This window comes from Megachile rotundata, chromosome 15 (assembly GCF_050947335.1).
Source record: "Megachile rotundata isolate GNS110a chromosome 15, iyMegRotu1, whole genome shotgun sequence".
Lineage (NCBI taxonomy): Eukaryota > Metazoa > Arthropoda > Insecta > Hymenoptera > Megachilidae > Megachile > Megachile rotundata.
Window position 1 is genome coordinate 11,245,076 of NC_134997.1, and position 573,688 is coordinate 11,818,763.

General features: G+C 39.0%; 25 protein-coding genes and 1 long non-coding RNA gene across 72 annotated transcripts; 16 read left to right on the forward strand and 10 right to left on the reverse strand.

The window, feature by feature from the left end:
- Positions 1–11,853: 11,853 nt before the first annotated feature.
- On the forward strand, positions 11,854–52,833 carry CARPB (Carbonic anhydrase-related protein B). Of its 5 annotated transcripts, XM_012286056.2 has the most exons (11): positions 11,854–12,069; positions 12,167–12,251; positions 29,796–29,907; positions 32,257–32,307; positions 36,130–36,458; positions 41,289–41,384; positions 41,470–41,536; positions 43,586–43,740; positions 50,295–50,423; positions 50,556–50,601; positions 52,060–52,833. In XM_012286056.2, exons 3-11 carry the CDS (start codon positions 29,844–29,846, stop codon positions 52,074–52,076), a joined length of 954 nt encoding a protein of 317 aa, XP_012141446.1. In that variant the 5' UTR covers positions 11,854–12,069; positions 12,167–12,251; positions 29,796–29,843; the 3' UTR covers positions 52,077–52,833. The 5 variants fall into 5 exon arrangements, with proteins under 5 accessions (XP_012141446.1, XP_012141447.1, XP_012141448.1 ...); XM_012286057.2 differs by lacking the exons at positions 11,854–12,069; positions 12,167–12,251 and adding an exon at positions 27,607–27,993; XM_012286058.2 differs by lacking the exons at positions 11,854–12,069; positions 12,167–12,251 and adding an exon at positions 28,068–28,640.
- LOC143265938 (secapin-like) lies at positions 14,072–14,398 on the forward strand. The gene has a single exon (XM_076540633.1). The coding sequence runs from the start codon at positions 14,072–14,074 to the stop codon at positions 14,396–14,398; it is 327 nt and encodes a 108-aa protein (XP_076396748.1).
- Positions 52,834–54,474: 1,641 nt separating the features above from the next.
- Positions 54,475–66,551, forward strand: LOC100880904 (uncharacterized). The gene is made up of 3 exons (XM_076540026.1): positions 54,475–55,243; positions 55,757–55,988; positions 60,235–66,551. Exon 3 carries the CDS (start codon positions 60,305–60,307, stop codon positions 62,285–62,287), a length of 1,983 nt encoding a protein of 660 aa, XP_076396141.1. The 5' UTR covers positions 54,475–55,243; positions 55,757–55,988; positions 60,235–60,304; the 3' UTR covers positions 62,288–66,551.
- A 2,805-nt stretch (positions 66,552–69,356) lies between these two features.
- LOC100879524 (CAPA peptides) lies at positions 69,357–76,853 on the reverse strand. The gene is made up of 4 exons (XM_076540157.1): positions 76,708–76,853; positions 74,259–74,432; positions 72,540–72,701; positions 69,357–69,579 (listed from the first exon to the last, which is right to left on the reverse strand). The coding sequence occupies exons 1-4, from the start codon at positions 76,763–76,765 to the stop codon at positions 69,503–69,505; spliced, it is 471 nt and encodes a 156-aa protein (XP_076396272.1). The 5' UTR covers positions 76,766–76,853; the 3' UTR covers positions 69,357–69,502.
- Positions 76,854–87,132: 10,279 nt separating this feature from the next.
- Positions 87,133–88,531, reverse strand: LOC100879413 (WD repeat-containing protein 18). Its single transcript, XM_003703645.3, has one exon. The coding sequence runs from the start codon at positions 88,529–88,531 to the stop codon at positions 87,257–87,259; it is 1,275 nt and encodes a 424-aa protein (XP_003703693.2). The 3' UTR covers positions 87,133–87,256.
- Positions 88,532–88,539: 8 nt separating this feature from the next.
- Positions 88,540–92,282, forward strand: LOC100880791 (uncharacterized). 3 transcript variants are annotated; one of them, XM_076540351.1, is made up of 7 exons: positions 88,540–88,675; positions 89,587–89,815; positions 89,901–90,066; positions 90,142–90,359; positions 90,423–90,587; positions 90,658–90,836; positions 90,913–92,282. In XM_076540351.1, exons 2-7 carry the CDS (start codon positions 89,706–89,708, stop codon positions 91,050–91,052), a joined length of 978 nt encoding a protein of 325 aa, XP_076396466.1. In that variant the 5' UTR covers positions 88,540–88,675; positions 89,587–89,705; the 3' UTR covers positions 91,053–92,282. The 3 variants fall into 3 exon arrangements, with proteins under 3 accessions (XP_076396466.1, XP_012141451.1, XP_076396467.1); XM_012286061.2 differs by lacking the exon at positions 88,540–88,675 and adding an exon at positions 88,869–89,119; XM_076540352.1 differs by lacking the exon at positions 88,540–88,675 and adding an exon at positions 89,485–89,503.
- Positions 92,283–98,856: 6,574 nt separating this feature from the next.
- On the forward strand, positions 98,857–194,044 carry LOC100879299 (protein kinase C-binding protein NELL1). 6 transcript variants are annotated; one of them, XM_076540341.1, is made up of 15 exons: positions 98,857–99,027; positions 99,366–99,540; positions 162,388–162,609; positions 169,342–169,492; positions 173,071–173,353; positions 174,502–174,657; positions 174,727–174,949; positions 175,454–175,645; positions 175,899–176,018; positions 176,463–176,723; positions 176,824–177,201; positions 177,261–177,520; positions 177,796–178,038; positions 181,154–181,203; positions 186,293–194,044. In XM_076540341.1, exons 1-15 carry the CDS (start codon positions 98,857–98,859, stop codon positions 187,062–187,064), a joined length of 3,657 nt encoding a protein of 1,218 aa, XP_076396456.1. In that variant the 3' UTR covers positions 187,065–194,044. The 6 variants fall into 6 exon arrangements, with proteins under 6 accessions (XP_076396456.1, XP_076396458.1, XP_076396459.1 ...); XM_076540343.1 differs by having other exon boundaries at positions 181,154–181,174; XM_076540344.1 differs by lacking the exon at positions 181,154–181,203.
- A 1,915-nt stretch (positions 194,045–195,959) lies between these two features.
- Positions 195,960–200,010, forward strand: LOC100879185 (uncharacterized). Of its 2 annotated transcripts, none has more exons than XM_012286048.2 (6): positions 195,960–196,348; positions 196,416–196,576; positions 197,611–197,748; positions 197,814–198,021; positions 199,241–199,385; positions 199,446–200,010. In XM_012286048.2, exons 1-6 carry the CDS (start codon positions 196,258–196,260, stop codon positions 199,633–199,635), a joined length of 933 nt encoding a protein of 310 aa, XP_012141438.2. In that variant the 5' UTR covers positions 195,960–196,257; the 3' UTR covers positions 199,636–200,010. The 2 variants fall into 2 exon arrangements, with proteins under 2 accessions (XP_012141438.2, XP_012141439.2); XM_012286049.2 differs by having other exon boundaries at positions 195,969–196,299.
- Positions 200,011–201,335: 1,325 nt separating this feature from the next.
- LOC100879074 (mitochondrial amidoxime-reducing component 1) lies at positions 201,336–208,761 on the forward strand. 3 transcript variants are annotated; one of them, XM_076540349.1, is made up of 7 exons: positions 201,336–202,062; positions 204,734–205,095; positions 205,688–205,939; positions 207,633–207,756; positions 207,838–208,043; positions 208,149–208,285; positions 208,381–208,761. In XM_076540349.1, exons 1-7 carry the CDS (start codon positions 202,048–202,050, stop codon positions 208,416–208,418), a joined length of 1,134 nt encoding a protein of 377 aa, XP_076396464.1. In that variant the 5' UTR covers positions 201,336–202,047; the 3' UTR covers positions 208,419–208,761. The 3 variants fall into 3 exon arrangements, with proteins under 3 accessions (XP_076396464.1, XP_076396463.1, XP_076396465.1); XM_076540348.1 differs by having other exon boundaries at positions 201,340–202,062; positions 208,149–208,220; XM_076540350.1 differs by lacking the exon at positions 208,149–208,285 and having other exon boundaries at positions 201,355–202,062.
- Positions 205,093–280,595, reverse strand: LOC100878744 (uncharacterized). 7 transcript variants are annotated; one of them, XR_013040657.1, is made up of 15 exons: positions 280,232–280,595; positions 267,788–268,318; positions 260,042–260,108; positions 234,080–234,993; positions 233,241–234,010; positions 232,199–232,562; positions 231,273–231,469; positions 228,991–229,380; positions 226,140–226,336; positions 224,675–224,815; positions 213,732–215,237; positions 208,656–209,019; positions 207,826–208,557; positions 207,549–207,707; positions 205,093–205,968 (listed from the first exon to the last, which is right to left on the reverse strand). XR_013040657.1 is itself a non-coding variant. In XM_003703639.3 (10 exons), exons 2-10 carry the CDS (start codon positions 267,816–267,818, stop codon positions 224,740–224,742), a joined length of 3,006 nt encoding a protein of 1,001 aa, XP_003703687.2. In that variant the 5' UTR covers positions 267,819–268,318; positions 280,232–280,595; the 3' UTR covers positions 218,662–224,739. The 7 variants fall into 7 exon arrangements, 2 of the variants coding, with proteins under 2 accessions (XP_003703687.2, XP_012141444.2); XR_013040658.1 differs by having other exon boundaries at positions 207,537–207,707; XR_013040659.1 differs by lacking the exon at positions 207,549–207,707.
- Positions 208,867–217,935, forward strand: Naglu (N-acetyl-alpha-glucosaminidase). Its single transcript, XM_012286052.2, has 14 exons — positions 208,867–209,014; positions 210,621–210,784; positions 211,276–211,454; positions 212,459–212,677; positions 213,791–214,018; positions 214,457–214,520; positions 214,578–214,723; positions 214,938–215,022; positions 215,108–215,257; positions 215,393–215,535; positions 216,171–216,330; positions 216,402–216,592; positions 217,122–217,507; positions 217,699–217,935. Exons 1-14 carry the CDS (start codon positions 208,867–208,869, stop codon positions 217,806–217,808), a joined length of 2,373 nt encoding a protein of 790 aa, XP_012141442.2. The 3' UTR covers positions 217,809–217,935.
- A 1,790-nt stretch (positions 280,596–282,385) lies between the features above and the next one.
- On the reverse strand, positions 282,386–286,894 carry LOC105662566 (uncharacterized). Its single transcript, XM_012286046.2, has 3 exons — positions 286,509–286,894; positions 286,312–286,425; positions 282,386–285,701 (listed from the first exon to the last, which is right to left on the reverse strand). Exons 1-3 carry the CDS (start codon positions 286,644–286,646, stop codon positions 285,390–285,392), a joined length of 564 nt encoding a protein of 187 aa, XP_012141436.2. The 5' UTR covers positions 286,647–286,894; the 3' UTR covers positions 282,386–285,389.
- Positions 286,895–288,846: 1,952 nt separating this feature from the next.
- Positions 288,847–294,981, forward strand: ImpE3 (Ecdysone-inducible gene E3). Its single transcript, XM_003703638.3, has 4 exons — positions 288,847–289,373; positions 291,001–291,081; positions 292,297–292,973; positions 294,390–294,981. The coding sequence occupies exons 1-4, from the start codon at positions 289,329–289,331 to the stop codon at positions 294,769–294,771; spliced, it is 1,185 nt and encodes a 394-aa protein (XP_003703686.2). The 5' UTR covers positions 288,847–289,328; the 3' UTR covers positions 294,772–294,981.
- A 1,274-nt stretch (positions 294,982–296,255) lies between these two features.
- Positions 296,256–299,050, forward strand: LOC100878523 (uncharacterized). 2 transcript variants are annotated; one of them, XM_076540354.1, is made up of 3 exons: positions 296,657–296,674; positions 296,746–296,848; positions 298,440–299,050. In XM_076540354.1, the coding sequence occupies exons 2-3, from the start codon at positions 296,813–296,815 to the stop codon at positions 298,968–298,970; spliced, it is 567 nt and encodes a 188-aa protein (XP_076396469.1). In that variant the 5' UTR covers positions 296,657–296,674; positions 296,746–296,812; the 3' UTR covers positions 298,971–299,050. The 2 variants fall into 2 exon arrangements, with proteins under 2 accessions (XP_012141437.1, XP_076396469.1); XM_012286047.2 differs by having other exon boundaries at positions 296,256–296,848; positions 298,408–299,050.
- A 20-nt stretch (positions 299,051–299,070) lies between these two features.
- LOC100880679 (uncharacterized) lies at positions 299,071–303,432 on the reverse strand. Its single transcript, XM_003703493.3, has 4 exons — positions 302,991–303,432; positions 302,650–302,910; positions 302,063–302,575; positions 299,071–301,956 (listed from the first exon to the last, which is right to left on the reverse strand). Exons 1-4 carry the CDS (start codon positions 303,165–303,167, stop codon positions 301,399–301,401), a joined length of 1,509 nt encoding a protein of 502 aa, XP_003703541.2. The 5' UTR covers positions 303,168–303,432; the 3' UTR covers positions 299,071–301,398.
- Positions 303,433–303,682: 250 nt separating this feature from the next.
- LOC100878413 (uncharacterized) lies at positions 303,683–305,491 on the forward strand. Its single transcript, XM_003703636.3, has 2 exons — positions 303,683–304,014; positions 304,074–305,491. Exons 1-2 carry the CDS (start codon positions 303,893–303,895, stop codon positions 305,395–305,397), a joined length of 1,446 nt encoding a protein of 481 aa, XP_003703684.2. The 5' UTR covers positions 303,683–303,892; the 3' UTR covers positions 305,398–305,491.
- A 107-nt stretch (positions 305,492–305,598) lies between these two features.
- On the forward strand, positions 305,599–307,909 carry LOC143265884 (uncharacterized). The gene is made up of 4 exons (XR_013040662.1): positions 305,599–305,741; positions 305,828–306,015; positions 306,204–306,302; positions 306,389–307,909. It is a non-coding gene; the product is annotated as an uncharacterized LOC143265884 (long non-coding RNA).
- Positions 307,910–311,462: 3,553 nt separating this feature from the next.
- Positions 311,463–319,460, forward strand: JHBP-1 (take-out-like carrier protein). The gene is made up of 6 exons (XM_003703635.3): positions 311,463–311,630; positions 313,979–314,077; positions 316,032–316,182; positions 317,675–317,808; positions 318,030–318,179; positions 319,112–319,460. The coding sequence occupies exons 1-6, from the start codon at positions 311,564–311,566 to the stop codon at positions 319,264–319,266; spliced, it is 756 nt and encodes a 251-aa protein (XP_003703683.1). The 5' UTR covers positions 311,463–311,563; the 3' UTR covers positions 319,267–319,460.
- Positions 319,461–348,021: 28,561 nt separating this feature from the next.
- LOC100880568 (GAS2-like protein pickled eggs) lies at positions 348,022–441,401 on the reverse strand. Of its 3 annotated transcripts, none has more exons than XM_012286044.2 (8): positions 441,014–441,401; positions 422,503–422,689; positions 397,610–398,134; positions 362,717–362,918; positions 362,059–362,143; positions 360,965–361,349; positions 359,306–359,711; positions 348,022–353,557 (listed from the first exon to the last, which is right to left on the reverse strand). In XM_012286044.2, the coding sequence occupies exons 2-8, from the start codon at positions 422,671–422,673 to the stop codon at positions 352,671–352,673; spliced, it is 2,661 nt and encodes an 886-aa protein (XP_012141434.2). In that variant the 5' UTR covers positions 422,674–422,689; positions 441,014–441,401; the 3' UTR covers positions 348,022–352,670. The 3 variants fall into 3 exon arrangements, with proteins under 3 accessions (XP_012141434.2, XP_076396345.1, XP_076396346.1); XM_076540230.1 differs by having other exon boundaries at positions 360,965–361,361; XM_076540231.1 differs by lacking the exon at positions 441,014–441,401 and adding an exon at positions 423,798–423,901 and having other exon boundaries at positions 360,965–361,361.
- Positions 441,402–441,507: 106 nt separating this feature from the next.
- On the forward strand, positions 441,508–445,015 carry LOC105662564 (uncharacterized). The gene is made up of 9 exons (XM_012286045.2): positions 441,508–441,847; positions 441,950–442,137; positions 442,253–442,484; positions 442,627–443,098; positions 443,167–443,270; positions 443,350–443,613; positions 443,675–444,290; positions 444,361–444,576; positions 444,641–445,015. The coding sequence occupies exons 4-9, from the start codon at positions 442,803–442,805 to the stop codon at positions 444,684–444,686; spliced, it is 1,542 nt and encodes a 513-aa protein (XP_012141435.2). The 5' UTR covers positions 441,508–441,847; positions 441,950–442,137; positions 442,253–442,484; positions 442,627–442,802; the 3' UTR covers positions 444,687–445,015.
- Positions 445,016–447,523: 2,508 nt separating this feature from the next.
- On the reverse strand, positions 447,524–458,176 carry Nipped-B (Nipped-B cohesin loading factor). Of its 2 annotated transcripts, none has more exons than XM_012286041.2 (3): positions 457,702–458,176; positions 457,494–457,591; positions 447,524–456,246 (listed from the first exon to the last, which is right to left on the reverse strand). In XM_012286041.2, exons 2-3 carry the CDS (start codon positions 457,515–457,517, stop codon positions 449,749–449,751), a joined length of 6,522 nt encoding a protein of 2,173 aa, XP_012141431.2. In that variant the 5' UTR covers positions 457,518–457,591; positions 457,702–458,176; the 3' UTR covers positions 447,524–449,748. The 2 variants fall into 2 exon arrangements, with proteins under 2 accessions (XP_012141431.2, XP_012141430.2); XM_012286040.2 differs by having other exon boundaries at positions 447,524–456,664.
- Positions 458,177–459,044: 868 nt separating this feature from the next.
- tgo (Aryl hydrocarbon receptor nuclear translocator homolog tgo) lies at positions 459,045–499,624 on the forward strand. Of its 15 annotated transcripts, none has more exons than XM_076540239.1 (13): positions 459,045–459,246; positions 460,186–460,249; positions 480,741–480,821; positions 491,511–491,668; positions 494,668–494,985; positions 495,422–495,634; positions 496,408–496,599; positions 496,668–496,826; positions 496,894–497,044; positions 497,116–497,273; positions 497,342–497,526; positions 497,586–497,727; positions 497,793–499,624. In XM_076540239.1, exons 1-13 carry the CDS (start codon positions 459,210–459,212, stop codon positions 498,008–498,010), a joined length of 2,076 nt encoding a protein of 691 aa, XP_076396354.1. In that variant the 5' UTR covers positions 459,045–459,209; the 3' UTR covers positions 498,011–499,624. The 15 variants fall into 15 exon arrangements, with proteins under 15 accessions (XP_076396354.1, XP_076396353.1, XP_076396355.1 ...); XM_076540238.1 differs by having other exon boundaries at positions 459,046–459,246; positions 480,741–480,820; positions 491,507–491,668; XM_076540240.1 differs by having other exon boundaries at positions 459,046–459,246; positions 460,195–460,249; positions 480,741–480,820; positions 491,507–491,668.
- A 98-nt stretch (positions 499,625–499,722) lies between these two features.
- LOC100880149 (U3 small nucleolar ribonucleoprotein MPP10) lies at positions 499,723–502,016 on the reverse strand. Its single transcript, XM_003703488.3, has 4 exons — positions 501,834–502,016; positions 500,385–501,726; positions 500,205–500,313; positions 499,723–500,135 (listed from the first exon to the last, which is right to left on the reverse strand). Exons 1-4 carry the CDS (start codon positions 501,908–501,910, stop codon positions 499,771–499,773), a joined length of 1,893 nt encoding a protein of 630 aa, XP_003703536.2. The 5' UTR covers positions 501,911–502,016; the 3' UTR covers positions 499,723–499,770.
- Positions 502,017–502,317: 301 nt separating this feature from the next.
- Positions 502,318–558,845, forward strand: kst (spectrin beta chain, non-erythrocytic 5 kst). Of its 6 annotated transcripts, none has more exons than XM_012286031.2 (20): positions 502,318–502,644; positions 521,689–521,939; positions 523,718–523,885; positions 543,605–543,830; positions 543,945–544,222; positions 544,287–545,907; positions 545,988–546,979; positions 547,059–547,375; positions 547,445–547,822; positions 547,888–548,553; positions 548,616–548,901; positions 549,385–549,603; positions 549,675–550,117; positions 550,373–550,426; positions 550,538–554,897; positions 554,957–556,901; positions 556,972–557,124; positions 557,225–557,299; positions 557,481–557,512; positions 557,591–558,845. In XM_012286031.2, exons 2-20 carry the CDS (start codon positions 521,820–521,822, stop codon positions 557,822–557,824), a joined length of 12,567 nt encoding a protein of 4,188 aa, XP_012141421.2. In that variant the 5' UTR covers positions 502,318–502,644; positions 521,689–521,819; the 3' UTR covers positions 557,825–558,845. The 6 variants fall into 6 exon arrangements, 5 of the variants coding, with proteins under 5 accessions (XP_012141421.2, XP_012141418.2, XP_012141419.2 ...); XM_012286028.2 differs by lacking the exon at positions 502,318–502,644 and adding an exon at positions 514,427–514,624; XM_012286029.2 differs by lacking the exon at positions 502,318–502,644 and adding an exon at positions 514,427–514,624 and having other exon boundaries at positions 556,987–557,124.
- cag lies at positions 504,644–510,778 on the reverse strand. Of its 4 annotated transcripts, none has more exons than XM_076539983.1 (5): positions 508,644–510,745; positions 508,017–508,219; positions 507,757–507,934; positions 506,047–507,298; positions 504,644–505,662 (listed from the first exon to the last, which is right to left on the reverse strand). In XM_076539983.1, exons 1-3 carry the CDS (start codon positions 508,688–508,690, stop codon positions 507,921–507,923), a joined length of 264 nt encoding a protein of 87 aa, XP_076396098.1. In that variant the 5' UTR covers positions 508,691–510,745; the 3' UTR covers positions 504,644–505,662; positions 506,047–507,298; positions 507,757–507,920. The 4 variants fall into 4 exon arrangements, 2 of the variants coding, with proteins under 2 accessions (XP_076396098.1, XP_012141417.2); XR_013040564.1 differs by adding an exon at positions 508,448–508,582 and having other exon boundaries at positions 504,645–505,662; positions 507,757–508,219; positions 508,644–510,778; XR_013040563.1 differs by having other exon boundaries at positions 504,645–505,662; positions 507,757–508,219; positions 508,448–510,778.
- Positions 558,829–567,262, reverse strand: LOC100878073 (synaptogenesis protein syg-1). The gene is made up of 6 exons (XM_003703633.3): positions 566,511–567,262; positions 564,252–564,381; positions 561,479–561,678; positions 560,652–560,972; positions 559,963–560,451; positions 558,829–559,886 (listed from the first exon to the last, which is right to left on the reverse strand). Exons 1-6 carry the CDS (start codon positions 566,866–566,868, stop codon positions 559,345–559,347), a joined length of 2,040 nt encoding a protein of 679 aa, XP_003703681.2. The 5' UTR covers positions 566,869–567,262; the 3' UTR covers positions 558,829–559,344.
- Positions 567,263–573,688: the final 6,426 nt, after the last annotated feature.

The window sequence follows — 573,688 nt, forward strand, 5'->3', positions numbered from 1 at the left end:
TTCTGTACCAGCAAAAATTCGATATTTCAATTTCCGACAAATAGCCCTGGCTAAGGTTCATCCACTCATTCTGCCGCCGATAAATTTTCAATATCCAGCCCTCTATTGTGTGCCGGCCGAGGCCCCTTCATCCACGGGACATTTTCATTCGTTTTGCACAGGTGGCGGGTACACGTGTACACACGGTCGTTAATGTCAAACGTTGTTTTGCATCTCAAACGATGCTTACACGGGGTTCGACGAGTCGCCTCGTGATCGACAAGACGTTGATTTTCCAGGGGGAAAAAAAAGAACGGGTAAAACCTGTGGATCCGTCGAGCCGTTTCGAATCAATCTTTTTCGATGGGTGCAATTACAACTTTAATTTGTTTTAATGTCGAATTAAAATTAGATACAGGAGGTGTTAGATAGATATAGGAAGTTAAGGATGTTAAAATTTAATTAAAGTTCTCAGAGATATGTGATATTGGTATGAGATGGTCCTAGGGTTGAATGATGAAAATTTTCTTTCTTAGGGATTGTAATATTATTACTGGCGAATTTGGAGGGTGTTGCAATACACAGATTTGCTTTTCGCGAAAAAGTAAGCGTGGAGAGTTACGGTGCCAGGAATTACGACGCGTGGATTTAATAACGCGTAGAATTATGACGCGTAGAAGTACGGTGCGTGGAATTACAGCGCGTGGAGGTACGGCGCGTGGAATTAATAACGCGTGGAACTACAGCGCATGGAATTACGGCGCGTGAGAATACCACGCGTGGAACTACGGCGCGTGAGAGTGCCACGCGTGGAACTATGGCGCGTGAGAGTACCTCGCTTGGAACTACAGCGCATGGAATTACGGCGCGTGAGAGTACTACGCATGGAATTACGGCGCGTGAGAGTGTCACGCGTGGAACTATGGCGCGTGAGAGTACCTCGCTTGGAACTACAGCGCATGAAATTACGGCGCGTGAGAGTACCACGCTTGGAACTACGGCGCGTGAGAGTACTACGCATGGAACTATGGCGCGTGAGAGTACCACGCGTGGAACTACGGCGCGTGAGAGTACTACGCATGGAATTACGGCGCGTGAGAGTACCACGCGTGGAACTACGGCGCGTGAGAGTACTACGCATGGAATTACGGCGCGTGAGAATACCACGCGTGGAACTACGGCGCATGAGAGTGCCACGCGTGGAACTATGGCGCGTGAGAGTGCCACGCGTGAAACTACAGCGCGTGAGAATACCACGCGTGGAAATACAGCGCGTGAGAGTACCACGCGTGGAACTACGGCGCGTGAGAATACCACGCGTGGAAATACAACGCGTGAGAGTACCACGCGTGGAACTACAGCGCGTGGAATTACGGTGAGTGGAATTACGTCGCGAGGAATTACAGTGCGTGGAATTACGGCGCGTGGAATTAGGGCGCATGGAATTGTTGTTATAAATGGTGCTATTAAATTTAAAAAGTTCTGTTACTTTTCCGACATACAGTGTATAGCACGTATCAGATCTCGAAGATGATTCCAGTAAGTACGGTTGACGTTAGTCGAATAATCTACTTTAAGGGGTTCACGGAAACTTCAAAGGTGACATCCTCTCTCCCTCTCCCCACCGCTCCTCTTCGCAAGCTGACAGGTCGATGTGCAAATAACACAGCGTCGTTGCTCGAGGAATCGTTACCGAGTGTTCATCGTGTCGAGTGGCTCGAGGAACGTGTTATTAGTGTACATTAATTCGCGTATAATAAGCTCATTAAATCTTCTTATTCGAGCAAGTTGAAGAGCTGCTTCTCCTCCACTTCTTTCTCTCTCTCCTCCACGGTTTCTTCTCCTCTCTTCTTTTTTATCGCGGGACTTTTGAATGGCGTTTATTAGGGCCACGACTTCGCATCGGAAACTACTTGGAGGCTGCAGGATCATTAAAATGGGGGAAAAATTACTGTGCCCGAACAAAGTTCTATGTGGAATGCTTTTTTTTTGCTGTGTCTGCTGGAGGACCATTCGCTCGATGACGAGTTTCGTGTTACCAGTTTTCGATACTTTTTGAGGGCAACTTTCGGAATGCGAATTCATGACGTATTTTCAAGTGGCACTTGTATCTATGGCGTACTTATGGTGTATTGGATTGATGAACTTGGAGAAGTTGATGTCAAAATAACTGCGTCGAAACAAGGGACTCAATTTGCAGGCAAACCAGATGTCAGCCATTTTGCACTCACAGAGACAATATTCACAATTTCTGCCATTTTCTAAACATAAAACTTTCAATCTTCTATAATTGCATTTGATATTTTTACCCACACACGATTGAAACTAGGCCATTATTATAATTGATCATTTCCATAAATATTCATGAAATCATTATACAGGTATTTTTATTAAGCTCCAAGCTTTAAACTGACGTATCATGAGTGACATTTTGAAATGCTTTTATGTCACGAAATGTTGTCAGACTTTCAACGTGCTCGAAAATGGGTCACCGTGTGCTATAATAGACGAGCAGCCATATTGTATTAAGAATATTTATGAAAGCCACGTACAGATGACTTTATTAAACTTCAAGCTTTAAATTGATACGTAAGCAACATTTGAAACGTTTTCCAAATCTAGTTAGATTAAACGGACATCAAAATCAATTATTATTAAGATTGATGAGTAGCCATTTTGAATGGAGTATGTGTATAAAATCTTTATTTAGATATTTTTATTAAATTGATGTATAAGATAGTCGAAGATATCTTTGCACTAAACAGAGATTTCGAAATTAATTGAGGTTAAGTTGATCAGCCATTTTGTATCGAGGATATCTGTGAAACTTTGTTTATATATTTATACAGCTATTTTTATTAAATTAATCAAATTAGTGTACAAATTGATGCACTGTGACACTCGAAGAAATTTTATCTTTAGCCAAACTAAATTGAGATTTCAGAGTTAATTAAGGTTAGATGGAATTAGTCAGCCATTTTGTATCGAGTACATCAGTGAAATTTTTATGTAGGTATTTTTATTAAATTACATTGTTTAAACTGATGAACTGTGACAGTCGAAGAAATTTTATCTTTGGCCAGACTAAATAGAGATTTCAGAGTTAATTAAGGTTAGATGGAATTAGTCAGCCATTTTATATTGAGTACATCAGTGAAATTTTTATGTAGGTATTTTTATTAAATAACATTATTCAAATTGATGTATTGTGACACTCGAAGATACGTTATCTTCAGCCAGTCTAAACAGAGACTTCAAAATCAATTGAGGTTAGGTGAAGTTAGTCAGCCATTTTATATTGAGCACATCAGTGAAATTTTTATGTAGATATTTTTATTAAATAACATTGTTTAAATTGATGTTCAGTGACACTCGAAGATACGTTATCTTCAGCCAGTCTAAACAGAGACTTCAAAATCAATTGAGGTTAGGTGAAGTTAGTCAGCCATTTTATATTGAGCACATCAGTAAAATTTTTATGTAGGTATTTTTATTAAATAACATTATTTAAATTGATGTATTGTGACACTCAAAGATATGTTCTGGGAGATAAGGAATGTATCTAGACGTGCATTTGATATGCAACAATCTAATACGTCCACCATTTCATCGAATCGCGTGATATCTGCACAAAGTTGATATTATTACGGTACACACGGACATTCCTAAGCGAAAGTTTCCGAGTCACCAACTGGAACACGGGACCTGAAACAATAACTCGGAGGAAATTAATTCGAGTCAGCCGGTGTTTCATCGAAAATGCATCGAAAAGCGTTCGGACAAAGAGGAAACGCGCGGTACCAACCCCCCTACCGTAGGGTTAAATCGAATATCACTTGAACGTATCTTTTGTCGAACGTTGGCATTCGCAATCAAGTTATTTACAGTTCGAGGAGCAGGGATCTATAGTCACGGGATAACCTCTTTTCTCCATCTTCTTCGTAATAGGGTTTACGTAATCTCAGGTAATAAACGGAGCCATTTTCTCGTAAATAGTTTTCGTCTAACCTTTTTACCTTTCTTGTCAATCGATCGTATTTAAAAATATTTAAGATGTGTGAAATTGTGATGGTAGAGAAGATGACCTAACCTAGAAAGGAATAGAACATAACCTAGAAAGTGTAAGAGAGATTTAATGTAGAACGAGAGCTTAACAAGGGAGAGTAGATCGGATTTAACCTGGAACCTAACCTAGAAAGAACTGTAAGAACTACATAACCTAGAAAGAACTGTAAGAAGAACGTAGAAAGAGAGAGTAATGATTTAACCTATAAAAGGGAAATGTAGAAATAAGTAACCTAGAAAGCGAACCTAACCTACAAGTAGAAATAACCTAATCTAATAACCTGATCTAGAAAGAGGAAATGTGAGAAGGTAACCTAGAAATAGAATTATTATAAATAATTTAAGAACATAATCTAGAATACTAAATATAAACCAGAAAGACCAGATAAAAATGTAGACTCGAAAATGTTATCTTCTCTCGACACGAGCGGCCATTTTTAAACCGCGTCCGTCACGTGAGATACAAAAATGGCCGACACCGAGGTGAAATGTTAATGGCGCTAGATGCGGCAAGATAGAAGAGAACGGAACTATGGGAAGAAAAGAGGGAAGATTTGTCGTGTACATGGAGAAATAAAAAGTCTGCAAGCAACGGAAATATAACGGAATGGAAAATGAAACTCGGATACGGAAGCAATTCCAGAGGAAAAGGGGCAGAAGAGAAAGGGATGCCGAGTCAAGTATAAAGATTATGGAGACGTCGAAGGTAGAACGATAAATCTGTTGAAATGCTTCCTCGGAACTTCCAGTCGCGTTATAAACTTATATTTCATCAAGATTTGTCTGAGTTTAATGGATTTCATATTTTTTGGATGAAATTGAAAATGAAAGTTAGAATTTTCACTTTTGTTAAAATTTTGTTAGTAGAGGTTTGTAAATTCGTTCTGACATTTATTGTATAAGCTTTAATTAGTTGTTTATTGTTGGTATAAACATTGGCAAGGTTAAAGTTGGTAACAGGTAGTATAAGTCAGTGATTATTCAGACACATTCTTTTTGCATGCAAAGATATCAATATTATATAGTAGAATACTTAAAAAATAAGTAGTATACTCACTGCACATGTGATTTTTGTTATTTTGTGAGAAGCTGTAAAATTAACAGTATTAACAATAGAAACAAGTAGTGCAAGTCAGTGATTATTCATGCACATTCGTTCTCCACATGAAAATATTAATTTTATGCAAGAGAATACTTCAAAAATAAATGTTATACTCACTGTACATCTATTTTTAGTTATTTAAGCACCTGTAAAATTAACAATGTGAACTGTGAAGTTTATTATTGTCACAAACACTGCCAGCCTTAAGGTTGGTAACTAGTAGTGCAAGTCAGTGATTATTCATGCACATTCTTTCTCCACACAAAAATATTAATTTCATGCAATCGAATACTTCAAGAATAAATGTTATACTCACTGTACATCTATTTTTAGTTATTTAAGCACCTGTAAAATTAACAATGTGAACTGTGAAGTTTATTGTTGTCACAAACACTGCCAGCCTTAAGGTTGGTAACTAGTAGTGCAAGTCAGTGATTATTCATCCACATTCTTTCTCCATACAAAAATATTAATTTTATGCAAGAGAATACTTTAAAAATAAATGTTATACTCACTGTACATCCATTTTTAGTTATTTAAGCACCTGTAAAATTAACAATATGAACTGTGAAGTTTATTCTTGTCACAAACACTGCCAGCCTTAAGGTTGGTAACTAGTAGTGCAAGTCAGTGATTGTTCACCCACATTCTTTCTCCACATGAAAATATTAATTTTATGCAAGAGAATACTTCAAAAATAAATGCTATACTAACTGTACATCTATTTTTAGTTATTTAAGCAACTGTAAAATTAACAATATGAACTGTGAAGTTTATTGTTGTCACAAACACTGCCAGCCTTAAGGTTGGTAACTAGTAGTGCAAGTCAGTGATTATTCATCCACATTCTTTCTCCACTTAAAGTTATTAATATTATGCAATCGAATACTTCAAAAATAAATGTTATACTCACTGTACATCCATTTTTTGTTATTTAAACCTCTATAAAATTAATAATATAAAGTAGTATATTATTAAAGTCAGTGAAGTCAGTGACGCACTTTCTTCTTACGTTTCAAAAATAAATATCCACACCACCTGTGTCACACACCAGCAATATTAAGGACACAAAATGATTTCTCTCATATTCCGAAATATTTCAATCACGCTTCAGAAAGCATCGCGATCAAGAATTCGCCATTGTTTGCTCCCCGAACTCGCACGTCGAAAGTTAGGAGGAAACAGCGCGAGTCAATGGTTTTGCACCCAATTTCTCCGGTTCTATAAATATTTCAACGTTGCACAATAGCCTGCTTTGGTAATAAACCGTGTTTAATCATTGACTCGGCGTTGTTTGCTGCCTTACGAACTCCTGCAACTTCGAAGTTACGGAAAGGTGGCGAAGAGAGGATGGCATACACGGCTGTGTACTTTGCGTTATGGAGAATATAAGATACAGTGTCGTAATAACTCGATCAAGCGAAATTCAACATTTCTGCAATGTAAACTTTCGCTCTCGGTCGAGGGAATTTTTCGAAAGTCTACTTTTAATCCAACGATAATTAAAATTTCAAATATTGAGGCGATCAAAAAGTCCAAGGTAAACAGTTCGAGATGTTTTAAGATGCTCATTATTCAGGAACATTGTCGCAATAAATTATGCAGAACCGTATTATCACCTTATAGTTGAAGTATCATGTTCGTGTGTGAAGTTTACGTAATAAATTCAACTTTGCCATCCAAACAACTCATACAATATTCAACGCTGACCTACAACCTGTTCATCATTTGAATACCGTGTCACGGACGTAACAACATCCACTTTTGCACGGATTTCGTTATGATAATACGGATCGGTGATACCGATAACTGATTTTACAGATTGACCATTCATTTGCTTTATTAGATTCGTTGCGGATCGAATCACTCTGACTCGATCAGATATCACTTGCACTATTAAACGGATCAATCAATGTTCACGCCTGCTCCATTTGGTCAATGCACGTAACACTGGCTCTTTTTCGCTCTTACTTTTACTGCCTCAAATTTTACAAAATATATTTTTAGGAATTTTTCAAATTTGTATATCTTTTGTAACTTCATATTTTTACTCTAAATTTTTAACTTGTTATAAATTTTTAATTTGTTAAAAATGTTGCACAATTTATTTTTTGACAATTAAAATTATTTTGCATGTTTAAAATGTGTAGGTGCAGTTTTTGTGTTGTTAAATAATTTTTAATTTATATTTTACAGTATGAAGTTTGAAGAATATTTTTTTTAATTTGCTCTTTTATAGTGGGACAGTTTTGAAATAATTTTTAATGTACTTTTAAAATGTGTCTCTTAGAGAATAATTTTTTATTTACATGTTCTGTTACAGTATGATGATTTTAAAATAATTTTCCATTTATAAGTTCCTTTAAATTATGTGACTTTTAGAATAATTTTTTATTTACATGTACTGTTACAGTATGATATTTTTAAAATAATTTTTCATTTATAAGTTCCTTTAAATTATGTGACTTTTAGAATAATTTTTTATTTACATGTACTGTTACAATATGAAATTTTAAAAATAATTTTTCATTTGCATATACTTTTACAATATGAAATTTTTAAAACAATTTTTCATTTATGTACATGTGCTGTTACAATAAGAAATTTCTTAAATAATTTTTCATTTGCATGTGTTGTTACAATACAACATTTTTAACTTGTTATTTAACAAGTTGATAAAAAGAACATCTCTTTTTATTTACATGTGCTGTTACAATAAGAAATTTCTTAAATAATTTTTCACTTGCACGTATTGCTACAATACGACATTTTTAACTTGTTATTTAACAAGTTGATAAAAAGAACATCTTTTTTTTATTTACATGTGCTGTTACAATAAGAAATTTCTTAAATAATTTTTCATGTGCAAATGTTGTTACAATACGACATTTTTAACCAGTTATTTAACAAGTTGCTAAAAAGAACATCTCCTTTTATTTACATGTGCTGTTACAATAAGAAATTTCTTAAATAATTTTTCATTTGCAAATGTTGTTACAATACGACATTTTTAACCAGTTATTTAACAAGTTGCTAAAAAGAACATCTCCTTTTATTTCCATGTGCTGTTACAATAAAAAATTTCTTAAATAATTTTTCATGTGCAAATGTTGTTACAATACGACATTTTTAACCTGTTATTTAACAAGTTGCTAAAAAGAACATCTGCTATTATTTACATGCGCTGTTACAATAAGAAATTTCTTAAATAATTTTTCATTTGCAAATGTTGTTACAATCCGACATTTTTAACCAGTTATTTAACAAGTTGCTAAAAAGAACATCTTCATAAAAAGCAAAGTAAAGAAGAATAGCAGAAATTTTGATAGTAAAGATAACGCGAGAATTTCGAATGAGTGAAGTATCCGTATAGAGGTTATGTTTGCGTAACAAAAGTAGCAGTAAGAAAAGACGGAAGAAGGGTTTAAAGAGATGTTTAAATAGCTTGAAAAGGTTGTTGAAAATTGTTGGTTGCATGGACAGAGAATCGCAGTTGAAACAATATATATAACGTTTCCCGGACAAAAAGCGTTTCGACCACGCTCGAGGTGTTCCATAGAAGCGTAAGAAATATTTTTCCAAAGGATTTCGTCTGAGTAGAAGTTTGCGCATTATTTCTCGGCTTTCTGCCGGTATGGCCAGAGAAAAGGGGAAGAGGGATTTTATCCCGGACTCAGTCATGTGCAACAAAGGGGTATTGATATGGGCCGTGCTTGTGAAACGGGCCAATAGCTGCGGCCGCCATTGTCACCCGCGGCCAGATCTATACCGAAGATATCTCTTGTATTCTTCCAACTACAAATTCTCTGGTCAATTTTTGTTCTCTATCTACCGCTCTCCTATCTTTACACTTCACCACAAACCTTTTACGAACTTCAACCAATTATCATCCCTTAATTTTTATTATTTCTGTGAGGAATATCTTCAGCAACGAATTATCACTTACTATTATCATTAATTATTCGTATTTAAAAAGGAGACATTTCATTTTTATTTGTGAAAGAGGGTGCGATGTTTTTTAGAAATTCAGCAAAGAATTATTATTACCTCACAAAATTAATTATTCATAGTTGTATTATAGAAAGGGGATATTTAATTTTAATTTGCCGAGAGACAATGTTTGTTATAACTTGTTCTCAGAATAATTATTACCTCTCGAAATTAATTATTACTCGTCTCACAAAAATACGACAAATTCGGGAATATGGGAGGTAAAAACTAGGGAATGTGGGAATTGGCGAATGTGAAAGTTGAGGAATGTAGGAATTGGGGAGAGTAGGAATCGGGGAGAGTGGGAATTGGAGAATGTGGGAATTGGGAAATGTGGGAATTGGGGAATATGGTATTGAGGAAGGTGGAGATTGAGGAATGTGGGAATTGGGAATGTAGGAATTGGGGAATGTGGGAATTGGGCAATGTAGTAATTAGGGAATGTAGGAATTGGGGAATGTGGGAATTGGGGAATGTGAGAATTGGGGAGTGTGGGAATTGGGGAGAGTGGAATTGGAGAATGGTGGAATTGGGGAATGATAGAATTGGAGAATAATGGAATTGGAGAATGGTGAAATTCGGGAATAATGGAATTGGGGAATGATGGAATTGGGAAATGATGGATTTAAGAAGTGATGGAATTGGGGAATGATGGAATTGAAAAATGATGGAATTGGAAAATGTGGAAACTTATAAAATTTGTCACTCCAAAAATTCCCAAATCTCAATAACCATAAAACATCCAAACTGAAAAATTGCTATCTGCAAATTCCTCCATCTAAAGCCCCCATCTCCCCGAACTTAGCCTTGCAATAAAAATACACAGCGCCAAAAATAAATTTCCCTCTCCATCTCTTTGACGTTAAATATCTTTTTAAATTCTTTATCACCGTGCATAATCCAATCCAAATTATCGCGTTTAATTGCAAGCCTCGACTGCAAAAGATTCAAACAGTTTTCCTTCCGTAAAGTTTACCGCGTTCTTTAAATATACGCGGTCGGATTAAACGTGGTCCGCTTGAAGTGGCCCGCTGAAGTACTACTTTTCTTGTAATTTGCAAGTAAGTTGTCGCCTTTGTACGAACACGGTTATTACAACGCGAACGTGCAAGTACACCCTATACAGAAACGTTAACAACGAAATACCGAGTTTTGTATTTCTTCGTTTTATTACTTCTTGCATCATCTGCTACTGTGCAAAATTATTTAAAAAGCAATCTACGAAATGTGCATTCGAGTATCACGCAATTTTAATATTTACTTTTTCATTTTTCCGCGATGCAGGCTATCTGTTGCGACGTTATTCGTAAACATCGTTAGTAGTTATCTCGTTAACATGATCTATTATGTAACAGATTCGTGCTATATATGTGCGTGTTGTAATATATGTATGATTAGGTATCAGGAATTGGGGATGTGATGCAAGAATTTAAAAATACTTTTATGTTCTTTGTTATGTAGATATTTAAATATGTTGCTCGTATAAATAGTGTACATGTTACATCACATGACATTTCTTTTTGGACATTGCAACTTTTATGACGAACTACATTCCCCAATTCCTACATTCACCAATTCCCACATTCCTCAATTTCCACATTCTCTAATTCTTACGTTCTCCATTTCCATCTTTCCCTAATTACTACGTTTCCCAATTCCATCATTCCCCAATTCCCACATTCCCCAATTCCCACATTCCCCAATTTCCACATTCCCCAATTTCCACATTCCCCAATTCCCACATTCCTCAATTCCCACATTCTCCAGTTCCTACGTTCTCCATTTCCATCTTTCCCTAATTACTACGTTTCCCAATTCCCACATTCCTCAATTCCCACATTCCTCAATTCCCACATTCCCCAGTTCCTACGTTCTCCAATTCCATCCTTCTCTAATTACTATATTTCTCAATTCCATAATTTCCCAATTAGAAAGTTCTCCAATTCCATCATTCCCCAATTCCTACACTCCCCAATTCCCACATTCCCCAATTTCCACATTCCCCAATTCCTACATTCCTCAATTCCCACATTCTCCAGTTCCTACGTTCTCCAATTCCATCTTTCCCTAATTACTACGTTTCCCAATTCCCACATTCCTCAATTCCCACATTCCCCAGTTCCTACGTTCTCCAATTCCATCCTTCCCTAATTACTATATTTCTCAATTCCATAATTTCCCAATTAGAAAGTTCTCCAATTCCATCATTCCCCAATTCCATCATTCCCCAAGTCCATCATTCCCCAATTCCATCATTCTCCAATTCCATCATTCCCCAATTCCATCATTCTCCAATTCCATCATTCCCCAATTAATACATTCCCCAATTTCCACCTTCCCCAATTCCCCAAGCTTCCAAATCCCAAAATTCCCCAAACGTATCCCTCTAAATCCCCAAATTTCCGCCAAATCCCACTGAAACAATATACATACATAACGACGGTTACCGAAGAAGCGTCCTATCGTCCAGAGATTAGCCTCGACGAGAAGAACGTTACAGGTATCTCGTCCAAGGAGATTAACGCGTGGAAGAAGAAGAGGGTGATTTAGGCCACGATAGATAACCACGAATCGTGAAACGAGGCCAGCCAGCGTATATATCGGGCAAAAACAATTTATACCGATACAAATTCCCGGCGCAGATAACGAAGTGCACTCTTGACCCCAATAAAAAAAAAAGATGATACGCCGTCACGGCTAGAATCTGTTGGCCTGGCTTCTTCTCTTTCTAGATCGTCATTGTCGCCGTTCACAGAACGATCCCGCTGTTTGTACGAGTTACTTGGACCGTGAACTACACTCTGTTCGTCCGACGGCTTTATTTCATTCTATGGTGGTGAAAAGTTATGGGGCAACGGGTCTTATAGTCTTGTGGAGGCTCGCGAGAGATACGCGGACGGTGTCGACGACTCGGAGAGACCACCCGGGATACGGTAATAAATCGCTGAATAATTGCTCAACGAACCCTCTGCGCTTTGTTCGCTCGGAAATTTGTCAATTGTATCATTTGTCTCTTCTTTCATTCTACAGGTTGTTTCATAGCTTTCTGATATTCCTGAGCGACTTTGCATACGAGCCAGGATCTTGGATTGCAATCTAAACTCTAGTTCTAAAGGTATGTTGTGTTTATACAGGGTGCTTCATTTATCGTACACGCGTTATTGAAGTATGGACAGAGAGAGTGTGGAAGTTTCCGAGATACTCTTGAGTTTACAGGGTGTTTCATTTAGTGTGACCCAGTTCAGGAGTGATAATATTGAAGTTGTGAACAGAGATTCCAATCTGGAAGTTTCAGAGGAAGTCTTAGTCGGTTCGTAGTACAGGGTGTTTCATTTGTTGTAAGTGGATTAGGGTCACTTATGACAACATTGAAGTACGATTAGTGTAGATAGAGATTCCAGTTGGGAAGTTCTGATACGAAGTTCGTGGAGAATGTGCAGTACAGGGTGTTTCATTAACTGTGACTCGGTCTGAATTTGATAACTTTGAGATACATTTTAACAAGCTTGGTTATAGGTTCAGATTATGTACAAAAAAACTTGATCATATTAATAATCTATTTTTACTTTATTAATTTAGGATTTTACTTTATACAGGCTGTTTCATAATACCACAATATTAATTTCTTTTGTACTGACAAGTCTTGATGGACAAGTCAAATTGTCTCACAGGTTATTCTGTACAGACTATGAACAAAAAGACTATGACCATCTGGCTTAATCTATGTAGGGTTTTACTTTATACAGGCTGTTTCATAATGACACAATATTAATTTCTTTTATACTGACAAGTCAAATCATCTCACAGGCTATTCTGTTCAGACTATGAAGAAAAAGACTATGACCATTTTAATAATTTATATAGGCTTTTACTTTATACAGGCTGTTTCATAATGACACAATATTAATTTCTTTTATACTGACAAGTCTTGTCTGACAAGTCAAATCATCTCACAGGCTATTCTGTTCAGACTATGAAGAAAAAGACTATGACCATCTTAATAATTTATATAGGCTTTTACTTTATACAGGCTGTTTCATAATGACACAATATTAATTTCTTTTATACTGACAAGTCTTGTCTGACAAGTCAAATCATCTCACAGGCTATTCTGTTCAGACTATGAAGAAAAAGACTATGACCATCTGACTTAATTTATATAGGCTTTTACTTTATACAGGTTGTTTCATAATCCCACTACATTAATTTCTTTCATACTGACAAGTCTTGACTGACAAGTCAAATCATCTCACAGCTTATTTTGTTCAGACTATAAACAAAAAGACTATGATCATCTCAATAATTTATATAGGTTTTTCTTTATACAGGCTGTTTCATAATCCCACAATATTAATTTCTATAACAAGAGTCTTGACAAGTCAAATCATCTCCCACAGTCTTTATTTAAGAGAATACTAAAAAATTCACAAACACTTCTCTCTTCTACTGTCAGTGACTATACAGGCTGTTTCAAAAGACATGTCTCGTACGTCAATAATACATAAAAATCTTATTACATTGCACACATCATTATACAAATATAAAGCGAATAGTACAGGTTGATTTAGTACAATCTTGCTGATACATTAAATTGATCATACATGTAGTACAAAGCAGATTCCCCAACAAAACACTTTGTACAGCCCCCAAGTACAAATACACCGCGCTATAACTTTGCCAAAGCCCATTAGGGACTTCTTCCCCGAGAAAACTTTCCAACCCGCGAAGTTTCCGTCGTTCGTCAACGAAAGAGGCACCGCGGAACAATTTTATCCGCACTTGCCGCGCAAACAGCTACTAACTTCTGATACAGGCTGTCCAAACGAGATATTCCTCCGTCGTCGAGCATGATCGTGAAATATCGCCCGGTGTTCATTTCGCTCGTATCGACTCACCGACAACTTATTCCCTCTTCAAGATTTCAACGTTACGAGAATGGGACATCATCGTTTCGCCTGTCTTCTGTTGCTCCTGCTGACGGCACTTTCTCACGGATTCTTCTTCAGCCAGGAGAAGGGTCCCATGCTGAAGAAGCTCGGCGATAAGTTGAAGGAAGTGCACGAAAGAGTCGGGGACACGTTCAAGGAACGTGTGAATTTCATTTTCAACCCGCCGGGTCAATCGAATAGCACAAATGCGTCTACAGCTGATGTGACCACACCGCTTCCGCAGGTAGACAGCAGGCAGATCATTACAGCGCCCATCAGGTGTCCGCCTAATCATAATATCGCGGCGGGAAAGTGTCGGAAAATTATTCGCTGAGTTTTGTGAAATTGGTGACATGTTAAGGACTACCTATGGACTTATGGTGAGGCAGGGAATTTGGCGATAGACGGTGCCTGGGGTTCTCTACTTCTGGAACTTTAGATTCTGGGTTATGAAGGTTTGGAAGTGATGTGGGGATTTAGGGAGTGGAGTGTGTTGAGATTTGGGGAGTTAGGGGGAGGATGGGAGATCAGGGTTTAGGGATTGGGATGTGAGGACAATTGGAGATTTGTGGAGATTTGGGGATTTGGGGATTGGGATGTGTGGAGATCTGGGAATTTAGGGAGTGGGATGTGTGGAGATCTGGGGGTTTAGGGATTAGGGTATGTGGAGATCTGGGGGTTTAGGGATTGGGATGTGTGGAAATTTGGAGATTTAGGAATTGGGATGTGTAGAGATTTGGGGATTTAGGGATTGGGATGTGTGGAGATCTGGGGGTTTAGGGATTGAGATATGTGGAGATCTGAGGACTTGGGGATTGGGATGTGTGGAGATCTGGGGGTTTAGGGATTACGGTGTGTGGAGATCTGGGAGTTTAGGGATTAGGGTATGTGGAGATCTGCGGATTCAGGGATTTGGATGTGTGGAGATCTGGGGGTTTAGGGATTAGGATGAGTGGAGATCTGAGGACTTAGGGATTGGGATGTGTGGAGATCTGGGGATTTAGGAATTGGGATGTGTGGAGATCTAAGGACTTAGGGATTGGGATGTGTGGAGATCTGGGGATTTAGGAATTGGGATAAGTGGAGATCTGAGGACTTAGGGATTGAGATGTGTGGAGATCTGAGGATTTAAGGATTGGGATGTGTGGAGATCTGAGGACTTAGGGATTGGAATGAGTGGAAATCTGAGAGTTTAGAAATTGGGATGTGCTGAGATTTGGGGATTCAGGGATTCGAAAATTTGGGAATTTGGGAAGCTAGAAATTTGGGCTGTCAGAGATTTGAAAATTGTAGAAACTAGGAATGTAGGGACTTGTATACGTAGATATCCTAAAATGGATTTGGAGTCCTAGGAATTCTAGAATGTGGACATTTGAGTACCTAAGGATTCTGGAATACGTAAACTTGCGAATCTAAAGATCCAAAAATCTAAAAATCTAAAAATCTAAAAATTCTGAAAACCCGTAAACTTAATTCGCCATTTTCCCTCAAAACCCTCCACCTTATTATTTGTACATACAATAAACTACAACAAATATAAAAATTTGTAAAAAAATATAACAATTATAAAAAATACAGTGGTATTAAAATTACTCCGTTCCCAAAGTTCATCACGAAGCGCATATTCAAAAGTGACCATAGAAAAATTATTAGTTCTACATTTCCGCTCTTCCCATTGAAGATTGCTTTCAGTATTGCGCGTAAATCAAGCCTCATTCGTGCCGAGCAGTTTCATTCAGAGATTATTTTACATTTCATTTGATGGAGAACTCCTTGACTCTCGTAAAATTACGCGGGACCTTTATTCGACAAGTTTTTCACATTTCATTTGACACGAGATTCATCGGCTCTCGTAAAGTTACTCCCACGGAACATCCATTCAATAATTCTTCCCTTCGCGTTTTATTTGCTGGCAGACTCTTCAAGTTTCGCAAAAGTCATCGGGCTCTTTTATTTTATTGAGTTGCACCTGAGATAGTCTTCCGGGAGATAATCTGACATTGGGCGGTTTCAAATTTCCCGCCAAAGACGCTGCAGAGATCTCTACGTAGAAATCTAACCAAACACAGCATAGTTCATTGACAAACATATAAAAATGATGTTGAATCATAATTATAGGCTTTATGAACAATTTTTTGAAGAACAAATTCAATTTTATTTTTATCTATCTTAAATAGGCTCTTATGAGTAAACCTTACGTTTGAATTTTCCCGCCAAAAGCGCTGCAGATATCTCTACGTATAAATCTAACCAAACACAGCATAGTTCATTAACAAACATATAAAAATGATGTTAAATCATAATTACAGGCTTTATGAACAATTTTTTGAAGAACAAACTTAATTTTATTATTATCTGTCTTAAATAGGCTCTCATGAGTGAATCTTACGTTTGAATTTTCCCGCCATAAGTGTTTCAAAACTACACAAATTTAATTCAATATAACTGGTGAATAAGTATAATATTATAAAGTTAATACAAAATGAGCTTCATGAATAATTTTTCTATTACATATTCAAATAAATAATCCTTTCTATTAAAGTATCATGTATATACACTATTTGTTAACAAACAAGACTCGCAATTAGGAATTCGTTCCTGAATAAAATGTTTTCAGATAAACGAAAGAGGTCTCGCACTTATAATCATACAATTAGATAAAATTCTCGCTGTCGTTGATCACGCGCGCCTCAATTACCAAGTTGATATCCCCACTAATCTTCAGCGTCCAGCAAAGAAACTCAACGTTCCACGGTTTCATGTCGACCACCTGGAGGACCGTGGTATCTGATCGCGATAGTAATCGAGGTTCCTTAGGAAACGCGACGGAGGCACGTAATAAGAAACCGGGTCGAAATCCGCGGCGTAACGGAGCGGAAAACCGACAAAACGTTTCCCCGGATCGCGCGACACTTATCAAATTATCAATTACGATGACCGTCTGGTGATTCGTGCTCTCGCGTGACGTACACCATTGCTGTCGCTAAATAATCATAAAAAAATAATATAATTTGTAGGAGGAACATAAACTTCTGAAATGAACAAGTTGGGGATGTTTGGATGTATGGAAGGTTGGATGGTCTGAGAGAAGAGGATGAGGAATTTCGGGAATTTTTGGAATCTGGGGAATTTTTGAAATTTTAGGAATTTGTGAAATTTTTGGAACCTGGAGAATTTTGTGAATTTCAAGAATTTTGGAATCTTGGAAATTTTTGAAAGTTTGGGAATTTTTGGTTGCTGGAGAATTCTTTAGTCCAGAGAATTTTTAAAGTTTGGAGAATCTTTGGAAGTCAGGGGATTTTTGGAATCTGAAAATTTCTTAATCTAGGGAATTTTTGAAATTTAAAGAATCTTTGGAATCTGGAAGATTTTAGGAACTTTTGAAGTTTAGAATTTGAAATTTGGGGAATTTGCAATTTAGGGAATTTGCCATTTGAGGCATTTGGAATCTAGGAAATTTAGAATCTGGGGAATTTGGATTTTGGGGAATTTGCAATTTAGGAAATTTAGAATCTAGGGAATTCTCCATTTGAGGGATTTGGAATCTAGGGAAGTTAACATTTGGGGAATTTGAAATCTAGGAAATTTAAACTCTGGGGAATTTGGAACTTGGAAAATTTGGAATTTGGGAAATTTGGAACTTGGGGAATTTGGGAAATTTAGAATCAGGGGAATTTGGAATTTGGGGAATTTGGAATTTGGGGAATTTGGAATTTGAGAAATTTGGAATTTGGGAAATTTGGAATTTGGGGAATTTGGAATTTAGGGAATTTGGAATTTGGGGAATTTGCAATTTAGGGAATTTGGAATTTGGGGAATTTGGAATCTAGGAAATTTAGAATCTGGGAATTTGGAATTTGGGAAATTTAGAATCTGGGGAATTTGGAACTTGGAGAATTTGGAATTTGGAGAATTTGGAATTTGGAGAATTTGGAATTTGGAAAATTTAGAATCTGGGGAATTTGGAATTTGGAAAATTTAGAATCTGGGAAATTTGGAACTTAGGGAATTTGGAATCTAGGGAATTTGGAACCTAGGAAATTTGCATTTTACTAAAATTTGTACCCGTTGCACCTCAGAACACCAAAAATTTGCAAATCCGAATCTGCAAAATCTTAAAATTAGAGATCTGAAATTCCGCAGCTGTAAAGCAGCAATAATTTATCAAAGAAAGTGTGTAAACCCTATTCGAAGAACGAAATGAATCCCAACGATGATTACCAATGAACAAAAAACCCGGGCTCTCTTCTTTCACGAGGTACCATCTCCCCGTGTATTATGCAAAAGTTTGAATGGTATAGGAGGTACATACGCAGACACAATCGTTAGTAGCAGTGGCTGGGCATTCTTCGTCAGCTTGTAGAAAGTAAAGGGAAACGCAATACCAACCGTAGGTATTATGAAGTCTGTCCTCGGCGCGTGTACGTGCACGTACCGCGTACGTGTGTGTTATATACACGTGTAACATGACAAAGAATGCAACCACGAAAGCGAAATGCACAGGGCGCATAGAACGTCGGGCCGCAGACAAATGTCGATGGCGAGCAACAAGTGTCGAGGGGTCTTTACTTCTGACAATGAGCAGAAAATCTGGCCGACTCGAATATACGACGCGAACAACCAACACGAGAAGTAACGAGAACTCGTCGTTAAACCTTACCACCTATCGGACAGATATACACCTTTCTATCACTATTTTTTAACTTCCTATTTCACGATAACATCAATATACAATATGTGTCACTAATGCGTCACGAGTGCGTCATATGTGTGTCGCAAGTGCGTCATGAGTGCGTCGTGAGTACGTCGTAGGTGCGTCATGAGTGAGTCTTATTGTAAGAGTTAAGCTTCAAGCATCTTGAGAAACATTGTGAATTATCCTCTTCATATATGGCCGGATTCAGAGGTACCTTCAGATGTATTAGAAAAGGTGTAGATATTTATAAATTTGATATTTCCATACTGACATAATTGTATATTTATATACCGCTCTTAGAAACATTGTGAATTGTTCTCTTCTTATATGGCCGGATTCAGAGGTGCCCTCGGAAGTATTAGAAAAGGTGTAGATATTTATAATTTTGATATCTCGATACTGACATAGTTGTATATCTATATATAGCTCTTAGAAACATTGTAAATTATCCTTTTGATATATGGCAGGAATTTAGAGGTGCCCTCAGAAATATTAGAAAAGGTGTAGATATTTATAATCTTTATATTTCTATACTGACATAGTTGTATATTAATATTTAGCTCTTAGAAACATTGTAAATTATCCTCTTCATATATGGCAGGAATTCAAAGATACCTTCAGAAAAATATAACAAGAAGTAGATGTTTATAACTTTGATATTTTTGTATTAACATAATTGTATATCTATATATTGCTCTTAGAAACATTGTGAATTATCCTCTCCATATATGGCAGGATTCAGAGTTACTTTCAGAAGTATTTGAAAAGGATTAGATGTTTAAAACTTTCATATTTCAATACTGACATAGTTGTACATTTATATATTGCTCTTAGAAACATTGTAAAGTATCCTCTCCATATATGGCAGGATTCAGAGGTGCCCTCAGATGTATTAGAAAAGGTGTAGATATTTATAACTTTGATATTTCTATACTGACATACTTGTATATTTATATATAGCTCTTAGAAACATTGTAAATTATCCTCTCCATATATGGCAGGATTCAGAGGTGCCTTCAGAAGTATTTGAAAAAGAGTAAATATTTAAAACTTTGATATTTCTATGCTAACATAGTTGTACATTTACATATTGCTTCTAGAAACATTGTAAAGTATCCTCTCCATATATGGCAGGATTCAAAACTTCCTTCAAAAGTATTCTAAAGTATTATTGACATAAATGTACATAATAGAACATCCCTAAAATGCATTAGTCCACAGAATTAGCTCAAAAAAGTATACAAAATCGAAGAATAAGGCAATCTTTTTCGGGCGAAAAAATAAAAAGCAAGTAGAGTAAAGAAGAAACGCCTCGAGCAAGAGGGTGCGCGTTTCCAAAAGCAGTGACGTCCCTTTAATTACACGGGGCCTGCGTTGTCGATAGCTCGTGATATATTGCCCGTAAGATACGCCTGAGGAAAATGTACGTCCATTTTCGCGGCGAGAAACAGAAACAGATGACAGGATATTGCCTTCGCGGCCAATAATCCGTTGTCGTTACTTCGTTACGGAGAGCATTATTGTCGCCGAGGCCTTTACATTCGGCCGGATCCTTTTTCCATTGGACGATATTTTTTTATTCTTTCACCCGACAAAGAGGAATTTTTCTTTTGCCGTCTCGGCGAAACACCGGTCTTCTCTTATTGTCGGATTTCATGGCATCGATTTTTTCAGACGAAAACAATGAGTGCATCCGAAAGAATTTGATTGTAAATTTATTGGAATAACGGCGGTATTTCAGGTATGCGAAACTGTTGGTAATTGGAATCCTCGTAATCGAATAAATAAAATATTCTATCGAATTTTATATTAATTTTACACGACGAATAGTGTTAAACCGGGAAGTTAAAAAAAGCACTTCCTTTCTCTACCTGTCGGTATTGAAAGCCTGCCAAACACCCCTGTACCGATCAATCAATTTTCCAAATACATCCTATACTATCGTGCCCTTTCCATCCTAGTTTAAATATTTTCTCGATTCATCGTATCGACGGGGAATCTCCATACAAAAAAGAAATCCACTATGAATGTTAAATTTCTGTGTTCGAACGTATTCGTTCATTGTTATCCCTAAACATGTAAACTGCAATTCGAAAGCAAAATTGAATGTAAAAATGATTGGATAAAATGGTGCAGAATTAACGAGAAAATTACCGTGTAGTTAAATTAGAAATGCAGTTAATAAATATTGTTAATGAAATTACTGATAAAATTAAAATAAGAGTAGCAGAGTGAAGGGTGATAAAATTAGGGCTAAATTGACAGCAAAGTTAAGTGAATTATTGTTAAAATTACAGCAAGGTAAATTTACTTTTATTGCTAATAATAGTAGATTGTATTAGTGAAAATATTTAGTGAAAAAATTTGCAATAAAATTATTAAGAATGTATTGAAATTAATAATAAGGTGTGCAGTATTAAAAAAATGTATTATGAACCTTCATTAGGAGTAAATAATATTTATAAAAAAATTGACAACAAGCCAACTATTAAATTTATTAATAACAGCAAGGTGTACAGTATTAAAAAAGAATTATTATAAACCTTCATTAAGGGTAAATAATATTTATAAAAAAATTGACAAACCCACTATTAAAATTATTAATAACAGCAAGGTGTACAGTATTAAAAAAAATTATTATAAACCTTCATTAAAGGTAAATAATATTTATAAAAAATTGACAACAAACAAACTATTAAAATTATTGATAACAGCAAGAATCAAGGATGTTAAAAAAATAGTATTAACTCATGATAATAAGAAATAGTACTAATGAGTAAATTGTCAATAAAATTAGTCAAAAAAATTAAAATTAAAATTGTCAGAAAAATACTAAAACTATTAACAAGGTGAATGAACAATATTAACAAAAAAAATTATTACCATTGTTAAGAATAAAATATATTTAAAAAAAAATTGAAAATAGTAATAAAATTAGTGTCAAGTAAATAAAATACCTGAAAACAACCCTAAAATATAGTGTTACTTTGCTGAAAATAAAAAATATTAATAAAAAAAAAATTGAGAAGTAAAATTAGTGTCAACTAAATAAAATACCTGGAAACAACCCTTAAAAATAGTGGTACCTTTGTTGAAAATAAAAAATATTAATAAAAAGAATTGACAAATAAAATTAGTGTTAACTAAATAAAATACCTGGAAACAACCCTAAAAAATAGTGTTACCTTCGCTAAAAATAAAAAATATTAATAAAAAAAAAATTGAGAAGTAAAATTAGTGTCAGCTAAATAAAATACCTGGAAACAACCCTGAAAAATAGTGTTACCTCTGCTGAAAATAAAAAATATTAATAAAAAAAAATTGAGAAGTAAAATTAGTGTCAACTAAATAAAATACCTGAAAGCAACCCTAAACAATAGTGTTACCTTTGCTGAAAATAAAAAATATTAATAAAAAGAATTGACAAATAATAAAATTAGTGTCAACTAAATAAAATACCTGGAAACAACCCTAAAAAATAGTGTTACCTTCGCTAAAAATAAACAATATTAATAAAAAAAAAAATTGAGAAGTAAAATTAGTGTCAGCTAAACAAAATATCTCGAAACAACCCTAAAACCGCAGCCGTCCCTAAATCTGATAATAAATAGGAATAAAAGAGAGGGATGATCGAAGGGTTGAAGGCGTGACACGGAAACGAATACGTCTGCCACGGCTCGTCAAACAGCAAATCTTTTTTTTCCCCTCCGTGGACCAATATCTATCCCGAGTTTTTGCATAGCCATAAGCGGTCGGCACGTCGAACAGCATCGATAACCCATAATCATTGGTGTCCCGTCGCATCGGCATGAATAAAACAAACATAAGTTTTCGCTGCGAATTCAATATCCTAGTCGGGGCAGCCGGCAAGCAAGCGAGCTTCGTGCCGGAGTGATGGACGGGGGTGAGACGGGGGTAGCAATCAGTTGCAGCCGCGTGCATAGACATTCGGATGCATGGCTATCGCGACCGACTGCTTGCTTCAACTCGATGCCTGGGGATTCGCTAAAATTGACGAAGTTTCACGGGGAAACGAGGATTTGCTGCCGGAAAATGCCTACGTTTTCCCGCCTACGGATTTGTTGCCATTTTGTGACCGACTATTTCGCTGGATGAAGATTTTGGTACAATGTTGCGGAGTTTGCTGGGGAGGAAATTACCCTTAGTATACTTTATTGGATTTTATAATGATGGCAGAATTTTATTAATTTTGTGACAAAATTATATTGATTATATATTCTTATGACTGGTTTCTATTTTTATTGATAGCAGGTTGAATATTTGGGGGAGGAATTTTGCTTCTGACGCAAATTTTTATTTTTGTGGTAGAAGATGGGAATGGTTATGTTTGTGAAGTTTATGTTTGGTGAGGAATTAATTTGGGAGAATATTGTCAGAATTTTATTAATAAATGATGGAATATTTGGGGGATGAATTTTACTTCTGATGCAAATTTTTATTGTTGTGTTAAAAAATGGAGAAGGTATATTTATTATGTTTGAGAAGTTGATGTTTGGTGATGAATTAATTTTGGAGAATATTGTCAGAATTTTATTGATATATGATGGAATATTTGGGGGATGAATTTTCCTCCTGATCCAAATTTTTATTTTTGTAATAAAAAATGGAAAAGGTATATTTATTATATTTGAGAAGTTGATGTTTGATGATGAATTAATTTGGAAAAATATTGTCAGAATTTTATTGATATATGATGGAATATTTAGGGGATGAATTTTCCTTCTGATCCAAATTTTTATTTTTGTGTTAAAAAATGGAAAAGGTATATTTATTATGTTTGAGAAGTTTAGATGATGAATTAATTTTGGAAAATGTTGTCAGAATTTTATTAATAAATGATGGAATATTTGGGGGATGAATTTTCCTCCTGATCCAAATTTTTATTTTTGTGTTAAAAAATGGAAAAGCTATATTTATTATGTTTGAGAAGTTGATATTGGTGACGACATAATTAGAGAATATTGTCAGAATTATTTTTGATTGACACTTCAAGATTGAATATTTAAGGGATGAATTTTGGTCCTTATACCAAATGAAGTTGATGTAATTAGATTATCGATTTTCGCTTTCATTACCATTGCATAATTCAGTACTAAGGGATGAAGAATTTTAAATATACTATAAAATTTTAAGTATAGACTTTTTAAATTACAATTTTATTTAATTTTAATGAGTGCTGAAACTGGTATCATGAACATCTCATATACATATTTAATACAAAATTTGCAAAATTAATTATACAATTGCGAGAGCTAATTTAAGGATAAAATACAGCGGTTCTATAATAAAAATATCACGGATTGAAAGCACGATACCTGATTAAATAATAATAGAATCGTAATTGAATTATACGCGAATTATTGAATGACACTATATAAAAATTTCAATTGAATAATATAAGAATCGTGATTGAATAAGAATCTCACGGAGATAGATTTCTGTTAGCAGATAGGTGTAAAATAGGAGCAAACGTCGATGTCTAATGAAGCCGAAAAACAGGAGTCTTTTAGTCGCCACCATCCCTGTCACGTGCTGACATTTGTAATTGGGGCTACGAGCTCCTGATTAAGGGGGCGCAACGATTTCCTCGCAGGGCTTACGATCGATTTTTTGTACCAGCTTTTCACGTGCAACAATCATTCCGCATTCCGTACAACTACATCTCACAGAATTACTTCCCTAAAAAGTACAATGCAAATTCAACGTAACAAAAAGGCGCTGCACAATGCACTACCGTTCCAATTAATCAACCCTTAATTGCAAAATGCAATCAAACTTAACACCCCAAAATTGCTCGAATTCAACACGGTTTAACTTCCAAACTATTTCTGTTATTTCACAAAATTTAACTTTCGAATTTCATCCTCAAAAACTAATCATTTTCTATCTGTAATTATTTATTGATACAAAGGTGCATCAGTGAAGCAATTTTTCATGGAAGACATATTAAGAAAATATTTTAACATTTTGAGATTTTGATGGAATCTCAAAAGTATTAATATACCAATAATAATTGTATCAATATTAAATTCACAGCACCTACATTATTTTCTAAATTTTGTTCTAATAATTTCAGATATATTAAAAAATTTTTTAAGATTTTGAGATTTTTATGGAGTCTCAAAAACATCAGTATAGCAATAATAATTGTATCAATATTAAATTCACAGCACCTACATTATTTTCTAAATTTTGTTCTAATAACTTCAGATATATTAAAAAACTATTTTAAGATTTTGAGATCTTGATACAACCTCAAAAACATCAGTATACCAATAATAAGTGTATCAATTTTAAATTCACAGCACCTACATTATTTTCTAAATTTTGTTCTAATTATTTCATGTTTTGTTCTAATTATTTCAGACGTATTAAAAAACTATTTTAAGATTTAACCTCGAGACATCTTCACCATCAATGAACCAATAATTGTATCAATATTAAAAGCCTATTTTCGAATTTAGTTCTAAATAGCATCTCCGGTTAATAAATACGTATGAACGTGAAAGCTCCCGATCAATTTTTAACAGATTTCCCGAAAGCTCTCAGGCAGCTGTCATTTGGTCTCCCTAAATTGTTAAGTAGAAGCTTAATGTTAGTCGCGAGTGACTTCATCTTTTGAAAAGGGGTTGATCGACGATAGGGTGTAATTTTAAGCCGATGGTGTTTCGCGAACGTAAGCAGCGCCACGTGACCAGGCAGGATCTCCGGCACGGATACACCGAAAAGCTCCTGACTGGTCGACTACGCGGAGCCGCTTATCGATTTTCAAAGCGGCATTGCCCGAAACGCTGCTTTCCAGGCCTCGTTCCTCCGATTCTCCGTGCAGAGAAACACTAGAATTCTAACTGGTGGCCTTGGAACATGTCCTTGAACAATAGAAAAATCTGGAGAAGCAATTTTAGTTCGGGGTTGGCTGATTAATTATGATAATATTTGATGGAACTTGTGGTCAGCTGGTTAATCATTTGTGTTAGGTTCTGCTAGCTTGCTATATTTTGTATGGGGATGTTTGACCTATCTGTGTGAATATTTGATAAACATGCAGTGATATTGCAGGGTATTCTATAGTAATATTCATACAGGTAGAGTTCATATAGTATCTGAGGTAACATTTAGCAGACCTCGTTTTGTCTTTGAACATTTGATAAATTTCATATAGTAGCAAGTTATTGAAAAAATCATGTATACTAAAAATATCTGAAGAGTCCATATAACATTGCTTAAATCTCCCAAACATCTGAGCCTTAATATTCTGCCAAATATCTAAGCCTTAATAATAAAAATCCCAAAAGTGCCTCGAATGCTCTAACCCGTAGATTAAAAGGTTCTATTAAAGAGGCAAGTAATTGCATCTAGGGGATGACGTTGGATGATTGATCGAATTAATCAGCCGACTGTTCGAACGTCGTCGAACAGCAACAGCCGTGACACAATAAGTGGAAGCTGGCCAACTTAAACCGAGCACGAAAACTACATCGAGGTGACTGTTTCCCTGATCACCTTGGACCTTCAGTTTCAGAATGAAATTCAACCGGCTACGTTCGATCAGCCCGGTTAATTATTCAAAATCCTTTGTGCCGACATGAGAGGCGGAATAGAAAATAGCTGGCTAAATTTAACAGCAAGGTTGTTAATTGTTTCAAGCTCTAGCTCCAGCTTCGGGCTTCCGATCATCCTAACTTCGCCGTTTGAAACGGGAGGGCGAAACAAAAAAACGACTCCATTGATTTTATCGATAACGTTGCTAATTACTTCAAGCAGGTACGTACCGGGGAACTTAAATTGAACGGTCAAATTGCTAATTATTGCAAACAAGGTTGAAACAGTACGTTCGGCCAGATTCTGGGATAAACTATGTCAGAGGCATTGCCCTCAAAGGCTAGGGCAAAAAGTCTCGTGCAAGCAATTTAACTTCGTCAAAGGGAATCTGTGATTATTTCGAAACGGTTAAAAAAGGACTGATGAATTTTATCGGGCACGGTAATTGTTCAAAGTACGAATGTCGAGCGTTACTGCGATTGGGCTGGTTTGCCGTTTAAAAATTTAACTTCGAGTTCTAAATGCAAAAATTTCAAACCGAGTCCCAAATTTCTACGCCAATTTCAGAAGCTTGTATCACAGTTAAGGTATATCGTATCGTTCAATGAAGGAAAGCAATTTATACCAAAAACCTAAACAGCTATCTCGCGAAAGGGTCCAATTATTCCACTACATAATAACCTAACTCCAAGTACATAACATCAGCAAATCAGTTCAATTCGAGAGCCCCATAATCCCCAAAAACCCGAAATTCAGCGTCGAATACACAATAAAAGTAATTCCGAAAATAGGTAACCCACGTTAAGTACATAACCGATTCATTAGGAAGTTTCGTATCTAATACCTCGTTAACCTCCGACAATCACCCCCTCCGTAATTCCCCATAAGTTGGTATTCGAAAAATAAATAAAAGTCTGGTAAGAACGTTGGTGGCATGACGGTGATCGCGCACAGGTGCTCCGTCCCTTCGGAGGCACCATCCTTGGCTCGTCCTGGAAGTGCGCAGACGTCCTGTCGGTGGACGAGGATGGCCGTGGTCGTAGGAAGCGCGCGTGGAGGCGCGAAACGCTGGTTGCCCGTGTCCGGAAGCATCGATGTGGCTCTCTGGCCGAGGAGGGCCAGGGCGTTTGATAGAGCGAGCTGGAGTTAGCCCGCGCACGAAGGGTGGAAGAGCGAGAGAAAAGGATACGCGGTCGCGCGTGCGCGTCACCAGCCTCCGGAACACGGCTGACAGAGATCTAGATGGAGTACGGATCGGCTGGTGACGGGAGGGACGGAGAGGGTGCGACGGAGGGAGCAGGAGGAACGTATACACTGGTCTCATAGGGCAGTCGTTCCTCCTTCGTCGTTCCTTCGCAAGGCGCAGACCGCTTTTTAACCAAATTATTCGGTGTATCCCGACAGGGCGCAAAAAAAAGACGAGCGTTCGTTTAGGTCGCGTTCGGTTGGTCATCAGGCTGGTGCCGTTGACGGAGGCGCATCGACTGGCTCGCGTGTTCCGGGATTCGGTGGTGTCTGCTCGCGTAACGTACAAGTGGTGCCCGAGTGGTGTGCCGCCGGCGAAGAAGCGAGAGGAGGAGGAGGAGGTCGAAGGAGGTGGAAGAAGAAGAAGAAGAAGAAGAAGAAGAAGAAGAAGAAGCAAAGCGACGTGGTCCTTTTCGTCGTCCACGGTCAGTATCGGCCGTAAGAAAACGGTTCCGGCTGGTGGTCGGGCCAGTCGGTTTCCGGTGTGCCAGGATTTGTCTGTCCGGTCGGTTCGGTTCCTCCGTCGATCGCCGTTTATTGATTTCGCGCAGGAGCCATACCCGTTTACCTGTCACGCGAAATTTTGGCCGCACCATCGCATCGCGCGTTTTGCCGATCGATTCGCACGCTCGTCCTCTCCCACCAGTCGCTCGCGGCCGACCGACCCTACGCGGCTCGCCTCTGTCTCTCCTCCTGGCGGCTCGTTCGCGCTTTTTCCGCTTCCGTTACGTTCGCGCGACTCCTGGTCAGGCCAGGCCAGCGAGGATTCGATCGGGGTCACGTCGTTCGCTACAGCCGGGAACGATCATCCTCCTTATGGGGGACCGTCTCGATCGAACGGGACCGACTCCGTAATTCGGTCGACAGGACACCTCGGGACGTGTGCGTTATACGCGAGTGTGTGTACGGGCTTCGATGTGTACCTTCGGATCGGTGTTAATTCTACCCTAGACGATCAGGATAGGTAGAAGGATTAAGGATCGAACTGCGCGGAGCAAATTTAGACGGTGTCCATGGGACGAGTCGACGCAGGAGCGGGAACCGTGAGTCGAGTCGTTGCACTCTGCTAGGGGTAAGACGGAATCATCGTTCGAAATCTCCGGGTTAAAATTCGTGCGGGAAAGAGCAGTCGAAAGTCCCTAGAGTGTCAGGAGGAGGCTCTAAAGCGACGGAGAATCAAACGATGCTGTCTCGAGCGCGATTGAAGCTCCATCGGAACCGAAAATCCTCCGGGTTCGATAATTGCTTTCGAGTGGAGCGATCGAACAGAGAGGAAGGCTCGACGGTGCGTTCTCGGTCGATTAGACACACCGTCGACGAGGCAGGGACGGCGAAAGTTCGTAATAAATCCGATGAGATCGATCCGCTGGTCCCGAATCGGGTCTAATTAAAAAGCGAGCCGACTAGACGCGTTTCGCACTCGTTCACGCGAGATTCGTCAAAGCCGGGTAAACGAAAGAAGCAATTTGCACGAGGCGGCTAGACGCTCGAATTCGAGTAAGAAACGTGACGGAACGGCGAAAGAAAAACGAGGGAGCGGATGGTGAGAGCCGAGTCATCGCACTCGGAGTGCCCTTATCTCCGGACGACGGTGTAGGTTAGAGACACTCGCCGCGTTCTTCCGATCCGCGGCTACGATACCCACAAAGATCGCATCGATCGATCGACTATCGAAGGGTCTCTCGAGTTTTCCTGACCTAAGAATACAGCGGTGCCGTGGAACGGGGTGGAGTGGACTTGAACACAGAATGGGCCGTAGGGGAGGGGGTAGTCGAGGAGGAACCCCGCCCCCTTTCGAGCGTCCTCCACGACAAAGATGACTGCAGATTTGTCTTTTCTTTCTTCCAGAAGAGTTACCCCTTATCGGTGGCTACACATGTCGGCCTCGAGTTAAGTCCGGTTGGCCTAGGTTCAGTAGCCCGACGCGAGTACTGTTGCGATCCTACGGTCGAACAGGTTCGCGTGACCGTTCCTAATTAAAAGTCTGCTCGTCCTGGCATTCCTGCGTGCTCTCGTCGATCGATCGTGCCCACTCGTCGTTTCATTCCTACGGAACTTGTTCTTTGTCTTCGCGACGTGAAACTTCCACGGGAGTTTACCCATACTGCCCTGTGTCTTTCGCGGCTGATCGATTTTAAAGTACGGTGACGAACTTACGAACCACGTGGCTCGAACACGTGTCCTCGAGAGACCAGTATTCAGCTTCTCGTTTCTTTTTGTCCCGTAGAATTGAGCCGAATGATGCCCAATTGACGAAGATCGAGCACCGCTAGGAATGGCCCCATTCAGTTCCGTCTTCCTGGGCGTCTGGGGAGTCTTCGTGATCGTTTTGATACAAGGTACCGTTCATGTTGCCCTCTCTTGTCACAGTGATTCTTAACCCTTTTCCCGGTAGTGCAGCTGTGGCTTGATCGAACCTAGATACAGTCTGCTCGAACGTAATTGGACACTCTGGAGGATATCAGTGGAGGAATTTGTGGCTCCTTATCGGTATTTTATACCACAGTGGACACTGATTATATTCTCGCTTATGGCTATGTAGACGGGTAATTGCAGGTGTGGTATTACTGAGGTAATTTCACGCGTAATATTACACTGAGATGTAATATGTGGTCATTCTACGAGAAATTAGGCCTGAGGTAGTAGGTTATGCAGTGATTCTGTGTGGGGTTCGTTCTATGGGGTAGTTCATGACGTGGTTAATTCTGTGCGTTGGAATTCTAGGGGTAGAAATTGAGTGCGTGGTGATTCTACGCGTGGAACGTCAATGCGTGGTAATTCTACGCGTGGGGAACTCTAGGCGTGGTAAATTCCATGAGTGGTGATACCACGCGTGGTAATTTTACGCGTGGTGTTTCTACGCGTCATAATTCTACGCGTGGTGATTCCACGCTTGATAGTTCTACACATGACAAATTCGACGCGTGGTAATTCTACGCGTGGTAATTCCACGCGTGGTAGTTCTACGCGTGGCAAATTCCACGCGTGGTAGTTCTACGCATGGCAAATTCCACGCGTGGTAATTCTACGCGTGGTAATTCCACGCGTGGTAATTCCACGCGTGGTAGTTCTACGCATGGCGAATTCCACGCGTGGTAATTCTACGCGTGGTAATTCCACGCGTGGTAGTTCTACGCATGGCGAATTCCACGCGTGGTAATTCTACGCGTGGTAATTCCACGCGTGGTAGTTCTAAGCGTGGCAAATTCCACGCGTGGTAGTTCTACGCATGGCGAATTCCACGCGTGGTAATTCTACGCGTGGTAGTTCTACGCATGGCGAATTCCACGCGTGGTAATTCTACGCGTGGTAATTCCACGCGTGGTAGTTCTACGCATGGCGAATTCCACGCGTGGTAATTCTATGCGTGGTAAATTCTACGCGTGGTAACTCCACGCGTGCTAATTTCTACGCGTGGTAATTCTACGCGTGGTACCTCCACACGTGGTAAATTCTATGCGTGGTAATTCTACGCGTGGTAATTCTACGCGTGGTACCTCCACACGTGGTAAATTCTATGCGTGGTAATTCTACGCGTGGTAATTCTACGCGTGGTACCTCCACACGTGGTAAATTCTATGCGTGGTAATTCTACGCGTGGTAACTCCACGCGTGGTAAATTATACGCGTGGTAAATTCTACGCGTGGTAATTCTACGCGTGGTAAATTCTACGCGTGGTAAATTCTACGCGTGGTAATTCCACGCGTGGTAAATTCTACGCGCGGTAACTCCACGCGTGGTAATTTCTATGGGTGGTAAATTCCTCGCATGGTAATCCTACACGTAGTAATTCAACACGAGGTAAATTCAACGCTTGGTGTTTTTTACATGAGATACCTCAACGCATGGTAATGCGATACGTCAGATAACTCAACGCGTGGTAATTCGATACGTGGCTATTCAGCGCGTAGTAATTCAATACGTAGCTATTCAGCGCGTAATTCTACCCGTAGTAATCTCACGCATGGTAATACATCACGTGACGCAACGTGTTGCCATGCGTAATTCAATACCTAATAAGTATGGGTATTGTATCCATTCGTGGCAATTCAACACTGCGGTTTATTCTACGCACGGTCTACCTATAGTAATTCAACGCATAGTTCATTCTACCAGGGGTGTTTCAACGCACGCTTAATTTGACGCGTGGGAATTCAACGCAGTAACCTAAAGAATGATCCATACAGTACGTGTAATACTAATTTGTCACAATGCAATAAAACGTGAGTATTTACTCAAATTCGCCAGAATCATGATTTAGCTACATTTTAGAGTCTTATAAAAGTGACAGTATAACGAGAGTCTACTGTATAAGGATCCACAAAATGTCTCTAACAATTTGAAGAGTCCATAAAGCTGCAGAATTCCGCGAGTTTAAAATAACTTTTAATCCTGCTAAAAGGATAAAAGTATCTTGATGACGCACGTCCCGAAAAGCACAAAGAAAGAAGGTTAAAGAGAGGATCACTCGGTTGATATTGTCTAAAAGTGGAAGATGACCTTGAGTGGGCCAATTGCTTACGAGCGGACTGTAGCAAGAAAGTGTATAATTGAGACGAGTAGCTCGTTATTCGGTGAAGTGTGGCCGAATATCCTTGCCACTTGACTTGCGGCAACTGGTTCTGGGTTAAGGACTGCTGTCTCGTAAATGACGTACCACGGATTCTTGATAATGAACTATTTGCAGAATCTAGGCCCGTCAGCTGGGAGGAATGGTGGACCTATGATGGTATTTCCGGTAAGGGACCCCATGATCGTTCAAGTTTATTTTTTGTTAATTGTAATCGTATGGGGTAGTGTACGGAGAGCTGCTGGGCTAAGTGCAAGTACTGTTAGGTGCAGGTACTGTTAGGGACGAGTAGGCGATTAGGTGCAAAGAAAGATTGCAGAGAATGTTTTTAGTCCACGCGTGGTAAATTCCATGCGTGGTGATTCGATACGTGGTAATTCCACGCGTGGTAGTTCCACACATGGGAAATTCTACGCGTGGTAAATTCCACGCGTGGTAGTTCCACACATGGGAAATTCTACGCGTGGTAAATTCTACGCATAGTAATTCCACGCGTGGTAACTCCACGCATGGTAAATTCTACGCGTGGTAATTCCACGCATGATAAATTCTACGCGTGGTAATTCTATGCGTGGCAATTCCACGCGTGGTAAATTCTACGCGTGGTAACTCCACGCATGGTACATTCTACGCATGGTAATTCTACGCATGGTAACTCCACGCGTGGTAACTTCACGCGTGGTAAATTCTACGCGTGGTATTTCCACGCGTGGTAAATTCTACGCGTGGTAACTCCACGCATGGTAAATTCTACGCGTGGTAATTCTACGCATGGTAACTCCACGCGTGGTAAATTCTACGCGTGGTAACTTCACGCGTGGTAAATTCCACGCGTGGTAAATTCTACGCGTGGTATTTCCACGCGTGGTAAATTCTACGCGTGGTAACTCCACGCGTGGTAAATTCTACGCGTGGTAACTCCATGCGTGGTAATTCCATGCGTGGTAATTCTACGCGTGGTAACTGCATGCGTGGTAATTCCACGCGTCGTAAATTCTACGCGTGGTTCTGACAGGCTTTTAACTAATCGTTGGTAATATTGGTAGGGTTATTTATGGATGTATGGTAGGGGTGTTCGTTAAAATGAAGCTTAATTATATTGTTAGCCACCTTGCATAAGTCAAAAACTACCCCTTCAAAAACCTAAAAAATCCTTGTTTCATACCTACATTTATAGAACCCCAAATTTCAATCTTATTTTATTCTCGAACATTTTGCAGGAACCCTAATATTAAGAAATTTTAATACACTGTAATATACATACAAAATAAGTTCCATAACTGCAGACATTTTACGCAAATAAGCTGCCCTCTAAAAAACTTAGAAAAACGATTTTCATCCCCTGACTCCTGCAATATTCATGAAAAACATGTTCCGACCACTGGAAACTAGCTTCTTCTATGATTAAATATGTTACTCTAGGAAAAGTAAAACTACCCTCTCAAAAATTTAGAAAAACGATCTTCATCCTTTCACCCTTACGATATTCATGAAATACAAGTTCATATGGAGTTGTATTATTAAAGCGTGCACTAACAAAAAATGTAATACGCTAACAGGAAATGTAAATGATTTTCAACCCCTGGCTGCTACAATATTTATGAAAAGTTATTGTAGGAAACTAGCTTCTTTTATTTATAACCATTTTATAGTAACAATGTTCTCGAAAGCTTGAAAAGATCCCTCTACGATATTCAGAAAAAAATAGGATACATTATAAAAATTTGTTTATGTTAAAATAATATTTTATAGTTTCAAAAAATCACAAATACTATATGGAAACTTTTATAATATTTTTCATTTTTAACCCCCTTTAGGGACTGTAAATTCAAATATAAGATAAAAGTATGAGGGTACTTAAATATTTTGGAAATACTCTTTTATATTTTTGTTTCTTTAAATTTATCTAAGTTAAATTTCTGCAACCCCAAAAATTCGTTTTACCATTTTATCTACCATCCCACAGAAACGTTCTACACTATCCAGAAGTCAGAAACCACCCTCCTAAAAATCTATAAAAACGATCTCCCTCACCAACCCTAAGAAACATCCCAATTTCTTCCACCACCTTTTCTGTTTATTTTCCTCTAAAATGAAGCAGAGTAACATCAGACACTAGGAATAAAAAAACTAACCCCTAAAATTCTATACAAACAATCTTCACCCTCACGTACAGTATGTCTGAAAACACAACTCCCAATTTCCTCCACCATCTTTTCTATTTATTTTTCTCTAAAATCAAGCTGAGTAACATCAGACACTGGAGGGAATAAAAAAGCACCCTCGAAAACTGTATATAAATAATCTTCAACCTGACGTCTAAAAAATACCTCCCCATTTCTTCTAACATTTTCACTGTTTATTCTTCTTTAAAATTGAGTAGGGTACTATCGAGGAATAAAACTACCCCTGACACTCTGTTAAAATTTTACCTTCATAGTGTGTCTGTGTGCAAAAGAATTGGTCTCAATTTTCTGTAGACTCTTTTATTTTTCTTTAAAATGAAGCAGAGTATTAGACAACAGTATAGTAGGACATCAAAAACTACCCCTTTGTAATTTTGTCAAAACTTCATCTTCACTGTACAACTCATTATTTCTAAAAAAACAAGTCTCAATTTTCTGCACACTCTTTTCTATTTATTTTTCTCTAAAATCACGCTGAGTAACATCAGACAGTGGTGTATTATCAGGAAATTGAAAACTACCCCTAAAACTATAAAACCTTTACCTTCAGTGCATTCAGTATCTCTAAAAATACAACTCCCAATTCTCTGTACCTTCCATCTATTTTTCTCTAAAATTAGAGTAACATCACACCCTCTCGAACCATCTCGAAATCAGAAACTACCCCTTAAACTATAAAAACTTCACCTTCATAGTATACTATACTATGTACAGCGTACACTACCCTATCTCTAAAAAGTCCCAATTTCCCAACTCCCCAAAAATCAATCAGCATCCTCAAAGAATGTTTTTGCAGAGAATGTTTTTACTCCATGCGTGGTAATTCTACGCGTGGTGATTCTAAGCGTGGTGACTCCACGCGTAGTGATTACATACGTGGTAATTCCACGCGTGGTAGGTCCACGCATGGGAAAATTCTACGCGTGGTGATTCTACGCGTGGTGACTCCACGCATGGGAAATTCTACGCGTGGTGACTCCACGCATGGGAAACTCTACGCGTGGTGACTCCACGCATGGGAAATTCTACGCGTGGTAAATTCTATGCGTCGTAATTCCACGCGTGGTATATTCTATGCGTCGTAATTCCACGCGTGGTATATTCTACGCGTGGTAATTCCACGCGTGGTAAATTCTACGCGTGGTAATTCCACGCGTGGTAAATTCTACGCGTGGTAATTCCACGCGTGGTAAATTCTACGCGTGGTAATTCCACGCGTGGTAAATTCTATGCGTGGTAATTCCACGCGTGGTATATTCTACGCGTGGTAATTCCACGCGTGGTAAATTCTACGCGTGGTAATTCCACGCGTGGTAAATTCTACGCGTGGTAAATTCTACGCGTGGTAATTCCACGCGTGGTAAATTCTACGCGTGGTAATTCCACGCGTGGTAAATTCTACGCGTGGTAAATTCTATGCGTGGCAATTCCACGCGTGGTAAATTCTACACGTGGTAACTCCACGTGTGGTAAATTCTATGCGTGGTGACTCCACGCGTGGTAACTCCTCGCGTGGTATCTCCACGCGTGTTAATTCCACGCACAAACCAGTCTAGAAATTTAAACATGCCCTCACATATTTGAACCTTCATTTCCCCGAAAAGGTGTCCCGTTCCGACTGATAAACTCGTCGAATCCCGAAGTTGCTTCCCTTCTTGAATAATTTCATAGCCTCCCCGGCTGCTAATCCCCGGGTTTAGCGTGGTGGAAAGTTCGTTTGGAAGTTGTTAGCAGTCTCAAGGGTGGGCGCGTTAATCGATGCTCGAAAGCCGCGTTCGACTGTTTAATCGGCTCGCTTCGAAAGGTCCTGGCTTCTGGGGTCTCATCAATCCGGAATGGTGGCTGTGTCACAAGGGCAGACGACAATCACCGGTGAACCTGGAGCCGTCCAGGTTGCTATTCGACCCGAATCTGCAACCCCTGAACCTGGACAAGCACAGAGTTGGAGGAGTGCTCGCTAACACTGGTCATAGCGTGGTGTTCGCGGTGGACAACGACACTAGACATCCGGTTAACATTTCTGGGGGACCTCTCAGTTATCGTTATCAGTTCCATGAGATACATCTGCACTTTGGATTGGATGATCGGACTGGGAGCGAACATACTGTTGATGGACACGCGTTTCCGGCTGAGGTATGTTAATTTATTTTATTAACTAGTTAAGATTTGACTAGTTCATTTTTATGGTGCATTCTAACTTCTTAATTTGTTGTTTTCTGACTCCTTTATTTGGTTCTTTGTTCTAACTCCTGTTATTCCAAAATGGAAAGTACTTGGCTTGTGACATTTGGAAGCTTGTGATCACAGTTCAAATGGAAATGTAAGAAATATATTTTTGTATGATAGTATTTGATCTGTGATTAAGTTTTCTATGACAGTCATAATTTGTACGATTAAAGATTAAAGTCTTGGGTTAAGGGGTTAATAGTGAGATGAATAACTAGTTCAGTATTTTAGTGATTATTTAGAGTTTGGGGTTGTTGAAAGAAAGATGTGGAGGAGAGTAAATGATTTTATGGTGTGAACTCAAGTTTTCAAATATTTAAGTTGTAAAACTTGAAGTTCAAAAATTCCCCAAATTCCAAAATTCCGACAATTTCTCAAAATTCTAAAATTTCAAAACTTCCAAAATTCTCCAGAATCAAAAAATTCCCCAAATTTTCCAGATTCAAAAAATTTCGCAAACTCAGAAATTCAAAAATTCTAAAACTTCAAAATTCAAAAATTCCAAAGTTCTAAAATTTGTCAAGTTCCAAAATTCTCAAATTCCAAAATTACCAAATTCCAAAATTCCCAAATTTCAAAATTCCCAAATTCCCAAATTCCAAAATTCCCAAATTCCCAAATTCCAATATTCTTAAATCTAAAAATTTCCAAATCCCAAAATTTCCAAAATCCCCAAAGTCCCCAAATACCCAAAATTCCCAAATCCCAAAATTCTCAAATTCCAATATTCTCAAATCCCAAAATTCCCAAATTGCCAATATTTACCAAATACCCAAATTCCCAAAATCTCAAAGTTCCCAAAATTCCCAAATTCCCAAATTCCCAAAATTCACCAAATCCCCAAATTCCCCAAATTCTCCAAATTCCCAAAATCTCAAAGTTCCCAAAATTCCCCAATTCCCAAATTCCCAAAATTCCCAAATTCCCAAATTCCCAAATTCCCAAATTCCCAAAATTCACCAAATCCCCAAATTCCCCAAATTCCCCAAATTCTCCAAATTCCCAAAATTCACCAAATTCTCCAAATTCCCAAAATTCACCAAATCCCCAAATTCCCCAAATTCTCCAAATTCCCAAAATTCCCAAGTCCCAAAATTCCCAAATCCCAAAATTCCCAAAAATCCATCACTCCTAAAATCCCCAAAAACCTTCAAAAATCCGAAAAATCGCAAACTACGAAACCCATATGAAAGTCCGAAAAGACATTAAATCGTGAAAGTTCGCAATTGGTCGTCATAAATTAGCACATTGTGGAAAGACGACCGTGAAGGGGTTGTAATTTCAGCTAATCTTTAAATCAGCTACTCAAGATAATCACCGTCCTATCTCAAAGCAACCCTGACAGAAGTCCGATTATTGATCCTCTGGCTATATATCCGTCGAAATACCGGCAGATAGGTAATCTATACGGATTCCGGTGTCGGTTTGATTAAAAGAAGAACGATTTTTATTTACTCGATCACGTAAGCGTAGCTGATTAACGTGAAAGCCGTTCCGTTTCTATTTTTCCACCAGTTTCAGGTATTAATCTCTTAACTGGGTCAGACTAGCGAACTAGGTTACTAGTATAGAAATGCGATATACGTGGCGTGAAACGTATAGCCTTTAACAGTTTTGTGGACTGACACACAGTGCGCCGAGTGCATCGGAAAGCAAAAAAAAAGTTGCAGCAACTTAAAACAAAATATCTATAAAACGAAAATATGAAAGTTCACCAATACGAAAAGTTTCCTCTGCTAACCAACTTTCTCGTTCGAAATTCGCCGGCAAGTTCGACGTGAAAAATTTATTTACGAAACTCGTGCCCGGAATTCGGTCGGCAATGGAACGAAAAATTGATCATTGTATCAATCCTTTCTCGTTGTTTGTTATCGTGGAAATAAATTCGAAGGATACGTCGTCGATCGAAAGTGAAATTGGAACAAAATGGTGCGATGAAACGTGAAACACTCGTTCGCGATGGATTTATCGTTGTTCCGCGGTTAATTCGCTTTTCGCATTCAATCGACCCGGTTCGAGGATATTTCGAACGCTAAATTTCCAATCTTCCATCAGCCTCATTTTGCGATATTTGCCTGCTAGAAATTTATTAATAGCCGAAAGTTTGAACGCTTTAGGGTAAAGTGGGGCACTCACGTACACACGTGTCAAGTACACGCGTGGATATACGCTATATGTATATTTCTGCTAAATTAATCATAACGCGAACCTGTCAGAAATTCAAATCATTCAACTTGAAAAAAAAAAACAGTTAATCGACTTCGAGTTAAAAATTCATTCTCTCTATTTAAATTTAAAAAATACATATTTGCGACGTCTATATTAATCTTCTTTTGAAATATGTTTCAATTTTTTTGCAAAAGGGTTTATTGAAGGGCAAATAGCTGGGATGTAGGGATATTGGGATCTGGGGATATTGTCATCAAGGGATATTTTGGATCTGGAGATACTTTGGAACTAGAGATATTAGGATGTGGGAAAATTTTGCATTTCAGGATGTTTTGGATATAGGGATATTTGAGATCTAAGTAGATTTTGGATTTAGGGATATTTTGGAACTAGGGATATTGGAAACTGGGGTATTGGGATCCAGGGAATATGGGATCTAGGAAATTTGGGATTTATGGAATTTGGGATTTAGGGAATTTGGGATTTAGGGAATTTGGGATTTAGGGAATTTGGGATTTAGGGAATTTGGGAACTAGGGGGTTTTGGAAGTAGGGAATTTGGGATTTAGGGAATTTGGGATTTAGGGAATTTGGGAACTAGGTGATTTTGGAAGTAGGGAATTTGGGAACTAGGGAGTTTGGGAACTAGGGAATTTGAGAGCTAGGGAATTTGGGAATTAGGGAGTTTGGGAACTAGGGAGTTTGGAAACTGAGGAATGTGGGAACTAGGGAATTTGGGATTTTGGAAATTTGGGAACCAGGGAGTTTTGGAAGTAGGGAATTTGGGAACTAGGGAGTTTGGGAACAAGGGAGTTTGGAAACTGAGGAATGTGGGAACTAGGGAATTTGGGATTTTGGAAATTTGGGAACCAGGGAGTTTTGGAAGTAGGGAATTTGGGAACTAGGGAGTTTGGGAACTATGAAATTTTGGAAATAGGGAATTTGGAAACTAGGGAGTTTGGAAACTAGAAAATTTTGGAACTAAGGAGTTTGGAAACTAGGGAATTTTTGAACTAGGGATATCATAATCTAGAAATATTGAAATCTTGATTAACATAGTAATTTCAAAATTCTAAAATCAAGAAACCTAGGGATATTAAAATGTAAAAAGCTAGATATCTAAAAATGTACTGCTCGTACGAAAATATCTAGGAATTTCATAAACCCAATATAACATTTGAAACATGTTTAAATTTGCTAAAAGTTTATTAAACACAAATAGCTGTCTAAATAATTTTTGCTAAAATTGCGTTCCCAAAATGAAATAACTTTGAAAGTCATAACTCAACTTACAAGGAAATTGCAAAATTTCGAAAACCGTGGATTAAAACCTACTATCCCTTCGCGAGGAAAGTTCGTAATGTTCACGAAGCTGAAAACTATTTAATGCAGTCATTAAATTTCAGATATTCCGACGTATCGATGTTTTTATGAAAAGTTCCCGGGGCTCTCACGGCCCGAAAGATTGTATTAAAATTTCAAGAGGGCAATAATAGGGTGTCCCAGATCACGCAATATGTTTTACACCCTTAGCATCCACCCTTCATATACCTTGCTTCATCCCCTAAGACGATTTATAGACATTGCCACACCTTCGTAACCTGACACACGAACATTTCCCTCGATGTATCTATCTTTGTACAGGATGTCCGTACTAATTTTAGGGACGCATAAAAATTCGATGTACAACGTGGATAAAATTGTTAGAAGAGGTGATGGTGAATGGTAACAATAAGATGATAAAAATAGTCGTACAAATTATGTTAATAAGGGGTAGAGATAAACGTATAAGAATTTTAGTGAATTTTAAAGGTATTGCAATATTTAGTATTTTTATTTTTAGTGACGGTAGTTTTAATGTCTGGTAGTTGCAAGTTTAATCGGTTCTAATAGTCAAGTTTTGCTGTTGCAATTTTAAGGAATTTTTATGGGGGACAATTTTAATAAATTTTGACAATTATAATTTTCATTTTTGAGTCACATTTTTAATACATTTTGACAGTTATTAGTTTAATCAATTTTGACAGTCATAATTTTAATAAATTTTTTATAGTCACAATTTGAACAAATTTTGACAGTGACAATTTTTACAAATTTTTGACAGTGACAATTTTAACAAATTTTTGACAGTGACAATTTTAACAAATTTTTGACAGTGACAATTTTAATAAATTTTTGACAGTGACAATTTTAATAAATTTCTAACAGTGACAATTTTAATAAATTTTTAACAGTGACAATTTTAATAAATTTTTAACAATGACAATTTTAATAAATTTTGAACAGAGACAATTTTAAAAAATTATAACAGTGACAATTTTAACAAATTATTGACAGTGACAATTTTATTAAACTTTTGACAGTGACAATTTTAATAAATTTTTGACAGTGACAATTTTAATAAATTTTTAACAGTGACAATTTTAATAAATTTTTGACAGTGACAATTTTAATAAATTTTTAACAGAGAGAATTTTAATAAATTTTGACAACTACAATTTTAAAAAGTGTTGACAGTGACAATTTTTATGAATTTTGGTAAATTAATGGTGAAATGATTTTGTTACAGTTGCAAATATTCGGGTTCAACTCGCAGCTGTACAACAATTTCTCGGATGCGTTGCACAGAGCGCAGGGGATCGTGGCAGTGTCCCTGCTTCTACAGGTACATGACTAATCTCTCGATACGGTGAAAAAGATCGAATCGACGGGAGCGATCACAGTAAGAGATACACCTGGTTGCCTTTCAGGTTGGAGATCAATCGAACCCCGAGTTACGAATATTCACTGAGCAGCTGGATAAGATCAGATACGGAGGTGAGCCACCCCTTTTACTACAGAAAAATCATATACCATATGAGGTAGTACAAGGAAAATAAAGTGACAAAATTATCAATTAAATAGGGTAGTAAAATTTACTTTAGTTAACACAGAAATAATGTAATAAAGATATCAGTTAAAATAGTAAAATAGTAAAATAGTTCAAATAGCAAAGTAATATTAATTGAAATAGAGGGTAGAATAACAGGGACACTAATTAAAAATAATAGTGAAGATAAAAAAGTAGATAATGAAACATCCATTAAAATCTATAAAAAATAACACATAAATAGAATACTAAAATTACCAAATAAAATAGTCAATAAAACAACAAAATTGCCTATTAATAAAAATAATAGTAAAAAGAAAATAAAATAAAATATTAAAAATTCCAAAAGCAGTAAACAGACAAGGGAAACAGCAAATGAGTAATAGTTTTTGAAAGCGAAATTGGACGTTGATAAATCAAAGGATTTCAAGATATTAAATTCAACCCCCGAATGAAATTTAAATTGAAATCGTTCTTTGCACAAACGTGTTTAATCGCAAGTCTTAAGTTGTCGTTTCGAATACCACTGTTTCTATACGAACTGAAATTAATTACAAGTAACTGGTTTCAATTGCCGAGAAAGGGTTTCAAAGAGAGTAACTACAGAGCGAGGGAATGAAAGGGTGACACTTTTTTGGGGATGAATACGTCTGCTAATTACATCGGTTAATTAAAGCGTAATTATGAATGGGAGAGTGTCTCGTCTCTGTTTAGAAATGTTTGATTTCAATAGTGGATTCTTTTGTGGAGAATGTGGAGTGACTATGCGCGTGTGGAGCTTTACGTGTACACTCGTGTGCAATGATGACTTCTTTTGGAGGGGCAAATTTTTCTGGTTTTTGAACTTTTGAGTTTTATGGCTTTTGAGTTTTCGAGTCTTTCAATTTCCAAATTTTTGGACTTCTCTAGTTTTCCTCTTGTTCAATTTTTACGTTCTTTAAGTCCCTGCTGGGTAAATTCCTGAACATCAAAATTTCACAATCTGCATATTCTTAAATTCCCAATATCTAATTATACAAATTTCAAGCTCATAAAATTTCTAAATATCCAAATTCTTAAGTTCCTAAAATTCCTAAATCTCCAAATTCTCAAATTCCAAAAATCCCTAAATATTCAACTTCTCGAAAACCCCAACCTCTCAGTCCCAAATTCCTCAAACAGCAAATTTTCAAATTCCCAAAACTCTCAAATATCCAAATTCTCAAATTTCTCAAATTCTTAAATTCCCAAATTCCTCAAATCTCCAAATTCTCAAATTCCCCAAATCCCCAAACCACCAAATTCTCAAATTCCCCAAATTTCCAAATTCTCAGATTCCCCAAATTCTCAAATTTTCCAAAATCCCCAAATCTCCAAATTCTCAGATTCCCCAAATCCCCAAACCACCAAATTCTCAAATTCCCCAATTCCCCAAATCTCCAAATTCTCAGATTCCCCAAATCTCCAAATTCTCCAATTTCTCAAATTCCCCAAATTCTCCAAATCTCCAAATTCTCAAATTCTCCAAATCCCCAAACCACCAAATTCTCAAATTCCCCAATTCCTAAAATCTCCAAATTCTCAGATTCCCCAAATCTCCAAATTCTCCAATTTCTCAAATTTCCCAAATTCTCCAAATCTCCAAATTCTCAAATTCTCCAAATCCCCAAACCACCAAATTCTCAAATTCCCCAAATTCCTCAAATCTCCAAATTCTCAAATTCCCAAGATCCCCATCCCTCCAAATTCTCAAACTTCCCAAATTCGCCATCTCCAATTCTCAAATTCCTAAAATCCGTAAATCCCTAAATCTCTAAATTCTCAAAATCCCCCGAAACGCTCCAAACGCATAAAATGCTAAAAATCTGCGAGAAAGGCATCGTTGCGCACAGAAAGGGGTGTAGATATAAGGCATGTGCATAGTGCACAGAACCGTGGAGGTTAATTGGGGTACGTATGCGCGTGACGGTGCTCGTGTCGGATCTAAAACGTTATCGATCGAACCGATTTGCACGCAGGCCAAGCGATGGAGATTAAGCACTTCACGGTGCGGCAACTCTTGCCGGACACGAAATATTACATGACGTACGACGGCTCCACAACGATGCCGGCCTGCCACGAGACCACCACGTGGATCATCCTGAATAAGCCGATATACATCACCAAGCAGCAGGTGAGAAATCGATGCTTCTTACTATTCCACCTAATCCTATTCCACTTGGACTGCTATTCTTTCGACCCTCACTTTCAACCCCTTGCGATATTTCTAGGAGTCTTGTGACGCACTCGTATGACTGATGCACTTGTACGATTGTGATACATCATATTGGAATGTTTAATGTTCTTCAGAGTTTATGTTCTTTAGAGTTTAAGTACAATTGCAGTTTGTATTGTCAAGGGTTAGTGAATATTGAATGGACGGAACACTTCAAGTTGAATTCCCTGATTTAATATTAGTAGTGTAGGTGTGAGGCTGTTGAATGAACCTTGTTTCAATATTAGCTCTCTCATGCACCTGACAAATTATTGGGGTTGAAATGATCATACGACAAATATATACATGTGTGACAATGTATGACAATACATGACAAATATGTACATGTGTGACAATATGTGACATATGACAAATATGACAAACACATATGATAACGCATGACAAGTATATACATACGTGACAATATATAACATATGAAAATTATATACATATGTGATAATACATGATATATGACAAATATGACAAACACATATGACAATACATGACAAATATATACATACGTGACAATATATAACATATGAAAAATATATACATATGTGACAACATATGACATATGACAAATATGACAAACACATATGACAATACATGACAAATATATACATGTGTGACAATAAATAACATATGACAAATATATACATATGTGACAACATATGACATATGACAAATATATATGACAAGCACATATGACAATACATGACAATTATATACATGTGTAACAATATATAACATATGATAAATATATACATATGTGACAACATATGACATATGTCAAATATATATGACAAGCACATATGACAATACATGACAATTATATACATGTGTAACAATATATAACATATGATAAATATATACATATGTGACAACATATGACATATGTCAAATATATATGACAAACACATATGTCAATACATGAAAAATATATACATATGTGACAACATATGACATATGACAAATATGACAAACACATATGACAATACATGACAAATATATACATGTGTGACAATAAATAACATATGACAAATATATACATATGTGACAACATATGACATATGACAAATATATATGACAAGCACATATGACAATACATGACAATTATATACATGTGTAACAATATATAACATATGAAAAATATATACATATGTGACAACACATGACATATGACAAATATATATGACAAACACATATGTCAATACATGAAAAATATATACATATGTGACAACATATGATATATGACAAATATATATGGCAAACACATATGACAATACATGACATTTATATACATATGTGACAATATATAATATATGAAAAATATATACATGTGTGACAACATATGACATATGACAAATATATATGACAAACACATATGACAATACATATATGGCAAATCATATCAAGGGGTGCACCCTTAGCACTCATATGTGGCTGGACATCACATTACTCTTACTATTAGATCTAATAAATGAACATATTGATTGAATACGTATACTACTCATCCAGTAAAAATGTGAACTAACGAGCAATTCTTGATTTCCCTAAAATATGACCGAAATTTTGTCAAAACCCCAACTAAAATTTCCTAATACACGTGAAACTCGAAACTATGTTGATGAGTACTAATTGGTCCCAATTACATGAATTACAAAGTGAAATTTAATAAAAAAGTTGTCAGTGCAGAGAAAGTTAAAGTTCGATTAGGAAAATGGCTGCATCTGTCATGGCCGCGATATCGAGTCCTTCATACTAGTAGAAGTTTTATTCGGTTTTCGTTGAAACGTTACTAACGAGAATCGTATCTGGACTCGTAGAATCGCGGTTGCTCACGCACGAAAGTACTTTCTGATGTTCTTTTAACGATTTCGCGTGGCCACCGTAGAGTCGGAATCTCGCCGGCACGCACGGCCACGAAGGAAATTGGTTTACGTGGGTTCTTTATCGTCACGGGATCACGTACCCTGATGTCTTAATGCGTTTTTTCTCTCTCTCCTTTCGTTACTCGATCGCGCCGCTTCGGCAAATTACATCGGCGGCTAATGAAATAACGATCGGCTTCCCTCTTGGCTAATTGATTCAATGGATTGGATAATATTGATATTCGCCAGATAGTCTTATGCAGTCGGTTTAATCGGCTAACTACTCCCTTTGCGATCGTAAATTCAACACTCTCTACGTGCACTGACTCTCATTATTTTTTCTTACAATTCGCTTCAAAATAACTTCTTTATTTCCACTTGTGTCATATATGAAGCCCTCCATATGTGTATGTCAACACTTTTATGAAGTCCACAATAATTTTTAAAATTTACTTCAAAATAACTTCTTTATGCAGTTGTCATTTATAAAATTCACAATAAATATCAATAATTGTATAAATACCTGAAGTGTACTAACCAGATCAAGCTTCAGATCTTCTTAATGAAATCCAGAAAGATTAATCAAAATATCAAAGCCAGTAACAAGATCCACAACTGAAACCGAATGCACCTAAAAAATATAAATGACATTTGATTCTCCCGATAAAAAATTTAAACCCGTCGAGCCATTGAACGACAAAAATATTCCCGGTCTAATTCGATATTTCTAGATAGACTTTCTCGCTCGATAAGTCTCGGTATTTTCCCGGCGATAAAGCGCGTCCTTTCTACTCTGTTCGGAGTAATATTAAAATAGGAAGGCTGATCTAGGGATAATCTGGACCTAAAGATATTTTGGTACTAGGGATATTGTCATCTAGGGAATTTGCAGATTAGGGAATTTGGGAATTAGGGAATTTAAGAACTAGGGAATTTGGGATTTAGGATATTTTGGAACTAGGAATTTGGGAAGTAGGGAATTTAAGTACTAGGGAATTTGGGATTTAGGGGATTTGGGAACTAGGGAGTTTGGGATCCTGGGAACTAGAGAATTTGGGATCTAGGGAATTTGGGATCTAGGAAATTTTGGAACTAGAAAATTGGGGATTTGAGAAATTTGGAATCTAGGCAATTTGAAATCTGGAAAATTTCGAAATTGGGGAATTTGAAATCTGGGAATTTGGGAACTAGGGAACTTGGGAACTAGGGAATTTGGAAACTAGAGAATTCGGGAACTAGGGAATTCAGGATCTGAGAAATTTGGAATCTAGGGAATTCGGAATTTGGGGAATTTGGAATTTGGGGAATTTAGAATTTGGGGAATTTGGAATTTGGGGAATTTGGAATTTGGGGAATTTGGAATTTGGGGAATTTGGAACTTGGGGAATTTGAAATTTGGGGAATTTGGAATTTTGGAAATTTGGAATTTGGGGAATTCGGAATTTGGGAATTTGGAATTTGGGGAATTCGGAATTTGAGGAATTTGGAATTTGGGAAATTTAGAATCTGGGAATTTGGGAACTAGAGAATTTGTGAACTAGGGAATTTGGAAACTAGAGATATTCTAATCTAGAAATATTGAAATTTTGATTAATATAGTAATTTCAACTTTTTCGCTCGACAAGTCTCGGTATTTTCCCGGCGATAAAGCGCGTCCTTTCTACTCCGTTCGGAGTAATATTAAAACAGGAAGGCTAGTCGTAAATACGCGACGAGCCGGGACAAACGGACGACTGTTCGGATTTTTTGATTTTCGAGCGTGCCGGAAATCGGACGCATGTAAACGATCCATTTGGCTGATTGATCCGCTGCCAGATATCCATTATGCCTCGAATGAAAATGCCATCCGTCCAGTCGACTGAAACGTTTTGAAAAATCATGCTCGAGATGCAATTGAGATTGCAGTCGCGTCATTTCCGCGTACGATGGATCGCAGAGACACGGCAAACGACAGCCGGTGCATCGTTCAAAAAATCGTTTACACTGCCGGTCAATTATTTTTGCATTCTCGTTCGCGTTATTTTTCTGTCAGATCGTAAAAATTTCATATTGCCGCGCTGTGTAGGTACTCGAAACCAGACAGAATCGCTCCGCTGCAAATATATCGCTAACCTACGACATCGCAATTCGCTAAATTGTTCGTGAAAAATATTTCCATGTATGGAAACTTTCGAATTTATGTAGGTGACCTCGATATGCTGAAATTTTTACTAGCAACTGTGATTAACAATAATTGCGTAGAATAAAAGTAAGATTACTTGTGTATAGGGATATGGGGATCTAGGGATATAAATATTCACGGATATAGGAGTGTAGAGTTATAGATATCTAGGAATAGAGATCTAGGGATAGTACATTGAAGGTTAGGGAAAGTGGAATCTAGGGACTTTTGTAACTAGGTATATTTGGATCTAAGGATATTTGGATCCAGGGAAATTGGGATCTAGGGATATTGGGATATTGATATCTGGGGATATTTTGGGTCTAGGGGCAGTTTGGAACTGGGGATATTTTGGAACTAGGGGTTTTTGGAACTAGGAATGTTTGGATTTAGGGATTTTTGAAACTAAGCATATTTGGAAGTAGCAATTTTGGAATTTAGAGATTTTTGGAACTGAGAATATTTAGAACTAGTGATGTTTAGAACTAGGGATACTTGGAACTAGGTATATTTGCACCTAGGAATATTTGGAATTAGAGCTATTTGGAACTAAGGCTATATGGAACTAGGGATATTTAGAACTAATGGTGTTTGGAACTAGGGATACTTGGAACTAGGAATATTTGCAACTAGGAATATTTGGAATTAGAGCTATTTGGAACTAAGGCTATATGGAACTAGGGATATTTAGAACTAGTGGTGTTTGGAACTAGGGATACTTGGAACTAGGAATATTTGCAACTAGGAATATTTGGAACTAGAGCTATTTGGAACTAAGGCTACATGGAACTAGGGATATTTAGAACTAGTGGTGTTTGGAACTAGGAATATTTGGAACTAGAGCTATTTGGAACTGAAGCTATATGAAACTAGGGATATTTAGAACTAGTGGTGTTTGGAACTAGGGATACTTGGAACTAGGGATACTTGGAACTAGGAATATTTGGAACTAGAGCTATTTGGAACTAAGGCTATATGGAACTAGGGCTTATATTAATATTCCCCAATGTCTACCTCCCCAAATTAAAAATTCTTCAACTTCTACACCCCCAAAATTAAAATTCCCTAATTTCTACAACCCCAGAATAAAAATTACTCAATTTCTACACCTCCAAAATTATTACACTCCAATTTCTACACCTCCAAAATTACTATTCCCCATTTTCCACACCCCCAAATTAAAAATTCCCCGATCCTACACCCCTAAAATCAACATTCCCCAATTTCTACCTCCCCAAATTAAAATTCCCAACTTCTCCACCCCAAATTCCTCACCCTTCCACCCCAATTCATCCATTTCCGAATTCCCCATATCCCCAAATTGCCACCACATCTTGCCCATAAAAAACACTTCTACATCCCTGATACGCAAATTCCGATATTACCCAATAAGAAACGTGTCTCCCCATGAAATACGTGGAAACGAAAAAGTTTCTCTCCCACGAAGATTGCAGTCGGAAGAAAATCGTCTATAAATATGGATCGCCGGGGGTGTGTTTTCACTTTAAACAGGGCGCGATAAGCTTTAAAATATTCGATACACGCGTCGCGCCGCAGCATCGTGGTTTCCCTCGCGGATTTTTTTTTTCTCCCGTCCCCCTTTTCCCGAGGTAACGAACAACACATTGTGTGTTCGCTTATTTTGCATCCCTTTGATGTCGTTCAGGCTAGTTTGTCCCGAAAAATACTAGCCACGGATTCTCCGCTTTAGCAAGTATAATTCCTCGCACGCCACCGTTGCCTCGCTCGATAAATTTATTAAAAATGCATCCTGACCGTTCAACCACCCCCGGTTTTTTCGTCCCCAGATACTCGACCAGAAATCATCGACCTGAGCTTCATCGAGATCGCTCCGATAAATTTTCCGGGTTAAACTTTTTTTTTGATACAATGTCCCGTGTTGTGTTTTTGTCGGCACGCGTGAAACCTCGCGCGGAAATTGATTGCTCCTTTTTTTCTCGACACTGAACAACGTTTGCAAAATTTCTATTTAACACTGGTTTGATTGATGTCGTTTTATTCACTCGATGATGTCCGTTATCTTGATTCGATGTTTATTTATTTATCAATTTTAACATTCTTTTAAACATTATAGTGGGATTATGAAATTTCTAGGGTGTTACATACGGTCACTAGATTTTTAATCTAGCTTCTTACCTTTTAAGAAATTTAATTTAAGTAATTAATAAAATAAAACTGGAAACTTCGCCAATTTAAAAATATGTAAAAATTTTCTTTCACTTCCCAAAACTCCAAAACGAATCTCTAAAAAATCCCTTAAAAGTTCATCTATATAGCAATTCACCCCATTGTCGAGTGCTCAACAGCGCCCGAATCAACCCACAATTTGCCCCGCACCAATTGAAAGCGCTAAAATTGCGGTGAAATAACAAAAAAGTGTGTCGCATTCACCTCGATCGTTCCGTTGTTTATCATTTCAGCTTCTCGCCCTGCGACAATTGATGCAAGGGGACAAGGAGCATCCGAACTCGCCGCTTGGGAATAATTTCAGACCCCCGCAGCCTCTTCATCATCGTCCCGTTCGAACGAACATCGACTTTAATGTTCAGGTACGCAATGGCATACATAAATGCAGTGAGATAGAAACGGGCATAAAAGAGCTGCCATAAAGTGAGAGACAGAGAGCGTGAGCTTTGAACCGTACAATCAGAACTAATTGTGTCGAACTTCTTGCTCTTTAGGGACCGAAGAACTGCCCGACGATGAATAGGGACATATATTACAAAGGTATGAAAGGCTGCTTTCCGAAACGGGAAAAGTCCACACTGATACGTTCATTTTACCATTTTGTTGTCTCTAAATGTTTGCTGTTTTTTATCGTTCACTTTAGACGCGTAGATTCAGGTTGGTGATAAATTGAACGGCTTGTGCTGATTTTGAGATAGGGGTTGATTAAAGGGTAAGGCTGATGGTTAACGGGAATAATCACATGGTATTGGAGTGCGATAATGATTTAGTGCGGGTGTGTAATATAGACTTGGTACTTTTAGACCGGCGATATAGGGAGAGGGTATTTAAATGGATAATTTGTCAGAGAAGATTGTATTCAATATCTATTTTATTATTTATCATTGTGTTGGTAGGCGTTCTATGGTCATGCAATGGAAATTGCAATATAGGGAGAGGATACTATAATGGATAAATTTTTGTCAGAGAAGATTAGATTTAATATATATATTGATTGTTCATTATTTTTAGCGTTGTTATGCATTTTATGGTCATTCACTGGAAATTGCAATATAGGGAGAGGATACTATAATGGATAAATTTTTGTCAGAGAAGATTAGATTTAATATATATAGTGATTGTTTATTATTTTTAGCGTTGTTATGCATTTTATGGTCATGCACTGGAAATTGCAATATAGGGAGAGGATACTATAATGGATAAATTTTTGTCAGAGAAGATTAGATTTAATATATATATTGATTGTTTATTATTTTTAGCGTTGTTATGCATTTTATGGTCATGCACTGGAAATTGCAATATAGCGAGAGGATATTATAAGGGATAAATCTTTGTCAGAAAAGATTGTATTCAATATCTGTTTCATTATTTATCATTTTTTTGTGTTGCTTTGCATTCTACAGTCACGCACTGGAAATTGCAATATAGGAAGAGGATGTTATAACGGATAAATTTTTGTCAGAGAAGATTGTATTCAGTACCTGTTTCATTATTTATCATTTTTTGAGTTGCTTTGCATTCTACGGTCACGCACTGGAAATTGCAATATAGGGAGAGGATGTTATAACGGATAAATATTTGTCAGAGAAGATTGTATTCAATATCTGTTTCATTATTTATCATTTTTGTGTTGGTATGCATTTTATGGTCATGCACTGGAAATTGCAATATAAGAAGAGAACATATTATTCGTAATATTATAAGAAAATACACATTAGATTTTAATAAGCATCTTAATTTTAATTTTATTGAAATCTTATAATATTATAAGTTGAAAGATTTTCTTCTAAATAAATCTGCAATATACAAAACTTCATTTGATATGTTTTCCAAAAATTCGGAAAGTTCATTCAAAAGGGGGTTAACCGTACCAAAATTAAGTGTCCGATTATAAAATTCATGAGCGTTCCATTTTCTTCCGTATTCGTGGACTTGACCCGTTCTCCGAATAGTAGAATATTAAGAATAAAGAAACTGATATCTGACTGTGTGTTTCAGCCAATAGCTGGAAATAACCCCGTGACGAGCGACGGGGACGATTCGCAGTTAACTACGCTTTCCCTGGGACGAGCTGGAACTACGCTGTTAAGAGGATAGGAACCCACTGACATATCAATTAAAAGATGAAAAAAAAAAAATGATAATATGATCGATTCGATCGTGCTGATCGCGGCGTGCGTCTTTGAGAGAATGTGTGCGAGACCGTGAGTGAATGACAAGAGACAGGTAAAAAAAAAATACCAGAAGAAGAAAGATAAAAAATGCTTCGTTGTAACTATTAGACGTGAATTTGCCAAGTATGTTTCCAGTAACGTGAACAAAAATGACCCAGACACAGACATACAACAGACACAGAAGATATACCTATATATATACATATATATAGAGTAACAATTTAGCGGAGATAAGGTAAACGTAAGATTAAACGCAAGATATATTATTATACGTATATCGATCAACTATCGAAGAAAGCTATGACTATCGTGGCCTGCGTCCAATGGGGGTCGTCGGTGTTGCTACCGAGGGGGTGGGTTTCGGGAGATATAAATGAATGGCGGTAAAGAGCGACGCGAGATTCTATATGTATAAAAAAAAAAACATAATGAACAAGATTCATGCGTGATGGAACCACGCTACACACCCGAGTCACACATACATATCTACATGAATACAGATACATGTTTACATCCACATGCATACGTATATACACGTACACACTATCGAGCGAAAGTTTATACTATATTCTTGTAATAAAATGCTGAAAACGTAGAAGCAAGTGGCAAAATCGAAATCCCTATTTTCTGTACCATAGGACACGTCCCATTATCTTTGCATCCACATCCTTTTCTGCTTTATGTGTAGTTTATATTTCTTTATACGGTTTGTAAGAGTTTATTCATTATTTATATAGTTATTGATGTTTATGAGGTACGTTCTGGTGCATTGATACTGTGCTGTATATTGGAATTGATGGGTTATTGGCAGAGGTTTATTGCCACATAGTTCTGGTATATTGGACTGGTTATGAAGAGTTATTGGTACTTGAAATACTGGAGCAAGATTATTGATAAATTTACCTTAAGGTTAGGTCACACTGATGACATGTTTATGGCTAGATTCAGTATATTAGCCCTGGTACAAACTGAACTTAGGTTCCAGAGTCGTTACACATATACTGCAGAAGGTTATAGTTTGACTATGATAGAGTATACCAATACTTGGTACTGGGGTATAATTAAGGGAGGTTATTGATAGACTTCACACTGATAGAGTACTCTAATTGATATAGTTCTGGAAGATGAATAGAATTATAATTGTGGTCACATAGGTAGCATACACTAGTATTGATACATTAGTAGTTGTGCAATTATACTGATGATCAGGTCACACTAACAAATTATGTCATGTATACACTGTATACACTAGTCCACACTAGTGTTATTACACTGATACGACAATAGGCTACCAGTAGTCTTGATTACACAGAATTAGTGATAAGCTCCAGTACCTAAACTAGTCAAAAAGTGTTAATGTTCAGACTTACTATTCTACAATTTGCAGTCTATGAACTACCCCTTCTGCTTTATCAGCGTCCTAGCAATCTATTACATCCCTGTAATCTAACTCCTTGCTACCATCTAGTATACTTACTCTACCAATAGTCCATCTAAATGAACGAACTCTTTCTACCACATTCTCAAAAAGAAGCGTCAACCCTCATCCTCATGAAAATCATGGTAAGTGCGCCCAAGTTGACTTCTAGTGCAAGTCTACATTCCATGTTTTCTGATCTAACTGCTGTAATTATTTTGTATAATTAAACGTGTAAAAAATGCGCCATCGCAGTGACTTTTTGGTATCCAGAGGTCATCTTGTGGCGCGTGTTTCGAAGAAACGACCACAAGAGTTCCCTTTTATCCACAGAACCCTCTGACTCACAGCGCCACCATGGATTCGCTTCCGTCGATAAGTCCGTACTCTGCCGTAGCATCGTTCGTCGAATCGATAGTTTTTATTCCATCTCCGATTGCATCTTCCCCCCATGGATTTCTATTTCCACCCCCATAAAGTACCGGCGTCGCGCTGTCACGAAACGCAATCACCGGTGAAACCGAAAGGTGTCCAGATCCGGCGATTGGACGATTCTAATGTACTTGGGGGTTGTGGCGAGCGCCAAAGGGCAGAGGAGGGTAGGCTATATAGCGAGAGGGGTCGAGCAAAGGGGAATAAGTTTCATTGAACCAGAATTCGACGGTGCTGCCCGCGAACGGGTCTGCGGCAAGGGAGCCGAAATGGGACAGCGAGGGGCAACGAGCGAGCGAGAGGGCGGCGAAACGACCACCGGGAGGGAGAGTTCTGACGGTAGAGGGGGTTAGAGGGTGTAGAGGGGGTAGCGAGAGGAACAGACACGGGGATACGGAGGTGGCATCGTGTCGCTGGCCTCTGCGGCAAATCTGCAGGTTTCTGTGGCGTGTGCGTGACACGATCGCGAGGATTATTAATCCGGCGGAAGTTTCGAGCCGTACGGAGAAGCGTGTGCCTCGGTAATCGTGCATGTCGCGTGTGATCGTGCTCGGGCCAGTTCGAGCGGAGAAACGCTCGCCGGGGGGATGAAAGTGTTCGATGGAGCGACGCAGCATCCTCGACGCTCGCGTTTCCACGGGAAAGGTGTTCGGTGCTTGTCGTCGTCGTCGGGTCTCCAGCGGCGAGATTGATTGATCGACCCGAGAGGATAATAGAAAAGTACTCGTCGATGCCAGTCGACGACCCCGCGGCTCAGGTGGGGGATGTCCTCTCGCGAGAACGGGCAAACATACGCTCGCACGCTCGGGACTAGGCGCGTGGAGAGGAAGCTGACAAGTGCATCGGTGACGTTACTACGCTCCTACACGCTTCTGCTCGCGTTGCCCTTCGATTCGCGACCCGAACCGCCACCCCTGCGTGATCTCGAGTGGTGTCCTCTCGTTCGTGCCGCGAGTACTGATCCAGGAAGCCAACCTCCCGCCGGAGAATAAACAAAAGGACACCGGATCGTTTCTCTGCTCAAACCAGCTGAACAAGACGGACTGCGAAAACAGTGTGCTCTCTCGCGTTTAACTTTTCAACGAGCCACTAAGCGTCGTCGCGATTGGTCGACCAAGCGAGCGTACGGATTTTTCGTCGCATCCGCAGATTCATGCAAGTACGTGTATAAGCGAATTTGCCGCGGTCGATGCACTCGAAAGCTCGCTCTGGGGGAGTCGAGTGACGCGTACACGATGCAACGACGACCCGTCACCGGGCTCGATTTCGAGCAATCGACCGTTCTTAACCGCCGATCCTTTTTCCTCTTCTTTCGATCTCTTGTTTACCGGTGATCCTCGCCAGACTTACGTCCTCCGATTCGGGGACACGGTAATCGGCCACGCTCCCGGCCGACTTTCTCGCTAATTTATGATCGATATAAATTTCGCCGGGCGTTACGCGAGCATACCATTAGCGGACGTCAGCAATTAATATACCTTAACGCGGAGAGCAGCCGGAAGCTGGGTCGGAGAAGTATGGCTGGCGCTTACAACCACGTTGTTTCCGCACGCTCGTTGCCGTTTTCGGCGCACACGGGGCAATCGAACACCGGGGTGACGGCCCTCGAGATAAGGGACGCTCCTCGAGGTTATATAATTTCCGGATTAGAGGATCGTTGTTTTTCTTCCAGATTAATGGTAGAGGAGGAAACGGGTCGACAAGTGGGCCAACGTGCACGGCCGGTGCACTTAATCAGAATGAAATCTAAGAAGTCACGGGCAACAATGGCTTTGTGATGCACCAAGGAGCCTGGTCGGCGAAATGAAAGTCCCCGAGAAACAATGGAAGCGTCCACGCAAGCATGACGGCTCCATTCAGATTCGCAGACGGCATGCTTAGTGGCGGCCAAAGCAGACGTTCAAGTAAGTGTAAGCACTGCATTATTTTTGCTTAGATACACAACCAGCTTTCTTCGATATCCGTTCGGCACCTCGTTCTTGCAATATTTATACTCGCAGGGACGTTTGAACGCTGCTGGAACGTCTTTGAATAGGTTATGAACCTTTGTTGTCCTATGGGATGTCTTGGATTACGTTTGTGGTTTCTCCTTAAAAAACTCGCATACATTTTATCGAGGTCATTATTTCAAATTTATAGAACTCTGTAGGGACATTTTGATAGCTTTAAACAGGTTATAAATCTGTTTTGTTGGGTGGTATGTAAATGTCGCTTTGGATTAGGTCCATAAATTCAGCTTGCTTTAGGTTCAAAATCACGCGGAGAATTTTTATGGATCGAGGTCATTTATTATTTCAGATTTATTTTATTCCGCCTTTCTTACAATTTTAATCAAATATTCCTTGACTAGCAATTTATTCGAATCTAAGTTTTGGATTTAGAAAATCTAGGGCCGGAGAGAAAGAACTTCAATGAACGGGGTTGTTAATTATCCGAGATTTGCAACGCTAAAAGTAGCTGGTCCTTCAATTATTTTTCGCCCGGTGAATGAAGGATTTTTATGAATAGGCCTTCGTTAATTATTATATTTCGTGTAATACTAGTCGGAGATAGTGATCGATAATCATTCATGCTCCCGTATTAAACGCGTTTTGAACTTTGGGAGCATCCCTGAGTAAGTTACGGATTTGTTTCGTTGAAGAGACGTTTTGATTGGTTCGCTTATGTTGTATAGCCGAGTTAGATTCAGTTATGAAACGGATTAACGAAAGATAATGTAAATTTTAATGACTAAGTCTATATTCGACAAATTATTTGCTCCGGCAAAGTATTACGGTAATTGGTAGTTTGCATATTTTATAGATCGACTTTTCTCCGCTAAACTTCCAGAATTTAATGTCCTGAATAAGTTACCGAGTTTATTTAAACGCAGCAAGAATTTTCTCCTTTAATAAAAACTGTTAAAGTTATTCGAGAATAACACTACTTCCGATGAAAACAAATTTTCGATATCGCGAGAGTTGCTTTCTTTTTATTTTAATTAAATTTTCTTTCGGCCAGTATTCGAAAAATATTTGCACAACGGCGCGTATCGATCCCGTGCATAAGGTGCATAGAAGCTACAACTTTTATCCTTCCATAAATTCGATACTTTGATCTTTGCGTGTTCGGAACACGCGTGGAGGGCAACGTATTTATCGATATTTCGTTATTCATATTCTCTCCACTTAATGTGAACTCGAACCGGGAAATATAGTTCAAAATGTTTCACGAATTCATTTGGATTGCATCGTCATTAATATTTCGTGATCGGTTAAATAAATTATCGTGCCATTACGGTCTCAAAGTATTTAGGTATTTATTAAAGGAGGGTTTCAGACACTGTTCATAATCCTCTGATTAATTATATCAGCTTTCTAGGTAAATGGTAATTGTATAACGAACGTTATGGCTTCCTTCGTTCTACGCATTATCAGCACTTTCCTCTATTGTTCTTCGTTTAAACGGTTGCTTTTAATTATATCTCTATTATCCTTCATTTTGATTCAAAACTTCTTTCAAAAGAAAAAATCATCTTCTCTTTCATGATTTATTCAATTTCATTAAATAATCCTGTACGAAATTTGCAGTAAACCGCGTTTACACTTTCAAGGGAATTTAAGAAAAATTCTCAAAACATCTTCTCTTTTATAAAATTTTATTAAATTATTTCACCTGGGAAAAATTTGCATTAAGCCGCGATTACAATTGTCTTTCAAAAGAAATACTCAAGGAAAAAGCTCAATCATCTTCTCTTTTATTTCATCAAATATTAAATTTTATTTAAAAAATTGGAGCTGTAAAAAATTTGCATTAAGCCGCGTTTACAATTGTCGTTTTTAAAAAGAAATATTCAAGAAATCACAAAAGTCTCAAATATTCATCTTCTCTTTTATTTCATCAATTATTAAATTTTATTAAATAATATTGCTTGTATAAAAATTTGCATTAAGCCGCGTTTACAATTGTCGTTTTTAAAAAGCAATATTTAAGAAATCACAAAAGTCTCTAAATATTCATCTTCTGTTTCATTTCATCAATTATTAAATTTTATTAAATAATATTGCTTGTATAAAAATTTGCATTAAGCCGCGTTTACAATTGTTGTTTTTCAAAAGAAATATTTAAGAAATCACAAAAGTCTCAAAATATTCATCTTCTCCTTTATTTCATCTATTATTAAATTTTATCAAACAATCTCACCCCTAAAAAATTTGCATTAAGCCGCGTTTACAACTGTCTTCCTAAACCCAGCATCGTATTAGAATCTTCAAATAAAATCCCTCATTTTAAATTCTGATTGCGACAAAAATTTGAAATTATGACACGTATGATAATTTTGATATCTATTAAAATTTGCATCCGCTTGGAAATTTCCTTCAACTAATTTCGAGTGTGAATATTTTTTCAACTGAATAAAAATTAAAAATGAAACTGACAATTGTAACATTTGCACACATGCTGAACGTTTGTATTTATTATAATTGGAGCAACAATGTTTTTGAAAGTTAAAATACAATTAAACCTGTTCAGAGAGCGTCAATTTAAATGTTCGCGTCGGGATAAAAATTTGAAAGTAAGCATTTGTGTTGAAATACTTTTATTAATAAAAAAAACATGAGCGTCCGTAAAATTGAGGCCATTAAAAATAAAATTCGTGATTTATTTTCCACGTGAATTAAATATCAAACTGCGCTACAATAAAAAGATACATCGAGTGTCCCGTAAAACAATTCCGATACAACGGTATTGTACGATATTACACTTATCAAACCCGTGAATCGCGGATCTTAAATAAATAAATTCAATTCGCGTTATGATACAAATATGAATAAAAGAATGGGACAATTACCGCGGGTGCACGTATAAAATACGTCATTTTCGTCGCTTGTTTACTTAATTGTTTCGTCCCGGAGACCCGTTAAAATTTAACGAATACGTGTGTTGTTCAGTCAATGGTGCACAATAACGTGTTAAGTAGCGACGTTTTGTCTCTAACGAGCGAACGGTGTCACGGAGAGCGTGTTAATCCGGAAATTATCACGCGTAATTTTACACGCTCACATCCGAAACTGCGATCTGCATATATGTACAACTTTCGAAACGATTAATTCGAATCGTCAAACACGTTTCGTCGTCCCGACGTCCTTTAATCCCCGAAGCCTCCGATCGTTACGTTGTACCGTGAAAAATTCGTTAATTAGTTTCCTTGTTTTCTACGGGAAAATAAAAAGACGCACGAAAGAATAAAAAAAAGATGCCTTCCACGGCACGCTCGTTCCGTTTCTTTGTTCGAAAAGTTTAGTTCGGTTTGTTTTGAACGTTCTGGGATGCAGAATAATGCAAAGGCAGCCGCTTTTATCCTGTTGGAACTTGTGTATAGCAATCTGGAAATGGTACCTCCATTGACAAAATTTGAACGCGTAAAAAAGGAGCAGAAATTTTGAGTAACGGTCAGATACTTTAGAAAGATTCTCGACTCGACATAATAAGTACGACGGTTCCATTGGAATTCCCGAAAATATTCATCTATCATGTTTATCGATTATTCAGTGACGTTGAAGGCACGCCTACAACGGGCAAGAAACAGAATAAAAAGTGCCGGTATACGTGCAATCAATGTATGAAGCATTATGTGCGTGTACGTTGTTCAAGAAGTTTCGAGAATTGATACGAGGGGCTACAATTAAAATGGGTCACCCTGTATGCGCGTAAGAAACTTTCCATCGTGAAATGTTACATTTATTATCGACAATGCTCAAACGTGCCCAGATTTATTAATAAAATTCATGGAAACTTCAGAAACTACCATAACTAGTGAAACTGATTAACTGAATTTAATAATTAATCATTAAATTTACTCGTTAACCACTTCTAACTATGTACCATACTAGAAACTATTATAACGAGGCACAAACACTTTACTGCGCATAATTATCGCGTTCCGTTACGTACTGCGCATGTGTTTCATTTTCAAGGTCATCGCAAAAATAGTCCAAATTGCACACAACTGATAGCCATGTTATTTTACGTATACTGAAAGCTTCACATGTATCATATTAAAACTTCACCATAATTTATCACATGTCCTCCATTTTGACCATATCAGCCCTATGATGTCAAGCTATCTCGAATAAATATTCTGCTATAAACGTCTCTCTGTGTTCGTAGACCTCTAAACAGCGGAGGGAGGATCCATAGGAGCGAATAACAGCAGCAGAAGAGAAACGGAAGCTGTGGCATGTTAGGGCCAAAGCACCACCCTCTGCGAGGGCGCATCCTGCTATCCCTCTTCTTCCTCCTGGGCACGTTCGCCTTGCTGTCACGAGCAGCCGCGTTCCCGGATTGGACCGACTGTCCGGCGGTGTGTCGATGCAAGTGGACGTCCGGCAAGAAGTCCGCTCTGTGTCCGGATGCTGGCCTAACTTCGCTGCCGGCGTCGCTGGATCCCGACATGCAAGTGCTGGATCTGTCTGGGAACAAAATTCCCGCGTTGCAGTCGGAGGTGTTCAAGCGGTCGGGTTTGCTGAACCTGCAGAGGGTGTTCCTGAGGAACGCCGGGATACACCAGATCCACGCGGACTCGTTCAGGGACATGAGGATCCTGGTGGAGATCGACCTGTCGGACAACCACGTGAGGAGCCTGGAGCCAGGCACGTTCTTGGGCAACGAAAGACTGAGAATACTAATTTTAAGCGGCAATCCTCTGAAAGTCCTGAAGAGCCATCAGTTCCCCGTTCTGCAGCACCTGCGGAACTTGGAGTTGCAGAGGTGCGCGTTGTCGGAGATCCACGGGGAAGCATTTATCCACCTCACGGGACTCGAGTCGTTGAGGCTGGATCAAAATCAGTTGGAATATCTGGAGGCGTCGGTGATCTCGAATCTGCCGCGTTTGAAAACCCTCACGTTGGACGGGAATCAGTGGAGCTGCGATTGCAGACTACGGGACTTTCGAACCTGGCTGATCCCGGACGCGCCCAGCAAACTATACTCCGTGCCTCAAGTGTGTTCATCGCCGTTACGGTTGGAGGGTCGCAAGTGGGAGGACGTGAAACCCGTGGAGTTCGCCTGTGAGCCGGAAGTGTTCGTGCTAGCCAGCAGCATCCAGGAGGAGACGAACGGGAACCTTAGCCTGGCCTGTTTGGCCACGGGTGATCCGGAGCCGGAAGTGTGGTGGCAGCTGAACGGCGGCCCGGTGAACGCAACCAAACTGACCGAACAGACTTATTCAGGGACGTACGTCGCGTACGCGACTTCGGACTTCGGCAGCTACAACGAGCGGCCTACGGCCAGGATGACCGACAGGTGGAACAACCTGACGGTTTACAACGCCAGCGACGGCGACGCTGGGGAGTACTCCTGTTTCGCGAAGAACATCGCGGGACTAGCCAGGGACACTGTCAGTGTGGCGATCCCGCGAGTGTACACGGCACCCACGCTCTCCCAGAGCGACAATTGGTTGTTGTGGGTCAGTTTAGCGGGCGGTGGTGCTGCAGCCTTGTGCGCCTCGATATCCGCGGTATTACTGGCGCTGTGCGTGTGCGGTGGGACTCGTCGACACAGTGCGCGCGAGAAGGTGAAGCTCCAAGGCAGCACCAGCTTCGGTGACCAGGAGAAGAAGCTTCTGGACCTTTCGGTGACCACGACGACCCCAGGGAACAGCAACGACAGAGGCAGCGGCCACGGCAGCCTGGTGGAGGCTTGCAGCACGGGCGATCTGGAGCTGGCGGAACGAGGGTCTATCTGCGACCCCATGAATGCAGCCACGGTCACCGTCGAGAGACTGCGTCCAGAAGTCACCAGCGGCTCCGTGAACGTCATGAGGGCCGTTCCGTGCAGCGCCATGTTCCCGCCACCGCCCCCCGAGTTCACCAGCGGCGTCCTGCCCGCTGGCATCTTCGGGAACATCTTCATCTCCGTGTCCATGCCCCAGGACTCTTCGGATCGTTGTTACCCCGACTTGCTTGACATCCCCGTTCACGGCAGCGGTGCCGTATGCAAAACCACCTCAGCCTTACCATCCGCAAGCAGCGTCTCCAGCTTCGCGACGCTACCGCGACGAGCGCTGCGCTCGAGCGACCTCTGTTCCCCCTACGACAATATGGGGCCCCGTGTCACCGCCAACGGGAGCTCCGCGTTCTCGCTCACGGACGTCGATTTGCGACTGTCGCCCCCGCCACCGCCACGAATCATCCAACCACCGCACGAATTCGTGTCCCTTTGAGACCCGCCGAGTCCCTAGACTCTGGGGTCCTACGGGCTAGAGGTTATTACTTGTTCAAAGCTCGTCCGTCGCTTTTCTTCCCTCAACGTTCAGTCGCGACCTCCTTTAAACGGTGTCTTGTTCATCATTGTGTTCGTCGTCGACAGTATTCCACATGATGTGTACCCGCATTTTATACGGTGAGCCATGGGCCTACCAGGTGAGACTGCCAACTGACTGCGTGAAAACCGGACCCCGTCGTTTTTGTTTCATTGTTGAGTTTCATGGGCTGTGATGTTCTTGAGTTACAAAGATTTCAGTGTGATAATGGTGGAGGTGGAAGGAGCGAGGAGCAGGTTATGCTAGTTTTTTGTGGTGGGTGTGCACGGTGAAGAACTTATGGCGTTAGTGATAAGTGAGTAGATACAGGTGAGTCTCGTTATATTGCCGTAGGAGCTGATTCTCGCTCTGGGAGTGTTTGATGATTTATGAACACACGGGATATTAACAGGCAGTAATGTGTGAAGAACGTATCGTGATTCAATGCACCGAGATTTAACGTAGATAGCGAACGTGACGAAACGCGTAGATTATCCGACATTCAGTGACCTAATGCGTAGCTAATTATCGCGTGAATTAACGCAATACGTGTTACAGAAGGTACAAAAGTGGAAATATAACGAGAGTCTGCTGTATCATCGATGTGCAGTTGCCCAGCACTGATCCCCAAAATTGAACATCAAGTTTGAAGCTAGCAAAACGTTATCCGTTTTTTATTTCCTTTAAATAAAGAGTGACATTTGAATGATGACATAAAGCTTCATGTTGACGAGTTACTTCAAGCCCGAAAAGAGCTTTCGTGCGATATAAACAAATAACTGCCAGGTTTGAATGAAAATACGAAAACATGTTTTTACGACTGATCCATTGAATTTGCTCAGAATTTTCGCTTCCAGGAAACGTTCGTTATCACCACTTGGTAAGCGAATGGCTCATATTTTTAATCGACAAAAATCCATTCCTCGAGCGTACATTTGAGTAAGGTTGTATGCATACAGGGACCTAGAAAGTTTGTATCTCGTGCGTATATTAAAGACGTCCGACAGGTTATCGAAAGTAGTATACAGAATATTTGATCGAATCCAATCCAGTTTCGTCTGTCCAGCCTACTCGATTACTTAAGACATGGAGTCCCGAAACTGCACGGCATCCTTTCAACTTTTTATATCACTTTGATTCGAGAAAGCCATTTTATTTCAAATCATAGTCACCTCAGTCATTTTACTACCGTTCTCTATATTGATTATTTACCCATTCAATCTACCCATAATCCCATAGACATTTTCCTCATTCGAACCCTTATTCGCACTTCGCTCTATCGCATCAGAAGCCCTACGTTTCTAACCCTCTTGCTACAGCAGTGTTCTATCAAACGGCTAATGCGCTACATAGGCATACCAGACTACTGTAACTTCTGTGGCTACGTACAACAGGTTTCCTTAGTGTTTCGTAGAATTTTATTTATTTAAAATACGTGTTAGTTTTGTATATATCATAGGTAGCTTTGTGGGAACTGTAGGGTCACCCTTAGCACACATCCTTAGAGGACTATGGCTATACTTGGCACATGTTGGCTGAGGGACTATTGATAGCTGGAGGACTCTATTATGGGGGACTATGGGAACTGTGCAGTCACTGAGTAGTGATTAAGGTCATAGAATGGATGAGTAGTGGGTGACTATAGGTACCTTCAGTATAGAGCAAGCACAGGGTAAGGGGTGACTATAATTACTTATGGGATACAGTAAGTACTGAATGATGGGTGACTATAGTTATCCTTAGCATACAGAGTACTTGGTAATGATGGGTGACTATAGTTATCTTTAGTACATAGCAAATACAAGGTAATGGGTGACTATAACTACCATTGGGACGCAGTGAGTGCTCAGTAATGGGTGACTATAGTTATCCTTAGCATACAGAGAGTACTCAGTAATGGGTGACTATAGCTACCTTCAGTACATGGCAAGTATAAAGTAATGGGTGACTATAACTACCCTTAGGACACAGTGAATGCTCAGTAATGGGTGACTATAGTTATCCTTAGCATACAGAGAGTACTTGGTAATGGGTGACTATAGCTACCTCCAGTACATGGCAAGTACAAGGTAATGGGTGACTATAACTACCCTGAGGAATGCAGTGAGTGCTCAGTAATGGGTGACTATAGTTATCCTTAGCATACAGAGAGTACTCAGTAATGGGTGACTATAGCTACCTTCAGTACATGGCAAGTATAAAGTAATGGGTGACTATAACTACCCTTAGGACACAGTGAGTGCTGAGGAATGGGTGACTATAGTTATCCTTAGCATACAGAGAGTACTTGGTAATGGGTGACTATAGCTACCTCCAGTACATGGCAAGTACAAGGTAATGGGTGACTATAACTACCCTGAGGAATGCAGTGAGTGCTCAGTAATGGGTGACTATAGTTATCCTTAGCATACAGAGTACTTGGTAATGATGGGTGACTATAGTTATCTTTAGTACATAGCAAATACAAGGTAATGGGTGACTATAACTACCATTGGAACGCAGTGAGTGCTCAGTAATGGGTGACTATAGTTATCCTTAGCATACAGAGAGTACTCAGTAATGGGTGACTATAGCTATCTTCAGTACATGGCAAGTATAAAGTAATGGGTGACTATAACTACCCTTAGGACACAGTGAATGCTCAGTAATGGGTGACTATAGTTATCCTTAGCATACAGAGAGTACTTGGTAATGGGTGACTATAGCTACCTCCAGTACATGGCAAGTACAAGGTAATGGGTGACTATAACTACCCTGAGGAATGCAGTGAGTGCTCAGTAATGGGTGACTATAGTTATCCTTAGCATACAGAGAGTACTCAGTAATGGGTGACTATAGCTACCTTCAGTACATGGCAAGTATAAAGTAATGGGTGACTATAACTACCCTTAGGACACAGTGAGTGCTGAGGAATGGGTGACTATAGTTATCCTTAGCATACAGAGAGTACTTGGTAATGGGTGACTATAGCTACCTCCAGTACATGGCAAGTACAAGGTAATGGGTGACTATAACTACCCTGAGGAATGCAGTGAGTGCTCAGTAATGGGTGACTATAGTTATCCTTAGCATACAGAGTACTTGGTAATGATGGGTGACTATAGTTATCTTTAGTACATAGCAAATACAAGGTAATGGGTGACTATAACTACCATTGGAACGCAGTGAGTGCTCAGTAATGGGTGACTATAGTTATCCTTAGCATACAGAGAGTACTCAGTAATGGGTGACTATAGCTATCTTCAGTACATGGCAAGTATAAAGTAATGGGTGACTATAACTACCCTTAGGACACAGTGAATGCTCAGTAATGGGTGACTATAGTTACTCCTGACATAAAGAGAGTACTTGATAATGGGTGACTATAATTACCCTTAGGACTCAGTGAGTGCTCAGTGTGGATGACTATAGTTACCCCTAGCATACACAGTACTTGGCAATGGATGACTATAACTACCCTTAGAACACAATGAGTCCTCAGTAAACATTGACTACAATTACCCACAGTACTCAGTGAGTGCTCAAACCATCAGCAAACGCCCACAGACAACTACAGTCCTCAGCAAATACTAACTAATAGCCATAGTCCCTTAGTCCATACTTAGTGTGATTATAGTTACCCAGCGACAAATCTTATCCCCACACAATGACCAATACTGAATACAGTAACCAAACAACGAATGTGTTAAATACTTATTTCTTCCTGTCCACCTAGAAAAAGTGTCGTCATTCCATGTTCATTCACGTGGATGCACGTGCAGTTTCGAAGACAAGGCCATCATGTCAGTATGTCCGCTTGTCTGCCTGGCTTGCATGCTTGGTCGGCGTACAAAATGGCTACTCGCAGAGAAAAGAAGCGTGTACGGTGAGTGCGTGCGTGACGGTTAGACCTTAAGTCCTCTTCTAGTTGCCAATACATACACATACACACATGCGGGTGGTTTGTACATAAGGAGTAAAAACAATGGAGAGAAAAATCGAGGATCCTGTGGCGGAAGCAGGAGTAACGTTATCGGGTTACCTTCCCCTCCCTAATCATTCTCGAGGTGTATCACTAGTTTGTTACGTACTCTACGTGTGTACATATTTGTTATCGCAGTACACGTATTAAAATAGAGTGGCTGGCGTGTACAGCGTCGCCGCCCATTATGAACACTTTGTCAATTAATAAAACGATTGAATTTTACATACATCGTGTTTTCTTCTGGTTCTTTTCGACTCTTCTGTGTTCCCGTATTCCTATCTCCATGGATGCAGAGTTTCATTATTTTGAAATGGCGAAGAAAGGAAGATTTTGATGCTGTCATGAGGATAGAAATTGAACAGTTGTCACTTCCGATTCGTTATTAAGCGGCTAATTACCTGTACTCGTATCGTTAAACAAAATTTGAAGCGTTTATTTGTCCGACACAATCATTATCGGTGTTGCGCGAGAAACAGAACAGTGGTAATTGGAAATCTGGTCTTACGGAAACAACAGGAACGCTATTTGCTAAATTATTGCAATCTGCCCGCCAATTATATCGCCGAGTGTACAATTTGAATAATGACACGGCAGTTGATACTGAAATTAAATCTTTTACAGTTTTCCCGTATTAACAATTTCCGTAATTTCACCCTCGTGGAATATGCAAACGCGAATTAATCACGCGTGGTGATTCATCGAAATGCACTGTTAAGAAACAAAATTCAACGAGAACTTGAATCTCCAGGATCCTTTTTCAATCAGAGAATAAATTACTCGATGGAAATTTCTGATCAATATCCTTGGGAGAGACACAGAGTATATAGATTCGAACAGAAGGAGGGGGATGTTGAAAGAGAAACGTAATTTCACCAGCTTTATTACCTTCTTTCGTGTGTCAGCGAATACTACACGCCTTTACAATCGAAATAAATACAGATACTCCAGATTTAATTATGGGCTTCGCTGTTTGACCTGCACTTTCCCTCGCGTGTTATAACCCTCGTGACCACAAATTGAGATTCTGAACTAAACTATTGGTAAAATGTGCTGTACTAAAGTATCTGATAATATCTAAATACCTAAAATAATATCTAAACGCGTAATACCTAAAATAATTTCTAAACATGTGACACATAAAATAATTTCTAAACATGTGACACATAAAATAATTTCTAAACATGTGACACCTAAAATAATATCTAAACATGTGACACTTAAAATAATTTCTAAACACGTGACACTTAAAATAATATCTAAACAAGTGACACTTAAAATAATATCTAAACATGTGACACATCAAATAATTTCTAAACATGTGACACTTAAAATAATTTCTAAACATGTGACACATAAAATAATATCTAAACATGTGACACATCAAATAATTTCTAAACATGTGACACTTAAAATAATTTCTAAACATGTGACACATAAAATAATATCTAAACATGTGACACATCAAATAATTTCTAAACATGTGACACTTAAAATAATTTCTAAACATGTGACACATAAAATAATTTCTAAACATGTGACACATCAAATAATTTCTAAACATGTGACACTTAAAATAATTTCTAAACATGTGACACATCAAATAATTTCTAAACATGTGACACATCAAATAATATCTAAACATGTGACACTTAAAATAATATCTCAATAAAAATATAAAAAATAATATCTAATTGCTAACATCAGAAACAATGTCTAAACACGTGACACTTAAAATAACCTCTAAATAAAAATATAAAAAATAATATCTAATTGCTAACATCAGAAACAATGTCTAAACATGTGACACTTAAAATAACCTCTAAATAAAAATATAAAAAATGATATCTAAATAGTAACATGTACAATAATATTTAAATAAGTGGAACTTAAAATAACATCTATATAAAAATTTAAAAAATAATATCTGAATAGTAACATCAGAAATAATATCTAAACACGTCTCACCTAAACTAACATCTGAATAAAAATGTAAGAAATAATATCTAAGTGGTACAGTCAGAAATAATATCTAAACACGTGTCACCTAAACTAACATCTGAATAAAAATGTAAGAAATAATATCTAAGTGGTACAGTAAGAAATAATATCTAAACACGTAATACCTAAAATAGCACCTAAATAAAAATATAAAAAATAATATCTAAGTGGTACAGTCAGAAATAATATCTAATCGCGTGGCACCTAAAATAGCACCTAAATAAAAATATAAAAAATAATATCTAAGTGGTACAGTTAGAAATAATATCTAAACACGTAATACCTAAAATAGCACCTAAATAAAAATATAAAAAATAATATCTAAGTGGTACAGTCAGAAATAATATCTAAACACGTGTCACCTAAAATAACACCTAAATAAAAATGTAAAAAATACTATCTAAGTGGTACAGTCAAAAATAATATCTAAACGCGTGATACCTAAAATGATACCCAAAATAAAAATATAGAAAGTATCTAAATAATGTGAAAAATCTACCACGTGAATGTAAATATGTAAAATAATATCTAAACGCGTGATACCTAAAATAAAAATATAGAAAGTATCTAAATAATGTGAAAAATCTACTACGTGAATGTAAATATGTAAAATAATATCTAAACGCGTGATACCTAAAATAAAAATATAGAAAGTATCTAAATAATGTGAAAAGTCTACCACGTGAATGTAAATACATGAAATGATATCTAAATACGTGATACTAAAATAATGAAAATTATCTCCACGCGGATCCAAATACGTGAAATAATATCTAAATACGTGATAGTAAAATAATGAAAATTAGCATAAAATAAATTTCACCCTCCATCTAACAGATAACCAACGGCCACGTTCAGAGGGTTAAATTTTGAGAGTTCCCGTAATCTGCGCTCCCAAAATATCCAACTTCCAAACTAATTAGTACGTGATACAGCAAACAAAGCAGAGTATGCTACACTAAATTAATAGCAGGGTGTTTATACTAAACTAGCGCAAGAGTGTTTGTATTATATTAACACTAACAGCGATGAAATTTCATTCAACCTTTATTGTCATCGATATTCACGGACCACAAATCCGGTTCCTTCGGGATCAAACAAAGTCGTAGGATAGTGATGCGAATTAAGGCTAGATTATATTAACTTCCGGTGGTGTCAAAGCTCGTGTTTCGGAATCATTTGCAGATTCGATCGACGTCGCTCTCGCGTCCTAGCCTCGGTGTGTACCCGTTCATCTGGCTATTTCGGAAACCTGAAATCAACGAACGCTGCAGAGGACAAAAACTCGGGGTATTGATTCGGATGCTGAAGATGAACCTAATGGTCAGACGAAATCAATGTGAATTCTTCACAATGACAAATTTCGATACATATTTGCATAATCACATATTTTATAACGTTAACATCAATAATTTGGTAGAAATCATAGTTAGGTTATAATCATGGTGGACTCATTTTAACAAGAATTAAATGCATGAATTTCCTGTCAAAAAAGAATGAAAGTTTGTGCAAACTTCCGTATATCTCATGGTTACTTGTACGAACATAATCAAACTTGTTCGAACATAATCAAACTTATTCAAACATAATCAAACTTAGTCAAACACAGTCAAACTTAGTCGAATTTACTCCATGTCACTATTTTTAGAAATTTAAAAAAGGAAGGGTGTGAATTGTTAGTCAAAGGGGGTGGTTTTTATTATATTAAAGTCATTAAAAGTTTTAATTAAAGGTGTCATTAATACTGTTGGGGTGGTATAGCAAGGTTTTATGCAGGTATGTTAAAGGTTTATCTTGAGAGACGATGTAGGGGTTGTAAGATACTTTGAGGTGCGTAACATGTTTTGCAGAAGATTTTATATTTAGACTGTAATGGTATCAGAGGATAGAAGTGTGGAGGTGGTAATGGAGAAAAATTTAAGTTTGCAAATTTATAGGGTGGGGAATCTGTAAATTTATAAATTTAGGCAGCTGCAAATTTCAAAGTTCAGAAATTCACAAATCTGCAAATTTGGAAATTTAGAAATGTTGAAATTTGATAGTGTGCAAATACATGAACTTTCAATTTTCCAAACTTTGAAATCTAAAAATTGGAAAATTAGAAAATTGGAAAATTGGAAAATTGGAAAATTAGAAAATTGGAAAATTGGAAAATTGGAAAATTGGAAAATCTAAAAATCTACAAATCCACAAATTTACAAACCTAAAAATCTAAAAATCCACAAATTTACAAATTTACAAATTTACAAATTTACAAGACTACACATCTAAAAATCTACAAATCTCCAAACCTTCAAATCTAAAAATCTACAAACCCACAAACCTACAAACCCCCAAATTTAAAAACCCATAAACCCACAAACCTAAAAATCTAAAAATCTCCAAACCTTCAAATCCAAAAATCTACAAACCCACAAACCTACAAATCCCCAAATCTACAAACCTAAAAATCCACAAACCCAAAAACCTACAAACCCACAAATCTAAAAATCCAACCCCAAATCTTCACCACCCTAACTCAAAAATATAAAAACTGTAAAGAAAAAAAGTAGCGATCGCATTGGTAGAATTCGGAAAAGGCAGACAGAATATGGAAACGTCGGAAATAAATAAAGCATTAACAACGTTTTATTCGTTGGAAATTCATTCCGTGCGATTGTAACGTGTTACCCATGACCCCGCAAGTCAAATAAAGGAAGGGATGAAATACTATTGGTACGGGACGAAAAATTAAATTGGCATTTGAAACAGGGCATCAACAGAACATTGGCCGATACACGGTTCAGGGTTTTGATTCTCGGATCACGTATGGATGGGGATGGATTTTCGTGAATACCAAAAATGTTTCGCGATACGTGCGGTTTTTCGCTGGCTGAGTCGCGCAAGCTGCCAGCGTCAATAAACAATGGAATACAGATTATTTTCACCAAGGTAAAGTTCAACTTTCGTATTTTTCAATCTTTCTTTCTTATCTTAGAACGTGACTGTTAATTGCAACTCATTTATGAGCATTTTTCTAATTGTTTGAAATTTATGAAGTTTATTGAACATTTATATGCAGTAACTCATTCATGAATTTTTTTTAAACATTTTTGTAATTTTTTGAAATTCATGAAGTTTATTAAACATTTATATGCAGTAACTCATTCATGAATTTTTTTAAACATTTTTGTAATTTTTTGAAATTCATGAAGTTTATTAAACATTTATATGTAGTAACTCATTCATGAATTGTTTTTAAACATTTTTGTAATTTTTTGAAATTCATGAAGTTTATTAAACATTTATATGTAGTAACTTATTCATGAATTTTTTTAAACATTTTTGTAATTTTTTTAAATTCATGAAGTTTATTGAACATTTACATATAGCAACTCATTCATGAATTTTTGAAGCATTTTACTAATTTTTTGAGATTAATGAGTTTTATTGAACATTTTGAAATTGAAATATTTCAGACAAGTCTTAAAATTTTGGTAAAAGAATTTGGATTATTTTAAACGATTTTGGGAAAGGACAAAAGAATTCAATTTTAAGAACTTTAGCTCTTTTCTATAATAAAACTTGACATTCTAGTTAATAATCCTTAAATTAATTTAAGGAAATCATGAAGGTAAATCTCATCAGGTCAAAGTAAATTAATTTCAGAAAATTATGAAGTTAAGTCTGATCAGTCCAAACAAAATTAATTTAAGAAAATCATCTAAGTCTGATCAGTCCACACAAAATTAATTTAATAAAATCATCTAAGTCTGATCAGTCCAAACAAAATTAATTTAAGAAAATCATCTAAGTCTGATCAGTCCAAACTAAATTAATTTATAAAAAATCATCTAAGTCTGATCAGTCCAAACAAAATTAATTTAAGAAAATCATCTAAGTCTGATCAGTCCAAACAAAATTAATTTAAGAAAATCATCCAAGTCTGATCAGTCCAAACAAAATTAATTTAATAAAATCATCTAAGTCTGATCAGTCCACACAAAATTAATTTAAGAAAATCATCTAAGTCTGATCACTCCAATTTCATTAAATAAAAATGTCCTTATAAATGAAAATAATACCAATGAAATTTAATAAAGAGACCAAAGAAATTTAATAAACGAGACAACAAAATCCCACAAAAAAATAAATAAAATAATCCAAAGAACAAAGTAGCATATTACAGAATATGAAACAGGTAGAATCTTATTATTTTATAAAATTTCCTACCTCGAGCAATAGGTAAGGAGTTGTAATGGGATCTGCCCTCGTCGATCTTCTGCCACGGTCGATACTCCTTGGTGATCAGCCATGACGAGTCTTTTGGCATTTTATCAGAATACTTGGGGTTCATCGATCTTCCCTTGAATAGTGACATGACGTTGCTCGAATCTACAAATTAAACGATAATTTATGTGGCTATGTGAGCTTCCACTGTACTCTGTGCTCTGTGGGTGGAATGTAAATGAATCTCTTTTGTCGATTGAAATAATGAGATACGGGATACTTCATTTATGATCTTTCGTATGTAATGGACTACGCAATTTTTGCGCAAGTTTGGAAATTTGGAGTTGGGAAATTCAGGTTGGGGTGTTGTAAAGTTTCAAGTTGGGGTGTATTTAGGGAAGGTTGGAATTTAAGAGAGTTCGGAGTTTGGGTCTTGAGAAGATTCAATTAGTACATTCGCAAATTTGGAGTTTGATGTCTTAGAATTTAGGGACTTGAAGATTGAAGGAGGAATATTTGCGAAGAGGGAGATCGGAATTTAGTAATTTGAGACTTGGGTATAGGGAGTGTAGGAATTTGGAAAGTGAAGAGTTTAGGAAATTTAGAATTTGCTTAAGTTTATATCTTAGAAAGGGATGTAGAACATTATAGGAGAGGATCTAGGGAATTTGAACACTGGAGAATTTAGGATGTTGGAATTTGACATTTGGGGAATTTGGAAGGTGGGGAATTTGGAATTTGGGGGATGGGAATTTGGGGGATGGGAATTTGGGGGATGGGAATTTGGGGAGATGGGATTTTGGGGAGATGAGAATTTGGGGAATTTGGAATTTGGGGAATCTGGAATTTGGGGGATGTGAATTTGGGGAGATGGGATTTTGGGGAGATGAGAATTTGGGGAATTTGGAATTTGTGGAATTTGGAATTTGGGGAATTTGGAATTTGGGGAATTTGGAATTTGAAACATTTGGAATTTGAGACATTTGGAATTTGAGACATTTGGAATTTGGGACATTTGGAATTTGAGACATTTGGAATTTGGGACATTTGGAATTTGGGACATTTGGAATTTGGGGAATATGGAACTTGGAGAATTTGAAATTTGAAGAATTTGGAATTTGGGAAATTTGGAACTTGGGAAATTTGGAATCTAGAGAATTTGGAATCTAGAGAATTTGGAATCTGGAGAATTTGGAATCTCAGAAATGTGGAATCTAGGGAATTTGGAATCTAGGGAATTTGGAATCTCGAGAATTTGGAATCTGAAAAATTTCGAATCTAAGAAACTTGGAATCTGAGAAATTTAAAATTTAGGCAATCTGTGAAATTTACAAGTTTACGACTTCAGAAAAAATTCGAAAGCCCCAAAGCTCATAAATAAAAGCTTAAAAATATATAACTCTAGAAATCTATAATTCTACAGTAACTCTAACTCCCCTATTCTCCAAAATTCTAAAATTCGCACCAATAAAAATACTGTCAAGACTTAAAATTAAATTTGCAAAGTTTAAAAGCTAAAAACGTTGGGCGGTACAACACAAAAGGTTGTAACGTGTCAAAAAATGATCAACAACCTTAAATGGGGCCGCAAAAAATGACCGCACAATGTTGGTTACTCAGACCGAGCGAACGGTGCGAAGGCACGGTACAGTTCACTGGATTCAAAACACGAAAGCTTAAAAGCATATCAAGCTTGTTTCGGCTACAACGACTGCGTTTTACCTTGGTAATCCTTTTCCGAGGTGGAATCGGAATCCGAATCGCGGGCGTTGTAAAATTCGCTGTCCGGCTCGATTTCGCGATGACGGTTAAAATTAACGTTCGGCGCGTCGGATCGGCCGACCCTGGGATACGCCATCAAGCCAGATGCTCGTCGATCCTTCAATTTCTCTCCCTCTGGAAAATTATCGGAGGACTCTCGTTTTAATACTGGTTTTTTTTTCAAGAAATCGATGGGAGACGCGGAAAAGGATAAGAAAGGATATTTCTTTTTTGCTGTCGTGAATTTCAATGCCTTTGCAGCGGGCTTGCATCTGGCATCCAATAATTAAAGAAGGAAAAAAGAACGGAAAAATGACCAATGCGATATATCGAGATTGTAGTCTCTACCGGTCAAAGGGACACATCTGGCTTCCGATGATTAGCAAAAAATTTGTATTATTTCGTACTTTACTGATCAAAGATAGATTTTTAATTGATTCGTAGATCACTCACATTAAAATTCCAATTTTTTTTTTAGTTATTTAATATATTTTTTGATGTACATGCAACACTTTGATAATTGCAATATAGTACATATAATAATAAAAATTAATATAGTACATATAATTTAAAAATTAAAAAATTTTTGCTATATGCAGTTAATTGTAACATGTAGCTATTTATGTTTAAATTCACATATCAGTAGGAATGTCTCTTGTAGTATCATAAGTTTGGACAAAATTGTAGAAAATAACTGCACCAGATTTACAAATATGTACCTCAAAAATTAATCAATACCTCACATTCGAAAAAACTTGCACAAATAATAAATAACAATTAGCAGAATCACAATTGAAACACGTCCAGAAAATAAATAATATAAAATAATGGTATTTGTCATATCGAATAACAGCAACCGTGTATGCAGAAGAGAATTCGCGGAAAATTTACAGAAACAATGGGTTACTTTTGCAATCGTAAATATACGAGCTGACGGTTAACAAGTGAAAAAACCAAGGGAATAAAGTGTAGTAACAAAGAGGCATGATCGATGGTAATCAATGATTCAAAAAAACTGTATCTGTAAAAATAATGGACAGCAATTTCATCGAACAGCACGTGAGAATCGTTCCCCGGAGAAAGTATAACTAAAAGAATCAAAGAAGAAACATTAATCAAACGCACTCCCCATTTACACCTACGGAGTTCGAATGAACTTCGAGCGTGGAATAATTGATTAATAAAGAGGGAACGTATAACTGATTAATTGAACACGGGGAATTGATAGAGAAACAATCTTGCGCGTGGAAGAACATATTAAATGAAATCTTTGGTATAGGGTTGTCGATGAAGAAGAAATTTGAGGGTAGGATAAGTAATTAATAAGGAAGAAAGTTGATAAGTGACCAGCAAAGAAGGAAACTCGAGATGAACTAACTGATTGCAACAGAAGAAATCTGCAGGACAGAACAAGTAATCATTGAAGAAGAAATTTGAGCATAGGATAAATAATTGATAAAGAAGAAACCTGAGTATAGTTTGACCAACAAAGAAGAAATCTTAACATTAACTGATTGTGACAGAAGAAGGCTGCAGCATAGAACAAGTAATCAATGAAGAAGAAATTCGAGAATAGGATAAGTAATTAATAAGGAAGAAACCTGATAAGTGACCAGCAAGGAAGGACCTCAAGATAAATTAACTGACTGCAACAGAAGAAATCTGCAGCACAAAACAAGTAATCATTGAAGAAGACATTTGAGCATAGGATAAGTAATTGATAAAGAAGAAACCTGAGTACAGTTTGATCAACAAAGAAGAAATCTCAACATTAACTAATTGCAACAGAAGAAATCTGTAACACAGAGCAAGTAATCAATGAAGAAGAAATTTCAGCATAGAATAACTAATTGATAAAGAAGAAACCTGGGTATAGGTGACCATCAAAGAAGAAAACTGAACATTAACTAATTACAATAGAAGAAATCTGCAATTGAAGAAATCTACATCACTGAACGAGTATTCAATAAAGAAGAAATTCGAGCATAGGATAACTAATAAAGAAGAAAGCTGAGTATAGGTGATCAACACAGAAGAAATCTCAAAATGAACTAATTGCAATAGAAGAAATCTGCAACAGAAGAAATCTACAGCTACAAGTAATCAATAAAGAAGAAATTCCAGCATAGAATAACTAATAAAGAAGAAACCTGAGTATAGATAACCAACAAAGAAGAAATCTCAAAATGAACTAATTACAACCGAAGAAAGAATAGCCAAATAGTGTAAACAAAAAAGAGAACACCGTTTACTATGACCTCCAAAGAAAAAAGCAGATAAACTGTAAGAAGCATCAGGTTGGCGAAGATCAGCGTAACGAACCGGGAAACGATGAAAAATAGCGGAAGCGTGTATATGTGAGAAGAAATCGTTCGAAGAAGAGGACCGATCGATCGATCGGCACACTTACGGTTGAGGGAGATCGAAAATATGAAAACGATGAGTACTACAAATACGTGATTTGTCATCGCCGATGATACTTGCTCTCCGTAAGATCGAAATTCGATGAAGCTACGTAGCAGAGCACAAGAACACTGAATACCATCAGGTAGTCGCCGTCTGATTTTATACCTAGCGCCACGACCGGCTAACGGGGGCTACCACCCCGACCCCACGGACCTTCAACCCTCTCGTTTCACATTCTACCACCCTGTATCGCTTCCGTTTACGAACGATCGTCACCCGTTTATTTCGACGCTCGTTGCTGATTCAACTTAGGGACCTTCTCGTTATTGCCGATAAGGGATGGAACACGGTTATACTTGCGCTAAATTACGGTCGGGGCTGTCAATTTTCAGTTACTTTTAGGGGTTTATGATCAATCTTTAATGAAATTTTTAGGTTATCTAGGTTATTTGTATTTTTTTTTTTTTGGTAGTTGGTGTACTTGTGGTGGTAGTTGGTGTAGGGTGGTATTCTTTGGGGATCTAGGGACTTTGGGAAATTTTGGGATTTGGGGATTTTGGGATTTGGGGATTTTGGGATTTGGGGATTTGAGGATTTTGGGATTTGGGGATTTTGGGATTTTGGAATTTGGGAATTTTAGGATTTGGGGATTTTGGGATTTGAGGATTTTGGGATTTGGGGATTTGGGGATTTGGGGATTTGGGGATTTGAGGATTTTGGGATTTGAGGATTTTGGGATTTGGGGATTTTGGGATTTGGGGATTTTGGGATTTTGGGATTTGGGGATTTGGGGATTTGGGGATTTGGGGATTTGGGGATTTTGGGATTTGGGATTTGGGAAATTAAGGACTGAGAAATTTAGGGACTTGGAAAATTTGGGGTTTGGGAATTTAAGAATTAAGAAATTTAGGGACTTGGAGAATTTGGGGTTTGGGAATTTAAGGATTAAGAAATTTGGAGATTTGAGGATTTGGAGATTTAAGGATTTGGAGATTTGAGGATTTAGAGATTTGAGGATTTGGAGATTCGGAGATTTGGAGATTTGAAGATTTGGAGATTTGGAGATCTGGTAATTTAAGGATTTGAGAAATAATCTGACAGGTGGTAATCTAACGTGTAATTATGTAACGGTCCATAACCCAACGTGCAATAATCCAACGGATTACAATCTAACGTATACCAATCTAATTGTGATCTAACAAGCCTTGAACGGTTATAATCCACACTAATCTAACAGATCATGAACGTGAAATAATCCAACGTATCCTTATCTAACGCGCATTAATCCAACGTGTCATAATCTAACATACACTAATCTGACAAATACCCTAACAAACGCTAATTTAACGAATCTAACAATAAATTTATATTGATCTAACCACTTTTAAACCAAAGTGCACTAATCTATCGTGCAATAATTTAGCATGCGGTAATAGCTCGAGCAGATCAGGCAGCAAACTTTCGAAATTAAAAATTGTTCGCCGACCAGAAGCTATTTTCGCTGGTAAATTCATTACCCGGCTGCGAAAATACTTAACAGAAGGGGTTTTTTTTACAGCATGAACTGCTAACGTTAAGATAAACTTTTTGTTTACGGCGCCTTTGAAATAATTGTATCGAAACTTTTTAACGGTTCGTAAACGACCAGATCCACCGGCCGTTGTAACGTATTGTTTCCGACTTTTCCGGGCATTTCCCGGGGGAATTTTCCGGGAATTAAGAATCACGTTTGTTGATTGAAACGGGCTATTTGATAGCTCGATTTTACGCTCGCTGATTTTTGAACGTTTTTCGTTAGTTATCCGACTCTTCTAACGTTACTCGATTTTTCAAGATTTATGCAACAATCGCACGTTAACCACGTACACGGAATTGTTTATTTTCACTGCGTTATTTTAACTACCGTTTATACCGCGATCGTTAAACACATTTTCGAGGAAATGTTTATAAACAATTTCAATTCTTCACATTGTACCTTTTGTTCGCGAGCCACAATGGAAATGTAAAAATTACAGCAACGGGCAAAAACAGGAACAAACTGAATCACCCGGGTTTTATACGACAATACTTTATCGTAGGAATGAAAATTATTACAGTTTGATCGCATCAGAAATAAAAACTCTTGCATATCACGAAATGTACGTGCGTCACATCAGAGAATTATAACAATTTTAACGCGGTTGTATCCTTTTATGGAGATGCAACCACAACAGCTTTAAACGTGTAATCGCTGGATGCCTTGATTAAAACGATTTTAACTGCAATTCCATTTTTTTTCTCTTTCCACCGCCGCAGAATTTTCGCATTATCCTCTGCAAAATTTATTATTCATTCCTCTAAATAACGAATTCCACAAATTAATTCCCTCGTATTTTTCAATAGCAATATATTTTCAATGAGCTTTAGGGGGGCAATAGACAGATGAAAATAAGCTGATGTTTGTGAATTTTTTTTTATAGCGGCGATAATTGACGCGCTGGATTACGCGTTGGATATTCACACGCTGGGTAACTACGCGTTGGATTACTACGCGTTGAATATCCACGCGCTGGATTACTACACGTTGGATATTTACACGCTGGGTAACTACGCGTTGGATTACTACGCGTTGAATATCCACGCGCTGGATTACTACGCGTTGGATATTTACACGCTGGGTAACTACGCGTTGGATTACTACGCGTTGAATATCCACGCACTGAATTACTACGCGTTGGATTACTACGCGCTGGATTACTATGCATTGGATTACCACGCATTGCATTACTACGCGTTGGATTACTACGCGTTGAATATCCACGCGCTGAATTACTACGCGTTGGATATTCACACGCTGAGTAACTACGCGTTGGATTACTACGCATTGGATTACCACGCATTGCATTACTACGCGTTGAATATCCACGCGCTGAATTACTACGCGTTGCATATTCAAACGCTGAGTAACTACGCGTTGGATTACTACGCGTTGAATATCCACGCGCTGGATTACTACGCATTGGATTACCACGCATTGCATTACTACGCGTAGGATTACTACGCGTTGAATATCCACGCGCTGAATTACTACGCGTTGGATATTCACACGCTGAGTAACTACGCGTTGGATTACTACGCGTTGAATATCCACGCGCTGGATTACTACGCGTTGGATTACCACGCATTGCCTTACTACGCGTTGAATTACTACGCGTTAGATATTCACACGCTGAGTAACTACACATTGCATTACTACGCGTTCAATATCCACTCGTTGGATTACTATGCGTTGGATGTTCACACGCTGAGTAACTACACATTGCATTACTACGCGTTGGATTACTACGTGTTGAATATCCACACGCTGAATTACTATGCGTTGGATAGTCACACTCTGCGTTACTACGCGTTGAATATCCATGCGCTGAATTACTATGCGTTGGATATTCACACTCTGCGTTACTACGCATTGAATTAATACGCGTTAAATTATAACTTCAAGAAGGCTTCATATTTCACTTTAAAATTTTGAGACAATATTTTTAAGATGTTATACTAACATTTTATAGAAAAAAAAATTTGTAATTTTTTAAGATTCTAAAGGTATTGCTCCCCTTAAGGGATGGCTAATATTTTCAGGGAGGGTTGGAATATTGAAAAAATAACGGAACGCAGTATTTTGCTAAAATTAATTTTTTATTCTGAGTTTAATCCCATAAATACATTGCTTGTACATTGACCTCAAACATTCTTAAGGGAGTGATAGGTAATATTTTCACGGAGGGTTAGGTACAAAGTACATTGAAAAAATAACGGAACATCGTACGCTATTTTGCTAAAATTAATTTTTTTGTTGTCAGTTTATTCCCATAAATGCATTGCTTATACATTGACCGCAAACAGACGCATAATTTTTGTACGTCACCGGACAATAGGATTTCGGTGGTGGAAAATGGTGACACGCTCTATTTAAAGGGGAATAATTGTAACGATTATCCGGTATAATCCAAATACACAGTAGCACGTGTACAGCGGTGGTGTATGCACAGGATCGCGCAAAGATTTATAAATGCGTGATATGATCATAATGGCGCAGATTATGCCGCATTACTCAACCGATCGTGATATATGCGCGCTACGCGGAACATACGGGGATACTTTAATCTCTTTCAGATCACATCGGGTATCTTTGTCAAAGGAACCTATATCGTTCTTGTGCTACATCTTTTTCGCGAATATGAATATCTTTCATTGTGCCGGCTGTGGAAAGAAGCTTTCCCGTTGTGTGTACGGTTCCATATCCCGACATAATTGCCAGTTTACGTAACTGAATAAAGTAACTAGCGAAGAGAAGCGGATGTTTGGAAAATTCAATTGTCCTTTCTATAATATAGAAACTTCTCGTTGTTTCATTCCGCTTCGTTATGAACCTCTATTTGTCTATTTACTTTCAATTTTGCGGGGAATCCGAAATTAGTCGAGACAGTCTCAGGAAATATTTTCTGCTGGAGATGGAGCTTGACTTTTTGGTGCAGTAACTTTTGGGGAATTTGGAGTTCCCAGGGACTGTTAGGAACTTTTCTGAATTATTTGTTTTTATTTAAAATTGTTGTACAAAATCCCAAAAGTATGTCTTTCATTTGGAAAGAGTATGGTAAACTTTCAAAATCTAGGGCTCCCTAGATTGGATTACTCCTAGACTAGTAGGAACTCTCCTAAATTATTTCAATTTAATTTAAAATTACTATAGGAAACCTCAGAACTATGTCTTTTAATTGATAACAGTACAATGGTAACTGAAACTTCATAAGGTCTAGTGTTCCCTAGATTGGATTACTCTTAGACTACTAGGGACTTGTCTGAATCATTTCTTTTTAGCTCAAAATTATTGCAAAAATCTCAGAAATTATGTCTTTCAATTAGAAATAGTGCAATGGTGAAATTTTGCAGAAACTAGGGTTCCCTAGCTTCTCTGTGAAATCCTAGGGACTTTCAGTAATTTCTTTAAGTCTTGCAAACATTGCAGAAAATTTCAAATACCTTTCAATCGACACTAGAACAAATAATTCACACTATTCCTAAAAGTCACTATAGCTACCTAAAAAGCTAGTGTTCCCTAGCTTTGACTTCTCTGTGAAATTCTAGGGACTTTCAATACTTTTTCCAAATCGTGCAAACATTATAGAAAATTTCAAATACCTTTCAATCGACACTAGAACAAATAATTCAAACTATTCCTAAAAGTCACTATAGCTACATAAAAAGCTAGGGTTCCCTAGATCCAACTTCCCCGATTCTCTTCAAAACTTGGTTACTCTGAAAAATGTCTTTCAGACAATGTCAGTTCCAGCAAAAAAGTGACTAGAACTCAGGGAAAGGAAGTGGTAGCTTCTAAGCTGCCCAGGGGTTCCTAGGGAATTGTTCCACCTCTGAAGGAAACTCAGCAGGGAAGCATACCGTCGCAAATGATATCACGACGGAACTCTCGTTTCTCACGGCACGTTTTCTCAGAGATACCTTCAGCACGTAGATTCTAGAGTAGACATCGATTCCGTTCGATCACGTTGCCTCGATATCTCGTCGATTCTTTATCACTCAGCGTCTGATATCCGTTGGTTTTCTCGGGCATAATAAAAACAGAAAAATCGCGCGATCGATATGGCAACGGGGGGAAACAAAAAGGACGGAAGACAGTATTCATCGAGGTCGCGTTCAAATCGATTTCCTCCCCGACGCGTGGACGGCCATTCCCATGCTAACTTTTCTATCTTAAGGCAGACCTAATTTAATTTGGTCAGGATCTCGTTTGCATCTGCTCACGCGCCTACACACACCCTATACGAGACCCGTATTTAACGTTTAACGCTCGACTGCCATGGGGGTCAACGGTGACCGCTTTAATTCAATCGAATAATTAAAAATGAAAGAGATTTTCGGAGCAACTGACGCACCCAGACAAAAAGATTTATTGCACTGGATCACGTCGGACGGGTTATCACGTGACGCGCTTGGATTAAATATACGCTCGGTGTCAGGTGGAACGCGCGATTCTTAAGTTTCACTCCTACGCGTCAAAATGTGCATTATAACAATGCTGGACGAAGTGAATGTCACACGCGAAACATGAGTTCATGTGGAGATTGAGGTCGTATTCTGACATTTGGGGTTTTGGAAGTTTGGGAATTTGGTGATGGATTTGGGGATGTGGGTGGTGGAGACGTGAGGGCATAAATTCATATCTAAGGAGATTTATGGATTTGGAGATGTAGGGTTTTGGGATGTAAGAGATTTGGAAACGTTGGAATTGGGGGTTTTGGAGGTTTGGGAATATTGTAATTTGGAGATATGGGGATTTGGGGATACAGGGACTTACGCGTAGTTATATAACGCGTGGTAATCCAACGCGTAGGAATGCGATGCGTGGTGATTCTACGCGTAGCAATGCAACGTGTGGTAATCCAATGCGTAGTAATCCAACGCGTAATAATCCAGCGTGTGAATATCCAACGCGTAGTAATCCAGAGCGTGGATATTCAACGCGTAGTAACTCAACGCGTAATAATTCAGCGTGTGGATATCCAACGCGTAGTAATCCAGCGCGTGGATATTCAACGCGTAGTAATCTAGCGCGTGGATATTCAACGCGTAGTAATCCAACGCGTAGATATTCAACGCGTAGTAATCCAATGCGTGGATATTCAACGCGTAGTAATCCAACGCGTGGTTACCCAGCGTGTGAATATCCAACGCGTAGTAATCCAGCGCGTGGATATTCAGCGCGTAGTAATCCAACGCGTAGTAATCCAGCGCGTGGATATCCAACGCGTAGTAATCCAGCGCGTGGATATCCAACGCGTAGTAATCCAGCGCGTGGATATCCAACGCGTAGTAATCCAGCGCGTGGATATCCAACGCGTAGTAATCCAGCGCGTGGATATTCAACGCGTAGTAATCCAACGCGTGGTTACCCAGCGTGTGAATATCCAACGCGTAGTAATCCAACGCATAGTTACCCAGCGTGTGAACATCCAACGCGTAGTTACCCAGCGTGTGAATATCCAACGCGTAGTAATCCAACGCGTAGTAATAAAACGCGTAGAATTATAATTTACTGATTGGCGTGCCTAAAGACATAAAAGTACAAAGTCGTAATTTTCCCTCGAGAGGTAAAAAATATTCCTAAATTTGCAAACTTCAAACCTGAACTTAAAGCATTCTCTCCTAAATTTCTCCAAAACCCCTCATAAACGTTTACGCATTGACGAGTTCCTACGAGACGCGTCGAAGAAATAGAGGTAGTTTTCATTTTGTGAACGCGATAAGAGTGCCTTGTTACTTGTTTTTTCCTCCCTCGTAGCAACGAGTCTGCCTTCCGTTTAAACTTTCTCCTTTTTCTTCGGTGAAACTGCGTCGAAGCTTGCCGGTCATTGTGCAAGGAATAATGAAAGAGTTTCGTTATTGTTGGCAAAGGATCCTGTAAAAGGATTCACGTGGCTCACGGAAGTGAAATGAAACAAATTTATGGCGAATGGTAAATTCGATGCTTAATGAAACTCGTATACGACATTTCTGATTCGTGTTTAATGTATTGCCCTGTCATTCACTAGTATATCATAGAATTATCGTCAGACACAATTATGGAATATTATACATTTCAAAGAGATCGCTAACCATTTAAATCTATGTATAATGCATAATTTATCATGTATAATTTATATGTGTATTGGTAACGTATAATGTTACAGTACGGTACGAGAGTACATCATACGTGAAATTTAGTTGAATTATTCAGGAAAGTGATCAAGACTAAATTATTTTATTTATGATATATAGGGTGTTTCATAATTAATGTAGGTCCAATGGGGGGTGACTGACATGATTCTGAATAAGGTTTCCCTTTGTAGAAATGGGGTTTGAAGCTTCGATTTTGAATTATTAAGGAAACGGGCCAATCAGAGAGCGAGGATTGCACATGCGCAGACGCGAGAGCGACAGCTTCGAGCCTAGTGACTGAACGCGTAATCTTCGCGCTCTGATTGCTACGCGTTAGATTACCACATGTTGCATTAGTACGCGTAGAATTACCACGCGTTGCATTACCACACGTTCGTTAACTACGCGTTAGATTTCCACGCGTTAGATTCCTACGCGTAGAATTACCACGCGTTGTATTACTGCGCGTTGGATTACTACGCGTTGAATATCCACGCGCTGGATTACTACGCGTTGGATATTCACACGCTGGGTTACTACGCGTTGGATTACTACGCGTTGGATATTAACACGCTGGGTTACTACGCGCTGGATTACTACGCGTTGGATATTCACACGCTGGATTACTACGCGTTGGATTACCACGCATTGTATTCCTTCGCGTAGAATTACCACGCGTTGTATTACTACGCGAAAAATTACCACGCGTTGTATTACTACGCGCTGGATTACCACGCGTTGGATTACTACGCGTTGAATACCTACGCGCTAGATTAGTACGCGTTGGATTACTATGCGTTGAATTACTACGCGTTGGATTCCTACGCATTGTATTACCACACGTTGCATTCCTACGCGTAGTATCACCACGCATTGCATTACTACGCGTTGGATAACTACGCGTTATCCAAAGCTGTCGCTCTCGCATCTACGCATGCGCAATCCTCGCTCTCCGATTGGTTCGTTTTTCCTTAATAATTCAAAAACGAAGCTTCCTACCTCATTTCTGCAAAGGGAAATCTTATTCAGAATCACGTTAGCTACCCCCTATTAAATCTACTCTACTTATAAGACACCCTGTAGTTTCACTTCTATAATTTCAATGTGAAATTATTTAACTACAGAAAGGAAGAACCCAAGTTCAGAAGTGAGTCGAAACAAAGTTTGGTAATTGCAAAATCCAGCATCAATTGCGTAAAAGGAAACCGAAAAGCGAGAAAGATTACCGGATTCAATTTACAGGATTCGAGAGAAATAATCTGAGCGTGTTTCGTCGAATTGTAGCTGAGGCCATTTCGCGGGGAAATTAACAATTCGCCGTTAAAAGTTACCACCTGGATCGGAGTAATTTTGACCCGTCGTTCACGAGCCGCCAGAGAGTACAAGCGAGAGAACGGACAGAATTGATCAGTCGCTAAAATCACGTCGCACCACGGTTGTACCGTTTTTCCGAGCGCAATTACGTCCACGGTGAAACGCTGTTTATAGGAGGAGCGCCATAGCAAAAATACGAGGGATACCCTCGAGCGATGGAAAATTATGCTCGTGACTAATGCACCAGGAATAATTAATTCCATTCTTCGGCTAAATCGTGTTCCTTTTACGATATTACCATGGATAAAACAATTAACCTTTCCTTCTCCTCTTGCAACAAGAAATACTCTCAGACATTTTTAAGAAAAAGATTAAAGCTGGTATATGAAGTATCATATCCTTTTCTTTCGTTCTTAATCCTTTGATAATTCTCTGGAATACTCGGATTCTATTTATTCTCTCATTTTTCTTTGTAACCAGGTAAAAGAGCAAGATTCATGAGACTTAAATTCGAGTTTATGGTGTTTTTTGCGTTACTTCTTCCCGGGATTATTTTGTCGGGAAATGTGCCACAAGGAATGGAAAATAAAGTACGTATCGGAAATTTTTCATTTATATTCAAATTCGTTTAACACGTCCCTGTAATTAATAGGGGCTATACGTTAAAAGCGACAATATTTGTAGTTTACCGATCCACGTTTTATGTACGTATTCAAAACTGTTTCCATCTTTCTTTTTCGTGCGGGTTTTATGTATTTTTACTTCAGCAGAAATTAGAAGAACGAGGTGAAATTTACCCCGTGTGCGTTTCGTTGAATTAACAAGTTGTTAATTAATGAAATTTTCAAAAGTACAATGCATTTTTCTGTCCGCGTGTATGAATCGAGTAAGAATGAAAAATTCTTGGTATATCTTTTTATTCTGAATTTTTATTAAAATTTTATTATTAACGACAGTTCTATCGTCGAATGAATTAGACCCCGTGCAATTTTACGACTCCCATTCGAATTTAATACGAAATGAAATCGTGGCAGCTTCCATTTTGTCTAGCTTCTGTATCGCTGTGCCCGGATACTCTGACAAAATGGCCGTAAATTATTCAGTTGAGCTTCGCAAAGACATCGTATATTCGTACAAAAGTCTAAGTGATATGAAGCTCTTTAAAATTTATACAGTTCCTTTTTGAGAGATTAGATACAAATGGAAATGAGTTACACGGTCATGCGTATCAGCTTTATATTACCGCCGATATAATTAATACGTTGTTTATAAATTTAACAAGTTACTGAATCGAGAGTTTGCGAATGGCTTATAAATTCGGGAATGGTTAATTGGGGGATTTGTAAATGTGGGACTTCGCAAATTCGCGAGTAAATTTCCGAATCGACTGATTTGTAATTTTGGAAATGAATAAACATGGGAATAAATTCTGTACAGGTTTTTTTATTGCAATCAAATTTCATACAAAACTGATATTCCTCGAAAAGGATAGATTCAGCGTCTCATCCGGATAATCCCATCCACAAACCAGAACTTAATCCTCCTTTTCAGGGACTCGTCCCATTCGTTTTGTTCAGTATCCGTTTAACGCTGTACTGATAAATGGCGGCGTTGATTTCCTTCAACCTATCGATCTCCTCCCTCATCTCAAGCATCTTCCTCGAGTTTCGATCCTCGGATCTCCCCGACTCTTTACTCTCAACATAAGACTCGAAATCCAGCAACTCCCCATGAAGTCGATCCCTCGATATGATTTCAATACTCTGCTTCCCCTCCTCATCGGCCACCCTCTGCAGACTACAAACTTGCAAACGTGGTTGAAGATTCGTGACTCTGAAGTTCTCGTACTGCTTCGCGAAGAACGCGGCGGTGATTGGTCCCTTGTGATCGATGGTCCGGAGGATCTGTCGACTGGCGATGTCCCATAAATGAACCTCACCGGTGGTCGAACCCGACAGCAGGTATCGACAATCGATGGATACCGATAGCGTCGCGACGCTCGATTTATGGCCCTGGAAGGTGGCGGTCTCTCCATCGTCCTTTCGGATCTGCACGTGGTGCTCTATTCCACGGGGCGGTTCGTGCAGATTAAATCGATAAACGCTTCCATCGGTGCAGCCGACGAACAAGTCGCTCTCCTTCGCGTTCATGCAAACGGCGGTGAGGGGCACGTTGAACACGAGGGTGAGCAGTAATTGACCACTGCCAGGGTCGTACACGTTGCACGTGCGGTCCAGGGACACGGAGCATAGTCTTCCTTTGGCACCCGCGTGGCCAAACTGCAGGTCCTTCACCGGCAGCGAATGGTGCGAGAAAGCGTGCAACGCCGTGGGCAGGTCGTCGTTCAACACCCGGTATAGTGACCACACGAACACCAGACCGTCCTCAGCGCCACTGGCGAACAGAGAGCCGTCTTTGCTGAACGATAAGCAGCTCACCGTTTGGTAGTGCTGCGACAAATTCCCTAGCAGCCGCCCGTTGCACGCTTGCCACAGAAACAACTTCTCGGAAATGGCCGCCACGATGTAGGCGCCATTGGGCGAACAACAGAGCGCTGTCACTTTTCCCGGCGTGGTAAGGCGGAGGTTAGGAACCGGATTGTGATTGTTTATGGGCCAAATGTGGATGCGGGGCTTTGTTAGGTCTGCACCGATCACGTAACTGTCGTTTAGGAGCTGCAGAGTACGGTGACTGAGCGCTCCCGCGTTTTTGTAGGTTGATAATAGAGAACCGGTTCGGGGATCCCATACTGCGGCACTCCAATGCTCACCGGTGCTGTCGCTTGTTAGTATCACTTCTCTTGTGTTCGCGATTCGTGACATTTTCTTGCGTTAGTTTAGTTTCATGGAGATCACTTTATTTGTGGGATACTCTCTAAGTTTACTTAACTTAGTTCGCGCAAGGTGGCTGACTTCAGGAGACCCCCACTATTTGGTGAGGTTTGGACACCTATGGTCATGTACTCGGTGAGCAAAATGTGTGAACAGTGTCGTGAAGTAAGATATATGTTGTAACATATCTCCATTTTATGAAATTTTGCATTACTTTTTGATATACTACAATTTCTATTGTAATACAGTTCTTCAATGTTTCTTTGTCCTAAAGTTCTTCAAGTGTCATACTTCTTTAAGTTCTGATTAAAAAACAGTAGCTTTTGACTACTCATTTATAATATAATGCATTCTTCAAGAAGAAGAGGATCAAATAAGTACCTCAATCACAATTCTCTGTACATTTATTAAAATTTCATAAACATAGCATTATGCAAAATATAAGATCACCAGGTGTATAGGCTGTAAAAAACTACACAACTGCGCGTGCGTGTTGCTGTTGGTTACAAAATAAGGTCCAACCAATCAGAATTAACATGCGCAGAACGAACCAAACTCACGACCGCTCTTTAATTTCTCGTAAGTTTGAATTTCCGCACACGTGTGCGTTAAATTAGGTTAGGTCTCCGCCATGAAATATTGCAGTACTAGACAGACTTACGAATGCAAATTTCTGTTTTACCAAATTCAGAGATATGATCCAAATATAATCATATTGAAACAATAAGTAATTGTATTGTAATAATGTATGAAATATTTTGTAAATCGATTGTAAAATAAAGGAATAAAGTTTTTGTATTCCTCTTTATGCGTTTTGATTGGAGGCACGTAAAAATTATATAGTTTCTTGCAGTATTGCATAAACAAAATTAAAAAGTGATGTTTATGAGTTTGTATTATTATTACACTGCTGCCTTGAAATTTTTTGTATTGTTTGAATAATTAAAAACATAGAAGTCACAGGTAGTGGGTGCAAAACACGAATGACGAGTTAGGTTCCTTGACTGACCTTGATCGTGATTGCGTGACATAATTCTAATTTACAGGAACGAAACTACACGCGATAGTGCTTCCATATCCTTTTTCTAATCTGTTCGGTTCGATTTGGTAACACAAACGATAAGTGAACATTAGATTAGGAGAAAAAATTGTCTCGTGTATTCTCATGGGCTTTATCGATGATGAATTACAAGAAGTATCAAAACTTTGCCACAATGTTGTCGAAGGTAGCCGTCTCGTTTCCTGTGTGCGCACAATGGTGCGAGTGGAAATAACGTAAGTTTATTTATAGGGATCTGTTTACTGAATTCCAATTACATCAACTATATTGTTTATTCATCATTATTTATTCCGTTCACAGAAAAACAAAATTTAAAACGATTATTGTGTGCATTCAATTCTCAGAGGACTATCCTCGTACACCATTATTAGTTGAATTAAAAAGTAAAACTCTGTCTGTCAAGTTGCTTGATGGTCTGACAGAGGTTTGCGAGAAGGAGTGCAAGAAACTTCTAGGAAAAGCTCAGGTAAGAAAATCTTTATTCTTTTAAATACAGCATTTTTTTATTTATAATACTACTACATAAAAGTTGTTCTTATAGGTACTTCCGCTATTGAAATTTGTTCGTAATTTCATAGATGAAAATCCCTTGATTTGTTGTTACGATGAGATCTCTGCCATAAAAAAGACTTTGGAGAATGACGACGAATTAAAATTGAAACAGAAATATTCTTGTATTGGACTGAAAGTCCAGCAAGGCCTTTATTATTTTAAGGCTAAAATTGTAGTACCAGATAACTACCCAACAGCCTGTGTAAAGTATGTATAGACGAAGACACATATAAGAAAAATACATTTATCTAATGACCCTTTTGTGTTTAGATTGGAGGATGCAGATACAAATTTTCCACCTTTGTTTACACGCTATTTTCTGGGACAAGGAAAAGAGCTAGCTAGACAATGTGTGGAACCACCCCTTAAAAAGAAATCTTCAGCTCCATTCACACCATCGCCGTCTCTAAATACTGTTATTTCCTTTCTTATAAAGTAAGTGAAATTAGCAGTATTTATATTGTACTATTGCTCCTGTAGTTCAAAACCGATTTACTTTATCTAGGTCTATTAAGACCTTGCCACAAGAACATTGTCAATCATGTAGAGAAATGTGTTTACCACCAAACCCAGAAAATGCAGAGACCAACGAAAATGCAAATATGCATGTAGAAAGACTGTACTGTGGGCATTTGTTTCATTTGCAATGTCTTGTGACATATATGAAGACTCCTCCGTTCCATGGTACAAATATTGCTTTGATATATATTCTATTGAGTATGTAATACTCAAGTTAATAATTATTTCTATTTATTTGTAGGGGGTAAAAAGTGTCCAACTTGTAAACAACGTATCTATCATGAGAAGTGGGGATTAACTGATAAACTTGCAGAGGCACGTTGGGCACATCAACAAGCAAGGGCAAGGGAATTAGCAGAGGTAGCTGATTTCTTTAATTGAATATAATTTACATTGTACGGTATTTGAAGGAATTGTAACATTTCTACGGTAAATGGAATATCATTGAAAAATCTTACTGTAGAAAGTGACAGAAAGGGAGGAAGACAACTTCCAAAAAAATTATTTGTAATTCTACATATTTTAATAACAAATGACAAATGTTTATAAGCTAGTTAAAGGGAAATTCTTCTAATACTATAAAGTATATGATACATTGAACAATTTATATTTATATTGCGCTTTATGATAACAGTTTGCTTAATGTGGTGCTATGATACAATGGTCACAGGTTTGCCATCGTTAATCAACACTTCCATTTCTGTTATTAAAATTTACATTACATAATATAAAATTTTATACCTGAATCAAGAAATTTATTCTGTAATCAATTCTGTATAGCATTGTATAATTGATAATGGAAAAGATATATAGTGGTAAGTTTTGTATTTTGAATCTGTACTTTAATGTAATTTTAAAGTTTGCTTTGTACAATACTAATGACAATTGTGGGTTAGAAGTTTGTATATAATTAAAACGTTTGACAAGACTTATTCAAAAAATTGTTGATATGTATTAAAAAATACTCACATTCGTTTACGAAGTGCCTTTGTACACATCTTCGTTACGATTGGAATAGCATGGGATGTTACTTGTAGAATGTTGTGGAAATTCTCGGAGGTTTCTTGTTCATATTTGTAGGTATTTATACATCTTTTTCGTAGGAAACTGCATTGTTCTTCAATTGTTCACTAATATCACTTTATTCAGTACAAAACACAACTTTTTAACGATAAAATGTCACAAATTGAACTACACAACTTGAACGTCAAATTTATACCGTTCGCGCAAAAAGCGCGCGATATTTAGCGTGCTTACAGCGCCGCTCTTGACAAACTAAATCGATCGATACTATCGAAAAGAAAAGGCGCGCTGTTCAAATCTATTATCAATTTCTAACATTAAATCATAACTTAAATTTAATCAATTTTTATTAATAATAGTACAAAGAAGAATACATATGTTATTTTCTACGTAACAGTTCTAAATAAGGTACTTATGTTTATAATTGTAATAACAGTAAGCAAATGCATTTTGTTGAAGTGAATAAATCGCACACTTTGTGTATTCGAAAATTACTGAAAAATCAAACTGCACAGTAATAATAACAATATTTACTATGGTAATAAAATATGTATAAATAATACCTGTGTAAATAAAAAGTTATATTTATACATGTTTATACTTCCAAAATATGTATTACATTTATATATTTATAATTTGTACATACATTTATAATTTGCGAAACATTCATTTAACTATTATCACGATTCTTATAGTTCAAATTAAATTTCGAAATGAAATTACAATTTTCAATTTCAGTGCGAGTCATAGCGCGCGAAATTTGAAATGCCTCTATGTTCAAAGTTCGAAACTAAGCCTACAAGGTACGATTTCATCCAGATTCGGTAACCGAAACACCAACATTATCGACTGTTTTAAAGAAAACTTTCCCCTCAGTTTATTATAACAACGTTGAAAATACAATTCCAAGAAATTAACGTAAAGTAGATACCAAAATTGATTCAACAATTCCACAGCGCAATTAGTCTACCGAAACATTTAATTCGATCGAATCTGAGATATAATTACTTTAATAGCTGGCAAGGTTTTTAGATGCACGTATACTTGGCTCTGGCAGACAGCCTGTCAGACTAATTCCCAGTTATCGATTCCACGCATACGTGGAAACGCACCGTTGTGTTATATTCGTAGGGTGGGTGAACCGTATCTTACACGCCATTTTACCGAAATGTTAAAAGAATTACACAATCAATTTCCACAAAATTAATTTCATTACATTTCTTATATTACATTTTTAATACAAGATTTTATAAATAAATATTTCTATGTTCATTGCTATAATTTCTAATGACGAGGGTCTAGTTTGCACTAGGAACTTTGACCCCAATTTAGGGGTTGATTTTTTAAAAACTTGATGTCATAAATTAGATTAGATGAATCAAATTTCTTACAAAATTAAATATTCGATTTTTACTTTTGATGCATAGATTAATTAATTAAGTAATTTAGAAAAGTGAAGTCTGACCCGTTTTCCGAATTTTTTGTCGAACAATAAACCAGTTTGTCCTTAATAGCGCGTTCCGCGAATGGCCATCGGAGAATTTCGCGATCCCAGTTTCGCGGCCAAATTTTGGGGATCGTCCTTGTGCGCCGACGATCTGCCTACCCCTTCTGGCTATGCACGTACCAGGGTCGTATTATACACACGATACACCTATAATTGCACGTAGGGCAGCTTCGTCGTAACGCTTCGTGGATCGATAGCTGGGAAATGGCCGGAAGCCAAGTCCGACGACGTCGTTTCGAGTTTTGCCGTTGTCATCGTATGGGACCTAACCCCTTTCTTGAATGTCCCACTTGTATCGGTCAGCCCCCAAGCAACCCCTTCTTCTTCCTTTCTCTTAACCCTTTCAGTGCTAAATATTTTCGATTAACTGATTCCCCTTTTTCTTCCAACTTTCTTCTCCTTTTTGTTCCAATCCTCTGTCGAATTTCGAAGTTTTGGTTCTTGAGAAATTTCTAGGTTTCCAAGTTTCAAAGGCCTTTCAAAGGTTTTAAAGACCTTTCGTATTTTATAGATATGTTTATTATTAATTATGGCGGGGTTATTTCACCTGCTGCAGAGGGTTGCCTCATTGTTTGCCTTCCTTTGTGGCCGCAATCATCGACGTTCGAATCGTGATCCGTGTGGCGCAATCGACGCAACCCGGGGTGCCATTTATCCCAGCTTCTTTAAATCCTCAAGGGCAGCAAAACACCCCCCGGTGAAATAGCGATATGTTTAACCAGTAGGGTGCATCGTAGAATAATACTCGCTTTGTTTCTTTTTCTTCTTTCCTCTATTTGCTTAATCATAAAACAACTTTTCCTACCTCTATTCACGTGATTTTTTAACGAGCCGCCATTACTTCAAATTATAAGCTGTAACTACATAATCTTGAACGAACTTCAGAACTTATCTAAGTAATCTAACTTAGTATTAGTAATTTATGTAGTTTGGAGGTCATTTTTTGAGCCCGTGAAGGTACTAAATTATTCTAGACACTGTCTACTATAAATCACAATTTTCAGATCATCAATTTGCAAGCTGAATTGATACAAACTGTGCCAACACATAAATCCTGCATTATTGTCCATTCGAAGATCAAAGACACATTCTGAAAAGACTTATCCTGCGGATCTGAAAGGCGACGGCTGGCAGGAATAAAAAAAATGAAAGGTAGATCGTGGCGCGTGCCGGGCGTAGGGTGGCCACACGGGAGGTTCCTTTATTTTCTGGAAGATCGTCCGCGTATTCCTTTTCAGCCGTGAACAATGGGGTCGTGTCCGAAGGACGTATCAACTCGCCAAGGGTAACGGGCATCGTAAATGATCCATGAACGCAGCTGCGTGTGTCTTTCCACGAACTTTCTTCCTTCGAACGCGCGAATCGCCCACCTCTGCCAGATCCCTTCAGGACATGCAGCATTATGCCGGAGCTTCCTCATTCGTTCTGCTTTCCAACGATTGTCCTTTCACATCCATTCACCGTTCTCCTTTTCTATCACTTTCCGATACGTACTATGGTTTCTGTTTTATAATAGTCTTTCTGTTTGTTCAGGGAATTAGGCATATACTTGCAAATTGGCTTGTTTTGTTCCACATCTTGTAGCCAACGTGTGTTCCATTGTTACCGATCTCTCTTATTTTATCACAAATTTTCTTATTTTATCACTCTTATTTGACTTCACTGTTACGCTGATGATTGACAGTTCGTATAATAGTTTGCATAACTGTTCATACGAAAGATCTTCATATATGGCCACCGACGTGTGTTCCATTATTACCGGTCATCCGACTCTCGTATTTTATCACAAATTTTCTTATTTTATCACTCTTATTTGACTTCACTGTTACGCTGATGATTGACAGTTTGTATAATAGTTTGCATAACTGTTCATACGAAAGATCTTCATATATGGCCACCGACGTGTGTTCCATTATTACCGGTCATCCGACTCTCGTATTTTATCACAAATTTTCTTATTTTATCACTCTTATTTAATTGACTTCATTGTTACACTGATGATTGACAGTTTGTATAATAGTTTGCATAACTGTTCATATGAGAGATCTTCATATATGGCCACCAACGTGTTCCATAATTACCGGTCATCGAACTCTCTTATTTTATCAAAAATTTTTGTATAATTGACTTCGCTGTTACACTGATAATTGACAGTTTGTATAAAACTTTACATAACTGTTCATGCGAAAGATCTTCATATATGGCCACCAACGTGTTCCATAATTACCGATCATCGAACTCTCTTATTTTATCAAAAATTTTTGTATAATTGACTTTACTGTTACACTAATAATTGACGGTTTGTATAAAACTTTACATAACTGTTCATGTGAAAGATCTTCATATATGGCCACCAACGTGTGTTCCATAATTAACAATCATCTCATTTCTCGTAAAAAATTTTTGTGTGATTGACATTGCTGTTACACTGACAGCATAACTGTTTGTATAAGTTTGCATAACTGACAGTGTGTATGACAGGTTCTATGACAATTTATATAAGTGACATTCTATATCACACTTGGCACTTTTAAAGATAGAGAGCTTAGACAGAAATATCACATACGTCAATGCTACACATGCTAAGCTTGACAAATGGCGAAGTAAAATTTAAACTCTTAAATATTTGAATGATTGGGTTCGATTCGAAATTTGTAGCCTCCGCGTAGGTGATCTTATTGATCGAATGATAAGATTTATAGGTGAGCCTAGAATCGAGGACAGCTAGTGAGCTACTGATTTGAACAGACTCAAGAATCTAAGCTGTAAAATTCTGATTGACCTAAAACCACAAAATTACATGATGCATAGACCTCAACATCCACATGTGGACTTCTTTTGTTCTGCAACCTTTTTCAAACATCTTATTTCAAAATTTCTGAAGTTCAGATTTTTGCAGTTCTGAAAGACCAGCCAGCCCAGTTGACGAATTGGTAAAAGTTCCCGAGGAGTTACATCATGTGAAAAAAACAGAAGCAAGAGTAGTTCGCGGGTGCTCGCAACAACAAGTTGCAACCACCTGGCGAGGGTAATGCCGGCCACCCAGTGGCCTCCAGGTGTTGGAAGCCCCCTGTCGTCCCTGCAGCCTGCTGGCAACGTTGTCCACAGCGAACGTGGAAAAGCTGTGTTCTAAGAAGATTCTTGCCACCAGCATCTCCGGCGTCGAGGGCAACGGTATCGTTCTGGAACACGCGCGAATCAACGTTCCAAAATCGATACGTACATCTGCCGCAACGTAGAGAGTCTATTGACTCCTCTCTCTCTCTCTTTCTCTCTTGCTCTGGCTGCTGGGAGCATCTCCAAGGCGACTGAGGATGGAACGCGCGGCGTGTCCTGCTTTCCACGAAATTTCGGAGGACGACCGTGGAGCTGGCGACCGCACGTTTTATCGGTACCCTCGGCTTTTACGGCTGACTGGAACCGTTTCCGAGATGTTACACGATATTGGTCATGAAACGAGCGCGCTATTCAATTCTTTGCTCTTCGTTATGTAATTGTCCCTTCCGTTTAATATTTCGGGGTCATGGAATAACGATAGAAATGCATACTGCGTAATTTGTTTGCTGGGAGGAGCCATTTTGCAGTAAAGTTGCATTCGGGTAGAAGGAACTTTTTAAGCGTCGTGTGCCAACGAGGGGAATGAAAGCGGGGGGGTTTTTATGGGTCGCAGTGTAACTTTCGGAGCTACTGCAGTCATAACCGTCCGAAAATATATGCAGCGATTCGGAGGATAACGTAATCTATTGGGACATTAGATTTGTAAAAAATTTGTCATTGAAGTCGTGTATCCAATTGAGGTTCCTTAATCGATGCAGGCTATTAGTTACAGCGATCGATCGGTGTCACACGACACCGCCGTTCACGGGACACCATTCATGCAGCGGACTGTAAAAAGAGAATACGTATCCGTTCATCCACGAAGAAAACTCGCCCCGTTGTACGCGTAGGAACTATGGGGTAAAACGCGAGCGACGAAGACGTAGAGAAAGAGAGTGGGGGAGAGAGAGAGGATCGCATAGACAGAAGGGGATCGAGGGAAGAGAGAGAGGGCGGGCTCTCGCGACGAAGAGGGCGAGTGGCGAGTATAGCGTTGCTTCGTTGATGGCACAGGTCGGGCAAAGGGGGTGGTTTCGAGACGTCGCGTTGCGGGGCATCGATTTCGGGCCAGGCCGATGGCATCGGTGGGGTATCGAGGGGCGTCTCGACGTTCTGGCGGAGCACGTCGCGGCGCTGCTGCTGCCGCCACAACGGCGATAGCCTGTTTCTCGAAAGCGAGCGATCCTAGAGGTTGTCTAGCTGTAGGCAAAGCCGCTTTTCAACTCGTCCTCTCCTGCCGAGAGAGTCGGTCGGGAACGGGTCCGAGTAGGACTGGCCAGGCGATAACAGGCTGCGCGCGAATCGTGCGTGTGCGAAGAGTGTCGCGAGCCTCGTCGAGCACGAACGTAGCCGAAGAACACCGGTCGCTAGCAGTCGCGCGACGAACGAGCACCTCGTCGTATGTAGTAGAGCCGCTAGTTGCTTGCCCTCCACTGGCTGACCAACACGCCGGCGTGCACGCACGCATCCACGAGAGCCGAACGACACGCGTTAAGCGGACCCGGTCCGAGCTCGGGGAGTCAGTACACGTCCAAGAGTCCACGAGGACGGATCAGCCGGTTCGACTCTATCCCCTGACGGACCGTTAACTGGCTATCGAACGGGTACCAAGGAGAATTGGTCGTCGAAATAAGACGTGCCGGACTAGCTGCGTGCACGAATGCGAGCTGCAGCCGGATGCGCCGGTGCACCACCAGCTGCAGCTGCCAGTGCTGCTACTACCGCCACTGATACCAGCACCGCCGGTGCTGCTACTGCCACCACCGTCACCGCCGTCGACGTCGCCGCCGTCGTCGTCGCTGGTGCTGCTACCGTTGGCAGAGGTTCGCAGAGCTGTCCACCTCGTGGCAGTCGACACTTCCTACCGGACGGTGGTAGTGTCCAGGCGCGCTGGACACACGACGAGTCGCAGCCGGTCGCCGCTGCTGCTGCCGTTGTTCATCGAGCATAAAGATTAAGAGAGGTACGAGCAGCCGGGCAAGAAAGCGAAGGAGGAGGAAGAAGAAGGTGTGACATCGCCGTGGTGAGACGTTAGTGAGAAGCTTTCTTCGATCAAACCGCGATTCGCAGAGGACCGGGGAGAAGAAAGGAAGGAAAAAAGGAGTGCGACGAACCCCCTGGTTACCCTGACACGCACGGGGAACACACACTCGTGCACGTAGCACCGGTAGACGCGTCGCGTCGCCGGTAATATAGCGTGTACGCTTTTCGTTTAAAGGGTTTCTTCCCTCCTACGAGGCGCTGTAGGAGTGCCGCACGCGGTGGTTCCTCTTCAAAGTCGAGTTCCCCGTCGGGGTGAGAAGTTCCGCGTCTGCTGCCTGTCGGCGAGCTCTACTCGCGGTAACCGACGCGCGACGACCACGCACACGCGGCAAAAACAAACTCCGTCGTATGTCCTCGTCCTCGGTGCTTTCTAACCGCGCGGCGACATGACGCGAAGGGGAGACAACGAGAACCCGTCGTTCCTGGAGTAACGTCGACCCGTCACGCTTCCCAAGAAAGATCGCGCGTGTCGAACGGTGCAGCGACGCGGGTCGCTAACGACTGTTCCTTCGCTTGATGTTACACCGTCGGTCGACGCGTCCCGACCAACGGAACAGTGACGTCCCGAACGAACGACATCGAATGCGACCGATCCTCCGATCGACGATCGGAGGTGGCGAGAAGAGAGACCGGCTGAAACAAGGAAGAATCGCTCGTTGTTGGTGGTTGGTGCTGAGTGTGCTGGTGGTAACGACTTAGATTCTAGCCGGGTCGTGGTGATGCCTTGCTGCAGCGGCTGTCCTTCGTTGCTCTGTGTCGTCGTCGTGGACGCCGCAGGTGCCTTCGAAGGTACAGTCCCGCCTGCGCAAGGCGGGGCGGTGAGGATTCGCTGACGAGCGCAGCCCCCGGTGGCACGGCAGTGGTCGCTCCTGCAGGCCATGTATTACGGTCCGGTAATCGACCGTACCGGCAGTAGCTGCAGTCCCAGCGACCTTCAGCAGCCGCGATCACCACGACGACGCGGTGCTACTACGACGTCCGGCGTCCCGAAGGACGTCGACGCCGATCAGGAACTGCTGTTCCAGCGGGAAGAACCGGCTTACGTGGTACTCGATGTTCAGCCAAGGCCAGGCTGCGCCGCCGCCGCCGCCTCCTCTCACAGGGGTCAAAGGCCAGCCAGAAGACGAACAGGCGGAAATGCGATTAGGATATTCCTCCTCGCCGCTGTCGCTGCCTTCCTCGCTATTGCTGTTTCTCCGGGTAAGTTTTTATATTCTTTCTTCTTTGAGTCCTTCAGCTTTTATATCGATCCCTTAAACCGCGGACCGTTTGAATCGCTACCGTTTCGCGCCCGAAAGTGCCGCTTAGTCGGTACGCCCGCGGCACCCCATGCTTGCGAGCACGCTCGCGATCACAACTTCAAAATTTTTACCACATTGGACAAAACCCTTCCATTACACCACCTATATTTACCTATCCATATTTAAGTCCCCTTTTACAAAGAATTTCAACCGCTCGCGGCATTCGAATAGATGGTCAAACATCCAAGACATTTCGAAAATATGTGTTTGTTGGTGGAGGGCTGAAAGGATTACGGGATCGGTTAGATGCCTCAATTTGTCCCGTAGTCCAGGCGTTTAGAGAAACGCGAGACACGCTGTCGGGCCGCGAGAAACGCGAAAGGTAAACAGAGTGGGCTGTCCGCCGGGAAAATAAGAGAATTATTCGCGCAGCGTGTTTGCTCGAGCGTTTATGTACGTACGCGTGTTACTAAAATGTTGCTCTCACCATTCTATTTCAGAGGTTTTGTGCCTCCCTAATTGTCGCGGATTTCGAGAGCCAGATCTGCTTTTGAACTTGCGGCTGTAAAATGCGACTGCTTTGTATCATTTTACAGCGTTTTCATGATTTGATTATTTCTTGATTGTTTAGTTTACGAGTTAACTCGTTATTTAACGACTCGCAATTAACTTCTGAGGGCATGAAATTCTCGTAGAATTTTAATGATGCATCTTTAGAGATGATACACTTAATGTATTTTAAAAATAAAATCGAGTATTTATAAAATATATCATTTCTGTTAACTGTAGGTTCGAGAATAACAGAATGTTGAATGTTTGGGTAAAAAGAGGGTAGATAAACGGGGGGTCCATAAAGAAGATATTTTTTTGTAAATTCATTTTCGTGGATCGATCGAAGGCGTTAAAACGGCCGAGCAGAGTGAATCTCGCGCAACAGTTTCCTCGACACTGGATTTTGACGCAATGCGTCACATGGTTACTGTCACTGCTCGCCACTTCACTGTTCTTCGAAGAAAAAAAAAGAAAAAAAAGTCGACCTAAAAAACGCTGAATGCACACCTAGCACTCCGGCGCCGAATCCAGTCACCGTTCGTGACTATCATCCCCCAATCGTCTTCCACTTTTCCCTCTCTGATTAATCTACCAATATTCTTCCGATCGCTGGATCTTGTTACGCTTCCAATCAGTGGATCTTGCGGTTTCACGTATGAGGATATTTATCTTATATTAGTATTTCATGGTAGATCATTAATTTTGTTTCATTTTTTGTTTCACTTATTTTTTTATTGGGGTAGAATTTTTAGGTTATGTAGTTGTGAGGGTTTAAATTTTTGTGCTGTTGTTATTGTATATTTGGGATTTGAGGTAGGGGGATATGGGGACGTGTAGAGGTAGGAATGTGGGGATTTGGGGATGTAGGGATGTGGAGAGGTAGGTTTTGGGGTGTGGGAATTTGGAATATTGGGATGTGGGTGAGTAGGAGCGGGAGAAATGGGGATTTGGTGATTTGGAAATCTGGGGAGATGGGAATGTGAAGGTATAGAGATATGGGGATGTGAGGATGTGGAGATATGAGGATGTGAGGATATGATGATGTGAGGATGTGTGGATATGAGGATGTGAGGATGTGTGGATATGAGCATATGTGGATATGAGGATGTGTGGATATGAGCATGTGTGGATATGAGGATGTGTGGATATAAGGATGTGTGGATATGAGCATGTGTGGATATGAGCATGTGTGGATATGAACATGTTTAGATATGAGCATGTGTGGATATGAGCATATGTGGATATAAGGATGTGTGGATATGAACATATGTGGATATGAGGATGTGTGGATATAAGGATGTGTGGATATGAGGATGTGCGGATATGAGCATGTGTGGATATGAACATGTGTGGATATGAGGATGTGTGAATATGAACATGTGTGGATATGAGCATGTGTGGATGCGAAGATATGGGGATATAGGGATCTACAGAGCTAAGAATGTGGAGATATTTAGAAATTAGGGATATGAGGATCTGAGGAATTAGAGATTGGGTCAAACCTAAACAGAGCAACCTAACAGATAAGAATTTAGTAATGTCTAGAGATCTGGTGGTACAGTGATCTATGTACCCATGTGGAATTCATGTATCTAGAAACCTAAGGATTCAGGGATCTACTCTGGATATTTAGAGACTTAACCTAAGAATCTCCAAATTTAATATATAAGAAATACCAAAATCTGAAGACATAGTCGATTGCCACAAAGTCGATTTACTGACAGAAGTAACAAAATACATCTGACTATAATTAAACTCTGGGAATAATTAAATTTTATTATTTGATGAGATAAATAAAAAAAAAGAGTTAAATCTATAACACTGCAGACATGGACATCATCCAAATCCACATTTTACTTGTTCAGTTCATACTAATTCGAACTATTAAAAAAAAAGTATCTTATCTCCCACCACGATTTCACTCCCTCTGCCAGAGGGATCCGTGGCTGACTGGTTCCGGTGGAAACGTGGCGTGTGGCCCGTAGACATCGGCGAGCCGCACCCACGCGCGCTATTTATCTCGTCGTCTGCCGAAGCCAAGTGCCAACAGCGTATTTTTTCGCATACCACACCTCCCTCTGTCTACCTCGCCACGATATCCTCCTCCTGTCTTGTCTTTCTTCTATTCGTCTATCCGTCTATTTCTATCCTAATCGTCTTGTGTTCCTCTACCTTCATCCTCTCCTCTTGTTCCCTTGGTAACCGCGCGTTTTTCCACGATTTACAAGGAACCGATGGTGCCACTTCTTAAATTTAGATTTTAACAAACGTGCTTTTACTTGAAAGCAGCTGTTACCGTACGGTGAATAATGAGGATTTGGGAATGCTAAATATCGCCTGAGCTGGTGGACGTACTCATCATGCGCACGAAATAAGATAATTAGTGATTTTGGTAGAGGTCTTTGGTTCTCTAGGTTTATACTTTTGGAACTAATTTCTGGAGCTGGATGTAGTTTTAGATTACTATAGGGCTATGATAACTAGGGCTATGATAACTAGGGATATGATGACTGTAGAGCTTTAGAGGACTCTAGGTTTCTGTGTTAGGTCCTACACATGTGGACCTTCATACTCTTAGGATTCTGAACCTCTAGTGTCCATTTCTAAATTCGTGGATCTCTGTATCACAATTTCTGGACCCTAGATATCTTCACTAGTAGATCTCTAAACCCTGGATCTCCACAGTTCTTAAATTTCTGAAGCCTTGGATCTCCACATTTGTGGATTACTACATCTCTAGATCTCCACGCTTGGAGGTACCTATAACCCTGGATCTCCACGCTTGGAGATACCTATAACCTTAGATCTCCACGCTTGGAGGTACCTATAACCCCAGATCTCCACGCTTGGAGGTACCTATAACCCCAGATCTCCACGCTTGGAGGTACCTATAACCCTAGATCTCCACGCTTGGAGGTACCTATAGCCCTAGATCTCCACGCTTGGAGCTACCTATAACCCTAGATCTCCACGCTTGGAGGTACCTATAGCCCTAGATCTCCACGCTTGGAGGTACCTATAGCCCTAGATCTCCACGCTTGGAGGTACCTATAGCCCTAGATCTCCACGCTTGGCGATACCTATAACCCTAGAACTCCACGCTTGGAAGTACCTATAACCCTAGATCTCTACACTCGTGGATACCTATAACCCTAGATTTCTACACTCGTGGATACCTATAACCCTAGATCTCTACACTCATAGGTCCCTAGACCCCCAGATCTCTACACCCCTCAAATTTCTACACTTCCAAACTTCTAACCCTCTAGATCCCTACACCCTTAAATTTGCACATCCTTAAATTTCTATTCCTCCACATCCCTAGACCCATATCATCTTGCACCTCCTGAATTCCCTATTTGAACATTTCTACATCCCTAAATCCCTATATCTCCACATCCCTATAACCCCACATCCCTTATATTCTCTATATCCTTCTATTGCCTACACTAATAACCCAGCAAATAAAATGCAACCCACCAACTTACCCTCACCAGGGAAACACCCTGTGAGTCACACCATATTATCGCTTTCTTAGAGCTTCCACTAGGGGAGATTACGAAATACACTGGCAATTGTACATCGATATTTTTTATAATTACGTCCCAAGAGTTAAACAAGTAATCCTCGATTTTTTCTGCTCTGACAGTCGTCGTCCTCAGTAACAGACACCCGATGGTAACACGTTTAAAACGGAACAAAGTTTACTCTCTTCGACGTTCTGGCAGTTGCGTTGCATCCATCATTCTGAGAAGTTTACCAAGGTCTGTTTCTCGACCGCCAAAACATGACTTGCCCACCGAAATATTCTGTTTTCTCTGAATTATTCAATAATAATAAATCGCCAGCCTCGTCCGACGATTTCTTTTTGTCGTTTCTTACTCTCTTGTAAACATTAGCAATTTTTAAATAAAATATGTTGATAGAAGTAGAATTATGATTATAGGGAAATTTTGTTAATTTTGGGCTGTAAATTTGTTAAGCTTCAATTTTGAGATTTGGACATAAATTAAGTTTAAACACATATGTGGACAATTAGTTTGTTTTTTAATTCAATTTTTAGATAAATTAAATTCCACAGTAGGTAATATAATAAGTTCTTTTAAGATTTATTAATATAATCCCCACAGACTTAAGATGGCTCTTAATTACACCATTTTGAATCACTTCTTTTCCTAACCTCAAAAGATCACAATGTCAAAATGATACAAATATACAAGTTAAAAGAATATTATAGAAATGCAGAATATTATTCAAACATAAAGTGGTAACATCTGAAATGATAATACAGTGTCTACATAAAAATACAATTTTTATTTTATATAATTAATACAATTTCTATTTTGTAATTTTAATTATATGAAGTGCATCATATGAATATATGAACATATGAAAAATATAAAAAATTTGTGCATAAATTAAAAGGTCTAAAAAATATAAAAAAATTGTGCATAAATTGAAAGGTATGAAAAATAAAAATTAGTGCATAAATTGAAAAATATGAAAAATAAGAATTTGTGCAAATAAATTGAAAAATATGAAAAATAAATATTTCTTCATAAATTGAAAAATATGAAAAATAAATATTTCTTTATAAATTGAAAAATATGAAAAATAAGAATTTGTGAATAAATTGAAGAAGCAAGATAGTTCAGCCCATCAGTTGCAATTGTCCAATGCATTATTATCTCCGTAAGAGGTTATGGTTCATTAAGCGTTCACAAGGAACAACGAATGTTCCTTGTTCTTCAGGTTTAAGCGACAAAGCTTAAGGGCTTCCTTTGTGCGAGTCTAGGCGCCAGACCAGCCAATGGGGCTGTTTTATTGTAATGGTTTCGTGCATTTACAGTATGATCCTTGTACTCTTTCCTCGTTTCTGCCATTTTATGCGGAACGTAGCAAGCAATAACAGACACGAACTGAAAGTGTGAATAAGACTTAATTCCGAACGCCGGATCTGCGAAATCGTTGGGGAATCTTTGTTGCGTTTACGATTGACATTAAGATCGTGGTATGTACAGGACGTCTCAAAACATGTGCTCAAATATTTTTTTTTAATAAGTTATATTCTTTAATAAGTGTGAAGAATTCTTGTATTGTGTTGCTGTTCATCTCTGGTTTATTTGTCTAAAATTTTTGTGGTGGAATTTTGTAGAAAATTGTAGAACTACAGGGTGTTTCAAAATACATGTGATCAGATTTTAGATATAAATATAGGTATGAAGGGACTTGAATTTCATTTCTAGTTTTATTCATTATAGTCTTCATATTTTGAGGCTGTAAATATTGAGTACATTCTACAGGATGTTTCAAAACAGATGTTGTCTTTCCACTAAATAGAAGGTGACTGAACTTCAGATTTAATTTATTAATAGAACACCATATTTTGTAATTGTGATTACGCAATTGTGATTGTCTATATAGGACGTTTCAAAAGAGATGATACACCAGTTCAAGTAAATTCCTTTCAAAAGAAGTTAGGTACACAGCTTCAACTTTTATTACGTTCATAAAACTTCTTTATACAGTACATTTCAAAACACACGATCAAATATATCATAAATCGTTCTTACCACTTGTGAAACACCCTTCACTTTGCAAATAAAGGAATGAGATACATGTTTTCCCCCTTCAATCCGACTGAAAAATTGGTACACGATAAACAGTCCTACGCCCCGAAAAAGATTGAAATGCCATCGCAATAAGATTTCAATCGGCGGAATAAAAGCGCGTAACTTTTGCCATGCGGTAGAAGGGTGAGCACTTTCTCTGAAAGAGGCATTATCGTACCTGTCACCGCGGTTTTCATTCTATTCGAAAGGGATACGATTCTTCTATTGTCGCTTTGCTCGGGTGGTTCCCTCTGAACTGGTTTCAAAATAATAAAGGGCAACCCTTTCTGCCCGTACAAAAGACAGCGACCCAAATTCACCGCTTCGTTCGTGGGTTCACGTGACCTCGAAATGCAAACGCATGTTGGATCCATGAAAAATATTCCAATTTTTGACAAATTACGGTTCAAAAATTATGTCTTTGTAATATATTATATTGTGTCAGATTTAATTTAGTTATTAATGTAGATTCATATGTGTGTGTATGCATATGTGTGGTATCCATATGTGTATATTCATGTGTGTGCATTCATATGTGTGTATTCATATGTGTCTATCCATATGTGTGCATTCATATGTGTGCATTCATATGTGTGCATTCATATGTGCGTATTCATATGTGTGCATTCATATGTGTGCATTCATATGTGTGCATTCATATGTGTGCATTCATATGTGTGCATTCATATGTATGTATTCATATGTGTGTATTCATATGTGTCTATCCATATGTGTGTATTCATATGTGTCTATCCATATGTATGTATTCATATGTGTCTATCCATATGTGACTATTCATATGTGTGTATGCATATGTGTGTATTCATATATGTCTATCCATATATGTGTATTCATATGTGTGTATTCATATGTGTCTATCCATATGTGACTATTCATATGTGTGTATGCATATGTGTGTATTCATATATGTCTATCCATATATGTGTATTCATATGTGTGTATTCATATGTGTCTCTCTATATGTGACTATTCATATGTGTGTATGTATATGTATGTATTCATATGTGTCTATCCATATGTGTGTATTCATATGTGTGTGTCCATATGTGTATATTCATATGTATGTAATAATATAAACTCACGTATGGTGTTCAACATGTGGATATCAAATTGCTTCAAATTTTGAGTATTACAAAATTTCAAAATTTACACACAGCTTATACCTATGTGTGGGTGTAACATATGGGTGTATTAGATGGTATGTAGATCTAGGGATGTAGAGATCTGGAGAAGGTAGATCTAGGGGTGTATAGGTTTAGGGAATGCATAGATCTAGAAGTGTGGAGATGTGGAAGAGTAGATTCAGAAAAATTGAAGGTACCTGAGGACCCAAACATGCAACCATTTAAAGATCTATGACTCCACTCACATATGAATCTGTGCATCCACTCACATACCAATCTATGTATCCACAAATATACCAAACCACGTATCCACAAATATACCAATCTATATATCCACAAATATACCAATCTATATATCCATGAATATCCCTATCCCTAAACCCAGATATCTAATTTCAGAATATACCAATTCACCAAACTTCCCTTCCACAATCACCCCATACTATCCATTCAATTACATCCCAGCATATCGATCGCAGTGCAATAAATCTTCAGTATGTGTCATTGCACTAACGGTCGTTCATTTAATTACCCATAGTGTCTCATCTGCAGCCCCAAGAATTATCCTTCCACCCCAATTGTCGGTGCTTATCAACGTCGGGGTACTACTCGATCCCAATTAGCCAGTGATTCACGCGAAATGGCCTTGAACTTCTATCTCTGTCGCTATTAATTAGGATCGACCCAGGGGAGGAAAAGCACGGGTCACATGGGGTATTAGGCCGCAGGGAAACAGACACCTGCGAAAACGCATTACTACCAAAAAAATGGGGATGGTGGCCAACGTTACCGACAGCTGCTGGCCTTTGAACATGTGCTTAATGTTACTAGGTTCCCATTATGATATAGTAGTTCATTTGTGGAAAAAGCTGTGAGGTAGTTGACTTTTATCTGTGATTTCTCAACGTGAATTTGATACAAGCATAAAGATATTCAAAGGGTTTTTACAGCTTCAAAATTAATTTTGAGTACATCTCAAAGTTGAGTCCTCTAAACTTGTATGTATATGTGGTTTATGTGTACATATGCATACATGATTATACTTGTATACTTTTGTATACTTGTGGAGCAGGGTGAGGCACTTAACCAGCCACCTGAATAACTTGGCTACTATTGGTGCCAGGAAAAATACATCAGGCTAAATTATTTATGTATTAAAGTGGTTGATCTGATGTTACTGATCCCTCAATACTAAATAATTTTGTTTGATGTATTTTCTTAATGACCAATAGCAGGCAAGTTGTTCATGTGACCAGTCAAGTGCCTCCTGTCTAGAAACCCAGAAAACTTGGCATCGACATGTTCTCACCCAAAAAATTGACATTGACAAAAGAATACCAAGCGTCCATTAGCAGCCTAAGAAAAGTATGTCGAAAGAAAACAGGTCTGAACTCTAAATACGATTCCAACCTTAATACCATTTAGCGCAAATGTGCAAAGTGTCCTACGCAGACCCGGGGCACGTTCCATAAATGAAATTCCAGAGCAAATTGCATTTTCCCGACAGAGTGACACGACCCTTCGTCCTTGAAGTACAATAACCTTCCGTTTGAATCGTTGACCAAAGTCCGCAATTGCAGCGATATTTTCTAATCTGTGGAGTAATAATAATCGACGGGAAAAGGCAGGGTAATCCGGAGGGTTCGAAGAGGAGCGATATTAGCAATGGGGGAGAAGCAAAGCGTAAGAAACGTAATGCCTTGCAAAGTCAACGCCCTGGCAGCTCGATGCTCGCTGTATTATGCAACCCTCCCAGAACGACCAGTCGAAGCGCCTTCCACCACCACCACATCCACCTCCACCGGAAGCATTACCACCATCGGCACCAGCAACTTTAGCTACGCTTCAATCGACTGGTTACTTGAGTGCAATTTTAAATTATCTGCGATTGCTAATTTTATTGGCGTTTGATGAGCAAATGTTAAATGTTGGATTACTGGAGTATTATATTTAATTCTGGTGGTGCAGTGACATTGCAAGAGGGATTTCCTGCTGGGGATGGTTTAATTTTCTGTTAGGGATCCATATGGTTAGGTTGGAGATTGCGGTGGGATCATTTAGGGACATTTCATGATGTGGTGGAAGTACATAGAGGTATTTGACCTAGGTGGGGTATTTGATAATTGTGGTGGGCTTGTTTAGGGACATTTGATGATGTGGTGGAAGTACATAGAGGTATTTGACCTAGGTGGGGTATTTGATAATTGTGGTGGGATGGTGTAGGGATATTTGATGATGTGGGAGAACTATATAGGGGTATTTGATTGAGGTGGGACTAGGGACGTTTGATGATTATGGTAGACCTAGATGGGGATATTTGACAATTGTGGTGGACCCACATAGGGATATTTGATAATTGTGATAGGTCTACATAAGAAAATTTCATGATTGTACTGAACCTATGTAAGTACGCTCAATAAGTGTGGAATACCTACATAGGGATATTTCATAATTCTGGTAGACCTAGATAGGGATATTTGACAACTATGATAGATCTAGATAGAGACATTTGACAACTGTGACAGAGCTACCTAGGGATATTTGACAATTGTGGAAGACCTCCATAGAAACATTTCATAATTCTAGTAAACCTTGATGTGGACATTTGACAATTGTGGTAGACCTACCTATGGACATTTCATAATTCTAGTAAATCTTGATGAGGACATTTGACAATTGTGGTAGACCTACCTATGGACATTTCATAATTCTAGTAAATCTTGATGAGGACATTTGACAATTGTGGCACACCTACCTATGGACATTTCTTAATTCTAGTAAACCTTGATGTGGACATTTGACAATTGTGGTAGACCTACCTATGGACATTTCATAATTCTAGTAAATCTTGATGAGGACATTTGACAATTGTGGTAGACCTACCTATGGACATTTCATAATTCTAGTAAATCTTGATGAGGACATTTGACAATTGTGGCACACCTACCTATGGACATTTCTTAATTCTAGTAAACCTTGATGAGGACATTTGACAATTGTGGTGGATCTACCTAGGGACATTTCATAATTCTATTAAACCTTGATGAAGACATTTGACAATTATGATAGACCTACCTAGGGACATTTCATAATTTTATTAAACCTTGTTGAGGACATTTGAAAATTGTGGTACACCTACCTAGGGACATTTCATAATTCTATTAAACCTTGTTGAGGACATTTGACAATTATGATAGACCTACCTAGAGACATTTCATGATTCTACTAAACCTTGATGAGGACATTCGACAATTGTGATAGACCTACCTAGGGACATTTCATAATTTTATTAAACCTTGTTAAGGACATTTGACAATTGTGGTAAACCTACCTAGGGACATTTCATAATTCTAGTAAACTGCCTAGGGATATTTCATAACTCTGTTAAACCTACCTAGGGATATTTGACAATGGTAAGAGGCCTACATAAGGAACTTTAATGACTTATTTTCCCTAAAAATTCTACTCATTCCAAATAAAACTTAATACTCTAATAACAGTGCCATTTCCGTTAACAAACTTCTCAAAGAAGTCGCTAAAAAATAATCGAGATTCATAGAATCGAAAGAAAGAAGAACTGCAGTTTGTTACAGTTTGAACGAGGTTACGTCACGGAAAGGGTGACAATGAATAATGCGACTGTTTCTCGAACAAGGGTTGTTCAAGCAGCAATAACCATCCACCGTGTTTCTGTTTGTTCATACGTTTCCCTCTAACCCTTCTTTTTCTTTCTGTTTGCACACCCTTAATGCACTTAGCAATTGCGAAAACACGTATATCTATAATTCTTTCCGGTGGGGTCGTTCAAATTTACGAGGAGAACGGAGGACGAGTGAAGAACAATTCAGGACGTTTCTTCTTGAAACGAAAAAGTACGCTTATAAATTGCTCTATTTTTAAAGCTGAGTAACAAGATAAAAACCTTGTCCGTTCTTGTAATATGAATTTTTCTACAAAATGACAGGTGATTAATTTTGACCCACCAGACAATTTCAGCAAAGTATCCTTCAAAATCCTACAAAAATATTCTTCAAAACCTTGCAATTATTTTACACCTTCGCAAATTTACAGTCCAACTGGGTCAAAATGACCCCACACTTCCAGCAAGATTGATTGCCTTCGAACTAAAGGCATCGATCGAATTGTTTGCAATGGAATTAGCCTGAAAAGGATGGAAGCGATTTTAACGCCAGCAAACAATCGATATTCGATGAATGGGATTAAACTTTCAATTCTACGTTCGTTTAACACCGTTGCGAAGGTCTTCGTTCTCTTTAAAAACCAGCATTCCGATGAAATATTTGTTTCAACACCGTGATGTCGAGTTCATCGAAGAACTATAGAATTTGAGTCTATCGATTGGCGATGACGCTGCGTTCTACCTATAATGCGATGAGTCTGAATCTTCGTAGTCTAGCAAATATGTCGGTGGCCTGTCAATTTTTCCACATTAATAACCAAGAAACGCTACCTCATCCCGGAATTGCGATTCCTTGAAAGTGGAATGCATTGATGGAACGGTGAAAGGGGGTTGTAATTTATGGGGTTGGGTTTCAAATGTGGACACCAGGGTACTGCATGTGGACTGCAGGGATGATCACAATGCTACACTACTTTGTATGGATTTTAGATTTATTTTTACTGGTACTTATTTGTTATTCACAATTGCAGTTTGATTTCTGATCACTTAGGTAAACGCAAGATTCAGTTTCTTTTCTTTGGTTCAGGTGTGAAGGACATTTTTGTTCATTTGGGGTCTCAGTCACAGTCTTCCTCAATCTTCAGATTATGATTTAAAAGATACTATAATTTCAGGGTTGAAAGTTCAAAAATTACTTCACATATGCCTTCAAAATTCTTCATCTGCAATACTTCAAAGACACCATCTTCAATGCTCCCTTAGACACCATCAAACATTCCAAAGACCCCATCTTCAAAAATTCAAAAAACACCATCTTCAAAAATTCAAAAGACACCCTCTTCCAAAATTCAAACGACACCATCTTCAAACACTCATCAAATTTTTAAAGCTTGCATATCAAGTTCCACGAAAGGTAATCACAACACAAACTAATTAACCAACCCAGCTCATGATCATACAAGCCTCAAACACAATAATCAAAGGACCACCAGATCAGGTCGATTCCATCCCGTATCGATCCGAGCTTGTGGGCGAGCTTGTTCGAGCAACACGGCTTGCGAAACGCGATATCACACGGTCGATTTACAGGCTCAGAGGCGATTTGTAAGCTCGGTGAAGTCAATGCCCTTCCGATTACGTTGCCACAACCCCGTTCCTTCGAAAAGCGGTTACGTTATCGGGTTACTAGCACTGCGACCGCAGCGCCATCTATGTGGAGGATACTCTTGGAAACTGTCGCTCTCGTTATTACTTCTCATAAATATATTCATTGCAATTCTTGCGGGTTGTGGTTGCTATATGGGTGATATATGTGGAGATATGACGGGTAGAAATGGAACATGTGGAAGTATGTGTGGAAATATGGCACGTGGAGATATAACGTAGGGAAATATGGCGTAGAAGGGTTCTGAATGGTGTGGAAGGCGATTTCAGTGAAGGGAAATAGGGTGTGTGGTGATTGGATGCGGGGAAATAGGGCGCGTGGAGATTTGGCAAGGGGAAATATGGCGCGTGGGGATTCGATGCGGGAAAATATGGCGCGTGGTGATCTCAAGGTGCTGAGATACGACGCGTGGAGGTACGGCGCGAGAGAGTACGACGCGTGGAGATTCCAAGCGTGGAGATTCCAAGCGTGGAGTTACGGCGCGTGGAGATTCGACGCGTGGAAATACGGCGCGTAGTCATCTCAACGCATGGAAATACGACGCGTGGAGTTACGACGCGTGAGAGTACGACGCGTGGAGGTTCCAAGCGTGGAGTTACGGCGCGTGGAAATTGCAAGCGTGGTGTTACGGCGCGTGGAGATTCCAAGCGTGGAATTACGGCGCGTAGTCATCTCAACGCATGGAAATACGACGCGTGAGAGTACGACGCGTGGAGAGTACGACGCGTGGAGATTCCAAGCGTGGAGTTACGGCGTGTGGAGATTCCAAGCGTGGAATTACGGCGCGTGGAGATTCCAAGCGTGGAGTTAAGGCGCGTGGAGATTCGACGCGTGGAAATACAGCGCGTAGTCATCTCAACGCATAAAAATACGACGCATGGAGTTACGGTGCGTCAAAGTACAGCGCGTGGAGATTCGACGCGTGGAAATATGACGCGTGGAGTTACGGTGCGTGGAAATACGGCGCATGGAGATTCGACACATGGAAATACAATGCGTAAAGCTACTACGCGTAGAAATACAACGCGTAGTAATCCCTACGCGTGGATACACGACGCGTAGTAACCTCAATGCGTAGTAATACGGCGCATAGAAGTATGACGCGTGGAAATACGCCGCGTAGTAACCTTGACGCGTGGAAATACAGCGCCTAGTAACCCCGACGTAAAGGTACGATCCGTAATCTCTTATACAAATACTCGCATGGCAATAAAACGCATAGAACTACATATTGTGATCCAAATACCTAAAAATACAACGGTTAATTATCTAAACGCGTGACATACCCTAATTTAACCGCGTTAAATCACACAATAATAGAAGGGTTAAAAGCCTAGCATCACCAAGGTGGTCCTCTCGACTCAGTTCTCACGATTTGGCGGCGCGAAATCGCCCGCATCGATCGTGACATCATCGACAGGGAATTCGGCTATCGAAAGTGCCGAAGCTTGACACCGACACAAAGAGGTGGTTGTCTGGTCCCAACGGTCACCCAGCCAACGTTTGATCTATTGCCAAATCAACCGGCCAATATTACTTCCATTTAAGAACGTCGACGTCTCACTATTCTACACGCGTCGAATTCTGCTCGTATCAATAAGTAATATGACATCCAGCGAGGACATAGCACCGTATATATGCGGAGGTCACGGACCGACGTAGAGGTCGATCGTGGCTCCGTGCGAATCAATTCATTCATTTTCTTTTTTGCATATCAGTTTCATCGACTCTTTTGTTCCATTCTCTTTGTTAATATTCACGTGTTTCAAGGATGTTACAATTAATTAATTTGCTGTTTTGATAGATGTTACGTGACCTAACATACTTAGACAAACATGTTTCCTGCATTTTTAATTGAGTACTTAAATTTTTCAAGAATGTGTCCATAAAAATGATAGTCCCCGAAAGGAGTTATATGACCTGATAACCTAACCTCAAAATATTTAGAGAAGCAAGAATATTGTTTCAGATGTTTTCAATCAGATACATCAGCTTCTTAAATGTTTTACAAACATGTATGAACAAATGGTTAAGAAAGGACCTTGTGACCTAACCTCAAAATAATTGAAATGTCACATAAATCATATCAAAATATTTTTCCAATACTTGCAGTCAGAGCTTCCATATCTTTTGAAGGTATCGTCCAGGAAACGATAGACTAAAATTTGATTTTAGTTCAGAATCGAGGTAACTTAGGTTGCCTTCAACCTTACCGCGTATCGATCGGTTCCTGGTAAATGCAATTCATCGCATCGATTTTTCGTCGTGGCTGCAGTTTATCGCGAGTTTACCTGGCGACGTTTGTTCAATCGATCGAGACTGTCAGCTGGAAACAAGAGTCGATTTTTCAGCCGCAACGATCTTGTTAGAAACCTAACCTAAGTGCGAACTGTAATATATGATTTAATCTACGAACTGCCAGTTGCAGAGGTGTTTCAATTTCCTGGGAGAAATGTGGGTTCACGAAATAAGTTGAACTTTTAATAGTAACCTAACCTTATAGTATGCAATTGTAACCTAACCTCTAAATGTTTTAGGTAATTGTTTTTGATGTAATGTGTTGAAGAAATGTAACTTAACTTCTATTTGTTTTATACAATACTGTTTTTGATGTAGTAAATTGGAAGAAGGTGACCTAACCTTTGAATGTTTTAGAAAACTGTTTCTGATATAATAGATTGACAGTGACCTAACCTCTAAATTTTTTAGACAACTGTTTCTAATATAATAAGCTGCAAAAATGTGACTTAATTTTCAAATATTTTAGACAATACTGCTTTCACTGTAATAAGTTTTGAAGATGATAACCTAACCTTCAAATGTCTAAGACAACTGTGTCTAATATAATAAATCAAAAGTAACCTAACCTCTAAATATTTTAGACAGCTGTTTCTAACATAATAAGTTGCAAAAATGTAACTTAACCTCCAAATATTTTATACAACAGTGCTTCCAATACAATAAATGAAAAGAAGTAACCTAACCTCCAACTATTTCAGTAACTTAACCTCCAACACTTTGCAATACAATAACTCAAAAATGACCTAACCTCCAAATATTTAACCTCCAACTGTTTTCAACATAACAAGTCCAAACTAACCTAACCTCCAACTATTTCAGTAACCTAACCTCCAACACTTTCCAACACAATAACTCAAAAGTAACCTAACCTCCAAATATTCAACCCCCAACTGTTTCCAAAATAACAAGTCCAGACTAACCTAACCTCCAACACTTTCCAATGCAACACCTCAAAAGTAACCTAACCTCCAATCCCACAAAACTTGAAAGTCCTAAAAAAAAAAGAGATCCATAATACAAGAAAGTAATCTAATTCCAAATATTTTATACAACACTGCTTCCAAAATAGCAAATTCGAAGAAGTAACCTAACCTCCAAATATTCAACCCCCAACAGTTTCCAAAATAACAAGTCCAAACTAACCTAACCTCCAACACTTTCCAATGCAACGCCTCAAAAGTAACCTAACCTCCAATCCCACAAAACTTGAAAGTCCTAAAAAAAGAAAGAGATCCACAATACAAGAAAGTAACCCAATTCCAAATACCTTATACAACACTGCTTCCAAAATAGCAAATTCGAAGAAGTAACCTAACCTCCAACTATTTCCAAAATAACAAGTTCAAACTAACCTAACCTCCAACACTTTCCAATGCAACGCCTCAAAAGTAACCCAACCTCCAATCCCACAAAACTTGAAAGTCCTAAAAAGAAGAAAGAGATCCACAATACAAGAAAGTAACCCAATTCCAAATATCTTGAAGATGTAAGAATCTCAATTAAGGGCACCCAATTTCATGATGTAAGAAGAGAGTAGTAAAAAGTTAGCAAGATTGAAAGCAGTCCGATAAAAGAATTTCCCGTGGCTCAAGAAAGAATCAAGAGAAAGAGACGCGAGTGTCGAGGCAAAGAAAGCTTTCGGGGTTTTAAGGGGATAGAGAGGCAAGATGGCAGGTGTGGGTGATTGGGGGCGATCGATGAACCCCCGAGAAAAAGCTGGGCTTGCGACGGTGGTGAGGGGGTGAGCGGGGGACAGCAGGGGGTGGAGAGGGGCGTATGCCACGAGGGTGCCACGAGGAGAACGGTGGATGTAAGGGGTGATAGGCCGGGGGCAGGAGGTCACTCGACTCTACCTACCTTACTTATACGATTCCTTCGTTTCTCCCTTCAATTCATACTATTCTCAAATAACTCGTTTCTAATAAACACTTCAACCTCTCTACGCATTCTTCTTTTCTCTATTATTTCACGCTCTTTAAAATACATTAAACATTTTCAGGATCACTATCTTATGAAACTTTCCACCACCTCGTGGTCCACCATCTTAAAATTTTTACGTAGTAATCTCAACGTGCTGAAATACCACGCGTGGAGATTCGACGCGTCGAAATACGGCGCGTGGAGTTACGGTGCGTGGAAATACGGCGCGAGGAGATTCGACGCGTGGAAATACGGCGCGTGGAGTTACGGCGCGTGAGAGTACGACGCGTGGAGATTCCAAGCGTGGAGTTACGACGCGTGGAGATTGCAAGCGTGGAGCTACGGCGCGTGGAGATTCCAAGCGTGGAAATACGGCGCGAGGAGATTTGACGCGTGGAAGTACGGCGCGTAGCAGTCTCAACGCGTGGAAATACGACGCGTAGCAATCTCAACGTGCTGTAATACCACGCGTGGAGATACGACGCGTGGAAATACGGCGCGTGGAGTTACAGTGCGTGGAAATACAGCGCGTAGTAATCCCGACGCGTGGAAATAAGACGCGTAGTAATCTCAACGTGCTGAAATACCACGCGTGGAGATACGACGCGTGGAAATACGGCGCGCGGAGTTACAATGCGTGGAAATACAGCGCGTAGTAATCCCGACGCGTGGAAATACGACGCATAGTAATCTCAACATGCTGGAATACCACGCGTGAAGATACGACGCGTGGAAATACGGCGCGTGGAGTTACAGTGCGTGGAAATACAGCGCGTAGTAATCCCGACGCGTGGAAATAAGACGCGTAGTAATCTCTACGCGCTGAAATACCACGCGTGGAGATACGACGCGTGGAAATACGGCGCGTGGACTTACGATGCATGGAAATACGGTGCGTGGAGATTCGACGCGTGGAAATACAATGCGTGGAGGTGCTACGCGTAGAAATACGACGCGTAGTAATCCCTGCGCGTGGGATTGAATTGAAAAATTGAAACTTGAAAAATTACTTTGTGACCAAAATAGAAACCTCACCCCCCTAAATTTTCCCCAAAATACCTGCAAAAGAAGACCAAAATGAATTGAAATTTTGGATAAAAAGTTAAAAACTGACGCATATATTTTTCCTGACGAGTCTTGCTTGAAAATCGCGGAAATCTTTTAAAGACAATAATCGTTGACCGCGATTTTAATTGGCACTCGGTCCCTTTTGTTTCAACGTTTCCATTCTCTGCATTCTTTCGGTCCTTTGAGAAAACGAACCACGGTTGGTCTCTTTATCTTGCGCAAACAGCAAAGTTTCATTTCACGGCTTTGTTCTCTCTCCTCATCCCTTATTCCGTTCCCGGTATCGGTCGACCCGTCGCTCTATCTTACTTTCCATCGAAATTAGCTTTTCCTTCTGGATTGTTCGCACTCTCGAACGGCGAGAAAAGCAAACGTTTATTCATCCTCTGCCTCCTACAATTCTCCCTTGCGTTTTAACCTTTCGAAACTTAGTAAAATCAATAATTACTGACGGTGACAAAATATTACTAAAATCAAAATCTAGGGTTTTCAAATTTAGAGATATAGGGATTTGATAATATGGAAATTCAAGAAGGTGGGAATTTGGGGATATATATAGATTTGGATAACTAGGGATATTGAAGTCTGAGGATTTGGGAATCTAGGGATATTGGAAATTTAGAGATATGGAAAATTTAGGGATATGGGTGATCTAGGGATATTTGGTTTTAGGGATATTGGGATTTAGGGATATTGGGATTTGGGAATATTGGGATTTAGGGATATTGGGATTTAGGGATATTGGGATTTAGGGATATTGGGATTTAGGGATATTGGGATTTAGGGATATTGGGATTTAGGGATATTGGGATTTAGGGATATTGGCATTTAGGGATATTGGGATTTAGGGATATTGGGATTTAGGGATATTGGGATTCAGGGATATTGGGATTCAGGGATATTGGGATTTAGGAATATTGGGATTCAGGGATATTGGGATTTAGGGATATTGGGATTTAGGGATATTGGGATTTAGGGATATTGGGATTTAGGGATATTGGGATTTAGGGATATTGGGATTTAATGATATTGGGATTTAGGGATATTGGGATTTAGGGATATTGGGATTTAGGGATATTGGGATTTAGGGATATTGGGATTTAGGGATATTGGGATTTAGGGATATATGGATCTAATGATATTGGGATTTAGAGATATTGGAATCTAGGGATATTGCAAATCTAGGGATATGGGAAACTTAGGGATATGGCAATTTAGGGATGTGAAAATCTGGGGGTTTGGGAATCTAGGGATATTGGAAATTTAAGGATATTGGAATCTAGGGATATGGAAATCTAGAGATATTGGAATTTAGGGATTTGGAAATCTGGGGGTTTGGGAATCTAGGGATATCGGAAATCTAAGGATATTGGAATTTAGGGATATTGGAAATCTAAGGATATTGGAATCTAGGGATTTGGAAATCTGGGGCTATGGGAATCTAGGGATATTGGGATCTAGGAGTATTGGAAATTTAAAGATATTGGAATTTAGGGATTTTGAAATTTGGGGATATTGGAATCTAGGGGTATGGGAATCTAGGGATATTGGAAATCTAAGGATATTGGAATCTAGGCACCCTGGAAATCTAGGGATATTAGAAATCTAGTGATATTGAAAATCTAGGGTTATTAGAAATATATGGATATTAGAAATCTAGGAACATAGTAATTTTTGCATCCAGATTCATATGTAGAGATCTAGAGATATAGTAACCTAGATATTTAGAAGTGTAAATATCTAGTTATACAAAAATCTACTAATACCAAAATTCAAAGATGTAGAGATACAATCCATAGTTGAAGGTTTCAGAAATATCTGAACGTCGCCCGCATGTCCCGCTTTTATAGAGTAGATTATATCGCCACGCGTTATATCCGCAAAATAAAGAATTCCCAGTGTGCACGGCCCCAATAAAAACTTAAAGACGATCGGTGTCGATCGGAAAAAGGAGAAGTCGAATTCCACGAATCGTGGCCGACAGAAATTGCGATCAATCAATGGTCAAAAGCGGCCGATGGTTGACGGGGTCACCGAGGATATCGATGAGGCCCGAATATTAATGGCGTCGACGACGCTGAGGGCAATTGCTGCTAATTAGCGGCACGCATCCTCCGTCGATCGTGCCACGTCTCTGCGCCACCCTTCGCCACCGCGCTACAACACGCCTCGGCCCACACGCATTCGGTAAGGTCACGGTCGCCAACAAGCCGTGCTTCAGAAATTTCACCGCTGCCTGCCTGACTCTTTGACTGCCGCCTGCTCCATTCCAACCCAGTTACTTTTCTTTCATAACCCTCGCGAACGCCTGGACGATTTCCAAACGGACCAACAAATTCATTCGAACGGGATGACACACGAGGAAACACCTTGTCAGAACTCTATGAATTTTCTATGCTGATTAATTGCCGCGGAAACTTTCAACACGAATAATGGCCTCGATGACACCACTGGACTTCCTAACGCTTTATGATATATGACGCTGTTCGGTTTCTGAACGAACTGGGCGGAGTCTTTGGAAACTAGTTGTTTTTCGGGAGGAGTATGTTATTTATGGTGGCTAATAGGTTAGGTGGTGTTTGAACAGTGTTTCTGAACCGACTGGGCGGATTTTGTCTTTTTTGGGAAATGACTAGTTGTTTTTTTAAATAGATATTATTTATGGTGGTCTCTAGTAGAACATGGTTAGCCTTTGGTCTTTGAACAATGTTTCACTTCTGAACCGACTAGGCAGGATGGTTTCTGTCTCCTTTTGAAAATGATTAGTTGGACTTCTTTGTAAATGAATATGGTATTTATGATGTTCTCTAATAATTTATGGTTGGTTTTTGGTGTTTGAACAAACTTGACTTCTGAACCGACTATGCCGGATGGTTTTTGCATCTTCTTTCCAAAATATCTTAGGCTAAATGTACCTTTATCTGTCTGAATATATTATTTATAATGTTCTCTAATAGTACATAGTCAATTTTTGATGTTTGAACAAACTTGACTTCTGAACCGACTATGCCGAACGATGTTTGCACCTTCTTTCAAAAATATCTTAGGCTAATTGTACCTTTGTCTGCCTAAATATGTTGTTCATGATGTTCTCTAATAGTACATAGTCAGTTTTTGATGTTTGAACAAACTTGACTTCTGAACCGACTAAGCCGGACGGTTTTTGCATCTTCTTTAGAAAATATCTCAGGCTAATTGTACCTTTGTCTGCCTAAATATGTTGTTCATGATGTTCTCTAATAGTACATAGTCAGTTTTTGATGTTTGAACAAACTTGACTTCTGAACCGACTATGCTGGACGGTTTTTGCATCTTCTTTCAAAAATATCTTAGGCTAATTGTACCTTTGTCTGCCTAAATATGTTGTTCATGATGTTCTCTAATAGTACATAGTCAGTTTTTGATGTTTGAACAAACTTGACTTCCGAACCGACTAAGCAGAAAAATTTCTTCACCTCTCAAAAATTTAATAAATTTTTTAGTTCAACATTCTCTCCTCCTATTGAAGAATATTATTATGCACTTATGCACAAGAATAGTATTATTATAAATTGTTCTGCAAGTTGCAATGAAATACCTTATATTTTGAATTTATTCAAAAGGTCCGTTCTCCATGTTGCACTCGTTTCACTCGTCACACGACCGAAGTAATCGATACGAAGGTCGAATTCATAACTAACAAAATTATGCAAGTCCGGTTCCAAAAGTCACGCAATAGTTGAAACTGATACATGATAGAATCCAAGAGAACCGGAAACGACAACTAATATTTTACAGCGGATCGTGCTACCACCATGACGCAAATGAGGGTGACGAACTTACGTATTACTGCGATAATCATTCCATATCTTTGTTGTTTTAAAACGCTATTAGATATGCTTTATGCAGTTGGTGGTCATTAGGAAAATATGTTCGATGTCTACTGTTATTGTACAAAATGGCGCTGATGTAGATTTTATCTGGTAGCCTTGATTTTATTAAATGGCTGATGTTACACGATTCTGGTTCTGTAAAATGGCGGTCATTTACAGAATCAATATGCAATGAAACTGATGTATAATGAAATTTTTATACAATGAATATAATGAAATTATTATACAATGAAATTGTTGAACAAAGAAATTGTCATACAGGGAAGTTATCATAAAATGAAATTATTATACAATGAAATTGTTGTATAAAGAAATTGTCATACGATGAAGTTGTCATATAATGAAATTATTATACAATGAAATTTTTGTACAAAGAAATTGTTATACAATGAAGTTGTCATAAAATGAAATTATTATACAATGAAATTGTTGTACAAAGAAATTGTCATACAATGAAGTTGTCATAAAATGAAATTATTATAGAATGAAATTGTTGAACAAAGAAATTGTTATACAATGAAGTTGTCATAAAATGAAATTATTATACAATGAAATTGTTGTACAAAGAAATTGTCATAACATGAAATTGTTATACAATAAATTTGTCATAAAATGAAATTGTCACAAAATGAAATTGCCACAAAATGAAATTGTCACAAAAGAAAATTGTCATAAAATGAAATTGTCACAAAATAAAATTGCCACAAAATAAAATTGTCATAAAATGAAGTTGTCATAAAATGAAATTGCCACAAAACAAAATTGTCACAAAACAAAATTGCCACAAAACAAAATTGTCACAAAATAAAATTGTCACAAAACAAAATTGCCACAAAACAAAATTGCCACAAAACAAAATTGCCACAAAACAAAATTGCCACAAAACAAAATTGCCACAAAACAAAATTGCCACAAAACAAAATTGCCACAAAACAAAATTGTCACAAAACAAAATTGTCACAAAACAAAATTCTCATAAAACGAAATTATCATAAAATAAAATTACCGCAAAGTGAAGTAGTGACCCAACAATATTCTCCAACGAGTATATTCACCTAACTAAAAATTGCTGCATTTGTTCAGAATTTCGACAACGAACCTAACCAAATAAGCTTGGTAATAAGAGCAAACTGAAGTTCATAGGTACCATCACGAGACGTTCTGGTACTTCCGGTGGCGGTATTCGGCGTCGCTATATATGGCTAGCGTCTGTCACGTTGCGACGGATACGACGCACGCAATTTTCTAGGTCGACACGACGCAGCAGGGAAGGTCAGGATTGGTTCAAGTCCAAGCGAGTGGTCGTCGCGGCCGTCGGCGTCGACGGTAAACGCGTTCACCTCGCTTCGCTAGTCGATCTATAATTAGCGAATTTCCGACGTTCCCTGGAAAGAGAGCGATCTCCTCTATCCTTCTCTCGTGCTTAACAGACTGGGCTTGTTCGACTGCTAATTGCAAAACAGGAAATGAATTTCAAACGAATCCAATCACATACACTCTTCAATACATCATTTACAATTTTTCAAATCTTCATAATTAGAAAACAATATTGTCTTTTATTGTTTGAATACCTCAGTGGGTAATATTACATCAAAGATCCTTTTAAGGTTAAAACCGGATGCTCTAAAAGGGACACTTGAAATGTCAGGCCAGAATGCGACATATCGAAATAGAACCTAACCTACCTAACCGTTGTTTTAGAACGTCCCGAGCTGGAACATCAATGATCGCTTAATTTATAACTTGTACACCTGTTATCGTGTTAATGAGCTACACCTTGCGAAAGGTTGGTCATGGTTCCATATGCGTTGGCAGCTCTTGAGAATCTCGATGGCTCTTCCTTTTGCACTTGGCGACCCACGCGTTGAAGCTCCGCAGGTGGCCGGATGCCTTTGAAACCACCATCTATGATAACCGCTTCCTCTTGCGAATTCGAAGAACAAAGAAATCTCTTCTGACGAGGATTCTCAAATTAGCGGAGTTTTGGGGTTGCTAGCCGAGTGTCGGGCAGATCGAGTGCCCATGGGGCTCTGGGCAATTTTTTTGTATGGTAGATGACTGCCTAAGAAACCTACAGGATACTAGAACCTAGAGAAATCTAAATCTAGCGCAAGTTGTCGAATATAACGGGTAGATACTAGCTCAGATACTAGCGTGATGTAGAAACGTGCACTATGAGGTAATATTACCATACGGACAAGTATACAGTATGTGGGAAAGATAACGGAATTTTTTAAGTAGAAAGAAGAGAATTAGTTATTTTACCAAAATTCATTTTTTTATTCAAAATACATCCGCATCAATATACCTCTGGGTTCACACAACTGTTCCGTTTTGCGGAATCAAACACCCTTGTCACAGCTGCTTGGATTTCTATACCTACGAAGAAATTATGGCGCGTGGTATTGCAGCGCGGGGAATTACGGCGCATGGAATTACGATGCGTGGAATTAATAATGCATGGAACTAGGACGCGTAGAGTTAATAAGGCGTGGAACTATGACGCGTGGATGTACGACGCGTGGAGTTGCGGTGCGTGGAATTACAGCGCGGAGAATTACGACGCATGGAACTACGACGCGTGGAATTAATAACGCGTGGAATTATGGCGCATGGCGATTTAAAGCGTTGAATTATGGCGCGTGGCGATTTAAAGCGTTGAAATACAGCGCGTGGAGATTCGATGCGTGGAAATATGGCGCGTAGTGATCTCAACGCGCTGAGATACGATGCGTGGAAGTACAACGCGTGGAATTACGACGCGTAGAATTACAGTGCGTGGAATTACCACGCGTAGAAGTACAACGCATGGTATTACAGCGCGTGGAATTATTAACGCGTAGAATTACAACGCGTGGAATTATGGCGCGTGGAGATTCGATGCATGGAAATATGGCGCGTAGTGATCTTAACGCGCTGAAATACAATGCGTGGAAGTACGACGCGTGGAATTACGGTGCGTGGAAGTACGACGTGTGGAATTACGGTGCGTGGAATTACGACGCATGGAATTACGGTGCGTGGAATTACCACGCGTAGAACTAGGGCGCTTGGAATTAAAGCGCGTGGAATTACGGTGCGTGGAATTACCACGCGTGGAACTAGGTCGCTTGGAATTAAAGCGCGTGGAATTACGGTGCGTGGAATTACAGCGCGTTGAAGTGCAACGCATGGTATTACAGCGTGTAGAATTACGACGCGTGGAATTAATAATGCGTGGAACTACAACGCGTGAAATTACAACACGAGGAGTTACGACGCATGGAATTACGGCGCCTGGTGTCATAAACTCAATAGATGGCGCTAGTTTACTTTAAATTTGAAAAGTTCCGTTACTTTTCCAACATACTAAGTTCAATTGAAAGTCTAGTTTGACGTGGGCTTGCAGGGCAGTTCAGGGCCGCATTTCAGCGAGCAGCGCTCGTTCGTTTCCGATTTTACTAGGGCCTGCCGTTGAAATATGAGTTATGGTACCGTACTCCTACCGGAAATTTCGATCGTAAGCCGCGACATGTTGTAACATGGGAAACACCGGTAATATTGGTCTTCTGGCACGGTCGTTTCGCGCTCGCGTGCGCAACACATCGTGAAAAATCATAGCCAGCACTATTTCAGCCCACGTGGTTTCCAGCTAGACTAATAAAGTAGACTGATAATAGAGGCTGGCCACCGTATGACGTTTCTCGAAATATTATTTCGAAGGACACCTCATATTTCGTGCCTGCTCCCCGTTTCGAAATAATGCGAATGGAAATTAGCAGTAATTCTCTCGCGCCGAGGGAAAAATGCAAATTTTTCGCAATTTTCCTTTATCACTTTCACTCTCGATTCGAGAGGGCGAGAACATTTTAATAATCCCGATATTCACAAGGTGCGGAGCCAGCGAATACAGAGTGTGCTACAGAAAATATGAGGGAATTATGCCACGGTTCTCTTCTTTTTTGTTTTTTTCGCTTCCCTTTGTTTGCCACCCTACCATGCAATTTCGGATAGAGCGATGCAAATTGAATCAGCGAAACGAAGTCCGAAACGTTTGAAATATTAGCTGCGAGAGGCGATGTAATTTTGAATCGCCACCGCTTTCCAAGATTCCCTCCAGAAATTTATGGATATATCATTTTCGTTTTAATATTAGCTAGTTGCTGCCAACTAACGGACTAGCTTCGGTGATTTAAACGATTTTAGAGGGTAGAAATATATTTTCGATTCTTCCGTTAATTCCGCTCGCAGTTTATAAATTTTAAGCTACTATGTTTAATTTCACAATTTAATAAGTTTTCAATTTTTAAGATACGGTGATGTTTGGTTGTCACATTTTCTGAACCGACTAGGCGGAAATGTTTTTCCGATATTTCTTCTAAATTAGATTGATAATTTATCTACTTTTTATGTTAATGTATGTTTCTCATTACTGTTAAGAGCGGTACATCGTTTGTTTCATCATTGTCAAAAATTTTTTTTCTGAACCGACTAAGCCGGAAGGTTTTTTCAAATTTTCTTAAAAATCCGACTGATAAATCATAAATATTTTATGTAGAATCGTTCTTCTTATTACTCTTGAGGGTAACACATCGTTAGTTTCATGATTGTCAAAAATTTTTTTTCTGAACCGACTAAGCGAGGACGTTTTTTTAAATTTTCTTAAAAATCTGATTGATAATTGGTAAATATTTTATGTAGTATCGTTCTTTTTATTATTGTTAAGGATAACACGTAGTTAGTTTCATGATTGTCAGCATTTTTTTTTCTGAACCGACTAAGCGGGGACGTTTTTTTAAATTTTCTTAAAAATCTGATTGATAATTGGTAAATATTTTATGTAGAATCGTTCTTCTTGTTATTCTTAAGGATAACACGTCGTTAGTTTCATGATTGTCAGCATTTTTTTTTCTGAACCGACTAAGCGGGGACGTTTTTTCAAATTTTCTTAAAAATCCGACTGATAAATCATAAATTTTTTATAGGTAATTGTTCTTCTTATTACTTTTAAGGGTAACACATCGTTAGTTTCACGATTATCAAAACTTTATTTTCTGAACCGACTAAGCAGGAACATTTTTCAAATTTTCTTAAAACTCTGACAATTCCTAAACATATTTTATGTGGACTCGTTTTTCTTACAAGAGTTAATACAAGCCTTGTACCCGTGATTGTCACAACATTGATTACCGAACCGGTACGATGAGTTCCTCGACTTCAAGACCACCTCAACGGCGTGTCCCAGTCAGTAGTAAGAAATCAAGGTGAAAAATAACGATTTTAACTATAATTTATTCCCCGAATAGATAACAGGCGACACGATCTCTACAGGCAGTAAATATCGCCTCCCGGTATCTTTCGATCAAACAACATCGGAATACATTCGATAGATATTTCGAGGTCGTAAGTTGAATTCTATCCTTCGCGACAAACGATGCAACGGAGCACGATCGAAGGACCTCGACTTACGTAAAACCCGATTCGCGCTCGATCGAATTTCCTGGTCATCCAGCGGAGGCCTATACGACCGTGCACGCCTATTACGTCGCCTTTACGATCTCCTCGTAAACGTCCAGGCCCGCGAAATTGATAGACCACTATGTTACACGTACACCCGCACACGCGACACACCTCATCTTACCCGACGCTTCATTGCTCGATGTCTTCTTCCACTGGTCTAGCCAGGCTCTCGATTTTCTCTCGTAAATAGCCCGATAGTCGTCAGGACGAGAATTTTTCAAGCGTATCTGGACGCTGATCTGGTGATAAAGATGTTCCAGGCGAAAGTGGAATGGACGTTTCCGCCAGACGTGGAGGTACGAGATGTTGCGTGTCTCCTTGCAGTACTCCTTTTTCTCCCTTTCTTTATGCTCACTGTCTCACCTTGGATTTACCTTTTTATTAGTTCATTCAGTACAGCCTTTGGTTTCACGATACAAATTTTAAGTTTATTTCAAATTTGGTAAATCTATGATTTTATGTTGCTCTTTTATGGATAATCCTCTTTGACTGAAACTGGTGAAATACAGCGCGTGGAGATTCGATGCGTGGAAATATGGCGCGTTGTGATCTCAACGCGCTGAGATACGATGCGTGGAATTACCACGCGTAGAAGTACAACGCATGGTATTACAGCGCGTGGAATTATGGCGCGTGGAGATTCGATGCGTGGAAATATGGCGCGTAGTGATTTCAACGCGCTAAGATACGATGCGTGGAAGTACGACGCGTGGAATTACGGTGCGTGGAATTACCACGCGTGGAATTACGGTGCATGGAATTACCACGCGTGTAGAAGTATAACGCATGGTATTACAACGCGTGGAATTATGGCACGTGGAGGTTCGATACGTGGAAATATGGCGCTTAGTGATCTCAACGCGCTGAGATACGACGCGTGGAATTACGGTGCGTGGAATTACCACGCGTAGAAGTACAACGCATGGTATTACAGCGCGTGGAATTATTAACGCGTGGAATTACAACGCGTGGAGATTCGATGCGTGGAAATATGGCGCGTAGTGATCTCAACGCGCTGAGATACGATGCGTGGAAGTACGACGCGTGGAATTACGGTGCGTGGAATTACCACGCGTAAAAGTACAACGCATGGTATTACAGCGCGTGGAATTATTAACGCATGGAATTACAACGCGTGGAATTACGGTGCGTGGAATCACCACGCGTAGAAGTACAACGCATGGCATTACAGCGCGTGGAATTATTAACGCGTGGAATTACGGGGCGTGGAATTACCACGCGTAGAAGTACAACGCAGGGTATTATAGCGCGTGGAATTATTAACGCGTGGAATTATGGCGCGTGGAGATTCGATGCGTGGAATTATGGCGCGTGGAGATTCGATGCGTGGAAATATGGCGCGTAGTGATCTCAACGCGCTGAGATATGATGCGTCGAAGTATGACGCGTAAAACGTCTTTTCCATATTTGGACGACTTCTGATAACCTTTTGCTCGGAGCTCCGCGTGTGGTACTTGCTATAAGCACGACTTTCCCCTCAATTTTAGAAAAAGTATATCCAGGAGGACGTCTCACAAGTTTCACAAATATCAGGAACCTGTCACCGAAATTAGGGCAGCCATTTTGACAAGCTAGCAAATTTTTACGACAGTTATAAAATTAATCAAAGATATTTATGCGACAAGTGCCAGTTTTAGACACTCTATAATAACAGTTTTGAAGGGAACGGTTTATTCTCCAAATTATAAATTATGCTGTCTGCACCTCGTTGACCCACGGGTGTCCGACGATTTTCATCAGCTCGATAGTGGTCACCGGTGACCCAGAGATCGTGAGTTACAATGAAGCCTGTGCGAACGAGACAGCCCGAAAGTGGAGGCTCGTAAAAAGCGCGTAATCGCTTCACGCCGGCCAATTCTGCTCGGGATCGATGATTTTACGAGCGAGACGCGGCTCCAGACGCCGAGCAGACGCGAGTTGTTCAGCGCGAATAAATCTAGCTCGCCTACGCCCCCGTTGAAACGGCGCCGGTGTCGCAAAAAGGCGGAAAAAATTATTTGCTACTAGGAGAAGCAGACGACTTTGTTTAAAAATACGGCGTTCAGCCTGGACGATTTTGGAACGCGGACCACCCAGCTTTTTCGTGGATAATCAAACTTCTCTTCGCCGCCATCTTCTTTTATCATTCAGCAAATTAAACTTTTACTTCGAATTTTATGAGATTCAGGAAATAATTGGATATTTGCATATTTAATTATTTATGGACAATGCACATTGTTATTATTATATATAAATTATTTATTTATACATGAATTAAAAACATGTGTTAAATAAAATATCTTAAGCAGAGAAAACGTAAAGACAGACATAACAAGCCACTGCTTGTTAAAATTAAAATTATGGTTATTAAAATTGTGATTAAAATTAATTAACAAAATGAGATTATGTCTTTTCTTCATTCAACCAACCACAAAAGAAAATTAAAAGTTTAAAAGAATCTTTGTCATCAAGTTCTTCGATCAACCTTCTTTTTAGGAGATGAGCTTAAAGAATAAACCTTTCTATTAGAAGCCCATGATTTACGACCCAAAGTTTGCAAAACAAGAACGTAATAGAAATATCAAAGAGTCTAAAATTGTTCTACACTTTCACGCTCTTAGCACATCGTTTCCTGTTCGTATAAATCAAATCACTTCGCCGGTTTTAATTGTCCCGTTAACGATGCAAAGTAAGGTTAACGAGCCGCGTTGGCGCGCGCGCCAAATTTAAATCGCCAGACGCCCGCGTTAAAGAGCCAGCGAGGCAAGCGACAAAAAGGGAGTTATAAAGTCATAATTGATTGCATTTTTTGCGAGCGGAGAAGCTTTAAAGAGGAAGAGTGCTTCAGCCGATACGAAAGCCATTGACATTAGCTCCGATCCGTGATTTTTATTCCGGCTGGCAAGCCTCTTTTTGTTGGTTATTTATGAGTCGCCTCTTGGCGCCTCGAAATTCGTGAAATATTTGTTTTCATATTTATTCAATTACATTCTGAAATCGGATATGCAATTTTTATTTGTGCAGATAGAAATGTTCTATTTCGAAAGTGTTTGCGATTTTTAACAATAGTTTCTCTCGCGTCAAGGACAGGCAGACAAATTTGTGAGACTTTTGCCGACGAAAACATGGATCAAACTTAAATCGTGCCCGGTCGAAAAACTTCCACTGCCAACGATTTTTATCTCTTTATTACCGCTGTTATGCTCCAGATAATTTCCACACAAAAAACTTGCAAACATTCTCTCAAACTTTACACAGCAATTTTAAATGTGTCCTAAGTGCTGTTTTATCATGCCTGAAAATTTTATACGCAACATCCACGTCGTAAACTTAAGTGGTAAAAGTTAAGAGTTCTTATACAGTCATTTTCATCTGTAAGCTTGATACACAAGTTAATGGCTCAATAAAAAGCTCCTTAATCAAATGCAACGAAGAAATCTGATAAGCAATTGAAAGTTAGCCTTGACATTCGTCCTGTCTCCATTAGCGGCAAGGATTCACGGAGCTCGTTGCGACTCTTTGGGAATCAGAAGTGGTCGTGATTAGCACCCCTGCGGTGTCTCGTTTTCACGGACCGCGTCTTCGAGGGCTCATCAAGGACGTGTTCCCTATCGCGGTAATAATCGGATTTTCGCGAGTGCCGATCTAGGGGAAAAAACGCAACGATCCCAGCAAATGGAGCACCCTTGTCAACAACAATTTCCCATCGAGCTTCTTTCTCACTGTTCAAGGTCGACGATGATTGTCGCGTATTGTGGACAAGACCACTGGGAAAATTTCATCAAGGGACGACAGATTGCCGCGAATTTCATGCAATCGGATTAATCGCGAGGTTACATGAATGCTTTCTTGCTGGATGCGTTGATGATTACGAATATATGATTGTACGTTCAGTTCATTTTTTCATAGGCATGTCAGTTATTATTTTTTCATATTGTCAGTTTATGTGCAGATGTGACGATATGTGGATGGGTAGCCACATATGGGAGTCACGTGACGGTGGCGCTGTCATCGCGCTGCCATCTTTGTTAACCTTTCTAACATGTTTACAGACTTTACTTGTAATAAATATTCTTTAGACAAGATCTGTTCAGCTGCAGTTCATGTACGATAATATTGTATGTTGTTAAAAATATTTAATTTGTTTAAGTTTGTAATGATCGTATAGGTTAACATATATGAGCGTATATGTAGGTTAAACATGTGGTTAACTCAGGTGCATAGTTAACTTAGGACTACGATTAACCATTCGAGTCTATGACTAACTATATGATACTTGATAACTATATCTTAGCAAGTACGATTATTTCAAAGCACAAGCACTTCATTCAAATTTTTGTATGCAGTAAAATTACAAATGAAACCCGACCAGATACCACAAAGGTAAAATGAAGTAATCGACGTCGAAAATAGAGAAGGTTAGAAGATTGTTTTCAGGATTAGAGGAATTTATGGAGGAGTATTTCCGTTATCAACAGGAAACACGACTAATCCACAAATAGAAGCCATTCGTCCAGTCTCCCTTGCTCAACGGCCACAGTGGCCCCCGAAGTAAAAGAAACAGGCTGCAGGTGGTGTTCGATAAGCAAAAGGGGAGCCGCGAGGGAGCCGAAGGAAAACACGAAAGATGGCCGCCACGAAATTACGGTCGAACGAAAGCGAATGCAATTACCCCGGGAGGCCGTGGAAACGGGAAATAATGAATTCAAGCCCCGTTTCTGCCACGCTCCCGAGGGAATGGAGGGGGCGACAGAAGGGAAAAAGGCGAGAGATTATTCCAAATCTGGAAGCTATGACCTACTTCGATCTTCGATTCGACCCTCGTGTTTCATGATTTTTACTACTGACATAGTTGCTGGGACTTTGAGGTTAGGTTATCAAGTTTACTCTGTCATTTATCAACCTTGATTATTTCAGTAAGAATGTTCACACATTGAACAATCTTTACTTTTTTAAGAATGATCGAGGCTGTCTTTTAAAATTTGAAGCATAACCTAACATTTTAACAACACTTTGTATAATACAAGAACTAGAAATTAATTTAAAATTTGAAGCATAACCTAACATTTTAACAACTCACTGCATAATACAAGGCTTAGAAATTGATTTAAAATTTGAAGCACATAACCTAACATTTTAACAACTCACTGCATAATACATGACTTGGAAATTAATTTAAAATTTGGAGCACATAACCTAACATTTTAACAACTCACTGTACAATACAAGACTTAGAAGTTAATTTAAAATTTGAAGCATAACCTAACATTTTAACAACTCACTGCATAATACAAGGCTTAGAAATTAATTTAAAATTTGAAGCATAACCTAACATTTTAACAACTCACTGCATAATACAAGTCTTAGAAATTGATTTAAAATTTGAAGCACATAACCTGACATTTTAACAACTCACTGCATAATACGAGAACTAGAAATTAATTTAAAATTTGAAGCACATAACCTAACATTTTAACAACTCACTCCATAATACAAGACTTAGAAATTAATTTAAAATTTGAAGCATAACCTAACATTTTAACAATTCACTGCATAATACAAGGCTTAGAAATTAATTTAAAACTTGAAGCACATAACCTAACATTTTAACAACTCACTGCATAATACATGACTTGGAAATTAATTTAAAATTTGAAGCACATAATCTAACATTTTAACAACTTACTATATAATACAAGACTTAGAAATTAATTTAAAATTTGAAGCATAACCTAACATTTTAACAACCCACTGTATAATATACAGAAGCTAGAAATTAATTTAAAATTTGAAGCATAACCTAACATTTCAACAATCCATAATATACAGCTAGAAATTAATTTTTGACCGTAACTTTTGGTCATCTTAGCTGTACATAAAATGGCAGTAGCCACAAGATGGCCGCCTATTCCAACCTTAACAAAATTAATTACAACACAAGCTAAGGATAATTGTGACCATTGTTTAAAGTTATATTAGCAAACAGTTAAAACAGTATAATAAAATTTGAATTAATGAATATTTAATATAATATTGTGTCTTAAAAAAGTCATATTACTCCATATATGAAAAAGCGAGATGAATAAATTCACAGAACAAATAAATTCGAAGGGACATTATTTTTGGCGCCTGACGAGTCTAGTTCGATGGGCCCATACTTGTAAATTCACCGACGATCTCATCTTCGACGACCACTTTAGATTGTTTATTCCTTGTGTGCTTTATGTGTCGCTGGGTGTGTTAGTCTAGGACCCCCTTAAAATAGACTCGGTTTTTTGATTCTATACGAAATCTTGTTGCTGTTTGTTTTCCGTGGCGCATTCTTTTTTTAGCCCCTCTTTCACCCCTCTTTTCGACACTTTTGAACGATGATGAAGTCCCGTGAGGCTTCATGTGGTATTTTCGTATGTGGAAACACACCTAACTACTTTTAATCAATTTTTTTAAATGAGCAGACTCATTGAACTTTATTATTACTTAGTTATATTAAAATCTTCTGTATACGTCTTCTGTATAGAGATATATTCAAGTAGTTAATTTGCATAAATAGTATCTGAAATCACATATAAAATTTGATGTACATTTCACAAAAATTTATGAACAAAAAAGTATTTGTATAAACAGTTCAAGTTATGTAATTCATAATTTATGAATAAGCTTGCAGTAAATATTTGTTTATCAGAGTACGTGAAAGTATGTATAATTTATGAGAATTCCACGGGTGTACCTCCCGCAAGGCAGGTGTTACATAAGCAGATCGGTTTGCAACACCTGGCGCCCCATACATTCCCCATATGACAACGCAGACGGTCCTCCCTCTTACTGTTAAATATAACAGGAACTACAATTTCTGCCTCGTTAAGGAACTAATTACTAGGAAAATCCGGAAAACTGCTTCCCAGGGTGAGTACAACTTCCCTCCCACAATTTATGCGCAACAGTTCTCAAGTAATCTTCTCTTCCCTTACTTTGGTCAAGTAAATACTCTTACCGGAAATATAATTAACGAAAACTTGGATGAGTTGCAGAGTTTGGGGATTTTTTGCGCTTTGGGGAATAGTATGAGGGATTTTTCGAATTTTGGGGCATTTGGGGAATTTGGGGAATTTTGGAAATTTTATAAATTTGGGGGATTTGGGATATTTAGAGAATTTTGGGAATTTAGGGAACTTGGGATATTTGAGATATTTGGAGAATTTTGGGATATGGAGAATTTGGGGAATTTGGGGAATTGGGGAAATTAGGAAATGGGGAAATTGGGAAATTGGGAGATTAGGAAATTGGGAAATTGGGAAATTGGGAAATTGAGAAATTGGGAGATTAGGAAATTGGGAAATTGGGAAATTGGGAAATTGGGAAATATGGAAATTGGGAAATTGAGAAATTTGGAAATTTGGAAATTGGGAAATTTGGGAATTGGGAAATTTGGAAATTGGGAAATTGGGAAATTGGGAAATTGGGAAATATGGAAATTTGGAAATTGGGAAATTGGGAAATTGAGAAATTGAGAAATTTGGAAATTTGGAAATTTGGAAATTTGGAAATTGGGAAATTGGGAAATTGGGAAATTGGGAAATTGGGAAATTGGAAAATTGAGAAATTGGGAAATTGGGAAATTGGGAAATTGGGAAATTGGGAATTTGGGGAATTTGGAGAGTCTGAGATTTTGGGAAATTTAGGGAATTTGGGAAATTTGTTCATTTGAGAATTTCCCAATCCAGGAATTAGAAAATTAGTAAAAAAATAATTTCTAAAATTACAAAATTCAAAAAATCTAAAAATTACTAGTTACATCTCAAAAGTCCCTAACCTTCAGAGAACTTGAAATCCCCTCAAGCAATAACTCTCACCATCCCATGCCAATATGATCAATGCGCCAAAAGAAAGTGATAGTACACGATAAAATGGAGGGATGAAACAAGTTGGACGCGTCCAGTTATCCCCGTTTTATCGACTGCGGTAACAAGGACGAAAAGGCAAGGATCTCTCCAGGATTCCAGACCCCATTAGCGTAACCACGAGCCGTGGCACGGAAACCGTTTCAGTCTGGCTGCATCCGCTGTAGCGGCACCGCGGCTGATCCGCGTCAGAAATTGATTCGGACTGTGTTTTTTCCGCGAGTATTTGCCCTAAAATCCGATCCGCATCGCTGGAACTAGGCTGTAGGGGGTGAAAACGAGGACGAGTCCTGGGGAGGAGACGTTGTATCCGCTCGAGAGAGAAGAAAGTTGGACAATAGAGGTGCAGTCGATCGGAGACGTATAATTTTGAGGTTATGTAAGTCGCCAAGTAGCTGAACACGAATATATCGGACGTAAAACTATTTTTATACTGTTTTATTACTTTACTCGTTATGCTAGTAACGTTGAAGGTGATTTATAAGTGTTTTATGCAAAATAACTTCGGGTATTATGTGTATTGTCTATGGCGGGAAATTTGAATGTTGAAATACGCTTTTTGACTGTGGTGTTATTTGTACAAGATTTATATTGATGTTTCAGTTATTTAATTATTAATTGTATTACTGTAGGAGATTTGTAAACTTTTCATGTAGAATAATTTCGTATATTAAGTATATTATCTATGGCGGGAAATTTGAATGTTCAAATACATGTATTGAATATTGTGTTACTTGTACAAGATTTTTATTGATAAATCAGTTTAATTATTAGTCGTACTGTTATCTTAGAAGATATATAATCTTTTCACGTAAAATAGCTTGACTTACGTATATCACCCATGGCGGGAAATTTGAATGTTCAAATACATATTTTGACTATTATGTTACTTGTACAAGATTTTTATTGACGTAGCAGTTTAATTGTTAGTCGCACTGTTATCTTAGAAGATATATAATCTTTTCACGTAAAATAGCTTGACTTACGTATATCACTCATGGCGGGAAATTTGAATTTCCTAATGAACATTTTCACTATGGTGCAGTTTAAGCAAGATTTATATTATGTCAGTTATTCAATAATTTGATCCAGTATTTCCATAGGTATTTGCAGTAATTAAAATTCTCAGTAAGCATGCAAGGTTTATTTGCCTTCCTCGTTCTTGCTCTTTCTTCCTCGTGAAAGACGCACCACCAATTTACATCGGCAAACCACTCATATTCAAAATAGCATAACTTTGATCTAGGAACCGGTCGATTCCTTAAGCCTAAGGCGGTTACGTCACATTGTAACTAACCCATTCACTATACAAATGCAAATCCGTTAATTCTGACAGTGCTCATAAATAAGCATTGTGCAGACCTTTATACATTTTTATTCAGTTCGAACGCCATTCATCGAACCCCATTTATTACGCTGCAAATTGTGGCCCGATGTCTGCTGCCCGAAACGGAATTATTTCATATATCGCCGAGGAATGTTTTGATGTATTTCTGGCGTGAGCTATGGCGGAGATAGTTTCGCGAAAAGGGTATCGAGTGAAAGATACGGGTGGCCGGGTTGTGTCCGGGATTTTGCCGAGTTCACTGGCGCAATGCGGGGCGGCCAGACAACATGGCGCACCCTTCCCTTCGCACGTTCTATCACACGCACACACTAACACGTTCGTTTTCAGTCGACGTACCCTCGATTGCTTCTTGGGAGTTACGAGCAACTTTGTGGAAGTTAACTTTTATCATCAGGATTGTAATTATCCGCTCACATTATTTCGTATCGCTACTTAAGGACCTGTTTGCAAGTTTGTGCAGATAAGGGTTCTAATGTACAGAGTGATTCAAAAATGGGTGATCGTAATTAATGTCATTATCTTTTTGTAAGTGAAATGCCTTTAACTGAAGCAAGGATAAGGTTGAGATAGCCAGGTTTTTATACAGGGTGTTTCAAAAGTGGGTGATGGTAATTAAATGCAATTAGGGTCTACTTAGAACCAGTTAGAATTATCTTGAGGTTAGTTTATACTTTATTTAAAGCTTCTTTGAGAAGAAGTTTTAAATTGTAGATAGTGAAATTTTAATGTACAGGACGTTTCACAAATAGGTAGTCCTGATTAAGTGCTATTGAGAACTTCTCTTCACTTAGAACCAGTTAGAATTATCTTAGACGATGATGAAGAAGTTTTAAATTAGTAGATAGTGAAAATTTAATGTACAGGTCGTTTCAAAAATGGGTATTTCTGTTTAAGAACTATTGAGACTACATTTCACTTAGGAGCAGTTAGAATTATCTTAAGGATAAAGAAGTTTTAAATTGGTAGATAGAGAAATTTTAATATACAGGACGTTTCAGAAATGGGTAGTCTTGATTAAGTGCTATTAAGATCTACTTTTCATTTAGAACCAGTTAGAATAATCTTAAACGAGTTTAAAAAAGTTATAGATTAGTATGGATAGTAAAATTTTAATATACAGTGTGTTTCACAAATGGATAACCATAATTAAACGCAATTATGGTGTACTTAGAACCACTTTGAATTATCTAAAGCAAGTATAAAGAAACCTACGTTGAATTACATAGTTAAGTTTCAACAGGGTGATTCAAAAATAGTGGCTCAAATATTGAGAACATCATTTCTCCTCCTTTTTAATAAATCTTACTAATAATTAATGTCTCCCATTTACCATAATCATACTTATACTTCCTCCTAAAAAAGAGATATCTTTTGAGGTATGTACAGGGCGTTCCAACAATGTAACAAAGTATGTAATTACGTAAATTAAAAATTTTTTCACGAAAACTTATTACAATTTCGTCACGAAGAACGCAGAGAATGTTCATTTCCACGATGAAAGAATTAATTTAGCGCTGGATAGAAGCACCAGGGGATTCAGCTTCACGCACCGCTACCTTTCAAGCACTTTTCTTCCTTGGCACGTGCCTGATGAGACCCTTCGTTCCCTTCCTGTCATGAATTCCCTTTCTTATAAAACGCCGCTGCTAATTCGAAACAGATGTTAAACGAGCTGTTCGCGCCCGCTAATTACGCTATATACGTGATGGGAAACTTAAGCTGAACGTCAGTATTCTTCTTTTACTGTTTGCATATTTTTTACTATTTTACTATTTATACTGAATATTTATATTTTTGTTTTATCTTGAGATCTGTCTGAGGGTGTGGCTGACGCTCCTGGTGCGTCAGGGCTTTTTCATTAATTTCATGGCAAACAGATATGTCAGTGAATTGGGGAAATCAGGGAATTTTGGAATTTGGGAACTTGGGAAATTGGGAAATGGGGAATTAGGATATTGGGAAATTAGGATATTGGGAAATTAGGATATTGGGAAATTAGGAAATTGGGAAATTGGAAAATTGGGAAATTGGGAAATTTGGGAAATTGGGAAATTGGGAAATTGGGAAATTTGGGAAATTAGGAAATTGGGAAATTGGGAAATTTGGGAAATTAGGAAATTGGGAAATGGGGAGATTAGAAAATTGGGAAATCGGGAAATGGGGAGATTAGGAAATTGGGAAATTGGGAAGTTGGGAAATTAGGAAATTGCGAAATTGGGAAATTGAGAAATTAGGAAATTAGGAAATTAGGAAATTAGAAAATTGGGAAATTGGGAAATTGGAAAATTGGAAAATTAGGAAATTAGGAAATTGGGGAAATTGGGGAATTTTTTGAAATTTGGGGAGTCTGAGAATTTAGGAAATTTGTTTGAGGGTGCGGCTGACGCTCCTGGTGCGTCAGGGCTTTTTCATTAATTTCATAGCAAACAGTCATGTCAGTGAAAAATATTAATTAGTACAAATATTATATTAGTAATAAATCTAGTTATCTACCAGTGATTTTAGTGACCTACGAGTTATTTACATCGAATGATCCTTTAATGTAAAATTAACCTTCATACTCAAACCCAAAATGAAATTAAAATAACAGAAAGGTATTAAACATTTAATTTCACAAGTAAACGAGCTAATTGCCAGCAGCGATTTAGCAAAATGTCGAGTAGTAATAAAAATACCCGTTTCACGATATTAAGCCGACTTTTTACTGAAAATTGTATCCGTGCACACACGTGTACAGGCTGACGAGATTTTTAACGAGCAAATCTGTTGGTTGCGGGGCTGAAAAGGGTTCGTGAGCGCAATTATCGAGAGCTGTTCGAATTCTTTTCATCACGAACAGCCGTTTTAACCAATTACTTCGACCTTGACCCAGGCTCAGGTTACCGGCACTCGAATTATTCGGCGCAAAGTGTGCTTGAATTTTCATCTATAACCTATAAATCACTTCATCTTGAGTTAATCGTTCACACCTTTCTTTCAACCCCCCTTAGATTCATGTTCAAGTAAAATGTACAAATTATTAAATTTTAGGTTAGGTTCTGAGGTAGAAAATTAAAATTTACAAAAGCAGACAAATAAATTACCAATTCAGAATTTTTATGGCTAACATTTTTTTTTAAAATATTTAATTAATTTAGTTGTTCAGAAATTTTTAATACAATATGAAGTAAAATGTAATATGTTTAATGTAAGATTGTATTTACTTGATCTTTTCATAATTGATACAAGTACAAATATTTGAAGAACAAAGCAGAATGACCTAGATGCAGTTGACAATTGAAAAATTCACAACTAGCTGCTAACAATCGAACAACTATTATTTATTCAGACCATGTCATAGTATTTACCTACATTTTCTTCGTTGACCATCAATCACCATCAATATCGTATACACTATCGAGGACGACGGACATCCTTTAAATAATCGAGCAATTTTTCCTTCAATAATCGATGGACGTTTCCCGTTACGTACTCCGGCTGAAAATGTTTATAGGAAGCGAATCACTCGGCTAAAAGTGGCTGCATGAAATTGTAATACACTTTCTTATCGGAAGCAATCAACGAAAATGTTTATTTCGATGAATAAGTTACTGCAATTCATTTTTTAGATTTTAGATATGTGGATTTAGTGCTGTGCGGTAAATAGAGTAGACTCTCGATATATTGCCGTATTAAGTAAGACACTAAATAGGATATTAATCGAGTAGATTACTTAGGTATGCACATAAAACTTTGTGATTGTCTTCTTTAGATATGTAGATTTATCGTTGTGCGATAAATAGAGTGGACTCTCCGTATATTGCCATATTCAGGAGAACGCTCAGTAAGATACATGAATAGATTGTTTAGGTATACACATAAAACTTTGTGATTGCCTTCTTCAAATATGTGGTCAGATATGTAGATTTATCGTTGTGCGATGAATAGAGTAGACTCTCCATATATTGCCATATTAAGTAGAACACTAAGTAAGATATATGAATAGATTATTGAGGTATACACATAATACTTTGTGATTGTCTTCTTTAAATATGTGGTCAGATATGTAGATTTATCGTTGTGCGATAAATAGAGTAGACTCTTCATATATTGCCATATTAAGTAAGACACTAAGTAGGATATAGGAGTGGATTATTTAGATATGCACATGAAACTTTGTGATTATGTTCTTCAGATATGTGGTCAGATATGTAGATTTATCGTTGTATGATCAATAAAGTAAACTCTCGATATATTGCCATATTAAGTAAGACACTAAATAGGATATAGGAGTGGATTATTTAGGTATGCACATGAAACTTTGTGATTATGTTCTTCAGATATGTGGTCAGATATGTAGATTTATCGTTGTATGATCAATAAAGTAAACTCTCGATATATCGCCATATTAAGTAAGACATTAAATAGGATATTATTCGAGTAGTTTACTTAAGTATACACATATAACTTTATGATCCTCTTCTTTGATAAGAAATATTAAATTATTGCTTACTATAACAGACTCTCGTTATATTGCATTATACAAGAAATCTTGAGAATAATTTCTCAAAAATAATTTCAAACGCAGAATAAATTTTCATAAGATTTGCATAGTTTTCCCGAAATTGAAACGCACCCCTAAATACTTTGCTATCTAGCGTGATCGATTTTGTCGAACCCCGTAAACAACCAGCTGTTCGAAAAATCCAGCACCCCCATTGCACGCGTCTCCATCAGGAAGCTCTAATCCCGTTCCAAGGTCCCCGAAATCCCGTTGATCCGACGAAATTTCGTCCTTTCACCCTTAACGAAACGCCAAGTTAACGAACACACAGTCCCGAAGGAGGGGGGTGTGTCCGTGGCACGCGTCAACAAAGGGCGGCACAAAAGGCTGGGAAATGGAGAGCGAATTGCTCATTATCGAGTGGCCAGCATCCAGGGGTTCCCGTTCGTTCCTAAGGGATGAAAAGCTCTGCCTCGAGTATCTGCGACCGGCTACACGAAGAGGGGTGCGGAATGAATCGCGCGAAAATTGTCTCTGTCGACTCCCCTCTTTCTCCGCACAGCTGCGTCGTCCCTAGGGATTTTCTGGCCTTCTTAGGGAACCTTTAAGCGACCACGGCCGCGTCTTTGTTCTTCCCGCAGGATCAATCGAGCTGGAACACACCCTCGATGCATCTAGGGTGGCTAACGGAAGTGATTCGTACGAATTTACGAATGGAACCCCTGGTTTCATCCCCTTTTATCAATGTCGAGTCTGCTTCGAGTTTAATTCAGTCTTGGAAGATGTTGATTGTTCTTCGTTTGTGAAGGTGCGAGGGTTATTAATATCGGAATATTGTGATTTTAGGGGGATGATTCATCTTGCATTTACATAAATTCACTATTTTCTAAATTAAGAAGTTCATAGTCAGAATCGTTATTAATTAGATTACCTACAAGGTGTATTATGTAGGTGTTGTATCACCTCACGTTATATTGCCACGCGTTATATTGCCTATGGGCGATTTCACCATGCACACATGTCACGTGTGTGGTTTTACTAACGTATTGTATTACTAACATGCTATATAGTTGCAAATACTATTACCTACATCCTGTATCACTGATAGTATAAGCCATGCGTTATATCGCCATGCATGGTATTATCTATGCGATGTATCCTCACATGTGTCATTATCTACGCATTATATTATCACATATGGTATTATTTATGCTTATCACACGTGTCATTACCTACACCCTGTTAAACCTATAAGCTTATTGTACGAATTATCGCTCTCGCATTATATCGCCGTACATGACACTACACCAGATACTTACACGTATCATCCTATCTACTTATACTAATCTATAATACACCTATAGTAACCCATACTATCTTGTGTCTATCTACATGTATCTAATCTATCACCCTCGTTATATCGCCGTACATGATACTACACTAGATATCTTCATCTATCACCCTATCTACCTACGCTAATCTATACTACACCTATAGTACACCCATACTATCTTGTATCTATCTACATGTATCTTATCTATCACCCTCATTATATCGCCGAATATGATATTACACCAGATATCTTCACCTATCACCCTATCTACCTATGCTAATCTATACTATACCTATAATACACCCATACTATCTTGTATCTATCTACATGTACGTTATCTATCACCCTCGTTATATCGCCGCAAAAGAATTTCGGAATTCCGCCGCAATAAAAGTCAAGAATAAAAATGTAAATTCCCACGAGTAGTATAGGGTTGAAAGGTCAAAGTCATCGACGAAAGGCGTCGTGGCGCCGATGTGTAAGAGACGTTGGTCGACGGACAGACAGAAAAGAAACGAGACGAGAGGAAAGCCCGGGGACGACGCGATGAGAATGCGACGTTTCGCGGTCGCAACAAAAGACTTTACGAGCCCGGCTACTATTTTCGAGGCGTGTTTCGCGAGTCCGCTTGAACGACGGCCGTTTCACAAGAGACAGGAGACCGTTATCCTCTCCTCGTTCCTCTCCGCCGTGAGACGAAGGTGTTCCCCGCGTTCCAGACCAACGAAACGCCGCCCCTTTCTCGTTTCATTCTGTACTATTAATGGTACCGTCGCTGGTACCATTGCTGGCAACCTTTGATCTATATATTGCCAGAACGTCCAGCGATGGACGATCTATGAACGGTGCTATTGTTTATTCAGGGACGATTCATTTCGTGCCTAATTTCGACGATGACCGAGCTGATTCAGATACTCTCGAAATTTGGATAATTTTGGAATCTTCTGGCAGGATGTTGTATGTTTAAATACATAGGTTCATCTGTGCTGTGATGGTTGTATCATGGGGACGATTATTTATCGGACAGGCGGGTATTGAGCGTCGTACGGAAGGTGCAAAATGGACGACTGCACAAGATGGCTGTTTTTGGAACTTGCAATATAACTCATGCAAGAGAAAATTTTATAGAAGGTTCTCTCATAGATTAGGTTCTTGTGGAGTCTCTTCTGAAGTTACAAAATGGACGACTGCACAAGATGGCCGATTTTAGAACTTGCAATGCAATTAATGCAAGAGAAAATTTTATAGAAGAATTTCTCGTAGGTTAGGCTTCTCTGAAAATTATTCGGAAGTTACAAAATGGCGGACTGCACAAGATGGCTGATTTTGAAACTTACAATGCAACTAACGCTAGAGGAAATTACCCAAAAGAAATTCTCGTAGGTTAGATTTCTGTGGAGTCTCTTCAGAAGTTTCAGAATGGCCGACTACACAAGATGGCCGATTTTGGACTTTATAAAGAGAAAATTTTGTAGACGAAATTTTTATAGGTTAGGTTGTAATAAATTTAGAAAAAATGATGGGTAGTTAATGCAAAGAAGAATATTCATATATTTTTATAAATTTAAAAAAATGAGATTACAAAAAGTATTGAAAGTTTGTTCATACTTTTTCAATTATATTAGTGAATAATTTTCGTTCCTGAACAATTTGTTTCTCGATATTAAAAAAAGGAGAATTATTGACTACCAATATAAAAAAGAATTATTATCTAATATCATTTAAATAATAGATTATAATTAACCATGATATGATTTAATTAATTTCAACGGAAGTTTTGTGCAGGATTATTAAATTCGTCTTCAATCGATCGTAGTTGCCATAGAATTATCGGCCGATTGTTCGAAGAGAAGTATGAATGGGACACGGTTCCATTCGAATCAGCATTTTTGCTCCATCAGGATCAGGCGAAACCCAACGATCCGTAATAGGCGTCAGGTGCACGCGTCGTTGCAATTCGCCTGCGTTTGCACTCTGTCACCAGCACAGCAACGAGATATCGTGAACCAAAGCGTGTCATTGACAACGAGCAACGAGCTTCCTATTCGTAATCCCGTTTGCATTTCTCTTGCTCGACGTGGTTAGTTTTTTACATTTATTCCCTTTTGATACTTTGTGAAAGGAGAGATTTTAGAGAAAGTCGAGTCAGATTTAATCTTGCTTTGGTACTCATTGTAATAGTCTTTGATTGCTTTGTATGATTCTTGTGGGCATTACTGGATAATGTGGAGACTTGGAGATTCAATAATATGGACATTTGAGAGATTTCTGAATTTTTGCTTAGAAGGTTTTGTAAATTATTTGTTTAATATTTAGTATTAATATTAGTTACATTTTTGAAGATTAGCAAATCTCTAAATCCCCAAATTCTCAACCCCCTAAATTCTGAAATTTCCAAACACTCATCCCCCAAATTTCCAATCTTCCAATTCCATAATTTTTCAAATTCTTAAATTTCCAAATTCTCAACCTCCTAAATTCTCAAATTTCCAAATACTCACCCCCCAAATTTCCAAACTTCCAATTCCCTAATTTTCCAAATTCTCAACCTTCTAAATTCTCAAATTTCCAAATTCTCACCCCCCAAATTTCCAAACTTCCAATTCCATAATTTTCCAAATTCTCAACCCTCTAAATTCTCAAATTTCCAAATTCTCACCCCCCAAATTTCCAAACTTCCAATTCCATAATTTTCCAAATTCTCAACCCCCTAAATTCTCAAATCCCCAAATTCTCAACCCCCTAAATTCTCAAATTTCCAAACACTTACACCCCAAATTTCCAAGCTTCCAATTCCATAATTTTCCAAATTCTCAACTCCCCAAATTTTCAACCCCCTAATTTCTCAAATTCCCAAATTCTCAACTCCCTAAATTCTCAAATTTCCGAACACTCACCCCCCAAATTTCCAAACTTCCAATTCCATAATTTTCCAAATCCCCAACTCCCCAAATTCCCAAATTCCCAAAATTCCTAAATCCCCAACTCCTCACCTTCCCACTCTCAAAATTTCTAAATTACCTCAAACCGAATTTCCAACATAAATTTCTAAATGCAAGGTGTACTAAAATGCAAGGTGCTATAACACCGAGTCCCGTAACACGAACCCTCATTAATCAACCTAGCAATGCTATAAAAATTGAAGACTGCTCTCTGCATTTAGCGTCGACGATGCAAGAAAAGGAGTAGCGCAGAGGCAAGGCCAAGCGACCTCGTACGATGGAGTCAAATTTTTATCGTGCAATCCACTTCGTGGTCGCGTGCCACCTTTACGTTACGAAACAACACGAAAAGTCCCTGTGAAAAATTTATGGTTACACCGGTCGTTACGTAAATGAACAGTGTATTTTTATCCGACCGATCAATGGAATACCCATACAACATCTCCATAGAAACTTCATTAACAATTTCTTTTTGTCGATTTTAAACTGATGCGTGTTGGGCGACGATTTGAGATACTAAAATTAGACTTTGGTTATATTGCCTTTTTCTTGAGGACCTTTTAAGATGCATACATTTATTTGTTTATTATTCGTCAAGATTTTTTAGAAAGTTAAATTTGTTAATTTCAAACTTGTGTGGCAAATAAATTCATGTATTTATTAAATAAATTTATGCACTTGTTAAATAAATTTATAATAATGCGAATATTTTTGAAAAATTTAGAAATTTTAAGTGACATCAATTTTCAAATTGTGTGAATTCATAAATCAGGTCTTTAAAATGTTCAGAAGTCTGAAATCTCGCTATATGGCCATCTGCAATCAAACTTATGAAGTTTAAATACTTAAAAATTCCCAAATTTGCAAGATATTAATCTTGTTCAACCTTTCAGATTAAAGAACGTGTAGTTAGAGAAGTCCTCCAATTGTTAAACGTGCAGATGTAAGGTCTAAGTAGAGACTCGCTATATGGCCATTTGCAGTCACTGACGTCGTTTGAGAAAAATGTGTGTTTAATATGCATAGTGATAATAAAGTTGTGATCATACAGTGATAATATTGTATATTAATATACAGTCTCGCTATATGGCCATCTGCAATCAAACTTCTGAAGTTTAAATACTTAAAAATTCCCAAATTTGCAAGATATTAATCATGTTCAACCTCTCAGAAGTACGTGTAAATGGAGAAGTGATCCAATTGTCAAACGTGCAGATATTCAAGGTCTAAGTGGAGTCTCGCTATATGGCCATCTGCAGTCATTGACGTCGTTTAAAAGAAATATATGTTTAATATAAATAGTGATAATAAAGTTGTGATCATACGAACTGATAATATTATATATTAATATAGAGTCTCGCTGTATGGCCATCTGCAGTCATTGACGTCGTTTAAAAAAAATATGTGTTTAATATACATAGTAATAATAAAGTTGTGATCATATAAACTGATAATATTATATATTAATACAGAGTCTCGCTATATGGCCATCTACAGTCATTGACGTCGTTCAAAAAAAATATGTGGTTAATATACATAGTGATAATAAAGTTGTGATCATACAAACTGATAATATTATAAATTAATATAGAGTCTCGCTATATGGCCATCTGCAGTCACCTCGTTCGAAAAAAATATTGATCAGTGAAAGCACATAAATTTTCTAATTTTTCCAGAGAAATCTAAAGTAGAATAGTGACGTGTTTGAATTGATTCGATTGCAACCCTTAAGCGATAATCACAGACGATTTTAAAGGAATTCAGTGCTTCAATTTCCAAGCATGCTTTTAGCAAGCTTCCGGATTGACTCGTTCCCCGGAAGTGCTTTCCTTTTACGCACGAACGAATTCCAAATGGCCGCACTTCAGGGAACTACTTTAGAACACACGAGCCTCTTTTCATACACGAGTACACTTCCACGAAAGTGTACTATCGCGTTCGTTCAAGAAGAAAGTAACCTGTCATTGTCTGGGTCGGCTGTTTGACAAATCTTAACGCGTACAAAAGCATCAACAATGTTTTGTTAACTAATGAAACATCGTCAAAAGGTTTTCATTCAGCTTTCTTCGCATAGAAACGCAGAATGAGAATTAAAATTAGTAGGAATAATGAATAACTACGTCGTTTGTCGCCGAGTCACGTGATTTCCTTCAGGATACGATACTCGGTTTGAATATTATCTAGCGAATGCTGTTTCCACCCGAGGAATCCTCTCTGTCCTCTGCAACGGCATTACGCTGGAATTTTTCCTGGTTTATTCATGTGACCTTTGGAAATTTATGGCAGATCTCGATTCGTTGAACTCATCTTTCGATATCATTTTATACTTAATTTTATTTTACGTTTGTCAATTTTTATTTTACTTTCAATATTTCAGTACTGATATGATTATTTCTTTTTTAGTTTTAATTGTTGTACTTGTCATTTCTCTTACAGATAAATTATAGATAATTATAGTTTTAGTAGATGAATGTTTGAGAGGAAATTTGGGGGAGATTGACATTTATTTGGGGAGGAAATTTTATTAAGATCTTTTAAGGATAATAGAATAGTTTGGTCGATAGCCAACCCTTTTACGATCAAGGGTATTATTAAATTCCTCGTTCATGTCTTTTGGGAATTGCTTCATCTCGTAATTCACGGATCGTATAAAACGGTGATGGGCGGGTCAAGTGCCCTATAAGGAGGTGACGGGCAACTGCAGGGTGCGAGATGTTGGAGGAAATTTTTTGGAAATTTGTGGATTTGGGGATTTAGGGATTTGGAGTTGTGAGAATTGGGGGATTTAGAGATTTGGGGACGTGAGATTTTGGGGATTTTAGGATTTGGGGATTTGGTGAGGTGAGAATTTGTGGATTTAGGGATTTGGAGATATGAGAATTTGGGGATTTAGGGATTTGGGGACGTGAGATTTTGGGAATTTTAGAATTTGGGGATTTAGGGATTTGGAGTTGTGAGAATTGGGGGATTTAGAGATTTGGGGACGTGAGATTTTGGGGATTTTAGGATTTGGGGATTTAGGGATTTGGTGAGGTGAGAATTTGGGGATTTAGGGATTCGGAGATGTGAGAATTTGGGGACTTAGGGATTTGGATATGTGAGAATTCGAGAATTTAAGGATTTGGGGATTTAGTGATTTGGTGACGTGAGAATTTAGGGATTTAGGGATGTGGTGATGTGAGACTTTGGGGATTTAGGGATTCGATGAGGTGAGAATTTGAGGATTTAGGGATTCAGGAATGTGAGAATTTGGGGATTTTAGGATTTGAGAATGTGACAATTTGAAGATTTTAGGATTTGGGAATTTAGGGATTTTGGGATATGAAAATTTGGGTATTTGAAAATTTAGGAGTGTGAGGACTTAGAGATCTGAGGATTTAGGAAGCACAGTAACTTAGCACTACAGAACTATTAAAATATTAAAATTGCTCTGACTTAAACTGTGGTCAACCAATGATCAGCAGACATAGCTCTAAATGTCCTACTGCCCACTACTATAATACTACTATAATACTGCTATAATACTACTATAATACTATTATAATACTGTTATAATACTACTATAATACTACTATAATACTGTTATAATACTACTATAATACTGCTATAATACTGTTATAATACTACTATAACACTACTATAATACTACTATAATACTGTTATAACACTACTATAATACTACTATAATACTGTTATAATACTACTATAATACTGCTATAATACTGTTATAATACTACTATAACACTACTATAATACTACTTTAATACTACTATAACACTACTATAACATTGCTATAACACTACTATAATACTACTATAATACTGTTATAACACTACTATAATACTACTATAATACTGTTATAATACTACTATAATACTACTATAATACTACTATAATACTACTATAACTCTACTATAATACTACTATAGTCCTGTTATAATACTACTATAACACTACTATAATACTACTATAATACTACTATAATACTACTATAACACTACTATAACACTACTATAATACTACTATAACACTACTCCAACTTCTACACCAATCTAACAAATGAAAAAGAGCTATGAGATGTGGTATCAGGCAAAGAGCAACAGACCCTAAATGCAACCCACTGCATTCCACATTCCAAACTCTAGAAATCCACAAACTCTCCCATACAACATTACAATATTAATATAAATAATATATAAGCGTTATGGATCATGCCATGATCCATAGCTCTAAATGCCATAGAACCCAACGCCAAACTAACACCAGCAAAATTCCCTCGCAAGAGTCCAATCGTGCGACACCTCCATTAAGAATAGCACAAGGTGGACTTAAATATCCCTTGGGGCCTTCGTCGAGCGTAGCACCTGACGCACGCACGCGCGCAGACCACGAGCAAAATAGGCTTAATCTCTTTGGGCAAACGTGTGCACAGTGCCGACTATCGCCAAATATTGACGCGTCACGTTAACGCTCGGACCGGTGAAACTGCCGCGGGAAACGTCGGGCTCTTCCTGTTCCTCTTATCGCCGCGTATTTTTCTCGCGCTATCATCGAGATCTCGCTGAGAGATGCTTGTCTGTACGACTGGTTCTGCCTCTCACCAGATAACGCTCTTAAACTACCGATAACGCCTTTTTTATGGTGTTTGAGTTTCTCTGACTTGGCTGGTGTCCTTTTGTGGACTTGGCGATGTTTGAATTTTTGTGGGGATATGTTCTTTTGGGGTTTGGGTGCTTTAGGGATTTGGGATTGGGTGGATGGGTGGTTAGAGGATTGGGTGGTTTGGTGGATGGGTGATTAGATGGATAAGTGATTTGGTGGATGGGTGATTTAGTGGATGGGTGATTTGGTGGATGGGTGATTTGGTGGATGGGTGATTTGAGGATTGGGTGGTTTAGTGGATGGGTGATTTGGGGATTGGGTGATTTGGTGGATGAGTGATTTAGTGGATGGGTGATTTGGTGGATGAGTGATTTGGTGGATGGGCGATTTGGTGGATGGGTGATTTGAGGATTGGGTGGTTTAGTGGATGGGTGATTTGGTGGATGAGTGATTTGGTGGATGGGTGATTTGGCGGATGGGTGATTTGAGGATTGGGTGGTTTAGTGGATGGGTGATTTGGTGAATGGGTGATTTGGTGGATGAGTGATTTAGTGGATGGGTGATTTGGTGGATGAGTGATTTAGTGGATGAGTGATTTGGTGGATGGGTGATTTGAGGATTGGGTGGTTTAGTGGATGGGTGATTTGGTGAATGGGTGATTTGGGGATTGGGTGATTTGGTGGATGAGTGATTTAGTGGATGGGTGATTTGGTGGATGAGTGATTTAGTGGATGGGTGATTTGGTGGATGAGTGATTCAGTGGATGGGTGATTTGGTGGATGGGTGATTTGGTGGAGGAGTGATTTAGTGGATAGGTGATTAGATGGATTGGTTGATTCAGTGGATGGGTGATTTGCTGGATGGGTGATTAGATGGATGGGTGGTATGGTGGATGCATGATTAGATGGATGGGTGATTTGGTGAATGGGTGATTTGGGAATTAAGTGATTTAGTCATTGGGTGATTTGGACACTAGCTGATTTGGACACTGGCTGATTTGGGAATTGGATAATTTGGGAATTAGGTGATTTAGTCATTGGGTGATTTGGACACTAGCTGATTTGAATACTAACTGATTTGGACACTGGCTAATTTAAGGATTGGTTCATTTGTTCATGTGAGAATTTGCGATCTACAGATTCAGGGACGTGAGAATTCAAATACTTTTAGTACTATATACTTTAATACTTACTATTCTGTAATTGTTAAGACGACTTCCACATGTCACCATCACATACAACTATGAACGGTGCCTTGTGATAGCTATAGCCTCAAGGTGTCTATTTAATTAGGATAGTTAGTAAGGGTTGTTCACTCCTGGCTATTCAAGTTATAATACTGATGTTAATGACTAATTCTTGCCTTTTAGTAATTCTTCTTCTATGAACATACTCTAAAGGAACAATAATTAGCATGGTTATTAAGGGCTGCTTTTGTACTTGCAATTATTGTCACCTTCAAATTTCTTCTTATAGACATAAGGTCTCATTTGTACATTTTTGTGTAGTGTTTTATATCTTTGTTTCTGTATAGTGCTCTTTGTACTTGCATTTTTATGTAGTGTGTCATATATTCATTTCCACATACAGTGTCGTATATTCATTTCTATGTAATGTGTCATATATTCATTTCCACATAAAGTGTCGTATATTCATTTCTATGTAATGTGTCATATATTCATTTCCACATAAAGTATCGTATATTCATTTCTATCTGATATGTCATATACATATTCATTCTTATGTAGTGTGTCATATATTCATTTCTACAATAATGTGTCATATGTTCATTCCTACATAATGTGTCATATATTAATTCCTACATAATGTTTCATATGTTCAATTCTATGTATATAATGCTTCATGTCTTCATTTCTATATAATGTGTCATATATTCATTTCTATGTAGTGTGTCATATATTCATTTCTATAATAATGTGTCATATATTCATTTCTATGTAGTGTGTCATATATTCATTTCCACATAAAGTGTCGTATATTCATTTCTATATAATGTATCATATACATATTCATTCTTATATAATGTGTCACATATTCATTTCTATAATAATGTGTCATATGTTCATTCCTATATAACGTGTCATACATTAATTCCTACATACTGTTTCATATATTCAATTCTACGTATATAATGCTTCATGTCTTCATTTCTATATAATGTGTCATGACTTCATTTCCATATAATGTGTCACATCTACATTTCTATATAATGCTTCATATCATCCTCTGTACTTAATGTTCCACATCTTTGCTCTTGCAGAACATTTCATATCTTCATTTGTATATAAAGAGTCACATCTTCATTCTTGCACAACGTCTTACATCTGCATTTTCATACAAACTCCCACATCCTCATCTGAACTTAATGTTCCACATCCTAGCTTTTACAGAACATTTCATATCTTCATTTTTATATAAAGCCTCACATCTTCATTCTTGCATAGTGTCTTACATCTGCATTTTCATACGAAGTCCCACATCCTCATCTGAACTCCACATCTTCGTATCTGCAAAATGTTTCCTACTTAGATCAACACCAAACATCAACCAACCATGTTCAGTTCTCTTTGAACCCAGAATATAACCATATAACCGCTTATAAAATAGCGGCAATCGAAAAAGGAGCCTTGACCGTGTATCGTGCGTGGCACGCGAGAAGTTTTCGCCGTCGCGGCAGAATTCCATCGGCTGTGTCTCACGTGTCGTCTCGGAAATTTCAATGATCTCGCAAAATTCGGTATCACGCCAGCCGCGTTCGCACGCCTCGAAATCCGATCGTGAGTGGCCGGTTGGCGGCGCGTGAATCGAAAAAGCGACGCATGCCAGTCGAACGCGGCACCGTTTACGTCGATAGGGCTGTTCGACTAGTGTCGCCTTGGCCACCGGAACGATCGCTTTTCGGTTATGTCGATTTCGTTCATCCTACTCGTCTCCGTTCTTCTCTGTTGGCTGGTCCTGATACCGATCAGCCTCACGTTCGCCGGCTCTCAATCGAAAAACCGACCGACCAATAGTGAGTACCATTGTCCTCCGTTCTTTGTTGCACGTGAAACTGTTTTGGCGGATCTTTTAACTGCGCCGTGGATAATTGTGTTTGTGTACATGACAGTGGCTCTATTTGTACCGATTTTATCGCGATACGGATTTTTAAGGTTCCTTATCTGGATGCTTATGTAGCGTGGTCTGATAATCGCGAATTGAGTATTCGAGATCGAATTGATATTTATTTTTAGATTCGTTTTAATTCGGTTTGATCTTCTGTATTCGTGATTAGAGGAGAATTGACTTTGGGTGGATTAGAGTCAAGAAATTTTCAATTATTTTTTAATTATTTTTAAAATTATGCAGAGAATCATTGTTGAATTATGTGAGTGGATAATCATTTTTAGATTTTGATTTTGATTCTTGCTTTTCTTGTTTTATTTTTGATTAAAAAGAACTATTGGATAATTGGTAAAATAGTTCAAAATTATAGAGTAATTGAAATAATGGAAATATAATTGAACAGTGGAAAAGAATTGAAAAGTAGTTGTAATGTTTGAAAAATAATTAGAAAGGAATTGAAAAATAATTGAAAATAATTGGAAAAATAATTGAAGAAATAATTGACAAAATTGACAAAATAATTAATAAAATAATTCACAAAATAATTCACAAAATAATGGACAAGATAATTAAAAATAATTGAGAAAATAATTGACATAATAATTTAGAAAATAATTAACAAAATAATTGATAAAATAATTCATACAGTAATTGACAAAATACTTTACAAAATAATTGATAAAATACTTGACAAAATAATTGATAAAATACTTTACAAAATACTTGGCAAAATAATTGAAGAAATAATTGATAAAATAATTCAAAATAATTCACAAATTACTTGACAAAATACTTGACAAAGTACTTGGCAAAATAATCAAAAAAATAATTGATAAAATAATTGATACAATAATTGACAAAATACTTTACAAAATATTTTATAAAATACTTGACAAAATACTTGATAAAATACTTGGCAAAATAATTGATAAAATAGTGGACAAAATAATTGACAAAATACTTTACAAAATATTTTATAAAATACTTGACAAAATACTTGATAAAATACTTGGCAAAATAATTGATAAAATAGTGGACAAAATAATTGACAAAATAATTAACAAACTAATTGATAGAATACTTGAAAAAATACTTGACAAAATAATCGAAAAAAAACTTCAAAAAATAATTGAAAATATAACTAAAAAAAAAACTTGACAAAATAATTGAAAATATATTTCAGAAGTAATTGAAAAATAATTGAAAAAATTGAATAATTGAACTAGTAAATATTCCCACAACCACCAAACAGCTAAAATAAATAAATTGTACATTTTAACTCAATTAAAATACCTTCCTAAACGACATAAAAATACCAGCATGAATAATTACCAAGAAACTTTTCAGACCAATTATCCCATACCACAATAATTGAATTAGCCCAATCAATACTTTCTTAATTATCCAACAATTATCATGTCGAGCGATACAAACGATAGGAGAATTTGGAAACGTTGCGTGCCGAGTAAGCGACCTAATACTTATAATACAATCGGTCGAATTACGTTTAGCTTGTTTTTCTAGGAAGTTTCGTGTCCAGTCGAACCTCCAAATAATACATAACTCCGCCACGAATCATTATTACCAACTGCAGCAAACAAACTCTAGCAACATTAATATGTACACTCGTCGTGAAATATTTACAAACTGGCACGTGAAGTAGTACACTGAACCATTACCATGTAATTAAATATCCATAGCTTCGATTCAACTTTCCACGAAGTTCAAGAGTCTCTCACAAACTTCAAATCGTGAATCACTGCTTTAGCAAGGTTCTTTCTTTTACGGGGTTTCGTTAAGAATACCATCTTTCCACAATTCTACTCCTTATATTTTAATTTCTCTTACATCTGAACTCTCAGGGGTGGTAGATTACTGTCAATTTTTAATTTCGAGGTTTGTCAGATTTTTCAGTTTTTTTATTTTGGGGATTTTTAATTTTTATTTGTTAATTTTGAAGATTGATGTACTTTCAAATTTTCCAGTGACTTTTCATTTTCGTCAAGCAAATTCGTCGAATGAGAGAATGTCGAATTTTCACAAGTTCAGACACCTCAATGTCCATCTTTCAATTCCTTCAAGGACCAACATTGACTCCCATGATTCTCAAATTCGTATAACAGTGTAAGAAAAATATTCACGTCCGAACACCAAGCGTTCCCTATCGATCGACCGAAATTACCTCGCCGAAATTTGTAAATGACGATAATCGTCGACTGTCCGTCTGTCTGTCGCGTGATGCACAGCGAGTCTCCCCGAGGGTGAAGGGGCATTTCTTCCAGGAAGTCGCGTACGTCTGGGTCTCCGCGAACGGTTACGTGCGTATCTAACGAAATTCATCGACGTTTCCGGGGGTCGTTTCGCCGGCTTGGTGTGCGTGGAACGCTTTCAACTCCCGTGGATCGATGGGGGTCGTGCAACACGAGCACGAGCTTTTCTATGCCGGACACACGAGGCTTGACCGTCGCGCAATATCGATTCGACCAGTTCCTGGCATTCGTCCACGCGAATCGTTTCTTTCGTTTCCTTCTGTGTGAATGAAAATTGCTAACCGTCGCGTACCGCACAATAATCAATCGGATTGCGTTTATGCAATATAGGGAGAGGAAGACAGAACAGTGATTGGACCTCTCTTTAGTTTGGTATTGTTAGTTTGATGTTGTTTAAGTTTGGTAGTTTGGTTTTGGACTTTTTTTGTGCAACAGGCAACTTTTACTGGGTGACTATAAGGACTATATTTGTGATAGTCACCTTCAGTGTAGTATTTGCTCTTTGTGTATTCATCTAATTACTGTTTGAATAACTGTAGGTGTTCTTTGTATAAGTTTGTAGTTATAGTCACTGATATCTGTAATTATAGTCACTGATATGTGTAATTATAGTCGCCTTGATTGTCCTTTGGTATGATAGTATATGACTATACACACCTTTGATGTACTCATTTGCACTTGATATAGATGAATGAGTGTGTATTTAGTAGTACATGTACAATTATAGTCACCATTAATGTGTAGTCTTCTTCCAGACAAAAAATAGTATGTGACTATAATTATTATTGATAGGAGTGACTAACTATCATGTTCTAAGTTAATATAGTAATTTCAGTAAATTTTTACTGGGTAATTATAGTCATCCTCAATGTACAACGACCATTGACTCAATGCTGTGTGACTATAGTCGCCTTTGATATAAGTGAATGAGTCAGTAGTAATTTTAGTAAACTAGTATTGTATAATTGTAGTCATCCTTAATAACCATTGAGCAATTCATTGGTACGTGACTATAAGTGGTCTTTGATGTAAGTGAATGAGTCAGTAATTTCAGTAAATTAATATTATGTAATTATAGTCATCCTTAATAACCATTTACCAACCCAAAGCTGTGACTATAGTCGCCTTTGATGTAAATGAATGAGTCAGAAATTTCAGTAAATTAATATTATGTAATTATAGTCATCCTTAATAACCATTTACCAACCCAAAGCTGTGACTATAGTCGTCTTTGATGTAAATGAATGAGTCAGTAATTTCAGTAAATTAATATTATGTAATTATAGTCATCGTTAATAACCATTTACCAACCCAATGCTGTGACTATAGTCTCGTTTGATATAAGTGAATGAGTCAGTAATTTCAGTAAACTAATATTATGTAATTATAGTCATCCTTAATAACCATTTACCAACCCAAAGCTGTGACTATAGTCGTCTTTGATGTAAATGAATGAGTCAGAAATTTCAGTAAATTAATATTATGTAATTATAGTCATCCTTAATAACCATTTACCAACCCAAAGCTGTGACTATAGTCGTCTCTGCTATAAGTGAATGAGTCAGTAATTTCAGTAAACTAGTTTTATGTAATTATAGTCATCCTTCATGACCATTAACCAATCCAAAGCAGTGACTATAGTCACCTATAACTTTAAAACAACTTTAACAACGCTCACCGATTATAGTCACTGATATAATGACCATAATCAGTGACTATAAACGCTCGATCTATCAATGACAACTATAACAGCACCTACCTCAAAATTCAAATCACTAGCTATCAATACAATCACCAACCATCATTGTTTTCCAAATGCACCAGAACATTCTCAACCCAGTTCCACCTGAAGCATAAACAAGTACATAAACATCGAATAATTCACCACCTCAGCAACGAGCCGTGAAAGACCACCTAAAGAGCACCGAAAAGGGCAGCCAATCAAATGACAGACCCTTTGGCATCCACTCAAGCTCATCATCCTCCGATGAACTTGACACTGGCATCAACGATCATTTCAGTCAAAGTCAATCTTCACCCGGAAGTCATCCTCTGTGCAAACACCTGCGAAACCTCGAAGAATCCCGAGAATCTGTAGAGAAGCTCGTTAATCATCATCATTCGTAGACATTCGTATTGATTGGCTGACGAGAATCATTTACAGAGACGTATATCCTGCTCCACCCTTCTGTTGGTCTTCGTCGCACACCTAACTGAACGATAATACCGCGTACGGTTCAATAGCGGGCGTCGCGACGCCCGGCAGTCTGCCACCGTTTCGTTCCATCCTGTTTCGTCGTACGTACACACGTATAGATACTCTGGCGCATACTTTCACGAGCGAACCCACAGAGAGAGGGAACCGAGTTTTCGGACGCAAGAAAGCCTGTACAGTCAATGGCAAATGTAGCGTGCCGAAGGGAAATGTGGTAGAGAAGGAAGGGTTTTTAGGAATTTTTGGAGGTTTTGGGGTGGGTTACTTTTTGAATATAGGAATTTGGGGAAGTAGGATTTTGGGGTTAAGGATTTGGGGGATCTGGGAATTTGGGGATATGGGTATTTTGGGAACTAGGGATTTTGGGGTTTAGGAGTTTGGGGAACTACTGATTTTGGGGTCTAGAAATTTGGGGAATTAGGGATTTTGGGGTTCAGGAGTTTGGGGAACTAGGGATTTGGGGGTCTAGGAATTCGGGGAAGTAGGGATTTTCGGGTTTAGGAGTTTGGGGAACTAGGGATTTGGGGGTCTAGGAATTTGGGGATATGGGAATTTGGGGAACTAGGGATTTTGGGGTTTAGGAGTTTAGGAAACTAGGGATTTGGGGCTCTAGGAACTTGGGGAACTCGGGATTTGGGGATCTAGGAATTTGGGGGACTAGGAATTTGGTGGAACTAGGGATTTGGGGGTCTAGGAATTTGGTGGAACTAGGGATTGGGGGTTTAGGAATTTGAGGAACTAGGGATTGGGGGTTTAGGAATTTGGGGGACTAGGAATTTGGTGGAACTAGGGATTTGGGGGACTAGGAATTTGATGGAGTAGAGATTTGGTGGAACTAGGGATTTGGGAGTCTCGGAATTTGGGGGACTAGGAATTTAGTGGAACTAGGAATTTGGGGGACTAGGAATTTGGTGGAACTAGGGATTTGGGGAACCAGGAATTTGGTGGGACTAGGGATTTGAGGGACTAGGGATCTGGTGGAACTAGGGATTTAGGGTCTAGAAATTTGGAAGCATAGAGATTTTGAGAACTAGGGATTTGGGAGTCTAGGAATTTGGAAATCTACAAATTTAGGGATATAGGAATTTTGGAAACTAGCGATTTGAGGTTCTAGGAATTTGGGTATCTAGAAATTTGGGGAACTAGTAATTTTGCAGTCTAGGAATTTCAAACTCTACAAACTTGAAGATCTAAACCTTGATATCTAGGGAATTAACTGTCCAGGGACTTAACGATCCACAAAAAAAAAAAATAAAGAAATTCCAACATTTAGTATTTGGGAGAATTGAAAGTTTCCATCTCGAGATGTGAAAATGTAAAAATCATGAATTTAGAAGTTCTAAAGTTTACACAGTGTTATCGAGGAAAAGTTGGATTGCACCCGAGTGTACGTTGGCGCACGATCTTAGATGAGCATAGGCGCCGCCTTTCGGAAATTCGACGTCGGTTCGTTAACCCCCTGTGACGGGGTTGGCGAATCGATCAGGCTTGCACCACTTTTCCGTTCTCTGGTTACGACGTCTTTGCTCGTGATGGAAGGCAACGGCGATGTAAAAAACATTTTGAAAAATGTAATACTTAAAGAGTCACTTAATTCTATTTCACATCATATTAATATAGTTACTATAAATATTACTCTGTGGTTAGATTCTGTGTGGTTAGATATCCAAGTTCAATAGATTTTGAATGTTTGGTACTAAAAAATGCATTCTGATAGAGAAGATATGATGCCAGAGTGGTGGAGCACTAGCGAGAAAGGTTTGCAGTGCGTTGCCCTCTAGCGGTCAATTCAGAAACTACAAACTACACGATAACTTTGTATCACAAATACTCACAAGTTTACAAGTTTACAATCATAAAGTTACTAACAATATCCTAATTTCTCCACTGCACAATATTTTTAACAAATATAATTCCCAAAATAAGACATAAAGAAGCAAAAATTGTCGCTCCGTAATAAATCCAAAAATATAAATGCATCGCCAAAATAGAAACGTAAACGCTCAAATAATTTTCTCGCGGCGTTAAACGGAATTAGCCGCGAAATCAGCGATGAAAGGGCAAGACTTAACGCAGGGTACCCAACAAAACCGCTACGTCGATGGATCAAAGATGCGACAAGCACGCGTCCGTCTCGGAACGCTTTTAGCCGCGAAAGCTAGCGTGCGCCGCCATTAATTTACCGGACGATTTGGCCCGATTAATGCCCGCTCGCAAAATCCCGCGATTGTTCTCGCGGTCGAAAGGGGACAGGGATTTTCCACGGTGTCTCTTTGTCTCTTCGTCTGCCTCGTTCGTTACGCAATTAAAAAGCGACTCCCCTCCCTTTTGCCTGAGGAAACCGATTCACGGACCGTTTTAGAACGTACCGTTGTTTACGTCTTGTTGCCGCTACCTTCGCTCTTCAATGGCTCGCTGAGGAACAACTCAATCGCAGTCAATTAGCGTTCGAGTATTTGGAATTCGCTTTTTAATGGTGCGCTCTTCTTTTGTGGACGTTCAAGCAGCTTAGGACTCAAGCTTTTAGACGTCAAGGTTTAGAGACAGAGGAGTACTATTTTCAGATGATGATTCTTTAGGTGGATTCAATGGTGCAAGATGGGTAATGGGAGTACCTGGTAATGGGAGTGGACTTGGGAGAAGGACTTGTAGAAAGTTTAGGACTTAGGAGGAACCTAGATATGATGCTTATGGAAAGAGTAGAACATAGGAGGAACCTATGAAGTTTGGAACCTGTGCAAAACCTGGAGGAGATAAGGTTAGATTAGGACATGAGATGAACTACTTATGGACGTAAGGCTTATGTGAAGTTTAGGACCTAGCCTAGGACTTGTACACATGGAAGAGTCCACATGGAGGACCTTACGACCTATGGAGAACTTAGGGACCTGAAGGGTGTTTAGGGTTCATGGGTAGCTCCAAACTCTATGTGAAGGTGACTATGTGGAACTAAGCCTTCAGAGAGAGCCTAGGACCTACAGAGGACTTGGGGACCTATCCTAGGACCTACAGAGTGTTTGGGACTTGAGAACTTAAGGAGAGGTTAGGACCTATGGTGAAAACTAAGGGACCTAGAGGGTGGTTAGGACTTATGTGTAGCTTCAGAATCTATGTGAAAGGGTCCATGTGGAACTAAAGATTCATAAAGAGCCTAGGACCTATCTAGTACCTGGGGACCTAAGGGGAGCCTATGGAGATCCTAGGGCCTACCTAGTACCTGGGGACCTAAGGGGAGCCTATGGAGATCCTAGGGTCTACCTAGTACCTGGGAACCTAAGGGGAGCCTATGGAGATCCTAGGGCCTACCTAATACCTGGGGACCTAAAGGGAGCCTATGGAGATCCTAGGGCCTACCTAATACCTGGGGACCTAAAGGGAGCCTATGGAGATCCTAGAGCCTACCTAGTACCTAGGGACCTAAGAGTAGCCTATGGAGATCCTATTACCTAAATCCATAAGTCCCTAAATCCATAACTCCAAAAGTCTCCACAAAGCACTTCCCTAAAAATCACCTAAACAAAATAGTATCCCAGAATCCTCAAACCGAACAAAGTGCAAATTTGCGCCATCTCGAAACATCTAAGAGAACAGAAGCAAATAGTACGGGTGTTTACCGGATGAAGGGGATGAGAAGGAAACGAGGAAAAGTGAGGAAAGACCGATAACGAGCGTCGAGCGAGTCGATCGATAGTAGCACGTTTCGAGAGGACTGGCTCTCTTCTTTCCGAACGCCTTATCTTCGTTTCTTCCGTTCGATCGGAGTCCCGTCTCTTCCCTCTGCCATTCTCTCGCTCTCGCGACGATAGTCGATGATGGATGCTCCTCCTCGAATGGCTCTTAGCATTTTTCAGGGGGACAGAGAGTGGAAATACGCCATTGAACTTTATTGCTGTTCGAGTGGAGGCTCCGTTCACTCGAGCTGGCTCGAGTCGGAAAGGGGTGAAAAGTGGGCTTTGGGAAATCGTTTGCCGATCTCGCATGCGAGCTTGAGATGTTGTCGGGCTTTTCGTCTATTATTCTCCTACCGCCTTTCTATTTGGATCTTGCATATTCATCGTGGAAATCAAACTTACATCGTCTTTTCTGTCGTTCTCTTGTTGGTTTACTGAGAACTGCGGTCACAGTTGGTAACTTCTTATTAAGGGTGACTATCATGTAGATACAATTATAGTCTCTTTAGAATTGCTATAGCTGTAATTGTAGGGTGACTATAATTCAAGTCTTGTGGCAAATGAGCATTGAAGGTGACTATAATTATCGTAGGTGACTATAACTATCACAGGTGACTATAATGTGACTAGATGACTATAACTGTCACATCCTGTCCAGGTGGACCTGAAATTTTTTACTAAAACTATCATGTACATACAATTATAATCCCTTCAGACTGACTGTAGTTATAATTGTGGGGTAACTATTCAACATTTCTCGCAAATAATCATTGAAGGTGACTATAATAATCACAAGTAACTATAATCATCACCAGTGACTATAATGTGACTAGGTGACTGGGTGACTATAACATTCACATCCAGTACAGGTAGCCATGAAATTGTTCACTGAGGGTGACTATTATGTAGGTACAATTATAGTCCCTTCAAAATGACTACAGCTATAATTGTGGGGTGACTATTCGATTCTTGTGGCAAATAATCATTGAAGGTGACTATAATAATCACAAGTGACTATAATCATCACCAGAGACTATAATGTGACTAGGTGACTGGGTGACTATAACCTTCATATCCAGTACAGGTGGCCATGAAATTGTTCACTGAGAGTGACTATTATGTAGGTACAATCATAGTCCCTTCAAAATGACTACAGCTATAATTGTAGGGTGACTATAATTCAACTCTTGTAGCAAATGATTACCGAAGGTGACTATAACCATCATAGGTGTTGAATTGATAGCTTCATACTTAATATAATTGTAGTCACATCCTGGCCAGGTGGACATGAAATGCTTCACTAAAGGTGACTATCATGTAGATACAATTATAGTCCCTTTGGAATGCCTATATCTATAATTGTAGGGTAACTATAATTCAACTTTTATAGCAAATGATTATCGAAGGTGACTATAACCATCACAGGTGCTGAATTGATAGCTTCATACTTAAGATAACTATAGTCACCTATGATTGACCCATCACCCACTAAAGATGTCTATAGTTATCGATGATACACATACACATGATTTACACTTCAAGGTCACCCAAAAGCACCTCCATCCACATACTCGACACGAAATGTCCACTGTGAGTTAGAACATGTTTAACAAGCGTCTAACGAGCTGTGACGTCTGTTTCCAGTGTCCGGCACGACAAACAAGAAAGAGGAAGCGACGGCGGCGGTGGCCAATGTTGGCGTCACAGAAGAGACTTCCGGTGTCCTGGCCACGAGACCCAGAACTGGCAGCGATCCTGGAGGAGGTATAGACCTGTTGGCAGCGTTACAGCTGCACAATACGACCCGACAGGGTGTTACACAGGTGCCAGGCCTAGTTAGGTTAAAGCCAGCCTATTATCTTCAGGGTGAGTCCGTCAAAATATTTTATTCACGATATTATCACCTTTCAACTCACTTGAGGATTTGCCAGGTGTCGAGGCGCTGTTTAGAGTATCGTATGAAAAATTAAACTAACTGGGTCAACTTTAAAAGTTACACCTTAAATTTTATTACATTATTATGACATTAATTTTTTTTTTTATGGAATTACATTTTTTTAGACCAACCCTTAAGCTTTGGGTAGTTTTGAAGGACATGACTATTATTACCCGAAGTTTTTTCTTACTAAAATATTTGTTTGTTACTAAAATTTGCAGAGTGGCATAGGCTATCTGATTAAGAGTGAAATTAAAAATTAAGGAATAATCAACCCTTTATTAGATCAACCCCTGAAAATTTAATAGACAGTCACTGCCATTTTTATTTTATCGTACTAAATTCTTTTAGACCAATCCCTAACCCTTAAACCTACTTGTGTGGTTTTAGGATTAATGTTAGAACCCAAAGTTTGGACCCAATACTCGTATCAGTGAGAGGGTGGTGAAACACGATGATAAATCATTTCGCACAATTTACACCCGAGCGATGCATGCAGATTGCACGGGGCAGTAAATTTCGTGACGAGCACAGAAACGAAAAGCACTTCAGTAGGGTTCTCTTAACCCGAATATAGCCTTATTTGCATATCGAAGAGGGTCGTTTCTAACGCGAGCTATCTTTCTCGAGCGCTGTGACTGGTAATCATTGCTGGCAGTAAACTCGATTATTGCTTTTCGTAAATCACCGACCACTTCCTTCACTGTTTTTTCCCTGTATTAGGGCTTCGAATAGCATATGCTATAATCGAACGAAACATATTGGAATTGTAATGGCCCTCTGGGGAAACGATGAAGGGGATGAAAGTTTGGGGCATTCAATGACACGTGCAAATCCTTAAACACATTTCTATGTGTCGGAAAAATGACGGAACTTTTTAAATAGAAAGAAGAGTTATTTTGCCAAAATTAATTTTTTTTATTCAAAATTTAATCTTGAAACGATGCTTTGATCAAATTAATCTACAAAGGAGGAATTTCATTTTTAGTGAAGTTTGCAATCAAGTTTAATTTTTCATCAAGTTTAATTTTTAATCAAGTTTGATTTTTCATTAAGTTTGATTTTTAATCAAGTTTGAATTTTAATCAAGTTTGATTTTTAACCAAGTTTGATTTTTAAAGAAGTCCTCAGCGAGAAAGAGTAATCTAATTTCAAGCAGAATTAGCTCACAAAGAAAATAACGATTGGCTGAGCAAGTAACTCGAATATCGATTCATAAATTCAAGGATTCGATAAAAACACTCAACAGAAGCAAAGTATTTTATCGACACAGTGTTTCGCTATCTGTTCCCTTTCCTTCCGAATGGATCCAATAAATCCGATTTTAATGGCTCTCGAAAGAGTCACTTCTGTTCAAAAAGCCGATACAAATAACGTTTCGTTGTTGGAAGCATGAAAGTGATCAACTAGAAAAACAATTGGTGCTTATCACGGGTACACGATGGTTACATAACGACCGATTAATCGATATTGTGAAAGGTCAGTTTTATAGACGGTCTCTATTGGTAGACCAGAGGGAATTCCCTCTATCGATTCTCCTCTCCAATTTCATATCTTCTGGGTTTTATATTTATTACAGGAAAACCTTTTTTAATTACAAAAATATTACATGAAGCTTCATAAGTTAAAAACAGAGAACTTACAAAATAAAAGTTGTTTAATTTAACTAGCACCCATTAATCAGTTTTAAGTCAGACAGAAATAAAAATGCTGTTCCATGAAAAAAATTATTGTTGAGCCATTAAAAATTATCTACTAAATGTATCATCTGTAGCTTTCTATTTTAACAAATTAAAAATTTTGCACCCCCAAAAAAAAATTCAACAAGTCAAAAAAAATTGTTGTGCCACAAAAAAAATTATTGCTGAATGATTTAAAATAATTTACTAAAAATATCATTTGTAACTTTCTCTTTTAACAAATTAAAAATTTTGCACCCCCCAAAAAAAATTCAACAAGTCAAAAAAAATGCTGCATCACAAAAAAAATTGTTGAATAATTAAAAAAAAATTCAAGTAAAAAAAAAATGGTTTGACCCTAAAAAAAATAATCTAATTCACCCACGCCATCTATAAATCACCTTCCAATTTTAAGAAGCCAAAAAGAAGCAGAAATAATGCACCCCTCCCCTCAAAAAAAGCAACACCCCTCCCATAAAAATATTCTAATTCAATTTGTAAATAAACTAAAACTCAACAAAAAAGTAGCCCTTGAAAGAAACGAAAAAACTGCAACAAAAGCAATAAAATAAAAATACCAGAATAGGGGTGTAAATAGAATGCAACGCATAAAATAAAAAGTTTTCGCGTATCCAATTTACGGGGTAGTTTCAACCCCCGTAAACGCTGCACCCTACCGTGTTCCGCTTTCACGCAGTCGATCGACGAGAAACAGAGGGTGGGTGGGGGTTGCAAAAGCGTGGGCGACGGTGCAACGTCCGCGAAAAGCGACGAGAATGGGGGTGGTTGGCCCAAGGGTGACCGTCAGCAGGGCTTTCCCCGAAAGAAATTTCAATTACCTAACCCAGACCACCCCTGCACACTCTCTGTCGATGGTTTCATGGAAGTAACCGAACATTCTCCATGGTTTTCAACCACCGAATACGCTTTTTATTTCTCGTTCGATCGTGCACCCCTTTCTTTCACTTTCAGTCCTTTGTTCGGGTTAGTCGTCGACTTTTTACGACTTCGAATTGTCTCTGATGTTTCGGGGAATTGTTTTTGGTGGTACAATAGAAATGGGTGTTTCTGTAAATTGCAGTTGTTGAAGTCGTTTGTGGGGGGTCGTTGAGGGTTGATCTGTTAATGACTTTATTCGGCGAATACAGTTTCTAGCTTCTTCATGGTGGAATAATTATGTTAATTTACATAAAATTAACAAGGTTGTGGTGTTTTAAATGATTAGTGGATTTTGTATTGATTTTGATGGCAGAGGGATGATTTACAATATTAAAAACGTACGTCAATTTTTGTCAGAGTTCATAAATTTATTGAATAAATACAAATAATTATACACAGCACTTTTTCATGACACTGTTACTTCAAGGGATGAAATCACCCTCCAATAAAACCACCCCTTTAAGCTATAATAATTAACAAACATTTATAAAATAACTTAGAAGTACAACATCAAAGTCCTACACTTTCAAATCTATATTCCACCAAAGAAATCTATATTTAAATTATAAAAAAACATTAACAATAAAATTTCATTAAAACCTAAACAAATAATCTGTCATCCCCAAAAGAAAAACCGTAATAACACACCCTCAAAATTGATGTATCTCCGAAAGAGATCCCCCAAAGATAACACCCTTTACGCATCCTCAAAAGGAAACATTCCGAACGTTTATCCCGCAGTAAGGGTGGTTCCCAGAACTCCGCTCACGGTCCGATGATCAAAGAGAAAAACTTCAGCATCCGCCGTTAATTCACCATCTGCGAAGACGGTCGGCCAGAAAGTTATTCGTTTTGGAAATAAACAGCGCACAGATGAAATCAACCGACCCCTGAAGGGTGGACGAAGACAAGGGTCACCCAATTCGATGTCTCCCCATTCTGCTACAAAGGGGATCTTGTTTTCCATGTTTAGAGAAAACTCTGCACACGTGTCCAATACACACGTTATATCTGTGTAGACCTCTTTTGTTCGAGGCTTACAATGGCTACATCGCCCACTGGTTCAATTTCATAAACTGAATTTCGTGTATGATACCAGGGGCAATTCTTATTATTGATGATATGTGGTAGGGAAAGTAAAATACAGAGTAATTTATATTGGTGAGGGGAATAGGAATGATGTGTTGGGATTTGACAATTTTATTCATTAATTTTGAGATGGTGGTATTATGCAAGAGGAATACAATGCATAGGAAGGTGGTGAATGAGAGATAGGATGCGTGGGAATAGAATGCATAACTGTATCTCATATGTGAGAGAACACTCGTGGGGATATAGCGCGTGAAGGATACTATGCGTGAGGATATAGCACATGAGGGACCCTATGCGTGGAGATATAACGCGTGAGGAATCCCATGCGTGAGAAATACTATGCGTGGGGATACAGCGCGTGAGGGACCCTACGCGTTGGGATACGGCGCGTGGGAGACTCCATGCGTGGGGATACGGCGCGTGGGAGACTCCATGCGTGGGGGTAAAGCGCGCGTGGGACTCCATGCGTGGGGATACAGCGCGTGTGGGATCCTATGCGTGGGGGTACAGCGCGTGTGGGGTCCCACGCGTGGGGGTATAGCGCGTGTGGGGTCCCACGCGTGGGGGTATAGCGCGTGTGGCGTCCTACGCGTGGGGATACGGCGCTTCAGGGGTCCTACGCGTGGGGATACGGTGCGCGTGGGACCCTGCGCGTGGGGATACGGTGCGCGAGGAACCCTGCGCGTGGGGATACGGTGCGCGAGGGACCCTGCGCGTGGCGATACGACGCGTGGGGGATACGGTGCGCGTGGGGATACGGCGCGTGGGGACTCGTACGCGTGGGGATACAGCGCGTGAGGGACTGCACGCGTGGAAATATAGCGTGTAGCGATCTCTAACGCGCAGTAATCTAACGCGTAGCAATCTCTAATGCGTAGTAATCTAACGCGTAGTATTCTAACGTATGGCAATCCATCGCGTAGTAATCTAACGCGTGACTATCTATCGCTTAGTACCCTAACGCGTAGTAATCTACCTTGTAGTGATCCTTATCTCGCACTAATCTCCAACGCACCAATAATCCACCACATAGTGACCACCAACATACAACGTTATAACGTCCAGCAATGTAACGCGTACCCACATAGCATGCGCTCCTACATTACGTGCCCATACGTCTCTCCCACCCCGAAAAACGTAAAACGCGAACATCCTCTGCCCCCGTAATTCGACACCCTATGCATCCAACAAACCGTGCACCATTAGGTCGCATCAAACACGGGCGATAAAGTTTCTCCAGGGTATCATAACGCCCCGCAACCGATCCTCCGATCAACCACACGCGAAATTAATTCCCGCGACTAGTCAGCGAACCGTATGATCCTGTGCAACTGCAGCCAAGGACAAAAACGTTGTTGACCAAGGCGCTAGGCGCACACGTGTTCTTCGGTCTGGCTTCTTTTCGCGAGCCTCGAGTTTCAGACACGCCGCGGGCTTAATAAAGTAACTGGACACCATGGAGGGGTCCGAAGCTCGAGGACTATCGAACGCGTTCAACGTCAATTATCCACGCTTCGTTAGAACGTAATGGACGAAATGGAACGACTGTGCGTAATCGTTCTTTGAGTGCTTCATGTATCGAAACGTTGTCAATGATGGGGTGGATGGGCACTTTTCTTGCAGGTGTCGGGGCGGTTCGAGAGATCTGTGGTTGATGGATGTTTAATGAGAGGTGATTTAGGTTAGCCTGCTCTTGAGGTTAGGGGAATCGTTTGGAGCAATGGGGTGACAGCTTCTTTAGGATATATAGTTAGGATACATGAAAATTTCACAATTTTTTAACTCATAGGTTCTCAATTTTTTTTAATTTTGAAGTCTAGGTCCTAGGTCCTCTTCTGGATTTATACTCTAAAATTTTTTAACCATCTCCAAATTGTCAGATAAACTATCTTAGTCAGATTTCTAAAAATTTCTGAAGATCAATGACTGAGATCTTCTTCTATGGTTGTTACATTTTTGCTAGAGTAACCAGACTTGTTCTTAACTTACTATATACTGTATATTAACTATGTTTATACTACATAGACTAGGATAGGTTTCTTCTTTGTTACTAATTTATTTTTAAGACAAGATTATCCACGTCTCTATTTTAGCAAAACTATACAGAGTTTCACAGACATATCCATTAAATTTAGATGTCTATTAGAGCATCAGACCACGTGTCACATCCTAACCTCATCACGAAGAACCAGATTATACCATTTGCAGTAATCTAATGTTTTCGATCGTTCAAAAGGAAATTGTATTCGTGTCAAACGATATAAAGATACTATCAGAATTTCATGGAATTGTCAGGAACGTAATAGAGCCAGAAACTGTGGCCAATCGAATCTCCATGTGGCTGCGATTACGTAACGGTGCGAGCACGAACCGTGAATCGGACAAATCGATGCGACCCAGCAAAAATTTCGGCTGACCTACATCCACCGACTGTTTTGTCGTCCGAACATTGTTCTCAAACTTCTGCTATTTCATTGAACTTCGATGATGTATTTTATCAAAAATCCACTTATTTTATTTTAATTATTTTAATAGACTCTTTGAGTGCATTTATTTTAATAATTTTGTTAATAAAAGTCTCTTTAAATGTTTATTAAAAAATACTTATAAGGTCCTGTGAGTGCTGAGAGGATTCTTAAACTGTTATCAAATTTTTACTCTCAAAGTGTCAAATATTTCAAAATTGTAGAAGAGCAATAATTTGAACAATCATCATCATCATATAGCAAATGTTACTTTGCAGTACCCTAAAGAGTGACCTATAAAATCTCGCACAAATATAAAAATCTATTTCAGTACAAATTTTCCCAGTTGAATTTTAAGAATAATTAATAATTTAATTTTAAGTATAACATTGCTAAAGAAACAATGGTTGTAATAATTGATAAAAGAGTACTATAACGTAATAAAAAATGACAATGTCGGAGGAATGATCGAGTTTTACTACTTCAGGCGAGGAGAGGGAGCTGCGACTGAACGAGGCGAGCTTCGAACGAGCGGCCACGCTACTCCGGCGGGTTCCGGAATTCACTATAGCAGCCGCTTTGCGACAAGAGGAGGCCAATTCCGGGACGATCGTCGCCTTTTCACATGGGAACAATAGGTATGGACCACGTGTAATTTCATTCCTCGCACGTTTTCGCTCGGAATTCGTGCGATGAACAACACCAGGCCGCCGGGAAACACGCGTCGATGGAATTTTCTGATAAATTCCTCGCGCCTTTTGTTATTTCCATGGTGGAACGGTGGGGCGCGAAAAGTAACAGCATTCTGCGAATTTGGGATTCTGGGAGGACGTTGAAATTGTGGAACTTTTGGGATCTGAGGACGGTGGAATTTTGGGGATTTTGGGGTGGATGGGGGAATTTTAGGGATTTTGGGGTGGATGGGGGAATTTTTGGGATTTTGGGGTGGATGGGGGAATTTTTGGGATTTTGGGGTGGATGGGGGAATTTTTGGGAGTTTGGGGTGGATGGGGGAATTTTTGGGAGTTTGAGGATTTGGAGATTTGGGATTTGGGAGAGGGAGGATTTTGGGACTTTAGGGTTCTAGGAATTTGGGATTTGAGGAGAGTAGAATTTTGGGACATTAGGACTCTAGGATTGTGGGATTTGGGAAAGGTAGAATTTGGGGATTTTTTGGGCCCTGCAATTGTGGGATTTTAGAAAGGTGGGAATTTGGGACTTCAGAAGTTTGAAATTGTGGGATTTGGGAAAGGTAGAACTTGGGAACTTTAGGACCCTGCAATTGTGGGATTTTGGGAAGGTAGAATTTTGGGACTTTTGGGCCCTAAAATTGTGGGATTTTAGAAAGGTAGGAATTTGGGACTTTAGAAGTTTGAAATTGTGAGATTTGAGAAAGGTAGAATTTGGGAACTTTAGGACGCTACAATTGTAGGATTTTGGGAAGGTAGAATTTTGGGACTTTAGGGCCCTATAATTGTGGGATTTTAGAAAGGTAGGAATTTGGGACTTTAGAAGTTTGAAATTGTGGGATTTGAGAAAGGTAGAATTTGGGAACTTTAGGACGCTACAATTGTAGGATTTTGGGAAGGTGGAATTTTGGGACTTTAGGGCCTTACAATTATGAAATTTTAGAAAGGTAGGAATTTGGGACTTTAGGGCCCTACAATTGTGGGATTTGGGGAAGGCAGAATTTTGGAACTTTAAGATCTGATAATTATAGTATTTGGGGAAGGTAGAATTCTGGGACTTAGGACCCTACAATTGTGGGATTTGGGGAAGGTAGAATTTTGGGACTTTATGGCCCTACAATTGTGGGATTTTGGGACCTTAGAAGTTTGAAATTGTGGGATTTGGGAAAGGTAGGATTTTGGGACTGTAGGACCCAAAAATTATGAAATTTTGGGACTTAAAAATGTTGAAATTATTGAATTCAGAAATTATAAAATTCTCAAACTGTAGAACTGTAAAAATACGATACTTTGGGTCCGTGGAACTTTATGATAGACTTGTGGTATTTGGCTTCAGTACTTTGAATGTGACTTTGGGACTTTAAGGCTTCAGGGTAAAATTCTAAGATCCTGACTCTCCCATCTTGACCTCTTCAACATCCTACAATTCTAACTCACCAAAATCACCAATAAAATTCCCCATCAAATTCCATCTCATCTCCTGTCCCTCCATCCTGAAACCTGCGTCCCTCAATCCTGGACCCTGCATCCTCAATCCTGAACCCTGCATCCTCAATCCTGAACCCTGAATCCTCAACCCGGCACCTAAACGTTTCCATAAAGGCGGTAAAAGCTTCTATTCACCGAACGTAATTACGATCGGGAAACGAATTACCGAAGGCTTGAAGGGAACGAAGTGAAAAAGGTAAGAAGGAAGTTACTGTGTCAATTGTTGAGCCGGGACGAAGGAGAACACTTAACCCCAAAGTAGTCGCACCCTCTGCTGGCACGTGAGTAGCGCAGTCTAGTCGTTTTGACCTGGCTGACACAAATTGGATGCATCCTCTATGTGTCCGCGTATTAGGCGGTAATTAACACGCTCTGCTGAGCAGAAACCACGGCCAGTTTAAGCGGAATTAAATGTTTATTTAGCACCGCTATCCGGAAGCGCTGGCATTTTCGAATGTACGGATTTACCTTATCGGTTCATGTGAATGTCAAACTGATTGGAAGTAATCGAAACGTAATTGAGAGCGAAGTTAATCCTTTGATCTGGATTGGACTTCTGAATGAGTGTTCTGAATATCTTCATTTTTGAAAATAATGACCCAGTTCGAAAGCCCTGAATGAAACGCCGAAAGCGTTCGGAGACACACAGTTCTAAATCGAGAGTTTGAATGACATAATTGGGATTTCTGTGAACGATCCGATAATCCTGCTCTGTATCAAGTTGGAGAGCGATGATCTACGTTAAGCTTAAAATGGATATCGCAAGCACGCAACCCACTCCCTACTGATTCAATCACGTAATCTATTTAATACTGTATACACGTTTCAATTAAGAGCTCGAAACCGGTTCTAATCGATCTACAAACGTTGCTCGTGCACCACAGTCTGTAACCGCGTTATTGAATTGCACGGTCTGTTAAGTTATTCGATTATGTAGTTATACGGGAACTCATGCAGTTAATTATCGAACCTATTATCGCTACAATGCGTATGTCTTGGATTTACTGCATTGGAACATTTATCGGGTGCGATTCATCTGGAAGCTGTTTAGGTCTGGTACATGATGCAAGTTTGAGTTGATTAACTGTTAGGTCACTTAGCTGTTTAACTCAAGTCTGACTCTAACTCAAAGTTCATTGTTAATTTAGACAAGAGCCACATTAGGTCCAGAGTGATGGTAAACTTCATGTAGGCCTAGGTTCTATTCCAGACTTAAGTGACGACCTGAGTGTCCTAAGTGAACGTAAGTGGAAACCTAAGTGCCCTAATCCAGATCTAAGTTTGACTTCGACTAATAAACTCGACTCAAGGTTAGTTGTCATCTTAGGAAGGAACTACATTGGGTCCAGAGTGACAATAAACTTCAGATAGGTCTAGGTCCTAATCTAGACCTAAGTGTCGACCTAAGTGTCCTAAGGGATGACCTAAGTGTCCTAAGTGAACCTAAGTGTCCTAATCCAGATCTAAGTTTGACTTCGACTAATAAACTCGACTTAAGGTTAGTTGTTAACTTAGGAAGGAACTACATTGGGTCCAGAGTGACAGGAAACTTCATATAGGTCTAGGTCCTAACCCAGACCTAAGTGATGACCTAAGTGTCCTAAGTATCCTAAGTAATGACCTATGTGTCCTAAGTATCCTAAGTAATGACCCAAGTGTCCTAAGTGTCCTAAGTGTCCTAAGTGTCCTAAGTGAACCTAAGTGAAAGCCTAAGTGTCGCAATCCCTACCTAAGTTTGACTTCAACTAATACACCCACATACCCAGTGTAAACCTAGTGTGTCCAAACCAGTACCCAATCCACATACCTCATATATGTAGACCTAACCCAAATGTCCACAACTTTCCAATTCCCAATCTAGAACTCTGCCTTTAGATAACCTAACCCAAGTCCACATTCTAACTTCATCTAATTGAGTTAGATCAGTTGATCGACTGCCCATTTGCTGCCCAGATCGATAACCCATTTAGGTCCAACCCACATCCATTTAAGGTGCACCTAGAAAAAAGTGATCCTAAAAGAGTTGTTCCATTTTGCAGATATTTGGAGCTGCAGAGCAGCGGTCGTAAAGACGAGCTTCGACTTCATTACGTGTCCCGTCGTGACGGGACTGTCCACGTGGAGGCGTTTCCTTTCCGACTGGCCGACGGTGCCTGGCACAGGGTCGCCCTAAGCGTAAGCGGCTCGCAGGTCGAGCTGCTCGTCGACTGTCATCCCTTGTACAGGCGGTTGCTCAGGCCTGGACCACCTGACACCAATTTCACTCTGCCTCAACTTCAGCTCTGGGTAGGACAGAGAAACGTCAGGCACTTTCTCTTCAAGGTACGTCCTCTTCCCTATCCCCTTTACCCAGTTTTATCTGGTACAGTGTCAACAGTCATTTCGAGAAGACACAATTAGTCTTGTTAAACGTCTTGGATCTTTCTTAACACGTTCAGACATGTACTGTTTTACACGTGGGACATCTATTACAGGTAGATGAGTACCTGTCTGATGACACAGCTAGGTTGATTACTGAATTAGGTTGTCAGGATGATCATAAGATAGTTAGGTTGAGATGGTCACATAATGGTTAAGTTGTTAAGATGATCACATAGCAGTTGGAGTATTAAGATGATCACAAAACAGTTAGGTTGTTAAGAGGATCATATAATAGCTAGGTTGTTAAGATGATCACATAACAGTTAGCTTGTTAAGATGATCACACATCAGTTAGGTTGTTAAGATCATCACAAAACAGTTAGGATGTTAAGAGGATCACCTAACAGCTAGGTTGTTAAGAGGATCACATAATAGCTAGGTTGTTGAGATGATCACATAACAGTTAAAGTATTAAGATGATCACACAACAGTTAGGTTGTTAAAGTGATCACATAACAGTTAGCTTGTTAAGATGATCACAAATCAGTTAGGATGTTAAGAGGATCACATAACAGCTAGGTTGTTAAGAGGATCACATAACAGCTAGCTTGTTAAGATGATCACACATCAGTTAGGTTGTTAAGATGATCACAAATCAGTTAGGATGTTAAGAGGATCACATAACAGCTAGGTTGTTAAGAGGATCACATAACAGTTAGGTTGTTAAGATGATCACATAACAGTTAGGTTGTTAAGATGATCACAAAACAGTTAGGATGTTAAGAGGATCACATAACAGCTAGGTTGTTAAGAGGATCACATAACAGTTAGGTTGTTAAGATGATCACAAAATAGTTAGGATGTTAAGAGGATCACCTAACAGCTAGGTTGTTAAGAGGATCACATAACAGTTAGGTTGTTAAGATGATCACAAAACAGTTAGGATGTTAAGAGGATCACATAACAGCTAGGTTGTTAAGAGGATCACATAACAGTTAGGTTGTTAAGATGATCACAAGACAGTTAGGTTATGAAGATGACCACATCATCCAAGGTTCTGCAGGTTCATAAATAATTTATGCTTTACCTAACGCACTTTCGTTTCACAGGGTGCTTTACAGGATGTGAAGTTGATACCCGGCCCTCATGGCTACCTTTCACAGTGTCCCCAACTCGATTCGTCCTGTCCCACCTGCGGTCAATTTTCTATACTACAAAACACAGTCGAGCAGCTGATGCATAACCTCAACGAACTATCACGTAGGGTGAGTACAGTCTCCACATAAACTATTCCTAAACCTCCACTTTTAGCTCACTGACATCCTTCCTTTTAGCTAGCCGCTGCAGAGGGCAGAATAAGCAAAGTGGAGGAGTGCGAGTGCCAAAAAGCGTGCAGGGCTAACGGCACGGTTCACGAGGACGGCGCCACTTGGGAGAAGGGCTGTCAACAGTGTTCGTGCGTGCACGGAGAAATAGAATGCCGGCCAACGCCCTGTGCTGCTGTCACTTGCAAGAATCCCGTCATTCCTCAAGGACAATGTTGTCCGATCTGTTTGAGTAAGCTGATACTCGACTGATACTTTGCTTGTCATCTGCTTATGAGCTTAGCGGACCATCTTGGGTCTCAACCCCTTCGCTACTAGGATGACCATAACCACACGCCATAAGTTCATGTGCTGTGGGCGACTACAGTCATCCTCCTTCAGAAGGGGCACTCTTTTGGTACGGATGACTGTGGTCGCTTAGCGGGTTAGGCTGGGTTAGGTACAGTGGAAGTTTTCAAATGACTATTAACACTTTCGCTGACTGAGGTTTGCTACCTGTGACAATAGAAATTTTAGTACTATGTTTGAATAAATGTCTGAAATTATGTAAAATCATGGAAGCTTGATAAGTAGAATGTGAAGAGTAAAATGGCGGCAGCGAAGGTGTTAAGATGGCCGTAGCGAACGGGTGGTAAACGACAAATGACCAAATAAATGAAATCGAACTACGTATGTGTATCACTAAAACAAAATTTCACGATGCTAATTAATTTCGAATATTGCTCGTTGTCTGCAGAACAATGTTACTTGCATGGCGTGATTTACGATCACGGCGAGAAAGTCTCGCCGAAACAGTGCGTCGAGTGCGACTGTTTCGACGGCAGTTTCACTTGCCAGAGATTTGACACGGAAACCAGATGTCCGCCATTGCCTTGTCCTCCTAGCGAACAGATCAGCGTAGCCGAGGAATGCTGCAAATTCTGTCCAGGTACGTTCATCGCTTCTTCATTAACATCCGTAGTATTACGAAGGGTCACAGTTCATTTACCGAAAGCATGTAATTCATGTCATTTATCAGAAGAACCCTATTCTGTAATTGACCCCTCACCGAATGGCAGCATGCCGACCATTTAACATGAAAGGGGTTAACTCTGCCTATATCGCTAAATCAACTACTAAATCGCTAATCCAATGTTCTATAACTGTCTCTGCATTCGCCTTGGCTAACCAAATTTAACCAGGGGTGGACTACTGCGCGAAGGGCCACAAGTGTCACGCTAATGCATCCTGCCTGAACCTGCAGACAACGTACGCCTGCCACTGCGATATCGGTTTCCAAGGGGACGGTCATAACTGTCACGGTACCTAATTGATCTCTAACTTTTTCTCTAACTGCTATTAACAACCTATGTGTCCGATCGAATCGATTGGAAACTTGACGAGTTACACGGTTGCGAATGGATGAACTTTCAACAATTTACAGTCGCAACTTTGTAACCTGAACGAGGTGTTTCAAAGCTTATACAGGGTGTTTCATTAGTGTTAACCGCCTGAAGCATGTCAATCGCTTAAATGCTGTCGCTAAGTCCAAGAGTGGATCCAGAGGTGGAGTCTGTCCCCTGACCTCTCGAGTTTGTTTGAAACCCTGTGGCCCTCAGATCCCACCTCAGAAAGTAAGTCCGCGGAACATGTGAAGTTTCAAAAGGCAACTGTCTCTAGTTCACACGAACAAAATGAAGCATCCTGTATGGCATCGTAATTAACCAACGACCGTTGCTGATCCGGTTAACCTGTTGACACCACAGACATAGACGAGTGTAAACAACAAGGTGGCTCGGAAGGTCATCACTGCAACGCTAACACAAAATGCGTGAACGTGATCGGCTCGTACACGTGCGAGTGTCTTCCGGGCTACCATAGAGTGGACAAATTCAACTGCGCCGAACTCGACGAGTGTGCGACTGGCCACCACGCGTGCGACGAACACGCGACCTGTGTGAACACCGCGGGCAGTTACTATTGCATCTGCAAGGATGGCTACACTGGCGATGGCTACACCTGCAAACGTACAGTATTCCATTTCCTCGCTTCAATTTTCGCTCTGTCGCTACTGCTAGACCTTCATGTAACAAGTCTAACATGCCTCTTCGCCTCCGCTTTCTCCAGCCGTCTGCAATCAGACCTGTCAGAACGGCGGCGAGTGCGTGGCGCCAGGAAGATGTTCCTGTCGTCGCGGTTACATAGGCAACAGTTGCGAGCTCGACCTGGATGAATGCGCCAGCGATCTCCATCGCTGTCACCAGTCGTCCACTTGTTTCAATATGCCTGGATGGTATTACTGCCGTTGCAAGCCCGGATACAGAAGCGCCCTTCACGACAGCACCCAGGGCACGCAGTGTCTCGACATCGACGAGTGCAACGATCAGACGATCGAGAGGAGACACACGTGTCACCCCAGCGCCAAGTGCGTCAACACCGAGGGTGGATACGAGTGCATGTGTCCGCCTCAGGAGGACAATCACACCGCCGAGGAGTGTAGATTGAGTAAGTACCCTCTGTCACTCTTTCTATTCATACGTAATGCAACGGACGTTCTACCACAGGTTGTTGGTTCGAGAGTCGAGAGGTTAAGAATGGAGAGACCTTGGCACCGGCTGGGAATCCTTGCAGAAGATGCACCTGCAAGGACGGAGTCATCACATGCAGGGACCCCATCTGCGACTGCAGTGCCCCGGGGAGTCACAGGGACAAGTGCTGCCCGCAGTGCGATCCGGCAGCCTCGTGCAGGCACCAGGAACTCCATCACCTAGTCTTCAGGAGCGGTGAACGATGGATTTATCAGTGTCAGACTTGCGAATGCCTGGTAACGATCTTTGCCAGATCACCTTATGGTCCATAACTAGTCCATTGCATTCCATATAGGTCCGGGTACTTGAGCTAACTCTAGCTAACCTTTATATTATTTCCTACAGTCCCAGTTAGTCCCTGTAATTCCCTAGTTCACTAAAAATATGATAGTCACTCATAAAGTGATCACCAATGCACCACAACAAAGTCCATTGCCCCCAAGTTGTGACTAATGCTAAGTAATGTCCCCAAGTTGTGACACACCATATATATATGACTTCCTATTTGCAGTACGGTGAGATAGACTGCTGGCAGATGGAGTGTCCACCGGTGAGCTGTTCGAACCCCGTGACGGAGGACGGGGACTGTTGTCCGCGTTGCGAGGACGATCCCTGTGCGAGAGAGCTACCAGGAAACGGTACCTCTCTCTCGTTGCTGACTCGACCAAGGCCTTGCAGTTACTCCGGCATCATCCACGACAGTGGCAGCTCCTGGCAGGATCCCCATGACAAGTGCACCACGTGCGAGTGCAAGGTAAGGAGGGCGTCAGGCCTCGACGCGTCGAAGGGCCGAAGAATCGTCGGTCACACAGGATTCGGATAGGATAGGGGGGTTCGTGGGGGAAGAGAGGGGCGAAGGACGGAGAATAAACGACATTGGAATCTCATAGGATGGACTTCATTCGACATGGAATTCATTTGATCTCATAGGTAGACGTTGATGTGCTTTTCAGTTGTAATGTGACTTTGGGGCTGTACAGGGCGATTCAAAAGTGGTGCACCTGTGTAGAAAGTGGTGTTTGAAAGTACAGTAACTGTAGAAAGTACAGTAAGTACAGAAAGAAGAGTAACTATAGTAGTTTGAAAATAATTTTTGAAGTCTGTGCTAAGTTAGGGATGTGATTCCAGAAGGTCGTTTATTCTCGTCGCGCTCTCTTTTCGCGCGAAATCAAGAGCTCAAGGTCAGTAAATGAAGAAACTAAGTATCGCCTTCATTTAGCCGTGAATCTGTGATGTACATATTTGAACAGTTGCGTTCACTGTGTCACGTCGAGGTGCGAGCAGTTGCTGTGCGGCAGGCGTCCATCGTGAAAAGAAACATCAGTGTACATATAATTACACGTGGCGGATCACACACTTAATCTCCCTTTCCCCGCTTTCGTTGTGACGAAACATTAACATCGCTTGCGTGTTGCATGAGCAGCATTCGTGTAACTAACGTAAACAATTGTAAATACCGTGCTATTTCAGGAAGCGACTCGAAAAATCTGTTATCGTTAATATTGAAGATACAGTCATTTTAGAGAGTGTTTACCTTCGTGACATTCTTTTTTTCGAGATAATCGATCAGTCATCACACTTATCGCAGTACGAATTGTCCGCCACGTGTAGGAAGCCACACACCACCAGCCATATGTATACCGTTGTTCTCTCGCTCTTTCTTTCTTTCTCTTTCTGTCTATCTGCCATTTGTTTACCGTGTCAGTAGGTAATCCTCGTACAATACAAGGTACCGCTGACTCTGATTTGTTTCCAGTATGCCATTTATTTTTGCGGTGTGAGTCTACATTGCAAAGCTGTTTGCGCTGAATTCTTGGTGTACGCTGGGAGAAAAATTTATTCAATTATTTTATTATTTATTGAGTTACCATGTAGGTTTGAGTCGAAATTTCAGTTGTGGCAGAAATTAAAATGAAATCATTTCTAACCTCAAATTCACCCAAATTGCAAGTTTACTTGAAGTATGATCAAACTATTTGATCAAATTTTAGGTAAACTACAGAAGGTAAATTAGGATCTGGGTCAAATTGGGTCAAGTCTAATTTGCTCTCCAAATTTATTGATTTAAATAATGCTAAATGTAATTTAGATCAAGATAGCGATGGGTCAACTTTGCATAAGCTCCTGACTTTCCATTGGCATTTAGCTCTAACCTACTCCTTAGAGTCAAAGCCTAAATAAACTATAATTTACCCAATTTCATACTAAAAATTTCAGTCTAACTTCAATGCAAAATTCAGTATAATTTATCCCTTGAAAACTTAGTACAAGGAAATAATTCTCTCAGCGTGAACAACCATTGCGTGACGCTAGTCTTGTCATAATGCGATCTAAAGCTAACATGTAAATTACTCCAAGATCTGGAGGTACTAGCGTTCAGCGACACGTTCAGGGGCGTCCCTAAGCTAGCCTTAACATCTTTTTTTTCTTAGATGTGTACTTTTCTTTTTCTTTGGGCTGCCTTGCACGCGGCAGTGTTCATATTATTTATTAGTATTTCACGTACAGTACGATTCAAAGAGATTTCGAGCTCAGCACCGTATACATATACGTACTGTTCTGCATGTTCTCTCCAACGATCAGAATAATTACACTATCGTAGAAACGAGAATCATTGTTATTATTGTCGTTATTATTGTTTATGTAGCGACGATTGGTTTGGACAATCGTACGTTTTTTTTCACCCTCGCTCACTGTATGGACCAGGTGCAATAGCTTGGACGAAAACAATACAGCTCTCGCGAAATATTTTATGTGTGTTGGTTTCTTAGACATTTTATAGTTAATTCAGTTTCATTGCTAATCCAATGGTTTATATTTAAATTGACCAAATAATAAATGTAACAAGTATACAAGAATCTATAAAAGATAACCTTAATGTACTGTAGTAGATAGTGGCGCCATCTTCTTTGACCAAAATAGCAAATGGCGGAGCTATCTTCCCTAAGGAAATTAGTAAGCAATGAAACTTTTTTTCTTACAAAAAATTGTTGTGACAAAGAAAAAGTATTGTGACATTTTTAAAAAAAATTGCAATCTTCTTTTTTATTGCCATTTTCTGTATTGTGTATAATTTTGTCCTTCCTCCTACGTCGCCATTTTTCCTGAAAATCTCTAATACAACTGCCTAATCATTAGTAACATTCTGAACATAACATCAAGTTTAACTAATTAAGAATGCAATCAAATTTAAACGGAGTCAGATAAAAATGAAATATCTAAGAAACCAACACCTGAACGGAAATTAACGAGCGTCATAAATTGAACACTGCCGCGGACACGAAGAAAAGATCAGTCAGGCTCAATGTTTAAAATCTCACTGCTTCGGGTCGGCCCTGCATGGATCGTATTTCTACATACGCATTTGCCTCTAACGAAAGCGGAAGCAACTTCATGGCGTGTGACATAACCTCACTTTCGTCGATTCGGCGTCATCGTTCCAGATAAAAAATTACATCGAAAGTAATCAAAGCAAGAATCTACAATAAGCACAAGATAGTGAGCACAACTATTATTAGAATCTGGGTATAAAAGTGAGATAATCAAAAATAACCAGAAAATGTTGTTAAAAAAATATAGAATTAATTTGTAATTACAAGTCTTATTTTAACCAAAGTGCAGTCCAAATTATAAATTCCTAAATTGCAAATACTACTAATTGTAAATGGAATGATAGATGAGAAAGGATCGACGAAAAGGGTAAAACACGAAAGAGCGAAAGTGCTGTACAAAAGATGCTGCGAAATTATTTAACCCGTCACTTACAAGCATACGTACACTCATAAGACACACAGTTACACATCTATACATGTTTACACATTGCCCGTGAACGACTAACCTGACTAGCCTAACGATGGGTATCCTTGCAGGTGCCGTACTGCGCCCAATTGGTGAGCAATAGCGCGTGTTGTGTGCATCGGTAATCACGTCACTTCTACCTCACCTATAATCTCTTCTACCCGCCTCTTCTTCTTTTTTGATTAATGTCTATCTTCTTACTGTTATTGTTTACTGTCCATGACTAAATCACGAGCTCGAGTGCTTTCTTCCTTTGCCTGCTTGGCCCGGCGCCATGAACGTAAGAACATTTGTAAAAAGATCTGATTTTCGATGTTTAGATTGTAGTGGATTGATGTGGTTATATTGGAACTGAATATTATGAGTATTTGAGGACTGTATGACGACTGTATGATGAGTATATGACGATTATGTGATGACTATATGGTGACTGTATGATGACTATACATATTATGACTATATGAAGGCTATATGACGACTATATGACGATTATATGACGACTATCTGATGACTATATGGTGATTATATGAGAACTATACATATTACGAGTATATGACGACTATATGAAGGCTATATGACGACTATATGACGATTATATGACGACTATCTGATGACTATATGGTGATTATATGACAACTATACATATTACGACTATATGATGACTATATGAAGGCTATATGACGATTATATAACGATTATATGACGACTATCCGATGACTATATGGTGACTATATGACAACTACACATATTACGACTATATGGAGGCTACATGACGACTATATGACGATTATATGACGACTATCTGATGACTATATGGTGACTATATGACAACTATACATATTACGACTATATGACGACTATATTACGACTATATGACGATCATATGACGACTATCTGATGACTATATGGTGACTATATGACAACTATACATATTACGAATATATGACGACTATATGAAAGCTATATGACGACTATATGAAAGCTATATGACGACTATATGACGATCATATGACGACTATCTGATGACTATATGGTAACTATAAGACAATTATACATATTACGACTATATGACGACTATATGAAGACTATATGACGATCATATGACGACTATCTGATGACTATATGGTGACTATATGACAACTACACATATTACGACTATATGACGACTATATGTCGACTATATGAAGGCTATATGACGACTATATGACGATTATATGATGACTATATGACGACTATATGACGACTATAATCAGAGTACCATGTCTACTGATTCTGACCACAGGTTCTTACGTCCATGAGTCAACCGGTGCTTGATTCTCTCTTCTTTTCTTTTCGTTTCACTTTATCGTTGATTTAGATTTTACATTGTAGTGCGTGTAACCTGATTCGTAGAGTCTTCGCACGCTGGTCACCGGACTATGACCCGGGATTCCCAACCTGTGGGTCGCGACACTCGATCCCATAAATGTTTGCAATACCATTGTACAATTTTATAAAAAATTTCACTGCTGCAACATTACAACAGTCTACTAGTATTTACAATATCTCATCAATTTAAGATGCATCATGATGGAGACATTATAACATTTAGAATTGTGACTGCGTAAATTAGGTTAGTTTATTAAGTTAAAAGTAGCAGGTTAAAATTTAATCTGTCATTTATTTATGCTTTGCTTATTCCACTAAAAATTTAGTATAATTAAAAAATGGTTTGTAAGTTATTTATTGATAAGGAGGTCGCGATTGCACGAAAGGTTGGGAACACTGATATAAGGTGTTCGCTGTTTCTGTTGGACACTGGGTTTGCATGAGCCCTCCTTTCATGCCATTTGGGAAAAATATTTTAGTAATCTTGAAATTAACTGCAAACTATCTTGTGTAAGGTTTATAGGAATTTTGGTGACAAATTCAGCTGACTACTAAATTTTTAGTATTGCAATATAAAGAACTCAAATTTAGAAAAGTTTAAAAATGCAATTATTATTAATTTAAATACAACTATTATAAAACTTGTTACATTAATCCTTGAATGACTAGACTGAATCAATTAAAATCCAAAACAGAATAGAATAAAATAGAATAAAGTACAGATCTGATATTTCAGTAAAATTAATCTACTTAACTTTTATAAATTCTCCCAAAATGGCAAGGACTCACTGTGAACCCACCCTAACAAAAACGTTAATGCCAAGGGTGAATCGCGAGCACGTCGCATGTTCATTAAAATCTTACAAAACTGTTCTTGATCGACGTATCAACGATTTTTAAATTGCATTCACATTACCATAAAAATTCACATTACAACTAGTAGTATACCTCAAGTCCTACATAAAAAATTCAGCTTTCAATTATAATATCAACTCAGACAATTCTGCCATTCACAATTAAATTCAACAAAATCATCATGCAATATTAGATTAATTTATTTTTACATAATTTGTCCATTATGTAATTAAATTCATTTATCCACGATGTAATTAAAAGAACGTCGATCGATCGATCAAGACACCTCCATCTTGGTACTCACTGGCTGACTGCACGTTTACAAAGATTCGCATGCACCGACTCACCCCACGCTCTTCCGGCTAAATTCAAGTATACACGAGCCATTTCGTACTCGTCATCGATAACGAGATAAAACGAGACAAAGATTTCAATTTGGTATCGGTCGGGGCGCACGGCGCACGTGGTGACAGACGCACGCACACGCACACGAGCGAACACACAGATTGCATTTTGGTTCGTTTCTCTTTTATTTCGATCTTCTTTTTTATTTCAATTATGGTTTCGTTACACTTGAGCCTCTTTTGCACCCTCCTCTGATCTGCATTCGAGATTCGATAGAAGCACCAAGAGTCTCTTTCTCTCTCTATCGATTTTTTCCTTCTGCGATTCTGGCAAAAGACATCTCTCCAATTTGATTCAATTAAAAGACTTATTGAATTAAGTGTGATTTATGTGTTGATCATTGCTATTATTTGGAAGTGCATCATTTTACCTTGCAGTTTAACTAGTGAATAGATCTGACGCGATACTGTGGGGATACTAACAGGGATTTTAGCGATTGAGGGACTCTAACTATAGGGATCTCGGCACGTGAGGATTTGGGTTGAAAGGATCTCAGCACGTGAGATTTCAACGCGTAGGAATTGTAATTTATAAGGAAATCCAGCGCGTAGGAATTCCAGCGCGTGGGAAGTCCCAGCGCGTACTAATTCCAGTGCGTGGGGAGTCCAGCGCGTGGGGGTTCCAGCGCGTGGGTGTTTCAGCGCGTGGGGGTCTCAGCGCGTAGGTATTCCAGCGCGTGGGGGTCTCAGCGCGTGGCGAGTCTCAGCGCGTGGGAGTTCAGCGCGTAGGAATTCCAGCGTGTGGGGGGTTCCAGCGCGTGGGGATCCCAGCGCGTAGGAATTCCAGCGTGTGGAGAGTTCAACGCGTGGGGAGACCAGCGCGTGGGGAGTCTCAGCGCGTGGGGGTTCCAGCGCGTGGGGGTCTCAGCGCGTAGGAATTCCAGCGCGTGGGGAATCTCAGCGCGTAGGAATTCCAGCGCGTGGGGGTTCCAGCGCGTGGGGGTCTCAGCGCGTAGGAATTCCAGCGCGTGGGGGTCTCAGCGCGTAGGAATTCCAGCGCGTGGGGAATCTCAGCGCGTAGGAATTCCAGCGCGTGGGGGTTCCAGCGCGTGGGGGTCTCAGCGCGTAGGAATTCCAGCGCGTGGGGAATCTCAGCGCGTAGGAATTCCAGCGCGTGGGGGTTCCAGCGCGTGGGGGTCTCAGCGCGTAGGAATTCCAGCGCGTGGGGAATCTCAGCGCGTGGGGAATCTCAGCGCGTAGGAATTCCAGCGCGTGGGGGTTTCAGCGCGTGGGGGTCTCAGCGCGTAGGAATTCCAGCGCGTGGGGAGTCTCAGCGCGTGGGGGTCTCGGCGCGTGGCGAGTCTCAGCGCGTGGGAGTTCAGCGCGTGGGGATCCTAGCGCGTAAGAATTCCAGCGCGTGGGGAGGCTCAGCGCGTAGGAATTCCAATGCGTGGAGAGTCCCAGCGCGTAGGAATTCCAGCGCGTGGGGAATCTCAGCGCGTAGGAATTCGAAAGCGTGAATCCTCACGAGTAGAAGTTCGAGTGAGTCCTAAACCCTCACCGTAAAAAATCCTAAATAGTAAAAATCCCAATGGGTCCAGCGCTATCTGCATCCCAACTGACCAATGCACCAAAAGTTCATAACATTGCCAGAATCGCGACGGAACGTAGTGGAACCTAGACACGTTGTATTCAGGTGTCAGATACATACTATGGAAATTCATTGTTTTGTCCCCCGAATGTCAGAGCATGATTGTCATGAGTCGATTTCTTGTAATTGTGATCGTGAAGCAATGCATTGAGCGAAAGGCATCGTACCAGACTTCAGCAAAGGTGAACGACGGATATTCACGTGGGTCTTCTTCACAGCGGAACACACCGTGTGCTGTTTCAACGAAACAATGAATTACATATTATGTGGAGGATTACCTAAACCGCCCTTCCGCGAACGCGAAAAGTCTTGGAGTCACGTTGTGATCTGTTAAAGGGTGACTCTTCAAATTCGCGGACACTAGAATCGCTGTGCACGAAGGTACACGCAAGGTGCACTCCCAGTTTCGGACACGTACACGTTTAGATATGGTGTTTAGCTGCCAACACTTTCAAAAGTCAACGAGGAACACTATTCACTTGCGCATCAAATCTTTCGGACTTCGATTGGACGCAAACTAAAGTGCAAGGTTTCACGTAACTGGTGAACGATGACATCTCATTTTGTCTGATATTTTTTTCCGTTTTAAACAGTCTTGAAGATGTAGCTTCTACCAGGTGCGTGAAACACTACGTCAGAGGTACCAAGGAGCTCCAAGGTTCTCCATGAGCTATATCCACATTGGAATCTTGAGAAAAAACGAAATCTGAGACCTCTTGGACCTCTCTTGAACATCTCTCTCATAGAACTTGCCACAGTCGCTCCGTCCGAGCACAAACGGTCCCAAAATTCCTAGTTACTTTCCTCAACCGCACTTTGCACCCGAAAGATGCACGCAATCGCAGCGCCAAGACTTTTCGCTTCGAGAGGGTGGAGTCCGCGAATACGGAAGAAGGCGAAAGAACCAAAAAAAAAAAGAACGAACAACAAAAGCCGGTTGGTTCGGTGGTTCCGGCGTTGGCTAACCCAGTGTCCAACGAACCTCTCCGTAGGACGGGCAGCTATGCTGTAGCTACGATTACGGCTGCGCTGGCGATCTGGGCAGCAACGAGCAGCAACGTCCTCCAGTCGTTGTTCCTGAGCCTGACGTACGCGGCCTATCGAGCGCTGCGGGGTCACCGATGGCTGACGGTGCACCGGAAGCAGCTCTATCAGCGGTTACCGCTTCCAGCACAGCTGGTGCAACGATCACCAGCAGCTACCTCCTGTCACCCTCGTCTTCTTCCTCGTCCGTCGGAAGCGGGTCCAGCGTGGCCAGGAAAACCCACCGGAGCCTGCAGGACAGCCTGCCAAAGCAGCCGATGCAACGACAGAGGGACGACCCTCGCGTCGGAACGCAACGGCAACAAGTCGTGCCTACAGACAGGTACCAGCTGCTCCCCGGAGCAGCGACGGCGTCGTCGTCGACGCACGAACGCGTTGCACCCACGTCGACGTCGTCGTCGACGACGGCCAAAGCTCCGGCCAAGTCTCAAGCGCCTACGCTCGCGCCGCGACGGCAGCGTCCCAAAGCGACCAACCTCACCAACCATCGAGGCAACGCGTCCTACTTCTCCCCTCCCTCGTCCTCCTCGTCACCGTCGTCTTCGCCGCCTATCACGATGCTGGTGCCCTCCGAGGACACTGTCTCGTTCACCAGCACCACCAGCGACAGCGACGCCGACGGACGTCAGACATCCACCGGCCGCCATCGGAGAAGCGACGACGGCGACACCATGGCGCGGGACAGCGCCACCTGAGCCCGTTGCTTCCGTGGACAGCTAGAAGAGACAGAAATTCTGCATTGGCAAGGCATTCCAGGGGGTGTAGCACGAGGACTGGCCCGCGTAGTAGCGAGAGGCGTTCTCTAATGGTCGGCCGACCGCAGGAAGAGGAGCAGGAAGAGAGGAGCTTTGAACTACGGCCAAATCACGCTTTTCGTGGTATGTGCCACCGGAGATAGGACACGTGTGCGCGAACTGGTCGGATCCTAACCTCTAGTCCGCCTACCGGATAGTCAGAGGGCTTCGAGGCTGGTGTTCAGCGAGATAGCGGTCTGGCCTCGTGTATCGTCGGTGAAACGTAGCGGAGAGTTAGGTGTGTGCCAAATACGAGGCTGCCAACGACGACACCACCGCCATCGAACGCGATGGACTCGAAGACGCGTACGGCGATGGGTCACGCATAGCGGGTCAGTCGTGAACGGCCGCTTGAATCGAGAAACTGAGCCCCGCACGCGCGTTCCATGCTTTCGCGACCACTTTCTTCGCGTATGTACTTTCCATCGTCGAACTAAAGGTAGCGCACAATATTTGGGCCTTATAAAATTATGAAATTTTTGCCGTGGACGCCGTCGGCCGGGAGCAGCAGAACCCCGTGATCCGTGAACCCCTGTTCCATGAACGGCGGACCACGAGACGATATAAATAGAGTAATTAAGGAATTGAATATCCGACGGGAAGGAAAATCGTTATACATACGAGAGCTCCGTACTATATATATAATATAACTTATTACTATACACGCAAATATATATATGTATATTGTATATGTATATATATATATGATGTATATTGGATATGGATCACGCGTGAAATATTGACGAGTCATTTATTCAGACGATCTTTATTATTATATTATATTAAAAGAGTATCGTGGATGATCATATCTCGGTATAGGTAAACGCGCGATGTAAGACCGGGTGGCCATTACACGGACATGCAACATTGTAGCCCTGCGAAGGAAAATGATTAAACGTAATTAGTGTACGCTTTGGAAAATCGTAACGTTTAAGGATCGTTATTTAGGATAACGCGGTTAAATTATTCTTGGGGACACTTTCGGGAGAGAGTTATTTAGTCAGGATTAAGGTAGGGAAGTTACAAACGGTTCAGTTTCTCCGGGTCCGAACGCTGACCGCTTTATGCTTGATCCACTATCGAGTCATCTGACGCGCAACCTGTGCCTCCGAGGACAACGAGGCCTTTCATTGGCCCTCGGATCCTTTTTGCCATCGATCAATTTCGGACTTATCGTCAAATTTATTTATTTATACAAAAATTGGAAGATTCGAAATTTTATATGAACTATTCTGTTTGGAAATTCGACATTCGTCAATTTTTAGTTTGCAAGGTTAATCTGAGAGAAGTTGTAATTTACTAGGGCTTTGCAAAATTTTTATCGACAATTTTGAGAGAGACAAAAAATGATAGCGTCCGAATTTTGATCGAAGCAATCAGGTCTCCTGTTCAATTATTAGTTGTACACCGGACGATGAACGTGCCGGCTCGCTCGAAAGATTCTTTATCTCGCTCAACCCAATGCGACCACTACGACTACATTCCTCCTTGATTAACAATAAGTAGGCACTACAAATGAGAGAAACATAAATATAAATATATATACATATATAGATATATATATGTATAAAAGAGACGTTCGAATCAGTAAGAAGCAGAAATAAGTATATAATAAATGAATGAATGAATATATAAAGCATATGCACACGAAAAAAAGATATATACATGTATGTATACATATATATATATATATATGAAAAACGGTGAAGCACACGAACGAACTTCAAAGAGAAGCATGCAAGGGACTTGTATAATGTGCATTCGTAATCGTTTGTTCAATGTGCAATAACTAAACGGTAACGGCTTAATTTGTAAAGGAAACTCCTATTAATCGCGCGGAAAGTGCTGCTTCCGATGGTGGGTTTAAAGGAAGCTTGAATCTCGTGGCTGTCGCTTTTATTCAACTATTTTTCGTTTAATTAAATTTTAACAAAAGGAAAGAATTTTTGGGTTGCTTACATTTTGACGTTCGTAAAATCTCTGCTTGAAATTTTTCGCATTTACGTTAACAACACTTGAGCTTATCAATTCAAGGTTTAAATTTCACAAGCAACGAAAAGCAGCCACGTGATCCAAGTGTTCACACGCGTACGAAGTGGCGACGATTTGTTCAAATTCTTTGTACACTCAAAGACTTCACTCGGTTAATGAAAAGTGTAGAACAAGAACATGTATGAAGATGGCAGAAATCTGGAGCTCAAGGGAGCACATTCGGTAGCAAAATTACTTGAAAACAGTAGATCAAAAGTTACAGAGACATCAAAAAACTTAAAAAGTGCGTCTGCCCTAACTACGCTAATCTTTGATCAACGGAAGTCTCTGTCTGTACCTCGTCAAGATTTCCGAATCTTCCCAAAGAGACTTTCAGAATGTATATTCTTCGACAGGAAGAAGAGTTCCTCAAACGAGAAAGATTCACTTCGTACGTCTGTAAAGTAGTGATGGGTTTAAGTGACCGTAGAAGCGTTCGCGCTTTGCGTGCACGGTCCATCGCTGTACTACGTATTTACATATACATGTTGTGTATAAAGGAAGCGTGTGCATCGGCCTGAGATCGTAAATTAATTACCATTGATCGCCATTGATCGTGTTGCTATGATTGTATATAGGAACGTGTAACGTGTTATATAGTGACAACCTATTAACAGGGCGTATTATACATACATACATACACATATTATACAACCGAGACTATTCGCCGTGCGATTTTGATTACGAATTAAACACCGACAACCACGTGTAACATCGACGAACGACGGGCAAGGAGAATTTCAGGTTAAGCCAACTCCCTCTCCTTTCGGCGCGTTTATAAACTAGCAATTAAACGATAAATAAATAGAATCGTATTACCTATTGTATTATCGATATCGTGTTAAGCATTTACGACTAATCTCGAGGAGAGGCGTTTGGCACAAAGAAAACGAGAAACGTCGATGATTAGACATACTAATTAAAAATGTACATTAGATGTAACGGCCGCGTCTGGACGGGGAGAGGAATGTCCCGTGCCAGCTCACCGTCAGGCACTTTGATATCACGTAGGGACATTTGCAACGAAATTTCACCGAATTTTAATTGGCTAGATTTCTTTTGAATCTATCTATTTTAAATTAGGAATTTAGAAATTTTGCTCAAACTTGAATTATCGCAGATTATTTTTAGAGTCACGATTGTCTGAGAGCTGATCTGGCAGCGAGTCTGGCCATCCTTGCGTCGTTCGTCGTCCGATTAGACAAGATAGAGAAGACAGGTCTCGTAATCAGGTAGGTAGGATAGGTAGGTCGGTAGATAGGTAGAATACCTGGAAGCAGGGCGGCGATAGGCAGAGCCAATGTCGCGTATCATAGCGGATCTGTATAGTGTTCACTGGTTACTTCGTACTTTTTGAATAAGACGAAACTTTTCTTGGATATTGACCTACCCGGGGGCTGAAGGACAAAAATATCGAGAACACTCGAGGACTATGCAAAAGAAGAAAAAAAACTGTAGTTAAGAACACCGAGATCAACCCAGAAAGACTTCTTTTATAGTGTGTTACCTAATATTAATAACAGTTTTACCACGTTACTCCTGACTACCGCTAGTTAACGCCTAATTACTTATTTACCGAGGTAACTAACTAACAACGACTAAACTAGTAAGCGCTTTAAATTAAACGAGATTAACGAGGATCTAACTGCAGCCAGCCTAGTCCCTTAATCTGTGCTAACCGTAGACGTTACTACCGTTACTAATCTACTGGCACTAATGTTACCGTCATCGTCACCGTTTCGCTGCATTTCGAAAGCGATGCTCCTCCTGTAGCGACAAAATTCCATTCGTAGTTTCGCGGCCTCCGCCATGTTGCGACGCGTCATATTACACGTTCGGGCCCAGGGACCTCCGCCATGTTGCGACGCGTCACGTTACACGATCGGGCCCGAAGGAGGAGCAACGCCATCTGTCGTCGAACAAAACGAACTCAGCGAAGTGCTGCTAGCGTTTATTGTCTTGATACACGTGCTAGTGGCTGGCGCGATCGTCACTGCCGGGACTATCATCATCTTCCTTCATTCGATCATTCCGATCAGGGTACAGGCGGCCGACACTCGTGCACGTCGAGTTTCTAATTGTTAACCACGCGCTGCTAACGTTCTACTAATTATTAACTCTATCGAGCGTTATTAATCCCCGCGGATACCACGTCGCCGATTAGCCGTTTTCGTACTTTGTGGCCGGGGCTAAGAACCGACTGGGAGGTAGACGAACGAGTGCTTGCGTCTGCGCCGCCCTTCGCATAGGTGTACCGCTACCTGGTGATGTGATGTCGGTTCAATTCTGTTGGAAAAAACGAGAAACGTGGAATCTCGCTCTTCCAGTTTATCTTATCACCCTTCGACTGCCGTACTTTAGAACTTTCGTCGCTATCTTGTCCAATTCATTAGGTACACTTTATTTAGGTTTTAAATATTGTTAGGACGTAACTAGGACTTGCATCAGGTTCTTTGAGAAATTTTCAAGGTTATTCTTTCATTTCCAAATTTTTTAATTTCGGAGTTTGAATTACAGTTTGGTAATTTTCGAACTTTTTAATTTCACGAGTCTCTTATTGTCCTGTTACATAATTTCCTAATTCAGAACTGTCTAATTCCCTGAGGCTCTTATTGTCAAGTTACTTAATTTCCTAATTCTGAACTGTCTAATTTCCTGAGGCTCTTATTGTCAAACTACTTAATTTCTTAGTTCTGAGCTCCTTAATTCCATGAGTCTCTTATTGTCCAGCTACATAATTTCCTAATTCTGTACTGTCTAATTCCCTGAGTCTTTTATTGTCAAGTTACTTGATTTCCTAATTCTGAACTGTCTAATTCCCTGAGGCTCTTATTGTCAAGCTACTTAATTTCTTAATTCTGAGCTCTTTAATTCCCTGAGTCTCTTATTGTCCAGCTACATAATTTCCTAATTCTGTACTGTCTAATTCCCTGAGTCTCTTATTGTCAAATTACTTAATTTCCTAATTCTGAACTGTCTAATTCCCTGAGGCTTTTATTGTCCACTTACATAATTCCTTAATTCTGAGTTCTTTAATTCCCTGAGTCTCTTATTGTCCAGCTACATAATTTCCTAATTCTGTACTGTCTAATTCTCTGAGTCTTTTATTGTCAAGTTACTTAGTTCCTTAATTCTGAACTGTCTAATTCCCTGAGGCTCTTATTGTCCAGTTACATAATTCCTTAATTCTGAGCTCTTTAATTCCCTGAGTTTCTTATTGTCCAGCTACATAATTTGCTAATTCCCTGAGCCTCTTATTGTCAAATTACTTAATTCCTTAATTCTGAGTTCTTTAATTCCCTGAGTCTCTTATTGACCAGTTAAATACTTTCCTAATTCCAAATTCTCTAATTCCCCTTCTCTTACTGTCCAGTAACATAATTCCCTAACTCCTCAATTCAGAGAGTTCCACATTTATTAATCCACATTAATTAATCTAGAGAATTCGATTCACTATAAAGGTCCTAGTTACGAACACCACCGACGATATCATGTCACTATCGCGCTACTCCGCCATTTTGCCTATCCTTCCTCCATCTTCCTTCCCCGAGTGATTTCATTTCTCTCGCTCACGATTAATCCACGTAATCATGAGAAGATTCGATAACCCAAAACGATTCACCGACTGAAATAACTCCGTTAACCCTTTATAGAGTATAGTTCCTAATGATATCCATTTGTAACCCTAGCCGACTTAACCTCAACTCGACACAGACTCGATGCCTAGAATTTGGACGATCAAAACTGACCTAACTTATTCTAAAGAAACGTTGACTTCGGCCTAATCTAGTTCTAGGAGAACTTAAGTCGATTTTCCTCTCTACTTTGACCTAACCTCGAATAAACTGGATACGTCTTCGCGACAGTCCAGTTTCGTCCAACCCGGTCTAGACCTAACCTAGCGTCTGCTTATCGTTAAGTCTATAAAGGGTTAATCGATCGAGGAAGAATCGTTTTTTATTGGTCATTCAAGTATACGTCACGAATCGAGACTTGGTGCGGATTGCATAATGCCATATAACGAGAGCGAACAAGATGGTTATCTTCGTGTTTGTTCATTTTATTCGTCAGATTTTTTTTAGCGAAAGATTCATAAAAATTCCACGGCGACGTCCATCATGTTCCCATGCTTGTTGTGCGACGAATGTTTCTATGTACGTGTACAACTTTAACTCGATAGCCTACGAATAGGTACGAATCCAGCGTTCTTGAAAGAAAAATGGTGGGGGAAACCTCGAATCGATCAGCATCGAACAGAGGCATAATTTGATCGTTAACGGGTATTGTTCTTTAGCCAGAACGTTTTGTTTCGCGTTTTCGACGTTGAGCGGTTTTGAACCGCGCGGCGTTTCCCGCCTTTCCCCCACCACCTCGGCTGGATCCGTGCTTGCCTACGAATTATTGTACGGTATCGCCGTGTTAAGAAACGTAAGGGAGTTGATTTTTTCTAGTCAGATACGATTATAAATAATTTTACGTTTAAACAGTTGGGTAAACATTTTTTACATCGCTGTGAATATGTAAGATGTTTCGCCTTTTTCTCTATTTCTGTCTGATTTTCCTTGTGTTGTTTCTTCGAGTCGAGCGCGGTTCGTCGTCGATGGACGAGCGAAATAAATTATACGCGACACCCAGCGATGACGATTATAACATACGGATTTCGATTAATATATTAATTACCAATCGATCATTATTGTAATTCTTATTATTATTCTTATTATTATTATTATTATTATTGCGATGATTATGGTTATTATTGATTACTACCATCAACGATTATTAGTTACTATCACTACAGTCATATAATACCTTTGTAAATGAGAATCAAGACACTGACGGCTAGGGAAGAAACTTAATAAATTGAAATTCTATTAACCCAAACGCGTTCAATCATTCGTTCGATTCCCTTCTCTGTAAATTCGAAAGGTTTAAATTTCCCGCGCTGGGGAATTCAAACTTCCATAATTTGTGAAAGTCTTACTGAACTTATTGTACAAATTATTGCTCAGAAACTTGATTACAAGTTTACCATTACTTTAATTTAATTTTTCTGAAATTATTAATACAATAAATTTTTGTGGATTTGAATTTCCCGCGCTTTCTGCAGAATTCAAACTTCCATAATTTGTGAAAGTCTTACTGAACTTATTGTAAAAATTATTCCTCAGAAACTTGATTACAAGTTTACCATTACTTTAATTTAATTTTTCTGGAATTATTAATACAATAAATTTTGTGGATTTGAGTTTCCCGCGCTTTTTCCAGAATTTAAGCTTCCATAATTTGTGAAAGTCTTACTGAACTTATTGTGACAATTATTGCTCGGAAACTTCATTGCAAGGTTACTATTACTTTAATTTAATGTTTCCAAAATTATTAATACAACAGATTTCATAGATTTGAAATTCCCGCGCTTTTTCCCATAGTACAAAAAGGTTATAAGGCTTATTAAACTTCTTTTTAAATAATTTGCGAATATTCGCACAATTTTTTTTGTAAATCTTTATCGCCTGCAAATGTAGATAACTGCAAATATTAATTATAATGTGCTATCTTAATTCAAGTGCAAAACAAGCAAATATTGTACCTTGCACCATGACACTGTACTTCTCAAACTTGCAATTCAAATGTGAATTTTTTTCCAATTTTAAAACACTAAAATTTTTAATATGCAATTTGCACAGTCAAAGTTGAGCATAAAATAAAAATGACGTTAATATTTTTTATTTACCTCATTAATGCAAAAATGAGTAGTCATAACTACAATTTATAAAATTTCAATATTTTTTTAATTCAATTTCGCCACATTTAATTGCTTAAAACGTTCATATATCATCTCGAGAAATTTTTTAACACAATTTAATATTAATGCAGTTTTATTTATCAGATTTAAGAGAATATGTAATAACGTTTTTATCAGTTGTAATCTATGAATACGAGAACGAATCTATTAGTGCTCTGTCACTCGACTCTTATCGGCCCAGGTTATCGACTACACCTTGAACATTGTTCCCCTGCCAAAAGCTTCGAATTCGTAAATTCTATGAGGTCACGACATCCGCTCTTTTGTGACGAGCATTCGTCATCTCTTATATGTCTGACTCATACTTTGGGTCTCTGAGACAAACTCTACCATTTATAATAAAAAGTTCCATACCAAAATTAATTCTCATTCATTCTTATAATTTTGTCAATTTGGGAGATCAGGTTCTTAAAATATAAATTGTTTGAATAAAGCAATTTAATATTTTTTGTAAATAGATTTTGTAGATGCTTGACCACGAAGAGTAAGTACCCTAACCTCACTTTTAGGTTATTGAAATATCTTGTTAAGTTAATGAATGAAATCAGTTTAATATTGATATTTTCTTTTAAGTACATTAAATACATTGATAATATACATTCTCGTAAAAAATATGTTATTTATCCTGAGTCCATGTTGAATAAGGAAATAAAATATGGACGATATTTTGCTAACTACTGTAGGTCTATATATAATCTAATATCTCATTCCTAACAAAGTGTCCCACCAAATAAATTATCCATCTTCATCCAGTAGTTCACCCTTATGAGAAATTATTATATTATGAGAATTGAATACTGAAATAAAATATGGACCTCGCTAACCATGTATGTTGCTAACTGCTACAAGTGTATGTGTACCGAAATAACATGTGTGCGTGACCAAACAAATTACACATCAGCCCTTCACCCTATTAAATATTCCCCAAAGAAATAATGTAGGAACGCATTAACAGAACCTGAGCAATACACCCTCAATATTTCCAATAATGCAGGTATCCCACACATCCGCAGCATCCTACTTGCCTCCACATGTTCCAAGCATGCGCCCAGTAGGCATCTGAGAATTATCGCAGTCCTTGGTCACAGTCGACGCATAGTCAAATTGAAAAGCGTAGCGAAGATGATAACCGTCCGTGCACGTCACTGCTTATCAGTAACGTTATCGTCAAATACCGAGGTTCTGGTGGTAGGTCGTAGTTGTTAGTCGGCCTGCATCGACCGGTGCACGTGGTACTAGTACGATACCCTGTGACGAGAAGCAGCAGAACCGTCAGCTGATCGCCATGTCCGCCACCACGAATCTGGCGTTGTTGAGCAAGAAACAGGTGCAGGGTTTCTTGAATTCCTTCGACGTCGTCATGTCGGACTGCGATGGCGAGTTTTTATAGATTTCTGCCCGAACCTCTGATCAATACGATGATGGCGTGCTCTGGTTGAACAGGTGTCATTTGGTACCTGGAGAAGCCGATCTCGGGGGCGATCGACGCGCTGAGGAGCCTGCAGGACTGTGGGAAGAGGATGTTCCTTGTGACCAACAACAGCTATAGCAGCGTGGAGCATTACTGTGAGAGGTTGAGGTTGAGTGGAATGGAAGTCAAGTCGGTGAGTCCTTTGATGACTATGTGGATGTATTGAGTTACTTTATCATGTCTCTATCTATTATTCACATCTTGTGAATTACTCTAGGTAACCCTAGGATGTGGTCACTTTGCATATTACTCTATGTTTGTAATTAATGGGGGAATAAGTTCTGATGGAGGAAGTAGAACTTAGGTAGAGTCAGATAATTGCAGAGTCAGAACAATGACCTATGTACGACAATTTGTAATAATAAAGTGTTGACATGATTAGATAACTCATATGCTATGTCATTTGATTGATCACATATTTCCTTCCGAAGTCGTAAACAAATTGATCTTGAAAATATACTGCAGTCAGATAGTGAGATTAATTTTATTTTTGAACTTGAACTGTTTGACCTACCTTGCGATCTAGCTTATGACCTATCTGGTTACCTATCTTGTTATCTGCTTAGTGGCCTAACTTGTGACCTATCTTGTGACCTATCTTGTGACCTACCTTGTGACCTACCTTGTGACCTATCTTGTGACCTATCTTGTTACCTACCTTATGACCTATCTTGTTACCTACCTTGTAACCCACCTTGTGACCTATCTTGTGACCTACCTTGTGACCCACCTTGTGACCTATCTTGTGACCTACCTTATGACCTATCTTGTTACCTATCTAGTTACCTACCTTGTGACCCACCTTGTGACCAATCTTGTGACCTATCTTGCAACCTACCTTGTGACCTATCTTGTGACCTTCCTTGTGACCTAACATGTAACCTACCTTGTGACCCACCTTGTGACCTATCTTGCAACCTACCTTGTGACCTATCTTGTGACCTATCTTGCAACCTACCTTGTGACCTACCTTGTGACCTATCTTGAAACCCCTACCTTGTGACCTATCTTGAAACCTACCTTGTGACCTACCTTGTGACCTATCTTGTGACCTTCCTTGTGACCTATCTTGTGCCTTACCTAGCAATCTACCTTGCCACCTACCTTGCCATCTACCTTGCAACCTACCTTGCAACCTACCTTGTGACCAATCTCGCCTGTCTACAGGAGCAAGTAATAAACACAGCAAAGGTGATCACCTGGTACCTGAAGAAGATCGAATTCAAAGACGAGGCGTTCGTAATCGCGTCAACATCATTTCGAAAAACATTGACCGACGCAGGCATCAAAGTATCCCCAGCAGATGTGAGAAACAGCAATCAGAATACAATTTGCAATGTCTAATTATTTATATGCACGCATATTTTCAGCTGGACGTTGCTGAAGGGGATGTGCGCGCCACAATAAAGGCGCTTGAGGACCGACCATCAATCAAGGCGATCATTATCGACTTTTGTATGTTCTGTGACTGGTCCAAATTAACGTTTGCTATATCTTGTTTGAAGAGGAATGACGTTCTTTATCTTTGCGGAGCTCAGGATCAGTGGATTGTTTATGGCCTGGATAAAAGATTTTTAGGTAAATTTACTCTGATATGAATCACGTAATTAGTTACTCAATTGTGTGGCTGGCGGTATGTAATTGTTGTGTTTGGTAGAATATTCAGGGTGATGGGGGAAATTTACTAGGAGGAGATTTTGGGTGGAGAAAGTTCTACACTTGTGGTGTTAGTTCTTAGGAAAGTGATAAGTTGAAGATCCCATATATAGTAAAATAAGAATAGAATTACACATGTAGCAAATTTTCATATGTAGAATTTCACATATAGCAAATTCTCATATGTAGAATTCTACATGTACCAAATTCTCACATGTGGAATTCCCCATATAGCAAATTCTCACATGTGGAATTCCACATATAGTAAATTCTCACATGTGAAATTCCACATATGGCAAATTCTCACGTGTGGAATTCCACATATGGCAAATTCTCACATGTGGAATTCCACATATGGGGAATTCTCACGTGTGGAATTCCACATATAGCAAATTCTCACATGTGGAATTCCACATATGGCAAATTCTCACACGTGGAATTCCACATATGGCAAATTCTCACATGTGAAATTCCACATATAGCAAATTCTCACGTGTGGAATTCCACATATAGCAAATTCTCACATGTGGAATTCCACATATAGCAAATTCTCACATGTGGAATTCCACATATGGCAAATTCTCACATGTGGAATTCCACATATGGCAAATTCTCACATGTGAAATTCCACATATGGCAAATTCTCACATATTGAATTCCACATATGGCAAATTCTCACATGTGGAATTCCACATATAGCAAATTCTCACATGTGAAATTCCACATATAGCAAATTTCCACGTGTACAATTTCTCATCTACCAAATTCCACACGTTCACACATATCAAATTACCACGTCTGAAATTTCTCATACAGCAAATTCTCAAATATCGAATTCCATACATAGCAAGTTTTTCATTCATTCCACATATGTCACTCCAGCCCTACTATCCATATCCTAGTTACTTCTTAACGATTATAGCTATCCTTAAAACATTATCAGCAGTATCCTAGTTATCCTAACTAGGTCAGCTCAGAATTAGGTCAATCTTTACACGAACTTTGACTTTATAGCAACCTACAAAATATCTACATTATCCACACAAAAATTCACATCCACAAAATTGTCCACCTCCCAACTGTCTCTTAGGACAATTTCCTGATCACCTAAAACAACATAACACAATTGAAATTCTTTCAGGTCCAGGTCCCCTGATCGAAATAATCACCAAGCACAGCGGAAAGACCCCCATCCCCTGTGCAAAGCCCAGCGAGGTACTAAAAAGCTACGTTCTAGAAAACTGCAAAGTGGGCGACCCAAAAAGATGTTTGTTCATCGGCGATACGTGAGTAAATAAAAAGAAATAATATTAAGTGTGGTTTTATTTCATTCAATATGATTTCAGGATCAATTACGACATGAAGTTCGCGACGATGTGTGGGTTCCAAAAATTGCTGGTTGATACTGGCCTCGATAACATCAAGGACGCGGAACTGAACGAGGAAACGCGTCCGGATTACTACATCCCCAGTTTGGGGTTGTTGCACCCCATTATCGATTCGCTGCGGAATGACTCTGTGAACGGAGAGAAATGAACGACACAGCCCCGCCATTTATAACTCTAAGAGTATAGCAAGGGTACAATGTAAATATGGGATCCTCCCACAGAATTCTTTAACTTCAACCTTGTAAATTTTAGAATTATGCAACAGATCTGTGAAAGAGGTACAATAACTATTTGTAAATAATTATCGGGAGAAAGGTGGTAGACAAAATGGCAGTGCGATCTATCGTGACATGTCGGAAGTTCGAGCTTCCGTATATCGCTGACAGATGACGCCAGTATTGCTCATAGTGATACAAAATATTGTTACCGTATTTGAATAATTAGTTAACCGAACTTTCTATCGTAATAGACATTTTTGACACGATGTACAATGGCCTTGTAAAATAAAGAGAAGTGACCTTGACCCGTTTTGCTTCGAAAGTAATCCACGAGCGCTTAGTAATTAGCCTGTACGTTTGAACTTCGCCAATTAGCATAAGAATCGTAATTTCGTAATTAGGTTACTGTCTGGTTTACATACGTTATTGACTAGAAATGAATTATTTAGACCGGAACGAAGTTTCTTCATTGACTTCACACGATACAGCTATACAAAACAATTATTTATAGAACGAGCTAAAAATTGCTGAATCTACTATTGAATAACAGTTCTTCAGCTATTTTCAATCTACGCACTTTGACGTAAGAGAGTGAGTTGTGGGATAGTTGACGTACACGGTGTTTTTTTCGTAGACGTTTTCAAGGGGTTTTAGGTTATTTTGAGAATAAGTAGGCTGTAGGTTAGGTGTAGGTTATACTAGGTGGGTTAGGTGTAGGTTATACTAGGTAGGTTAGGTGTAGGCTAGGTACTGGATTTGTAGATTCAAGGTTTTGTTAGATACAATGTTTATTGGGGTCATAGATTGTCTAATATATTAGGTTCATTATGGATATTAGGTATTAGAGCTCTCCCTAGGTCCCTGACTTTACTAGGTTCTGTATTCCCCTAGGACCTGTATTTTCCTTGGGCTCTAGATTCTCCTTAAACACCTAGGTTCCAAATTTAACCCTATATACCTCTAAGTCCTATGTTTACTTTGGGTTATAGGTCCTCCTTAGGCTCCCACTAGGACTCACCTTACTTCCAAGCTCTAAATTCTAACTAGGTTCCAAATTTCTCTAGGACCCACATCTTTTATGAGATCCAAATCCCTTGTAACCTCTCATACGACTGTAATCTTCCTAGAAGTCATAAGTTCTCTCTGGTCCTAGGTTTAGTGTGGGTCCCAGGTCCTACTGAAGCACCCTCTAGGTCCTAGACTCTCCCTACATTCTAAATTCCCTAGGACCTCATTTTTCTGTGAATTCTAGGTCCTTTGTAACCTCTCCCTAGGTTGCAATCTTCCTAGAAGTTATAAATTCTCTTAGGTCCCAGATTTATTGTAGGTCCTATGTCCTCCTGAAGCACTACCCAGATCCTAGACTCCTCCTACGTTCTAAATTCCCCTAGGATCTTGACTATCTTATGACCTTGAGTTCTATGTCTCTTTTAGACAGTACCTTCTGTCTCAAACATTCGCTAGGTTATAAATTTCCCTAGGTCCAAGATTTTCTCAATGGCATAGGCCTTCCTTAAGCTCCTCCTGAGTCCTCAGCCTCCTCCCAAGTCCCAGTCTCCTTAAATCCTAATCCGTTTTAATATATCTATATTGCACTTTCCCACAAATATGACCCACGATCATCATCCACAAAGACGGCTTCCAATCATGACCCACGAACGTGACCCAATATATCCCTATTTTACCTTCCCACAATCATGACCCACAAACACAACCCAATATATCCTTATTCTACCTTCTCCCAATCATGACCCACAAAAATGTCCCACAATCATGACCCACAAACACGACCCACAATCAAAACAGTACAATTTATCTCACATCTGACATCAATTCCTCCCCTCACAACCACCCCCTCATCCCCATCTACAAACCCACATCCACAAAATTTATCAAACCTATTCTGCCAGATTTGAACTCAGTCATACTGAAAATTCCACATAAATTCCCCGAAAAAAAAACAAAGAAAGCCAAAACTAGAGCATCGACCCACTCATTGCTTACATCTCGATTGCCAAATCTTCCTGGCTCGTTCTTGAACCCGGTCGTTCGATCCGGATAAAAAGTTATCGCGGAAGAGGCGGTGGCGACAGATGTGGCGTTACGCGGACGCATTGGCGTCGGTTATTCGACTCCTGGACGCCGCGCATAATCGTCGCCGGCGAAGGCCTGCGCCTGATAAACGCGCCGCCTCGAGAAGAGGGAGGCGAGCGTGCCGGAGCGTTGCATAATCGTCGAGCGGGTAACAGACGCTGTCGCGAGTCGGAAATGAAAGAGGAACACGGCTGAGACTCCTAAGCCGCGCATCGGTCAGGATCATCGTCTGGAGGTGCGCGAGGATCATGCAATCACATTCGGTAGGATTTTTATTATAGTATTTAACTTTAAATTGTTAAGGGACGTGACACTTGGGACATGTGTTAGGAGAAGTGTTAGGTTTGGGATCATAACTATTGGAATATTACTAGTTAGGGTTGGGACTGTTAGGTTTGGAACTTGTTAGGGTTGGGACTAGTTAGGTTTGGGATATGTTAGGTTTGGAACTTGTTAGGGTTGGGACTAGTTAGGTTTGGGATTTGTTAGGTTTGGAACTTGTTAGGGTTGGAGCTAGTTAGGTTTGGGATTTGTTAGGTTTGGGACTTGTTAGGTTTGGGATTTGTTAGCTTTGGGACTAGTTAGCTTTGGGATTCGTTAGGTTTGGGATTCGTTAGGTTTGGGACTTGTTAGGTTTGGAACTTGATAGGTTTGGGACTTGTTAGGTTTGGAACTAGTTAGCTTTGGGATTTGTTAGGTTTGGGACTAGTTAGGTTTGGGACTAGTTAGCTTTGGGATTCGTTAGGTTTGGGACTTGTTAGGTTTGGGATTTGTTAGGTTTGGGATTAGTTAGCTTTGGGACTTGTTAGCTTTGGGATTCGTTAGGTTTGGGACTTGTTAGGTTTGGAACTTGATAGGTTTGGGACTTGTTAGGTTTGGAACTTGATAGGTTTGGGACTTGTTAGGTTTGGAACTTGTTAGGTTTGGAACTTGATAGGTTTGGGACTTGTTAGGTTTGGAACTAGTTAGCTTTGGGATTTGTTAGGTTTGGGACTAGTTAGCTTTGGGACTAGTTAGCTTTGGGATTCGTTAGGTTTGGGACTTGTTAGGTTTGGAACTAGTTAGGTTTGGGACTAGTTAAGTTTGGGACTAATTAGGTTTGGGATTTGTTAGGTTTGGAACTAGTTAGGTTTGGGACTAGTTAGGTTTGAACCTAGATAGGTTTGGGACTATCACTATTGGGACTAGTTAGGTTTCAGACTATCACTATTGGGACTTGTTAGGTTTGGGATTATAACTATTGAGACTACTTAGGTTTTGGATTATTACTATTGGGACTTGTTAGCTTTGAGACTGTAATTATTGAGACATTACTAGTTAGGTTTGGAACCATCATAACTAGTCAGTGTTAATTGTTAGTATAATTTTTATTATTTAACCTGTTATTCTTTCTCTGTACCACGTACCTCAGATATTAATTTTAACGATGGTAGAATTTTATTACATTTCATTATACTTTGTGCCGCTGATATCTGGATCCATCCAGACAATGTGACAATCTTTGAGCTCCCTGTTCTGACAATTTTATTTTACCTCTTTAGCAAGTGTCTCAAAACTCGTCACATTTTTAGAATACAGAAAAGTTAGCAGGTTAACGCGAACCCAGTTTGTCTACAAAATGTGAAGAATGTGGAAGTGTTTAACGCAATTATATTTCCAGTGTCGGTCTCACGTTTTAGTGATCTCTTCATAATAGTTTTGTGAAACGTATTGGGTGATCTTTTGAATAATACAAAATTTTGAAGGTCAATAAAAATTTTAAAGCTGTCAATGTGTATGGGATGTGATTAGGTGTTTTAGAGTGATATAAAATTTTCAGAAAATGTTCAGCAAATTTACGTTAATGGAATTTTACAAGCTTACCTGTGTCTAAAAGTGAATTAAAAATCGGATTACAGGTAATCGCAGTACACCTTGATACTGATAAAAGTGATAACCCGAAGATATAGTGAAATTTCATCGAAACGGATTATACATCTTAAAATATTAATAACAATCCAACGTCAATAACAAAAATTTATCGAATTTGTAAGAACAGCAGCAGGAAGTTATTATTTGGAATTTATTTAAATAGACCTGAACATTTTGGGTGATTTTTAGAAGAGAATGTCAAAGCTGAACCATCACAGTGAAATATAAATAATTCAAGTTAAGCCTCTTTGCCAGAGAATTCGATTAACAGACAATGGCACAGTGCTCGATTGTGGTGTCACGTGTTCGACAGTTAAACCTCTTGAATAACCAAACCAAAATATTCCTGCTTTCATTTGGAACACTCTGAAAATTTATTCAAAAAATTATTTATAGAAATTAAAATATAAATCAAGTAAAATATTTATCTTGAGTCAACTGTGTTTCGGAGACCAAAAATTATAATCTTATCTAATCTGTCATATAAAAGACGAGATAACGGTGTAATGTAGAGATACTTTTATTAAACTTTCATTTGAACGAATATTCATTTTCATCCCTTGTGTGGAGGAGAGAAATCATTTTTTAATACAAGAATTTGGAATATATTTTTTTTTAAATTAGTGTTATGAAATTTTAAATAAGATGAAATAATTATAATAATTAATGGAATGGTGGCTTCAAAAGAATTTATCAAACTTTTTGTCTCAAAAGTTTCAAATTTTTGTCTCTTTACAGTAAAAATATTTTTAAGTGCAAAAATAGCAATGAAATTTTTTTTAATTTAATAAATAACTCGTACTAAAAATACAAATTTAAAAAAAAATTCATAGTTAGATGATCAAATTAAATAGGTTAAATAATAAGTTAATTCTTTAAATTAAATAAGTTAAATAATAAGTCAATTCATTAAGCTAAATGAGTCAAATAATAAGTTAACTCATTAAACTAAATAAGTTAAACAATAACTCAATTCCTCGAACTAAATAACTCTAACAATAACTCATGTCCTAAAACTTGCAGGATTGGCGCTCGACAATAATCGTAACATGCAGTTTCGCCATAGTCTTCGTGGCACTAGTGTGGACCGTCCGAAGAAGCTCAGAAAAGGAAAAGAAATCAAAAAGCATCGAAAAAGAGAAGCCAGAGATCGTTAACGGAGTCGTCCATTCGCCTCAACCGGATGATCCTCAACCGGAAGCCGAGGACCAGAACGATGACACTATTCCTGAATTACCTGATCCCAACTGGGTGAGGGTGGGTCAAGTTCGAGAACTGTACGTCTACCCTCTAAAATCTGGTCGAGGGAAAGAATTGAGGGAATGCAACTTCACTCGGTTTGGAATTTGCGAGGAAAGCGAAGGGAAATTCACCCTTCGAGACAGGTAATTATTTTAGTTTTATTTCTTTCACTTCAGTCGCTCAAAATTTAGTAGACACACTTGTGCTTCATTGAAATATCTTCCGATTCATTATCTCTTAATTATCACTGTGTAAACAGCTGTTTCTATAAACCATTATATACTCTTTTTAATACAATTCTTATTTGCTTTTGTTGCATTTAAAAAAGTCAACTACTTAACCTTGTACTGTGATTTATTTATCAGGTGCGTCAGTCACATCTGACCATATCAAAACAGACAAAGAAAGTTAAAATATTACGTCAATTTATTATGCAAACATTGACTTTGCAAATTATAATTGAACCTCAACTTGAAACGTATTAAAAATTCGAGTAAAATTGATTATAGTTAAGTGCGTCACGAGTGCGTCAGGAGTGCGTCATGAGTGCGTCAAAACACTGCAAGATTAATGTACTAAATTTACAATATTTTAATTTACCAATCATTAACCTAGTTATGCATTGCAATGATTTTTAGAAAACTGTAACTAAATGCAATACAAAGAAATAATTGTTATTTAATATTTGATCTGTCTTTTTGAAATGTATCCAACAAGTCTTTCACTGTCCATCAGAATGTTTCTAGTGTACAACGAAGAGACCGGACGTTTCCAAACTGGAAGGCAATTTCCGACGTTGATTTTGATCAGCCTGTCAGCGGTGGACGAGTCTAGGGTGAAACTAGAAGCTCTAGGGATGCCCAGAGTGGTGTTCCACGTGCCGGAGAGTTCGGGGGACGATGTCGAAGCCGTTCAGTGCAAAATGTGGTGGGGTGAGCCGGTGAAGTGTATCGATTGTGGCCCGGAAGCTGCTGAATGGCTATCGAGGTTTGCAGACCTTCGTTTTCATTCTAGCACTGTGGAGGATATAGTGGATAGGATGAATATAGATAGAGCAAAGTTATAGTAGTTAAAATATAATGATTATAGTAATAGATAGTATATAGTGATTATAGCATTTGATATCTTGGTTATAGGAGATATAGCACATGGTATTTTGATTAGAGTATGATACAGAGTGTGGTAGATAGAGCTAAATTATAGTAGGTGAAGTTATAGCAATCTAGAATTATAGTAGGCAAAGTTATAGCAGTCTAAAGTTATAGTAGATGTAGTTATAGCAATGTAAAGTTATAGTAAGTGAAGTTATAGTCATCTAGAATTATAGTAGGCAAAGTTATAGCAGTCTAATGTTATAGTAGGTGAAGTTATAGCAGTCTAAGGTTATAATAGATGAAGTTATAGCAGTCTAAAATTATAGTAGATGAAATTATAGCTATCTAAAGTTATAGTAAGTGAAGTTATAGTCATCTAGAATTATAGTAGGCAAAGTTATAGCAGTCTAATGTTATAGTAGGTGAAGTTATAGCAGTCTAAAGTTATAATAGATAAAGTTATAGCAGTCTAAAATTATAGTAGATGAAATTATAGCTATCTAAAGTTATAGTAAGTGAAGTTATAGTCATCTAGAATTATAGTAGGCAAAGTTATAGCAGTCTAATGTTATAGCAGATGAAGTTATAGCTATGTAAAGTTATAGTAGATGCAGTGATAGCAACCCAAAGTTATAGTAGATAAAGTTATAGCAGTCTAAAGTTATAGTAGGTGAAGTTATAGCAGTATAAAGTTATAGTAGGTGAAGTTATAGCAGTATAAAGTTATAATAGATGAAGTTATAGCAGTCTAAGGTTATAGTAGGCAAAGTTATAGCAATCTAAAGTTATAGTAGATGAAGTTATAGCAGTCTAGAGTTATAGTAGATGAAGTTGTCGCAATCTAAAGTTCTAGCAGATGAAGTTATAGTAATATGAAGCTATAGTGGATGAATCTACAGCAATCTAGAGCTATAGTAGATGAAGTTACAGCAATGTGAAGTTATAGTAGATGAAATTATAGCAAGCTAAGTTATAGTAGATGAAGTTATATCAATCTAAAGTTATAGTAGATGAAGTTATAGCAACCTAAAGTTATAGTAGATGTAGTTATAGTAATCTGAAGTTATAACAGATGAAATTATTGCAATCTAAAGTTATAGTAGGAGAAGTTATAGCAGTCTAAAGTTATAGTAGATGAAGTTATAGCAGTCTAAAGTTATAGTAGATGAAGTTATAACAATCTAAGGTTATAGTAAGCAAAGTTATAGCAGTCTAAAGTTATAGTAAATGAAATTATAGCAATCTCAAGTTATAGTAGATGAAGTTATAGCAATCTAGAGTTCTAGCAGATGAAGTTATAACAATGTGAAGCTATAGTAGATGAAGTTACAGCAACCTAAGTTATAGTAGATGAAGTTATAGCAATCTAAAGGTACAGATATAGCAAATATATCAAATATAACATCTGATTATAGCAAGTATAGTACAAAATATGTTGATTATAGCACGTATATGACATACAAGATACATCCCCTATACATGCTACATACCCTATCACATACCACAACAATTTTATTTATATCAACCACAATCTAGAGCACACTATATCTTATATAGCAATCCCTATAACAGAACATTCTTTTCAGATTCTTAACCGGAACCAGTTCAGGTCTCCGCCTCGGCTACACCATGATGGACAATCGCGACCTCTTCAAAGAACCCTGGAAAAAGTTTACAGAAGTGTACTCCACGCTCCGAAACGAAGACACCGTACTCTATCGTTCCCCTCCCCAAATATCAACCCCGCTATATCAAATAACAACCCCAAATTAAACAAACCTCTTCTTCCAGGGTCTCTTCTGCGACCTCGCAAGCTACATGCTAATGACCGTGCAGTCCGTCGAACACCTAAACCAGAAGCTAGAGCAACCCGTACCAGCTCTACAATTCCGTCCAAACATTTTGGTCTCCACCAAAGAGGCCTTCTCGGAAGACGACTGGGAGTGGATACGAATCGGTGATCGAGCTGTGATCAGAAACGTTAAACCCTGCACACGGTATTGCCTTCTTACGTGCTTGTGATAATCGTAGGCTTCTTTGTAGAGCTCGCTTTTCGCAAACCCTGTTAAATGTCAAGATTTCCCGCCATTTGTCTGATACAGGTGTAAATTTGTGCTTGTCAATCCTGATAGCGGAGTAGTGGACGACGAAGAGCCATTGAAGACTCTGAAAACGTACGACTCTTTATTTTTATTTTTTTTTGTGGATATTTCAGAGGTCTTGTTAGAGTGTAGCACGAGTACGTTATTTTTTTTAATTGCAAGCTTTCGCTGAAGCTTCAGCTCTTGTTAGGTGGATTTTGTTGCTGTTCCTAATCTTTCGCTGTTTGATCAGATTTAGACAACACACGGACCCAGACCGAATTTCGTTAGAAGGAACAGCTCCGGTCATGGGCATCTACTGCGGACTCTACGTCCCTGGAAAAGTGAACATCGACGACGACGTCTTCGTCCACATTCCTGAATCTTCCACGAACCGTGAGACAAAATAAGTAACTTCCAATGGCCTTCTCTGAAAGTGTTTTGCAAATAGTATTTTATAAACAATTCCGAAAACCGACAATATTATACAAGCAACGATTTTTACTATCAATTGTGATTACTACGAACCTTGTTACTAAAGAAAGCGTTGTACACCGGGTGTCCAAAAGTTCCATTGTTTAACGACACCCTATAGATGTTAAAAAATCGTTGAATAAACTTTGTTATAGAATTATTCGTTCGCTTTCACTGTCCTGTCCTGATTAGCGAATGAGGTCTGTAGAGTAACTGATGCGGTAATTGCAACTCACTGGTCAGAAGCTTGATAAGATATGCAGAAATGGTTGAGGAGGGGACACGTTATACGATCACTCGTCTCATTCAGTTCGTTCATTCTTCGAACGCCTTACGTTCATCCACGATGCGACTCCATTCATTGTTACCTATATTCGCTGTGCTTTGGGTCGTTGACTTGTCGTCCCAGGATGGTAAGCTAAAATATTATTTCAAATAAGATATTGGTATTCTTGTGGAGCGTTGATTTGTAGTTTTGAGATTCTTTTTTTGCGTTGTGGAGTATGGGTGTTGTTGTGGGTCTTTTGAGGACCTAGGACTTTAGGTAGCGTATTGACTCCTCTGGGTTAGGAATCAGAATTAGGACCTTCTGGGTTAGGACTCTTCTAGGTTAGGACTCTTCTGGGTTAGGACTCTTCTGGGTTAGGACTCTTCTAGGTTAGGACTCTCCTGGCTCTTATACTCCTCTGGGTCCTACTCTTCAAGGTTCTATACTCTTCTAAGTCCTACACTCTCCTAGGTCCTACTCTTCAAGGTCTTAACTCTTCAGGGTCCTGCACTCTTTAGGTCCTATCACTTCTGAGTCCTATACTCTCCTGGGTCTGATACTCTTCTAGGTCCTACTCTTCAAGGTTCTATACTCTTCTAAGTCTAATACTCTCCTAGGTCCTACTCTTCAAGGTCTTAACTCTTCAAGGTCCTGCACTCTCTAGGTCCTATCACTTCTAAGTCCTATACTCGCCTAGGTCCTAACTCTTCTAAGTCCTATACTCTCCTGGGTCTGATACTCCTCTAGGTCCTACTCTTCAAGGTTCTATACTCTTCTAAGTCCTACACTCTCCTAGGTCCTACTCTCCTAGGTCCTAATTCTTCAAGGTCCTGCACTCTCTAGGTCCTATCACTTCTAAGTCCTATACTCGCCTAGGTCCTAACTCTTCTAAGTCCTATACTCTCCTGAGTCTGATACTCCTCTAGGTCCTATACTCCTCTAGGTCCTACTCTTCAAGGTTCTATACTCTTCTAAGTCTTACACTCTCCTAGGTCCTACTCTTCAAGGTCCTGCACTCTCTAGGTCCTATCACTTCTAAGTCCTATACTCGCCTAGGTCCTAACTCTCCTGAGTCCCATACTCTCCTAGGTCCTATACTCTTCTGAGTCCTATACCCTTCTGAGTCCCATACCCTCCTGAGTCCCATACTCTCCTAGGTCCTATACTCTTCTGAGTCCTATACTCTCCTAGGTCCCATACTCTCCTGAGTCCCATACTCTCCTAGGTCCTATACTCTTCTGAGTCCCATACTCTCCTAGGTCCTATACTCTTCTGAGTCCCATACTCTCCTGAGTCCCATACTCTCCTAGGTCCTATACTCTTCTGAGTCCCATACCCTCTTGAGTCCCATACTCTCCTAGGTCCTATACTCTTCTGAGTTCCATACTCTCCTAGGTCCTATACTCTTCTGAGTCCTATACCCTTCTGAGTCCCATACCCTCCTGAGTCCCATACTCTCCTAGGTCCTATACTCTTCTGAGTCCTATACACTCCTCAGTCCCATACTCTCCTAGGTCCTATACTCTTCTGAGTCCTATATTTCTAAGTCTTCCACTCTTTAACATCCTATACTCTTCTGGGTCCTAAACTTTCATGTTTAGTCCTGTCCCCAAATTGTGCTTATGTCAAATGTCCTCAAATTGTCCTCAAATATGTCCTATCATCATTTGATAGATACTTGTCTCCACATCATTCTAACGTGTTCCAAATAAAACAGAAGTAATGAAAGGTGAAAATTGTACTTTGTATAGAATTTCATAGCACTCTCGGGCATCTAAAACCACAAGTTGCGCCGAAAGCGCAGGCTATAGCGGCTAAGGGTGTCGCTGAAAGGCTTCTGGGCGTCGAACGAGCTCGGTTGTTCGTTATGGATGTGGATCCTGATTGTGGACCCGTTGGAAAAGACACTTTCTTGGTAATTATTACATAATACTCTGTTACGTTTCTATAAGATATGAAATATCGAGTTCGATCTAATTGTATGACGTACAGGTGATGTTAATCAGATCAGCCAAACTTTGATTGAAATTCTTGTAATGGCTGTATCATAAAGTACACATGAAATACCGATTGCAAATGTGATTACAAATTACAAATAATCAACAAGTGGATCACGACTCTAACAAATAGAATGATTACTGATACGATGATTAAATAATGATTAACAGGTGGATCTTAAATGAACAATAAGAAATAGATCGATTTGCAGATACGATTACAAATAACAATTGATCTCAGATGAATTCTAACAAATAGAAGGGTCACAAATGAACTTTAACTCTAACAGATTTAGAGTTTACATTTAGAGAACTCTAAATCTCTGTTAGAGAACTCTAAACACTCTCTATAGCGCATATTAGCGCTATAATATTGATCTTTTCATAAAGTGTTTCAATCTCCCCTCAGATAGAGAAGACTTCATCCAACCAGATCAAAATCGTCGGCACTTCTGGAGTGGCTGTATCCTGGGGTTTGCATTACTACCTGAAACACTATTGCAACGCCCACATATCATGGGAGGGCAATCAGCTGCATCTCCCAAGCACCTTACCAGACGTTCATGTGAAGGTGACGTCGAACGACAGGTAGCATATCCTTCATTTTGTTGTTACAGATCATCTACTCATTTTTCGTGAGTTCTTTATTGGTACTCATTCTTGATGAGTTCTTCAATTGTACTCATTTCTCATGAGTCCTTCACTTGTACTCATTTTTCAACAGTTCTTCTGTTGTACTCATTCTTTATGACAACTTTATTTGTATTCATTTTTTATGACTGCTTTATATACTCATTTTTCATGAGTTCTCTATGTACTTATTCTTCATGAGTTCTTTACTGGAACTCATTTTCCATGAGTCCTTCAATTATACTCATTTTCCATGAGTTCTTCATTTATACTCATTTTCCATGAGTTCTTCATTTATACTCATTTTTCAGGAGTCCTTCATTTATACTCATTTTTCATGAGTCCTTCATTTGTACTCATTTTTCATGAGTCCTTCACTTGTACTCATTTCTCATGAGTTCTTTATTGGTACTCATTTTTCATGAGTCCTTCATTTGTACTCATTTTCCATGAGTCCTTTACTTGTACTCATTTTTCATGAGTCCTTCATTTATACTCATTTTTCATGAGTCCTTCATTTGTACTCATTTTTCATGAGTCCTTCATTTGTACTCATTTTTCATGAGTCCTTCATTTGTACTCATTTTTCATGAGTCCTTCATTTGTACTCATTTTTCATGAGTTCTTCATTTGTACTCATTTTTCATGAGTCCTTCATTTGTACTCATTTTTCATGAGTCCTTCATTTGTACTCATTTCTCATGAGTTCTTCATTTGTGCTCATTTTTCACGAGTCCTTCATTTGTGCTCATTTTTCACGAGTCCTTCATTTGTACTCATTTTTCATGAATTCTTCATTTGTACTCCTTTTTCATGAATTCTTCATTTGTGCTCATTTTTCATTAGTTCTTTACTGGTACTCATGTTTCATAAGTTCTTTATCTGTACTCATTTTTTCATAAGTTTTTCATGTACTCATTTTTCAAGGACTCTTTTCTTATACTCATATTTTTGAACTGCAGGTTCAGGTATTACCAGAACGTGTGTAGCTTCGGCTACACCTCCGTCTGGTGGCAATGGGACGACTGGGAAAAGAGCATCGACTGGATGGCCCTTAATGGGTACAATTTGGCTCTCGCTTTCACTGGTCAAGAGGCTATTTGGGAACGAGTGTACCTCCAATTGAATTTCACTCAACTCGAGATGAGGGAACACTTCGCGGGACCAGCGTTTTTGCCTTGGTAAATGACATTTCAATCGCATTTTAGTCGTACGTGACGTCGATTATTTGTTTCAATGACAAGCTGAATATTTGCTTGCGTTCGATAAGACACGTTTATCGATTACATCTAGATGTAAAAATTTCCTAACGCTGCGTCCGGCGTAGTATGACCAATCAGTTTTCTTCGTTATATCTATTTCGGTCAAAGTTCGACAAATTCGATGATGGAGAGGTTTGATTGTGGTGGAGATATGATAATCACTTTCATTTTAATCTGTTATTTCCTCAGTGATTTGTAGATAGTGCTACTCAGCAAATTGTTGTGATTTTTTATCGAATTTTGTTGAACACGAGATGTTATCAGACAGGAAATTATGAAGTACATTTTACTCCCGGAAATTATAGTACAAGTTAATTAATCATAAGGAATCATAAGATACCTTGATAAATCCCAGGGAATTATAGGACACTTCGATGAACCCTAGGAATTTATAAGATACCTTGATAAATCCCAGGGAATTACAGGACACCTTAATGAACACTAAGGAATTATAAGGTACCTTGATAAATCTTAAGAAATTATAAGATGCCTTGATAATCCCTAAGAAATTATAGGACTTCTAAATGAACCCTAGGGAATTAGAAGACACCGTGATAAATCCCTGGGAATTATAGGACACCTCAATTAACTCTAGCAAATTATAAGACACCTTGATAAATCCCAGGAAATTATAGAACGCCTCAATGAACTCTAGGAATTTACAAGGTACCTTGATAAATCCCAGGGAATTACAGGACACCTTAATGAACCCTAGGGAATTATAAGGTACCTTGATAAACCTTAAGAAATTATAAAATGCCTTGATAATCCCTAGGAAATAATTATAGGACCCCTTAATGAATCCTAGGGAATTATAAAATACCTTGATAAATCCCTGGGAATTATAGGACACCTTGATAAATCCCTGGGAATTATAGGACACCTCAATTAACTCTAGCAAATTATAAGACACCTTGATAAATCCCAGGAAATTATAGAACGCCTCAATGAACTCTAGGAATTTACAAGGTACCTTGATAAATCCCAGGGAATTACAGGACACCTCATTCTATAATTCACTATTTTGTATAGGTTGAGAATGGGGAACATCCGTGCATTTGGTGGTCCCTTATACCCCTCCTGGCACGAACAATCCATTAATCTGCAACATAAGATACTTGAAAGAATGAGGAGCCTAGGAATAATTCCTGTTCTACCCTCATTCGCAGGACACGTGCCCAGGGCATTCCCTAGGCTATTCCCGAATGCCAATGTCACTAAACTTGCACCATGGAACAACTTCCCGGATGTGTATTGTTGGTAAGCAAACGTTATCCTACTTGGATAAGCTAAACAAGATAATGTTGAATTTTTCTGCTATCTTCTTTATGTACCGGGTGACTCAAAAGTGGAGACCACAGTATTAATTTAGCAAGGTTTTATTTAAAATATTGCAATATATAATATGACAAATTTTGTTTAGTAGATATTACATTGTATTAATTTAGTATGTAATTTATTATAATATTGTAGTAATTTATTATACAGGGTGTCTCACAACTAGTGGTCCCTGAAATGGGGGGTAGCTGACATGATTCAAAATGCTTAGTAAACATAATTTAGTAGACACAAATGTTTAGTAGAATCAATTTTTTATAATTCCTATATTTTAGTAAGTGAAAATATTTTAGTATTTTAGTATTTAGTATTAAAGTATTTTAGTATTTGAAAAGTTGCAAATGACAAATTTTGTTACAGTCTCTACCTCCTGGCACCGACCGACCCCCTCTTCCAGCAAATCGGACAACTGTTTCTGAAGACCGTAAGTAATACTCAAAATTCAGAAAGTAGTTTCTATATTTTCTTATTCGTGTTTTAGTATATTGAGGAGTTTGGCACCGACCATATTTACAACTGCGATACGTTCAATGAGAACGAGCCTCACACCAGCGAACTCAAGTTCCTCAGGAACGTCGGACACTCCACCTTTCAGGCCATGAACGCTGTCGACCCTGATGCAATATGGTAATTCACGACAATTAGTATATGTGCAATTGTTAAATTATGGAATCGCAGATGGTTAAATTATGGAACTGCAAATGGTTAAATTATGGAACTACAAATGCTTAAATTATGGAACTACAAATGCTTAAATTATGGAACTACAAATGCTTAAATTATGGAACTACAAATGGTTAAATTATGGAACTGCAAATTACTAAACATGATATTCTTAAAGGTTAATGCAAGGCTGGCTCTTCACCCACGACATGCTCTTCTGGACCGAACCCAGAGTCGAAGCTTTCCTAACTTCAGTTCCAAGGGTTAGTCACAATTTACGAAAAGAAGTAATCAAGGATATAACAGTTTCTAAATTGTTTTCTGCAATCTCTAAATTGCTTTCTGCAGGGGAGAATGATAGTCCTGGACCTCCAGTCTGAACAGTTCCCACAATACGGCAGGCTGAAGTCCTATTTCGGGCAGCCGTTCATTTGGTGCATGTTGCACAACTTCGGTGGCACCCTGGGGATGTTTGGATCTGCACAAATCATCAACCAAGTGAGTTTATCCAGAAAATATAACTGCAATAATTATATGAAAATATGAAAACTACATTGATTATATGAAAATATGAGAACTGCAATGATTATATGAAAATATGAGAACTGCAATGTAACATGCAATAATTTGCAGAGAGTGTTCGAAGGAAGAAACATGAAGAACAGCACGATGGTGGGTACAGGTCTAACCCCCGAAGGAATAAATCAGAATTATGTAATTTACGAACTGATGAACGAGATGGCCTATCGTAAAGAACCCGTCAATTTAAATAAATGGTAAAACTATAAATTGTATCAGCTGGTTTTAATCAGTTATATCAATTTTAAATTGTTTATGCAAATATTTATATAGGGTGAGGCACTTAAAACCGACCTGAATAACTTGACTACTATTGTTCATAGAAAAAAATGCATCAAGCTAAAATTATTTAGTTAGGTTAAGTTATATTAGGTCAGGTTAGGTTAATAATTCAGTTGGCAATTTTTAAATAATTTATGCAAACATTTATACAGGGTGAGGTACTTAAAAGCGATCTAAATAACTTGGCTGTCATTGCTGATAGGAAAAATACATCAAGCTAAAATTATTTGGTTAGGTTAAGTTATATTAGGTCAGGTTAGGTTAATAATTCAGTTGGCAATTTTTAAATAATTTATGCAAACATTTATGCAGGGTGAGGTACTTAAAAGCGATCTAAATAACTTGGCTGATAGGAAAAATACATCAAGCTAAAATTATTTGGTTAGGTTAGGTTAAGTCCCATAATACTAAATAATTTTTGTGCCTCATCTTATATAATTATTTCCAACATATGATTGCATGAAGCTACCCTCTGACATCGTTACTGTGAATCGTTTATATATTATTGTTTTTAGGAATATTTTCAATAAAACTGTTACGTTATTTTTAGGTTCGAGAATTATGCGAGCAGAAGATACGGGGTTTGGAACGAGTACGCAGTGTCTGCCTGGCAGAGTTTGGGAAGAACCGTTTACAACTTCTCTGGTACCCGCAAAATTAGAGGCAAATACGTGATCAGTAGACGTCCGAGTTTAAATCTGTCGACATGGGTCAGTATTATTTAGAGATTAACGTTCTGAATTGTTTAAGAGAATTCTTTCGTCAATTTAATCTGTTGTAGACGTGGTATGATCGCGACACGTTGTACAACACCTGGAGCGTGTTCCTTCAAGCCAGACACGGGAGGAGAAACAGCACCCTGTATCGTCACGACGTGGTCGATTTGACCCGACAAGTTCTTCAGGCGAAGGCGGAAGAAATCTACCCTGCTTTGATCGACTCGTTTAATAAAAAAAATCTTACTGCCTTCAAGTAAGTGTAACTGACATAACAACTCCATCTGAGTTGAAGATCCTATTAGATTTTAAAAATTTTCCTCTGTATTAGATTCTAAAAATTTTTCTCTGCATTAAATTCTAAAAATTTTTCTCTGCATTAAATTCTAAAAATTTGTTCTGCATTAAATTCTAAAAATTTGTTCTGCATTAAATTCTAAAAATTTTGTTCTGCATTAAATTCTAAAAATTTTTCTCTGCATTAAATTCTAAAAATTTTGTTCTGCATTAAATTCTAAAAATTTGTTCTGCATTAAATTCTAAAAATTTTGTTCTGCATTAAATTCTAAAAATTTTTCTCTGCATTAAATTCTAAAAATTTTGTCTTGTATTAAATTCTAAAAATTTGCTCCAAACTGTAGAAAAAGAAATTGCACAGAGAACATGAAAATTTTATAATTAATAATAGTTGTATTTCACATATTAAATGTTCTGTATTTGAGCTACATTCTCTATGTGTAAGATATACCTTAGCTACAAAATATTAATTTTTAATTCTTCCACAGATATCACTCTGACAAGCTTCTCGACTTATTCGACGACTTAGAATTGATACTAGCGTCCGGAAAAGACTTCCTACTCGGTAAATGGTTGGACGCAGCCAAAAAATTAGCCAGCAACGACGAGGAACTGCGTCTGTACCAAGTGAATGCTAGATACCAGATTTCTCTCTGGGGACCACGAGGAGAAATAAGAGATTACGCGAATAAACAATGGGCCGGAGTCGTGGCGGATTATTTCAAACCCCGTTGGTCCATTTTCCTGGAGAGCCTCGAAAATGTTCTGAAAAATAGGACGAAATTGGACACCAACAAAATTAACGAGAGGATACTTGACGAAGTCGAATTTCCGTTCACGATGTCCATCAAATCTTACCCAACAGACGAACTCGGTATTGAAATATTTCTTGTCTCAATTTATACTTTCTTCAATAGCAAGATTATTTATATTGTCATTTAGTTAGGATATCATATCTTTACTGTTTCATATGAAAGTCTTGTGTCATCGTTGCAAAAATTTGTTAAAATTAAAAGTAGCAAAGTTATAACAGTGATTTGTTATAGAACGAAAAATTTGTTGCAGGGGACAGTGTTGACATAGCAGTGAAACTTCTGTCAAAATGGTATACGTCGAACAAAGGAAAGACGTCAAGATTGATTAGAGGAGGTGGAGATAGAGCAAAAATATTTTAAGGAATAATTGAACTAGTTTGATATGAGTGTGTAAGAATTCATCTGTTGAAATTTAAAATTTAATTAAAATTTGTTGGTATTCTTATGTCATATATGGCAGTAATCAATAAAATCTATGTAAATTGCATATTTATGAAAATTGATCGGTGGCGCCATCTTTCTGGCGAACGGGGTGAACTACACACTTTTGAGACAGTAGTTTCGTTAGTTCAGATATGGTACCGGTAGATGGCGCCATGGGTATCGTTCTTTTTTGCTTGACTGACGACTGTGATAACAGAACTCTTCCTCACCGATGACTACTGACAGAATTCTTCTTTACCGAGGGCTGTGATAACAGAACTCTTCTTTACCGAGGGCTGTGATAACAGAACTCTTCTTTATCGACGGCTGTGGTAACAGAACCCTTCTTAACCGACGGATTTCATAATCAACGTAGGACCGATACACCGTGGCGCCATCTAGCGGTGCCGTGTAGGAACTAACGAAGCTCCCCTTTCAAAAGTGTGTAGTTCACCCCGTTCGCCGGAGAGATGGCGCCACAAGTACCATTTCCGAAAAAGCCCATTTAACACCGATTTTAATAACTAATATGCCATTTACTTATCACACATTAACTAATATTGATTCTACGCTGTGTAAAACATACCCCACAGGCCCAAAAATACAAATTATGCATACAATTACCACAATTTTCTTTCTGACCCCCACTTACTCCAAGATGGCGCTGAATTTGCTCAGAAAAAAAGCGCGGGAAAGTACGAATTTCAAAAAAGTAGTCCAAAGACTTTCAAAGTACTCTCAAATTAATTATCTAACAAACTACCTCAGTGGGAATTAAAACACCTAAAAATTACTTTGTAAAGATCATTATTATTGATAAAAGGGCGCTCTACAACTGTCCAATAAAATTACAGAATGGAAACAACAACAAGACAAACGTGACGAGGGTCCCTAGTACTTAGATTTATAAAAATAAGTAGTGGAGTTAGTAGATTTGTGAAAGTATAATTAGTGAGATAGGAGAAACGGGTTACGATAATTCGCTCCTCATCAACGTTCACTGGTCGTACAATATGGCAGTATAGACGACTGTAACCTCGTTCGAATCGACTGCCTTTCGTTCGCAATTTTTAACGAGAAACAATCGGTTTGATTGTCGAGGAAATTCACGGTTCGAAAGATGACTCGAGTTTGATATTTTTGGTCGTCTAGTCCAGTCGATGCCCTCTCAACGGTCACGCTTCGATCGATTTATTAAGCACTCGATCAATGATGGACCCTCGATTGACCAATCTCGTCAATCTAGCGTTACAATGGAAAATTTTTAGTTCTGACGACGATCAACGTATCACAAGCTTTATCTTTTGATTTCTGATCGATTTCAGTACTATTTTATTTGATTTAATCTCACAAAATAACATCGATTCTTTTTAATTTGATTCTGGTAAATTTTAAACTGACATTTGTTAAGGATCGATAACAATTATTTAGTACAATTATCTCTGTACAATTCGTAGCAAGTTTAATTGAGAATATAAGTTGAATACCAATCGAGAGTCAATCAATACAGCTCTGCTTAAAAGGTGCATATCTAGTAGGTACAAAATATCTTGTGCATTTCGTAAGAATATTCCGAACGTGAGCACACCTATCACTATACAATGGAGTGGACAAATTGTTTACAATATTTCTGTCCACGAGCTGTACTTCTGGAGATACGTAATATTGAAGAGAAAGATACATATACACCTTACATTCTATTACGAACATTTTGAGCATCACGAATTTGAAGAGTACAGTTATCTCCGGAAATTCGATAAGAGATTTTAACTGGAGAAGATTAGTAAGTAGGGTTTCAAAATATTCAAGAAGGAAAGCGTATGGTTTGGTACATAGAAAGCAAGTATAATAGTATTAGATTTTATTTTGTAAGGAATATTATGTACCTTCAGAAATATCGTAAAATACTAGTCTTTTTATAACATATATACCCGTAACGATTAGACGGAGATTGTCTAACGATGGACAATTTGTGGGAAATAAGTGGAGAATTTGGTGGTTTGAATTGCGCGCGCTCGGAGCGCGCGAAATTTGAATCGTGTAAGACTGAAACGTAAATTTGTACAGTAAAGGCACTTCTATGACACTTTCATAATTTACGACGAATTTTTTTAGTTGAGAAAGTTGGAATTTTTGGGTTGGGGAGGTGAAGGTTTGGTAATTTAGGAATTTGGGGATTTAGGGATTTGGGGGGTTAGATATTGGGGGATTGGGAATTTAGGGACTTGGAGATTTGGTCATTTAGGAATTTGGGGGTTTAGTAATTTGGGAAATTAGGAATTTGGGGATTTAGTAATTTGGGAAATTAGGAATTTGGGGATTTAGTGATTTGGAAATTAGAAATTTTTTATTTTTGAAATTTGGGGGGTTAGATATTGGGGGATAGGGATTTAGGGACTTGGAGATTTGGTCACTTAGAAATTTGGAGATTTAGTAATTTGGGAAATTAGGAATTTGGGATTTAGTCATTTGGAAATTAGAAATTTGTTATTTTTGAAATTTGGAGAGTTAGATATTGGGGGATTTGGAGATTTGACAATTTAGGAATTCTTAATTTTTGGGATTTGAAGATTCAGACATTTGGGGATTTAGGGATTTGGTAATTTAGAAATTTGGGATTTTGAAAATTCACAAATGCAAAAATTCAAAAATTTCTATTTTTATTAAAAAAATAAACCTATAACCTTGAAATTAAAGAACCGAAAATTTCTCTAATTTCCTGACCTGAAAAAAATTGGAAAATTGCCCATCAGTAGACGACCCCCGCAAATGGAAAAACCTATCCTTACAAATAGTAAGAACCATCGATAATAAACGTCGATAACAGCATTGAATTCGGATATCTATAATTTCCTGTAAGGACCCGTAAATCTGTGCAGTTTTCCGAAGGAATTCGTGAAGTCAGGACGTGATATGATCGTCGAACGTATTATAGTCGCGAGGTTCGACGGATATCGATTAAATTCAATACGCGTTTCTGGTCCCCCGGATAATATAGAGAGTTAAGGTCCAACGAAATCACGAATCTAACTTTGGTTTGAGTTCTTTTGGTCGCATGCTTCGTACTCAATTCTAACAATTATTCAATTTTATATATACTTTTACGCTAATTTATTTACAGGCCACTCGATTTTTCGGTGACTTTGTTTCGTTTGGTTCGGTAAAGACGATCATTTTCGAGAATAATTCATTTTTGTTTTATATAGGGTGTTTTAATAATAATTTTCAATAAAATGTTCCAATAAAATGCTTCAATAAAATGTTCTAATAATATTCTTCAATAAAATATATACATATCTCTTGCTCATACTTAAAATGTTTCAGAAACCGGACCACCACTTTTGAGACGTCCTGTAGAATTATATGTATGTATTTTATCAGAACACTATGTGTACAAATTGTATTAGAAGTTACATATTGAATGTACATATCTTTTGCTCATGCCTGCAATGTTTCAGTAAATAGACCACCACTTTTGAGACGTCCTGTAGAATTATGTGTATGTATTTTACTAGAACACTATGTATACAAATTATATCAGAATTTACATACTAAATGTACATATCTCTTGCTCATACTTAAAATGTTTCAGTAAACAGACCACCACTTTTGAGTCATCCTATATAATTATACGTATACATTTTATCAGAACACTGTGTATACAAATTCATAAATAACATACTGATTGTACAATTACGTATCTTTGTTTCGATGAAAATTACATATCTGTCTCAATAAAAGGACCACTACTTTTGAGTCGTCCTGTAGAATTACAAACAGAAAACCAAATAAAGTTTTACTTTTTATACATAACAATAAGTCCTATCTTTTTTATCAAATATAGCAACAAGCACCAAGTTTGAACAAGCTTCAAAACAATTATAACAAAAATTTATTTATACATTCAATGTTTTATTAAAACAATCGCAAGTTTTCGACAAAAAATGGAGAACGTAAAAAGCGTGAAAATAATTACAGAGGTTATTCATTAAAATTTTCCGTGACTAACGTGTTTGACAAATGGCTTTTCTCTGAGTCTTAGCATCAACATCCGAACAAAGGAGTTTTTGTGCAAACAATCCTGCAGATGGCGGAGCAAATTAAGACGAGCTCGTTACTTCTAGCGGGAGGCAACTTCTGTGGAAATTAGCGAATTTCGTGGAAACTGAAACTCGTGAAATGGCTATTCGAACCATTTTCATGGCTACGTGACATCGCTCATGCAAAATACTGAATACATTTTATAGAAAAGTGGTCCAATGAGTACTGTTTGTAATTTTTCGAAAGTGATCGTCTTCGAACCTGTGGACCACATTAAAAATTTGAAACTATATTTGTGAAACATAAATTAGATCAAAATCGATTCTATTCTGCGCCGCGCAAAACCTTTGACGTTTTCAATATTTTTCTACCGGAAATATACAATTTCTCAAAAAACAAATAAAGCTCTTTTCATGCGTATTCGATATTGCTTCGTCCGATGTAAAAATTGAACGGAAAGCGCGATATTTCTCAAACAAGCCAAATGAAATAGCCGATTTTTTGCAGCTGTGTTTTCAACGAAAGGACTGAAATTACAGTGGACTTTCGGGTTGGTTCAAAAAGACGTGAAATTATTAACTGTCGACGTTAAACGAGGCTCGTGTAAAAGTACGAAAATCGCATCACAGAATAATCGAGCATTATCGAAGCATTATCGAAGCGTCGATAAATAGGTTTCTGCAATGTCGTTGTCTCAACGGGCTTTGTATTCTTAGCCTCTTTTCGTTACGAAGTACTTGCTAAAGTGCATATAAAATACATCTAGTTATAAGAACTCTATTACTAGTTTATGCTAAAATTCGTAAGTAAAACGCCGTTCCGGAAACGCCAGTCACCTTTCAAATATCCTGTTAACCCTTTCAAACTTTATCCTTCGAAATTTCTTAACTATTCAAATTTCATTTTCAACAATTTACTCCGCAAATTATACTTCAATTTTATTTCTGAAATTTTGCTTTCAATTTTAATTTAAAATTTATTTACAAAATTTTTTATTTCAAATTTAATCTCAAGTTAGTTAAGTTTAATTTTTGGTTAGGTTAGGTCGAGTTAAATTTTAGGTTAGATTAGATCAGTTAAGTTAAATTTTAGGTTAGGTCAAGTTAAGTCGAGTTAAAGTTTAGGTTAGGCTTAGTTAGGGTAAATGTTAGGTTAGGTTAGATCAAGCTAAATTGTAGGTTAGGTCAGGTTAGGTCACTTTGAATTTTAGGTCAGGTCAGGTTAGGTCACTTTCAATTTTAGGTTAGGTCAGGTTAGGTCACTTTCAATTTTAGGTTAGGTCAGGTTAGGTCGTTTTCAATTTTAGGTTAGGTCAGGTTAGGTCACTTTCAATTTTAGGTTAGGTCAAGTTAGGTCACTTTCAATTTTAGGTTAGGTCATGTTAGGTCACTTTCAATTTTAGGTTAGGTCAGGTTAGGTCACTTTCAATTTTAGGTTAGGTCAAGTTAGGTCACTTTCAATTTTAGGTTAGGTCAGGTTAGGTCGAGTCACTTTTTAGGTTAGGTCATGTTAGGTCACTTTCAATTTTAGGTTAGGGCAAATTAGGTTAAATTACATTTTAGGTTAGGTCAAATTAGGACAAATTACATTTTAGGTTAGGTCAAGTTAGGTCACTTTTAGTTTTGGGTTAGGTTAAATTAGGTCGAGTTACATTTTAGATAATTTATAAGTGAGGTACTTTCACAGCCACAAATACCTGTTAACAACAAATAAAAATCAATTTTTGAACTTCATTTAAAATTTGAAACTTCTAAATGGAACTCCTACATGAAGCTTATAAATGAATTCTGCAGCTTCCAGCGAAACTTGAAATTTCGAATGGATAAAATACAAAAGGATCACCCAGAACGATCAAAAGTACCTTAATCCACTTTAAAGCATCATTACAATGTACATTAAGTTGTATACCTCCTGTTTCCAACACCGCGACAGTCGGCATTAACTAGCCCCGCGTTACGAAACCATTTTGAAGGAGAAGTTTCCGGACTGTCCGAGTTGTCCGTAAATTCGTTACTTTCGAGCTTGAAGAATCGTGCAGGTGTTCGCTGACGCGTTTAAGGCGGATTTTCAACGACGGCTCGCAATCAGATCGTTTGTCAGTTACAAACACGACATGGTAATTATCGCGCGACACGCGCGTGAAAAATTGTTCTGCGAGTTTAATTCAACGTTTTGCCGAACAAGATTATCGTTCGATAGCGTTCGACAAGATGAAATCAGTGCACTTTTTCTGCCGTGTATAAAAGTTCCTGTACAATTACGCTTCTAATGTTGCTAGAAATTATTGAGAATGATCGATCACCCCTTGCACTATTTTTACGAGTGACGCGCCATGTGCGACATTTTACTTTTCAATTCTAAATTGATATTTTTAGTTCAAGTTCAGATTGCATTGTGATATCAAAGTAATATAACATTTCAATTTTCTTTGTATTAATCCCTTATAATATCAGACTCGTGACGCACCATGTGCGTCAAGTTTACTCATAAATATTAAACTAATACTTTTCAATTTTAAGTTCAAGTCCAATTTGCATAGTGATTAGGTTATATTATACCTGTGAACAATTTTGGACTCGCATCCAACAAATAAGTTGTAAAAGTTAATATTGCAGCTGTTAATACCTGGTAATAGTGCAAGGGGTTGAAATTCGAATGAAATTAGAACATTGACCGAAAAAAGATTCATGGTAGATTTTTCGATTTGTGACACGTGTTCGACGTAGTGTTGCCGGGTCGTGAATCATGAATTCGGCTCATACCGTGTTTGTCAACCAATCCGGTTGCTCATGGTTCCTTTTATGTTCATCCGAGTTTCTCAGCAGTATCACCGTTTCTCAATTTCCGCCTCCTGAGTGGACGCCTCTGTCACGGGTGGTAGAGGACTGTCTATAGATATTTGTCTGCAAGTTTACGGAAAATTGGGTCGAGGTTATTACAGTTTAGATGTATATGACCCTGTAGTTACAAGTAAAATGCACTGGTATTAAACGGAAAAAATTTGTGGACTATAAATCAGCTTGGTAGAGTATGGACTAGAGCTATAATTTTATAATATTCATCGTTCTTAATAGAGCGTTATAGTTTCAAGTAATATAGCATCAAGTTATAGCACAATGTATGTTGGAAAGTATGAAGCAATATCTAAATACTATTGCCAGTAGAGTGGTATTAGAATGCTATAATCTAGAGCACTATAAAATGACATGTAATCTAGAGTACACTATAGAGTACTGTAATCTGTAGTACTATATTCTAGAGTGTTAATAAAGGGTCATATAATCTAGAGTACATCATAGAGTATCATAGTCTAGAGTACTATATCCTAGAGTATCAATATAGAGTAACATAAGCTAGAGTACATCATAGAGTACCATAATCCACAGTACTATATTCTAGAGTATTAATATAGAGTAATATCTAGAGTACATCATAGAGTACCATAATCTACAGTATTATCTGGAGCATCAATATAGAGTAATATAGCCTAGAGCACTATAGAGTACTACCTGAGCTACTATAACCTACAATATTATAACACTAAGTCCAGAGATTTATGACCTATAGTATCATAGTCTAGAGTACTATATCCTGCAACACTATATGGTGGAATATTGTGGGCTAGAGTACCATAACATAGAGCACTACAATCTACAGTATCCAGAATTTAGAGTAATGTAGTTCACAGTGCCATTTAGAGTACCATAACCTGAACTGTTATAGTCTAGAGTACTCTGACCTCAACTCTAAAGCCATAAAGTCTATTATAGCATGGAATATAGACCCTAACCTAGAGTACTATAGTCTAAACTCTAGAGCCTGCCTATATTATACAGATTAATGTCCTATATCCTGAACTGTTATAGCCTAGAGTACTCTAACCTTAACTCTAGAGCCTTAAGCTCTATTATAGCACTCAAATATAGACCCTAACCTAAAATATAACCTAAACTCTACAGCTCTAACGCCTATATTCTGAAACTTGCTTACTATAACCTGCACTGCACTGAAATCCTACACCACTACCTACTGTACCATTACCCAAAATCTAATAACAGTAATCTAATATTGCAATCTACAACAGACAGAGCAATCTAGAGTTCCCCAGCAAAGTCCACAGAACATTCTAAAATATGATACCACGGTACACAATGGAAATACCAACACTCCAAGTATCGTATTCCCTTAATGGAATCAGCTCCACAGAAGATGATTAAGATTGTTTACCTGCCGTTCGTATGCCAATCGTAAGAATCCGGAGCGGAATTGCTTCTGCCCGTCCTCTGGAATCGTTCCGATTTCAAGTTCCTGATCCTCTCCCTAGACGCCATGCCCTCGTCCGCTCTTCCGGGGGATAATTCGATGCTATCCGTCGGGGTATCGGCGCACGCTGTTTTCCCGCTCTTCTTCGGTAGAAAGGGATTCTGGCAACGACATAATCCGACGTTTCATCGTTAAAACGATATCGTTTTGATCGCTACATTTGATGGCCGCCCGAGGCTATTTCCTCGTGAATTACCTCGACCATAAACCTTCGACAACTCTCGATTGACTTTGGGATTTTCTACATTATTCTTGCGACATTCTCGTAAATTCTTGTCACGTTGTACTTTTTACTTTGTTTAACTAAATGTTGAAACTAAGCTACTTGTAATTGTTAACAACTAAACTAAAAATTCTCAGTCTAAAGATTGGAATAGTAAGATAAACTTGATGAATGATGCTTGAGAAATGGTGGGAACTTAATTCTATTCCAAAACAGCGTCGTTGTAGACCTAGTCTTACCTAGGAATAAAGACTGATCAACTTCTGAGAGGTTGCAGAATAAATTTACGACTTTAGAGCAAGTTTAGAGCAAATATAGAGCACATATAAAGCAAATTTAGAGCAAATATAGAGCAAGTTTAGAGCAAATGTAGAACAAGTTTAGAGCAAACATAAAGCACTTGTAAAGCAAAGTATAGAGCAATTATAGAGCAAATATATAGAGAAAATTTAGAGCAAGTTTGGAGCAAATATAGAGCATTTATAGAGTCAAATATAGAGTAATTATAGAGCAAATATAGAGTAATTATAGAGCAAATATAGAGCACTTATAGAGTAAAATATAGAGCAATTATAGAGCAAATATATAGCAAATTTAGAGCACTTATAGAGTAAAATATAGAGCAATTATAGAGTAAAATATAGAGCAATTATAGAGCAAATATATAGCAAATTTATAGCAAATATAGAGCACTTACAGAGTAAAATATAGAGCAATTATAGAGCAAATACACAGCCAATTTATAGCAAATACAGAGCACTTATAGAGTAAACTAATCATCGCCATCAACAATCATCTATCCAGCTGCACCCTAACCTATAATTCCTAACAGTACCCATTTTGTTAATTCTTCAAATTTCAGCTCGAACAACAGCATGAAATAACGCAAACGATTTGCAGAAATTCCAACAAAAATCTGTACTCGGAAAAAGAAGCAACGTAGATGCGAAAAAGGAAGGAGAAAATGGAGGTTGAAGGTTTATGACGCCACGAGGCACAGCGTTATTGCCGTGTTTACGGAGCCGTCAACCTTCCTTGAACTCGACTGATATTGACTGGCTGCTCATCAAATAATAAGGCCAGAGACGTGGCGCCGTAGCGAGAGCAAGAGGCAGCTTTTCCACGCAATGAGATCGTCTACGAGAGAGTGGTGGCCACGTCACGAACAGAGAAACGGAGGCTTGACCTCTCGTTGATGCTCCACGCGACGAGAGATCAAATATCGGTCGCAATTGGAATTCAATGGACGTGGAACCATGGCGCGATGATACCGCTACCAATTACTTACCCTAGCGAAATTTATATGTGCGGAAAGTTGAGGTCTTTTGTGTCTGATCGAGGGTGGTATGGGGAAGGTATGGGGGTGGTATGGGGGTGTGGGGGTATAGGGTTTGGGGAGGAGAGGATGCAAGTGTCAACTTCTGAGGTTTGCAAAGGAATCTGAGAAGTCCACACATGTCTAAATCTCTAAAGTCGTAAGTACTTGTGAAAGTCTGGTATTTGTAGTTCTCAGACGTCCAAAAATCTCTACATCCCTAAATCACCACATCCCTAAATTCCCACACCCCCAAATTCCCACACCCCCAAATTCCCACATTCTCAAATTCCCACACCCCCAAATTCCCACATCTCCAAATTCCCACATCCCCAAATTCACACATTCCCAAACTCCCACACCCCCAAATTCCCACATTTCCAAATTCCCACACCCCCAAATTCCCACACTCCCAAGTTCCCACATCCCCAAGTTCCTATATCCCCAAATTCCCACAGCCCCATATTCCCACATCCCCAAATTCCCACATCCCCATATTCCCACATCCCCAAATTTCCACATCCCCATATTCCCACATTCCCAAATTCCCACATTCCCAAACTCCCACATCCCCAAATTCCCACGCTCCCAAATCCCTACATCCCCAAATCCCCACATCCCCAAATTCCCATACCCCCAAATTCCCACATCTCCAAATTCCCATACCCCCAAATTCCCACATCTCCAAATTCCCACACCCCCAAATTCCCACATCCCCAAATTCCCACACCCCTAAATCCCTATATCCCCAAATTCTCACATCCCCAAACCCCTACACCCCCAAATTCCCAGATCATCCTACTTCCACATCCCCACCTCTCCACACCCCCAACCCCTACACCCCCATATCCCTACACCCCAATCCCCAAACCACCAAACTCCTCCAACTCCCAAAGTCCATAAATCACATTCCATCAGCCATAACTCCCAAACAGGAAATCTCCGATAACTAAGACCATCGATTTCCCGCCCCAATAATCTCGACCCTGCACCTTGACCCAAATCTCCCATTCTCCCAAATCACTCACCCAACTCCACAATCGCGGAACGCATTATCAAAAGATCCGAAAACTACTCTATTAATTAAATCCCGACACGAAGTTCATCCAGAACTTCGACCACTCCGTTAAACCTATCGTTTATCGGATACCGATAATTGACGTTCTCGATTCGCGGTCAAACTTCGAACTTCGATGCAAAATCGAGCGGAACCTCACCTGGAAGCTGTGCTGCTTCAGCATAGTTTTGATGAGGATCAGAGTGTCGAGCTTTGGTATCCTGGTGACGACCCGTTCGACCTCCTCGTCGGTGACGGTCACCGGAAGTCGACAGTTGTCAGCCTCGCTGGGTAGAGGTTCGGCACCGTTGTTCGTCAGCCATGGATCTTCTTTTATTTCTGATAGGCTGATACGATTGGAGGGGTCTTTGGCCAACATCTTTGAGATCAATTCGCGGAGACTGTCGGAGAGGACTGGTTTCTCGGGGAATTTTAGAGGTTCTGTACGCACTGCCGCTTGGACGCCGATTATACTTCCGGCGCCGTCCCAGGGTACTCTTCCGGTTACGAGGGAGTAGAGGGTCACTCCCATTGACCAGACGTCGCATAACTGGAACATGATATGCATTTGGTTGATTAAGTTTAGTTGTTGTGATTAATTTTTTGTTTGGATGTGGTTTAGAGCTATTTTAGAGCTAGTCTAGAACAATTTTAGAGCAATTCTAGAGCAATTTTAGAGTAATTTTATAGCAATTTTAGAGCAATTCTAGAGAGAGTACGGAGAAAATATAGAGCAAGCATAGAGCAGTTATAGAGCAAAATATAGAGCAATTATGGAGCAAATATATAGCAAGTTTAGAGCAAATATAGAGTAAGTTTTAGAGCAAGTTTAGAGCATTTATAGAGTAAAATATAGAGTAATTATAGAGCTCTTATAGAGTAAAATTTAGAGTAATTATAGAGCAAATATTTGGCAAGTTTAGAGCAAATATAGACCACTTGAAGAGTAAAATATAGAGTAATTATAGAGCAAATATTTGGCAAATTTAGAGCAAATATAGACCACTTGAAGAGTAAAATATAGAGTAATTATAGAGCAAATATTTGGCAAAATTAGAGCAAATATAGACCACTTGAAGAGTAAAATATAGAGTAATTATAGAGCAATTATAGAGCAAATATAGAGTCCTTGTAGAGTAAAATATAGAGCAATTATAGAACAAATATAGAGCACTTATAGAGCAAAATACAGAGCAAATATAGAGCACTTGTAGAGTAAAATATAGAGCAAAAATAGAGTAGTTATAGAGTAAATATAGAACAATATTGAAGCTCAAAGAATTGAAATAGTGCGTCCTACAGTACATTACATTAGAATATACAAAATAGTTGTAATCTGCGGTGATATACGAAGCGGCAATATATCCCCAGTCGACTCGCGAACACCAGTCTATAAAAAACGAGCATTAACCCGATTCCCTCTAAGATACAAGTTTTTGTGCTTCAAGTTCACCTGCATATTTCACGAGCACGCGAGAAATCGATGCCAGCTCGCGAGCGACGCGGCTCGTTTCCGGTGACGCGTTCCGTTTCTTCGCGTGTGTACACGTTAAACGTGCCCTCAAACTTTTCGATAAGGAACGTGGATTTGTTAGTTCACCGTTCATCACGACTCGACCCTGACCCTATCGACTGCCAGATCGTCCGATTACGACCACGCGATATATCACCGTTACTTTCGAGCCTGTCGAAATTTCGGATAAAGAATTTGCTTGAATTTTTGATGAATTCTATTAACGCCGTTATCGGACACGTACACAGAGTGAATATTTATGAACATGCAAATCGACGATCGGTTCCAGTTACCCTATTTTTCGGGAACGTAATTTGACGGTGGAAGAGGACACATCGTGAATCGATTAACTCTTTGATCAACAGAGCTCTGCTGCTCATGAATATTAATTACGGTTATTACAACGTTTTTCAATGCGTACAGTAAAAGGAATTTTTGACGACGCGCTAACAGGATTTCGATGAAGGCCTCTCGAACAGGATTTGAGGTATGCGACGCATTTTTATCGTTAGTGTTCGACAGAATGTTTTATAAATTTCGACTGAAATGTTACCTGCTTCGCAGCTATATTTTTGAATGTGATCATCGCTATAATTTTAACATCGTAATAAAAGTTTACATCAGCGTTACACTCTTTGACTCTGTGTCATTTGTGTTTAAAAATTCTGAATTTTTAACACTGTGTGAAGGTCTAACTTAACCCAGTTAAAAATTAAACTTGCCATAATTGACAATAAAGTTCAGTCTTGTTAAAATATTCTGTAAAATCGTGTTAGAGGAATATTTAAGAATTTGTAACAGTTGGAAGAGTAGTATGAAGACATCAAACGATCGAACGAGCCGCGTCATAATTCTTCAGCGTTCGCGTGAAATGGAAAATCGATCGGCCGAACAACCCGTGGATATTATATCTCGGCGATGCTACTTACAGTTCCGGAATAATGGGCGCCAGGTGTGGTCGTTTCTGGTGCCGCGAATGCCGGGGTACCAGCTGGTCCGGATAATAATTCACCGGAAGCTCTCAGCTCAGCGCTGACACCCAGATCCGCGACCTTGATGCGGCCGTCACTGTCCACCAACAAGTTACTCGGCTTTATATCGCGATGGACTATTCTCTGGTAGTGCACTGCAAAAATAACACGTTGAAATTTAATGAAATTGTATGAAACTTATTTTGAAATCAGCTGTACATTCAATATGAAACTACTTGTCTTACAACTGTTGTCAGCCATTTTGTATTGAAAATAATTATGAGCCATGAGTGCAGACATGTTCTATGAACTTTCAGCTTTAATTTGATGTATCACAAGTGCCATTTTGTCATACTTTTATGTCATGAAATTGTAGGCGACTTATTTTGAGACGAGCTGTATATTCAATATAAAACTACTTGCCTTACAACAATTGTCAGCCATTTTGTATTGAAAATAATTATGAGTCACGACTATAGGCATGTTCTATGAACTTTCAGCTTTAATTTGATGTATCATAAGTGCCATTTTGTAATACTTTTATGTCATGAAATTGTAGGCGACTTATTTTGAGACGAGCTGTATATTCAATATAAAACTACTTGTCTTACAACAATTGTCAGCCATTTTGTATTGAAAATAATTATGAGTCACGACTGTAGGCATGTTCTATGAACTTTCAGCTTTAATTTGATGTATCATAAGTGCCATTTTGTGATACTTTTATGTCATGAAAATTATGAAGACCTAAATCATTCTTACAGTCTGATCACCTTTCTACTTCCAATTGACTCAAACTTATAACAATTACAAAAATTGATTTTCTCAAAAGTTCAGGGCTTAAAAAAAGAGACAATTATTGAAAGAGTACAATTATAACGTACGATATTCCACTCCCATTACAACGTCACGAAAGTTCTTCCTGGCGGTTTCTTCGTCGAGGGGTTTGTCCGTCGGTATCTGAAGAATTTCACCCTTCTGGACCAGTTCGAAAACAAGGTAAAGATTGTCTTCGTCCGGGTCGTCGAGCACCTCCACCAGTTTCACAACATTAGGGTGATCCAATTTCTTCAACAAAGCAATTTCCCGGTAGACCTTCGCCAAAGGGTTGGCTGCACCCTTCCTACCGGGCGCCATTCTACCGAAAATTCCAGCTTTCTTCATCAGCTTCTTCTTGCTGAGAATCTTCATTGCGTAGTGGGTGTCGTCCTCCTCGTTGTACGCCAACTTTACGATCCCATAGGAACCCTGTAACCAAATACACTTTTCACATATTCCACCCCTAAAATTCACCTTACTTTTTATCGTATCTCTTAAATTTTGCATTAAATTATTTTTTAAAGAATTATGAATATTTTACATTTATTAATTTTTAGTGACTTCCCTCTGTGTATGGGGATGTTAGTAATTGTAAGTAGCTCGCCACGATATCGCGATTCAATCAATGACACGTTGCAGAATTCCGTTCACGTAGAACTACTTCATCGAGCAAGAACGTCGCGAAAATTAGCAGTGGGTGACGGGGGTGGAAACCCACCTAACTTCGAAACTTTCTTGCGGAACGAACTCAACTTGTCTCAGCCAAAAAGGAGGAAGAAGTATCGTACTTTCACGGTGACATTCGATTCGTTCTTTTCAAATTGCGGATCGAATTACTGCCACTTGGGCGTCCATCGAAGTGGAAAACCATCCCCCGTGCCTTTCAATGTTTTCTGACTCGTGAGTTTTCATTTACACATTACCTACAAAATCTTGAGACTAACAAGACTTAGCAACCCTTATAATTTAGAAACTTTTAATTCATAAATTTTAGTTGTCAGGAATTTTTAAGATCAGAAATCGAATTCTCACATTAAATTCTCAGATCAGATTAAATTTGCACCCAGGCAATCCTGCCTATTTTGAAAAAGCTGCATGACATCTCACCTGGCCAATGTTATCCAGCAGCTTATACTGGTTGAGCTGCAAAGCCCCTTGCCTATTATCAATGGAGACCCTCCTGCTCTCCCTGAGGGGTCTCCTCCTGTTTCTGGGTGATCCCTGCGGGCTGCCATAGGGCGAATAAGGGCAGTAAGGATAAATGGGTCTGACTGTCACGTTGGATGTGTCCCCGAGGAACCTCTGGCTCGTCCCCACCTCCCCTGAGCAAACTGTCCTGACAGATGAATCGTCCGCGTCTTCGTTCAACGCTTGTATATCGCTGGAGACGCTGCTCTTCAGCATCGAGACGTTCGTGGCTCGACTCGGTGATCGGGAAGACGAATCCCTGGACTCCTTCCCGGAACCCGTGACGTCCTGCTTAGTCATCTGGAAGGATATCCTCCTGTCCAGCTCGCCGTCTATCCTGTCCTCCGACTGGGTGGACATTAATCGGTACATTTTGATCGATCGTGGAAGAACACTGAACCTGTCCTCTTTCTGGACAGAGTCTTTGGTCTGAGACTCGTTGATCGATTTATCCTCGATAGGCCTCAGCTGCTCGATCTTAGACCCGTTGTCCAGGCAGGGTGAAGGGAATCGATTTGATGTAGTTCTTGAAGACGGAGACGTCGAGAGACGACTGATCGACTCGTTGAACGAGACGTCGAGACCGCCCGAGGACACATCTGGCTGCCTGCATATTGCGGCCACCTCCGAGTCCTTTGTGACGTGGGCGTCCATTGGGTCGCCCAGAAGACGACAGCGTGTCAGCTCCTCTGTCAAAGATAAAGACTTTGTATTTCTTGAAGAGATTAACAAACATTATAACTTAGGATATGACTTACCTGTGCTGACCTGCGTCATCAGACTGCACAGGTTATCCAGACTCTCCTGCCTAGAAGGCACATCGTCCCTCAGCAGCTCCTTCACCTCCTCGATGTTGGGCATCTCGAGCCCAGCACCCGACACCTTCCTGTGAATCTCCGTGGTAGGCATCCTCTCTTCAGGGTCCACCTCCGTCAAGTCCTCGGTCCTGCTAATGAGGGCTCTGTTCAGACGTTTGGGCCCCACGGAGGATCTCCGTCTCTCCTTCAGGAACGAGGACAGATCCTGCAGGACGTCCACGGACGACGAGTTCCGTCTGTCCTCGTCGAAAGTGCCCAGGTTGCTCGCGTACCCGCTGCTCTCTCTTCTGGGTCTGATGACCCGTGGTGCCCTGGACTTCAGGATCTCCCTAAGAGCGGGTAGTCCTTCCGCCTCCTCCAGGAACAGGGCGCTGTCCTTGCGAACCTCGACGATCTCCTGGTCGGAGGTGTCTTCAGGGCTGGACGGAATCCTGGAGGAGTCCTCTCGGTCGCTGGACTTCAAAAGAGTCGACTCTCGAAGAACAGGCAATTTGATTGTAACCTTCTCGAAATCGGTCGGTTTCTCTGGTTCCGGCTCCTTCGGACTGGTCAGACTCGGTAACTTCCTAGAGAGGTCCTCCTGAAAGCACCTGGATCTCCGTTCGGAATCTCGACCTCTCAAATTCGAAGGCTCCGCTATGGTCGAGTGTCGCAATCGAACGGCTTCTTTGGACAGGCCTTTCTTTCCTTCGAACTTCCGAAGTGGCGCGAACTGATCGGTGGACGTGCCCGAGTCTAATGGAAAGACTATGTTTCCGGAAGTGTCCAGTGGCAGGTTCAGGTCCCTCGAGTCCGAGGAGGCTGTCAGCGACTTGGAGATGGACCCTGGCGACTCTTCGTCGATTGCGTTGTGTCTGAAACAAGCAGCAGTTTAGATTAGTTCGGGAGCTCGTATTGCCAGAGACAGGAATGTTGAAGTGGACAATCTGTGCTGGAGAGATGTGAGGTGTTGCTATGGTGATGAGGGAGGTACTGTATGATTATGTACGGTGTGGATATGCGCTGTACTGTGTATAATAATATGAGCTGGGATACGATATGGGACGTTGGAAGCATCAAGCGTGGTGATTTGGGGAGTAGACAATACCAAGCGTGGTGATTTGGGTTGTAGCGAGTACCAAGCGTGGTGATTTGAATAGTAGCGAGTACCAAGCGTGGTGATATGGGGTGTAGAGAGTACCAAGCGTGGTGATATGGGGCGTAGCAAATACCAAGCGTGGTGATTTGGGTTGCAGCGAGTACCAAGCGTGGTGATATGGGGCGTGGCAAATACCAGGCGTGGTGATTTGGGTTGCAGCGAGTACCAAGCGTGGTGATATGGGGCGTGGCAAATACTAGGCGTGGTGATTTGGGTTGCAGCGAGTACCAAGCGTGGTGATATGGGGCGTAGCAAATACCAAGCGTGGTGATTTGGGTTGCAGCGAGCACCAAGCGTGGTGATATGGGGCGTAGCAAATACCAAGCGTGGTAATATGGGGCGTAGCAAATACCAAGCGTGGTGATTTGGGTTGCACGGAGTACCAAGCGTAGCGATATAGGGCGTAGTAAATACCAAGCGTGGTGATTTGGGTTGTAGCGAGTACCAAGCGTGGTGATTTAGGTTAGAGCGAGTACCAAGTGTGGTTAGATGGGGCACAGCGAGTACCAAGCGTGGTAATATGGGGCATAGCAAATACCAAGCGTGGTGATTTGGATTGCACGCAGTACCAAGCGTGGTGATATGGGGCGTAGCAAATACCAAGCGTGGTGAATTGGGTTGCACGGAGTACCAAGCGTGGTGAAATGGGGCACAGTGAGTACCAAGCGTGGTAATATGGGGCGTAGTAAATACCAAGCGTGGTGGTTTGGGTTGCACGGAGTACCAAGCGTGGTGATATGGGGCGTAGCAAATACCAAGCGTGGTGAACTGGGTTGCAGCGAGTACCAAGCGTGGTGATTTAGGTTATAGCGAGTATCAAGCGTGGTGATTTGGGTTATGGCGAATACCAAGCGTGGTGATACGGGCGTAACAAATACTAAGCGTGGTGATATGCTATAGAGAGCGTACCAAGCGTGGTGATATGCTATAAGAAGAGTACCAAGCGTGGTAATATGCTATAGGAAGAGCTCCAAGCATGGTGATATGTTATAGAAAGAGTACCAAGCGTGATAATATGAGACATAGCAAATACCAAGCGTGGTAATACATAATGTAGAAGGTACCAAGCTTGATGATATGCAGTGCAGTGAATACCAAGCTTGTTAATATAGAATATATGAATAAATAGCACATATCCATTTCATTTTATAGCGGTAACTGATATAAAATAATAAAAGAATATTGAAAATCAATGCATAGGTGCGAGAGTAATAGTAATAAAGTAACAATCGAGCAAGTGCCATTACATATGACAGGCACGTAACAAAAACGGAATGTGCATCGCGTTTGCACCTGAGTCATGAATGCGATTCACGTCCGCGCGCGAGCGTAACATTTGCCTAACAGAAAGAATTACGCCACGAGCATACGTGCACTTTTATTCTCTTTCATTTTTTGTCGTCGAATCGAGTCTCCAGCGAATTCCATCAACTGATTGTTACCTCGAACGAGACCGCGAAATTTTGGGCAAATTGTTTTCCGACGAGAACGAAGTCGTTAACGTCTATCGTCATTTGAATTGGAAATGTTTGCAAAATAAAGTAATTTAACTTTGGTGAATTCTTACTTTGTGTCTCGAATGAATAGTAATTAACGATCTCTAATTATCTTTTTAATGAATGTAGATTGCTCTATATGTCGACGAAATACTATTATAGGAAGATCGTGCATGAAGATGTTACAGGATGTCTCAATTATGTCATGACGATGCAATATTTCTTAATTATGTAAACGCTGATTCATAATGCTGAATATTTGCTGATTAATACTAATGAACGTATTAGATAAGTGAGTAAAGAAGTTGTTAGACAAGTTGCCAGACAGGTGGATAGATAAAGAGACAACTAAGTGGTACACGTGGACAAGTAGGTAGACAAGTAGCCTATCTATTTAAATACACATGTAGTTTGATAAGTGGCTAGACAAGTAGATAGACATGTAGTCTGATAAATGGCTAGACAAGTGGACCAGCAACTATACAAATAGCTAGACCAGTTGCTAGGTAACTAGATTAATTAGACAGGTAGCCAGACAAGTAGCTAGGCAGGTAGTCAAACCAGTAGATAGCCAGACAACTAACCAGGCAGGTAGTCAGACCAGTAGATAGCTAGACAACTAACCAGGCAGGTAGTCAAACCAGTAGATAGCTAGACAATTAACCAGGCAGACAGTCAAACCAGTAGATAGTTAAACAACTAACCAGGCAGGTAGTCAGACCAGTAGATAGCTAGACAACTAACCAGGCAGATAGTGAAACCAGTAGATAGCTAAACAACTAACCAGGCAGGTAGTCAGACTAGTAGATAGGTAGACAACTATGTGGATGGCTAAATACACAAATAATCAAACAGTTAGGCAGCTAGGTAGATAGATGTTTAAACAAGGTGCTAGATGTCTATGCAAATGTCCAGACAGGTACCAAGACAAGTGTCCAGACAACTCTCCAGATAAGTGTCCAGATAAATAGCTAGATAGATAAGTAGTTAGGCAACTATCAGAGTTATATAATTTGACAACTAACTGAATAGTTAGTAGCTGACCAGATTAAGTGACTAGTCAAGTAGTCAGTCATGTAACTGATCCACTAGCTGGACAGGTGTCCAAATAAGTTGGTAAGCAAACACCTAGGTATCCAGATAAATGTCCACACTAACAGCTAGATAAGTAGTTAGGCAACTATCAGAGCTATATAATTTGACAGCTAACTGAATAGTTAGTGACTGACCAAACTAAGTGACTAGGCAAGTAGTCAGTCATGTAGCTGATCCACTAACTGGACAGATGTCCAAATAAGTTGGTAAGCAAACACCTAGGTATCCAGATAAGTGTCCACACTAACAGCTAGATAAGTAGTCAGACAACTATCAGAGCTATATAATTTGACAACTAACTGAATAGTTAGTGGCTGACCAAACTAAGTAACTAGGCAAGTAGTCAGTTGTGTAACTGATCACCTAGCTGGACAGGTGTCCAAATAAGTTAATAGGCAAACACCTAGGCAAGTATCCAGATAAGTGTCCACACTAACAGCTAGATAAGTAGTCAGCCATGTAGCTGACCAACTAGCTGGACAACTGTCCAAATAAGCTGATAGTCAAACACCTAGACTACCATCCACCTAAATGTCCACATTAATATCTACCCAAATAATCAGACATACATCCACACAAATAACCCACCCAACCAAATTAGACACCCCAAACAAATTACAAACCTCCACAATTTCTACATGCACCTCATACATGTTCTCAAATAAAAAAGGTATCCAGGGAGTTGCTTTAATCACTGCTCAAAAACTCGTAACACAAAATGTAGTAGCCATAATTTCACGGACGTTCAATTAGTAAGTTCGCACCTTAATAAACGCATCCACATAGTAGTTTCTCTAACGAAGCCAACAGAACTTTGCTAAAACGAGTTAACACGCGAAACTGCGAATTCGTAACTCTCAAAGAATCCGAGAGAAGGCTCGTAGAATGTCAATGCTACAGACTAATTGTACCGAGGTCCAACGGTCTAATTCGGCCGAATACGACGATGACAAACGAGGAAGCTGTAACTCGTACGAGACCCTATGAATGCAGATTCTCTGTCATCCCTCGTATTCATTGGCCTAGTTCTAGTAGAACAATTGATCCGCATAGCAGCCGTTATTTCCAAGTCAAATCGGACCCTTATCGGAGCTGAAAAATCCTGATTCGGTCATCGTTTGATCATTTGTGTTATCGAGGGGAAATCAGGATACTTGACCTTGTGTTTGCTTATCATTTTATCGACAATATTTGAGGAGGTCTGATTATTTGAAGATGGATTTCAGAGGGAATTTGGGTAAATCTGTAGCTTGTGAGCTTGGGAATTGGACATATGTGAACTTGAGAGTTTGTAACTTGGAGAGTTTAGTATTTGAAGAACTTGGAACTTGGAGGTTGACCTTGGACCTTGAATTTTGAGATTGACCCTGGACCTAGCACTTGGAGATTGACCTTAGACTTTGAACTTGCGAGATTCAAAACTTAGTGGGTTTGGAACTTACAATTAGAAAACTTCGATCTTGGAAAACTTCGAATTTGGGAATGTAAACTTAGCAACTTAAAAATTAAGAGAACCTACAACTTGAGGGATTTGGAACTTGTAAATATACAATTTGTGCAGTTTGGAATTTGAAGAGGATAGAACTCGAGGAGCTTTGAACTTAGGAGCTTGGAACTTGGGGAGCTTGAAACTTGGTGAGCTTAGGATTTGGAGAGCTTGGAACTTGAGAAGCTTGACACTTGGAGAGCTTGCAACTTAGGTAGCTTGGAACTTGGGGAGCTTGAAACTTGAGGAGTTTAGAACTTGGGGAGCTTGGAACTTGAGGAGCTTGGAGCTTGGGAAGCTTGGAGCTTGGGAAGCTTGGAACTTGGAAAGCTTGAAACTTGAGGAGCTTGGAACTTGGGGAACTTGAAACTTGAGGAGCTTAGAACTTTGGGAGCTTGGAACTTGGAGAGCTTGGAACTTGAGAAGCTTAGGACTTGAGGAGCTTGGAATTTGAGGAGCTTGGAACTTGAGGAGCTTGGAGCTTGGGAAGCTTGGAACTTGGAAAGCTTGGAGCTTGGGGAGCTTAGGACTTGGGGAACTTGGAACTTGAGAAGTTTGGAACTTAGGGAGGTTGGAACTTGAGGTGATTGGAACTTTGAAAGCTTTTAACTTTTAGTGCTTGAAACTTGGTGAAACTTGAACTTTGCAAGCTTGGAACTTGGTGAAACTTCAACTTTGCAAGATCAGAACTTGGTGAAACTTGAACTTGGAAGCTCAGAACTTGGTGAAACTTGAACTTTGCAAGCTTGGAATTTGGTAAAACTTGAACTTTGCAAGCTTGGAACTTGGTGAAACTTGAACTTTGCAAGCTTGGAACTTGGTGAAGCTTGAACTTTGCAAGCTTGGAACTAGGTGAAGCTTGAACTTTGCAAGCTTGGAACTTGGTGAAGCTTGGAACTTGGTGAAGCTTGAACTTTGCAAGCTTGGAACTTAGTAAAGTTTGAAGTTTACAAACTTAGATCTTGAGAAAATTTAAACTCTGCAAGACTGAAACACAGTGAACTCTAAACTTTAACTCCAACTTTTCGAAACTTGGGAGTCATAAAACTTCCCACAGCAAAATTAAACAGAAACCACCTACAGGTCATTTCAAAATCCATGCTCCAGCTCTTCCTCACAAATTCCGGTAACCAAAGCTACATTTACGATTGACCAGGGACTCGCGATTGTTCGACGAGTTTCGTGAGCAATCCAGAACTTTCATCCTCCAGGGATCGAAGCTCATTAAATCCTCAACGACCAGTCTTGGAGTAAATGTGATTTGCAATTGAGATCCCGGTTAGAACGTCAAAAATATGAAATTTAGATATCGCTCGCCTGCAACCCTCGATAAAAATACGGTTCCAGAGATACAAGTCCGATAGAAAATCGAAGATCTGAACCCAAATTATAACGAAGTCGGAACGTCTGTTAAATGTCAAACACAGATTGAATCGTTGGATTCCGAACTCGCCTCTCGAAAATGTTTAGCTTGTTTTCCGGAGAAATTCAATTGCCGGATTCGTGAATCCTCTGACATTTGTCGCGTTACTCGAACGCGTCAGTTCGTCTCTGCAAAAACGTATCGACATCTGTATAAATCGTCACGTCCTATTTTCCTCACACGGGGAATCGCATAACTTACTCAAATACCTTTCGAAGCATGTGCAATCTTACATGCTGGTAGCTGCAAGAGCATGTAGGTAAATATGTAATAGGAACATACGTATCCACTTTTCAAAATAGGCTACATTTGATAAACGAAGAGACATGAAAGCTTGAAGAGACATGAAAGTTTGCAAGGCGTAATGTCACATATGGTTTACTTGAATCATACAAAATTTTGTAAATGTGGAACTTTAGTAGCTAGAATTTATAATGGGCTCATGTACGCTAACTTCGTTAGCAAACGTCAGAAATCTTTGACGTTCTGGCATTTAATGGAGGAGGCGGAAGGAGGCACCGAAACACGAACTGGGAACGAGCGGGGACGCCCATTCGGAAATTAGATCGCTTCGTGATAATTTACGAGGCCCTTAGGAAATTCAGGCGGTGAGTTCGACGCGTGTACGCGACGGAACGCGTCCTCGTCTCCCGCGAGAAATACGATCTCAAACTTTGCTCGGAAGGCACGTGATGCACCGCCCACGTCCTTAAAACCGAACGAGTGTCGCTTTCTGAGCGACCGCCGATCCGCTTACAATCAGTATGCATGCACTCAGACGAGTATCGAGACGAGTATCTAGCTAAGGAAGAAGGTAGATGTGCAACTAGATAAGAAGCTAGATGTGCAACTAGACAAGAAGCTACATAAGCAATTAGACAATGAGCTAAATATACAGACAGACAGGTAGTTGAGTTAGTGGTCAAGTAGCTATTTAGAGAATTAACTAGAGAAATGACTGTGTAGGCAGACATGTAGATAGGAATGTGGTCAGACAAGTAGATTAGTCCTTGATAAGATAAGTGGCTAGGTATGTAGTCAGACTAGTAGCTCAGTAAGTGGTCAGACAAGTAGATAGAGATGTAGTCAGACTAGTAGCTCAGTAAGTGGTAAGACAAGTAGATAGAGATGTAATCAGACAAGTAGCTAGGTATGTAGTCAGACAAGTAGCTCTGTTAGTGGTCAGACAAGTAGATAGAGATGTAGTCAGACAAGTAGCTCCATAAGTCATCAGACAAGTAGCTAGATATATAGTCAGACAAGTAGATAGAGATATAGACAGACAAGTAGCTTTGTAAGTGATCAGACAAGTAGCTTACTCAGCGGTAAGACAAGTAGCTAAGGATGTAGTAAGACAAGTAGCTAAGGATGTAGTCAGACAAGTAGCTAAGGATGTAGTAAGACAAGTAGCTAAGGCTGTAGCAAGATAAGTAGCTTAGTCAGTGGTCAGACAAGTATCCAGAGATGTAGTCAGACAAGTAGCTAAGTCAGTGATCAGACAAGTAGATAAAGCATGTAGTCAGACAAGTAGCTTAGTCAGTCACAAGTCAAGTAGCTAAGGCGTGATGTCAGACAAGTAGCTGAGTCAGTGGTAAGACAAGTAACTAAGGATGTAGTCAGACAAGTAGCTGAGTCAGTGGTCAGACAAGTAGCTAGGGATGTAGTCAGACAAGTAGCTAAGTCAGTGACAAGACAAGTAGCTAAAGCATGTAGTCAGACAAGTAGCTAAAGTATGCAGTCGGACAAGTAGCTAAGTCAGTGGTCAGACAAGTAGCTAATGTATGTAGTAAGACAAGTATCTGCGTAGGTGATCAGAGAAGTAGCTAAAGTACGTAGTCGAACAAGTATCTGAGTAGATGATCAGTCAAATAACTAAAGTACGTAGTCAGACAAGTATCTGAGTAGGTGATCAGACAAGTAGCTAAAGTACGTAGTCAGACAAGTATCTTACTAAGTGATCAGACAAGTAGATGAACCACCACAAGAAGAAGACCACTATACAAATATCCACATAACTGATCACATAGGTACCTAGACAAGCTCCTAGGCAAGTATCTATTCTAGTCTCTAGACAAGACCAGATATCAAGCATTAACACAACTTTTCATTATGAAACGAGGCTGTAAGAACAATTTCAACGTCTAACTATGTTAAGGTCTCGCCTATACATTCACCGACAGAAGACTTCTATTATTTCACGGAATTCTATTAACGAACATGTATCTCGAAAGATTGATTCACAGATGTAAATTCTATTCACAGCCGTCACTGGCAGATCTTCAGCGCGATTTAGCGAGTGTGCCGCTGCGTCAATACCATCCACGCGTTACCAGCTTCTTAATCACAATCCCATCGCCCACGTACGCGACAGTTAATTAAACGGCGACATTTCTAGACGACCAGCCCCAGGGAGGATTCTTTCCGATCCGAATTGCGTTGTGTTTACGCGATCCCACGCGCGATATATGTCAGACGCGTTGCCTTGTTTGTTCACCTCGTTTATCTACGCGTCAAATGTGAGGTCAGAACATCGTACGCTGCTGTTAACGTCGATACTAATTATCGCCCGGGAATTATCGGGGTTACGTGTACCAATGGCGACAGCTTTGAAACTTTGCGAGCTTATAACTTCGGTGCTATAGAATTCTAGTTCGCTGGCAACTATGAAGGCCTTAGACGGCTTTCAAGCTTTCGAGCCTTTATGCATCGCAAATTTTTATCTTTGGGAGTTGCCTTTGGGGTTTGAGGGTGGTCGAACTTTACTGGCGTGGAGTTTCGCTATTTTGGGAGGGATGGAACGTTTGGGAGCTTTGGGGAAAGGAAGCTTAGGTTAGAAGCTTGGAAGGTCGGAGCAAGTGTGGGAACTTGGAGATGGAAGTTCGAACTTGTGGAACTTGGAGCCTTTGGAGTTTGAAGCTTTTGGGACTCAGAGCTTTTGCAACTTGGAATTTTTATAAGTTGAAGCTTTTGGAACTTGGAGCTTTCACAACTTGGAGATTTTGGAGCTTGGAGCTTTTATGACTTGGTGCTTTTATAACTTGGAGCTTTTATGACTTAGTGCTTTTATAACTTGGAGCTTTTATGGCTTGGTGCTTTTATAACTTGGAGCTTTTACAACTTGGAACTTGGAGTTTTTATGACTTGGTGCTTTTACAACTTGGAACTTTTGTAACTTGGAGCTTTTATGACTTCGTGCTTTTACAACTTGGAACTTTTACAACTTTGAGCTTTTATAACTTGAAGCTCTAATGACTGTGAGCTTCTACAACTTGGAACTTTAATGACTTTGATCTTCTATAACTTGAAGCTTTGATGACTTTGATCTTCTATAACTTGAAGCTTTGATGACTTTGAGCTTTTATAACTTGAAAATTTAATAACTCTGAGCTTTTATAACTTGAAGCTTTAATGACTTTGATCTTTTGTATTTTAAAACTTTAATGACTTTGAACTTTTATAACTTGAAGCTTTAATAACTTTGAACTTTTATAACTTGAAGCTTTTATGACTCTGAACTTCTATAACTTGAAGCTTTAATGACTTTGAGCTTCTATAACTTGAAGCTTTTATGACTCTGTGCTTTCCAAACTTGAAAAAGTCGAAACTTCAAAAGCTCAAGACCTTGAAAATCTCAACAATTTAAAGCTCAACAACTTGCAAGCTCTAAAACCTAAAAAGTGAGTGATTCCTTTCCCCAGAAGCTCTAATACGTAAATATTTGGAGCTCCAAAGGTTTCAAACCGACAAAATCTGTATGAAAGCTCTTTATGAATACATTACCGTTATCTCTGTAATTGTTTCCAACTATGGTCACGGAGTTATCCACGCGGCAACAAGGTCGACGATAACGTAACACGTCCAAAATGTGTTTTGTCCAAGGTTTACATTCGTCGACGTCAACGACGACAATAGGCACTTTCGTTCGTAAAACTGTGATTAAGAAGCGTTTACGATGGCGATATCGACAGTTTAATGGAAGTGAAGCAATACACCGGAGGTTATCGCATTAGGCACGTCGTCACAACAAGATTAATCATCCGCGCATTCCATTATTTAGACTAACATCCATTTTGTTGTGGTCTTAACTGACGATAAAATCGGCATAGCTGAAAATTTTTGGATAATCGTGCCGTATATCAAGATACGTTTACATTTACATATTTAGAGGTAGATGGGTTCCTAGAGGTCTTTATAAGTTCTACACAATCTGATAATTGGCGATATTTATGTTTTGTTACTGATTTTTATCACAAATTTGATTTTAACTGTTTCTGTAGTGGATATGTCAAACACATTTTTGCGTGTATCTCTGAAAATAGGGACGATAGGTAATTATGTGTATAGGGAAAAATTGTTCAAAATAGTGTACTTGATAACATATTTCAAGGTCATTAAAATCCATCAAGCGGTTTTCGAGATATGTGATTTTTAAGAAGGAACAGAGATCGTCAAACTTGGGCAAAGAAGAGTAAACCTGTGCAAATATTCCAATTTGTGCAGAGATAGCTAAGTATATGTATAAGAAAAAGTTGTTCAAAATAATGTACTTGACAACATATTTCAAGGTCATTAAAATCCATCGAGCGGTTTTCGAGATAAATTATTTTTAAGCGAGATCAGACATCTCCAAACTTGAGCAAAGAGGAGTAAACCTGTGCAAACATTGCAATTTGTGCAGCGATAGCTTAGTGTATGTATAAGGAAAAGTTGTTCAAAATAATGTACTTGACAACATATTTCAAGGTCATTAAAATCCATCAAGCGGTTTTTGAGATAAGTGATTTTTAAGTAGGAAGAGACAACTACAAACTTGGACAAAGAGGAGTAAACCTGTGCAGTCATTCCAATTTCTGCAGAGATAGCTAAGTATATGTATAAGGAAAAATTGTTCGAAATAGTATCCTTGACAACATATTTCAAGGTCATTAAAATCCGTCAAGCGGTTTTCGAGATAAGTGATTTTTAAGAAGGAACAGAGATCGTCAAACTTGGGTAAAGAAGAGTAAACCTGTGCAAACATTCCAATTTCTGCAGAGATAGCTAAGTATATGTATAAGGAAAAATTGTTTAGAATAGTATCCTTGATAACATATTTCAAGGTCATTAAAATCCATCAAGCGGTTTTCGAGATAAGTGATTTTTAATTAGTAACAGACATCTCCAAACTTGAGCAAACATCCACAAACTTATGCAAACATGTTCAAATTTGTGTAAACGCACGCTAACATGTGAATGACTGTAATTCTAATTAAATACACCTTTTGTGAACATTATGAGAAATAAATAAAGCACACAGTATTGATCAGATATCGGCATTAAACAGCCGAAGTTAATAGGTCCAGCAAAAAGTTTGAAGAAACATGTGCAACTTTACACCGGATGCCGACCCATTATCCGCTTTCCAACATTTCTGTCCTCCTATTGTCGAGAACTTGATGTACAGCCATTCGAGAGGTCGTTTAGGATGATAGAATCTCCCGAAGTATTGAAATTCTCGGAACTTTTCGAACTCCTATTCCGTATTACTGCTGCCGGGTATTCTATTGTGTTTGCAGCTCTTGCCCAAACTTCGTTAACGTTATTGATATTCCATCGATCGGGATCTTTTAGCGCCAACTTATTTCGACCACAACGATATTAATATACCTTGTTGGTTTCTGTAAATACTTTACATGTATTCTTGATAAAAAAACAATTTTATACAGAATGTTTAGTCTGAGTGATAGCTGACTATTTGTGTATTCTGTATTTATTTATGAATTTATCTTACTGATAGCTCATTTATATTTCTATATGTTGTATTCGGGAGTTTATCTTTTGGAAAGCTAATTTATCTTTGATTATACGCTGCAAGTATTATCTTTATGTACAAACTGTATTTGTGCATTAATCTTTTTGAAAGCTTATCTTTGCGTGTACTGTAAGAAGTTACGTCAATTAATTTGCAGCAAACAATTGCTTTATTAAATACATAAATAATTGCTACATTAAATACATAAATAATTACTTCATTAAATAAATAAATAATTACTTCATTAAATACATAAATAATTGCTTTGTTAAATAAATAAATAATTGCTTCATCAAATATATAAAATGACTGCAATATTAAATATTATAAATGACTGCTTCATCGACCATATAAATAATTTTACAAAAATAGTTTCGAGAGACAAAAATAGCGGACTTCCGAAATAAAATATTCTGCATTCGCAATCCGATTCCGAGAACAAGTTCGAAATCCCGAAATTTCAAATCTCTATTAAGCTCTTGAGGGTCTTTCCGAGCATTCCTTTTAGCAAATGCTTATTGCGGCACAAGTGACCGACGGATTAGAGTCAGACTAATGCGCTTATCGTTCGATCAACTTGAGGTTGAGATTTGGAGCCAACAGGCTGGAGCACTCGAAATCACATCTGTTTCACGAGAGTGATCTCGTACACGGTATTCGGACCTCTAGAATTATAGAATTTAAGAAAATTTTGGTGGGAACATTTTTATAATACAATAACTGTAACATTTTTGCAATAAAAATTGCAAGACTGCTCTAATTTATACAGGGTGTGTCACAATTAATGTAAGTCTCTGAAAAGGTAGCTAACGTGATTCTGAATAAAATTTCCCTTTGCAGAAATTAGGTAGGAAGCTTCGTTTTTGAGTTATTAAGAAAAAGGCGCGGACCAATCAGAGCGCGAGGAGTGCGCATGCGCGGAGGCTAGGTTCAGCTGCCGCGCTCGCGTCTGCGCATGCGCCGTCTTCGCTCAGGCGCTAGACTCGCGTTTGCGCATGCGCAGTCCTTGCGCTCTGATTGGTCCACGCTTTTTCCTTAATAATTCAAAAACGAAGCTTCCTATCTGATTTCTGCAAAGGGAAATTTTATTCAGAATCACGTCAGCTATCTCCCGTTGCACTTACATTAATTATGAGACATCCTACATTATTTTATTTGTAATATATTTAGGAAGTGAAGTAACTAAATTCAAGACGAATCTATACAGTGAATCTTTTAAGCCTAAACTATGATGCTACAAATGAAGAACACTTCAAAATTCGTATTTCTTTTCAACCATCATACTGAAATGTCTGCGAAGGTAAAATTTTGAGACACTCTGTAGAATTCCCAAAAGACACAGAAAAATTAAAATTCACCTAATTCAACCTCGTTAAATTTCATTTCCTATTCCAGAAATTTTTCCCGCGACCAAAGAATTATAAAATTAGGTGGAGCGTGAAGGTCTAAAAGGATCGCAATTCTTTTACCTGCGTTTCACCTTTAACACTCGATTAGAAATGAATCCTAGCGGAATTTTGCACGATTCATTGGTCGCTGAACGATCAATCGCCTTGTATGTTGCACTCCGTTTTATTGGTGCCGTAATAAATTACGGAATGCGATGAGTAGCACTGGCAGAACGACGCGTATCGATTACGCATGACACCATTTGTCTTTTCCCGTGGCAGATTCAATAAAGTTCTGTCGATGCTTCGATTAAACTAATACCAATGTATTCACAACATCCGCCAACAATTAACATTTTTTTTTACTTTAATTAATCTGCTTTCGCGATTATACTTCTTTCCATCAAGAATTATCTCGATTATTTGTTTAATCTCCTGGTGGAAATTTATGGTTCGATCGAATTTACTAATTATTTTTCAATTCACGGCGAGGTTTAATTAGATTTAATTGCAGGGTAAGTAGATGGAGTTTGATTAAAGTGAACTTTAATTTAGAGTTGATAGTATACATATTTTTGTGAGAAGTTTATGTAATACAAATTTACAAAATTTTTATTTAATATAAATTTTATAAAATTTTAATATAATACAAATTTTATAAAATTTTCATAGAATATAAATTAATATAATTTTCATATAATACAAATTTTATAAAATTTTCATAGAATACAGATTTTATAAAATTTTCATATAATACAAATTTTATAAAATTTTCACAGAATATAAATTAATATAATTTTCATATAATACAAATTTTATAAAATTTTCATATAATACAAATTTTACAAAATTTTCATAGAATATAAATTAACATAATTTTCATAGAATACAGATTTTATAAAATTTTCATAAAATATAACTTAACATAATTTTCATATAATACAAATTTTATAAAATTTTCATATAATACAAATTTCACAAAATTTTCACAGAATAAAAATTTACAAAAATTTCATAAATTGCAATCCAATCACCTAACCGAAATTTAATCTTGACTCCAATCTATCAAGTCAAACACGTCCATTTCAATTACCGTTAATTGCAGTCGAATTAATTAATTCGAACGGAGAAAATTCTCCCCGTAATTAAACATTAATTTCCTCGGAATATCAAATTCACCAAAATCTTACTACGTTGCAAAATTTTAATTAATAACAATCCCATGAAGTTCGAAAAATTCCATAAGTCTTCAGATATTCCTGTTATTCAGCGGAATAAGATTCACGGAGACCTTTGCGTATTATCTTAAAACATTTCAGCGTCCTGAAAAGCGATACGAACTTTCCTGAGAGAACGTTCAGCAAGATGGGAAAATATCTTTGCATACAAATCGACGGTATACATACAAATAAGTCGCGACGAATTAGCTATCAAGAGCGGCAGCCGCGAAACTTTGACCCTGTCGTCTTCGAAGTTTAATTAATGCAGAATGTCGGCCCGTAATCGCGAAATAATAAGGTGTCCCACGAAAATCATTTGCATCCATCGGCATTTCGCTTAACCTTTCGCTCTCTCCTTAGCTACGTTTTCTTCTTGCGATAAAACGTATTTCAGCGTCGAACAGGGGTTTTGATTTCTTCTGTTCCCGGCTCATGGTTTATACATAAGACCCGAAGAAAATGTTTTCGTTTTTATTTCGAGATACGTTTCAAGTGCATTGAATAACTCTTAACGATCATACTTTGAAATGATGCATTACGCAGGGTATATCGAGGGGCAATTCGGGTATAAAAGTGCTTTGTACGTGTTCGGAATCACGTGCGTCTTTTAATGTTTCTTTAAGGGAAGTTCATTCTGTTGAGTTTCGATTTACTAAATTAAAACTTGTGTTTTCACTTTCAAAAAATTATAAAATTCATTACACTAAATGTAGACTGTCAGTGTCAAGGCACAATTGAACTTCCCTAAATAGTACAAAAATTACCCCAAATTCAATAATTCCCTAGAATCTAAAAATCCTTCAAATCCCACAAATTCTTCAAAACTCAATAATTCCCTACAACCTATAAATTCTTCAATCCCAAAAATTCTCCAAAACCCAATAATTCCCTCAAACCCATAAATCCTTCAATCCCTCAAATTCTTCAAAACCTAATAATTCCCCAGAATCCAAAAATTCACTAAATTCCTACAATTCCCATAACACACAAAAATTCCCTAGGAATCCAACATTTCCCAAATCTCTAAAACTCTCCTGAACACCAAAATTCCCCAAATCCATGAAATTCCTCAGATCCCTAAAATTCCCTAAATTCCTAAAACTCTGCAAACCCCTAAAATTCCCAAAACCTCTAAAATTTCCCAAATTCAATAAATTCCCCAGATCCTAAAATTCTCTCAATCCATAAAATTCCTCAAATCCTCCAAAATTCCCTAAATTCCTAAAATTCGCCAAAACCCTAAAATTCCCCAAATCTTTGAAATTTCCCAAATCCCATAAATTTCCTAGATCTAAAAATTCTCAAAATCTATCAAATTCCTGGGATCCCAAAAATTCCTAAAACTCCCCAAAACTCTAAAATACTCTAAATCTCTGAAATTTCCCAAATTCAATAAATTCCCCAGATCCTAAAATTCTCCAAATCCATAAAATTCCTCGGATCCCAAAAATTCCCCAAATTCCTAAAACTCCCCAAAACCTTAAAATTCCCCAACTCTTAAAAATTTCCCGAATCCCAAAAATTCCTCAAATCCCCAAAATTCTCCAAATCCCAAAAATTCCCCAAATTCTCCAAATCTCCCAAGTCCCAAAAATTCCCCAAATCGCAAAAATTCTCGAAATCCCCAGATCGTAACATAAAAGCGTAGCAATGACTATAATTGCAGAATTGCGCGGTTACTCATTTCTCAATCTACAACACATGCACGTAGTTGGCACTTTTCGTAACAGTTAGTATCGCACGGTTTCATTATCTGCAACACTTGTGTAAACAGTAGCGTCACATGTGAACGGACACAAACACGTGAAAGTTAAGCAAACCGTAGAAACGCGGTATCAATTATTGACGCGAACGTATTCACTCGTTAAGGACGATCCTTCGTCACGCGTTCTTTTAATTACTTGACCTCGTGTCGCGCATATCAAACGGTACACGCAGAGCCGAAGATCTCCCGTGCGGGATCCGATTTTCAAAGGGACCGACGCTTTTTATTTGAGCACATGTTCATCGTTATGTTAGCAAATAATTCGACGCGTGTGCTGCAAATATTGGTTGCGTAATGTGGAAGCAATCGGTTGGAAATTTCGAAAGGAAAATAAATATTTGAGAATTCTCCGCGTACGTCAACGTAACGAGAATGTTTCGTATTTTTCCTCGGGACGTTAGGGTTAGGTTCAACCATTCGGATTTTTAATGTGTTTACGTTCATGTCGTCATTTCAAATTTCACGATTTTCTTGTTACAGTTCCTCATTTTTCAACTTTAACACTTTACAACTTTTTATTGGATTTGAATTCCAAACTGAAGCATATTTTCGGGAAAAATTAATCACAGCTGAAGAAGTACGTCATCAGTGCGTCAAGGATGCGTCACGACACACGTGAAAATAATGCAAGAGGCAAATAGTTCTTTAACTAAGTTAACTATTCTTCGAAAGAAAGAATACTTATTAGCATAAATGTTATAGACAGCAGGAAATTTTAAAACAGCCGGTATGAAAAGTAGCTCTGCATAAATTTTACATCCGCGAATTCAACGAACCGAGCTTTTCCGCAGAATTTCAAGAGCAAAGAGAATCAACGATCTTTTACCGGAGTTCATCTTTTCAAATTCAAACAGGTTGCATTACCATAGTCGAAGAGAAAGAACCCGGAGGTTTGGTATTCAGAATCGAAATAAACGCTATCTCGTTTCCTGAAATTTCCCCGAAATCCGCCAAGGAAGCAGACACGTGCGAGATCGCGAAGTTCGCCATTTTCCAGGTCAAACTACCGAGCCGTATTCGGTCTTCGATATTCAATCAATTTTTCGATATTTGTTATCTTGTTTGGAACTCCGTAACACGGTCGAAATTGAACTTTTAATTGCTGTTGCAGTCTGTAAATAAATATGTGGAAGGTTTTTGTGGCATAAATGTCACTGTTCCCTAAACTGCACCCTCTATTAACAAAAATAAAACCTAACCACCCAAAAAGCACGACAACTCACCTCTAATCAACCACCATCCAAGAAAAATCCCCAAAACCACCGTGGCACATAAAATAACAGTTCTCACATAAACGAAAGTGCAGTTCCGAACCAGATGGACACTCGCATAAACACAGAATGGTCAGACTATTTCTATGTTTCAACACATATCCTCGATGGCAGAAGCCGGTGCTTCCGGCCAGCAGCCTCACCAGAGACAGACTCAACGGTGTTCCTCTGTGTCGTACGTGGCAGACCGTCCGAGAGGACCGCGTGTTAATCCCACCACCGCTTCGCGATCATCGCCTCGTGCACTGTGTTTCTGGCCTATCGTAGCCTCTGAACCTCTGCTAGACTCCTAGGGACTATTGCGTAACCACGAAATATGGAGAGAGTGGATAACAGCCGAGCGTCTTTCGCTGCGCTTTCAAGGCCGCCTAACCGACTTTTCATCATTTTCATGCTTTCGTCTGTTCAAATTGGTTTAGCTACTGATGTGATGCAGTACATAACACTTGTTGATATCAAGAGTACAAGAATACAAGAGTATGCCTTTGGTCACAGCTATGTATCACATTACAGAGACTATGTGATATTTGATAGTCTTTAAAAAAATTTCTATGGTCAAGTATCATATAATCTCTTAGTGTAATGTGATACTTATGATCAGAGATTATATGATGCTTGAACAAGAAATTTTTTTAGAGAGTATCGAGTGTCATATAACTTCTGTAATATGATCACTTAATCTCTGTAATGTGATACTTAAGATAGTCAGGTATTATGTGACACTGGAGAAAGAAATTTTTTTGAGGCGTATCAAGTATCATATAACTTCTGTAATGTGATCACTTAATCTCTGTAATGTGATACTTAAAATAATCAGGTATTATGTGACACTTAAACAAGAAATTTTTTTAAGGTATATCAAGTATCATATAACATCTGTAATGTGATCACATAATCTCTGTAATGTGATACTTAAGATAGTCAGGTATTATGTGACACTGGAGAAAGAAATTTTTTTGAGGCGTATCAAGTATCATATAACTTCTGTAATGTGATCACTTAATCTCTGTAATGTGATACTTAAGATAATCAGCTATTATATGACACTTAAACAAGAAATTTTTTTAATGAGTATCAAGTATCATATAACATCTGTAATGTGATCACATAATCTCTGTAATGTGATACTTAACCAGAGATTATGTGACACTTTAAAAGAAATTTTTTAAGGCGTATCAAGTATAACATAATCTCTGTGATATCATACTTAGCAGTCAGAGATAATGTGACACTTGAGCAAGAAATTTTAGCAAAGAATATAAAGTACCACGTAATCTCTGTGATGTGATACTTAACATAATCATAAGATTCTGCGAGCAAGAGGTTTTTTGAAAGATCTGACACGTTGTCAGTTCCATATGACGTTTCGAGCTCAAGCATCAATCCCACGTTTTACGAGGTCAATAATAGTTAGCTAGAATTAGAACCTGTCTGGGGTCTAATAAACCTCGAGCCACTTCGTCTCATGACAGACGCAGAGGCACAAATAATTTTTAAAACAGTTTTACGATCTAAATTAATCCTTTCTGGGAAGGATACACCCACTACCGGTAGTGGCGCTAAGTATAGAAATCCTTGGTCCTTGCGGTGGATATCCACGTTAATACCAGTCACAAATGGAACTAAGGCAGCTTTATCCTTCTCTATGCTCCATGGAAACAGTAGAATCAACAGATTCTCATGGGAAGTAATCAGTCATCACGCAATCCACGTTCCTCGCGCGTGTGTAACGTCGAACTTACCGCGTTCCGGCTAATGAAACCGTAATGAAGGAAGCTTTATAAGCCTGGGAATTTAGCAGAGGAACTAACGACTCGTTTGCATATCTACGATTTGCAACGGCGTATCGACATCATCTCGAACTGTGTATCTCTCCAATAACGCATTAGTCATTGTACAGTAATTAGTATCGCACGGTAAGTGCACTAAAACCGTCAATTACGGAACGGTCGTTTATATAATTGTCATAAACGATGCGCAACGACAGGCGGCGATAAGATTCGAGTAATGAAAAACCGCGACGGAATTTCAACGTGGGTCACGCAACATGTAAATGCGGGCATTATGCTTCGTATTGTGAACGAGCACGACTTGGAAACACGCGGAATCATAAATCCTGATAAATTACGTCTACTCGCGTTACTCGTTTGCTCGAATGAACGAGCACTCGGGGAACATGTTGGAGAGACGCGTGGATGTGGCAGACTGAACTACATTTGCGTAAAGTTGAGGGAGGAGCGTCTGATATTTCGCTACGAGTTTTCACTTCGAGATTTGATACCTTGGAGACTTGGAACTTTCAAGAGATTCAACTTCGGGGAATCCTGGGAGATTATAGACCTAGATTTGAACTTAATAAACTTTGTAGGATTGAAAGCTTGTGGATATGAAGCCTTGAAGGTTAGTTGTCAAGATGTGGCTCCTTGAAGAAGCTCGACGAACCTCAAGGAACTTTGAGGCACACCGAGGAACCTTGACGAGTCTCCAGGAACATTGAGACACACTGAGGAACTTTGGCAAGACTCAAGGAACTTTGAGGCACACTATGGAACCTTGACGAGTTTCAAGGAACTTTGAGGCACATTGAGGAACCTTGAGGATCCATGAGGAGCTTCGAGGACCCTTGATGAACCTTAACGAGCCTTGAGAAACCTTGAGGATCCTTGAGGAGTCTTGAGGAGCTTTGAGGAGCTTTGAGGCGCTTTGAGGAGCCTTGAGGAGCTTTGAGGAGCCTCGAGAAAAACGTTGAGGAACCTTGAGGAGCCTTGAGGAACCTTGAGGAACCTTGAGGATCCTTGAGGAGTCTTGAGGAGCTTTGAGGAGCCTTGAGGAGCTTTGAGGAGCTTTGAGGAGCCTTGAGGAGCTTTGAGGAGCTTTGAGGAGCTTTGAGGAGCCTCGAGAAAAACCTTGAGGAACCTTGAGGAGCCTTGAGGAACCTTGAGGAACCTTGAGGAGCTTTGAGGAGCTTTGAGGAGCCTTGAGGAGCTTTGAGGAGCTTTGAGGAGCTTCGAGAAGAACCTTGAGGAACCTTGAGGAACCTTAAGGAGCCTTGAGGAACCTTGAGGATCCTTGAGGAGCTTTGAGGAGCTTTGAGGAGCTTCGAGAAGAACCTTGAGGAACCTTGAGGAACCTTAAGGAGCCTTGAGGAACCTTGAGGATCCTTGAGGAGTCTTGAGGAGCTTTGAGGAGCCTTGAGGAGCTTTGAGGAGCTTTGAGGAGCCTTGAGGAGCTTTGAGGAGCTTTGAGGAGCTTTGAGGAGCCTCGAGAAGAACCTTGAGGTACCTTGAGGATCCTTGAGGAGCCCTGAGGAGCTTTGAGGAGCCTTGAGGAACCTTGAGGAGCCTTGAGGTACCTGGAGTAACCTATTACAGCCATCAAATCCAGATGTCCCACACTCTCATGACCTTGAAACATCGATACCTTGAAGCCCCAAAACCTATTAAGCAATCTTGCCACTTATTCTGAACCCTCGAACTTCATTTCCCTAAACTCCTATAAACCCTCCAATAAAAATACTCGAAATACTTAACTATAACCATGTCAGCTAAAAAAACTCCTTAACACTAGCTAAAACTTGATGCTGACATAGAGCTCTCCACAAAGGAAAGCTCGTAAGAAATCTCTGAATCGTAACGTTGAACATGGAGCTCTAATAAAAAACGTTCTCTAACTACTTTCGGCGACGATCACCGTTCGGTGCCTACGGCTATTCACCGTGAGACAGAAAGATGGGATGGCGACGTGTCGGCGTAGCTGAAATGGGATTACCCCTCGTATATGGGCGAGCACGTTCGTGAAAAGCTCGCTTTAACGCGCTCCATCGAGCCGGAAGCACTGCGAAGGCTGACTGAAAAGTGAAACACAGAGAAACGCGAGTCACATCCCGTACACGTGGTTAACCCTTCCGGTTCTATTTGTTCATTTCGAGTATCGCTGCGCGAGTTTCGTGATCGAAACAATCTCGGTTTGGTTAGCTGTGCTATTAACTGTTCGTGTATCGCCTAACTGTCTCTGTCGAGGCTGCAATGGATCCTTGAATCAGAAATGGAAATCCTGACTGTGTGCGCTCGGTTAGGTAACGAAAGCATCGGTAAATCCGGGTCAAACGAAGAAACACGTTCGATTGTGCGAGAAAAATGGAGAATGTAATAGGTACGTTCGTTCCAGGTGAACCATCTTTTTTAGAGGACGTTTCGCTGTGATTTCTAATGGAGATTGGCTAGGTGCAATTTTGGTACTGATATGGAGCTTTGTGGATTGATTGTTTAGGTTTGTGGATGTCATTTGTGGACGTCATTTGTGGACGTCATTTGTGGACGTCATTTGTGGACGACAAATTTATTCATCATTAGTCAAACAGTGGTACTGGCTGTCAGTAGACTACCTGTCTTCGTAGCTGACCATATACCAACAGCTAAAGCTTTATTGTCAGTAATAAGACAAGTCTGGTTATCAGACTCATGTGAATGTTTGCATAAGTAATTAATAGAACATGAAAACCTAGATTCTATCAATAGTATCATAAGACTACCTGTCTCCATAACTGACCATGTACCAATAGTGCAAATCTGAGATCTGTCGATGAGGTGAATGATCAAATGAACATCAAATTCCAGTCCACATGAATAGAATTGTAAAATGAGTCCAGTAGTTAACACAGACTACCTGTCTCCATAACTGACCATGTGCCAATAGTGCAAATCTGAGATCTGTCGATGAGGTGAATAATCAAATGGACATCAAATTCCAGTCCACATGAATAGAATTGTAAAATGAGTCCAGTAGTTAGCACAGACTACCTGTCTCCATAACTGACCATGTATCAATACTGCAAATCTGAGATCTGTCGATGAGGTGAATGATCAAATGAACATCAAATTCTAGTCCACATCGATGGAATTGTAAAATGAATCCAGTAGTTAGCACAGACTACCTGTCTCCATAACTGACCATGTACCAATAGTGCAAATCTGAGATCTGTCGATGAGGTGAATGATCAAATGAACATCAAATTCTAGTCCACATCGATGGAATTATAAAATAAGTTCAGTAGTTAGCACAGACTACCTGTCTCCATAACTGACCATATACCACCTAATACATAATCCCCTCCTTCACACTTTCCACTCTAAGCAATATCCCCCAAAACATCCAAAAAATCTATCAACCCCAAAATAACAATCCAAACTAAAAAATGATAACCACATCTAAAAATGTCTATGAACTCATCAGTCCAGAAATCTTGCTTTTCCTCTTTGAAACCCGACAGACACCGATCTTATCAAGCGAAGTTGATGGTGCCAGAATTTGACAAATATGCAGCACGAATGCGGGCCAACTGGTAGAACGTGTAACCGGGAACGATATTAATCATCGCGACCCGATAATTCACACCACCGTAGACAAAATGCATGAAGTCCCGTGCAGGAAACAGAGAATAGAAATTCCAGCGCTACGACGCGTCGCGTTTGCGAACGATAACTCAACTCTGGCGTTGATTCTCCCGTTAGATGTATACGGTGATTCGACTCAACGCTGTCCACGGGAGATTTCGGTTCACCCTCCACTTGTTTTCTTTTCATGTTTTTATACGTTCCAGAGTTATTTGCTGTGGAATTCGAAGCTGCTGTGCTTAATATTACAAGCGATTCGTCATGTGTCAAAATATTTTTGTACAGAATTAAATTGCACAAGAAAATTGCAAAATTAAATTGCATAAGAAAATTGCAAAATTGAGTTGCACAAAAAAATTGCAAAATTAAATTGTTTTATTACAAAATTTAACAGGTTACTTTTTTACAAATACATGTTGATTTTCATTGAAATAAATTTAGATTTGAGACATTAATTATTTTATGCTGTACTTATTTTTATACTTCATTTCAAATTTAAAAATGTTCATTATATGTCGATCGTTGAGTGGGTTTAGGAACCAAATGACGTAACTCGACGTCCTTGAATAGCATTAAATTATTTCTGGAAGAGTGGTATTGTGAACCGTGGAAATATATAGCGTGGAATTGTGAACGATAACATGAAGCGTGAAAGTGTGAAGCGATGTTACGCGAAGCGTAAAACTGTGAACCAACGATGTTAAACGTGACAAACTGGAACGCGATGATGTGAAGCGTGCAAACATGTAGCGTGACGATATGGAGCGCGGAAATAGCAAGCGTAGAGATAAGTAGCGTGGAAATATGAATCGATGTGGAAATATCAAACTTACCATTATGTAAAGCGAAGATATGAAACGTGGCAGTATAACGCGTAAAAATATGAAGCGTAGTAATGCGAAGCGTGAAAGTAAATAGCGTTACGATATGAAGCGTGGAAATATCTAGCATGGCAGTATGGAGCGTGGAAATATCAAACGTGACTATATGAAGCGTGGAAGTACGAATCGTGGCGATGTGAACAGCGTGCAAATTGTAAATCCTAGCGAACGAATGCGTGGAAGTATAAAGCGTGACGATGTAAAGCGTGAAATTATGAAGCGTGACGATATAGAACGTGGAAGTATGAAGCATGAGAACAAATTAAGTGAATATGAAGTGTAAGAAACTAAATCGTGACGATGTGAAGCGTGAGAATGTAAATCCTAGCGAACGAATGCGTGGAAGTATAAAGCGTGACGATGTGAAGCGTGAAATTATGAAGCGTGACGATATAGAACGTGGAAGTATGAAGCATGAGAACAAATTAAGTGAATCTGAAGTGTAAGAAACTAAATCGTGGCGATGTGAAGCGTGAGAATGTAAATCCTAGCGAACCAATGCATGAAATTATGCAGCGTGACGACATGAAACATGAAATTATGAAGCGTGACGATATGAGAAGTGGAAGTATGAAGCATGAGAACATAAACCAAGTGAATCTAAAGCGTAACAAACTAAATCGTGGCGAAATGAAGCCTGAGAATGTAAATCCTAGCGAACCAATGCACGAAATTATGCAGCGTGACGGTACGAAACGTGAAATTACGAAGCGTGACGACATGAAACCTAAATATACAAAGCGTGACGATACGAAACATAAAATTATGAAGCCTGACAATGTAAAACGTGGGAGTATGAATCATGGAAATACACATGAAGCGAATCTAAAGCGTCACAAAGCAAATCGTGGCGATAGAAAGCGCGGTAATATAAAGCGTACACGAAGAAAATTAACCAAGAAATATAATGAGAGCAAAAAAGATGTAGACGTCCTTGACGGTAACAAAACGAAGAAAAACCATCCGAATGTCTAAACGCGAGGCACACGAAGCGTTCTGCGACTGACGTCGAGGAGCAATTATTTAGACGAGCTCGGTGCTGCCTTCGCGACTATCGATCGTCTTCGAAACAAGGTTAAAAATATCTATTTGCATGTCGAGATGCATTATGGCAGATTAGAGGCGTGCTTCTTGATTCCGGACGCCGTCGAGACTTTTTTTTCTCGCGGCCACAGTCCGCTCGCGAAGGTCGGGGTCAATCGAAGAGAAATTTATCGCTCGAGAAATGCTCTTCTTAGCTCGTAATGAACAATTAGGCGAATTGACCCCGAAAATATTTTTCTGCCAATTAGCGAAATTTCTTAACATTTCTTTTCCCTCGTTACTCTCTGATAATTAGTACCGTCTTCGTAAAGCTTCCAATTCAGGCTATTAAATACTTTGCAAGATTTACGTTCATTATGCAATATATACAGGGTGATTCAAAATTAATTCACCGAAATATATGAACTTTCGAATAAATGTATGTACTCTTGAATAAATTTCTGTACTATAATAAATTAATTTATTTAAATAAACTCGAGGTAAATTACGAAAGTAAAGAATGAAAACTCACTTTGGTATATCGCCGATCTTCGGTGGCCGACATTTCCGTGGAGGAACATCGCCCCATATATTGTACGCTGAAACACAACAGAGATATTTGAATACCCTCGAAAATAACAAGCTACGTATTTAAAAAATAATCAAAGGGTCAAACGAAGTCGTCCTTTTATCGATCAGGTAATTATTATCCTTCGAAATTGAAAATCAACGATGATCAAAGTCGCCTTCCTATCCGTGCAATTTATCGAAGGTAATTGGATCAGGAATGAAATCAAGCCAATGATTAAAAGCGGATACGAAGATAGTGACTAATGAACCGAGCGCTCACCGTATCGATTAGGAGACTCGTTAGAAGTTGACGAAAACGGAAGTGGTCACGACTTTTGCCAATTCGAAAGATTTCGCGTTCCGATGAACTTCGTTACCACGTTATTGAACGCGCCGGGCGGTAATTAATTGAAAGGGGTCGGTGATCAAAGCTAGACAACCCTCTCCTTAGATCGACGATATTGAGTCATCCGATCTTACTATTACCGGCTATTTATCTCGGAGACGGGTTAATCTTGACCTAGACACCTGATGGCTTCTCTAACACAAACAAGACGTAATATCGGAATTTTCTCGAGGAGGAACATTTTCAGATCTGTGATTTCTAAGGGTGCAGATTTTGAAACCTTTCCAGTACAAAGACTAAAATAGGTGATTTCGAATATTTCCTCGAATCTTTTGAAAATATAAATCACATAGAATTTGAAACACTTCCAAATACAAATTAAGTAAAAGTTACATCGAATTTAAAGCGTAATATTTCCGAATTTGAGTCGAATAAAATTTGTAACATTGCCAAATGCGCGACTTACAGAAAGTGTAATATTAAATACACAGAAATATATTTGAAAATACATAGAAATATATTTGAAAATATACAAAAATATATTTGGAAATATACAGAAATATATTTTTAATTGCACAGAATGTACAGAAATATTTTTAAACATAAAATGTGGAAAAGTAATATTTATCCAAAAATAATGTCTAATTCGAAGAAGTTGTGGGTGTTAATCCTTGGATACAGACCGTCCTTCGACATCAGTAAATTTACCCTATGGTAATATTCGTTAACTAACCCAATTAAAAAACTTCTCACCGACTGGTCGACGTCGATCGAGTCTCGAAGGTTACCTGTTACCCCGTCCACCCCTTCCGCCCCTTGTTCAGCGTCGAAATTTTGTTAGTACCTCGATGTAGCCACCAGACGATAATTATACGATAATTAATCCCCCGGAGGATCGGTGACGCGAGAGCTTTCGTGTTTTCCGTCACGCCACTCGTCGAAAATCACTACGCTTAGAAAGCTACGATCAACGGTACATACTCGGTGTCTTAATAAACAACAATTAACTATTGTAATTAAAATTTGCAAACTTACAAATTTAACAATTTTTTACATTTTTAAGTTCCTCGCTAAATTTTTAAATTTTCAGCATTTTCTAAATTAAAAAATGTCCTAAATCTTCATGACTAAAATTTTCCTATATTCCCCAGATTTTAAAATTCACTAAATTTCTTAAATTCCCCAGAGAGTAAATCTCAAATTTTCCTAAATTCTCATAACTCTAAAATTTCCCCAAATTCCCTAAATTCCAAAATTCTCCAAATTCCCCTAGTTCCGAATTCCCCAAAATTCCCCTAGTTCCAAATTTCCCAAATTCCAAAATTCCCCTAGTTCTGAATTCCCCAAATTCCAAAATTCCCATAGTTCCGAATTCCCCAAATTCCAAGATTCCCCTAGTTCCAAATTCCACAAATTCCAAAATTCCCATAGTTCCGAATTTCCCAAATTCCCCCAGTTCCGAATTCCCCAAATTCCAAAATTTCCCTAGTTCCGAATTTTCTAAATTCCAAAATTTCCTAAATTCCAAAATTCCTCAAATTCCAAAATTTCCCTAGTTCCGAATTCCTCAAATTCCAAAATTCCCCTAGTTCCGAATTCCCCAAATTCCAAAATTCCCCTAGTTCCGAATTCTCCAAATTCCAAATTTCCCCTAATTCCGAATTTCCCAAATTCCTCTAGTTCCGAATTCCCTAAATTCCAAGATTCCCCTAGTTCCAAATTCCACAAATTCCAAAATTCCCCTAGTTCCGAATTTCCCAAATTCCAAAATCCCCCTAGTTCCGAATTTCCCAAATTCCCCAAGTTCCGAATTCCCCAAATTCCAAATTTCCCCTAGTTCCGAATTTCCCAAATTCCAAAATCCCCCTAGTTCCGAATTTCCCAAATTCCCCCAGTTCCGAATTCCCCAAATTCCAAAATTTCCCTAGTTCCGAATTTTCTAAATTCCAAAATTCCTCTAGTTCCGAATTCCCCTAGCTCCGAATTCTCCAAATTCCAAAATTGCCCAAATTTCCCAAACTCCTCAACCACCAAATCTCCAATCTCCCTAAATCCCCTAACCCTCAAATTTCCCCACATTCCCCAAATCCTAAATATGCCTGAAAAAAGTGACCCCATTTCCAACTAGCAAATCTCTGTTTCAGTTAATCACAAGGTACCAAAAGAAAGCGCACAAAGAATCGGCAAACCCCGGTTTTCGACTTGACGAAGCACAAAAAGCGTACGAAAGCACGAAAGTACAAGACGTGTGTCGAACTGTTAAACAGAAAAACGAGAACGTAGCACAGCAAGTGTGGGTCACTTGCAATTACTCCGCAGACGACTCCTAGGCACAAGTCAATTGTTAAATCGCCAAGGGACCACGAATCGCTTGAAGCCGGACCCGCATTATCTCGGTCATATCCTCTTTTCCGTCTATAACCAGCGTCGGCTAACTCCAGCCGGACCGTTGGAATCGTTTCAGTGACACATAGAGCACACGTACACGGTGTACACACACGCGTGACACACTGATATCGATCCGAATGACGATGGAAAAATAATTGCCGAGATTGCGATCGCTCTACTTCGCGAGTGCTTCTGTTCGAGATCGTTTCCTTCCTCGTCGCTTCCGAACACTGTTTTCCTGATTATTTACCGATTACGGGATCATCTATGATTAGTTAGGGATTAGGATGGAATTTTTTTTGTTTACTTTGGATTTATTGGGATGTTATAGAGCTTTAGATAGTGCTATATTGGTGTTAGTTAAGTAACGTTGTGTTAGAGTATGTTTATAGTACTATACTGCTTCATAATAGTAGTGTTATTTATGATGCGTCCTCACCACTCATGCCTATATACGTACAGGGCAAACCGTGAGAGATACGACTTTTTGTTAGAGGATCAAACTTTCTTAGAATGGGCCAAAACCCCCAGAAAAATTGTTAAAGTGGGTAAGGGGAGCGGAGAAACACCCTAACGAGCAAGAGCGAGTCAAGGCACTATGAGCATCCCATACGGGCCACTCTTGCCTATACACGTATTGGCCAAACCGTGAGAGATACGACTTTTTGTCAGAGGAGCAAACTTTCTCAGAATGGGCCAAAACCCCCAGAAAAATTGTTACAGTGGGTAATGGAAGCGTAGAAACCCCGTAGCGAGCGAAAAGGAGTCAAGGCACTATGAGCATCCCATACGGACTACTCTTGCCTATACACGTATTAGCCAAACCGTGAGAGATACGACTTTTTGTCAGAGGAGCAAACTTTCTCAAAATGGGTCAAAACCCCTAGAAAAATAGTTAAAAGTTCCGAAAAGTGCCTAGACAGTGTTTGAGCGCGAAGTGTCCTCAACGAGCAGGAGCTAGTGCCACTATATGCTTAGAATATTATATCACGTCTCTAAATTATTATATCACACTGACTATTGCTAACTTATTTCCAATATTACTGTATTTTTACCTTACTATATTTGCATACTAATACATTCGAACATTACCGCATTCCTCTATTAGTCATAGTAAACCTATTATCTAACTATAAATTTTTTGCCATCGTTACAAAACAGTCTGATAAAAACCGACATAAATGATTGAATATGCATCTTGTAGCTCCGCGTCGGAACAATAATTTCCATGCCGTATGAATTTTTGCAAATCAAACAGAACAACGTGTATCCGCATATATGCATGTGTGTATTACCTTGACACGCTTCCGGAATTAAAGGGATGCGTACGCGCCAGCAAATACGCGGGCTTGTTAATCATCTCGCTATCCAATGCAATATATCGCACAAAGCATTCGGAAACGAGCGGCGTAGAATATTATGCGAAATTTCAAACTTTGGGCAACGTTTCAAACTCTCCCAAAAAGCGGAGTAACTTCGGAACCTCGTAAACTTTCGAAACGCTTCCCAGGCGTTAATGTCGGTGAATATTTCAGACACGAATTTGTGAAGTTACGAAGTTATTTTTTTTATATCCACGTAAGATATTATGAGAGGTAACACAGATCGTAAGGATAGAATTGGATAACGCATTAAGGCGAACGTCACGGGAGCCCGACATTTCGTGTATCGACCGTGAAGAGTGTTTGACGAGCCCCGACCCTATCGAACAAGTGGATATTCAAATATTCGACGCCGTCATCGATCGTTCTTAACGCGTTCACGAGGATCTAAGGACGGAATAATGTTGACGCAAGGCCATCAATATTAACCGTATCCTTGCGTCTTTTATAAATCATTCGTGACGAAAGTACTTATGCGCGTTCTCTTCATGCATGTTTTATAAATCTGTGAAACATCAAGCGACGTTGAGCTTCGGCGTTTTCAAATGTTAATAGATGTTACGATAACTCTCATTAATTTTAATGCACTATTTCCTGAAGTGCAGTCACATCTATCTTGATTTTTTCCTCGATCTGATATTAGATACACAACTTACTTTTAGAACGTTGTATAGGTAATTTATGACTTTGTAAATTTCTATAAATATGCGCGTCAAATGCAATTTTTTTTAATGCATTTGCATGGTACGTGTTAATACGCTTTGTAACTGCTGGTTATGAATACGTGCTATATTGACACGGTGCGAATCGATTGACGCGTTGTAAATTAGCGCGCGTGGTGTTGTAAATCGACGGGTGCTATTTCGGTGTTCTGTGCTATATTGGTGCGTTGATATCAACATATGCTATAATAACGCGTTGTGAGTGAAAGTGTTGTAAATCACTGCGCTATAAATCGACGCGTTGTAAGTCAATGCTCTACAGATCGATGCGTTCTGCTATATTTATGCGCTGTAATTCAATCTGTGCTATATCGACGCGTTGTAAGTCAAAGCTCTATATATCGACGCGTTCTGCTATATTTGTGCGCTGTAATTCAACCCGTGCTATATCGACGCGTTGGAAGTCAAAGTGTTGTAAATCACTGCTCTATAGATCGACGCGTTGTAAGTCAAAGCTCTAAAGATCGACGCGTTCTGCTATATTTGTGCGTTGTAATTCAACCCGTGCTATATCGACACGTTGGAAGTCAAAGAGTTGTAAATCACTGCTCTATAGATCGACGCGTTGTAAGTCAAAGCTCTATAGATCGACGCGTTGTAAGTCAAAGCTCTATAGATCGACGCGTTGTAAGTCAAAGCTCTATAGATCGACGCGTTGTAAGTCAAAGCTCTAGAGATCGACGCGTTGTAAGTCAAAGCTCTATAGATCGATGCGTTCTGCTATATTTGTGCACTGTAATTCAATCTGTGCTATATCGACGCGTTGTAAGTCAAAGCTCTATAGATCGACGCTTTCTGCTATATTTGTGCGTTGTAATTCAACCCATGCTATATCGACGCGTTGGAAGTCAAAGAGTTGTAAATCACTGCTCTATAGATCGACGCGTTGTAAGTCAAAGCTCTACAGATCGACGCGTTGTAAGTCAAAGCTCTATAGATCGACGCGTTGTAAGTCAAAGCTCTATAAATCGACGCGTTCTGCTATATTTGCGCGCTGTAATTCAACCCGTGCTATGTCGACGCGTTGGAAGTCAAAGTGTTGTAAATCACTGCTCTATAGATCAACACATTGTAAGTCAAAGCTCTATAGATCGACGCGTTCTGCTATATTTGCGCGCTGTAATTCAACCCATGCTATATTAACACGCTGTAAGGTCAAATGCCATTAGTCGACGCGCTATTAGCCGCGTTGTAAATCACTGCTCTAGAAATTAATGCGCTCTGCTATACCAATGCGTTGTAAATCAATCCTTGCTATATCGACGCGTTGCAATTCAAAATATTGTAAGTCGACACGCTATAAAACGACGTGCTATGAACCAACGCTCTATGAATCAATACTCTATAGATCAATGTGCTATAGATTAATGCGCTGTAAATCTACTCGCTGTGTTATATCAAAAAGTATTATATGAACGCGTTACAACTTGATGGACCATGAATCTATAAGTATGAACACCTTGTAAATCAACGTTTACACCGTCGAGCTCTAACTCAGTACAGATATGCTCTATCACAATGCTCTATAACTTTGTACATCTTCACCACATTTGACAATTACCACGACAATTGTAGCTGCCACATGTACCCAATTTATGCGAACACGAGTGTATCGAATCGTAAACGTTGTTTACGCGTGGTTGTACCAAGACCTGCGATCGACAAGCAACTTCATTAATCAGTGCAAACACGATTAAGAATCACGGAACACCTCTCCCTTTCGATCTGCCGACCTTCTGACCCGTTTTCTCGACCCTCGTGTGTACTTTGAGGGGCGAGAACACCGGGATCAGTGATAGCTAATTGAAATCTACAAATTTTCGACGACATGGATTCGCGTTCGGATATCGATTCGTGTTCCAATTCAGGACTCGTTGTCTGTTTGTTTATAGAATAATGATGAGAGGGCTGGTTCAGCGGAAATTAGAGGGTGCTTGTTTAATTCACTCGAATATCAATTAAAATTCGCGCGGATGTAACGTTTAATCAGGGAAAACGTTATTGTACGATATTATTGCAACCCCTCGAATTCCGGCTAATCACAATATTGCATCGTTTTTACTTTCGCGTCCCGGGGACAATAAATACCGTTTGAAATTCTAGGTTTAAAGCAGGCAATTTAAATTCTGAGGCGAAGTTGGAAAGGAACCGTTTTAATTATAGCCTGCTGAAAAAGTCGGAAGAGAATCGAACGGAGACAACTTAATTGTTTTCTCTTTATTGATTCGACGAGCGTAGCCACGTTTCCTCGTCGACGATTCGCAAACAGTCCAGTCTCCCTCATTAGACCTGCTCCGTCATCCGAATATTCAAATAACACTAACCCAGCGAATTACGCTGTTTACAGAAAGCTGGAAACATTTACGTGATTCCATCAAAAATTCAGAGCGTTTAACTCGGCTCTTAAACTTAAATTAATTTGCGGAACTGGTCAAATTCGCCGCTCGGTGTGGACCAGCTAAGTCTAAATGTTAAACGAACGGAGTTTTTATTTAAATTTTTATCTCTCTGTATGATCTCAGTAATAGTTGCTTTGTGGACAGAACGATAAACAATTTTCGCTCAGAAACGCACGAGCTATTATATCCTCGATTCTCAAACGATATCACCATTGGGAAATTACCAGAAAATAATCAACTGCAACCGGTTGGATCCGCCGTGCACAGGTTTGTGAATATGCACCGCTCGAACGCAATGAAACGACGTTATTGATTATCGGCAATCCAATCGGCCGCGTGTATTACTCGCCGGCAAGTCAATTAAATGATATTAATTAATCTAAAGCCTTTCGGAGTGCTGTCCCTCGCGAGCGAAATAATACCGATTTAGATCTGATTGAAAGATTTTTTTATAAAACATTAGGAACGCACCTTCCATAGTCATATTATCACCCAGCTTCATTTCGATGCTTCTAATGGTCCCACGTTATCCCAGCGTCTGGTCAAACGAGTCTTCTCGTTAATCGAACATCGATCTCGATCCGTCCTCGACGTTTCAACGTGTCAACGTCACTCGGCTCTGGATTGCCTCTAAATCACGGGCTATCCAATTAGCTGATGCCCATTTCCGACCTCTACGTCCGTTTTTTTGCCGAACTAGCTTTCTTCGCGTTCGTTACACGATCTGGCGGTGTAACAGCGATCGAGCGCTCGTACCGACCCATAATTAACGTCGTTCCTGGTCGACCAATCGAATTATCGACCGATCGAACGTTCCACTTGGCCACTGACAGTCGAACGAACCGATAAATCGTGATTTCCCTCGATCCAGGCTACCTTTGAACGGCACGAGGTCATCGTAACGAGACATTGGTCGTTTATGGCTACTGCAACTCGATCTTTCCGAACGTCCACTTGCTGGACTCGATTTATTGTTCTCGGGAGTGATCGTCGATAGTCCACCTGGTAACAAAAGAATTAGAGCAGACATTAATATTTGGGAGACGGTGAATGATGATGTAGAGGTGCTATAAATCGGTGCGTGTTTTATCGGTGCGATGGGAATTGATGGGGTATATTGATGCGATTTGGTTGGTTGGGTGAAGTATCGATGCGTTTTATATCGATCTGTGCTATATCGGCCCGTGCAATATCGACCTGTGCTATTTTGACCCGCGCGATATCGACCTGCGATGTATGGGCCGGTGCTATAACAGCTTGCACTGTATTGGCCCGTTCTATAACGACCCGTGCTATATCGGCTCATGCTATAACAACCTGTGTTATATTGACGCGCTCTGAATCGACGCGTGCTATATCAACGCGCTTTAAATCGATGCTCGCTATATCGACGCGTGCTATATCGATGCGTGCTATATCTACACGTGGTATATCCACGCGTGCTATATCGACGCGCGCTATACCCACGCACTCTAAATCCACGCGTGCTATATCCACGCGTGCTATATCGACGCGTGCTATATCCACACGCGCTATATCGACGTGTGGTATATCGACGCGTGCTATATCCACACGTGCCATATCCACGCGTGCTATATTGACGCGTGCTATATCCACGCGTGCCTTACCCACGCGTGCTATATCGACGCGTGCTATATCCACGTGTGCTATATCGACGCGTGCTATATCGACGCGTGCTATATCGACGCGTGCTATATCCACGTGTGCTATATCGACGCGTGCTATATCCACGCGTGCTACATCGACGCGTGGTATATCGACGCGTGCTATATCCACGCGTGCTATATCCACGCGTGCTATATCGACGCGTGCTATATTCACGCGTGCTATATCCACGCGTGCTATATCGACGCGTGCAATATCCACGCACTCTAAATCGACGCGTGCTATATCCACGCGTGCTATATCCACGCATGCAGTATCGACGCGTGCTATATCGACGCGTGCTATATCGACGCGTGCTATATCGACGCGCTCTAAACCGACGCACTGTAAATCGACGCGTGCTATATCCACGCACTCTAAATCGACGCGTGCAATATCCACGCACTCTAAATCGACGCGTGCTATATCCACGCATGCTACATCGACGCGTGCTACATCGACGCGTGCTATATGGACTGTATATAACTCAGCGCGTGCTATATCAACTCGTTCTAAATGGACGCGTGCTATATCGACTCGTTCCAGATGGAGGCGTGCTATATCGGCTCGTTCCAGATGAACGCGTGCTGTATCGACTCGTTCTAAATCGTCGCATGGTACATCGACGCGCTCTAAATCAGCGTATGCTATATCAGTGCTCTATAAATCACATTCTATATCACCACACTCTAAAACAACGAATGTTACTTCAATTGCGTGTAAATTGGCGCGTGTTAAATTGACACCTATTATATGAACGCATTCTATATCGATTTACCTGCTATATAAAGGCGCTCTAAATCACCATACGCTATATTAACAAGCTCTATATTACTACGTGTTATATAAACATCCTCTAAATAGACATCTGCTATATCAGCGCACTCTAAATTACCATATGCTATATTAACAAGCTCTATATTACTACATGCTATATAAACGTCCTCTAAATAGACGCCTGCTATATCCACGCTCTCTAAATCACTATATTCTCTATCAAGAAGTGAATCATTACATGCTCCTGCTAAATCAGTCCATGCTATACAAGTTCTTCAACATCTACCTCGCACTATATCACCTTTTCAAGTCTTGAGTGCGAAAGGTAAAAGAAAAACTTCGTTACTTATAACATAAATATCCAATAAATGCAAAATTCAAAGCGAGAACATTGTCAGAATATTTCAAGCATATCCCACGAACTTTTCGCTCGGTATTAAAGTTTCGTTATTAAAATGAAACGAAAAAAGGAAAACGGTTAACGGTGTTGATTCTTTTTTCTTCACGGTGTCAAGGAATATATTTTCCCGTAACAATGCTTCGCTGTAAAAGCACTTCTATCCACGCGATATAATTCATCGTTTGTCCCTAGGTGGGCGTTGTAGAGGCACCTAATCTTAAGATACGAGATTGTTTAATAAAAAACACAGAATAACATAAAATTTAGAAGGCCGCTAAGTAAACGAGGCTATTTATCCTGATATTTCGAGCGATTTCTGCGAACGCGTTTGCATGAAATTTAAAAAGCATTCGAGAGCCAGTGTCGTAAAAGTAAATCGCGATAAGTAAAAATATTCACAGAGTACCGGTGATAACGTTGTACGTTAACGTTCAAAGGAAGCTCGCTTTTAATATCTACCGAGGATTCGCGAACGAACGCTAGGAATTAATTAAGAAATAAAAAAGATAAATCTAAATCTTCGCAAATGCTCGTCAAAAAGCAACGATTACAAATATCGTCTTCTTCAAAATTCAGAGAATATTTTCATGAAACGTACATATTCGCAAGAGGAAGAATTTATCGGGTAAGAGAAAAAATTGATGCGACTTTATTAGGTATCGATAGGGAAGCGCATCATAATTGAACAGAATTAAGACCAAATTCGCCGAGCTGTCGCGTTGGAATAAAACTGGGTTAGGTCACGTTAATTGAACCGATATTTATTTTTAATTGACCCCAATGCCTCGACGTATTCTTTCTCTCTGACGTGGAAATTTCTGAAAACGTATTACAACGCGTGGAACTACGACACGTGGAATTACAACGCGTGGAATTATGGCGCGTGGAACTATGACGCATGGTATTACAGAAAGCGTGGGGAAGTACGGCGCATGGAATTACGACGCGTGGAATTAATAGCGCGTGGAACTACGACGTATGGAATTACGGCGCATGGAATTACGGCACATGGAATTACGACGCGTGGAATTAATAACGCGTGGAACTATGACGCATGGTATTACAGAAAGCGTGGGGAAGTACGGCGCATGGAATTACGACGCGTGGAATTACGATGCGTGAAACTACGACGCGTGGAACTACGACGCGTGAAATTAATAACGAGTGAAACTATGACGCTTGAAAATTAATAACGCACGGAATTACAACGCGTGGAATTACAACGCGTGGAATTACGATGCGTGAAACTACGACGCGTGGAATTACGACGCGTGAAATTAATAACGAGTGAAACTACGACGCTTGAAAATTAATAACGCACGGAATTACAACGCGTGGAATTACAACGCGTGGAATTACGATGCGTGAAACTACGACGCGTGGAATTACGACGCGTGAAATTAATAACGCGTGAAACTACGACGCTTGAAAATTAATAAAACACAGAATTACAACGCGTAGAATTATGACGCGTGGAACTACGACGCGTGGAATTACAGCGCGGGGAATTACGACGCATGGTATCACAACCCTCCCTTTATAACCAATTTCAGTTTTGTAAAAATTACTTTTCCGACATACTGTACACTTCATAACGAAACTTGCAATAAAATTTCCCTTTGTGTAGGATTCAATTAATTGATAACTACGCGTCACAGTGAATTTTTAGTACAATTAATATTACAGTAGCAATTTCCTGCGATGAAAATGTAATAAAACTTGTCCTTAATAATTCTTATTAAACTGTGCTCACTGTGACAATCCACGTATTAATAATTCTTTTTGCACCCCTCGTTCCTGATAATACAATTTGCCAGCGTGATATTTAAAACCGGGAAATTTGATAAATGAATGCCTCGAAAAATAGCAGCGCATAAGGAATGTTAAATTATTTTCAGCAAAACGAAACACACCAACAATTTCTCCCTCGAAATATTTCACCTTACATTTTGTCGAGGTAATTTGAACAATCGAGTATGAAAACGAAGACATTCTCATATTTTCGTGCGGGAACAAAGACGGTTCATTACATTAAGGGACTGCAAGTGCTGCGATAAACTGTTGCGGAGTTTCGAGATAAACAAGACAGTGTCGTGAAGAGAACAACGTTTTTAACAAGCTGAAAGACAACTCGTCGGGCAATCTACTTTCATTTGTAGTACACGACATGCGTGCTCGTAACCAGCCCGATTTGCACAGCTAAACAGCATTAAAATTCATGAAAATCTCTCGAGTGGCTACCGCAGCTCTACTTTATGCATCCGACGAAAGAAATTCAAATAAACACTGCCGTCTCTTTTTCTCGGCAAAGTGGGTAGGTTTTGCTTATAAATTTCCATCCAGCTCGTGTTTTTCGCGTCGTCTATGATTTCTTGTCAAAACGTCCCCTTTTCTCGTATTTTCATACACTTTGCGCGGTTTCTTAAACGTTCCTATATTTAGGAATCCTCGTTTCTACTTGCAATTTTTAATGATCATATTTTTCGTGGTTAATGATGGTCCTTTTAGCTCGAGTTGATATCTTGTAGAGTGACATTAATTTTCTGGGAGCTGAAATTTCCAATTTTTTTACCTCGACATTTGTAACGAAGGGGTGAGTCGATTCGTAGTAATAAGATAGTTTGAACTTTTCTTATCAGACGAAAGTAGAATGTCAAAGAAGGTAGAGAAGCAGTTATGAAGTACAAGCACCGCAATATATGTAGTCATTTAACAAAAACAAACGGCAAAAAAGTATAACGTGTATGGTAGACAGCCTTGAACCTCGACCTCATTGCTATTCCTCGCGTTTGACAGTAAAAGGGAAGGATACGAGGGCTCGAATGTGTCGAAAAAGGAGAAATTTATCCGGGTAACCGAGGGGATAGAGAAGGATAGAGGGACGATGAACCGACGGAAAGGGGAATGGGAAAGAGGGTGTTTGGAAACGGAGCACGGAAACAAAAGACGAAGCGATAAAGCAAACGAAAGAAGAGAAATTGCAGGATATAAAATGGTGAGAGGGGTGGGACGAGTGTAGGTGTTATAAACGGGATGAGCCTTTTGTTTTTATGACGTTCGGTCGTCATTTCTCCTGTGACGATCTAACATATTCCTGGATGGAAACATCGAGATTTGGTAATTTCAAGATTTGGGAATTTGAGAGGGTAGGTGCGAATCTGGGGATTTGGAATCTAGGGAAAATGGTATTTGGGGAATTTGGAATACGGAATCTGGGGAATTTGAGATCTGAAAATTTGAGATTTGGAAAATTTAGAATTTGGGGAATTTTGAATCTGGGGACTTTTGGATCTAGGGAATTTGAGATTTGGGAAATTAGGGGTTTGGGGAAATTGGAATTTTGAATCTCAGGAATTTCAGAATTGGGGAATTTGGAATTTAGTGAATTTTGGATCTAGGGAATTTGAGATTTGGGAAATTTGGAATTTGAGGGATTTGGAATTTGGGGAATTTGGAATTTGAGGGATTTGGAATTTGGAGACCTTGGAATTTGGGGAATTTGGAATTTGAGGGATTTGGAATTTGGAGACCTTGGAATTTTGGGAATTTGGAATTTGAGGGATTTGGAATTTGGAGAATTTGGAATTTGAGAAATTTGGGATTTGGGGAATTTGGAATTTGAGGGATTTGGAATTTGGGGAATTTGGAATTTGAGGGATTTGGAATTTGGAGACCTTGGAATTTGGGGAATTTGGAATTTGAGGGATTTGGAATTTGGAGAATTTGGAATTTGGGGCATTTGGAATTTGAGAAATTTGGGATTTGGGGAATTTGGAATTTGAGGGATTTGGAATTTGGAGACCTTGGAATTTGGGGAATTTGGAATTTGAGGGATTTGGAATTTGAAGACCTTGGAATTTGAGGGATTTGGAATTTGAAGACCTTGGAATTTGGGGAATTTGGAATTTGAGGGATTTGGAATTTGGAGAATTTGGAATTTGGGGAATTTGGAATTTGGGAAATTTGGGATTTGGGGAATTTGGAATTTGGAGAATTTGGAATTTGGGGAATTTGGAATTTGGGGAATTTGGAATTTGAGGGATTTGGAATTTGGGAAATTTGGAATTTGGGGAATCTGGAATTTTGGGAATCTGGAATTTGGGGAATTTGGAATTTGGGGAATTTGGAATTTGGGGACCTTGAAATTTGGGGAATTTGAAATTTGAGGAATTTGGAATTTGGGGAATTTGGGATTTAGTGAATTTTGAATCTAGTGAATTTGAAATTTGAGGAATTTGGAATTTATTAAATTTGAAATCAGACTAATTTAAAAGTTATCAAATTTGGTATTCGACGAATTTGATCTTAAGCAGTTCAGAATTTTTGAAATCTAAAATTTGCACATTTGAAAATAAATTTTGAAATGCAGTGATTTTGAGATCTAAATGTAAAAAGTTCATCCAGTTCATGAAACTCGAATATTTGAAATTTCCCAAACGCATACTGAAATCAGAATATTTCATCCCCAAAGACAAAGACATCCGACAAAGGACCTTTCACTTATCCTATTCCGAGAGACGTCTACGTTGCACCTCGGTTGCACACATCTACAAGTTGTCCGATGTATCTGTACAGTTTCCAGATACAGCAGTCTGTTCGGTGTAGGTACTTACAAACCATCTCACGGTCTGAATTTACGAGGAAGTCAGAAACGTTCGTGGAATACGAAAGAGCTCTGCAACGATACGCTTATCGTGCACGAAACTCGCTCGAAAAGGAAGCCGTAGCCAAAGAGGGTGTTGCGCACCCTTCGTGCTTGCGGCTATCTTGTCTCTTGCCTTTACCTTGCGGCTTAACCCTGAAGGATATCGCGAGGAAACGCGGCCAGAAAGCTCGTAAAAGTTTCCTTCGAACGTGGGAACGCATACTTGCTCAAATTCCCTTGCACGTTAGCCTCTGTTGTCCAACAATGTTCTTATCTTGAAATTTTTGTTCGGATTGTAACTCTTATCCTGAGTGCATACTTTACTTTATGGAAGACTTATACGTATCGTAATTCCACGCGTCGTAGTTCCACGAGTCATAATTCTACGCGTTGTAATTCCACGCGTCGTAATTCCACACGTTGTAATTCCACGCATCGTAGTTCCACGCGTCGGAATTCCACGCATCGTAGTTCCACGCGTCGGAATTCCACACGTTATTAATTCCATGCGTCGTAGTTCCACGCGTCATAATTCTACGCATTGTAATTCCACGCGTTGTAATTCCACGCGTCGGAACTCCACACGTTATTAATTCCATGCGTCGTAGTTTCACGCGTCATAATTCTACGCATTGTAATCCCACGCGTTGTAATTCCACGCGTCGTAGTTCCACGCGTTGTAATTCCACACGTTATTTAATTCCACGCGTCATAATTCTACGCGTTGTAATTCCACGCATCGTAGTTCCACGCGTCGGAATTCCACACGTTATTAATTCCATGTGTCATAGTTCCACGCGTCATAATTCTACGCATTGCAATTCCACGCGTTATAATTCCACGCGACGTAGTTCCACGCATCGTAATTCCACACGTTATTAATCCCACGCGTCATAATTCTACGCGTTGTAATTCCACGCGTTGTAATTCCACGCGTCGGAATTCCGCACGTTATTAATTCCATGTGTCTTAGTTTCACGTGTCATAATTCTACGCATTGCAATTCCACGCGTTGTAATTCCACGCGTCGTAGTTCCACGTGTCGTAGTTCCATGCGTCGTAATTCCTCGCGTTATTAATTCCACGCGACGTAGTTCTACGCATTATTAATTCCACACGTAATTCCATGCGCTGTGATTCCCCACGCTGTAATACCACGCACCGTAAATCCACGCGTCACAATTCCACATGTCGAAGTTCCACGCGTCGTAGTTCCACGCGTTGTTAGTTCTATGCGTCATAATTCCAGGCACCGTAATTCCCCGCGCTGCAATATCCTGCGCCGTAATTTCTTCGTAGGAAGAAAAGTGCAAGCAGCTGTGACCAAGGGTGTTTGATTGATTGTTTGAATCGCAAAACGATATAAAAAAACCTATGTTAACGTTATGTGAGCTGTTCCATCGGTGTATTGATGCGAAAGGAATGTATTTTTAATAAGAAAAATTAATTTTCCGACATACCGTTTATTTTAATACAAATTAGAGCTTCGATTAGGTGCTCTTCCATGGCTTAAAATTTGATATCACTCCGGATTAAAAATAAGAGGACCAAGATAAAAACTGTTACAGTATCAAATGGATATACCGTGTTATAGTGTAAAGCGTCTAGTGTTCCACATTGCCAAAAACATCATTGTTCTCGTCGAACAAAGAACTGACGCAGCAAGCCGCCATTATTAAAGGAACGAGTACCATCGAACGGAATAATACATCAAACGGAAACGCAAAAAGAGAATTGTAGACGTATATGATGCTCTATAGGGGGCATCCGATCGAATACCGTTCAATTATCAATGAATTACGTCACTGGGTCGTTTATTTGTCCGTGGCAAATGTCAAAAACAAGAAGGCAGAAGTCTGTCTGGTGACGTAAGAACACGCGAGCGGCAAAAGGTGACTGTCCACCACCCATCGTGTAACAAAAGGGAAAACTAAAGGATAGAGACCCTGAAGAACCCTCCTCGCACCGCTTCCGCCTCGAGGCCAGTAGTTTCATCCGTGCAAGGTCAGCCACGATTCAATAAGTGCCGGATACGAGAGCTCAAAGGTCAAGTATTTTAGGCAACTCCTTTTGTAATTGAATGGACACTAAACGAAGAGGTTCAGTCACAAACTGGCTACTTTCTTTTTTCAAGCTTTGACGTCTGGGTTTTGCAAAATTTAATTTAACGTTTTAGTACTGAGGTAATCTACGTGAAAATTGAGGTACGGAAATTTGAGGAAGTGCAATGTTGCAGAAGCTCTGATATTTGAACACCGAAAATTGTAATACGAGAATTCTAAAATTTAAAGAATTATAAGGCGAGTGTTCTAAAATTTGGAAGTTGAAAATTGTGTTAAAATTTGAAAAAATTAAAAGTTGCGAAGTGAGAGATCCAAAGTTAAAAAATCGGAAACCACCTATGAAAAGTGGGAAATTTGAAATGGTAAAAAGTTGCAAAGTGCAAGTTCTAAAATATCAAAGTTGAAAAATGTAACGAGAAATGTCAAAAAAGTCCTACAGTAGAAAAATTTCCCAGTGAGTGTCAAAATTTAGAAATTTAATTCAGAGCACGAAACCTCTGAAAATTAAAAATTGCATGGAGAATAAAAAAATGTCAGCTTCAGCTTAAATTCAATGGTGAAAAAAAATGTTCAAGTTAATTTGAAGAGAGATACGCGTCCTCGAGTGGTGCAGAAAACAATTATTTGAACGTTCATTCGGTTTCAGGGAACACCGATGGAAAACGTTCTGGGTATATCGATCGATCAAACTCATCTCGATATGTAACTCGTTTTATTACGAACCGATACATCATGTAAGAGGCAGCCGAGGGAAAGGCGAAAGAAGATTCTCGGAATGGATGAGTTTTCCCTTTGAAGGGTCAGCAATCTCTAACGACGCTGAGAACTGCAAACAATCCTTCGGTTACACAAATGAAAACCATAAAGAGGACATGATAAATCACGTTATGATATTACTTTTCCATTATATTAACTCTTCACCTGGTGCGCGTTTATCTTCGGATTGAAAATTAAATACGAGGGAAATATAATTTGTGTGTTCACTAATTCTTTACTTTGATGGAAATCAATTATCTTCAGAAAATATATTGACTTCTTTATTTTATTTTGTTGCTTAAAATGTTAGAAGCATTATTTAAAATGAATTACATAAAATAAATTGTGTAATTTTATTATTAAGCCCATATTCTTTTCAAAATGCGCGCCAAAAATCGAACTTAGAGCAAGTAAATATATTTCCTTACTTATGAAACTTACTTTTACAGTTAATTACTTACAATGTTACAATTATTATTTTAAATGACAGAAGTATTATTTAAAATAAACCTGAGAGTCTTTTAATCTAATTCGTAATGTTAAGCCGACATCTTTACGATCTTTCCCTCCAAAAATTGCGCGCCAAAATTCAAATTCGTTGTCTCAGTCGAAGAGAGTTGTATTAATTAATTACATTACTTAAAGTAACAGAACAATTATTTGAAATAAACCTAACAATCGTTTGATCAAATCCATAATTGCAAGTAGACATCTTTACATTCTTTCCCTCCAAAAATTGCGCGCCAAAATTCAAATTCGTTCACAGTCGAAAAGAGTTATATTAATTAATTACATTACTTAAAATGTAAAAATCTTTATTTAAAAGAAACCTAACAGTCATTTGACCAAATTAATAATTGCAAGTAGACATCTTTACATTTTCTCAAGCGCTTGCGCGCCAAAATTCAAATTCCCTAAGCGAGTAGCATCCGAATTACGTCCGCGAGAATTTACGGTAATTTCCACGTAGCTTCATAAAATGTTGCGAACTTCATCAAGCGTTCCGGTGTACATAACTCATTCCCTTTTTCTAAAACAGCTCAAGTTTCGCTAAGGAAAAGTCGTTTATCGCTCAAGGCGAAACTCGTTCGTGTTATCGCGTTCGAGAAACGGAAGTCCTCAGGATTGCGGTCGCGTGAGGCAGTGGTTAAATACTGAATCATATTCAAAACTACTGAATGTTAACAAAAAAACAGACAATATACCTTGGAACAATAATAATAATATACACGTTACGATATTAAATCACCAGTGTAAATCAGAATTATTATAAAATTTGATTGAACAAAGTGAAATAAAAATTGTAGTTTCGAAGAATCCTTTCCCAGTGCGTAACGCAACATCGCAGATTTTTATTACCTTTAATGGACACTTTGAGGATTGCAGAAAAATTCAGCAGTTTTCCGTTATCGGAATTTCTGCCAATAATAATACTTTTCTCGCTGAATCTCGCGTTTCCCCTGACCACTTTCGCAGTTGCAATATCAAATTGCACACAACAGGGAAGTTCGAGCGGTGAAAAGCGACGAGTGAAAAAAGAAAAGAAAAAAAACGATAAAATTGTTTGTCGAGTAAATTTGAATCGACCGAAATTTAATTTCGACGACTAGTCGAACGAATAACTGTTCAAAGCTCTTCTACAATCGGAATCGTTCGTATCGATTGGCCGGACCGAGTTGTAACGCAAACTTTTTCCAATTTTGGTCCCCGAATAGTTCGATATTTTGCATAAAATTATCGTTTCGCCTCTTGCGGTCTCTCGAAAGAAACAACTGGCTGAAATAATGCTGCGAGCAACGCCAAATATTCCGGGAAACTACACCGGAAACTATACGATTGTCACGGTTTACGATGAAGTTTCCGCTCGGTTATAAATTTGCTAACCAAAAAAGAACAGATAGACATTGTGGAATGAAATATTATTCCAACTAAACTGAATTAATTTTAACAATAAATAAATCATGTGTAGTTTTTGGTAGAATAAAAAGTTTACTTGTGAAGAGCATTATAAAGGAATTATTTAATCCTTTGATAAAATAGTTATTGATTTCTCCGTTAATATCTGGTTATTCTATTAATCTATCGGCTCAGAGTTAATTAATTGCTCATACATAATCGATTAATTCGTCTGTCAATACGTGATCAATTACGTCGTTAATTAAATAGCGAATGTATCTGTTAGAGATGGTGTTAAACGGTGAAATTGTACGATAATAGAAGTATAGAACTATAATAGAATTCCGATAATGATAATGTCATAGTTGAATAACAGAAGTGATATAATAGCAACAGTAAAGTACTCTGAATAATTTATATCGTATAAAAATATATACATTAATACTAAAGATTATTTAATAAAAATATTTAAAGAATTGCAATCATAGAAGTTACGTATCATTAGCTAAACCTAACCCAACCTATTTCGACTGTCAAAATCCCGCGCATTTCGTGCGGCCGCCATGTTGCTTTTCAAACTACGTATCTCTCGCCGAACATTACAATAAAACATCTGCCGCGTCTATACAAGACTTCTTGCACACAAAATATGTACGTATTCCACTCAGAACGGCAAAGAAGATAAATTAATAATAAAACGTGGTTCTACTTACCCTTTACGAAGGAAGCAACACTCAGCCCCTTTCCGCGCTGCCCTCCCTGAGCTTTCTTTCTCTTTCATCCTCCTCGAACGAACAAACGTCCTTTTTTCTCTAGTCGAAAGGGAAAGGGATCGTTCCAGTAGCACGGTCGATTAACCGAGTTCCGATTCGTACGGGACACACACAGAAACAAAAAACACGCAACGATAAAACTTCGAGTGATATGTTACACGCGAAACATACTGTCACTCGAATTTAACTTTCTCGTGTTTGTACATCGCGTCCCGTTTTCGTACACGTTGTTTATCACGCGTTCGAGCCGAGAGCAACGACGCGTGTACTGCTCGGTCGACTGACAAGCCTCGACTGCCGCCCCTCGCGCTACAACCGTGACTACTGCCCCCACTACTAGACCACCCCACCCCCAACCACTCCCCCTTCATATGTATTCTACGAGACGATATCATCACGTTGAATTTGTCAACCCTTTCCAGGAAGATAGAAACGCGGTTTCTTTGATGATGGAAGTGGAGATTAATTGTGTTCTATTTAGAATAGAACATTTTAAGGTATATGTGCGTTAGAAACGTATGTCTAAACTCTCATACATTCCTTTATCCTATCTGTCCATGTATCTCTGGATTATATACTTTGAATTGTTGTATGTCGGTACCGTGGGATCTCTATATCTCGAGATATCTACATCACAATATTGGACGGTATATTCCTATACCTGTATGTAATCAAATCACTATGGGTCTTTGTGTCCCTAAATCCTTGTGCTTTTCAATTTCTGTGTCCCAAAATCTTGAGATTTCAATCTCTAGATCAGCAGTTCCTAGATCACCAATTCTTAAATTGTAGTATTCGTAAATCCAGGCTTTTTAAATCCCTGATACTTAATTCCCCAAATCATTAAATTCCAAATCTCAAAGCACCTAAATCCCTATATTTCTTTAGCTTCTCAAATCCTTAGGTCCCCAAATATGTAGGTCCACAAATCCCTATATCATCAAATCTTTAGCTCACCAAATCCCTAGGTCCCCAAATCCTTAGACTCCCAAATTCCTATATCTTCAAATCTCTAGGCACCTAAATCTCTAGATCCCGAAATCTTTAGCTCCCTAAATTCTTAGATCCCCGAATCCTCAGCTCACCAAATCCCTAGATCCCCAAATCTCTAAGCACAAAAATCCCTACATCCCTAAATCTCTAGCTCTCCAAATCCCTAGCTCCCCAAATCCCTAGATCCCCAACTCCTTAATCCTCCAAATTCCTATATCCCAAAGTCCCTAGATCTTACCTCTCTACATCCCCAAATCCCCAGATTTCCAAACCATACATCCCAAAACTCTAAGTCTCTGAGCCATAAATCCCTAAACCCTCGCATAAATTGCAAAGTACCTAAGCCGTCAAATAATCCCCAAAATCCTCAACTACCTAATCAAGGAACTATTCCAGACAAAAAGCGTGTCCCACTTGACGTATATACATCGCGGCAAAAACAAGGAGTGAAGAACTTTCGTACCGTCCAATTTGTGCAATAATTACACCGTTAATTGCACTCCGTCACAAAGGGGAATCAACGAGACTGCACTCGGGCCGACTGAACTCCATCTCGCAGAGACTCCGGCTAATTGTCTAATCTCCCTGTTAATTTCACGCGATAACGACAGCCAGAGGTGGCGTGGCTAATCCGGCAACGTTCTTCCGGGGTTAAGCAGCGAAACAGTCGCCATGAGACAAGCATCCGGTGCATCATGCGGACTCTTGAAAATCTGGAGATGATCCTTGAATTTTTGGACGTCTAAGATTTCAAGGTGCTCACGAAAATGGACGTGCCAGACGTTCCATCTTTTCTCGATGTGGTTTATCGATTGACGCCTACGTTATTAAAGCCCCGTCGCTGTTTCGCCGTGTTTTTAAGCGAGCTTCCGCGCTAACGGTGCAGCAAACGTGCCTGTTGTTCGAAACGATTCACACCTTTTTTTTCTTCGACCTAACGAGTGAATTGTTTGGTCCTGATTTTCAATTGTAACTCTTCGGATGCTGATTTTTTGTGATCTTTATATTTTAATTGCGAGGGTAATTGGTAAAAAATTCAAACTTGACTTTATACAGAAGGGAGGAAATTAGGTTCGAGCTTTTGTAAATTAACGTCTGTACTGAACATTCAATGAGTTAAATCATTATCACGCATTATATAGCCACGTGTAGTATATCCCACGCGTTCTACATCCCACACGTTGCAAAGTTTATATCGTCTGACGTGTACTGTATGTTTTGTATAATGAGATTGCCTCGCATTATATTGCCGCGAGTTGTATATTCTATGTATTATGTTACACGTTGCATATTCCACGCGTAACATGTTCTACGCGTATATGTGACACGTGGTATATCCTCGCGATATATTGCCACCCGTTTATCCTTGTGATATCACAATTTACAGTGCATTACACTCATAATATCACTTCGCGAACATATTCTACACGGTATATCACCTCACGCATTACATTTCACGTGTAGAATATTCCTCGTGTTATATCGCCGTTTTGGAAATTTGTGACGTAACGCTATGTGTTATATAACATTGTCGCTATACAATACACACGTTATACTTCTCACACTTTGTATATTCTATATGTAATATATCCCTCGCACTATATCGCCATTTTGGAAATTTGCGTCGTATCAGCACACGCTGTAAAACCTTATCTCTGTATAATACACACGTTATATTTCTCACACATTGTATATTCTACACGTAATATTACCCTCGCACTATATCGCCGTTTTGAAAATTTGCAACGTATCGCTATGTGTTATAAAACCTTGTCGCTATATAAAACACACGTTATGCTTCTCACATGTTGTATATTTTACACGTTATATATCCCTCGCGATATATCGCCGTTTTGGAAATTTTCGACACATCACTACACGTTGTAAAACCTTATCCCTGTATAATACACGCGTTATATTTCTCACACATTGTATATTCTACACGTTATACATCCCTCGCGCTATATCGCCGTTTTGAAAATTCGTGACGTATCATCACACGCTGTAAAACCTTATCCCTGTGTAATACACATGTTATATTTCTCACACATTGTATATTTTACACGTTATATATCCCTTGCATTATATCGCCGTTTTGGAAATTTGCGATTTATCATCACACGCTGTAAAACCTTATCCCTGTATAATACTCACGTTACATTTCTCACACATTGTATAATCTACACATTATACATACCTCGCGTTATATCGCCATATCCCACACGCCATACATCCTCTACATTTCATATCTAAAATATTGACAATATTCATAACCTGACGTCATTGAATCTCCATATAATAAATTACGTTTCATATCGTCTCGCAACATATCGCCCACCTATTAGCATTTTTTACTATTAAACGTCAAGTTATTCGAGTCAACGAATCCTCCGTCAATAAAAAATTAAACCATACGAGTAAACGAATCTCTGATTGGTTTAAGCTTTTCCTTTTTGCGCTCGTGAATAACCACGGACCAACACACCCACACGATATATTTGCGCAGTAATTAAATGTCATTTCAGCGCTGCCAACCTCAAAACAAGGGAATTGAAAACTCGCAATGGGCGAACAAAGAGGACCGTAAACATATTGTTTTTTAAATCAAAAGCTTTGTGGAAAATAGATACGAAAATTGTGAATGATTAAACTGATATTTTATTTATCGCGTTTGAACACCATTCTTTTTCACCGAGAATAAATACAATTTTAAAACGTCATTGAATTGTTTTCAAAATGGCGAATATTTTGCAAGATTTATGGTTATTGTTTGTATAATGGAGTGTGATCAAAAAACGCTATATAGAATGGAAAAGCATTTCTTCGCCAGCTCGAAAGCTGCTTATTTATTGAAAGCTTTCTCATGGGTCTCCATCTAAACCTAACAGACACAAGCGAGAGTATTTCCACTTTTATCTCACACGTTCCAAGAGAATTATCAGCTTACTTTATTTGCGCTCTATATCTCTTCTTTCTTTCTCCGCCTTCAATCTGTCTGTTTATTCCCCTCTTTCGGGCGTCTTTAGATAATAGGTACAACAGTTTCAATTAATTTCGGTCATTATGTGCTCGTTTAGTTTATTTATTGCTACAGAACAACACTCGGTTATTTCTTGAATTTCAGTTTATTTATTAGCTTCTTTCTAGTTTCTATTTTTGCAATTTCAAATTTTTACACCGCCAAATTTGCAATGGACCAAATTTCTAAGCCCCCAAATTTGCAAGGTTCCACATTTTCACTCTCCCAAATTTGCAAGGTTCCAAATTTCCAACCCCCCAAATTTGCAAGGTTCCAAATTTTCACTCTCCCAAATTTGCAAGGTTTCAAATTTCCACTCCCCCAAATTTGCAAGATTCCAAATTTCCAAGCCCCCAAATTTCCAAGCCCCCAAATTTCCACTCCCCTAAATTTTCAAGCCCCCAAATTTCCACTCTCCCAAATTTCCAAGCCCCCAAATTTGCAATGTTCCAAATTTCCAAGCCCCCAAATTTCCACTCCCCCAAAATTTGCAATGTCCCAAATTTCCACTCCCCCAAATTTTCAAGCCCCCAAATTTCCACTCCTCTAAATTTCCAAGCCCCCAAATTTCCACTCTCCCAAATTTCCAAGCCCCCAAATTTGCAATGTTCCAAATTTCCAAGCCCCCAAATTTCCACTTCCCCAAAATTTGCAATGTCCCAAATTTCCACTCCCCCAAATTTCCAAGCCCCCAAATTTCCAAGCCTTCAAATTTCCACTCCCCCAAATTTGCAAGGTTTCAAATTTTCACTCCCCCAAATTTCCAAGCCTCCAAATTTCCACTCCCCCAAAATGTGTAATGTCCCAAATTTCCACTCCCCCAAATTTTCAAGCCCCCAAATTTCCACTCCTCTAAATTTCCAAGCCCCCAAATTTCCACTCTCCCAAATTTCCAAGCCCCCAAATTTCCACTCTCCCAAATTTCCAAGCCCCCAAATTTCCACTCCCCCAAGTTTCCACTCTCCCAAATTTCCAACCCCCAAATCTCCAAATTTCCCTCTTCAACTACCCAAATCCCTAAATCCCATTCCCGAGCTTTCCAACCTTCCCCAGCTTCCCAACTTTCCGAAACTCTCAAACACATCCCTACTTCCTATATCCACCATCCGTGAACGGGCTACGCTTCTCCTGCAGCCAAGCACTGCCCGGTCCCGTAGGTTCCAATCTGTTAGCGTCGAATTCTGTCTCGTCTACATCCGCAGCATGCAGCAAATTATCCGAAATGGTCAGTTGTTTGGCTTTAATATTCTCGCTAGTCCTGAAGCCAAGATTATTCAGAGTTTCTTTCAGTTGGGTCACGCCATTTTGCAACAGAGATTGGGGGTTGATCAGGCTCTGAGCCAACGGCGTTAGCAGCCAAGTGAGGAAGCCTGGTTTCATGGTGGTGGGTCCGTCGGTCTGTAAATTGTGGGGAATTTATGTTTTATCTTTGTGACGAAATTATAGTTTGATGCAAAGATGCGATTTAAAATTTTTGCAAGGACTTTAACAGTAAACCTACCGACATACAATGCGTACTTAATTTGAAATTAAAAATGAAGTTGAAAATTAAATAAACAGACGATGAAACATAAATTAGTACACACATTTATTCTTTGTCTTGATGAAAATCAATTCTGATTTCAAGAAATGTACTTCAACAAAATGTATACCTTTTAATGAGAAACTTGTGGCGGTCATTTGACCGGCTTGGTAGTTTTAGTGTTAACAGTAGTTTCAAAGCTTTTGAAGAAAATGGACTGCAATATATATTTACCTTGTTGAATGGATAAAAGTGAGTACATGAAATAAAATAAAAATGTGGGCGGTTTTTGGAAGTTTCATTAAAAAATTCTTAGCAAACCCAGTTTACTAGTAAACCTACTTTCTTGATTGAATTACACGTTCTATGTATGTGATGCGATATTATATGTTTGTAAAATGATGCAGATTTTATATGCACTTAATATATAATATTAAAGGTGTTTATTGTGTACATTGTTTAAGTATTGTGTAAGTTGGTACTCACAATCTGAATCGTCAAAGTGGAAGAAGGATCCTCATCTTCTATCTGCGCCGCACGATCGACTCTGTTGACCGACTCGATCGATTGATCGATGGGCTGCGCGTACACCCCAACAATCTAAATATTTAGCGTTCAACAAGTATGTAAGGAATATAAAAATATCTTAGATTGTATAATAAAATTCTAAATAGCGCTGTTACCGCGAGGATGAACACTGAAACTCTGCAGAACATGGTTTTCGAAAATCTCTTTATTCCCAGAATAGAACTCGTCTGCGCGGAGCTTCCACGAAAAGCAATAATCGAAATGCACGTAAGCGGTGCTCTCACCGCGAGCATTCAATATATAGCATTTCGTACACATCTTCTTATCGAATGGTGGTACCCTCATGCTTGATAAGAGCGCGTTGCCAAATTATGTATACATTTTGCTTCGACGTTGAAAAGGATGGTACATCTTCTTCATGGAGGTTATTACCTCATCGTTTATACATTTTTATGGTATACATGTTCATAAGTGAAATTTATTGTTAGAAATTGAAATGAGTTTATTACAGAGACAATTATTAAAATCTGTAATAAATAATTGCACATTGAATTAAATTATTAATCATAAAAATGAAAGTTTATGTATTAAAATAAATTACTAAAAATTGTAACAAATATTGAATTATTAAAAATTGAAATAGATGACAGTAAATTAAATTATGAACCATAAAAATGAAGAATTATGTATTACGAATCTATGAACCATGAAAATCTGACAAATCCTCAAATAACCATACTAAAATATTTTGCATACCATCTAGTTTCACGCTTAAAAATTTCAACAATAATTCCCGTATTCTCCAAAATATGTTGATTACCATTTAAATTTCCTACTGTCACTATTACTGCTATTATTAAAGCCACAATTGCTATTACTAATGTCACCACTACATATTGCTACCGATATCATTTGCTGCATCTGCATACGTACTTGATCCATTTATGCGCATGCATTCAGCATATACGCCTCGTTTACCTTTACCACCACTCCGATGTTCGCATACAACAGTACCGATTGTACGGAAAGTGAATCAGAGAAAACGAATTCGGTAGCCAGTGATCTGTACTTTCGTTCTCGGAAGACTGCGACCTTGTACAAGGCCGTGACAGAGGATTTCGAGCGAAAAAGAACGAGACAAGGGTCTTCAAGGAGATTCGCTTATGGATAGAATCGGGAGAAATGCCAACCGGTTCTCAACACGTGTCTTCGATTAACTATATGTTATAATGACATTCTATTGTAAACTCCTTATTCTATTTTTTGATCATTTTATTTTATACTTGATTTGTCTCAATTTTTAATTATGTAACTCAGTATTTTAATATTTAATAATTCAACATTTGCTGGTCAATTGTTGGTCATTTATTTTGAACTAAATCTCCAAATGCGTATATCTTCAAGTGTTTGTGTTTCCAAGTGTCTGTATCTCAAAATGCTTACATCTCCAAATGTGTATATCTCCAAATGCCTATATCTCTAAATTCAAAAATCTCCGAATGCCTATATCTCAAAATCCCTAAATCTCCAAATATCTGAAACTCTAAATTTCTAAATCTCCAACTACCCAAATCTCCGAATGTCTATATCTCCAAGTTCCTATATCTCCAAATCCCTAAATCTCTAAATTGCTAAATCTCCAAATCCCTAACTCTCCAAATCTCCAAATATCCAAATCTCCAAATCCCTAAATCTCCAACTACCTAAATCTCCAAGTGCCTATATCTCCAAATCCCTAAATCTCTAAATTGCTAAATCTCCAAATCTCCAAATCCCCAAATCTCCAAATCCCCAAATCCCCAAATCTCCAAATCCCTAAATCTCCAACTACCCAAATCTCCAAATCCCTAAATCTCCCAACCCCTAAATCTCCAAATCCTTAAATCTCCAAATCTCCAAATCTCCAAATCTCCAAATCTCCAAATCTCTAAATCTCCAACTACCCATATCTCCAAGTGCCTATATCTCCAAATCCCTAAATCTCTAAATTGCTAAATCTCCAAATCCCTAAACCTCCAAATCCCCAAATCCCCAAATCTCCAAATCCCTAAATCTCCAACTACCCAAATCTCCAAATCCCTAAATCTCCCAACCCCTAAATCTCCAAATCCTTAAATCTCCAAATCTCCAAATATCCAAATCTCCAAATCCCTAAATCTCCAACTACCCAAATCTCCAAATCCCTAAATCTCCCAATCCCTAAATCTCCAAATCCCTAAATCTCCAACTACCCAAATCTCCAAATCCCTAAATCTCCCAATCCCTAACTCTCCAAATCCCTAACTCTCCAAATCCCTAAATCTCCAAATGCCCATATCTCCAACTTCCCACACCTCCAAATCCAACTCCCCGTCCCTCATTCCCTCCCTCCACCTCTCCCAATTCCCCAAATCCCAAAATCCCCAAAGTAACCTCTCCCCACCCACCAAACCCCACAAAGCATCACCAAAAGCGTCTACAAAAACCAAGAAGTTCGCGGAACGAGCTCGCATAGCGGTCGGTTGTCCACGTACGTCGAACCGTACGATGCATACCGATCGCAACTTAATTTAAGTGTCACGATGGCCGGCTACGACTCGTTCTTCCTCGTCTAGAGCGATCGTCGACACACTCCTGCGAACCGCGATCGTTCGCGTGTGCGATCGAGCATGATATAGGTGTGCGAGCCACCGAGGACGAGCTGGAACCGTTACGAGCCTTTTCGAGACCAGTCTCGTGGCGACGCTCGACCGCGAACCTTGATCCGGTCGAGGAAAATAGAGGAATCCGAGGACCCTGTGCTTTTTTTCCCCAGACGACCTCCGACGCTACTTGCGATTCGCGACGACAGTCTGGCGCAGTCTGATCGCGCTTTGAGGACTGCGGGTCGATAATGGGATCGAGCTGGCGCTTACTTTGAAATCATTCTTTCGAATTTCTTGTGTGTAATTACTGGGTAGTTTTTTTGAATAGTGAGGACATTTTGGTGGGGAAATATGAAGGTGGTTTACGGTTTCGTTGTTGTTCTTCTGTTTAGACAGGTAAGTTATGTTGTTCGTGGGTGGAGAAGTATAGTGAAGTATGGTAGGATAGTAGTAAGAGAATAGTATGGTAGGATAGTAGTAGAGGAATATGGGAGTATAACTGTATAGTATAATAGTGCAATGTATAATATAGTAGTATAATAGTGCAGCAGTATGGTATTATAGTAGTACAAGGATGTAGTGGTATGGTAGTGTAATAGTATAGTAATATGGGAGTGTAGTAATGCATGAATGCACTAGTATAGTAGTGCAGCACTATAATACTATAGTAGTGTAGTAGTGCAGTAATGTGGGAGTACAGCAAAACATGAGTATAGGAGTATAGCTGTTTAGTAATATAGTGGTATAGTGGTATAGTAGTATAGTAGTGTAGTAGTATAGTAGTATAGCAGAATAGTAGTATAGCAGAATAGTAGTATATTAGTATATTGGTATAGTAGTATAGTAGTATAGGAGTCTAGTAGTCTACTAGTATAGTAGTCTAGTAGTCTATTAGTCTACTAGTATAGTAGTCTAATAGTCTAGTAGTTTACTAGTATAGTAGTCTATTAGTCTAGTAGTCTTCTAGTGTAGTAGTCTAGTAGTATAGTAGTTTACAAGTATAGTAGTCTAATAGTCTAGTGGTTTACTAGTATAGTAGTCTATTAGTCTAGTAGTCTTCTAGTATAGTAGTCTAGTAGTCTAGTAGTCTATTAGTCTACTAGTATAGTAGTCTAGTAGTCTAGTAGTCTATTAGTCTACTAGTATAGTAGTCTAATAGTCTAGTGGTTTACTAGTATAGTAGTCTATTAGTCTAATAGTCTTCTTGTATAGTAGTCCACTAGTCTAGTAGTCTATTAGTCTACTTGTATAGTAGTCTAATAGTCTAGTAATCTTCTAGTATAGTAGTCCACTAGTCTAGTAATCTTCTAGTATAGTAGTCCACTAGTCTAGTAATCTTCTAGTATAGTAGTCCACTAGTCTAGTAGTCTATTAGTCTACTAGTATAGTAGTCTAATAGTCTAGTGGTTTACTAGTATAGTAGTCTATTAGTCTAATAGTCTTCTTGTATAGTAGTCCACTAGTCTAGTAGTCTAGTAGTCTACTTGTATAGTAGTCTAATAGTCTAGTAGTCTTCTAGTATAGTAGTCTAATAGTCTAGTAGTCTAATAGTCCAGCAGTCTAACAATATAAAAATATAGTGATGCAGTAGTGAAATATTATAGTAGTACAGTAATGTAATAATATGGTGCTATTACAATAAAGTATAGTAGTCTAACTATAGTATACACTATTATATTACTATAATAGTATGGAAGTATATCTCTTATAACAATATTCCAATGCAGAAGTTTCAGTTTAACAATAATTACGTCCGTTCAAACTCCTCTCGTCAACTTTCTTCTTCAAAGAACCATGGGACACGATTTCCCCAACTTTTCCAAGAACGACTTAATTATCCTCTGAACTTGACACCGGGTTAGTTCTACTTCGAACCGTCATTCGAAGTCGTTTTTACGGTCATTCTTCCCATGTTTTATAGCATCGTACTAATGGAGAAGAACTTGGACCACTAACAATTCCATTTATTTGAATAATCTGACCGTAGATTGACGTAACTATTAATTAATATTCCTTGCTCCAGGCGATCGCTGGGATCATTAGAAATTCCCCGGCGTTTTCGAAGCCCGTGTACTCGGACTCGTATCTTCCGGCTGCTATGCAGGTAAGTGTTACGTTAGATTTATTGGAAATTGATGTGTGGAAGCGTGGGATAGTATACTGCGATTTTGACAATTTGAGAATTTTGGAAGTTGGGAAGTTAGGAATTTAGGAATGTAAGAATTTAGGAATTTGATAAGTGCAATAAAATGTTATCTGGGGAACGTAGCCTCAAGGTTCTAAATTTCTAATGTTCTAAATGCCTGAGGTCTGAAGGTACAATGTCCTAAGTTCTCAAGATCTTGAAACCTCACCGTAACGAATTCTCAAGGTTCCAAGTAAGAATCGTTTCAAATTCCTAACGTCCTAATTTTCGGAAGTTCCAAATTTCCACCACCCCAACTTCTCAAGGTTCCAAATTTCCATCACCCCATCTCCTCAAGCTTCCAAATTCCTAAAGCCCTAAATTTCCCAAGGTCTCAAATTCTCAAGGTTCCAAGCTCCCATCATCCCAACTCCTCAAGGTTCCAAATTTCCACCCACCCCAACTCCTCAAGGTTCCAAATTCTCAAGATTCCAAAGTCCCACCACCCCAACTTCTCAAGGTTCCAAATTTCCACCCACCCAAACTCCTCAAGGTCCAAAATTCTCAAGGTTCCAAACTCCCATCACCCCAACTCCTCAAGGTTCCAAATTTCCACCACCCCAACTCCTCAAGGTCCCAAATTCTCAAGATTCCAAATTTCCACCACTCCAACTCCTCAAGGTCCAAAATTCTCAAGGTTCCAAACTCCCATCATCCCAACTCCTCAAGGTTCCAAATTTCCACCCACCCCAACTCCTCAAGGTTCCAAATTCTCAAGATTCCAAATTTCCACCACCCCAACTCCTCAAGCTCCCAAATTCCTAAGGTCCTAAATTTCCCAAAGCCCCAAACTCTCAAGGTCCCAAATTCTCAAGGTTCCAAACTCCCACGACCCCAACTCCTCAAGCTCCCAAACCCCTAAGGTCCTAAATTTCCCAAAGCCCCAAACTCTCAAGGTCCCAAATTTCTAAGATCGTAAATTCCTAAAATCCCAAGCTCCCTACGTCCTAACTCCCCAAGTCCCAACTTCCAGAATCAGTGCCACCTCAAATCCCACCTAATCATCCCAGTACCTACTAGCTACCCACTACCTACAATTAAACTACCCATCTACTAACTACCTACCACTACCTACTAACTACAATTAAACAAAATTACTTATTAACAAAAATTAATTTATAATTTCATCGACAGGTAATATTTCACGCAGTAGAGCAACTGAAACTCATCCAATCCGAAGAAACTTCGGAAGCCTCCACGTCTTCAACATCCACAACCAGTCAACCAGTTGCACAAACTCAGTCAACCGTCCCAGACGACGAAAGTACAACTCCACACGAGAACATAAAAATTGACGCACCGTCAGCAGCAAACGAAACACTAATTGATATTGAAATCTCTACAAAAAGCGAAATCGATGAAGAGTCAATAAACAACGCTTCGGAGGAATCGATTGACAGCTCCAGTCACCAGGAATCGCCGGAGATCAACCAGGAAACACCGGAAGTGAACTACGCGACGCCAGAATCGAATTACGAGGCGTCGGAGGAGGTGCATCTCGCCGAAGAGGCGAATCAAGAAGTTCCTGAAGAAAATCACGAACCGACGGCTTCCTCTCTGGGTGTAGAAACTTCGTTTATCAAGGAGGTAAACTTAGAAGTTACCACAAAGAGCTCTGGTTCTGGGGAACATCAATCAGATGGGGAGGAAGATAAGAAACCAAGCATTGATAGCGTGGTGCAGGATATTTATGAAATTATAAAACCTACTACGTCTAAGTTTGTGGATGTGGAGGTTTCTGGAGAGTCGAAGAGCATCTTGGGAGTTGGTGGGGAGAAGGAGACTGGGGAGGACGAAGAGGATGAGACTAGGTGAGGAGAAAGAAAGAATTTGAGGTGTTTGGGATTTTTGTTGGGGTAGTTTGATGATGAGGGTGGTAAATGTTATGTGGAATATGAGAATGTTAAATAGAAAATGACAATGTTAAATAGAACATGACAATGTTAAATAAAAAATGACAATGTTAAATAGAACATGACAATGTTAAATAGAAAATGACAATATTAAATAGAACATGACAATGTTAAATAAAAAATGGCAATGTTAAATAGAACATGACAATGTTAAATAGAAAATGACAATATTAAATAGAACATGACAATGTTAAATAAAAAATGATAATGTTAAATAGAACATGACAATGTTAAATAAAAAATGATAATGTTAAATAGAACATGACAATGTTAAATACAAAATGACAATATTAAATAGAACATGACAATGTTAAATAAAAAATGACAATGTTAAATAGAACATGACAATGTTAAACAGAAAATGACAATATTAAATAAAACATGACAATGTCAAATAAAAAATGACAATATTAAATAGAACATGACAATGTTAAATAAAAAATGATAATGTTAAATAGAACATGACAATGTTAAATAAAAAATGATAATGTTAAATAGAACATGACAATGTTAAATAAAAAATGACAATGTTAAATAGAACATGACAATATTAAATAAAAAATGACAATGTTAAATAGAACATGACAATGTTAAATAAAAAATGACAATATTAAATAGAACATGACAATGTTAAATAAAAAATGACAATATTAAATAGAACATGACAATATTAAATAGAACATGACAATATTAAATAGAAAATGACAATATTAAATAGAACATGACAATGTTAAATACAAAATGACAATATTAAATAGAAAATGACAATATTAAATAGAACATGACAATGTTAAATACAAAATGACAATATTAAATAGAAAATGACAATGTTAAATTGTTAAAATGACATTAATATTGTTTAGAATATTAACACTGATGTCAATGCAAGCTTCAACATGAACTATTCAACATAACTTAAACTTATAATCATCAAAGTTGATATTAGACTTATCTTGAAAAGAGCAGCATGACAATGTTAAATGTTAAATAGAACATGACAAAATTAAATTATTGAAGTGACATTAATATTATTTAAAATATTAACACTAATATCAATATAAGCTTCAACACGAACAATTCAACATAACTTAGACTTTCATTCATCCTCAAAGTTGACATTAAAATTATCTTATGAAGAGTAGCATAAATTTTGAGGTTACCAAAAATATCATCAAACCTTACCTTATTACCTTATATATTTAATCATTATTATAAACTTAATAATAAATAATTAATTATCCTCATATCTTCCACTATATATTCCTTACATCTTCCACATAATAATCGATTAACCTTGATTTTCCTCAACCGTAGGTTCACACGTCTAGGTGAAAAGGTGACGCAAGTTCCAAGGCCAAGTTTAAGCAGCTACTTGCGACGTGCCAACGTGCGACCCAGCGCGACTCTTCAGCAACTAGCGAACCTTTACGACTCCCTGAGTAAGGACGCCAGGAAGCAAGGATTCGGGAAATACACAGGCTACTCCGACGAAGTTTTGAACACCCTCGAAACGTCCGCAGAGGGTGGAATCGGGTCGCAGTTGAAGAAGATACTGGACAAAGTGTTGGAAAGAAACGAGTTGACGAGGGACGACGCGAGGACGAGGACTCATCAAGCTGTACGCGATCTTAATAATCCTTCGAGCATGCTTAATAAGGATTTGAGACCTCTGTTGCCTTTAAGATACTCACCCTAAATGTAATACTTACGATTCACAAGATATTATTCTTAGAAATTAAGAATTTCTTTCGGACTCTGTTTGAGGAAATGTGAGATTAGCAAGGTGGAAATAAAGTATAAGTAAAGAATTAGGTATAAGCTCTCTTGTAAGATCTCGATGTTTAGCGAAATTATTATGAGATTAATATTTCTGTACGATTGATACTCAATAAAGGTTTTAAGACGATTTGTTGACTCACTGAACTGCAATGATAATTACTGAATGGGCGGATGCAAGGATGACTCATGTTCGATTTTTTGGCAATGTGATTCATACTTTTCGTTAGAAGTTTGATATTGAAATTACCTAAGAAATGAGTAATCGTTGGATACTGCCATAAGTGCCAAATTCCATAAGTTCCAAATTCCACAAGTCTCAAATTCAATAAGTCACAAATTCCATAAGTCCTAAGTTCGGTTATTCTCAAATTCCATAAGTTCCAAATTCCACAAGTTCCAAATTCCATAAGTTCCGAATTCCATAAGTCCCAAATTCCATAAGTTCCAAATTCCACAAGTTCCAAATTCCACAAGTTCCAAATTCCATAAGTTCCGAATTCCATAAGTCCCAAATTCCATAAGTTCCAAATTCCACAAGTTCCAAATTCCACAAGTTCCAAATTCCATAAGTTCCGAATTCCATAAGTCCCAAATTCCATAAGTTCCAAATTCCACAAGTTCCAAATTCCACAAGTTCCAAATTCCATAAGTTCCGAATTCCATAAGTCCCAAATTCCATAAGTTCCAAATTCCACAAGTCCCAAATTCCTTAAGTCCCAAATTCCATAAGTTCCAAATTCCATAAGTCCCAAATTCCATAAGTTCCAAATTCCACAAGTCCCAAATTCCACAAGTCCCAAATTCCATAAGTTCCGAATTCCATAAGTCCCAAATTCCATAAGTTCCAAATTCCACAAGTCCCAAATTCCTTAAGTCCCAAATTCCATAAGTTCCAAATTCCATAAGTCCCAAATTCCATAAGTTCCAAATTCCACAAGTCCCAAATTCCACAAGTCCCAAATTCCTTAAGTCCCAAATTCCATAAGTTCCAAATTCCATAAGTCCCACATCTCCACACCCCAAAATTCACTAAAATCCCAAATTCCACAAGTCCCAAATTCCTTAAGTCCCAAATTCCATAAGTTCCAAATTCCATAAGTCCCAAATTCCATACGTTCCAAATTCCACAAGTCCCAAATTCTATAAGTTCCAAATTCCACAAGTCCCAAATTCCGTAAGTCCCAAATCTCCACACCCCAAAATTCACTAAAATCCCAAATTCCATAAGTTCCCAATTCCATAAATCCTAAATTCCATAAGTCCTAAATTCCATAAGTCCCAAATTCCATAAGTTCCAAATTCCACAAGTCCCAAATCTCCACACCCCAAAATTCACTAAAATCCCAAATTCCATGAGTCCCAAATTCCATGAGTCCCAAATTCCATAAGTCCCAAATTCCATAAGTCTAAAATTCCCTAAAATCCACCTTCCAAAAATCCCTAAAATCGACCTTCCCAAATCCCAAACTCCATCCACTCCCGCCCAAAATCGCAAACAAATCTTACATCACCTCGCCATTTCTCAACTTCCGAAGGTCCATCAACTCCGTGTATCACATGCAAAATACCAAACAAATCTACCTACGTTATTTCACAGCAAGATTTCTCGTAGCATCGTAACCCGCGAATTTTTCTACGATTCACCTTGACCCAAGGGACGATATTGTTTATTGGCTGGACAATATGAGCTGGCAGAGTCCACGGAACAGATATACGTGCCTCGTATAACAATTTTCGTTGGGTAACGCAGTGTCAATGGTTTGTCCACAAGGCAACGACGTAGACGCGAAACAATAGGAACAGGTACTTCATTGAATTAGGTATATCGAGACCCTACGCCATTGTATTGCACGTTGGTATAAATGGATTTTGAAATCAATGGGTCTTTCAGTCGTTGCGTTGCTTCGAATCGAATCATTGAAAGAGAATAGGTGATCGACGACCACCCTTGGAGAGCCATGAAAATTGTTCTTCTGGGATATTGCCTTCTTTGCGTGAGTTATTGTTTTACTTTATTGCTACGTTTAAGAAACTCTGATTGAATGTTCGATTATATGTCTGTTGTGTAATAATCAATTATGAGACACTGGAAACTGCGTGTTACATTAAATATTATATAATATTCACGTATGGAGAATCTGTCTTTTGCTTGGAGTTTGATATGAGAAAGTTTTGCATATTATATTCTTTTCCAACTTAAAGGAAACTGCACATTGAATTGAAGTATTATGCAATATTCAAGTATGAAAAGTTATTCTACAGTTGAAAATTTTGCTGATACTTCATGTTGGATTGAAATATTATGTAATATTCATGTACGATAAATTTTATTTAGTACATTTAAAGGTTTTTGTGGAAACTTCATATTAAATCTTGATCTTGACATATCTTATATATTCTATAAAGTGTGAAATGAACACTTTCAAGGTTCCAAATTTCCACCATTAAAATTCTTCAAGGTTCCAGATTTCCACAATTCCAATTCCTCAAGGTTCCAAATTTCCATTACGCCAACTTCTCAAGCTTCCAAATTCCTAAGGTCCTAAATCTCCCAAAGTCCCAAATTTCAAAGGTTCCAAACTCCCATCACCCCAACTCTTCAAGGTTCCAAATTCCCATCACCCCAATTCCTCAAGGTTCCAAATTTCAATCACCCCAACTCCTCAAGCTTCCAAATTCCTAACGTCCTAAATCTCCCAAAGTCCCAAATTCTCAAGGTTGCAAACTCCCATCACCCCAACTCCTCAAGGTTCCAAATTTCAATCACCCCAACTCCTCAAGCTTCCAAATTCCTAACGTCCTAAATCTCCCAAAGTCCCAAATTCCCAAGGTTCCAAATTCCCATCACCCCAACTCCTCAAGGTTCCAAATTTCAATCACCCCAACTCCTCAAGCTTCCAAATTCCTAACGTCCTAAATCTCCCAAAGTCCCAAATTCCCAAGGTTCCAAATTCCCATCACCCCAACTCCTCAAGGTTCCAAATTTCAATCACCCCAACTCCTCAAGCTTCCAAATTCCTAACGTCCTAAATCTCCCAAAGTCCCAAATTCTCAAGGTTGCAAACTCCCATCACCCCAACTCCTCAAGCTTCCAAATTCCTAACGTCCTCAGTTTCCCAAAGTCCCAAATTCCCAAGGTTCCAAACTCCCATCATCCCAACTCCTCAAGGTTCCAAATTTCAATCACCCCAACTCCTCAAGCTTCCAAATTCCTAACGTCCTAAATCTCCCAAAGTCCCAAATTCCCAAAGTTCCAAACTCCCATCACCCCAACTTTTCAAACTTCCAAATTTCCACCACCCCAATTCCTCAAGTTTCCAAATTCCTAACGTCCTAAATTTCCCAAAGTCCCAAATTCCTAATGTCCCACTTTCGTACACTTGCAAATTCTACTAATACTTCAAGCAAAATCAAAACATTATATAACATTCATATACAATAAATTTGATTTCTCCCTTAAAAGTTTTTCAAATATTTTTCACCTTCATATTAAATCTTGCTCTTGACATCACACATTCTACAAAATGTAAACTAAACATTTCGCTTTCGCCAGCAAATACACCAAAGTTTGCTGCAAATTTTCAGCTCTCCACGATGAGAGTGCACTCGAAGCCCCAGATAACGCGGCTGTACCCGATCCAAGAGGCGCCAGAGCCGGATGACACGAAGCCATTGGACAAATTACTGGGAAAATTGCGAGCCACGTACAACTTCGTGTTTCGAAAGCCAGAGAATACAAGCAACGTGGAGAAAATTTTGGCCAAGGATGCGCCTGACCCCGACGTGCAGGCGTTGAAATCGATCTGGCGCGATCGAATGCAGAAATTGAGGATCGATGTGAAATCTGAACCGGAGAGGACGTATTTGTCTAATGATGATTGGGTGAATGATATTCAGCCGTTGGATCATTTGGAGCCGTTGGATATAGAAGAGGAGGAGGTTAGGGATAAAAATCGAGATGTGGAGTTTGTCACTCCGAGGAACGGCTTCCAACTTCCGGTGACGCTGAGCCGCCATCTTGTTGACTGGCTGGGCTCGCTCTTGGGGATCACTTATGGCGTTTACTCTAAACTGGCTAGAGCTATCTATAGTAATCACACGGGGACAAGTAATTAGATTCATTTGTTACGACTTGGTTTTTGATTTGATCTTGTGTACTTGATATTATATTTGAATAAAAGAATATTTCTATGGGACTTGAAAGGATAATGTACACTTTCTTTACACTTATTTTATTCAAAAATATCTTGGTCTGAAAAATACATGTGTTACCTCTTCGTTCATCTTCTTTTCTCTCTCTTTTGGCATATTGTATCATACAATAACAATCGTTCGAGTAACACGTAGTTGCAAATGCAATGTATCCATTGTTAAAATAATTCCTCATTGTATCTTAACTATAAATGCCCACGCGAATGGCCAGACGCGTGAACGTGTTCTTACACTAATCAATTAACATTCGTGGAAAGATCAATCGCCATTTTCTTAACCCAAGACGGTAAGACGCGAATCTGAAGGTTCGTCGATATTTTTACCCTCGTGGGTTAAGGGGATCAGGTGGTTGAAGAGTTTAGAAGGAAGAGACAAAATACTGCTATTTTCACGAACATTCAAAATCTTTGGTTCTATGATAACGCGGTAGAAGCCTTATGTTGTGCAGGCCTGCTCAGCAAGTTCCAATGGACATTTTACTCGAAGCTGTGTAATTAGAATGCAAGTAGAAAATGGAATGGAAAACTGTTCTAATGAGTTGTTTACTTATAGCCAATATATGATTAAAAAATTAGAAAACACGGACAATGTGACAGGAACCATAGAAGAAATTGCCCAGACTTTCTACTAATTTAGTAAATAAAAAAGGAAGTGGAAAAATTGTCCTAGTGCAGTTGCTGTGCAGACCTGTCTTAGTGCCATCCGCAATCTTGTTATAATCTCAATTGTTCAAACACTTCGATCCTTGTCGAAATTGTTTGAACAGTCGTGGAAGGTTTCAACGTCTTGCATCGTTGATTTACACTAGGTTGTCAAGAAATTAGCATTAGCGCTACGCTGATACAAGGATGGGATAAAGTTTCAACAATTTCATAACATTAGCCCTGAACCGCTAGAAATAGCTTAAAATTTACACTTTCGATAATGGATAAAAGTTATGCGAGAGATAAGTTTTTTAAAATCCTAATTTTTCGACAACCGATTTTCAGATCGTTTTCTTGAGCAACGTTATCTCCGTTAAAACTATCGATAATAAATAAACTGGCGGAAGATTTGACGGTGTCGAAAGCGCCAGTAAAAAGTTTAACCCTTTCATGCATGATGTAACAAAAAGTCTGCAATATAAAATCCGAAAATTACATGCGATTCTTTGGTACGCAGGAACAGAAGACCTATCACCTGTAAAACCGTCGTTAAATAAGATTCCGTTTACGTAAATTAATCTAAAAACAGAAAATGAGTAAAAAAGTTGTGCATGAAAAAGTTAAAAATGAGAAAAGGAATATGACGCATGATTACGATAAATGAACACGGACGAATCAGAGATCAAAGACAGTCTAACGCACCCATCGAGTCTTCTTCAGGTAAAATTTGTAATAGCACTTATATACACGAAATTATCCTACAAATTTCATAACATTTATCGGCAGTATGCTATTATTTTCTATTGGTACTCGTTCAGAGATATCGTTATCCTAATGGCAGATTGGCTTTTCGTTACCATTGCTAGTTAAAAAAAGACTGCACTCGAAACTCGTACTCACGAAGAAAAAAAAGAAAACAGTACGAAATTCGAGTTGCATCATTGTTGTCGTCATAGACTAGAATCAGTAAACAAACTGTATTTTTAAAGCTAGTTTACACGAGACAGTCACGGTACTTAATAGTTAATTTCCTTTCTTTTCGTACAACGAACTGATATTTTTTATGCATTTCGATTACTAAAAGCGTGGATCGTTCTGAACCTCGGAGCGTTGAATTCTGGGACGAAAATGGAAGTTCGGGTGAAGTCGGTCACGATCGGCTGAGTTCGGTCACCATCGGAAAGTTTGCCCGATTTTGCCCGAAGTTCCTAACCCGTCCAGATTTCAAAAATTCGAGATTCAGCACGAGTCCAGCGTTCACTAATTTAAGACTCACTCAGGCTCTATTAGCGGACGATCCCGAAGAATGAAATACCGATATTTCATGCAAGCGACAGAACTTAGCTGCAGTTCATAGCTCTTCAAGGCGTGTCCGCTTTGAATACAAATATAAGGTACTGCTCGCTTGAATACTAATTGCTAAATCATGTTCGAAAGTTTCTCGGATTTTCCCCTCTTAGAATGAAAACGTCGAAGAATTAATTTTCATTAGAGCATCGTTTAATGCCAATTAGAAATTCGCTCAGTCGCACCCGAATATCTGGGTGCTACTTTCGTTCTTCGAATTCTAGAATACACTCCAATTCCTAGTACACGTCTAACACGTAATTTTCTATTTTGTGCTAACTCCAACGCTCCTCGTTAAACAGCCTTTATTGCTTTGGATTTTAGACGAGTTTTGTCTACGACTAAGATGGCATTAAGTACCTTGTATTCTGAGGCAGAATCTCATTCATGTTGACCGCCTGTTGTTGCAACACGTTCGCCTCCTTCATCGCCTGCTCCTTGAACGAGGAGAACGTGTGCAACAGATTCTGATCCTTCTGAAGGTTCTGAATGTATTGAAGGAAATTAGGCTCCTGCTTGATAAAGCTACCGTCCTTCAATACGAAGCTCACTTCTTGCTTAGGCATATTGGAAACTTCGGGAGCCTTCTCGAAGGATTCTTTCTGCTCGACGAAGAATGGCTCCTTCTTCATTCGATTTCTTCTGATCCCTAAATGCGTTTGAGTATGTTTGTTCAGGTGGTCCTTCCTGGAGAACGCTTTTTGGCACACGGTGCAAGAGAAATTCTTATCGCCGGAGTGTATCACATAATGCCTCGTTAAATGCTCGTTCCTTTTGAACGCTTTCTGACAGACTGGACATTTGAACGGCCTCTCGTCCGAATGGCCACGCATGTGCTGGTCCAGATGCTCTTTCCGCTTTAACATGGCGCCGCATTCTTTGCATTGATACTTACGTTCCTGAAAAACGAAATCCATGTTAATGTGTTCTACTTGTACAGGACTGAACCCTAAAGACCTTAGTAAAAGTCTATGAAAAATAAGGCTAGACCCTTAAGATACTTACTTGTATATGAGCTTGTATGTGTTGTTCGATTTCCGTCTTATCCGGAAAAGCTAAACTGCACTCTGGACAACAGTAAAGAGTCGAACCGTCCAACGCGACGCTAATTTTTATCTCGCCAGTTTTCGCGCGGAATTTCATCTTCTTTTCAGTTTTTGGCGAATCTGTTTGTATCTGTTGCTCGACCTTAATAGTTTGTACTGTATTGTCATTCTCCTGTTGGTTGTCCAAGTGCACGTTCAAATCATTCGGATTAATAGACACCATCATTTGATCAGAACTCATGAAAGCGTTCCCATTTTGCAACTGAGTATTTCTGAACACTGGAACACTGGGAATGTTAAGAATGTTGTTCTGAGAGTGTTCCACCTTCTCCTCCTCTGTCTTCTCCTTCTTCACTTGTTCAGTTTGCAACTTAATCAACTGTTGCAAGGTTAATGGAAGAGTAGTAGCTTGTAGCTTCTGAAAGTACTCAGCCATGGCACTTTGTTGTTGAAGTTGAGCTTGAGAATCTTGCTAGAATGATATTTTTTGTTTAATAAATATTTTCTAAATGTATAGTAGGAAATCTATGAAACAAAATTCTGTACCACTGTTGGCGATTTCACTTCATTCTCAGTCCTTGTATCCAAGTCTTGTTTGATACTCTCAGGTTGAGACGTTGATGGCAAGTACATGTTAGGTATAATTCTTACTGGCAAACTATTTGATTGAACGCTGAGTATTGAATTGTTTTGATTGTAATTAGGAATGTTAATAGTTTGAATGCCCTGCTTCTCGCAAAGTTGCATCAAAGTGTTCGGATCTGGCCATGCAAGTATTGGTCCAGTATATTTATTCGTCGAATTCACCTTAAATGAAAAATCAAATTAGACAAAGAATTCATCGAAGACAATAAATCTTGTGGGTTCAGTAAGAATATAGATCTTACAAACAAACTCTGTTTCGAGTGATTCGATCCGGGAGCAGTTGTATAAACAAGCGTTTGTTCTGCTTGAGTATGATCACCGCTCGTGAATTTCGACATTGGAATTATGTTCGATCGGGACGTTAATTCAGAAAATTGTGGGAGAGATCCGTGGACGACGTTGTTCCCAGAAAAATCCATTTTGCAGCCAATGAAAGATACGCGCCTTCGCGATTAAAACATGCGAACCTTTCTAACCTATAATATCTACCGCGAATAACGAATACGCGTACTGGCTGTGATCAAGTTTTCAGTCTCATATTTCTCGAGTCGCGTTAAAATGCACGGAACACCGTCGAGATAAAACATCGGTGGATAATAAACACGAGACACTAATTAAATTAAAAAAGTCTTGCGGACCGACGATACGTTATAACGTACGCCGCGTCCTACACACTGCTCCAACATGGCTGCAATAAAGCACTATCTTTGAGATTGCATCTTCTATTCTTCAATATGCGCAAAATTCTCCGAAAAATATTACTCAGAACACATCGTATCTTGCGTAATTTAAACGCTTATATATTCTAAAAAAATTCAAATAAATCAACGAGACACATATGCTCATTTTGAAAAAAAAATATGCAAAGAAAAAATGGATTTATTACTTTGGCAGAACTGCGATGCACTTTTTTTATGATCTCTCATTGGACAGAGTATACAATAGACGCTTGACAAACTTCAATTACTAAAGAAGAAAAATAAATAAAGAAACATTTTATCAAATTTGTTTTTTTTAAACAGGTCAAATGAGGGTGAAGATGATTCCAAGTCCTTCAGAGAAAGTAAACGTACGTGATTTGTATTAGGATAAATATTGATGTATGAACTAATAACATTTTATCAGGAGATAAATATGGTATTTTATGGATGAAAGTTTGAACGAACGGATAAATAGGTTACGACAAAAAAGTCGAGCTCTGTTAGCACAAGCAGATTGGAATTCTAAAAAAGTTAAGGAACTTAGAAGACTATATTCGCAAAGCTTGTGAGTATTACTTGTCATATTCCATTTAACGCTATTTCTAATATGTGTCTTATTTGCAGGACACCGAATGAAAGTTATAAAAATGAAGTGAGTGAATCCTTACCCTGTAAAAGAAATATTAAGTCATGGAAACTAAGAAATGATTCCAGAGGAGTTGGTGGAGCTTTATGTTCAGACTACTTCTGTAAGAGCCCAAGACCTGTATCAATGCCTAATATAAAGTCAACTAAAAGAGTATTAACATCTACAAAGAAACATTCAGAAAATCAGTGCTGCTCAGAGAATGTTAACAGAAAACCAGTTAAAGGTTGTTACTGCAATACTAATACTAGAAAAGTTCTGAGATCAGGGAAAACTCAACATAAGCAACATTCTCCTTGCAAGCGCTGTAAAAGTCATGCTTATACCAGTGCAGTGGTTGTAGAAGACAATGAGAAACAACTCTTAACTTCTCCAATAAGCTGTGAAACTTTGAGAAGGTTACAGAAGATAGACTATGCACCTAGATCTCAATTCCTACGCAATGTTCAGAGCAAAGTCTCTCTCCTACAAACAAATGCGAAAGGGGATTGTCCAGAAACGTGTTCCAGATCACAATGCTATCATGAATTCATGTCTAGAAGAAACAAGTACGATACTGATGCCAAACATACATTTAATCAGAAATCTGAAAGAAGTGATCACTTGACAAAACATGAATCTAAAATGCCTGTAACTGTAGAATCTAGTAAAGATAAGACCTCTGAAGTTAAGATTGTAGATAAGTCTAGCATAGGAGTTCAAGTGTCTTTGAAAAAGCAATCAAAACCGAAAATTGTGATCAAAAGAACACTTTCCTCTAAGAAATCTGTACCTGATTTACAAAAGTCAAGTCAATCCACTAAAAGGTCACCCAAGGATTGCCCATGTTGCCATAATAAATCAAAATATTCTAAATCTGTAGAAGATACTGCTTCAGATTACCAACCTACAATCTGCATAAATAAAGACCCTGATACTTCTCCTTCCGATGAAGAAGTTAGGGAACTAAGAAAATTTCGTGAACAGAACTACTTTGACACCCACGGATCCAATCATACTTTATCATCTAAGTCCTCTGGGTCTCTAGAACAATATTTCTTGAACGATAGACTGTTTCCTGAACCCGCAAGGAGGGTTCACAGGAAAGATTTAGTTGTAACGATGCCAGCTTGCGCCACCGTGCAACGAAAACGCGTGCACTATTTCCCTCGCTTTGTCGTTCGTCAAGAGAAGAGCGCCAACTGCAAGAAGAAGCGTTTCCACTCTTGCCCTTTGACTGGTCACGCCATTGATCTTGGAGTCACAAAAATTAGGCCTCCTATGAATAGTTTAGCCCTCAAATATCAGAAGCGGCTGCCTTGATCTTTTATATTTAACATTAAAAACTGATCATGTAGCACTAAAATTTTGTATAGACTTTTGTATATTGTGATAATAAAATGCTGTGGCCATTGAATGTGTTTTAATGATGTTAATGTCCTTTTTTATAGTGCTACAGTGGTTTTTATATGAAGATAGTGTATGTTACGATGGTCTACGTGACCTCATCCACGACAAAGTCCTGTAGAATCGTTCGTCATGATGACTCCTGACCTGTAACGAATTCAAGATGCAAATCTGTATTGAATAAAAGATGCGGATGTTGGTGAAACAAAGATTGAATCACTTGCACCATGCTAGACAGGATGACAGAGTCACACAAACATGTATCTAAATTCTGAAGTAGCCAAATATTTAAGTTGAATTAAATTTTAAAGTACATTCAGTGTCTAATGATTGCAATATTTTTTAGAGGTTACTGGTAAAAGTAATGGAACGTTTTGCAAGAATACTTATAAAGTTAACAATGAGATCTTTATCTATTCATCGAGATATTGTTTCATTATGCGCGTAGCGAAGAAGGAAACATGATTTGATGTTAGCATGCAGCTGAGCACCCGAAGAAAAAAGCATGAAGAATTGTTCTTTGGTAAATTACAAGTACGTGATGACCATGACTGAGCACGGTCTGACCAATGTATGCACCGTGACCTTCATTCCCCAAGATGAGTGTCTCCTTAAAGACATATTTTATACCATCATTTGAATAATAGTAATATATTATTAATTTCGACTGATAGAATCATAATTTCTAAGGTCGTTATTAAATGTCCGTTTATTGAACCTAGGACCTCGAGCTCATTAACGCCGTTAATGAAATACGAAAACTGGTTTCTTGGTTTCTCAACGAAATTGAGAAATAGTCCAGCGTGTTCCAAGATACAATTGTAATATTTTTATTTAAACACAAGCTTGCAATGTTGTGAGATATAATTTCTGTTCTTTTGCAGATATGATTTCTGTTCTTTTACAGATTGAAATTATTGAGGATTAAAGAAGAAACGAGATGTTTCGCAGAATTTCGAGAACGATGAAGGTGGAAGTAAATGCATTTGAATATATCAAGGAACATCCGTATTTACTTATTTGTGATTCATTCGGGTGTTATCGCATTTATGTGAAAATGTGAGAAGAGACAAAACCTGTCGCCCTTCGAGGCTGTTGACAACTATGTGACAACAGTTAGGTTCAACTAACAATTAATTTCAAGTTTAGTAAACATTGGGTTTCGTAACGAATATGATTTAATAATTGTGACTTCATCTTCCTGTTCTTTTGATTGATACGTGAAATAATTGTTTATTATTATATTATAGCTAAATTAGTGTAGATATAGTGTAGAAATAAACATAATTAGTCTAGAATTAAAATGTTACAGTAAAATAATATAATATGTGTATTTAATATTTATAATTTGTAATTTATAAACTAATATCATACGTAAACATTTCGACAAATATAGCAATCGCCATATTTCTCAATTTTCTCAATTCTGTCTCGTTTCAGTTCATTTCGAGATCAAATTTTCCGCAATATCTGGAGACTTCGTTACAATAATTGGATCTGCCCGAGCACCAGTCATCATTTCAAATCATCGAAATCATTTCAATTTTCCGAAATCATTATTTTTCCGTCCCTAATATCTCCATTTCAGTAAATACCTCTACGTTGACACTAAAATTGATTCAAATTAAACACACCACTAATTACCATGTCACTAAATTATTCAACAATTGCAACAAAATTGAATTCAGTGGAAATTTTGCATGAATCATCGCGAGCAAATAGAAATCAATTTCCGTAACATAAAATTAATATTCAGATAAAATCTGTACGTTGTTCACACATTCAATTTAAATTTCAAATTCATTGATCATGTATTCCGGTCAATATTTATTCGCATCGTATTTAAAAAAAAAAAATGAATCTATAAATGTTAAATACACTAATTGCAATTCAATTATGCATCGATCTAATTACCTTGATCGTTATAGAATCAAATAAATGAGACAGTAATAAAGTTCTTTTAAAAAGAATGATAATTATAGAACAGTCCATGAAGAATATTTTTATACCTCCAAGAAAAAATTATTTCGAGTGAACAGGAAAGAGCGTTCGGGAAATTGCCAGATTGTTCAAAGATCAGTGAACCCAGCCCTTGAAGATCTGAACTGTTAACCTTGGTCATCTCTTAACTAATAGAAAGTTGTGCATAATTAATCGGTCGTAGCGTGATCGGGTAATATACAGAATATATCGTTTTATCCTTCGTACAATGACGACAATCGATTGCTTTTACGTCATGGGTCGAAGGATCAAGCTCGGTGCTGGTGAATGCACTCTACGGAAGGATACTAATGCTAGAAATAACTGTTTTAATGAAGGTTTAAAATGTCAGCAAAAAGGATCAGATATGTTCTAGTTAAAATGTGATATAAATTATAGGAAGATGGATGGATGTTTGGAGGGATTTGGAGAGATCTGGGGGAGTCAAGGTTAGATATAGGTTCTTGGGGGTGTGGGGGTTTGGGGACGTAGGAATTTGGGGCAATTGGAAATTGGGGATGTAGATATTTGGGAAGGTAGAAATTTGGGGAAATAGGGAATTGGAGAAGGTGGGAATTGGGGATTGTGGGAATTGGGGAATGTGGGAATTGGGGAATGTGGGAATTGGGGAATGTGGGAGTTGGGAATGTGGGAGTTGGGAATGTGGGAGTTGGGAATGTGGGAGTTGGGAATGTGGGAGTTGGGAATGTGGGAGTTGGGGAACGTGAGAATGGGAGAATGTGAGAATTGGAGAATGTGGGAATTGGGGAATGTGGGAATTGGGGAATGTGGGAATTGGGGAATATGGGAGTGGGGAATGTGGGAATTGGGGAACGTGGGAATTGGGGAATGTGGGAATTAGGGAATGTGGAATTGGGGAATGTGGGAATTGGGGAATGTGGGAATTGGACAAGGTGGTAATTGGGGAATGTGGGAATTGGGGAACGTGGAAATTAGGGAACGTGGGAATTGGGGAATGTGGGAATTGGGGAACGTGGAAATTAGCAAACGTAGGAATTGGGGAACGTGGGAATTAGCAAACATAGGAATTGGGGAATGTGGGAATTGTGGAATGTGGGGTAATTGATATTTGAAAATATAGAGCTTCAAGAAAATAAGAACCGCATGCCTAAAGAATTGCAAAAATACATCCAGAAAAGTACAAATTTCTCTCCATCGATATTTACAGACGCATTTTATCACAATTAACATCTGAAGAATTTATATTCCCCCAAAAAATCCCTAGACTTTTACCCAAAAAGGTAAAAGTACCCCGAAATCAAACATTTCACTAACTACTTCATGCTAATTCCCGCTTAATAACGAGTTCTTAAAACTTCATTAAAGTATTTTATTAACCACAATGTTGTAACGAGAAACAGCTTTCTACTCGGAACTTTCTCACAATAGGTATCTAAACCGGTCACATATCGCCCAGAAAATAACAATAAAATATTCGAAGACGATTTTCGAATTCTTTCCTGCTAGCCCCATTAAATTAATTGAGGAACGTTGTTCGAGGACCGTCTCCATATTTTGCATTCTAGAATATCCTCCATCTTGCATGTATGCGTTTTGTTCTCGTATACGTACATTCTCTCCCGGCAGCTTCTGTCGCTGCTGCAGGTCATTTGTTAAATACAAAAATAACCTTAAAAAATTTAATTCTACCATGTATATGCTTATGTGTGTCTTTTGTTCTTCCAAATGGACAGTTTCACAGAATTTCGCCTCGTTTACGATCCTTAAATTTTCTTTTTTAATTAAAATTATGTGTTTTGTCGAAGAGTTTGGTCATTTACCAAACAATCAAGTTGATAATAATCTATAGGAAGTAACGACTGCCATATTTTTAGTTTTTTTGTGCGATCAAAGAAAAAAGACTAATACGTAGAATTTCTGCTGTTTGCGTTCTCTTTGACGCATATATGACCTTTAGAAGGAAGAAAAATTGTACCTAGTTAATGGTGTGACAAACAACTTGTCGGACTACATTGCAAGAGGATATTTATTGTACTATGATGCCTTGCATAATTGTTTGTACTGGAATGTGATGGAGAGCGTTTGTATGGGAGAGTGGGACGGTGGCGTAATTATGGAAGGGTGGACAACCCCGTTGAAATATGAAACTGTACTTTGAGAGATGGAGGAGCAGGGTTCAAACACGGTTTTTAAATTTGAATATTTTTTACGTGGTGCAATTTTTGGGTATCAAATTTCTGTATTTTTAAATTTCTGCATCCCCAATTCCTACATTCCCCAGTTCCCACATTCCCCAATTCCCACGTTCCCCAATTCCCACATTCTCCAATTCCCATATTCCCCAATTCCCACATTCTCCAATTCCCACATTCCCCAATTCCCACATTCCCCAATTCCCACATTCTCCAATTCCCACATTTTCCAATTCCCACATTCCCCACTCCCACATTCCCCAATTCCCAACTTCCCCAATTCCCACATTTCCCAATTCCCACATTATCCAATTCCCACATTCCCCAATTCCCACTCTCTCCAACTCCCACATTTCCCAATTCCCACATTCCCCAATTCCCACATTCCCCAATTCCCACATTCCCCAATTCCCACATTCCCCAATTCCCACATTCCCCAATTCCCACATTCCCCAATTCCACATTCCCCAATTCCCACATTCCCCAATTCCTACCTTCCCCAATTCCCACATTCCCCAGTTCCCACCTTTCCCAATTCCCTACCTCTGCAAATCCCTATATCCCCAAATTCCAATTGCCTCAAATCTCAACATATCCAAATCCCAATTGCCACAAATCTCTACATCCCCAAATGTCTACCTTCCCAATTCCCTACCTCCCCAAATCCCTATATCCCTAAATTTCTACCTATCCAAATTTCTACATCCCCAAATCCCAGCTGTCCCAAATCCCTACCTTCCCAAATTCCTACATCCTCAAATTTCTACCTCCCCAAATTACAATTTCTCCAAATTCCAAAGCTCCCAGTTTTCAAATCTTCCAAATTTTTAAAAACAATTCGATCAATATTGTTACTCAACACTATTAATAAACCATCTTCAGACTGTTCTGAAGGTAAACATATAAAAACACCCCATTTTCCTCTTACGTCAATGCACTCAACAGTGCTCTTCTATAAAAATTCTTTACCAAAGATTCTTATAAACAAAGTGCATAATTAATTATCTGTCAGCAGTCTTTTTATGTCATTTTCCCCATAAGGATAATGCAAACACAATCTCTTATATAGCAAAGATTGTTAAATAAAATTGAAGGATATATTTGTATAATATTGAATACACCAGCGTGAACTTTTAACAATTTTTAATTTGACGCCATGAAAAATAATTATTTGAGCAACTCTCAGTTCGCAGAAGTTTGTTCCAGTTTCAGAAACACAGAAATTAATTCGGTCAAGCAACGCCCCGGTTCGCGAACCTGAAAAGGAAGAAAAGAGCAAAAGTGTGAACTGAGAATGCAAAACACTTACTTTCAAAGTGAACGCTTTCCACCTAACCTGACCTAACAAAGTTAATAAACCACCAAAATGTCTGACTAACCCCTTTCACACTTGTTAGCAAAAATTCTACTTTACAAAGCCATTAAAAAAATATCTAAAAAATAATTCAAAACAATAATAAACATTTACCAAAATTGCTAACTGTTAATAATGACTACAATGATTAATTATAATAATTACGTCGATAACAATTTTAAGTCAGAATAAAAATCAAAGAAACATTACTAAGCTAATACGAAGACCATTCATTAACTCAAGAATGAAAACAAACAGGGATGAATCACGCTACATAAAATTCCAGGGTCCGTGAATGAAATCACGTACAACAAAAACTTTTCCATTTTCAGAAACATCTGAACTGATACATCAAATCGTTTTACATATAATACTAAAGGATTCGTTTTGTTCATAATCGTGCAGGAAAGAGGCAAAGTTTCCTGGTTAGCCAGATGGTGGGGTGATGGTGCTGCTTAAATAGACTGCATCAATGACCGTTTCTTTCAGTCCACATTCTGCTGTCCCGAGGAATTTTCATCGGGAAGGAGCTAGAGAAGTTCGAAGGGATTACAAACCTTGAAGGGATTACATCATGAAGAGGATTTTCGTTGCGTTGGTGGCTGCTGCCTTTGTGCTGTCGGCCATTGCTGTCGAATTACGTGAGTCGTTAATTTTTATTATTAATTTTGTAATTTTTGGACTGATTTTTGTGATTAGGGAATTCTGTGTTAGGTTGTGGTTAAGTGTGATTTTGTGAAATTTAATTTTTGGGAGAATTTTAATTGTGAGAGGCAGTTTTAGTTATGAATGGGAGTTCTTAGGGTAATCTTTGTTTAAGAGTGTTTAGAGCGCCAGTTACTCCACTTTAGAGTTACCACTTTTAGTTACTCCACTTTAGGGTGTCAGTTTAATGAAAATTTAACTTTACAAGGTTTGTTTATTTATCCTGTTGCAGTTCAGAGATTGTTCTGATGTTATAACACATTTTTAGGGATGATTAATCCGTCAAATTTTGTTTTTGAAACAAATAGTGATTTAATAAATGTCAGTAGTAAATCTACTAAAATATTGATAACAAGTCAAGATATTAATTTAAGCTTGATAGTAAAATTAGGGCCCTGCAGGTATTTCATAGGATATTTAGAAAATTCATGACACTTATAAAGAACTTGAAGTACCATATTTTTAATGACATGACTTGAAACTTGACAATATAAAGCATTTTATAAAATAATTAGAGTATTCAAGACACTGTACAGGGTACTTAAGGTACTCCATAAGGTACTTGAATCATTTCAGATATTTAATCTGCAATATAATATAAGGTACTTTGAACTGAATAATCTAAGGAAAGCATCTTATTAGATACATAGAGATATCAAGATATTTATGAATCAATTTAGCAGCCACGTGTTGCTCAAGAGTTACGGATTAAGGTCAGTGTCAAAGAATGGTCCATGAGATATTTGAAGTATAGTAATTTAGAGGATATTAGTATTTGGTGATGTAGGGATTTGGGGATGATGGGAATTGGGGGTGTAGAGATTTGGAGATGTAGAGATTTAGGGATGTAGGGATTAGGGGGTGTAGGTATTCGAAAATATAGAAATTTGGGAATGTAGGAATTTGGGGATGTAGGGATTTGGAAGTGTAGGGATTTGGAAGTGTTGGAATTTGGAAATGTGGGGATTTGGGAATGTAGGAATTTGGAAATGTAGAGATTTGGGGATGTAGGGATTTGGAAATGTAGGGATTTGGGGATGTAGGGATTTGGGGATGTAGGGATTTGGAAATGTAGAGATTTGGGGATGTAGGGATTAGGGGATGTAGGTATTTGAAAATATGGAAATTTGGGAATGTAGGAATTTGGGGATGTAGGAATTTGGGGATTAGGGATTTGGAAATGTAGAGATTTGGGGATGTAGGGATTTGGAAGTGTAGGGATTTGGAAGTGTTGGAATTTGGAAATGTGGGGATTTGGGAATGTAGGAATTTGGAAATGTAGAGATTTGGAAGTGTTGGAATTTGGAAATGTGGGAATTTGGAAATGTAGGGATTTGGAAGTGTTGGAATTTGGAAATGTGGGGATTTGGGAATGTAGGAATTTGGAAATGTAGGGATTTGGGGATGTAGGGATTTGGAAATGTAGAGATTTGGGGATGTAGGGATTTGGAAGTGTTGGAATTTGGAAATGTGGGGATTTGGAAGCATAGGGATTTGGAAGTGATGGAATTTGGAAATGTGGGGATTTGAAAATGTAGGGATTTGACAGTGTAGAAATTTGAAAGTGTTGGAATTTGGAAATGTAGGGATTTGACAGTGTAGAAATTTGGAAGTGTTGGAATTTGGAAATGTGGAGATTTGGGAATGTAGGAATTTCGAAATATAGGAATTTGAAAGTGCAGAAATTTGGAAATGTAGAATTTTAGAGCCACCGGTATTTGGAACCACAGATATTCTAAAACACAGGAATTTGAGTGTACATCAATTTGCAAACATCACACTATCCAATCCCACATCCACCTAACAACTCCAACATCAGAAAATTACTCACTCCCCAAATTCCCACATTCTTCAAAAAATTCTTTAACTGAATATCTCAAAAATTTGAAACCCCAAAAATTCAAAGATCCCTTCCACAAAAACTTGAATACCACAGACAAATAAACCAACGCATCACAAATAACTTCGTTCTCCAAATGGAGTATTTATACCCCATCCGAAAGCAAATGGCGGACCCCGCTTTCCACCGTTCAAACAAATTGTGCATCTCGCCGAAGGGTATTTACAAGCCATTCCCGTGAAACGGTCAATCGATTTTTGCGATTCGGTCGAAAAGTCATTAGACCACGGGGACACGCTTAAAGAGAAAGTCAATTCCGAGCTTCAGTTCGGCTGCTTGTAACTGGTGCTGCACTTTATTGGATCCACTGCAACCTGGATTATGTAACACTCGTGTTTGCGATATTTTCTCACTTGTTCTTTCTTTTGCTTCGTTATTTTTCAGCGAGCACCTTCAAAGTTTGCGATAGATCCTTACCGGAGAAGGAGTACTATGATTGCATCAGTAAGAGTGCGAGGGATGCCATTGTTTCTTTGGCTGGAGGTGAGTGACTCCATTTTGTTCTTGTACTTCCGTGAAGTACTTCTTAAGTTTTTATTATTATTATTTAATTGTGACAATTTTAAATTAAGGTTAATTTACAAAATAATTTCAGTTGTCAATTTCAATAAAATTTGCAAACTTGTGTTTGACAAATTGTGACAAATGATAAATGAGTTTAATGATAAATAATTTTGACTTACATGTATCATTTTAGAAATAATTTTAACTTACGTATATCATTTTAAAAATATTTTTGACTTACATGTATCATTTTAGAAATAATTTTAACTTACGTATATAATTTTAAAAATATTTTTAACTGACATATATAATTTTAAAAATATTTTTAACTTGCATATATAATTTTAACTTTGCTTATTTATTTTTGGACTTCATTTTTAATGTAAGAGTAAGTATTGCACATTGGTAGGTTTAGTTTTAACAATGAAATAAAAATAGAAAAGTATATGATTGCTCAATCAGTAAATGATCTGTTAAATCTGACAATCGATCAACGAAATCATAGTTATTATCGATACTGTACGGTTAACGAACAGTTGTCATTATGCCACCGGTTACATAACTATTTCACCTGACCGACTGTTCTCCCACTCTCCTACGGAATTTTCATTGAGAAACTGGTATCTCCGTTGCTTTTACTACGAAACACCTTGCGTGATATTTCATATTTTATTATACATGTGATTCTAATATATGCATACGTTTATTATAATTAAAAGTAGAGTACTTTTGCAATCAAATCACTGTTACGTTCTCTTATTTTTGTTACCTTTATTTTATATTCTTTGTTGTGGCACAAATTTCTTTATTAATGGAGACGTCTTGTTTTATAATTTTATTTCGGAATTATCTTGAATTCTATTAATTTTTTATTTTATTATTAAATATGTAGTTTTTAGTTGCAGTACAAGTTTTTATTTTATCATTAATATTACATAGAGACACGTTTTATAATTTTGTTTCAGAATTATTTTGAATTCTATTAATTTTTTATTTTATGCAGTTTTTAGTTGCAGTACAAGATTTTATTTCTTCATTAATATTTCATGGAGGCATCAATCTTGTTCCACGATTTTACTGCAAATTTTTTTAAATTTTACTCATTCTTCACTTTTTTTAATTACTAAATTTGTATATACAATTTTTAATTGCAGTACAAGTCTTTATTTTATTCTTTTATATTTTATGGAGACAGTCTTGTTCCACCATTTTGCTTTCTCATTTTTTTTCAATTTTATTCATTCTTCATTTTATTTAATTAAACGAAACAATTATTAAATTTGTACACTGCCTTTAATTATAGTACAATTGTTTTTTTATTTAAATTGCATAAGAACATCAATTTTATTCCTCAATTTTACATGAACATTTTTTTTAAATTCTTAAAATTTTTCCTTTCATTTTATTCACTGATTTGTTACATAATTTTTTATTTGTCTTGCAGTGGCAATATTTAAGAAACACTCACAATGAACAATAAACAATTTAAAAATTAGAATACAATTTCTATTATATGAACTATGTTTGAAGTAAAGCACCATATTTCCCTTCGGTCAGAAATCGAAAAGAAAAAGGAATTCCAAGCGAAACTACCCGCCACTTTTTAGAACGTTTTCTTTTTCCTTTCTTGATAGTCCGATGCCACGAACAGATTACTGTGTTGATTTCACCGGAGCAATGCACGGTTGCGCATTTCCTCAAAACGGGCATTAGTTTCACCGACATAATCGCGGCTAGTAATTTGCAGAGGTTCTCCTTGACTCCTTGACAACTGTCCCTTTACTTTCTTGCTTCGATTGAAATGTGCACTTTAACCGGGTGCAATTATACATACAGTGCCACAGTGTTCAAAGTGTCACAGAGAATGTCACATACTTCATTATATTATAATTAGGTGTTTGTCAATAATGTAATAAATTTTTTATAATTGCAGGTATGAAGGCTTTCAAAATCCTTCCATTAGAACCTTTGGCTGTGGACAGCGTGAAAATTGGTGAATCTCAGGGATCGGTTACTTTGAGACAGGAATACAAGAATATTAAACTACATGGTCTTACCAAGAACCTCGAAATCAAAAACTATCAGTAAGTTATTGATTTCAAAATTAATGTAATCAAAATTCAAAATTTCTAGATTTCTAAATTTCCAAATTCCTAAAATATTTAAGGTACTAACCTTAAAAATTCCTAAATTTCCCAAATTCCAAATTTCCCTAGTTCCAAATTCCCCAGATCCCACATTCTCCTAGTTCCAAATCTTCCAAATTCCAAATTTCCCAATTCTCAAATTCTCCGAATCCCAAATTCCCCGAATTCCAAATCCCCCAAATTCTAAATTCCTCTAGTTCCAAATCCCCCAAATCCCAAATTCCCCAAATTCCCATCTCCCCAAATTTCCATCTCCCCAAATCCCAAATTCCCCAAATCCCCATCTCCCCAAATTCTCAACTCCCCAAATTCCCATCTCCCCAAATTTCCATCTCCCCAAATCCCAAATTCTCCAAATTCCCAATTCCCCAAATCCCAAATTCCCCAAATTCCAAATCCTCCAAATTCCCATCTCCCCAAATTCCCATCTCCTCAAATCCCAAATTTCCCAAATCCCAAATTTCCCAAATTCCAAATCCCCCAAATTCCCATCTCCCCAAATTCCCATCTCCCTAAATTTCCATCTCCTCAAATCCCAAATTTCCCAAATCCCAAATTCCCCAAATTCCAAATCCTCCAAATTCCCATCTCCCCAAATTCCCATCTCCCTAAATTTCCATCTCCTCAAATCCCAAATTTCCCAAATCCCAAATTCCCCAAATTCCAAATCCTCCAAATTCCCATCTCCCCAAATTCCCATCTCCCTAAATTTCCATCTCCTCAAATCCCAAATTCCCCAAATTCCAAATCCTCCAAATTCCCATCTCCTCAAATTCCCATCTCCTTAAATTTCCATCTCCTCAAATCCCAAATTCCCCAAATTCCAAATCCCCCAAATTCCCATCTTCCCAAATCCCAAATTCCCCAAATCTCAAATTCCCAAAATCCCAAATTCCCAAATTTCTAAATTTCCACCTCAACATCTCCCAAATTCCCCAACATCCCTCTCCACAACTCCCCAAATTTCCAAACCATTAAATTCTCAACTTTCCACCTCCTCAAAACTTCCAAATCCCCAACCCCCAATTCCTAAACCACCAAATCTCCATCTCCCAAATTAACCCAGCCTAACCACAATCCAACCCAACCCAACCACAAACTTGCATCTCGATCTACAACACACTAAAGTACCCATTACATTTACTACGAGTCAGTTATTTATTGTCCACAAAGAAATCACGATGTTCGTAAAAGATTACAAAAATGTCTCGTAAATAAAATTAATCCCCTCGAATGAGCACCGGTTAATGTTTGCGTAATTGTTCGTGAAAAGACTTCATGATGTGCATCGACCATCTTGCCTGATGACAAAATGACGTCTAAACGCAATCATGTGTCGTGAATTCGTATTCGATTGCGTTTAGACGTCATTCAGACAGAAAAAAGAGTGAAGAAAAAAGCAATTAATAAGACGTCGTTCGTTTTTTAGCATCGACTGGGATAAGTGTCTGCTGTCGTCGGACTCTTTGAATCCTCAAGTTGATTTTGTTGCTGATTATAAAGTCGATGGGAGGATTTTGTTGCTGCCTGTTAGGGGAGCTGGCAAATCTAATATTACGATGTGTAAGTATAATCTATTTCTTTTAACAATTTCTTTTTTTCATATTTTTCTTGCAATTTTTAATTTTGAATGCTCACAAGAGTGTCACAAGTTTCATTATGATGAATGAGTAACAATAAGCCTCAAGTAAAATATTAGCATCAAGAAAGTATCAAGTGATAATATATATTTCTTTAATCAACAGTCAGGTGCTTGATTTTTTTATTTAAATTTGTATTTCTAGATAATTTACGGACACACAATGACATACACTGCGAGAAGTACCAGAAGAATGGGGAGACTTATTTGAGGGTGAAGAAGTTTGATGTCAAGTTTTCGCCTTCTCGAGTCACGTTACGGTTTGAAAACCTTTTTGATGGAGACACTTTGTTGGGTAGGTGTAATAGTATTATGGTGTTATGTATTCTTGGAATGGGCACTGTAGTCAACTACGCGAGGAGTTACGGCGCGTGGAAGTATCTACGCGTAGAGTTACAGCGCGTGGAGTTACAACGCGTGGAGTTCCGACACGCGCAATTATCTACGCGTAGAGTTACAACGCGTGGAGTTACGGCGCGTGGAAGTATCTAGGCGTAGAGTTACGGCGCGTGGAAATATCTACGCATGGAGTTACGGTGCGTGGAGTTATCTGTGCGTGGAATTATCTACGCGTAGAGTTGCAGCGCGTGGAGTTACGACGCGTGGAAGTATCTACGCGTAGAGTTACGGTGCGTAGAATTATCTACGCGTGGAGATACGGCGCGTGGAAATATCTACGCGTAGAGTTACGGTGCGTGGAGTTATCTGTGCGTGGAATTCTCTACGCGTGGAGTTGGGACGCGTGGAATTACCAACGCGTGGAGTTGGAACGCGTGGAATTATCTACGCGTGGAGTTATCTATGCGTAGAATTACAACGCGTGGAATTATCTACGCGTGGATTTATCTATGAGTAGAATTACAGCGTGTGGAGTTGCGACGCGTGGAATTACGTACGCGTGGAATTGCGACGCGTGGAATTATCTACGCGTGGAGTTATCTGTGCGTGGAGTTCCGACGCGTGCAATTACCTACGCGTAGATTTACCGCGCGTGAAATTATCCATACGTGGAATTAGGGCGCGTGGAATTACATTGCACATCAGTAACAATAATTCTCATTAAACCCAAAGACAAATGATCGCGTCCACTGATGTCATAGTTTCGATTAAAGACCAGATAATGTCCCAACGTAACATTCGCTGTTTACAAAGCACAGTTGCCTCATTATAACATGACTCACGTACTATTAAACGACTTACACTCATTTCCATGTTCCTCTGTTGCAGGTGAGCAAATGAATAATTTCATCAACCAGAACTCTGATCTGCTGTTCAAAGAACTCCAAGCACCATACGAGGAGACCTTCGGTTTGGTCTTCGCGAAGATCAGCAACGAAATTTACAGTCGTATCCCGTTCAACAAAATCTTCCCACCGCCGTAAAAGATTTATTAGCTCCGTTCAGGAAGCGATGAAGTCATGCTTTGTAAAATAAATCCGAATTAATTCGAATTATTTCGACGTGCCAAAAATGTAGATTTACGTATATGTGTAAGGAACAGCTGTTATCGTCAATGATTGATCGCGTTGACTTTTTTAATGCGAGGAATTAGAATAAAAAGATTGTTGTATATGTATTACTGTGACAGTGATTGATACCTTCATTACTATTCCTGTTCTTGAAATAATTGCTGGTGTTCCCAATTAAAAAAAATTGATTAGTGTCGTTAAAAAATGACAGGAGTTATATTTCAATTAGTAACCTTGTGATATGGGAATTTATAATTAATAGCTTTGGGTTGTTGAATAATTTATTTTGGTCGATCAGAACATAGTAATCTTTTACTTCGAATAGATAAATTGGCTTGAGTTAATAATTGTTTGTTACAAAATTATTTTCTTTGCTTTTAGTGAATTGTAATTTTAATTTTCTTTTAATTAAATGGTAGGTAAAAAGTTTTGTTTAATTTTGAGAGATTGTAATAGATTTTTAAGGGAATTAGTATATTTTTTTGTATGTAATAGTGTTTCAGTTAAATCTTCTGACAATTGAATTATTCTAACTTGTATGTTTCGTGATTTTGAATAGCGCGCGCTTTGGAACGCACAGACGCCGCCATCTTGCGATGCAAGGTGAAACTAAGAAAATATAAAATTGCATTTTTCTGTAAAATTACGAACTTCTGTGCATAATTAAGGCTAGGAAATCAATCTAGAATCATAACTTTATTAAATTGACAACATTTTAATTGATTAGGAAGGCTGGAATCGATTTTTGAAAAATTGTCGATTTATGGACTAAAAAAATGACCAGCATCTAGCGGTGAAAGTTGGAACTAACAAAATATAAAATATTGATTTTTTTCAAAATTATTAACTTTTGTGTAAAAACAAGGCTAGAATAGTAATCTAGAGCATCAATTCTAGTAGATTAATGATATTTTGAGTTGCTGGAGGCGTCAGAATAGATTTTGAAAAAATTGTCGATTTATGGACTAAAAAATTGACCAGCATCTAGCGGCGAAAGTTGGAACTAAAACAAAATAAATTTTCCAAACTCCACTTTCGAAAATTGCCTTTTTTCTCATGTTACACTTAATAAAATATTGAAAATGAGTTATGTACTTCATGTAAAATCATTAAATAAACTAAAAAACAATAAATATAATAAAATAAGTGTCTTGAATTTATGTTATCGACTGTCGAACACTTCACAATGTTATCATTGCTATTTTAATGAAATAAAATTGAAATATTTAGTATATTATGAATAATTAAAGTCTATTTTATGGTTTAATACATCACTGTTATGTTTTATTAATTGTGAGAGCTTGAAAACATTAATTATGTGAAGGTGTATTCCGGCTGAAGGTACGGAAATTTAGTTCCAACTTTCGCCGCTAGATGCTGGTCAATTTTTTAGTCCATAAATCGACAATTTTTTCAAAATTTATTCTAACGCCTCCAGCTAATTAAAATGACATTAATCTACTAGAATTGATGATCTAGATTACTATTCTAGCCTTATTTTTACATAAAAGTTAATAATTTTTAAGATAAATGAAATTTTATATTTCTTTAGTTCCAACTTTCACCGCTAGATGCTGGTCAATTTTTTAGTCCATAAATCGACAATTTTTTAAAAATCTATACCAAAGCCTCCAGGCCATTAAAATATCATTAATCTACTAGAATTAAGGTTGTAGATTACTATTCTACCCTTCTTTACGCACAGAAGTTAATAATTTTGAAGAAAATCGATATTTTATATTTCGTTAGTTCCAACTTTCACCGCTAGATGCTGGCGAATTTTTTAGTCTATAAATCGACAATTTTTTCAAAATCTATTCTAACGCTTCCAGGTCATTAAAATATCATTTATCTACTAGAATTAAGATTGTAGATTACTATTCTACCCTTCTTTACGCACAGAAGTTAATAATTTTGAAGAAAATCGATATTTTATATTTCGTTAGTTCCAACTTTCACCGCTAGATGCTAGCCAATTTTTTAGTCCATAAATCGACAATTTTTTCAAAATTCAATCCCAAAGCTTGCAGCCCACTAAAATTTCATTAATCCACTAAAATTATGATCCTACATCATCTTACTATTCTCAAAATTAACTAAAACAGTATAATTTTTATTAAAAATATAATTTTGTCTTATCTTAGTTCTGTGGTTCTCTACGAGATGCTGCTAATAGCACTGTTCTCAACTTTCGCGCTTAAAATTAAATAATGCGTCTCTTAATAAATTATTTACTAGTTCTATGTTTTCCTTAGCTATTACACTAATTATATAACTAATTATGGATACACATTAGAGACAGAAACGTGATATATAGTTTAAGGAATTCAGCTATAAATGAATGGTAATACACTATTTAAATACCAATTAAATTTCTAAATATAGACACGATCGAAGTAAACATTCTTTTGAACGTAGCTCTTTACCATCATAAATATTTAAATTATAATATCCATTTTGTAAGATGTTGAATATGAAACTGTACGTACCTGTTTAAATAAGTGGTGTCTAGACGCTATTTGATAATGAAACATGAAAATACTTTCTGGTAAATGAGTTATTGAAACAAGAAAGATACACAGAATTGTTGTAAAAATCTTTATTGATTAAGGCTACTGGTATTTACAAAATAATATTAAAAATGTGGTTAATTAGTACAAGTTTTGTGTACAAATTAATATTAAAAATATAATTAATTAATACAATTGATATGCACAAGACAATATTAAAAATATAATTAATTAATACAAATATTATGCACAAGATAAAATTAAAAATATAATTAGTTAATACAAATAGTATGTACAAGGTAAAATTAAAAATATAATTAATTAATAAAATTAGTATGCTCAAAACAGAATTAAAAATAAATTAATTAATATAACTAATATGTACAAAATATTATTAAAGATATAATTAATTAATACAAATAGTATGTACAAGATAATATTAAAAATATAATTAATTAATACAATTAGAATGCTAAAACAGAATTAAAAATATAATTAAATAATATAACTAGTATGTACAAAATATTATTAAAAATATAATTAATTAATATAACTCGTATGTACAAATTAATATTAAAAATATAATTACTTAATACAATTAGTATGCTCAAAACAGAATTAAAAATATAATTAATTAATATAACTAATATGTACAAAATATTATTAAAAATATAATCAATTAATATAACTAGTATGTACAAATTAATATTAAAAATATGATTGACAATCACAATTACTATATAACAATATTTATTATTAAAAAGTCTGATTAATTAAAACAATTACCACATACAAAATATTATTAAAAGTGCCCTAAGTTATAACAGCCAATAAAAATAATAAAAAACAATAAAAAACAATACAGAAAACATTAAAAATAATAAAAAACAAATAATAGAAATAATAAAAACAATATTAAAAATTTGACTAATTACCACAATTAACATAAACAGTTAATATAAAGTACCACTAACAGTCAAGAATATGACATCTCACGCAGTCCCTCCAATCCCTTACGTAACAGCCCCAACCTTTTTGCCGCATAAAGCAGCCTCCGAACATACGCTTTATATCCAAACGACAAATAAAGCTTTATTGTCGCGCGACGTTTTCTTGTCGAACTTTGTTTTTACAAACCCGTATGTAGGTCCCGGGAATGACCACCGCAAATTGAGCAATTCCGATGCCGAATCGATAATGAGCCCATCCATGTGCCTCATTTCCCCGTATCGACGATTGTATCTCCGACATTGAGACCTTTTTGGCAACGACCACTTTTTTCACCCCCTTCCATTCTGCCCTCCCCGTCGCACGTAAAACACTCTCACGACGCGTTTTTAGAATCACCTCTCTCACCGGGTGGTGTCGAACTTCAACGATAAAATGCTCCCTGATGCGAACCCGCCATAAATTCTACGCTAGGGAAAATGAAAACGCGATGATAACTTTACGCATGAAACTCTTCCTGATACTATTGATTTTTTGCGAGAAATATAAAGCATACGGTTGTTGTATTAAAATTGTAGTGCATTCGGTTTGCAAGTAGCGGTTTGCAAGTTTTGGGTGAGGTGTTAAGTACTTGGGAGAGAGTAGAGTGGCGATATAACGCGAGGAAGTACAATGGTGATATAAGGATGGGGGATGTTACGAGTGACGAGTGTGTGTATAAGGTTTGGTGAATGCAACGTGTGACGAGTATGGTGTGTAACGAGTACAATACGTATTGTGAATACAGCGCGGGAGAAGTACAGCGCGTAGAAAATATAATGCGTGAAGAATACGGTGCGTGGAGTACACAACGCGTGACAAATACAACGCGTGGAGTACTTAACGCGTGGAGTACACAACGCGTAGAGTACTCAACGCGTGGAGTTCACAACGCGCGGAGAACTCGACGCATAGAGTACTCAATGCGTGGAGAACACAACGCGTGACAAATACAACGCGTGGAGTTCACAACGCGTAGAGAACTCGACGCATAGAGTACTCAACGCTTGGAGAACACAATGTGTGACAAATACAACGCGTGGAGTACTTAACGCGTGGAGTACACAACGCGTGGAGTACACAACGCGTAGAGTACTCAACGCGTGGAATACACAACGCGTGGAGTACACAACGCGTGGAGTACTTAACGCGTGACAAATACAACGCGTGGAGTACTTAACGCGTGGAGTACACAACGCGTGGAGTACACAACGCGTAGAGTACTCAACGCGTGGAATACACAACGCGTGGAGTACACAACGCGTGGAGTACTTAACGCGTGACAAATACAACGCGTGGAGTACTTAACGCGTGGAGTACACAACGCGTGGAGTACACAACGCGTGGAGTACACAACGCGTAGAGTACTCAACGCGTGGAGTACACAACGCGTGGAGTACACAACGCGTGGAGTACTTAACGCGTGGAGTACACAACGCTTGAAGTGCACAACGCGTAGAGTACTCAACGCGTGGAGAACTCAACGCGTGGAGTACACAACGTGTGGAGTACACAACGCGTCGAGTACTCAACGCGTAACAAATACAACTCGTCTCAAATACAGCGTATAAGCAATATACTGCGTAGATGATTCCCCGTCGAACTACCTCAGTATTTATCCTAAACTATTTCTGTCTCTCTCTACCTCCAACCCGATTACTCCAGCATTTGATAGCCACGTCCATTAATTCCTCGTCGAAAGTATCCCAACAATCAAAGAAACGCACAAATGAAACATTACAAACGCAACATGCAATCCAACTACGCCGACGGCATTTCCGCGAGCCAACAATAATCCACGTCTTCCGTGTCAGCCGAGAGGAAAAAAAAATAATCCCCAGATGCAAAGAACGCGTTGGAGAATTCATAGAGCATACACGCGTATATACAAGCATTCGAATTGTCACTTTCTAGAGAGGGCTGCTAGTCTCTAAGTCGAGACGGCCTTGCGAAAGGCAGGTCCGCGCATGAAGGCAGACAACCGGATATACGTTCGCAGGCATCGTGGGCAGCCTTGTCGCGACGTTCATGTCGGAAAACACCTGCGTTTCAGCGGCCTTAGTAGACAATCTTTACGTCGGCGACCTTCCGAACCGTTGCGAAACTCCTATGCGTTAGAGATGTCCGATCGACTTCGATGGGTTTCCTGTTGCATTGTCATAGGATGATGTGAACCTGGAAAAACATGTGTGTTATGTACAATTAAGGTGGAGAGGCGATGAGAAGGTTTCAAGAAAGTGGAGAGAAGTGGGATGCTCATAGGTAGTCCTACATAGTACATCTGTAGGACTGTCTATGGTTACAGGCTCTAGGTTCCAAGTTCTAAGGAGTTAGGATAGGCTTCTAAGTCCTAAGTTCTCAGTAGGTAGGTCCATAGGTTCTCATTCATTTGTAGGAACCACCTAGGTTGTGCGACCAAAGGACCCAGATGTTATGATTCTAGGTTGTAAGATCCACCTATGTGACCATAGGTCCTAAGCTTCACTTGGGTGGTCTAGCAATAGGTTCTATGACAGTTAATCCTGAAGTCTACTTATGATCTCTAACCCTAGGCCCTAAGCTTCACCTACGATCTCTGAGTGCACAACACGTGGAGTACACAACACATCGAGTACGCAACGCATGGAGTACACAACACGTAGAGTACACAACGCGTGGAGCACTCAAAGCGTGGAGTACACAACACGCGGAGTACACAACGCATAGAGTACTCAACGCGTGGAGTACACAACGCGTAGAGTACTCAACGCGTGGAGTACACAACGCGTAGAGTACTCAACGCGTGGAGTACACAACGCATGGAGTACTCAACGCGTGGAGTACTCAACGCGTGGAGTACTCACCGCGTGGAGTACATAATGCATGGAGTACTCAACGCGTGGAGTACTCAACGCGTGGAGTACTCAACGCGTGGAGTACTCAACGCGTGGAGTACACAACGCATGGAGTACTCAACGCGTGGAGTACTCAATGCGTGGAATACTCAACGCGTGGAGTACACAACGCAAGAAATACGCAACGCGTAGAGTACTCAACGCGTGGGTTACACAACGCGTGGAGTACACAACGCGTAGAGTACTCACCGCGTGGAGTACACAACGCATAGAGTACTCAACGCGTGGAGTACTCAACGCGTGGAATACTCAACGCGTGGAATACTCAACGCGTGTAGTACTCAACGCGTGGAGTACACAACGCATCGAGTACTCAACGCGTGGAGTACTCAACGCGTGGAATACTCAACGCGTGGAATACTCAACGCATGTAGTACTCACCGCGTGGAGTACACAACGCATGGAGTACACAACGCATGGAGTACTCAACGCGTGGAGTACACAACGCATCGAGTACACAACGCGTCAAGTACACAACGCGTAGAGTACACAACGCGTGGCTTGTACTCAGGTCCCAAACTACACCTAAGTCAGACGATCCTAGATTCTAATCTCTCCTAAGCTCTCACAGAATAATGGCCCTAGATTTGATAGCACTGGGTCCAAACCTTCATCTAGTTTCCATAATCATATGTCCTAAGCACCGCGTTCAAAAAGCTTTCTCCCTAGACTTGAACCCACCAGATAACCGCCTCTACCCATCACTAACTCACGAACCGCATCTCCACAGCCAAGTATCCGAAGAATTTATGTAGGAACAAAAGAGATCAAAAATAGAAACCGGTCTTGACGATATAATCTATCTGCTCTTTGATGCTCCGAACTGCACCCCGAAGAAACGCGTATTCGCATGCGTGGTCACGTCCCCGTTTCGTTTTGCCACAACATAGAAATCTCCATGCGCATTCCGTATGCTCGTAACGTTCGCCGAAATTTCACGAAGGTTGTCCAACCTTCTCACTTCTTCCTAAGGTTAGGACTCGAACTTAATCGCTGGACTAAGCGCCATATTAGGTCACGTGACTCACGGATGCATTATCGGTAAAAACGACGGCCTCTGCCGGTATCCTTGATGTTCCTCTAGATCGTGAAAGTCGATGTTTATAGCGTCTTCGAAAGTTTCCGACGATATGAAAAGTCGCGAAAGAACGACTATCGAGCGTAATCTACATTTCGATTAGTCCGAGCTACTGGAGACACTCTTACTAATCACGACTTTCACCTTTCCGCATAATCGCAAATCAAACGACTGCCAGTAGCTCTGGTCAGGCGCCTTGTTTACTCGAAAACGAACCCTGCTTCTTAAATAATCCTGCGACTCCGCTCCAATTTTGTAGCAGGAAGCAATTCACCATCGCTGATTAACATCAGCTCTCGGATTTGCATCATGAAAGTTTCTCTCTAACGTTCGTGCTCATAAATCTAGACACAATCGCATTTTCACGCGTTCGGAAGGCACCACTTTTTCAGAACCGCTACTTGCGGGTATGAATGTGGACTATTCACGAAAACGGCTGGTTCTACGTAAAAAAGTCATAGGACCTTTTTTATAGAGAATTTCTCGGTCTAAAAATTTTGTAATAAGTATGTTCGTCGTGGGAGTGACCCAAAAGAAGATATTCGCAAGGGAATGTTACTCTCATCTCTAACCCCATGTCTTCAGGATTCACATGTTATATGTTTGTATATTTTTAATGGCCGACATTTTTAACCTTGTCATGTTTACGATAATAAAAGGTTCACATCCTAATTTTCTTGGACTTCCTTGAACCGCACGATGTGTCTATAAACCACGTTAAACGTGTAAGCTCGGCAAGAGCCGCTCTCACTTTTTCTGCCTGGCCTAGCCCGGATCAGGCTCTATTTACCCGTCGGCTCGAGGAAGAAGAAGGAAGGAAGGCAGAGAGAGCCGACTCGGCGAGGCAGGAGGCAGCCTAGGCGTGAGTCATCGCGAGACAAGATCTCGGGTAAGGAGGCGGCCTTGATGCCGCAAAACTGTTCGTAATATCGGCACGGGTCCATGGATCGCTGGCTTCGATCGTCGTCACGCCGCTCCAATAGCGCCGTCAGGTCTGCCCCTCGGGCAGACGCTGGGAGATCTCTCCCTGGGAGGTGCTTTATGTACTTGCGAATTAGAACGATGGGATTAGGTGATCGCAACCTGGCTGCAAATGTGACGTCACATGAGGACCAGCGACTTTTAATGCTCAACCAAATATATCAACCTTCGCAAATGGGCACATGATTGAATAATACTTATTCACATGAGTGAATAATACTTGACATCGCGCATTAAACAAGCGTGCAGATGTGTAATGAGACAGAGGTGTCTATTAAGCGAGCTCATAAAAGTTTTCAGCAGACGAAAATCGCGATTGGCTGCGCTAGAAAGGCAGCTTAAGTAAAAATTACTGGCACATAAATTCATGCTGCGGTTTACATACCAGGTAGCTAAGAGTCACATTGAGAAGCATTAAGGCTAGCGAACACGGGCTGCTGGAACCTGTGTGCTGGATTAAAAACGAATTAAGTTCACGTTCAATATTTTTAGTGACTTAAAGGGTGCACCGTTATTCCTCTAATCTGGTGCTTTTTACTATTTCAGCAATGATGAAATGATGTTTAAACGCAAGAGTAGAGTTGTAATGTAACCTCTAGATTGACTGTCTTGTTCGTGAGAATTTATGTAAATTATTAATAATTATTGATTTTGGGGGGTATGTGTATTGACGGGATACCTTTTTGATTGGATAGAAACATATTTAACTAAATATTTTATAAGTAATTGATAGTATGAGGGATTTGTATTGGATGATAACAGAGATGCGTAGTAGCAGAAGTTTATTGCGCAGGAGCGTCAGTGCGCATGCGCCAGCCGCAACGTTTGCGCATGCGTACTAGGCTTCACATAAGAACCACTACAGCGCAATACAGAATATCTTCTCAACAAGTTCAAAACAAAATTTATTCCCAAAAGAGTAAAGAAGAACAAAATAGAACAAACCAGTATTAATAGCGCACTTTCGACACAAAAATAAAATAGTAGTTACTCGTAAAAAGACGTGAATCTCCAAACCACGACCTAATCTAATCTATCCCGAACATGAACTTCCCTGCAACCACAGAAAAAGTTTGTTAAATCTCGTAGAAAAAGCGAGCTCATTACGTTGCGGCGAGTAACAAACAAAAAGCGGCAAGAATCCCCTAGACGCCGGGGATGACGGTCACGGATGGCGCACGCTAGACGAAGAAAACTGCGAGAGGGATTATACCGCGCACTTTTTCGCCCGCTAACGATCGTGATCTGCGAGAGAAAAAAAAAGGAGTAAAAAGGCGGCAGGTTCTGGTTTCTTGCGATCGGTGCCCTTCAATTACCGGAGTGTATTTTAAGAAACTGCCGCCTCCCTTTTCCCGGAGCATGACTTTTCGCATTCCGCTCCCTCCGCGCTCGATTAATGGATACACGAGGCTGCCGGCGAGCTACCTTCGCGGCTCGTACCGTTGAATCGCAATAAAAGGAGCAACCTTAGGGGGCGGCGGAGGGAGAGGTTCGTCAGGAGGAGCGATAATTGGCACTCGCTTTAAGGCTCCTCGTACCGAGTCGAGTGCCATTATAAACCGCGAACCCCTCCTGCATCGCGACAAATGAGGCGAAACGCCGCCAAACCTTGCCGCCAGACTACCGCCTCGATTTACGATTTTTTAATGTGGACCTGTTCGGCTTGCGGCACTTTGTTCTTTGCCATATTGTACGGGAAGGTTACGCGCATAATAAATGTACGAATTTGTAATATCTGTGTTAACGGATTCTACGGATTCCTTCGTGTGATCAAATTACATCTTCAAATTGAGGATACATGTTGAGAATCAAACTGAGAGACTTCTGCTAATTTCAAAATTGGGAGGATTCTTGATACTTCAAGATAACTTCAAGAATTTGGATATTCAGAAAATGACAAATTCAGTAATTAAACATCAACAAATTGTATGTATACTATGTATAGTGACGGACGAGTAATGCAGCACTAGCGAGAAAGCGCTCGCCATCTAGCGGCCGTAATTCTAAGTACCGCGGACGTCCTCAGACTACGTTGCTATAAAATTGAGATCACATTCTTTGAAATATTCGACTGCTGTATAAAATCACTACTGACTAAACTGAACCCCCACATTTTGTATCCCTAAATTTCCAAATTCCAACTTCTCCCTAAAATCTCCACCATAAGTAGGTGTACCTATCACCCCTCCTACCACCCCTTAATCACTCGACCGTGCCCATCAGTACGAACGCGTCCCTCAAGGCGCGATTTGACGTGGATCGCCGTGGACACCGTACGAGTCATCGAAGCCGTCCTTCGTGCCACGCTGACCGCGTGACTAATTTTAAGAATCGCTCGCGATTCTTTCGACCGGCATGGAGGACACGGTGTTGCCGGGAGAACGGAGAGAAAGAGATAGTCTGAACACGGTCCTTAGGACTCCCCTAGAAGGCAGGATTTTTTCTGCGGAATTACCTCCGGAGGCCGAGAACGGATCACCTGGCAAGGATACACTTCCTATTAGCGCCACCGTGCCCGCCCGTATATGGCTTAAGGCGTATCTCGCGGGTCAACCGGTCGACCGGTTGCACGAAGGTCACTTCCGAAATATCACACACTTACAAACTTCCTTTCGAGCTACCTTACGCTTCTACGTTCCACTACTGTTTTTTTTTTATTGGACAGGTGTATTGTTTTGAATTAGGACGAGTTTAGGACTCATCTGATGTGGACTGTTAGGTTAGGTGCATATATATATATACTCCTCATAGATATACAGGACGTTTCACAATTAGTGAGACTCACAAGAGTGACACCAATTGTGAGACACCCTGTATACCTTGCACATGTGAACATATACGTAAGACGTCATCGTAAGACGACATACACATCATATGTACTGTATATACACATGTAGACTCGTAAAGTATCAATAGAGATAGAGTTAAGTGTCCAAAGTAGAGTATGTTATAAGGTTTCGCTGATGATTTATAAGAAGGTGTCGCAAATCGATACGTAGATCGTTCTCGTCCAGTTCGACATTTACAACGGCACTTCCGGCACGCTGTTCGGCCAGCCGGTATGCAAAGTTGTGCTCGTCTTTTCGTCGTTCCCCTTTTGGCGCATACGCCGCAGGTCGAAAGTTCGTGCGACCGTGCCGATTATTTTCAACCCGGAACGAGCCGGCCTTTAGAATTCCCTGACGTGTCAGCCTATCTTCCGTGCATCTTCGTTCCTAGAGAATATCTGACCTATCGATACTGACCGTCTCTTCAACGACGTTCGTGGCAGAGGTCGAATATTTTGAAAGTCAGTATGTTCATCGGTTAATTTCCTGTTTTTCGTACGGAATAATATGTCGAACACCTTCGCGACGGCTACTTTCATTAATGGTACGGTGTGTAATGCTGTATGATTGCAAAATTGCAATGGTAATTTGAGAAACTGCAAATTGGAGTCGATCTAGTTTCCTCTCACATTCCGCCATCCATCTCTTAGGCAATTCTTCTCCGGTGGAATTTACATTCGGTGCTCTCCGTTTCCTACGTTTCCTCCTTTTTAATTAATTAGCGTTGTGAAGCGTTGCTGTGCATTTTGCAATCGAGCTTTCGCTTTTTAAACGAAAAAATTTGGACCATAAATGGTGTCTGTAGAAATTATATTACTGTACAGTTAATTTCTTTATAGATAATTTCCATCTAGTTAGTTTCCATACAGTTAATTTCCACATAGTTAATTTCCATACAGTTAATTTCCACATAGTTAATTTCTATACAGTTAATTTCCATATAGTTAATTTCTACACAGCTAATTTCTTTATAGCTAATTTCCATCTAATTAGTTTCCATACAATTAATTTCCCCATAATTAGTTTCCATACAGTTAATTCCCCCTTAGTTAATGTATTACTGTAAAGTTAATTTCTAGTGTTAGGTTAGTTTAGGTAGACTATAGTTAATCTCCATACAGTTAATTTCCCTATAGCTAATATCCATACAGTTAGTTTCCCCATAGTTAATGTATTACTGTAAAATTAATTTCTATTGTTAGGTTAGATTATGTAGGCTACAGTTAATCTCCATACAGTTAAGTTCCCTATAGTTAATTTCCATACAGTTAATCTCCCTATAGTTAATTTCCCTACAGTTAATGCATTAATGTGAAGTTAATTTTTTTGTGTTACAACAATATCCAAATTTGACAAAGTACAATTTGCACGTACATGTACAGCCTCTCTATAATTCCCCACCTTCGGGGCTGTTCACATATCGAAGTCTGCAATCACGTAATTTATGTAAGGACTACATTTACGCAAATTTAGACTTTGATATATTACATATAGTTCGCCAATAACCCAATTTTAAAACTCTACAAGCTATTTAACTATCCTCTAGGTCATTTAATTAGTTCGAAAGATTTATTAACTCCACCAATCAAAAGTACAGTACAAAAGTACCCGGAAAGTTCGCTCCGTATATTTACCACACCTTCCGAAACAAGCAAATAAACACAGCTCACAAATTGGTCGGACCACATTATCTGATCCGGTAGCTTAACCGGGCAGCTAGTTAATCGGTAAACCGAGCGATTTAAATTCATCGTCCAGTTTAACCGAGCAAGTTTCCCACGCGTTTTCCAGTGTCGAACTCGCATACATCATTCTGCGTATTCTCTTAACCGTGAAGCAATAAGTTAGTGAAAACCGATGGAGGAAGAAAAAAAAACGGAGCTAATTAACATATTACGAGACCGATTTAATATCTTCTTTCAGCCACGGTGACACCAGGCTAAAGGAGGACCGGTCTCCGCTTGTCGCCACTTATTGCCGCAACTGGCCAATAACAAATCAACGACCAAGTAAAAACGTCAATGGACCACGGACTCGTCCGGCAGGGACGCTAACTGGTCCTGTTTGTAAACTAGTTCTTCTACGTCCTCCGTGATGTATTACCCTTGCACTTTTCCTCTTCTTTTCGACAGGTGTGGAAAGTTAATGAAGAGCTAAGCGTGTTCTGGTATGGATACATTTGTACTGGGATGTTTAGAAAGAGATGGAAGATAGTGAGATTTTAGATTCTTCAGGAGCTGGTAGGAATTTACTGGTAAAATTGATATGACCAGGAATTTAATGTTACACTGTATATTTGTTGATGTAAATATCTTTGTTATATCTTTGACACATCTTTATCGACGAAATTTGCATGACACATTTGCAGGAGATCACCTGATTTATTGTTAGTCAGATGGAGGATTAAGGTTAGCAAAATGGCGTCGTAGCTTAACGCCATACTGAGCGGGGCAGCTCGATCCTTAAATATCTGTCTACTGTTGGTACTGTATGTGTATCAATCATGTCACTTCCATTTTAGTGTCCTTAACCTTGGGTTCTAGGTTAGGTTAGCTAGGTCGATAAGGTGCAATGGAGTGTTTGGTCATATGTGAACGTTGTTATATGTGGACGATTTCATATGTGAATGTTGTCATATGTGAATGTTGTCATATGTGAACCTTGTCATATGTAAACCTTGTCATATGTAAACCTTGTCACAAGTGGACATTGTCATATGTGAACGTTGTCATATGTAAACCTTGTCACATGTAAACCTTGTCATATGTGAACGTTGTCATATGTGGACGTTGTCACATGTGGACGTTGTCATATGTGGACGTTGTCATATATGAACGTTGTCACATGTGAACGTTGTCATATGTGAACGTTGTCATATGTGGACGTTGTCATATGTGAACGTTGTTATATGTGAACTTTGTCATATGTGAACTTTGTCATATGTAAAACTTGTCATATGTAAACCTTGTCATATGTAAACCTTGTCATATGTGAACGTTGTCATATGTAGACGTTGTCATATGTGAACGTTGTCATATGTGAACGTTATTATATGTAAACTTTGTCATATGTGAACTTTGTCATATGTAAAACTTGTCATATGTGAACGTTGTCATATGTAAACCTTGTCATATGTGAACGTTGTCATATGTGAACGTTGTCATATGTGAAAGTTGTTATATGTAAACCTTGTCATATGTAAACCTTGCCATGTATGAACCTTGTCATCTGTGAACCTTGTCATATGTAAACCTTGTCAAGTGTGAACCTTGTCAAGTGTGAACCTTGTCAAGCGTGAACCTTGTCATATGTGAACCCTGTCATATCTGAACCTTGGCATATATGGACCTTGTCATATGTGAACCTTGTCATATATGAACCCTGTCATATGTGAACCTTGCCATATCTCAATATTGTCATATATGAATATTGTCATACGTGAATATCGTCATATATGAATACGTACAGCATTAGTACCTCACGCTACCTAAATTATATCCCCCCAAATTAAACAGTCCGCTCCACCAAAAATAAAATATCAGTCCTTCCACAAATTCGAAAGATCAAAAATCCAGTGAAAGGCACCCAGTAGAATTAAAGTTCGCCGGTCTATTTTTGCGCGTCGCCTCGAATGGCTCGATTAAATCGAGCTTAATCGTCATCGCGACACGATGACACGAGGTGCGAGCGCGTGTTGGCGCCGGTAGAAGCGTATATGGCGAGGCGAAGGTCCCGGCGCGCGAACAGCTTCGCGCGATCACGGGAGAGGAACGCGCGAAACTCCGCGGAACGGGAGGAAACCAGGGGAAAAAAAGAAGGGACACGCGGAAGTGAGGAACCTTGGACCAACCATTTCGGGACGTAGTCCTCGTGTCGAGCCGTATAAAGCCGCCGGGCTCACCTGCCGACATAATCCTGCCTAGAATTAGTTCTCGCGAGGGTCATTTTAAAAAGGAAGCAATCCTTGGTGGGGATAAATACGGTTCTTGATGAACCTATTACAGCTGGGAAATTATGGAGCAGGAAGGTGGAAAACGAGAGGAGACGTTTTAGGAAGAGACGGGAGGAGACATCTCAGGAAGACACAAGAGGAGACATAAGAGGAGACTTTTCTAAATTATCAGATTTATTATAAATCTAATTTTTAGATTTATTCTAAATTATAGGTTAACTCTCAAAGTTCTCCAAACGTTTTATCCACGGTTCTCAAAAGTTTCCAAGTTATCCGTATTATGACAGTCGGCGCCAATTACTCGATGACCGTAGAGCTCCAGCAGGTTGGCAGGCGTGAACAAACGATTTGTCGGAGCGAGACGTCGTGTGTACGAACATGCACGCGATCGAATTGCGTGCGAGAAAATCGTTCACGGCAGATCAAAACGGAAACACGACTCGTTTGTATTTATTAGCCGGAATATATCTCGCGACGAAATCGAGGCGTGTCTATCGGCCGCGTCGGGCATACATCATCGACGTCAATCACTCGTGTCTGTGTTCGAGTGCATGCAAATAATCAACCATATCGCCGACGGTTAATTAAGGAACACGATAGAAAACGTACGTGCTGTGGAAATGAATTTTTCCGATGGATGTCGAGCTTAGATTACCTGGCGATCGGTTCTCCATTTTGTTTATTTTTTATGGAGGACACATTTTTTATTGCATTACATTATATTGTTAATTGAGTTACTGCATTTGGTGACTACGTGGGTTTTTTATTAGCAGAGGATTTTTTAATGAAATTTCAAGTGTGCTATATAATTGGGAAATGGAGAGGGGTCGTGGTCTAACGCCGCCATCTTGTTCATATTTTATGTAGACATATTTACTGATACATTAAATTACGTTGTTAATTGATTTAACCGTGACAATATTTCATAGCGGAATTAATATTAATTGCAGTCATTAGTGGCAGAAAATTTCTTGTGAAGTTTTAAATGAACTGCAAAATTGGGAAGTGGGAAGTTTGGCCACCATCTGACGCCGCCATTTTGTTGACGATGCGCGCGCAACTCACTGGTATGCTAAATTGAACTGTTAACTGATTTAACTGTCACAATTAATGTGTTTGTATCAGAAAATTAAATTTGAAATACAAGAATGAAGAATACTACAGAATGCACGCATAATATAAATAATATACTACATAATAAACGATATAAATGAGAAAGTTTCGTCGTCCGCCATTTTGAATACATAGTCCCTCATATACTCGTCATAAAATTTACTTTTACTCAACAGCACTTACTCAGACCATCATATACCCTATTTTAAACAGTTTTAATCAAAAGTTTAATGAACCTAATTCATTCAGAACTTAATGTATAAAAAATAAGAAAAAATATTGTATGATAAAATGCGTCTATAACGAATCGAAACCTTAAAGTTCCCCTGAAAGTTAGCTCGAGATCAGAGGGAATTTACGGCTTTCCCACCCATGCAAGATTTCAGCGTAATTCCACCAGCTTTCGATGCCATTTACGACCGTCTTAATCCACGTCTGGTGTTCCGGGTCGTTCGGATCAAAAAATCGATCGAATCAGCTTCCTACGATCGGCAGGGGAACCTGTTATTAGCACACCGAGGTAGAAAACTGGGTCTTCGATGTCGACATCCGGTCCCCGGTAACCAGATTACGATACGCTCGGGATCGTTTGCCTAAAAATTCCGATCCGATGCCGCGTGGGCCGGCAACCTTAGCGGCTCCTAGCGGCAGAAAACGTAATCTAAAAGCGCCATTGTTCCGTCTGTCAATTCTAATTGCGCGAACGACGCCAACGATATTCATTGAAATCTCGCTCGCTGCCTCCGCGTTCGGCTTGGAACGCGTGGTACCTTCCAGCATTTATTAATCAGGCACCTGGTTCACTATGGTACTCTCTGTTCACAAGTACTCTCGGTACTCTTTACTTTATTGTCAATTTTATTTACACTCAATTTTATTCGCTGAATAAATGTTTCTAAGTCGATACACTTGGTACACTTAGAAATTAACAGAGGCTATTAGTAACTTTGATTACTTATGGCTTTTGAGCTGGTAGGTTAGGGAACATTGTTTGATTTTAACTTAGGAACTAAGGTTTCAACACATAAGTTATGATATGAGAGAAACTTGGATGTATTTTATGTTGAGACAATTTATATAATTTCTACACATGTGCATATGTGGACACTTATGTCTACAGGTACCTGAACAGCTAAGTTTTCAAGAGGACCATTTTACACATGTGCTGTTAGGACGAATATTGTATGATTTTAGGTTAGGAACTGATCTGAGGTTTCAATACATAAGTTATGATATGAGAGAAACTTGGATGTATTTTATGTTGAGACAATTTCTATAATTTCTACATATGTGCATATGTGGACACTTATGTCTACAGGTACCTGAACAGCTAAGTTCTCAAGAGGACCATTTTACACATGTGATGTTAGAATGAATATTGTATGATTTTAGGTTAGGAATTGATCTAATGTTTCAGTATACAAGTCACTCTATAAGAGAACCTTACGTGTATCTTATGTGAAGATAATTTCTACATATGTGCATACATGGACACCTATATCCACAGGTGCCTAAACAGCTAAGTCCTCTGAAGAACAATTTTAAAACAAACATTGTATGATTTTAGGTTAGGAATTGATCTGATGTTTCACTGTACAAGTCACTCTATAAGAGAACCTTATGTGTATCTCATGTGAAGATAATTTCTACATATGTGCATACATGGACACCTATGTTCACAGGTGCCTAAACAGCTAAGTCCTCTGAAGAACAATTTTAAAACAAACATTGTATGATTTTAGGTTAGGAATTGATCTGATGTTTCACTGTACAAGTCACTCTATAAGAGAATCCTATGTGTATCTCATGTGAAGATAATTTCTACATATGTGCATACATGGATACCTATGTCCACAGGTACCTAAACAGCTAAGTCCTCTGAAGAACAATTTTAAAACGAATATTGTACGATTTTAGGTTAGGAATTGATCTGATGTTTCAGTGTACAAGTCACTCTATAAGAGAATCCTATGTGTATCTCATGTGAAGATAATTTCTACATATGTGCATACATGGATACCTATGTCTACAGATACCTAAACAGCTAAGTCCTCAAAGGGACAATTTTACAATGATCATAAAATTCTCAGTTCAGTACCTCACCCTAACAAAAGAGTAAATTTGAAAAATTTCAAATACTCTAAGGTCCATTCTCAGTTGAAGTGCTTTCTAATCCGAGTTCTCTGACAGAAACTGAATTAATCTATTTAAAGATTTTTCTCGTCGCCATAGTTGAAATTCCACGTCTGGAGCTGTTTGGAGAACAGAGAGCTTCAGGGTCGTCGATGACAGGCGGTAAAGGATGAGGCTCGTAGTAGGTTACGTGCTTGCCATATCGGTCGAAAGAACAGGCAACCTTGGAGGTCCTTGCTCGAACGAAGGCCTACGAAATCGCAAACAACCACCGATCTGACAAGCTGCTGCCATTTTACTTCGCGTCGTGAATTTGCCAACGACAGCGTTAACTTATGAATGGAAAAACCCCTTTGTAAATCAGGATTAAACGGCAAGTTTAATGGCTGGCCATATAACGAGACTTACCATAGAATTCTTCGAGGTTTGGTAGAGAAACCAAGGTTAAGTGAAATGAGATTCGGGGACTTGTAGGAATTTAGGGATTTGAGGATCAGGGAGTCTGAGACTTGAGATTCGGTGGTTCAGCAATTAATGTAGGAATTAGGGGACTAATTTCAAGAAAATGTAAACGTAGTCATTTAGAAATTAAGTCAGTTGCACGGAGAAGCCTAAGTTTGCCGAGTACAAGACTTACAGACGCAAAGATAACATTGTACTGCTTCCCGGTTCGAAGACTTAGAGTTCTCGAAGAAGATTCGGAAATCTGAAGGAAACCAACGAAGAGTTCTAAACGACCATTGCGCAACACCTGTACATTTACAAGCGAAACCAAGGTTCTGGTGAAATTTTCAAAGTCCCCTGACGAGCGTATGAAAATTGTGACGCAAATTCGGTCGAACTTGAGGTCATCGCCGCGGGAGCGTGGGAGTACTTTCACCTGGTCGGCTTAAGCGTTTTATCACGGACCATGGGGGAAAAAACGCGAAACATAATACCGAGCGCAGTCCTCCTCCACCTCTGTTGTCGGCCATTAAAATTCCAAACGTTGACAAATTGTCTTCAGTACGATAGCCGCTGATCCATGGACCGTGAACGATACACCTTGCTTCGCCACTGCATCAATCACAATTATTCAATTTATTCTTACGTGCTTCTCGTTTACGAACGTTATGATCAGTGAAAAGGTTCGTTTTGATGGGAGAAGTTTTGGAGAAGTCAGAAGTCAGTCAGTCAGTTAGAGGCATCTACTTCTGGAGTTAGGAGTAGATTTAGGGAGGACTGCACTCTACATGAGAAGTTAGCTTAGGTTGAGCTGTGCTGTTCAAGATATTTGTGCAAGTTTTGGAATAGTGACTCTTTGGTAGGGGTGCTATAATCATTTTGTATTGGTAGCAATGCTAATTGAGTTAGTAGGTAAGGTCCTAGCCTAGGTTAGGTTGATCAAATGTAGATGGAGTCTCTTCTTCGTGTGACGTCTCTGAAGGTCGCTGAAGATCATCTCTGAAACGATGACACCCTAATTGAGACTTGGTGATCTTCAGTTGCTAGCAAATAGAAGTAGACTTAATGTTCTAACCTTGAAGACATCAACCTTGAAATTGATTATTCTGAACCAACATCTTCAGCAACATGGAAAGAACAAATCCTTCAAATGCACTTATTGTCTATTATAAAGAACAGCTATGATAATTTGAAATTATATAAAATGATTAAGGTATATGTCTCCAGACCTTGAAGAAGTTATTTCAATTTTTCTGAACCAACTTCTTCAGCAACAAGAAAAGAACAAATCCTTCAAATGTACTTATAGTCTATTATAAAGAGCTACAATAATAATTTTCAATTACATAAAATGATCAAGGTATAAGTCCTTAAACCTTGAAAAAGACATATCAATTTTTCTGAACCACCATCTTCAGCAACAAGTAAAAAGCAAATCCTTCAAATGTACTTATAGTCTATTATAAAGAGCTACAATAATAATTTTCAATTACATAAAATGATCAAAGTATAAGTCCTTAAACCTTGAAGAAGACATATCAATTTTTCTGAACCAACCTCTTCAGCAACAAGAAAAGAACAAATCCTTCAAATGCACTTATAGTCTGTTATAAAGAGCTACAATAATAATTTTCAATTACATAAAATGATCAAAGTATAAGTCCTTAAACCTTGAAGAAGACATATCAATTTTTCTGAACCAACCTCTTCAGCAACAAGAAAAGAACAAATCCTTCAAATGCACTTATAATCTATTATAAAGAGCTACTATCATAATTTTCAATTAAATAAAATGATCAAGGTATATGTCTCCAGACCTTGAAGAAGATATTTCAATTTTTGTTAACCAACTTCTTCAGCAACAAGTAAAAAGCAAATCCTTCAAATGTACTTATAGTCTATTATAAAGAGCTACAATAATAATTTTCAATTACATAAAATGATCAAAGTATAAGTCCTTAAACCTTGAAGAAGACATATCAATTTCTGTTAACCACCATCTTCAGCAACAAATAGAAAGCAAATCCTTCAAATGAACTTATTGTCTCTTAACAAAGAACCTTGAAGAAGCTCCAATTTTTCCAAACCATCCTCATAAATAAAAATAGCGTACTTTTATCATAACAAACCCAATAATGTACCTGATAAATAAAATGATATAATTGACAAATAAAATGAAATAATTGATAAATAAAATAAAGAAGGTAAGTCGAAACCTTGAAGAAGTCAGTTCCAACCCGCATAACAGGAAGGACGCGTCGATATTCGTTGAAACCGCGATCACTCATTTCGCAGACTGGCAAGAGTTAATTTATGGACAGGCCTAATAACATCGTTCCGGTGCCGCCCCCTGGATCGCAAGAAAATGGCCGGTTAAAGTGGCGTAACGGATATGATATATTAGCCAGTTAAGGGTTAAGATGTTCACCGTTTCCTCGAGTAATATCGAACCGATAGACGTCCGTCGATGTTCCCTAGTGGGCGGCGTGCAGGTGCCTCTGGTTCCTCTGGACAGTCTGACCCTGTAACCGCCTACGTCCTTCCCTCGGGTAATCGTTGCACCTTCGGGAATAGTCTTTACGATCGACTTTCTTTTCTCGGGGTTTATGTTCCTTTGTGGTGCTGGTTTTCATTGATGGGAATAAGTTATTCTGTTGGAGGTGATATGAATAGAACGTTCGTTCGTGTGAATTTTACGGGTTATTGTTGATTGACACACCAGGTGCGTCAGGGAGGGACGCATGCTTAGGACTTTGATGTTTTGGTGTGTTGTAGTTAGGTGGGGGTGTGTGTAGGTGTTTGGGGTGGAGGGGAAGGTGTGTTGGGGTAGTTAGAGGGAGGAGGTATGAAGGTAATTGGTGTGGAGGTATTGGAGATGGGGTATTTGGTGTGGGGATGCTAGAGATAGGGGTCCTTGCTGTCGGAATAGTGCAGATGGGGGTATTTGGTGTGAAGGTACTAGAGATGGGGCTGTTTAGTGAGGGGATAGTGGAGACGACGGTATTTGCTGTGGGGACAGTGGGTATTTAATCCCCAAAAAGTTTGAAAAATCTCTAGACCCTAAATCAAGTGCCACATTTAGATATCACTATCGACGTCACTGATCGAAAGGTAGTTTCAGGTGAAAATCGCAGCTGGTCGCAGCTCGAGTCGCCAAATGTGCAACACCGGTCGACAGACATCGAAACGAGAGGAATATGCAAATAATAAACGGTGGAACATTGACCGATCCGCATTGTGGGACCGCATGATGGCTGCTAGACACGCGGAAACGCGTGAAATGATTGGGCGAGTCCATGGAAAAACGCTTCTCCCACGACTCCATAGAAAATACGAGTCGAAGTCTCTGTTTTATATCATAATATGTTATCGTTGTTTACTGCGACCGACATGCTTGTAAAACCTTACTGTTCGTATCTTTTTCTCGCAATTATGTTTTTAGTCGACGCTTCCGGGTAACGTTGTGGCTTTGTAGTACCGGAAACATGCTTTTCTATGAACCGTGGACGATGCTTTCATATTATTAATGTACCGTTGAATCATGGAGTTTGTGATTTAAGCGAATGTATCGATCATGAAGGTCTTGGAATTTGGGGGACTTGGAGATTAGGGACGTTCTGGAGAATTTGGGAAATTGGGAGATGGGGAAATAGGAAGTTAGGACATTAGGAGTTGGGGAAATATGAAGTTAGGACATTAGGAGTTGGGGAAATAGGAAGTTAGGACATTAGGAGTTGGGGAAATAGGAAGTTAGGGCATTAGGAGTTGGGGAAATAGGAAATCTGTATATTGCAATTAATGTTATAATTAATGTTATAATATATATCGTCATACATTATACAAATAAATATTTATCATTATATACATTTTAACATAAATAGTACAATAAATATTGCTCGACTAATTAAATAATTAAACTTGTGTATTAATTAATCAGAGCCAATGTATTAATAGAACATCATAATCGCGAATGATTGATACGAGGTTAGGTTACAAGATTCCTCCCCGACCTACGACAAACCGATGTCAACGACCCACTGTTAATCGACTTTACATGATAATAGGCTGAGAAATCGTGCCACGCTTGCCTCCTCGAGAAAGTTCGATTCAAGTCGATTACTCGAAGAAGCAAGACTCTGCCTTGAAGACCTACGACGGACGATAGTCACCCTAAAGCCTGGCATGCCGTGACTCGTTAACGACACATACTCCTATACCTCGTCACTCTCGGTCATTCAATTATGCTATTTGCATTTGGGGATTCACCGAGTAGATATGTATCTTTTGCTACTGCAATACGTCAGTTTCATTTATTTCGATATCGCTTGAGTACTGGGATGTTTAGTTTCGATACGAAATGCTTTGATGTGATGGGGTCTTGATGTCAGTACTGGGACTATTGAAGATTATTAGGTATAGTGTGTATGACATTGTCAAGTTGGTACTATGTATACAACGCATCGAGTACACAACACGTGACAAATACAACGCGTGGAGTACACAACGCGTCGAGTATACAGCGCGTCGAGTACTCTAAGCGTGACAAATACAACGCATCGAGTACACAACGCGTCAATACACAACGCGTGACAAATACAACGCATCGAGTACATAACGCGCCGAGTACACAGCGCGTCGAGTACTCGACGCGTCAATACACAACGCGTGACAAATACAACGCATCGAGTACACAACGCGTAGAGTACTTAACGCGTGGAGTACATAACGCGTGGAGTACACAGCGCGTCGAGTACACAACGCGTAGAGAACTCGACGCATAGAGTACTCAACGCGTGGAGTACACAACGCGTCGAGTACACAACGCGTGGAGAACTCGACGCATAGAGTACTCAACGCATGGAGTACACAACGCGTCGAGTACACAGCGCGTCGAGTACTCAACGCGTCAATACACAACACGTGACAAATACAACGCACAGACACACAACGCATTGATACTCAACGCATAGATACACAACGCAACCAATTACCACGCGTAGATACACAACGCATTGAAATACCAAGGGAATGAAAAAATTCTAAAGTTTGACTATGTGATAACATGAAAATTTCAGAATTCAGAATATTCAAAATTCGAAAACTCCAGACCAAACATAATTAAATACCAATTAAAAATATCGAACAAATTGAATGTAAATTGAATGCGCAAATGAATTACGCTCACGAAGGCGAACGTGTAAATCAGACACCCGAGAAAGAGAATAACGAACCTGAATCTTTTTCGCATTTTTTTTTTCTTTCTTCTTTATTCTGCAACCTTGTTGGATGACATTCAAAGTTTCTTTTCGAGACGCTGCAATTTACCACGTCATCAATAAACCGTATAAAGTTTCATTACGAGCATGTGTCGACGCGTAACGGCAATTATTATTAATCATTTTTTTCCCACCGTATTAACGCTATTAATCATTATCCTCGGGGATGAAAGAACACGAAACTCAGCGAGTCAACCTCGCATTTGTCTCGAAAAGAAATAAATTTCCTAAGGAACATTCATAAATCACGCTGAAAGGCTATTGCTTAATGAATATTCATAAACTTGTGCGGAGAAATATGGTTACGATTAATTATTTCATCGAGGAAGATTTGGCGCGAAATTCAAACTACGAATTCGTTCAAATCCGATGTCTACATCTCTCCCAAAAAAAATGATAATAAAACAAGTAAAAAATCAACTGTGTATGTAAAACACGCCTTAACTTCATCGATAAAAATTAGTACAATATTTTATTTAATAAAGAAAGATCGATTAGGTCGATGAAGCGAACAGCAACCGAGTTCACGACCCCCCAATTAAAATGTCGACCTCGTACAGGGAAAAACGTCTACGAGGGTAGCTGAAGGAAAGCGTCGGCATGGCGTCGCGACACTAATGAGAAGTTAATGACGCTACCCGCGAGTCTGTATGAACATCATAAGTGGCGTTAGTTCTTCAGACTTGGACAACGAGTCGCTAAAGAGGCCTTCCTGGATGAAGATACGAGACAAACGTCAGCGATGTACAAGAAGCTAATCTGTTAGCAACCTTTCTCGGTATTAACAATGTTGTAGATGTACGGTTGCGAGTATAAGGGATTTATGAGTACGGGATGTAGAGGGAAATTTAATGGTAGGGAGGATGCGATACCGATGCGTTGTGTATCTACGCGTGGTATTCTGACGCGTTGTGTACCAATGCGTTGTGTATCTACGCGTGGTACTTTGATGCGTTGTGTACCAATGCGTTGTGTATCTACGCGTGGTATTTTGACGCGTTGTGCATCTATGCGTTGTGTACCGATGCGTTGTGTATCTACGCGTGGTATTTTAACGCGTTGTGTACTAATGCGTTGTGTATCTACGCGTGGTATTCTGACGCGTTGTGTACCAATGCGTTGTGTATCTACGCGTGGTACTTTGATGCGTTGTGTACCGATGCGTTGTGTATCTACGCGTGGTACTTTGATGCGTTGTGTACCAATGCGTTGTGTATCTACGCGTGGTATTTTGACGCGTTGTGCATCTATGCGTTGTGTACCGATGCGTTGTGTATCTACGCGTGGTATTTTAACGCGTTGTGTATCTACGCGTGGTATTTTGACGCGTTGTGTATCTACGCGTGGTACTTTGATGCGTTGTGTACCAATGCGTTGTGTATCTACGCGTGGTATTTTGACGCGTTGTGCATCTATGCGTTGTGTACCGATGCGTTGTGTATCTACGCGTGGTATTTTAACGCGTTGTGTATCTACGCGTGGTATTTTGACGCGTTGTGTACCAATGCGTTGTGTATCTACGCGTGGTACTTTGATGCGTTGTGTACCGATGCGTTGTGTATCTACGCGTGGTATTTTGACGCGTTGTGCATCTATGCGTTGTGTACCGATGCGTTGTGTATCTACGCATGGTATGACGACGCGTTGTGTATCTATGCATTGTGTACCGATGCGTTGTGTATCAGTGCGTTGTGTACCGATGCGTTGTGTATCTACGCGTGGTATTTGGCGCGTTGTGTATCTACGCGTGGTACTTTGATGCGTTGTGTACCAATGCGTTGTGTATCTACGCGTGGTATTTTGACGCGTTGTGCATCTATGCGTTGTGTACCGATGCGTTGTGTATCTACGCGTGGTATTTTAACGCGTTGTGTATCTACGCGTGGTATTTTGACGCGTTGTGTACCAATGCGTTGTGTATCTACGCGTGGTACTTTGATGCGTTGTGTACCGATGCGTTGTGTATCTACGCGTGGTATTTTGACGCGTTGTGCATCTATGCGTTGTGTACCGATGCGTTGTGTATCTACGCATGGTATGACGACGCGTTGTGTATCTATGCATTGTGTACCGATGCGTTGTGTATCAGTGCGTTGTGTACCGATGCGTTGTGTATCTACGCGTGGTATTTTGACGCGTTGTGTTCCAATACGTTGTGTATCTACGCGTGGTATATTTATGCGTTGTCTATCAACGCGCTGCACATGAATTGCATTGTGTATCACTGTTTCCTATTCCTCCATTCCCTCACGCGATCGCGTACCTCCACTCCACCTCTCCCCACGGCAATATAACGAAAGTCCTCTCACCACAATTTCTTTCAATTCCTCAAGCATCCATCATTAGCACCGTTGATGTACAAGAATATATTAGCTGTCGAGGGAGTATCACGAAATGATCGGCATTGCGCGAGCAGTATTAAGCATGCAACCGTTCTCGAGAGCTAGAAACGCGACGAAAACTCCGGTATGCATCGCGGGATCTTGTGTACACAGTACATACGATGCAATTTCCATGAGGCTGCAAACCGTCGAGCACGAAGAGAATGCGAAATGAACGGCCGTTGCATACTGTTCGTCGCGTTAAACGAGAATCATTAAAACGATTTAAATGGATTTTCTAATTGTCTGTCATTATTTCAGCGCTGCCTTCGACAATCGCGATCGGGCGATTCGTTGCGGTATTCGCAGCTGCGGACCAGATTGTATCTGTCGCAAGAATTGCGCGCGAATTACAGGTTGGATGAGATAGCATAAGTGATCAAGTGAACCTAACTGATCAAACGAGCCTAACTGATGGAGCTAACTTGAGTGATCAGGTTAAGCTAACTGATGAAGGTAACCTAACTGATCAAACTAACCTAAGTGATCAAGTTAGCCTAACTGATCAAGCTAATCTAATTGATGAAGCTAACCTAACTGGTCAAGCTATCCTAAGTGATCAAGTTAGCCTAACTGATCAAGCTAATCTAATTGATGAAGCTAACCTAACTGGTCAAGCTATCCTAACTGATGGAGCTAACCTAAGTGATCAGGTTAACCTAACTGATGAAGGTAACCTAACTCATCAAACTAACATAACTGATCAAGTTAGCCTAACTGATCAAGCTAACCTAACTGGTCAAGCTATCCTAACTGATGAAGCTAACCTAACTAATCGATCTAACCTAACCTAACCAATCTGTAATGTCACCATAACCTGCATAAATGGTCATAGCGTGATGTAGCAAACTGTCCTTTAATCCCATCCATTGTTCTATTATAAAATCGTCAGTTATGGAGGCTAGCAGGGCTCATCATAAATCTACGCGTGCGAAAGTTTAAAAATGACCCCTTCCGAGATTCCTGGAGGCAGGCAAGCGAAACACACTGAAAGAGCCGCGTGCTGACTCACGAACACGTGCAGACACACGATGTGGACCATTGTTGGCCGGTGCTTGTCACGGTCCGAGGAAGGAGAGCCGTCTCGCCATATGCGGCAAGGACGCCGATCACTGTTCTTTGCTGGACCTCGTGAGAGTGTTTACCTGCGCTTAGACCTACGGAACGTTTGGAAAGCTGATACAGGAACTTTAAGACAGCTGGGAAGTGTTGTGGGAGTTCTGGGAAGTGGGGATTGGTTCTGGGATGATTTGGAGGTGGTATGGGTGGGACTGAGGTATTGGGAGATTTCCCTAGTTTCAAATACCCCAAATTCTAAATTTTTCTAATTCCAAATTTTCCAAATTCCAAGTTCCTCAAATTCCAAATTCCTCAAATTCCAAATTTCACAAATTCCAAATTTCACAAATTCCAAATTTCACAAATTCCAAATTTCACAAATTCCAAATTCCTCAAATTCCAAATTTCACAAATTCCAAATTCTTCAAATTTTAAATTTCACAAATTCCAAATTTCTCAAATTCCAAATTCCTCAAATTCCAAATTTCACAAATTCCAAATTTCACAAATTCCAAATTCCTCAAATTCCAAATTTCTCAAATTCCAAATTTCACAAATTCCAAATTCTTCAAATTCCAAATTTCTCAAATTCCAAATTTCCCAAATTCCAAAATTTAACAAATTTCAAATTCTCCAAATTCCAAATTTCACAAATTCCAAATTTCACAAATTCCAAATTTCACAAATTCCAAATTTCATAAATTCCAAATTTCACAAATTCCAAGTTTCTCAAATTCCAAATTTCACAAATTCCAAATTTCTCAAATTCCAAATTCCCCAAATTTCCAGCGCTCCAAATCCCAAATTTCCCAACTCCCAAATTCCCCAAATCCCAAATTCCCCAAATCCCAAATTCCCCAAATTCGAAATTCCCCAAATCCCCAAGTTCTCCAAATTCCCCAAATCCCCAAAATCCCCAAATCCCCAAATCCCAAAATTCCCCAAATCCCCAAATCCTAAAGCTGCAAAAGATCACAAAGGATTCCAGGAAAAATTCAAACACCAAAGGAAGGAAATAAAAACACACAAATATGCTTTTTATAAATTTTTTTTTAATGCAAGTTTTTCTCTTTCAATTTACAACTTCTCGTAGATAAAATGATATAACATAACATACTCAACGTTGCATATAATAATCGTAATAATAATCAATTATCATTATTGCCTTGATAATAATGATAATAATAATAATCATCGCAATAATAATAATAATAATCGTAATTATAATAATAATAGCAATAGTTGCAAATTCATTTGCAATAATAATATTAATATTGGTAATCATCGGTATTATTATTTGTCGTTGCGGCGAAACCGCAGCTGCTTGGGGTTACGAAGCTTAGGCTTAAAAAGACAGGGGTGTTCAACCCCATCCATCTCCAAACGTGAAATCTACGAGCAATTTTGTAATCGATCTTCCGGTTTTCACCTTTATACTCTTTTTATTTTTTTATGTTACATCAAAATGTGATTCGAACGTTCCTCCATTTTGGGAGGATCGCGTTTTGTCCAATTGAGTTTCGATCGAATTTCAGGAACCTTTGGTTCACAATCTTTATTTTGAACATTTGTGGATTGTATAAAAGACATTCATAATATACAATTAAAATTTTTTTTATAATTTAAAGATGTTTCTTTTTCCAATCACATTTCAATTTTTTAGAAATCAATGTTTATCTTTGGTGTGCACCGTGATTAAAATTCATTTATTATAAAAGAGTGATGGTTTGGAAGAGAAACATCTAAATTGTTCAAAATAATTTTGATTATACAAAGAGAAATCGAATCAAAGCATTTAGTCTTAAAAATAATTTTAAAGTATATCTGGGGAATTTGGGATTTGGGGGATTTGCGATTTGGGGAGTTTGGAATTTGGGGAATTTGCGATTTGGGGGATTTGCGGTTTGGGCGATTTGAGATTTGGGGAATTTGGAATTTGGGGAGATGGGAATTTGGGGAATTTGGGATTTGGGGAATATAGAATTTGGGAAATTTGGGATTTGCGGAATTTGGAATTTGGGGAATTTGGAATTTGGGGAATTTGGAATTTGGGGAATTTGGAATTTGGGGAATTTGGAATTTGGGGAATTTGGAATTTGGGGAATTTGGAATTTGGGGAATTTGGAATTTGGGGAATTTGGAATTTGGGGAATTTGGAATTTGGGGAATTTGGAATTTGGGGAATTTGGAATTTGGGGAATTTGGAATTCGGTAAATTTGGAATTTGGGGAATTTGGAATTTGGGAAATTTGGAATTTGGGAAATTTGGGATTTGGGGAATTTGCGATTTGGGGGATTTGCGATTTGGGGAATTTGGAATTCCATGAATTTGGAATTCCGTGAATTTGGAATTTGGGGAATTTGGAATTCGGTGAATTTGGTATTTGGGGGAATTTGGAATTTGGTAAATTTGGAATTCGGTGAATTTGGTATTTGGGGAATTTGGAATTCGGTGAATTTGGTATTTGGGAAGTTTGGAATTTGGGGAATTTGGGATCTAGGAAATTTGGCACTAGGGGAATTTAGAACTCCGTGAATATCAAACTTTAAAAATTTGAAACCAACAAAATTTACAATTCAACTATTTACAACCTTAAAAATTATAAAACTTTGAACCTCCAAAGCCTAATATCTCAAAAAACAAAAATCCATGTTCAAAATAATTTTGATCACCCAAAGATCAACCTAACCCTTCAGTCTTAAAAAAAGCATCTCAATCAAAGTATCTTTGATGAAAGGTTTCAAGTAAAAAAAGAATCCACGCATCGTTCGAATGGCACAGGCAAAAGTCAACCGGAAGATCACCTAACCTGTTTCGCTAGAAAATAATTTCGTTTTCTTTAGTTTCGTTTTTGTTCCGTTTCGCGTTACGATCTCGTCAACAAAATAAACCTCTTTTCTCTGCTTCCTCGCCGGAAGTGTACCTTAATTCGTAATAAACGGAAGTGACCTTGCTGGCGGGACCGCGAAATTCAAAGGCTCGAAACATTTTGAGGTTATGTTTAGGCCGCACGAACTATCTCTAGAACTGTTATAAAAAATAGTTGCTCGACACGTTACTTCTACTTCGATTGCTAGGTTAATTCCTGAAATTTTGGAAGGACTTTGTATTTGGGGAAGAAATGTATTAAAAATATCTGAACCTTGAAAGTTAGCGAATTTGTAACCTTCCACGAAGGTTGGAAAGATATCTACAAAATGAACGTTCCAAAAGTTACGTACAAAGTAAATACAAAAATTGTTACATACAAAAATTCGTATACTTCTCTACAAGCTCACAATTTCCCTAGAAAATCTACCGTATTATTCTACGAACCTTATCCCAGTAATTCTCCGAAAGTTGTGAAGGGTCCCGCCAGGAGCGCCATCTTGCCGGACACTTGATAAAAAATGCCTACCCTCGCGTTTGGTATAAAAAACATTGAAACATTGGAATGGCGTATCGTCGCTATCTACACGTAATGCAGTCTGTTTTTCTTATTTATATATATTTTTTTGGGGGTTAATTTGATTTCTTGTCACGTGAAGAAATTCCTAACGAATCTCTCGGATGTCTCCTCGTCTCCCGTTTATCTCGTCTCCCTCCATCATTCATCGAGCGAACTCGCAACGCGTAAATAAATCGTCTTCAATAAATACAACCGATAGACTATATAAAATAAATAATTTCTGTCGGCCAGCCTCGGCTGAGCCTCGCAAACGATCGAACAGATAGAAATTCTGACTGCGACACTCGAGATTCTCGTCGGTCCCTCGACGAGCTTCTACGTCGGGGTCGATAGTCGTCGAGGGATCGAGATTTACGCTCGTCGATCGTGATGCTACCGAGCTAAGATCAACGCGTTCGTTGCTGTTTCTTCCTTTGATACTCTCGTGATCGATAGCTTTCAATTTTTTACTTTTTAAGTAGAAAAGCTGGTATTTGGATACATAAGAACTCTATTTGGATACTCTAGGATATCTAGGGTATTTGGGATCTTTAGGGTATTTGGGATCTCTAGGGAATTTGGGATCTCTAGGGTATTTTGGAGATCTAGGGTATTTTGGAGCTCTAGGGTTTTTAAGAGATCTAGGGTATTTGGGATCTCTAGAGTATTTTGGAGCTCTAGGGTATTTAGAATATTTAGGGTATTGAGGAGATCTAGGCTATATGGAATATCCAGGGAATTTAGGTTAATTTAGGGTCCCTGCAGTATTTAGGTTATCTAGGGTATTTAGAATAATCTAGGGACTCTGGAGTATTTAGGATATCTAGGGTATTAAAAATATCTAGGGTCTCTGAAGTATTTAGGATCATTAAGGTCTTTAAGCTCCTAAGGTTCAAGGTCTTTGAAATTCCCAGAGTTCTTGATATAATCTCTGAGGTACCTAGGGACTTTGGGGTTTCTAGGTACCTACAGATTTTTAGGGACACTGGAGTTTCTAAAGATCTTGTAGTACCTAGACCCATTAGATCCATAAGGACTATAGGGTTCTTAGGATCCTTGTGTCCTAGGGATCTTGGGACATCTAGGGACTTTTGGATACATAAGAACCATGGTATGCCTTGAACTTGATACATGAAGTCTTTAAGATAGGACCTTGGAATTTCTAGGTATCTTAGGATTTTTAGGGACATTGGAGTTCCTAAAGATCTTGAGGTACCTAGACTCATTGAGTCCCTAGGGACATTAAGGTTCTTAGGATCCTTGTGGAACCTAGGTATCTTGGGACACCTAGAAACTTTGGGAAACCTAAGAACCTATGTATACCTAAACATCTCATAATACTTAGAAATCTCATAGTACCTTAGGTACCCTAGTTCCAAATCAGCTTCCTCTCCCTAAATGATCAATTCCCTAGAAAGTCCCACTATGTTTGCCCCAATATGCTTGCCCACATCTACCAATTAAACTACCAAAAAGAACCTAACATCAAAGTACAAGAAGAGTATTCAGACTTCATTTATCGCCGATAAAAGAAGAAGAAGAAAGGCTATCGATCACGCAAAGTGTCGCGAAGATAACGAGCACACGTCGCGTGTCCACGTTGCAAGGTGTAATCTCTCGTCTCGGATCAATCGACGAGCTGTCAGCCGGGGTGCAATTAACTGACTGGAAGCAAATCGATTGGGAAGCCATTAACGCAAGACACCGGCACCAGCTAATTGCCCGCTCGAATTCCGTGTACGTGTGTTCAACCAAAATTCTCGACGAGACGAGTCTCTTCTCCGACCTTCCTTACAGTCTTATTCGCATCACGAACGTCATATCTCGTTCAGCACCATCCAAGCACCACCCCGAATTACGCGACTCCTCTAGAGCGCTCTCCGACTGATTTCACCCCGTGTATCCTTAAGGCCCGTTAAGGTTTCGGACGCCTTTGATCTGCGATCCCGCGAGGTGGACTCGTGACGCGAACTTCAGGAAAAATCTGTTCTACGAAACCTTCGAGGTTCCAAATTTTCAAGGCCGATTTGGACTTTCAAAAATAGAGTCCCGTTTCGTTCGCAGTCACGTTTCTGGTAGTGTTAGGTGTTAGCTTTGCCCGAAGGGCTCCACCTACCTGTCCACAATTCTACTCGCTACTTTAGTCCACCCGCCAGATCGCAGAAATCGAGGACCCGACGAACACCGGGAGAAGCTCAGCGAATTCGAGGACTCGAGAGCCTTCATCGAAAACCCGCCCTGTGTCCCGAAGCTTCACACGCTGTCCGACGCCACGGACATGGGCCTTTTGTACACCGGCGCGGGTATCCTCGAGAATCCGCCCCTCTCCGACGCCGGTTTGGGGTCCTTCCTAGGGCTGGCCGCCATTTGATTGTCCTGAGGCAACGCGACTGTTCCATTCCCGTCGATCCACGCCCTGGTGAACTCCATGTTGGCGTCTCCCGACCCGTGAGCTTGATAATCCCTCAGCAGGTCCTGCAGCTTCTGGACCACCTCGCGCTCGTCCTGCAGGTGGCCCACCTTCTGCAGAATCTGCTCCAGTAGAGGATTCGCCACCTTGGTAGGCGAGGACTGAAGGGACCCGGTGCTGGACGGCTTGATCCTTCGCCCATTTCTGTCGTACTGGATCCCGTTGGTGTTCTGCCTGGGCAGACTCTGCCTGGCGGGGCTCTTCCTGGAGAAACTAGGTGTCGTGGCGCACGTGGCGGGTGCCTGAGGATTCAGAAAGGTGTCCGACTGGATGCTGGGCCGTTGCTTAGCTTGTCTACCGTTCCAGGTGTTGCTGCCGCTCACGGGGGACTGGCAGGATTTCGGCACGGGAGAGGACGCTTTGCTCAGACTACCGGTTGGTGGCTTTCGAAGGCTGTTACGAATGGCACCTCGTTTCAGGGGACTCCCTTCGGGGCTGGAGTTGCTGTCCCTCGGTGTTCGGCTACCGGACGAGGCTCGGGACACGTTGCTGTTCTCGCGGACTATGGAGCCGGCGCGGGGGGTCCGGTCACCAGAGGAGGACGCTACGCTTCTGGACGGGGAGGCGCGAAGAGGACTCGCTGGACCTATTCGCGTCTTTCTTAGGCCGGTCTCGATGCTCTCGGTCTCCACACAGGACCTCTCCTCGTGGTCGGGCTTCGTGGGTTGCTCTGGAACAGGTTAAACACGTTGATGGGAACATTAATTCTAGTTTGGTATGTTTAACCATCTTCGTGGTTCGTTTATCCACTTAACAACGTGACAATTTATGGTCCTTGTAAGTCTATTGTGATGGTGACACTCGTTCATCCAAGATTTCATTGCCATCATCAAATAAGGCCATCTTGAATCCTTGAATATGACTAATGAAAGGCTCCTTCGGGTAATAAAATATTTCAAGTTGATGGCAAATAATGTACTCAGAAAGCGTGCCAATTTGGAAACAGAGCCATCAGATGGCAATTAACCTCGAAATGTATGCACGCAAAGAAGTTAAAAGGTCCGATTATCATCTCGACTCGTTCCTCCGTTTTGCCCACGCAGCAAGCTAAAACGGGAGATGTCTTCGGGCCCGTCGAATCCTAAATCGGACGAGCGAGATCCTCGTGCAAACTTGACACTTCAATTGACATTTCAGTGATTGCGCGCGAAAACTATGCGAATGTTTGCGTAACGGGTTGCGTAAGCGGACGACAATCCTGCGTTTTGGATACGCGTTTGAAAAGGGCGTTCGTAGTCCTGTCATTGTTGCGGTGGTTTTTATATGCGGTCGAGAAAGTGATTTTCATGAGACTACCAGTTTGAACAGGGTGGGCCAGTTATGTAATCTCTTTAGTCAAATTATGCATGGGCAAGTGTCCGGACGATGTAGAAAACGATTACATTGTAAGTTTATTGAGCGTAAAAAGTTATTGGCAGAGTCATAGCCAATTAGAGGGGCATAAACGAGGTTTAAATCAGGGGAACCAGTTCGAAATCGCTGGATGCATCTTAATGGACCGCTACGTCCGCAGCACGGTGCCAAATCGAATTTTCAATTCTTGTGGAAAGTTGTATGTTGGAGATGTTTTGTGTAACGTGGAAGCGGTCCAGGATAATATCGTTCGTCATAGGAAGGACGTGCTTGTTTTTTGGAATGGTTCTCAGTATCGAGTAGATCACTGTTATTAGGGACTCAATTTATAATATGTGTTACTCAGTATTCAGTACTCATCAGATGCTATTTAGTACTCACTAGTCGAAGTACTAAGTATTTAATACTCATTAGACGCTATTTAGTACTCAGAGAAGTACTCAGTATTTAGTACTCAGTAGTCAACTCAAGACTCATTACATAATAGTAAGTACTAAGTACTACTCAGTATTCGGAACTCACTACTCAGGAGTGGATAGTCACTACTCACTACTCAGTATTTAATCTTGAGTAGTCAACTCAAAACTCAGTACACAGTATTAAATACTAAGTACTACTCAGTACTCTGTACTCATTACTCAGCAGTGGATAGTTACTACTCACTACTCAGTATTTAATACTCAGTACTCAACTTAAGAGTCACTGCACAGTATTAAATACTAAGTACTACTCAGTACTCGGTACTCGCTACTCAGCAGTAGATACTCACTATTCACTACTCAGTATTTAATACTCAGTAGTCAACTTAAGGCTCACTACACAGTATTAAACACTTAGTAGTACTCAGTATTCGGTACTCATTACTCAGTACTGTATAGTCACTACTCATTACTCACTACTCAGTATTTAATACTCAGTACTCGTCATTTAATACCCCATCACTTGAGATCCATTACTCAGTCCTTAACTTGCTACACATTTAGTTTACAGTACTCAGTGCAGAGTAGTCAGTACTCAGTATTTAATACTCAGCAGTTACTACTCAGTATTTAGTACTCAAGACTCACTACTCAGCATTTGGTAGTCACTACTCACTGTTCAATATCTAATACTCAATACTCACCATTTAATACCTTGTCACTTAAGATCCACTACTTACTACTCAGTATTCCACATCTAGTTTCCAGTACTCAATATCTAGTACTCAGTATTTAATACTCAAGTACTGACTACTCAACACTGCAGTTAGGTCTAGATGACATGTCTATACACTTCTAATACAATCAAACGTACATTACTTAAAAAGACAGTTGTTTGGTCTCAGTGTTATTTCAATACTCAGTACCTAGTACTCAATACTCACTACTCAAGTACTGGCTACTCAACACTCAAGTCAAAAATAGATGACATGTCTAGATACTTCTAGTGCAATCAAAAGTACATTACTTCAAAAGCAATAGCTTAGTCTCAGTGTCATTTTAATATTCAGTATCTAGTACTCAATGTTCACTACTCAAGTATTGACTACTCAACAGTCAAGTTAAGTCTGGGTCACATGTCTAGATACTTTTAGTGCAATCAAACGTACATTACTTCAAAAGCAATAGCTTAGTCTCAATCTCATTTCAATACTCAATATCTAGTACTCAATGTTCATTATTCAAGTATTGACTACTCAACAGTCAAGTTAAGTCTGGGTCACATGTCTACATACTTTTAGTGCAATCAAACGTACATTACTTCAAAAGCAATAGCTTAGTCTCAATCTCATTTCAATACTCAGTATCTAGTACTCAATGTTCACTACTCAAGTATTGACTACTCAACAGTCAAGTTAAGTCTGGGTCACATGTCTACATACTTTTAGTGCAATCAAACGTACATTACTTCAAAAGCAATAGCTTAGTCTCAATCTCATTTCAATACTCAGTATCTAGTACTCAATGTTCACTACTCAAGTATTGACTACTCAACAGTCAAGTTAAGTCTGAGTCACATGTCTAGATACTTTCAGTGCAATCAAACGTACATTACTTCAAAAGCAATAGCTTAGTCTCAATCTCATTTCAATACTCAGTATCTAGTACTCAATGTTCACTACTCAAGTATTGACTACTCAACAGTCAAGTTAAGTCTGGGTCACATGTCTAGATACTTTCAGTGCAATCAAACGTACATTACTTCAAAAGTAGAAGTTTAGTCTCAGTATCATTTCAGTACTCAGTATTGAATACTCAAGTAGTAGCTACTCAACACTTAACTTAACTCTGCCTAACATACCCCTACGACATTTTTACTGGAATCAAAAGTATATAATTCGAAAGCAGTAGTCCAATATCACAAAGAACTTTCCAAGAGCTACTGTTACTCAACATTTTGGACCACCCTATAACTAATTAATATTCAAAGTACACGAACACACGTTACGGAGGCGAGTACAGGTTGGCCTGACATTTAGCCGACTCCGAAGTATTCGACGGAGGAAGGGAACCGTACACGTGTGCGTGTTTGTGGAAGAGCGTGGGCGAACTTCAACAACAACCTGTCCTCGGAACAATCGCCAGCGGTCGATCCTCGATAACGCTTACACGCTTTGCTACGAATATAGCCCACTGCGCGCGTTCCACGCACTTGACACACGCGATCTTGCCCATGTGAATGATGCTTACGGCCTCTTATTTTCGACACTGTTCTTTCTTATTCTCGCTCCTCTTGGATGATAAGTGTAAGAGTAAGATCAATTGGAACCGGGTTGGTCAACATCTACCTACTTGTTTTACGAGATTTGTGTCTTGGAAAACTCTGTGTTGCTGATTGTGAGGATGTGAGAAAATTTGATGGAAGGGTAGAGGGTTGGTTGATGAATTAGAGATTTTTGAAGACGATCATAGGGGGACAAATTTTTGTATTGTTGAGTTTCTGAACTTAGAGGTTCTTGGAGTTCAAGATATCTAAATATCAAAATTATGAAATGTCTAAATTTACAAGGTTCCTTAAATTCCTCAAATTCCCTAAATTCCTAAAATTTCCAAAATTCTCCAAATTCCCCAAATTCCTAAAATTCTAAAAATTCCCAAAATTCTCAAAATTTCTCAAATTCCAAAAATTTCTAAAATTTTCAAAGTTCTCCAAATTTCCTCAAGTCCCCAAACTCCCCAAAATTTCTAAAATTCCTAAAATTTCTAAAACTCCCAAAATATCCCAAATCCCCCAAACTCCTCAAATTCTCAAAATTTCCCCAATTCTTCAAATTCCCCAAATTTCCCAAACTCCCCAAATTCCCTGAATTCCCTAAATTTCCCAAACTCCCAAAATACCCCAAATTCCCCAAACTCCTCGAATTCTCAAAATTTCCCCAATTCTCCAAATTCCCCAAATTTCCCAAACTCCCCAAATTCCCTGAATTCCCTAAATTTCCCAAACTCCCAAAATACCCCAAATTCCCCAAACTCCTCGAATTCTCAAAATTTCCCCAATTCTCCAAATTCCCCAAATTTCCCAAACTCCTCAAATTCCCTGAATTCCCTAAATTTCCCAAACTCCCAAAATACCCCAAATTCCCCAAGCTCCCCAAATTCCCCAAATTCCCCAAATTCCCCAAGCTCCCCAAATTCCTCAAATTCCTCAAATGCCTAAAATTTCCAAAATTCCCAAAATTGCAAACCGTCAAAAATTTCCAAAACTCCCTAAATTCTCCAAATTCTCCAAATTCCCCAAATTCCCTAAATTCCCCAAAATTCCCGCACCAAATCCTCTCCTCCCCATCTCCCGACTCCTCAACTCATCTTCCAAGACCCTCATCTTCGAATCGCATCGTCTCGAGCAATCCTCCGAGCGGAATGAAAACGAATTTGACGGCAAAACGTTTCGACAACACCCACGAGTGACTGTCCGAAGTAGGCCACGCTAGAAAGCGAATAAGAAAAAGCGTCGAAAGAGTCTGGAACCCATCGATCCCTATAGGAGCTGAAAACACAAGAGCACAATACCACCGTTTGTTCGTCCCCTTGTTCCCCCGTCCTCCGCGATCGCGACATCCACCCTCTCCGTGTGCATATTAAACTGAATGACTGGCTTTGATCGAAAAGCCGCGAGTATTATGCGTTTTCACCGCAGCGGGACGCGATTATCGCGATCTTGAGACGATTTCACTTGTCTCCGCGAGCAACACGCGAGCCTCTCGTTTGCGATTATGAAACGAGACGCTTCGATGCGATTCTAGATTTTAATTGCTGCCTCGAGAAACATTAAAGCCGACTTTTGTCGTTTCTCAATGGTATACGTCCTTAACGCTTAACGGGTTGCTGTTATTTTGCGTCTTCTTCAATATTTTTTTTTTGTGAGAATTAAATAAACTGGGCGCGGTTTTAATTTTGTGGAGTTTGGTGTTCTTTAGGGGGACAGTAAGATATGATCTTGTAAAGTGGAAGACTGAAGTTGCAGACTCTTGCGGCGGACATACGAGTCACATATGTGTGCGTCATGAGTGCGTCACCATATTGTGGGACAAAGGGTGAGTTCTGAGTATCAGACCTTCAGAGCTGAGTATGAACTTAATACCAGTACTGAGAACTAGAGTAATATCTATTTATGTTGAGTACCAAATAGCAATGCTAGATATTAAGTCTTCAAAGTTAACATGGACTATTCAGCTAACACTTCATCAGTGATTAAATCTCCAGACCTAACTCAGTGTTGAAGCATCATTGACTACCAAATTTTCAGAATTGAACTATGTATTTAATATCTAATACTGTAATATGAATATTTAACATGGAACCAATGTGCTCAATATCCAAAATAAAATAATTATCCAACGCAAAATACCCCACATTTCAGATCAGACTTAAATGTCACCGTAACTCGAAGGTACCTCTACTCAAGAGTCTGCGAGTCTTGCGTCTGCGAGAGTTACGTCAAGTCCAACGCATTAAACCAACATTACACCTCGATATTCACGTAAGAACCATCGAGAGCCCACGCACCGTCCACCGACCATAAATCAAGTCCCTAGTCCGAACAAGATCGCGGTCCAACAAAAACCAGTAAAAAAAAAGACACTCACTTTGACAATCGGCAACCGTGGGCGATCCCTGCGTGCACGTTCCAGGATTTCCGTTGGTGCTGGGTGGCTGGACGGCTCCCAAACTTCGATAACCCTCGTCGGACATCTCGCTACAGTTGTCAGAATGTTCGCCATCGCCGTGGGGCGATTTGCTGCTGCCGTAATGCACCGTCTCTTTTCCAAAGTTCTCTAACACCGGCTCCTCTTTAATCGCTGGAGGACTGGGAGTTGGACTGCGACTGCTGGAGTCCTCGCGACATTTGTAATTGTAGATCGTCGGCTCGTACTTCGGGGTGTCGTCTTTTTCCACTGCTCGGCGCGCTACTCCACCCTCCACCACGTAACGCTTCGTGAATTCCTCGGAGAGAGGGGCTTTCGTACGGGTTTCTTGGTCCTTCTTTGCATCCTGGAACAATTGGAGACGATCGTGGAATGATTATGGAGGTGGTTCAATTTTTGGAGCTATCTTTGGTAGGAGGGTTGGTTTAAGGGATTAAGTTAGTTTGTTTTTTTGGGTACCTAAGTTTCTAAGTATTTAAATTCCCAAGAGTACATGTGAACATGTGAACACTATCTGAGTACATGTGAACATGTGAACACAATCTGAGTACATGTGAACATGTGAACAGAATCTGAGTACATGTGAACATGTGAACACAATCTGAGTACATGTGAACATGTGAACACAATCTGAGTACATGTTCACATGTGAACACAATCTGAGTACATGTGAACATGTGAACACAATCTGAGTACATGTGAACATGTGAACACAATCTGAGTACATGTGAACATGTACTCAGCACAAATTCACATGTACAACTCATTTGCCTAAGTATCTAAGTTTGCACATACTCTAACTCACAAGTTAGACACATGTCGCAAAGTCTACTCTTCAAATCCCCATTTAGCAAGACTCTTAATTATCAAAGTCCTAAACTTCTAAACCCACAAGTCCCAAATGTCCAAATGTCCAGATGATCAAGTGTCCAAATGTCTAGATGATTAAATGTCCCAATGTCCAGATGATCAAATGTCCAAATGTCCAGATGATCAAATGTCCAAATGTCCAGATGATCAAATGTCCAAATGTCCAGATGATCAAATGTCCAAATGTCCAAGTGTCCAAGTGTTCAAATGTCCAAATGTCCAAATGTCCAAATGTCCAAATGCTCAAATATCCAAATGTCCAAATGTCCAAATGTCCAAATGTCCAAATGTCTAAGTGTCTAAATGTCCAAATGTCCAAGTGTCCACATGTCCCAGAGTCCACACTCCAAATCCCCATTTAGCAAGACCCTTAATTACCAAAGTCCCAAACTTCCAAGTCCCAAGTGTCTAAATGTCCAAATGTCCAAATGTTCAACTGCTCAAATGTCCAAATGCTCAAATGTCCAAATGCTCAAATGTCCAAATGTCCAAATGTCCACACTTACTTTAACAAGCTCCTCCACTTCCAAATATCCTCCTTCCCACATCCTTACATTACCAAATCTCTCAATCCCCAAATCCCCAAATCCCCAAATTCCCAAATTCCCAAATTATCCAACCTTCCATCCCCTCCCTCCTTCCCCTTCACCCACCACCCCTTTCAAAACGCCAAACCCAACCTAACCTCCCAGACCTAACCTCCTCTCCTTCCATAATTCCACCTCTCACCTTAGCTTCCTGATGCCTTCCATGATGCGTCGGCGAAGCATCCTCAAAACTCCTAGCAGGCGAATCAAGTACAGACCCGGTCCTCACATGTTCCTTAGGACTAACAGATCTGAAGTTCTGCGCCTTCGGAGTAGGCGATCTCGATCGCTGTTTCCCGAAATCGGCAGGCTGATGACTGGGACTCGCCAGGAATTTCCTCTGCGGCGTGGGACTCCTCGAGCGGTTGATCTTCCTGTGCTCGTCCTGTTGCTGTTTCCCTGGCTGGTGAGGCGTGGGCGATCGGGAGCGATTGCTGGAAACGCTTCTGGCCGCGTGCAGCTGCGTTGTTTGCTGGTTTTGCGTTCCGCCGCAGGAACCGACGCTCGACGCTGAACTCCGCCGAGTTCTAGGAGGTGATCTGCGGATCAGTTTTGAGCTCTTTCTAAACCTATACGGGGCTGGCAATTTGTGCTAATCGGTGTCTGACGATGGTCAGATATGTTCATTGTGTAGCTAATTTAATTTGAATTGAATTGGGGTGCGTGTACTGTGAGGTCGCGGTAACTGAGCGGGACTTAAACGATCAGTTAACGCGACCGTAAGGGAATACTGATGGAAACTGAAGAGTTTAATAGATTTTGGTGGTTGCTTATAGCAAGTTTTGTATTTTGGATAATTTTTTGGTACTTTCTAGCACATTTTGCCTGACCCTCTCTTTGTACAGTAGAGTTTTTATTGATGTGTTGGACTGATTGTTTTATGTGATTGGTAGAAATTGTTGGTGACAACCAAAATAATTTTGGACGAACTGATACATGAAACTATTATAGAATATGTTACTACTACTACTACTGTTATGGAACGACTGTTATAAGACGAAAGTGAAGTTTAATTAAGTTTGAAAGAGAGAGTTAGTCAACGCTAGAAAGTTAGAAGTAGAAAATTGTTACGATCTGAGACTTGATCAAAAGTCAACATCCCAAATTTCACCAAAATCCCAAAATACACCAACCACAAATGTATTCCTCGAAGTGCATCACAGCTGGTAGAAAATCATGGCGTAATGAATGACTGCCGATAAATAAATGACACCTTAGAAGCAGCAAATTACTCACCTTTCGTAATGCACCTGCGCGCTACCAAGGTCGAAGGACCCTCCAGCCTTTTGAATCAACTTCGCTGAGATCATCGAGCGATGCGCTGCAATCGAATTGAAAAAAAATGTATATGTGGCTATACACGCGACACTCATCGAATGATTACGCAATGGGACATGTTTTTTATTTTTGTTTTCTTCACCGAGGAAGTTTAACGTCACTTCAAATTGATATCCATAGAATACGACTCTATAGGCCAGACGTTCTTTTCGAAATGCGACATCTCTTTTGTTCTTTTGTAGCGAATTAAGTTTTCTTTTTGGAGAAACTGGTGACAGATGTGCGAATGTCGGATGACCAAAGTGAAGCTTCAAATTATCATATCTAGATTGTAGTCACATTACCTTCAAGCCAACATAAGTTTTCACCTAGTCATCAAATTTTTAAGGTTTTAATTAGGCTATTTCTTGGGTTAGGACATAATGTGCAATATAACTAGATGCAAAATTATGTTAGCATCAAGGTAATGTGATGATCTTAGGTAATGAAGCTAATCGATCTCGGAGGCCAGTTGACGTATTTTGATTATGTCACTAACAAAAATAAAGTTCTAGTAATACGCGATGATGTGTGATGATAAAATAGAAAAATTGCAGGATATAGAAGGTTTACTTACAGGTGCGGCACCGACAGGGGTCATGTTTGTCCAGATAGTGGCTGAGGGTGTCCCATCCTCCACCGACTCGCACCATAACGTGACTTCGTAAAATTCTCACGAAAATCAACACCTTCGTGTCTCCAATTCGGTATTTTCCTTCGGATACGCGGATCATGGGGAACTGTGTGGGACATGTGCATCTTTCGACCAGATCTCGGACCTGAAACAAGGAAATTACGATTTCGATTAATACAGATGTATTAATTATACGGGGTGATAGTTTGCACGAGTATATTTTTGGTATTTGAGAATTTAGGGAAGGTGGGAACTGGGGAAGGTTGGAATTGGGAAAGGTGGGAATAGGACAAGGTGGAAATTGGACAATGTAGAAGTTGGACAATGTGAGAATTGGATAATGTAGAAATTGGGGAAGGTGGAAATTGGACAAGGTGAAAATTGGACAATGTGGGAATTGAACAATGTGGGAATTGAGGAATGTAGGAATTGGGGAATGTGGGAATTGGGGATTGTGGGAATTGGGGAATGTGGGAATTGGGGAATGTGGGAATTGGGGAATGTGGGAATTGGGGAATGTGGGAATTGGGGAATGTGGGAATTGGGGAATGTGGGAATTGGGGAATGTGGAAATTGGGGAATCTGGGAATTGGGGAATGTGGGAATTGGAAAGAGTGGGAATTGGGAAGTGTGGAAATTGGGGAATGTGGGAATTGGGGAATGTGGGAATTGGGGAATGTGGGAATTGGAAAGAGTGGGAATTGGGAAGTGTGGAAATTGGGGAATGTGGGAATTGGGGAATGTGGGAATTGGGGAATGTGGGAATTGGGGAATGTGGGAATTGGGGAAAGTGGGAATTGGGGAATGTGGGAATTGGGGAATGTGGGAACTGGGGAATGTAAGAATTGGGGATTGTAGGAATTGGGAAATGTGGGAATTGAACAATGTAGGAATTGGAAAACTTAAAAATAGGAAAATTTGTAAATAGAAAAATTTGCAAATTAAAAAATTTGAAAACTAATTAATCCAGAAAATAATAAATACAGAAATCTATAAACCTTGAACCACCCCAAAATAACCCTTCTACCTCTCCAACTATCCACACCTAAAAAACCCATCAACATAGAAACACAACATAGAAACACAGAACTAAAAAAACATTTAGCTTTCCGTAACAAAAATTCCCTAGAGGTAGAGTCGTAGGAAATTCAATAGCGCGGAACAAGTTTGACGGAACAAAGCAAAGCGAACACGAGTTTTCCGTCGCGTTCTTAACACGTTTTTTCAACGTTTTCAAACGCAAGGTGAAAGCAGAAACTCCGCGCCCTATCTGTCTGTCCGTCAAACACGCTCGCGGTGTTCTCGCCGCGTCGTAATTCCTCGCGAGTTTTATCCGCTCGCTTGTTAATTTCGTTCCGGCCGTCGTCGCGCGTGTGCTTCCTTCAACCGCGCATAAACGATTTTCTTTTCTTTCCTCCTCTTTTATTTATCGATCCTTTTTTTCCCCTCCATCGAGAGACGACGTACGACTACGTGTCAATTCCTCGACTCGAAAATTACATGCCTGGAAATTCGAGTTTCACGCGCTTGATTTATGCTAACCAATTGATTTTTTATGCTTCTTGTTTCTTTACTTTTTTATTTTCAATATACTGTTCATGATAAGAAGTTTGTTGATGCTTCAGATTGAAACTTTAAAGATGTTTCACTTTTGTGATTGATAAAATTTTATGCTGAGAAAGCTTAACTCTTATTGGTTAAAGTTTTAGTTTATAAGATTTAATTAAGCCTTTGTACTATATCATGACGAACTCGTGACGCACTCTTGAAGTACTTGTGACGCACTCATGACACACGTGACGCACTCAGAACGCATTCTACACACATTCGTGACATACGTGACGCACTCATGACGCACTCTACTTTGACTATAAGTTCAAGAATGCTAAAATCCCAAAATTTCAACATAGAACCCTAACCATAAACCTCAACCTAACCTATCACTTCCTACGCACCAATACCCTAATGCAAAAACTTCCTCTCAGTATGCGACATCCTCGCAACCCTCCATAACCCACATATCCGGATAAAAGGCTCCTCCACAAAGGGATCCCAAAATCCGTGTGGCAGAAGAAACACAGCCACACCTCCAGCCCCCTAATTAAACGCAGAATGAAACACGTCTCCCTGTTCGTCTCATTCTTGCAACCCTCTCCGATCGGAATGAAAGTCTGAATGCCGTTGCAGACAGCGGTAGCCGGGAACAGCGATCGATCGGAACCAGAGGGTGTTCCGTGGAAATTTCCGGGGACCGACGGTGCGACGAGCATTTACGCGATCGTTGTAAATCATTCGGAGGAGAGAAAAATGTCATCGGCAGAGACAGGGTTGGGCTCGGGGGATGGAGGGGACAGCCCGTGGCCAAGAATCACCGCGGCTCTATGATCCGGTAATAAATAATTTTCACCGTGGCAGGAGACCGCCTGCCTGTGGGTGTTCGCACGTAAATGATATATATTTATACCGGCCGATTCGACGCGCCGATAACGGAGCGTAATCAATAACGCGGCCGACTTAATACGCCGTGAGGAAAGTTCTTCCATAACGGACCACCTTGTCTGTGCCTCTGTAATTGCCCGAATACTCTCCTTTGCAAAACCTTTTCCATTTTTGTTGAAACGTTTCGTTCATTTTTTTTACTGTTTTATTCTATTCAAATATTTTTTACACCTTTTCTCCCAAATGTTTCATAGGAATATATCAAACTCTTCATTGTCAAATTCCTATATTGTTGAAGAACAAAAATATTTTTATCGAGTATGAATTTTTATTAAATAAATAGTTCTGTCGAAACACGAAATTCGATTGAAGTGCAAATATGAGACTGATTTGTTTAGTGCTATTGTCAAGAGTGCGACATATGTGCGTCATGAGTGTATCACGTGTGTGTCATGAGTGCGTCACGTGTGTCACGAGTGTGTGTAGAGTGCGTCACGTGTGTCACGAGTGCGTCAATTATTGTCACGTGTGTGTAGAGTGCGTCACGAGTGCGTCACGTGTGTCACGAGTGCATCTCGAATGCATGTAGAGTGCGTCTCGAGTGTGTCACGAATGCGTGTAAAGTGCGTCATTAGTGCGTCACATGTGTCACGAGTATGTAGAGTGCGTCACGAGTGCGTCACGTGTGTGTGTAAAGTGCGTCACGAGCGCGTCACAAATGCATGTAGAGTGCGTCTCAAGTGCGTCACGAATGCGTCACGAGTATTAGAGTGCGTCACGAATACCTGTAGAGTGCGTCATTAGTGCGTCACGTGCGCCACGAGTAAGTAGAGTGCGTCACGAGTGCGTCACGAATGCATGTACAGTGCGTCACAAGTGCGTCCCAACACTACAAAAGAATCAATTCACATTACGCTATTTCGAAAGTAATAAATATCCCCACAGATCATCAAGAGAAACGATGAACGATTTTAATCCACACAATCGCGAATGCCAGAAGCGTACTCGCTGTTCCTGTTGACGTGGATAGTTTGCGTCACGCCATTTCTTGTTCCAAATATTTCATTTCTGGTGACGTTCGACAGGATGTATCTGTCCCATAGTAATCAGCGAATTATGCAAACCCTTGAAAAGGTGTCGGGATTTGATCCGTTGATTACGCGTAACACCTGTTCGACACACTTTTACCGCCGCTGTCTTTCTTCACTTTTTTTTTTTTTTATAGAAGCTTGAATAAATTTCGCAGGGAGCGTCGACATCGATTTTAATAATGCTAATCTCACTGGCGACCTTTCATGTCCGCTTTGCGACACACCAATTGTCTACGATCCGTTAACTTTGTAGGCTACATATTTCCTGCTCGACTGTAATTATTCTACGCTGAATTTTCACTGGGCTTTTTCGCAATGTAATTCAATATGGCCGACGTCTTTAGTTTACTCTTTGAAGATTTGCTATTTTGAGGATTTACTGTTTGTTAATTTACTTTTTTGAGGTTATGATTTTGGGTGGAATCGATGGAGGTTATGTTATAAGTTTGAGGTTAACCTAACTTGTCTGGACAGTGCGTCATACAGAGCTAAGTAATTATTGTCACAATGTTAAGACTATTTAAGAAAGTTAAAATTTTAGGTACATTAAATATTCAAGGAGCCTTGATTATGCAGAAGATAATCAGAATTGAAGGCAAACTTCAATTGCACATGTTCCAATTCCACATATCTCAACTCCACATATTCCACTTCCACATATCCCAACTCCACATATCCTAATTCCACATATCCCAATTCCACATATCTTAATTCCACATATGACTAACTCCACATATCCCAAATCCACATATGACCAACTCCACATATCCCAAATCCACATATGACTGACTCCACATATCCCAACTCCACATATCCCAAATCCACATATCTCCAAATCCACATATCCCAATTCCACATATGACTAACTCCACATATCCCAACTTCACATATCCCAAATCCACATATGACCAACTCCACATATCCCAATTCCACATATGACTAACTCCACATATTCCAACTCCACATATCCCAAATCCACATATCTCCAAATCCACATATCCCAATTCCACATATGACTAACTCCACATATCCCAACTTCACATATCCCAAATCCACATATGACCAACTCCACATATCCCAATTCCACATATGACTAACTCCACATATCCCAATTCCACATATCTTAATTCCACATATGACTAACTCCACATATCCCAACTCCACATATCCCAAATCCACATATCCCAATTCCACATATGAAAAGACAATTATAGTTCGTCTTCTTCGAACTGAAAGTGCGTCACGTGAGCCATATTGCAAGGCAAGATTAGGTTAGCTTACTTCAGCAATCTCTAACTGCAATCTTAACATTCTACTTCTACAATTACTTAACAAGTTTCCTCACAAAATTAATTCCTATAAATTATACAAATAAATTACACTTCATAAACGTACTAATAAAATATATTCTAATACATACTAACAAAAATATGCTTCACCAAAATTATTGCTAACAAAAGAACGTTCAAATTTGAAACTTCAAGAAGCAAAAATTATCAAGTCTTCCATATCTCCATAAAAAAGTGCGATTGCAACAAGTGACACATCTAACATCCGAGAAAGGAAACGCAAATGGCGTACTTTACACCGGAAGTCGAAGCGAGAGGCAAACGATCTAGAATAATTCCACGAGTAAGCTGAAACTGTCGGGAGAAAAATCCAGGAATTAATTCGGTGTGGGTGGCATTCTCTCTATCCGATGAGTAATCCAATATTATTTTTAGCCACATATCCTGACCTCCGTTAACTATCAGTATGAAGCATCCTAACCTCAGATTACTCTACGAAATTCGTTCGAATCGTAGTGAACGATTAACGTAGCCATCGTAGAGGATCGGTGGCAGGCAATAAACTCGTAAGACGCTTCTCGTTTGTTCAACAACCTTTCGCACTCGTGTCGCAACCATACTTCCGCGTGTCGACGTGTCTATTAACATAACAACGCCAGGAAACTAATCCTGCCAGGACTTTCCTTGCCACGTGACCTCTTGTGTTTCCTGCGCTGGCGAATGTAACCTTGGAGGTATGAGGGAGTCTTTACTTGGATTCGTTAGTTGGACGCATTTAAATTTTGTTGTTTAGGAGGAGTATTGTTGGTTTTTAATGGGAATTTTTTGTGTTGAGTGATGGGAGGGGATTGGTACTTGGTGAGGGTGTAATAGATTTGCAAATTTCGAGGTTTACAAATTTGTAGATTGACAGATTTCAAGATTCCCAAATACCTAGATTTGCAAATTTTCCACATATGTCAAGTCGACATATCCTAATTCCACATATTCCAATTCCACATATGCCCAAATCCACATATCCCAACTCCACATATGACTAACTCCATATATCCCAACTCCACATATCCCAATTCCACATATGACTAACTCCACATATCCCAATTCCACATATGACTAACTCCACATATCCCAATTCCACATATGACTAACTCCACATATCCCAATTCCACATATGACTAACTCCATATATCCCAACTCCACATATCCCAATTCCACATATGACTAACTCCACATATCCCAATTCCACATATGACTAACTCCACATATCCCAATTTCACATATGACTAACTCCATATATCCCAACTCCACATATCCCAATTCCACATATGACTAACTCCACATATCCCAATTCCACATATGACTAACTCCACATATCCCAATTCCACATATGACTAACTCCATATATCCCAACTCCACATGTGACTAACTCCACATATCCCAACTCCACATATCCCAATTCCACATATGACTAACTCCACATATCCCAAATCCACACATCCTCAAATCCACATATCCCGAAATCCACATATGCCCAAATCCACATATCCCAAATCCACACATCCTCAAATCCACATATCCCAAATCCACACATCCTCAAATCCACATATCCCTACTCCACATATCCCAAATCCCCATATCTCAAATCCCCCTATCCCTAACTTGCAAATTCTAAAAAATCCCCAAATCCCAAATCCCCTTATACCTAGCTTTATATCTCCATATCCCAAATCCCAAATTTCCAAATTCCAAATCCCAAATCCTCCTACCCCAACTTACAAAATTCTAAAAAGCCCCAAAAATCAGCAAGTGGAGTCCTATTCCCCCTAGTTTATCACATTCTCCTCTTTAGCCATCAAATTTGCTCCTCTCCGTCCATCACATCAAATTCTTCATCATTCGATTACGCCCTCCCGTCGTTCAAACGTAAACTAAATCCAACGCAAAATTCTCCTCCAAAGTAAAAGCAAAATATTTTCATCGGAATTCTCCTTCTTTCCTCCACAAAAACAGACGATATTTGTTTAAATCCGCACGCGTCTATTTCCGTAGAAGTAAACGGCTCGTAGAGGACGTATTATTACGTCGAATCGGTTCACGGAAGAGGCGTGCTTGTCTTTTTTAATAAGCAGAAAGCTCAGGATCATGGACATCTAAACGACACGGTAAAGCCGATTGCGAGATTTTTCGCGATCGAACGAGCAACGAAGAAGGAAGACGACGATCGTAACAGCTATGCGCGACCGGTAATTACCCTGTGATACGAGGAATTATCCGGCTGCCATTAGCTCGGTTACCAGTGCGACTCCAGTCTTCCGTTTTCTCGTCAAACCGTTTTCTAAGACCTCCCAGTTCGACTTTCCCTAGTGGTGATATCATTGGAAAATTTCGAACAAAAAGTTTGCTTAATGGATGTTTGTAGGACGTTTATACTGTTGTGAAATCGTTGAGAATGAATGTGGAAAGAATGTTAAGGTAAAATGTGAGGTGTGTGATGTTGGGAATAGTTGTAGATGTAGTTTTAGATGTAGTTTTATATTCTAGGTGTAGTTGTGGATGTAGTGCTAGGTGTAGTTGTGGATGTAGTGCTAGGTGTAGTTCTAGGTATATTCTAGGTGTAGTTGTAGTGCTAGGTGTAGTTCTAGGTACAGTAGGTGTAGTTCCAGATGTAGTGCAATCTGTGGTTGTAGATATAGTTCTAGATGTAGTTCTAGCTCTAGGTATAGCTCTAGGTATAGTTCTGAGGACCAGTGGTACTAGCTGTCATAGGTAGACTATTGTGGATGGTACACTGTTCCAGATCCTTAGCTATTAGAGTATCTAGGTGTCTGACTACTTTAGCACTCAAATATCTGGGTCTTCAATGCTCTACCTATCAAACTTCTATGACATTATGTATACTTCTGGGTATAGATCCTAACATCAATGGTAGTAGGCTGTTCTATCTAGAAAACTGTTCCAGACAGTACACTGTTCCAGATCCTTAGCTATTAGAGTATCTAGGTGTCTGACTACTTTAGCACTCAAATATCTGGGTCTTCAATGCTCTATCTATCAAACTTCTATGACATTATGTATACTTCTGGGTATAGATCCTAACATCAGTGGTAATAGTCTGTACAAGATTATTCAGATAGTACACTGTTCCAGATCTTTAGCTATTAGAGTATGTAGCTGAATATTTTAACACTCAAATATCTGGGTCTTCAGTGCTCTATCTATCAAACTTCTATAATATTAGATATACTTCTAGGTGTATTCCCTAGGATCAGTGGTAGTTCTAGGTGCAGTGTCTGCTCTGCGTACAAGACTGTTCACATAGTACACTGTTCCAGATCTTTAGCTATTAAAGTACTTAGGTGTCTGAATATTTCAGCACTCATATGTGAGTCCCACATGCTCCTTAACCTCAGATAATCCTATAACACCCTAGATACCCCTAAACAATATCCACCTGCAACTCTAACAAGCATCAGCATGTACCAATGTCAAATCTACCAATCCTACTCATACCTACTCATTCTAAACAATGCATAACACTTGCATACTTTGCATTACAGTGACTGCAAAGTATTTCATCTTCATCCGCATCAACTTCACCCAACCTCAAATCACCCAATCGTTCACAGTTAATTTCGGAAGTTTCAATTATCTGATTTAGTTACAGTAAATAAAATATTGAAAATCAAAGGGTGAACAGTACTCGTATAGTCGTCACTGGTGTGCAGTCGCGTATCGTTGGAGAACAAGCAGCGTGTGGCGCATTGCAGGTGAGCGGACAGGATGAATGGTTATGATGCTATAATGCAAGGCCGCCACGGCTTACGTAATAGAGGCTAACCTAACGATACGGAATACGGTTCGTTATCGGTGCAATCGTTGAGAAAGGGTCGGAGAGGGGAAGAGTGATTAGGAAATTTTCGTCGTACATTGAATGCATCAGGAGATGCATTCTTTCTTTTTTTTTCTACAAATATCTTTCACTAATCACTTTTTTTTATTGAGTTACAATGACACTCGTATCTTTCGTGTACATTCATTGTTACAATTTGGAATTTCTAAGAAATAATTTTTAATAATATTTTTATACATAATGTGTATGTGTATTTATTTTTTCTTATTGTAACAATGTACTTATTGTAACTGTTACTTATTGTAACAGTTGTCAAGAAATAATTTTGTCTTTTGCAAATTTAAAAGTGGAGTGGATCTTCATATTAATGGAGGAAACTCATTATTGACAGCAATGTAATTTCCTAGTCATGTTATTGATTAATCAGAAATAGAATGCACGTAAAGGTTGCAGTCGATCGCTGAATTAACTTCGCCCCAAATACTGAATTTATGACATAACCTTTTCGTGTACCAAATTTCTTAGTAGATCACCTTCAGATCTGAAGAACCTCTAACTCTAAAAACCTTGAGGTGCTCCAGTACATCTAGAATCTAAATTCTGTGGATCATCCATATGGTCATCAATTTCTTCAGACGTCAAATAGAATGTATTAGATAGTCCCAAAATTAGGATTCCAAGGTACCTTACAGTTTCCTAAATTCCTAAATTGCTCTAAATTTCCTAAGTAAGATCTCTACTTGTCTCCACTTATCTCTACTATAAATTACCTCTTCCCTAAAATATTGCGTAGCAAAAACCACCAATGAGTCAACTCATAGTTCATCTGACTCTAACAACTCAAGAAAGTATATTTGATCAAAGTTAAAATTACTTGCCCTACAGTACCTTGGTCCCTAAATTCTCCAAGATCTCTCTAAGATCTATCTTACCTAACTCTACCATCTTCAAAAATATCACCCAGCAAAAATCACTCACCCATCGCTAACTCATCTCGAGTTCACCTCAATCTACCAATCACAGTCTACCAATCATCTCAGTCTAGCAAACTCGATCGAAAAGGTTGATGAAGCTAGTTCGCAAAGAGTTACATAAGGGAATAAAAAGTGTCGTCGACATTTAATAACACGGTGTATACACGGAGAAAGTGATGGAACGCCTGAAGATCCTGATCGGTATCTCCTCCGTATCGCCGGGCAGATCTTCCCAGGAGGATCCGAGGGGAGTTCGTGGGAAGTTGAAAAGAACCATGATCGCGATCATGGCGTTTCTTGATCATGAAAATGAGTCGCTGCACGAGCTCGTTTCCCGGAGAAAATGAAAGTCCCTGGGGAGCTGCGATCGATGTCTGTTCTAGCGTTCAACGCTACAGGTTGAGATCAATACTATCTTTTAGTATCCTTCCAAACTTGTGGACTTTTCTGGGTGATCAAAAGGCCTAACTAGGACAGCAAGTCCTTTGGAGACCCATTTCTATTGCTACATTAATGAATCTGAAAGCCTCTTCAAATCTTTGTTCCAGTTGGTCGAAGTTTTTTAGACATTTTCTGAGGTACCTCAAGATTCGACTTATCTGAGTGCTTGGGTAAACGATGGCTTTGGTTTAGATACCGTTGTCTCTGTGGAAGGGTGATACAAATGTCCCTGATAGGGAATTTGGGTTATACGATACGGGATTTGGGTTAAGAGGTATTAAGTTTTTGGGCTGTTTTAATTAACTCGACCAGTTCAAAGGAAACAGAGGCTCATTTCTTTGATTGCTGTTTCTTTGTCGGAATTTACCGATAAGATATGGTACGGTGGAATATACAGACGTAATGAAATTGTGATAAGTGGACTTTGGAGTATTTGTACAAAGACTTCAAACGTAGGTCATGTATTGTGTAAGCTCATACATTATGATTTATTGTGTAGCTCCACATATGAATGAAGGTCCACGTATGTGAAGCATGTATCTACTTATGAATACATGAAGGTCTATATATGTGAAGCATGTATCCACATATGAATACATGAAGGTCTACATAGGTGAAGCATGTGTCCACATATGAATACATGAAGGTTTATGTATGTGAAGCATATGTTCACATATGAATACATGAAGGTCTACATATGTGAAGCATGTGTCCACATATGCAACCACATCCTTAGAATATCTTTATATCGTCATATCCTTAGAAATATCCTTATAATTATAATTACCCTAATATCCTCAGAATATCCTTAGACCATCCTTAGAATGTCCTTGGAATATCCTTATAATATCCGTGGAATATCCTCAGAAAAATATCACTCTTATCAAAAAATATTTAAACTTGAAAAATTTAAAAGTTCACAAAAAGGTTTTTGAACTGATGAAGTATAGGAATATCGAACAGCCCCATAACAGCACAGTGAGAAAGAACGATAGCTGCTTACTAATTAGGGCCGGTGCATTGATAAATCGGGCCGATTATTAAAAGTCGTACGAACACGAAGGCGTGGCCCGCCTACGCGATCCTTTTCTTTCACGTTCGACGGCCTCCTTCTTTTTGTTATCCTGCCAGCCTTGCGGTTTTGCGGCGGGCAAAAATCGCGCGAGCGGAACGAGCTTCGATCCTTCTTCTTATTATTATTCTTAGCCGTGAATGGCGTGAAATTGAAAATACTTATTAATAAGAACGGTGACTGTTATTGAATATTAACCAACTTAAAATGTCTGATAAAAATTGATGACATAAAAGTGTCTTCAAATAGCCCTTGTGATACATCAATTTCAAGCTTGAAGTATTAAGAAGACGTCCACGTAGTGGTTTTGTTGATGTTCTTAGGACAAAATGGCTGACTGACTATTATATCGAACAACTATTTATTTTGGAGTGTGTGAAGTCTGATAAAAATTGATGACAGAAAAGTATCACTAAATGGCGCTTGTGATACATCAATTTAAAGCTTGAAACTTCAGGAAGATGTCAACATAGTAGTCTTGTTGATTTTCTTAGGACAAAATGGCTGACTGACTATTATATCAAACAACCATTTATTTTGGAACATGAAAAATGTTTGATAAAAATTGATGACAGAAAAGTATCACTAAATGGCACTTGTGATACATCAATTTAAAGCTTGAAGCTTCAGGAAGATGTTAACATAGTGGTTTTGTTGATGTTCTTAAAAAAAAATGGCTGACTGATTATTATATCGAACAACTACCTATTTTGGAACATGTAAAGTCTCATAAAAATTGATGACATAAAAATATCTTCAAGTGTCACTTATGATACGTCAATTTCAAGCTTGAAGCTTCAGGAAAATAGCTGCATTAACATTTTACCGATATCTCTAACACAAAATATCTGAGCACCAATTATATCAAACAACGTCCATCCACAAATCATAAAACTTGTACCAAAATTTGATGACATAAAAGTATCTCCAAATGTCACTCGTGACACCTCAAATTAAAGCTTAATACTCCAGAAAAGAGTCCACATAAACATTTTACCGATATCTCCTTCACAAAACATGTGACCACCAATTACATCAAACAACGTCCATCCACAAATCATAAAACTTGTACCAAAATTTGATGACAGAAAAGAATCTCCAAATGTCACTCGTGACACCTCAATTTAAAGCTTAATACTCCAGAAAAGAGTCTACATAAACATTTTACCGATATCTCCTTCACAAAACATGTGACTACCAATTACATCAAACAGGAACCAACACAAAACTTCTAATAAATAACATAAAAATATCTAAATGACACTTATGACACCAAAGGTCAGAATTCACTGAAAATACCAGGTCGATAATTCTAATACAAACTATTTTTTTATTTGACCAACGAAATCCATCACGTGGACAAACGTTTAAGAGAAGCTCGACTCCACTTTACACGGTGTCGACGCGAATGGAATCGTGAAAAAACATTGCACGTCACACTCATCCGTGCGTTCCTCTCGATGATTGGCGATCGATCGATCGCGTACAATGGGGCTCGTTCAAGCAACGGGTTCTAGTTAGTACAACCGAAGCAAAAAGAATTAATTAACGCGTTCAGCTGACAGTTTTTTTTATTCAGGTGTTCGTTGACTTCGTTTAATTGGATCGTTTAATATCGGAATTACGGTGTCGATTTTCGTTCTGATGTAGTTCTAATTTTACTTTGATGTAGCTACACTTATTTAGAACATAACCTCACTTTTTTGGAATATAATTATAGTTGCTTGAAAAATAACCTCACTTGTTTGAAACATAACCTCACTTTTATAGAACATAACCAGACTTGTCTGAAACATAACCTCACTTCTTTAAGACATAACCTCACTTGCTCAAAACATAACCTCATTTTTATAGAACATAACTATACTTGTTTAAAACATAACCTCACTTGTTTGAAACATAACCTCACTTCTTTAAGACATAACCTCACTTGCTCAAAACATAACCTCATTTTTATAGAACATAACTATACTTGTTTAAAACATAACCTCACTTGTTTGAAACATAACCTCACTTCTTTAAGACATAACCTCACTTGCTCAAAACATAACCTCATTTTTATAGAACATAACTATACTTGTTTAAAACATAACCTCACTTGTTTGAAACATAACCTCACTTCTTTAAGACATAACCTCACTTGCTCAAAACATAACCTCATTTTTATAGAACATAACTATACTTGTTTAAAACATAACCTCACTTGTTTGAAACATAACCTCACTTCTTTAAGACATAACCTCACTTGTTCAAAACATAACCTCATTTTTATAGAACATAACTATACTTGTTTAAAACATAACCTCACTTGTTTGAAACATAACCTCACTTCTTTAAGACATAACCTCACTTGCTCAAAACATAACCTCATTTTTATAGAACATAACTATACTTGTTTAAAACTAAACCAGAAATGATTGAGTTTAAAAAAATGTACGTGTAACTAGAATTCACAGTTCACGTGAAAACACAATGTTTCAATCTCGAAAGCAGTAAAGGATTTAATAGATTCCTTGAACAGTGACTCAAGTGGCATCTTCCACACAAGTGTTCCCCGAAGTGGAGCTCAAAAGTAAGTATTTCTAGAATGGTTTATTTATGAAATAGTCTTCTGTGATTCAAGACTAACCCTTGTAGTTTTCAGTAGTTCAATTCTTGCACAAATTACTATTCTAACAACGCTGCACACTTGGTAAATTAAAAATGAAGTTATCTAACAAATGGTGAAACAAAAATTGATATACAGAGTGATTCTTTGGTTTGAATAAAATCAATGCAGATTTCGAGAGAAGTACAGTATGAAATTTTGTAAATTAAAATAATACAAAATAACAACGTGGTCATTTGACAAAAATAATGCAGTACGAAGTGTAGAGTATTTATAAAGAAAGAAACACCCGGTACACGAAAGAAACAGCGTATAAAGAAAATTCAAGCCATTGTAATCAATGCGTGTACAACACGTGAAATGTAATATGCATCAGCAATCGAATTCTTTTCACCGATTTCCTCCGATCGTCCCGTCGTGGCCAGTTAATGGTAATAGCGAGCACGATATCGATGCAAATCACAGGAAAATGTCCCGTACGATCGGCAGCTGTATAATAGATTGATTTGAAAGGCGCGCCGCGTTGCTGCTATGCAATTACCCCGATGATTCCTAGAAGCGCCGATCTTAAATGCGCGGTTATGAGCTTGGGAATCGTGTACGATTGAATCGTGAAAGGAAATCCTTTCGTTTCTGGCAAATGTCTTCTCGATTTTCCCGCCGATCAATTTGTAACGAATCGCCTTTGATTCTATTTGTTCGATCATATTATTTCTTGATAACTTTCTGGGAAACCATTTTATGCTTCTGATTATTCGTTGAAAATTTCTTTCTATTTGTATCGCTCATATTTACTGATCAGGTGATCACATCGTTAGGTTGAATAGTTAGGTAAATTAGGAGGTTAATTTCTAGTTCAGTCATATTTTAATGTGGTGCTCTTGAAATTTATGGGTGATTTACTGTTGAAGAGATTGGGAGAGGTGGGTGATTTTACTTGTGGAAGGTGTCTTTATATTCCATGATATCTTGCGATGAATTATATGGCAGGGATATAAGTAGCAGACAACTTCAAGCAACCATTGCTAACCTCAAAGACAATGATTGTTATACAATCCTTCAGAAACCCACATCAAATAAATTCGACAACTGAATTGCTTCCACAAGAACTGAATTGCTTCCGAAGTCTCTGCGAATAAAATATTCTTTCCTGGCGCAGTTCGATTGTCTAATTTTCCGGAGAGGGCGATAAAATGTAAGTAAAAATCCAGCGTCTTAAAGCGGAAATAAGAGGTGGAATCGAAACGAGTTGGCATGGGTGGACACCAGCGAACAGCTGAGGTCGTAGCTCGCGGGACATTGCGCCGCGACGTATTGATTGCAGAGACGCCGGCGCCGCGACGCTGCTGGTCTCCGCCATAGAACCTGCGCCGCGAGGCGTCGTGTTTGCGGGAATTCACCTGTCGTGCGCGCCGATGCCGTTCCCGATCGAAAATAACGAATAAAAATACTACAAATATATCTTCGTTATATGTTAAACTCGACCACACCTATATTTTCTCTCCTGGAAAATTATTTCCTTTTTCTCAAAATATTCAGTGTCTTGCAATTTTTTCTGCGAGGAACTTCAGATTGTTTCTGTAAATATCCTGAGTCTGTGGAGATCTGATTTTTGTTTTGTGGAGATTTTTGAGTCGTGGAAATATTTTGGTTTGTGTGGAAATCTTGTAATTTCCCTTCTGATAAAATCCTGTTGTGTGAAGATTGTGATTTTGCTTTTATAAAAATCTGAATCTTGGAAAAATTTGAAATCTGCTGTTGGAGAAAGATCTAATTCTTATGCGAAAAACCTATAATATTTCTCCTGCTGAAATCATATAATTTCCCGTTTGATAAGATCCTATAATCTTTCTATATAAATCTTGTGATTTTCTTGCTGTAAAAATGTGAGTCTCACAACAATCTGAAATCTGCATAAAAATCTTCTAATTCTCCTGCTAAAACTCTACAATGTTTCTACTGCTAAAATCCTATAATTTCCCATCTGATAAAATCCTATAATTTTTCTCCTATGTATACCTTGTAATTTTCCTTCTGCTAAAGTCTGAATCTTACAAAAATCAGAAATCTGCATAAAAATCTTATAATTCTCCTCCTGTGGAAGTCCCATAATTTCTTTCCTGTTAAAATCCTATAATTTCCCTTCTGATAAAATCCTCTAATTTTTCTCCTATGTATACCTTGTAATTTTCCTTCTGCTAAAGTTTGAATCTTACAAAGATATGAAATCTGTATAAAAATCTTATAATTCTCCTCCTGTGGAAGTCCCATAATTTCTTTCCTGTTAAAATCCTATAATTTCCCTTCTGATAAAATCCTCTAATTTTTCTCCTATGTATACCTTGTAATTTTCCTTCTGCTAAAGTTTGAATCTTACAAAAATATGAAATCTATATAAAAATCTTATAATTCTCCTCCTGTGAAAATCCTATAATTTCTCTCCTGCTAAAATCCTATAATTTCCCTTCTGATAAAATCCTCTAATCCTCCCATATAAATCTTGTGATTTTCCTTTTGCAAAAATCTGAATCTTGCAAAACCCTGAAATGTGCACAAAAATCTTCTAATTCTCCTCTTACAAAATTCCCATAATTTCTCTCCTACTGAAATCCTATAATTTCCCTCCAGATAAAATCCCCTCTCTTCTATAAACCTTGTGATTTTCCTTCTGTAAAAATCTGAATCTTGCAAAATCCTAAAATCTGCACAAAAATCTAATTCTCCTCCTGTGAAAATAATTTCTTTCCCATTAAATTCCTGTAATCCCCATAATTTCCCTTCTGATAAAATCCTGTAATCCTTCTATATAAACCTTGTCATCCTTTTCCATAAAAATTTTTCTTCCCCAAAAATCTACTTTTCCTCCACTAAAAACCTTTTGATTTCCCTTCTACAAAAATCATCTTCCTTTAAAAAGGCAGTCTCCACATGCTCGAGGAATTATTAATAATTCATCGCATGTAAAAAAGAACGGCGAACGTGCGACTTGCTATGCGAAGACCACCACTTTCTCGAAGAACGTACGAATTTCAATTCGAGAAGTTTTCTGCGAAGAGTGCTAGGCGACCGAATAAGGAATTTTGTGTCGAATTTTTATTTACGGTTCTCGCGTAGAGCGTGGGTGAAGAATTCGGGGAAACTTGCCCAGGAGAGGTTTGCGTAAACAGTGTTCGATTTTTCGACACGCCTTATACGTTCTTGAGATGAAGGAGTACTGTGATATACTAATTCATATTTTTCACGTCACAAAATTATAAATTTCTTCTAAGTTTAATTTAACTGTAGAAATATCATCTATTTTCAATTTCAGAAAGAAAATATATTAACGAACTTGTATAGAAATAAATTAAAATGCACAACAAATATTTTCAAGAAGATAAATATTTGTACAGAGAACAATAAATAGTACATTAAATATCAAAAATAAATAGTACATTATTTAAAAAATTTGCAGTTAATTTATTTACTTACGAAATGATCGCAGGTGCGATAAATATAAAATAAAATTGAAGGAGATGATAAAGAAGGGAGTAATATAAGGGTAGTTTTTCCTCGAAGCTCAAGATAGTTTAAATATTTTGGCCTCTCAGAACAACCCCTCAGCCTATCGTTTATCCACTCTAGTCTATCTTGTACTTGCACTCGGTGAACATGCTAACGAGAATTCCAAGAGAGAAGCTCGAGAGGCTATGAAATTCCGTAAAAAACGCCTGAGAGTCTAAATTGGGTCATAAAAGAGAGACGAGGATTATGTAGCGTCAAACATAAGAGATTTTTGTGTCTACTTAACATTCCTGAAGCACGCGCTAGTTCGCCACGCATTACATTGCGACGGAGTCGTGAGATCGTCACGAGTTGTATTCGCCATGCGTCGCATCTGCGGTGCGTTGCACTTGATACACGTTAAATTTGTAGCTGATAAATTTATCATATATTAATATCATGCGTTAATGTGTCAGACGTCAAATTCGATGCATGTTGAGTTTGATATGTGTTGATATCGTCATGTGTGGAATTTACCACGCGTTGAAATTGATGTGTGTTGTATATGCTGTATACTAAACTTATCATATGTGGAACTTGTCATATGTGGAAGTTGTCATGTGTGGAAATTGTCATATGTGGAACTTGTCATATGTGGAACTTGTCATATGTGGAACTTGTCATATGTGGAACTTGTCACATGTGGAACTTGTCACATGTGGAACTTGTCACATGTGGAACTTGTCATATGTGGAACTTGTCATATGTGGAACTTGTCATATGTGGAACTTGTCATGTATAGAATTAATCATGTGTGAAACTTGTCATGTGTGGAACTTGTCATATGTGAAACTTGTCATATGTGGAACTTGTCATATGTGGAACTTGTCATATGTGGAACTTGTCATATGTGGAACTTGTCATATGTGGAACTTGTCATATGTGGAACTTGTCATGTATAGAATTAATCATGTGTGAAACTTGTCATGTGTGGAACTTGTCATATGTGAAACTTGTCATATGTGGAACTTGTCATATGTAGAACTTGTCATGTATAGAATTAATCATGTGTGGAACTTGTCATGTGTAGAACTTGTCATATGTGGAACTTGTCATATGTGGAACTTGTCATATGTGGTACTTGTCATATGTGAAACTTGTCATGTGTGGAACTTGTCATATGTGGAACTTGTCACATGAAGAACTTGTCATATGTAGAAGTTGTCACATGTTAAATTTGTCACTTGTTGAACTTGTCACATGTTGAATTTATCACGTGTTGAATTTGCCACGTGTTGAATTTCTCACGTGTTAAATTTATCATATATCGAATTTATCACATATTGTAGCTGCATACTGAATTAATCGTGCGTTGACTTCAACATACGTTGTATTCGACGTACGTCATATTCAACGTACGTTCCTCTCAACGTGCGTTAACCACATCAAACGTCCAAATTACCACGCATCAAATTTATCATACACCAACTTCAAAAAACTCATTCCATACACCTAAAATTTGTCACCCGTCAAATTCACCGCGCGTCATGAATTTACCCCCGAAATTAAACTCCACACAAATTTCCAGGATGAAAGAGATAAAAAGGTCCATCATACAAAAACGTTAACACCTTGCATTTCACGTATGTACAAAAGGTAGAAGGGATCAAAGAAGAACGATTCAAGGTTCCTCGCATAGAAGGACATCTGTCACATCCTTTTATCTTTAACCTTCTATTTATTTAGACCCTTGTCTTCTTTGTAACCCGGGACACAAATCGTGATTCGAATTTAATCGGATAGCTCGTGGAGCTTAAAAATAGCAGTCCGAACAATCGGATAAACATTTCTCGGAAAGTGCTTTCGAATGGAGATAAACCTTCATGGAATGAGCATTACAAACAGTTTATATAACATTTTATATACTGGCAATTGTATGTTTTCTTTTGGGTGATTTACAGGGAATTAAGTGTGGTATTGATGTATAGAAGGATTCCGTTCGAAAATAAAGAAAATTAAGATACATGTGTGTGGTGTATGTATGTGCATATGTGACACATGTGTGAGACTTGTCATGTGTGAAATTTGTCATATATGGAAGTTGTCATGTGTGGAACTTGTCATGTGTGGAACTTGTCATATGTGGAACTTGTCATATGTGGAACCTGTCATGTGTGGAACTTGTCATGTGTGGAACCTGTCATATGTGGAACCTGTCATATGTGGAACTTGTCATATGTGGAACTTGTCATATGTGGAACTTGTCATATGTGGAACTTGTCATGTGTAGAATTAGTTATGTGTAGAACTTGTCATGTGTGGAACTTGTCACATGTGGAACTTCTCATATGTGGAACTTGCCATATGTGTAACATTATCCAACTTCTACCCTAAACTCCCAAAATTCCAAATCCCAATTTCCCTGTCCTTTCCCAACCTCCCAAATCCCTAAATCTCCCCATCAAGCTCCCAAACCTGAATTCCCCAAAACTCCCCATAACCAACCCCTCCTATCCTTACCTCCTTCCCTATCCTCCACCGCCCAAATCAATTTTCCGCTCTAAATTCTGATTTTCGCTCCGAGGTTCACCGATTCCGAGTGAATCATAAAATTTCGACAAGTGTCAACGTTTCCGTTCACCCCGATCGTCCGTCATGCGGAAATCCGATTTCTGGTCAGCGCACCCTTCGCTGTTCCCGGGCAATCAAAGCCGTTTAGAAGCACTTGGAGTGCACTTTATTGGAATAACCTAGATGTTGCGATCGTGCCACCAGAAAGGTGCCAACAGGGCGTCGATTCCGCTTCAGGACACTCGACGGAGTTCTCGAGGGGCCAGCAACTTCGGGGGGCGGGTTATTCGATTTTTCCTCTCTTTCCTTTTTCCCTTGAAACCCCTCGGTCATACGTCGTGCGGTTTCTCTCCTCGAGTATTTGCGCAGGGAACCGAGTTTAGCAGTCTCTCGGTTCGTTGACATTCCGCGACGAGAAAACGCGAGCAGCAATTAAAACCTTTGAATTGCTCGCTTTTTTCGCGCGTTAGAGATGCCCCGGCGAGTTCCCAGACCGGACTGGGATTAATTGGGGAAATCGAGTTTAGGACCGTGAGTCACCGAATTTAGACGATAATTGTGATAGAAGAATTTTGTTGAGGTAATTGTGCAATTGGTGTATCAAGATTTTTTGGGGGGATGGGTCACTGAAAAGGCGCTAAATGTTGTATATGTTAGGGTGTTATATGTCACATGTGGTGGGATACATATGTTACATATGTTATGACAGTATATGTTACATATGTCAGTGTGCCACATATGACATGTGTTAGGACACTAGATGTTACATGTGACAGAGTACCATATATGACAGGTTTTAGGATACTATATGCTACATATGTCAGGGTACCACATATGACATGTGTTAGGGCACTATATGTTAGATATGTCAAGCTACCATATATGACATGTGTTAGGACATTACATGTTACATATGTCAGGGTACCACATATGACATGTGTCAGGACACTATACATTGCATATGTAAGAACACTATATGTTACATATGTTATGACACTACATGTTACATATGTTGAGACACCATATGTTACATATGTTGACACACTATATGTTACACATGTTGACACACTATATGTTACATATGTTATGACACCACATGTTACATATATTATGACTCTATATGTTACATACGTTGGAACACTGTATGTTACATGTGTCAGAACTATACGTTACATCCTCCATAAAAATCCCCATAGCACAGTAAGTGCAGTGACATCTCCAAAGACGAATAAACGAAAGAATTAAGGTAAAACGTCGAAGCGAAAATAAAATAAAAATCGTCATCCTGTTAGGCGACAGTGCTGGCAGTCGGAGGCGAATGTAGGTCGTTCGCACTTGCCCATGCCCAAGGCGGCTTGGTCATTACTCACCGTTAATTACTCGCTAGAGACGTTGTCGATCGAGAGAAATTCCTCGATCGTACACAAGATCTTTTCCACTCTCTACCCGCTCTTCCGTTCGTCCGACTCGGCGAATCTCGATCGGCTCGAAAAAAAGAAAGAGACGGCTTTCTTGTGTTCTCAGTTCCCTTTGATCCTTGCTCGTCCGCTTTAAGAAACGAAAGAAACTACCATAAATGGCGTCCGAGTCTCTCTCGACACGCCGGTGTTAGTTATTACGTGCAATTAGCCTGAGATAGGGAGAAGAGAAGGCTACCGAGCCGTGCAAGGTCTGGCTGCGGTCTCACTCTTAGCTAATCACTGTTTATCGGCTTCGTAAGTCGCCGACTTTCAACAACGACTATCCTTTTAACGTCCATTTCATTTCTTTACCCTGTTTCGGTATTTTCACAATGTCTCGAGGACTTAGCTTTGATTGAAAACTTTTAGGGTTGCAAATTTTTTGGATTCGACAGATTTTTTCTAGGATTCATATTTCACGAGTTCATTGGATTCTACATCCTCGGATTCCATAGGTTCTATAAACTTTGGAATTCGCATTCTCGAGGTGCTTTGGGATGTCAAGGTATTTATGGAGATTCTAAATTGGGAGGCTTCACATTTGCAAGGTTCCACATTTCTCACGTTATAAATTCGCAGGCTCCATTTTTCGTCCTAACATATGTAATATATGGTCGTAACATGTGTAATGTACAGTGTACTGGCATGTGTAACATGTAGTGTCATAACGTGTTTAATGTATAGTGTCCTAAAATATGTAACTTATAGTGTTGCAGCGTATGTAACATATGGTGTCTCAACATATGTAACATATGGTGTCTCAACATATGTAACATATAGTGTCTCAACATATATAACATATGGTGTCTCAACGTATGTAACATATAGTGTCTCAACATATGTAACATATGGTGTCTCAACATATGTAACATATAGTGTCTCAACATATGTAACATATAGTGTTCCAACATATGTAACATACAGTGTTTCAATATGTGTAATGATCAGTGACCTGACAAAAATTTTCCAAAGTCTCAAAATTTCTACCAAAGTGTACTTCATCAATTAATTATAATTGATATTCGAAGAAGCAACATTTAATTCCATCAAACTTAATACCAGAATTTCTCAAGTTCTCTACAAATTCGTCGAGGTCGAGATGGTCTCCGAGAACTAATTACTCAGCGCGAAATCAATACTATCTTCCATGTAATTAGATAACGATTTATTATCAGATTCTACGTACTCGGAACAACCGACGTCACTGCATCGGAAATTCTAATGAAAAATGGGGACATACGTGACAGATTCGTACATACTATTTCAATTTACGTTTGATAAGTTGGCTGATGTATCAATGAGATTCGCGTTTCTTTCGACTGCCATCTTAAGAAATAGTTCTTTGTTACAACTTACAGCTCTTTATTACAATTAATTAACAGAAATGAAAGGTACAATTTAATCAGCAAAATTGCAATTAAAATGAACAGAAATTTAATTGATAGTATCTTGAAAATTACAACTAACAATTTAATAAAAATAAGTCACAAATTGAAGAAAAATAAAAATTGATATCTATCTTGAAATTACAACTAACAATTTAATGAAAATAAATCACAAATTGAACAAAAATAAAATTGATACGTATCTTGAAAATTAGAACTAACAATTTAATGAAAATAAGTCACAAATTAAACAAAAATTGAATTAACATGTATCTTAAAAATTGCAACTAAAAATTTTAAAATAAATTAAAAGTAAAAATGTTTAAAATGATTACAGGATCAATATCTCTATATACGATTGTCATTTTTGATCTTATGATTAATATAATTGGTCAAAGTGTAACATATGTGTATGTAAGTGGAACACCCAGCGAGTAAAACACATTTGCCAACTTTAGACGTTCATAGAGATAGGCAGAAATGAATCACGGGTCTTTTGAGAACGCAGGATACGTCAGTGTTAACAACAATACTCGGAAAACCGTCCTGCACTTTCATTATATTTAGAAGACCCGCCAGGAAGTCTGTCGTTTACGAGACAAATAAAGTAGTTGAATCGAGGAGCAAAACTGCGAACCAGTTTTCTCTTGAACGCCACTTATCGGGTGATAAAGATAAATCGTGTTTGGAGACGATTGATTGCTGACTGATTGCTCGAAAAACAAAATGTTTATATTATTAATTAACGAGAGAGTGAACAAACTTTTGATCGATAATTTTTATGAGATTTTTGTAATTTTTGTTGTTGACGTGTTGTGTTTAATTTCAGTATATTGCATTTTGCATATATTGCATGTTATATGAAGATGTTACTTTTGATAATTTTGAAAGTTTAATAATTTTAATACTGTGTTTGATAATGTGGAGATGCTGCGTTTAGTAGTTTTGAGATATTGTATTTGACAATCTAAATATATTGCATTTAAGGCAGTTTGAAGCTAATGTATTTGATGTAATCTGAATATATTGCATTTAATACAGTTTGAAGCTAATGTATTTGATGTAATCTAAATATATTGCATTTAAGGCAGTTTGAAGCTAATGTATTTGATGTAATCTGAATATATTGCATTTAATACAGTTTGAAGCTAATGTATTTGATGTAATCTAAATATATTGCATTTAATGTAGTTTGAAGCTAATATACTTGATATAATCTAAATATATTGCATTTAATATATTTTGACTCTAATATATTTGCTGTAATCTAAATATATTGCATTAAATACATTTTGACTCAAATATATTTTATACGATCTAAAACTACATAGCACAATTTGTATATATTGCATAAAATTTCATCAAGACTTAAAATAGACATTAACACCTGTATAAACCTGTCTAAAATAGCACATTTACATATTATTAAATAAATAAATAAGATATTAAATAGAATATGAATAAATAACGAAGGGTGAGAGTAAAAAAATCAATTCGTCTAGACGTTCTTCGGTTATATTCCAGCGTCTATGGAGATTCCCATGATGATAACGAGTATATGGTGGTCTCGAACAGAGCTTACAGCCATGGGTCGCTGCAGGCTATTCTAGCCGAGAGCTTTGCTTCGCAAGCGCCGAAAGCTCGTATTGATCGCCTTTAGTCCATTTCGGTATCAAGTTCAAGCGCGAAGTCTTCAAGTTTTCCACGAAAGGAAAGCTACTTTCTCCTGGAGGATATATCGACTCCATGAATCGCTCGAGGGACATCGAATAAAGGGAAGAAAAGCGTGTTCTATGAATCTTGTTACTTCGTAACGTAGAACGTGGCTATTTACTTAGAGGCTTGACTTTGGTTAAATATCGAGGGTGGAATATTTAGCCTCGTTTTTCGTGGGGTGAGAAAGTGTGATTGATTCGTTTCATGAAATTTATATGGAAATGTTGTATTTCTTTTTTGATGAGTTGATGTTATTGGATGTTGACTTAATTTTTAGTAGATGGTTTTGATTTGTTCGTTTGTCATTTAGAGGGTGGGACAAGTTTTTTATATAATTTATGATATATTTAGAAATTTGACCAATTGACCATTTCACTATTTGCTCACTTGACAATTTTCCTATTTGACCATCTGATAATTTAGTTATTTGACCATTTGACCATCTCACTATTTGGCCACTTGACAATTTTCCTATTTGACCATCTGATAATTTAGTTATTTGACCATTTGACCATCTCACTATTTGGCCATTTGACAATTTTCCTATTTGACCATCTGATAATTTAGTTATTTGACCATTTGACCATCTCACTATTTGGCCATTTGACAATTTTCCTATTTGACCATCTGATAATTTAGTTATTTGACCATTTGACCATCTCACTATTTGGCCATTTGACAATTTTCCTATTTGACCATCTGATAATTTAGTTATTTGACCATTTGACCATCTCACTATTTGGCCATTTGACAATTTTCCTATTTGACCATCTGATAATTTAGTTATTTGACCATTTGACCATCTCACTATTTGGCCACTTGACAATTTTCCTATTTGACCAATTGACCATCTCGCTATTTGACCACTTGATAATTTCTCTATTTGACCACCAGACAATTTGCCTATTTGACCATCTCACTATTTGACCACTTGACAATTTTCCTATTTGACCATCTGACAATTTGACCAATTGACCATCTCGCTATTTGACCACTTGACAATTTCTCTATTTGACCACCAGACAATTTAACAACCCCTCAATTTAAAATTTCCTAAAAATAAAATTGACTTCTATGAATTCCTAGTCTTACAGAGTGATAAAACTCGGGTCATCTTCGAATATCCTTCTATCAGAAGACACCTCATTATCGTTGGACAAATATTGGTTCAACTTCTTTCTAATATTTATCCTACGTTTCATTTCCGGTGATAAGTAACATGTGTGAGTAGGAGGTCACATATATTGCAGATATTTCATTCAACATCTCTTTCCCAAATTTTCATTTCTACATTTTCATCAAACTTCCAAAAAAATTTGCAACTCCTTGATGTACTTGATGTAGTTGCAAAGAGAACATTTAAAATAATTGTTTATTGAATTTATAAAAAACGTAGGCTTTTAGACAGGTCTGAAACTTGATGTTGTTATAAAAAGAACATTTTTAGAAATTGTTTATTGAATTCATAAAAATTATTTATTGAATCCATAGAAAAAGTAGAGACATTTGGACAAGTCTGAAACTTGATGTTGTTATAGAAAAAACATTTAAAAAATTGTTTATTGAATTCATAAAAATGGTAGACTTTTAGACAGGTTTGAAACTTGATGTTACAAAGAAAACATTTATAAAAATTGTCTATTGAATTTATAAAAAAAATAGACTTTTGAACAGGTCTGAAACATGATGCTGTTACAAAGAAAATATTAATAGAAATTGTTCATAAAATTCATAGAAACTACCTGTACGAAACGAGACTATACAGCAGTTTCCCTGACATTAATGGACAATAGACACGGAAAGAGCAGTTGTCGAAGTGTCTCGTTAACAATAGATTACTAATCTCCCCGATAAACTGCCATATCGCTTAACTGCTATTTTCCAAGATAACCATTTAATGATTGCAATGAGTGATCCGCATCAAAGTGCACACAGCTGAATGTTCTTTGTCCTACATAAAGAACAATATTGACATTCCTAATTGGATTTACCTGGCGATTGTTAACACTCCATAATATTATCTCACCTCGTTTTATTCGCGGAAACAAGACCGCCATTTTATTCACGGTAATAAAAGGAACGATAAAATGAATGAACGTATACTTTTAAGGAGTCGAGTTGAACGTCTTTATGTTCGTGAATTTTTAACACTGTGTCTACAAGTTCAAGATTCTAGAAACTCGTTGTAAATCGTTGAAACAGAGGTAATTCCAATGATTCACCGTAAATAAAACGAGCGTCTCGTGTTTTCGGTGCTGAGATAAGATAGCAGAGCTTGTCAGAGTTTCTCTAATCGATACTTAACCTGACTCTATGCATTTTTCACGATACGGCTTTACGACGCAATTCGCGACTTGGAAATGTAAGAAACAACTGGAGAAACGAGTGCAGTTGCGTTGATAGAGGTTTCGAGATTTTGGGAATTTAGAGATTTGGGGATTTTCGAATTTTGGGAATTTTAAGATTTAGGGATTTGGAAATTTGGAGATTTAGGGATTTGGAGTTTTAGGGATTTGAAGTTTTTGGGGTTTGGAATTTTAGGGGTTTGAAGTTTTAAGGGTTTGGAATTTTAAGGGTTTGGAATTTTAGGGGTTTGGAGTTTTAGGGATTTGGAGTTTTAGGAGTTTCGAGTCTTAGAGGTTTGGAGATTTAAGGGTTTGGAGATTTAAGGATTTGGAGATTTAAGGGTTTGGAGATTTAAGGATTTGGAGATTTAGAGATTTTGGAGATTTGAAGCTTTGGAGATTTGGGAATTTTGAGATTTGGAGATTTAGAGATCTTGGAATTTCAGAGATTTGGACTTTTGGAGATTTGAAGATTTAAAGATTTGAAGGCTTGTAGATTTGAAGATTTAGGAACTTGTACATTTGAGAATTTGAACATTTAAAAAGTTATAGATGTAGGCATCTGGAGATTTACCTATTTAGGTATATAGGAATCTGACCACTTAGGTATTAGAACAATTAAAAATTAAAAAATTTAACTACTTAGAAATGTTAGCCTTTTATAGTTTGGATTTATTTAGAGGTTTAAGTATGTGGAAGTTTGGGTATTTAGGAATGTAACCATTTAAGAACTCCATTATTTAAAAACAAGGAGATCTGGTTATTTAAAAATCCAAAAAATGTAACAATATGAAGCTATACTTAAAAATTTATCCAATAACCCAATATTCACAGTAATCCAAAACTAATTTCCTAAATTAAAATCAGAACGACAGCATCAAATGACCCACCCAGTATAAGACAACGTTGAATTAAATTATGCACACACGAGTCCCACGAGGCGAACACACGTGGACCGCTGATCGACCTGTGCAGATTTCCCTTTCGTCGTGCCCTTTATGGAACGCGGCGTGTGACACAGCCGCGAAATGCCTGTTTGTATTCATAATGGCTGCTGGATAAATCGTGGTAAACCTGGACGAGCCACGCAGCTGCTCGATTCCGTATACGATCGTCCAAAGAAAACGGTTTCCCGCAACGAGCTGCATTCTCTCGCATGCAAATACGCTGATCGACCTCTCGCGACGAACGTGCACCATGAGAAAAGATTTTCTAACTTTTCGAACGGTTCGATTGCGTTTAGAACTTTCTAGAAAACGTGTGATCGTGTACCATTGCCTATAAACATAGGACTTTTATATGGGGGTACTATTGGTTAGAGATACAAGCTGTGTTGGGGTCACTTTTCATTTTTAACGATAGCTAATTAGGTAATTTGTTCATTAAATGTAGTGTAGAAGACGGTGGAAAAAATTTGGAGCATTTGCTGTGTGCGCCTCGAAAGATGGCACTCCGAAGGATTCACCTTATATCACATTCTAAACTTGTATTTGACCAAAAAAATGGATACAATATATAATGTATATTTAAATGCTGTATGAATTAATATTCTATTAAGATTGGAAGACGATATAAAATTTCAGAAGACAAAATTAAGAGGTGATCACGGTTCCCACAGCTCGAGTTCGAGACATTTCCCACGGAAACTTAAAATAACAAAGCCGTCCCATTTTCTCGCGTCTCTTTCGCGCAGTTATCCGCGGCACGCGCTTTATAACATAGGCTCAGGCATTCGAGGGATTTACCGACTTGCTGTTTGGATATAAGCCTCGACCCCTGGCTACTCGTGCTGCTTTCAATGGGAAGAGCAATCTGCTGATACATACTCGAAGGAATTCATACGCGGACGCCAAGAAATCTGACACTCCTCCTAATGGGTTCCATATTTGCCTACGGCTGTATGTGAATTCGCGGAGGTATCGATATTCGAGACGAGTCAATGATATGTAATATAACTAGAGACGAGTCAATAATTCGTGATATAACGCGAAACGATTCGGTGCATGGAAATATAACGGGAAGCACGTGCTCATATAACGAGACTGTTGAATGTGTGACGATATAGCGAGGAGTGATGTGTTGTGATAGGAAGTGGCGATGAAACGAGAGGTAATTCGATAGGAGGCGATAGAACGCGATGTAATTCGAGATGAGATGATCCGAGGTAATTTAAGACGAGACGATTCAACGTAATTCAATATGGGACGATTCAACGCGACGTAATTCAACACGGAACGGTTGAACGCGACGTAATTCAACACGGAACGGTTCAACGCGACGTAATTCAACACGGAACGGTTCAACGCGAGGTAATTTGACACGAGGTGATCACATAGGGCGATTCGATGCGGTAATACAATGTGTGGTGATATAACGCGTTGTGATGCACCGTGTGATAATATAATGCATAGGATTATAACGTGTGAAAATTCAATGCGTTACAAAATTATATTGGGTGGAATTGCAATGTGTGGAATTATAGCGCGTGGAGGTACAACGCGTGGAATTATGACGCGAGAAATTAGTACGTGTGGAATTATGAAACGTGACAGTACCACGCGTGGAGTTGGAGAACGTGAGAGTACCACGCGTGGAGTTAGAGAACGTGAGAGTACCACGCGTGGAGTTATAGAACGTGAGAGTACCACGCGTGGAGTTATAGAACGTGAGAGTACCACGCGTGGAGTTAGAGAACGTGACAGTACCACGCGTGGAGTTAGAGAACGTGACAGTACCACGCGTGGAGTTATAGAACGTGACAGTACCAAGCGTGGAAATATAAAACGTGACAATACCACGCGTGGAGTTATAGAAAGTGAGAGTACCAAGCGTGGAAATATAAAACGTGACAATACCACGCGTGGAGTTAGAGAACGTGACAGTACCACGCGTGGAGTTATAGAACGTGACAGTACCAAACGTGGAAATATAAAACGTGACAGTACCAAGCGTGGAGTTAGAGAACGTGACAGTACCACGCGTGGAATTATAGAACGTGAAAATACAACATATGAAATCACAACGATACTAAAAAATAAATCCGATTTTAAACAGTATAAATTAATCAGCTTCAAAGATAATAAATACGCATATGTACATAGCGGATAAACACTGAAGCTGATCGAATTTAAAACGGAATAACAGTACGATCAATCTCTCTCTCGTAATCAACGGATTACTCTGCAATATTCGTGTACACATGTATGACTATATGTATGACTAGTGCTCTTCTGTTAGCAATGACTCACCAAAACTTCTACTCGGTAATTATTTTCTCAAGTATTATTCATCATCGTACGCTTGCTGTTTCGGTGACCAAAGTTCCTATGAATTATTATTCTAATATGGGTCATATCTGCTTTAACTAAAATTTTAATGACTTAACTTTCGAGGACTGATATTGCTTCCCTGAAATTTCAGAATTTGGGAAGTTAGAAATTTAGTAAATTAATTATCAAAAAATTAGAAATTTGAAGAGCTATGTGTCCTCAAATAAAAAAATTTACTACAAACCTAGTTCAACGGAAAAATAATTTTAAATCAAAATCACAGTCTTCATCCCCAGATTCCAGTAAACGCACGTCGCGTATTCTAACCGTTTCAAATTCGAAACCGCTTAAAAGTATCTCGACGCGGAACAAAAGCCCGGCAGCAATTTAGCAAAGAAGAAAAGCCGCGTGCGATAAAATTGGGAACGCGAGGAACTGTATTCGTTCCGGTGGAACAAATTAACGAGCGTTTCTTGTCGCTTTCGAAAGCACACGCGCGGCCTTTCAGCCGCGTTAAAGCGGCGAGGCGCCGTTAGTTCCGGCTGGAACATAGCTGGAAAACACTTCCAGTCGACTTTTTCATCCTTGATACGATACATACCCCTTTACAAGCTCTAACCATTAGGTTGACAAGGATATTCACGACCTTTTCACCTACATTGCGATCCTTACAACTTTATCTAAATACGATCTGAAACTTTTCAAAACGTTTCATTTTTAATTCAATATTTGATCTGAATACTAACATGCGACATAACTTAACTTGCAACCTAACTTAACTTGCAAACTAACTTAACTTGCAGCCTAACTTAACTTGCAACCTAACCTCAATTGTAACATAACTTTACTTGTAACCTAACTTTATTTACAACCAAACTTTATTTGCAACCTAACCTGACTTGCAACCTAATCTTACTTGACACCTAACCCTACTTGACATCTAACCTTACTTGACATCAAACCTTACTTGACACCTAACATTACTTGACACCTAACCTTACTTGACACCTAACATTACTTGACACCTAACCTGACTTGACATCTAACATTACTTGACACCTAACCTGACTTGACATCTAACATTACTTGACACCTAACCTTACTTGACACCTAACCTGACTTGACATCTAACATTACTTGACACCTAACCTTATTTGACACCCAACATTATTTGACACCTAACCTGACTTGACATCTAACATTACTTGACACCTAACCTTACTTGACACCTAACCTGACTTGACATCTAACATTACTTGACACCTAACCTTATTTGACACCCAACATTATTTGACACCTAACCTGACTTGACATCTAACATTACTTGACACCTAACCTTACTTGACACCCAACCTTACTTGACATCTAACCTTACCTGACACTTAACCTTACTTGCAAATAACCTTGCTTGCAACCTAACCTTCCTTGCCACCTAACCTTACTTGCAACCTATCTAACCTAACTTATATATCTACATATGAGTACACATATGAGTATAGTAACATATACCACGTATTTGTGTATGAGTACAATAATAATTAGTGAGCTGAACCCTTGTTGCAGTTCAACACATGTCACACATGTCACACATATGTTGAAGCAGTGAATTATCAACAAGACCCTCTAAAACAGCGTTTTCATTTATCATCGCCTTTCCAAAAGAAATTAAACAAGTAAGGCTAAACAATGCAACATTAAATAGCAGAGTGAAACTCGTTCAGAAAACGTTGTTGCCTGTAAACATCTCTTGCAGCAACGTGTAACGCAAATGGCCGATCGTATCGAGCACGAAAAGTCAATCTGCACGCCTAAGCAAATGTAGGAACAGTATAACGATTCCCACGTGAAACCGCAAGTATTTACGAGCCAAAGTTCCAGGTCGAAATCGCGATCGGTTCCGTCGCGTCGCGTCGCTCAAACCGACACAACTCGCAATTACGCTTGTTCTGCCCACGAGCCGCGTTTTACACCGTCGCCAATGCGTAACAAACGTTTAACCGGTGATTTAGTGGGCATTATCCTCGTAGAAATGGAAATGCTTCGAATCGGGTGCACACTTTTTGCTCGCGTGTCATGCTAATACGATTTACGGGGCTCACACGTGAGCGCGAAACCGCTATGGAACAGAGTTATCAACCTTTAAACTGTCTTTCGAGGTTTTTTGTTGGGTATTTTTTCTGAGGACACCTGCTAAGGAAACGTTAGACTTTCGAACGACACGATGAATTACGGAGCTTTGGTCTTTTGAAACGACCTGTAGTTGATTAATAGTGCGTTAGGCTATTTTTGTAAAGATCAAGGTAGATTAACTTAGGAGTTGCTTGTTATAACTGAGAGGAAATTCTATATTTAGTTGCTTACTCTGAGGGAAAATTGTATGTACAGGGTGTTTCAAAATTGGATCATACGTGTGGGTTTCTGTCATGTTCTATGAAGACTAGTTTAAATAAAAATGATTAAGGATGCTTCATACTGAAATAGATATAAAAATTCTATACATACAGTTACTTATTGTAACAGAGAGAAAATTGTATATACAGGGTGTTTCAAAATTGAATCACATGTACGTGGATCACTCTGTCATGTTCTATGCAGACTAATTTAAGTAAAAATGATTAAAGATGGTTCAAGCTGAAATAGATATAAAAATTCTACACATACAGTTACTTATTGTAACAGAGAAAAAATTGTATATATAGGGAGTTTCAAAATTGGATCACACATACATGGATCACTCTGTCATGTTCTATGAAAACTAGCTTAAGTAAAAATGATTAAAGATGGTTCAAGCTGAAATATATATAAAAATTCTGCACATACAGTCCCTTATTGTAACAGAGAGAAAACTGTATATACAGGGAGTTTCAAAATTGGATCACACATACACAAATCATTCTACCACGTTCTACACAAGTTTCAATAAAAATGAACAAAGTCGCCTAAGCTAAAAGACATCTTTTTCAAACATCATTCCTGAAACGCCCTGTAGATGCTTCAATTTATATACTAACAAATTTTTGTACTAATAAATAAAATTGACTAATAAATACAAAATATGTAACAGTGAATGTGAATATCAGTGTCAGTTCCTCAGACCCAAGAATACCATGTACCAAGTTTTCCAGAATCCGAAAACAAAGCGGCGTCTGTTTTAATCCGTGAGATTCCACGCTCAGTCTGCGTATTTTTAACAAGCACGAGTATAATGTGCCGCGACTATGAAAATAACTGGCACCCTTAGGTGCGTCGGAGTGTATTATATATTTATGGCGTCGCTCCCCATTGACCGTGAATATCACCGGATCAGGAATAAGAGAGTAGTTATTCGTATTCCGTCGTTGAAAGCCGAAACAGACGCTATTCTGATAAAACGCCGCGTTAACGTTCTCTCTTCTAATAATTCGTGTTCCATAATTCATCAACTGGATTTCCGTATGCACTGTGAATGCTGTACTATTCGCTACAACTATGGTAACCGAGTGGGAACTGTGTAAGCTTCAGAAAAATTCGAATGGAATTTTACGAATGGATTCTAGGTATAATGCAATGGAGTATGGGTAGAGTACATTGAGTATGTTATAAGTTTTGCATCGTCAATTTTAATGACACTGATATTCAGTAGGTCAGTACACTCTATATGTTGATATAGAGTATATGTTTAACGTGTAATTATCTAACGCGGCGATATTGAACGCGATGGTATCTAGCGCGACGGTATCCAGCCCGACGGTATCCAATGGGTCGATATCCAACGCGTCGAGTTCCAATGCGCCGAATTCTAACGCGTGGAGTTCCAACGCGTGGAATTCCAACGCATGGAGTTCCAACGCATGGAGTTCCAACGCGTGGATTTCCAACGCGTGGAGTTCCAACGCGTGAAGTTCCAACGCGTGGAATTCCAACACGTCGAGTTCAACGCGTGGAATTCCAAAGCGTCGAGTTCCAACGCGTGGAATTCCAACGCATGGAGTTCCAACGCGTGGATTTCCAACGCGTGGAGTTCCAACGCGTGGAATTCCAACGCGTGGAATTCCAACACGTCGAGTTCCAACGCGTGGAATTCCAACGCATGGAGTTCCAACGCGTGGATTTCCAACGCGTGGAGTTCCAACGCGTGGAATTCCAACGCGTGGAATTCCAACACGTCGAGTTCCAACGCGTGGAATTCCAACGCATGGAGTTCCAACGCGTGGATTTCCAACGCGTGGAGTTCCAACGCGTGGAATTCCAACGCGTGGAATTCCAACACGTCGAGTTCCAACGCGTGGAATTCCAACGCATGGAGTTCCAACGCATGGAGTTCCAACGCGTGGAATTCCAACGCGTCGAGTTCCAACGCGTGGAATTCCAACGCGTGGAGTTCCAACGCGTGGATTTCCAACGCGTGGAATTCCAACGCGTGGAGTCCCAACGCGTGGAGTCCCAACGCGTGGAATTCCAACACGTCGAGTTCCAACGCGTGGATTTCCAACACATCGAGTTCCACCGCGTGGATTTCCAACGCGTGGAGTTCCAACGCGTGAAGTTCCAACGCGTGAAGTTCCAACGCGTGGAGTTCCAACGCGTCGATATTTAACGTGTAAGTATCTAACGCGTCGATATCCAGCGCGACGGTATCCACTGGATCGCTATCCAACGCGTCGCTATCCAACGCGTCGATATCTAACAAGAAAGTATCTAACGCATGGATATCCAACGCGTCAATTTACTTCACGCAACAACATCCAACGCGTCAATATCCAGCGCGCAAATATCCATTCAACATCCATCATCACCTCCTCCGCACGAATACATAAAATAACCCTGACAAAGTCCCAATAAAAGCCACAAAAAATGAACTCACCATCTCGTCCAAACTCTTGAGGTCATTGGTAACGATCTGCGGCTGCGGCCCATAAATGAGACAAGGCTCCTCCTGTTGCATATCGGCATACTCATCGTCGCTCTCCTCGTTCCCTCCATTTGCGTGTGCACCATTCGCAGCCTTATTCTCCGCCGCGATCTCCCGATCGATCTGTCTCTCCATTTGCACCAACATCGGCGCCAACATGCCGAATTTCGCGCCTCGTCTCGCGACTTCGAGCAGACAGAGAATAACGTGTCGCTCGTTCTTGCGCATAATTAGATCGTCCGTCTCAAAGAGCAGACACTCGATGATACCCAGACTGTTTCTGCACCAGCCGATGAAGTTGGAGACGTTGTCGCGGGCGAAGAAGGTGCCGGCCTTCGCGTTCGGCAAGAAGGCCACGTCGCTTAGCTGCGACATCGGCAGGGCCAGCGACGAGGTTATCGATCGTGTCATCGAGATCTTCCGCGCCTGACGACGTGCCACGTACTCGGCTGCCGACTTTCGGACGTTGTTCGCGTGCTGGAAAAGTGAGAACGGAAATTGTTAAAAATTGAGGATGAAAACGTAAGTTTTGAAGACTTGAAAGGTGGACAACTTGGGGAATGGACAATTTGAGAGAAGTGGACAACTTGAGAGAAGTGGACAACTTGAGAGAAGTGGACAACTTGAGAGCAGTGGACAACTTGAGAGAAGTGGACAACTTGAGGAGAGGACAACTTGAGGAGAAGACAACTTGAGGAGAGGACAACTTGAGGAGAGGACAACTTGAGGAGAGGACAACTTGAGAAGATGACAACTTGAGAAGAGGACAACTTGAGGAGAGGACAACTTGATGAGAGGACAACTTGATGAGAGGACAACTTGATGAGAGGATAACTTGATGAGAGGACAACTTGATGAGAGGACAACTTAAGAAGAGGACAACTTGAGGGGACGACAACTTGAGGGGACGACAACTTGAGGAGAGGACAACTTGAGGAGTAGACAACTTGAGAATTAGACAACTTGAGGAGTGGACAACTTGAGGAGTGGACAACTTGAACAGTGGATAACTTGAAGAGAAGACAACTTGAGAAGAGAATAACTCGAGAGCTGGACAACTTGAGAATTGGACAACTTGAGAAGTGGACAACTTGAGGACCGGACAACTTGAGAAGCTGACAACTTAAGAATTAGCAAATTCTATCTATCCACCACAACCCTAATCCCACACGCTCTTCCATCCTCAGCCCCGCCTTCACAGCCCCGCTAGCAGTGAATTACCGAGCACCCCCTCCAAAAATCCTCAAATACCCCCAAAAAATCACTCATTCTCAACATCCCTCGTTATTTAAACACCTTACAAATACCACAAGGAGACTTTCCACCTCCCAAATCATCAGATAGCATCAGAGTACCCAAGCAAATTGTTCCATTAATAAGAACGGAACACGTACGAGATAAATATTATGCCGCTAGAAGTATGCGTAGATTTTTTATCTCGAACAGGTCGGCTGCTTAAGTAACCGCGCGTGATAATTGGATATCGAGACGATGTAAATGAGTCTGTAGTAACGGCCACGCTTGCGCTTACGACTAACGCCTAATAACAGGTTTCCGTCGCGTGTTATTCACGTCTATCGTTTAATACCGCTGAGAATCTGTTATTTCGCCGGCTAACGGCGGGCGTCGATTTTTATCAAGCGATTAATTGGAAGTGACCCGTGCCACGTTCGATCGTCGACTTCAGACGATGGGAATAAGGGTGGCTATTGTTTCTCAGCGGAAACCAGACTTTGGAGCCGAGGCTATTGCTGATAACGTGCTCTCTCGTTATTTCGACAGCTGGCTAGGTTTTTTCTTGAGAACAGATAAGGGCCAATGCTTATACCTTTGAAGATTATTTTGCTTTTGTGCTGAGGCTTGGATGTTAACGACAGATGTTAGTAATAGGTTCAAGAAAATTTTGAGAGTTTAAACTTGGGGAGTGAAAGATGTAGAAAATTTAAGAACTTGCAAATGTAAAAATTTGAGAACTTGCAAATGTAAAAATTTGAGAACTTGCAAATGTAAAAATTTAAGAACTTGCAAATGTAAAAATTTGAGAACTTGCAAATGTAAAAATTTGAGAACTTGCAAATGTAAAAATTTGAGAACTTGCAAATGTAAAAATTTAAGAACTTGTAAATGTAAAAATTTGAGAACTTGCAAATGTAAAAATTTAAGAACTTGTAAATGTAAAAATTTGAGAACTTGCAAATGTAAAAATTTGAGAACTTGCAAATGTAAAAATTTAAGAACTTGTAAATGTAAAAATTTGAGAACTTGCAAATGTAAAAATTTAAGAACTTGTAAATGTAAAAATTTGAGAACTTGCAAATGTAAAAATTTGAGAACTTGCAAATGTAAAAATTTGAGAACTTGTAAATGTAAAAATTTGAGAACTTGCAAAAATTTGAAAAATTCGAAAATTGGATGAAGCTAGAAAATGGCGCCTAATCGAGAGCTTGAAAGGTGGCCCAGGGATTAAAGCGTATATTTAATGGGCGAGTGTCGCGTTTCTCGTCCCCGATTCAAAGCTTACGAAGTAGTAAAAAAGAATTTCGCCAGAAAGGTCAACAGTGGTCATAAAATATCTAGTGGCGACAGATTTCCATTAACGTAGCGCTGTAAGTAATTTTATACTCGGTCCACAATGAAACTCGACTTCTATCGACAGATGTGGTTTCCCTCGTGACAGAAGCCACTTGATATTCGAAAATAAAAGAAAGATCTCTATACTTTGTAACAGCTTATATGGCGAATATTACTCGTGTTATCAATGTTACATTGATTGCTACATCTTGCTTCACTATTTCTCATCAAAATTACGTTATGAAAGATCTTTTCATTCTCTTAAGTATTTTAATGAAACATTAAATATTTTGATGAAACATTAAATATTTTAATGAAACGTTAAGAATATGAAACTATTCTTAATCAGATGATAAATTTTTTATGAAGAAGATGAAAAAATATTTTCAACTTATGTTCTCAATGAGAATAACCTATGTTCGAATAGACCTAACCTTCCTGACTAAAAATTGCTATCACCCGAGAATATTAATAACAGAAGGCTAATCAGAAAAGGAAGATGGTACCCAAAGAATAAAGCCGAATGTCAAGTTACGTAATCGAAAGGGATTTCGAGTTTAACAGAGGTACCAGCAAACTTCAATTCAGAACACGTGTCTGCTACCGACGACTGTGTTAATCCGCCTATACAAACGACTTGATAAAGCAGTTAAAGAGGTCAGCTGGCAGACGCTGATCGATTGTTCCGTAACTCTTCATTTCCTGTCTCGATACGCTGCCGTGAATTTCAATAATCGTCGACGAGAAGACGCCAGCTAATATTTCAGCTAAATCAAACGTGACCCTAACGATACAGTTAACGCAATCATTCGTCACGCGTCCATGTACGTACATAAACTTCCGTCCACCTTTACATCACAATTTCCACTAACTCCGAGTAAATTCTCTCAACTGAAATTCTCTTTAACTTCACATGTCCAAGGAAAGAATAATACGAATCACAGTTATCGGCAATATCTGCAAGAATTTAGGACAAGCTGTAAAGGGGTTGTCGACGCGTGTATCTCGTTTTCCACTGGTTCTCGCACGTGTTGCCCATAAGGCGATGGTATGCCAGTTCCAGGCTCGTACAACTCGTAAAAATTCTATCTAACAGCATCCGGTCTGCAGTCCCGCCTCGATACCTCCCCAGGGATAATATAGAGATTAGGCGAACGTGTCAACGGCCTGCTTGTAACGAGCGACCGTTTCGCCTTCGTGCGCGCAGAGATCCTTCGCTATCGAACAAACAATCGTGTGGGCAACTCGTGTTCCTTTTCTTTTTATCGAAATCTCTTCGGACAAACGCTAAATTCGTACAAAGCGAGCGAATTTTTTAGGTGGGTTAGGTAAGTTAGGTAGGTAGTTCAGGTAAATTTAGTAGATTAGGTTGGATAGTGGGTTAGGTACGTTAGCTGGGTTATGTAGGTTAAGGAGGTTAGGGAGGTTAGTGAGTTAAGTAGGTTTGTTGGATGATGAGGGTTAGGGAGGTTAGGTAGGTTAGGTGGGTTATGTAGGTTAAGGAGGTTAGAGAGGTTAGTGGGTTAAGTAGGTTAGTTGGACGATGGGGGTTAGGTTAGGGAGGTTAGGTGGGTTATGTAGGTTAGGAAGGTTAAGGAGGCTAAGGACATTAAGGAGGTTAGTGGATTAGGTAGGTTAAATAGGTTAGGTGGCTTCGGTAGGTTAGGTAGGTTAGGCGATTATGTAGATTAGGGAGTTTAAGGAGGTTAATGGGTTAGATAGGTTAGGTGGGTTAGATGGGATAGGTAGGTTAGGTGGTTATGTAGATTAGGGAGTTTAAGGAGGTTAGTGGGTTAGATAGGTTAGGTGGATTAGGTGGGTTAGGTAGGTTAGGTGGATTAGGTGGGTTAGGTAGGTTAGGTGGTTATGTAGATTAGGGAGTTTAAGGAGGTTAGTGGGTTAGATAGATTAGATGGGTTAGATGGGTTAGATGGGTTAGGTAGGTTAGGTATATTTGGTAAGTGAGGTAGGTTAGGTATATTTGGTAAGTGAGGTAGGTTAGGTATATTTGGTAAGTGAGGTAGGTTACGTGTATTTGGTATGTTTGGTTTTGTAGGTTAGGTAGGTTTCGTATATTTGATAAATTAAGTAGGTTAGGTAGGTTTGGTATGTTTGGTAGATTAGTGGGTTTTGCTTTAAATATATAGAGGCAATAATTTCCCATTAAATACAAGTTTATAATTAATTTCCCCATCATCCTGATGAAGAACATTGCACCTCGAACAGTGTCAAAGTTTGACCGGTATTTAACCGAAACCAGAGAGGAGAAATACCAATAAAGGCGAAGCTGAATATGGAATAACTGTTCCTGAAATTAGCTTTCTCCTTGCTATTTTCACGTGCTAGCCTCAGGACACGGAGACGCGAGTATCGATCATCGCTCCATAATTTCTACAGTTTCGGACGGGAAAATTTGAGATCGCAGTTTGATGGACAAATGCTAGGAGAAAATTTTTATTATACGTCGTGAAACTTAGAGTAACACTTCGTGGAAAAGCTGTGAATTGGAGAAATTCGAAAGTGGGGAAATTAAAAGTTGGAGACTGAAGCCAGATTTGAGAAATTAAAAATTGGTACAATAGAAAACGCAAGGTAGAAAACAGTGAAAAGTACAACAAACTTCTGTTCAATATCCGTAAGTCCCAAAATAAATAATAAACCGCAAAAATGATACAGCAGACATAATTCTCCTAGAACATATAAATAAATCACCTTCGCGATCTCTCTTCCATAAATCCTCTTATCTCAGCCCGATCGCATCGTACAAACGAATCAATCACCGAATGATATATTAATCGTGCAGCAACAAAATCGAAGCAAAACTATATTTCCAAACATCGTACATATCCTGCGCCTCAACATACAATCATTTACAACGCTTTTCATTCATGGATTTCAATGTTCGATCATAGATAAGCGACTTTCTCATTAAGCATCGAAACCGCTATCCATTTAACACTCCCATGAACGATAATTTAGCCGGGGCGAAAAAAAAAGAATAACCCGCTCGCGGCGGCCAAAGCAGACATAATTTCTCTTAAATACTGAAACAAATCACCGGTACGATCTCGATTGCATAAATAAGAGGCGGTTATCGCCGGACAGATCGCGGTTTCCATCAATCGCGGGCTCAAGCTTCAATTCCCCGTGACCGTGCACAACCGGCAACCGAAAGGGTTATCGCGATTTCTCGTAATTTGCAGCGTAACAGAGTCGTTCTAACTGTTCGAGCGTTCGCTAAATCGCCGGTTAAACGTCGGCCATCCGTGCAATAACCGTGGAAAATGAGCGTAAAACGCCGCACGAACAAGACGGCGCCATGCGGTCTTTCCAAGTAATTGCATGAGAAACCGTAAAAACGGACGGAGATCTTCTCTGGTGTCTGTGGAATGCTCTAGTCATTCGTAAACAAGGTTATTTTACTCCGCGAGCGAAGCTGGAGATGTGACACGCGAAATTTTAGAGCGATAACATTTTTGGTCTTCGTATTTTCCTGCTATGGGGGCTGCGGCGAGTTTCGGTGGAATTTCGTCTGCGATGGTTAGCTGGATATTCATTTTTAGTAGTATTGACGTTTTCATTATCGTAATGGAAGTCAAAATGTTATTTGTATTTGGCAATTAATGTGGATGGGAATTTTGGTCTTTGTATTTTCCTGCTATGGGGGCTGCGGGGAGTTTCGGTGGAATTTCGTCTGCGATGGTTAGCTGGATATTCATTTTTAGTAGTATTGATGTTTTCATTATCGTAATGGAAGTCAAAATGTTATTTGTATTTGGCAATTAATGTGGATGGGAATTTTGGTCTTTGTATTTTCCTGCTATGGGGGCTGTGAGGAGTTTCAATTGAATTTTATCTGCAATGGTCAGTTGAGTATTCATTTTTAATAGTATTGATATATTCATTATCGTAGTGGAAGGTAAAATATTATATGTACTGCTCAATTAATGTGGATGGAAATTTTGGTCTTCGTATTTTCCTGCTACGGGGGCTGTAGGGAGTTTCAATTGAATTTTATCTACAATAATCAGTTGAGGATCCACTAACGGTAGTATCGAGACATTTTCATTATCATAAAGAAAGTAAAAATACTTTATGTAATAGGTAATAAACATAGATAGAATTTTTGGTCTTCATATTTTCCTGCTACAGGGGCTGTGAGGAGTTTCAATTGAATTTTATCTGCAATGGTCAGTTGAGTATCATCATCAGTTGTATCAAGACATTTTCATTATCATAAAGAAAGTAAAAATACTCTATGTAATAGGTAATGAACATAGATAGAATTTTTGGTCTTCATATTTTCCTGCTACAGGGGCTGTGAGGAGTTTCATTCAATTTTATCTGCAATGGTCAGTTGAGTATTCATTATCAGTTGTATCCAGACAGTTTCATTATCATAAAGAAAGCAAAAATACTCTATGCAATAGGTAATGAACATAGATAGAATTTTTGGTCTTCATATTTTCCTGCTACAGGGGCTGTAAGGAGTTTCAATTGAATTTTATCTGCAATGGTCAGTTGAGTATTCATTATCAATAGTATTGAGATATTTTCATTATCATAAAGAAAGTAAAAATACTCTACATAATTGGTAATGAACATGAACACAATTTTTGATCTTCCTATTTCCCTGCTACAGGGGCTGTCCGCATTTCACCTGAATTACCAATAACAAATTGAGATTTCTTCATAAAGAAATATGACTCCAATGCACTCGTACAGCAATACATCATCAAAATTGCAAGAGATTCACAAAAGGGTGATAGAATGAGAGCCACTGACGCAATAAGAGCAAGAGAAGCGTGAAGAAGAGCGTAGAAGCGCCGCACATGGTAATACGGTTGGCAGATGAAAGTTTGACGGCAGGATGTCACATTATGTGGCCTGTGACCCTCTCGTGTCGTCTACCCGCGACTACCGTGGGCAAATGCGCTTAATGAAAATGGCTGGTGCACATTCAACATCGTAAATTAGAGCGGCTTCGCAGAGACGAGCGGCACAGGGGACAAAACAGCGGGTCGTCGTTAACAGTAATGTCCTGGAGAAAAGCGTAACGCGGTGCAGTTTGTTTTATTTAGACCGGCCATGCTTTACCTCCTTCGAATCGTGGGAGCGTCGTTTTAATGTGGCGACAGGCGTTGGAACCTTTGCGAACAATTTCGTATGTTGTACCGTACTGGGTACTTTAGGTTGCATTTTGATGGTTGGATTTTGATTTTGGTTGGAGAAGTTTGAAGATTTGTTAATGGTTGCTGGTTGTACATTGAGGAAATTAGGAGGAAGACCTTCTCTTTAGGGGGTGGATGTAATTGAAAATGAGAGAAATTGAAAATTGGGGCAATTGAAGATTGGGTGATTGAATGTTGAGGAGATTGGATGTGGAAAAATTGAAAATTGGGGCAATCGAAGATGAAGCATTTAGGTATTGGGAAAAATGAAAATTGGTAATGTTGGAAATGGGGAAAATTGATAATTAGGAAAATTGATAACTGGGAAAATGGGAAATGAAGAAAAGTGGAAATTGGGAAAATTAGTAATTGGAAAAATTAGAAATGGAGAAAAGTGGAAATTGGGAAAATTGAAAATTGGAAAAATTGTAAATGTAGAAAGTGAAAGTTGGGAAAATTAGAAATGGGGAAAATTGAAAATTGGAAAAATTGTAAATGTAGAAAGTGGAAGTTGGGAAAATTAGAAATGGGGAAAATTGAAAATTGGAAAAATTGTAAATGTAGAAAGTGAAAATTGGGAAAATTAGAAATGGGGAAAAGTGGAAATCAAGAAAATTGGAAATGGGGAAAATGCAAAAATTGGGAAAATTAGAAATGGGAAAATGTGAAAATTGGAAATTAGGAAAATTAAAAATTGGAAAAATTGGAAATTGGGAAAATTATAAATTAGGATAATTGAAAATTGAAAATCAAGAAAATTGTAAACCACACAAAATGGAACTCTATCACACAATATTCTCGAATCTATCGCAACTGCCATAACCCTCAATTGGCATATCCCTCTCGACCCATGAATTATTTAGAGCTAACCGATCCCTTACTCGCGAAATACAGGAATACTAAACAAGTCAGTTTCGTAGTCTCGTTGTTCCATGTTCTCGAGATGAATCGCTCATGCTTCCCTCGATCGTGTCATAAATATCTATTTACCTCGTATTGGTTTCGCTCTAATATATTGTGGTGTTTAGCCGGTTGAAGGCAGTTTTCCCACCGTGTGTCGGTTGTCAGGGTAATCGACATTAGGCTCGAGCTTAGACGAGCAAGAGGAGAGGCAGGGGGACTATTAAGTAATTGAGTGCACAATTGCCAAGCAAAATAATCTAGCCTGTAATTAATGACTGTACATAGTTATTGGAGATAGCGTATCGTGGCCTGTTTGTCGGATCACCGTAACAAGATAACAGCTCGGGAGAAATGATATCGTGCAGCGAATAAAAATGCACTCGAATTGCGCAGCTCTTGATTGTTCCGAGGAGCTTGATTAACTCGTTCGTGCGTTTGAACGGAATCTAAACTGATTTATCGATTCGTAATCTCAGATTTGTTGGCAGAAACCTGTTGGACTCAAATCTGTTTTCTTTGAAAAGTTTTGCATTACAGGATTTGCTCGAGTAATATTTCCTGAGGTACTAATCTAGTTTCTGGGTACCAAAATATTTTAACTATTAATTTTTGTTTATCAAAGAAATTTTTTATGATAAATGTAACATAAGCTATATCAAATAAACTTGTAACCTATGTAAATACACTTAATACAGCGAAGAAATTTTTGGAGCTAGTATGATTTTCGTCAGAGATAATTTTGTCGAATAAAAGAAATGGGGAAAATTGATAATTAGGAAAATGGAAGCTGAAAAAAGGTGGAAATTGGGAAAATTAATAATTGGAAAAATTAGAACTGGGGAAAAGTGGAAATTAGGAAAATGGAAATTGGAAAAATTGGTAACTGAATAAATTAGAAATGGGGAAAAACAGAAATTGGGAAAATTGATAATTAAAAAAATTGCAAATATGGAAAGTGGAAATTGGGGAAATTAGAAATGGGGAAAAGTGGAAATTGGAAAAATTGGAAATGGGGAAGATGGAAATTGGAAAAATGGTAATTGGCTAAATTAGAAATGAGGAAAAGTGGAAATTGGGAAAAGTGATAATTAGGAAAAATGTGATTGGGGAAAATGGAAATTGGAAAAAGTGGTAATTAGGAAAATGGAAATTGGGAAAATTGGAATTGGGAAAATTGGAATTGGGAAAAATGGAAATTGGGAAACTTGGCTAAAATAGACTTGTAACTTATATAAATAAACTTGTAATACAGCGAAGAAATTTTTGGAGCCACTATCATTCTCGTCAGAGGAAATATTGTCGAATAAAAGAAATGTAGGATAGAGCAAAAAGAGCGGGAAAGGGTTTCATCTTCCCGTTCGCACGGGAACCTTTGTTAAAGTGTTTGCCCATTTAAAGTTGGTAGAAACTTCGCTTTTCCGACTCTCGCTTTTCTCCGGGATAAAAACATCAATTACAGTTAGCCATTGTACTGTTAGGAACATAATTACACTCGTCGCGTGCTGCCAGTAGCCGGCTATGAAAACGGGACAGCTTCTGTTAACTCTGACGGCTTCTTATGCATATATACGATTGTTTAGCTGGCATTCTTCTCGAGCACGTTCGCGCTGTTCGACATCGTCAGGCTCTTTAACAGATATCACCAAGATGATTCACGACGCTTCCGGCACGCACGTTCTGATCAAAAGACATTCTCTCCCGTAATCGTGGAGCCAATCCCATATTCAATTGTTCGTGCTTTGTGCTGGCCGATGATCAAGTTACGCTGTGCGCACTTTTCGGAGTAAAGTTTATGAAACTCTTAAGACTGAGTTGGATGACTGATAAGAATTCTGTCGTCGAATGTAATTCTTTAATTTTTAATTCTTGGAATATTGAACTTTTTTTTATTACCACTTTTTCCTAGTTTCAGTTTTCAGAATTTTCAATTTTCCCAATTACTAATTTCCCCAATTACTAATTTCCCCAATTACTATTTCCCCAATTCCACATTTCCCCAATTCCAAATTTTCCCAATTCCAAATTTCCCCAATTCCAAATTTCCCCAATTCCAAATTCCTCCAATTTCCAATTGACCCAATTCCTAATTTCCCCAATTTCCAATTGCCCCAATTCCTAATTTCCCCAATTCCCAATCATCCCAATTCCAATTCCCCCAATTCCTAATTTCCCCAATTCCAAATTTCTCCAATTCCCAATTGCCCCGATTCCTAATTTCCCCAATTCCCAATCATCCCAATTCCAATTCCCCCAATTCCTAATTTCCCCAATTCCAAATTTCTCCAATTCCCAATTGCCCCAATTCCTAATTTCCCCAATTCCCAATCATCCCAATTCCAATTCCTCCAATTCTTAATTTCTCCCCCCCAAAATTTTCCCAAATTCCCAACTTCTCCCAACTCCATTTCCCCACCATTTAAATTACCCTAAAATTTCCCCAATCTCCCTCTTCACCACTCAATTTCCCAAATTCCCAACCTTGAAATTCCCACGTCTCCCCATTACCATCCTCAACTTTCTCCACCAGTTAGTTTACTATCACCGTTTCCACAACAGCTACGTTATCACGTAATTCTCTATTATCCCTTAAGCTTTAACCGGCCGCCGCTTGTTAGCAAAGCTTCGTCGCAAACGTCGAGTCACAGAGCTTTGTTCCGTTTGCTTTTGTATCACCGTGTAACAAGTCGAGCACGAAACAACCGACTAGACCAGACTAGACGGATTAGCCGATGGAAAGTGCTCTTCAGTCGCTGTAAAACGTTCGTTGCTTCGCACGAAAGCGAAACGAGATTCTTTTACGTGGATCTTCCTACAAACAATTCTTTTATTCCCGCCAAGTGTGCTAGTTTACAATAATAGAATAGATCAAATTTTTCTTGTGAGATAAGAGGAGAAAAATTTCACTTGTAAGATTAGGTTTCGATTTCACTTGTGTGGTAGACTTTCGATTGGTAAATATTGCAAGGATAATGTGATTAATCTTTGGTGGACCATGAAGATTGATTGAAAGATCAAATGTTTGTAAAGGAACAGTTTGTGCTGTTACCTGGGCCACATATGAACCATATGAACCATGTGGATCATGTATTAGGATATAGACCACATATGAACATGTAGACCACATATGGACGTATAGATTGCATATGAACATATAAGGCCACATGTGAAACATATGGATCATATATTCACATATGAACACATAGACAGACCACATATGAACGTATGGAGCACATATGAACATACAGATCACATATGAACATGTAGACCATATATTATATAGACCACATGTGAACATATAGGTCACGCATGAACATATAGACCACATATGAACATATACATAAAACACATATGAACCATATGAACCACATATGAACATATCGATCACACATGAACATATAGACCACATATGAACATGTAGACCACATATGAACCATATGGTCCACATATGAACATATCGATCACATATGAACATGTAGACCATATATTATCATATAGACCACATGTGAACATGTAGATCACACATGAACATATCGATCACATATGAACATGTAGACCATATGTTATCATATAGACCACATGTGAACATATAGATCACACATGAACATATGGACCACATATGAACCATATGGTCCACATATGAACATATACATAGACTACATATGAACCATAAGGTCCACATATGAACATATACATATACCACATATGAAAATGTAGACCATATGTGAACATACAGACCACACATGAACCATATGGTCCACATATAAACATACTTATATCACATAAAAACAATAAAAATTGATACTGGTCCCAGAGAAATATCCACCCATTTCCTGTTAATTAAAATTCCTCTCCACATACCTCACCCCAACACCATAAATCTCCCGCACGACTAACAAATTTCCTATTCGCTTTGCTAATCGATATTCGTTAAAATGCGCCGCCAATAAAATTTCGTCGATGCAACAGTAAAGATAGGATATCGTTCCACGGATCTTCGAATTAGCTCGCTGCGCACAATCGCAATAAAACGAATAATTGTATATTGAAATCGTACACGGCCGCGATCACGTATGTAATAAAGTTGTCGATTGGATTTATCTGAAATTAGATGTAACACCGCAACGCACGGGTGTATAGTAAATCGAGTTCGATAACTTTCGGTTTCTCTGACCTCCATGTCCACACCAGAAAATTCGAACGCGCGCTTACGGATGCGGGACGCGGTGCGTCGGGTTCGATATTCTTTCGTGGTGAAAATCCGTTTTGCAACTACTCCGACTTCTAATCCCCTTTGTTTTCATTTCTTTATTATACGATTTTCGATTTTGCTTTCTAGTTTTACTTTGTAGTTTTACTTTGTAATTTTAATTTGTAATTGTACTTTGCAACTGTACTTTGCAATTGTACTTTGCAATTGTACCTTGCAACTATACTTTACACCTGTACTTTGCAACTGTACTTTGCAACTGTACTTTGCAACTGTACTTTGTAACTGTACTTTGCAATTGTACTTTGCAATTGTGCTTTGCAGTTGTAATTTGTAGTTTATCGACTTCCAAGTCTTACGCTTATAAATTTTCAAGTTTGATCACAAAGTGCGTCAGGAGATATTTAAGTGCGTCAGGAGATGTCTAAGTGCGTCACAGTGTGTCAGGAGACGACTAAGTGCGTCAGAGTGCGTCAGGAGAGATCTAAGTGCGTCAGAGTGCGTCAGGAGAGATCTAAGTGCGTCAGAACACCTCAGAGTGCATCAGGAGATATCTAAGTGCGTCAGGAAACATCTAAGTGCGTCAGGAACCATCTAAGTGCGTCAGGAAACATCTAAATGCGTCGGGAAACATCTAAGTGCGTCAGAAAACATCTAAGTGCGTCAGGAAATATCTAAGTGCGTCAGGAAATATCTAAGTGCGTCAGGAAATATCTAAGTGCGTCAGGAAATATCTAAGTGCGTCGGGAAATATCTAAGTATGTCAGGAGATATCTAAGTACGTCAAAGTGCGTCAGGACATCTCAGAGTGCGTCAGAGTGCGTCAGAAGAGATCTAACTGCGTCAGGACACCTCAGAGTGCGTCAGGAGGTGCCTAAGTGTGTCAAAGTGTAGCAGAAGAGATCCGAGTGAGTCAGGACACCTCAAAGTGCGTCAAAAGATGTCTAAGTGCGTCAGAATGCGTCATGAGACCTCTAAGTGCGTCAGAGTGCGTCATGAGACCTCTAAGTGCGTCAGAGTGCGTCATGAGACCTCTAAGTGCGTCAGAGTGCGTCAGGAGGCCTCTAAGTGCGTCAGAGTGCGTCAAAAGACCTCAGAATGCATCAAAAGTCATCTAAATGCATCAAAAGACGTCAAAGTGCATCAAAATACCGCAAATATTTTTCTTTCACAAATTTTTTAATAATTCCCCTTTTCATCTATCCAAACACCATCTACCACGCCATCAGACATCAAACTACCTAAAACTATAAAACTCCGAATCTATTTCCGTCGCTTGTTTTTCCAACGCACCCCTGCACGTCTTCCTCCAGAGCCGCTTCGGGGGAAGGTCAGTATATTTAGATGAAACAGCTGGAAAAAAAGGGCCGGATGGAAGGACGTCTGTCTGTTTATTTTCAGGCTATATCCTGTAGAAAAAAAGCCACCGCGCCTCTGCTAGACAAATCGCCATTTACGTTCCGGTTGAGAGGGGTTGGAAACGTTTCGATGGAACACCCGCTTCAACCCTTTCACAATACTTCCTTTTGTGTCGGAACTATATCTGGTGAAAAATAACGACGATTGCGGTGAACGGAGATTTAGTGTTCGATGTGGCGAAGAAGGGTTGTCGAAGAAGTGAGGCTTTTGTTGTGGAGGAATGTAGACATTTTAATTATGCGAAGGCGAGATTTAAATTGTGAGAAAATTTAAGTTTGAATTGTAAATTTTGTTACATAGTTAGAGTGAAATTGTGAGGAAGTTTGGGTCGAAATTACAAGAAAATTTGATTAAAAATTTTTAGATTATTGTTTGAATTAAAGTTGGACTAACAAATTATTCATTCTAACTTGTTCAAATAAATTTATCCCTTAATCATTATTTTACCTCTGATATTTAATCTCCTCGGACACATTTATTTAACTAAAATAATTTCCAGACAAATGTAAAGTTCAAAATTTGCACCTGTGTAAATAAATCAACGATGTCGCAATTTAAATTCATAGAGTTTTGTATCTCACGTGATAAATCGAGAGAAGGGTAGAACTAGCCTCGATTAAACTTGTCCTTGACTAGAAAAATTTATGAATGGCCTTTCAAAAAGGATAATCGGTTCCCAAGGACGATCGCGAATGTCCTTTTATATGCAAATATATGTAAAATCGACGCGTACCTGTTCAGGCATGGAATTACGCGAAACACATGAGATCTACGGAGATAGCGGAATGAACGTGTCACAATGCGAATCGCGGACGATTACGTGATTTTTCTGGCAATGTTCTTGATGTAACTTTACTGTGAACTAATTTCAAATACTTTCAATTCTGTGAATTTGTTTATTCAAAAATTTAGCTTTGTTAAGATATTACAAAATGTAAAACTTGGAACATTGCAAAAATTCTTGTAAACTTTGCAAATTCCCATATTTAAAAATTTAAAAATTTATAAATTTATAAATTTGAATAAAATTAAGACCCAATTTTTAAGATAAAAAATAGAGACCATAAAACTTGAAATTTTGCAACATGGAATCCTCAGATAAAAATATTGTTTAAAGAAGGTAATGTCACAGAAAGCCTTTCGAAGAGGGCAAAGTTACGAAGTCGTCCTCGAAGAGGGATTAATTAAGCGCAATTGTCGACGTCTGCTTTCCTTGTTCCTTCTCCGGATGAATTAGAATTTACGACGAGCACATCGAGGCCTCGCAACTCGTCTAACTCGTGTCCCCGTTTCGTGTTCCAAGAATTGCTTTCCTGGACGAAGATGATTTCTTTTACCAATTAAACAGTGGAAGAAACTCGCCTGGCCATAATTGGAATTAAGCGCGACTCGCGTCCTTACTCGATAAACACACAAATCATGCAAATTAATTGTGTCACGGTGGTAAGAGGAGGGTCGGATGAAAGGATGGAATCGTTCGAAGAATTAACCTTCTCCTCCAATGAGACTCTGCCGTTCTATTTTCGGACTTTCTTTCATTCCCACTATTTTTAGTTTCAATCGCTGAATTGTGTGATGTAATTCAGGGGGGATGGAGATCACTTTCTAAGTATTGAAAGTATGATACAATTCTTAAAGGCGGGTGCTTTTGTGAATAATACATTTTTGTGGTGTGCATAAGTTACTCAAGTTATCAAAGGACTAAGTGAATCATTAGATATAGTTTACTGAGTGAATCAGCAAATAGCTAAATCTTTAAGTACAGCTTCATCAAATAGCTAAATCTTTAAGTACGGCTTCATCAAATAGCTAAATCTTTAAGTACAGCTTCAGATACAGCTTCAAATACCTAATGCTACAATTGCCTGAAGTCTTAAGTGTCCTTGTGTTCAGATACCTAAGTGCTCATATGTCTATGTCTCTAGGTAGATCATCAAGTATCCACATCTCCACATATCTAAATCCTCAAGCAACTACTTCTGGAGAGATACCTAAGTCCTCAAGTGACTATGTCTCCAGGTAGATCATCAAGTATCCACATCTCCACATACCTAAATCCTCAAGCAACTACCTCTGAAGAGATACGTAAACCCTCAAGTGTCTATGTCTCCAGGTAGATCATCAAGTATCCACATCTCCACGTACCTAAATCCTCAAGCAACTACTTCTGGAGAGATACCTAAATGCTCAAGTGTCTACGTCTCCAGGTAGATCATCATGCATCCACATCTCCACATACCAATCCTCAAGCAACTACTCCAGATACCCAAATGCTGAAGCATCCATCAGACATCTAACTCCTCAAATACCGTCTGCAGACTCATAACTGCTAGAGTACCTACGTCTCCAGATAAATCCAAGCATCCACATCTTCACATACCTAAATCCTCAACCTACATCTCCAGATAAATCAGCGGACCTCCACCTATGGCCCTCCACCTATGGACCTTCACCTACGAACACCTCACCTTGCCAAACCTCTTCTAAAAATCCACCTTCTACCAGACCAAACCACCTCAGACCAACTTCCCAATAAAGAATCCAATAATCCAACAACCCAGTAATCCAACAACCAAGTAATCCAATAATCCAGTAATCATAAAGAACGCAATAATCAAGTCCACATAAGATTGAGACACCTCTAGTCAATTATTTCCCTAAGCAACCGCCGCAATCTTCCGATACTCGTCACGACTGCATCCAGTATACCGTGCAGAGAATGCATCGAGTGCACGGTGCACAGAATGCATCGAGTTTCCAGAACCAGCGTGCCATTCCGCTCGGCGTTGGCCCACGGCTATCCGATTGGCAGCGCGCGGAACACAACAAGCGCAACGGGGCCTCGTTATTAGCGTCGGTGCGCCGTGGTCGTTATAAATTCATGCCAGAGAAACATTTAGAGTAGGCAGCCGCGATAAAAGCGAGCCACGAACGCCGAGACCGAGAGGAACGGAGACAGAGTCGAGTCGGTACATCGGATACGCGCCCCTATTGCGCCCGCGAACGATTACGACGGTTATCTCTCTCTATTTCGCATCGTTATCTGCTATAGCGTTGTTCAAAAAGAAATTCACGCTGTTCTAATTTATTTTGTTATGTGCGTTAATAAACTTTGTGAGTTAAAAATTATTTAGTGTGGAGATTGCCTGTAGAGTGGTCGCGTGACCAGTTGCAACAAAATGGCGGACTAGTAGCTGTACGCATATGTTAATTACTATATACAAATTAAATATAATTATTTCAGAGATTTGGTGCAACTATATATTTCTGTTCGTTCTGATATGGATGGGAAGAGTAATTCAAACATGATTATTTTAGAAACTACAAGTAATGTGTTATAATTGATGTCAGTAGCTCTATCGTCACGTGACCGCGCATGCGCAAAATGGCGGCCGTAATGGCTACCTATGCGCACACATCAAAACTTGTGCAATTGTTAGAAGATTAATTGCAACCTCTTATATTTTAGTAGCCCTGTAGAAGTACATAATGAGCAAAATCCTAAAATATCACTTTCTTCTCAACCCTTAAGAAAATAGAGAAAGGTAACAATTCTTGAACAGCCCTGTAGAGTAACAGATCATATAACATCGTGCCAGTTTCCGCAGACATCAAAACAGAAAGAAGTAAATTAATCCCGAGTGTCAATTTTCGACTACCACCAGTCCAAACACAGTTAATCGTGAAATGTCAATTACTTTTCGAGATACCGTGAAATAGAGGTAGATAAGATTTATTTTTGAAAAAGGCTGTATCTGGTCCTGTTCCGTCTGACGGGCGAGTCGCGTGGAATTTCCGATCCTGAAGCCTGTTCGCGAGCCACCTTTAGCGACCACGTCGACTTTACGAGCCGTGACGAGAGCCCAGGCAGCGGAGAAGGGCGCGGTAATAAGCTACGAGGTACCCGTGTGTCGCGATAAGGACCCCCGGTGCTCTCGATACGGCTCTCCTTCTCGCTGTCTGACACGTTTTTTTCGCTTTTCTTTTATTTCTGACTTCTCAATAAGGACGAGCCACGCCAGACACGCTCGCTATCTCGCCCCTTGTCTCGCCTCACCCTCCGTGGCTCTTACGGAAAAATTGGTCAATTTATGGGACTGGACCTGATACGATCGTGTTTCGAGCCGGGTAACCTGTCTTGATACTATTTTTCATCGAAACGCCTCGGCAATTGTGGAATTGGAAGATAGAGACTTGATAGATCGAGAATTGTGGATTCGTGATTGCGGTTGGGTATGAGGGATTACTTCTACCTATGAGGAGTTAGGCGTAGATAGTAGGTCACGTGTGGATCACATGAGGCACAAAATTTGGAGGTTTCTATATTTGAGAAATCCCTAACTTGCAGATGTGTAGATTTCTAAACACTATAATGACATAGGTCCTAAGTGTTCAAGTGTCCACATTTTTCAGATCCGCAGCTTGAACCCACAAGTTATCAGAACTCAAGGAGTCCACATTTTCTAGCATATAGATTGTTACCAGATCATTCAGTTTCACATCCCTAATTCATAAACCACCTAGCTTCGGATCCCCTAAGTACTAAGTCACTTAGGTGCACATAATTCCCAAATCTCCAGTACCTAACTCCTAAATCACCTAGCTCCAGATCTCCCAATTCCCAAATCACCTAGTTCCAGATTCCTGATTCCCAAATCACCTAGCTCCAAATTTCTTAACTCTCAAATCACCTAAATCCAGATCCCCTAACTCCCAAATCTCCTAGGTCCAAATACTTCCCAAACCTCCAAGTCCCTAACTGCCCAATCACTTAGCTCCAGATCTCCCAATTCCCAAATCACCTAGCTCCAGATCTCCTGATTCCCCAATCACTTAGTTCCAGATCCTCTAATTCCCAAATCACCTAGTTCCAGATCCCCTAACTCCCAAATCTCCTAGATCCAAATACTTCCTAAACCTCCAAATCCCTAACTCCCAAATTACCTAGCTCCAGATCTCCCAATTCCCAAATCACCTAGCTCCAGATCCCCTAATTTCCAAATCACCTAGTTCCAGATCCCCCAGCTCCCAAATCACCTAGCTCCAGGTCCCGTAACTCCCAAATCACCTAGCTCCAGATCCCCTAACTCCCAAATCACCTAGCTCCAGATCCCCTAACTCCCAGATCCCCTAACTCCCAGATCCCCTAACTCCCAAATTACCTAGCTCCAGATCCCCTAACTCCCAAATCTCCTAGGTCCAAATACTTCCCAAACCTCCAAGTCCCTAACTCCCAAATCCCCTAGCTCCAAATAATTCCCAAATAAGTTCCTGTCTCCCAAACCACCCAGCCATCTACCTCCAGAAAAAGTAGATCAGCCGACAGAGTAAAAGGCTGATTAAGAATCGTAAAAGCGTGGCGATGAATGGGTCCGCGGTCAACGGGAACCGATTTAACGCGTGGCTACGAGAATCGCGTAGGAATCGTTTTCTCGAACGGCTCGTAGATCAGTGAAAGTCCGAGGCACCCGTTCGCGGCGGCGACAACCAATCCGACACGCGAAACTGCTCTATCGGCGTGGTCGAACGGCGTGGCGCGCAACGATCGAACACGCGAGATACGGAGCTGGCAGGCGCGTGTTCTTTCGTCACACACCATCGAGAGTACGACGCTTTGGATTTCAGAATTTAGTTTGACAGTGCGACAGCACCGGGATCGTGTCGGACAGCCATCGGACACTTTGATTGTCCGCTCCGATTAGCAGCTAGCTCGATACGTTGCTGGCTGGTAATTAGCTGCCGTGAGCGACACCGGACTCGTGGGACCCCAGAACGATCACGAATCGGCTATGGGCGATTCCGGGTCCGTTGAACTCGGTAAAGATCCTTTTGGACACGTTCACATCGACAGGTGATTTGGATCGACTTCGCAAGATTGCTTTGGGGATTTCGACGGTTTCGATGCTTTGGACACTTTTATGCTAGGTGGACACTTTTATGATAGATGGACACTTTGGATTAGGGGTATGAACGTTAGGGGTACCTTCACGCAATACCTAGCTCTGGTGATTTGGACAGACTTGCAATTTATGTTAAGTGGACACTTTGGGTTAGAGGTATTCTGTATGAATGCTTTAGGTTAGGGGTAGCAGCATTGGGTATCTGGACCACATGTGGACATTGAGTCACTGTACCTAATACAGGTGGTTGTGGATTAATCAGACTAGTTATAGACAAGTTCAGACTCATCAGATGCGAATGGAAATATGTTTGGACCTACATCCACATACAGGTCTACACATGTGGACATCTAGATCCACTGTACTCACATGTGACTTTGGATCTTGTAGGTAGATCTAAACAACTTCAAGTTAATTAAACTGAATAGGATCAATGTTAAATCTAAGACTACTTATGAGTACCTACAATCTAATGGACCCTATATGAATATCTTGAATTTAAAGAACTTCATATGGACAGCTAGATCCTAATGAAGTTTGTGAACACCTAGAACCTATATATAATTAAAATAGATATTTTCTAAACCTAAACAAGATCAGACCTATTAAAAGGTAACAAATGACTCTATTGAATCCCACATGAAGTCAATTCCCTGACGTAACAAAAATGTCCAAACATTCAACCACCTAATCTCTGTAATTATGAATATAGATACCACATGTTGACTCCAAATTTGAATCCCACGATCGTGAACCTTGCAGTCTACCAGAATAAATTCTATATAAATAAAAATATACTGTAAGTCCCATGTATCGAGAATAGCTGGTATCAGCAGAATAAATTGAATATAGTCGTTATCTAGTGTCATGAATACAGAATCAAAGCAATACGAATCGAGAATTAACTATACTGGATCTCGTAAATTCAAAATATGGAGTCCTACCGATCCGGTATCGTCTGTATCACGCGATATCGACCCTGAGACGTTCGTATCGACTTCCATGTGTACCAAGGTCGTCGATAACGAGTTGCTCGGCTTTCAGACACTTTTGTGCAGCACCCTGCAGGGCTCCAGGGTCGGATTCCTGTTGCTGGTCGACATGCGGGCATCCGGATGTGGGTACTCAATTTATTTATATGTTGAGAGTCTGTTTGTGCGCTGATCACAGTTTGCTTGAGGATTGATTTATTTGGTGATTTGGAGGGTGATTTGGAAGTTTGAGGAATTAGGGATTGCAAGGAAGGGGATTTTGGGGGTTGCAAGTTTGAGAAATTAGGGATTGCAAGGAAGGGGATTTTGGGGGTTGGAAATTTGAGAAATTATGGATTGCAAGGACGGGGATTTTGGGGGTTGGAAATTTGAGAAATTAGGGGGTTGCAAGGAAGGGGATTTTGGGGGTTGGAAATTTGAGAAATTAGGGGGTTGCAAGTTTGGGAATTTTGGGAGTTGCAAGTTTGAGAAATTAGGGATTGCAAGGAAGGGGATTTTGGGGGTTGCAAGTTTGAGAAAGTAGAGGTTTACAAGTTTGAGAAATTAAAGGGTTGCAAGTTTGAGAATTTTGGGGGTTGCGAGTTTGAGAAATTAGAGGGTTGCAAATTTGAGAAATTAGGAGTTACAAGTTTGGGAATTTTGGGGGTTGCAAGTTTGAGAAATTAGGGATTGCAAGTTTGGGAATTTTGGGGATTGCAAGTTTGAGAAATTTGAGGGTTGCAAGTTTGAGAAATTAAAGGGTTGCAAGTTTGGGAATTTTGGGATTGCAAGTTTGAGAAATTAAGGGGTTGCAAGTATGAGAAATTAGGGATTGCAAGTTTGAGAAATTAGGGGTTGCAAGTTTGAGAAATTTATGATTTACAAATTTAGGAAAATTAGAGTTTAGCACTTCAATGATTTACATTTAAAAAATTGTTAAATTCAATTGTTAAATAGGTAAATAGTTAAATAGTTAAACAGTTAAACAGTTAAATAGTTAAATAGTTAAATTGTTAAATAGTTAAATAGTTAAATTGTTAAATTGTTAAATTGTTAAATTGTTAAATTGTTAAATTGTTAAATAGTTAAATTGTTAAATTGTTAAATTGTTAAATTGTTAAATTGTTAAGTTGTTAAATAGTTAAATAGTTAAATAGTTAAATAGTTAAATTGTTAAATTGTTAAATCGTTAAATCGTTAAATAGTTAAATAGTTAAATTGTTAAATTGTTAAATTCAGAAAATTTGAAAATTTGTCCACATGAGTCTAATAAATTTGAGTATATGGATATATAAAACCTCATAAAGAACTCAGAAATCTGAAGAACCAGAATTTCCTAAACCCTACAAATGTAATAACACAGAAGTGTTGAAACCTAGCCACTAATAGCCGACACAAAGAAACTTAACGATACCATAAACGAGCACTTAGAATTACCCGAACATTCAAGAATTAACAAGCAATCTCCGTAGCAATTACAGCACACATGGCCGAGTGTGAATGGGTTTTTTCCACGGTCGTAGTCCAATTAAATTAATTCGCGTCTGAAATAATCTCCACATCGCATCGTGGCGCAAAACCGCGCGCGGAAAACGGGTTTGAACAGCGGCGCGAGAATGTCGCTCTAAAGAAACAGTGGACAAGGTGGTATAGTGATCATTAGCGGGAGAAAACAGGAAAAATGGTTCGACAGCCGTGCTGATACCGTGATTATTATTAACCGTTTCGGGCGTCGTTGATGATTGTGTTCGTTGTTACATAAATAGCCTGGAACGGTATCGGAATTCCGCGATAAATTTCACGGAATTTACAATCGAGATAAAGGGAATTTGCATCGGGCGAAAATAACCGGCCGTCGTGTCTATAATAGCGTGCTTGGACGCCGGCGTAAGTTCCCTCGCTTTATGGTGGTCACCTCGGGGCGGGGCTTGTCTCAAAAATACTATACACAGTATGTTGGAAAAGTAACGTAACCTTTTTAAGGAAAAATAGCGACATGTATTTAAACAATATTTTGAAAACAGTATTTATCCCTTACAAAACACAACTATTATTATTGTGAGATTAAAGTTGTGGTTCGTACGCTCATCACTAGACGGCGCATAAGTTTGACTTTCTCGCTAGTACTCGAGGAGCAATCCTACACCGAAAATTTTTAATTTAATTTAAACTGTATATTCCTGTAATCAATTGTAACTAAATAATGAAGTAATGAAACTTGTATGAACCTCAAACAAATAAAGTGCTACTCTCTAAGCTCTCCAAAATAAAAAAATTGCAATTTAAACCTTCACTCTAACGCAATAAATTAGCAAGTAACAAACGAGCTATGAACACTTTGCACGCAAAGTAAAAAAAAGAGGGAGCAAGAGTTAAGATCGATCGAAGCACATTTTCTTGATGGTTTCCAACACGCGCCGACTTAATTCGTAATTCAACCGGCGTAGAAGCAAGAGCTTCCGGTGGACGTCACACGCATCCTTCTTCCTCTGTTTCACGAGCCGCAACTACACTACGTGTCCCATAGCTTTTATGCGTTTCCATTTAACGCTCGATTGTGTACATACACGCGTCGCTTTAACGTTACTCACGCACGGAATTTTCAAGAAGCTTCTGGGAACCTATTTCGAACTTCTTTGACCTTTTGGGATGTTTGTGGTGGAGGTGGGATTTTTGGAATTTAACTTCTGTTGCTTTCTTTGGTGGTTTTGTTTGATGAACTTGTTGAAGGAACTTGTTTAATGTACTTATTAAATGAACTTATTACATTAAGTGTATTATTAAGTGTACTTGTGAAACAAATTTATTAAATGAAATTGCTAAATCAATTTTATTAAACGAATTTAATGAACGAATTTATCAAATGAATTTATTAAACGAATTTATCAAATGAACTTATGAAACGAACTTATTAAATAAACTTACTAAATCAATTTTATCAAACGAATTTAATAAACGAATTTATCAAACGAACTTATTAAATGAATTTTATCTGACGAACTTATTAAATGAATTTTATCTGATGAATTTAATAAATCAATTTATTAATTCAACTTATTAAACGAATTTTCCAAATGATTTTTTTAAATAGTTATGGTAAGATAACAAACACAGTCTGTTTAAAAAATTTGCTTTTAAAATTGTAGTTCTATAATAGAATAGTAATAATGCAACATTTGATAAGAGGACGAAAGAAATTATGCATGTAGGTTGTACCATTTTAAAGACACGCAAAAAGTGTAATTATTGAAGATAAGTACTGCAGTTGTTGAAGATAAATATTGTAATTATTGAAGATAAATATAGTGACTACTGAAGAATATTGCAATGATAAGTATTGTAATTAGTGAAGATAAGTTTGGATAGCTTTGTTAATTATGAAAGTTGTATATGTAGAACAAAGTGTAATGTAGAATAATATGATGCAAATGTAATTTAATGTAAAATATAGAATAAAAAATATAAATATGTAGAACAAAATAATAAAATATAGAACTCTGTATAATTAAAATATGCAATATGGAAACAAATTATATATGCATATAAAAAAAACATCATATGTAAGATATAACAAAGTATGTATCATATACAAAAATTTCATAGTGTACTTTCATAAGATACTTTCATAATATATGTGCAACAGAATGCAACAGAGGTTAAAGGATAATGTAATATATAAATAATGAATGGTTCAAAAACTTACCTTGCACAGAGCGACGCCGGTGTCCAGTCTGTCCATAAAATTGTCAACGTTGATTCTCAATTCCGGATACAAAGCGTTCAACCATTCGGCCAAGTCTTCCTTCATCGCCACCAAATACTCCTCCGAAGACTTGAAAGGTCTGTAAGACCTTGCTTCCAGAAGCACCGACATTTTGGTTGCGCGCTATCTGTAACAATTATTTTTTTCGTTAGTGATGTTAAAAAAATTCTTATATTCCCAAATTCTCATATCACCAAATTTTCATATTCCCAAATCTACGTATTCCTAAATTTTCATATCTCCAAATTCACATGGTATCAAATCCACATATTCCCAAATTTTAATATTTCCAAATTCACATGTTACCAAATCCACATATGCCCAAATTCTCACATTTCCAAATCCACACGTTACCTATTCCACACATTTCCAAATCCACACATTCCTAAATCCACACATCCCCAAATCCACACGTTTCCAAATCCACACATCCCCAAATCCACATATCCCCAAATCCACATATGCCCAAATCCACATATTCCCAAATCCACATATGCCCAAATCCACATATTCCCAAATCTACATATGCCCAAATCCACATATGCCCAAATCCACATATCTTCAAATCCACATATTCCCAAATCCACATATGCCCAAATCCACATATCCCCAAATCCACATATTCCCAAATCCACATATGCCCAAATCCACATATGTCCAAATCCACATATGTCCAAATCCACATATCCCCAAATCCACATATCCCCAAATCCACATATGTCCAAATCCACATATCCCCAAATCCACATATCCCCAAATCCACATATCCCCAAATCCACATATCCCCAAATCCACATATCCCCAAATCCACATATCCCCAAATCCACATATCCCCAAATCCACATATCCCCAAATCCACATATCCCCAAATCCACATATCCCCAAATCCACATATGTCCAAATCCACACATGCCTAAATTCTCATATCCCCAAATTCTCAAACCCCATCTCCCTCAACGTCCCAATTCCCGCATTTCCCCAACTCCAAACAATATTTTACAAGAAACCCTAATATCAAAACCAACATAAAATCTAAAATCCCAATACAAAATCAATAGTTATCTCTAAATTAATTTAAATTCTACCTCTAAAGTCTAACTCCAAAATCTAACTCTAAAGTCCAAAATTCTTCGTCGTCTAAAATTGCACAACACTGCATTCAAATTAATAAATAATTAAAGAAGAGAACCGTAATGGATAGTTAATAGTTGTCAAAAAATACTAAACGCTCTAACCTGAGTATTCGATGGACGCCAGTGCCCAAGGTGACACGATTTCTACTCCGAGCGTTCTCTTTCGTTGCGAATCGTACCGAGGTAAGTGTGAACTGAACCTCTGTTCCAAGTTGCATGGTCCTTTTATAGGAAAAACCATACTCACTTGGTAACCAATTAGAACCGAGAAATTTTACTATGACCCATCCCGTTAACTGGTCACTTCGACCCACGGTACCTACCCTCTGGATTAATAGATTACCCGATTGTTTCATGCTTCGATCAAACCGAGTCATTTCTGGAAACTTTCACCGGAATTTTCTCTTGTTCAGGAAATCAATTATTGTGTTCACTACATTTTCAAGCTTTTATTATTTAATTTATTATTATGAAATGGGAAGACTTTAGCTAAAAATGAGTGACTATAGAAATTATGTAAAAAATTGCAAGTTCGAAATGTTATATTAAATGTAGAATAAAATTGTGTGAATTTGCAATTTTATATTTATTATTGTTAAAAATTATATTAAACATATGAAATAATATATAAATAATATAAAACAAAAATTATAAAAAGGAAAGTCAAATTGCTAATTTGTAATATGATGTCAATCTATGATAAAAATTATAAAAATAAAAACTCAAGAAATATTTGTTAAATAAATAATAATTTTCATAATAAAATACACAGACCATTTATTTAACAAAGCACAAACATTGAACTATACACTACATTTAACAGATTACAAAAATTGCACCATGTACTATTCTCAAGAGACCATAATAATTCTACAAAATGAATGCACATACCACATTAAAAATATAAATAATAATTTTCATAATAAAATACACAGACCATTCACATCTACCAAACTACAAAAATTGCACCATATATTAAATCTAACAAATTTAATATAATTTTTAAATTACAAAAATTGCACCATGTACGTAATTCTACAAAATCACTGCATATAACATAAAAAAAAGACTACAAATATAAATAATAATTTTCGAAAGAAATTAAATTCACAACGCACATAGACCCACCACACCGCTATACAAGTATCTTATATCTAGGTATACAAGTCCGAGGCGCATTGACGACCAGCAATAAAATTTCGAGGGATTTGCAACACAATAGGCTGGGGCAGTATCGTTAACTGCCCCAGAAATGCTCCCCTAGTTGACGTACCGGTTAAGCCACCCCATAGCCCATCGCCTATTGCTCGATGTATCAAAAGCCGTGCCATATCTCGTTCGTTGTTTGCCAGTCCCCTGGCTACCCTTCTAAATCTCGGTTATTGTCATAAAGCAACGATCATCCGTGGCCGAAATCGGACCTACCCCTTTGAGACCAACTATCGCGTACCGTGAACTACCGTGCAGCCGGATAATCATCGTAACTCGTTTCAATTTGGGGATTTGTAGTTTGTTGGGGAATTTAATTGGAAAAGTGGGATTTTTGGAGAGAGAGAGGAGGAGAGAAGGTGGAGAGATGGAGATGTGGAGATGTGGAGATGTGGAGATTGAATTGGGAAATTTTAGAAATTGAGGAATTGAGGAATTGGGAGGTGAGGGAGATGGGGTGGGAGAATTTGGGGTGTGAGAATTTGGGAGTGTGAGAATTTGGGGATATGTGGATTTGGGCATATATGGATTTGCACATATGTGGATTTGGGAATATGTGGATTTGGGGATATGTGGATTTGAGAATATGTGGATTTGAGGATATGTGGATTTGAGAATATGTGGATTTGGGGATGTGTGGATTTGGACATATGTGGATTTGGGGATATGTGGATTTGGGCATATGTGGATTTGGAAATATGTGGATTTGGTCATATGTGGATTTGGGCATATGTGGATTTGGGCATATGTGGATTTGGGGATATATGGATTTGGGGATGTGTGGATTTGGGAATGTGGAATTGGAGATATGTGGATTTGGGGATGTGTGGATTTGGGAATGTGTGGAATTGGAGATGTGTGGATTTGAGGATGTGTGGATTTGGGAATGTGTGAAATTGATAATGTGTGGATTTGGGGATGTGTGGATTTGGAAATGTGTGGAATTGGAGATGTGTGGATTTGGGGATGTGTGGATTTGGTCATATGTGGATTTGGTCATATGTGAATTTGCTCATATGTGGATTTGCTCATATGTGGATTTGCTCATATATGAATTTGCTCATATATGAATTTGCTCATATATGAATTTGCTCATATGCGGATTTGCTCATATGTGAATTTGCTCATATGTAAAAACCTTGATTAAAGAATCCCAAAACTTGAAAATCCCTAAAACCCCCACCAAATCCTCCCCATCCAAATCGCACCTAAACCTAATCTGCGACCTCCCCAACGTTTCCCAATAGCAATAATTTTCTCTAATATATCCATACGTCGTTAATTCCACCTTATAACTACATGTGCACCTTAAAACTTCGACTGGTTTCCCAACATAAAAGTGTTAGCCGAATAGTTCCGCAATTTTCGAGCCAAGTTTACTGGTTATACAATTAGATCGGCCGGTGTAATAATTTCATAGTGTAATGGTCCGAACAAATAGTCTGGGTGTAGAATTTAATAGGTGGTCTAGCGGTTTGGCATTCTGGTGGCTCCATTAGATCAACGCTTAATAGTCGACTCTTATGGTCTCTAGTGTAATCCCATAATTTGGTTGTAATGGTGTTATAGTTTTGGTAATGACTTTACAAAGAAATCGATTGCGTTTTAGCGCCTGCGAGTTACATTAGCATATAAGTTATTAACGATACAATCGGTTCATTATGGGGTTTATACTTCGAGCAACCGTATATTACAATTGGCAAGTGGGAACGCGTAAATAAGTCTGTAAGTGCGGAACGCGGGAAACTTTCGATTTAAGATGTTATTTAGCGGCGTTGACTTTCGTATAAACATTCTTTTTATACACGAAAAGTATTTACGATAAAATGGCGCTCTAAATTTATCTTCTACGCTTTTATTACGGAGCCCCTTTGAATTATTCCAATGTTTTAACTCGTAATTTCCCAGCCGTCCAAAGAAACCAGTTTCAATGCTGCGCATTGTTATAAAACGCATTGTAGGTCAGCGGCTCGGCTAGAAAAAGGCGAAAGAAGGGCAGAAAATGAGGCGGAAGAAAAAGGAACCGCGGGACAAAGGGAAGGAAAGCATAAAGGCGAGTTCGTGCAGCAACATCGGCGATCGTGGATTACCGTTTACAAAAGGTGACTGTAAAATGTCACCGTCTCGCGTTTCCCCGCGATGCAAAACGTATGATTTACTCCTCGTTAACACCGCCTCGTTCTTGTAAACTGCACGGGACCCCGTGGTTACTTGGTACAGGTGTTTGCCGCCTAAATGGCAAAGTGTAAATTTACCTTTACTCGAACATTTTTTATGCTGTACCACTTTTCTCGGTTAATCTCTCCAGTCACTTTGATGATTTAACGCGTGACGATATAATGCCCGGTCGTTTAATGGATGGCGATATAACGGACTGTATAGCTCGTAATCATACGACGGTACAACCTGCGGCTATATAGCGGGTGCCGACAGAGCGAGTAATGATAATGCATGTAGAGAATAGTACGTATGTGAAATACAGTGTGTGGCGATATAACGAATGGAAAATATAACGCGTGGAGATATAACAGGCGGCGATATAACGGCTGGAGATTACGTTACGAAGATTATTGCTCGTGACGATTGCAGTGCGTGGTTATATAACGCAAGGTAATATAACGTGAGGCGATATAGCATGCGGTGATATAACACGAGGTGATATAACGCATGGTAAATACAATATGTGATGAATACAACGTGTGACAAATACAACGGTGAGTAAATACAGCGCATGGCGATATAGCGCGAGGCAACATAACGTGGCGATATAACGCGAGGAAATATAACGCGTGGTTAATACAACGTAAGATGAATATAGCGCGTGGCGAATGCAATGCGTAGTAAATACAGCGTGTGGCGATATAACGCAAGGTAACTCAACGCGTGGCGATATAGCGCGAGGAAATATAACGCGTGGTTAATACAGCGCGTGATGAATACAACGCGTGGCGAATGCAATGCGTAGCTAATACAGCGTGTGGCGATATAACGCGAGGCAACCTAACGCGTGGCGATATAATGCGAGGAAATATAACGCGTGGTTAATACAGCGTGTGATAAATGGAACGCGTGGCGAATGCAATGCGTAGTAAATACACTGCGTGGCGAATGCAATGCGTAGTAAATACACTGCGTGGCGATATAACGCGAGGTAACACAACGCGTGGCGATATAGCGCGAGGAATCATAACGCGTAGTAAATACAATGTGTGATGAATGCAACGCGTGGAAAGTACAACGCGTAATAAATACAACACGTGGCGATATAACGCGAAGTAACATAACACGTGGCGATATAGCGCGAGGTGATATAACACGTGGTAAATGCAATGTTTGATGAATGCAACGCATGGTAAATGCAGCGCTTAGTAAATACAGCGCGTGGCGATATAACGTGAGGTAACACAACGCATGGCGATATATCGCGAGAAAATGTAACGCGTCGCTAATACAACGTGTGATGAATACAACACGTCGTAATAACAACGCTTAGTAAATATATCGCATGGCGATATAACGAGTGCCAATAATAGCATATGGCGATATAACAAGTGGTGTATATAACGCTAAATATATCGCGAGATATAACCTTATGACCCGCAGATAAAAATGCAAATTACATCGATCCTTTAAAACGAACGACGCTTATTGAAGTTAGAATCGAAACTGTTTAAAATGCAAAGAAAGGAGCGCGGCGAAGAAAGAGAAGGCTAGAAGAGCATAAATCGAGCCGTTTATTGCGAGGTGTCGAGGTTGAAAAATCGCGACGATGCGCTCTCGACCCGGAGGAATTACGACGCGATAGCGATCGGGTTTGCCACAACTTGTGAAAGTGTTTGCCGGGTAGGTGTACGTACTCTAAACAAGCGTGTTTCGTTTTACAGTACGCTACACTTCCTGCAATCCTTGCCTGCAGCTCTCCAATTCAATTTTCTACCACCAACAGCAGCTATTTCGTTTTAGAGAAACCTGCGAGAGAGAAGGCACGGATTTACGAGCCATAAAGCAACCGTTCGCGAACTTGTCCACCGGTATCGATGCGACGACAAAATAAGCAAAATATTGACGTTTTGACGAGTGAAAACGGGGCCGATGCTCGTAACTCGCGCGAAAGAAAAGCCCGCAGAAACGCGCAGGGTGTAAACTTTAGTTAATAGTGGAGGAATATGTAAATTAAATGGTAAGATATTTAAGTCGGGAGTGATAAATTGTTTGGCTGGGAGAAAGTTTTGTCGTGTATGAAATATTGTAATTACATGCATTGCGAATTAAATTTTAATATTTATCGGACGACGGTTATGTATTATAATACCGATATCGATCTACGAAGCGAAATAATAGTACACGTGTGTACGGCTCGGAGCAAAATGTTAATACCGCGTGCTTTCAATTAAAATGAACTTCTGAATAAAATCTTAATAATTTCCCAGGCTGCTCGTCACCGAAATTTTTGTTCTCGATTGAAAGCTTTACTAGTTAAATTTCACGGTAAAAAAAATCGGACATAATTTATAATCTAAGAATTACGAAATCCAAGGATCACCAATTAGCGAATACAAGCGTATTCAATTCGCACAAAGAAAAGGCACAGTGTCACCGGTGTTACGCAAAAGGTCAGAAACAAAGAAACAGTGGATCGCACTCGAAGAGATCAAAGTGACAAAAACTGGCTAATTAATCACTGGCAATTACCACCGTCGACCCTTTTTCATTCATAACATCCCGCTCGTTTTATCCGCGCGTTCCCAATTAACCTCATTACCCGTTCTGCCATCAGCCAGAAATCTCGAGGGAGAAACAATGCCGCGAAGAAACAGCTACGAAAATGGAGTCGATCCATTTGCAAGGCCGCAAACAACATAGTTCGTTCATGAATTTCCATACCAACGTCTTTATTACGCGGTTTCTTTTCGAGCCAGCAGACCGGTCGACGTAAAAGGAACGCGACCACGACCAAGTCGACCAGTATAATCGAGAATCGAGAGGCAATATGCCGGTATCTAAGCCTTCCGAACCTCGCTTACGAATGTCTTTCTTCCTCCAATATTATTCTACCATCATTACAATTTTAATGGAAGCGAGTCTTGTGACAATAAATAAAATACTAAAAGGCGGTACTGCATGTGCAGAATACAAGGCATGTATATAGCGCGTGGCAATTCAACGCGTGGCGATATATCAAGCGGAAAATTCAACGCGTGGCAATATATTACGAGGTGGTACAGCACATGGCGATATAACGCGAGGAGATTACTGCGTATGACGAACTCATGTGGAATACAGTATGTGCCGATATAGCGCGTGACAATATAACGCGAGGTAACTTAATGCGTGGCGATATAACGCGAGGGAATATAACGCGTGGGAAATGCAACGTGTGATGAATACAACGTGTGGTAAATGCAACGCGTAGTAAATACAGCGCGTGGCGATATAACGCGAGGTAATATAACGCGGGGCGATATAGCGCGAGGAATTATAACGCGTGGTAAATACAATGTATGATGAATACAACGCGTGGTAAATACAATGCTTAGTAAATACGGCGCGTGGCGATATAACGCGAGGTAATATAACGCGTGGCGATATAACGCGAGGTAATATAACGCGTGGCGATATAGCGCGAGACGATACAACGCGTGGTAAATACAATGTGTGATGAATACTACGTGTAGCAAATGCAACGCGTAGTAAATACAGCGCGTGGCGATATATCGCGAGGTAACATAACGCTCGGCGATATAGCGCGAGACGATACAACGCGTGATATATACAATGTGTTAAAAATACAACGCGTGGCAAATATGGCGCGTGGTAATATAACGCGTGGCAATATAGTGCGTGGCGATACAATGCGTGGCAATATAGCACACAACGAATACAACGCAAGACTAATATTTATATTTTTGTCTAAGATGTTCATACTAATCCAGAATAGTTGAAATATTAATTCTGATCTGTTGCCTCGTATTAAAATACTACTAGTTCTGATATATGGCCGAAAATAAAAATGTTTATATTAAAATTAATTTATATTAATTGAAAGAAAGTATAATTGTGTTAAGTACAGATAAAAATTTTACCAATTTAGACAGCAAATAAACCACCCCAATTTTTGGTATACCCGCCAGGTACCAGATAAACCCTTGCAATAACCGAAAAACGTACCCTTTTAATAACGGGTCATAAACTGATAAAGCAATGAAGGCACTGTTATAAAATGAAAATTTTTAGAGGAACGCAGGTACGTCCATCACGTTTATGAGTCCATTGTTCCATCGCACCTTACCATTAGTAATTTAAGTTTGGGAATATTCCGAGAATTCCAAATTCTATGAAACCGTTATGCGACAAGCGTAGTAAAATCCGTGCAACGGCGTTGAATAGACATAAAAATTTTACTGGTTTCACCCTGTACACTGTCGTACGACACAAAATGAACATACTCTTCTCTCTCGCTCTATATTACCGAGCGTGTCTAGCCTCTCCCTCGTTTATGGAGTAAAATACACGGGCTCTCTGTTCTCGCAATATGCATCGCGATATACCGTTACGATGAGCTAAGTACACCTTTAAAAGTACGCTCACGTAAGTAAACCTACGAACTGGCTCTTTCATGGGAAGGTCCATAGTCCACATACCTTTTGATATTCCCTTCTTTTGGCGCGGCCAATGGAATAATAAAAACCCTCCGAGTTCCGCGAACCCTGCTTCTTGGCATCTACTGCTACGAGTAAGAATGAAACGATTCTTACCGTTACTAAGACCGTGCTATTAATACAACTTAAAATAAATACATTCTGTAAAAGAAATTGGCTTGCCTCGATAATTGGTCTCCCAGTGCGACACTTATGGAGATACGCGAAATTTTGCTTAATCCACACAATTTTTTGCATTAAATTACTGTTTAATATTTTGTTATTCTCGCAAATCGCGCGTAGCTAATTTCGCTCCGGCAAAATATGAATGAACGACGACGAATTCGAGCGGACGCTCGCATCGAGGCGCGGCGGGCAATTAATGGTCATTTGCTCTTTCACAGCTCATTAAATGTCAACTAGATCGGTTTTTTCTCTCCTCTTTCTCTCGTCACGGATCCCTCCGACGGGAATATCAGATTCTGCATAATTAGACCCAGATTAACAGTCCTTACGTAATCACCGGTTCGATACGCTGTAGTATTATAATTATTCAGATTACTCGTAGACGAGGTGCACTTTTCAATTGCAACACCAACCTGCTGACAATCGAAAGCTTTCCACGACGATATAAATCAACGTGGATGATGGATGGTAACCGGACGACTTCATACTCGGCCTCTTTCTTTTGTGCTCAAACAATTAACTTGGCAGAAGACTTGTATAGTTTAGAAACACGTTTATAACTGTAGCATTGATTAGTTCCAGCAAATGTAATTTATGATAGGTTTCATTGGTAGGATGAGTGTGATCGGTTGTTATAATTTATGGTATATGACGCACGTGGTGCGTCAGTGTTACATTTTGTAATATATGATGCATATAGTGTCTTATGTGTGGTATTAGAATTACAAGTTTATTGGACATGTTTGCTGCTTTTTTGATGATATGACGCACCAGGTGTGTCAAGTAATATAGTACAAGACGCACCAGGTGTGTCAAGGTGTATATGGTTTAAGACGCAACAGGTTCGTCAAAGTATATGGTACAAGACGCACCAGGTGTGTCAAGGTATATATGGTATAAGACGCAACCGGTGCGTCAAGGTATATGGTACAAGACGCACCAGGTGTGTCACGGTATATATGGTATAAGACGCAACTGGTGCGTCAAGGAATATGGTACAAGACGCACCAGGTGTGTCAAGGTATATTGTATAAGACACACCCGGTGCGTCAAGAAATATGATACAAGACGCACCAGGTGTGTCAAGGTATATATGGTATAAGACGCAACCGGTGCGTCAAAGTATATATGGTATAAGACGCACCCGGTGCGTCAAAGTATATAAGACACATGGTGCGTCAGGTTTCTAAGCTCCACATATCCTAAATTCCTAAGTCAAAATACCGAAAGAACGTTCACCCACAAAAGATAAAAATATCCACCACAGCTGCCAAAGAAATATTTAAACCTACACAACCTGCAACTTACAGTCTAACTCCGGAAGAAGATAAAAATCGTGTTACACGAACAAAGACAGCGAACGGAAAAGAAAAAAATGGGCTAATAAAGCTGGAAGCAAACCGATCAATTCTCCCGTTGTAGCAGCCAGTAGGTAACGCCGTGTACGATGACAAACGAGCAGAGAAATATTTTGGACGTTATCACGGTTCGGTGATACGGCCACGAGATATCGCGTTTCTTCGACGTGTTCGCGCGTTATACAGCATTATGATGCAGGCATTTCGAGCGCGCCCATAAGGCCATATAGCCGGCCCTATAGCGATCGCATTTACATTCGCGGCGCATGCCAGCGAACGACGTATAACTCGAAACAGGTTCATTTTCTCTGTTCGTCGCGAATGAATGAAATCGTTAAGCGTTACGACACGGAGGGATGGGGAAACTTTATTGGCCCTGTATCCGTGCTCGAACCTAATTATATGCGACGCCCTTCCCTTCTCTTGTCTCCCTTTGGTATAGCGATGTCGACGAGTTGGCGCGTGATAGAACCGAAGAAGAATGGTTCGTTTGGGAGAATTTTACATCTTGGGACTTTGGGTATAGAGATGAGAGCTAATATAATTAACTGGAGTTAAAATTATTAACTATTCTACTGTAATTAAGTATTCTAACTAAACTAGGGAATAGTTAGTATAATTAACTAGAGTTAAAATAATTAACTATTTTACTATAATGAATTATTTTTACTAAACCAGTGAATAGTTCCTGTAATTAACTGTTCTAGTTAATAGTTAATATAATTTCTAAGTCATCTAGGTTCTTATAATTCCAAGTTCCTAAGTCCTCAAAGTTCTTGTAATTCAAAATTCCTTAGGTCCCAAAAATCACAAAATTTGAAACCCTTAAGGCCCCAAAATTTCCTAAGTCCTAAGACTCTAACATCCCAAACTATTAAGATCCCAAAACTTCTAAAATCTAAAATCCTTAAGGTCCCAAAATTCCTAAAATTCCAAACTTGAGAAGTCCCAAATTCCTAAGGCCCCAAAATCCTAAAATTCCAAACGCTTAAGGTCCCAAAATTCCTAAAATTCCAAACTTGAGAAGTCCCAAATTCCTAAGGCCCCAAAATCCCAAAATTCCAAACCCTTAAAGTCCCAAAATTCCTAAAATTCCAAACTTGAGAAGTCCCAAATTCCTAAGGCCCCAAAAATCCTAAAATTCCAAATCCTTAAGGTCCCAAAATTCCTGAAATTCCAAACTTGAGAAGTCCCAAATTCCTATGGCCCCAAAATCCCAAAATTCCAAACCCTTAAGGCCCCAAAATTTTTAAAATTCCAAACTTGAGAAGTCCCAAATTCCTAAGGCCCCAAAAATTCAAAAATTCAAAAATTCCAAAAACCGAAACTCTCACCCCAAAAACCTAAACTCCCAGAAGTCCCCAGAAGTCCCAAAAAGTCCCCAAAAGTCCCCAGAAGTCCCCAAAAAGTCCCCAAACCCCCCACCAACCAAAAGAAACAATCCCCACACCCATATCTCTCAAAAACAAGTCACGGAAAACACGGAGGAGAACACGTTACACGTCGAGGAATAGAAAGGTGTTCGACAGCTTGAAATCACGGCGAAAAATCGGCTGGAAAATGTTAAAATATTCAAAGAGACACGATAAGCTGGCACACGTAGCAACGGGAACCGGATGATTGATCGGACTCGTGCAATAAACAAATACAAATTTAGCAGACACGATGGAATTCGTATTATCGATACACGTGAGCACGATTTTCCTTTTTCAACGATAACAAAATCACCGATAAATTATTCAACGTTACTGAACTGCACGTCTGATCATTTATGTAATTCGCTTCTTTTTCTCTCGAATCTTTTCAAACTCCCTCTAAGTGAATTTTATACGGAATTTATCTCGGGGACATAAATTTGATGCCTGAGCTTTGATACTGGTTACGAGATTAGAGACATCAAATTAATTCCTTTCGTATAATATTATTTTTGCAATAAACAAAAATAATAACTAATGTTATTATATAATTAATAACACAAAATAATAAATGTTAAGTAATATATTTGAATATGGTTAAAAACATAATAACCATTTAAAAAGCTTCACAAGTAAGTCTGCATCAGAAATAAAAATTAGGAACAGATAAAATATCTGAAGATAATAATAACATCCATTGTACAAAAATTTGAGCGTTCAAGGGAGAACAATGCGAGAGACCCTCCCCACCGTATAAAAGAAGTAAAAAAGGAGAAAATCCATTAACCCAGACCACTTTTCCTCTAACAAAACGAAATAATACAAGTTCGTTTCTGGTCCTCTCAAAGCGAATTCTCGGTTCGTCCCGAGCAACCACTCGAGCGAATTCTCATCCCCTTCATAATCTTTCTGCTCTCGTGCCGGAGATAAAAGGGCGGGGAGGCATTCTTTCCCGGCGAATAACACGGATAAAAAGGAAGAAGCGGGCCGAAAATAGCGATCCCGCGCGACACAGGGATGGGCACGCGTGGAATCCCCGTGGCAAAATGCGAGGATAGAGAGTACACGTATGCACTTATAGTGTGCAGTTACGTGCAGCTCGCATGGGCGCGTGCGCAACGGCGAGCAGGTGCGCACATGACCGTACGCTCGCGCCGGCGGAACTGACCGGCTGCTGCTACTCGACAGAAAATCTTGTGAATGAGTCGCTTCTCCATTCACTTTTAAATGGACTCGTTGGGGCGCGAGCGCCTGCTACTTCGCGCCAATTTTACCCCACCGAGTCGAAATTCGAAACGATTATCGAGATTTTATCTGGCGGGAACGGATTTTGGATGGGGGAGTGGATGGTGCGTGGGTCGAGAGTGCATTGTGGGTGAAACTGATTTTGCATGCGGTGTGAACTGAGTTTGGATCGGGTTAGATTTGTGAAGGGAGTTTTATTTGGGTTTAGGAAGTTGGGGGTTGTGGGATTTGGGACTTGTGGGATTTGGGACTTGTGGGATTTGGGGCTTATGGAATTTGGGACTTGTGGAATTTGGGACTTGTGGGATTTGGGGCTTATGGAATTTGGGAGTTGTGGGATTTGGGACTTGTGGGATTTGGGACTTGTGGGACTTGGGACTTGTGGAATTTGGGGCTTATGGAATTTGGGACATATGGAATTTGGAACTTGTGGAATTTGGGACTTGTGGGATTTGGGACTTGTGAGATTTGGAACTTGTGGAATTTGGGACTTGTAGAATTTGGGACTTGTGGAATTTGGGACATATGGAATTTGGGACTTGTGGAATTTGGCACGTATGGAATTTGGAACTTGTGGAATTTGGGAAATATGGAATTTGGAACTTGTGGAATTTGGGACTTGTGGGATTTGGGGCTTTTGGAATTTGGGGCTTATGGAATTTGGGACTTGTGGGATTTGGGACTTATGGAGTTTGGGACTTAAGAAATTCGAAAGATTGGAAAATTTGGGACTTACGGATTTTATGAACATTATCAAATTCGGGCCCAATTTGCATCCTGTAAAACTCTGCCTGAAATCTATTCCAGCTTCTTTACCTCCCTTTTTTAATTATTTCCACAAAGCGTAATATATTTAATTCCCAATGAAAGCAACGTTAAAACACAGTTGCATGTAAATGTACACGTCAGATTACCCGGACGATTTCCCATCGACGATCGAAGGATAATTCAAGTAACGATTGAATTGCTGGAAGTCGCGAGCCACGACGTAAGCGCGAAGAGACGATCAAGATTAAAAGAGCGGGACCAAGACAAAGCTCTCGGTTTGTAGACTCGTCGATCGCGATGAGATTTCATGCCGGTGCAACCGGTGGAAACGCGAAACCAGTATATATACCCGAGATACCTGCCGGATAGTTCGATGGACTTTAGATGCACTTGGCAGATGCACTTTGCCGATAATCGCCACCCCTGTAACGCCTTTCGAAACCGTTTGCTCTCGTGAAACTCGAACGTGTACGACCTCTAACTCGCCGCGATGAATAATCATGATCGTGCGCTTATTTTACTCGTGTCTCTGATATCTCGTGCAATAACGGCGGCAGAAAAATCATTCTTCGTTTTCTTTTTGGAAATGTGGACTCGATTTTGCTGGTAGATTATTCAATTTTTCCGAATCGCACTTAACGGGTGTCGATCATACGACTTTCATTATGTACATTATTAGGAGTCGTGCATTAAACGAGGGTACGTTAAATGGGCGTCCATTAAACTAGTCTTCACTTCGGGAGTGCATTAAGTAGGTGTCCATTAGCGTCCATTAAACTGATGTTCGTTAAACTTCCTGTATTCACGGATACTGGTATAGAATATATTGATGTCGATTTAGCTAGTGTCCATTTAACTGGTGTCCAGTAAACTAGTGCCTATTTAACTACTGTTCAATTAACTAGTTTCTATTAAACTATTGTCCATTAGCAGTCTAGTGTCCATTAAACTAGCGGTCATTAAATCAGCAGCTATTAAACTAGTGTCCATTAAACTAGTGGTCATTAAACTAGCCTCCACTAAACTAGTAGCTATTAAAGTAGCAACTATCAAAGAATCTACACGAAGTAAGCAAGAAGTTTCAAAGTGGAAAATTGAATTTCTTCGAATCGTTGATCACACGTTTAGATTCGTTGGCCAGCCACCAAGTTTCCCGATGCAACTTTCCCCGTTGTCGCGCAAATATTTCCATCGCCATTGTTTACGCGCACTCGGTTGCCTACTAGTTTTCTTAACCGGCTTATTTGCATTCCCGGAACCTGTGTATCAAGACATAATATGCAAATGCCTCGTCTCTCTCCGTATCCATCTTCGTAACCATCTATCCGTCCGGCGCCTCGTTTTCTTCTTATATATTCGACTATTTATTTCAATTTTCACTCTCCGTTTCCATTAATCTCTTCCGCTTTCTCTCTGTTGTTCTCGTGATCCGACCGTTTTATAATTTGCCGTTAGCGAAATGCATTGTTGGATTTGAGAATTTTCCGGGGCCTCATATTTGAAAAGATTTCCTGGGTCTCAAATTTTTGGGACTTCGAATGACATTTCAGAGGGATTGATTTACTAAAATTTAGAGGTTTCAGGGATTCAAGTTTTCGAGGTAAACTTGTAGTTCTCACGTTTCAGAATTTCTAGGGCCCAAAATTACCAAAGTCTCGAGTTCTCAAGTATCCAAATTTCCAAGGTAAAATTCCTAAGTTTCAGAATTCCATAAGTCCCAAATTCCACGAGTCGCAAATTCTATGAGTTCCAAATTCCATAAGTCCCAAATTTCCAATTCCTCAAATTCCATAAGTCCCAAATTTCCAATCCCCCAAATTCCATAGGTCCCAAATTCCACGAGTCGCAAATTCTATGAGTTCCAAATTCCATAAGTCCCAAATTTTCAAACCCCCAAATTCCACAAGTCTCAAATTTCCAACGCCCTAAATTCCATAAGTCCCAAATTTCCAATCCCCCAAATTCCACAAGTCTCAAATTTCCAACGCCCTAAATTCCATAAGTCCCAAATTCCACGAGTCGTAAATTCTATGAGTTCCAAATTCCATAAGTCCCAAATTTCCAATTCCTCAAATTCCATAAGTCCCAAATTTTCAATCCCCCAAATTCCATAGGTCCCAAATTCCACGAGTCGCAAATTCTATGAGTTCCAAATTCCATAAGTCCCAAATTTCCAAACCCCCAAATTCCACAAGTCTCAAATTTCCAACGCCCTAAATTCCATAAGTCCCAAATTTCCAATCCCCAAATTCCATAAGTCCCAAATTCCACGAGTCGCAAATTCTATGAGTCCCAATTTCCATAAGTCCCAAATTTCCAACGCCCTAAATTCCATAAGTCCCAAATTTCCAATCCCCCAAATTCCACAAGTCCCAAATTTCCAATCCCCAAATTCCATAAGTCCCAAATTTCCAATCCCCCAAATTCCATAGGTCCCAAATTCCACGAGTCGCAAATTCTATGAGTTCCAAATTCCATAAGTCCCAAATTTCCAAACCCCCAAATTCCACAAGTCTCAAATTTCCAACGCCCTAAATTCCATAAGTCCCAAATTTCCAATCCCCCAAATTCCATAAGTCCCAAATTCCCAATCCCCCGAATTCCACAAGTCCCAAATTCCCAACGCTCCAAATTTCCAACGCCTCGAATTCCCAATATAATGCCCCCTAAAGTTCCCACCAAAATTCCCAAGTCCCAAAACGTAAAACTTCCCGAGTCCCAACGTCCCGAACCGAATAAAAAAATGCTAAAACTGTAAAGTTCCATAGCGCCCATAATGTATCCTCGACAACCGCATTATCGCAGGTAATGTAATTTGCAAAGCAAATTCTAACGATTCCGCGTGAGTTACATTCTATCTCGTCAACTGGAAATACATAATTGTCCCCCACCCGATCCAAGTATCGTTCCAGGTACGATTTATTTGTTCCTAACACACGCAAACACGTTAACGCGTTAATCGGCCCTCATTTGCCTTTTAAGCGTGTTTTCAAACGCGCTGAGGACAGGTGAGTCAGCGTTGCGCACCGAGAAAATTTATTAAGACTTGTAAGGTAAAACAGCTTAAAAATAGACGTCAATAACAATCCACTCGACTGTATAAAGATATCTCTGTAACGACAACTAAATGTTAATGCAGCCATTTCTTTTCAAGAGACTTTGGCCATTTTTTGCGGAGAAAAGTTTCTCAAGGATAATCTTTAAGTAGCGTGCGCAATTTACTTGATCGTTTTAAAATACGAACGAATTAACTTCTCAACGTTTCTGAATATTATCGGAGATAAGCTTCCGGGTTCTGATAATAGATAAATAACGATAGGCATTTTTAGCTCAGTATCACACATTGTAATCAGTTCAATCAACCTGAATTGAAATCAGAAAATATCCTTTTTACAAATAAATATAAGTTTGTCAATCAAAAGGTATCATAATGATAATTTAGGCAACGTTGTATGCAGAGTAATCGTGTTTACACGAGCAAATATCCACCTCGATGAATCGATAAATCTTTGTTTGACAGTGACATCTTTAAACCACCGCGTCTTTTTCTACTTACGATCGCATTAAATGCTTCGTGACTCGAAACGTTACGTCGTCATCGTGAAACGTTTATCGCGGGTCTTTTTTTCGTCGAGAGATAAACCGGAATCTCTGACTTGACGAAATCATTCTCTATCAGAAATATGGCAATGACCATATACTTAAATTTAGACGGTTTAAATACGAGCGAATTCGAGCTTGTATCACTACAGTGAATATAAAGACATTTTTTTTTGGATCGATGACATTTTAATTTACAGGAACATAGAGAACGCTAGCGACAAATTTAAAATAGATATATGTCTTACACGTGCTAGACACACGTCTCTATTCATAAATTATGTAGCATAGTTTTGAAAAAAATTTTGAAATTAAATATTTTTTTGTTATGTGGATGTACAAAAAGAAATTTGTATTTTTAAAATCACTGGCTGTTTGAAATTTGCTTGAAGAATACAGAAATTATTTTGGAAAGAGTTTAATGTGTAGTACTACGTAAATGACACTGAGGAGGTAATAGAAATATACCTAAACATATTTTGGTTAAAATTAAACTTGCTAATTTTTTGATAAAAAAATTCTGATTTAGAAATTTAAAATTTTATTAAAATGAAAATTTAGAACTTTATAGAAACTTAACGAATTGTAAATTGGTTTTACTAACTGTGTTACGTAAAACAACGCTTTCCGTCTGAAAAGTGCGACACCATAAACTACGGTCTCACGGAGCACACTCTCCCCACATTTTACGTCAAACGTCAAACAGCACGCGATTACAAACGAAAGTTCAACGAACTACAAAATTCGAGACATATATCTTCTCAATTAAAGATAATAACCCCCTTAATGAAAAGAACATGTAAACTAGTAAAGATATTTAAATTTGAATACGCAATTTTTTACCGCCATAAAACTACGGTCGCACGAAGTTATGATTGACAGTACTGAGCGTCACTCACCTCAATCAGCTGTATCCTCGAGAGAAACCGTCTTCACGTATCCCAGGCAAGCACACGCGACGAGTCTCGCATCGACGAACGATTTAATTCAAAAATCGTCTCGATTCCTCGCGCACGTAACCGCTCTTTTACATCGGGCGAAGTGAAGTTCGACTTTCGCGCGTTACACGATCGATTCACCGCATTTGCGACTGACAGTTCTCACTTCGATGTCCCGTGGATCGCGGCAGAAGCTCGATGACACGGTTTAATAAATCGGTATTCTTTTCTCGGGACGTATTATCATGCAAGTCAGGATGCTCAAGTTTGTTTTCAATTTACACGGTGCACTTCACGACTGAAGGGGTGCATTCATACCCCATGCTCACGTCTCGCGGTCCAAACAGAGACTGAAGCGCCTAGCTACTGTCCACCCGTATAAATGCTCCGCCGCAGCGTGAACGTAGTCGAGTCTCGCTGGGAGGGAACTGCGATATCTCGACTTCGCGCCAGACGTCACCACTGTACATTTAATTCACCAACAATGAATAAAAGGAATATAAACGTTAAATCTTTTATAATCAACTGAATTATTCATAACTGTACCAGGTATTGAAAAATAATTAGACACATGTGTCTTAACAAAGCACATTTGTTAAGATGACAATTCAGATTCTAACCTTTTTTAATACTTCATAACTACAAGCATAGTGTTCAAGATATTACAGATGTTCACTATTCTAACATATTATAAAGTATAAGTAAAAAAACAATCTCTAAATGTGGATTTCATGCTGTATTGAAAAATGTGTCAATGACAAGAGGACTAGAAATGAGTGGACTCAAAGTAATGAGGTAAGAAAATATTTACATTGTATAAGTATAAATCTGAAGGCAATAGCTAAACAATTAGAGAAATTTTAATCTTTAGAATGTATAACGAAAATTATTGCGCAGGTACTACTTCTATTGTATAATGGCGCGCGGTTTGAAAGTAGTCCCGCCGGCGCCATCTTGTTATGAGTGTCAAAGGCAACGAAATAGAAAATTGTTTCTATTTTTTAATAAAATAAGTAATTTCTGAGTGTTAGAGAGACAAAATAAGTATTCTACGATCATAATAGAAGTTGAATAATTGTATCAAGGTACAGTAAACAACGTTAGAATCGGTAATAGAGAAAATCTGACTATGAAGCTCTATAACCATCTGGCGGTAGAGTGCTATCGAAATGAATAGAATTAAATCTTTACCTTTTTTAGAGCACTTGACGTTGATGATCCCTGAGGACTTATAAAGCATTCCACAACGATAATAAACACCACAATCACGTTTTTAAAATACATTAAAAATAATAAAATTGAAGAGTACACTTTATCGACCTTGTAACACTGGCGTTCCTCAATGCACTAACAGAGGTCCTTCCACCACCTAGCAGCGTAACACTGAACTTCTACCCATAATTCAATGCATCACCACTAGATGTCATCGATGGTATTTTTGAAATTCTCTAAATATTTAAATTTCAAAACAAGTATTTATTCTTATGACAATATCAAATAATTATTTTACCTATAAAAATTACTAATTATTAATAATATTGAGTATCATTAATCGAATTTTTGTTAATTAACAGAGACAGAAGTGAACCAATCTTTGAAAAACCTGAGCGGTTTACATAATCCTTATGCAGTTAACATCTCAATCACCGAATTAAGAGCTGACTATACATGAAAGCATCAAGGCTATACTTTCTTTGTGTCCGTGTTCTCATTTCGACGAGCAGGTGCAAGGAACATATGGGGCGAAGTTATGGGGAATCGCTATGGAAACATGCACGATGCTTCGTATATTGAACGAACGTCACATTTTCAAGCTAAACGTGATATGTCAATGAGTGTTCATAATCAGAATTTGGATAGAAAGCATGACACGTCGAAAAAAATGGCTTTCGTTGAAAGAGATCTTTATTTGAAACCATTGTTGAGACTGAAGCAGCAAGAAGATGTCCTGGAGAAGGCACTTGCCGCTGCCGTCGAAAATATTAAATTAAATTCGAATTCGTGGCGGGATGTCGTTCGGGAGTACAAAGAAATGACAATGAAGAGGTAATTTTTATTAATATTTTCTTCGTCAAAATAATAATCTGTAAATAATCAATTTTTTTATTCGTTAGACAAAATTTGTTCAATGCAATGTATAAAAGCATGGAGAACATCAGCACAGAAATGGAGTCCATTAAATACATCGCTACTCATCCTGAAGAGATAAAAAATCTAGGTAAATCTAACGTTCAATATGTCGAGTAGAACTCCATTTATAACGTAAAAACAACACTTCCACTTATGTTTATGTTTAGATGTAAATACATACAAACTAAAATTGATCAAACTTTCGCAAAAAATGCAGGATTTGAAGAAATCTTGCTGCGTACAGTCTCTGCTGGAGGAGCAGGCAGTTATCGAGTCTGAATTACGCGAATTTCAGCCGAACCTGCAAAAATACGAGAATATTCAGAAGAGTGTATCTCAATCTGCATTGTATGCAAGCAGAACGGAGAACAAAAAGGAAAACCAAGATTACAAGGACGTTCACGATTTTCATGCACTGGTTGCACTAACGGGTATTTAATTTACTGTTGCAAATAAAATGGGCAAACATTTCAAATGTTTTCACTTGAACAGGGCACACAGGAACCTGGAACATGGAGGACCATTTATTCTTCCTAAAAACGCGGAAAAAATGCGAGAACATTCCAGCTTTAGTTGCAGCTGTTCAAAAGAAATATCCAGATTTGTCCGCGGAGGCTGTAGTGAACCACGAATCATGGTACAAACAATACGAACATTTGCGCGAAAAGCAGAGAGCGGCGGTGAAAGAATGGCGGGAGCGAAAAGAGCAAGAGAAAATGAGAAACATCGAGCGAGTGGAAAAGAGCGTGGATTTTCACGAATTGGAGGATGTCGCTGACAAAGAGAAAATCGCAGTATCAAGAAAAGTAAAAAGCTGTCCGGTAGAAACTAGAAGAACAAACGGAAGCGCGGACTCAAACGCGAGCGAGAAGAAAGAATTGATTAGAAAATGGCGGATGGAGAGGGACAGCAAGCGTTCGATGGACGAGGAACAATTAAGAATGCAGACGAAGCTGAAGCGGGAAATGGAAGAGAACAAGCGGCAGAAACGACGGGAGAAGATTCAGGAAGCATTGGAACAATATAGACGGAAGAAATTTCTTGAAGATTCGAGGGAAGAGGGGCAGCCGGAGAGGAAATACGATGCAACGTTGATTAAAGCGTTCAGGTAAACGATACATAAAATGTACAAAATCATTTGGTTTAAATAAGAAATTTTAGACGAGTGAAACTTTCAGGAAACAGGACGAAGAGTACACAAAGAAAAGAAAAGATTTAATCGAGCGTTTGAAAAAGCCGAGCAGAACCGTGGCAATAAAGAAGATGGAGCTGGTAGACGCAAGAACTTACTCTACGTTGTTGAACAGCACGAAGGTATGGAGGGAGAAATGTAAGGCCATAAATTGGTCGAAACATTCCGACGATTTGCATTACATCAAAGACATACCAAGGACGTAAGTAAGACCGTATAATATATTAAATCATCGTTTATTTATTTACACATGGATGGTATTACAGATGTATCCGATGGAGGAACGAAGAGTCGGAGGATTTAATGATCTAACCTTAAGAAAGTAAAATTTACAATAATTAATTGTACATTCCGTCATGGTAACTGCTCTGAGAAACGTACAAAATATAACCGGAGTTTAATTAAGAAACAAGTTAACTCCACAATGTGGAAATGATAAAGTAACGATAATGATATGTCTTGCTACTCCTCCGCTAACTTCTACCTCTAATAAATTAATCAACCGCGAAACGGCGAGCCTATAATAACAATATTATTACAGGTTCAATTAATAGCGTATTTATTCAATTCGTCGTGTCACAATGTATTTACAGTAGCTTGTACTTACTTCATGTTTGAAGACGAGTTCTTCAGAGTCGCTTCATCGCTACAGACGAACAAGAGATATTTTGCTATTAGTTTTGTACTTCGTTTCCAAAGCGACGTATCAAATATTCTCTACATTAATTAACAGTCTTCCAAGTGTTCGCGGGGATGAAATGAAACGAGAATCCGGACTGTTCGTATTCCGATAGATTGCGTGCTCCACATTCTTAAGGTACATAATTTGAGGACTATTTAATTTACTAAGATACATAATTTGAGAATTATTTAATTTATTAAGGTACATAATTTGAGGACTATATAATTTATTAAGGTACATAATTTAGGGATTATTTAATTCAAGGATAATTGCAGAATTTTGAAGATTGAAATATTTCAGAACTTAAAAGTTGAGGAGATTCAAGAATGTGATTTGGTAATTTTTCAGCACGCAATCTAACATTCACACCCTCCGACCACCTTATTTACAAACAAGCTCCCGAGAATCTTGGAGTCCGGAAATTCGTGCTTCGAAGAAGAGCCTCTTAGGACGCGTTTCTGAGGATTGAGGAACTTCGATTGACCTCAGCACAACACGACGCATCTTTGACCAAAGTCTTCTTCCGGCAACGGTGTGAAGGGCAATAGGAAAATGAACGAAACCGATTGATACATACTTATGTTTATTTTTTCTTTACGAACCGGTTTTTTTTCTTCCGACGATGTACATAATAAGTTATGAGTAAAAAAAGCGAGCGTTGGCATTATCCAGGACGAATCGCGGCTCTGACAAAATGGACCACATTGATTCCCACCCTCGTGTTACCTGAGCGTGTCTCTACTCGGAAACCAAAAGAAAATTAACAGGAAGATGGCGAGGAACAACGGAAACCAAGGACGAAAGTTACAGAGACGATTTTGTTCCCCCCTCCCCTGAGACCATTTTTTAAATCGTGGATAACACCAATTCTCGAACGATTTACTCAAATATATAATATATACTTTCTATGAACCTTCTGTTCGTTAATTCGATATCCTTTTTTGTAGCCTTTTTTCTGTTCTTTGTCTCGTTAGATTAGCAAATACAAAAACATAGGTGATACAATATATATATCTATGTATATATATATATATTTATATTTATATATAATATTATAATACAAATGTGCCTCGTACTGTGCTGAGTACGATCGATCGAGGATCGACAAGTGTCCTCTTTTTTTATCCGCCTGTTTTGCATTCACATTTGTCACGAACACGCTTTACCGAATTTCTTTAATCGTTAATATAAACGCCTATTAAGATCACGCGTTTCCCCCATTTTCTTCTCGAGCTATGTATACATATACACGCGCCATATATGTATACACGCAACATAAGAAATATAACCGTTTAGAATTTTACAATGTTACACCTCCTTTTTTTCCATTTTTTCCATTTTACGTTCACGTAACTAGCGAGTCTGAAACCCTAACGGTGAAAGCTTCGTTAGGCGAGATGAAGCTCGGGGTTTTCGGAGATTTTGAAGATTTGAAATATAGAAAGTTAGAAGCTTGAAAATTCGAAAGTCGGAGTTTGCGTATTTAAATATTTAAAAACGTGAAAATCACTTTCCTTAAACTACGTAGCCAGTCTATGTTTTCGAAGATTCACTCTCTAGTTACGTCAACGCGAGTTTCCTAGAAAGTTTATTACAACGAACAATAAAAGTGGTGAAACGGTTCCTTCACTCTCTTTATTTTAAACATTTAATCTCGCACCCTATTTCTCGCAGTCACACACTTTCAAACAATTCCTTCCACCTCCCCAATTTTTGTATATCTGCTTTTATAATAAATTATGTACACGCGAACATTTTGTACAGTTGCATCTCCTTTGACCCTAGATTCCTCTTTCAACCCCCGTTAACAGTTTAAACAACCCTCGATACGGTGTCTCACTCTTTTACACCCTTGCAGGCGCAACAGGTGGTCCAATCTGGATTCTCTTTTTTTAACTGGGATTTCCAGGATCCATAGTCCGCGTTCGACTCGTGGAAAGGGTGCGTATTCGCTCGGTAGGGTTGCTACAAAGGATCCTCGTAAATTCGAGCGGCGGACCTTATAATTTCTACTAGCATTGCACAGTTCGGGGACGGTAAAGAAATGAAATGAAATTCGAGATTCTGGATCGCGAGTTCTTTCCTTCCGCGGTTTCAGGGAGATTCGAAGGATTTTCCAAGACTTTTCACGATGGGTGAGGAGGGTTCGCGGTGTTTTGCACGCAAGAAATGAGCACGAGTCGACGAAAGGAACCGGTTTCAAGTATGGGACTTAAAAAAAATTATCAATAAAGCTAACCTGTTTGCGATTAACAGAAATAAATATTAGCAATCCTATAAAGATTGCATTATCTTTGAAAAGATAAAACTATACCTAAGTTACGTCATAAATAGTCCCATACTTTACCCAGTATATTCACAAATTAAATAAAAAAAGGCAAAGAAAAATTCCTGAGAATTTCGCGCCCATTCCTTGCGATCGCAGTTACATTCACACTTAAACACTAATCGAATGAATTCCAATTAATCTTTTTTCTGCCAGATTTATTGATGAGATATAGAAGATGAATGTACATCTGAGCCCCAATAAAGTGCTACTTTTAAATCGAGATTAAAACGAAAGAAGCGTATCACCTAATAGACATTGCTTGCGTGGCAACGTTAATCCATCATCGTTCTCTTCACTTTCGAACAGAAACATGTGTAAATGCAAAATCGCGTAGTAACCGGAAATATGTGATCGTTTTAGGTAACGTTCTCGCAGGACGAAAGAATTCTGATCCACTCGAAACCACGTGTCGCTCTTCCGGTCTTGGGCACTGCCCAAACCATTTGGTTTCCTCCGTGACGATTACTCTCGCAATTTTGGAAATTTCCGATTTAACACGGTTAAAACGGGGAATCGATCGTTTTATCGATATTGCAGGCAACTGGTCTTTTATAAATTTATAAAATTACTGCATGGTGGAAACTGCACCTGTCTTCATCGATTTTACAATGCGATCGCAGCTGCTCAAGTTTTATTTTGATGCAACGTAGGCTTTTTTGGTGATTTTAATAAATTAAAAATCTGACTCGAGGAAATTGAAAATTTAGAGATGTAGGAACTGTAGGACTTGTAAATTTGAGGACTTGGATTTTGCCTTCAATTTTACCCTTAAAAAACTTAAATTGCATATATAAATTTTCTATCGTCTAATAAGAATAGCGTACCCTTGAAAAAAAGAATGAAACTTTACACAGCCAATTCTGGAAAATTATAGCACATTTCTGAAATAAACCTAGCTTTCCATCCATCCTCTAAATTTTGGAGTTCAGTATTCTGACAATTGGAAAATTAGAAAACTGGAATACCAAAAAATTAACAAAATTGTAAATTTGCAAATATAAAAATTTGAATAACTTTCACAAGAACCTTAATTTCATAAAACTGCTATAACTTCTAGCTGTATAAAATTTGAACTAGCATTCTCGAGTACGCCATATAAATTCCTGAACGATCGACTCCGCTATGGTATCCTAATCACGGAGGAAACGAAAGGTTAATCAAAAGATTCGCTCTGACCTATCTTCTTTCATCCCCTCTCGTTTCGAGAGTATTACTACAATTCATATTTTTCGCTTTTTTTTTGTTGTTGCTGTGTTCGTTTTACTCCTAAGCTTGTATAAAAACGATAGTTTTTTTTCCAATACACCAAAGACGAGTGCATAAAGCAAACTATATTGGGACAACATGAATTCTGAATAAATACTTAATATTACAACAAAATCTTAAGTATTCTTCGATAATGTCACCGCTATATAGTTTGTAAGAAAATAAGATACTTTACTTGAAATTTGTATGTACAGATATTACAAACAACGTTTCATCATAATGCATAGGCAAATGTGTTTTCTTCTTTTTCTTTTTTTTTTGTTTGTTTCTTTACTTCCTTTACTACACACTTTTTCTTATTTATACATGCTGTGGAGCAAGTCTAACGGATCCGTCCTCTCTTAACCCCTCTCTATCTTTCCCCGCTTTCTATTTCGGTTACCTCTCGTCGTTTTCCCGAGCTCAAGAGTTCGATCCTCGAAACGAAAACGTACAATACATAGTAAACGCGTCGAACAGTTCATCCGTCCGCTCGTTTCACACACCGCACTCTCGAAAAGAAAACTAAACGTTTCGACGTTGCTCCGTTATTGTTCGATAGTATTTACAACAAACAGTTACCCGCGAAAATTCGTGCTCTCAAGGGAACCTGGTTCGAGGCGTCTCGACGCTCCTTCATGGGAGCGCGGTAATAAAGAAAAATAAGAGAACAGAACAGCGAAAGCAAAGATCGTAATCACGATCGAACCAAGTTCCACGCAAGGACCGAGAAATCTTTAGACGCGCATCCACCGCGTGTCCTAACCAACAAGATAAACCTAAAATCACCGCGGGGCGATCGATAATTATAATTCTCTCTTTCCCTCGCTACTCTCTCTCTTTCTCAGTACCCCTTTCATCGAGTCGACTCGCAGACACGCATACCTAAGGAGCACCACCGTCCTCTGTACATTAAGTTTCGTTCGCGTTCGCCTGCGGCCCTCGACGAGGTCCGTCGCGTTTTCGTAGCGTCCGGCACTGTCTCTCCCTCATCCACATCCCTCGCAAAGGAAACGAGTTACGCCTAGGCTCGCCGACGACACGCATGCACACCTCACCCACCCGCACAGCGTATGTCTGTATGTATATGTACACAGGATGCGGACACACCACCGCACTCACACTAGAAAATCAGGGTCACTGTAGTCCTCGTCGCTGTCGCTGCTGTCGGAGATTCTTCTCCTCTTCTTCTTCTTGTGTTTTTTCACCTTCTCCGTTTTGTGCGCGCGGTGCTTGCGGTGCTCCTTCGCACTGTCCGAGTGCGCGTGTATCGTCAACTTAGGAACACGGGGTGTCGCCATTTGCGGGGCGCCCGTGTGCAGTGCCATGGCGGGCACAGCACCGGTGGCGGGTATCAAGTTTACCGAGTTGTTTGGATGCTCGATGGTCGAGTTCATGTTCGTCGGGTATTGATTCGGAACCGAGTTACTCGTTACGTTGGCGTCCGTCATTTTGCTGTCCATTTCGACGTGCGGTACCTTCTCCACCGGTTGTTGGTGCTTGCCACTCGTGTCCGCCTCGTTTCCGTCCTCGTCACCGTCCTCCAGGTCGAACTTCAGCATCAGCTGCTTGAAGTCCAGGTACTCCTTCACCAGCTTCTTCCTACCGTCCGCGTCCAGCTCCGCGTTGCTTACGCCCTCCTTCAGTCTCTGCAGGGTAGCCTTTGGTTTGAACAGCAGGTTGCTCTTGCGATTCACCGCCTTTTCGTACACCTTCGCGGACTCTGTTGGCGAGTACTGGCCGATTTTCTGGTCAGAGAAACCGTAGAGGTCCTTCAGGTGTTGCCTGAGGTTCAGCAGCAAGAGGAACCCTTGGCTGGCGGTGATGTACTCCCTCAGCAACGTGGTGTCGTTCGGTAACCTCGTCAGCAACGTGTCCTCGTCCTCTTCGTCGTCTTCTTCGTCCTCTAAAACAGATAACAATTGTTCGGGCCGGGGCTGACCGTCCGGCCCTAACGTCGGTTGACTGTGATATTGTGGCTGGTGCTGCTGATGTTGCTGGTGCTGTTGCTGATGTTGCGGATGATGATGCTGGTGTTGATGCTGCTGGGAGGACGTCGAATGACCTTCCCTGGGTAACAACGCGTCCTTGAACGACTGTAACAGGTTCATGCCGGACATCGAGATGATGATGTCGATGTGGTGAATGATGAACAGTGGCTCGTCTTGAACTTGATATGTAAAGTAAGCGAGATTGTCGGCCAAGTACAGCATCTGGGATAAGCTCGTTTTCGCGGTCTCGTCGAACTGCTTCAAGAACGAGAGAACAATAGCCCTCCTCTGCTGCTTCGTGTTCCTCAGGATCGTGTACAGGAAACCGTTCAGCGCGCCTGGGAACTCGCCCTCCTTCACCCGCATACCCCTCACCGTCATGTCGTTCTGCAGAATTTTCTGCAGCCGGTAGCTCAGCTTGATGCCCAGCTGGGACTTCATGTGAATGAAGCCGGGGTACTTCTTCTCGATGTCCTGTAACTGCTTGTCGGCGCTGTGACTGACCGCCTTCTCGCAGTCCGTGCTCATGCAGATCAAGTAAGGGACTATTTGAACCGGGTGAACCAAACCTTGCGCCAGGATCAGCTGTATGACCTTCAGGGCGGCGTGTCGAACGCTTATGTTCGCGTGGAGGAAGGACTCGAGGATCTCCTTCACGTACAACTGGATGACGGTGCTCGCCATTCCTGAAGAGACGTCCCCCATCTCTTTGAGGTTCTCCTGCTTCGACATCTTCGCCCACTCCATGTCCTGCTTGATCATCCTTTTGTCCTCCTCCTGCAGATACACCTCGACATTGTTCAGCACCTGAATCCTCATGTGGACCAAAGCGTTCTCCGAAGTGAGCAGATGGTGGTACAGCTCTTTGAGCTCTGGTAGCAGCATGAACTCGTAGTGGCGTATGCACAGGGAGCCGATGGCGGACAGCGTGAAGTGCCGGATGTCGTCGTTGTCCAGATGCACGAAGTAGTTCAGGGTCTCGAACACTTGGTCCTTGATGTTGTCCGCCAGTCCCTCGATCACCTCCGGGTCGGTGAAGTTGAAATGTCGCAGCAGCAAGCCGACGGTAAACAACGCCCTCCTGACGAACGGTCTGTACTTTAAAAGCATAGGATTTGTAGGGTCTTTTTCGTAAAACGATTTGTACTCGGTCAAGTGACCGTAATATTTCTTAAAGCAGTCTCGAATTAACTTAAAATTTCTGGTCACGTTGTTAACTATGGATCCTAAACACGAGAGACAGCTGGCCACCACCGATCTGTCGTGCTGCAATATCAGCTTCACCGAATCTTCCTCGAGCTGCGCTAAAAAAGTTTCGCTCGGATGCTCCATCAGTGGTACGACCAGCTCGAGGGTGTGCGCCACGCTGCTGATGATCTGGTAATCTCCCTGCGTCTGACACTTTAAACTTAGGTAAGGCTGTAACGTGATCGCGTGATTGACTAGCAATTGCGGTCGTATCTTCGCGAATAGATACAAGGTTGTCAAGCAAGCGACCAGTCGTTGAGAAGATCCCTTCTTCTCCGACTTCTCGGACTCTTCCAGGTTGGTCTCTTCCAATCGAAGTACGTTCTCGATCAAACAATCCACGATTTGTTTGCACGCTGTCAACAACGCCTTCGGCGGTTCCATTAGCATCTTTGTACTATCTTCTTTATCCTCTTTAGGCTTGAACAAACTAACCAGCAGCTGTTCAAACCATTCAAGACCCATGTCTTTACTAGCTGCCACTACATCCGTGATGTTCATCACCTTTCTCAACAACGACTCAGAATCGAGAGTGGGACGTTCTCTAACCGGTGTGAACCACATGTTCTGAAACACCTCCATAACTAATTTCCTAATACCTTCCTCGTCGTTCACCCGTCTGATCATCTTCACGCAGATCTCTGGGATCTTAGGGAAGTCCGGGCACTCCATACAGATATCCTTTAAAATTTTGATCACGCGTTTCCGCACGCTCACGCCAGTATCTAGAATCCTGGCCGATAACATATCGTAGTATTTATCTATTAATTCGGGCCTACTTAGTACGAATTTCCCTACCAAATCGACGGCTGCTTCGCGCACAGACGTCGCGTGATCTAAAAACGAATGTTTCACCCCCAACTGCATGTCTACTCGCGCCAGCACGCTTGGATCAGCTTCAACGATCATCGTCAAGCACTTCATGGCTTTTGTCCTGATCGCGATCGACGACTCCGTCAGGACATGAAGGATCTGCTTGAGATACCTGTCGAAACTTTGCGAGAATGGCCTCTTAGAGGCTAGATATTGCGATATAAGCTCCGCCGAATTGTAGTCGATGTAAGTCTGAAGAATATCCGGCTTCGTACCGGTGCTGTACGGCCTTATTCTACTTATAATGTACTTCTTCTTCTCCTCTATTATTCTGTAGGCTTCCGAGTACTTCTGCTCGTTATTTTCGTTCTCGTCCGGGTCCGGCTCGTCTATCTCCGACTCGGATTCTTGATCGCTCGAGTGATGCTTGTTTTTCTTTTTCACCCTCTTCTTGTGGATCTTTTTGCCCGGGCTGTTCTTCGTCTGACCCACCCTCGACTTCTCCACCGCACAATCCCTGTACCACTGGGCCAAATAAAAATGACGAGCGTAGCCCAGAGCCGAATCCTTCGTGCCATTTACAGCCAGATAATCCAAAAGTACTTTCTGTAAAAAAACCGTCCTTTCCTCGTCCTCGCTCAAGCCCGGTATCTCCTTATCCTTCACCTGATCGTAGTCGGAATCTTTCTGCTGCTCGATCTTGATGTCCTTTATGATCTGATCGATCGTGGATAATTTGCATTGGGAGCTGACCGCGTCCTTTCTTAATCTGGCCGCGACAACGCCGAGGTAATCGATGGACGCCACCCTGAGGGCCATGTCGGAGCTCTTGTTGGAAAAATGACCCACCAGCAAATTCCCCAGCAGACTCAACAGCAACTCGGCCGCTGGCCATTCTGGCTTGTTAACGGTGGCCAGCAGATCTTGGACAAAATTTTCGAACAACGGCCTGTAATCGATCTCCTCCCCTTTACTGCCGCACTTGTTCAGGAACACGGTTAAAAAATTACCAGCTATCCTCGTGGCCGTCTCGTACTTATTTATGATCAATACGTCCGCGTCAACGTGACTCGCCTTTTTCTCCTCTTTCTTCTCCTCCTCCTCCTGCGGCTTCTTTGGCTGGGGGAGTATATTGTCTGACAGTACCACCACGCACTGGATCAGCTGCAACACCAAGGCTGTTAACATCTGTATATGATCTTCGGAATTTAACCTGTACGTTCTCAAGCTTCTTTTGCTGCTCGGAAGTCGTGCTATGGATGCCAAAATGTCGTCTAATAATAATCTCCTGTGTTTCTCGTACTTCGTGAATATAACTGTAACCAATTTCAAAGCGCTCAACTGAAGGTCGCTAACAGACTCAACGAAAAAAGGTGCAACGCCCAGCGTAGACGCGTGCAGGACACTCGTGTCCGTTAAAACCTGTATGTTCAGTAGCTCGGCGAGAAGTCCGACCAACTCGTGCATCTTGTTATAAACCTGAAGGATACTTTTCTCGCGGACTTCCTTCATGTGACCCCGTTTCTTACGACCACTAGAATTATAACTGTCAGTCTTTTTTTTAGCATCTATCTTGTAAACAGGATCGAAAGAGGGATAAATAGTGTTCTGCAATTGAAATTTCATAAAAAGAACTATTCTGTCGATCACGTCCTCTAGGTAAACCATCTTCGGCATGTTGCTAGAGGTCATGATGTGCAACGCGATCAGAGACGCGTCTACCGCGCGTTGTACCCTTTCCATAGCTAACTGCATCCATAGCCGACTCTCCTCGACGTCGTCGTCCGGGTCAGCGAGCGGTGACACTTTCGCCCCGTCCCGAATATTTTTCTCCAATATGTTCAACAGTCTAACCAACCGATCCGCGGGAATGGATTCCATCGCACCTAGAGCTTTCAGCTTCGCCGCTTCGGTACATAAATCGTGTAACTGATACTTAGGAATTAACAATTCTGGAGGCACATCACCGTCGTCTTCCAATTCCGGGCTGGTTATAAAGTCTTCTGTGTTTTCAAATATCGTTTCGATAGTTGAATTGAAACGTTGGTAGGTGTTGGTTTCCATCAGCTCTTCGACGCTGAGTTTAGCCAACACGGGGACGAGCTTCTTCTCTATTTTTCTGATTTTTGGTTTCGAAGGTGTAAGCAGCAGCTCTTTCTTATCCTCCTCTTCGTCGTCGTCTAGTACCCTCCTTCGCCTACGCGTCTTATCTTCGGCCTTTTTCCTTTCAGCTTTCTCCTTTTCCCTCTGGACTTGACGTTCTTTCGCCCGTGCTTTGAAATATTTGTTGTTCTTACCGATCTCCTCCTCGCTCTCCGATTCGGACTTCACCTCCTCTCGATTGGAAATCCCCATCTTCGCGGCTCGACTCGGAGATTTTTCGGCGAACGCGGCTAAACTCTTCTGCATCAGAGCTTGATCTGCTAGAGATAGTCTATCTAACATGACCACCGGTTCCTTTAATTTCTCCGGTACCGGACCGGGCACCTTCACCGCTTTCTCTGAATTATTGTTCTGCTGATGTTGTATCGTTGGTGTTGGATTGGCGTTTAAAGTATTGACTATATCGCTGGAGTCCATGGTCGGATAAGACGTAGTCTGTGTCGTTGACATTAGATGCTGCGTCGTATTGTCCATATTTTGTTTCGCCTCGATGTTTTCGATTGGTATATCAATGTCGGGAAGACCTGTTACCGGATCGAGCAGAAACTGTTGACTCTCCTGCACCGTACTACTTATGTCCATCGGTTGAGGAGTCCCTAATGGATGATGTACTTGTTGATTCATCAGAGGATCGAACATGTTTTGCTGAATATTAACGGGCTGGTGCTGTTGCAAAGGCATGTTAGCGCGCATAGGAGATGCTATATGCATATTGTGTTGAGGCGTCATACCAGCCATATTGTGGTGTTGAGGCGTTACGTTACCCAGAGACGTCAACGGCGTCCCGGGGGAACTCATGTGTGCTGGAGAATACATATTTGGCTGTGGAGTCATGTTGGGCAGAGGATTTATACCGGCTGGCGGAGGGAGTACGGTTCTGGCAGCGGCAGGATGAGCTGGACTACCTTGCGGCGTTTGTCTCGATCCCGAAGAACTCGAGTAAGATGGCGAGAACCGTCCATAGTTGGCGGATGTTTGGTTGCTGTGCATCGTACCTTGGGTCCAGTTTCGTGGCGAATTATATTGGGGGCCCTTAAACACGTGCGGATTTATTTGTAAAATCGCCTTAAGCAATTCCGGAGTATTTTGCTCAGTTTCTAAAGGCTGTTCAGTATTTGCGTAATTGTCTTTTAGTTCAATGTGATCGGATGACGTTTGCGATAATGATAATATTAACTGGGGCACTAAGTTCTCATTGCGAACACTCAGCAATATTTGTGCTTCCTCTGCTACTCGTGGATGAAACAGAAGCGACTTGTTAGTCAAAGTCTGCGGCAGCGGTGTTGGAAGGGGCATTTCAGGTAACAAGTCGGTGAGACTCGCGATACCAGCGAGAGTTGTGATTGGCACACTCGGTATAACCCCGTTCATCTTGAATTTGACTTGTTCTGGCATTACAGCCTGGACAAAAAATATTATTAAAATTAGGTCCAGTGTCCTTACGTATACTCTGAGGTTCATAGAATTATCCAACTTAACAAACACTGCACTGGCATGTTAGAAAAGTTTCGTTCACAGTATACGATAAACATAAATCAACAGAACATATCTAAATGCACTGTTTTCACAAATGTTTAAAGAAATCATTGTTAAAATCTTTCCACTCGCATATTCAAGACATTCCGACATAAGAAATATTCCACTGTCGAACAGAAGTATATCTAACGCTTATCAAAGAACACTAGCACTAAAGCATATACTGGGAACTTAACAAAGTCTCTTTTAAGTTCCCATGATGCACAAGACAGTATCAACCAAATTTTGATGAAGCACGTGGATCCTCCAATAAACGGTCCATTGTTAACAATAATTTCTTGTCCTGGAACAAACAACATATCGTATCAAGTACCATAATACTCATATTATCAGTCTCTTATATATTTAATGTATAAACATGAAGATCAATTAAAAATTTAGTATTTCAAGATATAAATTAAATAAATGGAAATGTCCACATGTTAAATAAATATTTATGCAAAATATGTACGCTTACAGATAACTTTGTTTTCAATAGATACTATTAAAAAAATTATTTCAAATTTACTGTTTGTGAAAAAAAAATTATATTAATGGCATAAGAAATTGCATAAAAAATTTGTTTTATAATAATTGAAAAATATGCTTTAAATATGTAAGAAGACTTTAAAAAAAATTCCTTTATAAAGGTTAGAGTAACTCGATACAGTTCTTTTTGTGAATTTAAACAAAAATTAAATAGTGCTATTCTATTTTTATTAAAAATATATTATTTGCCAATTATGCACCATTTGTATCATTATTTCATTCATGGTTGTTATAAAAATAATTATGTATTGCAGTATGATATATTATGTATGTGTACATATACTGTGAAACTATAACAGATACTATTTTATCAAATTAATATGATTATTTTAATATTTTTCATCAGTTTTATTGAAACCATACTAATAAAACCACACAGTAACAAGTTTGCATTAGATAATATCAAAAATTGAAGAAGAAATGAAACCAATGCTCAGCGTACACAATGTCTCGTAAAGTGTCATTGTTTGTTACGAACCATATTTTTCTCGATGATTCCAACTATTTATATCACTCACATTGATAGAATCCATTTTCAATTCCATATTACTATCACTAGGATCACATAAAGTTGTTATTATTACCTTCAGTCGACAAACAACTACCATCCAACATCATACATATGATAACATGGCCTCAGGAACGATGCTACGTACTGGAGATCTCCCAACTGAATGTAATTCTGTCAAATAATAGAATTGTCAGGGTCAGTGTTGCTAACAGCGTCGTTAGTATGTCATTTGACAGAAGAAAATAAACTTGAAAGTCAAAGTTTCGTGTCAATTGCCTTACCGAACTATGCAGAACGATTATTTATATTGCAGAATGCGAGCTGTGAATGGAATTTTGGCGGGAGGTGTATCATTATCCATGAAGCCCGTGCCGTTCAACGCGCATAAATCATCGATATTTACATGTCTAGGGAAAACAACGGGCCTTTCCGTCCGAATATGCTCGCAAAAGTTTTCGTCGAGAAAGATATTCGCTCAATTGTCATCCGTGGTTGTGGCCTATTTGGTTGGATACGTTTTCTCGTCGATCACCAGGGAATGCACTTAACTTCGTGGCACGGCACGATTTTCACTCACGTTTCTCACGGCACCGCGTAAACATCGCCATGTCAAAGGTAGTGCATCGCGGGGAAAACAGTATTTATAGTGTGAATACGAGGAAAACAGACACAAAGGCGTCCATTTTGCTCAGCAGCGAGTTAGCGGAAGTTGCGTAGTAGATACAGGCTAGATACAGGTATACCGGCGCTACGGCGTCTTATTTCAAATTACGATGAACGGTTCGCATGAAAGCGATACAGTTTGTAGACATTTTCTTAAAATTCATATGTGACAATACGGTCACACATCGACATGTGCCGTAACATATTTCCTATCATTACGCTTCGTTAATCAATAACAACGTTCAAAGAACATTGTGGATCATATTATGCAGTTGGAAAACATAATACGAGGCATCAATGTCTAATTACTTGTATATTATACATTGAAATTGAATAGATAAATTTATAACTTTTAGAGAAATTAAATCTGTACATACAGGTGTACATAGATATGATCGCATTAGTCGTTTTGTTTTTAATATAAGTATACAAAACTATAATTACGGTAATTTTTGTCACAAATTTTATTATAAACTTTCAGTACTACGTATCAACATCATACTCGATGGTACAATAAAAATGCTCGTAGATGACGCCACCAGTACCATTTCATTGTGCAATCTTTCGGTAATTAACGATTAAAACGGTATTATCCAATTAATTGTCGTTTCAATTATCTCATTTAGTGCTGATATGTATTTATTGACTCAGTTCTTGTCTTCGCTTGGCTAATACTTCTGAGCAGTAGTAAATATATGTGGGGTACAGTAGCAAGCACAGTAGGCTCTCCTAGGGAAAATGGCGATGTAGGGACAACAATTGACCTACTCATTAGCTTTTAGATAATACAATCTCAAATTTATTAACATTTTAGTTTAAAAAATTTGAAATATTTAATAATTTACGACGATGGAAGTTTAGAAATTTGGAAATCTGAATATATATGTGATATAACTTTATATACTTTATGGCAGAACGTTTTCAAAAGTCGTCGATAGATCGCGCTGTATTCGATATAATTTCGACTCGTGCTCGAATTCTCGAAGAAAAATAAAGTTTGGAGTACAATTTCAAAATGGCGCTACTGCTAAGTGTAAACACCCAGTTTTGATGTTGTTATTGTTCTCGACTGACTTCTACGAATTTTTTGTGTTTTACGGTGCGACGAAGAGAGTTTTATCTGAATATGTTTAGTGTATCTACGATCGCCCATTCCATACCAGGTAAGTCATGTAGGAGGGGAAAAAGAGAAGGTGTTTCGTTTGGGGGTCGTCTGACAGATTTGTCAATGGGGTTACGACAGACAGTCCTTTTCCTAGACGCTTAGAATGTCACCTTTCGGAACTTTTGTATATCCTAACTCACACCCGATGGACCGCTAACAAGATACAAAAGCTTACAAGACATCTAGCGACCGTCGTTCGAACCCATCGCGTCCAGGAGACATCTCACACTCCCCTCCTCTCAAACTAATACCGCGAACTAAGGAAACCTAAAAGGCTAACCACCTACAGTATCGATGTTTTTGGCATTGAAAGCGTTTTGTGATTACAGCCAATTAATATTCACACGAACATTGCACGGTTTATCTCTTTAGTTGTTTTTCTTCGTGCCTGATGATTTTTTTGAAATACGAATAATTTTTGAGCGGGCAGTTTTTGAACAAATTTTCGAGCTTCATTGTATCTATCTGTAAGTGGGACGCTTATCTACCATAAAATGTAAATAATTTTCTATATTGTTTAGTACGTTTAACATGCAAATTTGATGCTTTCATATAATGTAAAAACCTACTTTTCCACTTTAATGATTTTAAGTGTATGTAGAAAGTCACATATGATTCTCCAGTTTATGAAAGTTGTGTGTCTTTTAAATGTTTATAAATCTTTTTATGTTGTAATGTGTACTATGTTTGTGATGATGTAGTAAAGAACAGTTACATAAAAATTACATAAATTATACAATATTTCTTTTGGTTGATATTGAAGTATATGCTCCAATTAGTAACCAGTATTACAACAAATTTATTTCACTTTGTGTTAACATAATTGTGTCCAATGAAACAAACTGTGCAAATGTGTTAAAGTTATTCTGTATTGTCAAAGAAACTGTAAAGTTTACATAACACTTGTACCATGTGCCACAAGTTTTACTATTTGTAGTTGTTGCAGGGAGTGACCCGAGTAAAATGACGCAGAAGCGCAGTGCTGGGATGTCACATGTTGGGTAAGTTGTTGCTAAACATTATATCTTGTATGTCGTTGTATTACATTTCTATACATATTTATGATGAGATTATGGATGTTTATGCATTTATAGTGAAGTGTACGTGATTGTGTTGCGTATGGACTATTGATTTGTATACTTTGTAAACTTTGATATTTTATGAATGCATAAACATTCATTGTGTATTTACTATATAGTAAGGTACACTTAATTTGACTTAAAATATGCACTTGACTTAAAGTACATATTATACGTTATAAGCATAGTATATATGTACGATAAAAGAGATACAACAGGTATGTTTTTGTGGGAGAGAAACAATAACTTTGTATCATATAAATAAGATAATTGGTTGAGAAGTGTTTTAAAATATTCTTGTATTAATAATTATATTATATTATATTATATTGATTGAAAATTATATTTAAATTGTGTAAGAGAATTGATACTCAAAAGTTTTAATGAAGTTTTAAAATAGGAACAATTCATATTTTGATCGAACAAATTCTTATCAGTCAAAATTTCACATATAATTTTAATGTTAACGAAATTTATTGTAAACTAAGTATCCAAAGTTGTTGAAACTCTAGTCCAAAAGTTATCAATTTAATTTTAACAGAATCAAATTGGTACTTAACAAATAATAAAATTGAATACCATCAAAGGTAAGTTGAATATCATATTTCAATTTTATCTGTCCTTGTATTATAAATCATAAACATAAGAATAGTAAATTACAGTATAGTGATTCTTTTCTATATTGATAATGTCTCTTACATAAAATATGCATTATTTAATAGAGCAGCCATAACAATGATTCATTGTAATAAGCTACTTCCTCTGGTTACTCTCGTTAGTCTCTCTCCTTTTGTTTCGATAATTCGTTTCGTCATCTGTCTGATAGATAACGTAAACTTTAATCTGCCTTCATTAGCAGGGAATTACTGTTGCTCTTGAGGAACTTGAACAAATTTACCAGATTATGTACCCCATTCACAATCACTTCAGATTATTGTTCTGAAGTTAGAATTTTTGAAACTTTCAAATTTTTATTTTGTCAAATTTTTAGATTCTCAGATTACCAAGATTCTAAATTCCCAAATTCTTGAAGTTCCAAATTTCTAAATTCCCAAATTCCTGAAGTTCTAAGTGTTTTAATTCCCAAATTCTTGAAGTTTTAAATGTTTTAATTCCCAAATTCTTGAAGTTCCAAATTTGTAAATTTGTAAATTTCTAAATCTTCAGTTCTCTAAATCCCCTTTCAACTTCCAAATTCCTAGATCTCCAAATTGTCTAAAACCATGTTCTTGTCTAATCTGGGTCCTCGGTCCCAAAACTAAAGAATCAGACCCACACTGAACAAAAGTTCCAGTGACTGATGCTCTCTTCCAAAGTGTATCAAAGCATTTCTCCCCTATTTCACCCAAAAAGGCCGAACAATGAGACCCAATAGATGTATCCCCATGGGCCAGGTTGGCGAACCCGTGGTCAGGATCGTTTCGTCCTCGTGGTCGTGTTGGCGTGCACGAAACGAGGACGATGCATCCCGGTTAAAAGTCATGCTTTACACGGTGGCTGTGTTCTCCGGGCTCCTCTGGTGGGAGAAGTGATAGTCCTTAGCGGGGTATAGCACAGCGGCACATTATGCGGCTATGGTGGAATCAGTCACTGGCGAGTTGTGGGTGGTGACTAGTCGGCGACCCATCCCGTCCGATGAACGTGCTTCCGTGTTCTTTCATTTCGTTTCGACAGAATCAATTTCATCGATCCCCTATCGATTCCGTTCCCGGTGCACGTGGTACCGTTGCACCCTCCAATTCGTTCATTTTAACGATTGCGAAAATGTGAAACAATTTCGAAAATTGTGATTTATCTTTTTTTATTTGTGGGACTGTTGGACGTGTGGTGCTGAACTCGGAATTTTTCGGAAACTTGAATATGATGGGTTTGTGCGAAGAGGTGTTTTCTGGAATTTTAGTTTCGTGTTTGATCGTGAAAGTATAAAGTTCAACTTCCTGGAGCTCGAAGGATCACGATCGAGGGAACCTTGACCCACGTTTGCTTTGAAAATGTACCTTCAGATCGCGGGTCATCGTAGCTGATCAACTTTCCTCATATCCCAAAATCGGAGACTTGGACAGCTTTCAAAAATCGCAAACTTTGCAAAAGTATACATTCATAGAATATCTGAAACCAAGGATCATTTGATCAGACCACCTGTTCCTCAAGCAAGAATTATCACCAAATTTATAGCGAAGAGAATCTACAAGTTTAATAATCATCAAGATAGGAAAGGGTTGAAGTTAGAAGTCTCTGATCAGTTCAAGTATTAGGCAAGTTCCGTTTCTAATGGAGCTGCTAGGTGAAACTACGAGTGAAATAATGGGTGTCATTGAGGGGGCGATCGTTTAGATTAGTCAGTCTTATTAGGACGGTTCGCCGCGTGAAAGCGATCCATCCATACTTTCCAAAACGGCACCGAAAGTCGCCGACAATCGACGTCCATTCCGCGCAAAACTGCGACCAATTCTGAACCTTGCAGACCCTTTGATCCATCGCTCTACCGGTACCTGAAGAAATGTGGTCTTTGAAGTGATCTGTGAAGTTTGGATTTTCGTTAGCTTTAAAGACTGTTGGAATAGTTTGTGGACTTTGAAGAAAAGATTTTTTTATTACATCCACTGTGATGAAATTTTGGTGTATCTGTGAATTGTCTTGAAGACTTCAGCAACTGAAGTTTGCAGTAAAATTTGAACAAGGGACAATTTATTTTCAAGCTCTCACTATAAGGCCCTTCACTACTTACACGAAAGAAAAGAGGAAAACATATTCCAAAGGCGTGGATAAATCTCTGAGCGTCCATAAATACTCGGATGCAAGAAAAATGGGTATATCTACGAGCAACGGGTCTGGAATACCTGGGTAGTGTCGTTGTGAACGGGGTGTAAAGTATCAAAGATTCGTCGGGCATAGATCTTTCCGTGAACCTCGGTAACAAGATGACGAGATAACCTGAGGGAAGGTGAACGAACGGTTCGAGCAAGAATCTTCGAACGTAAACTATGAAGATGTTCTCGAATTTAATAGCTAGAATCTCTCTCGTGTAATCATTCTCATAGAAACTATAGACTTGGACCTAGAAACTGTGGACTTGGATTACGGTCATAGAAACTGTGGACTTCGGTGGGTTTGAAATAAGGGAGTTATGCTGCAACTCAATTTGGAGATTGCTGGTGTAGAAGTTTTGATTGACTCCCTATTTCAAGGGAGGTTTGCATTTAAACACTATGGAATTGGAAATGTTTAGATAGCTATCAACTCTTGATTGAGTGCTTATAAGTAGTTTCAACTAACCATGAAGATATAGCAGCTTGGACACATCGGTCATTCTCTTCAAAGTCACACCATGAAGATATAGCACCTTGGACACATCGGTCATTCTCTTCAAAGTCACACCATGAAGCAATCATAATCAGTGAAGTACTGTGAAGTACCCTAAGTGAGATATGAACACTACCATAAATTGAACCCTAACTGAACCCTGAAGCAAACCATATTCAAGTTCAAAGATCTTCAAGATGAGATAATATTTTCCGTGAGAGACATTTTGTGGTGTTAAGGGGTTGAGATATAAAGTTTGCAACCGTCGGCAAAATAGAGTATCCGGGGGGTAGCGGTATGTACGGGGGTGGTTCGGGAAGCGGAGGGTATGGGGTCGGTTTGGGCCCGGGGGCGGGTCCTTCGCATTACATACCCTCCGCAACCTCAGTGGGCTATCAATTGGCCCCACCACCCCCTCCACCACCGCCGCCGAGTTGTCCGTCCGCCGGAAGTCAGCTTCTGTCTTACGGGCCCAATCTATCGCCCCATCACATGCAGCAGACCCATGCGGACGCCCAGCAATCCAAAAGGCGAAGGTAAATCTCTTTTTTACGAGGCGAGGATTTCTTGACCTGAGGTAACGGTACATGGGGGATGGAGGATTTTGGGACTTTGGAGAGATTGGACCACTGGGAAATTTAGTGTTACTCGACCATTTGTGTCTGCGGGTACTTTGGAACTTGGAAATTTGAAAGAATCTTACAATTTTATTTTTGAGGTTTGCACTCGAGGTTCTGGGGGTTTTATGAATTTAGGGATTGCAGGATTTTGGGACTTACATGTTTGGAAGTTTCGGAATTTTTACTCTTGGGATCTGTAAGAGATTTGTGACTCTTCAAGTTTGGGACTTTGAAATTTCTGAACTCTGGGCTCTATAGACCCTACCCTACCCTACTTTGGGATATTAGTAGTTCAGATAGTTTTTAGATCTCTAAATTTTGAAGTTCAGTAATTTAAGGATTATGAAGTCTTCAAGAAATTGTAGAATTTTGAAATTTCTTCTTATTAAGATTGTGGTACATCAGAGTCCCAAAGTTGTAGAATTTTGTGACGTCAAACTTCACGAAGTTAAGGACTGAGACTTCGGGACTTCAGAAAAGCTTAGGATATTGGTTCAGACAATTTTGAGATCTCTAAATTTTGAAGTTCAGTAATTTAAGGAATATGAAGTCTTCAAGAAATTGTAGAATTTTGAAATTTCTTTTTATTGGGATTTTGGTACACCAGGGTTCCAAACTTGAATTTCATGAAGTTCACGAAATGAAGTGACGAGTTCAGTCTTCATGAAGTTGAAGTCTAAGACTTCGGGACTTCACAAAACTTGCATTGTAAGGGATTTTTCCTTTTTGGTGTAATCGATACGGAATAGTTATAATTAGCACAAGAAGATGGCCAAGTGAATTCTTGACCTATATGCTTATGAAGCTGCTTTGGTGAAGCTTGGTTCCTGATAAGAAAAAGATACGTCGTTAAGAATGAACAAAGTCCGTTAGGTATAATAAAGAACAATGTTTCTAAGTAGAACGAGAAAATAGGTTTAATATTTACTCATCGACAGAGTCAGTAAATTAATTCATAATTGTGGATCATTGTGGTAGCATTAATCACGTGAATCACGTATGAATCTTTTCGAAATCGTGATTCACTTTGTGACTCGCTGTGAAACCCAATATTTTAATCGTGTTTGTAAGTTATAGTATTAGCACTATGTATTAAAATTACATTCAATCGTATCTAGTGAAAATAATCGATCGAAAAATCAGATCTTTTTCAGATTGTAAATAGTACGTGATTGAAAATTATCCATGTATCGATCATCAAAATTATATCAGCTTGGAATTGACACATTCATAAAAATATGGAATTCTCCATTCCTCCCTAATTAAAATAATAATATCGTTGCTTTCGACCAAGTAAAAGAGAGCTCAAGTAAGGAAAAAGTTGGAAATAAGCGATAAATGTAAGCATTTCTGCGTCACAGAATATTCGCCGATAAAAACTAGCGCTAAAAACGGAGAATAAATCAGCTTCTCCAAAAGAAGGTCTTAATTGATAAAATGAACTTTGATATCGGTGGATGACGATGTAGAATGAGTTCTTCATGAAATCTATCACGTAGCCGCGTTATCAGCGCGACAAAAAAGATTTCGTGGTATCGTCAATAATAATAATAATTCGTCGTAGAATCAGACAGCGAACAACGATTGGTCGCTAAAGGAAAAAACGACGCTACCCTTGAATCGAGATAGTCCGATTATCGGTGAAACTCTCGTAAAAACTGCGTGAACTATCGTAAAACCGTTTTACCGCTACCGACATGGACGGGAACGCGAATATCACGAAGTCGATAACGAATTCAGGAATTCTAACACTTAACATGTTGCTGATGCAACCTTGTTGTTCTTTCGAATACTTTTGTAACTTCTAATTGCCTTCTTTTGCTGTAGATAACGTTGATAACGCTGCGCTCAGATTTCTTAAAGAGAAATATGTTGAGTGCGAAGCGAATCGCTACGCATTTTATATTCTACATATTCGCCACAAGTTTTATATTCTACTTGTTGTATTGCCACGCGTTGTATCACCGCGTATCCCATATTTCTCGCGTTATATAGCCATGCGTTGTATTATCGCGCGTTTTATATTCCACTTGTTGCATCGCCATATGTTTCATATTCCATACGTTGTATTGTCACAGGTTCTTTGTTCCTCGCACTATATTGCCGCGGATTCTATATTTCTCGCGTTATATCGCCACCCGTTATATTACCACGCATTTCACACTGTAGACATTCTATCACTAAAGATTTTATATTCCGTGCGTTGTATTACCACGTTTTCCATATTCCTCGCGTTATATTGCCACGCGCTATATTACCACGCGTTTCACACTCTGTGAGTTGTATTCATAGGTTCTATATTCCACGCATTGCATTGACACAGGTTTTTACTCCTCGCATTATATTGCCGGCGATTCTGTATTTCTCGCGTTATATCGCCGCGGGTTGCATTACCACACGAACCATATTCTACGTGTTGTATTACCACATGTTTCATATTCCATACATTAAATTACCAAGATTTTTACATTCCTCGCGTTATATCGCCGCGTATTGCATTTCCGCATGTTTCATACTCTGTGCGTTGTATTGCCATAGGTTTCATATTCCATGCATTGTATTGTCACAAGTTTTTTGTTCCTCGCACTATATTGCCGTGGAGTTTATATTTCTCGCGTTATATCGCCGCGCGTTGTATTTTCGCATAATTCATATTCTACATGTTGTAATACCGCGTGTTTCATGTTCTATACATTAGATTACCAAGATTTTTACATTCCTCGCGTTATATCGCCGGACGTTGTATTTTCGCACGGTTCATATTCTACGTGTTTTATTACCGCGTGTGTCGTGTTCCATACATTAGATTACCAAGATTTTTACATTCCTCGCGTTATATCGCCGCACGTTGTATTATCACACGTTTCATACTCTATTTTGTGTCACCAGTGTTTCATATACTCTCTAACGTGTTACTAAGTCTCTGACATCCCTCGCGTTATATCGCCGTGTCCCGTCATCCCACTCGTTATATCGCCATTTACTGAAAATCAAATTTTAAATAAACCTTGCCATTAATACCACTCCAAAAACTAATCTAAAAATCTGTCGCTCCATATTCCAACATTTTCCCATCGAAACAAATGTGCAATTTAGCGAAAGGAAAAGAATGTATCATTTCGAAAGGTGTGTCCGTATATCATATCGAATTCATGTTAGAATGTTAAGAATGACTTGGCCGCTCGTGCATAGCTGTTATTACAAGATCGGCAACTTTTTCTCTGAAATACAAAACACGTCGACGGAACGGATTATAAATAATGTCACGTTTTGGCGGAAGTAAATTGCTTCATTATTGTACAATGCCTTGCGTAACGTCAAACGGGCCTCATTATATATACAAAAGGACTGAAAAACGAATATACGACTTCCTCATACTTCGCCTTCGCGAGATACTGGAGGGGGATTTTAATGTTTATTGCGTGACTGTTTTTCAATCGACACGTTCGTTGTCATCGCTGATCATCGTTTTTATTAAACCATCAATCTGTGGACGAATGAAATCGGAAAGAAAATACAACAGGTACTTTTTTCGCTTTCTTTGCTCGAGAAAAATTGCAAGAGGTCCTCGGGGAAATTCTTCGTGACATTCTTCCCTCTTTTAATTCATTTCGCTATTTTTATATTAAACATACCAGAGTAATCCCTTAGCAACGAATAAAGTGCCCGGCTACAACACGAAAGACGCTGCAATAAATAAATGTTTCTGAAGGAAAATAAACGAGAGAAATTCTGGCTCTTTACACAAACGCAGCATGTAAACGAGTTTCGGGTAAACAAACGTTTCAATGTTTTCCTCTTCAACGTTTTTAAGAACACGTTTTCTGGACAGAATCATCTGTTGCTTATTTCTTAATCTTTCGGATAACAGAACTTTTATTTCCGCGATTAACGGTGCCATCTTGATTTCGTCAAATCGTTTAAAAAATGGATACATAACTATTTTCAGTTTCCTGAGTTATTTTATCGAGTCTTTTTATCGAGTCCCTCGATGGAATCCGCAGATAGAAATCGTTCGATTTCTCGCGACAAAACGGGTCAAGTTTCGAACCGTAAAAATTCTTGCTGCCGCGAAAATGGCCCGTCGAAATGGTCGGCTGGCATTTCTACGATCGCGTAAAAACTCGATCTATCGAAAGGGCAACCGTGGCCGGTGGTATACAGCCGTGAAAGGGAGTTTTTTTTACTTTCCCCACCCTTGCTTCTGTTTCTTTTGTCAGCCTATTATCTTCGCCGGTTTATTCTCACTTTCGTCGAATCCGACCGAGTCACGCTCCATCGACCGCTTCTTCATCTTCTTCTTCGTCAACTCGGGACATTCTTACGGTTCCCCGCGGCACGAATGAATCACGCAGCCTCCACGATATAACGAACTCCTAGTTTACTCGTTTTTACCTGCTGATACCCTGTTTTGTTGGGGATGAAGAGATAATGCGATCGATTCGATTTCCACGGACTTCACCAGCGGTTTCTCTTCATCGGTCATGTAACGAGCTCTTTAATTATTTTTTTTTTGTTGACCGCAGGGATATTGTTTTTTAAGCATTTTAGAATTTAGGAATATTTTAATACAAGCTCAGGATGATCTAGGAACGTGATATTGCAATTTAATTAGAACTAGGGATATGGGGATAATTGGATAGAACATGGACAGCTAGTAGTATATCTAGGGATGTATAAATTTGGGAACGTGGTAATCTAGGTATATGTGGGACCTAGGACTATAATGGATATCTGAATAGAATTTATTAATATAGGGATCTAGGGATATACAGGGTTTCTCACAACTAATGTAGGTCACTGAAATGGTAGCTGACATAATTCTGAACGACTTTTTCCTTTGCGAAAATGGGATACGAAGCTTCGTTTTTGAGTTATTAAGAAAAAACGTGGAACCAATAAGAGCGTGAGGGTTGCGCATGCGTAGACGCGACAGCCTCGAACCTAGCGGCTGCGCATGCGCAGTCCTCGCGCTCCGATTGGTTCCGCGTTTTTCCTTAATAACTCAAAAACGAAGCTTCCTACCTCATTTTTGCAAAGGAAAATTTTGTTCAGAATCGCGTTAGCTACCCTCCATTGAACCCATACTAATTCTGAGACACCCTGTATAAAATGTACTGGTACTAAAATATAAAAACGTATAAAATATAGTAAAGATCCAACATATAAGAGTAAATAGGTCTACAATCGTAACAATCTATGTATACGATTTATGAATACAAGCAGGGATTTAAAAATGCACCAACAAGAACGTGTTTTCATAATAATCATAGTTAGGCTGGTTAAGTGCTATCATGTTCCGTAGACTGTTTTATATAACGAATTCATGTTGATGTTCGTCGATATTGTATGACATAAATATGCATTACGCGATGCGTTTAGCGAGCGTAACTAATAAGGTCTTAATTATGAATGAAAATAATTTAAACGCACCACTGATTCACTCTCGAAACACACTTTTCTCGGTTGTTCATCCGGTTCAACGACTCGGTGCTAGAAAAGTAGCTATTTTTTAACGCTACTCGTCCATGAGAATTTGGAGTTCGTAATCTTTGAGATCTCTGGACGTAAATTATTTATATTCACATTTTATCTGTTAATGTACTTTTCATTTGTTAATTTTAAGTGCAGTAGGTATTTCAAAGTACACACAGCTTTCAGAGTACTTTGCATTACGAAGTTGCAGCCTGTCATATATCAGCTTGCATTTAGATTACATAAAATTATAAGAGACTATTTTTATGTGGTATATACAACTTGTATTTAAATAACATTTTCGTGTTGCTATCTTTATAATAACCAGGAATTTAATTAAACTTGCGAAGTTGTAAACTCAGTGATTAACGTGAAGATAGTTCAAATTAGCTCCTAACGAAACTTCAAATAATGACTTCACAGAATTAAACATCATAAAATTAAAAATTTCTTATCAACAAATTGCCTTTAAAATTTTTCAACCATCAGCAATCTGAACCGTCGTTCACAAACCTCCATCGTTGCAATTAAATTTTCTTTTCCTATCACATGACTCATATGATCCCGTTAGATTAGCATAATCGCTCAAAACGTCAATCGTTCATCAAAGCATGCAATCATTCATTAAAACATTCGATCATTCATCAAAGCATTCAATCATTCCATCAAAACTCATTCAAAATCATTCATCAAGATCATCAAAATTATGATTTCATAAAAGTCATCAAAATCATGATTTAATAAAAATCATCAAAATCAAAATCATTAATCAAAACATCCGATCATTCATAAAAAATATTCTCGACTCTACAGAGTCTCCACAGTTCGATAAATCGTGATATTCCATGGAAACTGGAAGATCGATCGAGTTGATCGTCCGTGTCCCGAAAATGGCGAGCTCGGTCGAAGAATTCCCTGTGGCCGGGACATTACGTAACGTAATGATCTGGTAATCGGCTGCGTGAATTCGCGAACGGCCACAAATCTCTGGTACGTGACGAATTCTGCGAGCACCGGGTTTTGTTTGGCGATAGCACGTTCGATGCACGTGGTCGAGCACACCGCGTTAAGCTCGACAGCATTAGACAACAGCCACGGGCTGCGATATCTGTTGCGAACACCCCCTACCTTAACGTGGGCCCTGGACATTTTTAATCTTCTGCAAAAAAATTATCGAAGGACCTTATTCGATTGATAGCTAATTTTGTATTTGAATTTAGACATTTTTAGATTTTTGGATTTTTGGATTTTTGGGATTTTGGGGTTTATGTTTGCTCTTTTTTCTAGTTGCAAATTTCTATATTTTTTGATTTGCAAATTTATGGGTTTAGGTATTTGGAAATTTCTATGCTTTTGGGTTTTTAGATTCTCATATTTTCTGATCTTATATTTACTTATTTTTGTAGTTGTAAATTTTCATATTTTTGAATTTGTAAATTTATAGATTTAGGTACTTGTAAATTTCTACACTTTTGATTTTTAGATTCTCATATTTTCTGATCTTATATTTACTCATTTTTGTAGTTGTAAATTTTCATATTTTTGGATTTGTAAATTTACAGATTTATGTACTTGTAAATTTTTACGCTTTCGGGTTTTTAGATTCTCATATTTTCTGATCTTATATTTACTCATTTTTGTAGTTGCAAATTTACAGATTTATGTACTTGTAAATTTCAACACTTTCGTGTTTTTAGATTCTCACATTTCCTAACCTCAAATTTACAGATTTTTGTATTCCTAAATTTATACATTTTCGTATTAGTAAATTTTCACATTTTCCAATTTGTATGTACACAAATTTCCTGACCTCTAAATTCTCACATTTTCACATTTCTCATCTCACAAATTTTTCAACCCCTTCTTCCCATATTTTCATTTTTACAAATTTCACATCTTCCCTCTTTCAAGTCTATAGTTCATATTCAAGCCCCTATAGTCCCAAGTTTCTAAATTTTTAAATCGTCAAATTTTCCATAAATAACAAAGCACTCAATCTACACCCTCACCCAAAAAACCATCAGTTCCCGAACCGAACAACCTGTTGCATCCCCCGAGATCCTTCATCCCCTTTTCACTCCCGGTCCGTGAGCAATTTCCTCGAGAATGTGGACCGTGGAAATGGGTTTGTACACGGGGTTTCAGTTCGTTAACCGCGTAACGAATGAGATTACCCAGGGTACAATGAGAATCGCATGGGGTGAATTTTCATCGGTTTGCCAGAAAGTCGATCGCGGTAATACGAGCGGTCTCGACCGTTTCACGGTAGAATAGAACTACGGTAAAGGAACTGGAGCATTCTCACGGCTGAGGAAACCCTTATTGTTTAGGGCCGCATCGAGCGGAAAGTCACGCGAACCGGGGAAAAGGAAATAGGAAATCTACTTAATTGCCGACGCGACATTTCGTACTTGTTCATGCGACGTTAAACGATTATTTCGCTCCCTTAATTTTACTCGTTCACGCTTTTTAGTTGTGAATGAATTTAGGGGAGGAAGGTGTTGGGTTAAGGTGTTGGACATTTGGAGTTGGATACATTTGTGGTTCATCACTGTAGACACACTTGTGGTTCATCACTGTAGACTCATTTGTGGTTCATCACTGTGGACACACTTGTGGTTCATCACTGTAGACACATTGACAGAATTTATAAAAAGACTAATACTAATGCCTGAAGTGATCAGTCAACATTAGGGACCATTTGGTCACTTCATTTGAATGTTTCAATAATCTGCAGACGTTCAAATTAATTTTGTATATCTTCAATTTTTCGTTTCTGAATTTTTAACAAAGTTCAGAAGCAACAAGTTTTCCTGAAAATTTCAACACTCGATGTGGACAATCTTTGTCATAAAACATGCTTATAATGTTCATAATAAGTGTAGCTCTGTAACATTGTAAATTTATAAATTTATAGTAGGTGTGTATTATTAAGTATTCTATGTATTGTGCACTCTACATGTATTTTTATTTAATATTTCATTATATAGAAGTAGTCAAATTATTTTGACTATTCATGTTGCATTTAAAAATTGATTTTAAGTTTGGTTCTTCAGAATTTATAAAAGTGTATGATAGGAAGCTTCATTGAACTGCAGACTTCATATAAGATACATTGAGATGTACAGAAAATAAGTACAATACACTACCTGCAAGTGTATGTGCATAGTCTATTATCTTTGTCCAACTTCAATTTTGGAACCTTGAAAAAAATGTTGGTCTTATGGCTGAGTCTTGTGAAACCAAATTAGTCCCAAACTTTAGCAGCGTATTACAAGGTAGCCGTAGCCCGAAGCCGTCGAAGGCAGGCGTCGAAGACAAGGAAGGTGAAACGAACGGTGTCCACGAGGTAGCTCTCGGGCCAGTGATCTAACACTTAGCCACGTTAGTGTGCGAGTTTTTTTCATTAGGAGAGCGGTAATGTCGGCGGTGAGTGTTCGCATATTAAAAGGAAAGAGCGAAGCTATTGGCGGGCCCAAGGAACGGGCCCCAGGAGGCGGTCCATCGTTCTCCGAGTCCGGAACTCTTATCCGTTCTCCTCCGACCTTATTGGTCACCGCCTCCTCGATCGCTCCTACCGACCCCTGTTCGTTGCTTGCATCGATTTTTCCGCGACTCACGATCGCCTTTGCTGTCCCTGCCTCGTTTTGCGTTTCTATACGATGACGGTGCTTATACTTGCTTTTACAAATTACTTACTACTTTTCTTTTATTTTAGCAAGCTTTTATTTCAAGTTGATGATGACTTCATGAAATTGATCATGACTTTGTCAAGTTGATCATGACTTTGTCAAGTTGATCATGACTTTGTAAAGTTGATCATGACTTTGTAAAATTGATCCTGACTTCGTCAACTTGAAGTCATAGTTTTTATTCAAGTTTGTGTTCTTTGGGAAGATTTATTAAATTCTGACTTATTAGGTATTTGGTGAACAAACATATTAGGGTGTTCAAATTGTCTTCATCATATTTCAAGTTTATAATAACTTGAACGTCATTTTGTAATATTTTATTGGGATGTGAGGTTTAAAGGTGTTCTGTGTGAAGAAGGAGTGTGAAGAACATTTATTTGAAGAATTCAAGAAGCACCTATGAGACTGTATAAAATTTGTTTATTTTGAAAGACAAGATTATTTGGACCTCTTGGGCTACTTGGACCACTTGGATCACATAGGAGATTATAACAAACGATCAACTTACACCTATCAATTTTTTAAAATCTTGCAAAAGTTTGTAGAATAGTCACCTCCTAAAAATCACAATACTAGTGTCTGACAACAGTGAGACTCCCAGAGAGTTTCACAGAAAAGTTACCCAGAGAGTTACTCTCACAAAGAGATTATAGAAGACATGATTTTAAACAACCTACTAAAAATTTGATTTGAAGCTTCATTTCCTATGTATTGCTTTTCTATGTACTTCTGACCTAAACCTTTCTATAAAGCCAGTAACAATAAAAAATTGTATACTCATAGATAAATGAGCAACCGAAAGGAAATCAATGATATCGCTAATTAATCAATCATCAAAGGTAAATGATTGAACGTTTAATCCGGGACAAAATCGTCGGACAAAGTATCCAGCAGCGCGATCATTGCTATTCGCAGCATGTTAAGATTGATTACAGCGTATGTAACGCCGCATCTCATTAACGAGGAGGGGAGGATAGCATTAGAAGAAAACTGGCCGACGATACTTGGCCGCTAAGGAAGGGTTATCAAGACATTATTACGATCCTTATACGCAGGATAATGGCCGATGAGAGAACGTGCTGTTGCCAGATTAACGAAGCTATTTGTTGTTTTTAACGGTGGTGCTGTGTTTCGCGTGTTAGCGAGCTTGTTATGAAGGTTTATCGGTTTTCAAATCTTTTTGGGAATTTTTATTTATGTTTCGTTGCAAATTTGTGTGGGATGTTTGCGGATGTTTGTGTAGGACGTTTAGTGAGATTTGTGATGTGGAGATGTGGATGTGGAGATTTGGGGATGTGGAGATATGGGAGTGGGTGGATTTGGGGGACGTGGAGATTTGGGAATGGGTGGATTTGGAGACGTGGAGATTTGGGAATGGGTGGATTTGGAGACGTGGAGATTTGGGAGTGGGTGGATTTGGGGACGTGGAGATTTGGGGATGTGGAGATTTGGAGACGTGGAGATTTGGGGACGTGGAGATTTGGGGACATGGAGATTTGGGGGTGGGTGGATTTGGGGACGTGGAGATTTGGGGACATGGAGATTTGGGGGTGGGTGGATTTGGGGACGTGGAGATTTGGAGGCGTGGAGATTTGGGGACATGGAGATTTGGGGGTGGGTGGATTTGGGGACGTGGGGATTTGGCGGCGTGGAGATTTGGGGACGTGGAGATTTGGGGACGTGGAGATTTGGGGGTGGGTGGATTTGGGGACGTGGAGATTTGGGGACATGGAGATTTGGGGGTGGGTGGATTTGGGGACGTGGAGATTTGGGGGCGTGGAGATTTGGGAGTGGGTGGATTTGGGGATGTGGAGATTTGGGAGTGGGTGGATTTGGGGACGTGGAGATTTGGGAGCGTGGAGATTTAGAGATGTGGGGATTTGGGGACGTGGAGATTTGGGGACGTGGAGATTTGGGGGTGGGTGGATTTGGGGACGTGGAGATTTGGGGACGTGGAGATTTGGGGACATGGAGATTTGGGGGTGGGTGGATTTGGGGACGTGGAGATATGGGGGCGTGGAGATTTGGGGGCGTGGAGATTTGGGAGTGGGTGGATTTGGGGACGTGGAAATTTGGGGATGTGGAGATTTGGGAGTGGGTGGATTTGGGGACGTGGAGATTTGGGAGCGTGGAGATTTAGAGATGTGGGGATTTGGGGACGTGGAGATTTGGAAATGGGTGGATTTGGGGACGTAGAGATTTGGGAGTGGGTGGATTTGGGGATATGGAGATTTGAATATGTGGAGATGCGGATAAATGACACAATTATTATTCCAACTAATTTTACTTTCAATCCTTGCAACACTAATTATGTCCACATACACTAGTCCTTAAAAAAGTAACTCTACATAAATTGCCACCAAAGATGATCTTCCCATCAATGCAGTAAAGCTACTGACTCTAACTGCTGCCTCCTCTAGCTCCTCACACTCTCCAAAAATATTAAACAATTTCTAATCCAAAAAAATTGAATCTCCAACTAAAAACGCAAATTTGTCTCTAAAGTATGCGAACAATCACAAAAAACCATCATCAATATAAAATCCCATAAAGCACCCCAGTCACGAAGTACGATTTGCATACAATTTCCAATTGAACAACGCAATTTGATACACGTAATTAGATTTTCTGTCGGCTCATTGATTCTCCGTTGAGAATCAATCATAGTATCAACGTCATTCTCCGGGAATAGGATTCCTCGATTGGGAACCAAAAGGTAATTCGTTTCGAGATGCACCTATGCTTCCGATGATTTAGCGTGTGAGCAGATAAAAATCTGAATGTAGCCTCCATTCCCACGGCGTTCGCGGCTACAAATTATCGAGTGCACCGAGATACAAGAAATACGGAGATTTGTGATCTGACTGTAAAATCTACACGTGCGCGACCCTCTGAATCACTAGACACTTTCACCGTGTTACGATCGATATCCAAAATGTCGCGTCGGAGTTATCGATGCTGGAAATCAAATATTGTACAATAGAACTGTTGGTTATAAACAAGAACGCAACGGATTCCATATACTGTTATTCTATATATGACCACCTTTGAACTCTTCAAAAATCTGTAACCTTTCAAAACTGCAGATCTTACTTAAATTTTAATTGAGACTTGTAATGATTCAATCTTGATGCATCTTCTTCAGGTAGCTTCTTCTCTGAGGCAGATGTTAAAATAACCCAAGCTTCATAGAAGTTATTTTAATGTGAAAGAATGCAGAAAGGTTCATTCATGTTGTTTAACTAGGAAGGTACATCCATCTGACCCCAAAGAGAAACAATAAGTTCTTGAACATAAATTAGCAGTAAAATTAGAAATTATGGTTGGGTAGTTCTATGACAGTTCACTTACAAAGAATCTGAAGTATAAGTTCACTCAGACATGATAATTTACAGATTAACTGGAAAGGCATATGTGACATGATCATATGAGGATCATATGTGGATCACATCTTCCATGTGCTGCAGCAACATTAAGTTTGAGTAACATGAGTTTAAGTATTCGAGTGAATTTACAGAATAGTCATTGAAGTACCAGAAAGGTCCTTGAAGTACCAGAAAGGTCCTTGAAGTATCAGAAAGATACTTGAAGTACCAGAAAGGTCCTTGAAGTACCACAAAGATCCTTGAAGTACCAGAAAGATTCTTGAAGTACCATAAAGTTGCTTGAAGTATCCAGAAAGGTGCTTGAAGTACTACAAAGGTCCTCGAAGTACCAGAAAGGTCCTCGAAGTACCAGAAAGATCCTCGAAGTACCACAAAGGTGCTTGAAGAACCACAAAAGTCCTTAAAGTACCAAGAAGGTCCTTGAAGTATCACGAAAGTCCTCGAAGTAGCACAAAGATCCTCAAAGTACCAAAAACGTCCTTGAAGTACCACAAAGCTCCTCAAAGTACCACAAAGCTCCTCAAAGTACCACAAAGCTCCTCAAAGTACCACAAAGCTCCTCAAACTACCAAAAAGCTGCTTAAAATATCCTTCCAAAAGTCCCAAAAAGTTTGACCTAATAAGTAATAGAAATCCCCAGTAAGTCAAAGCGCTGATGTACGCCTGACCCTGAACGAAAAAGCCCCCTCTCAGGTCCCCGTATTCTCGTGTTTTTCTCTTTGCTCTGGTGAACGCCACGGAGCTACAGCCAGCATCAGACCCCCTCCGCGCCTCTAACGCCAGGGCCCCGTGGGTCCCAGAGGTGGGGGTGGTGTAGGGCCCGCAGCCAGTGTATCCGGGTACACCGAGAAGGCTCCGTACTCCCTCCATCTCTAAACTCTTTTTCTGGTCTCCTTTTTGCTGCCAGGGACCGAGTCCGTGCTCCGACGAAGAGAGCCGATAGGGCCCGGAGACTTATGGAGTACATAATGATGCGCCCTGCGGTATTATGTCGACTTAACAGATACGTATGCATGCTTGGTAAGCAGAAAACGCGATGTCCACTCGAGAAGCTGGACCTCGGCCACCGTACGAGGCGGGCCTTTTGAGAAACTGACACGGGGACCGCTTTTTGGGACTTATTCTTATGATGTACTGTGGTATTTCACTTTACTGGTACTTTTTTTATAGGGTATTTTTTTTGGGAACATTGAATCTGTGAGTTACTGAGGAAGAGAGAAATTCCGTAGTGCTATTAAGTGTGTCTGATTGGTGCCGGACACACCTAAATTTTGAACCATGTGACAGTTACTTTGAAACGTGCGAACGGTTTCAAATGGTCTAGTTAGGGGAAAGAACGCGGATAGAAGCTGAGGAATTCGATCAGAATTCTGCGTGGAAATTACCTTGCAGCGTTAGAACTTTTATTTCTATCATTCACTATGTGTCACATCATGTGTGTATTCGTCATACATTGGATTTTGAGATTTTTCTAAATCATCAAGCTTCAATCAAGCTTATATTCAGTTTCATACATATTAAAGAAGCTTCAGGCTCATACATTTGATCATACATCACACATACCACACGTGGTGATCATATATTTGAACATGTGTCACATGAACATATGTGTCACATGAATATGTTGTTTGGTTTAGACATACTGTATCACTTGAACGTATTATATCATATGTAGATAATGTATCATATGAGCATATAATATTATATGAATATATTGTATTATATAAACATACTGTCTCATATGAACATATGGGATCATATGAACATATGTGATCATCTGAACATATTGAATCACTTGAGCATATTGTATCATATGAACATATAGGATCGTCTGAACATACTCATCTCACTATATGAACATACTATTTCACCTAAACATACTGTTACATATGAACATGTGTGATCATATGAACATATGTGATCACCTGAACATATTGAATCACTTGAGCATATTATATCATATGAACATATAGAATCGTCTGAACATGCTCATCTCACTATATGAACATACTATCTCACCTAAACATACTGTCACATATGAACATGTGTGATCGTATGAACATATGTGATCATCTGAACATATTGAATCACTTGAGCATATTGTATCATATGAGCATATAGGATCGTCTGAACATACTCATCTCACTATATGAACATACTATTTCACCTAAACATACTGTCACATATGAACATGTGTGATCGTATGAACATATGTGATCATCTGAACATATTGAATCAATTGAGCATATTGTATCATATGAACATGTAGGATCGTCTGAACATACTCATCTTACTATATGAATATGCTGCCTCACCTGAACATACTGTCACATATGAACATGTGGGATCATATGAACATATGTGATCATCTGAACATATTGATCACTTGAGCATATTGTGTCATATAAACATGTAGAATCGTCTGAACATACTCATCTCACTATATGAACATACTATTTCACCTAAACATACTGTCACATATGAACATGTGGGATCATATGAACATATGTGATCACCTGAACATATTGAATCACTTGAGCATATTGTATCATATGAACATGTAGAATCGTCTGAACATACTCATATCACTATATGAACATACTATTTCACCTAAACATACTGTCACATATGAACATGTGTGATCGTATGAACATATGTGATCATCTGAACATATTGAATCACTTGAGCATATTGTATCATATGAACATGTAGAATCGTCTGAACATACTCATCTCACTATATGAACATATTATTTCACCTAAACATACTGTCACATATGAACATATGTGATCATCAAAACATACTGATGATATCTTAATACATATAAAATACAGAGTTACTGAGTACACTAAATTAAACTTAACTAACAATATTTTTAATAACCTGTATTATGAAGCAGTAACCTACATGTGACCACATGTGACCACATGTGACCAAGTGAACGATCCCTGACGAAAGTAATCCTAAATTTAAATTCCGATAAAAAAGTAATGAACAGGTTCCGAAGATGATGAACGTGATTTCGTGCACGTGGATTCGATTTCCAGGCAAGCAAACGTGAATATTGCATGAGATAGCCGTCGATCTTGGCTAACTGTTACACGACGCTCCAGATTTGGGGAAGTTGGATAGGCGACGGCCAATTTTGTAAGGCCGGTAGTCGCGTTTGGTAATCCGGAAGCGATTACACCCGACGTATCGACCACGCGACATTTTATTCGCGACGTTCGTAGAATATCGGATCGTTCCAACGGCAGATGGGACCTTCTTGCGCGATTTCTTCGGCCAACGAAGGTCGGAGACCACAACTTTTCATGCGCGATTTTACGCAACTTTCGGAGTCGATGCTCGTTTCGCGTGTTCTATCATTGCCACGTGGCACACGCGTGTCTCTGATTCTAGGTCGTTCAATGATTGATTCTACCAACTTTGTAAACAAGGATTTCCGTGAAGGATTTAGGCACTGTTTGTGCCAGGAGCTAATACCGTTCTCAACATACTGAATTTCACATGTTGAATTTTTTTATTTTTATTGTTGTTATATCTTGCATTTCTATTCAGGATCTTATCATTCATTTAGATGTTTTAGATGTTTACATTTACATAGAACAAGATTATATCACTGTTTTGAGATAAAATAAATAATTTGAAGAGTCAGGTCCTTTGAGAGTTGAATTTGTTCGATCTTTAATTTATTACTATATGAACATTGCTAGAAACGCTGCTATCAAACAAAAGAATTTTCCTACGTCACAAAATGTTGCAGCATAAAAAATTTTCTAACACAAGATTTCAATGAACACCAATTTTTTCGTTGGATTTTGCAACACGACGCGAGAAATAGCAGTCTCGCAGGAGACGTGTTACAACAGTTATCATGAATATGGTTACAATTGAACGGTGCTCTAAAGGACCATAAATACTTGTATGTTTGCAGATCCGACGAGGATGATCCTAACGGGTGTAAATATAGAAGGCTGGAGGACGAGAATGTACAGGACAAAGAAAGATTTGCGAGGTGAGTGTCAGGCTCGACGTGTAACGTGCATGCTTTCTTACGATAAATGAGAGAGGTCAGTGAACGGGTTAAACATCCGTCTTTGTTTTTGGTGAAAAATGCGTCCTTTTAGGGAAAACTGAACAATCCACAAGAAATTTCCTTAAAAATCTTAGAAACTTATATGAGACTTTGGTAATTTTATTAAAACTGTTCGTAGCTCAGACATCATAAAATAAACTAAGAAGCTTAACTTTCAGATATTTCAATCTGATATACAATTACTGTTATTGTTAATACTAGTTTGATATTGTATTTATTCTGGGTTAATGTTGATTAACAATTTCATTAATATTGATTAGTTGGGTTGAAATTGATTAATTGTTTGATCAAGGTTGATTAATATTGGTACATAGTTTGATCAAGGTTGGTGAATAATTTGATTAATATTGATGATATAGTTTGATTAAAATTGATTAATAATTTGATTAATATTGATGATATAGTTTGATCAAGGTTAATTAATAATTTGATTAATGTTCATGATATAATTTGATTAAAATTGATTAATAATTTGATTAATGTTGATGATATAATTTGATCAAGGTTGAGTAATAATTTAATTAATATTGATGATATAGTTTGATCAAGGTTAATGAATAATTTGATTAATGTTGATGATATAGTTTGATTAAAATTGATTAATAATTTGATTAATATTGATGACATAGTCTGATCAAGGTTAATGAATAATTTGATTAATGTTGATGATATAGTTTGATTAAAATTGATTAATAATTTGATTAATATTGATGATATAGTTTGATCAAGGTTGATGAATAATTTGATTAATATTGATGATATAATTTGATTAAAATTGATTAATCATTTGATTAATGTTGATGATATAGTTTGATCAAGGTTGATGAATAATTTGATTAATATTGATGATATAATTTGATTAAAATTTATTAATAATTTGATTAATATTGATGAATATAGTTTGATCAAGATTGATTAATAATTTAATTAATATTAATAATATACTTTGATTAAAATTGACAAATACTTTTATTAAAATTGATCAATAATTTGCCTCCAATCCATCACCAATTTGCTCAAGTCCATTTAACAATTTTCTACCAATAATTAATAATCAATTAAAAATTAACCTACTGTTGCAGCCACAAGTTAAATTCCTCCTCTCCACATGAAAAATGTTAATTAAATTTAACAATGAATGTTTTAGAAATTTATTAAAGTTACCATCAGGTACCATATTTCCACAATTCCCTCAGATCGTGTTTTTTTCTCGATAGTCCGTCTCGAAGGCATTGTTAATTCGTCTCACGAAATCCTGGCCCAATATGTTCCACCGGTACACCCTGTACATGCTCGGCCAAGTACGAAGATACATACAACATACCTACATGATACCCGGCAATGTGAGTCGATAGCGGAATGGGAAGCCCTCCAGGCTGCTCCAGCGTGGGAACATCAGCCACTTATACGTGCGAGCGCGAGCGCCGGGTCCTTTAAGTTCCTCCATACCGAACTCATCCAGCTATAATCTTGATCTTGTGTCCCGATATCCTCGTTGACGCGTGGAATCCGCCGAATGATATACGACACGCGACTGTTCGATTCTTGTAAACTTTCGATGGAGAACAAGGGTGACTTCTCAAGGGAGGAGGAATGTAACTCTTAGGGTTGTGGACATTTGAGGCTATGGAAAGGTCTTTCAAGTTTTTGGGTTTATTCTTTTTTTGGGGTGGAATTTTTGTATTTGGGAATTCGGGGTTTAGGAGTTGGGGAGTTTAGGGATTTGGGGGGTTGAAGGATTGGATGGTGAGGAGGTTGAATATTTGGGAATTTGGGGGTTTGGGAGTTGGGAATTTAGGAATTTGGGATTTGAAGGATTGGGAGTTGAGAAGGTTGAATACTTAGGAATTTGGGGGTTTGGGAGTTTGGGAAATTAGGAGTTGGGGAATTTAGAAATTCAGGCATTTAGGAATTTGGGATTTGAAGGATTGGAAGTTGAGGAGGTTTAATACTTAGGAATTTGGGGGTTTGGGAGTTTGGGAAATTAGGAGTTGGGGAATTTAGGAATTCAGGCATTTAGGAATTTGGGATTTGAAGGATTAGGAGTTGAGGAGGTTCAATACTTAGGAATTTGGGGGTTTGGGAGTTTGGGAAATTAGGAGTTGGGGAATTTAGGAATTCAGGCATTTAGGAATTTGGGATTTGAAGGATTGGAAGTTGAGGAGGTTCAATATTTAGGAATTTGGGGGTTTGGGAGTTTGGGAAATTAGGAGTTGGATAATTTGGAAATTTGGAGATTTAAGAGATTGGGATTTGGAGGATTGGGAGTTGAGGAGGTTGCACCTTTAAGGATTTTGAGGTTTTGGAGTTTGGAAGATTAGGAGATGGGAAGTTTGGGGATTTGGGAGTTCAGGAGATTGGACCTTGAAGAATTTGGAAGCTTGAGAGTTTAGGGGTTTGAGAATGTGGCAATTTGGAAATTTGATGAATTGGAAGTTTGAGAGGTCACAAATTTAGAAGTTTGAGGACTTGGGAGTTAGAGAGTTTGGTCATTTGGTCCATTGAAAGTTCAGAAGCTTGAAAGATTCAGAATTTGTACAAGTTTGTAATTTAAAAAGGAATTGGCAAATGCAAAACTTTACTATTTTGAAAATTTAAATATTCAAAATTTAGGTAATTTCAAACCCATTGTCTGATAGGTCTATCACCTCTCTCTCACCGAAATGATCACCTAAACCTAATTCATTCATCAAATGCTTTCATCAATTCTTCCATCAATATCAATCTGTCAAAGCCAGAAACATATACATTAACTAAAGAATTGTATACGTCCTCAATTGTATCCTTGTACAACATACAAATACTAAACTTCCTCCAAGAAGAACTACGAAGCAGGTAGAAATTACCTTAGCAAAGGTATACTTGCGATCGACTAGCAAGTAGGCATTTGTATCCACCGTGTTTGTACCCACCGAAGGAAAATAGCTGATTGTAGGAGTGTTCGGATGTTCCCGGCAAGTGTACGCGTTTCATGGAAAAGTTGGCAAGCCACAAAACAGCTCCGTTGTCGCGAACGCCCCAGGTACCTCGCTTTTAAGTTAATAACGCAATTACCGGCTGCCGCCGCAAGCCGCGCCAACCCTCTTATCCTCGCCTTCCCGCCCCTTCGTTCGCTATCCACCGATTATTCGATCCTTTCTCTCTTCGACTTCTTGCTGGGGATACCAAAGATTGTCACGTTTCCGTTCACTGTCATGTTATTTTAAAAAAAGATTGTGTTCACTGTCGTTCACTGTGTGGAGTATGGGACTTGTTATGTCTTGAATTTCAGTTTTGCTATAGTTTGTACATTTTTTGGATTTCTGAATTAATTTTTTGGTTGGTAATTTGGGGAGGTGGAAATTTTTGTGTTGGTGGGGGAATAAGTTTGTGGGTTCTTAAATCTGCACGTCTTTAAATTTAGAGGTCCTCAAATTTGCACGTCTCCAAATCCACCCACTCCCAAATTTCTATATCTTCAAATCCACTCGCTTCCAAATCTCCATATCTCCAAATCCACTCATTTCCAAATCTCCACATCTCCAAATTTCTATATTCCCAAATCCACCCACACTCAAATCTCCACATCTCCAAATCCACTCATTCCCAAATCTCCACATCTCCAAATCCACCCACTCCCAAATCTCCACATCTCCAAATCCACCCACTCCCAAATCTCTACTACATCCCCAAATCCACCCAGTCCCAAATCTCCACGTCCCCAAATCTCCACGTCCCAAAATCTCCACATCTCCAAATCCATCCACTCCCAAATTTCCACATCTCCAAATCCACCCACTCCCAAATCTCCACAACTCCAAATCCACCCAGTCCCAAATCTCCACGTCCCAAAATCTCCACATCTCCAAATCCACCCAGTCCCAAATCTCCACATCTCCAAATCTCTACATTCCCAAATCCACCCACTCCCAAATCTCCACATCTCCAAATCCCCACATCTCCAAATCCTCCCGCTCCCAAACTCCCACCCTCCAAATCTTCAAATTCCCCAAATCCTCAAATCTCCACACCACTCTCCAAATCCCTAACCCCCCAAATTCCCACCTCCTCCACTTCCCAATCTTCCTCTCCTAAACCCCGTAACCCTCCCACGCTTCCAACCCCCCATGTTCGTCCCACTTTACATCATCCTATTAATATACCAAAAGATAAAAACCCTTGTATATCTCAACACAAACAATCCTCAACGCCAGTTACAGTCATTAGATTCCCGTCCTCCATTATCTCTAATGTCAGTCGTTCTTACGAGGCATAATGGAGACAAGACCATCACTTAATGACGGTCAATGACAAAACAAATAAAGAACGGTACATTTTCTCTTAATAAAAAGAAATCTCGACAGGCAATTTTAAGGTGAACCTTGCATTTGTTATAATTCTTGCATTCCTAATTCGCTGATTTATTATTTGGTGACTCGAGATAGTATGCAGATCTGGGATTACACTTGGCACGGCAGTAAATGTACAACGGGGCAAAATTTATCTCCGGTCACTTCGGATGCTAACATCTTCGTTTGAAAATGATTTAAACGGCACTCAACGACTCGCATATTCCCGCGGTATTACCGTACGCTGTTTTATGGCGCTGTTTATGCGATGTTTGAATTACGCTCTGCGAATAGAAACAATTTCGAACGATGAAACTTTGTTGGAAAGGTAATGACGCACCTGGTGTGTCATTTTATATTAGTTCAAGTCTGTGACGCACCTGGTGTGTCATTTAATATCAGCTCAAGTCTATGACGCACATTGTGTGTCATCTAAAACCAGTCAAAGTAATGACGCACATGATGTGTCATCTAAGACGAGTCAAAGTACAGACGCACCTGGTGTGTCATCTAAAACGAGTCAAATTAATGACGCACCTGGTGTGTCATTTAATATCATTTCGTCTGTGACGCACCTGATGTGTCATTTAATATCAGCTCAAGTCTATGACGCACCTGGTGTGTCATCTAAAACCAGTCAAAGTAATGACGCACCTGGTGTGTCAATTAATATTAGTTCAAGTCTAAGACGCACCTGATGTGTCATTTAATATCAGCTCAAATCTATGACGCACCTGATGTGTCATCTAAAACCAGTCAAAGTAATGACGCACCGAGTGCGTCATTTAATATCAATTCAAGATAATGACGCACCTGTTGTGTCATTAAGTATAGGTTGAGGTTACTGATACACTAAGTGCACCTTAGCTTTATTGGTTTTTATTGTATTAATAGAAAATAATACTTCAAAAAGCAGGTCCCGAAATTCGTTGAAATAAAAAAGCTCCGTTCGAAGCGGAAAACGAGGAGATATTTAGCATGTGGAATATTAAGATTTGGCATAAATCACTCGACAACGGTGGGCTGGTTAGCATATGTCCGCGGCTGAGTTGCGCGTTCGGAATATATTCGATAACGAATACGATCGCATTAAACGGTCCTCGATCGATTCATAATTCATTTCATTGTTCCACGGGTGTCTATAAGTTCTATCGTGGGGGGAAGGCACGGTTTGATCGTTAGACGAATCCATAATTCACGGTGCGGACGTTGTCGTTTATAGGATTGGCTCGTAATATCGAACCGTATCGATGATGATGATTCGACCGATCTCCTTTCCTACGTGTTCGCTCGCGTGTGCATGTATGCCGAAGAACTCGTTTTTTCCCCCTTAGAACGATTTTATGTGTGCGGTACGTGTATTTCAGTGCCGACTTTGTATCATCGTAATGCGGGGTTCGATGTACACGGTGGGTCTCCTATCTCCATACCGTAATAGACATGGAGATGCGTATTTTTATTTCTTCTTACCGCGGGGAATCTTAAAAATTACACATCTCGGATTTTTACTGGCTACACTTTTCTTCTTTTGCAATTTGCTCATTTTCTTAGATGGCCATGTTCGATATGTTTCATACTCTGAAAATTCTTTATGGTACTTTCATAACTATATTAGATATCTATCAATATTATCTATTAATAATTCAAGTTAATGACGCATCTGGTGTGTCACTTAATAGCAGTCAAAGTAATGACGCACTCAGTGTGTCATTTAATGTCAGTTCAAATCGATGACGCACCTAATGTGTCATTTAGTACCAGTCAAAGTAACGACGCACCCGGTGCGTCACTCAAATACCATTCAAGTCGGCGACGCACATGGTGCGTCATTTACTACCAGTCAAAGTAATGACACACCTGGTGCGTCATTTAGTACCAGTCAAAGTAATGACACACCTGGTGCGTCATTTAAGTACCAGTCAAAGTAATGACACACCTGGTGCGTCAGTTAAATACTAGTCAAATCAATGACGCACCTAATGCGTCACTTAAATACCAGTCGAAGTTATGACACACCAAGTGCGTCACTTAAATACTAGTCAAAGTAATGACATACCTGATGCGTCAGTTAAGTACCAGTCAAAGTAATGACACACCTGGTGCGTCACTTAAATACCAGTCAAATTAATGACGCACCTAATGCGTCACTTAAATACCAATCAAAGTTATGACACACCAAGTGCGTCACTTAAATACTAGTCAAAGTAATGACACATCTGGTGCGTCAGTTAAATACCAGTCAAAGTAATGACGCACCTGGTGCGTCTCTTAAATACCAATTCTAGTCGATGACGCACCTGGTGTGTCATTTGATAGCAGTCAAATTAATGACGCACATAGTGCGTCGCTTAAATAGCAATTCAAGTCAATGACGCACCTGGTGTGTCATTTAGGATAAATTCAAGATGGTGACGCACCTGGTGCGTCATTTAATATAAATTCCAGTGGAAAACCTATAAAACATGAACCCTTGGAAGAACAACTTTAAAAAGGTTTTCAGTTTAATACTAATGTCTCCGACCACTAGTTGGTTAGAAATAAGTCTCGCAATGTTACAAAAGTCATTAAGAAATTATCTCTACATGAACTTCTATGAATATCTCTATGAACCCACATTCTAATCCTGATCAAATATTGCATTGAACCAACATTCTAATCCTGAAAGTCATACAATTAATTTGAGAAGAAAGAAAGTACATTGTAAATGTAACGAAGCTCGAGAAATGATCGATATCGAACGAGAACACCCAGTATATAGTTTGCTGGACCCACAGAGCCGAGCGGGCAACTTCGGAACGTCTGACCCTTGACCCAGGAGTTCTCTCTATCCTGCTTGTTGGATCGCGTTCCTCTTCTGCCCCTTTCTCCTCATGTTCCTCTACCGTCTTGCACGGTACATACCCTGCTTTATACTTGCGCTTTAAGCGCCCTGGCCTCTTTTAAATAGCGGCCCTCCGCTCTGGCCTACGTCGTCGAGGAACGTTACCGATTCCCTTCGACTTCCAACCAAATGAAAGGTCCTGTCCGCTTCAGCCATGGTTATCCCATTCTTGCTCCTTTTGGGACTTCGCTGCATACTGCAACTTCGCTTCTGATTACCTTCACTTCGGGATTCGGGTTATTATTAAGAGGAGATACCGAGGGAGCTCAGACAGGGAAATCTGAGGGTGGAGGAGCGCTTTTAACGTAATTTTAAGGTCTGGAAAATTGATAACTCTGCTTTGTTCTGAACTTCATTCGAATTGTAATTTTAATAGGAAGACCACTTGTTCTTCAAATTGTTGAGTTACCCAAATTAATCTAACCTTGAAGCTTACAAGCTAAAATGACTTCCATAGTCCAAACTCTCAGCTCATCTTACAACTCTCAGCTGCCATCTACTTTTACCTAAACCTTGAAGTTTCTACCCTGTACAAAACTTCTGGTCTCAAATTCTACCTTCTGACCTTGAAGACCAAAATGAATCACCCAATTAACTACCAATAATTATTACATGCAACAATTTTATAATCTTCACAACGTTCACATCAAACATCATAAGGTACAGAGACTGACTCCATCGAAAAATTCAATAATTTTTTAATTGATACCATTCAGCTCATAAGCACGAGTCCCATAATGCATATTCCTTGATTGCGGGTCTGCTTGATGTCGACGACATTCCAAACTAATTACGTTACGTTAACGACGCTTTCACCGGTGGACTTTTCCCCGTGCAACAAAATGGAGAATGATTTTTCTTGGACGGGGTCACCGCATTTCAGACGGGGTGGACGTCCTGGACGCGGAACTTTACGAGAGGTCAACGTTCACGACATGGAGATATTAGCCCGTAAATTGATTTCAAGTAATATTTCAACCTCCTTCATTTTTATTTCTAGTCCATATTTTATTCTGGGTACTGGGAATTTATAAAGTCTCGTAGGTGTATTTGCTGTTGGGATACGAACTTAGCTAAAATATTTGATGAATTCGAGTTGTTTCTCTATTATTAATTCTCGTTAATTTTCATGACAACATCACATTTATAAATTTAGTTGCAAAATACTTGAAATTGTTTCCTTAAACCGAACAATGAATGTGGTTCTTCTCGTGCAAATTTAAACCAACAGTCATCTCAAATAACCACCGACAGATTAACATAAAATTTACTTTATAATAATTGCAATTTCGTTCTTTTATCTGTTTGTCTGATCTTGGTATCCGGGTTGTTTCTCTCCTGACTTGGATACCGCTCTGTCCGAGAAGGAGAACCTTCTTTTGTGTCTACCTCCAAGATAAGACCTCCATCTCGTTCCAGGTCCATCAGGAACTATTACCTTGTACTTATTCTACCTTCAGATCCCCGACTTTCATTCCGTGTCCCTGTAGATACCAAGATATTCGATTTTATCTGTGGGACTGATGGTTCAATTTATTATTGTTTATGAAATCACTAAGTTCTCGTGCAAATTATATTAATACATTTTTATTATTGTCTCACAAATTTTTATAGTTTAATATGTTTGTCATCCTATTGCCACAAAGTCTATCTACTTGCGTTATTTTCGACGGACGTCGTATTGACCTCACGCTGAATTCGACATGCGTCGAACTTGACGTACGTTAAACTCGACTTGCGTTGAACGTGACGTGCATTTAATTTGTCGAGTGTTGAACTTAACGTGCATTGAATTTGACGTGCGTCGAATTTGACGTACGTTGAATTTGACGTGCTTTGAGCTCGACGTGCGTTGAACTTGATGTGCATTAAACTCGACGTGAGTTGAACTCGAAGTGTGTTGAACTTGACGTGCGTCGAACTCGACGTGCGCTAAACTCGACGTGCGTTAAACTTGCTGTGCGTTGAACTCGACGTGCGTTAAATTCGTCGAGCGTTGAACTTAACATGTGTTGAACTTGACGTGCGTTAAACTTGCTATGCGTTGAATTCGGCGTGCGTTAAATTCGACGTGCGTTGAACTCGACGTGTATTGAATTTGACGTGCATTAAATTCGACGTGAGTTGAACTCAACGCGTGTTGAACTTGACGTGCGTTAAACTCGACATGCGTTAATTTTAACGTGCGTTGAACTCGACGTGCGTTAAACTTGACGTGCATTGTATTCGCATAAAATTTAACGCGTATTAAACTCAATCTATGTTGAGTTCGGTGAACGTTGAATTCGACGCACGTTGTGTTCCACACGCGTTGTATTCGCACGCGTTAAATTCAACGTGCGTTAAACTCGATCTCCATTGAATTCTACACGCATTGTACTCGTCGCACGTTAAATTCGAGTAGTAACTAAGAATAGTTTTTCGCGTTCTATAGCCACGCCTTGTCACTCCCGTTATATTGCCTCGGCGCTATTACACACGCAAATACCGTCGGAATTAACATCTCATTGCTCCCAATAATCCCAGCAAAAGTAAACAGCATGCCAAAACGGTTACAAATCGTCTAAAATCAACTAGATCCCTAACTACAATAAAATTGAAAGAGCACGATCCTCGTGCAATGTCAAGGTTCACGAATGATTAAGAAATAATATCCCCGGTGGCAAGGATGCGTGCATACATTATCACCGGGGAAATTTCTAAAGCATCGCGTGAGGCGGCCGATCGAAGTTTCGTTCGCGAAATTATCAGGAATTAAATGCCATTAAATTTACGATTGCCCGCCGACAATTACCAGCTCGAACGCGAAGAGACGTGCGCCGTTACTAGCGGCAGTTACCCTCTGGTAGCGTAATAACAGGGGACGCTGGAAATTGTGGTTTCACCCGATATCCCTCGACGATGATGCATCGTTTCACAATTTATTGGCTACATTGATCACGAACAACCCTTATGAATGACGTCGCCAGATAGAAAATCACCGTCCCGTCGGCGAATCCGCGGGAAACTTGTTCGAACCTCGATACCATCGGTACCGAGTCAATTATCTTACGCTTATTACTTCTTCAGATCGTTCTTAACGACAATGCTGTGGACGTCAGCTTTTATGTAATTGTTCCTTGAAGAGGATTGCGGGCTAAGTAGATTTGATCGACTTTATCGGCCTTCTTAACACAAAAACAATTCTGTAATTGACCAAACTTCTCACATTTGTGCTTTGATACATGTGATGCTTTATTAGAAGGGTGATGAACTAGTATTTAGAAGACCATTCATCCTTGATTTATGAACCCTCTTTATATTACTCAACAATCATGTAAATGATCAGACGCATTTTTCACCAAAAGTTTAAGCTTGAACTATGCAATTACCTTGGTTTTGTCTTGCGTCTAACTGCAGGGAGAATCATTGCGAAATCGAGCGGCGGCGGCGGAACAAGATGACGGCCTATATCACCGAACTTTCGGACATGGTACCCACGTGTTCGGCCCTCGCGAGGAAACCCGACAAATTGACGATACTCAGGATGGCTGTTGCTCACATGAGAGCCCTCAGAGGTGAGTCCATTCTTCTATCACAAAAATAATTTTTACTATAGCCCCTCCTACATACTCAAAACCCATGACGCAACAGGTGAGTCAGTCAATACCTGCACACACTTGATGTATTATTCAATTCCCATCAAGGTTAATGACGCACCTAGTGTGTCATATGAACACTGATTTACTGTGACGCACATGGTGTGTCATACCTATTCACGACGCACCTGGTGTGTCACTCAATACTGTTACATCTTGACACACCAGGTGTGTCACTTAATGTTGATTTAAGTTAAGGACGCACCTCTTGTGTCGTTCCGTATTGGTTCAACTCTGAGACGCACCTGCTGTGTCATGTAATATCAATTCAAATCGGTGACGCACCTAGTGTGTCATATAATACTAGTCAAAGTAATGACGCACCTGGTGTGTCATGTAAGACTAGTCAAAGTAAGGACGCACCTGGTGTGTCAGGTAAAACCAGTCAAAGTAATGACGCACCTAGTGAGTCATGTAAAACCAGTCAAAGTAATGACGCACCTAGTGAGTCATGTAAGACCAGTCAAAATCATGACGTACCTGGTGTGTCATTTAATATCCGTTCAAGTCGATGACGCACCTGTGTGTCATTTAATATCCGTTCAAGTCGATGACGCACCTGGTGTGTCATTTAATATCCGTTCAAGTCGATGACGCACCTAGTGTGTCATTTAATGTCATTTCAAAATAATGACGCACCCAGTGTGTCATTAAGTATCAATTGAAGTTACTGATGCACTAAATGCATCTTAGATTTATTGACTTTTATTAAATTAATGGAAAATTATACTTCGAAAATGAGGTCCCAGATGGGGGAACACGTTATTTTTAATCTTACATATCGATAGTCGCGCGAAATCGAGTAAGCTTTACGGAGCGTAATTCAATCGGACCGAGTCAAAGCTTCAAGATCGCGTTGCCAAAGTTATTTTGCTGCTCGTGCCGGATAACTCAAACATCCACGAAGCTTAATCGTCACGTCCCGCATTGAACTACTTTGTGCCTTATCGGACAACTACGTTGGAAACGTATATTTTCATGCTAATTAACGTCTCAGCTTCATAACTTGCTGCTAAAAATATTTACTTTGTCATTTGTAAATGAAGCGGAGACTGATGTGGGAAATGTAGGAACGATTATTTTATGATAATCGTATTGTTATTTGAGGTCCATCGACTTCATATACATAGATTAGGGTATTTTGGATAGCTGCTTATGATAATTCTTCTTTAGGCCTTAGTCTTTGAACTTCTGGTCCGACTGTGAAGTATTTGGTTTAGACCTAACTCCGCATGTCAAGACAGTACCTAAGTCTCCAGATGATCAAAACCCAGAACCCTACACCTAAGTAAACCTAAGCACCCAAATCCACAAATTCGCAAACTTCCATATCTCATCACATCCCAAAATGCGTCCAAAAATTTCTGCATCACATGGCATTGCCTGTAAGACGTAACTCAGTTCGTCCGAAGGGATGAGGAAGCCTCTCGTCATCGCCAACGAAAATTCATGCTGCGGTAACTGTTGCGTACCGTTCCGGTCGTAATTCACCGAAGGTTTCGTCGTTGGCTGGGTCATATCGAATGCAGAAAGCGCGATATATGCTTCCGGTGCAAAGATGGGTGGAGTTGCTGCCCCGTACGTCGGCTGTCCCTTTAGCCCCGGTCCCCTGGTGCACTGCGTGCTCGCACACTCTTGCACCGTCCACATCGCGAACACCGGGACTCCCCTTCTCTTTGAGTCCGTGTGCGTGCCGTGATTCCAGCTAAGTATTGGTGGTGCGTCGCATTGTTTATAGCCACTTCTCCTCTTTCCCGACAAGAGGGCCGCTGAATACAAATTGCTCGAACCGGAGAGGTCTCTCCTCTGTCTTACCTGACCGGAGGAGAGGAGAGGCTGTCACCTCCGGGATACGTCGAGCCTCGTTTGCGCTACACCCTCCTACGCTGTGCACCCGTGGGACACTGGATTTTTCATCAAACGATCCGCTTCTTTTCATTCTTTCTTACAGGGTGCTAGCGTTACTGTTTCATTAACTTGGAATTTCAATAAAAATTTTATCAAGAATATCAGAAATGTTCGATTCTGTACAAATGTTCGGTGCACAGAAATGTATGATAGCAGTGTAGAGAATGAAGTCGTACGGCAAAGAATAGGTTATCGAAATGTCCCGAGTGAAAAGCAGAGTCCTATCATTGAATCGCGATGGCTATGATTTACATTGTCGGAACGGTACGACGGTGTATTACATAGATCCAGATTAAAAGCGTGGCAAGATTGCCCCGAGTCATCGTTATCGGAGGAGGGTAGCTAGAGGAATGGTTGCAGCATTAATGTCCATCGAAGGTTCCTCTACGTGGAAGGTAATGGTAACGAAGGTCACCCGGGGTCTTCCATAGATCTTGTTTGGAAGTCGTTAAAGTACCTCTTCCCGGAATTCCTTGGTATATCGGGGTAAAGATCGCATCGCGACCCTCTCTGTCTCTCCTCGTCTCTCCCTATCTCATTCTGCCTCAGCTCGCTCGGATCCTGTCCGCTTTGCAATTCCGATCTTGCACCTCGATAGTTACCTACGCTGCCGAGTTGCACCGTCCTCGTTTTTGGTACCGTGGTGTTCGGTAACTCCTGCTCTTTTTCTCTCCTTTTCCGAATCGACACTTTCTCCTTAATTTTACTCTGTCTTCTTATTTTTGTCTTACGGCCCTCCAGAATAATTCCATTTCAAAATTCCTTCGAAATCCACACGTAGAAAAGTAGTAGCACGTATCACCGACAAGCATTCGTCTGAAAAGTGTTGCTCGTTACACGTGCACCTGGACGTCGACCAACCAGCGAGATCCTTCAATCGTCCCAAGCCATTTACATCGAACGTCACGTAAAAAGTCTGTCCGGACGAGAGCAAAAAGACCGCTGCCAAAATAACATATGCAGCATAAAGAAATTACAGAAAATACAACATAAAAGTTATACGATTACAGGTACAGGGAACACGAGCCCGGACGGTGCCTACAAACCCTCCTTCCTCACCGACCAGGAGTTGAAGCATCTGATCCTGGAGGCGGCCGACGGATTCCTGTTCGTCGTCAGCTGCGACACCGGAAGGATCATCTATGTATCCGACTCTGTGGCACCTGTTCTGAATTACACTCAGAACGACTGGTACGGCACCAGTTTGTACTCTCAAGTCCATCCGGACGACACTGAAAAGGTGAGGGAACAATTGAGCGGCGCGGAGCCTCAGAACGGAGGCAGAGTGCTGGACCTCAAGACGGGGACGGTCAAAAAAGAAGGACAGTGTGAGTAGACTTTGTACTTCGTTTCACATTATGCAGACACCATTGCAAGATCACTAAAGAATTTAAAAGCATCTATGTTTCACTTTAACACAATTCTACTCTTAACACTAAACCTACCGGCATACAATGCGTACTTAATTTGAAATTAAAAATGAAGTTAAAAATTAAATAAACAAACGATGAAACATAAATTAGTACACATATTTATTCTTTATCTTGATGAAAATCAATTCTGATTTCAAGAAATGTACTTCAACAAAATGTATACCTTTTAAGAAGAAACTTGTGGAGCGGTCATTTGACCGGCTTGGTAGTTTTAGTGTTAAGCATCCCTTAAGAATCTATTCAGAGTACAGTACAGAACTTGTCCGAATAAATCTAAATATTAAATAAGCCAATCTAAACTTCAGTCATCTAACAGATATCTTGTTTACAGCGTCGATGAGACTATGTATGGGCTCCAGAAGAGGCTTCATCTGTCGCATGAAGGTAGGAAATCTGCAAACGACGGGTGACATGGCCGCCGCTCATGGTTTGCATCGTATGAAGCAGAGGAACTCTCTGGGACCACCGGCCAGAGATGGCCAAAATTACGCCGTGGTTCATTGTACAGGCTATATCAAGAGCTGGCCCCCGAACGGTGAGTTTGGTACGGGTTCCAATGTTTCGTCTGTGATCCGACATAACGGGTCGACCGCGCGACATAGCGCCAACTTTCTATTTTAAAGCGAGGGAGACGGTTGTGCAGCAGGAATATGAACGAACCGGCGGCTTCGTAGAATACGGGGATAGCGACGTTTGTACTATAAATTAAGAGGCCGCGGCCGTAGACGTTCAGCAGGACGGATAGTATGATCGGTTTATAAGAATGAATGGAATCGTCTTGACCTAACAGCCGACAGACCGGTTGGAATACCGATAAACTATGTCGAGACGGTCTGATGCGGGATTTGTATGCTTTATCGTGACCCTCGATGCATAATAAAAGGGACGCGCGACGATTTTCGCGCGTTTCCGCCTTCGACCATTTAGCAATATAGGGATCTTATAAGTCAAAGATTCGATTAGACCTCTGGGTCTATCTATAAATGTAGGAATCTTGGAATAGTTCTCTATTATAGATCTAAGGGTACAGAAAGAATATAGAAATCTAGGAATACAGAGATCTAGGGATATTGGAATCTGTAAAAATATATTTCACTATAATACACGTTTCACTTTTACATTATAGTTTGCAAAGGTAGGCTAGACAGAAAGCAAATGAAACGTCATCCATGAGGTTCTACATACCAACATTGTTTCATTTGTTTGGGTAATTCTGTCCAGCCTAAATGTCACAAGTACGGTATTGTTTAGCAGCATGTAAATCATAATCAGTGGATTATGAGGAACCATGGACTGACTCATCATTTTACGCTGTAGGTGATTTTGTTCCCCCATGTGTACCAGGTGTGGGTCTAGCTGACAGAGAGGCTGCCAATGTTCAAGTGGGACCAGATGGTGTGGTCTCAGACGAGAATGTCAGCACTCATTGCTGCCTGGTTGCCATTGGGCGATTACAGGTCACTAGCACACCAAATAGTAGTGATTTAGCGGGTTCCAATAGCAATAATGGTAGGCATTCTTCGTTTACTTAAAACTTAATTATTTGATCATTTTACTAATTCAGTTTGATGTTACAGAATTTATTTCCCGTCATTCTGCAGAAGGTAAATTTACCTTCGTGGACCAAAGAGTGGGTGGAATTCTAGGGTACACACCTTCGGAACTCTTAGGTCATCCATGCTACGAATTCTTTCACCCAGAGGATTTGACGCACATGCGAGAAAGTTTCGAGCAAGGTAAGAGTCACACAAAAAGCATCGATGCACGCGTTCATTGTTGCTAATGAATATTCTTCCTTTCCAGTGCTGAAGATGAAAGGACAAGTAGTCTCCGTGATGTACAGATTTCGAGCCAAAAATCGCGACTGGGTGTGGTTAAGGACGTCCGCATTTGCATTCTTAAACCCCTTTAACGACGAAGTTGAATACATCGTCTGCACAAACACACACTCCAAGTATGAATCGCTCAACACCTACATTGTTTTATTTGCTTCGCTTTGTGCTAATCTATTCTGGGATTTTTAAGGTCATTCCATCCTGGTAGTGATGGTCAGACGGAATGTGAAGCTGTACCTGCTTATGGACAACCTGGTTTAGATTATTCCCTTCAGAGACATCCTGCCAGGGATCCTTTATATTCTGGGCATCATATGATGCAACACCCAGCAGCTGTCGCTACAGCTGGTAAAATGCTATCAAAATAAAATACATAAAACGCTTGAACAAAAATTAATACTTGCTTTTGTTCATAGGTCCTCAACAACCTAGGCCGTCTAGTACGCAAAACGTTTATCAAGGATATGAAACGACGCAATCACCGATAGCTTATGGCTCACCTGGACAGCAAAGCGCGTCCTCTTCAGTTTTAAGTAGAATTCAAAAGCCAGCCAACACATCTCCAACCCCCGTACAACAGGCGTGGGCGATTGGAAGACAGGTAAACTATAATGTTCACTATTTATTAACAATAGCTTTACTACTGTTGTTTTTGTTTAGCAACCGGTAACAGAAGGCTATCAGTACAATCAGCTGAGTCCATCGAGGTCACCGAATGGACCAACTTATACTCAATTAAGTAGCGGCGCTAGGACACCTGCTACCCAGTACCATGCAGTCACAACAGTACCTAATAACCCTGGTAAATATCTTTGATGTATGAACTAATATATTTGTAGTACACAGATTCATAATATTTCTCTTCAGGCATGTGGGGATGGCAGAGTCAGCAGCATCAAGCACCTCAGCAAGACGATGGACAATCCAATCCCCAAGTCGCTGGACAGGCACCCCCACCCCACCCCTCTCAAGGTGGACCCGGAACGCAACCCCAAGAACTGTCAGATATGTTGCAGATGCTACAAGATCAAGGTGGTGCATCTGGTTTTGAAGAACTAAATATGTTTAATACTAATTTCGAGTAGCGACGAGGAAATAGTATGCCTGATAAACATCTACCTTAAGAAAGCTTTAAGGTTCGAATCATTGGTAGAGTCCCGAGATTGTTCCGAGTATCGTAAGCCGCACTTTTATTTGAGCATTTAATTTAATTGTGTAGGGATTATTTGAAATAACAATGTAAGTCCCACGTGCCGGGTTCGAGTAAAATGATAAGGATAAGATTTTATTCTATAAAAGTTTATCTATATAGTATGTCTTACACACAGTCTCACAGTATTCTCTCAACTCACGATCGCTCACAATAGCTCACAATTGGCTCGTTACTCTCTATACTCTTTATAACTTTGTCACTTTGGCTCCTTAATTTTTTCCCAATCGCTTTCTACACTTTGACTTGTCTTCCAAAGCACTCTTTCTCTTCCTATGTATCCCGATTTAAGCACATAGGCTTCAGACATCTCAGTTTCTTGATTTAGTCCAATCGCTCAAACTTATTATAAATACATTTAAGTGCATCCATCGTCATTACATTGTTTCTAAAATGTAACTATGACTCTGATCATATCACTTTTCATTTATCATTTGTTTTTATTAGCCTGATTTTAGAATATAAGACAATTGAAAAAAAGAGATACGCATTGTAAAATAAAAATCGAATTTCGAACTTTCCTCGCTGTTCTAAAACATGCTGTTGTAGGGATAAGTTATATTTTAAATTGTACATGGCGGTCAAAAACTATAAGATATAGAGAGGCATAGGATTTCATTGAGCTATTGTTAATTGATGTAAGTATATGTATAAAATTTTTGGACGAAAAAAGATGCGTGTAAGATTTGTAATTCTTCATGAAAACGACGCTTCAGTAAGGTTTTTCAAACACATTTATCGGACTGCATGTATTTTGTACGATTATTACCACTTTACATTTTTATAGAATTCGGACGCCTTATCTGTGCTTACATTAATAAGTAATAGGATGTAATTTTCTTTTTACGTAGTAGCGAATTTTGTTTTTCAAAGGAATGAACACTTCGAGATGAAAAGAGATGCATTCTAAACGATAAGGAAAGAAAAATATTTTTAAAATTTCTCGATCAAATTTACAAGAATCGCGGTAATTTTAATACAAACTTATCGTTAGATTTTTAAGGTTAGCTTAATTATTTTAATTTAGGTCTTTGTAATTATAAATAGTGCAATCGTGAAAGGTCGTCATCGAAATGGGAATGAATTGTTTAAACGCAACATGATGTACAAAATTATGTGTAATCCACTTTTTGCTTCTCTGCGCAAAGCAACACCATTTTTAGACATTTCTAAAAAGGAAAAATATAGATAATGTTACACATATGAATATAGTTGCATTTATAAGTAACCACGTGTGATTTAATGCATTGTAGATGTACATGTCTAGCAAATTCTTATTAAGTAGATCGATGAAAAGAAAAATAATTGCAGCATATCATGATGAATTGGGAACATTTGTCACTAATATATGAAAGTTTACATTACACGTATAATTCTTTTTAATCATCCTGTGTCGAAAGTAGCTACGATACTGACAATAATTAACATATTGAAGTCGACGAAGGCATCAATATGTATATGCAAATAATTGATTAAACTTCGAAACATATCTGTGAATTATTTTATGATCCTTCATCCTCTATCGTTTGATATTATTTTTTTGTTGTAACTAAAAAAAAAATGAAGGGAGATTGCAAACAACATGAGTATAAACAATACAACATATTTTTGTATTTAAATAAATTCATATAAAAATTACAACTTTAGCTTAACAGCAGACAAATTATTCTTCTGTTTCTTCTTTTTATCAGTATCAGTCTTTGCTTTGATGTGACTTTTCACTTGATCTTGTAATTGGTTGAAGAATGCAGTGGACGATTTTGGAGCTTTGTAATTTGTTTCGTCCATCGTTATCACATTGCGACTCTTAGTCAACTTCTTCACTATCTCTTCATCCTTCTTCTTTTTCTTAGCAATTCCTGGTTTCAATGCGTTCAGTTTCTCCTTCTTTTCTATAGCCTGTTGTCGTGCACGTTGCTTCATCTTCTTGCGTCTTCGTTCGCGTTTCATGTCTGTCTTGGTTCTTTCTGCTTTACCGATGAGATCACCTCGTGGTTTAGCTGTAAAAAAAATAATAAGATTTATATGTTTGTATTTGAAAAATTTGCAAATTATTAAAAAATAGACACCTTTAATTTCTTCTGGAGCTAATAGGGCAGCATCACTCATCCCTACTGGAGCAACTTCCTCCATATTAATTGCAGGAATATTACTGATAATTTTAATCTCTGGTTTAGCCTAAAATAAGTATATAAAATTAATAAAATCCTGTGTTGTAAAATTAAGAAGAATATCTGTGAATATCTTACTGGTTTTGGTATGTAATGGAAGTTGGATAAGGCATCTAACTTAATGAATAAAGAATGCATTAATTCTCTAATTTCAATATGCGATTTTGGTTCTTCTTCTTCTTTCTCATTATTGTCTGGATTCAATGCTTCCTTTTGTTTGAGATATTCATTTTCATAAATCTCAGACAAACTTTGTTTACTTTTTTCTTGGTCCAAAATCAATTTCTTCTTATATTCTAATGGAGTTTCAACCGGTTTGAATTTCTTCTCAACATCATCCCAAGCCTTGTCTTTTATTCTTTGTCTAATTATGTCTTCTAATTTCACTGTAGTTTTTTCAGTAATTACAGGTGCTGGCCGGGTTGTAATATCAAATTCTACGAATTCTTCTAACAGAGAGTTTTGTGGTCTGTTTGCTGCACTTACTTCACCCTGAAGCTGCCAAGCTTTCTTTGCAAGAGCCTGCTCCTCTAATTTTTGGATCCTTTCCTTTAACCTTTCCTGACGAGTTTCAAAGGTCGATTTGGTTTCATTATCTTCCTTTGTGCTTACATTTTTATTATCTAAGCTATCTGTTTCATCAGAATCATTTGTCAGATTAAATGTGACCTTTTTCTTAGAGGTTTTGTCATTCTCTGCTTCACTGTCTATGTCCATTTCATTATCTAAATCACTGTCTTGTAATGATTTATCATCATCTGTATCCTTATGTACAGAATCATTATGCTCCTCATTTTCGCTTTGTGGACTGTCAAAGAAATCTGCATATTTCAATAATTTCCCTTCTTCAGTTTTCTCATCCTCATCAGAGTAGTCATTAAATAAATCTACTGATTCATCATCTGACTGATCATCAGATTCATCTTTGTTCTTGTCATTTTGTGTCTCTTTCTTCTCTTCTTTAGTCAAATACTCATCCAATTCTTGCAACTTAAAAAATTTATCATCTACTATGGATGGTTTTTTTTTATTTTTTCGAACATCTTTCTTTCGTGTCTGTAAAATACTTTTCATTTCTACATCATCCTCTTCTGAACTTCCTTCTTCCGTAATATTTTCTTCATCATTTTCTTCATTCTCCATTTCATTTTCCTCGCTGCTTTGCTCAATTTCTGGTTTAGTTGTACTCACTGGTATTGTTAACTTTTTATTCCCAGCCAAAACCTTTGAGATACCACTAATGAAATGTTCAAGTTCTCCTTCATTTTGTAATTCAAGCTGTTGCCAAATCTGTTCTTCATCAAAACCTTCCGTCACAAGTTCAGGTAAAGCATTCGTGTTCCTTTTAGACTGTTCTTTTGTAAAATCATACAAACGTTTTACAGAATCTTTAAAATTCAAAGCAACTTCATTTTGTACACTAAAACATTAATAATACAGAAAATTATTGACAAAAATAAACACTAAGTCTCTTAAACAAACAGTACTAAAATAGGTTATACAAATAACAATTTAGAAAATACTTACTTAAGAAATTCTTCCGGCTTTTTAGTATTATTATCAATAGTAGATATAACACTACTCAATATTTCTATCTCAGACATTTTAAATTAACATTTATATTACAATTTGTGTTTAATATTATTTGCTAAATAGGTTAGATTTGCTCCATGAACACTATGAACGTGGTATATACAGGATAAAGATCATTATTGATTCATCAAGATTATCATCAACACGCTGACATACCATTAATCGATATATGAACTCAATCGATATACATGTATAGATGTCGCTGTAATACGTTTCAGTAACTTTTTTTTATAGTAAAATATAATTTATAAATTCTTTTACATTCTTTTATATTGTATAATTGTACAAATAAAAACATTAAATAAAATTTAAAAACATTTTCAACTGCGAAATGTAGTACAAACGGTTGCCCACAGATGGCGGTGATTGGCTGGCTGGCGCCCAGTGACCGACGGGAGCTCGCTCGGTGTAGAGGGGGTTATGATGTTCAGTCGTAACTCGGCCGCGGTGAAGGGCGGAGGGAGTAAAGACGAAGAACCGCTTGGAGTTTGAAGCCGTAAACGCATTGGCGCAGATCTCGGTACGGTTCGCGTTGACACGCTACCGCCAGAACGAACTTAAAACGTGTGCGTTTCTCCGTCCGTATTGTGTGTCGCGTGTGTTTATCAACCGCGTATAAAAAGACGAAGACTGAGTGTGCTTTTTTGGTGGATTCTGAGTGCTTGGAAAGTGTTTAATCCAGTGTTGTCGCGGATTCGCCAGGTGCTTTGCCGTTTTGGATAAGCTTCGTACACACGCAGAAAAGGTATGTGCATTGGAACTTTGTCATTATTATTTCAATCGATCGATCACTTGTCACTCGTATTTTTCGAACGGTATATTATCGTATACGTTCGTGGTAGCAAACGTATATCCGAACAAAAATTGTGAACGTTTGATGAGACACGCAGAAAAAACTGCGAACTAGAAATTAGGTTTCGGGTTTGTTTATCGTCCTCAAGCGATTCCCTGGACAAACAGAAAGTTTACGCGCGCTAAGGTCGACGGGTCACGTGGGACATTTCATACAAGGGATCCAGTGATCCGTTTCGATGCTTGAAAGAAAAAAATGCGTACCGCGAGTCCTTGCTCCTTTAAGCCTTTCTTCCGTCACGAAGAAAGAATTCTTTGCTGACTCGATCGATCGATTATCCTCTACCTTTGTCGAGATAACCTATTAGCCTCATAATACTTGCTACATCTATTTTAATATGAATGCGCTGATTGTTTAAAAAAATTGATGCTCTTTTCTTCTTTTATTTAAGAAATTAAATTTTCTTCTTTTATTAAGTCTTACCGATTGTCATTTCATTCGCATCGAGTTTTATCTTTCAGAAATCTTTCCTTGTACTTGTTTTCGAATGACGCATTGTAAACGTGATTTATGTCACTCCTTCGTCAAAAGCCTTAATGTTTTATTGAAGATGCCTTTTAAACGCATCTCGATATTTTTTTGGTCAACAATACAGCTTCAAAAATATTTATACATTAGTTCGGTGTTTGTACCATATATCAATGACGTCATGCTCTAATTCAAGTATAAATAATTCCGATTAAAGAAAAAGTATTTATACACGTATCACCATACAAAGCGTATTCATTCATGAATTTCAAAATAATCTTTCACGATCTTGCAAAAGTCGAAGTTTGATCTGACGCGATATCGAATTCAAATTCTCCCTTCCTCCCGCCAAAGCGTCATCACGTGTCGTACAGTCATTCCGTTACGAGGTCAGAATTCCTCGTGGAGGATAACTGGTCGTTTGTAAAGGTCGGACAGCTGGAAAACGCGCAAAAGGGAGTGGGTCGACGGAGTTTTCCTTTTCCCTCTTCTCGATGGTGGTTGGACGAGTTCTCTGGACGTGAGATCGTAACGGGGCGCTGGCGTCGGTGCACGTTGAAATTGGAGCGGACTTCGATCTTTTCCCGAACGGTACCCGGCATTTGATCGGCCTTAGCCCTCGCGTTCCAACGAGGAAATAATATTACCGCGAGAGCCGCTGCTTCGAGTTTCTAATGAGCCCCTCCAGACTCTCGGTTAGCTCGTTCCTCTACTCGGCGAATACCGTAATTCTCAATGGATGTCGTTTTTTCTCTCTTTCTCGCTCCTTCCCTCGGTGCCTCCCTTTCTCGAGTCGTTTTTCTTGCCCCCACCATTGGCGTAACTGAGTAGGGACCAGGGTGGGCCCCACGCGACATTCGGACCCCTCCACTGTTAAGACGTAGAATGAGGGTGTACTAGCAATTAACAAAAATTTATATTAAATACAAACAGTAAATATTTTGTACAAAAAAATAACCTGTATATTTTTCTGGAAGAGTGTCAATAAAACTAAGATACCAGATGAAAATTCTAGTTACGCCAATGATCCCTTACTCTTCTACCATCGTGATTTTCGCATCTCCCCACCATACTCGTGGGCCCTTTCGATGCCCGTCTCGCGGGCGAAAGTCGTGTATGCGTGAAGCGGGGTTCTAGCGATAGACTCTTCGACAAATTGTTTAAAAATGCATAATAAAAAGACGAATGACTATTTAAATCATGTCTTATATGTGACATAATCTAACCAACAAATTATTTTGAAACGTGTAACGAAATATGTAACAAGTTTATTACGTCACTATTGACACGGGTCTACTGCGCATGCGCGGTATTGTATACAGTTAAAATAGAATTTAAAGAGAAGCATTTTTTAAAAAAAATAATGTAAAATATCTTTTATTATTTTGTATATAAAATTTTATTATTATAAGATATCTGTTAACATTTTATTATTACAAAATATCTGAAATAATATCCACGACAGATACAAATAAAATTCTTTAAGTACTTATGTTTCTAAGTATTAGCCTTTCGTTTTCTATAACATCGTTTCCTCGAAGTTAAAGATCGATATGCAAATCTAATCTCGCGATGCAGTCTGAATATAATTATGTTATCGAATAAAACTGTTACAGTTATCATTCATAGCTATCCCTCGCTATACAACGTTAGTTGTAGTACTACTAACGAAACGTAAGTTTCTCATGCGTGTTCGCGGCGCATGCGCCCCACACACGTTTTCTGGGGAGTTGCTGGACCGCTCTGGAAGCCCCCTCTTTCCCTCCCATCGCTTCCCACCATTTCTCCGTTGAGACAGCCACGCAAAGGACAAGGAATCGGGGAAGAGAGAAAGAGAAAGATCCTTGGCGAGTCCTGGAACCCAAGACGAGCGGACGAGCGACTCCGGTTACAGACTTCAAGGCTCAACGCGACTCCCGCGTTCCGTCAATCGTGGATTTACGTCCACGGGAGAAAAAAATTGCGTCGCCACGCGCGTTACGAGTGAAACTATTATGGGTAAAATGTTGGGACGCTGAGCATTCCAGGAACTTTGCAATTTAGAAAGGAAACTGAAACTTGAGATTTTCGATGTTTTTGTTTACGTGACCGGAGGAGGGGCACTTGAGGCGCGTGGCAGTTAACCTAAACGAGTCACGGGGGGTTGATTTTTCGTCGTACATCTCCAAAAGACATCTGACCGACGTAATTAGTTGTTAGTCCTGCATACGTGACCTCTCAGGACGCGTACACGGAATACGATATGAAGGAACGGAGTTTTATCTGGCGCGTACACGCGGTAGGACTCTTCTAGTAGACGGGTCCGGCACGACGGTGAATGTAAAACTGCCAGAACGCATGCAGGAATGTAGATTTTTCTTGTCAACTTTCTACGCCTCTGACGTCACGACGCCACTCGTTGCCGAATGCATTATAGCCCGTCTCGAAAAACACCATAATTACCTACAAAATTAAAATTTTATTAAAAATAAAAAATTTGAAGGGTCAAATAAGAACAATGTGTTCACAAATTCCTGTACACGAGACAGTGTTCATCTCTAAAAAAAAAAATAATGCGATAAGGTGAAAATTATTGCCAAACGATAAGAAGAGCCGAGCGATCGAGCAAGCAAATAGCCGGCCGTGTCGCTTAAGATTACGTGTAATTAATGCAGGAGCAACGATAAGATAAAGGAATAAAATAGTTCTCGATTGGTCCAACGTAACGCCGCTATCTCGCATATTTGACCCGCTAGCGTGAAATCATTATTCAATGCCCGTTCTTGGCCATAAATTTCAAAGATAAAACTTGGGAATGCAAAAGAACCAGCGAGATCCGTGCAATACCCGAGGAGCCTGCTATCAATTGGAGAAGCCTCGATGAGCATTTTTTATTGTTGATTTTCTTGAGGTGCCGTTAGTCGTAATTTTCTTGTCGACCATCGAACAGGAACATAAAAAAGAGACAGCCATTTTGGTCAATAGTTTTGCCAGGAATTTCACTCGAGTCTAGCCAGGTGAAACGATTCTATTATCAATTCGAACTGCCTTCTATGTAATTGAACTGAACAAATTATACCGACCTAGCTTTCCGTTTCACTTTTCACCGTTACGTTTCACCACGAGAGAGCTTCGTAACCTCTTCAGTATTAAGGGTCTCCAAAAAACCTCTTCGGCCATTATGGGTTGAAGTAGTTTCAAGAACGATGACGACGAAGTTATGGCTACTTGAGATTTACATAATGTGAACGCGTATATTTTTGGAAAAGTACCGAGAAATGGATCGCGATAGTCGAGCGGGAGAACCGTGGAACCTTGGTATCTCTAGAATCTAACGGTTGCTCCACCATCGATCGCGAAGTTTCCTCGCCACGGAGCGTGCACAATTTTGCTGAAATTCAATGGTCCGTTAGAGAGGCAAGCTTCCTAGGATTCACGGAGCGAATCTGAGCGACGAAGCGGAAACTGGAATCAACGCGATTCCGAGATGTATCCTTGCTTTAGGACGCGGTCCGCATTCCGTCGTTCGCGCGGGAAAAAAGAAAAAATTCGAATGTCATATATTCGATCGTTTAATGTGAAACTCACGTGCTCCCAATTTTTTCCGTATTCCATTTTTTCTATTTTCCAATTATCTCTACAAATTTCTAGTTTTAAAATTTATAATTTTTCAAACTTTTAATGCTGAATTTCCTAACCTTCAAGTTTCCAATTTTTCATGCATCTGATTTCTAATTAGTGAACCTTCAAATTTCAAACAAACTCCTCCATGTGTAACCAATGGTATGCATGACAAAAAGAGGATATTCGCTTGGTAGGCTTGTTAAATTATTATCGAATCGATTAAACAGCTTCTGGCGGGATAATTGGACGGCGATCAACGTATGCAACGTCGGCTCATTGAAAACGGCTTGATCGCGCAATGTCGATTAGATGGTACAGGATGTAAGATTTCCTTCAAATTATCCGTTATTACACTTCGAATTAGCAAGGGAAAAGTGGAATAAGTGCATTTCTTTTTACAATGATGCTTTGCGAAGAGAGAGTTGAACTTTCAATCATTTCTTTATTTTATAAAGTTTCTTACATCTCTTCAAATCTGTTCATAAAAGAGAAAGATGAAATTAGAATAAGAAATATTCTCAAGAATGCTGTTAATATGGTAATCGATGTAGAAGAGAACATTATAATTGAGTGAAAACATGTAAAAATACATTGAGATAAGATAATAGTGTTAAATGATTCATGTCTGGTCTTGGGGTCACAGGTTACCTACTTTGCAAAATCAGTAAACAGCAATAAATTTGATTACAGAGATTGAGCATTCGCAGAAATAACCTGAATGGAAATATTCCCTTACTTTATGCAACCAAATTTTACTTATCTAAATTTTATGAAGCTGTTGGTTAGACAGTTACAGCATTTATTTACATGTTTTATTTATCTCGAAAGACTTGCAGATAAAATATTTACATAATCTATACACCAGCAAGAAATATTTAACAGTCATAGGCTTCTCCTTGTTTGAGACTCTTCAATAAACCAACATGCAAATACCTTAGAGTTGTTAGTTCATTTTCTAATGTTGCTTCCTTCAAACAGAGATGTTTGAAAGTGACTCACATTTGTTGATTCATGATTGCATCTATTATCAATAGAGCTTCAAGTTTCATTGTCATCTAGTATCAATAAACATTCTGACTCATCCTTGTCCTTGAACACTAATTGCTGTGGACTATTAAAATTAAGTTTTATACCATGGCATGCTTTTCATCTTCCTAATCACCCTGTGCTTGTAGTAAAAGTATTATCACAACCTAACATCTTGTTGAGGCTAAGAGCCTTTTTTGTCAAAGCAGGCCCTGGTATAGGAATGCCGTTTTCAACTTCTTCAATGTACCATCTTGGCACAAAAATCTTCAGCATCCTTTCTGTTTTTTTTTTCCAGTCAAAGATGGTAGATGTTCCTACACCTAATTCAGCAGCAACATGTGTAACTTTTTCCTTTTCCCAGACATATCTATAAACATTAAATGTTCAAAAACAATGTCTTGTAATAAACATTGTAATAACTCAGGAATGAGTAAGAATCAAGCACTATTTTTAGATAGTCTTGACCCACTTGTAACATTCCTACTTGCGACATGCCAATTAATCACACAAGTTCAGCGATATAACAAAGAGTCATTCAGTTACATGAATATAAACATTAACACAGTTTTCCAAGAAACAAGTATGTTTAACTTACCAGCTTTAATAGACTATGCAATCAATTAATTAAAATTCAGATAAATCATTATGTTTCTTTGGTTCAAACATATTTGCTGTTTAATAAATTCTTTTAACGTACAGGTTAGGTTATTTACTTTCATGATTGACATCTCTGTTCATAAATACGTATAAAATAGAATCATTCAATCAACAGTTTCGCAAGTTAAACTTACTTTAAACGAAATTCAATTGTTCTTCCTTTTAAATGTTTGAAGTCCATCCAAAACAAAACAGAGCGCTAATCGAAGCGCGCAGCATATTCTGTTTTTACTGCCCTCTAGCGTTAAGCCGTCAAATTAAAAGATCCGAAATAAAAAAGTAAACTGCAAAATAAAACATTCAAAAGATCACGGATGCTCTTTATATGAAGGCAACAAATCGTTCCAAAGTATACTTATCATTGTTTAGAAGTTGTATCCAAATTTTTTCGAATCTGTGGTGTACATAACCTCAACAAAAACTCCCTCTACTTGCCATCTAAGTTTCGGCAAGAAAGCCCGCCGTTCATCGAAATTCAAATCACCCACTTCCATCGTCTCCATTGTATTTATATCGCCGATGTAAATTTTCTCGCAAATTCGACCGTCCGAGTCGACAATGAAGGGGGCCTAATGTAGCGCGTGGGAGTGCAGGACTATTAACGTGCAACTTACAAAAGGTACCGCAAACTACACTGTCGTGTAAAATCAGAATACGACCCACCGGGATGTTCAGGACTGAATGGCGTACATTTTCTATAAAATAACACGTTTCGTTCGGTTGTGTCCTCTGTAATGGCTAGGTGTACAGGTTATAATGCATACAGTGTGGGATATAGGATACATAGTAAAGAACTGTGAAATTTTTTAAACAAGAAGATACGACATTTTTACCACATTTCGATGAAATCATTCCAGGGAGTAATGTACGAATATCGCCTTTAATTGCATGATACAGGTGAATCACTTGATTTCCTACCGGACGTTAAATTATAACTTTCACAAAACAGATTAAGCAACGGCTTACATTATGCCATTACGTATGTATCTGTTTCTAAGGTCGCGGAATGGAAATCACGATAAACGAGTGTTTTCGGATTAAAAAGAAGCAGTTATTTAAATAATTATCTCCTTCGTTAAATCATAAGCGTCAGTGACACGTTATGGGTGATCGTGAAAGGTAATTACTTCTCGTTTCGCGATTATCGTAATAAGTGTTTTCCTGCAGACAACACTGAGGTCGTTGTTACTTAAATGATCGAGAACGGTTATGAGAAGCTCGTAATAAAAGAGTCATTGTGTGAAAGTTATATTTTTCATTCAGGACTCGAAGTACTCGTTTTACTGTTTCGAAAGATACGTCACTGTTCAATATAGAAACTTTCTTTTCTTAGAAGTTAATGAGCCTCAAATTTCAAACAATTTATCGCTTCTAATGAAATCGTTTAGTGTCCGATCACGTCTCAATAGAAATAGAGCGAACCTACCGGAAGTGATCCTTCTCACCGTTCGCGCGCTATTGGCGTCATAGTTAAAGTATCGTGTCGCTGCGAAATTGAAATTAAATGTCGACCACATGTGCAAACTTCCGAGAAACCAATGATGTCATCCGGATAATCCAACTGTCCTCCGACTAAATAGATTACCGCTCGTTGGAATATTCTCTGTTTCGCGGTTATGTAAATCGCCAGTGTATTCGATTTTACTACTTACATGGAAACCAACCAATCGTAAAAGTCGCGAGACCAGAAATCTTTCAACGGCCTGGGAACGACCGAATCGAGAACGAAGAGGAGGACAGACTGCTCGATAGTGTTAGAAAAAGGTCGATGTACAGGAAGTTCGAAATTGCCCCGGAAATACGGCGAACGGAAAGAGAGGGCCGAGACTGTGCAGAAGACCAGGTGAAATCTGAACCGTATTATTATCGAGGCTCGTCCGAGAGTCGGATGGAAAGAGACACCGACGCACTATTGACACTGATAGTCCGGACATACATTCATGTACTCACACATGTGTACACATGGTCGTCGGAAAAAAAGAGGATGTGACAAGGTCTAGCAAGTTCAAATGATATGACGACACGCCTATATTTGGTCGCTGGCTGCTCTCTTCTGTTTTGGTGGCTTAACATGCTTTTTTATATATGACTGTATATCAGGTTTTCATAAGTTTTTAAATTTATCTTAAATTTTAAGGGTAAATTTAAATAAGTATTCTTGAAAATTTTAATTTATTTCCAAATTGAAAAAGCAGCGACGAATCGTTAATCTTCAGTTTGCAAATTTTGAATTACGCGCGGTGCCCCGTGTGACGTACTACGGCCCTGCATATCCAGGCGTCTTCTGATTGGTCAACTTTAATGGTGAATAACTCCGTAAATAATGGTCCAATAAAAAATTGATAAAGGAACTTTCGGTTCGAAATTTCACCCCCTTTCACCCCGTGAAGTATTAATTAAGTTAGGGAATATTTTAAGTTAGTATAAGCTACTTTACATTATGTCTTATCGGATGCTTAATGCTTTCAAATCATTTAAGACGCTACAAACTGGTACCAGTCATTAGAGATGTTTTTATGAATTTAAACGATCAGGTGTCACGTGTACATCGTTTTCGACTTCCTACTCGATCATTCGTATACAAATTGCGATGTAATTATATAATTGAACGCGAGCCATGATGGTTTTTTTTTAGCGAGAATATCCTGTAGTGTGCACAACGTTAGAATGATATTTGCATATGTTAATCGATAGGTTAGACAACCGTGACAGACATTTAGGTTGATTTCGTGATCAAGATAGCGATCAAGGATAATTTATTCTTATAGTAGACGCGTATAAAAATGAGCTATTCATTTTCAAATGTAAAATATGCATTTATGCGAAAATATGAAAACTGTTTATTGTTTAGGTGTAAATATTAATTTTCAACTAACTAACAGTTATTAAACTAGTAGTTATTAAATTTTCTACTGTAAGAACTTACAGTTAAGCTGCAAATAAGACATGTAGTTTAATTCCTGTTGAAATTGAGTCACTTAAGCCTTTGAGTGATCTGATGTCATGAGATACGTCACTCGTGCAAATAAATTTTTTATGGTACCAATTCGCAGGTTCTGATGTAATGTGTAAATACACGGAATCGTTGACACGTTCGATTACTATAACAAGAAACGAAACACTCCGGAAGTATGATGAGACGTACCTAATACGTAGATCTATTTTTTAATTTTTAAGATTTTTAGGACTTTTAGGATTTTCAGGATTTTTAGAATTTTTAGAATTTTTAGTATTTTTAGGATTTTCAGGATTTTTAGAATTTTTTGAATTTTTGGTATTTTTAGGGTTTTCAGAATTTTTAGAACTTTTGGTATTTTTAAGATTTTTAGAATTTTTGAACTTTTAAGATTTTTATCATTTTTAGGATTTCTTAGATTTTTAGGATTTTTAGAATTTCTATAAAATGTAGGATACAGAATTTCATGATTTGTATAAAATTTAGAATCTCCACAAAGTTAAAAATTTTTAAACATTCTAACTTTAATTAAACAAGAAAATTCAAACAGAAGTTTTACACATTTTTGAAAGTTTGTAATATTAGAAAATTAAGTTTGCTCACAGAATATTGACGATGTTCTCGATATTTTCAATACACCACGCGCGACAGTCATTGCTTTAATTAACTCCAGAGATATCGCGATAACACAGCGGACCTTTATACCGCTCGAGATAAATTCGCATTAAACGTCGATATCAAGAATATTGTTCTTCGTCGAAAAAAATGATTGCGACTCAAAAGCAAAATTGCCGACGATTATGTCATATTTTTGCACGACGTACTACGAGCGTGATATTATCTGGCAGAAATGGTGATGACGTTATGACGAATGAATTCGTCGTATTATTCTTATTTGTTATGTTATTCAACAAATTTCTATAATTGTACAATTCTATAATTGTTCAATTTCTATAACTATATTTCATAAATTATATTATAAATATATTATCTTATAAATTAATATAAAATTCATACATTATAGTTACTAGATAAAATTTTTTTGTGAACACAATATTATGAAGCATAATTATACTATAATTATAAGTTTACCTTAAAATAAATTATAAATTAAAATATTAATTAGTACTTGAATTAATACATCACAATTCAAGTGCACATATAATTCTCCATAATTAAAATTAAATTATAAAGTATAATTACTAAAGTATAGTATTAACAAAAATTATTATTATAGTCTTGTTTATTGTGCCAAATAAAATCAACTAATACAAAGTTTCATTAAAATAAATCTTCACCCATAAAACTCTCAAAGTAACATTTAAATATTTTAATTATATAAATATAATTATTTTAATTATAACAACAGTTGTTCAACAAAGCGTTATTTGCACCCTACTTCACTTTCGTTCACTCATAATTATACAATTTACAAGAGAAAGTACACAAAAGAAACGACCACGCGTTTGCGTGCATGACAAACTAATTTTATTTATAAATTCACCAACTTCCTTAATATTTGCGATAACAACCGAATTAAACTAATTTTCACTTGTATTAACTTTCATCGTTCAGCTTCGTATGCAATGGGTACCGTACGAGTTTATTCGCATCGCGAATAGGAAACACGAGATAGAAACCGGAAGTACGCTGGATGCGCCATGCTGGAACCAGAGAAACCTCCAAGGGTTTCATCAACAATATCTAACAGATATTATCTTTTATTCTTTCATAACGAACGGAAAATTATTTTTATCGAATCGTCGATTCTTTGTTTTCTCTTCGAAATTACAAAATTATTTTTGGATCAGTATTTTGGGATTATGGGGAAATAGGGGATTTGGGGTTTTTAGGGAGTTAGGGTGATTTGGAGTTTAGGGCGTTTTGGAATTTGGGGATTTAGGGATTTGGGGGTTTGGGGGTTTAGGGAATTGGGGGTTTAGGGAATTGGGGATTTGGGGATTTAGGGATTTGGGGATTTGGAAGGTTAGGTATTTCGAAATTTGGGAATTTGGGGATTTAGGAATTTGGGAGGGTGGAAATTTGGGGATTTAGGAATTTGGGAGCGTAGAAATTTGGTAATTTAGGGATTTGGGGATTTAGGAATTTGGGAGCGTAGAAATTTGGTAATTTAGGAATTTGGGAGCGTAGAAATTTGGGAATTTAGGAATTTGGGAGCGTAGAAATTTGGTAATTTAGGGATTTGGGGATTTAGAAATTTGGGAGCGTAAAAATTTGGGAGGGTGGAAATTTGGTAATTTAGGAATTTGGGAGCGTAGAAATTTGGGAGCGTAGAAATTTGGGAGGGTGGAAATTTGGTAATTTAGGAATTTGGGAGCGTAGAAATTTGGGAGGGTGGAAATTTGGTAATTTAGGAATTTGGGAGCGTAGAAATTTGGTAGTATAGGGATTTGGGGATTTAGGAATTTGGGAGCGTAGAAATTTGGGAGGGTGGAAATTTGGTAATTTAGGAATTTGGGAGCGTAGAAATTTGGGAGGGTGGAAATTTGGTAATTTAGGAATTTGGGAGCGTAGAAATTTGGGAGGGTGGAAATTTGGTAATTTAGGAATTTGGGAGCGTAGAAATTTGGTAATATAGGGATTTGGGGATTTAGGAATTTGGGAGCGTAGAAATTTGGGAGGGTGGAAATTTGGTAATTTAGGAATTTGGGAGCGTAGAAATTTGGGAGGGTGGAAATTTGGTAACTTAGGAATTTGTGATCATAGAAATTTGGAAGGGTGGAAATTAAAAGGGTAGAAAATCCTCTATCTCCCAAAATTCAAACTAAAACTCTTTTTCCAAGCAAATTCTTCCTGAACAATTGTTCTGAAAGGTAGTCGACATTGCACCAGAGTGTACACGTACAGTTAGCACTCACGTTAGCTACATAAAAGAACGGTGGACATAACACTCTCGCGATACGCGATAAGAGTCCTGTCTGTCAGTGGTCTTTGGCTAACAGCTGAATCAGTTCGGTGTCGCTGTTCGCGAACGTTTAAACGCGTTATTCGGTTTCTGTTGTATGTACTATTCCACGAAGTTTGTTGAAGAAATCTGTGACTATTATTAGTGAACTTACTGTTACTGAAACGAGTCATGATTATCAGGATCGGTGTGTAATAGGAGGATCCGATAGATGATGTCACGTAATTATTATGGTATGTGAGAATGACAAATCATTGTGATGAGAGAATCGAATTTAGAAACTTGACGATGTGGATTGTATTGTATTGAGATCCTTTTAAGGATATACTGGGTATACTTATTGTTAGTATAGTTACTCACATAATAGGTATTTCATTACGTTTGAAGTTTACAAGTTTAGTTACTTGGAAAATTGGTTTGATGCATTTATACTCTGATCAAATAGGTTTATACTGTGATCAAATAGGTTTGATAGATTCATACTCTGATCTAATAGGTTTAGAAGGTTTGTACTTTGATCAAATAGGTTTATACTCATTTATGTAGCTGTGAAGCTACTTAGAACTCTACAGCTACTATATTACACAAGTTACTCTGGTATTTGATTGCCTTTCAGTTCTAAAATCATAGAATCACAGTTCTGTAGACTACATAAGAATATGCATATTTATATGATGCAGTTATGTGGTGTTATGTGGAGCTATAGTTGGAGCTATAGGAGATATAGTTCCAGCTTTAGAGGTATTTCGTACTATAGCTTGATACTGTGATCAAATAGGTTTATACTCAGTTATGTACTTGTGGAGTTACTTTGACAATATGATCAAATAGGTTGATGCTCATTTATGTACTTGTGAAGCTACTTTGACAATATGATCAAATAGGTTGATGCTCATTTATGTACTTGTGAAGCTACATTGACAATGTGATCAAATAGGTTTATACTCATTTATGTACTTGTGAAGCTACATTGACAATGTGATCAAATGGGTTTATACTCATTTATGTACATGTGGAGTTGCAGAGTTACTTTGATATTGTGATCAGATCGTTTGATAATCATTTCTGAAGTTGTAAAACTGCTTGCAACTCTTGAGCTACTATATCACATAAGTTACACAGTTACTTCATTGCCTTTCAGTTCTACAATCACCTCCATATACTACATAAAAATATCAACACTCACATAATTGTCCAGTTATATACAACCACATAGTTGCATATCTAGTTTGGTTTCTACAGTCACTTGAAGCTATAATCAAAATCATATAATAATAATGCAGCCACATAGCTAGTTGGAGCTACAGCTACATGAAGTATCAAAGACCTACAGCTACATGAAGTATTAAAATCAAAATCATGTAATAATAATATGTCCACATAGCTACTTGTTGCTACAGCTACATGAAGTATTAAAATCAAAATCATGTAACAATAATATGTCCACATAGCTACTTGTTGCTACAGTTATATGAAGTATTAAAGACCTACAGCTGCATGATGTATTAAAGAGCTACAGCTACATGAAGTATTAAAATCAAAATCATGTAACAATAATATGTCCACATAGCTACTTGTTGCTACAGCTTCATGAAGTATTAAAGACCCACAACTACATGAAGTATTAAAATCAAAATCCTGTAATAATAATATGTCCACATACTTGTTGCTACAGCTACATGAAGTATTAAACCTTGTACTACATAACATGTGCCAATTATAAAAGTCTTAATCACTATAAGAAGCCTTAATCGCTAAATGAAGAGTTCAATATCTCAAAAAAAAATGAACCAAGATTCGCTTTGATTTTGTTATCGCTCTTTCGTCATAGGTAGCTACAGTACGCGTTGTTCGACAGCAGTCAACGATTAAACAACCACACCTGTCTACCAGTTTATCTGTTCAGATAAGAGATTATCTGTTGAAATTCCCGTCGCACATTCCATGTAATTAGAGCTCAATACACAGGCTCCGGGTGTCGTTTGCTGTTTAGCTGCGACTCGTGAACTGCCTACAATCTTTCTTGTCTGCGATCTTCATTGCGTTCATTGTCGTTTCATTACGCCCCCTTTGAAGCTATCGTTCGATTACAATGTTAAATATCGGTTTCTAATTTTAATAACAGCGAGGAGTTGGTGATGCATGAGCTCAAAGGATGAAACGTTGTTAATTGATAAGGAAAACGTTGATGCTTTTGTGAAATTAACACGTCTGATGATGTTGAGATAGAAGATTCTTTTGGAGGAGCTAGAAAGTTCGTGCTGGAGGTTTAGGGAACTTTGTAGGGTGGAAGTTTGGGATAGAGGGAGATTTGGAACTTGGGAGTTTGGGGAGAATGTGTACTTTTAGAGGTGGAGATTTGGGGGATTTGGGGGAATGGAATTTGGGATATTAGGGATTTGGGACTTTGGAAAATTGGAACCTTGAGAGATTGCAACCTTGGGAGTTTGGAAGCTTGGAGAGTTTGGAACTTTGGAGAGTTTGGAACCTTGAGAGATTGGAATTTTGAGGGATTGGACCCTTGAGAGATTGGAACTTTGAGAGATGGACCCTTGAGAGATTGGAACCTTGAGAGATTGGACCCTTGAGAGTTTGGAACCTTGGGAGATTGGACCCTTGGAGAGTTTGGAACCTTGAGAGATTGCAACCTTGGGAGTTTGGAACCTTGGAGAGTTTGGAACCTTGAGAGATTGCAACCTTGGGAGTTTGGAACCTTGGAGAGTTTGGAACCTTGAGAGATTGCAACCTTTGGAGTTTGGAACCTTGAGAGTTTGGAACCTTGGGAGATTGGAACCTTGGGAGTTTGGAACCTTGAGAGTTTGGAACCTTGGGAGATTGGAACCTTGAGAATTTGGAACCTTGAGAGATTGCAACCTTTGGAGTTTGGAACCTTGAGAGTTTGGAACCTTGGGAGATTGGAACCTTGGGAGTTTGGAACCTTGAGAGTTTGGAACCTTGGGAGATTGGAACCTTGAGAATTTGGAACCTTGAGAGATTGCAACCTTGGGAGTTTGGAACCTTGGAGAGTTTGGAACCTTGAGAGATTGCAACCTTTGGAGTTTGGAACCTTGAGAGTTTGGAACCTTGGGAGATTGGAACCTTGGGAGTTTGGAACCTTGAGAGTTTGGAACCTTGGGAGATTGGAACCTTGAGAATTTGGAACCTTGAGAGTTTGCAACCTTGAAAAATTGGACCCTCGACAGTTTGCCACCTTCAAAATCTGGAACCTCGACAATTTGAACCCTGAGAATGTCGTATCTCACAAATTTGGCTCCTCACAACTTCCTCACCTTAAAAATATAAAACCTTGATAATCCTCAGCCTCGTAGACCCCTGAAAATTCAACCCTACCCACAACAACAACCCCATCCATTATTCTCCGTCACCAATAAAACCTCTAAATCCACACGCAATATGCAACAAATATAAAATTGACATCGAATTTGCCTGATCAAATTTCGCAATATGCAACCAGAAATCGGAGCACAGCTAAAATCTCGTTTCGAGCGACCAACTGCTTAAACAGCAACCTTTGCGCGAAACTAAACATGTTTGCGGAGGTTCCGCTCGAGGAATCCGAAGTGCGTGCACACATGCGTCTGTTACAATCGTGTTACATGGTTTCCAGCAGCTTAGAAACACGACAACTAAAGAAGCTAAGCAGTCTAATCAAATCTAGGATGTTACCTTGTCATTGCCCTCGGTTTTACACGCTTCTCAATTCTTGTTTCAGATTACTGTTGTTTTGTACAGTGGACAATATTTTATACTCTACTGTTGTTCTTTTGTAATGTATTGTATAAGTCTTTTACGTTTCCAATTTTTGAGGTCCCTAATTTTGCAAGGTCTCAATTTCTGACTGCTCAAGTAGTTAATAAGTGACTGCTGTTCTGCGTGTTCCAACAATTAGCATATTTAAGATAATATGTGTTCATGAACATTAAGTTTGGTTATCAGTGATGTTAATTATGTGAGGCGTAATACACAGGTATTTAAAATATTGAATATTTCATTTAACTGTTGTTAACATAAATTGCATTCTTAAAATATTAGCAACTGGACATTAAGATAAATTGTCAAGGACATTCAGTAGTTAAATAAATTAGAATATTAGTATTCAAGATACTAGTTCACTATTTTATTTTTTTTGTTACCTTGGTAAAACATTGATTGTCTGATTTGATCTATAACACAAGTAAAACTACCAGGAGAAAATTGTACGCAACAGAATGAGAACCGTGGCACGTAACTATTTCAAACGTTACTTATCAGGGACGTAGATAAGCTATATCTCTCTGCTGAAAAATCCACTTCCACGTCGTAGAAATAGAAAATCATCGTTCACGAACAACGAGATCAAACTATACAGTGTCCTTCACATTTTCTCTCCCCACGGATAAATAATATCTTTCCACCGATAAGCACTGTGGCACGGATCGATTAATGCAACACGGTGATAAAGCACGAGGATCGAACGTGTTGCTGATCAAAATCGATTCCATAAATATCTGAGTACTTCATTTATTTTTTTGTCACGTTTCGCTGACTCATATCTTAAAACATTGTACATATATGGAGTTTAGTTAGATTGAGTTAGATGTTAGGTTGACTTAGAAATTATGTTGGGTTAGGTTAGATATTAAATTGCATTAGAAATCTTACTAGGTTAGGTTAGATATTAGATTGAGTTAGGAATTTTGTTAGGTAATGATAGATATTTGGTTGGGTTACAAATTTTGTTAGGTCAGGTTAGATATTAAATTGCATTAGAAATCTTAGTAGGTTAGGTTAGACATTAGGTTGAGTTAGGAATTTTGTTAGGTAATGATAGATATTTGGTTGGGTTACAAATTTTGTTAGGTCAGGTTAGATATTAAATTGCATTAGAAATCTTACTAGGTTAGGTTAGACATTAGGTTGAGTTAGGAATTTTGTTAGGTTACATTAGATATTAGGTGGAGTTACAAATTTTGTTAGGTTAGGTTAGATATTAAATTGCATTAGAAATCTTATTAGGTTACGTTAGATATTAGGTTGAGTTAGGAATTTTGTTAGGTAATGATAGATATTTGGTTGGGTCAGAAATTTTGTCACGTTAGGTTAGACATTAGGTTGGGTTAGAAATTTTGAAAGGTGAGGTTGGTTATTTGGTTAGGTTAGCAATTTTGTTAGGTAATGATAGATATTTGGTTGGGTTAGAAATTTTGTTAGGTCAGGTTAGATATTAGGTTGGGTTACAAATTTTCTTAGGTCATATTAAATATTAGGTTGGGTCAGAAATTTTGTTAGGTTATGTTCGATATATTATTAAGCTAGTCTAGATATGTTATTAGATTGTATTACATATATTATTAAATTAGTTCAGTCATATTATCAGGTTAGGCCATAAATATTATTTGACGATGTTTGCCATATTATATCGACGATGATTTATTGTTAGATTGTTTTGAAACTTCACCGCTAATTCCGATGATATCGAAACCGTACTAGTAAAACGTTTTATTAGAACGTTTGATAACAAGTTTTTGAACGGTATTCTTTATCTAAAAATCAGCGACATTTAGCTACACTTCGTCTCGACGTAAAACTACGCGACGGAAATAAGAAGTAGATCCAGAGAGACTGGTCAGACAAAATCCGTGACCTCTGGTAAAACAAGCTTTAGCATTTACAAACGAGTTCTTGGCTAAAACATTCTCGACCAGGTATTTAATTAAAAATCGTGATTCCTTTCGCTGCTGAATTCGTAATCTTGCTGAATTATTCGACACGGGAGTTTTTGTAATATCTCTGGTAATTAATTGATGATTATTTTTGTATATGAGAAATGTACAATATTCATTTTTGGCGATGGGTTATTGTGAAGAAGGCGATGTAGAATAAAAGAGAACGTGTAGAGACAAAAGGAGAGATTTTGAGGATGACTCGACGAGATTATTGTCTCTGTTGTGAATTTTATATGAAGATTTTTTCAAGCCTTATAAGGGAGGATTATAATGGAGAGTGAAGGTGAAGGGGTCGCTTGTTTTTATGGGGATGTGAAATGGGAGATTTGGATAAAATTGTGTTTATTGGGAAAGTTGGGAATTTGGGGATTTGGGAGGGGAGGAAGGAAGATAGGGGTTTGAGTGAGTGGAAATTTGGGAAGGTTAGGGATTTGGGGAAGTTAGGGATTTGGGGAGGTTAGGGATTTGGGAGATTAGGGATTTGGGGAGGTAGGGATTTGGGAGACTAGGGATTTGGTGAGTTTTGGGATTTGGGGAGGTTAGGGATTTGGGGAAGTTAGGGATTTGGGGAGGTTAGGGATTTGGGGAAGTTAGGGATTTGGGGAGGTTAGGGATTTGGGAGATTAGGGATTTGGGGAAGTTAGTGATTTGGGGAGGTTAGGGATTCGGGAGATTAGGGATTTGGTGAGTTTTGGGATTTGGAGAGGTTAGGGATTTGGGAGGGTAGAAATTCGGGAGCTTGGAAATTTGGCAATTTAGGGATTTGGGAGGGTAGAAATTTGGGAGCTTGGAAATTTGGCAATTTAGGGATTTGGGAGGCTAGAAATTCGGAAGCTTGGAAATTTGGCAATTTAGAGATTTGGGAGGGTGGAAATTAGGGAATTTTGGGATTTGGGAATTTAGGATATTGGGAGGGTTGAAATTTGGGAGCTTGGAAATTTGGCAATTTAGGGATTTGGGAGGCTAGAAATTCGGAAGCTTGGAAATTTGGCAATTTAGAGATTTGGGAGGGTGGAAATTAGGAAATTTTGGGATTTGGCAATTTAGGAATTTGGGAGGGTAGAAATTTGGGAGCTTGGAAATTTGGCAATTTAGGAATTTGGGAGCGTAGAAATTCGGGAGCTTGGAGATTTGGCAATTAAGGAATTTGGGAGGGTAGAAATTCGGGAGCGTGGAAATTTAGCAATTTAGGAATTTGGGAGGGTAGAAATTTGGGAAATTAAATATTTGGAAATTTTGGAATTTGGAAGAGTAGAAATTTGAAAATTTAGGAATATGGAAGGGTAGAAATTCGAAGGGTAGAAAATTCAAACTACCCCAATGTTCAATCTACCTTGATGTTCAAACTACCCTAATAGTCAAACTACCAATGTTCAGACTACCTTACATTCAAAACACATCCACATGTACCTAACGAAAGCCACATGGTCCAACATGCAACATCAAAGAAACCAGACTGTCACCAAACAGTCTAAACACAGATAGGAAACGGAAACTTCATTCTTTAAATATTACTACACGTGGGTTTACATTGGAGAATGTCTAATTTGAAGGAAATGTTTTGGTTACAGGGGCGCAGTATGTGCCCGGCGCTGGGCTTGGCGCCGCACCCCAAAACAGGACCTTCAACCTCGAATACGTACCGAATTATCCACCGATCAAAACCGACAGATTCAGGGGTGGTCCTGATATACAGAAAAGAATGACTCAAAGAGAGGACGCGCTGAAATTCGAGCAGGGCCGTATCAAGGCCCTGCAGGAGGAACGTCTGCATATTCAGAAGAAGACGTTCACGAAATGGATCAACTCGTTCCTGTTAAAGGTACTGTGCCTAGATTTAATCCTCTCATTGTCAGTATTTATATTATCTATTTTTATGGACCTTCTCTATTTTTACATTATTTGTCATTTGTTGTAATTCATGTATTTATGAATTTATTATTGATGTGTTTACGAATTTATATTTCATATATTTACGAATTTATATTTCATATATTTACGAATTTGTAATTCATGTATTTACGAATTTATAATTTATGTAACATTGTTATGGTGAATTTATTAACTATTTGATTGGAGCTATTAAATTTTGATCAGTACCATGTGTACTGAATTGTGATCGTAGAACATTGCGACACTTGCTGATATTTAGGTATTTACAGTTCATAAATCATGTGCAATGTATGTTAGAACAGTTCTGTGAAACACTTAAGTTGCACGGTTAAATTGCATATTACACATATACAGGTTGATTCAAACTTTGAAACATAGCACAATATCTATAATTTTTAACATAAGTCTCCTTTATAATCCTCGTATAATCATTTTTACATTGTACAATCTCCTTTATAAATCTCACATATGTAATTTTGTATTTGAAATTTTTTTACTACAGGCTGTTTCAAAATTTCAAACATAGCATGGTATATAATAATTTTTAACATAAGTCTCCTTTATAATTTTTATATAATCATTTTTACATTGTACAATCTCCTTTATAAATCTCACATATGTAGTTTTGTGTTTGGAATTTTTTTACTACAGGCTGTTTCAAAATTTCAAACACAGCATGGTATATAATAATTTTTAACATAAGACTCCTTTATAATTTTTATATAATCATTTTTACATTGTACAATCTCCTTTATGAATCTCACATATGTAGTTTTGTATTTGAAATTTTTTTACTACAGGCTGTTTCAAAATTTTAAACATAGCATGGTATATAATAATTTTTAATACAAGTCTCCTTTATAATTTTTATAAAATCATTTTTACATTGTACAATCTCCTTTATAAATCTCACATATGTAGTTTTGTGTTTGGAATTTTTTTACTACAGGCTGTTTCAAAATTTCAAACACAGCATGGTATATAATAATTTTTAACATAAGACTCCTTTATAATTTTTATATAATCATTTTTACATTGTACAATCTCCTTTATGAATCTCACATATGTAGTTTTGTATTTGAAATTTTTTTACTACAGGCTGTTTCAAAATTTTAAACATAGCATGGTATATAATAATTTTTAATACAAGTCTCCTTTATAATTTTTATAAAATCATTTTTACATTGTACAATCTCCTTTATGAATCTCACATATGTAGTTTTGTATTTGAAATTTTTTTACTACAGGCTGTTTCAAAATTTTAAACATAGCATGGTATATAATAATTTTTAATACAAGTCTCCTTTATAATTTTTATAAAATCATTTTTACATTAAACAATCTCCTTTATAAATCTCTTTTTTAAACCTCTCCTCTACAGTTTTGAATTTTGGAATTTTTTAAACTACAGGTCGTTTCAAAATTAAACTACAAATTTGAATTGTGGTGTCCAACACAAAAACCTTGTTTAATACTCATGTTATGAATACCTTATCATAAAGCTTTTAATAAAAGTACAATTTTATTTAAAGTATAGGGTGTTTCAAAAATAATGTACATAAAAGACAGAGAAAGTTAAAATGCATAAACGTCTAGTTCTTGTCGCTACTTAATTTTATTGGATATTATATAAAAAAGGGATGTAAATAGCAGGCGTATCTACACAGGAAGAAATCCGTCGTCGAATCGATTACTTTCACTTTACAGGCACGCATGGAAGTGGACGATTTATTCACGGACCTAGCAGACGGCAAGAAGCTCCTAAAATTATTGGAAATCATCTCCGGCGAACGATTGGCGAAACCAAACAATGGTCGAATGAGAGTGCACAAGATCGAGAACGTGAACAAATCATTAGCGTTCCTTCACACGAAGGTGAGTGTAATTAATCTCCTGAAAAATTATACAGCGACTACTTCTTAGCCATGATAATTAAACTTTTTGATACCCGCGAATTCGATAAAGATTGTTAGGGAATCGTTGGAAAATAATTCTCACGCTTTCACGATTGTCTTTCCAATTTCGCGACAGCGTTACTCTTATGATGTTACGCAAGCGTGTACACGACGGTTATGCAAGCGAAAACGGAAATTTTCTCCCCAAGTTTTTCCTAGACAGGGACATTAATAAACGACAATATTATCTGTGGTTCGATTCACGTTTGACCGAGCGTTCCGCTCGATGACTCTGATCTTTGAAAGGTCTTGAGGGATTCGTGATTCGTGAAACTGGATGTAAGACTCGTGAAGTCGTGAAATTCAGCAACACGGACAAAAAATTGAAATTCAGCTACAATTAGATAAGTTGAAATTCAGCAACAATTAGGTAAATTGAAATTCAGTAACAATTAGATAAGTTGAAATTCAGCAACAATTAGGTAAATTGAAATTCAGCAACAATTAGATAAATTGAAATTCAGCAACAATTAGGTAAATTGAAATTCAGCAACATTAAGATAAATTGAAATTCAGAAACAATAAAATAAATTGCAATTCAGCAACATTAAGATAAATTGAAATTCAGTAACAATAAGGAAAATAAAGTTCAGCAACAATAAAATAAATTGAAATTCAGTAACAATTAGATAAGTTGAAATTCAGCAACAATTAGATAAATTGAAATTCAGCAACAATTAGTTAAATTGAAATTCAGCCACAATTAGATAAATTGAAATTTAGCAACATTAAGATAAATTGAAATTCAGCAACAATAAAATAAATTGAAATTCAATAACAATAAGGTAAAATGAAGTTCAGTAACAATTAGGTAAATTGAAATTCAGCCACAATTAGATAAATTGAAATTTAGCAACATTAAGATAAATTGAAATTCAGCAACAATAAAATAAATTGAAATTCAATAACAATAAGGTAAAATGAAGTTCAGTAACAATTAGGTAAATTGAAATTCAGCAACAATAAAATAAATTGAAATTCAGCAACAATAAAGTAAATTGCAATTCAGCAACATTAAGATAAATTGAAATTCAGTAACAATAAGGTAAAATGTAGTTCAGCTACAATAAAGTTAAAATGAAAACAGTATATCTCCTCTATAAAACACGACAATCAATATTGCGAGGTAGAACGAACAGATTTATAGAATGTTACTCTAACACCGATTAAAATTGTGGTTCGTACGCTCGCCACTAGGCGGCGCATGAGGTTTGACTTTCTCGCTAGTACTCAAGGAGCAATCCTACACAGTATGTCAGAAAGGTAACTTTTTAAATAAAAAGAAAAGAATGAGCTATTTTGCCAAAATTGTGCACTATCTAGCAATCATCAATTGTACAAACTGTAACTGGTACTGAACCCACAGCTCAGAGTTAGCGTGATATATTTTTGTTAGATGTGGACATGAAAACATCATGTGACCATGTGATCTGTCCATGTTAATCCTCCAAATAACTGGTCTCCCACAAATAAATTTCATCAAAAAGTTTGACAAGTACACAAAGAAATCCCAAGCTTAATAGCACCGACAGAAAGCATCGAATGAAGTCATTAAACGCTTAATACCCCGATCGCGGTACAACACGATATTAGGCTAGCATTAAAGAAGATTTACAGACGTATCGAGCACAAAAGATCCTTTACGATTTCCACGAAGTATATTTCACAATTGCGTTGCCTTTGATCGTGTACGATCTTGCACGCGTGTACAGATATGTAATTCTCCGAGCAGCAAAGTGCATTTAGCAACATTTCACGGAGTCGATACAGCCATAGAGTTTCGAGACGTCCTACGTGGACGCGGAACTCGCGTGTGCGAAGCTCTGCAAGTGCAAAGTCCTCGTGAATGGCCTCCATGCTTCGTAGCTTATGACATAATAGTTTTATGGCAGGCTATCTACATATGTGTACACACGTATGCGCTATAATGCACTTACGGCCGTGTCTGAAAGACGCGGCGAATACGTTACTTGTCAGAGGTATAATAACTTTTGTAATTCATCTGTATGACGAAGGTGAAAGGAGACGATTTTACTGCGCGAAAAAATACAAGCGAGATATTTCCCCAGATTATGGCTGTATTTTGTACTCCTTTCAAGTACTTTTTTTACTTAAGCTGTAAAATACTGTTTTAATAGATGGCGCTAGTTTTGCTGAAAAAAGAGTTCCATTACTTTTCCAACGTTCTATGTCTAACATTTCGAGTCTTGTCATTTATTTTAATATTACAAGAGTTATTTCTGACTGGTTAGGTTAAATTTTCCCATTCCCAAAAAAGTCCTTGGAGAGTGCCCATATCAATTTCAATGTGGTATAAAAAGAATTATTCAATTTGTAGTTGATGAATGACTCAATAGAAGTTGAGACCAGTAGATAGATCAATGACCAGTCGACACCAACGCCTTCTCCGCTGCATTTAATCGAGAGAGACGATCGTTATTGGATTCTCCTGTTACCGGAAGTGTCGGGCACCTCATATTTTCTCTCTCACGGTCTCACGTGTTCCAGATCGAGGTCCAGAACTGGTTCCTCCATCTGCATTTTTCTCGTTCCTCTCTGTTTACCTCTGAAGTGCATTAATTCGACATTAAATCTCGATTTATTCTGAATCCTCCAAAAATTTACTAAACGGGTTTAAAATTGATGAATAACCAAAAGTATCGAGAATCGAAAGGTTTCACGAAAGAGAAACTACCAACGAAATTCCAAAGCGTTAAAGAAACAAATCATCGATGTCGTTGCAAATCGTAAAAGAAGAAAGTACTTGAACGCGTTCCAACGAGTTTTGAAGCTGGTGCCCAATAATTGAAAGGAACTTTCGTCGTTGAAAATCCAGGAGTTTCCACGACTTTCTAAGTGCGTCTGAAAAATCGCTGAACGGAATGTTTGCATTAGCCGAGAATCACCTTCCAGAAATAACTCGTGTCCTTTCCAACGATCCAGGTGGGAGGCGACGTCGTCATCGGAAACGCGCCGAACCCGATAACCGATTGATTCCATCGTCGATCGATCGTGATTCGAATTCGAACGCTGTTGGGCGTGGTTTCGAATTTTAAACATTGTTTCCTTTTATGCTTGATCATTATTGTATACCTAATATGTGTTGTTTTTATTCGAATTTGATTATAGGGATAATAGGGATAATTCGTGGGGATAACTCTTTGTCTAGGGACTTTTATATTTTATATGTTAGATAAGATCAAGGTTTCCAATTTAATTTTTATGTGAAGTTAAAGTTTTCGTGATTGTTAGGTTAGGTAGGTAGGAAGCTTCTAAACTAGTTTGAATTTTGGAGATGTGGAGTTGGGATTCTAGGGATCCCTAGGCTTCAGTTGTACTTGTGGCTTCAGTGAATAGGTAACTTTAGGTCTCAAGAATGAAGTAAGAGAGTAATCTCAATTTATCGAATAGAACACTCAAAGAGAAATGCTTTTATCTGTGATAAATTGATCAGTTTATTCTAAATTTTGTTGCAGTCTTGTAATCTAGGGATTTTTACGTTCGATCATATTTTTAATAAACCCAAACTTTCCAACTTAATTTTAATGTACTCTGAGTTTGTATAATAGTTCCTCAAGATGATAGCTTTTGAACTATGTTACATTTTGAATACATGTATGTTTGAAATCTAGGGATCCCTAGACTTCAGTGGTGCAGTCAATAGGTAACTTTAAGTCTCAAAAATGAAGTAAGAGAATAATCTCAATTTATCGAACAGAACATTTAAAAAGAAATGTTTTTATCCTTGACAAATCGATCAGTCTATTCAAAATTTCTTTTCGGTCTTCTTATCTAGGGATTTTTACGTTCGTTCATATTTCAGATAAAGTTAGACTTTGCAGCTTAATTTTCATGTACTCTGAGTTTGTATAATAGTTCCTCAAGTTAATATCTTTCAAACTATGTTACATTTTGAATACATATATGTTTGAAATCTAGGGATCCCTAGACTTCAGTGGTACAATCAACAGGTAACTTTAAGTCTCAACAATAAAGTAAGAAATTAATCTCAATATATCAAACAGGACAGTCAAAGAGAAATGTTTTTATCCTCGACAAATCGATCAGTCTATTCAAAATTTCTTTTCGGTCTTCTTATCTAGGGATTTTTACGTTCGTTCATATTTCAGATAAAGTTAGACTTTGCAGCTTAATTTTAATATACTCTGAGTTTGTACAATAGTTACTTAGGTCAATATCTTTTGAACTATGATATATTTTGAATACATGTATGTTTGAAATCTAGGGATCCCTAGATTCCTTAAGTCCAGTATCTCTCAAGTCCACTATCTCCTACCTCGTTACGATAAATCTCGACCCAAGAGAATAATCAGGATTTATCGAACGAGAAATGCTTTTATCCGTGATAAATCGATCGATCAATTTACTCGAGCATAGAAAGGACACGTTTTCGCGCGTGCTTATTACCGTCTGGTCGTGTTACGAGATCCACGATCTGCGTTACGTAAAGCATCTTGTTAATCACGTTTAAAAAGCATCAAATATGCGGACGTGATCTTAACAAGTATTAAATTTATATTCCTACAGCTACTAATATCGTTCAGGTGAACCTTTCGGAACGAGTAGTCTAAACAACAAACACTTTTACTTTTATCCTGCCAGTTCAGCAATCCTTTAGTCATTCTTTTTTGGCAACATCTGGAATCCTTGAGGCCTCATTTGCATCATCGTCGATGAAATAAGGCTGCGTAAATCATTTCTTGCGACGATAATGTTATTCGATGGTAAAGCGTTGACTCATGGCTACCATTTTTAGCTGTGATTGTTTTTCGTGGAGTAACCTTGAACACTTAAGACGGTGGGTTTATAATGTTAGCATGGGTGGCCCTTGGCTAAAGGAAGGGAGGGAATACCGGGCGACTGCAATTAGGATGGTTCTCAGAAACCTTAGTGGCATTTGAAGGAGGCATAGTGCAGAAATCTAATATAAAAGAGGAGTTAATAGAAGAATTGATTCTTGGGACATTTGGTAGCTTTGGACACTTGGGACATTTGGTAACTTTGGATACTTGGGACATTTATTACTTTAAATTTATTACTTTAATTACTTGTTCTTTAATTTTTCTTCTTACGTGTTTATTATACTTCATGTTACAAAACAGCTAATAATTCTTTAAATACCTGCTGGAATACTTGTGAAGTTTTGGATTAAATCCACATTCGAATGGTTTATCTTTCTTGACAAATTTTTGCAAACACCATTATCTACTTCTGAGTAGACGAACTATAGTCCTAACCTAACCTTGATGAAGTCACATTTGACCTTATCAATTTGAGAATGAAATAGACAGCCATCAAGTTAAACTCAAAATATAAAATAAATGATAGAAACAATAAATGAATAATAAAAATAATAAATGAATGACAAAAATGATAACCAAACAATACTTGAATTGAACACGAATTGTATCCTTGAATCTAACTCCTCGAAGTTAATTTAAATTCGTCGAAGACAAAAGTACGAACTGGAGCAAGGGCCACAAAGGGACAAAGGATCCTGAACACCGAATAAAATAAAAAGAACAAGAGAGATGGGAGTCGAGCAAGAAGAAAGAAAGCGATGATCGGTAGAAGAAGAGAACCTGAGAGGAATGGCTGGTGAAAAAGAAAGTGAAAGAGGATTGATGAGATGCTCGTGAGCAAAGGATTAAGAGAAGTCGAGGCAAACACGAAGGATTTTTATCGTACGACTAGTGAATACAAACATTTTACAATTTAGTGAGGTAGCTTTTAAGGTGTGTTTGCTGATGTGATGGTAATGTAGGATTATGGGATACTTTTGTTGGAATTTTGGACCTCTATTTGGGGAATAAGATAGGTAGGTGTAGTGGTTGAAGTGTAGGTTGAAGTGTAGGAGAAGTAGGGTGGTGAAGTTTGGGGTTGGAGTACTTTAAATTGAGATGGGGTGCGCACAGTATAGGGGTACACATGATTAAAGGGGTCCAGCATTATTTTAGAATTTGGGAAAAATAAGACTGTAGCATAGTGTGGGTGCAAGTAAGTTAGCAAGATAGTATTGGCAGCTCCACCTAAGTTAGTAGAATAGTATTGGCAGCTCCACCTAAGCTAGCAGCATAGTACTGGCTCCACCTAAGCTAGCATAGTATCCTAGGATTTGGAATATCTGTAATTTAGGATTTGAGAAGCATAGTACTACTGTAACCTACCTGAAGTATGTACTGTTACCCTAAACTAGAATTTAAGGAATGTATTGCCTGACCCAGAATGTGGAGTGTGTAGTGATTTGAGATGTGTAGTAGTGCTACCCTACCTTGGAGTACCCCTAATTTGGGGTGTATAGCACTCTAACCTTGGATTTGGGTACCTAATAATCTGAGGGAAGCATACCTCTCTATCCTAGGATTTAGAATGCATAGTAATCTAACAAACGTAGTAGTCTACCCTGAGATTATAGTGTACCCTTGAGAACCATAGTGCCTCTCCAACTTGAGATGTGGAGCATATCACACTCTAGATCACATAATACAAACACCCTTAATACTCCAATCTAATCCTTGAACCTCATACTCCACCTTGAACCTCATATACCGCTGACCCATCATTCAAATCCCAGAGTACTGTAACCCATAATACTCCATTTACTAAAAATTTCCCTCTGACTAAAAACTAACTTACATCCCATAAACTAACCTCCACTAACCTAACCTAACTTCCACTCTATACAATCTATAAACCAACCTAACCCCGAAATCCACCATATCCCACTCCACCACAAGTATCAATTTCCATACCCAAAGGGATAAAGTATCACCGAACATCTGAAAGAGACTCGAGTATCGAAATCAAGGAGGGGGCGAAAGGAGACGAATCTCCGTAAGAAGGACGGGAAGTCAGGATCAAAGGAGCGAAATGGCGACGCAGGAGGGGTTGAGAGAAAGAAGGGTCAGCGACCGAAGCGAAACTTGCTAGACCGTGAGTCCCGCAGATGTGAAATGAAACCAGACGGCACATACGTTGCTCGTGTGTTGATCATTTCATGTTAGTCGATCCGCATCTTGGACCGACGCCTCTTCGACACTTTTTTACTCCTACCTGATTTTCTCTTCGAAATGTTATCGGGCTGTGACGTAGCATCTGATAAGACATTGAAATACGTAGAACTTTATCGGGTAAATAGGTGTTATGGGCTGTTTGAAGACAAACAGTGATAACTGTGACTTTGATAGATCGGAGGTAGGTTAATATAATATTGAGACATTTGATGTTGATCAGCTGCTACTTGGAATTCTTTTCGTGGACAGAGTACTTAGTTTAATGGGGGATGTTTTTAATTTCTGATGTATTGGTGGAGGGTGGTGTTTTGTGTGATTATTATGAGTGTTGAGGAATATGGGAATTTAAAAAATTGCACTATATTCTGCATTAGAAAGTTTTGGATCTCATATACCAATCACTGAGTTACTCCACAAATTTCGCAAGAGAAATATCGAAGCAAATAATTTGCCGGGATAAAAGTTCGCGTTCGAGTCGTTGATAACCTCCAGCATGGCGTCACCTCGTTGAAATAAGGATAAAATAATAAATGGCTGGGTAAACAATTAATTGGAGCAGTCGTAGCTTATCAGGCCGTGAATTAATGTCGCGTCACGATCAGCAATTGGGATGCGAATGTGGTACAAAGATCAGAATTTCTTTTTTTTTTTCTGTTTCATAATTTCAAGCTTGAGATTAAATTAAATTAAGTCAAACTTGAAATTGAATTAAATTAAGTCAAACTTGAAATTGAGTTAAATTAAGTCAAACTTGAAATTGAGTTAAATTAAGTCAAACTTGAAATTGAATTGCATTAAATCAAACTTGAAATTGAGTTAAATTAAGTGAAACTTGAAATTGAGTTTAATTAAGTCAAACTTGAAATTAAATTAAATTAAGTCATACTTGAAATTGAGTTAAATTAAGTGAAACTTGAAATTGAGTTTAATTAAGTCAAACTTGAAATTAAATTAAATTAAGTCATACTTGAAATTGTATTAAATTAAGTCATACTTGAAATTGAGTTAAATTAAGTCAAACTTGAAATTGAGTTAAATTACGTCAAACTTGAAATTGAGTTAAATTAAGTGAAACTTGAAATTGAGTTAAATTAAGTGAAACTTGAAATTGAGTTAAATTAACTCAAACTTGAAATTAAATTAAATTAAATCAAATTTGAAATTAAATTAAATTAAGTCAGACTTGAAATTGAGTTAAATTAACTCAAACTTGAAATTAAATTAAATTAACTCAAACTTGAAATGAAATGAAATTAAGTCAAACTTGAAATTAAATTAAATTAAGTCAAACTTGAAATTAAGTTAAATTAACTCAAACTTCACATTAAACAAAATTAACTCAAACTTCAAATTGAATTAAATTAAATCCAACTTGAAAATAAATTAAGTTAACTCAAACTCCAAATTAAATCAACTCAAATATCTCAAGTTTAAAATAACTAACTTGTCTTAGAAATCAGAATTTTCGATCCTCAACAAATTTTTGCAACGTCACTCAGAATTGTCCAATAAATTACAAGCTCGAGATTCACGTGGGATGATTTAATATCACCATGACTCACGATCATTGTAGCATAATTATCCTTAGAGCCATGCTCCGCAGTATATACAAATTTTTAATATACCAAAAATGTCTCGTCATAACGCATTTTATTCCAATCACACTATGAACGTTTCAGGATATCCGTAAATAACTAATTTTTTCGTTTGATCACGATTTTGTGTCGGCGACCTCGTATGCATTTCCCAGGTTTCTCTTTTTAGCGTCAAGCCAGAGAAAGCAGTACAACGCCGTTTCGAAAATGTAGAAAGAGCCTACTTAGGATTATACAAGCTTCGAACGCTACAAATTAGACGTTAATAAAGTAATAATTATTTTTCATGGGCAATTTACTTGTGTGCTGAAAGTTGGGAGAAATTGTGAGTCGAGAAACGGGGCTGCTCTTCAGTGCATTGTTGCTATTTTATTATACCTTGGCTAAGTGCATTTTCTTTTAGTTTATTCATTCTTTCATTTTAAAAAAAAAGTATCACAAAATATGTTGTTCTCTTTGAAGATCTTAAAGTTGATAATAGAAATTGTATAACAGTTATAATATTAATTATGAACGAAGTAGTTGATTAATAATAAATGGTAAAATGGTACCAAGAAGCAAAATTGTGGTACATAAATATAATATATAGTTTTGACTTAATTTTTTATTAGTCGTAATGTTAGTGATTGAGTAACATGTGCATGACTTAATCATAATGATGGAATACCAAGTAATGATAAAATTGAAATAATGGTAAGAATTGTAAAAATAGCAAGGCTTACATAAGTGATGAAATGGTCAAATTACCAAAGAGGACCAAAATGATAAAAATTAATGTATGAGTACCATAACCATAGAATACTAAGTAATAGTAAAATTGAAATAATGGCAAGAATGGTAAAAATAATAAAACTTACATAAATGACAAAATAGTCAAATTACCAAAAATACCAAAAATGCCAAAAATAAAAAAAAATATAGAATGAGTGATAAAATTAGAAGAGTGGTAAAGTTGAAATAATGGAAGAATGGTAAAAATAATAAAACTTACATAAATTACAAAATACTCAAATTACCAAAAATACCAAAATACCAGAAATTCTAAAAATACCAGAAATCACAAAAATACCTGAAGTCCCAAAAATACCAGAAATACCAGAAATCCCCAAAATACCAAAATACTAGAAATCTCAAAAATACCAGAAATTCCCAAAATACCAAAAATACCAGAAATCTCAGAAATTCCAGAAATCCCAAAAATACCAAAAATCCCAGAAATCCCCAAAATACCACAAATTCTAAAAATCCAAAAAATACCAGAAATCCCCAAAATACCAAAAATACTCGAAATCCCAAAAATACCAGAAATCCCTAAAATACCAAAAATACCACAAATCCTAAAAATCCCCAAAATACCAAAAATACTAGAAATCCCAAAAATACCAAAAATCCCAGAAATCCCCAAAATACCACAAATCCTAAAAATCCCCAAAATGCCAGAAATCCAAAAAATACCAGAAATCCCAAAAAATCCCAAAACCCCAAAAATCCCAAAAACCCCCAAAATTCCAAAAATCCCAAAAACCCCAAAATAAAAAAAACAGCTAAAAGAAATAAAAATATAATAAACGAAAAAAATGGCCCCACCTGTTAAATGACGCTACAGGAAACAGAGGTCCAGTTTGTCGAAGAGGTACAGGTTTAACGGTAAAGCGAGATAACCGAGGAGAATCGCACATATGATTCCTTAAACGATGACGAAACACCGGGAATGTTTGGTCTCCGTGTGCAGCCTGCACGGTCACGATCAGGAATGTCCTTTTGGAGTTGTCGTTCGCGTGCCTTCGATCCACATTCCACAATCCTGCCAAGAATGCGCGTTGCCAGTTGTAAACGATGCCGTAGGAAAACCGCTACGCGGCCCGACTTGTACGGATCGAACGACCACGGAAAAAGAGGCTTAGGTACTTTGTGATTGGTATTAGATTGTCATTGATTCTAACTCATCGATAGATTATGGTACATTTATTCAGAGTGATACATTTTGTCAGGGATGTAACAAGCTTGTTAGCAATTTATTCTGATGAAGGATGTGAGCAAATGTTGATGTAGTTTGTGGTCATTGGCATCAAAGTTAAGTTATGAGCTAAGTTAAATCACTGTCAGTTGTGATTATGATGTAGGTTTATATAAAATTCTATGTCTGAACAATTTTGTTATAAAGAATTTGAGATGAATAGCATGTTAAGTACACTCTAGACAATATCATCATAGTCAATTCATAAACCATTCAAGCTAATTGCAATCAACTATGAAGCTGACATTGCAAGGACTTTGTGGTCGATCGAATGTGGAACTACAATGATTAGTCTATTCGAAATCAAATTACAATTAGAATCATTGAATCAACATTATGATCAGTTACATTAGCATCTTCTTCTAGCTTCTACAACCTAATCATACAAAAATCATTCCTTCAAACATAAATGATAACAGCCCTTTCTCATATTAAACAATCTTTAAATGATCATTTTCTAAAATGTTCATATAATTTTGTAACATTTTCTGTTACACCAAAACATTTTCTAAAATGATCATACAATTTTGTAATATTTTCTGTTACACCAAAACATTTTTTAAAATGATCATATAATTTTGCAATATTTTCTGTTACACCAAAACATTTTCTAAAATGATCATACAATTTTGTAACATTTTCTGTTACACCAAAACATTTTCTAAAATGATCATACAATTTTGTAACATTTTTTGTTACACCAAAACATTTTTTAAAATGATCATATAATTTTGCAATATTTTCTGTTACACCAAAACATTTTATAAAATGATCATATAATTCTGTAATATTTTCTGTTACACCAAAACATTTTCTAAAACGATCATACAATTTCGTAATATTTTCTGTTACCCCAAAACATTTTAAAAAATGATCATACAATTTCATAATACTTTCTGTAGCACTAAAACTGTCCTCAGGCTCAAGTTACCAACTCACGTACTTAAAAAGCACCACCTGGAAGCTGGGAGTTAATTTTCAGCTCGTAATGGAGCTCATGAACCACCATGTGTCCGCAAATAATTGAACAAGAGCCTTTATCGTCGGCTAGATCAGAGTCATTAGTTCTTGCACGCTTTACAACTACATTGTAGTTCCACGAGGCTAATATAACTCGCGTTGTGTCGCTAGATCCAGTGAACGTCGGACGTAGGAGTCGAATTCCACGTTAAATGCATTAAGAATGTCTAAGTCCCATTCCGCTGGCATCGCGGAGTCCGTACACCATGGACCCCACAGTTTATTGCGGCTTGGAGGGAATTAATTTCCGTGAACGTTTCCATTAGCGTTTGCTTGCTTTTGTTGGGGGGAAAAACTTGGGGATGAAGAGGAGTTTTTGATGAGAAATTGTGGGGAGATGGGGTAGTATTTGGGGTGGAAATTTTGGAGATTGGGAAGGGGTGGAGGGAAAATTAGGGATTGGAGAGGTGGGGATGTGGAAAATTGGGGGAGGGGGAATTGGAGAAGTGAGGAATTGGGAAATTGGGAAATCGGGAAATGGAAATTCGGGAAATTGGAAATTGGGGGATTAGGAAATTGGGGGATTGAGAAATTGGGGGATTGAGAAATTGGGAAAATGGGAAATTGGGGGATTGAGAAATTGGGAAATTGACAACTCGGGAAAATAGGAAATTGGGGGATTCAGAAATTGGGAAAATGGGAAATTGGAAAAGTGGGAAATTGGGGGATTGAAAAATTGGGAAAATGGGAAATCGGGAAAATGGGAAATCGGGAAAATGGGAAATCGGGAAAATGGGAAATCGGGAAAATGGGAAATTGGAAAAATGGGAAATTGGAAAAATGGGAAATTGGAAAAATGGGAAATTGGGAAAATAGGAAATTGGGGGATTGAGAAATTGGAAAATTGACAACTCGGGAAAATAGGAAATCGGGGGATTGAAAAATTGGGAAAATAGGAAATTGGGAAAATGAGAAATCGGGAAAATAGGAAATTGGTAAATTGAGAAATCAGAAAAATAGGAAACAGAAAAATAAAAATTCGGAAAAATCGCAAAACTGTAAACTCAACAAACCCCGTAAAAGAATCCCAGCAATGCCATCAACGCATTCTTCAATTACTCCAGCAATTATAAAACCTTCAATTAATATTCCTTGTCCACTTTTATATCACGCTTGGTTTCCCCGGTGACCCACAATCTTCTACATCCTCCAGATCCTGAAAAGCCGCTCCGAGTGTTTATAACTGTATTAAATCTCCTATGAAAATAAGGTGTATCCTGCATACAAGTCCTATAAACCTGTATCAGAACTCTCTGTCTGGATGCAGGATGAGTATAACGGTGCTCGCAATTAAAGAGGAATGAATGGATCATCTGATAAGTATTACGATATCTTTAAGGACATCGTTTTATTTAAGTGGTATACCAGGAGCAACCTGTTTAACAAGAAAATTCCTCGGTTTAATCGATCGTGCTCTTTAACTAGTTCATACATGATCCCATACTTCATACGTCGATATCGATCTCGAGAATTAATTTCGAGGGATGAAGCACGCGGAACGTTTCGCACGTTATGTCATCGGGATGAGTGTAAGGTTCAATGAAAGCTGTAATAAATTTTCTCTTATTAAGAGTTGAATGGCTGTCATTAGGGATCGATGCATTTGAATTGATAGAAGCTATGAGGCGTTGTAATTGATCAAAACATCGTCTGGGTAATTTTAGCTTGTAGTCATTTTCATGGAGTGTCTGATGGATTGCTTAAGACATTGTCATTTAGTTAGACACGTATGTTAGTTGGGTACGTATGTTAGTTAGATACATATGTTAGTTAGGTACGTATGTTAGTAAGGTACACATATTAGTTGGGTACATATATTAGTTAGGTGCATATGTTAAATAGATACATATGTAAGTTGGGCACGTGTTAAACAGCTGCATATGTTAGTTAGGCACATATGTTAGTTGGGCACATATGTTAGTTAGGTACACATATTAGTTGGGTACATATATTAGTTAGGTACATATGTTAAATAGCTACATATGTTAGTTGCATATGTTAGTTAGGCACATATGTTAAATAGCTACATATGTTCGTTGGGTACATATATTAAATAGCTACATATGTTAGTTAGGCACACATGTCAAATAGCTACATATGTTAGTTAGGCACACATGTCAAATAGCTACATATGTTAGTTAGGCACACATGTCAAATAGCTACATATGTTAGTTAGGCACACATGTCAAATAGCTACATATGTTAGTTAGGCACACATGTCAAATAGCTATATATGTTAGTTAGGCACACATGTCAAATAGCTACATATGTTAGTTAGGCACACATGTCAAATAGCTACATATGTTAGTTAGGCATATATGTTGAATAGCTACATATGTTAGTTAAGCACATATGTTAAATAGCTACATATGTTAGTTAGGCACATATGTTAAATAGCTACATATGTTAGTTAGGTACATATGTTAGTCAGTCACATATGTTAGTCAGCCACATATGTTAGTCAGGTACATATGTTAGTCAGGTACACATGTTAGTCAGGTACCTATGTTAGGTACATATGTTAATCAGGTACATAAGTTAGTCAGGTACATATGTTACTTAGTTACACATGTTAGTTAGCTACATTATACATTATCCGGGTACCATATACGTTAGTTAGGTACATGTGTGCATATTAGATCAACTCGACTCAACTCTGATACACTTCCACACGCATTCTGCTTTCTGTCAACTGCCCCAAAGGTCCTCTCAAATCGAACCGCGGTAAACCCTCATCAGAATTGTCATTCCGGTTAATTCGAACGAGGGAAGAAGAAAAAGGGAAAGGGGAACAGGGCCTCGACAGAGTGACTCGACTCGTCGTGGCCTACAACAAAAAGCGATCGGCGAATACCGGTTATTTAACGCCGTTGCCTTTATGCCGTTTATTGGCCGGCTGTCTCGTTGCACGAGTTTTAACTGTAACCCCACCTTTACGCTGGATGTAACAGTACCGTATGCCCGTCTTACTATGCAGCTCCAGGCTCATTCATTATTCATACCGCTGATAGCCGACCGCTTATAACGTGATCGTATGCAGTTCGACTGGTTGGAAATTCGAAGGTTGATCTCCGTGGCCGGGTTAACGGGTTGCCGCACTCCTACCGTCACATAATATTGACCCTTTCGATGACTTCTTAAAACTTTCGTATCGTCGAAAGAGCGATTATGGGAACGTTTAGACTACCTGGTGTGAAACGGGTGAGATCATGGGGGTTGGGGAGGAGGCTAGGTGGGAGGACTGCATCATGTACTCAAATTTTGCTAGTCTACATTTTTTAATTTTTTGGGTGTCTTAGCTTGGTGCTTTCAAACCCCAATTTTCTATTTTTCCAATTTCCAATTTTCTATTTTCCCAATTTCCACTTTTCGCAATTTCTCAGTTTTCCAATTTCCTATTTTCCCAATTTCCCAATTTCCACTTTTCCCAATTTCTCAATTTTCCAATTTCCTATTTTCCCATTTTCTCAATTTTCCAATTTCCTATTTTCCCAATTTCTCAATTTCCCCATTTCCACTTTTCTCAATTTCTCAATTTTCCATTTTCCTATTTTCCCAATTTCCCAATTTCTCAATTTTCCAATTTCCACTTTTCCCAATTTCTAATTTTTCCAATTTCCACTTTTCCCAATTTCTCAATTTCCCAATTTCCAATTTTCCCAATTTCTCAATTTCCCAATTTCCTATTTTCCCAATCTCTTATACCCCAACTCCTCAATTTCACCTAAGTTATATAAAGTATCTCCATCTATAAACTTTGTGAGTATTACGAGTAAACTTAGCGCGTCTTCTGCACATAAATATACATTTCCCAATGATCTGCACAAAGACAAATCACCGTTTCCCAAACGCCGGAAATATTCCCCCCAATAAAACAAGTGCAAGATATCCATCGCGTGATAGAATCATCTACCGCAACATTCAGACATCAATCCTCGTCACACCGTGATGATACATTACGGTGATAAAAATAATAAAGAGGAGGATGGTCCCGCTAACGCCAGCTCTAAGACCCATTATGCAGATTGAAGGTCCGTTATTATCGACCGATCACTTCTGATGCGAGGCCGTTGATCGTTACACATACCCGTTGCACGGCTACAAATTACGCGACAGGAAGGGCACATTTGCCTCGGTGTAATGCGAGTCTTGCAAGCATTTGTTTACACGCCGCGAGCTAATCGCACGTTCGGTAAGTCGGCATGATTGATTCTAATGCAAATGGGAGGAATTTGTTTGCGAGGTTCGCATCGTTTTTCAATGAGCTCGACGAGTTTGAACTCTTGTTCGCTACGTTGGTAATTAGACGAGGTGTAATGGTTCGATGCCCGCGCCTGGGAATAACGTACGACTTCCGCATGGAAATGAGAATGATCTTGAAGGCTATCGTATCCTGGGTATATATCTTCATGTAACTGGAAACCGTAAATTTTGTCGCAGTCGTTTTCCGCCTTCGCGCGTTTGAATTTCCCGCCCGGACTTTGAAATTAGATACAGGGTTTAATTGTTGAAGAGCGATTGGTAATTCTTAGACACCGTACACTCGTGTTGTAGCTGAAAGCTACAAAATTTCAATTACATTTCACATTATTGTACTTTAAAAATTTTGCGCCTTTGCGTGTTTGAATTTCCCGCCCGTACTGTGCTTTGGAATTATAGATACAGAGTGTTATAGTTATAGGACGATTGGTAATTCTTAGACACACCACGTGCACTTATTTTATAGTTAAAAGCTACAAAACTTCAAGTACATTTCACATTATTGTACTTTCAAATTTTTCCGCCTTTGCGCGTTTGAATTTCGCGCGCCTACCCCGTTATTGCTTCCAATGCTTTAAAATTATAGATAAAGAGTTTAATAGTTAGCGAATGATAATTCTCAAATACATTTCTTCATTCTTGTTATAATTAATAGCTATAAACCTTCGATTATATTTTACGTTCTCGTGCATTCAAAATTTCGTGCCTTCACGCGTTCGAATTTCGCGCCCTGCGCACACCTTCCTATTATTGATTCCTACACTGCTGTAGAGTTATAAATGAACAAGTTTAATAGTTAAAGAAGCAATATGTAATTCTTAAATACACCTCTTTATTCATTTTATACTTAAAAGCTATAAAACTTCGGTTGCACTTCACGTTCTCGTGCGTTCGCGCGTTTGAATTTCGCGCTCTGCGTACACTTTCCTCATTATTGATTCCTACATTGCTGTATTATTATAGATGAACAAGTTTAATAGTTAAAGAAGCTTAATACTTAAAGAATAGTTAAAGACACACCTCTTCATATTATAATTAAAAACTATAAAACTTCAATAACATTTCACCTTCTCCCACATTCAAATTTCCCGCTACTTTTTGAACATTACTCCCACACTTGACAGCTTCCATTAAAAATTTCCTCCACGTTTAACGCCTTGATTATCAAAAACTAACAAGGTATTAAAAACTGTACCGATATGTTTACTATCAATTACTCGAATAACATAACTAAATTACTGACCAGGAAAAGTGAACGGTCGAGTTCATCGCGAATTCTCGGTTCCGTAACTTCGCCAGTTTCATTATCCAGTTTGGTTCTCCGATGCGTTTTATTTTTATCCAATCAATGTTTCTTATTTTTTACGCGTTTTGTGTCCCTCGAATTCCGCGAGATGTCAGCCGACCTGAAAGAAACGATTTTCATTTCTCAATGGCCTTGATAGACCACGGTACAAGTGATCGGACGGCATTCCAACAATCGCGAGAACGTCGCGCTTCAGGCACACACTGCGATTAAGTATAATAATGTAGCCGAGAGCGGGAACACTTGGCCCACAAGCATTTCTTCGAGGTCTCGATTGTTCCATCGAAGAAATCAATGAAATGAACGCGGAGGTTCGAATACCGCTACAGTCACGTCGGTTGCTGAAGCTTTCTTTTGGTGGAAGGAGGAGTTGGGGATTTGGGGGTGTAGGGATTTGGGAATTTGGGGATTTGGGGATTTGGGGATTTGGGAATTTGGGAGTTTGGGAGTTTGGGAGTTTGGGGATTCGGGGATTTGGGGATTTGGAAGTTTAGGATTTGGAAATTTGAGAATTTGGAGATTTAGGAATTTGGGGATTTGAAGGTTTAGGGTTTTGGGAATTTGGGAATTTGGGAATTTGGGAATTTGGGGATTTGGGGATTTGGGGATTTGGGGATTTGGGGATTTGGGGATTTGGAAGTTTAGGATTTGGAAACTTGAGAGTTTGGAGATTTAGGGATTTGGGGATTTGAAGGTTCAGGATTTAGGGAATTTGGGGATTTAGTGATTTGCAAATTTAGGGATTTGGAAATTTGAAAGTTTGGAGATTTAGAGATTTGGGGATTTGGGGATTTGAGAGTTTGGAAATTTAGGGATTTGGAAATTTAGAGATTTGGGAATTTGAGAGTTTGGAAATTTAGGGATTTGGAAATTTGGGGATTTAGGGTTTTGGGAAATTGGGGATTTGGTGACTTGGAAATTTAGGGATTTGGGAATTTGGGGGTTTGGAAATTTAGGGACTTGGGAATTTGAGAGTTCGGAAATTTAGGGATTTGGGAATTTGGGAAATTGGGGATTTGGTGACTTGGAAATTTAGGAATTTGAGAGTTTGGAGACTTAGGAATTTGGGAATTTGAGAGTTTGAAAATTTAGGGATTTGGAAATTTGGAGATTTAGAGTTTTAGGAATTTGAGGATTTAGTGACTTGGAAATTTAGGGATTTGGCACTTTGAGAGTTTGGAAATTTAAGGATTTGGGGATTTGGAAATATAGGGGATTTAGGGATTTAGAGATTTGGAGATGAAGGGATTTGTGAATTTGCAGATGCAGAAAGTGGATTTGTCAAGATAGAACTGAGAGATTAGAAATTGAAAGATTTTGGGAATGCAAGGATTTGGGGACTTAGGAACTTAAGAATGTGATACGTGAGACTTTGAAGGTTTGAAAAATAGTACTCTACGAGTTGAATCTCAAAGATTATAAATTTGAAGAATTTTAGATTTACAAATCTATAAATTAACCCTCTGCACTCGAAGGTAATTTGACTGTTCGCAAACAGCAACTTTAAAACTTACTTAAAAAGTTAAATGAATCCTTTCGAGGTTTTATTATTTCTCTACTAATAATTTCCACTAATGTTTCACTATGTTTATATAACACGTGTGACATACACTTTTCTTTGCTAACAAATTATCAAATTCTTAATGTGTAACTTCTCAAAATTTTTATGTTCTTTTGCGTTCGAGAGGTGACTCTCAGTCGCCATTTTATTTGTGACACACTCGTGTCATATTATAAAATAGGTTAAAAAATACTCATTCCAAACTATTCTATTAAATAAAATGGCTACTGAGTTACCTCTCGAACGCAAAAGAACATAAAAATTTGAAGAAGTTACAAATTAAAAATTAGATAACTTGTTAACAAATAAAAAGTTTCACCTCCAGATGCAACATCCCGAATTTTCCCAGGCTCCATAAAATCGCCCTTAGTAATAACAGTAATCGGATGATCACGCATAACATCAGTTTTTTGTTTCGAATACTTTATTGTACACATGTGTTAGACTCAAGGCCGTCTAGCAGTTCTTACTTTTCACATGACGCAACGTGGCTGCATGTCCGTTTTATCATGGCGAGATGCTCGTGCATAGGCGCCCATTAAGGCCCACTCTTTACGCAATACACCACGATGCCAATAGCCAGCGTGCATTCCTCTCGTTTACTTATCCGTCCGCGTATGTGTACACACGTGTACGATGGAATGCGAATATCATTGTGCCAGAAGTCCACCGATCCCTTCTCATAAATTCTGCGAGAACATTATGCGGTTGCGTTCACCTGATCCTACGGCGAAGAATTTTCATGAAACCCAGAAAGAGAAATCCGATGATCAATGATAAGCGTGAATGCACCTTAAGCCAAGAGATTAATTATGAAATACATTATTAATGATTATTTCCTGATAGGTTCGCTTGGAGAGTATAGGAGCGGAGGACATCGTCGATGGAAACCCTAGGTTGATACTGGGTCTCATATGGACGATCATTTTGAGGTTCCAAATTCAGGAGATCGAGATCGATGTGGACGAAGAAAATGATAGCAGCGAGAAGAAGTCAGCCAAAGATGCTTTGTTGTTATGGTGTCAGAGGAAGACCAATGGATACCCTGGTGTCAACATCCAAGATTTCACTGGTATTTCTACTAAAATATAAAATTTATCACAAAGGCTTAGATGTGACCGTTGTGCTAAAATACTTAAAGAATAAGGACCTTGAAAATTTTTAATTACACGAAATTTAATTGTAGGGTCCTGGAGGAGCGGTCTGGGTTTCAACGCCCTCATCCACGCCCACCGTCCAGACTTGGTGGAGTGGTCCGAGCTGCAGCAGAATAAGAATATCGACAACCTCAATTATGCCTTCGACGTGGCGAACTCGGAACTCGGAATACCGAGACTGTTGGACGCCGAGGACGTGGACACAGCTCGGCCGGATGAGAAATCCATCATCACTTACGTCGCCTCTTATTACCACACCTTCGCCAGGATGAAGAACGAGATCAAAAGTGGCAAGCGAATCGCGAATGTACGTCGATTTATCCCGAGTAGCGTCGTTAAAACTTGCTCATTTGTCTGTTTAATGTTTCCAGATTGTGGGGCAAATGATGGACGCGGACAAAATGAAGATTCATTACGAAAAGCTTACGACGGACTTGTTAGAGTGGATCAAGATGAAAATCGAGGTGCTAGAAAACAGAAACTTTCCCAACTCTCTAGAGGGCATTCAACGGGAACTGTTAGCCTTCAAGCAGTATAGAACCGTGGAGAAACCGCCGAAATACAAGGAACGTTCCGAAATAGAGGCCTTGTATTTTCACATAAACACGCAATTAAAGTCCTTGAATCAGCCCGCGTTCACACCGCAAGAGGGCCAATTAGTGCACGATATCGAAAGGAACTGGGTGGAATTGGAACGAGCGGAGCATCGCAGGGAAGTGGCTCTCAGAACCGAGCTGCTGCGACAAGAGAGACTAGAACAATTGAACTACAAGTTCGAGAGGAAGAGCGTCCTCCGAGAAGGCTATCTCAAGGAGATGATTCAGGTGTTGACGGACCCGAGATACGGTAGCAATTTGGCGCAGGTGGACGCCACGGTGAAGAAACACGAGGCCATCAGCGCGGACATCTTAGCGCGAGAAGAACGCTTCCACGATTTGACGAATATGTCGGAGGAGCTCGTCAGAGAGAACTACCATGGCCTCGAGCGGGTACGAGTGAGGGAACAGGAAGTGTTGCAGAGGTGGAAGGAGCTTCTGGCCCTTCTGGATCACCACAAGTCCAACTTGGTTGCCCTCAGCTTCCTCATGAGCCTCATGCGCGAGATCGACACGACCCTGGCCTCGATTCAGGAGCTGCAATTGAACTTCCAGAGCACCGACGTTGGTCCACATTTGCTGGGAGTCGAGGATCTGCTGCAGAAGCACAGCCTGCAGGAGCTGCAGGTGACTGCTCTTGGAGAGACGCAGAGGAGGCTGGGTAGACAAGCGGCTCAGCACTTGGCACAGCCTCAGAGCAAGGAGGTACCTCTTCTGCAACAGAAGTTGGAGATGTTGAACCGCGCGTATGATGATCTGGTGGAGTACAGCAAGGAACGCAAGGCTCGTCTGGAGGACGCCAGGAACTTCTTCCACTTCCTGCAGGATCACGAGGACGAGGAATCCTGGCTGATCGAGAAGCAGCGGATCTGCAAGGCTGGAATATCCGCGAAGGACTTGAGAGCTGTAATCTCGTTGCAGCAGAAACACAAAGCTCTGCAGGACGAGATGAAAGTACGGAGGCCGAAGTCTGAACAGCTGTGCGACGCTGGACGCAAACTGATTGCCGATAATCACCCATCGTCCTTAGAAATACAGAATCGCATCGACTCTTTGCAAGAACACTGGAAGGTCCTGGAGGAGTTGGCGGCACTCAGGAAGAAGCAGTTAGATGACGCGGCAGAAGCTTTTCAATTTTATGCGGACGCGAACGAAGCGGATTCCTGGATGAACGAGAAGATGGCCCTTGTGGCGTCCGAAGACTATGGAGTAGATGAACCTAGCGCTCAAGCGCTTTTGCAAAGGCATAAGGACCTGGAGGGAGAGCTGAATGCTTACAAAGGTGACGTGCAGTCGCTCAACATGCAAGCCGAGAAGCTTATTAAGTCCGGGATTTCAACTTTGGAGCTGTCTGCTGATCCAGAACCGGTTGCGGAGCTGGAACAGGAAGAGTGGAGTAAGTTTTTGCATCGTATTACGATAAAATGTAACTTTCCTTTTCAGAATAAAGCGTAATGATCATTTTCTTCTTATTAGGTAAAGAGATAAGATTGGTTCCGCAAGACGAGTGGGTGGACGAAGTCGTGGAGAGGTTGGAGCCCAAAACCGTCCTCGAAGAGAGACTGGTACCGCAAGTAAAAAGTTTATACCCGTTCAGTGGGCAGGGTATGCATATGGTCAAAGGTGAAGTGATGTTCTTGTTGAACAAGACAAACCCAGACTGGTGGAGCGTCAGAAAAGCTGACGGCACCGATGGTTTCGTACCAGCCAACTATGTCCGTGAAATCGAGCCTAAAGTCATACAGGTTCAAGTGAGGAGACCGGAAAAGGTCAGGGTAACGCAGAGAGTGAAGAAGACGAAGATGGTGAAGCAATTAGTTCCTGTTAGAAGAGTCAAGTCTATAAAGTCGACGGTCAAACCGATTAAGAGGAAAACTGCCTCTGACGGAGACAGCGTGGAAAAACGACAGAAGAAGATTAATGATACTTACAGCGAGCTTCAAGAATTGGCACTGAAGCGGCATGCGTTGTTAGAAGACGCCATACGTCTTTATGGCTTCTACCGCGAATGCGACGACTTCGAGAAGTGGATCAAGGATAAAGAGAAGATGTTAAGAGCCGACGAGGTGACGTTGAAACGCGAAAACGTAGAGACAGCGAAGAGGAAGTACGAGAAGTTCTTGACGGACCTCTCAGCCTCAGGAAAACGCGTCGAAGCTATTGATGCTGCGGTCGACGAGTTCGTCAGGCAGGGTCACAGTCAGCTGGACAAGGTGAAAGCTAGACAAAGGCACATTCATCAACTTTGGGACCATCTGAATTGGTTGAAAGCGCAAAAGGAAAAGAGCTTGGAAGGAGCCTCGAGTGTGGAACTGTTCAACAGGACTTGCGACGAGGCTCATGATTGGATGTTAGAAAAAATCACGCAATTAGACACTGCAGAACTGGGACCAGATCTAAAAACAGTTCAAGCTTTACAGCGACGACATCAGCACTTGGAGAGAGAGTTAGCACCAGTCGAAGAAAAAGTATGAACTCAAACAACTCCAATTATTATTTGAACTATTATTATTTCCAAAGATGTCATATTAATATCTTCTATTTCAGGTACGTAAGGTAAACCTATTAGCAAACAGCGTGAAGAGTTCGTACCCTCACGAGCTAAACAACGTGAATGCCAGACAAAATGAGATCAAAGAACTCTGGAATCAAGTCCAGACAAAAGCCAAGGAGCGTAGGTCCAGACTAGAGGACGCGGTAGGCCAGCAGATTTTCATGAACAGCTCGAAAAATTTAATCAACTGGGCTGCCGACGTGCAAGAGATGATGAAGGTCGAAGAACCTGTTAGGGATGTTGCAACCGCAGAGCAACTCAGGAAACAGCACATGGAACTCGGAGAAGATATACGAACGCGAGAGGACGAGTGAGTATCATGTTTCCCGCGACTCTTGTTAGTGAACCATGTAAATTATTCATGCATGCATTTCTTTAGGTTTCGAGAAGTTGAAGAGCTTGGAAATCAATTGCTGCACCGTAATCCGACTCTGGTGGATGTTAGCGAACGTTTAGACAAGTTGCGCGGTTTGTATCAAGCTGTAACCTCGGACTGGGTAGCAAAGGAAGCTTGGCTGCAGCAGTGTCTGGAGCTGCAACAATTTAATCGCGAGGCGGATCAAATAGAAGCGACTACTAGTTCCCATGAAGCGTTCCTGGACTTCACCGACCTGGGAGAATCTCTGGATGACGTTGAAGCTTTGTTAAAACAGCACGAGAAGTTTGAGAACACTCTCCACGCGCAGGACGATCGACTGAAAGCGTTCAGCGACACTGCCGATAAATTGATCGCTCAGAACCATTACGACAAGGACTAGTAAGTATCCTGAAGCTTCTCCGAGCTTCTAATTCTATCTCTAATTTGTAAATAAATTTTAACAGCATCAACGATAGAAGAAACCAAGTTCTGGCGAGAAGAATGGCGGTCAAAGACGCTGCGCAGCGTCGTCGGGCAGCGTTGAAGGCATCAGAACACTATCAGCAATTCTCAGCCGAGGTGGATGACCTCCGAGATTGGTTGGGCGACAAAATGAAAACTGCGTCCGACGAGAGTTACCGTGACTTAAACAATCTCGAACGAAAGCTACAGAAGCACGAGGCGTTCGAAAGGGAATTGAGAGCTAACGAAGGACAGTTGAGGGCAGTGAACAAGGCTGGCAAAGCCTTAATATCTGAAGAGAATTATAGATCAGACGACGTGGGAAAGACGTTGAAGGAACTGAATGATCAGTGGGATAGGCTGGTAGCTTTGTCTTTGGAGAAAGGTCGAAGGTTGAGACAAGCTGCCTGCCAGCATGGTTACAACCGTACCATGGAAGATGCCAGGCTGAAGTTAGAAGAAATTGAAAACTGCTTACAGAGCAAACAAGTTGGAATCGATCTGAGAAGTTGTAAGGAGCTGCTGAAGAAGCATCAGACGCTTGAAAGCGACATGTGTCAGTGGGAACAGAAGGTGGATGATCTTGTCGCCATGGGTGAAGAAATGGCGCATGAAGGACATTTCGATGCTGCGAATATATTGAAAGCCAGTCAAGCGACGCAAAGAAAGTACGTATCATATGTCATAAGAAATGTTATCATCTTTAATATCCCACTTTATTGCTCTGCAGGTTCCGTAGCTTGAAGGAGCCAGCGAAGAGAAGACGAGAAGCTTTAGAAGAAAGCTTGCGATTCCATAAATTTGGTTTTGAATTGGACGCCGAGCTGCAGTGGATTAAGGATCATCTTCCTCAAGCGTCCTCAACTACGCTTGGACAGAATTTGCATCAAGCTCAAACCTTGCATAAGAAACACAAGAAACTTGAAGCTGAAATTGCAGGTCATCAACCTATGATAGACAAAACTTTGGCTTCTGGACAGACTTTGATCGATCAGGCTCATCCGGAGAAGAAGAAGGTAAAATTTATATCACACGATTTGAAGATGTTTTCAGGGAAAAATGCACTTCTTTATTTATTGTTCTTACACGTCACTGGTGAAGTTAAAATAAACGTTTGTAATTTTTGTACAGTTGGGACTGTTACAAGAGTATTGGGTCTGTAGAGGTAAGGTCGGCACAGATGCATGAATAGTGTTGTCTTATTTAAGAAATAACATAAGCGTCAAATTATGAAGAACGATACTTCAAGAGCGCAGTGTACCTTCGGTGTCTTAAAATATTTTTTAATGCATGCATGTGCTTGACTTACATCGATCTTTTCAAACAAGATTATTTACAGAGTTATTTTTTACACATGTTATTTTTTATTACGATCACTTTATATTAACAGGATTTTCGTTTTAGAAATGGAGACCTATTTGTTATGTTTTCTTTGTCAGTGCTAATAACATATTTTCTCCTGCACCTGTTTTATTTAATGTAATTATACGTTTGTATAGATACGAGAATTGTGTGATGTGCTTGACGAAGCATGGAGGGACCTGCAAGAAAAAGCCGCAGAGCGAAGCAAGGTTCTAGATTTATCACTGAAGGCGCAGGAGTTCTTCTTCGAGGCGGGAGAAGTTGAAAGTTGGTTGAACGAAAAGAATGACGTTCTCAGTTCCACTGATTATGGCAGGGACCGTGATGCCGCAACAAAATTGCTGACCAAACACAAGGTACATTCACTTTCGCATCATTAAGGAGGATGATGTCAAGTAAATTTATTTGAAAATAATTAATGTTCCAGGCGGTTGAACTAGAGCTGGACACTTACAACGGTATCATAACTGAGATGGGACACACAGCGTCTGTAATGATTAATGCTAAACACCCTGACAGCAAAGCGATAGCGAACAAGCAACAAGCGATTGCTCAGCAAATGCGCGCTCTGCAAAGATTGGCGACGGTGAGACAGCAACGTTTGATGGAGAGTATGTACCGGCACGAGTACTTTTTGGAGAGCAGAGAGTTAGAACAATGGATCAAGGAACAAGAACAAGCCGCCGCCTCTGAAGACTATGGTCAAGACTATGAACACCTGCTGATACTGCAAGCTAAATTCAATGATTTCAAACATAGGATAGAAGCTGGTTCCGAACGATTCAACCAGTGCGAAGAGTTGGCTAGAAAATTGATAGCTAATGAGAGCCCTTATATTCAAGACATTGAGAAACGACAGGAACAGTTAGGGTAAGGTTTAAGAACAATTGTAATGAATATGTATATAAGTTGGACTTAGAATGTACTTGGTTCAGGGCACTTTCAAACTCATTCACTAAATGCATGTTCAATTCTTTTGAACCTAGTATCTTCAATAGTGTATTGCTAATGTAATCTATAATAAGAAATAGAGGTGTATGAATTAGTCAGAAGAGTAGGATGGTATTAGGGGATGATACTGGTGCTGGGTTACTAACAGTATTTTTGTATATATATTTAACGCAGACCGGACGATGATGACCCTGTAAGTCAGGTGCAGAGACAGCATGCCGCAATGAAGTAAGTGTTGTAGAAATCTAGCTGTGTTTAATTCTGTGGAATGCATTATATGAATTGTGTTGCCTATTACACGTGATGTACAAACTAACCAAATCTTTATTACTCTATTAGGGAATCCTGGCAACATCTTCTTGGCCTTATTCGAAACCGCGAGCAAAGGTTGCAGGCTGCAGGGGAAATCCACAGATTCCATCGCGACGTCGCGGAAGCTTTATCCCGCATACAAGAGAAGGAAGCAGCTTTACCGGAAGACCTAGGACGCGATCTGAACTCCGTCCTGGCGTTAATCAGACGTCACGAAGGTTTCGAGAACGATCTAGTCGCCTTAGAAGCGCAACTTCAAGTCTTAGTCGAAGATGCATCGAGGTTGCAGGCTCACTATCCAGGAAACAACGCGGTGCACATTGATCAGCAGCAACAGATCGTCGTGGCTCACTGGGAAGAACTGAAGGAAAGATCAGCTCATAGAAGAGATCAGTTACAAGCAAGTTGCGACTTGCAACGATTCCTCACTCAGGTCAGAGATTTGATGAACTGGGCGGCTGGACTTCGCGCTACGATGTCGACGGAGGACAAAGTGAGAGACGCGGCAAGTGCGCAGATTCTGAAGGCAGAGCACGAGGCTTTGAAAGGAGAAATCGAAGCGAGAGAAGACAGCTTCAGTTCCGTTCTGGATCTGGGTGAAGCCATGGTTCAAACCGGTCATTACGCTGCCTTAGAGGTGGAAGAGAAGTGCAATCAGCTGCTCGATGAAAGGCAGAAGCTGCACACCGCCTGGCAGCAGAAAAAGATTCACTTGGATCAACTGATAGATTTACACTTCTTCCTGCGAGATGCCAAACAGTTGGATAACTTATCCTCTACTCAAGAAGCTGCACTCAGCGGCGACAACTTCGGAGACTCCGTCGAAGAAGTAGACGCGCAAGTGAAGAAGCACAACGAATTCGAGAAGCTACTTGTAACGCAAGAGGAGAAGCTGACAGCTCTGCAGGAACACGGAGACAAGCTTCTAGCGCAGAATCACTTTGATTCGCCCACGATTGCGAAAAGGTTGAGCGAAGTTGTACAGAGACGAGCTAGAATTCGCACTCTGTGTGACGCGCGAAGAAAGAGACTGGAAGCTGGTTTGTTACACGCGCAGTTTGTCAGAGATGTCGCGGAAGCGGAATCCTGGATCGGTGAGAAGCAGAAGAAACTCGAGGCTGAAGCGTCCAAAGGAGAAGTGTCCAGTTTGGAAGACAAGATCAAGAAGTTACAGAAGCACCAAGCGTTCCAGGCAGAACTAGCAGCGAATCAAAGCAGAATAGAAGAAATCAAGGCCAAAGGCGAGACGCTGCTCACACAGAAGCACCCAGCAAGCAACGAAATCCGTCAGCAACTGGAACACCTGCACGCGTCCTGGAGAAGGCTGCTGCTGGAATCTGGTAATCGTGGCAGGGGCCTTGAAGAAGCGCAGGACATCCTAGAATTCAACAACCAGGTAGAAAAGATTGAGGCATGGATACGAGACAAGGAAATGATGGTGCAAGCAGGAGACACCGGAAAGGACTACGAACACTGTCTCAGTCTCCAAAGAAAACTCGACGATGTGGACAGTGATATGAGAGTGGACGACTCCAGGATCAAGGCTATCAATGCTCTAGCAGACAAACTGATCAAACAAGGTAGGGACAACGAGTCCAAGGCTATTCAACAGCGCCGTGACAATTTCAATAATAAATGGAAAGGTCTGCAAGGAGCACTGAGCGCCTATAGGGAGACACTCGCTGGAGCTTTGGAGATTCATCTGTTCAACAGAGACATAGATGACACGAGTCAGAGAGTCATTGAAAAGTCAGTCGCCATGAACACCACTGACGTAGGCAAGGACCTGCCTGCTGTTGAACATCTCCAAAGGAAGCAGGAGGCGATGGAGAGAGACATGACCGCCATAGAAGGCAAACTGAAAGAGCACAAGGCGGAAGCTCGAGAACTGTCGCAGAAGTATCCGGACAAGGCACCACAAATCAACGGAATATTGTCAGAACTTCAGTCTAACTGGGACGACCTTCAACGCCTTACTCAGCACCGTCGTAAAGCTCTGAATCTAGCTTACACCTTGCGCAAGTTCCAGGCTGACTTACACGAACTGGAGCTGTGGGTAGCGGACACCATTAAGCGTATGGACGAGTCTGAGCCTCCGACAACTATATCCGAAGCTGAAGCTCTGCTGGAACTTCATCAGGAGAGAAAGGCAGAGATCGACGGTAGACAAGACACGTTTAAAGCTCTGAAGGAACACGGTCAGAAGCTCCTCGCGATCAACGAGGACGTAGAAGATAATCTGGAACACTTGGAAGATATTAGACAGGGTCTAATCAACGCATGGGAGACCAGGAGGCAAAAGTTGACACAGGCGCATCAACTGCAGTTGTTCAAGGAGCAGGCTGACCAAGCTGACAGCTGGCTGGCAACGAAGGAAGCGTTTCTTAACAACGACGACCTTGGCGAGTCCCTCTCCGGCGTCGAAGCCTTGCTGCGCAAGCATGAGGAGTTCGAAAAGATGTTAGTCTCCCAACTGGGTCGCATCGAAGAGTTAGAGAAGTTCGCGAATGAGATCTTGTCTGGGGAGCATGCGGACGCAAGCATCATAAAGCAGCGGTTGGCATCAGTTTGTGCTAGAAGGGACAGATTGCAGAATAGTGCGAGAGCCAGAAGGAAGAAGCTGCTGGAGAGTCATCATTTGCACCAGTTCCTCAGGAACATATACGAAGTCGAAGGCTGGCTGCATCAGAAGCAACAGGTAGCTAGCGACGAGAACTACAGGGACTCTTCGAATCTGCAGAGCAAGATTCAGAAACACGCTGCCTTTGAGAGCGAGTTGATGGCCAACAAGGGAAGAGTTGCGGCAGTGATCAATGAAGGTGAGGCCCTGATTGAAGAGAACCACTACGCTGCGAACAGCATACAAGAACGCTTGGATGAACTGGAAGCAGAATGGCGTTTACTTCAAGGGACAAGTGAGCTGAAGAAGAACAGGTTGAACGATGCTTACCAGGCTCTACTCTTCGGACGTACCCTGGACGAGTTTGAGGCCTGGATGGACGAGGTAGAAACTCAACTACAATCAGAGGACCATGGAAAAGACTTGTCCAGCGTCGCCAATTTGCTGAAGAGGCACACCAACTTGGAGAACGATGTCCTGGGCCACAACGAAGCTTGCGAATCCATCAAGGAAACAGCGACCAGCTTCCAGAAGTCCAACCACTTCATGTGTGACGAGATACAAGAAAGAGCCATGGTCACTATAAACAGGTACCACAGTCTGCAGGAGCCGATGCAGATACGAAGAGACAATCTAGAAGACGCGAAGTTGTTGCACCAGTTTGCACGAGACGTTGAAGACGAGCTACACTGGCTGTCCGAGAAGGAGCCTCTGGCTGCCAGCAACGACCTAGGCAGTTCCTTGACTACCGTGCAAAGACTGCAGAAGAAGCACCAAGGACTGGAGGCGGAACTGATCTCGAGGGAGCCTGTGGTAGCTTCTTTAATTAGCAGAGCCACCGTTATGGTGAGAAGCGGACACTTCGCGTCGGAGAAGATTGAAAAGCTGTCGCAGGAGCTGCAGGAGAAACTTGCGCACCTTAGGGACCTAGCTAGCGTTCGCAAACTGCGTCTGCTGGATGCTGTTGAGTCACAGATGTTCTACGCCGAGGCTGCAGAGTCTGAACAGTGGATAAAGGAGAAGCATCCACAGCTAACTTCCACGGACTACGGGAAAGACGAAGACTCCGTGCAGTCCTTGCTGAAGAAACTGGAAGAAATAGAGCGGGATCTTATCGGGTTTGAAAAGAACATTGAGAACTTGAGGAAGCTTTCGCAGGGTTTGATAGAGAGGCACCACTTTGATAGCAAGAACATCACGCAAAAACAGTCGGACATAGAGCAGAAGTTCAAGGAATTGCAGAAGCTGAAGGATCATCGGTTCCAGCGCCTGCGTGAAAGCGAGAAGTTCTTCAAGTTCATCAGGCAAGCGGACGAGGTCATCGAATGGATCGGAGATCAGACGACGGTCGCCGCTTCGGAAGACTATGGTCGCGACGTGGAACATGTGGAGCTTCTCATCCAGATCTTCGACAACTTCTTGGCCAGTTTGACCACCAGTGAAGGTCGAGTATCAGGCGTGTTGGAGAACGGACAGAAATTGATTGAAGAAAACAATCCGGAGAAGAGTAAAATACTGATGAAGATCGAGGAGACGAAGCAGCAGTGGGATGACCTTAAGGAGCTAGCGCATGCACGACAGGAGGCGTTGGCCGGAGCGAAACAGGTGCACATGTTTGATAGAACAGCGGATGAAACTATTTCGTGGATCCAAGAGAAAGAGGCTGCTCTCAGCTCTGACGGCTATGGTCACGATTTGGAGACCATTCAAGCTCTAGTGAGGAAGCATCAAGGATTTGAGACTGATTTGGGTGCTGTGAAAGAGCAGGTATGTTTAGGGCCTCCGCTTGAATTTGATAGAACACTAATTGATTCTTGATATTTCAGGTCGAGTCGCTTATGGAAGAAGCCTCAAGATTAATAGAGCTATTCCCGGATGCCCGCATCCACATTGATGTGAAGCACCAAGAAGCTGAGGCAGCATGGAACGAGTTGCTGGAGAAAGCGGCTCAGAGAAGAAGCAAGCTGGCGCAAGCAGAACAACTGCAGTCGTACTTGGGCGAATACAGAGACTTGTTGTCTTGGATAAACGAGATGGTAGCGAAAGTAACAGCTCCAGAGTTGGCTCGCGACGTGCCAGGTGCCGAGGCATTGATTTCGAGGCACAACGAGTACAAAGCAGAGATTGAGACGCGTAACGAGGCCTTCGAGAAGTTTTACAAAACTGGCCAGGAGTTGATAGAAGAAGGCCACTTTTTGGGTAAGGAGATCGAGGACAAGATATCCGTTTTACAACAAAGGCAACAGTTCTTGAAAGACACCTGGGAGCAAAGAAGACATATCTACGAGCAGAACTTGGATACTCAGTTGTTCAAGCGAGAAGCTGAGACTTTGGAGAACTGGATCGTGAGCAGAGAGCCTATGCTGCACGACGGGAAGTTGGGTGAAAGTATTCCGCAAGTGGAAGAGCTGATAAGGAAACATGAAGACTTCGAGAAGACCATCGAGGCACAGGAAGAGAGGTTCAATGCGCTTCAACGCATAACCATGCTAGAGGAAGCGTTCCAGAAACAACAGGAAGCGGAGATGGCGGCTAGGCAGGCGGAGAGGGAGAGAGTGGAACGTGCTCGCCTTGAAGAACGAAAGCGCAAGGAAGTTCAGAGGATAACGGAAGAGAGAAAGCGCGAAGAGGAACGCAGGCGATTGCTGGATAGTCCTCATCGAACCATGCACGATGAAGTGAACGGAACGTCGGACGAACACGAATCCATCAATAAATTGTCACCGCTGAAGACAGCCAACGCTCCAGAGAACTTGGATTCAACTCCGATTCAGAAGACACACGGCATATCGCACGTGTTTGGTGAGAAACTGAGGAGAACCACTCCTGATATTAAAAGAGCTGAAAGCATGAAGGTAGACACGAAGAAGCCGAAGAGGACGCCTAGCTTCACCACCAGGAGAAGAACTCAGAGCTTCAGGAAGCTCCAGAGGATGGAGAACATGGATGCGCTGCCACCAGTGGAGATTCAAGGCTTCTTGGAAAGGAAACACGAGCTTCAGAGCGCCGGCAAGAAGGCGGCCGTGCGTTCCTGGAAACAATATTACACGGTACTGTGTGGACAACTTCTCTGTTTCTTCAAGGACACCGAGGACTTCTCGCTGAGCAAAGCAGCCACTGCTCCCATCACCATCTTCAACGCCATATGCGAGAAAGCTAACGACTACACGAAAAAGAAGAACGTGTTCAGACTGAAATGTACAGACGGGTCAGAATTCCTGTTCCTAGCTCCTAGTCAACAGGAGATGGAGGACTGGGTCAATAAGATATCGTTCCACGCCAAATTACCTCCTAGCTTGCAGTTATTAAGTTACGACGAGTCGCAGAAAGAAGGCCTACAGAGACTGCAAAACGTGTCTATAGATCATGCTGATGACAACGTTTCGACTGGCAGTAGCCACGCCTCGACCCCTGAATTGGAACGAAAGAACTCGGTGATCAGACGCGATCTGTCGAACCAACATTCCCCCAGCAGCGTGCAGATAGAGTTCCTCCAGATGCACCGGCAGAATCAACAGAAACGCGACCCGCAGAATAACACGGAGTTCATAGCTTCTCAGAGGAATGAACCACCTCAAACGCAGACGGAGTTTCTGCAAATGCACAGACAGCAGCAACTGTTGGCGCAGCAGCAGCAGTTGATACAACAAGAACAACTGGCGAGTCAGAGAGACTCCGGGGACAAACCACCCATCCCGCCAAGAGGAGCTCCTCCTCCCATTCCCATGAGGTCACCCAGCTCTGAAGCTCTGCCTCAGTATAGACGCGAAGGTACATTGATTTGATAATTAAAATAGTTATCTTCAGAGAAATGGAATTGTACAAACATGTAAGATCATAGATGAAATGTTCACAGACACGGAACACGTGCAAGGACGATCCGGTTTTTATCAGCAACGTAGCGCTACGTTGAACCATAACGGATCTGGCCAGTATCCATCGAATGCAACTTGGCATAGGCAAAGTAGCGTAGATCTCAGTACGCAACATCAAGGTATAATAAATACTGTTAGGGAACCACAGTAATAATGTATGTGTACGCGTAGAGTATCCCTTTTTCATTGGATGTTTAAGAACTCATGGTTGTTTTGTAGAATTAGCACCCCCTTTGCCATCAAGCGCCCCTCCACCAAACAGAATGGCTCAGTGGAGTACTCCTCATGATCCTGGTTAGTCATCGTCAGCTGTTTGTGTTGTCTTTCGCAGTGTTCATTTTTGCATGCTATTTGTCAGTTTTATCCACTTCTCCTAAGTTCTCCAGTTGTAAATTAAAGATGGTTTTATGGATGAATAGTTATTGTAAGCAATTAACCTGAAAATAATTTTGGAAAACAATTTCTTCTGTTACAGCTTATGGAAATGTTCCGGTAACTATTAGACAGGTAAATAGATAAGTTCTTTGCCTATTAAAATTTTTGGCTAATGTACTTATTTTAAAATATCTTTTGTGGACATTGTAGGGTGTGCAGCAGAATAATTCATTTACCGGTAGACCAGTTTCTTTGCCACCGTATGTGGCGCCACCAGCGGTTCCACAGAACGCTCAAAATATTACGGTAGTAGACGGTAGGAGAGCCAGCGAAAGTGGATCAGAAAGTGAACACAGCGTGGGTAATAATCGTAAGGATCGCGATTATAAGCGGAGTTCTGTTTTGAGCAATCTATTTGGTAGACGCAAGAAACCCCAATCGTAACCCCATTGAAAACGAAGTGAAAGGCGTACAGATCTTCATGAAATGTGGCAAACACGATGTAAAGTTCCTTCGAAAATGTTAGGAAGGACGCGTGCCTATCCTTGCTGCATAGTATATTAACTCGTGTAAATTATTTTTATGTACTATACAAGTTTTACTCGAATAGATATACTTATATTCACGTTAATAGCGTGATCCGCGTTGAGTTGGCCACGTAAAAAAGAACTAACATTACAATTATTTCAGTTGAATTAATTTAAAAGCATCTTTTGATAAATACATGTATTTTTTTATTACTGTAATTATGCCCATAAATGTCAATTTTTGTTTCTACGGTATAAGATTAATCTTTTACGAGTTCTGTAACATGATCAACTCAAACATTAGAGAAAAGCTTGCATTTTTGTATTTTTTAGTTTTTACAGTGTTCATATATACCTGATGTGTCAGGAATTGAAAAGCATCGTCAGAAAATTGTTAAAGAAATGCAACATATTGATTATATAACAAAAAATGAATTATATACAATGAAAATGAATTCACTGTTACTACGATTGTTAAATTGTTTCTCTTTAAATGCACCGTAAAGCTACAAAGGGAAGGATTATGTTAGAATTATGCCTTACACGCGATGTTAATGAATTTATTTAAAGTGTACCTGACTTTAAGAGAAGTGTTGAGGAACATGCGAATACATGAATAATGTACGGTTTAAGTTTATAGATGTCATAATATATGTTGCAAATATTATATATTTGAGAACATCTATCCGGGACCAATGACCCTATAATGTATTAAAGTATCAGCAATATGTACACATGTTCAAGAGAAACAAAATTACATGTTTCTCAAATATTATATCTTTTTTTTTCTACAACATTACATTGTGTAAAGTGTATTTAATACATAAAGAATAATAATGTATTATGTAGCCTTGTCGGTACTATTCTGTAGTTACATAGTCTTTTCTGCGATAGGGAGCCGAGAGTTAAAGATTAAATAAATAAGAAAGAAATGTGAACTCTTATTATTTTAAAAAATGCTAGATCCACTTCAAGGCTTCATAACCTCTTGTGCTATAAAACAATTTTATTTGACAGTATTTATACTAATGGTAAGTACAACTATTAAGACTCTATGTTACAAAGGTGTTACAAATACTTAACAGAGAGATCAACTTTGCTTTGTATATCCTCAAATCTCTTTGTCTAAAACTTAAATGCAACAATGATAACAACAAAAGAGTTAACCTTGATAATAAAATTCTTAAGTAGCAATCATTGAACTAAACACTAGCAACATTTTCACATATGTACAATTTTAATACAAAACTATGACAATGTCATACTTGAGCTCACTGTGAAGAGCATCAAGATCTATCTTCGTTTAAAGATGTCTTCTCTCTCAAAGAGCACCGTGCTCTATGCCTTTCGTCAGCTTGCGAAAAGGCAGGCAAGGAACAAGACATACAGTTCAATGTCAGTCGTCAACGACCGTCATGCCAATGAACACGTTAACAGTTACACAATAGTCGGTGGTTGAAGAACAGCTGGCGCTCGCCTGACTTTCAAAGCTTCAGGACTCATAGTCCGCACCTGTTTCGCGATCTGATCATAGTCATACGTGACAGCCAGCCCGTCCGAGTTCCCTTTCCTCCCAAAACCCTTGCTCTGCGAGTTAATATTCTTCTGCCTTTCGGTCGGCGTCGTATTGCTATAAAACGCGTCCGCCGCGATGCTACCCTCCTCCTCTTCCTGGCTGTACCGACGGTTCTTCAGTCTCAGCAGAAAGTACACAGCGGTCGTTATCAGAAGAAGAAGAAACAGCAAACCAACAGCAGCGGCTGCCGCGATCACCCTCATCTCCGTCGAGTCTCGGACGAGCAATTTGACGTTGGTCGAATCTCTACCCTTCTCGCTCTCCACCAGAAGAGTGTAGATCCGCGCATCCTCCTTTTGGAGATCCTTGATCAGCAACTTCGCCCAGTAGCAGTTCGTCAGCATCTCGTTCTCCTTGATGTGCTCCAGCGGGAGGGCCTCGTACTTCGGATGAATATTCTCTCCTGAAGAATTTGATTGAGAATAAAAATGAAGTGGATTGTAATAAATGATTCTAATAAAGTGAATTGTATCTCGTACCTGCCCTGATGTGCGAGCTTCCCCACTGCCAAGCAACGAGTCTAGGCGGCGGCCTCGAACAAAAGCGAGACTTAAGCACATGTTCGGCTTCCCCGGTCCATCCCAAGGATTCGTAGAAACCCTTTTCCCCGGAAGCAGGTCTCGCCTGAATCTCAGGTGGGCCGGTTACGTGGAGCATATAACGAGCCTCGCTGGGCATTTCTCTCCGCACTCCATTAATCACGTTGAACGCCACGCATCGATATTCCCCCTCGTCGGACCACATCACGTTCTCCAAACGCAGGCGTTTACCGCCGTCCTTGTTCTGCAGGGGATTCTCGATGGTATCGGTCACGCCGCCTCGAAGGTGCACCCATCTGTACTGAGCCGGTGGGTTCGCCTCGAAGTCGTCGCACTCAAAGGGCTCCAAACTAGTTCCGAGAAGAGTGGTCTCTTCCAGCTTCTTCAGCGTTTCGTTGATAGTTCTGTCCACTTTCGGTCGGGGCCCGTCTACAGATAAAATTACCGGTTAAGGAATTTCAACTGTAATGTTAGCTATGCTTGAAGATTTCACTATGAAGAGAAACCTCGAAAGTCAATTGCTAACAGACAAATTGACGTTCGACGACTATTATTCCGAGCATTCCTGAAAACTGTTATGACCGAAGAAAGTCGTTCAATGAACACGGTCGAAAAGTCAAGATACGAACATTGTACGTCCAGCCTGTAGTTAGCCGCGGTGCTTTCACCGATAACGTTGACCGCCTTGCAAGAATAGAGACCGGCGTCGTTTCTCTTGACCGGCTCGAATCTCAGCTCGGAGCCCGCCGACGTGCTGTTCTGCTGCGTTCTGTTTAACATCAACGATACCACGTTGCTCGTTACAGTGATGGGAGCTGAATCCTTGAACCACTTGATCGTTCCGCTGGGATTGCTGTCCGCGAAGCATTTCAGGCTCATAAAACTCGCCGAATCCTCCAGAGCCGCCACCAGCAGACGCGGCTTCGTCTCCAGCCTCACCTCAGGCGAATCTGAAATTCGTCATGCTATCATAACCGAAAGAATCTTAATTCGTGATGAATCGTTTTTTGATGGACGATCAAAGTATCTAGGAACCCATTAGGGGAATCCATTAGGTCCTTGCGAGCTTCGAATACTTTTGGGAAGAAGTCTCAAGGTCCACTAGATTTAAAATGGCGGATCTCTTAAGACTTATTGTTTTATTTTTTTAAACTTGTTAAGAAATTTTTGGAAGAATGGCTACTTTTGTCTTAGGCAGTTTGCGTATCAAATTTATTTATTTTTTTATTTTAATTCAAATTTAAATATAGGCAACTATGAATCTGTAGACCTAATTAAATTTAGCTATTGAAGTAGCTGATTTTTTACTCCTTCCACTTATTGTCAGATTTCCATTTTGATACCATTTGGGTGTTGTCAGCAGATGTCTATTTTAACAGTAAGACCACAATCTATTTCTATCGGAATCGAACGTGAATTGTAGCGTTCCGAACAAAAGTATGCAAAATATACATACAATGCACATCCAGTCGTGTTTCCGCAGAAGCTGGAACGACGCTGGACGGATGGATCGTGATACATCGAATCGGTAGACCATGGTTCTCTCTTTGTCCACGGACTCGGAGGAGACTGTGGGCTGCCCAGGTTTTAGGGCTGTCTACTTCCGTCGCGTTCGTTTGCTCCCTTAAGGGCTCCACTTCGTTTCCTCCTATGTACCTGTGCAAATAACAATTCATTAAATTGTTGCAAACAACATAAATAATAATTCAAACACTTTTTAACTCTTTATACTTCTTAATATTTTTTACCTATCAGCTCTGGAATTTATAAAATGTATTAATATAGCAGTTCTTGAGAAAATGTATCACAACAGTATGGAGTATGAGACAAATATATTTTTAATTTATTTTAAGTAATAAATTCATGAAAAAATATTAAGCTAGACTGTTTATGAGTTCCAAGAGAATTATCTGTAAATTGTAAGAGAAATGAAAAAATATTAAACCAAACTGTTCATGAGTTCCAAGAGAATTATCTATAAATTGTAAAAGAAATGAAAAAATATTTATTGAGTCTATTTATGAGCTCCAAGAGAAATATATGATAAGCCACATTCAACACTGAAGTACAAAAATTTAATACAAAAATATAATTCTCCACAATACAATATCTAAAAGCAAATATATTAACAATACATAATAAACGTCACTACCAACTACCATTACAAAATACAAAAATAATATTTCTTGCAAGTAGCAAAAAACCATAAATAATTGCAAGTAACATTACAACTTAATGTTCACCGCAATTTGTCTCATTGTCTCGCTAAACCTAACCCACAATCCCCGGAAAAAGTATTCAGAATTTCCCACAGATACCGATACCCAAGGTTTATAACCTTTCTAGAATGATTCACGAGGAGACTATGTTCGTGGCCAGCTTCCACGACTGCAGTCTGCATAATTACGCTCACTGCATCTTCGGTGCAGCCCGCAGGGAAAAATGTGGCAGAACTATTTAGACAGCGTGCCTATTAAAGGCAGTAAAGAGAGCCAGTGCAGCTTAGCTCCGTTACAATAGCCGGTATAATTTCAGCAAATGTACTACGGAGTATGAAATTAGGAACCGTTTTCTTTTGCTCCATATTCGATTCGTTTCCGTGAAAAAAATCGTTCGGGTGCGTGAGGTGAGGTTGGACGCCTGAGGGAGATCGCTTCTTTGCGGGCGTTCGTGTCACTGTGATGATGAGACTTTTGGAGGGAAACTGTGAAAGAGAAGGAGACAATTTTAGTGTGGACTTTTTGGGAATTTTGGAATTTTTAATATTTGGAATTTTAGGGGTTGCAAGTTGGGGGTTGTAGGAATTTGGGATGTGAGAGTTGGGGATTTTGGAAATTTGAGAAAGTGGAAATTGGGGGTTGTAGGAATTTGGGATGTGGGAGTTGGGGATTTTGGAAATTTCAGAGGGTGGAAATTGGGGATCTTAGAAATTTGGGGTGTGAGGAATTGGAGATTTTAGAAATTTGAGAAGGTGGAAATTAGGGACATAGGGAGTTGGGGATTTTAGAAATTTCAGAAGGTGGAAATTGGGGACATAGGGAATTGGGGATTTTAGAAATTTGAGAAAGTGGAAATTGGAGATCTTAGAAATTGCTAATTTTAGAAATTTAAAAAGGTGGAAATTGAAGATCTTAGAAATTCTATAATTTGGAAATTGAATCTTAAAAATTTGAGAACTAAGAAATTGCTAACCTTAAAAATTTGAGAACTAAGAAATTGCTAACCTTAAAAATTTAACATCTCTTAAAAATTCATAATTTTCCAAATTCATGTCCTTAAAAATTTACATATCCTTGAGACTTCAAGAACTCTAAGTTCCACTTAACATAATAAAATTGTAAGAAACCTCCTAAATGTTCAAATCGAATTTTCTTGAAAGCGCACTCCCAATGCGAAGTTCATGTTCACACGGTGGAAAACACTGGTTCATGGCAAACCGGCTCATGGAAATCGTAACGCCGCTCATGCGAAGGTGATGATCAGAACAGAGAGTTTTATGTTATAAGAATTTAGATGAGGTGTGGCTAGCACGATCAGTAGACCATGACAAGAAAAAGAGTCGGCCAGCAAAGCTTTCTGCCGCATAAACACCGTGTTTATGGCTTTCTTGCTTCTCCGCGAACCTCTGTTCTTACGTTTACATTACAATCTGCAAGCACAAAAGCACGCGTAAGCAACAATTTAACAATAAGATGATTTACAAAGGTTTTCTGTTCTTTATTGAAACGTTCCACGGGTAATAATGTCAGCCAGCATTCCTTCGAATGAAAGTTGTTATAAAAACTATAATAGGAGAGTATAGTACCGTTGCACAAAGGTTTTACTGCGCGAGAACAAAATGTGCTTGAAATTTTACGTTTAATTTAACGCGTCGATTTTTGTACCGTGAAATCGCAGTGAAAGAAACGAGGTTCTGTAACCTACTGGAATTTCGAAATTATATTGTTTTTAATACGCAAATCCTTTGGGTACTCAACTTGAAATTTAAATCCAAGTTGCATTATCAAGGATTCCTTTATATAAAATACTCAGAACATTTTCATTTTCTCTGTCCATTTTAGTGTTATAGTCCTCTATAGTCTTGACTGATGCATCTAATAAATAAATTGCATGGGAAGGGGTTAAGTCCTGACGCACTCGCTGAGAAAATCATATTAGAGGTTAAATCAGATCGCTTGAAATGGAATTTTTGTAGGGGAAGGTTAGTTTTACCCCTTCCATTAACTCACCACTTTATAAGGGCCGCCGGATTTCCATATCTGGACACGCAGGAAATGGTAACTTCCTGACCCTCCCTTAGAGTCAGCGCATTGCTCAAAATGGTTCCCCCGTACTCCAACCGTGGCTTCCGGGGTTTCACTGCAATCAACAGGACATTTAACTCATTTAAAAATTACAGAACCTATCAATTATAATATGCTTCATTTATTTTAAAAGTTGTGCAAATCCATTTTCACTTATTTTGAAAAAATTAAAGGTTAGCATATATGTCAAAAAATATAGGTTAATCAAGCTAATTCAACTATATCAGTTAATCATAGGCAATTCAGCAATTTCTTTGCTGATTGATCAATATGTAATTTTATTATACAAATTTGTTTTAAGTGATTAAACTAAAATAACGTATATTTATGCAAATAGACTTACACTACTTTTAAAATAAACGGTTCATAAATTATTTGAAGAGGTTCCCTCTATTTTTAGAAATTAGATTGGCAGCAGAAGAGTATAGGGTTTTTTAGTTTCTTAAGTCTTGCGCGAGTCGATTTTGCCTACTCTAATGTTTGCACTTCCGTCGTGACGTTTAGACAGTGAAGATGTGCATCTGTACCAAAGACAGTTTTTCCTTTATATTATTCAACTTATATTTATTCAGTTTGTGCTTATTATGTTCCTGTATTATCTATTATTATATCTAAGTATGGTTATGTATTCACATTTTATTTCATTTATATTAAACTCAAACCTTATACATCATCAGTGTATTTACTAATAATTTTACAAGACACATGACAGATGTAATAAAAGTGAAATTTTCGTAGCTCCCAATTCGACGACCAGTGCTATAATTTTAAATGCTCCTCACTTAAGGATGATTCAAGGGTTACAAAAAAATTTTCCAGCATTGCAAAAATCGTGCAGCAAGAGGAAAAGTGGAACGGAACAAGTTGCATCACGTCACGCCCACGTTTAGCGAATTTGAACGCGGGCCAGCTAAATCTGCATTGTTCCGTTGAGAAGACAGGATCTGATTATCCCTGCAATATTCGGCGTGGATCCGCGAGAAGTCAACGTTCCGTTAAAATCTAAATGCGCTATTTAACGCTTTAATGTTTCGCGTTGCATTATAAAGGTTGCGCAAGCTCGATTCCTTAATCGAGAATTACGCCGATGTTTCACGCGTTCGAGTCCGTAGCTTCACGGGCATTAACGGAATAATTGTACGTAATGGGATCAGTGGTGTATCGAATCCAGATATTCTTCAGATAACGAGCGCATTAGTGTTAACATTTTTTTAAAAGAACGTAAAGTGGTGAGATAGGTTACTGTTACAAGAGTCAGGTAGTCTGGTCTTTCAGGGTGAGTCATTGAGATCACAGATGCTATACGAAATCTGACTTAAGTGGTAGAAAAAAAAGTCTGGTCCAAGTTTAGTCATCCTGTGAACCAGATATTTCTTGGTACATTAGATACATTCTTGTTTTTATTCTTAGAACCCTTCTTAGATAAAACTATTGATATATGCTCTCGATGCAAAAATAAATTCAAAGTCAAACTTTGTTAAACTGTATTGTTATAACATTTCTATTAGGTATTCTTCTTATTTTTATTCTTAGAACATAAAGTATCTTAAATCAAATTGAATTGCAAAGCAGCAATTTTTGTACCTATTTCAAATTCCCCTTTTCCACGCTGCTGGAGGCAATTAGCATTATCATATATTTTCCATATACATGCTAAATTGCTGCTCGAGTTACCTAGAGATCTGGATTTATTTTAATTATCAAATCAAACAGATGGTAATGCAGCTATCATTTTATGTACCAATTAGGGGAAACAGAATATGTATTAGAACAGTACTTTTGTTTAAAGAAAAATCAGTACTGTACCCTTTGAGGATGTTTCCTAATACAATGCAATTTTGTGTGGCTCCCTTCTATGAATCACTTTGTAATTTCAAGTTTGAATATTTTTTAATTTAGAAACTTAGAAATTTTATATGTATGAACTTAGGTATTTTGAATGAGGAGATTTAGATATTTTAAATATGGGAATTTAGAAGTTTTAAATGTAGGAGCTTGAAAATTTGAAATATGGGAAATTAGAAATTTCAAATTTTGGCGGGAAACCTGCTAGCAGGACTTCACCTATCTTCACCATTCTCGAGAGTCAACACAATCGATACCACGTGGTTTATATTTCTCCTACAAATAGTAATATTTCATATAAATAAATTAATATCTCTTATAAAATTTCCTCTGAATTACCTCTGACAAGTAATCTCGACGGCAAAGAGGTCAAAGCATCCTGTCTCGTAAAATCACCCGAGGTAACTTGACATTCCCAGTATCCATCGTCGAAATCGAGAGACGCTCTCCGAATAAGAAGGGTGCAATCACTGCCCCGTCCACTTGCCCATTCGTATTTATCCGGATGCATGCCCACTGGTTTCCGATCCTTTTGCCAAATGCATTGACCTCGTTTGTCTTGCACTCTGCAGCGCAGTTGCGCGTCGTCGCCCGAGGACACTTCCTGATACAACTCAGGAGTTTCCGCGAATCTTTGTTCGCAGGTTATTTCAACAATTATCGCTAGTATCGCTGTCCATTGAAAGTTGAACTTCATTTTGAAATATTTTTATTTTTAAGTCAATCTGTTTATAAATATCTTTATTAAATTTCTATTATAATAGTTTTGGTTTGGGTCTTTTCGAACGTTCAAATTTGGCGGGAATTTTAGTGCAGAGGATCACTTAGTTGACACTGGTTCGATGTAATCGATTTTAGATCGATGTATACTTTGATTTATTATGGTTGTTCAGTTCATTGTTTTAGCATTTCACTGCTGTACGACTATTTTATTTAAGCAAATTTTATTCAATATATGTTTTATTATTAGAGGATTATTTAAGTTTAAGGGTTCTATAATTGTCTCACAGTTTAATCACAAGTGGAACTCAGGTTTGTAATCACAGTTTTTTGTAAAACTTATTGAACATCAAGTTTAAAGTTATTTAGTATATCATGCATTATTAGATTAATTCATTTTATGCGTACGATTAAGTCGATCTTCGAATCTGGCGGTAAATACGAATATTTGGCGCCAAAACAAATTTTCAAAACTCAATATTATTTCATATATTATTAACTACACAGATTCTACACCAATTCAACAAAAATTCTTTTGTTCTAAAACCTTTCCACTACAAACACTTCCATCAAATAAAACTTGCGAAACATTTTCACAAAATTACGTCCAGTTCAAAATTATGTCAAGTTCAAACAAGTGAATGTACTTTATTATAAAGGTAGACACAAAGTTTATAGTTATTCACAGGCATCGTTCGAAGCAAGCATCGATCTTGCTGTCGAAGAACATAACACGGAATGAGCTGTTGTGAAATTCGAAAGAAACTCCGCGAACGAGGAACTCTCGTGGCGCCGCTATCGGTGATTCATCGAAACGCGTTCTCATCCCCCACGAACTTTTTCAAAATTTTATGAACGACTACTGAATAGATCGCGTTTAAACTATCTTATATCACGCAGAGCACTTTCATTATTATTTGTAATAAAGTCTTGACATAATTTCATGTTCTAGTGTAATTTAACTCTTTGTATTTTTATGAGTATCGTGACGCACCCTTGACGCACTCTTATTATTTTGAGGAGGCTCTTGACACACTCTTATTATTTTGACAGGTCTTATGACGCACCCTTGACGCACTCTTAATATTTTGACGAGTCTCTTGACGCACCTTTGACGCACTCTTACTATTTTGAAGTTTTATGACGCACTCGTGACGCACTCTTAATATTTTGACGAGTGTCTTGACGCACCTGTGACGCACTCTTATTATTTTGAAGTATTGTGACGCACTCTTACTATTTTAACGAGTTTCTTGATATACTTGTGACGCACCCGTGACGCACTCTTACTATTTTGACGAGTTTTTTTATGTACTCATGACGCACCCGTGACGCACTCTTACTATTTTGACGAGTTTTTTTATGTACTCATGACGCACCCGTGACGCACCCTATTTTGACGAATCTCGAGACGCACCTGTGACGCACTCTTGCTATTTTGACGAGTCTCGTGACGAGTACTGTGACGCATCCATGACGCACTCTTACTATTATGACGCAGTCGTGACGCACCCGTGACGCACTCCAAAATTAATACCAAATCGACATACCTTTTTTCTTTGTCTGTTTTAATATCGTTTAGTTCTGACTTGACAAATAAATGGTTACATTTCGTGCAATATTTTCTCTCGTAATTTAAACTGCGCTCCCTTAACAAACCGGAAACACTTCGCAACGTCGTTCAAATTCCGTACTTCGTCTCGAACCGGGTACGAAGCAGTTTTGTTTGATCGAAACGAAACAAATTGATTACGAAGAGGAAAAGAGAAACGAGGAAAGAAAACAGATAGAGATAAAACGAAGTTATCTAGGACGTCGGAGCACAATGCTAGAAGTACATAGTGGAACTGAGCCGGAGTTAAAGCCAGAACGTTCACCGAAGTGGAAGCGGAAGACGGGCCCCAAACGCGGACCCACGCGTGCGTATCCAACCCTGTCTCCTCTGCTGCTATCCTTATTATTCGAGCGTGTTATCATTATGCCATGCTACGGCGAGCTTAGCCGCCCATTTGTTCCATATATTCTCCATTTCGCGGTTAGCGGCAGAGAACCACCGTCGCACCCTCGACCCCTACTTGCTTAGAGAGAAAGCAGACAGTGTAGGCTTTACACTGTAGGGACATGTGTGGAGTTATGTTTGGGGAGGGGTTAGGTAGATGTGATTTTTGTGGAGGGTGGAATGTTTCTGGATAGTGGAAATTCTCAAGGTTTTTTCTTTGTGAGAGGTTCAATTTTAATTGCTTTAATTTTGGTTTTCAGTTATTTGGTTTGTAAATTGTTTAAGTTGGGAATTGTACTATTTCTGAATTTTTTGAGGTTTAGAGTATTGAATTATTGAATTCTCCAAATGCTGAATTACCTAATTCCACAATTTTTCAATTGCTAAATTTCCTAATTTCCAAATTGTTCAATTCCTAAGTTCTCCAATTCCCAAATTGCCCGATTCTCAAATTGTCCGATTCCCAAATTCTCCAATTCCCACATTGTCCGATTCCCAAATTCTCCAATTCCCAAATTGTCCGACTCCCACGTTGTCCAATTCCCACATTGTCCGCTTCCCAAATTGTCCCATTCCCAAATTCTCCAATTCCCAAATTGTCCGATTCCCAAATTGTCCTATTCCCAAATTCTCCAATTCCCACATTGTCCGATTCCCAAATTCTCCAATTCCCAAATTGTCCGACTCCCACGTTGTCCAATTCCCACATTGTCCGATTCCCAAATTGTCCCATTCCCAAATTCTCCAATTCCCAAATTGTCCGATTCCCAAATTGTCCGATTCCCAAATTGTCCTATTCCCAAATTCTCCAATTCCCAAATTGTCCGATTCCCACGTTGTCCAATTCCCACATTGTCCGATTCCCACATTGTCCAATTCCCACATTGTCCGATTTCCAAATTCTCCAATTTCTCAATTGTCCAATTCCTTAATTCTCCAATTCCAAAATTGCCTAATTCCTAAATTCCCAAATTGTCCGCTTCCCACATTGTCCAATTCTCCAACTCCCCAATTCCTAACTCTCCAAATTAAAAATTTCTGAACAACCCAACAAAAAAAATTCTTCATATGAAAAGTATTATATTTGTCATATGGAAGGTCACCCTCCACAAAAATACGACACTGTACGTTCGAACACGTTGAACTACTAGCAGATGCTCCCGATAAAGAAAACGACACGCAATGACAATTTATTACAGCCATCTGCATACTGCTTTCCAACTTCACCCTCACCAATCTTAATGGAAAAGCTGTAATAATATAACCTGTAATTTTTAACTGTGGAATTAATATCTTATGTTACATTTGGCACACTTCTGACTTCATGGGCTATTGACTTTTCTTGTAGAAAGGAATAAGTAAGTTAAACTCGAAAAAGTAAGGCAGTCTAACGTAAAAAATAGGTAACTTGAAACTTAAAGTTAAAAAACAAGTCACTCAAACGTAAAGAAGTAAGAAATTTAAAACTTGAACTTAAAAAACAAATCACTCAAATCTAAAAAAGTAATAAACTTGAAACTTGAACTTAAAAAACAAATCATGAAAACTTAAAAAATAAGAGAGTTGAAACTTAAACCCAAAAAGATAAGAAACTTCAAACTTGAACTCTAAAAATTGAGAACCTTGAAACTTAAACCTAAGAAATATAAAACTTAAATCTTAAAAAGTAAAGTTTCAATGCATGTTATCATATATCACATAAATATAGGAACATTTATTTAATTTTGCTATTTACCTACATTTGCCTAATTTCATCTATTTACCTACACTTACCTAAATTTACTTTTGATTTTCTCAGGTTCCAGTCGCCATTTTGTAGTGCAGTGATTTAAACGACGGCATTAGCCAGCGGAATTTTCACTTACAGTGTAATTTGTACGTAATAACGGAGCTAAGAGGTAGCACTGACTCACGTCGTTGATAAATTGATGTTTTAATGAAAAGGAAAGGTATTCTTAAGTAGCGATGAATCGCTTCACCGTTAAACTACGAGTTAACGACTGCGCTAATGACCGATAATAGATTCACTTTGTTCTTCATTTTATCGGCATAGCAACGGTATGAAATCACGATAGATATTTACTTGGAAGTGTGACTTTCATTTTGGGTTTTAATGTATTTGTTTTAATGTTAATTTTCTGTGTTACAGGTGTGGATGACAAGTGCAAAGGAAGATGGAAAAGGGATCAGAAAGGGGTCAAAAGGAAGATGGAAAAGTGATCAGAAAGTAGTCAAAAAGAAAATGGAACACACTGAAGATGGAGAAGTTGTATGAAATTGTATGAAAGTTGAGATTGTGTGATATTGACTGTGTTAATAATTTCTGATATGTTGTATGTTTGTTAATCGTTTATATATTATTGTTACATAGACACATTGTAAGAATAGCATTGTAACTTCAATCTAAGCATACAGAGGTTACAATGCTGTTCATAAATAAGCGCCAATTTATTAATTGTTGTAAGAACAGCATTGTAACTTCAATCTAAGCATACAAAAGTTACAATGCTGTTCATAAATAAGTGCCAATTTATAAATTGTTGTAAGAACAGCATTATAACTTCAATTTAAGCATACAGAAGTTACAATGCTGTTCATAAATAAGCGCCAATTTATAAATTGTTGTAAGAACAGCATTGTAACTTCAATCTAAGCATACAAAAGTTACAATGCTGTTCATAAATAAGTGCTAATTTATAAATTATTGTAAGAACAGCATTGTAACTTCAATCTAAGCATACAAAAGTTACAATGCTGTTCATAAATAAGCGCCAATTTATAAATTGTACATTTATATATTAATGTATTAATTTATTGTTAATTATATTTAAGCTTGAGTTGAACATAACTTACAAAATATTGTTTGTATGATAGCATTAATAGCGAAACTAATGTAAATTGCGTTTTATATTGTTTGTAAGATAGCATTAATAGCGAAACTAATGTAAGTTGCGTTTTATATTATAAATTAAGTAATGTAGCTATAAGTTAAGTTAAGTTACTCGATGTATGACAAAGGAAAATAATAAAGAAAAGAAAACGAAAATCAACTGCGTATTTATTTATAAAAAACCATAGACCAGTCCCACTCCCATATGACGTCATATAGAAAAATTAGTAACAGCAAGATTAGTAATAAATTTCCAAGAGGCAGTTTTGAATGAGTCAAAATTCAATCACATTTTTCGATTTTGAATTTCGGTATCAGGAGAACATAATTAGCGAGGAGGTGGCACAAAAATCTCTCGTGTGACGTCACTAAGTTTTGAAAATCGGTATCAGGAGAACATAAGTTGCAAGGAGGTGGCACAAAGGTCTCTCGAATTTTATTTTTTCCCAGTTTTGAAATTTGGTATCAGGAGAATATAACTTGCCAGGAGGTGGCACAAAAATTTTTCCAGTGCCATTACCAGGTTTTGAAATTTGGTATCAGGAGAACATAACTTGCCAGGAGGTGGCACAAAAATTTTTCCAGCAGCCTTACCAGGTTTTGAAATTTGGTATCAGGAGAACATAAGTTACAAGGAGGTGGCACAAAGGTCTCTCGAATTTTATTTTTTCCCAGTTTTGAAATTTGGTATCAGGAGAATATAACTTGCCAGGAGGTGGCACAAAAATTTTTCCAGTGCCATTACCAGGTTTTGAAATTTGGTATCAGGAGAATATAACTTGGCAGGAGGTGGCACAAAATTTTTCCAATGCCATTACCAGGTTTTAAAATTTGGTATCAGGAGAACATAACTTGCCAGGAGGTGGCACAAAAATTTTTCCAGCAGCGTCACCAGGTTTTGAAATTTGGTATCAGGAGAACATAAGTTACAAGGAGGTGGCACAAAGGTCTCTCGAATTTTATTTTTTCCCAGTTTTGAAATTTGGTATCAGGAGAACATAACTTGCTAGGAGGTGGCACAAAATTTTTTCCAGCAGCGTTACCAGGTTTTGAAATTTTGTATCAGGAGGACATAACTTGTAAGGAGGTGGCACAAAATTTTTTCCAGTGCCATTACCAGGTTTTGAAATTTGGTATCAGGAGAACATAACTAACGAGGAGGTGGCACAAAAATTTTTACAGCAGCGTTACCAGGTTTTGAAATTTGGTATCAGGAGAATATAACTTGCTAGGAGGTGGCACAAAAATTTTTCCAGTGCCATTACCAGATTTTGAAATTTGGTATCAGGAGAACATAACTTGGCAGGAGGTGGCACAAAATTTTTTCCAATGCCATTACCAGGTTTTGAAATTTGGTATCAGGAGAATATAACTTGCCAGGAGGTGGCACAAAAATTTTTGCAGTGCCATTACCAGGTTTTGAAATTTGGTATCAGGAGAACATAATGAACAAGGAGGTGGCACAAAAATTTTTCCAGCAGCCTTACCAGGTTTTGAAATTTGGTATCAGGAGAACATGAGTTAGAAAGAGGTGGCAGAAAGGTCTCTCGAATTTTATTTTTTCCCAGTTTTGAAATTTGGTATCAGGAGAGCATAACGAACGAGGAGGTGGCACAATAGTATTTCGAATCTTTTTTTCTTTTTTCATTTTTGATATTTTGTATCAGGAGAACATAACATGTGAGGAGGTGGCATAAAGTTTCACTTTTGAATTTCGACACAGTGCTTTTTTTATACTTTTTATGGAAGCGTAATAGGAATTCTAGGATAGTTTGTGGGTTCTTAAATAAATACATCATTTCTATCTTTTACTTGATATTTATTCAAACTTCTCAAAATACATATACAATTCATGACATACAATATGTGTGTGTGTGTGTGTGTGTGTGTGTATAGTTATAATACAAT

Bases quoted from the DNA above. Each gene is read 5' to 3' on its own strand.
- LOC143265938 (XM_076540633.1), top strand. From the start codon at position 14,072: ATGGGACATCATCGTTTCGCCTGTCTTCTGTTGCTCCTGCTGACGGCA.
- CARPB (XM_012286056.2), top strand. From the start codon at position 29,844: ATGGCCCCATTCAGTTCCGTCTTCCTGGGCGTCTGGGGAGTCTTCGTG. The intron at 29,908-32,256 runs GTACCGTTCATG...AACTATTTGCAG, and splicing joins CGTGATCGTTTTGATACAAG to AATCTAGGCCCGTCAGCTGG. The intron at 41,385-41,469 runs GTACATGACTAA...GTTGCCTTTCAG, and splicing joins CAGTGTCCCTGCTTCTACAG to GTTGGAGATCAATCGAACCC.
- LOC100880904 (XM_076540026.1), top strand. From the start codon at position 60,305: ATGTTAGGGCCAAAGCACCACCCTCTGCGAGGGCGCATCCTGCTATCC.
- LOC100879524 (XM_076540157.1), bottom strand. From the start codon at position 76,765: ATGACAAATCACGTATTTGTAGTACTCATCGTTTTCATATTTTCGATC. The intron at 72,702-74,258 runs GTAAAACGCAGT...TTTAATTTGTAG, and splicing joins CTCGGAAAAGGATTACCAAG to ATTCGAGCAACGTCATGTCA. The intron at 69,580-72,539 runs GTAGGAAATTTT...CGTTGATTTCAG, and splicing joins CTCCTTACCTATTGCTCGAG to GTTTCCGAAATAGCCAGATG.
- LOC100879413 (XM_003703645.3), bottom strand. From the start codon at position 88,531: ATGTCACGAATCGCGAACACAAGAGAAGTGATACTAACAAGCGACAGC.
- LOC100880791 (XM_076540351.1), top strand. From the start codon at position 89,706: ATGGGCTTTATCGATGATGAATTACAAGAAGTATCAAAACTTTGCCAC. The intron at 90,360-90,422 runs GTATGTATAGAC...TTTTGTGTTTAG, and splicing joins TACCCAACAGCCTGTGTAAA to ATTGGAGGATGCAGATACAA. The intron at 90,588-90,657 runs GTAAGTGAAATT...TACTTTATCTAG, and splicing joins GTTATTTCCTTTCTTATAAA to GTCTATTAAGACCTTGCCAC.
- LOC100879299 (XM_076540341.1), top strand. From the start codon at position 98,857: ATGTTACACCGTCGGTCGACGCGTCCCGACCAACGGAACAGTGACGTC. The intron at 99,541-162,387 runs GTAAGTTTTTAT...GTCTGTTTCCAG, and splicing joins CGCTATTGCTGTTTCTCCGG to TGTCCGGCACGACAAACAAG. The intron at 173,354-174,501 runs GTACGTCCTCTT...TTCGTTTCACAG, and splicing joins TCAGGCACTTTCTCTTCAAG to GGTGCTTTACAGGATGTGAA.
- LOC100879185 (XM_012286048.2), top strand. From the start codon at position 196,258: ATGTCCGCCACCACGAATCTGGCGTTGTTGAGCAAGAAACAGGTGCAG. The intron at 196,577-197,610 runs GTGAGTCCTTTG...GCCTGTCTACAG, and splicing joins GTGGAATGGAAGTCAAGTCG to GAGCAAGTAATAAACACAGC. The intron at 198,022-199,240 runs GTAAATTTACTC...AAATTCTTTCAG, and splicing joins CCTGGATAAAAGATTTTTAG to GTCCAGGTCCCCTGATCGAA.
- LOC100879074 (XM_076540348.1), top strand. The intron at 205,096-205,687 runs GTAATTATTTTA...ACTGTCCATCAG, and splicing joins AAATTCACCCTTCGAGACAG to AATGTTTCTAGTGTACAACG. The intron at 208,044-208,148 runs GTATTGCCTTCT...TGTCTGATACAG, and splicing joins AACGTTAAACCCTGCACACG to GTGTAAATTTGTGCTTGTCA.
- Naglu (XM_012286052.2), top strand. From the start codon at position 208,867: ATGGTTGAGGAGGGGACACGTTATACGATCACTCGTCTCATTCAGTTC. The intron at 214,019-214,456 runs GTAAGCAAACGT...ATTTTGTTACAG, and splicing joins TTCCCGGATGTGTATTGTTG to TCTCTACCTCCTGGCACCGA. The intron at 215,258-215,392 runs GTGAGTTTATCC...AATAATTTGCAG, and splicing joins CTGCACAAATCATCAACCAA to AGAGTGTTCGAAGGAAGAAA.
- LOC100878744 (XM_003703639.3), bottom strand. From the start codon at position 267,818: ATGAAGCTGGGTGATAATATGACTATGGAAG. The intron at 260,109-267,787 runs GTGCGTTCCTAA...GTTGTGTTTCAG, and splicing joins TGATAATATGACTATGGAAG to CGTACAATATATGGGGCGAT. The intron at 224,816-226,139 runs GTAAACAATCTT...GTAAACTTGCAG, and splicing joins GATTGGCATACGAACGGCAG to ACAAATATCTATAGACAGTC.
- LOC105662566 (XM_012286046.2), bottom strand. From the start codon at position 286,646: ATGCTCGCGGTGAGAGCACCGCTTACGTGCATTTCGATTATTGCTTTT. The intron at 286,426-286,508 runs GTAACAGCGCTA...CTAAATATTTAG, and splicing joins TTTCAGTGTTCATCCTCGCG to ATTGTTGGGGTGTACGCGCA. The intron at 285,702-286,311 runs GTGAGTACCAAC...CACAATTTACAG, and splicing joins CCACTTTGACGATTCAGATT to ACCGACGGACCCACCACCAT.
- ImpE3 (XM_003703638.3), top strand. From the start codon at position 289,329: ATGAAGGTGGTTTACGGTTTCGTTGTTGTTCTTCTGTTTAGACAG. The intron at 291,082-292,296 runs GTAAGTGTTACG...TTTCATCGACAG, and splicing joins ATCTTCCGGCTGCTATGCAG to GTAATATTTCACGCAGTAGA. The intron at 292,974-294,389 runs GTGAGGAGAAAG...CCTCAACCGTAG, and splicing joins GACGAAGAGGATGAGACTAG to GTTCACACGTCTAGGTGAAA.
- LOC100878523 (XM_076540354.1), top strand. From the start codon at position 296,813: ATGAAAATTGTTCTTCTGGGATATTGCCTTCTTTGC. The intron at 296,849-298,439 runs GTGAGTTATTGT...GCAAATTTTCAG, and splicing joins TGGGATATTGCCTTCTTTGC to CTCTCCACGATGAGAGTGCA.
- LOC100880679 (XM_003703493.3), bottom strand. From the start codon at position 303,167: ATGGATTTTTCTGGGAACAACGTCGTCCACGGATCTCTCCCACAATTT. The intron at 302,911-302,990 runs GTAAGATCTATA...TTTTCATTTAAG, and splicing joins ACTCGAAACAGAGTTTGTTT to GTGAATTCGACGAATAAATA. The intron at 301,957-302,062 runs GTAAGTATCTTA...TTCGTTTTTCAG, and splicing joins ACATACAAGCTCATATACAA to GAACGTAAGTATCAATGCAA.
- LOC100878413 (XM_003703636.3), top strand. From the start codon at position 303,893: ATGGATGAAAGTTTGAACGAACGGATAAATAGGTTACGACAAAAAAGT. The intron at 304,015-304,073 runs GTGAGTATTACT...TCTTATTTGCAG, and splicing joins AGACTATATTCGCAAAGCTT to GACACCGAATGAAAGTTATA.
- JHBP-1 (XM_003703635.3), top strand. From the start codon at position 311,564: ATGAAGAGGATTTTCGTTGCGTTGGTGGCTGCTGCCTTTGTGCTGTCG. The intron at 311,631-313,978 runs GTGAGTCGTTAA...GTTATTTTTCAG, and splicing joins GGCCATTGCTGTCGAATTAC to CGAGCACCTTCAAAGTTTGC. The intron at 316,183-317,674 runs GTAAGTTATTGA...TTCGTTTTTTAG, and splicing joins CTCGAAATCAAAAACTATCA to CATCGACTGGGATAAGTGTC.
- LOC100880568 (XM_076540230.1), bottom strand. From the start codon at position 422,673: ATGTCGGTGCTTCTGGAAGCAAGGTCTTACAGACCTTTCAAGTCTTCG. The intron at 362,919-397,609 runs GTGAGTTCATTT...TCCTTGTTTCAG, and splicing joins TCAAGAGTTTGGACGAGATG to GTCCGAGATCTGGTCGAAAG. The intron at 353,558-359,305 runs GTGAGTGTCTTT...AACCTGTTCCAG, and splicing joins CACGGTTGCCGATTGTCAAA to AGCAACCCACGAAGCCCGAC.
- LOC105662564 (XM_012286045.2), top strand. From the start codon at position 442,803: ATGGGGAATCGCTATGGAAACATGCACGATGCTTCGTATATTGAACGA. The intron at 444,291-444,360 runs GTAAACGATACA...TGAAACTTTCAG, and splicing joins ACGTTGATTAAAGCGTTCAG to GAAACAGGACGAAGAGTACA. The intron at 444,577-444,640 runs GTAAGTAAGACC...ATGGTATTACAG, and splicing joins ATCAAAGACATACCAAGGAC to ATGTATCCGATGGAGGAACG.
- Nipped-B (XM_012286040.2), bottom strand. From the start codon at position 456,306: ATGAACCTCAGAGTATACGTAAGGACACTGGACCTAATTTTAATAATA.
- tgo (XM_076540232.1), top strand. From the start codon at position 467,511: ATGTCACGTTTTGGCGGAAGTAAATTGCTTCATTATTGTACAATGCCT. The intron at 494,986-495,421 runs GTGAGTAGACTT...TCTTGTTTACAG, and splicing joins GGTCAAAAAAGAAGGACAGT to CGTCGATGAGACTATGTATG. The intron at 497,527-497,585 runs GTAAACTATAAT...GTTTTTGTTTAG, and splicing joins CGTGGGCGATTGGAAGACAG to CAACCGGTAACAGAAGGCTA.
- LOC100880149 (XM_003703488.3), bottom strand. From the start codon at position 501,910: ATGTCTGAGATAGAAATATTGAGTAGTGTTATATCTACTATTGATAAT. The intron at 501,727-501,833 runs GTAAGTATTTTC...TTAATGTTTTAG, and splicing joins AAGCCGGAAGAATTTCTTAA to TGTACAAAATGAAGTTGCTT. The intron at 500,136-500,204 runs GTGTCTATTTTT...TTTTTTTTACAG, and splicing joins AGCTCCAGAAGAAATTAAAG to CTAAACCACGAGGTGATCTC.
- cag (XM_012286027.2), bottom strand. From the start codon at position 508,690: ATGGACTTCAAACATTTAAAAGGAAGAACAATTGAATTTCGTTTAAA. The intron at 508,220-508,643 runs GTAAGTTTAACT...TAATGTTTATAG, and splicing joins ACAATTGAATTTCGTTTAAA to ATATGTCTGGGAAAAGGAAA.
- kst (XM_012286028.2), top strand. From the start codon at position 514,603: ATGATGTCACGTAATTATTATG. The intron at 543,831-543,944 runs GTATTTCTACTA...ATTTAATTGTAG, and splicing joins CAACATCCAAGATTTCACTG to GGTCCTGGAGGAGCGGTCTG. The intron at 557,300-557,480 runs GTTAGTCATCGT...CTTCTGTTACAG, and splicing joins GAGTACTCCTCATGATCCTG to CTTATGGAAATGTTCCGGTA.
- LOC100878073 (XM_003703633.3), bottom strand. From the start codon at position 566,868: ATGAAGTTCAACTTTCAATGGACAGCGATACTAGCGATAATTGTTGAA. The intron at 564,382-566,510 runs GTAATTCAGAGG...TGTTGATTGCAG, and splicing joins GTCGAGATTACTTGTCAGAG to TGAAACCCCGGAAGCCACGG. The intron at 560,973-561,478 runs GTATGTATATTT...GACGAATTTCAG, and splicing joins AACACGACTGGATGTGCATT to ATTCGCCTGAGGTGAGGCTG.